This window comes from Denticeps clupeoides, chromosome 8 (genome assembly GCF_900700375.1).
Source record: "Denticeps clupeoides chromosome 8, fDenClu1.1, whole genome shotgun sequence".
Taxonomy (NCBI): Eukaryota; Metazoa; Chordata; class Actinopteri; order Clupeiformes; family Denticipitidae; genus Denticeps; species Denticeps clupeoides.
Window position 1 is genome coordinate 13,154,586 of NC_041714.1, and position 499,327 is coordinate 13,653,912.

Below are 499,327 nucleotides of genomic sequence, written 5' to 3' on the forward strand. Positions count from 1 at the left end.
GTCTGTCACGGCCATTCCCGGACCGGAGTAACCCCTTCCATACCGGATCATGACATTGTCTATGTGGGGTTGATGTGAATCTAAATACATCTTAGCTTCTAAAATCAAAAGGGATTTTAGATTTGTGCAAGAGGTGGAAGATATTTGTCAATGATCTGCCTTTATTATTGAATCAACAGAGTATCTGTTCAATGTGTATTGACATGGTTGCTTTTCAGGTCACCTTCTACTCACGTTATTACATCATTGGGAGCCTGGGATCACAATGTCTGAGGCCGGAGCAGCTCAATGGCCTCCTACACACAGAGGGGCTCTTTGTTGGTCTGTGGGGCCACTATGGAAACCAGCCACATGAAAGTGAATGGGACTCACCCAGAGTATAAACAGCACCCACGTTTGACAATTAGCCTGCAAGCCCCCCTTATCTGTCACTTGGAATCATGCAAAGTGACAGTAGCCCCTGTGTGGTGTTTTTGGACCCAGGAGTAACTTCATGTGCTTTCCGATGTTATTATGAGCCTATATGTGACATAAATTGCTGTCACCCTGGGTGACCTTTTGCCCATACATCACATTAATTCTCTTACACAATGGTTCTCCTATCAACATTAGAAAGAGGGATATAGTGGATGCTTAACACGTGGGGATTTTTTTTTTATTCTGGAGGGATTCCAGTGGACGAAAATGCAAATGCTGCCTCAGCTGCTGGCCAACTGATTGTATTGATCCCCTGCAGAACAGTGGCGGGACGACGTGACGCAGCTTTTCCTCCACTGTTCCTCCCTCCCTTCCTCCTGTCTCCACCTCCACGCCTGCCAGGATGCTGTATTTCCTTACGTCTCATATTCCTCCTTGTCCTCCTCACCCAACTGTCGCTTTCACACAGCGCTTTGCCACTCAGCAGGAGTCTGCTTTCCTTTTTCTCAATATTCAAGATGCAAGTTATACGAATCAGTAATGTCTTTTGCCAATATGTGCATGTGTTAAAAAGCACTAACATTTATACCCTCTGAAAAAATATATACCCTCAGCAAAACATTCTCTTATTTGATGGGATTTTGTCTGCATTAAATGTTCTTTTTTTATTCCTAGAAGCTAGTAGTTGTGCAATTATGGGTGTTCAAATGTGAAATTTAAAGTCTACTGCAGTGGTTGGTTGTGATTGAAATACGTTTATGTTGATGATCTCAACTGACTGATTAGAATATTACCCGACATGATTTCAGAAGGTTGCAGGGTTACCCTCTTTGTCCTAATGGGCCTCCATTTGGCTTGACCCAAACACCAGTCAGACCAGTGAGGTCGAGCGAGGGACCATTTGGCTGCCGTCTTGTTTAAAGTGGCACAGATAAAAGTGACCTGGCTTCAGCCCCGGCTTGGTGATGTGAACCGATGTGACCGTCTAGCAGACGGCGCCCGCGGACAGGGCTCAGCAGACGAGCCTGGTGCAATTATGTCAGATCTGGTGTACTCAAAGGACAGGCTTTTGTTAGAAGAGGCGTTTGTTGGGGTAATATTTTAACGACCACATCAACTGTGGAATGAAAAGCCCCACCAAGTGTCTATTCCTAAACCATGACGGTGCACTCTGTTGCACAGCTGTAATGAAACCTCTGGCTAAATTTGGTTCCTGGTGCGCTGTCCTTATTCGTGACGTGTTATCTGTGGCATTCGGGGACTGTAAATTAAGCACTTTTTCATCTGAGTGCATTGATTCCCTGCATGACAGCTGGACACTGAGTGCTGCAGTGCAACTGAGGACTCATGGGAGGCCAGTGGAAACCATCCTGACCTCTGAGGCCTGTAAATACTCGCCCTCCAGTCCTTCAGGCCTCAGCCACACTTTTAGGAGATCTGAGATCTGCTGTCGGAGATCGGAGTGGCCTATGAGAAACAATGCTGTGTTTTTGTGTAAACTTGTGTGGTAAGAGGTTACATAAATGCGTCTGTCCTGTGGCAGCCAGAGCCAAAAAAAGGACACACGAAAACAATCACTAATGAAAATCATGTTTGCAATACTGATAACTGACATAGTGTCAATGTTTCCATGCTAAATGAGTTTTATGAGGTTATGGCTGCATGTTTATGATCTTGGGTGGAGAAGGTCTAGTTAGAGTGGTAATGCAGGAGCTCTGGAGCATTCTTTGCTGGTTGCCTTCATGCACAGGGGAGTAAAAATCTTCAGTCTATGCTCCTTCTGTCATAGAAAGAATGTTCTAGAGCTTTGTAGAACTTGAAAAGAGGGGTGGAAAGTACCAGGACAAGTGGAACTTGGCTCCTGCGACTTTCAGCTGCTTCATCAATAAAACAGGGCGGGAGCAGTGCGACGTGGACCTGGATGGGCAACGTGATCTGACGCCTCCTTCTGCTGCCCATTCCACTGTGGCCAGCAGAAAGTGTATCAAGTGCCTGCATGAACCCAAAGCTGAAGACCTGCTGCTTTCTCTGGCGGATTAAATTTGTCGTTTCACGTCTCATCTAGCTGTCAGCACCTCAATGACACTGAGTGTTCTGGCCCTGGCATGGATACTTCACACAAGCCAATCAGCTGTGACATATTTATCTATTCAGTGTTGGGAAATGGATAAAATGACAAACATTCCATTTAGATTGTGGTTGGGGGGTATGATGTCAACATGCCGGACACATGAGACAACCAGTGACTCACAACACTCCACCATCGTTCACTCTCTGGAGTCACTGGGAACCTTAGTCACACTCCATGTGATCACTCAGGCGGCACTTTGCATTTGGACTGTGGGTGTGTAACAACTCCCCTTATTGAGCAACGATGGCATCAGGCAGCGGATCATAGCGTAATGGTGCCTTCAGACAGGGGTCACCGTGGCCCTTGTGCAGCTGTCTGAGGAGCAGTGGGAGACGGGACTCTCCTCACGTTCCAAATCCAGACCCCGCCCCAGCAGGAGGTCCATTTATCACTTTATAAACAGCCATGAAAGGTGAGAGGCCTTCATCAATGTTAAAAACTGTCGGCTTGTCACTGTGCTTTACCAGCACATGCAAATGATGGCATTGCTCTGACCAGAGTAACACACGAGTAACACATCTGAGCCAGACGCTTTGTCAGTAAACAGATGCTGAAGTGGTAAAAATCAGACCATGGGTGCTGTTTTTCATCACACGACCACTCCCCCACACCAAGCGCCAAGATGCTTGAATACTTTGACAGATGTAGGAAGGCTTTTTCTGGCCCCTTATCACCCCCCTCGTTCACAAGGCTCCATTCCTCAGATAGCAGCATAGCCGGAAAGAAAAGTGAGAATCGACTGTGCACATCGGGCTGTGAACTTGTAAACAAGACTGCTGCGGACATTGGTTGTGTATGGCACATTTTTACCACCATAGAGTAAGAGAATTTTAACACTGCTCTCTTGTGCTTTGAGAAAAACAGCCACAGTTGCAGTATTGGGGTGACAATTGCGGCAGTACATTACTTTATGAAACGTTTTATTCCACTTTATGTGCTATCCATCAGCATTAAATGAGACCTGAGTTGGTTTGTAAGTGTTGTGGGGAGACCATTGACTGTAACTGCACTTGTATAGCTGTCTGAATGCTCAAACGTTAATATTTATGGAACTGCGCAGTGGGCTTCTGCTGATCCCAAGCTCCCTTGCCCGTATTTTCACCGGGAGCTACGAAGAGACGGGAGAAGGGCCAGTTCGATGTCTTGCTGACAGATGTGAGTGAAATTGGAGCAGTAATCCAACCGCCAGGCAGCAGGGGACTGCCAGTCCAAGCACATTCCTGCAGCTATACATACCAAGCAATGCGAATACGCAACAAAATAAACACACCAGAGAAATCTGATAATTTTGGATTTGAATTGAGACACACCCATGAACAAAAGGTGATTTAGGAGTGGACCTACGTAACTGAGACGGCTGCAGTCGTTTACTATGCAAAGCGAGTGAAGGTGGTGATATATGATCTCTGATATAAGTGCATTGCGGGTGAACTAATGGCAAATTATGATTATTAAAAAAATATCATACATTTTTGGATGTGCAAGTAGAATTAAGCTGACTTTATAGGTTTGGTATTAGGTTTGAGACCACATGTTTACACGATGCCTAAAATGACAAGTTTGACTGTTTCCTCAGAGGCAACATGAAGTTGACGTGAAGTGACAAAAATCCCACAACCTGAACTTTGTTTCCCAGCAGAGGAAGTTGGTCTGGTCTCGTCCTCAAGCCTCTCATTCACTACGGTAAGGTTTGAGAAAGGGGCGGAAACGTTTAGCGGCCCGTGGGCGGCGCCGGCCTGTCATTGGCCGCAGGAGCCGTCGCTCAGCCCCGTCGTCTGGTCATTGGCCCCGCGGTTCTCGCTCCCGTTTAGACGCTCTGCTGGACGGGTCTAGTGGCGCCGGGCTGATCCAGTGCGGTGCCGTGTGCCGGTGCCGGAGTTGACTTTTATGAGCTGCAGCGCTGGTTACACCCCAACAGACCGTCAAACAAGTTGTATTAATCTGAATGATGGAGATGGATGATGCCGTTTCCTCCACCACCCCCAGCCACGAGGAGCCACAGCTCCATGCGGAGAGCGGACCGGTTAATGCGCAACACGCCGGCAGTGAAGCCGAACCGGTGGAGTTGTCGGGGGTGAAAGGTGCAGCGCAGGACGCTGTTGAAGAGCGCCAAGAATCCTTAACGCACTCGGAACCGGAGGTTTCCTCCACCGTCCCGGAGCACGAACCCACTCCCCCACCAACACCGCCCGAGGCGCCGGCGCCTGTGACGAGCAGCGCTGAGGACCAGCTGACCGTGGAGGAGGCGGCGACTCCGGGCGCAGCAGCAGCAGCAGTAGTCCCCGTCCCCGAGCCCGTGGAAGCCACCTCGGCCGTGCAGGAGAAGCCCCCGGAGCACACGGTGGTCGACGCGAAGGAGGAGCAGCAGCGGGAGGAGGCGGCGGCGGTCGAGGGTGACGCCGCCCCGGAGCCACAGCAGCAGGCCGAGCAAGAGGTGGGGCGCCCCGCTGAGAACAGGCAGGTCCGGGCCACCGCCGAACCGGTTCTGGTGCCACAGGAGCCGCCACGAACAGCCGCCCCAGTCCACGCAGTCCAGGCATCCCCAGCAGAAGCAGCGGCGCCTCTCTGTGAGTATTTCACGCCGTTTACTCGCCATGCCCGGCGCCGCTGGTTGACCGGGGCTTCGCCGTCAGCGAGCCGGCGTTCCATCCCCGCCGCAACCTTCACCAAAAAGAACCCCACAACGTTTATCCTCCAGCCGCTCGACATGCGCCCTCGAAACGAAGAGAACCACCTTTTCGGTTCCTTTGTTTAACGGGGATCTGGCGAAGGCCGGTCGTCTGTGGCGTTAGCTAGCTGGGTTAGCCGCCCGTTCCCGTCACGTTTTAAATGGAAATGAAACGCGGTCTCTCGTCGCGCCGCGGAATAAAACACGGTTCGCCGTTCGTTCTGTTACAAGGGTGGTGGTGGAAATGTTTTACGTTTTATTTATTTCATTTTTTAAAAATAAGTATTTTTTCCCCCCTGCGGCCCACCTGTTTTCACGGGGATGCGCCGATATCGTTTTTACACCGAAGAGAGAGGAATAAAAGGCTCACGGGGCGGTGTTGATGGTGATCATTTTTATTAAAAATGTATGGATCGGCGGTGGTTTGCTAACCTTATCGTTAGGATGGCTGGATCCGACAGAAGCCCGAACAAAGAAAAGCGTTTTATTTATTATTTTTCTGTAAAAATAAATAAATAAAATAATAATTATTATTACTTCTCGCTTCCTTTGGATCGGATGCGAGGCGTTTTAAAAGGCAGGTGTAACACATCCGCGGAGAGAAAGGGCCCGAAATCAGAGCCTCCACGCCGGACACAGGGCGGGGTGGGGCCGGGAGGAGACGACAAAGGGCCGCCGGCCGCGGAGGGTGTGGTGCTGAGCTCAGGCACAAAAATAAACACCAACCGGCCACTAATATCCGCCGAGATTGTTCGCCAGAAGCCGGGCTATGGGTGGGATTTGATTTTTTTTTTTGTCGTATTTTGTGTATGAACGTTCATCATGGCACTGCTGGTTATTACTTTGTCTGTGGAAACAAAGAAACTGCCAATAAAATAATAATGATAATGATAATAATAATAATGAGGATTAGCATAGCGATGTCTTTGCCATGTGGTGACCATCACAGTACTATATTTACTTGATGCCCCATATATTGCAGAACTGTCATCTATGATGTCATCTCAGTATTTTAACAAAAGTACATCATTTAAAAGAAGATTTTGTAGAGAATCTACCCACATACCAAAAGCCAGAACATTGATATGAGGAATCATCATCCTTTTTATTATTGAACCTGTAGGTTTAGACTCACTCTTAAGCTAGATGATGCAATGCCAGTATCTGTGTAGATGTGAAAGTGACAAACGTTTTGTGTGGTGTGGCTTCAAATGACAATATACCTTGGCTGTTTAATTGGTTCTGAGTGAATTTTCTATTCCTTTACCCCTGCATGTAAATAATATTTTGTTGCTCTGAGTGCCGTTATTGAGGGATAAAGAAATTATTGAGGTTGCCCTGTGCCAAGGGCGCTCTCGGTCACACAACTATTTGAATGTCCCTGAAAGCACTGAGCAGACAGAATCTGTTTGGATTTGGTTTCTGCTGTCTCTTTCATTTAATGCTGTCGTGTATTTCTCAATTTGCTGCGTTTTGTTTACAGCATAATGAGCAGTTTTACTCCCCCAGTCCATGTTCACAAACCCACAATTGTTTTTTATATATATATTTTTTGCCAGTCCTGGATCAAAACATTTGTCTTCTCTCCTGTCCTCCACCTTTCTGACTCTAAGATGGTGTGTGTTTTGTTTTTTTTCGTTTTTGTCGTCTTTTTCAGATGAACCTGCTGCCGCTCCTGCTGCTCCACCTCAGCCTCTGATGCAATTTTCTGCAGGCAAGTCTCTTCCCTCATCTGTTTTTGAATACATCTCCCCTTTGCAGCATTTTGATGGTCAGCATTTGACTTAGAATGTTTGTTTGCATGGTCTGTTAATTTGCCAATTAATTAGACGCTTCACGCCACAGGTAGAGGTCAGTTTTTGTTATAAATTAGATGGTGGTGTGTCGTGCTCCCCGCCTCTCATACTCATCTTGAGCTGATAAATGAGTGGCTATTAGATGTCTCTTCCGGTACCTTTTTAACACACATTGGATTTGCGCTTGAATTCAATGAGATAGATTGTTGAAATTGCTATCTATCGATGCCAGTGTTTAGATTAATGGTTGGAAATGCGTAAAGTGATTATCCTGAGAGCTCACTGGACTTTTTCCCTTCCCCTGTGCTGAAAATTGCCATTGTGCACCATAATGATATTTGTTACGAATGCCTCCCACTCCAACAGAGCACTGGAGTTCCTCCCTAACTTCTCAGGAGAACACCAAGGCTCCAATGGATTCATTCAGTAAGGACGCGACCCCCGGGTACGAGCACAACCTGCTAGATCATTCAGATGATGATGACCTGCCGTACGAGGTCCAGCAGAAGAACCCGTTCCATGGCTTTAGTCCTGTGGATAACATGGGTGCCGACTATTCCCATTTTGGTGAGGACATGCCAGGAGTTAGAGCTGCCAAAGTGTCTGAGAGTCCTACCCCTGATCTGGTCCAGTACGGCCATGCTGGAGAAATGCAAGACACGTCACCTTTTCAGAACTTGGGTAAGGACTTCGACCCTGTGATGCCAATTTCTGATCCGACTGTGAAGCCCTTTAGCTCCTCACTGCAGTTTTCAACCACAGCGATGGAGGATGAAGATTCTGGAAAACCACCCGCCCTTCCTGATATTTTAAAGTCTTCCCCTCTGAACCCAGACAAGATGGACTCTGGCTCATCTGAAGGAAGCCCAGAACCAAGTCCTACCTTCAGACATGGATCCGAATCACCCAACATCCCCATGTCTTCCAGTAACCCGTTTACATTCGACACAAAGATCTCGCTTCTGAAGGAAATGGCTGAAGAGACAGAAGCCAAGGCTGCTGAGAAGTCCAAGACAGAATTAGACATGTTTGCTGAGCAAACCTGTGGTGCCTTTGACCTTGTCAAGGAGGCCCAGATAACACCAAGGAGCAATGACTCCCCTCTGGAAGACAAAGACTGGAAGGTTTCCGCTCCAGTCTCTGCTCAGAAGGTGGATAAATTTGAGTGCCTGAACTTTCCAACTAGGAAAACTCAAGAAGATTCGGATTCTGAAAGCCCAAGTGCAGATTCTCTGTCTCCGGTTCTAGAGGTGGTGACCAAAAACCCAGCTGTTTTTCAGATCGAGGCCGAGAAGTTAATTCCCACAGAGAAGGAAGCGGCTGAAGTTGCGGAAGAAGTGTCTGAACAGGAGATCTCATCTGAGGAGTTTGAGTTTGTGGAACGGCCGCCCAGGGGTGCCATTGATGAATTTCTTGAAACCCTGGAGTCTTCAAAGTTTTCCAAGGCCTCAGAAGTCACAATGGATGATGATGATGTCTCTTCAAGCTTTGGGCAGGAAGAGATCGCAGTGGATGTGTCCTCTGCACCCAAGGAGACATCAGCAAGTCAGAGCTCATACTTTCTCCTCACTCAGCCATCAGAGAAGCCCTCTCCTCAGAAGAGCAAAGGAGACCTTGAAGTATCCCAGATCCCAGAGCCTGTCCCTCAGCCCCGTCCATCCCTGCCTGTGAAGGACGCTGCAAAAACATCTGCTGAGAAGACAGGTGTTCAGGTGACAAACCTGAAGGCAGCATCAGGTAAATCCACCACGGAAATGTTACTGCTTTTTTCCGTTTCCATTTTTATTCCCCCCCAGAAGACTCATGTCACCTCCTCATCACGTCATTCGTTTCCTCATCCCACATTTCATCTCATTTCATCCATTTATTTTTGTTCATGCATCACCATGCTTACATGAACCCTCTGCATTTGCATTGGCATGAGTGATTTCATCTGTATGGTGTGCTGTGTTTGCATGTTGCTGAACTAAAAATGTCTTCTTTTTATTTTATGCATTTTTGCCATTAAAGTTGTCATAATTTAAGACAATTTCATTTAGGTGAAACATGCTTCAGATGTACTGTAATAGAATTTTTTTTTTTTTTTTTTCTTTTTTCAGAATGATGATGCATGTGTGATGTCAGGGGGCGGGGCTTTTAACATTTAGAGAACTTGCCTTGGCCGCCAATTAATCTATAAACAGTACAGCAGTAATGTCACCACAACTTGTAATAATGAAAAAGGAATGTCAGCTTTATAGTAATGTAGTGGAGTAAAAAGTGAGATTTGACTTTTGAAATGGAGTTAAAGTGAAAAAGTACGGATGCACAAAAATAACAACTTCACTACAGTAACGTATTACACTTATTCCATTACTGTCCATGACCTGATTTAGGCTCTTTATCAGAGATGAAATGCTGAAGCATTTACCACTAAAACTGCTCACCTATAATGCGCTGTCGCAGTTCTGCTTGGGATTAATTTGATGCGGATAATGAATGAACTGGTTGAACGTAGCCTACCGAGAAGGTTCAAGGGTTTAAAACACTTACAGCACTTGAGAAGCAAGAAAAAAAATCCCACCACTGACTTTTTACTCTACTTCTCTGGGTGAGCAGGGAGGGCTGATCTGCTTTGACTGACGCTTTAGCACATGTCGACTCTTCCTGCATTGCGACACAACGGCAGATAACTTATCAGCTGCTTTGCCTCGATTGTTTGCCTTGCATCTCATTTTCATCGCACTTTTGGCCAAGTTGTCCATTCAGTTAATGTTAAAGTTGCCCCCTAGTGGCCAATGTCAACACTGACACTGTCATTTTAAAAATGCATTTTTTTTTAATGAACCAGTCCTGTCGTGTTCTTGTCCTGTGAAGCTGGCTGTTGTAAGACTGCGGGCTTCGTGCTGCTTTGATGCTGAATGAAGGAAGGGTGACCTGCTCTTTTGTAGCCGAGCGCGGCGGGAGCGAGCGAGGGCCGTCCGAGGAGGAGGGAGCATGGGTGGGGCGGGGGGTTTATAGTCACTGCGTCAGTGCGTTGGTCGCTCCCTGAGCCAGCAGACAGTCGGCAGATAGAGAGAGAGAGAGAGAGAGGGTGAGCGAGCGATCGCAGCAGCACTGCAGCTTTCCTCCACCTGCCTCTGCAGCCCGGCGCTCCACCTGGAATGCCCAACTGATCCTCAGGCGTCTGCTTTCCGGGAGAACATGGAAGATTCTGAGAGCAGCAAGCCTGTCCAGACCTGGAGAGAGAAGGGTACCGTGACCTCAGAGTTTAAATCCACAGCCACACCTGTGAGAACTGCTAGGATTTCGGAACTGAAGTAGAGGGTTTTAATCGTGGTTCTGGTGTGTTTTTATCGGCATGTGCCGGACCCTGTGGCCTCTGCTTTTAAAAATCCGCCGGCATTGTGCTGAGGAACCTTTGGACCTGATAGTGCTGTGGTCGGCCCGTACAAAGGTACTTCGCTTAACTCCGTAATGTTATTCCGGACGTGACTCCTGTAGTGTCCGCCACATTGGGTCTCAGCGTTTGGAGATTAGTGGTTGGATCGTTTTGTGGTGATTCCAGGAAAAACGGTTTGCTTTTAAATGCTTTTTGGATGTGAAATAGTATAATGGCACTGCTGATGGGCACTTTACAGCCATTGTAATCACAGTATATTTGGTCATCATCCCAAAGGCCCGTTTATCATCTCTCCCACTAAACTTTGGCCGGCCAACCCTTTCTGGCCGCTTGTCTCTGGCGTGTGATTGACGGTTGCGAGACGGCGGAGGCGCATGTGGTGTAAAGGGTGCACAGTTGCAACATGGGAGCAGAGAGGGCATTGTGCAGAGGGGTCATGTAAAGATACTAAGAGTTTATTTAATTTTTTTAGCCAGCCTGAAGTGTGTGTGTGTGTGTGTGTGTGTATATGTATATATATATATATATATATATCCAGTATTAATCAAGAACAGACCCCGTGGTACCAACCCCTATGGTTTTCTCCATAGACTTTGATCACGTGACTTAAGAGCTACCGTCATATGAAATATGGATGTAGGAATGTCACAGAATGACCGGCGCTTCAACTGTTTTGCTTCCTCTCACACACATGCGCGCACACACACAACTTTTTATTAATAACTTTTCTCAATCACTGCTTTTCATTCTAAAACCCCATAAAACCCTGTGTTTAAAGGGGCCACTTACAGCCTGGCTCTTTCAGATGTAGAAACGATCATATGCATATTTCACCCCGAACTCTGACCATAGTGAAATATGCTCCGAAGAAAGATGCCTGTTGATCGTTCTTGTTTGTAATGTCCACTACAATAGATGGATACTTTATTCATCCCTGATGGAAATATAGGAATGTTTAAATGAAAGTCATGGACTGCCTTCAGTTTTGATTACAGCATGCACTCACATTTACCTTTACAGAAGACGCCCTCGTCCAGGGCAAAGTAGGACCAGTATTTACAGGGACAGTCCCCCCTGGAGACACTCAGGGTTGATTTGTCTTGCACTGGGATACACAGGTAGAAAGCATGCAGCGTCGCCGCATTAAATGCAGTCCAGAGAGCTTCTCGGAGAGCTTCTCGGCGGGGTTCAAGTCGCCACTCTGCGGACAATACCCGGATGTTCTGTGGATTTAAGTCCGAGTAAAGCTGTAGTTTTATCCGTAGTTTATCGGCTCCCCGTTGACCAGGCTGCTCCTGGTTTAGTTTGGTACCGGTGTTCTGTAGTGACTCGCCTGTTCGGTGATGCCCAGCGCTGTCATCGTCGTGTAAAGGGACCGTAATCGCATTACTGGCTTTGCTCGGGGAGCCGGACCGGAAGTGTACGCGGGAGGAGCCGCTGCCCAAGATGGACTCCAAACGGGGTTCGCCTCTCGCCGTCCTCTCTATCCGCCGCCGTCGTTATGATCGCGGTCGTTGCCGCTAGCCTCGCCCTCGTCGTCGCGTCACGGCGCCGGTTCGGGCGGGAGACGGAGCTCGGCGGTTCGGATCCCGTCCTGTAATCGGCCGAGATCAGCGCGCTATTTTTACGCGCGACAATAACCATGTGCAGGCAGCGCGGCTTTTATTTATTTTTGTCCGGCCATAGTCACGTCCTGTCGGTTTCAAAGATGGATCAAATGGTGCATTCGTTGATAGTTTGTGGGAGAATTGGATTCAAGTAGCTTCTATCTATTCTGCGGAATATTGAATATTTGTCTGAGGTCAGGGGTCAGCCTTTGACCCCCAGCATTGTTTTTTTGAAGTGATTCGTCTCTTGTCTGTTCGCAGTGGTGGAGCTGGTGTACTGGCGCGATGTGAAGAAGTCCGGCCTGGTGTTTGGGACCAGCCTCCTGCTCCTGCTGTCCCTCACCATGTGCAGCATCGTCAGCGTGTGCTCCTACATCGCCCTGGCGCTGCTCTCCATCACCATCACCTTCAGGATATACAAGGGCATCCTGCAGGCCGTCCAGAAGTCTGACGAGGGACACCCCTTCAAGTAAGTCTGCTCATGTTCCTCATGGTTTCTTTATGGACAGTTTGTATGTTCTTCCGGTCCCTCTGGATTCATCTCGCGTTTCAAAGGCATGTACGCTGTATGTGTGAAATTGTTGATAGGACTGTCCCTTTTTGAGTCCCTGCCCTGGAAAGCCGTTTAGGAACAAGTTGTGATTTGAATGGGTTAAATTAGCAGCACATTGCATTGGTGTCTGTGCGGCTTTTTTTTAATTCGCATGGTTGTAAGCGCGGGTGCCCGAACTTTTACATGCTGCGTGGTGAAATGTGGACAGAGTGGATATGGAACGCTGTACTGAAACAGTGTTCCGCAGTGAAAGTTGCAGCAGATTCCTATGAAGTTCAAGGTAGAGCTTTAATTTGCACAGACTGTGGTTGTGGCGGGGTGTCCAGATTAAAGATAAAAACACTTCCTGAGGCTCTCCGCCATGGCCACAGCATCTCTTATTGTCAGATGCTGTAACAGCTTGCTTTTTGTGTGGGATGGGTTCTTAACTACCCCGGGAGTTCTGGTCATACGATAATAAGTGCAATTATGTTGATATTTATACAGAGCACCAAAGTGTGTGTTGCAGAGCATATATAATTATGAATGTGGCCAGAGTAATTGCCCTCTAATGGCTGCGAATTTGATAAATCTGACTGGTCGCGTTCCGACTCCTGAACAGCAATCCGTCTGAGTGCCAGTCGGGGTTCCTCTGTGTAACGGAGCAGCGGTGCTGAGCCGCCCTCTGATTTCCAGCACCCCGTTTCAGATCAAATGAGCAGCTTTATCCAGGACAGATCGTGATTGGTGCTCAGCCGCTGCTAAGCAGGTTATTGCAGCTTAACTTTTTTTTTTTGCCTCAGAGAATCCATACGTCCGAGGGAGTAAACAGATCAGCACAGGGTCACTCAGACGGCCACAAACAATTTAATTTCATGTATATGGTGATTAATCCAATTGTATTTTTCTGGCCAATTAATTGTTATTGCAAAGTTTAGATTTGGGGTGAGAGGTTATACAGTTGATTTTTTTTTTTTTTTTTTTTTCTTAAAAAAGAAAAAAAAAAGAAAAAAGAATTGGTTTGGTTGTTTTTATAGTGTAATTTTATTTTTATGTGTCTGGAAATTAACCAAAATATAATAATGAATTTATTAATAATAGTCTCCGTGAAAGTAAAAAGTGTTACCCGTAACTGTGTTCTGTGTGTCGGTGGTGTTTTGAAGTGGGTGTGGTCCGTGAGACGTGATTTTGTGCTCCACAGGCTGTACCTCGACCAGGAGGTGACTCTGTCGGAAGATCTAGTGCACAAGTACAGTGACGTGTTCCTGGGCCGGCTCAACGCGGCGGTCGGCAACTTGCGCAGCCTTTTCTTGGTGGAGGATCTGGTTGACTCCCTGAAGGTAGGCAGAATGTGAATTCTTCCATGCCTCCCCATTTTACTTTGTTTACTACTTGTTTTCATAGTTTTGAGCCTTTGTTTTTGTTCAACAGTTTTTGAGATTTGTGGGTTCTGCACGTCTATACGCACCTCCAAGCCTGGATGACCATGTGCTCAATGCAGTCTTAAATATATGCATACAATATAGAGTACAGGGAGTGCAGAATTATTAGGCAAGTTGTATTTTTGAGGAATAATTTTATTATTGAACAACAACCATGTTCTCAATGAACCCAAACAACTCATATCAAAGCTGAATGTTTTTGGAAGTAGTTTTTAGTTTGTTTTTATTTTTAGCTATTTTAGGGGGATATCTGTGTGTGCAGGTGACTTACTGTGCATAATTATTAGGCAACTTAACAAAAAACAAATATATACCCATTTCAATTATTTATTTTTACCAGTGAAACCAATATAACATCTCCACATTCACAAATATACATTTCTGACATTCAAAAACAAAACAAAAACAAATCAGCGACCAATATAGCCACTTTTCTTTGCAAGGACACTCAAAAGCCTGCCATCCATGGATTCTGTCAGTGTTTTGATCTGTTCACCATCAACATTGCGTGCAGCAGCAACCACAGCCTCCCAGACACTGTTCAGAGAGGTGTACTGTTTTCCCTCCTTGTAAATCTCACATTTGATGATGGACCACAGGTTCTCAATGGGGTTCAGATCAGGTGAACAAGGAGGCCATGTCATTAGATTTTCTTCTACGCGTGTGATGGAGCATTGTCCTGCATGAAAACCATGTTTTTCTTGAAGGATGCAGACTTCTTCCTGTACCACTGCTTGAAGAAGGTGTCTTCCAGAAACTGGCAGTAGGACTGGGAGTTGAGCTTGACTCCATCCTCAACCCGAAAAGGCCCCACAAGCTCATCTTTGATGATACCAGCCCAAACCAGTACTCCACCTCCACCTTGCTGGCGTCTGAGTCGGACTGGAGCTCTCTGCCCTTTACCAATCCAGCCACGGGCAGTTCATGTTCAGTTCAGTTCATGGGCAGTTATTTTGCGCCTTGGTTTTTCCACACGCTTCTTGCGACCCTGTTGACTATTTTGAATGAAACGCTTGATTGTTCGATGATCACGCTTCAGAAGCTTTGCAATTTTAAGAGTGCTGCATCCCTCTGCAAGATATCTCACTATTTTTGACTTTTCTGAGCCTGCCAAGTCCTTCTTTTGACCCATTTTGCCAAAGGAGAGGAAGTTGCCTAATAATTATGCACACCTGATATAGGGTGTTGATGTCATTAGACCACACCCCTTCTCATTACAGAGATGCACATCACCTAATATGCTTAATTGGTAGTAGGTTTTCGAGCCTACACAGCTTGGAGTAAGACAACATGCATTTGCCTAATAATTCTGCACTCCCTGTAATGTACAAACATACATAGTAGTGAAACATATAAAGGGTTTTTCATCTTTCCAACAGAACTTCAGGAAGGGACTGTCTGAAAATGAAAGTAATTGTTTTGTTATTGTGATACACAGCCCAATGAAATGTGCCCTCTGCTTTTAACCCATATCTTGAGGGAGCAGTGGGCAGCCATGACAGGCGCCCGGGGAGCAGTGTGTGGGGACGATGCTTTGCTCAGTGGCACCTCATTGGCACCAATATATAAAATAATAATAAGTGAAAGTGGCAATGGTTTCATGTTTTTATATGTAGAGATGTGCTAGAAGAACTGGAGTTGGTGACAAATGAACGAACTCCTACAAGCAAAAGTCTACAGATGGAGAACAATATTGTCACTGCTCAGAGAACTATGCTTTATGTAGTTTTTTGCACAGTACTGTATCGCTGCAGAACGTAGTGCAGTTTAATATTTGGTTTAGGTGACCTGTGATTTTGACAGCCTTTTGGTTGTTTACCTCTCAGAATAATTAGATCTTGATTATGCCCAACATAACTTGTCTCATTTCCCCCCCAGTTTGCTGTTCTTATGTGGATTCTGACCTACGTCGGTGCCTTGTTCAATGGACTCACCATCCTCATTTTGGGTGAGCTGCTTTTCATCTGAAGTTTGACATTATAATAATTTAATTAAAATCCCTTATTAATATTTACCTCTATGGTTTGTTGGCCTGATCCCTCCGTCGTTCCCTTTTTTTCAGGTCTGATCGGAGCGTTCAGCTGCCCGGTTATATATGAAAAGCACCAGGTATGGGCTCACCTGAGAGATGTAGTCGAAGCGTTGTGATGCTGGGTGGAGATTACTTAATAATCAGCCGTCATTGCACCTCACATGCACTTTGTACAACAATAACTTTTATTCCTAAAGGCTGACTAGGTTTTCTTTCACTGCATCCCGCAGACCCAGATTGATCATTATCTTACGATGGTGAACAGCCAGATCAAAGATGTTGTGGAGAAGTAAGTGTCTTTAGCTGTGATCGTATTACTACACGTTTCATGCACCATGCTCAGTGTTACTTCAAAAAAGAAAGTAGTTACTTCTTTAGTACTTGATTTACAGCGTTATAAAAGTAACTAGTTACCCGGGAACGTGACTTAAAAGGGTTTAAATATGTCAGAAATGTGGACATGTTTGCATAGCTGCTGTAACGTGTAATGTGAATGTGTGTAATGTAAAAACCCGGCCACCTCTGGCTAAGGTGAAGTGAAACTTCATGACCAATCATCATCGTCATCACTTGCATCCGTCTCCCGCACCAAAGAAAAGGTCCTGTGGCTGGTCTGATGAAAAAGCTTAATTAGATTGTTATGTTACTTTACTTTATTTAGCAGACACTTTTATCCAAAGCGACTTACAAGAGGAAGACGCCAGCAATTCTTATTCAGTTTCTATAGATTTTGAGTTGCAAAACTAAGGCCTAACTGCTCAGGAAAAGAACATGCTAGGGAATTGTTAAGTGCTAGACGACATAAATTTTTTTTGTGCAGTGTGTGTGCATGTGCTAGTGCTGGTCTGAAATACTTTTTAAACAAGTGGGTTTAGCTGTAATGGTGGTGTAACTACGCAAACACTAATTGGATGGTTTACTGATTCTGATTGTGTTCATTACTGCAGGATTCAGTCTAAAGTGCGCGGCCAGAAGAAAAAAATTAGATCTGACTGATCGCAGCAGGTCGGGCATCTTCTCCTCACCATCAGTGTGGCCACCACAGCAGCATTTCCTCACTCCTGGTGGAAAACAGCAGCCAGTTTTGTTTTTACCCCGCTGACCCCCCCCCTTCCCGCCCCTCAAGCTCAGTATGTGAAATGACCTTTTATTCCTAAACCTGCGCCGCAAATCACCCGAACCCTCAGTTCTTCACAGGAGCCCAGAGCTGCCGGTACCTCTGAAGATCTTCTGTGAGCTGCTTTCATTTTCTTTCTTCTACCATTTAAAGAAGAACTTTTTTTTTTTTTTTTTGTTTGTTTCGATTTTCCTCTTTAACTGAAGAAGGGTTGAATGGTACCACTATAACAAAAAAGCGAGAGTATCTGTCCATTTTTGGTATGGTTTAGTGATATAGTGATTTTACTGTTTTATTGATTGTGTAGAGCTTCACAAAGCTTGTAGGTCTCGACCGTGGCGCTCATGTCCGTTTGGCCACATAAGAGTTCCTCCATAGCACTTCATGCTTCTCAGTATTTCTAGAACCATTTAGATCTTTGCAAGACAATGTGCATTGACTGAACCATTGTTTCACCTCATTGCAGCCGTCTAGTTAAACTCTGGAAGAACACGTTTACAGACGTTGACTTTAAAAATAATATATAGATATAAATATATATGCTGTTTCTCTGTTGACTGAAATATCTAAAAGTTGCAGAATTACTTAACTTGGAAACTTCAAGCATTGTTATGCAAGTTAATTGTGAATGACTCTAATGAGAATTTGTCTGTGGAATGCATTGTGAATTGTAAACATAAATATCAATAAAGCTTCTAGAAGAACGTCTAGTCCCTCTTCACAGTCATTATGAGAACAGGAAGGTCTTTTAACAGGAGTGTATTATGATCAATATTTCTTCCACAAAGAAAACGTTCTCCTATGATCCAGCATTTTCTAAATGTCATTCAGCAGACCCTGTGACCTGATCATATGTCGTAATAAGGTGGAAATGTGTATATATAGAGTCTACCTGCCAATCTGAATAGAAGTTTTGAACATATGAACAAATGTTGCGGTTGCCACCATGTGGCCTTGTCTGCATATATTTAGCTTATAAACATGATAGTTAAAAAGTGAAATAACAAACGGAAGCCCATTTTAAGCCACATTCTGTTTTCATTTATTCATTTCATATAGAGCACATTTAGACACAGACCACACATTCATGATTTTGGTATAAAAAAAGAAAATCTGCTTTATGCATTCACACAATAAACTCCTGCGCCATCAGGATCTAAAACTGCTTTAATTTAAAAATAAATTCATGCACTGAGCACATTTTCTCCCATTTACAGTATGATACATTTTAACAATGGCATAATTTAATCATATGGGGGGAAAAAACCTGGACATAGCAAGACAGATCAATCTGACTCAAGTAACAATATTGATATTGCGGTCACAGACAAAACGTTACAGTCGGACTGTACAGAGCTGAACACACAGGGTCTGACGATGGCAAATCAGGCCCTGAGCCCAGATCCTCACCCCCATCCCCAACGGCTCCAGCTGCAGCTTCAGGTCATGTTTTGGTAGGAGTTGTCTGAATTCGGACTGCATAGTCAACTTTGGTGTCTCAGGTCCCGCCCCCCCCCTCCTTTATTCCAGACCACACCCATCTCTCTGGTCTAATTTGCATCTAACACAGTGGAAGAACACACGGAACGTAGTGCCAAGTACCAAAAAAATTAATAAAAAATTATTATAGGCTTAACCCCCCAACACCACTATCAGTACCCAACCCAGTTTACTGAAATGCAGTGTTCCAGAGACTCGTCCTTCAGAGTACTGTTTTGCTCTGAATGATGCTTTATTAATCAGTTCCGGTGGATTGGCCATAAAACTAAACTACTGCATACAGATCATGTAGGCTTAATAGTGCATAACCCATGTGATTTTAAGAAATGTAAAAAATAATAGTGACGATGATGATGAACCCAATAGCACCTTGAGTTTACAAATGACTGTGAAGTATTTCAATGAAGTATGAAAGGGGACAGAAAAAACAATGCCGACGTTCATAGAGGCACTTAAGTGGACAGATTCACATTGTGTATGAAACTGTTTCGTAATAAAACATAATAAAACAGTTGTAATGGCAACCTTTTCCCATCTCAAATGTTTTAAACAAATCATTATGTAAACAAGATTATTTATTTATTTATTTATTTATTTATACTAAGCTCAACTGACCCAGTTGTATGTATGACCCACTGTGATTCGGTTTCATTGAATTAGAATGAGAAAATTAAATAAAATCATTGCACCTCCCACCCACTTGTTTCCCAGACCCCCTGGTTCGTATTCAGGTTTTTGCAGCATGCCAGGTGAAGTAGAGGACAGCTGAGCTTTTCAGGCTGAGGACGTTGAGTCACAGACATTTCCACACAAACACACTGTAACAAAACAGAAGGATTCCATCATTTTGAATGAAACGTGAATTGTATATTATATTGACAATGATGATGCTTACCTGGAGTCATCTCCCCCAGAGCTGACCACATGCTTGTCATCGTAAGAGAAGCGGATGTTGGTCACATGAGCAGAGTGTCCGAAATAGCGCTTATGTTTGGCCTGCAGAGAGGAGTAGAGGGGTCACAGAGAGCAAATCCCGGTGACTAAACGTACAGATTAAACGTACAAATTTCTCGGTGCATGGGAAATCGAAGAGCTTGACCAGGCCACAGTCGTCCCCTGTCACAACATTGAGGCCGGCATGTGAAACGCAGGCACAATTCACATCCGCCTTGTCTGGATTCCTTGGCCAAATTCCCAGAACCTCATCTCCGAGGATGCTAGGGAAGAGATGGAAAAGAATGGGGTTTGACCAGGAGGAGAAGAAGCGTGGACATCGTCCAGACAGACCTGGATGTGATTTGGTGATTACAGAACTTTACCTGGTCCATGTGGCCCAGGTGATCCGGTCGATGGCTGGCTGTTCGGTCACCAGCTTCCCTGTAGGAACCTCATGGACCTGACGCTTGTAAACTCCGGTTGACACCTGAAGAACAGCGCTTTTACAGGGCACTCTTATTGTTTCTAAAATATTTATATGACAAGTTGAAATGCTAAAAAATATATTTTTTGAAGTTTCTAAATGGTGGAATTGAAGGTTTTGACGTAATGGGAATTACTTCTCTATGAAGGTCATGAAAAACTGATTTTTCCCCCCAAACTGCAACAGAACATGAGAATGTTATCTGCAGTACCTCCAGGAACCTGCTGTCAGCAGAGAAGTCCATCTGGATGACAAAGCTGGGGATGTCCTTGCAGTAGCCGACACGGTTGAGGGCGGGGCCCTGTGTTAGATCGTAAAAGTCCACAGTACTCTCCGCCGAGCCCACCGCCAGCAGACGCCTGTCCGGACTGAACCTGCGTGCAAATGAGACTGAACCTGAGCCTTGACTTCAGCTCCAACTGCAGGCGGAATGGTCAATTGAATCAAGCATCTTAAAGGTCACATATCATAAAAATTTCAATAGAAATGGCGAGAGGTGTAAAGAGTTGTTTGGCCATTGTGCTTCACCGCACAGAGAGCGGCAGCTCTAAAAGTCTGATCTGGAATTTGTCCCCATATATGGTCATTTCCCAATTTCCCATCCCTCCCCTAGAACATTATTTCACCGACCGTCATGGCTTCCCAACATGCGAAGCATTGCAGTTGGTTGGTGATTGAATGTAAAAATTAGTACAAATGTATTTTTTAGTTCAGTCTTGAAGACTGAAGATTTTTTTCAAGAAAAACACAGACACGACTTATTGTCTGTGCCCAACATTGTGGTTGGTGAATGGTGTTGATGACACTGCGAATGCCCACTCTCTTCTATAGGCCTGCTCTCCTCCTCATTAGCATTTAAAGCAACACACACCAAAATGGCGAATTCTATGGAAATCTCATCATGTGATTGACTAAAAGTGGATGTAATTCTGCACCAAGTCTGAATTTCGTAAAGTATCTAAAAGGGACCAATATAAGACCTATATAAAAGCAAAAAAAATTATGTTAGGGGACCTTGTGTGATTTGTGTTGATGTAGCCCTACAGATTAAGCCTCAGATGTAACAGAACTGGGATTACAGAAATATGATTCTGTCCCATCTGTAAAATGCTATTTCATAGTGTTCCTTATATACATCATGTAATATGGACTGAAATGTAAAATAACTAGGGCTGTCAAAATTCATGCAATAATCACTGCTATTAATTTAATATATTTTAAGGTTTAAAAAAAGGATCTGCGTTTTGTCACATTAACATGTAGCAACTGATTGTTGTTTCATGCATTATAAACTAGTGTATCCATAAAGTTTTCTTTCAACGACAAGTATTGCTAAAAAGTTGAAATATTAACTTGACTTAAAATTGACTCTGTGTACAAGTTGACAAATTCAGCTGAATCTGTGGGGTCTAGTTACCGGATGTCTTGAATCGCTGAACTTCGGTCCCTCTTCTTCCCCCACATCTTGAGCGAGTTGGTGAGGAGGATAACAAACTCACCGTTCTTCATCCCCACCGCCACCATCTCGCCGTCAGGGCTGTAGCAGGTGCACTTTGCTGGGTGACCCAGACTCACCTTGTTTAAGAGCTTCTGTGGGCAGAGAAGACAAAGGGTGTCAGTCGGGGTCAGAGTTGGGTGGTTCCCGTTCCTTCCTCACCTTATCAGCCAGGTCCCATATTCGGATGGTTCCATCGTCACTAGCAGTGATGAAGACGTTTTTAGACGGGTGGGTGGCCAGACCCCAGATCTCCCCATGCATGTGGCCGTTAATGAGGATGTTGGATGCAGCGTTCTTCTCACCCACTTCAATTATCTCCCCGTCCTTCGTACCCACAAGGATCTTTCCCTACAAATGCAGAAAAATGACAAATCATAAACCAGCACCGCATGACCCAGAAAACCGAAAAACATATTCTAAAGAACTTTTCTACATGTCCTAACATGGGAGAGTCTTGTAGCTAGATGGGCAGCAGACGTCTACATCTGATCAATAGAATCACACTTTCGTTACCTTTACAGAATCTCAACATTTCAAACAGGTGAAGAGTGGGAGCTGGATGAAGAGCAGAAGAGTGTAAACAGCAGGGATGCTGATGAGAACCATGCCACACATGCAGGGTGGTGAGAGTGAAGGTGTGTGTGTCTGTGTGTGCGCATGTGCACTGCACTCACCTTCCCCCTACACACAGATCTAACACACTCCACCACCTGACCCGTCTCCAACTGAAACGCCCGACAGCGCTTCATCTCCTGATCCCACAGCTTCACTGCCCCACCCTCTTTAGTCCTGATGCACACACATACATGCTTCATCATAATCAGTTCAATACAGGAAGTGCCATGTCTGTGTGGTTTGGTGTGACTCACGGACGCTCCTTCCCGCCTGTGACAATAAGGCCGTCCCTCAGGGTGGTGTACATGGTGAACACCGGCCCTGTGTGCGCCTTGGCCACCACCCGCGCCAGGGAGTGATCTCTCCACACGTACACATCCCCATTTATGGCACCGGTGAATGTCAAGTTATTCTGGAGAGAACAACCACGACCGTGAGACTGCAGAGAAGCTAGATGGTCATTGGATAAATGTACTAAAATATGAGCTGTATAAAGGGCGGAACCCCTTCTTGATTGACAACTTGTTTTAGGTATACGCTGGCAATCGAGTTCAGGGGGCTAGTGATATAAGCCATATTTGTTTCTACAAATCATTCTTTAAATAAAAAAACAATATTATAGCATTATCGACTTTGCTCCTTGTTTCAGCATTGTAAAGTTATGAAGATGGATATTGCAATGCCTCAGTTATACAAACTCTTCTCATTAGTGGTAACAATTGGTGCTACATCAGCAGGTTTAGAGAGGCACTTACCCTGTTTTAAATGGGTCAAGTCATATACCCACAACCCCAAGATCTCCTAGCCATTGAGAGGAAACTTGTTAACTGCCAGCAGAGGGCATAATTCATGTACAAATAACATTGTGAATTTTATAATTTATAGGCCTAAATAGGAGCTTCCCCTGTTTGAAAGACTTGAAAATTATGTCTTTAATGCCATAAATGAATGTACAGAAACTACAGGACATTGGATTTACTAATAAAGATTTTTGTTGTGCCATAATCACAACTACAATTAATAATGTGTTGTTACAGTCATATTTACATTTACAGCATATCTATAACTAGATTTATTGAACTAGATTTAAATATATAATGATGATCAGTGAAATTAATTGTGCAGAACTGGATCTTGTACAGATGATATTTTTCTATACTCACGGCACCAAATGCTACAGACAACATAGTCTGCATCCTGGCATCTTCCACGCCCGCCACCACACCCTTCTTGTACATGAGTGCGCCACCTGCCAGAGTCCAGAACTTTATGTGCTTGATCCCCACCGACACAAATTGGGAGTCTGAATCCGGACGGAATTCCACCACAAAAATCCGGTCCGGATGACCCCCTCTGCTGGTAACTTTGGTCCCTGGGACACATACAGTGAATATATATAATTTTAATAGGTGGGAACGTACAACGTGACCTGTACCTATATGTTCATTTCGTATGTATTGAATAAAGACACTTCATTAAAGGTGCAATGTGTAAAAGTTTTGGACACTTCCACTAGGGGGCAGTATTACACAAGAAAGCTGTATTAAACCTTTCTGTGGATTTCTCACCTTCTTGCCAGCGCCACACGGTAATGGTGTGGTCAGGGTCTACACCCACCGACAGCAGCAGCTTGCCCGTAGCGCTGAAGTTGACGTAGCTGATACCCTTTGCATGGGAGCAGCGCAGGATGGAGAGGGTCTGCTTGCTCATGGCATCCCACACATGGATGCAGGGGGTGGTACCTGACACACACACACACACAAAACCACACCCACACAGAAAGAATGGGTGGAGTCTGGGCACTGTTCAAGGTCTCAATGTACTCCATAGAACAAAAGAACATGTTGATAGGTGCACATTGGGGTAACACGCCTAGCGGACATGGGGGATAATACAGGTAAATATTTCACCACATGCTAGCTCACAGCAGTCTCCACAACATCAGATAGCAGGAACAGAACTAGACACAAATGAAATATTAATGCATCCAATAAAACAAGAGACACATCAGAAAAGGAGAAAGGAGAACATCACAGAGAAACATGTCTGCAGTTCTGCCTCAGTAATCACATCACAACCAACATGCAGGGAAACTGCAGGGCAGTAGGACCCAGAGACAGAGCGCCAGACCCGGCACACATGAAGGAGGGACAGGGGTAGTGGGCCGGCCCTGCACGGCTCTTACCTGGCTGCTCAGTCACATCACCTGAGCCGCAAATCAAGAAACGAAGCGGCAAGAGAACACAGCTGCCGTGAGTCACCTCCATCTGATGCTGCTGCCCGACACTGCCACACACACGAATGCATGCAAACACACAGACACACCATGCAGCATGCAGTGCAGGCCAAACACATATCCTGCTGCACACAGTGCCCTCCAGAGTTCATCTCAACATTCACACATCTGCACAAGCACGTTCTGGACCATCTCAAACGCATGCATGACCACATATATCTGAACCTACCGATTTGGCCGGTGGCAATGACATTTTTATATTTTGGATGCTGATTGACCGTTAGGCAGAGGATGTCATCGGTGTGCTCCAAGTAGAAGCTCTGAGTGCCTGTGGAGACCAACACCATGAACAACACCGTGAGTTGTTTTGGTGGACAGAAGAAGCCACTAAGGACTGTATTGTTCGTGGGTGGAGATGGTGAAGTTCATCAGTACCCGTGGTGAGGCTGTGGACCATTGCCGTGGCAGCGGTGTGAAAGATGATATCTGCTCCATCATTGAGGTAGTGAAGGTTGTTGCGACAGTCAAAGCCACGAAACCCAAACACGTGTTCTAGAACCAGGTCCTGAGATACACAACACAGGTCACAACACTTCTCCCCCCCCAGTGAAGAGAACACATACAATTTCATTTCTCCACTCACCTCCACCAGCTTCTTCTTCTTGGTGATGTTGTTCTTCTGCAGCTTCTCTGGAAGGGGAGCAGCTCGGCTGACTGGAGGTCTGTGTGTGGAAACCAAAGAGTTCATTCATAAACGTCAAATCATTAAACTCACAAATGTTAGACTTTTGAGTTTGCGATTGGCTAATTTGCGTTGTACATGGCAAAAAGTGTGGAGCAAACACCAGTCAATCAAATAAAATCTCGCAAATTCCCTGAACTCATACACATTGACCAATCAGTGGAGTTTATTGTGGGTTAAGCAGCTATGTGTTGACATTGTTCATTTATTGTCACACGATAATTATTTTAAATGAATTTTCACAGCACTAGTCTCTCAAGAGGAATGATTACAAGAAATGTGACATTGTGATGCATTACTATTACAAGTAAAGTCACTGCCATTGTTCCTTTTGTCACCTTCACACAGATATTCCAACATGATCATTAAACCATAACCCTCAGTGCTGGACTGTAAGTGAGAAGGTGGGTCAGTGTCATTCCTACAATCACAGTAATAGTGATGTAACTAAACCAGGTAAAAGATCACACACACACACACACACACACACAAAAACACACAGAAATGTATCATGAGTACACCCATAAAAACATAAAACCCATATAGACACAGTCTTTTATGACAATACATTGCTTCAGATTTTTCAGGGTTACATAACACCTGCACCCAGCAGTGCACACACACACACACACACACACACACACACAAAAACATACACATAAAAACAGTTACAGTACAGGATGGCACGCAGTGATAAGTGTGTTGGTGAATGAATGATGTCTTATCAGCACATTTGTACAGGGCGAAGTCTCTGGTAAATTACTAACCAGCATGAGCTCATCTATCCCACTACACCCCTATGAGCCATAAAGAGTGACTCTGTGTGTGTGTGTGTGTGTGTGTGTGTGTGTGTCTGTGTGTCAGACCTATTCTCTATATGTTTTAATCGTCACAAGTCAGTACTTTACCAGCAGTGCTTCGTACTGAGAAATCATCCATGATGCAGTGAACGTACTGTACCAGACTCAAACTGCAATTTCATATGTTGCATACCACACACACAGGCTGGAACTGGTTCCCTACATCTTTAGGTGAACCCATAACCTGGTCTGGTACAGAACGTTGGTCAGGTTACAGACTGAGTGCATATATGAATGAACGGGTGAATCAGGTGAACGGGTCGGAACATCAGACGGGAACAGACAGGAACAGTCGGACCTGGAGCCACAGTGACAACAGATCAGAGTCTCATATTACCTGGATCCCCTGGAGTGCAGAAGAGAAGCCAAGGGAGAGATTTAGTGAGGCTGGTCACCCCTGGGCGTGGTCAGCATTGTGGCTAAAGCCTCATGCACAAGCAAACTAAAGACGCTAAGAGTGGCCGATCATTCCTTTTTTATTTTGCCTGTCACAGCAAACCATGCTCTTTCCTTCCAACATGCCAGAGAGATAAAGAGCTTAGGAAGAGGAGCAGAAGGAGGGGGAGGAGGAAGAAGAGAAGGAGAGAGGGATGGAATGGACAAGTGCACCAGTCTAGAGATTGGTAAGGGGGAAGGGGGGTCATACCCTGGTATCCCTGTGGTATGTGTGCACTATTGCTCCTACAAGGGTTAAAGGAGAGGGGCCGAGAGCACAGGGAGAAAAATATGTGTCAGTTGCCTCGAGACCCCAAGGAATTATGGGAAAACAAGGTCATAACACGAGTGGATGTCTTCTCAGAAAAGACGCAGAGTGTGGGAGAGAGTGAGAGGCAGACAGAGAGAAGAGGAGCGACAACACCAGCACCAGCACCACAAATAAACAGACTCTTTCTGACCACTTAGGTGGACATTTAGGACATTAACCACTTAGGACATAAAATATTCAACCATATTTTATATATATAAACACATACATGAAACCTTTACTGACTGAATCGTGTCTAAATGGGTGGTACTTACTTGACAATGCCCTGCCTCCAAAGGGATGCAAGTTAAAACACAACAGATACATTAAGAGCTTCTGCAGGGAGGAGATAAGGCGTTAATATGGTGATGATAAAACAAGCAGCCCCTGTGATGCACCATCACAGGGACATGGCATGTCATGCAGATTTCCTATGAAAGGATTCATTAACACGGCTTAGATTTTACACCCATGCAACTGCCGTCATTTATATATTATACATAAAAAGAAACACAATGCATTGCAACAGACATTCATTAAAATGTAAATGTGCAATTGCGTGCAACACGTGCAATTGTATGCTAGGAGCAGTGGTGGCTTAGCGGGTAAGGAAACAGACCAGAAGCTTGCCGGTTCGAATCCTAAACCACCACAAAGTACCGTCCACACAAACTGCTCCTGGGCGCCTTTCATGGCAGCCCACTGATCACCACGGGTGATGGGTTCAAATCAGAGGACACATTTTGTTGTGTCACCGTGTGCTGTGTTGTGTTTCACAATGTCAATCACTTCACAACGATATGTTAAAATACATGTATCTAGCCATATAACAAATATGCCATTCAGATTATATAAAAGGAAGAAAGTACAACACTCTTCACACACCCACATCGTATTATAGGGCAGTAGAACCAACAGGCATGCACTCAGCAATCCACAGTATCATAGCAACAAGGCCTATGACATGCAGGGAGCGATGGAGCACACACAGACACACACACACACGACAACGTGAAAATGAAAAACATAGTTAACCAGAGTTCTGTTTAAAAAACTGAAAATATTTGGATGTATTAGAAGCATCACATTTTCACCTCTCAAAATAAACCACCTCTAACAAATAAAAAAAACATCCAATTTAATCACATGTATTACTGTTCAGCCAGAGTAAAAGATGACAGTATGAACATCATACCAGCAGGGGGCGCTAGAAAGACATAAGTATTGTGAGAACTGCTTTCCATATCTAATGAGATTTTTTTTTTACTTCAAATGGAGAAATTTGATATTTCACAATTCAAATGGCTGCTGTCTTTCATTCCCAATATATTTTAACAGGAGGTACAGACTGTTCTGAAGCATATTTATTACGCACATACATCACCATTATGATGGCTCAGGACAGTCGATTTACTCTAAAAGGTATGTTGCTTCTTACATTTTGGAGAAGGTAATAGTGTTCACTCACAAATAATTAACAAAACAACCACAGACACACATACACATAGCAATCCACACAGGTTTACCTCTCCTCAGCTGAGACCTCCTTCTGCTGCTGGTGAGGCTTGGTGCCACACATGTGACGGATGCTCAGCGCGTAGATCTTTGTGGTGTAGTCTATGCTCTTCTCCTTGGCAACGTCGCTGTCATACCCTGAAAAAGAAGGCCACAGAGAGGCTGTAGACCTGCTGCACCACAGCTACACGATTCTGTGAAATATTTATTATCATCATTATGCGGTCTACTCTACCGTCATGCACTGATATGGTGACCACACAACTGGTGACGACTCATGTAATTAAACTTCATGATAGTCCACTGGCTATACATCAATTGAATTCAGACGCTCGGCTACAGAGTGACTTGAAAGTCAAAGTGAAAGTAAAGTGAAATTGGTATACAAAGCAAGTGCAGCGCACTTGAATGAATGCGTCCTTTGCATTTTATCAAATCACTCTTAGTGAGCAGTGGGCAGCCATGAAAGAACGGAGAGATAGGAAGCAGTGTGTGGCTCCTCACCTTGTAGATCTGAACCCATCTATAAAGCCTGATACTCCATCCAGACAATCATTGGGTATAACCAACCCTACACAGCCTGACCTCAGTCCAGGCTATCCAGCTACCAACCACCAGGAGAGCATTTCTATCACTCTGTCTCGTTAACAATGTCCCTCTCTTAACACTCCATGCTCCTGTGTCTTCTTTTAGGCTCCACTGGCCTGAAGCTTGACAATTCTTCTTCCTCTGCCTGTCACTTTGGATAAAAGCATCTGATTATCAATGAATGTGATGTAAAGTAATAACTGACAGGTTCACCTCCGTCCTCATCTGTGTCTTCCTCTGACTCCTCACTGTCCATCGGTCGGCCGTCCCGTTTTCCTTCAGTCTCCAGAGACCAGATCATCAATGCAGCATCGGCTCCCCCAGTCGTGAGCAGTGTTTTGTCATCCTGTGCCCACCGCACATTGGTCACTTGGGCACTGTGGCCCACGTACCTCTTAAACCTGGCATACTGACCCTGTAGAGACCCCCCCATGAGCAGCCAGCGTATTACAAAATGAACGAAGAGTACAACGGCAGGTCTGAAACATAAACAGCGCCACCTACCCGGACTGGATAGCTGAAGAGCTTCAGGAAGCCAAAGTCGTCTCCAGTGGCCAAAAACTTCCTGTCTTTTGTCAGAGAGGCAGCGTTGACATCTGTGATGTCGCTGTGGGTGGGCCAGATTCCATCACAGGTGGGGCCAAGGACACATGTCCAGGTGGCCCATTCAATCTTCTCAATCTAACACACACACACACACACACACACACACACACAAAATGACTGAAACGTCTAGATCGATTAATAATCAACACCATTAACAAAGTGGCACCCAGCAGAAAACAACGTTCCTGTGTTCTGCAAATATCCTGGGCTGGTGGCCCCGCCTACCTCTGAATTTCGGATTGTTTGCTTCTTTCCTCTTGGGGCTTCAAAGAAGAGCTGCTCTTTGGCACCAGAGTTGACCTGTAGTAATTTCCCTGCAGAAAATGTTTTATTTCATTGGTCAGAAAAATCATCAGTTAATACTCATAAACTCCAAAAAAAAAAAGAGCTCACCACAAGTGTCCCAGTCAATGTGTGTGATGTAGCTGGATGCTCCTTTGCAGATCCCAACTCTCTTGCTGGTCAGGACGTTGTAGATGTCCACAAAGTTGTCATGGGAGGCCACTGCTAGGTATTTACCAGCGTCTGAAAATGACCATCACAATGTGATCCATTCACCTTCTCAGAGCAGCGAGGCAGGCGGCAGTGCATGCATGTTCTCACTCCATGAATTACCATGACGGCGGTGAACAAAGTCGTGAGGAGAGATCAGCACGAAAACAATTGCAGAGGTGTGGGTCGGCACCTGGGTGCTTTACCTTGTGAAAATCTCACGTCGGAGATGACATCCTTCCTGTGATGGAACGACACCAGGTCCTCCAGGGTGTCTGCATTCACCACCAGGAAGCTGCCATCATTGAGGCCCACAGCTAAGGCTTTCCCATCTGGGGAGAAGGCACAGCATCTTCCACCTGTCACACACACACACGCACAAACACACACACATATATATATTTCATATTAAAACAGTCCAGGTGGGGTTTACCTCAGTGAAGAAGGGCATTGTGGGAAACATTTCTTCACCTTTTTTGAGCTTTCGAACAGCAACCATACGGTGGCTGGAAGACAGTTCCCAGATGCGCAGAGTTCGGTCATCACTGACTGTGGCACATATGGCCAGAAGCGGGTGAGCAGCTAGTCCCCACACCTCCCCCTCCATGTGACCCTGTGAGCAAAAGGACACAAGTACAACAATTATCAGACCCTGCCCCACGCATTCCATCCATGGCAGGTATTGAACACACACTCACCTGAACCAGCAGGGTCATGGGTCCACCCTTATCAATTTCAAGTATCTCTCCATTCTTAGTTCCAACCAGAATGTGTCCATGTCCCAGAGTTATGGCACGAATGGAAGGGTTGTCTTCAAGCAGAAGCCCTGCAGGAGAGGCCACACACACTTTAACGCCATCAAATAAAGGGTGTGTTGTGGAGTTTCCATAGACTCCCCTAGTGGACCACAGGGGCAGTCATTCACAACTACTGATTTGTGTTTGTGTAATTATGCATTTATTGTGGCTGAGTGTTTGCACCTTTAGATCCAGAGGACAGAGTGGCTCTCTTAATGGCGTAGGTCTTCAAGCATCTCTCAAACATGTCGTCCCACAGCTCCACCACGCCGTCTTTCCCACCGGTAACAAAGCCCTAAAGCACAGCATGCAGACATGAGGAACCCGCATTTTCTCTCCACCAGTCAGGTAACAGAAACAACGGCTGCCATACTTTATCCAGAGAGAACATGGCGAACACGGGTCCATCATGGGCTTTGACCGTTTTCAGAAGCGTGGGCTCCTTCCAGACGTACACATCTCCTGTGGCGGCGCCGGAGAAAACCAGGTCGTCGGCCCGGCCATAACACACAGACATCATTGTTTCAGGTTTCCCCAGGTTTCCAAATGCCCCTCGTCTGAACGTGAGGCCTCCACCTTCATAAATCCATTAAAATACACCCAGTTACAATTAATTCAACAATTACAGCTTAAACTCTTGCCTTTTTCCCAGAATTGGGAAAATTGGTACCTGCAGATGTTGAAAGTGAAACATCAACCTAGTAGTCATGATTCAATATTTACGGTGGGGCAAATTACCAAAAAAATCAGCAGAAATGCAAACAGAAGAGCAGAACATACCTGTTTGCTGCCAGAACTTGATGTGCTTCATGCCCACAGTAACCAGTTTATCCATTAGCAGGGGGTTGCACTTCACCACAAACAGCTTGTCTTTGTGTCCCCTAAGGAGGCAGAGGGGCAATGAGACACAGTCAGCATCATCTTTACCAGAGGTCAGAGGGCATCTAGCTGGAGCTGTGGAAGTCTGTACCTGGCGGTGGCCAGCTTCTCTCCTTTCTTCCAGTCCCAGAGGATGATGGTGTGGTGGTCATCAATGCCAACTGACACCAGGTTCTTCCCATCACCTGGAGAAAATGACAAGACATTTACATTTACGGCATTTATCAGACGCCCTTATCCAGAGCGACGTACAATTAGTATTTACAGTGAGTTACAATTCGTATTTACAGGGACAGTCCCCCTGGAGCAACTTAGGGTTAAGTGTCTTGCCCAGAGACACAAAGATGGTAAGTGGGATTTGAACCTGGGTCTTCTGGTTCATAGGCGAGTGTGTTACCCACTAGGCTACTACCAATACACTACTAGTGTATTGTATTTTACAGTGTTGCTTGAGAGACACCAACGGCCAGAAACCTTAAATAAACCTTAAATAAACATTTATTTGAAACTAGGTTTGAATGCTGGTTAAATACTGTCTTACCTGAGAAGTCCAGGGCACACACTCCCCTCTGGTGATGCCCCTTCAGGAGGGAGAGGCACTTCAGGGTCTGGATGTCCCACACATGGATGGCTGGATCTCTCCCGACCTGGAGACGATCACAACGAAGGATGAACACACTCAGTCTGATCACACAAATCTGGATCACCAGATTTCGGTACCTGGCCACTGGCGGCATAGTCTTTGAGTGGATGGACGGTCAGGCTGAGGATGTCGTCGTCGTGGCCCAGGTAAAAGCGCTGGGAATGCTGCTGTCGGTTGTAGACCACGCCCACTGCTGCCACATGGTACACCACTTCCCCAGTCTGAGCATAGAACAGGTTGTTCCTACAGTCGTAGCCCCTGTAGCTACAGAGAGAGGAGGAGAGAATTTAAACATCCATGTGCACAGACCTGGCAATACAGAATTTTCTTAGTTCATGTGAGATCTGAGACAAAGTTTTATTAAAAAATAAATTCTCCCTGAAGCATTTACATTTACGCCACTTTTCAGACACCCTTATCCAGGGACAGAGGCAGCCTCCCTGGAGCCACTCAGTCAAGTGTCTGGCTCAGGGACACAATGGTAGTAAGTGGAGTTTGGAGGGGAGAGTTTAAAACTGGTATGAAGCCTTTAGTTTTTGCTGCTTTTCAGGTAAAATTTCTTGCTGTGAGCAGAATAGTATAAGTGAATTTATGTTTATATGTAGAATTTAAGACAGAAATACACAGACAGAAACTAAAACACAGCTTTTTTGTTTCTTTAAGAACTGAGTAATCTATTGAGCAACCTCCTACTGCCTTTGTATATATACATAGTATAATGCATAGTATATACTTGTAATATATACATAGTATAATGCATTCTGTATAATTAGTAGAGCTGTCAATCAATTAAACATAATCATTCACACATTTTGCAATAAATTAATCACAATTACTTCATTCTTGATTAGTTCTTCAGGGTAAAGCTTGCTAATTTAAAATTATTACAGAGAAAAATTCCCCAAATGCAAACAACAGCCAATCAGAAGGTATTTATTGTAGAATAAATGTTTTCACCAGCCACAAAAAAACAAATGGTTGCTGCTCTGTGCTCCCTGCATGACAGACATGCCTACCTAATAATTAGTACTATAATGCATTATCAGGTTTTATATAATTTTTCCTTTTAATATCTCCTCCAGTATGGAATTTTTACCCATGAACAAACTGAAGCTGAAGGCTCACACCCGGAGCCCTCTGTCGTTTCAGAGACCCGACCAACTGCTTCTTCTCCCTGCCCTGCTGCTTCAGCTGGGGCAGGTCCTCCTTATACACCTGAGAGAAAGAGAGGTGAGCCCAGCTTATTAACCAGTCATCAACCCCCTGTTCAGTCTGTCACTGAGCCCAGCTCACAAGAGGAGCTTCAAATATTTACAAAATTACTAAACAGTTGTGCGGAAAAGGCAGAAAAACATGACACAGGAGTAGTAAAATGTTCAGATGAAGAATACCAAAATAATGTCTGTTCCCTCTCTCTCTGCTGACAGGCTGTCTATGGAGCAGAATAAATCCTCTTCACACTGAATATGAACGATACTTTTAGAATTCAGTGCACTGAACTACGTGTCTACTGCATCTCAGCTGACAACCAAGACAGCAGTGATGGAACCCGCAGTGTAAATGTCCTAAACGAGTCCTTCAACTTTAAATCAGGAACCTCATTGATCAGGCATCAGGCGGGCGCTGCCCGATATCAAGAGAGAACACACAACAGACGCTTTTGAAGACCAGCCTCCCCCTCAGCAGCGGTGGCTAAAGAGTCCACAGCTGCTGGAGGAGATAAGGAGAAGGGAGAAGGATGTAGGAAAAAACTAAACATGGATCCATCCGTATTCTACTGAATTTCAGACTGAAGAACGTCTCTATGAATCTCTCTCGCACAGAACACTGTTGTTTCTGGTTCCTAGTCCACCTGTAGTGAATCTTAATTCAAATCTTATCTTCATATAATGCATGTCTATGTGTGTGTGTGTGTGTGTTATAGTTAAGTAGTAAAAATTAGGTGATTGTCATTGTGAAACAATGCGTGTCCTCAAAATGTGTCCTCTGCTTTTAACCGTCACCCTTAGTGAGCAGTGGGCAGTGATGAAAGGCACCCGGGGAGCAGTGTGAGGGGACGGTGCTTTGCTCAGTGGCACCTCGGTGGCACCTCAGTGGATCGGGATTCGAACCGGCAACCTTCTAACCTTCCTTAACCGCTAGGCCACCACTGCCCCACTGCACCCCACAGTTGTGATTGTAAGCTGAACACACCTGCCGGTCGTAACTGATCTGGGTCTCCTGCTCGATGTCGGAGTCCAGCTCGGGGACGTCTGACAGGTCAGAGTCGGACTCCTCACTGTTGGAATCAGTGCATCCATCTGAAAGAGCAGCTCATTTACCAGAAAGAATCTGACAGAGTTCTGTAGATGATGGGAAAGGATGGACAATACAGAGCCTACAGAATCTCATGTTCATGAGCTACGCTCTGTATGACTGCTGGTGTCATACAGTGCATTTAGAGCTCTCAATGCACTGCCATCATTATGCACCTTTAACATTTCACACTAAATCTGCCAATTTGCACATTGGCATTTTGCTTATGTTTGTCTTGTCTTGTGGGTCTCATTTGAAATATTCTATATTCTTGAACCAGTCCAATGCAAAGCGACTTTGAGCGTCTTATTTGATGTTATCCTTGTTTAGTGTACAGAATTTTGTTTTATAGTTTTTATAGTCTCTTCAGGTAGTCTTCAGGTAAAATTCATGTGTAATATTTTTATCTCTATGTATACATTTTTTTTCTTTACACTCGCACTATTAAATACAATGTATACTGTTGTATTGACAATAAACCTCCCTTGAATCTGCTTTTAACATACAGTTCATAAAACAGGAAGCCATGAACAAATGAAGTCACCTTGGTAAAGCGCCTCTGGGATGCCGTTCATAATGCCCTCAGGCAGAAACCTCCACTGGAACATGGAGTGGTCAGCGCCGCCTGAGGTGACAACCCACTGGAGGTCATGTGACCAGTGCACATTTGTTACGTGGGCAGAGTGGCCGATGTACTTTTTAAATTTTGCTCCTAAAATGAAAACAAACCAGAGGCTATAAGTATCCTAGAGCAGACAATAAACAGTTATTACCACAGTCAATCTCTCCATCTGTATAAAGAGCACAAACCTTTCTTCAAACAAGGGAAGCGGAAAAGCTTGACCAGGCCAAAGTCGTCTCCGGTGACCAGCACGCCGCTGCTGAAGTTGGCATCCACCCCGTTGATGTCGCTGATCTTGGTGTACTTGGGCCAGATCCCACTCACTTCTGGCCCAATCACACAGGTCCAGGAGACCCAGTGGATTCCCTTGGTCTCCTCCTTGGTAGTGAGGTGTTTACCAACTTTGGGAAGAAAGAGAGAAGAAATGGACAATAAGGGGATTGGTGCTGATTTGATTATACGAGCGCGATTAGTAATTATGATAAAAGTCACACAATTTACAATTTACTCAATCACACGGGGCAGAAAATTTCACAAAAACTGCCACTAGGAGCGACACGACTGCTGTTGGTGTGTCTGTCGCACATGGAGCACCACAGCGGAAACCAGTCATTGTTTCTCGCTGTTTCTCACGACAACACAGAGGATTTAACCAGAATGATTGGCTGGTGCATTAAAGTTTTCCCAAAATTAGCTTTGGTGTCACATTATGTCACCCCAGTTGCATAGTTTATGATTACTTTGTGAGTTGCTTGGGAGGGCAAAGCTAGAATAGAACAGAGCCATGGGCAGGGAAAGACATGCTTTAAGGACATACAGTTCTCCTCTGATCCTCCAAATAACATCAGTTATTAGTTTGGTTATGTGCCATTATGGTACAAATTGTCATTGTAATGGCATGTTGTTTTGATTTATATGTCAAACTGCTTCGCAACCTTTACATTTAACTGTCTTTAAAAGTGAATGTTTAGATTTTTTATATTTAGCAATTTGACATATGAAAGTGAAAGTGAAGTGATTGTCATTGTGAAAGAGCACAGCACACGGTGCGCACGACGAAATGTGTCCTCTGCTTTTAACCATCACCCTTAGTCAGCAGTGGGCAGCCATGACAGGCACCCGGGGGCAGCCTTCTGATTATGAGTTTCCTTACCGCTAGACCACCACTGCCTATGTTATATTATTCAATGTGTTAATGAAATGATGGTTTATGTAGGTTTCAATCCAGATGCTCTCAAACTGAATCAGAAAAAAAAATATTGGTAAAATTTGGCTTATATCTCAAATTATATTGTGATTTTTTTTTGCCTTATCGCCCAGCCCTGGCAGTGACTCACTGGGCATCCTGTAGAAGAGGCGCTCGCCGGCCCCGTCGTTGGTCTGCAGGAACTTGCTATCGATGGACCAGTCCAGGTGCGTGATGAAGCTGGAGGACTTGTTACACTCCCCGACCTTCTTGTAGCGCTGGGCCACGGCGTAGATGTCCACCAGGCCGTCGTTGGAGCCTACGGCCAGGTACACGCCATCGGGGGAGAACTTCAACTCATGGATGACCTCCTTCCTGTCTTTGATGTGCACCACCTCTGTCATGTCCCTGGCACCCACATCACAGAGGAGAAAAGACCCTTGGTCATGTGACAGGCAGGGAGAAGTCCACAGAAGACGCTGCTAACTCCGCTGAGGGAGCCAGGAGAAAGAAACGGGCCAGTCCATTTATTCAGCCAACTCGTAGCAACGCCAGATGGAGGAAGTTGATTCATTGCACTAATGAGAATGAACCTTGATGAAAGACCGGCATCCGGCCGGCCAGCCTCCGCTTCTGCAGTCATTCTCTGCCAGGGGAGGAGGTGCGGAAGGGGATGACAAATTAAATCAGCAGCATCTCATTAGGGCTGTTTGTTTCACTGAAAAGCTATTTCTTCGGCGGACGCGTTCATCATCTCTGCTGAGACGGATCATTCTTTGGCTTAATCACTACTGTCACAATTTCTGTTAATAGCCAAGCCATCTGTATTTTCAACAGATAAAAAAGTGTCCAACATTTATGAATATTTAGTCCTACACTCAACCGCTTCTATAAAAAACACTCCAATTTTGGGTCCAATGTTGGTCTGTGGATAAATGTCCCTGGACAGAAAAGTCATAAACATTGCAGCAGGAATTAATGCAAAGTGCAGAGTGTGGATTAATGACTTCTAAAAGACAGATTTACAGCGACACATCATAAAAAACCTGAGGAAGTAATGGAATTTGGACCCTGCAGCATGCCCACTTTACAATATTTGTTAAATTCATTTGAAGACGAATGAATACTTCATTCCAGCAGGAATAATTCTTCTGTTTCAGAATAATAAGCAAGATGGTTTAAATTATTATAATGTGCAATGCTACACTTGGGTCATTAATGGAATATCTAATAATTTATGTGAGAATATAATGCAACAATTTTTGCATCCGTATGCCAATATTCCAACTGGTATATAATACAAATGTGTATATTGCAGTAGCACTATTTTTTGACATATTGCATATCCAATTTTTACCTGGAATGAAATATAAGTGAAGGCATGTCTGCCATACAAACATACACATAATAATAAAATAAAATACACAGAATTCACCTGACACGCAGCACGGTGAAGGAACCATCCTTCATGCCCAGGGCCAACTGTGAGCCATCGTTGCTGAAAGCTACGCTGCGCACCGCCTCCTCCATGTTGCAGCGTGCGATCAGTGCATGATCCGCAAGACTCCACAGCCTGACAGAAGCATCAGAATCAGCCACACTGCTGTTACAGGAATATGCCTCCTTTTTAGATGTATGCTCTTACAAGAAACACAAAAAGTGTCCACACCCCTGTTAAAATTGCCAATTGCCAAAAGTGAGACCATGATAAACCATTTAAAAACCTTTCAACCATATAACCTGTTCAAATGGTGTCACTTTTTACATCACAAAAACCTGACACTTTTTATTCATGTAATACTGATCAAACGTTCCACTTTTCTTTCCTTCTCTTTTCCCCGATGCTCCGTCAGATCCCAGTTCCGTATTCTAACAGGCACACAGGCTCATTAGGACAGACATTGTTTTGACTGTTTTACTTGAAAACTCAATTGCTGATAAGCGTTTCTGGGGGTTCAGGGGTGAAAGCACTGACCGTACGGAGCGGTCATCGCTGCCGGTAACCACCAGAGGTTTTTTTGGATGGACATCCAGAGCCCATAGCTCTCCCTCGCAATGGCCCTGCATGATGAGCAAAGGCTTGTCTCGGTCCCGCACCATGACCTCAAAGATCTCGCTGTCCTGGGTGCCGGCCAGGATACGGTCCGCGTTCCAGCACACGCTGCGAATGGACATGCCTAAGAGTGAGAGATGGAGAGTTTCAAATTTCCTTCAGCAGAATAACACAAAGACAAGAAAAGACTGCAGCAACCTACCAACCGAAAAAGCACCTATGTCTCAATTAATGGTGTTTTACGCTGACTGTTGGAACTTGACAATGCTGCAGATACTGCATCAAACTCCTTTATCCACTGATTAACGCAGGAGAATTTTTTTATTTAGAACATGGATTTAGTTAGAGTTTTTGTGACATTATGCTTGTCAATGGCCTCAATGATAATATGAATTTGCATTAGGACTTTTTGTGATGACCTTGTTTACCTGGAGGTCAGCATATTGTTTAGTGCAGGTTTAATGTAGAAGCTTACATCAAGGTTGCATTAATGGAAGGGTAAACCTTTAATTTAGACTACAAATAATGCCCAAATTATTAAATTATAGAAAGAGGAAGATCACATGAGAAAAGAAACTGCCAGATCTGCTTTTCCTCCAGGTGAGAGGCAGTGATCAAATGAAGATTATTATTGCATAATTGTCAGAATAGTTTTTATTAATTTCTGTATTTTTTCAGGTTGGATTGGTGCTTATTTAATCGCTATGCAATGTCCAAAAGGACAGAGACTGACAGAGGTCACAATGAATTCTAATATTATGGCTCACTGAAAGAGCTCGAAATGTGTTTTTTTTCTGTTTGATTTTGTAATGAGATCAGTGTGAGTTTAATTAGAAGCTCAGCTCTGGGAGGATCTTATTAACTACAGCACCTACTGTCGTCTTTCTCATCATGACCAATATGTTCAAAAATAAATACTGGTTGAATACAGAGAAAAAAAGACACATTGAAATGAACTTTCTGTAGGGAACTGGAATGTGTCTCCCAGTCAGCTGAATAGAAGTCACCATACTGTCAAATGTATCTTACACACTGATAAACTTGGAGATGAAGAGCAGTGAACCTTTATTATAGTATAGATAGAGGTAGATCACATGACCATGAGAAATGAAACAGCAGATCCGCTTTTCCTCCAGGTGAGAGGCAGTGATCAGAGGAAGGATCAATAGTGGACGTGCTGTTGAGTCCTCGTTGGCTTTAGGCTTTAATTAATCTGCCTTGGCGCTGAAAGGTCACACATTAGTGTTCATCGGCTGTGTGCCACCAAAGACTGATCTTTCATATGCCTTTGATGGCCACCTAATGAAGCTATAAGCCTCAAGTTTAAAGAGAACGAAAGTGTAAGTGGCTCAAAAGGGAGAGAACTTCACAGCAGATGTCATGAAAAGCCAAAGACCAAAAGAGATGAGCACCTCAACACTCACATTAAAAAGATCATTCATGAATAGATGATGAAAACATGAACACAGAAAATACATCAACTGCTACAATACTTTTATAAAATGTATAATTTGATGTCAGCTAATATTTTTTTACTAAAGCAAAGAATTGATCATGGTTAATCACAAGTAATCCCTGTTAATTCTTAAGACTAAAGCTTGCTATAATATTAAAACTATTACAGAGACGGAGGCACTTTAAACAGGGTTATGTCATTTACAAGTGTGGCATTCAGCAGATGCTCTGGTCCAGAGTGATGTACATCAGTGTGTCGTAGTCTGTATCTGATCTTCATACCTGTTTAGCTAGTACACACCGCCACAAGCATAAAAATATAGTCAAGCAGTGACATCACGCACCATCAAAACTTAATTGTGTGTCCAGCGCTTTGCAGTGCTTATGGCAGAGAGTAATTCAATTCAAACGCTGACCTGAGATGTACTCTGATGTACTCTGAAGTCCATTTACAAAAGCAGCTGCATTAAGGCCATATATTTATTTTAAATATGTGATGCTGGTAAAAGATTTTTTGCAAATCTTTTTTTTTTTTCTTTTTTGGAGCTAATGCTACCTACACACATTAAATTAAAATCTGCTAATTTATGTACACTTATTTCTTTCTCGTTGACACTGAACACTTTTGCTGCAGACCACAGATAAATGTACAAAATATGAACTTAACTTACAATACTGTTGGTACAGTCTTTATGCTAACAGCTGCTCTTACCTTGTACTGTCCACTTTCTTATCTCATCTTTTGACCCTGACCTGGTTAAGATGCCTTAGAATATAGAAAGATGCTCATGATATAGAATATTTGTGCACTATTCCATTCTGTGCACGCACACACTGATAAAAAGTGAAACTCTCTCCAGCCACAACCTTTTACCATAAACAGACACCTGCTGATTACAAAAAAGCATAATTACAGTGACAGCTTAATGAGACATAATTAGCCATTTTCCATAAACGAATCGTTCCTGTCATCTGCAGACACCCCTGAAATCAAACACCAGAGCTCAGACACAGGAGTGTCTGAACAAAATAACGGATTCATTTTATTTCCCTGCAATTCTGCAGTGCAAACAAGCACTAAGTGGCCAAAAGCTCTGTGATTGTGAAGTGATTGTCATTTTGAAACACTGCAGCACACGGTGACACAACGAAATGTGAAATCTGCTTTTAACCATCACCCTTGGTGAGCAGTGGGCAGCCATAACAGGCACCAGGGGAGCAGTGTGTGGGGACTGTGCTTTGCTCAGTGGCACCTCAGTGGCACCTTGGCAGTTCAGGATTTGAACCGACAACCTTCTGATTACGAGGCCGCTTCATTACCTGCTAGGCCACCACTGCCCCAAAAGCTGCGGTGCTGCTGCCTAGAGACACCTACATTGTGTCCCTTTCATGGATGCCCAATACTCACTAATAGGTTAAACGCAGAGGACACATTTCATTGTGTGCACCGTATGGTGTGCATCACAATGACAAAAACAATCACTTTCTCTGAATGCAAGGGGTATGGGTGCCACACTCATTAATGACACATTTATCCCAAAGTGTGAAAAGACAGTGAGCTTTTTGTCTTCTCTCTTCTCTCCACCAATCACATCTCCTGTCTCACCTTTGTAGCCCTGCTCCGTCTCCCGTAGGTCAATTTTGGTGATGGGTTTGAAATCTACATCCCACAGACGAATGCATCCGTCTCGCCCTCCAGTGGCAAAACCTTCCTCACATGAATACATGCTGAAGATCCCGGCCTAAAGAACACATAGACATGTGAGTAAAACACACTACAGCAGGAATATTTGGTACAAAACTGTTGATGATGGAACCTTGATAATTACTGCAGGCACCATGGTGCTTTAGGAAAAATGATTAACACAAAGAAAAAAAAATGAGGTTCCAAAATGATTTGCATACGGATGTGACAATTTTTTTTTTTTTTTTGCAAATAGAGATTTTATTTATTGTCTGTACAGCTTCAAAACTGGCAATATAATAATCAACTTCAAATGGTTTATTGTGACTTAAAAGTATTATGCTTTTGATATGAATGCATGTTGTTGCCATACTCACTGTTGCCAGTATAACACGCTTTGAATCAGATTTTTTTGTTGTGTATCACAATGACAAAACCAATCAAATGAAAAAAAGGACGCCATTCATTGGTGGCTTAGTCCCGCCAAAAGTTTTGAGAATGGCACAAATACTAGTTTTCACAAAGTTTGCTGCTTCTTTCTTTATTATGTCAATTTGCATATACTCCAGATTGTTATGAAAAGTGATCAGATGAAGTCCCTCTTTGCCATGAAAATGAACCTAGTCCCAAAAAATGCATTTCCACTGCATTTCAGCCCTGCCACAGGTGAGAGTATTGACGAACACAAGGCTGGAGATCATTCTGTCATGTTGACTGAGTTAGAATAGCAGACTGAATGCTTTAAAAGGAGGGTAATGCTTGAAATCAATGTTCTTCCTCTTCCTCTGTCAAGGAAACGTGTGCAGTCATCATTGCGTTGCATAAAAAGTCCTTTACAGGCAAGGATATTGCTGTTACTAAGATTTCACCTAAATCCACATTTTATCAGATCATCAAAAAACTCATGGTGAGAGGTTCCAGTATTGTGAAGAAGGCTTCAGGGTGCCCAAGAAAGTCCAGCAAGCACCAGGACCGTCTCCTAAAGATGATTCGGATGCGGAATCGGGGTGCCACCAGAGCACAGCTTGCTCAGGAATGGCAGCAGGCAGGTGTGTGGGCATCTGCATGCACAGTGAGGATGGCCTGGTGTCAAGAAGGGAAGCAAAGAAGCCACTTCTCTCCAAGACAAACATCAAGCACAGACTGATGTTCTGCAAAACGTGCAGGGATTGGACTGCTGAGCACTGGGATAAAGTCATTTTCTCTGATGAAGCCCCTTTCTGATAGTTTGGGGCATCTGGAAAAATTATTGTCTGGAGAAGAAAAGGTGAGCGCTGCCATCAGTCCTGTCTCGTGCCAACAGTAAAGCATTCATAAACCATTCGTGTGTGGGGCTGCTTCTCATCCAGGGGAGTTGCCTAAGAACACAGCCATGAATAAAGAATGGTACCAAAACATCCTCCGACAGAACCTTATCATAACCCTCCAAGAACAGTTTGGTGAAGGACAACGCCTTCTCCAGCATGATGGAGCACCGTGCAATCAGGCCATGCAACTAAGTGACTCGGGGAACAAAACATTGAAAATATGGGTCCATGGCCAAGAATCTCCCCGGACCTTAATCCAATTGAGAACTTGTGGTCAATCCTCAAGAGACGGGTGGTCAAAAAACCCCTGCAAATTCTGACAAACTCCAAACACTGATTATGAAGGAATGGGTTGCCACCAGTCAGGATTTGATGTTGATTGATAGCATGCCAGGACGAACTGCAGAGCTCTTGAAAAAAAGGGCCAACGCTGCAAATATTGACTCTTTGCAAATACTTGACGTTAATGTCAATAAAAGCCTTTGAAACTTATAAAATGCTTATAATTATACTGAGGCACACCACAGAAACAAATGACAAAAAGATCTAAAAAACACTGAAGCAGCAAACTTTTGGCCACGACTGTAAGGAAGTGGACTCAAAACCAACAGGTTGGGGTTCAAATCCTGAACAGTCAAGGTGCCACTGAGGTCGCCTTGAGCAAAGTACTGTCCCCACACACTGCTCCCCTTTCATGGCTGCCCACTGCTCACCAAGGGTGATGGGTTAGATACAGAAGACACATTTCATTGTGGCTCCATGCCTACAGTATGTATAAAATAGGGTTCTTTACCCCATGAGCTGCCTGGATGGTGCGTGCCAGGTTCAGTCCTTTCCAAACATATATGTCACCATTCAGGGCACCAGAGTATGTTACATCGTCTTTCGCTGACGCTACACACAGGATGGTCTGCAAGTCACCAGTCTTCCCGAAGATCCCTCTTTTGGGGGTCAGGGCATTCCCACACATGGCCCAGAACTGTCAAGACAGGAGACGAGAGGAGAATGGGTTAAGAACCAAAGCTGGCTTCATGGCAACAGCTGCATGTTTACCGATTCCTGTTCTCACCTTAATGTGTTTCACACCGCAGCTCACAAGTCGGTTCTGCTGGAAGGGGTCCCAGGTGATATCAAAGATCTAAAGCAAATGTACGTTCATGAACATACACTTTTAAACACACATACTCACACACACAAAATGAAAAGTCACACATTCCTACCCTGTCTGAGTGTCCTGTGGCAGTGGCCAGAACTTTTCCCTTCTTCCAGTCCCAGACACACACCGTATTTTTAGCATCCAGCCCCACAGAGACCAAGCGCTGAGTCACAAGAGGCAGAGACAGAGAGAAAAAGGGATAGGATTATGGGAAATATCCATTCATCTTAAGAGTGGCTCAGCCTGAGAGCTGCAGAATGGGACGTGGTGGGACCAGAGAAGAAGTGCTTTAGAGACCAGAAGCAGCGAAGGAAAATTGCTCATTAACATTCACGCTGGCGAAATCGCCTGGCATTTAAGATCATTCTGTTCGGCCCATGGTGAGAGGAGAAGGAGAGCAGAGCGTGAAATTGCAGCGTCTGGCAGGACTGGCTTTAACTCTGGGCCAAAGCTGCACATCTCACATCACTGCATATGGTGGTCAAAGGCAAACTGGTCAAATCTGGGACATGTATTACTACTGTGCGACACACACGAGGTAATCTGACATTTCAATATGATGTTGTTCTATAATATAATCTTTGGCCTCTATTTTGTTCCACAGGACACCAGTCACACCAAATGATTCACTAATTCTGACTGTCATTATCTCAGCAGGGCCACTAATCCTCATCCGCCGGCCCACACTTGATGCATTTTTATTACTGAAATTTCATTTAAACAATTGTCTAGGGATGATGACAGACCGTGAAGTGGCTAAAAATCTATATAAATGTGTGTGGATTACAATACAAATGAATTGCGATACCATTTTTACACTGAAAGCAAAGAACTAATCTACCTTTGTTGCCTGGGTGCACTAGGAAGTGCCCTAGTGCTTGCAGGAGTTAGAGTGACGGTGAGGGAAGCCGGACTGGCCCCATATCAAGTGTTTTACCCACTCCAGCAGGTCTAAGTTCCCCACGTCATGCGTCTGCTGGGACGCATAAGATGAGTTGTGTCCCATGTCCAGCCAGTTTTTGCATTAATTTAGATTTTTTTGTCATAAAACGGGGAAAAAGGGGAAAGGGAAATCTATTTGGCACAGAAATTAATAAAACATTTTCAGTCATAATTTGTATGCAGCATATGTGTATATTTCAGCATATTGTGAACCGTATTAAACCGCACGTTGAGTACACCCTTTCACTGACCAATGAAAATGTGGGCTTCGAAAGGCTTCCAAATGTTGTACAGTACAGGAGAAAGCAGGACCCCTACTCACCCCCTCACTACAACAGAACGCGTGACCCTGGAGAGCCTCCAGGCCTGACTGAGGTTTTCTTCCCATCTGACTCCATGAGGAGAAGCTAATGGTCAGTATTCTGGTTTGCACTGGTTAACCAGTCCTGCAACCGAATTGGCCCAGCACACGAAGCTGGAAGGGCAGCTGGACTGTTTCTGTCCATCTCCCCACTGGTGAGAATAACAGGATTAAGCCAGAGGACCTGAAATCCACTTCTGATGTCTGCTGCATTAGCCTGAGCTGCTTAGCCCTGATAAACAAGGGGGCTCTGATAGAACGGCCACCTAATCCCGTTGGACAAAACAAAAATCAAATCAGAAAAACCTCAAATGACTGTAAGCCATGCTTTATATTTCTTTGAACAAGTGGGATTTATTTATTATAGACATTTATGTCCTTGATCATGGTTATTGATAAGATATTGAAAATGGACGTGATCATGACATATTTACAAAATGTCACTGTTTAATAATTTTTATTGTTATTAGAATCACACTTGGGAATCATAGTATGATTTATGAATTCCAACTGGTTCTCCTCATCTAATCACTTATTTTATATATTCCCATAATATAAAACACTACCCAGCTATAATCCAGAACAGGGATCTGCACGGCCATCGCACTCTCAACAGTGGCAGACCGCATTTCCTGCAAAGGAGACGTGGTCGCCATGGCAACACAGTTATTGATCAGGAGGTCTGCTCTGGGGCCGGAGGGTCTCACCTGTCCATCTGAGCTGAAGGCCAGGCAAGCCACTCCGTGCGAGTGGACGTCTTTAAGGATGGAGATGGTCTGCCTGTTGAAAGTGTCCCACACGCAGATGTAGGGGTCCTTCCCCACCTGCCCTGTGGCCACCAGGGAGCGCTCAGGGTGCAGTGCCAGGCTGCAATGCACAGAGATTCCATTCAGTTTTACATCAGGAACAAATGAAGTGAAAAAGGAAAGTTGAGAGCCAAGACGTCCTCCTCCCAGGTCACTGTAGTGAAACCAATTATTAAAGTTTTTTCATCTTCCCAAAAGTAACTCTTCTTAAAAATCTAAAAACACACAAATAATAATGATTAAAAAGTGAAAGTGGTTTCATGCTGATATCTAGAGAGCTGCTACAAGAACTGAAGGTTGGTCTCTCTCTACAAGCAAAAGTCTACAGATATAATAATGCAATATTGTATTACAGAGACCAATAGGATAACAGTCTCTTTAGATAATTCAATATTTGATCAATTTGTTACAAAATTACTAGAAAATTCTTAAATCACAAAACATCAGGATGATACTGCAGTAGATAAAACCAAATAGCAAAGGCACAGACTAGAAATGAGGAATACATCGTCAAGGTTCCTCTATGGGAGTGGTGCATTATGTCATATTGTCAAATGTCAAATTTATTCTCATTTCTTTAATTTTCTTGTGTCTATTGCTCCCAGTCAGACATTAGAATATGTGTCTACACGTCCTCATCCTTGAAATAATTAAAAATAAATATGTAACAATGAAATGAAATTAAAATTCTCACATAATGTTATCTCATCGCCTTATTGTAGTAAATGCATGGTTGGAGTCAAAAGTCTCCAGCAGCAAGACTGGGAATCTAAATATGAAAATGTATTTAGTGGAAATGCTAATTAAACCAATTTCACTGGCACTGGCAGTGGGTCGGAACCCATTTGATAGGTAAAGGTGTGATTTCTGATGAGCAGCAGCAGGAGCGGCATGTCACAGGAGACAACAGGAGGACATAAATAAATAAAATTAAATAAAATTCCAACACGGGAAGGAGTGAAAAGGTGATTTAGCTTGGTAGGTATGTGTGCAGGGTTCCTTAACATGATAATTATGAGTGCAATGTGCATTTATCACCGGCTGATGCACGTCCTGCGTTTCCTACAAAGCGAGCAGACGCCAGTGAGCCGACAGGACCGTTTCCCATGACAACCATCCTACCGGCCAGCATTCGCTTCCTGAATGAAAGGGTAGACGTGCCGAGCCTCTCATTTCATACCGTTACTGTTCCTCTGTCATTTCCATCGCAGAACCACGCAGAAGTCGCTCTGTCATTTCAGAATCCCCACAGGCCAATCAGAAATAGATAAAAACAGGGCTAATGCATCCACTGAACAAAAATTCCCTTCCACTTTGTGGGGTTCGTGAAAACACACATACATGCTACCGTGGGTGATGTGCACGAATCCATTAGGAAAGACTGTCTGTGTGTGTGTGTGTGTGTGTGTGCAAACACACAATTGGCCAGTGAGTCATCTGCTGTGAATTCACCTTCAACAGAAACACCCACATACATCCAGGACTGGAAGTCTCCTCCGCCTCAATGTCAGACATGCTAAAATATGTGTGTGTGTGTGTGTGTGTGTGTGTGTGTGAGTGAGAGAGAGTGCGAGAGGCAACAGAAGTGAGAGAGGAAAAAAAGCTATGCAGTAAAGGCAAGCACATCTACTGCAGTATAACAGGAAAAATACTTTTATAGTTCAGATATTCATCTAAAATCATCATAATCAGCAGCAGCAGCAGAATTGCGTATGTAGAACACACTCAGAGCTGCAGCCTGCTGTCAATTTTGGAATATTTTAAGGGGGCTACACACACGCACACACGCGCACACACACACACACACACACACACACACAGCTGAAAAAATGACAATTTTCTGTAATAACTGTGCAGAAATGTTGCGCTGTGAGAAACCAGCCTTGCGATGTGGACATGCACAGTTATTCCAGAATTATTAATGAATTAATTATTATTAAATGTGCATTTCACAATTCTAAAGATGGGTTCATTTCTCGGGCTGCCAAAACACTCACTCACTTTCCTTAACCGCTCAGTCCTGTTACTCGGGAGCCCACCCTGGGACATTGGGCGCAGGGCAGGGCACCCCCTACGCGCCTGTCCATGTCTTTGGACTGCAGGAGGAACCGGAGAACCCTGATGAAACCTGCACCAACATGGGGAGAGTACATAAGCTCCACCCACACAAGGTACGACCCACTGTGCAAGATAAGCACGTTCACTTCAAATATTTCGTGTGTTAAAATAAATTAAAGGCATTGATGGAGATGCGCTTGGTTTACTGTTCCTTCACATGTAGGCGCCATGTGTCTATAGTTGAGGGTGGGCGTGTCAGTTGTGCATTCATTTCTTGCCTTTTTAATGGATTGACAGCTCAGGGGCAGTGGTGGCCTAGCGCAGTGTTTCCCACCCTGCCTGTGTCCATGACAAGCCAGGACCCCCCAACTTCAATTCCTTCCCCGCATACACACATTAAAAGAATAAAAGGATTAATTACAAACTTTTATTTGCAAAAATATAAACAGCAGATGTAGGTTTTTGTTGTTATTCTACATTGAGTCTATATAGCTGTAACCGTCCCTAAAAAGACCCGGACAGAATTCAGCCTGACGCGGCTCAAGCAGACTGTTGTACTGTGTGGTGCATTTAAATAAATGACAGTCAATGTCACACAGTCAGAGTTTTTACTGCACATTTCCATACAGCCATGACCCTGTAAGCTTTTTAAAGGCTTTCTTAGTGCCCGAGGGGCAGTGGTGGCCTAGTGGTTAAGGAAGCGGCCCCGTAATCAGAACGTTGAAGGATCGAATCCCGATCCGCCGAGGTGCCACTGAGCAAAGCAGCGTCCCCACACACTGCTCCCCGGGCGCCTGTCATGGCTGCCCACTGCTCACTCAGGGTGATGGGTTAAATGCAGAGGACAAATTTCACTGAGTGCACCATGTGCTGTGCTGCTGTGTATCACATGTGACAATCACTTCACTAATCAGCGCTAGACTAAGAGGGAAAGGAAAGTTGTGGGTTTATAATATAATCGGCAGGTGATCGCCTCCGTTTCACCTCGTCAGCATCCATTTTTGCATCTCTCTTGCGATAATTAAAACACATCGCTTGAAGATGGTGGCCGAGAATTGCAAATCAAATGAGCATTTCATTAAAACATTTCATTTTACAACAAAATTTACAACATGCAAAACACTTTTGCCAATGGCCGAAACAAATTTACAAGCAGCGAATCATACTAAAATGACAGGTCCTATAGACCAGAAGTTTGCAGACTGAGCCGAGCTGACCTGAACCTGACTAAAATGATAGAAATTGAGTATTGCAGGTTCAAATCCCGAGTCACCAAGATTTCACTGAGGTGCCACTGAGCAAAGTACCGTCCCCACACAAATGTCCCCACTGTTCACCAAGGGTGATGGGTTATAATTTCGTTGTGTCACCGCATGCAGTGCTTGCTGTGCTTCACAACTCGCTTCACTGTCTAGTTTTAACCCATCAACGCTCAAAAATATGGCAATAAAATTAAACAACATTTCGTGAGAGACAGCAGCTGGTTTTCATAAAAATCCCAGCTGGGAAAATTGAGTGTTTTAGTCATTGCGATACACAGCAAGCACAGCAAACGGTGCACACAACACCCGTCACCTTACTGAGCAGTGGGTAGCCACGAAAGGTGCTTTAAAAAAGGATCTCTGTGGCCCTTTGGTTACGAGTCTGTTTCCTCACCCACTGGGCCACCAATGAACAATGTGGTGCATCGTTTATTTGTGAGATGGAGTTATGACGGTTATAGTCAGTCCCACTGTGGAAACGGTCCTCCATGGCTTTATCCCACCAGCCCATGTGAGCGTCAGCCCGTCAACCTGCTCTCCTCTCGTAATTAGGGTAAATTTCCTTTTTATTCCTGGAGGCCAGAGCACCTTGGGGCTTCCGCCATCTGCTCCAGTAAAACATGTTACAATACAAACCTGCGCCTATTCTTAGTGTCGACAAAACCAGCGCAGCTAAAAATAGCCCAGCGGGGCCACGCCGAACGAGGTGGCTTCCGCGGCACAGAGCGCTAACCCAATTCATAAATTCAGACGTGGCGGGGGTGGGGCAGGCGAGACGGTGCGTTATTTTCCCTGCACGCAGCCACATTTCTCAATGGAGACCTGAGCCGACGCTCCGAAAAAACAGAGCCAAAAAAGAAACCACGAGATTTCTTATGGTATAACAATGATTAAAATCCCTAAAACAAGCAGCGCTAATCGTCCTCAGTGCCGGCGGGGAGGGCCTGTCAGCATTTAGCGAAACGTCATGAAATATTAAATTGCCGCAGTTAATCTAGAACGAGCTCGGTTCCTCATCCGAACGTGTGCAATTGTCCACTGAATAATAGAAGAGCCCAATTTGTCACCTCCACCGCAGTTCAAGGCTCTGCTGCTCACCAGTTATACCTGGTGGGGGGGGTAGATGTTGACCAGAACATTGTTTATAAGGCCGTTAATATTAGTGAGGAGCAGGGAAAGCAGGGACTGCCCTGGACAGAGATTCCTGACCTCTGACCCGAGTCAGAGCACGAGATGACGTCTCATATCAGTAGTAATAAACATTATTAATGGACTTTACCTTCTCTTTGAGGAACTTGCGGTTTAAGAGTGCTGTTCTTGTGACTTGTAACGAGGTAAAGGTCCAGACAGAAGGGCGAAAACGGATCCTTGTCTAAATGCGTCACACTTCGTCACGGAGAAACACGACAGAGCCGCGGCGGCTTTGATGCCTCGACGTGTCCGAAAAGAGCACATGAATAATAAAGCATAACTCGGTGCTGCTCCATTGTCGGGGTAAGAGCTCTCTGAGCCTCTGATGAATATTTATACCTCCCTTGTGGAGTATTTCCATATGCTGCCACTTCCAGAGCACATCAGTGCCAACAGTTCCACCGGGCATCTTCTGCAGGACCAGTGCAGTGTCAACAGGTCACTGCAGGTGGGACACATTTTATTGTATTCAGTACACAAATGAGTCTTCATTAGCATCTCGTAATACCGCATTTGCTCTTTTTTATTTTCCGCAGCTTCCAATCTGAAAAAAAAAAAAAAAAAAAAAAAAAGTTCCTCATCAGCCTGCAGCGTTCCTCTGTTCATCAGACACGAACGCCCGGCTGAAAAGCACAGAGGCAGATTCCCCTTCATTAGCTGATCTCTGGCCTGCCTCTGAGACAGAATGAATCGTGGGTAAAGTGAACAGCGTCTGCCGAGGGCCGGGGCTCCTCCGTTTCTCGGCCTCATCCACGTCCCGCGGTCATCTACGCTCTGGTGGGCAACTAGTCCATGTCGGAGAACAGGATTTATAAAGCCCCGTCCCAGTTTAATGAACCTTTAACGCTCTTCTGATCGGTCAGTCTCCTCTAGTCGAGCATGTGTCACTAACGTTGGTGTAAAACTGCGGGGAAAACGGCACAGGAGACCTGCAGCTTTTTGGGTAGCTTGTAAAACTTGACATGGACAATCTGGGCAACTGTTGTGTTAAAAACACCATCAGGGCAGGGGTCAGGCCCACAGCCACACCCTCAGCTCCTATATAATGGTCTTAAGAAGAAGAATAATTAAGACCACAGATTGATGGTAATATGAGGTGGATGAAATACGCTGATGAATAACAGATGAAAAGCACATCTGTGCATTTATACCATTACTATGAACTCATGACCACCAACAACACAGTCGTGAAGTGATTGTCACATGTGATACACAGCAGCACAGCACACGGTGCACACAGTGAAATTTGTCCTCTGCATTTAACCCATCACCCTGAGTGAGCAGTGTGCAGCCATGACAGGCGCCCGGGGAGCAGTGTGTGGGGACGGTGCTTTGCTCAGTGGCACCTTGGCGGATCGGGATTCGAACCGGCAACCTTCTGATTACGGGGCCGCTTCCTTAACTGCTAGGCCACCACTGCCTAGCGGTTAAGCTAGCATTTGATCTAGACATGACCCCCATTTAATGTGGACAGAAACCAAGGAACGTTCCTAGCGAGAAAGGAAACTGACCCTTAATCAGAAGGTTGCCGGTTCGAATCCCGAAGCGCCACGGCGTCACGGAGCAAAGTACCGTCCCCACACACTGCTCCCCGGGCGCCTTTCATGGCTGCCCACTGCTCACCAAGGCTAATGTTTAAAAGCAGAGGACACAATTCATTGTGTGCACCGTGTGCCGTGCTGTGTTTCACAATGACAATAAATTTTTCGCTTTTGTAATTCTGAAGAAATATTCCAGAAGTTCTGAGCTTTGTTCCAATGCTGCTTCAGTGTCTTGTTTGGCATCACTGGGGCCCTTGATGTTGTCCCATGAGCCGGGTCAACCTGGTCGGGGACCAATAATAGACAAAAAGTGTGTATAAGAGACGACATCTCCTCGCTGCTGCCCAGGCTGCTGGTCTTGACCTTGATCTTTCCTTGTCCTTCAAGCGGCCTCCCAAACGTGCCGGTTCCTGACAGTGACGGATGCTTCCGGAACCAGGTTCCCCCCTCCAGCGGGAGAAGAAATGGGACACCCAATACGAGACAAATACTGAGGGGACAGCGGTGCAAGGGCGGCTGGGAAGAGAAGAGCCTTTTCTATCTAAACAAAGGCGCAGCAGCAATCAGGGCAGCCGAGAAAGTCCGGGTCACCTTCAGACCCCCATCGCCACGCTGGGAGTCCGGCGCGCTCCTCTCCCACTTCTCATTAAGAGCGGTTTAGGGGGGGAAACCGGCGGTAGATGAACGCCGCGACACCGGCGCTGCCCAGAACAGGAAGCTGCGCGTGCCCGGCGGTTTAGAAATGAAGGGTGGAAACCTGGTACCCGGGTGAGCAGATCCATTTTCTCTGTGTGCGGATCCAGATTTGGTTGCTAAGCTACAGCCGGGTTGCGTGCACGAGTGCGTGGAGGGGCATGGGATTCATTAAGAAACGTGGTGATGCACAACAGTTACCCGATTAGCGAACAGAACTCGAGTGTCGCGTCCGTCCCCGGGGCTCACACCTGTCCCCGGAGCCGCCTGAGAGCGTTTCCAAACGGGGGTCCTTCAGCAGGACGAGAGGAGCAGGTCCTCTTCGAAACACGAAACTCTAGAGGAGAACCAGAGACTTTGATTGACAAAAGCAGTCAAGTGAGCCACACCCGTAGGCCGGCGGGGTAATTACTGCGGGAGGGAATATGACCTTGTGGGATGTTACTGACTGACTGTGTGTGTGTGTGTGTGTGTGTGTGTGTTTGAATGATAAGCACCTGGTCCACATCATTCCGAGCTCTCCCAAGCTGCGACGTGATTGGCCTACAAAGGCGACCGTCTTGCACTGTCTAGAACGATGCGAATTACACAAATCTCTAAAGCCAGAACCTCCTGAAGTTGCCACTGGGGTCTTTACCCCGAAGCTTAAATCAGACGCTTTTTTTTTTTTTTTTTTTTTACTCGTTTGTTCTTGAATGCAAAAGGAGGTTTCCGGCTGTTCTCTCAGGAAAATCGCCACCCCTTAGATGCTCTGAGTCGCTGTTCGTTTTTGACAGGAAGACACGGGTTTTACTTTCCACATCCACGCGCGACAGTTCTACGGTACCACAAGCCCACGTTTATAGGTTTATCTCCGCGCTCTGCCGTTTCTGACGCAAACACGGGAAAAACGTAATATAATCAACAAAGAGGCACCGGCACATGGACATCAGATTAGATCTCCGGTTTCAGCGCATCTGGTCTTATCAGCGGTGGGCCTTCCAAAAACAGAAGAAAGGCCAGAGATTGCAGCAAAGAGCAAACTGATAAGACCAAAGCTGGCAGCACTGGCTGCCGCCACGATGTGCGTTTAGGACATTTAGTAGAGCGCGAGTCAGAGCCAATGACGGATGTGACTGGTGATGATTTTCTGAGGAGAGAAATGAAAACGCCCTCAAATATGTTGTCGATTGCTGATTGTTATTATTCACTAATTACTATCGGAGTGGTACTAGCCTGTGGTACAACCACAAAGTCACAGGTTCAAACCACACTTACTGCCATTGTGTTGTTCCAGGGGGACTGTCCCTGTTACTACTGAGTGTAAGTTGCTTTGAATGACGGTGCCTGAAAAAAAAAGGCTTAAATGTAAATTATTATTATTATTTAATTGCTTGATTGGAAAATACATCACGCATGTCAAGACACAGGCAAACGGCAACCGCATCACTTGCTGCCCGTCTAGTTGATGTTCTGTTTCTGTCTTTTTTTCAAAGTGAAGTGATTGTCATTGTGAAACACTGCAGCACAGCACATGGTGACACAACGAAATGTGTCCTCTGATTTTAACCATCGCCCTTAGTGAGCAGTAGGCAGCCATGACAGGCGCCCGTGGAGCAGTGTGTGGGGACGGTGCTTTGCTCAGTGGCACCTCGGTGGTTCTGGATTCGAACCGGCAACCCTCTGATTACGGGGTCGCTTCCTTAACTGATAGGCCACCACTACCCCATGCCTTGCATCAAACAAAGAAATAAATAAATACAAATAACATTTCAGCAGGAAGCCTCCAGAGGAAACAAGGAAATATTCATTGAACCCCATACACAGTGAAAAAGCATACAACAGGTAATGAACTTTTACTTTACATGCATAATGGACTGTGCAGCCAGTGCAGACTGGGTACCAAGAGAATTTACTGTTCCCTACACGGTCAGCCACGTTGAATATCAAAATATATCGACATCAAAAAACAAACAATGAAAATGGCCTTTTATCACATTTTACTTTGTTCTAAAGTTTCTAATTAAACGTCTGTCACACACTGCACGATTACCTATGAACCATATAAAAACCATGAACTGCGGGAACAACGTCTTCTCCCTGCTGGACCTACGGGATCTCGTTGCGTGGCCCCTGCCCGTCCACCGCACCCCACCCACGTGATCAACAGGTGACCCCTACCAAAGAGAAAAACTCGGACCGATCAACGAATCCCACCCACCCATCGCTCGGCTCAGTGACCGCGGGCTGGGGACGTCGTGAGCGCACCTGATGATGTCGTCGCTGTGGCCCAGGTAGAACTTCTGCGCGTGCTCGCGCGTGGCGTACACCACCCCGACGCCGGCCACGAAGTAGACCAGCTCCTTGCCCGCGGTGTAGTACAGGTTGTTGCGGCACTGGTGGCCCCTGTAGCCGTAGATCCACTCCAGTCTCAGGCGGCAGCGCGGAGCGGTGCGGTCCGCCATGATGCGCGGCCGGTCAGCGCGGCGCGGCGGGGGCGCGGAGACCCGCAGCCGCTGCGGCGCAAATCGGTTCAGCCGCGCGCATTCTCGCACATTTGCGCTCGAAAGCGAGTCGTGTCGGCGACGTATCGGTGCCTGGCCGCGTGGACGGAGTCTGTGAATTATTCTGAAGGAGTTTGGTGGAGTTGGTGGAAGGAAAAGCAGGGTCCGCTAAATTATAATCCCCGTCGCGATAATCCCCTCCGAGCCATCAGTCGTAGTTTTATGTGAGGGGGGCGGGGTGGTCGGAGGCGGACTCTTCCTCCTCCTCCTCCTCCTCCACCTGCAGCTGCCGAGCATCAACGCCCCCCGGCCCGGTTCCGCCCGCTAACTTCACCCGGAGCGCGCACGGCGGAGCGGCTCCGCTCGGTCCGCATCTCCGACGGGCTCCCGCGCTCTCTCGACGCCAGCGGGGAGGTCAGCGCCGAGTCCCGCGATTAAATCCCGAATTTCCTCCCGCTCCGTTACCCCGACGCCACGAGCGCCGCCTGCGCCTCGCATCCGAAAACGGCCTCTGGCCGGATCCTGGGAAATGTAGGCGTTCGGAGTCCTTGAGCGCAGGCTGAAGGGGGAACAAAATAAACTACAATTCCCAGCACGCACCGCGGCGCCGCTGTTCGTGGTACTGAACTGGGAAAAGGAGAGCGCCGCGTCGGGAACGTAGAAAACAGCGAGACAACAACGTTGCAATCTTACTTCATTAAATATTAAATTTTAACACCACAACCTGCTCACATATTCCATTCCATGTTTAATCTCTGGTTACGACGAGTCTCATTTAGTCCTGGCTCCCACAAAGTTTTGTGGATTGTGAGTACACTAAAAACAATTTGCAATTTTTTCGACCATGGAGTACAAATGCAATTTCATCAGCTTCGGTTTATGTAGAATATTGCACTTTTGAATAAAATATAAACAGTGTGTTGATTGCGTTTTACTCTCATTATACATATAGTACTGTGCAACAGTTTTAGGCAGTAATGAAACTATCAAACAAATTAATTATCTCCTACAAGAAAAAAGTCTACAATATTGAATTGTTGCACAGAGAACTATATGTACGTACTTTATGTATATCAATATTTGATCAGCGTTTTAAAAAAAAAGCTTAGATAAGTTTTATTGGGACTTTTGCACAGGCATTTAACAGACTTAAGGGTTCATTAGGGGTTAAGTGTCTTATTCAGGGACACAATGGTAATAAGTGGGATTTGAATTTGGGATTTTTGTGTTTGCCTGGTTCATAAGCGAGTGTCTTACCCACTAGGCTACTACCATCCCTATTTTCTGTACTTTGTAATTCTTCAATCTTTTTTAACACAGTCATCTATACTCTTTACTTTACTTTACTTTATTTTGCAGACGCTTTTATCCAAAGCGACTTACAAGAGGAAGATACCAGCAATTCTCATTCGACTTCTATAGAATTTTGAGTTTACAAAACTAAGAGCCCTGATAAGGCCTAACTTGTCAGCAAAGAGCATGCTCGGAGATTGTTCAGTGCTAGACGAAGAAAAAATTATAATATACTCCATGCATTAGTTCTATGGTGAAAGGTCTATTGATTCTATGCATTTGCCCCTTTAAGAGGCCAATTTATCAAAATCAATATTTATTACTTTAATGGACAGTAATAAATTCTGCCTGATAATGGGCCTGTTACACACGAGTGCACATAATGTGCACAAGATTAAATACAAAGCTGAAAGAGAGACTCAATTTAAAAGCATTTTAATGACTTTGCACATATTTAACAGAGAGGGTCAAAGGCTACAGGTGCAGATCCATCCATGTTTGGGCCAGGGTTGTGTTTTGTGTTTTATCATGACCTTCTGGGGTCGCCTGGCTCCATGAAATTGCTGGTTGTGCAATATGATGAAAATGTGTAGTTACAATAGTTACAGTGACAGAGAATGCACACTATTTTATCAAATAGCAAAACGGGAACACATTGTCCTATAGCCAAAAAAGCAAGCAGCCATGTCAGTCATTCACTTGCCCATGAAATGCCACACCTCCAAAACATAACAGCAATACTCTGCAGGGTTTATTATACATCTATATTCATATTTCTTCTCTAAATAAACTTTTAAAAATACATCATAATGCAACTTGAGAAAAAAAACAATGTTAAATCTTAAACATATCTTCACATCTAGTCCTGCATCAACAGCTTATGATTCAAATGGTTTGTTCTACACTGTTGAGCGGAGTAGCTTATGGAGCGCACTGAAGCAGATAATGGCTGCATTAGTAAATTCAACTCAACATGTGATCAACAATCATTAGGTGGGTTGAGCTCAAAGCACCAGCTCACTGCTTCATCTAAGCAGAATGTAGGGTTGACCCCATAACCTGCAGTTCAGTTACAAAAGAGAGAGAAAAACAAAGCAAACAGTAAAGAGCAGACGTGAGAGGATGAGGAGGAAAGGGGACAAAGAAAGCTTAACAACGGAACGCAGCTCTGGAACGTCGGAATGATTTGCAGTGGAGGCTGCCTGAAGCATCGCACATCCTAGAGTATTTTTATTTTCCTTAACGATGATCTTTTTTAAAAAAAATCGCCATAGTTGCCTGTTGAACCTGCCCAGAGGATCGTTAGGCACAAAGTGTGGAGTTTTGGCTCTGAGCTTGCATGCTGGAGTCTCTTATTATTTTTTATTCTTAAGGAAGAAAAATAAGAAAATGATGACACGTGGCTGAGGAAGGAGGAAGGTCTACTTCTTTTTGCTGAACAGGCTGAAGCGCTTTTCTTTCTCCTTGTCCCGCTTGCCTGGGCTGGACTCCGTCACTGGCGTGGAGGTGGTGGGCAGGGTGTGGGCGCGGCTGGAGGCTGGGGTGCTGTGGTCAGACCGGTCAGAGGGTGTGGCGCCAGATATCACCTGGATCCAACAGTTCATCTCCTCCTGTGGTCAGAGTCAGGTTAGCGCCTGAGTCACCACACGCACTCACACACCACTCACTCATGCATTTAAACCCAGTAATAAAGACATCTATGGTCCATGAGCATAGCTTTTACACACTCTCTCTCACCAATAAACCCATCAACTGATCCTGTTAACACAGACATAACTCACATCGTCTTTGGCTTGGAAGAGATACTCGTTCCCATCTGCAAGTCTGCAGGAAATTTAGAGAACAAAGGAAAGAATGAACGGAAGCCCTTGGAACTCCTCTAAAGAAATGATGTTGAGGGCTGTGTACCTGAGTTTGAAGACGTGCTTCTTCTTCTTGTAGTCGACTGCCACCTCACACACCGCATCCCTCAGGCTCATGGGCACCTCGCTGTGGTAGGGGATGCCCTGGCTGGCACTCTTGCTGTCTTTATAGAAGCCCATTTCCTGGTTGTTGAACACGCAGTACACGTGATGCCATGACCTGGAAACATACCTGGGGTGAGTCTTTGGAAGACAGGTGAACACAAGGACCGAAAGGACACCAAGGACACCATCCCAGGTAGGTGTGACTACCTGCTGGATGCCTTCTTGTTATGCCCCTCCCACTCATGCTTGCGGTGCAGAAAGCCCTCCATCTGTGCAGTGGTAGTGTCCTGGGACTTGGTTGGGAGGGTGGTGGCCTGGCTGGCCTTTGCCTTGCGACTTCCCTTGGGGGAGGAGCCAGGACTTGGCTCCACCACTCCGTTGATAATGTCACTTCCTCCTGCTGCCTCCTGGGTAAACAATGACAGCCTTTAAGATCAGATACACAGCATTATGGATGGAGCACATGGTTAGAGTAAAGGTGCCGGCAGCCAGGAATCACACACGAGGATCAATGATGAGCAGATTTCACCTGAAGGACACGCGACCATTCATGCATCTTAACCCTCTTTGGGTTTGCTGATTCTTTGATGTCTGTTACTTTTGTGTGGTTGTTGGGATGGACTGAACTAACTGCCACTGTTGACCTCATTGGGGCATGAAGCTGAGGGTCTCAGATCCCCAGGTGCTCAGAAATGGGGCTGCCAGATAAACCAGCCTTTTCTCATGAAAAAGTCAAGCTAAACTGCTAACAGGCCAATATGAAAACTCCAGTCTAGCATTTAATGTACAGTTGAAAAAAATAATATAGCTGTGGAACATGAATGTTAACTATTAGTTCAACCCTTTTTAGGACTAGCATCTTGGTCATGTTAAAAAGCATAAGAAATCACCACAACAAACATTTAGTAAAAGAGGGCATATCCAAGATGCCAAACCGGACATTTTCTTTCATTGAAAGAAATGTAATTAAAATTACATTTAAGAAAAGGCAATCTGGCAACCCCTCTGTGCAAAACATGCACAAATTAGAACATTAGCCGTTCAGCAACTCAGCCATAAAAAAGTAGAAATTGCGAACAATTTTAGACAAATTGTTGACATGTCACACTCGTTATGACAATTAGAAATAGTCGTGAAAAAAAGCACACACGCAGTCCACACTTCTGGTTCATTACCCACACTGCCGTCTTCTGAACCGGATCGGTCCTGGAGATTTTACTTAGATCCTGTCCTGGACGTGTGTCCTATGCTCAATATTAAACTGAAACATGGGACTGTGCATGTATATACGCACTTATTGTACACAAAACTACATGGTTGTACTTGTATTCCTGAGATGGATTGGATGTTGGTCCACATTCTCATGATTATAGCTGTAGAATTAATTGCAGGCCACGTCTTCATGCAGTCTGGATGGAGTTCTTTCTTATTTTTAACTATCAGCTGACTGAAGAAAGGCTTGTTAAAGATGGGTAGGGTAGGTCACATATTAAAAAACAAAACGACTACTAACACATGACTACTGAGACATGCTAATAATGACATGCAAAACTATAATTGGAGAGGAACAGAAATATTAAATAATCAATTGACAAGCAACACAAATTTAATGAGATGAGGACATACAATAAGGAGGATTTGATTTGATATGGTTTTATTGGGTAGGGTGGGTTAGTGAGGATAATACTAATGTAATTTGCAAAAAAAGATGGGAAAATAATGGGAACACAAGACAGGGCCGGAGGAGCATGTACAATACAGAACACAGGAGTTAGGAACATATACCGGGACCTGGTAATGCAGGATTTCACACATACATTTACACACATACACACAGGTACAGATACAGGGGATATGACCATGGGCGCTAGGGACTGCTGGAGCCAATTGGAAATGAGTGACGGCAACAAAACTCTACAAAAATATCTTTACACTCTATAGTCGAGTGTGATGAAAACAATCAAGCAATGAAGGGGACAAAATAAAGGACAAACAATAAGAAGGAAGAGTGAATTTTATAGCAAATAGAACCAAACAAGTCTCTCTCTCTCTCTCTCTCTCTCTCTCTTTCTCACACACACACACACACACACACACACACACTGCTGTTACATGAGTTTTCATTCCCTTCATGTTGCTCCAAAAGGCCTCCTGCTGTGTATCCCATCATGCATCATTACTGCTTTCCCTACACACTCCTGTTTGCATAGCTGATAAATGACAAAGCAATGGTGGTCAATGATTAACAGTAATTAAATAAATGTTTCATTGTACTGTTCATATCAATTAGGCACTGACTGGTATGGATGGTCAGAACCCTGGTTCTAGTACCACGCCTCAGTGTGAAGGTGATAAATGGTAACGTTAAGTATTTGAAAAACGCTTAAAAAAAAACTCATCCAGGAATAAAGCGGTCAGGAGGGAGAGGTGACGGGGGGGAGGGAGGAGGAGGAGTCCTCCAGGTCTGTGGGGGCAGGAGCAATTGGCGTTTGGAGGGGTGGTAAGGGTCATGGTCCGGCTCGGCCACTGCGTTCGCTGATGCACCGGCGACTCTGAAAGCTGCTGTAGTTTTGGTAGGCTTGGGAACGGTAACTAACCCGGGGAGAGTCCTGCTCTGGCGGCAGCCCGTTCTGAGAGACCTGCTCACCCTCCCTGTGGACACACACACACACCCATCAGAAACATGGCCAATCAATTTCAGAAAATTCTGGGTGTTTTATAGCTCAGGCTGGAACTCACTTGTGCTGGGGGGATATAGCCTCAGTGGGTGGAGCTTCCGAAGGTGGGGGTTGCCTTGCCTTCTCCTCCTCCTCCTGCTGTCTTCTCACTTCCAAAAGTTCCATCTGAGGAGGGGGACATGCACACACACACTCAGTTAGACAAAAAATAAGACCCGGCCACTCCAGAAGGACATCTCCATGCTGTGACGTTCACCGTGGTCAGACGCTCCAGTGCGGAAAAACGTTCCTCCCAGGTGGCGGCTGACTTCTCAAAGGCCTCGTGACGCTTGATGAGCTTCTCCACCTCGTCTACATTCTGCCCCATCTCCCGACTGGACAGGTAGGGCTCCTGTCCTAGCAGCCAGGCCTCCGCCACCCCAGCGTCCCGTGAGAACTGGTGCACCTCCAGTACTGTGCACACACACGCACATATAATAAAATACATGCACACACAACTTACACACATTAATCTATCTGCTGATTACAAAGCAGGACCAATCGTGATGATGTGATTCAAACTCACCCAGTCTCAGCCACTCCCATCTGTCCTCCCACTTGTCAATCATGTCTTTCCTCTTGTCTGTCAGCTGTAGCAACTTTTCTTTGATCTGAAAGAGACAAGAAAGGTCAGCGATGAGTCTGTCTCATGCTGTAGCTGATAAAAAGAGCTGCATAGAAGAGGGAGATGAAGAAAACTGCACACACAGGAAACACAGGAAGCATTAACAGAGAAATTAAACACTCTCAACATTACCAAGAATCCCACTGTTTTATGTCTATGTTCTTTAGTTCGTTGTCTTTGATTTCACATGCCTATGTTCTCTTTTTTCTTCAGTGCACTGAGGGCCCCTTGTGGCCTTTTATGATAGTGCAAAGATTTTATTTTTTTGGATCCAGATTGCATCTTATATGATCAGGTGAGTGTTTTGTTCTGAGGTTCAAATATTCAAACCAAGACACGCTGACTGTAATCTGCATAAAGAAAAGAAGAATGAAACACACCTCCTCAGACGCGTAGTGCTTTCGTGCCAGCAGGGCCTTGCCAAGCTCGATACAGCTGGTGAAGCTGTCATTACGAGCGTCGATCTCCGCCTTGATGCCCTGGTGGTTGTTCATGAGGAGCTCCACCGACGAGACGTCCCTGAAAGGATCAAACACACCCGCATTTTCCACAGTTCATTTATTTATTCACACCAGCCTGCTTCCTGTGGAAGCCTTTCAGGAAAACAAGGAACAAAAAGTGGAGGGGCATGTGCAATTTTCTCTTTCCTTTCTATCATTCGGCCTTTATTTTTTCATTTCCGCCTCTCAGTGTCAGACTTCTTTCATTTCCTCTCTCCATCTCATGTTCATCTCCTCACTCCATATTTCTATCTCAGCTCATTCGATCTAGCTATTCGATCCTCTGCTCACCTGGGCTTCTCCTGGGCCTCAATGAGGCGGATGACATCCTCCATCCACAGCATGAGGTCACGCACCATGCTGAAGAAGCGGAACTTGTCGCTTGTGTCGAGCAGACGCACCCTCCGCCCATCACAGGCCTCCAGCAGTGCCCTCCAGGCCTCCAGTACCTGGCCCTCTCGACGCTGGATGTCGTCCGCCTTGTCCCCTGCGTAGGCTGACTGCAGACGTGCAGCGTCCTCCTGGAGTTGCTTTACCTGCAGGGAGACCGGATCAGACCTCAACCCAGTCTGTGGGACCTACTACCTGGCATCAACACCCTTAGCCAACATCTTATAAAAAGCAGCAATGGATAACAGCATCCAATGAGTGAATTATAGCTGGGCGTGGTCTAGTTGTGGTGAAAAGCCCTGCTCACTATGAAGTTCTTGGGGTCATGATCAGCACACCAGTTTTCAATTATTACTGAAAACTGAGATGTAAACTGGCTGATCCACCCCTGGTCTGTCATGTACCTGTGTTCCCAGGGCCTGAATGTCATGTTCGAAGGTGGTGTGCATCCTCTGCAGCGTCTCCACAGTGTTCTGATCACGGCCAAGCTCCTCCGGAAGCTTCTTGTGCTTGTCCAGGATACGGCCCAGCGTCTCCTTGGCATCGTGGTAGAACTTGTGCAGCTCATAGGACGCGGCCAGGATCTGCGTGCGTGTGTCAATCAGCTCCAGGAGGTCGGCCCACGCCTCATTCAGGCCATCCTTCCACTCAGCAATGGTCGCCGCGTCCGAGTGGCCCGAGTTGATCAGCTCATCTGCCATCTGGTTGACCCCGTCCACGCGCTCCTGGCCGATGTTCCCTGTGTCGCGGGCAAACTCTCGGAAGCGCTCCTGCAGCATCTGTTGGGGACACAATTACACATAACGCACCGGTCGAAACACACAACCTCATACCCGCAATGAAAAAAAATATATAGAATAAACTAAATTCTGATGCTTTTTCATATTATTTCGCATATTTTATTTTATACTTTCGAAGTAATCCACCTATTACGCCACAATTTTACAAGCTACATACTTTATAAGAGAAAATTATTATCAATATCGAATTTATTGTTAAAACTAAAAAGCAGAAAAGCAAACAATGTCCAGGTCTGTATTATTTGTGTGCTGTTGTGACTGTAGTACCGTGACATGTTCATAATCCTGTCCCAGCTCATGGGATCCGGCCACCACTTCCCGCTCTGCAATCCACTGCTCCAGGTCGTCCACCTCACGGTTGAGCTGGAACAGGCGGGACCGTTCATCCAGCTTCCCACGCCTCTCCTCGGACAGGTCCTTCAGTCCGGCATAGAGTTTATCCACCTGGGATTGCCGCATGCCGATCCTCTCGCTGTGGGAGACAGGAGGTGTTACGAGCCGGAGGGGCACGTGCACATGGACATGACCGAACTGTGTCTGAAGCTCCGCCCAACCTCACCTCTCCGGGTGTCCGACTGCCACCAGCGCCCTGCTGGTCTTTGACAGCTGGTGCACCGTCTCCGAATAGTCCTCCACTGCCTGCTCCACAATCTGGTGCTTCTTCAGCATGGCCACTGAGCTCTGCTCATCCTGCACACACACATGTACCAAGATCAACGGACCTCTTAACTCCACCTCAACTACTGGCGTACCTCAGTGTCTCTGCTCCCCACTGTTACCTTGGCCTTCTCCTCTGACATCATGTAGAGCTCCTGCTCGCTCATCCAGGCCTCCGCCTCGGCTGCGTCGAAGTAGTACTGCTGGGCCTTGTGAGCTTCCTCCAGACGGCCACGCCTCTTCTCCGTCTCCTCCTTGATAAGCCCCCACAGACGCTGCAGGTCAGTCAGCCGCTGTTGGATCACAGCTGCAGTGGGGCCACCTGCCTTCAGGATGCCCTGTCTGCGATCAAAGATGTCGTCGTAGCGAGGCTGGTGGCCCTGGATCTCCTTGTGCAGAGTCTGAGGGAGTCGTAGGGTCATGAGGCAGATACCAAGGTGCAGCTATTCTCTTTAGGTTTTCAACCAACTCCTACCTGGTTCTTCTTGATGAGTAACTGAACTGTTTGTAAGTTATGGCCATGGTCTGTAGATGTGGCGAGTGGTAACCTCTCCTCAACCCAGAGCTGTGGATAGAAAAACAATTTTAAATGATCACCACATTTGTGATCACTCACTTGTTACAGACATGATCAGGGTGGCTAGTTATGTTGGATAGGATGAACTTCTCACTCAGCTCTAATTTCAATTATTTCTGACACCCTGAGGATGAATATTAATGACGTTTTTATTAACAGAGTTGAAAAATGGGAGGAGCCTGTAGGCATGATGGACAGCTCTCACACACCCTACTTCCTCATTCTGGACAAATGAACCCCCCCTCCTGTCAATACGTCACAAGCCCAGGTGTAGTGAGGCATCCATCTCCTCCCTTTCTCCTGTTTCCCTCTGTTTTCTCAACTCATGATACACCTTGTACACAGACATGACCACACCCACTACTGACACCAACATGCAGATTAATTCAAGCATTCCAATGCGTGAACTAGACATCTATGTACACACCAAAGGGACCAAGTCTCATAGAAAACAAAAGCTATTTAAGTTCCTACTGCAATCTGGTGTAAATTAGGGGATAAATCTGTGCCAGCAGAGATAAAACTGTGAATAACGTAGCCTTCTGCTCCTTTTTACTCTCCTACAGAGAGGAGAGCAGAAGCGCTTCCTTGTTATTCAGGTTTTTCTCTCAAACCCAGCAGTTCCTGTTAGAACCACAGCTGCTGCTGTTTAAAAGCCCCCCAACACACACGCACACACACACATCTTCATTCATTCTTATTCTCTTTCTATACTCACAATTTCATCCTCCACATCGCGGTTGAACTGGTGGATTTCACGGGAGGCCATCAGGTTTCTCCTCCTCTGTCTGAGGGGTTCCTGCAGCTCCTTGAACTTCTTCTCCACGCCGCTGCGCCGCCCGTCCACCTCGTCGGAGCTCTTCCCCTCCTGGCTGAGTGCCTGTGCCTGCGACTGCAGCTCCTCCACCTCCTTCTGCCGTACCTCCACCTGACTCTCCAGCATCTAGGGCAGCCGAGGAGAGGAAGAGCAGTTCTAGAACAGCGCTGCATCTCAGATAATGAGGAGGACGCAGTGCGCTCCACAACGCTTCTGCATGCTCGTGCTCCCTCTCTCATGCATGATTGCAGTGTGAAGATCTAATCTAATATATCTCACACTCAGTGGCATACTTTTGATCCTTTTAGCTCATACACACTATCCATGCAATAACCACATACACGCACAATACACAGATTCACACACATTCTCAATGCAGGCATGCCCCTACTCCACAGAGTCTCCACAGAGACTCTACGGGGCTTTCACACTCGCACTCCCAGACACGCAGTCGCAGTGTGCCGCCCAGCTCGGCTGTGAGGTGGGATTGCGTAATGGTGGGGGGTGTGGTGCTGGTTATGTAACAGGAGGAGGAGAGGGCTGATGGGTGGTGCTGCTCTGGCTGTGAATGAGAGTGCAGACAGGCGGGACTCACTACTCTACGCTACACACAGTCTGCTCAGACACCCACATGCATACACACAGGTACACCCACATGTTATGATACTAATGAAATCACTGAAGCTGTGCTATAGAGTGGCAGATCATAAAATCTGATAATACTATACTGTAATACTCTCCTATTGTAATTAAATGTACATTATTTTTAGATTCTAAAAAATTTACCTTACTAAAAAAAATACAATACTAGAGTCCTAAACTGTGGTACAATAACACAGTACTATATTTGAAATTACTACTGTCAGAACTGCCATACAGTCCTGTGGTACAATTTTTCTTGATAGCAGAGTACTCTGTTCCTGTATTGAAATAATAACTTATTTCAGTAATTGTCAGCAGAGTTGTAAAGATAGCACAATACACTATTTGAAATTATTATTGAATAATCACTGTTATTCATGTACAGTCCCTAACAAAAGTCTTGTCGCTTGTGTACAAATTGACCTCAAGTGCCACTGAAATACATTTCTAATCCAGATTTTTTTCAAGATATTACTCATTTTGACTCAACAGCTTTAGTGATAATGTTTCAGTGCAAAAACGAAAGTATTCACAGCTTGTTAAAGATCATTGAGTCAATTTTTGCAAAGACATAAGTTTTGTCTAATAAATAACCTGTGACTAATAATGGATCAATTAGGTCTCAGGTGTGTCTAAAAAGAACCCCAGAACACTAGACCTTCACATCAACTGCAACTAGACTTCTGTAAACATGCATAAGATTCAACCTGAGACTAAAGTGTTGATTGTCAAGAGGCTGAAGGTGTGGCAGACACCTTCAATGTGTCTCAGCGTCAAGTACAGAGGATAAAAAAATATTTGAAGAGACTGGAGACATTTTTGACAAGCCCAGGTCAGGCAGACCCCACAAGACAACTGCTGATCGATAGGAATGTTTGTTGGCTCGAAATTCCAAGACCAGCCCATTTTCCAGCTCCATGAGACCTGGTCACCTGATGTCCCTGTGTCAACCAGAACAGTTTGTCGGATTCTGTCTTGAAATGGCCTCCATGGTCGAATCAGTGCTCAGAATCCAGCACTAAACAAAAGACAATTGAAAAACGGTGTTGCATTTACCAAGGCCCACAGCCTTCTAAAATGATGGACGCCGGAAAAGTGGCATAAGGTGGATTTTCCAGATTAATCTTTTTTTTATTACACCACAGTCGCTGCAAATATTGCAGGAGACCTACTGGGGCCCACATGGATCTTAGATTCACTCAGAAGTTTGGTGGGGGAAAAATCATGGTCTGGGGTTACATCCAGTATGGGGGTGTGTGAGAGATCTGCAGGGTGGAGGGCAACATCAATAGTATGTTTGCTAATCTTTGCTACCTTTTATATTCCCAACCATAAAAGAGGCCAAATTCTGCAGCAGAATGGTGCTCCATCACATACTTCCATCTCCACATCAAAGTTCCCCAAGGCAAAGAAGAACAAGATGCTCCAGGATTGGCCAGCCCGGTCACCAGACATGAACATCATTGAGCATGTGTGGGGTAGGATGAAAGAGGAAGCATTGAAGACGAAACCAGAGAATATTGATGAACTCTGGGAGGTATGCCAGACTGCTTTCTTTGCTCTTCCTGATGATTTGGTCAATAAATTGTATGAATCCTTGCCAAACTGCATCTCACAGCACCACTACCTCATTTGAATTTGCAGTAAACTTGTTGAGTTTCTGTATAGGCGACAAAACTTTTGTCTTGCCTTTCTGTCTTGATTAAATGATAATCTTTTTTCACTGAAACTAATTTCATTTAAATTCATTAAACATTATTTGGTAGGGTTTTAGCTTTTCATATGAGCTATTTCTAACACCAATTGATTAATTAAAAGTCAGGTTAATATCAGGTGTTTCATGACCTTGACCAGAACAGTTTGAATATAGATTTGGTGAATTTTGAAAAAGGCCAAATCTCTAAAACGAACGAAGAAATTGTCAAAGATGAACTGTTTTGTTGTTATGTCAGAGATGTCCATATATTGTATGCTGGAGAGCCATAGTTGCATGCAATGCCGGAAATAAAAAGGAGGCTGCACAGATCAGGTACTGAGAGACATAATGATGCATCTCCATCACACTGGTTGCACAAAATTGGTGTGTAAAATACAGGTATGAGTGTATTGTAATACATCATAGACACTTATTCTCTGCACAGCACTTCTCTGACAGCATTTGTAGGAGGTCACTGACACTCATACACAGGGTTACCTGCTGCTTCTTCAGCAGAATGCTGACACTGGTCAGGTCCTTTCCATAGTCATCTGACTGGATCTGCCCCTCCAAGCCAAGCAGCCATTTGTCCAGGTCAGCACAGCTCTGGGTGAACAGCTCCGCCTTGTTGGCATCGAACAGGCGCTGTGCCTTGGTCTGAGTGGTTGACTCCAGCTCCTCCCACATCTTCTTCAGGGCACCCAGCTTCTCCTTCACAACAGCCTCAGTCTCTGGTTTCTCAGCCACCAATGCCGTCCCAGCCTACATCAAGTAATAGTTAAGCTGAACAGGTCTGAGTCGATTAGGCAGCAATTAGAAGATGGATCTCCACTCACCTTCTCAATCTTGTCTAGCCACTCTTTGTTGGACTGAAGCTCAGCCATGAAGGCCTGGTGTTTCAGCCACTTGCTGTGCAGGTTGCGTGCCTCATCGTATGACATGTCCTGAGCCGTCAGCATCTTCTCATTGATCCATAAGGTCAGCTGTGCCCATGAGACACCAGAGATTTATTCATACACAGAGAGACGCTTATGCACTTTCCCTCAGATGTGTGCATTTGTGTGTTTTGAAGGGACATTGTGGCTGTGTGTGGGAGCTAAATTCAATAAATCCATTTCAGTAAATCAAAAAAATGTTCTACATTTCGCTATTGTGCTGCTTATAAAATTCCCATTTACAGGTGGAACTGAGTGCTTACCTCCTGACAGTCCTGCAGGAAACTCTGCAAGTCTCTGTTGTCCTTCAGCTTCATCAGCAGGTCATTGGCTGACTTGCGGTTCTTCTTATGCCTGGACATACAAACACATACACACACACACATTTCTGTGTAACTGTGAAGGCAGCTCTTGATAAAACTAGCACAAATATGCCTGAATGAATACTCAATTCTGATGCACAGGTAGTTTCAGTCACATTAATTAACAGAATTCGTGAACACGCACAAGTGATGCACAAATGATGCAGGACTCATTAATATTTGTATTATTTTTAGCAGGTAACTATGCTACATGTAGATAATGAATGCCTAGTTGTGGCCAGTGTGGTGCTGCAGGACTGGACCTCTGGTCGATGGAGTCCACTTTCTCCTGGATCCGCTCGGCACTGGTGTTACCATCGCTCACCAGCCTTCGGCCCGTCTCCACCACCGCGTTGATCTTCTCCTCATTGGCGTCCATGGTAGTCATGAAGTCCTCCTGCTTTTTAATGGCTGCCTCTGCTCCTTCCAAGGTCGTTGGCATCTCTGTGTGTGCCAAGACATACTCCTGACAGAGGGCGAGACAGGAAGGAGAGTCTGTCAGTAGAGCAGTGAACCAAACACTGTCTCGGTGCCTTGAGGTGACAGTGATGGTGACTGTCCGAATCAAGTATTTTCCTCACATTTAAAATATTTAAAAGTGCCACAGAAGAGAAAATGGTTGAATCAGGTGAGCTGGGTGCATTTAACTGACATACTCTGAATCTTACACCCCATATATCCAAGAAGCGAAAGAGTTGTTCAGTAAAACAGCCAATGAGAAATGAGCGCTGTAGCATATTAATGAACTCACCAAGAAAGGCAAATTAGTCTACCGGTCATATCACAATTTCCACAAGGAATAAATGGCCCCACAGTTTATTCCCCAAATGGTCAACACCAGCACTCTGCTGTTGACTCCACTTCATTTCAAAACCTGCACTGATTCATGTCAAGGACTTTTCATGGTCATACCTGGTTGTTGAGGAAGGCCTCGGCCTGCTTGGTGTCTCTGAGGAAAAGCTGGTAGGCATGGGATTGTGACAGGAGGTTCTGCCGGTTCTCCCACATCTTCTGGAGCTCATTCCAACCAGTGTCGAGAGCCTGCAAGCGCTGGCGTAGGAACATGTACTGGGCGTCCGTTTGGCCCTGTGTCACCATCTCGCCCATGTCACGCATCTTCTGGTAGTCTTCCTCATAGTTTCGCACCTCGTTCTTGATGCCCTCGTGCTGCGCCAGCAGCTTCTCGGCTTCAGCTAGTGTGTTGGGCATGTCCTCTGAGGCGATGGCTGTCTGTGTGCGTGACAACCAGGCTTGGAAGTCATCGAGCTCCCGCAGGAACTGCTGCAGCTTGGAGGCCTCTCCCAGGGACTCCTCTCGAGCATGGAGGGTCCCCTTCATCTCTTCCCAAACGTTTGTGATTTCACCAAGGCGGCCCTTGATTGCTGGTGCCTGCTCTTGGTGCCCACCAGCCAGACGTTCCGCCTCCTTGCCCAGGTCACCCAGTTTGTCCTCGATGGCCACCAGGTCACGCTCCATGCCTGTTAACTTGCGCTGCAGGGCCATGACCCCAGCAAGGTCATTGCCCAGGTCTTGGGTCGACTCAATCACCTTGGTCTTCTCACGGATCCATGACTTGGTCTCGTTGCAGTCCAGATAATAGTTCTGCACCTCCAGGGCTGAATTGAGGGCATCTTTCTTCTGGTCCACAAGATCACGGAACTGACTCCACCTGGTGAAGATGATGTCAAAAACAGCTCAACCAGGGTGTTGGCTTACATTTATATTGGTATATTCTCTAATGATCGCATTTTATTTTTGAATTATTATGTCATGAGTGGTAAAAATGATTCTAACCCAGAAGCTCCACATGACACAAAACATCATAATGTAGACCTCCCAGGAGAAATACCTTGTGTTGAGTTTATCCTGTTGGGCTTTGATCTCCTTCTCGCTGGGGTGACTGCTGTGTATCAGCTGCCTGGCAACCTGGTTAACCACAGCCACGCGGGAGGCCTGGTTGTTCATCTCGGGCTCAAGGCTTTCAAACCTGCCAGAGAAAGCGTGACGTTAAAGCCACAGTCTGCACATCTGAGTCGTTTTACAATAAAGTGTAAATGCTGCCGTGAATAAATGCAAAAAACCTGGCAGACTCTTCATGTCTGTGTCGGCATTGTGGGAAGGGGAGGATGCTTGGAGCCTTATGCTCATCAAATATAGTACTCAACCACAGTGAACTGGCAACTGAACTGCTGACCGCACATGGAGACATTTCTTCAGTCCTCACATGTCAGATTTCAGTTTCTGCTTATAAAGTAAATGTATAGGACGAAGCTTCCCACATGTTGTGCTACTTTGCAAGAGGACAGCATAGCTAAAGTTTCCCATGAGGGAATGCAGTACATTCTTATTTCTTTTCTCAATCAGTCAGTATGAGTTGCAGAATACAATTTTTTACATTTATACTGGTGTGACTGGTGTGTGATAAAGTGCTATTTGCATTAATCCAGAAAAACAAATGGCCACTACAAGTTGTTTTAAATGTGGAAACAGACAAATAACAATCTGTGGTTGCTCACTTGGAGCATCCCTAAAATGATGGAATAAATTTCCACCATTAGGAACATGACAAACTTTAAACACATAGAACACAAAAAAACATCCAACACAGGAGCCATTACATCTGGAGTTAGGTGTAGGTGATTTTCTCTCACCTGTGCTGAATCACCTCCAGGTCTTCAAGCTTCTCAGGGATCTGCATGCTGTTTAGCCATTGCTCCTTCTCATCAATCCACACCTCGCAAGCGTTGGCTTCGCTTAACAACTTGAAGAGCGCAAGTGCATCCTGCAGCGCCTGCTTCCTGAGCCGCGTCAGTTCTGCTACCTCCTTGTAACGCTCCTCAATGCCAGACAAGCGACCTTTGACTTCGTTGGACTCTGCGTGCTGGGCAGGCAGCAAGCGAGCTTGTTCGTGCAGGGCGTCTAACACCGGCCGGTAGCTTCCGATCTCCTCAGCGACATCCTTGTGCTTCTTCACCAGTGACTGTGTGGAGAACTCGTCGTGTCCCACCTCAGCACTGGAGACGATGCGAAGAACATCCAACATCCAAGCGTCAAGGTCATCAGCATCCGCCTGAAACTGGTGCATGTTGGAGGCCTCCTGCAGCCGGGTCTTGCGAATGGCAGACAGGCGTTCAAGGGAGGTCCACTGCTCCTGGACATCAGTGATGCGATCTCGGATCTTATCAGCCCCAAAGTGATTGGCTGCCACCAGCTCTTCACCCCCCCGCACAGTCTGCTGAAGGTGGCCGGCCCGCCCACTCATCTCGTCCTCAAAGGCCTTGTGTTTGCTCAACAGCCGCACCACTGCAGTCAAGTCTCGGCCGTAGTCATCCGAAGACAGGATCTGCTCCTTTTCACGAATCCAGCCCTCCTCCTCCGCCATCTCCCAGAAGAACTTCCACAGGCGACGGGACTCCTCCAGCCGTGCACGACGTTCTGCAGCCAGCTGGTTCAACTCCTGGTAGCAGAATTCCATGTGGGCCACTCGGTCCCGGATCACCTGGGGGTCACACGGTTTGTACCCTAGAGGGGCAAAAGGGGGGTTTTGAGCTTCTGGTTAATTACAGACCATCAATCAGTTGAATCAACTAAAGCAAAGTGGCTGTAATAAACCAGCAAAGTGGGTCTGGACCTGCTGACTCACCTTCGCTGTCTGTAGCAAACCTCTGTGCGTTGGCGTTGACGGCTTTGACGCGATCAGCCTGGATGGCGATGTCAGCCTCCACCAGAGCGTGTTTCTGCAGCAGGTCCTCCACACCCAGCAGGTGCTTCCCATAGTCCTGAGACAGCAGCAGCATCTGTACAGGACAATAGAGCAGTCAGTAGTCCTTGTCTGTTCACTTCCTTCACCATCTTCAGTCAGAGAACCCATTAAGAACACTGGTAGAAAGCAAAGCTGTTCCAAATGTTGAAGGATCTTGTACTTAAGCTTTGATTTAGCAATAAAAAAACCGACAGATAACATGATGTAAACCTCACCTTCATCTCATCCATCCAGTCCATGATGTACAGCATTTCCTGGAAGACCCTCTGCAGGCCCAAGTTGAGCTCCAGCCTCTGCCGGCGGGCCTTCAGCAGCTCAAGGAGATAGTCCCACAGCCGCAGCACATTGTCTTTACGCGCCACAATACGTTTAATGTCATGATAGCTCTCTGCCTCAAGCTCCCGGGCCACAGCAACCACCACCTGCACACGTTCCTCATATGCTGCGATGTCCGTCTCGATGGCCTCATGCTTCTTAGTGGCTGCCTCCACGGCCTGGAGGTCATAGCCAAAGTTGTCCTGCAGAGGGGAGATGTTGCCAAATTCATAAACTATCTGTTATCTGTTTAAATGACATTTCTAAAGTCTACATGTAGAATCTCATAAAGTTCAGTTCAGGACTAAATCATTTCTGTTCCAATTAATTAAACTGTGTTACATTAAATGACCAGAAGGGTATGCTAATGACCAATAAAATCCAAGAGCTAGGCGGTGTGTGTGACTGTGTTTGCACAAATGTTCTTTTTTTATCCATGAGCACAGTGCTTAGGTTGTAAGTGATATGCTCTGAAATATGGATGCTAAGTGAGGGTGTGTGTAAGTGTAAGTGTGTCTGATACCTGTGAGACCAGGCGCTGGTTCTCACTCAGCCAAGTCTCCCTCATGGCTGCCTTGCGATCAAAGCGGCGTGCAAGCTGCTCCAGCTTCTCCTGGCGAATCAGCTCTGTCCTGAGGGCCAGCTCCCGCTCATGCTCCGCCTTTTCCAGTCGCTCCCAGGCCTGAGAAGGGAACAGATATGCTGTCAATCATGGGTCTTATTGTCAGTCAGAGACAAAAGAAAGTGTGATTGTCATTACCTTGTTAATGTCTGATATGAGTTTTCCCTCTCGGGGCATGTAGACCTTCTGATTGTTGGCTCGCATCTTGCTCTGGATGGTGAAGAGAAGAACCTCCAGATTGCCTTTCTCTGTAAACCTAACAAGGATCATCAGAAATGGCCACTGTCAATCAAGTGTGTAATTTACTGCATATGCAACACATCCAATCTGAATGTGACAGTGTGTGTGTGTGTGTGTGTGTGTGTGTGTGAGTGTGTGTGTGAGGTTGGCTGCTCACTTGGGAGGTTTCTCCACAGTTCGGTAAGTGTTAAAGGCCTGCAGCTGCTGCTGCACTCCCACTAGAGAATTGGCAAACTTGCGATTGTTGAGGATGATGATGGTTTGTTCGATCCACTCCAACAGGTCAGAGGCCAGAGACTCATACTTATCAATCATCTTCTCAGTCTCTATAGCGTTATCCAGGACCTGTCAGAGAACAGCAACTGTCAGTGCCTCCACTCCTGACCATGCCTTTACACACCTTTATTCAGAGCCATGTGGGTGTCAGGCTGCTCATCAATAAAATACCTTCCCAATACGTTTCCCCTCCACCTTCAGAGCCTTCATCTTAGAGAAATAGTGATAGTACGTGACTACGTAGGTGATAATGGACTTCTCATCTGGGTGGTCCACACTGATATCTATCACACACACACACACACAGACAAGCACAAAAAACAACATCTGTACTTGGGATTGGTTTCCTCACACATTCAAGATAAATAAATGCATTTATTTAGCAGGATGTTGTTTAGGAAGACATTTTCAAGGGAATCCTGCTGCGCCCCTTAGCAAGAACAATGTTCCGAGCCTTTCTCACGCTCCAGGCCTTTGTTCTTCTCACTGCAGGTTGCTGAGAAGGCAAGCTGAGCATCTACCATGACACAGCATTGAGCATCTGGAGCTGTAGCAGTTTCAGTCGCAATGGAGAAACCAGAGCTCAGGCAGCCTGTGTGTGTTTGTGTGTGTGTGTGTGTGTGTGTGTGCCCAGGTCTCATTTGATTTTAAAGATGTCACCTTTGTGTTAAAATCTGCTGATCAGTACCAGTTTCCTGGAAGTCAAATAACATGAATTTGGAGAAAATGGCAATATTTTCTGCCTGCTACAGTGAGGAGGTGGTGTTCTAATTTCAGATGTGAGCTATGAGCCTCAGTCTTTGTAGTGATTGACAGCTGACTCAATAATCCTGTCCCCCGCTTTTTCAGTCATGGGATGAATCACTGTGAGATACCAAAGGGTGATCTTACATTTTTAATCTGGTGTATTAACAAATAATCAAGAGTCTTAATAGTTAATATGAAAAAAAAATTGAAGTTTAAAGACCTCACCCTCTGGGTCCAGGAGTTTGGTGAGTCCCAGGTGCTGCTCGGCCAGGTTGAAAGCATTCTGCAGATTATAATGAGCGTTGGACTTCTTCAGTTTATCAAAGTCAATCAGGTCGGGTCTGTAGGAGGAGAACAAATTCAGGGTTTTCTGTGTTGGGCTGTGGAGTAAGATGGCTGTGTATGTGAGTGTGTGGAGTTATAGTCTGTCTTTCGAGTGATGTTTGTGTGTGATGTTGTCTGTGTATACAGCGTGTAATGATGTTCACGTGTAAGGTGATGTTTGTGAGTGCTGATGATTTTAGTGATGCCTATGCTTAGAATAATGTCCATGTGTAAGGTGATGTTTGTGTGTGAAGGTCGGGTGTGCACAGAGTGATGTATGTGTTTAAAGCCATGTCCATGTGTAGGGTGATGTTTGTGTTTGACAGTTATGTGTGTCCTGAGTAGTTAGAGTGATGTCCATGTGATGTTAATTTGTGAATACATTGATCTACATGTAAAGATGTATGTGATGTATATGTTTAGAATGATGTCCATTTTTAAAGCGATGTGACCGAGTGAAGTATGTGTGTTTAAAGCAATATCCAAGTATAGGGTGATGTTTGTTTGATGTTTGCAGCGTACCGGTGTTTGTGGATGAGGGCGTTGAAAGCCATGCCGTCCCTCCAGCTGGTGGTGAAGTTGTGAATGTTGACGTTGGGATATCTATCGAAACACAGAGACCAGCGGCAGATTCACAGAGGCTGTTTGTTTTGTGCTGAAAGTTGTTCACAGGAATCTGAAATCAGGTTTCTGTTTGTAAATGACCTAAGTAGACAGATTTTGCTAGCTGACCGACTCATTTCAGTATCATTGTGCAACAGTTTTGCTATTATTTTGAAATATTGCGAAATACTGTGAAATACTAGAACCCATTGACTAGAACCAGTACAAATCCCCTTAAACCTCTAACAGCAAAGATCATGCAACATTTCACAAAAGTGTAATTAATCATGGATGACCCTGCTCAAAATGATCTAAATACATTGAACACATCTTTTATTAGACAACCCTTGTTTAAAATGCCTTTAAGGAATCCTTTCCCTCTGATCTGCAACATTTACTGGCAATGCCAGGCTTTGAGCAGCTGCTGGAGGGAATAGGCTACAATGAATTGTTTATTTCTAAACTTTTTGAATTTGTGAGATTTCAGCAGCCTACTCATAGCTGACTGTGTTTTTCCTCTCTGTTAAATCAATTGGGTTATTCAGTCTTTTACCCTGAAGCTGCTGAGAGCTGTAGTTCCCTTCCCAGACATTCAGCTGCATCCGTTCCACCGCCTCAACACCAGGGTGGTGTTTAGTCCGTGTCGACCCCTATTAAACCACAGTGCTGACTACTCACCCAGCAGTCTTCATCTGGCACCACAGCAACAAGGCATCCTTGGCTGACTTCTTCTCCTTGTTGTCTTCTGTCTCTACACTAATGTCCTGGATCTGTCAGGAAGGAACATAAGAATACCCATGAGCATAAACCTGCAGCCATCTCAGGGAAAAGAACTACAAACACACACCAGATGCATATACAAGACACAATACTCTGTAATTCCCATTGAGCACATCCTATATTACACACAGTGGGCCTACATGCAGTAATTAACTAATACAAAACTGTGCCGGTCCATATATATCAGCACAGCTCACTCACTCCATATATCTGTGGCTTTAGGGGAGCTAATAATTCACATTTAATCCCCATATTTTAATCCTAATCTTACTAAGTATAAAGTTTTTAAATCTGGCTTGGTGCTCAGCTTCCACTTTTAAATAACTGTCACCACCCTCCTGTCAGACATCTGTTTTAATCCTTCAGTACTCAACTGACCTCTGCTAACTTGCCAAACCAGAACTAAGCAAGAGAATTTCAGTTTTTGTTTCCACCAAAGAAAAGCAGCCATGAATGTCATCTGACCTGGAAACGAAGTATGATGGTCCAGATAAGACCCAGCGTGAGTCTGTGGTTTCCGTCGACAATGTCGTGCGATCCCATGTTCTCCAGGTGGACCCGCTGCTCCTTGAGGAACTGCAGAGCCTTGTCTACGTTCTCCAGGCAGTGGATCCGCATGCGGCCCTTGGTAGGTTTTGGCTGCGGGATGAGCAGAGTAACACACTGAGTGCTGCACCTACAGGGGTCATTCTACACCTTACGTTGTGCAGATCATACGCTTTCTCCATGCAATCTTCAGGAAGAATCTCAAAGCCCAAGGGAATAGACTTAATATATGAATTATGTAATACACTGTAGTATGTGATGTTTCCTGATGCCCATCATGGTTTTTAATTTAAGGGGAATTCAGTTGGCTGCAATCCTCTTGAAGTTAACAGCTTTTCATCAGCTTGATGTAATAGTCACCAAAAAACCCTCCAATTTTGGGTCTGTTTCCTTAGCCGCTAGGCCAACCACTGCCCCTTAAATGAACTCCACCCTTTAATTACTGCAGAGATTTCATTTGGAACAGAAGTCCCAGTTTCTTACTGACTCTAAACCAAACTTCAAGAAGAAGTAAGAAAAGAATCAGCAAGACTTGGTTCAGTTTCTCACAGGAACATGGTCCCTAAGTCACCAACACAGTTAATCTTCTGACAAAGATTAAGCAGGTTAAATAGTTCATGAAGCCCCACTGAAGTTGTACTGACAACCCAGCATAGAGACAAAGGAGAAAACGCAAGACTTGGGAACAGATGATGGTTTGTGTCAGATTCTTGACTGCATTCATTCAAAATACATCCGAATGCATCTCCCAGAGAGCTTTTATTCCTGCTTCCTCTCAGTTCCAGGAAAAGCTCCATGCCTCCAGCATCACTCTTCAATCTATGAGCAGCAGCCAAGATGCTCTGGAGTGTTGTGAAAGGAAGACTCTGTGCTGATATTCACATGAACACAGTTGAAGCACTGGTCATGTCTTTCTCACAGGGGAGGCCGGAGAGGGCCCGTCAATGGGGGCTGGACACTTGGCATGTCCCACTGGAAGTCACAAGGAAGGAGGGTGTAATCGGTTTTAATTGCACTTTAATTCCAGAGCTGTCTGTCTACTTCAGTCACAGCTTCATTTTCAAAGGAAGGAACAGAGTCAAACTGCCATATCATTCATCTGAAACCCTTTACATTTTGGGATTTTATTCCAATCGTGTCAATTGCTCTCTGGTTGCTGCATTGTTAGCAATAAAACGTTGACACTTTCCAGCCTTTACACCTTGTCAAAGCTCCACAGCTCAGATTAGGCTGCCAGGCTGTGTCTGCGTGCCCAAGTTCACGTTTCCATTTTAGATGCCGTAACCAGATCCCCTTGATGCCCTTGTGAAGGAGCCACTCTACCTGCATATCTGCTGAAATCCAATCAGAGTTCAGAGTCTTGACCTGCTGGACTTTGAGAGCACCAGGTTCCAGATTCATAGAGGTCATGAATTCAAACAAGGCGCTGGGTTTGTTCAGCGTATAATTTCTAGATCTTTAACTTCTAGACAGTGAACCAGAACATACCAGCCTCTCTCCTGACAGCACCTCCAGAAGTTTGATCAGCATGCGCCCGTCCCTCAAGTCCATGTAGAGGTCGGTGATGCGGCATGACACTCGGGACAGGTGGGAGTTCACCCACTTAGTGAAGGTCTTCTTCTGCACAGCCTCTCGCTCATCTATTGGTTGACAGACAATCAGATCAGTACAATGGCTGGCCAATCAGGAAGAGCTCAGATCACAATAACACTTCAATCACAATCACAGCAATATTCCATTTAATTCCCATTATGACGAAAATGTCCTCACTATAGAGTAACAATGAGCCAATTTTACTGTGTTGTGCTTTTAGGGGCAGTGGGTGGCCTAGCGGTTAAGGGAAGCGGCCCGTGTCATGGCTGCCCACTGCTCACCAAGGGTGATGGTTAAATGCAAATAAGCATAAGTATAACAAAAATATATATATTGAAACATTTGCATACTATATGAACATATATTTAAATGAACGTGCATGTCGATTGCTTGCGCTCTCCCTCTTGCATTTGTTTAAAACGATGACCACTTTGTACTGTACTGTGAACACTGTACAAAACTGGATTGGGAAATGTTGGAATGCTTGACACATTTTAATCACATATTAATAAATTTGCTGTACAGTACAGTTCCCACCAGGACCTCTCTAAAAAAATTTGAGAATGTAAATGTAAATAATTATAAAATAAGATATATAAGAAGCAATGCTCATTGGAATGCTTAAAACATTTTGGTATTTAAATCAGCTATTTCCTTATTATTATTATAACATGTTTTATGTTGACATTATAAAAGTATAAGAAAGGTATAAGAAAGGGTTAATATTGAACAAGATAATGCTCTCGACCACCCAAGCAAAGTGATGCAGGCCTCTGCTGGGACAGAGAATACTTTTCCTCTGTTTACTGTTATATTACTGGGGTCCTGACAGTACAGTAATGAAAGACTGTATTAGTGTTATAATAATGTATAATACAGCATTACTGTTACTGTATTAGGAGCATCGATCCCAGAGGAGAACTGCAACCTTCCCACAGGAAAAAAGAGTGACGGCCTGTACCACACACACATAGTTTAGTGTGCCAGCACCGACACCAGGCTCGCTATTCCATGAGGCATTTTTCTCACATGCTCAAAGCCGGTTGCCATAGAAATATGGAAGGACATTTCACAACCGTGCAAAGCCAGGAGGGGTGGAGCCGATCTCCATGAGATAACACACATCCACACACACTCTACAGTATACAGTCCACAGAAACCCACCCACCAGGCTCTCACAGCACCAGTCGGAGCTGGCCAGGTCACATGACCCGCCGGGTGTCATATGGAGGGACCTTGTGTGGGAGGCTGTGAAGACCAGGCTGCTGCTGACAATAGAGCCAGTGTTCTTCCTCTCCTCCTCCTCTTCATCATGCACTGTTAAAGCTGCTGCCAGTTTCCGTTTTTCCTCACCAGAACTTTGTCTGTGCTTCCCAGCAAACAAAGACATTTATAAATGTAAAAATCTTATTGTGAACAATTAAAACAATGTGGGTTCCATCAAACAGGCATTATTCATTACGCTTTGGTAATGAGGGAGGTGGAAATGACCCATAATGTCCAGCACTGTGACTTCTCACACACACATACGAATAAAATGCCCAAATGTAAGGTCTGCCTCCGCAAGCGACAGAAGTGTGACTGTCAAAGTCCCAATGGTGACACTTTAGGGGTCAGCCGGTTGAGTTTGTTACCAGTAGGCTATTAGCAAGCTCTGCTCACCCTCACACAGAATGTGAGAGACAGGCGTGAGTTTCCACACCATGCTGAGCCGACCTGGGAGACTGGGAATTACTACAGGAAAAACAGGGAAAAGGAGTCATGTCTCTATCTGTCTATCGGACATCCCACTGATGGACAGGTCTACTGTGAAATGAAGGAGGTGAGGTCTGATAGGCCAAACGAGAGGCAGGCTCATGGTAACACATCAGCATAGATGGTAAGTAAAGACATACAAACACATTGCTACTGTACTATTTTAATGTGATGTGGCAAAATGTATAATGGCAAATGCAGCATTCAACAACCAAGTAATGACCTTTATGTTCATTTAAAGTTGTAGTAGTATGTCCAGTTTTCATTAAAATGGTTGTTCTGTCCTTCCCATTGCTGTTAAAGGGAAACAGTTTAGAGAGGAGTGATATAACTTTCACCCTGGAGGAACATCTGCCAAAAAATCGTAATTAGGTTCAGGTGTTTCTTAATGCCCTAATAATAAAATTGTGGCAGGTTGTGAAGCCATGTAAAATTAAGTGATTGTCACATGTGATACACAGCAGCACAGCACACGATGCACACAGTGAAATTTGTCCTCTGCATTTAACCCATCACCCTAAGTGAGCAGTGGGCAGCCATGACAAGCGCCCGGGGAGCAGTGTGTGGGGACGGTGCTTTGCTCAGTGGCACCTCAGTGGCACCTTGGTGGATCGGGAATCGAACCTGCAACCTTCTGATTACAGGGCCGCTTCCTTAACCGCTAGGCCACCACTGCCATGTGGGTTTGGATGAAAATTTACTGGCAGACATTCCTCCAGGACTAGGGTTGTGAGACACTGAAGCAGAGAAAAAAAGTACTGCAACCAGCCAGCAGGGGCACTAGTCCTGTAGAGGCTTCAGTTTTTACCAAAGGAGTTAAAAGGTAAACATTTATCAAATTATATTCATAAATGTATAACCCCACTATTAATTTACCCTCCACCCAACCTGATGATGAACTGTAAGAGACAAAATGACTTTTGAATATTGATACCAATTAATTATGCACATGATTCTGGGGTTAATTGGCTTCAAATATAGCATTTAAAGGCTCCTCTGGTTTGCTGAGTGGCAATGATTGTCCTCGTGGGTCAAAAAAAATGCTGATTGACCAATCTGGCCACTGTGCGAATCAATAATGCTGAATACAGGACAGCTATTTATGGGGCGACCATGAGTGGGATGGCTAATGGTGGCTAAATTGTTTAAAGGACCTCCTGCCATCTCATTATGTCATCAAGGTTAGAAGCAGATGATTTAAGTGTCACACAGATCCGAGCATGACCTTGACATCAGAATGACAGTGAAACCGCTCTCTATGTTAACATAGAGAGGCATTTCAAGATGACATTACCCTCCCCCTCACCCGTCATCTACCACATTACCCCAGACATGCTCATGTCCTACATACTCATGTCCTGCTCGTGTCCTACATTACTCTGAAATGTACAGAAATAACATACATACTCATTCACAAGCAAAGATGAGGCCGGTTAAGTGACATTCATGACATATGATTGTTTATTGGCTTATAATTGCATTATTTCAGAATATTTTGTCTCATCTGGTGTTTATTATGATGGTGGTGGAGACACTGTATAAAAATCTACTGTAAAAAGCTGAGATGACATCAGGTGGATTTCAACCACACTTACAACAGACAACAATTTTACTCATTATTTAGTTTCATTTATCTCTATTCTGGTCCAACTAGCATGATGAAGTTAGTGAAGCACTGATTAGTCTTTGCCCTGTATTCTCACCAGTGCAACATGATATGAACTGGAAGTTCGATTTGTGGTGAAAGTCAGCGCAGGGAAGGCCCAGGAGAGAAATAAAAGTGACTGAAGTGACAAAGCGGTCGTATATCAGAGCCACACAAACTAACAATGCCATGCAGCCAAGGGAGCATCACAACCGCACCAAATTCCCCAGGTTGTTGTAAGCAAACGGCCTTTTAATTATAGTTGCATGTGTCAAGGCACTACCTGGAGATAATAAATCAATCTGCCAGAACAGAGGACCAAAATAAACATCTCTGTACGATGAGACATTTATCGCACCCTCCTGTCCATGCGGTGTGCTCATGATGAATGTCCACATCCCCTACACTTTGCAATTTGTAATACACACTTTTACGTAGGCCATACAGGTGTCCATTTCGGTGCATTTGTCTTAAGTGGTTTAAATTTCAGAGGCTGTTCCTCGACACTCTTTCGTCTCTGGTGAGAGGGAACCTAAAATATCAGATCTCCTGTAACACACCGATGAATAATTCATCCCCCCCTCACCGACGAATCCACCTCCAGCGACAGCGGGCTGAAGAACGGAAAGAAGCTGGATGCAGAGCTGAGAGCTGACGTGCACTCACCAGCCCCAGCCCTCAGTTGTCAGGAATGTTTGGGAGGATCAGCCAGGATGGAAATATTCGTCCATCATACCACATGAGCAGTAGGGCGTGACGTAGGGACATTAAAGATTGGGAACGAGTCATATTTAAAAAAAAAAACAAGAGCAAGCATGCGAGGGCAGGGCACTACAGAGCTCCCGCCTTACGTATAAATACAGTATAACATTGATACATGCATATGAACTCGTTAATCATTGCCTTAAAGGCAAACAGGCTGGTCTGTTATCCAGCTCTATATTTCTGTTAGGAAACTATTGGACTGTTTGAACATGTGCGCCGCTGCAGGCCACTGGGAGACGAAGGCCAAACAATCAGCCGATCTGCCAGGGGAGTCGTTTCCTCCTCAGCGGGAATAATAAACACATCAGGCTCTCAGTGGCAGCAAAGTTCAAACGTTGCAGCTCAGCCCTCAAACCCCAAAAGACAATATTTGAAGAGTCACATATGGGCCACATACTTGATTGAACGGGGTGTGTTCCAGATTCCAAATGATCTCCTTACATGGGTGCAAATGACAATCATTCATTGGCATGGTTTATTCTAGGGTCTGTTTTCTTGGCATAACTGTGATGTGGTGGGTCATGTTCACTAGTGCCACTTAATTTATGGCATCGGTGTACAGAAGCAAACAGAGAGACACTAGACGTATCTGCTAGTCATGTGTATGTTGGACAGCAAGAACTAACTACCCACCCAGCCCATGTTGTTGGTGTGTAAATATTTCTGACACTTAGGAGAGGAATTTTAATGATGTTTTTATACTCAAAGTTTACAAAGGGGAAAAGCCTTTAGGCATGATTGACAGCTGTCGCACACCCTCCTCCCTCATCCTGTCAATACGCTAGGTGTAGCGCAGCATCCATCTCCTCCCTTTCTCCTCTAATTCCCTCGGTTCTCTACACTGTCACAAACATGACCACGCCCACTACCAACACCCACATGCAGATTATCAGCAATTCAAGCTTTCTGATGGGTGAACTAGCCAATGTGACAGATTATATAGTGCCAGGAAAATAATACCCAGACTTATCCTTCATCATCTAATTGACAGTGACTTCCAGTCTGAGGTCAGCCCTGCTGGTAAATAGGTAATGTTATGGGTTCTATGGATGATAAAGTTAAAATTAAAGTTTAAGTACATTAAGTTTATTGCCCACCAGGCCTCCTTTTATAAATATTGTTACAGGAGCCTTTTCTATTCACCAAATTATTTCAGTTTTATCCAGTGGAACATGAGCATTGCTCCAGTCAATGTTCCTCTTTCATGTTGCATTTTGATGGCGGTCTGCTAACACACATCAGGATGTTACTGACTTCCGGATGTAGATTTATGAGAGGCCTTGTATCCGTAAAGATCACACTTTGATTAAAGGCTGACAGGGCTGAGAAATAAATCTTAGTCCTCACCCTCTCTTCGAGGTGGTGTCCCCGTGGAGCGCCTTGATTTAATCAACGGAGAGCAAGTCTCTCCTGGTGACATCAGCTTTGAGTATAGGTGATATTTTAGCGAAGGAGAGGTTACAGCAGCAGCTATAAATGCTTCACATCTTTCTCCAGTGAGGGCATAAGTGAGAGAAAGGAGGGGCTTCAATTCAAAACCCCACCCATTCATGAAGGTCCTTAAGGAAACATCGTCCTTGTGGACGTTTCTTATGAAGCTTCAGGCATCCAGCCTGAAATCCCACACTTCCACACTGATCAGGAGGCAGGGGCCTGATCACACACATCCAAACCTCCAGATTTACCTGCTCCACTACCATCACCAACTTTAAGAGCCTTTAAGAGGCCTACAGCAGGCCTGGGTGGTTTCTGTCCTCCCATGAGAGGGTGTGGAATGAATTTCCCCTCGAGGTCAGAACAGCTCAGTCACTGAGTATTTTCAAATGACAGCTCAAGACCTTTCTAACTTTCTTATTGTTGAACTTGTGTACAGAATCTACAACAGAGTGAATAAAAATATTGTATTCATAGTTGGGGTCCTAGTGAACCGGAATTAATGGTAACTTGATGGCACATTGTAAGTCGCTCTGGATAAGGGCGTCTGCCAAATGCCGTGAATGTAAATGTAAATGTGTTCTTCTCCATCTCAGAACTCATCTGACCTACTGCAGGCTTTTCACACATCACTTTCAAGTCACACATGTCCAATATCTTCTGTATCGGGCTTGAGGTCTTGATCTGAACACCTCTGGAACTATAAATTTCTACAATATGTCAAACAACAAACAACAATTTGCAATACAGATTACAAGAAAAGGGATCTATGAACACCAAGGCTTCCAGTGGCTCTTCTATAAGACTGGGCTCAGGTGGGGGGAGTTTGAACTGGTTTGCAGTGACCTTGATAATTTACACCAATGAATTAAACTGGATTCAAAAACTCTGGCCTGACCCTGTTGTTAAAGTTAAAAACCGTTCTGCTCGTTTCTGTTCTGTTCACAGGCAACCAGAAGACCACAAAGTACTAGGTTCAAACCCCACATATCCCTGAGCAAGACAGGTGGACTGGCCCTGTGACTATTTTGGTTCTTTTTCATTTTGAGAACCATATACTCCTTCATGTGGGGGGCTTGTTTAGGAATCTGGTGGGCCTGCTGGGCCCAGGGGGTATGAATTCTCCCATGATGCCCCAACTCGGCTCAGATGGGCACCCCGCTCAGTCAGCTCTTATTCGAAGAGAGCCATATGCCAGCCAACAGCCGAACAGAAGGGCATTGAGTCTCCCTGGCAGTGCCTTGGCTCTTTCGGACCAATTCGCCTCTTCAGTCAGGCCCGCCCCGACCCAGGCCATCTTTGTGGCATGGATTAGAATAGGAAGTCCAATGTTGGTGCCAGCTCTGACGGGCACAGACGCACCACCCTCAGCCTGTCAGTCTGTCAGTCTGTCTGGACTTTGTTCACTCTGTCTGTCCTCTTATCAGCTACAGGGCGAGGGGATCACATATGACCGTAACAGCCAGATAAAGCAGCGTTATGAGATTATGGCAAGATAACAGGAGTTTATGAATACACCGCCCTGACCTGCATTCTAATATTTGCTTGGACAGTCTTTAGATTTGACAACAACATTTATTTCAGTCCAGAGTTGGATCATTTTGCGTTGAGGAGGAACAACTGCACACAGAAGAGATTCACAGTGGTGAACAATCCACATCCCCTGCTCCCTGTCCCACCGGAGCAACCCCAGATCCCTAACATATACGGAGAATAGCGAGTAACAACTCCTCTGAGTTGTTTAATTTGCTTGATGCAGGTTAATGATTTGACCCGGCTAAAGCAAGTGAAATGGGGTGTGTCCTCCAAGAAGGTAGTTGAAAAATAATAAGATCTTAATCAGTTGTAGCTATCTGTGGGACACTCCTGCATGAATACTGCTGTCAGAATGAATCACTTCCTGTTAAATTACTGCTTTACTTTTTGCGGTCGAGGGACCTCTGATCTTTTAGCACGTTCTGTGTCAGAGGCATATTTAGTCAAATGAACATCTCACATGGTCTCCTCAAACAAATTGAGGGAAGGGATTATCTTCTTCTGAAAACTAGGAAATGCAGCTTTGGCACAGATCTGACTGCAGTCACGAACTGACTGGTGGTGTATTCTGCCAGGCTGGACTGGGAGCTGTGGGGTTACCCGTCGCATATCAGGTGACTCAAGTTAAGCTTCAACTCAGCAGGAGACGCACAAAGCCGCCATCTCCTCTTTCATCTTCCCACTCCACCGTGAAACCTGAACCCGATCATATGAATGGATTTCCAGTCTTAGCTGAGCCATGATCCACCTTTACAGACCAAAACGTGGAGAACAGAGGTCTTCATGTTAAGACACAGCAACTCAAAGGTCAGAGTTCACGTCCAGAGGAAGTGGCGGTGCAGCAACATTGATGATAGCACACTGAAGCAGTGTGGTGCCCACCTATCGTTTATCCCCTGCACCCATCGCATCAAACATGGCTGTGCCATAGCATATCGGTGCTAATGAAGTTAGCTGCTCACTTGCCCCCTGTAACCCAGTTTCCTAATGAACAGCGAATGTTTTCCATGCTCCTCATTAAACAAGTTCTAATTAAGCTCTCGGTGCTGCATGACCTAATGCAACATTATCATCCGACGCTTCAGACAAAATAGTAACATCACCTCCAGTTCATCGTGTGTGTGTGTGTGTGTGTGTGTGTGTGTATGTGTGTGTGTGAATGTGTGCCTATGCACGTAACCTAAATCACACTCGGGGTTCTTTGCTGCCCTAAATACAGACATGTGAGTTGTTAAACGTCATGTCTGATGCGCCACTGACGCGTTCTCCATCACTATTTCAATATTTTTCTGTGTGATACAGTTCTGATACTCTTTCCTCATCGGCTACGTCACTCGTCACCTTTAACATATTTATATTTATCATGACTTCATCATGTGCAGAAGATCTCAGAAGATCTTAACAGGGCGCAGAGCCGCGCGTGGAGCATCAAAGGGCCTTTTGTTGATCATCTCCGTACTGGCTGAATGTACAGCACCTTCACCATGGCAATCCATAAGGCCTAGCTTTCCATCTCCTTTCCCCTCCCGCAGACTCTCTCATCCTGCCTTTGTTGACATCAGTCGGCCAATCGGAGCGAGGCTGTGCGGTGTGAGGGCGTCTGGGAGGAGTGGGAAGAGGTTCTGCTTCTGAAATTCACATCTACCACCACCCGCCTCTCGCGGGAAGCGGACATGCTTTTGTGTTAAGCAGCCACCGTGCTCCCCCGGCCCCTGCTGCTCCTCATTAATATTTCATAGGCTGCTGGAGCGTGTCTGTCATGATCTCCAAGCTCCCCAGAAAGCCTAATCCAGCTGAATGTGTGGCCTTGACAAAAGGGCCTGTACCTGACACCCGGGCCCCCAGAGAACTGCAGGGCTCTGGGCTCCAGCAGCCACCAGTCAGGCCTGGTCTTTCTTACCTTGGAGCTGCTTGAAGCGACCCTCCATCTGATTGTAGTTAAAGGCTCCCTGAGCAGAGTAGCTTGGCCCGGGGTTGGGACCATCTCTCGGGCTCAGGGACGGAGAGACAGCGCTGGGGGACAGGGACCCCGGGGACAGATGCCCGTGGCTGGGCGATAAGTGTCCAGGTGACAGGGGCCCAGGCATGCTAGTGGCCCTCTGCAGCTCCATGACTTCTGTAGATCAAGTTTCTCAAAAACAAAAAAAACGTACAGTTTCCAGTTTGGGTTCCGAGTGTGAGTTTCCGGGCTGGGGTCTCACGCAGCCGAGAGATGCAGGTTGCTCTCTATTCCGAGCTCGGTCCCCCCATCCTCACAGCAATGGGGGGCACAACACGCCCTGACACGGACCTTCTGCGCGTCTGGATGGAGGTGGCAGGAGCCGAGCGGCAGAGAGAAAGGCTCCGAGAGCCGCTCAGACAGAGCACACCTTTCACAAACCTCGGGGAGGGAGAGGGAGGAGCTTGACGCCCGCAGCAGCCAATCAACATGCAGCAAATGCACGGTGAGCTCACAGACTCATCAGCATATGGTCCAGCGGGAGGGACGTGGGAGTCGGTGGACTGTACCAAATCCTGTTCCAGGCAGGGGGCGAGGGAATGTTCCAGACACTGGCATTATTCCAGAACAGCTTCACTTCTAAAATTTGTTGAAATAAAATTATTGTTTTCATTGACATTAGTGGGATTTGTAAAGAAAACCCCTGGATTTCTTTAACCCTCAGCCTAAAGTTCCAGTTTCACTGAGTTCACTGAATGGAAGGTTCTCTGGCATTCACAGCTTAAGTCAGATGTGAGGGACACTCAAGAACACAAAGCAATAAAAGGAATTAAGCATTCCCGCAACCACTCACAGGTGTTTCTCCAACCTTCCGGTGCTGTTAAATTTATAGAGTTACGTCTACAGCAAGTTTTAATTCAATGCCACTGTGCATTTTCTCATTCTCAGCTCTATCTTTATCTTTATTTAATACCACTTATGGTTTTATTTATCTTTGTCATTAGTTTTTATGCGCATCTGCCGGTTTGCTTCAAACATGTGTGGTCACAATAAATGTGTGTAGAGACAATAAAGGCATCTAATCTAACCTAATCTAAAATTTGCCGAATAGTCTGTATTTTTCTACAATACTGATTAGATTACAACTTTTGAGTGTGAAGTGTGTTTATGGGTTTTATAGATTAAAATGCACAAAAAAATCTCTTTTTCATGATTTTTCAACGAACAACTACCTAATTGGATATTATCGGTAATCAGGATTTATTTCATGGAGCAATAACTGATACAAAAATCCATTACTGGCCAAACACTGTAAAATTCATAATTACAATACATAATAAAACACGCACGCACACACACACACACACACACACACACACAAAGAATTGTCTGATAAAACAACCCTCCCTTATTCACATGTTTGGACACAGAAGGATCAACTTATGTGGGTTTGCACATATGGCAAAGTCCACATGATGGCTGCCTGCGGCCACGCTTTTACATGTAATTTTGCGGTGATCTGTGTAACGGGCAGAGTGTGTTTCACGAGACCAACCGCCTGAGGTCTGCTGTCCTGGTCCAGGAGATGTTCCAAATGAGGCCTGTGTGCCTGCACAGACGCACACTGTTTTTCTGTATTTCATCGGACAATAAACTTTAAGTAACCTTTCATTTTCTTTTGCATTCATTAATAGTGTCTTGAGCACAGCGTGTTTATAAATTTCGATCCTCTTAATAGAATAATTAATCAGCCGATTAATAATAATAAAACGTTTACATCATAACTTACACATTGGTGCCTTTCTGTTTTATGTTTCTATAAATGATCATTTAAACCAATAGCGGCTTAATTATACCACCTAAATGATATTTAGTTGTGGACAGGTTGCCTTTTGAAGACAGTTATGAGGTGTTCTCAGCATACTCCCAGATGGCTGGAATTATTCACTTAATTAAAGGGAAAACCGAATAAATGTCCTGTAGTTCTGTGCAGGGTTATCACGACATCGTCCTTCATTCTCCAAGCACTAAAATGCTTCATAAACCTTCGGAAACTTTCACGGGTGAACGGCAACAGCTTGCTTGGGGAGCTGGCTGAGGGTGCAGGTGAACAGGAGACAGGTGAGCAGTAGACAGGCACAGTTCCAGGTCAGGAGAGTAGCTGCTGCTACAGTCGTGGTGCTAAATTTCACAGGAGAGTTTGACTGCAGTCCATTGCGTCTGGACCCAGTGTGGGTCCAAACAGGAAGTTAGAATCTGTGGTTGAAGGATGTACCAAAACCCTGTTGGGCTGATGTGTGTGTGTGCTTTGCTTCATTAGTGAGAATATGAGGGAATTCTGGGAATGTTTGAGGGCAGACGCTGGGGTCGATCAGTGCAGAATTAAGCCCCTCTGAGAGGTGAGGCTGCTTTTAATTATTCAGACACTCGACCTTAAATAGCCTTCAGCAGCCTTCAACACCGTCTGAAGAGCTTTTCTAATAGACTTTTATTCCTAAGGCCCCTTGAGTCATGGGTTTACACTTACCAAAGACAGAACCAGAATACCGCCACGGCCTCAGCAGGTCAATAAAACCACACACACTCAGGACACTCACACAACACACACAGAGTAACAGAGACATTAACTTCTGTAGACACAGACATCCCATTCCATTAAAAATAACTACATTATCTCCAGCAAAGCCCCCCTGAAAAGACCTTGAGCTGGCGCTTTGAAGATAACTGATCATCTCTGAGCCAAGCAATAACCGTTGACCTCAGCAGGAAAAGATGATGAATGGAATCTGGGGGAATGCGAGGAGGAACATGGCATTGGTGTAAGAAGAGTGGCCTGGTAGAGGTGACTCCAGAGCAATAAAGCGCCATTACCACCCAACTGCTAAACTCACATCTGGACAACAAATGCTTAGAATACAAGAGGGAGGGAGAGGGGCAGGCAGAAATAGGACAGAATGAATGGTAGACATGACGGGCAAATTTACACCAGCGCAGTAACAAAAGCAATACGATCAAGATGAATCTCCTTCCACGCATCGGCAAAACCTGAACACACCGACGGTCTCCTACATATTTAAGCACCGGGTGAATTATTTAGGGCACGGAGGGGAACTCTAGCATTTTGGCCTGGTAGCCGTGCAGGCAGAGAATTTCAGCTACAGTTACCGAAACGCTCCGCAACCGATACGGGTACACCCAGCATCGCTGAGGAGTGCCTCAGAGTGTGGCGTTTGGGCACCTTCATATTCTTACCTGCGAGGGCTTTGATGCGCGAGCGCTCGAACAGCCGCGCCGAGCTGTTCTCATTGTCCCATTCGTCGGCATCCCAGCGGTTGTTGACATCGGTGTACTGCTGCTGGATCTCCATATGGTCATAATCGGCGGCTACTGATGTCATCCTGACGCTTCAGAGACGGCACCTGATCATCAGCGTCCTGTCATCAAGCCCTTCAAAGATCAAAAGAATGGACATAATTTTAGAATGAAACATTTTTAAATGAATTACTATTGCACATGGTTTGGTCACATCTGAATAAATGTAAGAATATTTATAAGCCACTAATGGCTCCATCTAATGGCGCACAAAGGCATTTTTAGTCATATGTTTCAATACTGGAGTTGAGCTTTAGCGCCACCTCTCCATATCTGCACATCCGTACAAATACATCACAAAAGCTCCATGCTTTACCATTGTTCACCCATAAACTGTAACCAGGTTGAGCTGACTAATGCTAGTAGCCGTTCATGTCCCACTCTTAAACCTGTCCCTATTAAACAGAACATCTTTTATAAATCCTGCCATCGTGCTTTTGTGGCGTCGTGCTACAGTACATTGAATCCCGTAGTGGTGGTTCAGCGGTTATAAGATGATAGTCGGGCGGGGCTTGGCCTGTTCTGACGGAGCATTTGGGATGTGGACCTGATGAGCTCAGCAGATGCTTTTCTGTCAGCAAATGGCTGCAGTCAGCAAAGCGTCTGTGGCGCAGCAGCCCGCAGAGGGCTGAAGGGGACACAGAGCCAACATAACTGCCACAGAGTCGCTCATGAGCTCTTCTGCACACCTCCATCGCCTGCAATGCTGTGGGCTCTTCCTCCAGGTCTTTTTGATCACAACTCTTTATAAGCCGCTCATGTGTGTTTGTTTTTGGCACATGCTTTTGAAAGCATTGGGATAAATTCGCAACCCAACAACTGGTAGTGAGTCGAGGAGTCAGCCGAGGATCCCTGAGATCAACAAGGATTTCATAATTTTTAACCTTTGCAACCTGGCACAAAGATGCTGCAAGTTATGGAATCAGTATAACTGCAAACATCATTATAGCATGTTTTATTTCCTTTACTTTGTAATTACTTGTAATGTACTTTGCATTACTTTTCATTTTACTGTATGACATAGATATTACCTGGTGGATAAGCCACACTTATCAACCAAATTAAGATTATGAGCACTGGAACCCATATTTCATTCGTCCCAGGGCCATTCCTCTGCTGCCAGTAGACATCTTAGGCATAAGCGGGTAAGAGGAGATCCCATGGTGGAGGGCGGGACCAGGGTCACTTACATATTCTCTCCCCGCCAGTCCATTATGGCGGCACATGGGCACCAGCAGTGATCTGCTGCATCACCTCCTGACTCAAGGTCTATCTGATTGATTCCACAACTTGGTTCTGCAACGTAACACCTCCCACCCCTCTGTATTGACAGTAGATTCAAAAAAGCCTTTTGTTCCTACGGAAGGTCACCATGGATACAAGCAGTACTTAGTGCTCTGTGTGTTGGCATTTGGTATTTCAGATTGAACTGATAGAAGTACGCATTTGATGCATTTGTTCCAACATAGGAAGGGTGTTTGGTTACAAGATTACATGAATAAAGGTGAATCTTTCAAGTATTTCGGCACTGGAAGACTGTACTGCTGCTGCTTCCTTAAGCCAGAAGGGGGATAGAATTTCCTGTCCACTGCGACAATACACCCGACTCCATCTGGACCCTCATTCAGACGTCCAGCCCCAACATTCCCCCTAGGTGAGAGCATGATTGCACTGACGACACAGTTCTACAGCGGGTACAGTCTGGAATTCTCAACGTATTTCCGTATCCATACTCACAATTAAGTCACGTTTATGACAACTTGTGCAAATATACACACACATAGCTTACTATAGCTGTGAAAATATAAATATATATGAATATAATCTACAGATGTACATCTGTGAACAACAACAATCATTGGGTCTAGTGCTTGGTATGTGAAATACAGGACTCCCATCCATCCGTATCCAGCATTTTGATCTGGAGCCAAGGAACACAAACGGAACTAACCGGCGGCTGGATTGGAACCACTGCCTGAGAAGCTTCCTCAGATCTGGGCGTCTCGGGAGCTCTTTGTTACCTTTGGCAGGGTGGCAGGACGTTGCTCAACGAGCTCAGATTTCCCTGCACACGTCGTTGGGCTGAGCAGCGCGGAGCGGTTCCTTCTGATTCACTAAAGAACCCACAAGTAAAACACGGCCTCCACAAAATCTATCAACACACCCCACAAGATTCAGACTGTCTAATAACATGAGGACACAGTGCTTTATCACATTATCTCTGGGTTTTGCATCGTTAAATTTGCTAAAACTAAAAAGCAATAAGATGCTGAGGGTAAGGTTTAGGTTTAGGATTAGAAAGGTATTGTTACACAGATAAGTTAGGTATTAGATTGCCAACAGCACCCTCTTGTGAGTAGGAGAGTGAGTCTCTACTGTCCATTCATGGTCACACCAGCCACATTCCAGCCAGTTTACCCAGGAGTCTGGTGTGCACCAAGTTCATCTGTCGCATTGCATGCAATAAAATTTGAAGTGCCAGAGACAGTGAACAAGCATTTGCAAGAAAAACGCAGACGGGATTTGGCAACACTGTGAGATCATAAAAAGTAATAATCGTCCGCATGCTGTGCCTGAAGTGGACAACTGTCTGCTGCTGATGAATTAATATCTCCACAGATCAGGGTGATTATGGAACACAGATGGAAAGCGGCGATTAGAATGCCAAACACTGCACTCCGAGACACTCTTTATTACGAATGACCTATGGAATTCTCGACAGGCTCTTGTCTGGATTGCCCTCCGTCGGCAGGGGGAAATTCCATGTCTGGGGCAGCCCTAGCCACCAGCTCAATGCCGATTATTCACTTGTAGCAGCTCGGATGGCGTCAGGGCCCTGACAACAGCCAGCCTTTGTGGCTCTGCTGAGAATAACCACAGATGCCTGAAATCAAGTCAGTGATGTCACACGTAATGCCCAAGTGACAGAAGAACTGCCAGCAACATCCTAATAATCAAAACACAAAAAAGACAAAAGATAGCAGAACAATAGCAGAAACAATGTCTGAATGAGTAATGTGTGCTCACACTTATTTTCAGTACATCAGTAAAAGAACATTACCAGAAGAATGAAAGTGAAGTGATTGTCACATGTGACACACAGCAGCACAGCACACGGTGCACACAGTGAAATGTGTCCTTTGCATTTAACCCATCACCCTTGGTGAGCAGTGGGCAGCCATGACAGGCGCCGGGGGAGCAGTTTGTGGGGACGGTGCTTTGCTCAGTGGCACCTCGGCGAATTCCAACCGACAACCTTCTGATTACTGGGCCGCTTCCTTAACCGCTACGCCACCACTGCCCAAAGACTGCCCTTAATGGCAGACTTTGCCCAGCGCTGTATAAAATGTTGGATGTTCCATCATATTCCCCAGTTCGCCAATCAGAACGCTTGAATTAAAACGCTGATAATCTGTGTGTTGCCGTTGGTAATGGTCGTTTGTTACAACCACTGATATACCATGCGTAAAAAGGAAACGGAGGAGAAAGGGAGGAGATGATGAAATAACGAAATAATCCAAAATGATGAAGTCATGCCTACAGGCTCCTCCCATTTTAAATCTTTGTTTATACAAATAACATTAATTTTCATCTTCTGGGTGGCAGAAGTAATTATATACCCAGGGCTGTGTGGGTAGTTAGTTATTTCTCTCTGACATACAGAAAACTAGCAAGCAGCCACTTGTTTCAGTCTGTTTATGACTTTGTGGAATATGAACAGCAGAAAAGGTTCTGATCAGTCAATTTTTCTGTTGGTTCCCTTGGAGATTAATATGACTCCAGAGTGAAAGGTCAGGAGTAGGGCAGACGTCCACAGGTAAGTACACGTGTCTGACACGCCAAAGGACCCCTTCAGTAGTTCAGTAGGGCAGGATAAGAGAGAGCAGCCAGCAGAGCAACACAGAACTGCCTCATGGGAGCTCGACAACGGGGTTTCAGACTCAAGACCACCTTCATTACAGGGCTGACCACACCCAGATGTGCCTCCATGGCAACGGTCCTGCATGTGCCCACATCCTGATTCCTAGCTCTCTAGGGTTGCTACGGAGGGCGGAACTTTCCATGATGCATTTGCAACATTTGCAGTGTTATGAGCTCATGTTCCTCTAAATATTACAGGATATGGAAGCTGAAATATTTGTTTGTTGGGATCAGTTGGTGATGCTTAGGTTGAGAAATGTTGAGGAAAGCCAACCCAAGTCACACAGTGGCCATTAATCACATCTTGAGATACATGAATGCTTTCCTGTTGCAGCAAAAGCCGGTCAGAAATGCTGTGGCATTAGTGAACACCGCCTATGTGCAACGTTTATAATAACAGAGAGAAAACTGCGCCAGGAGTCTTCCCATCTCAAACAATTCAATATCCGGTTGTCCAAACAAGTGAGCGCAGTGAAAGTCCTACATGGACTGTAGGGCAGGAGGTCCGAGTGCAAGTTCTGCACTTCTGCACTGGAGATGGTGGCTCCTCTCCGCCCGCAGCACAGTCAGCCCTTCAGCTCCCACGACTTCCTGCGCTTACGCAACACACTGCACACACACTCGCATTATGCTCTCCCAGTCTGCTCCTCTGCATCAGGTCACGGCTCCATTATCATGCTTCAGTCCTTCCAGTTCCATCCCTCTGTTTCTCGCTGTTCTTCCGTTCCTCTTTCTCTGTGAAGCTCCAGACCCTGGAGCATGCAGTCCAGATATTCAAAGACACCTTGAGCTTATAACTGCTTCTACGTGACATTCGACATGACATAGCGGCTCAAAACACAATAGACGCATCATGTCTTTGTTTCAGGCAAATAAGGAAAATTTATGTGATCAATGTTTGAAATTTTTTTGATCATATTAACAAAATAGAGGTTTTGTATTGGTGACCTTTGCTATATGTTTGTTCATATAATCATATCCATATCTATTATGTCTGTTGTTTTTGTTATGACGCTGCTGCTTGAGAGGTTTTGCCCACAAGAATTTCACTCACAGATAGCTTTTAACTGCTCCTACATGACATTTGACTTATTTATTCATTACCTGACCACACAAAGTAAATAAAAGGAAGCAATGAAGTCAATAAGTTACCTACGCTTACCTTATCTTTTCACACTGCTATAACCAGTCTTTGACCTGCATGTCTGTTCAATTTGGACCAATTCGGACCAACCTATTAATGAGCTCCGAAGGAGAGAATGTCAAGGTGACCCTGGCAGATTTAATTAACCCTTAACATTCACAGGATGCCAGGTAAATTTCGTGTCCCCTTTTAAAAGATGTGTCAGATTTCCCTGTGCTCGCATGAAGCTGGTGCCATGCTGAGAAATTGGGAGCAACGTTTTGGCTCCAGACGGACGGCCCGCCCACTTTGCAGCCCGAGTGCTTTGTGCACAAACAAGGCAGATTTCACAGGGCGCTGCATCGGCACAATGATCCTGAGAGGTAAACAAGCAAACCCAACATCAGAGCAGAGGAGGTGCCGGGACAAGACGCTTCGCGATGCATGGTGGTGCTCTGGAAAACAGAGAAAAGGAGGTGGAACGCCTGACAGCAACAGACAGAGCACGCGTGCAACGGTGATAAACCCAATTAAAGCTTTCATGGAACCTTCTAGCACGTCATTAAAACAGGGAGGGGACCACACACGTTTCAGATTTCCCCGCTTGATTGACAGGACTGTAGAAGTCTGTTTCCATTTGTGAAGGGATTCATTTGGATCCCTCCCGCCTTTGAAGCGGAGGTTCGGTTGTCCAATTCCAAGCTGACGCCTTCCGTGTTCTCCAAAAACCGAAATGCAGCTTTTATGAAAGATATTCTGAGATGTTTGATGGAATTTCCATAAGGCATCAGCATCACCGGATGCAAGCTTGTGCCCAGTCATGCCTGCTGGAGGTCTGCCCGTGGGTCCATCTCATTCCGTCCGGGCACAGGGCCACTGCACCGGCGGACATTAACGGGCCGCGCCGCGCTAAATCATATTTGTTCTGACTGTTATCTGAATAGCGCTGAGGGAGAACTCGATCACGATCTTCTGCTGGTGCGTGACATTGATTACTATACTCAGACACAAACTCCCACGGCCTTTCCAGTGACCCTCATCTCCCCCACCCCTCTCCATGATGTCCCAGCATGCAATGGGCAGGCACTATATTTGTGGAAGAAGAAGCCGGGGTAAAGCTCCTTAATACCCCCCCTCTATATCATACTCCAGCACAGGAGAACTTATAAATATACCACAAACACATGCACACACACACACACATACACACAGAGTCCAGCAGTAAATCTGATGGCATCAGAACGAAGAAAAAAAACCCTGCAGTGGTCCTACACACATACACACACAGAACTAGATGCTGTGCAGAACCTCATAGATGTTCCTCCACAAAAGCAATAAATTCATACTGACACATGTGTTGGTATTTGTACGAAATCATGCTACACAACTTTTTGCCCTTTCAGTTGTAAAAGTTGATGACCAACAAACAAGTTTATCATCACTTCTGAAAATAAAATCAGCGTCGTGTTTATTCCACGCTAACACCATTATAACCATTCGTTTATTTTATGGCCTTTAGTTCCTGGCCTTGACTTAATTTTCTACACAATGAGTGAAGACAGATGTGACCATGGAGCAGCCACAGTCCTCTTCAACTCTGCTATTCAGGCCACAGCAGACCCATCTCCATGCCTCCTGCGTCTGAGCGCAGCAACGTGAGGACAAGGCCTGTGAAACATCCCAGCCGTGAAAACGGCTGTCAAGGTCACACTGCCACTGTCAGTCTGTGTCACACAGCAGCACACAAGCTGCATAGCGTCAGCTCAGCACTCGTAGCATAAAAAAAAATACATAATCATCACCAGAAGTAGCAGGTGAGCAGGTTCCCTTATACAAAATCCTATTCCTCTCCAGTCTATACAGCACTGGGGAGGAGTTTTAGTCAGTGAAGCTTATTAAAGGTTCTTCATCTTCCCAACAGTAAGTCTGAAATAAAAGCTCTCTAAAAGTGTAATACACAAGTAATAAGTGAAAGTTTCTATAATTTCACGTTGATATCTAGAGAGGTGCTACAAGAACAGGGAGCTGGTCTCTCCTGACTCCTACAAGCAAAAGTGAAAGTGAAGTGAAACACTGCAGCACAGCACACGGTGACACAACGAAATGTGTCCTCTGCCTTTAACATTTATATTTACATTTACATTTATGGCATTTGGCAGACGCCCTTATCCAGAGCGACTTACAATGTGCTTTCAAGTTACCTCGATGAAGAGATCAATTCCGGTTCACTAGGACCCCAACTATGAATACATCTATTTAATTCACTCTGTTGTAGATTCTGTACACAAAGTTCGACAACAAGAAAATTACAATTTAATCTAAATATTCTTTAAAGAGGAAGGTCTTGACCATCACCATTTGTGAGCAGTGGGCAGCCATGACAGGCACCCAGAGAGCAGTGCGTGGGAACCACTTCCTTAACCACTAGGCCACCACTGCCCCAAAGTCTACAGTGGGAGAATAATATTGTATTGCTGCTCAAAACACAATAGGATAACAATAGATAACAACAAATAGGCAACAATAGATAACAATAGTCTCTTTCTCCAGCCGCATGTCATTGTTTCAAACTAATCGAGAAAATGTTTGTTAAATCAATATGTGATCGTTGTTTGAAAAGTTTTTTTCATTATATTAACAGAAATGCTTGCAGCCTAGATGGGTTTATTGGTGCCTTTGCACAGTGTGGTATGTTTGATTGCTATATGTTTGTTCATATAATCATATGCATATCATCTATTATGTCTGTTGTTTTTGTTATGCCGCTGCTAGAGGTTTTGCAAACAAGCATTTCACTCACGTCCACTGTACCTGTGTATTAGCTCCACTGATATGACAATAAAAGTGATTTGATTTGAACAGACAATTTACAGTACATTGTCAAATCATTGTCATGTGGACATTTGACCCTTGTGTCTTGATTCCCTAACTGTGTTCACCGACGATCTTTGTGTGTCTTGTCTTCGCTTTTGTCTTGTTGGTTTGTGAAAATTGTGAATAAAGTATTTGCTCTGCAGAAACAACCACTGCGTCCCTAACAACAGTCCCATGTCAGATAAATGCAGAAATCTGAGATCAAGATTCATAACATCATGTAACGAAAGACTATAATCCAGATTATAATTTCTATTAACACTAATTAAGGTAAAACAGCGGCCCGTGACCTGAGGGAGCAGGGCGTGAAGGTGAGAGTAGGTAGAATACCTTCTGTTGAGATGAGTGAACTATATTTAGCCTCCTCTGGCGCGAGGCAGAATCTGGAGCTGCATATTCTGTCGCAATGTTCCACTTACTATATCATGGCCAAGTTCCAGCACCTCACGCCCCCTCCCTCCTCCACAACGATCCCGCCGGGGCTCGCACGCTCACCACTTCCTGGATGCACCAAGATTCCCACTGAGAAAAGGCGAAACCACACCTCCGCAGGCCACAAAGTGCATCCCTGCCCGTGGGCCCGGGGCTTCGTATTCACGCGGGCCAAACTGCAGAAAGCTGAAAAAAGATGCAACTCTCCACATCGGCAAACTGGCCCGGGTTCACCGCTGCAGCAGGAGAACATCAGAAACTTCATCCACCAGCATCAGAGTCCGTTAACAGAAGCTCAGGGCTCTGACATGACCCCTGGTTTGTGTTTACTGCAGGATAAGCGACATTCCAACACGTAGTGCGATAAAGTCTGGATCTGGCAACCAGCAGAACGCCAGAAAAATTCCACAGGCAGGGAGGCAGTGATGATGTGATATTTCTGCATGGCCCATCAACACGAATTTGACAACTACACTGACAGGCGCGGACCTCTGTCCAGCCTGCTGTCACCGCTGTCACTCCGAGCCTCAGCCCGGTTCTGCGGTAAACTACGTTACGCAGTACGTGGGAGATCCGCGGCCCTGTGGGACCATGCGAGTGGGTCAGATCACAGACGGACTGTTCTTTCATTTCACACACACACACACACACACACACATGAAGGCGATGAACTACTAGCAGTGTTCAGGGTGGAAGGACCATCTATCGTTACATTATAGTGCCAACCCTTCACTTGAACTTGAGGTCATTTCGCTCCCAAAACACTACAAAGAATCGTGGGAACAATGAATGTTTTGAAACGAGGTGATAAAACCCAGATTGAGTGCGGGACGGTCCTGCGTGGACGCTGCGGACGGAACCGCGCACGCATGGCGTCTGCAGCACCGGCGCAGGTCCGGTTACGTAACCGCGCCACGGAGATTCTGCAGCGCCCCGGGTTTACGTGCCCACCTGGACGGATAACGTCCATCTTGCCGCGGCGCACACGGGCCGACGTCAGCACTGGCTCCGGATCAACACTGCGGACCCGAACCGGTCCGCGAATCGACCCGGAGTCGGACCCCGAGTCGGATGAACGCGACCGACGCATCACCGGTGCGATGCTCACCGAGATCCAACCCGCATCACTTCCCACCCGCAAACGTAACGGGCAACACAATACACCCCACTTCCACTCACCGGGAGGAGAGAGAGACGGCGACCGCGGAGCAGCGGCGGGGAGACTGAAGGAGGAGCAGCAGCTGCAGCCCACATTCACCACGGGGCGGAGAGAGGGAGGGAGAGAGGGAGGGAGAGAGGAGGGAGAGGAGGGAGAGGGAGAGGAGGGAGAGAGAGAGAGGGAGAGGAGGGAGAGAGAGAGGGGAGAGAGAGAGGGAGAGGAGGCGAGAGACGATGGAGAGGAGGGAAGAGATGAGAGGGAGAGAGGAGAGGGGTGAGAGCAGGAAGAGGGAGTGGCCCGTCCCACCCCCACTTGGGGGAGGACGGGAGAGAGGAGGGAGAGAGGAGAGGAGATGTGACATCGATGAGAGCGAACCACGGAGAGGAGGGGAAGAGAAGAGAGAGGACGATGAGGAGGGAGAGTAGTAGGACGAGAGGCGAGGCGAGAGGGAAGAGATGGACGGAGAGAGAGAGAGGAGGGTAGAGAGAGGAAGGACGGATGTAGAGATGAGGAGGGACAGCTAGAGCAGATGAGAGGGCAAGAGGAGGAGAGAGAGAGAGAGGGAGAGAGAGAAGCCCACCACTCCACCCCCTCACACCAGGAGGCGAGAGAGAGAGAGGGAGAGAGACCCAGACAGCAGCGAGGAGGCGGAGGAGAGAGAGGGGATGACGGGAGAGAGAGAGAAGAGAGGTGAGGGAGAAGAGGGAGCGGAGAGAGAGCGGACGACGAGAGAGAGAGGACGGAGACGGAGGAGAAGAGAGGAGAGGAGGGACGGAGGGAGGTAGATGGATGGGAGAGAGAGAGGCGAGAGAGGAGAGAGGAGGAGAGGGAGAGAGAAGAGGAGAGGGATAGAGAGGAGGGACCGAGAGAGACGGAGGAGGGAGAGAGGAGAGGAGAGAGGGAGAGAGTAGGGCGCAGGAGAGAGACGGAGAGGAGAGAGAGAGAGGGTAGAGAGGAGGGCTTTAGAGGAGAGGGAGAGGAGAGGTAGAGAGAGAGGGAGATGAGAGTAGAGGAGAGAGAGAGGGAGAGAGGAGGGTGAAAGAGAGAGAGAGGGAGAGGAGGGAGAGAGAGAGAGGGAGGGAGCGGGAGAGAGGAGGGAGAGAGAGAGAGGAGGGAGAGAGAGAGGGAGAGAGGAGGGAGAACAGAGAGGGTGTGCAAGAGAGAGGTCGGGAGAGGAGGGAGAGAGAGAGAGGGAGAAGGAGAGAGAGAGGGAGAGGGAGAGGAAGAGAGGGAGAGGAGGGAGGGAGAGAGGAGGGAGAGAGAGAGCGGGAGAGAGAGAGAGGGAGAGGAGGGAGAGAGAGGGAGGGAGAGGGAGAGAGAGAGGGAGAGAGAGAGGGCGAGAGGAGGGAGAGGGAGAGAGAGAGGGAAGCGGGAGAGAGGAGGGAGAGAGAGAGAGGAGGGAGAGAGGAGAGGGAGAGAGGAGGGGAAGAGTGAGCGAGAAGAGAGAGGAGGGATGAGAGAGAGGGAGAGGAGAGAGGAGGGACGAGAGGATGAGACGAGAGGCGGGCGAGCCCGGAGGGAGAGAGGAGGGAGAGAGAGGGAGAGAGAGAGAAAAGAGAGGGAGGGAGAGACAGAGAGGGAGATAGAACGAGGAAGGAAGAGTATAACCCTATCCCTCTCATATATGGGAGGGAGAAAGCAAGAGAAGAGAGAGATGAAAAGAGTAAAGAGAGACCAAAACATCTGTTCTTATTTATCTCATCCATGTTCATCATGTTAAATATTAATGACTGCTGTGGCCAAAGAAGAAATAAAGTTCCTCTATTTTAAAGATAGATAGATAGATAGATAGATAGATAGATAGATAGATAGATAGATAGATAGATAGATAGATAGATAGATAGATAGATAGATAGATAGATAGATAGATAGATAGATAGATAGATAGATAGATAGATAGATAGATAGATAGATAGATAGATAGCACTGATTTGACAGGAGTCCCCACAAATCTGTTACAATGACACAAGATAGGGTCACATTCTATTACACAAGCATGAGTTTATGTGTGCATTTCAAGAACTGTACAAAACTTTCTGACTATCTGCAGCTAAGAGTCCACTTCCACCCTGCAATAAGTCATTCTTTGACTTTGTTTAAAAGAAAAGTGTCAGAAACATCAGCAACTCTCCAGCTGTGCAGAGATGTGGCCAAAAACAGTAGCAGTTGTTGTGTGCATGTGTGGTGCGCGTGTGTGTGTACATATACACATATAAAGACTGAATCTTTATGATGCTGCCAATTACAGAAGGATCTGCAAGATCTATTTCAGCAGTTCAAGGGCAGAAATCAATCTGTTGAGCTTGGTGGAATGATTTAAGACTGACCACAGCGCAAAGCCTTTGGAACAGGAGCTGGTGCGAAACCAGAACAGTCAACGCCGGGCACTGGTGAGAAAGGAGACAAGACTGCAGCATACAGAACCATACAAGTGCATGTCAAGTAGAGTCTGGTCAGAAAGGTCATTATTTTCTCCTGTTTATATAAAAAAGTTTCAGAATTTATGCAGCTTTTTTATTTAGCACAGGTAATATTTTAATCATTTGAGAGACTGGATTTCATCACACAACATTTCACTTTGTGTTAAATAAGTAATGCAGATATGAGGATTTGTCTATTTATATGATTTGTACACTTACAACGCATGTAAAGTGAGAAGCAACATACAGTATTTCGCAAAATTGACTATGTAAATATAAATGTTTCCTTGGGACATCGCTGTAGATATAACTCTTTGATTCAATGTGCTGCAGCTCAGCTTCAGGGTGTGACAGTCTTCTTATCTCCTCGGGCATCTTTATGTAGAACAACAATTCTTATTTTTTCTGCTCGTCTGAGAGTTTTTTACCATGAGGTGCCAAGTTGAACTTCCAGTTACCAGTATGAGAGAGTGTGAGAGCGATGACACCAAATTTAAGACCATGTAACATTAACAAGTCACATGACACTGGGCAGGGAAAATGAATAATTGGGCACAATTTGGAGATTTTGGACATATGGGTTATGGCTGCACCTTTAACTAATGTCATTAAAAAGAGAGAGTGTGAGAGCAGTGGTGGGGCAGATGTGGCCCCGTAATCAGAAGGTTGCCGGTTCGAATCCTGAGGCGCCAAGGTGCCACTGAGGTGCCACTGAGCGAAGCACCGTCCCCACACACTGCTCCCCGGGCGCCTGTCATGGCTGCCCACTGCTCACCATGGCCGATGGTTAAAAGCAGAGGACACATTTCGTTGCGTCACCATGTGCTGTGCTGCAGTGTTTCACAATGACAATCACTTCACTTTCACTTTCACTTGAAATGCTTCCATACATGGAGTTTCTTCTCTTGTCATGTGAGAGTCTGTGTTCTCCTGGAACTCTGGCCGTTGCTTAGCAACCGTTGAGTCGGAGTGCCACTTGCTGCAGGTACAGAGGTGTGGGTGGCAGGCCACTTCATACTGTCACTGCCTGTCAGACAGGTCCATACACAGAATGAAAAGCCCTCATACATTTTCTGTTTAGATGGTAGGTTGGTGCTGATCCCATGATCCTGTGAGAACCTTCTGTTCAAGGCTCTGCGGCCAAACGGGCATCTGTGGATTTGTTCGTCCCAAACCTTTCAGACAAAGTCTGTTCACAGAGTAGTTGCCATGGACACTGTAACAGTCCCTCTCACAGTTACCGTGGAGGAGGCCAGCGAGAGGAGGAGGACTTCGGTTCTCTGGGAGCCCCTGGTCCTGGCTGCTGGCCATGGAGCCCCCAGTGGCGGGTGGAGGCAATCACTGCTATGTGCGGAGGAGGAAAAAACTATAGAGGCCAATGACCTCCTCAACAAAAGCACACACACACACCTAACACAAACCATTCATTTAGCCTCACATCTACACCCTTCACTGTTTGCGGGGGGGTGGGCAGCATGAGTCACTACAGAGAACGAGCTGTGATACTATTTTAAGGAGATTTGTTTCTTCGAGATATGAAATTTTACATGCAGAGTGAGATATGAGTGCTGAAAAGAACATTCACAAAACAACTTTCAACATTGTTCCAGTTTCAAATGAGAAGTAGAAGGGCCATGATCAGTAGTTACAAGGACAGTCCCACCAGAGACACTCAGGGTTAAGTGTCTTGCTTGACGACACAACTGTATTAAGTGGGGTTTGAATCTGGGTCTTCAGGTTCTTAAATGTGTTACCCACTAGGCTACTACCACCCTACTAGAATGTCCTACTGGATGTCATGGAAACTCAGGTGGGTCACTGGCCAGAGCCGATGCTTTGAGTCAATGGGATTTGTCCAGGTTACGTAAGTGAAGCTGACTGGAACGTAACGGAGGATTTCCCGCAGTGCGTGACCTTTTCACACCAAGCGTAAATCCCAGCAGACCCGCCCCCTCCCCAGTGGGACGAAGGCATGGAAAAGGAGTTCAGGCATGAAGGACCACCCTGCTGATGTGGCCACAGTCCCATCACCACCTCCATAACCCTGTCAGAGCACTGACATTTAGAAAATATCTACATTTTGAAAATGTTTTTTGATGTTTGAGCATGAAGTGTAAAATACCAGCATCAAATCTATAGGGTGGTAGTAGCCTAGTGGGTAACACACTAGGTTCAAGTCAAGACACTTGCTCAGGGACACAATGATAGGGGGACTGTCCCCTGTAACTACTGATTGTAATTCGCTCTGTATAAGGTTGAACTACAACATGACGCGTACATTGTGCAGATATAACAAGATTGAGAGAAACTTTTTATTAACTTTTTATAAATTGTTGGTATTGGTATTTAAATGATATGCCCATTAGAACAGGCTACACTACTATCAGCTGGTAACTGCTGAAGTGTGGAATAGAAATTGTCATGGTCGTGACTTAAGGGAACATTTTAGGTTACTTTCCCTGTTAACAAGTTACTTTTATAATGTTGTAACTCAGTCACTAACTCAGCCTTTTGAACAAAGTACCTTGTAACTATAACAAATTACTTTATGTGGCCAACACTGCCTATATGAGACATACTGTACCCAGATATCTTGCTGGATGGAAGTGAGAGGTTACCTCAGGGACCTGACCTTCAGGGAGGGCTGCAGTGTGATATGATCTGAGTCTCCCTTTGTTCACTTCAGCCCATTGGCCCTCTGCGCTGGTGCTTAAGCCTGGGATCTCTCTGGCAGCTAAGAGGATTCTGACCTGCCAATGCTGCCGTGCATGCTGGGAAATGCCCTGTCCTGATGTCAGTGGCACTGCCATGGTGTTATCTGGTACTGGAAGGGCATCATGTTGCGATGGGCAGTACTGCAGGAGCTGGGGCTGCAGCTTATGACCAAGGAGTTAGTTAGATAAATACATTTTCATAAAATTTTAGTAAAACGGGGGCATTTGTGCTGAAGTGAGCCTGGGTTTGGGATTTGACCTGAGCTTCCTCCCTCTTGTGTTGTCTGGCCTGGGTGCCATGATAACTACGCTGCTGGTGCATGCTGGGTACTCATACCCTCCACCTTGTGTCTGCCCACAACCGAAATCACACTGTGATTACATCTGCGGTGTGAGTGGAGGCCAATTCAAACCAAACCAAACCCCTGAGAAAACAGAACCCTCAGCTGACACCCAGCAACAACAAGAAAGCATCACCACTTGCATTTTATTACAACTTGCATAATAACATTTAAACAAAATGATTACAGAGCCCCAGTGCTTGTCAGCCGAGCAGATTATATATTACAGTACAGCAAAGCGATAGGAAATGACGTCATGTGCTAAGCATAAAGAACCCTCTCATAAAACCGCAACAATAACTAAACGGTCAGAAACTGCACGTCTGATTATAGCCTCTACAGAAAACACAGAAATAAGTATAAACAATATTTTGCAAATAACATCTTGAGGAAGTTGCAGATGTTTAAAAGCGCGTGCCGAATCCGGAGATCTCCAGGCGGGGGATGTCGTGCTCGTTGGTGAAGACAGCGCGGGTGATTCGGCTGCTGGGGCTGCCCTCCTTACTCAGCCACACCTTCCTGACAGAGGAGACAGGAATTACTGTGTACACTATAAAAACACAGAGCTTCCTCATTACACAATTATTGTCGGTGATCTGCAGAATAGATCCAGTGGGCGACCTGTTTATTTCCTGCTGAGAGACTTTTTCACCCATGATGGAAAAACTGTTCCTAAGCAACGCAATTCAGCAGCAGCTGGTCACGTGACCCTGCGGCCAAAGGAAATGAATGTGAATGTTATCATTCCTGAAATGAGGCATTTGTGAGAGATTGGTGGTCTTGGAGGAGATTTTGTCTCATGAGAAACACTCAGCGGTGGCAAAACAAGGCCCTCCAGATGGACTAAATGACTGCCTCCCTTCCCAGACAGATGGCCCATCCTGCAGGGTTAGCATTGCTTCAGCTTATTTTGGTTTCTGAGCTATATAAGGAGCTGAAGCGTTGAGGTTACACAAGGTCAAGTGTCAAATCTAAAGAATGCCAAACATCAGAAGGACTGTTGACTGCACATTACAACTTTGGGAGGATTTGTTTAACTGGAATTAACGAGCGTGGTTCCACGAAATACATAAATGCATAACCCCCATTTCAATGGCAAAGCATTTCAACGGAACTGCACCTCTTTTAACGCTTGAGGAATTGCTCCGTTCTGATCAACAAAGAGGTGTGAGATCAAATCTCTGTAAACCTCATCCTGCTCTGAACAGCTGGAGGTCTACAGCCCGGGAGGAACGGGGTCACTCTGAGCTGCACAGCATGTGGGTCAGTCAGGCCTGGTGCCAGATGATTGCAGTCAGTGTAGATTAGTGGATCAGCTCACGCACATGTGTCCACATACACCAGCCCCACCCGCCACCCCCCACCCCCTTCTGACCACACCCTTGAGGTTCCAATGGGTTGACTAGAGAGCAATCAGAGCCTCATCGAGGCAACGTCTCCATCTACTGTCCATACTGTCCACACAGCGTCTCACACACACATCCACATTCTGCCAAACAGGCCCATCCACAACACTGAACACGCCCTTCCACGGAGTCCCTCCCCCCACACTCCAGGGATTTAACTGCAATTTAGGATCAGATTTGACTTTTGTCTTCTAAACACCAACAGAACGCTGTCCTCAAAATGACTGCAGAAGTGTTAAAGTTGATCTCATAAACAGAATAAATAACAATACTCAAATGCACACACTATCACTTTAAAATCATTATACAGTATATAGGTATGGATGACTTCTGAACTTTGACTGAATTTTGAATTTTTCACATTAAAATTGATTAAATTTATAATGTACATATTGATGAAAAATCCTTTATCACACAGGTTCTTCTGTTAATATGGTCTGCTTCAATTCTTGTTGCATGTTTACAGTGTTCTGACACAAAAATGTTCATCCCTTCAGCTAGACGGCATGTACTTCATACTGGGCTTCAACTGAAAAGCTGCATAAGTGAATTATCCCAAGTTAGAAGCACATGATCGTGGGCTCAGTGGATAAGTATGTGATAAGACCTGTGTGTGTGTGTGTGTGTTAACATGGATACATTTGAGCAAATGCATCTCAATAAGTGCGCCCTCCTACGCACTCCCACCCACGAGTGCTGCACTGTAGGCGGTGTGAATGTGTGTGTGTGTGTGTGTGTGTGTGTTTGTATGTGCAGAGTGCCACAGCGTGAAACTGGTGGAGCCGACACCACAAACCGTTTTGTGCACGAGAATGAAGTGCATGAAATCTTGCAGTGGTGGGTCGTAAAACGCCACCGACAATCGCTGCAGACGAATGTAAGACGTTCGTGTGAGGAGTGTGCTGTGTGTTGGGTCGTTTCAGTTTGGCTGACCTTAGGGCTGAATTTCCTGCATCCACTCAAACACTGTTGAGAGAAATTATGGACCAGACTTCAGGCCATCTGTGCCCAACAAACCGGGCAACAGACGGGCACCTCGCCTATCCTCCCATTTTCACCGCTCACCCTCTGCTGCTGTTCTTTCTCAGCGTCATCTGGGTCACATGGCCCCTGGGAGCGTGGCGGAGCTAAAATAGCACGAGTGGGCAGCAGGTCGGCTTCAACAGCCAGAACCCCAAATCACAGAACTCACATCCTACACCTCACATTTGGTGGTTCACTTTCAAATGGAACTCGGAAAGCGGGAGCGCGCTTGCGAGGCGAGCTGCAGAATATCTTCAGCTCTGGTCTTTGTATGTGAAACAGCCCTGTGTCTGGGTGGAGATTCAGTCTTAAAACACACTGCACACCAACCAAGGCAACTGATGTTTAATGCAGAATTGTGGGAACATATCATAACACAGCATACAAGCATATACCACACCAATCGGTCCCATTTCCACATCTGTACAGTGTGAGGAGTAGGAATCAGCGCGATCTTCACCGCTCGCCGCCAGACCACAGCCTTGCCCACAGATAATTACATTATGGGGCTTTAAATAGCAGCGCCGCCGCCCTCGAGCAGCACTGTCAAACTGACCCTGAAGATGAAAGTCTCCCAGTAACTCCTGCCAACACATCTTTACAGAACACACATTTTTTTGTGTAGAGGATTTATGTGGTAGTATGGTTTCTTTGAAATTATACCAATACTAATAGTTGTTTGAGTTAAATGATTTTGCTCATAAATTTCAGAATTAGATTTTTGAATTAGTATTTGCAACCTGGCGCAGATGTCAGCATGCAAAACAACAATCGAAGACAAACATGTAAATCACATAAAAACTGCCAAATTAAACAAAGCTTTCCTCCCATTCGCAAAGCACACTGGGACATGCCCTGCAGGAGTGATGTCAATTCTGTAGTCAAAGAATGACTGTTATACCGCAATACAATGGTGATGTAGTAGATAAAGACCGCCATCTGCTGGCTGAAACAAGCAAAAATATTCTGATTTATACAGGGAGTGCAGAATTATTAGGCAAATGAGTATTTTGTCCACATCATCCTCTTCATGCATGTTGTCTTACTCCAAGCTGTATAGGCTTGAAAGCCTACTACCAATTAAGCATATTTGGTGATGTGCATCTCTGTAATGAGAAGGGGTGTGGTCTAATGACATCAACACCCTATATCAGGTGTGCATAATTATTAGGCAACTTCCTTTCCTTTGGCAAAATGGGTCAAAAGAAGGACTTGACAGGCTCAGAAAAGTCAAAAATAGTGCGATATCTTGCAGAGGGATGCAGCAAAGCTTCTGAAGCGTGATCATCGAACAATCAAGCGTTTCATTCAAAATAGTCAACAGGGTTGCAAGAAGCGTGTGGAAAAACCAAGGCGCAAAATAACTGCCCATGAACTGAGAAAAGTCAAGCGTGCAGCTGCCAAGATGCCACTTGCCACCAGTTTGGCCATATTTCAGAACTGCAACATCACTGGAGTGCCCAAAAGCACAAGGTGTGCAATACTCAGAGACGGCCAAGGTAAGAAAGGCTGAAAGATGACCACCACTGAACAAGACACACAAGCTGAAACGTCAAGACTGGGCCAAGAAATATCTCAAGACTGATTTTTCTGAGGTTTTATGGACTGATGAAATGAGAGTGAGTATTGATGGGCCAGATGAATGGGCCCGTGGCTGGATTGGTAAAGGGCAGAGAGCTCCAGTCCGACTCAGACGCCAGCAAGGTGGAGGTGGAGTACTGGTTTGGGCTGGTATCATCAAAGATGAGCTTGTGGGGCCTTTTCGGGTTGAGGATGGAGTCAAGCTCAACTCCCAGTCCTACTGCCAGTTTCTGGTACAGGAAGAAGTCTGCATCCTTCAAGAAAAACATGATTTTCATGCAGGACAATGCTCCATCACACGCGTCCAAGTACTCCACAGCGTGGCTGGCAAGAAAGGGTATAAAAGAAGAAAAACTAATGACATGGCCTCCTTGTTCACCTGATCTGAACCCCATTGAGAACCTGTGGTCCATCATCAAATGTGAGATTTACAAGGAGGGAAAACAGTACACCTCTCTGAACAGTGTCTGGGAGGCTGTGGTTGCTGCTGCACGCAATGTTGATGGTGAACAGATCAAAACACTGACAGAATCCATGGATGGCAGACCTTTGAGTGTCCTTGCAAAGAAAGGTGGCTATATTGGTTGCTGATTTGTTTTGTTTTTGAATGTCAGAAATGTATATTTGTGAATGTGGAGATGTTATATTGGTTTCACTGGTAAAAATAAATCATTGAAATGGGTATATATTTGTTTTTTGTTATGTTGCCTAATAATTATGCACAGTAATAGTCACCTGCACACACAGATATCCCCCTAAAATAGCTAAAAATAAAAACAAACTAAAAACTACTTCCAAAAACATTCAACTTTGATATTAATGGTTTTTTTGGGTTCATTGAGAACATGGTTGTTGTTCAATAATAAAATTATTCCTCAAAAATACAACTTGCCTAATAATTCTGCACTCCCTGTAAACCTATAGCACCAAATAGACTTAGGTTAGCTGCAGAGGTATCTCAGGTCATCAACTCTTAGCAGACATTCTGCACTTACATTTCTCTGACCTGGTCTTCAGGACCCTGCACCTGTCCCACCACTGTCCCCTTGTTGGTGTTCTTCACCCAGCCAACCAGACCCAGCTTGAGACCCTCCCTCTCAGTGTACTGTGTGGGGTATAGAATGATAGAACAAGGGAAGGGGGGATGAGGAGGCAATTTTCCTCTGTTTTCAGCACATGGAATAATGGCCAGATTTTAAAACTCACCATTCGAAAGCAGACACCTGGAGAAAAGGGAATACCAAAGTGGTAAAAAGTGGAAGAAAAATGTTTTTTAGAAGGCATTTAAAAATTGAACATTATGTCAATCCAAGTTCAATCATTAGAACATAGTCAATACTGTTGACTGAAAAGGGCCAGTTGGTTGTGCAGCAAAGACCATTAAGCGTCCTGCAATGCAGAAATCAGTTCACAGCTCACACCACTTCTCATCAGAGACTAAAATAAGCATCATTTTACCGTTTGAAATGGGACTTCATTAAAATTAATTAATTTATATCCACAGATATAAATAAGCTTTATGCTTGTAATGATATCAGCATCAGATGAACAGGATCGATTCCTCTTGCATCTTTGATGGTGGTTATGGCACAGTCTTGCATGCATATGTTTCTTTATGTCTGTAGTATGCAGCACCATAAATGCAATATTATTATAAGCAATGCTGGTTAAGGTTACATGCTTACATGTGACATTTCCTAAATTAGCGGCGTCGCTCTGGAAGAAGCCCCTGGCAAATTCCTGGTAACTGGCTATTACACCTGCTGCACACACTGTACCTACCCTGAACATGTCCAAATATCTCGAAATCTACAGAGCACAGGCCACCGCCACCAGACATTGTTAGGCGCGGGAAACGTCTTCTTCAGCCTGACGGAGGTGAGCAGCTCCAGTTACAGCTCCTGCTGGACCAGCTGGATACTATTTTAGGAAGAAATCCCATGCAAGCACCAGGAGGACATAATGTCTGTATTAAGAAACCCTAACACAATATTAAATAATGTGATTTAAAGAAAAAAAAATCCACAATACATACTATGTACCAATAACATCTGTGATTAAGTGACATTTCATTTGCATTTCAGTGGACTTTCAATTTGAAAAAAGGAACAGATGAATAAAGAAAGAAAATAAATATCCATTTAATGTCCACTAGGGGTCACACAAACCACCAGAATTGACAGCCCTGTTCCTGAAAGCCAACGTGACAATTTATTAATCCACCATTGTGCTCAATGATCAAGTTAGAGTTTACAACATTATAATGCATGTAATAAATGCATAATAACAGTGCATGTGAGAAATGCCTGAATGATGATGAGATTCATCAGATGAGTACATTTTCAATTGTGTTCTTTCCTAGCTAAATAATAAGTAATAATCAATAAATTATATAATAATTATACAAATAATAATACAAATAATAAGTAATGAGACATATTTAATTATCAATATCATTCTGATCACCTGACCCATGCTATGCATGGTAGTGCTCTTTTTCTCCTTCAATTCTTTCCAACACATATCCCATCTCCATCTGATTGTCTGCATTCATGTCTAGAAATGTAGAAGCTGTAAGATCTGGGGTTTGACACACACAGACACACACACAGCAGTCAGTGAGCTAATGGGCTCAAAATGTCATCATACTAATACATGACACACACTAGAATCACACATACACACATCACATATCGAACAGTGGCCTTACTCAAATCAGTCAGAGAAACTGCACTAGATTTACGATATTGAATAATCTAACTACATTTTGGTGGATTCTGAAAATATATTTTCTACATTGAAAATATTTATTTTCAGTCAGATAAGAGAGCAGCACTGTAAAAGAAGGTCAGGGCCACAGAACATACAAAAAGCTGACAACATCTCGCCTGATCGCCTCCATCTTTCACTCCTTCACACAGATACACACACACACACACACACACACACACACACACACAGCCAAGCTGGGAGGTCTTCACATGGAAATATTTACTGGAATGTTCCGTAACAACACCCCCGCCCAGCAGCATCTCCTCTGCCCTCCACCATGGCTCTTTTACCACCGTGCTGAACTGGGAAATGTTGGCGGGAGAGCTGATATAATCTCATCCCTCGCGCCCTCACACATGGATGCTTCTTCCGTCGCGAGAGGCAACGTCTCGGCGAGGTCGGGTCGGGTTTTTAGGTCGCAGTGTTCTCGCAGCGTTGGTGAAAGATGTGCTCGTCTGCCTGAGCAGAGGAAACCCCTTCCCCCCCAATAACTGGTCAAGCACATTCAAGGATGGCTTGGGGAACAGTTGGACTTCCAAATTCTCCAGATCTCAGTGAGATGGAGCCTCATCTGATGCAGCCTCAACAGGTCAGATCTGCTTTGGTGGCACAAAGGGAACCTACAGAACAGGCGGTTTCAATGTCATGGAAGTAAAAACACACACACACACACACACTGACATACATAGTCAAGGAAGCCATGTGATTAACATGCATTATTTCTGCTCAGATGTTTTGTGGAACATGCAGAGCGGCATCAGGAGTCGTCCTGGTGTACCACGCCTCCCACCAGAGGACAAGCCCTGAAGAGCCGGGGGTCCCTCTGAAGGAGGACGACAGCATCTCCTGCCACTCCCCTGTGTGGTTCTTTACAGGCCACAACACCAACAAGAACCCGGCAGCGCTTAACAAAGAGGCCAAAGTTCTCGCTGTGCACTCTGCAAATCCCACAACGAGTTCTCCCCGATGACGCCCGGGGTCGCCCGGGGTGAGGGGGAGTCAGCGGGCGCCACAGTTGCCCTTGTATGCCCTTTTTTTAAACTCTAAATGAAATAATGACAAAGAAAAGGGAACTGAGCAAACAGTACATAATTCACAGCACACTATTAATATTTCATCGCTTTCAAAATTCCCCCAAATACACGTCCGCCCAGAACATCGGGCAGTTTTTGTTTTTTTCTAAACCACCGCTCTCATCATTTTAACTGCTTGTCAAAATTCTCTGAGGTTGAAACATGAAATATGAATTTGCAATAGCCCAGAAATTTCACCCAACGCACAGCACACACATTCATCACAGAGTCATTTTACTGCATGGTGGCATTTAAATGAACAGGATAATAAAGAGCCACGTGGGATGGCTGATGACATTTGTTCACATGCCATACTTTCCGCAGATTATTTAATTGACAAGACAATGTCCTCACTGAAATGACTACGACATGACAGACCCTCTGATTAATACGTTTTTTTGTGATAATAACCCCCCAATGTACTGGTGAATGAACCAAGGTGGTGTTTCCTTAGACTAATAAATCCAACAGGAAATAACAAAGTACAAATCTTCGATTCAAGGACTTTCAGCTATTTTAACTTGACTGTTAATAGAATCAGAAAGCTTTCTTGATCCGACTGGCACAACACACAAGTCTGAAATCTGTAGAAACAAACAACCACAATATAAGTAGACTATGCTTAGTATAATATCTATGTATTAGCAACCAAGTAAAAAAACAATTACTTTTCAGATATGTTATTGCACTGTAGTAATCGGTAGTAATTAAATACTATTAAGTAATGCAATGTAGTAATATTGCATGAAAAAAAAAGTTTCCATGTTGTCCAGTTCCTCATCCACCAGAGCCAGCTTTCCAGCTAGTCAAGCTTCTTCCTTTCCGCCACGTTCATGTTATTTTTTTACACTGGTACTTTCTGCATTTTCTAAACTACCTTGTTAATTTGAGTGCTGTTGTTTATTGCTATTTTGACCCTATTTTGCATCATTGCGTTCAATGAAGACATCAAAAGATGTCTTTTTGATTTAACTGGATGGGGCTAAAAGACATGTGGCTCGGGCAGGAGCCTGACCTGCAGCTCGTCCCGCTAATTCCTCACCAGGAGCGGGCGTGGAAGTTTCAGCACACGGACAGCATCGGGCATCGGCCTGTTCCAGGAGGAGGGGGTTCTCCACCACTATCAGCCCTATAAATAGCATAAACTTCAACTGACCCCTTGGGCCGCAGCAATCCACCTGATTCAGTTTGGCATCTTGGTGGAGTCCGGTTTTAAAGCGCTTTAACTTGGTCCTGCAGATGAACGCCCCTGAGGGGGTCTCCGCCATGCAGATGTCCGCTTTTCAGGGCCACGTTGCTGCTAGATCGTGTTTTGACAGGAGGGATTCTCCTTTCTCTCACCGGTCACTCCTGTAAACAGTGCTATGGCGAGAACTTGAACTTGAACCGAAAAGGGCATTTTCCCACCGAAACCGCACAACATTAACCTACAACGTTCATGAAACCGACTTTCTGGTAAAAACTGGCCCTGTTTCCGGCAGTTTGCTGCGTATAAAAGGTCGTGCCTGCAGACGTGTGCAGACACAGAGCAAAAATCCAACAAGTTCCCCCTCCTGTTATTCAGCTGAGGCCGAAACGCACAACACGTGACCAGAGCTGGGCAGGATCCCGGAGCAGTTCATGTTTAGAGGAACCTCCGGCGCTTAATCTGGGGTTAAACCACCATCTTAAATAGCTTACATTTCATATTTTGACAACAGGGGCTTTTGTTTCAGCTTTAATTGCTGTAATCCGGGCGGTGGTGAAGAAGTTTGTCGGCTCCTCCGTGGTGTATATCACGCTATATTAAAACAGAGAGAATAATTCCATGCATAGAAAAAGAATCTATGAAATTCGTTTTTTTTTAACATAGAAATGGCTTTGAGGACGAGAAAGTATAATTGCTCATTGTTAATCTCATCACATGCCGTACCCCAATATCTACATTAATACAGAGATGCCAAAGTATTTACATAAACCAACAAACATTGTTTTGTTTAATGTATCGCCTGACTCCTCCCACTCTACATATTTTACCCCCCACCTTCTGGACCACATATCCACTACCTACACTAGCACACTCTTAACAGAACTTTTGGTTTATATATGTGTGTGTGTGTGTGTGTGTGTACTGTAAAATATTTATTCAGCCAAGCTCTATTCGGCGTATTTTCTTTGGAAAACTGCTTGGCATCAGACTGAACGCTGATTTATTTTATCTAATTAACTTCTAGGAAACCGTCTCGAGTCGTTACTGTTGCATTGTGGGGAAGATCCGTGGGCACGTGGTCTCTCTCTCTCTCTCACACACACACACACACACACACACTCACACGCACAGAGGAAGAAGGAGGGATGCAGGGAGGGAGGAGGTAAAAGGTGAGTGCGTTGAAGATATGAATATGCATCGCCTCGGGCGGATTTGCGCGTCGACGCTGCGCTCCAGGCTCCGCCCCCTCCCGTGATGCGCCGATAAGACGGAAACCTCCTTAATTACCCGGCGTCGCTCTGCCCCCCCGGTCCGGCGTGCGATGCCCTGACGGATCTCCGCTCTCCCGCTGCACCACTGCCCGGTATGGGGGACCAGAAGGAGCCCGCCGCGGTCCACAGGTCCACGTCGTTCAGCATCAAGAGCCTGCTGCTCCCGGACAGGAACCCGGACAAGTCCCCGGAGCCCGCCGAGACCGAGGCCGACACCGGGTCCCCGCCGGCCGCGGCGGACAAGCCGAAGGGCGAGGAGGAGGAGGAGGAGCTGGAGGAGGAAGAGCGCGGGAAGAAAGCCGACAAGCCGCCGTTCAGCTACAACGCGCTCATCATGATGGCCATCCGGCAGAGTCCCGAGAAGCGGCTCACCCTCAACGGCATCTACGAGTTCATCATGAAGAACTTCCCGTACTACCGCGACCACAAGCAGGGCTGGCAGAACTCCATCCGCCACAACCTCAGCCTCAACAAGTGCTTCGTCAAGGTGCCGCGCCACTACGACGACCCGGGCAAGGGTAACTACTGGATGCTGGACCCGTCCAGCGACGACGTCTTCATCGGCGGCACCACGGGCAAGCTGCGCCGCCGCTCCGCCACCTCCCGCGGGAAGCTGGCCATGAAGCGCGGCCTCCGCTTCGCGCCGCTCGGCCTGCACGGGATCGGCGAGCGGCCGAGCAACCCGCTGTACTGGCAGCTGTCGCCGTTCCTGTCGCTCCACCCGCCGGCCTACGGCGGCGCGGCGCCCGGCTTCCTCAACCAGGGCCACGGCTACGGGCCCCTGCTGCCCGGCGTGGAGCCCAACTCGTACGGATACTTCGTGTCGGGGGGCCAGCACCCGCACCCGCACCCGCACCCGGCGCCGCTGCAGCAGGGGCCCGGAGCGCCGGCCTTCGGGGTCCCCGCCGCGGCCGCCGGCGGCTCGTTCGGCCCCGCGGGGCCCTGCGGGGGCTTCCCGGGGGTCCTGAGCCACCAGAAGCGGGCGGCGCAGGACGCCTTCTTAACATGAGGGGCTCCTTCATCCCCATCCTCCTCCTCCTCCTCCCCGCCACCGCCACCATTCTCCTTACTTTACATTAAACCGCAGCGTTGGCTTTATTTCACTATTTATTGAACTCGGCGTACCGACTTCAAAAAACAGGAATATTTTTTATCGTAAGAGCTGCACCTGAGACCTGGTGTGTGTGTGTGTGTGTGTGTGTGTGTGTGTGCGCGCGCAGTGGAGGCGCCATCATTAGCCTCCATTTCGGCCTCTGGTGGGTTATAACACGTCATAACCCGCCGCGCAGAAGGTCCATGCTGGGACGTATTTATGGAGAGTTTGCTACCTTTAGGGTAAAAAAAAAAAAAAAATCTGAATCTAGAGTTGCCAAAGGTGACGCTCTATCTCATATTTATAGCTTGCGTGAATAATCCAGTGCTAGTTTAATTTATCTTTTATATTTATTTCCAAATGTATTTAAACCGTTATTGTCATTGTATGCATTAGAACCGAGCCGCGTAGCGCATCAATTATTTATGTGAACACTGATCAATTTTTTTGTTGTTGTGTGTGTGTGTGTGTGTGTGTGTGTGTGTGTGGAAAAGCGCCTTAAAAACAAATCAGGGTCAAACACGCGGAAATAAAAAGACAAAACCATCTCAGGTTGCGGCCCGTTTTCTGCTCCTCGGCTCCGCGTGGCGGGACCTTTCCACGCTCCTGGAGGACGTGCGTGGCAGGAGAGCTGGCGATGTTGCTCGAACTTCACCTCCTCACCCGTCTTTCTTTCTTTCTTTATTTTTTTTCTGTTGTTAACCCCAGTTCTGCACTTTCAGTCGCGCTCTAGTTTGTCATTATTGCAATTTGCAATTGTGTTATTTTTTTGTTTGTTTATGTACGTTTTCAAAAAGTATAAAGTATTAAAATTATAATGATTGTCAAGAAAAGAAATATGAATTAAGCGCTAAAAGTCTGGTGCAGGCCCATGCTGGGTCCTGCTCTTCATTTCACGTCCCTTCTTATTTTACGGGCATTTGGGAGAAGAGTAAAAAGTTATTATAATACCTATACTGGTTATTAGATAATGCTGCGTTTTCCAGAACGCAGAAACCGAATCGAAATATAATACCATGCAGAATTATTGACTTTTTTTACTTAATAAAAATTCATAAATGTATATACATTGTGTGATGTCATTTGTTTTGTACTTTCTGCAACTAAAAGTAAAAAAAAATGTATTTAGGTTTTTGTAGAAGCTGAATTCAGTACATTTTACCTTATAAATGCTGGAAACGGGTTTGGCAGTTTGTATTTGTAGCAATTCGGTCAAAACTGGAATTAATAGAAAAATAATTATATAGGCAGCTAATAATAATAATAATATTAGTTGAAACGATTATATTGTTGTTGTTGTTCGTTGGAAAATGAAGCCAGTACTTTTCTTTAAATTAAAATGCACAGAAAACGCACAACGCACAGAAATTAAAACCCAAATAGCTCAATTTTGAATTTGATGTGAATGTAAATTCGTTTGAATACGAAGAATTAATTAAAAAGAATAAACTCGAGACAAAAACCTGATTGAGTTGTAGTATTTAAATATCGAGATAGAACAGATAAATGACGATTAAAAGCTACTGACCCCAGGGTCGTTTCTACCTGTTGTCGACTGACTAAAGTGAAGTCTAGAAACTATTATTTAATGAACACAATTACACACAACAATAAATCAACCATCAGTATAAAAAAGACGGTTTTATTTTATTGAGAACATTCCGGCGACTCATTCTAGACACGTGACTGTCCGTTCAGGAAAAAAAAAACTCACCATCCAGTGACAGTCGAAATCACACAACTGCTGCATTTTATCACATTTTCTACTTCATTGTGTTATTTTTTGTTTGTTTATGTACGTTTTCAAAAAGTATAAAGTATTAAAATTATAATGATTGTCAAGAAAAGAAATATGAATTAAGCGCTAAAAGTAAACGTGACGTTCAGTGACGCTGTTATAGTTATACATATATACATATAATATTTCCTTTGCAAATGAAGAAGAGACTCACAAGCACTCATACATGATGTTGTCCAGTTATGTCCTGTTCGACCTGTTCGACCAGTTATGTCCTGTTCTACTTTTCTCCTGTAGAGGAACCTGTACAGTACTTAAGCTTCAGTTTTAGTTAGTATAGTTTAGTTTAGTGTGTATATTCATTTATATATATATATATATATTTATGATTGCACTATGGGGGGGTCTGTGCGAAACATTATTTCAACACATTATACTGTGAATAATGTTGTACTGACAGTAAACCACTCTTGAATCTTGAATCTTGAATGTGACAGTCCTCCTGTCCCTGAAACACTGACGCTGCAATATTTAAAAAAAAAATGTAATGGTTCGTGCCGAACAGGTACAGTATCTATTCAGCGAAGGGTTCATATGATCAGAGTTTTCCATCAGTTATGATCCCACAGGGAATAATTTCATCTTCTCACCTCCTGGTCTGTGTGGAGACCAATAAATCAGAGCAAAACAGTGATATCTGCTGGAAGTGTTGGAGGCCACGAGGAGCAGAAGCCTGGGGCCTGCGAGGTGCATGGAGACTTTACAGGATATTCCCGTCCTGGAGAGAACACTCGGCCCCCTCTAATAACTTCACTTGATTTCTGATATGAAGAGATCTGCTAGAAGGTATGGGGCTTGGTCGCTCAGAGAGCAACAGAGTCTATTTCTCTAAAAACATAATATTATTGGCATGATAATGATGAAATTCTGCAATAAAAGCTTCAGTTCATTCAAGATTTGATCAATGTTTGACATGTTTAGTTAAGAAAAGTGCTTGCCGCTTAGATTAACAATGGTTTTGTTTTTTCACTGGTTTGTATTGGTGCACAGTTAATATGTACACATATACACAGACATACACTTCTTAGAACAACTGTGTGGTAAAGATGTCCAAATTTTTGTTGTTTATTATGCATCATGGCTAATGTTTAAGATGAATAGATCTTTACCCCCATTGTGTGGAACCTCATGCCTCGGCCTTGTTAGGCAGAGGCCAGGGAGCACCGTGCTATCGTCATTAGAATACCCGGATGTGACAGTGTGCCACACAGCAGTGCTCCGACTCCAGGAGGACGAGCAGAAACGTTCCCTGCTGTTTCTCGGGCAGAATCGGGAGGAAGGCCGGTGCCGGTCACGGTAAGAGGGAGTCAGATCATTTTGAAAGGTCCGTTTTAATGGAAGTAATGATTTAAAAAGTGTTCCTGTTCTGATGGACGGGGCTTCATTTGGCTGTGACCGTTTCTAGAGGAAACGGCAACATGCACCTGCATCACTATCCGTCGCTAAAATGAAATGCACCAACTACTTACTGACTTACATTTTTAAAATAGAAAACATTTAGAACACAAAGAGAAGCAACATTTTATGATTTCAAAAAATCTTTAATTTAACAATAAACTTATTTATGAAATCAAATTTCGGCCTAAACGGTAAGAGATCAAAATGCGACCTGTGTCTCACCTTATCTTAAAATTAATAATAATTTTAAAAATTCACACAATTATTTACGTCTATAGATAATATGAACTTATAATAATTAAAACAGTCTAAAATTGATCTAAGAATAAAAAACACAGAAGATTGTTTGAAAAAAACAAAACAGAATTTACTCAGGACAGAAAATGGAGCACGTAAAAGAACACAATAAAATAATTTTCTCCCGAAATGTATGCTCATTTGCTTGGTTATCCAGCCACACTCTCTAAATGAACATATCCCACACAAATCACATATTTGTTTAGTTAAAGAAATGATGCGACATTTGTCACAACAGTGCAGGAGCCTGCGGCAAAGGGTTCGAGATTCACAACAATAAACCATGACACGCAGTGGACCTTCGTAGCCAGAAAACACTGTGGCCACCGTGACAGCATGGCCCAGTATCGGGGAGCTTTAGGGTGGCATCAATGGGCCGACATTTTGAGACGTGGGCTCCTCCACCACCACATAGCCAGAGTGATGCTCTAAAGCTGATTTCGCCTCAGCTGTCCTGACTGGGATGCCTGCACGGTCCAGCTCCGTGAGACTTTTTCGAAATACGTAGTAGAGCTAAGCGGGAGCAATGACCTTCCTGTAAGAGCTCGCCAGTGCGCATGCCCAGTAGCATCTGCAGCGTTTCGTGACAACACTAATAGTCTGCATGGATCACTGCCGCACAGAGTCACTTCTAATTACGATTATCTCAGGCCTCCACTGGCTCTATTTTCAGAGTCCCATCTGAATGGTCTTCAAAGATGCCAACAATGCATAGAATCCGCCCCCCTCCCCTTCCCGTCCAGTTGAGTTTGGCGTTAAGAGCGAAAAAATGCTCCAGATTCAGCCCTTTTAATCACTCCACCGTTTCTTTCATGGCGCTGCCCTCTGATCTTCTGCTTTAAGAGCCTTTGTAGGCGGCGAGGTCCATTTCTGGTGGAATAAAATGCGGATCCCACTTTAAAGTCTCCCTTTGTTAAGGTATGTATCTATGTTGTACTAATTACATTTATTATACACAACCATTCTTTTCAGACAAGTCTAGATTTAATTTGACTGAAATCACTCTTTTAGCCAACAATCAATTCAAATGATTCATGTGACACATTACACAACCGTGTTAAAGACTAAAATTCCTTTCTTGAGGTAAAGAATAATGACATAACATTGACCCTCTTACAGCCCTCCAATATGATGCCACATTGTAATGCAGAAACTCAGATTTACTCCTGAAATATTATAACAATCACCCCAAAGGCGTTACACTCACATAGAGTACTGTCTCAAAATAACCATTTAAACCTGCACTTTCAACATGGCCATAACATAAACACCCAAAAATTATAGAATTAAAAGTAAAAGCAATTTGGCATTCACTTTCAATAAATTTCGACATTTCTGCATAATCATATATACACACAGAACACAATAATCTGATTTAGGAAAACATAGATACTAATAATTATAAAAAGCAAATACATTAATATGCATTGTTTACATGAGAATAAAAAGGGTGTTATGCGCTGAGCTAAAAAAAAAAACGAAACAATGTCCTATTATTCCAAATTCTCAAAATAAATTAAATGAAAAAATAATTATAATTTCTAATACATTTTAAAGTAAACATAGTTAAAGAAAATATACACATTTATTACTAGTAAGGACCAATATAAATTATTAGTTTATATTTTGACACACATAAGACGACACAGTTGAATATTTGACTTTGCTACAGTCAAATTTTACTATTAATGTTAAATAAAACTATTTTAAAACGACATCATCATTGAAGCTACCAATTTTTAATAAAACAAACTTAAACTGATGCCATTAATGTTTTGGATAAAGAGAAATACCATGGGACAATAAATGTAATTTATGACAGAACTAAACTTTTATATGATGATTGATTAAAAATGCAGATATTACATTTGTTTACTCATTGCTGTTGAGCATGGCACTTTGAACAGATCAATAATTTTTCATTTGGATGTAATTGTTTTCTGTATATTCTTTAAAATAATATTACTATGATATTAGGCAGCATTTGAGTTCACACCACAGTACAGTCCGCAATGAGTCCACGGTTGTTATTTTACAATTTCAGGTCATTTTAACATAAGCACTTCAATATTGTATCTCCTGTGATTTTATGGCGCATTTCTGATGACCCAACATATGAAAACAAGCCTAATTCAGCAGATGAGCATCATCAGTAAATAAATTGATATTAAATGCTGCAGAACAGCATAATCGCTCTCAGGTGAAGGGAGCACACTTTTTATTTCAGCATTGGTCTTCAGCATGCAAACCAATGAACAAATATCAGTAATGTTAAGATCAGCGCATTGTGGAAAGTAGAAGAGGAAACAGGGACGAGTGAGGTCCTCCCAGTGTGCCTGACGACTTGTGAACTAATTGGGGTAATAACAGGGGCAGGTCTCCCACCCTGACTTTGGCCAGGGGGCGGGTGAGGAGGTTAAGCAAACAACTGTGGTCTGTTAGAGTAATCCTGCTGTCCTGACAATGCAGTGTCAGGCCAAAACCACCATGGCCTTCATCGGAGCTTAAAGCTACAAAGAATGTTGAGGCAATTTGCTCAGAACAAAGCTGTTTTCCTAAGCCAGCCGGGAGATAGCACAGCCCCGCCAGCGTAGCACAAAGGCCTGTCATGAACAGTCCAGAGCTGCAGCTTCGGTGGAGTTCTACAGCCAGCGCAACTCACCAAGACACCCCAGGAGGGCCTTTAATCAGGACATCCAGCTGAGCAGATGAAACGAGAACTTCCTGTCCCTCACCAGATGAAGGGTCTATAGAAGAGCGCCCAGCCATGCATACCTGGACACTTAAGATGGAGGGTCCTGGTGACTGTGGCCATTGAGAAGAGCTCACTGAGGACTGTTACTGAATGGCCTACTCCTGACCCAGATTCATTAGAGACTTTCACGGGTGATGAGTGGTGTTGACCGACACCTACACAGAAAGTATTAGACAGTGATGATGAGGTATGAGAAATTACATGTTGGAGATAATTCGCATACGTAATTCACTCATTGGCCAGTCGGAATTCTTTAATAGATAAAGAGGTAATGCAGTTTGGTAAATAACAGTCATCATGTTTGTGGCATTACAAGCCAAAGGAATTGATGAAAATGAACTGAACAATTAGACATGTAGCAAATGTGATGTATTGATAGGAAGGGGTTTAAGTCATCCAGGATGAGGATGCAGGGTGTGTGAGAGCTGTCAATCAGGGCTACAGGTTCCTCCATTTCTAAACGTAGTCAATAACAATAATTTAACTCCTCTGGGGAAATAACTGCACACCAGTAAAAAAGGGAAAGAAACAGATAACTAGCAAGCTGGCACTAAGCCCAGAAGATATACTTCATGTGATATTTATGTAGAAAAAAAACAAGAAAGATATGAAAAACATGCATAACTAAGTAGCTATAGCTGGTAGATAAGAAATACAATACAGAAATTACTATTTGCATTATATGATGCATATGTATATCTCTACTTTAAAGCTGTAATGCACAAGAAGTCTGGCTTCTTAAGAAGAAAAACTTTTTATGTAGAGATTTATGTTACAACACTGGAGAGGATTTGGACGTAAAGAGGACAGCTTATGGCATTACGGTAGCAAAATCCTACAGTTGCCATTAGAAATCGTTTACATGCCATGTGTGGCCTTGACTCTGACCTTTCCTGCCCGCCAGCCTAATAGGTCTGCAGTCTAATAGTATTATGGCTCCTGAACACACTGTAAATAACCGGTAAACCTGTTCGCGAGAACCTGCGTTCACATTTAAACATCGTAAAGCCACGAGCCACACTCATCCCCCAGGATATTCGGGAAACCCTGACTGGTGCAAAATCACTTCAAACTGAACTTGTCTAATTACAACCATGTTGAATGCACGAACGTTTGAAAGCTGCAACGTGCGGATGTTTAAAGACTGCGATATGTCAGCAGCCCACCCCTATGGACACGTTTTTCGATAGAAAAGTGGCAAAGGTTGGAAGTAAAATGCTGTACGTGGTTTTAAAAGCATTCTTGAGCGATGCTGTGCTCCTCACTTCTGTTACGGTCTGCATCACCGCGATCAGCAGTGTAAGATAGGGCTTCTTCTTTGTTGGAGTGTCAACAGACCTTTGTAAGTTCCACCCCACAAAACTCCCTTCTTATCCAATGCAATGTGCCACCGGTAACTGGGCAGACAACAAAGAGTTTCGCGACAAAAATATGGTAAAAGAACAGTGTTACCATGTTTAATTATGATGCAGATCTTGGAATTTTATCATCGCTTGAAATTCACTTGCTACTGAATCACAGATAAGCAGCTATCTATGATTTCTTGCATGGTTTGGTGACTGCTTTAGTGCTTTAGTGAATTAATGCTTTGGTGCTTTGTTTTTTATCATGCTTTAGTGTTTTATGTATTTACAGTACTGCATTACGGCTTTATGTAGTTACATTACAGCATTAGCGCTTTATTTATTTAAATCACTGCTTTGGTGCTTTTTGTATTTATAATACTGCATTTGTGCTTTGTGTATTTTCATCACTGCTTTTTATGTATTTATAGTACTGCCTTTTGTGTTAACATTACTGCTTTAGTGCTTTATTTACTTAAAATTACTGCATCAATGGTTGATTTATTTACATTACTGCTCTATGTATTTACAGTACTGTATTCGTGCTTTATGTATTTACAGTACTGCTTCAGTTATTTATGTATTTACATCACTGCTTTATCTATTTGCATTACTGGACACAAATTAATGCATTTACTTGAATGGTTTAGTGGTTTATGTTTTTGCCACACAGCATTATTGCTCTACATACTTACAGCACTGAATTACCAATTTATATATTTACATTCCTCCATAACTCATTCACAAATTTTAATACAATTTTGAAGATTAAAGCCACAATTTCAGACAACCACACTAAATGTAATAATTATATTATTGTTTGCCAATATAGGGTTTTGATACTTTTTTTGCTAACATTTATTCTGCATACCTGTAGGTGAACCAAAATTGGGAAGTATAAAATGACCCACTATTTAAGATAATCCGCCGCTAATTCAAAACAGAATAGAGCATGTACACACACGCATGCTAATATCAACACTATTATCTGTGTTTAAATGCAACTTGCAGATGTTTCTCTGGTATAATGTGAAACGAAATGAAAAAAAAAATCACTTACTCATCATCAGTAGCTGCAGACCATCACAATCTCATGGAACACAGGCTGCAAATGATTTATGCTTTGGCTGTTTTGAGGAATTACTGTGCCTTCGGTTGGTATTCCTTCATGATACCCCCATGCATGCAAATGCACTGCATTTACCATTCACCCCTCTGTGATGGTCTGCTGGTGGAAAAGAGCTCCCCTTTCTCCAACAAATTTCTGCTTCAGACAGGAGTCGCACTTCCTGGAACCTGTTCCCGTAAGGCTCAAGGGCCAACTTGAGAAACTGATTATTTTTGAGAACTAAAATTTAGGAGTGGCTTTCAACAGCTGGATAAAAAACGACCAACTGTTCATGTTGTATTAGTATTAGTTTAGGCAGGAGAATGAGGAATTTTCCAGAATAAGGAATTTAAAAATATAAGCACCGCGGGAAAGTTTCTTTTATGCCGTAGAAATACCATATACATATATGGCATTTATGATAAAAGCTAGAAATGTATATGATTCCTTTCAGCTAGACAAAGAATAATAAAAAGAGACATTATTTATACTGAAATACAATCAATTACCCAGAGTAATTTTGTCATTTTTAACACTTCTTTGTGTAACCATGTGACTTGTGTTTGGACTGTATTAGATCTATAAATACTCAGCTTGCAGATTTAATCACACCTTGTGTTTCTCTCACACAGATGCCCCAGGGGTCCAATCTTACAAAAAAATCCCACAACTACTCATCATTTGTAGCTATGTTTGTATAGAAACCTAGAAGAAAACCAACTGGGTACAGAATCACAACTTATTTATATGCTATACACACGCCCCATAATGACAACAGGCATCATTGGCAAGTACAAAATATTCTGTTGGAAATTTGCTGATTTAATATCAGTCTATTGGATACTCAAAAATGGAACAAAATTTACTGTTTATTTGCACAAATCAGCAATTCAGAATAAAGGTCTGATTGTGCCTGAAATGATTTAGAAACAATTTTACAGCAACAAATGACATGATCCGGTAATAACAATATATGATCCTCATGACCTGGAAGTTATTATCATTAAACTACTATTAGCCCCTTACATCTGAAGAAAATGAATCTTTAAAAACATCTGTAATCCATGATGATCAAGTCATGAAGAGGCTTCAATCAAGGCATAAAATACAGCAGAGAGAATGGAAGGACACACAGAAGCAGTGGGCTCATTTTTAACCCTTTAGAACAACGTTAAAACAGAAAGTGGAATCTCTTGTTACCTGAAGCATCACGTTTTTCCATTATTGCACGGAATGTCTCCACCTCTGCCAATACAAAGACTGGGCCAACTTGATGTAATTGTGTTGGTGGCAAATGAGGCTCACTGCCCACCCACCAGTTGGCACAAAGTGGCAGCTTGTTTGGTGTGGCAGTTTGAGAAGAATAGAGATTAAGAGTTTAATAATGTCATCCCAGCTTCATAACGGCCATCCATTAACGCTGGGCCCTCTAATGAGCAGAATCTTGCCAGTTCGTTTCAATTTTTACCAGTATACAAAGTATAATAATTAACATCATAATAATGGGCAATTATAGTATAATGCGTGTGCTTTTATTTAGTTTTTGTTTTCATCTCTATTCTGCAAGTCAACACAAGCACACATCATAAATGCGGTGTAACTGTGCATGAACACATTAATTCATTCTGACAGGATTTGTGGTTTCCTACAGGAGGCACTTGATTCATGTTGCGTCAAAACACACAGTAGATAAAACCAGAGCTCATCAGGAATATATATTCCTACAAAACATGCGTAGTGTCCGGGGGGCAACTCGGAATGTGCTTTTTGTCTAAACGCTGCTGCCAACCAGAAGAATCAGAGTGAGGAACCAGTCCAGGTCATGGGCACACACCACGAACACACCTTGTACCAGTGACCAGCAAAGCCATATGCTGTCAGCTGATCCAGGGGGTGGGGTGTCATAGTACTTTACTTTACTTTACTTTACTTTGCAGATGCTTTTATCCAAAGTGACTTACAAGAGGAAAAATAACAAAAGTATTAAAGACAAAAAGCATCATCATCATCATCATCTGCTGAAGTCCTGCTGTCCTAATTTGAATTGTTCCATCTACTGAAGAGGTTGAGAATTCAATTATTTCAGGAATGTGTTAGATTGACTAATTTCACCCTAATTTCAATAAATGATCTAGACGTGTCTTTTTGAAATACATTGAGTGAGGAAGTTATGCTCAGCAGTGAGGAGATCAAAATGATGGATAAATTATGCACAAAATTCAGTCCTCTGGGCTCCGAAATTGTACTATGGAGTCCAGTACATCAGCAGCGACCGAGAAAAAGTGCAGAGGAAAACGGGGAGAGGGGAGGAAACAATTTTAAAAATCTCTCACACCTCGAGGTTTTAGAAAGCTTAAAGGGGGTCAATCCCTCCCTTGTGTACCAGGCTAATGAAAAGCTTGTGAGTCCCAACATGACTCCTACAGACCAACCAACATACAGGCCTAGAGCGAGCACCCTCATCAACCTATATTTCATCATCATTAATTACAGTCCAATTAATAACAATGGTATACATTTTTACTGATCAAGGGTTAATGAATAGTTGCTCAATTTTGACCACTACTGTATAATGACTTATGTTATTATAATAATATATGCTTATCAGCATATTCACAGTATGCAGACTGTATGGTATCATGTCACATCCCTCTCTGTCACACTCCCATAATGCCACAGTGTTTTACACACACTGTAGTAGCCAATCAGACGCCGGCCCGCCCATTTAACGAAGAATAAAAACAAAAGCAGATGTCGGTCCAGTGGTCTTGGGCGTGGCGCCACCCAGCAGCGGAGAGCACGGGGGGCATGATGGAAGCTTCCCACAGGCTGACCTGCTGGCCTGCAGGCTCCACTGTGCCACAGAGAGTGAGGCTCACGCAGCCAGTGAGGCAGAAACTGGAGGACAAACCCATATTAACGCTGGTGTCCTTACAGACAGGAAGCGCCGCCCCGCCATTTAAAAATTCCACTTCTCTACTATGACCACGCAAGCGCTGTATGGCACAGTATGGCCCCCTAAATGAAATAAAAAATCATGAGCCGTCAGCAGTAACTAATTCCACGCTGAACGCACCACTCACCCTTTATGGTTCAACGTCACACGGCCTTTGGAGGGGCCTGTCAGGTCGTCTCAATATCAAGCGTCTAACCCCCGTAGACACACAAAGGGAGTAAGAAAAACAATAACGTAAGATCTAATTGACCAAGGACTTCCCTCCCAACGTCCCTCTGTGCCAGCAAATCCTGAACAATACAGGAAAAATGCGTATTAATTACCCAGACTGACCACCACAGCATGTTATTATTGCATCATTCCTAAATAAATTATATATATATGTGTGTCTGTGTGTGTGTTTGTGTGTGTGCACAAATACAGTACTGTGCAAGAGTGCAAATCCACCCTGTATATCTGAGATGCAAGTGATGATGCTAAAGGAACAACCCCCCTACGTCAAACATTGATCACATTGCATTTATTGCAGGATGTCTTTGTTTGATGAAATGTTTGCATGATGCGTGTAGAGACAGAGACATAACACCCTTCCCAAATGCATTTCTCGACTAAAAAAAAAATTTATGTGATGCACAAGTGTCAGCGCTGTTACATTTATTCACAACCTGAATTTACAAACCACCATATATATATATATACCCTTATATTTATTTGTATATTTTTTAAACGTCCCTGACGGTGCTTGATTCACAAATATGTTTTTTTCAAAAGGTAGCCAATCAAATATCTCGGAAGGCTACAGGCAATCACATCAACTGATGTTCGAGGGTTTGATTTAAAGTTGACAACATTGCGCTACTTCGCACATTGTCATGGTCTCTTGGAAGGAATTGCGAAAACACAAGTTTCGTAAAATCGGGACAAAAGTCATAAATATAACTCCAGTGTATTGTTGTGGTAGCAACTTTTTCCCTACCAAGATTCAAGACACAGTCTAAAATGGAGCAGCACACGGGAAGCTGCGACTTATCACGCTGCGCCAGAGACTCGCTGAAACATTTGTGAAAGGTGTGATATTTATTAATGAATTTTGAAACTTTCTCTATACCAGTTATTCTAGCTGTTCTCTAGATATCAGGATGGAATTATTGTCACTTTCACTTTTTAATGATTATTATTTGTCTCGTTTACCATTTTAGATAAAACATGGGAACCATGATGGGAAGATACAGTTTGAATAATGAAACAAAACAAAAAAAAAACACACAATTGCAGATGCATAACAGAAACACCAGGCTCTGAGAAGTGCATAAAATTAAGAGAATTACTGATTAAAATTAAATAGATTTAATAATGCAAAAGCCAAGTCTAATGTGAACTCTGACACGGATTCCCTGTGTTTAACATCACTGAGTGAAGTGCACTTCATATTTAAAGAACAACAATATGTGGCTGCACATGATTTGATATTCACTGCACTGAGTAAGTGGCGTTCAGTCCTACACACACACACACACACACACACTTGTGTGGTATATAATTTCTGCTCTTTCATCTGAAATCTGTGCAGCAGCAGCGACTCGGACATCTGGTTCCCACAAGCAGGGATTAGGAATGGTTCAAAGGGCAAAAAAGAGAATTGGAACCAATTCTCATTTCCTGTGAGTTTTTTTTTTTTACTGGCAAATGGAAAATGAAGCATCCGCCATGATTACAGCATGTCAACAGCAAATCAGATAAAAAACTTTTAATGTCACATCACTAATACACAGGTACACACGGAAAAATACATACAGTTAAAATAAACAATGTTATAAGTGTTACTGTGTGTACTGGTCAATGGACACACTTGACCTGGCCAGGGGGGAAAAATCCATAACTATTCACCTTACAGTTTCATTAATAATGTTAAATTACTGCGTTATTGCATCATTTAATAGGAAGTTATGACACCCGTTAATGTGGCCATGTTCCTGTGGAACATAAAGTGCAGGTAAACAGTGGAGGTGGCCCGGGAGAGGATAATTAATTCACTCAGTCCGTGGCGCGGTGGACTTAAGCCCATGTTGTTACATTTCACTTCATGTACTTCTGATCCCGCTGGCGCACATCTGTTTATTTCTTTAGCCATATTAAATTAGTGAGTTGCATTGGCCATCCATTATATTATTTTATTTCAGCTCAGCTCAGTATTCAGAGTAGTGAACTGACATGATTGGGGAAACATAATAAGACACCGAGTGTAAATGACAGGAATATGTACTGATCAAACTTGTCCAGTTTTGTGACTGGTCATTCTTTTACAGACCATACAGAGACCATACAAAGAACTCAAAGCTGAAAGAAGCATATTTTATAATTCTTCTGAACCAGGCAAGTGTAACGGCATTCTCTTCATGAATGTTTGCAATGCTTTTAGCTGAGGTGAAGTAAAATGAGAGGACTTGTATGTTGTGAGGTGGTGTCTCCATCGATGGGACTTCCAGGCCATCCCACAGACGTGCCGTGCATCAGATTAACACCTTAGACATGTTCCAGACATCAGTGGTGAAAAGTACAACCATTAAGGGGTGTCAAAGTAGCGTCACATGAATGACACCATGGAGCCTGTTCCAACAGTTCTACTTCCATCTCTTCCCCTGGAAAACATTCTTCAGCTTCTCACATGCCCATTGTAGGACTTTTCAGTAAGGACAGGGTTCACATACGAAGCCACATAGACATTTACCAGTCAGGCTACCACACTGTGCTGAACTCTCCATCATGACCAGCATTAAAGGTTTCAGAAATGTCTTCAACCACAGCTTTTCTGTAGAACCAAACCCAAAGGTACAGTACATCAAAGAACCTTCTCCTTCCATGGGATACTTTTAGTCAGTACAGACTATGGGCATGCTGTCATCTACCAACGTAGCCCAGTCACATGTAACACTGCAAGATGCTCTTCAACTATTCCAGCCTGGGTAAAGAAAATAATGTAGGCGTTTTTCATGCTTAAAACCAAAATGTAAAGGCAGAATTATGAGGGTTAATGGATGGTTAGGTACACAGGCCCCATTCTGCTGCTGACCTGAGCAGCCCCAGGAGATCATTAGGAGCAGAAGATCAGACACTGTGTCTCAGGGAAGGTTGGAGGAGGAGGAGCCTGGAGGGCGACGGCGGCGAGCAGTACATTCTTCACCGTGCTGGGGGCTTTTAGTGCCCCAGAGCTGTTCAGGTTGAGAGCCCCTTCAGACAACGCCCCCCCCCTCACTGTGGGTGGGGCTAGAACAGGTCCACAGAGGGATGATGTCAAAGAACCTTTTGACTCGCAGTCATCCATCTAGCCGTCTCTCCACACAGGGTCCAGGATTACATTCCCTGTGTATATTGTTTCTTACTGTTGTCATACTGCAGACAAGGAAGACCCCCAAAAAACACTCTGCAGAAGATTAATAATGGAGGAGAGATGATGACCTGATGATGCATTAGACAAACAATCATTAATTAACACCTGAAGACCTACCTTCTGTTTTATTTTCATTCCATCGGATAATCTCTGCAAACCCTGGGGCAATATTCGACTTCTTCACTCCAGAACATAATTCTATTGTGGAATAACTACATTTTTCAATTCACCTCTAAGGCCTGTATATATTAAAAAAAAAAAAAAAAAAAAAAAGGGGGGGACGACCAATCATAATTGATCTGAGGAGTGATTTCTTTTTTTATTTGTCACGATACCAACATTTAATTTCATGTAATGTGACAGCTCTGCTTTTCACTTCATCTCCAGGCCTTGTGTCAGCTTTTGCACCAGCTGTGCTTCATTTAACGCCACGCCACAGGATCCCTTCACCGGTAGTTAGTGTGAAGGCATTGTACCCAGGGCATTTTGGGGGCACCACACAACTGTGCCAGCACCTCTTTTATAAGAAACCAACAAGTGTGAGAAATAATGGGCATTAAGACAGAACAGACTCCATCAAATCAACAAGCACTGATTAAGGAAGAATGGATAGCAGAGCCAAATCTTACCATGGGAGAGACATTTAGATGTGGGGGAAGAGGAGAATAAAGAATCAAGAGAATAAACTAAAAAATAAAAGAATCTGTTGAATATTCTGTGTCAGGGCCACAGCGAATTTTATTTCCCAATCACCAACACCGACATATAACCATAACCAGACAGGCCAGCTGCAGTGCCATCTAGTAGTAGTAGTAATAATAATAATAATAATAATAATAAAGCACCACTAAAAAAAAAAACAAAAAAAAAAAACGGTCAGGCCATTAGTGGTCCGTTCCAAGCTCAGAGTAGAAATAGTGTTCATTCTCTGAAGGTGAAATATTGCACACAGTACAGCAACTGTAAAGTTCTTTTGTTTTGCTCTTAGGAATAAGAGCATTATCATAATCCTTTTTAGTTGCACCCAATCATAAGATTTAGATGCCTTCTTTGAGTGTTTTTGCCACTTTTGAAATAAACTTGTTACTCGGGGGAGAAGCGTTGGAGGGTTAGGTTAAAGTGAAAGTATTCAGGTCCTATGAGCACATATGCAAAAATAAATAAGACAAGTCTATAATAAAAATAAGACAAATCATAGAGGAACCGGTGGAAAATGTGAAAAAGGATTTTCATTCATCATATGAACGTAATACAGTTAGAAAAATCTATGGGTGTTAATAATGTAAATACTGGTCACATTAAAATAAATACAGTGCATCTGAAAACTATTCAAAGCACATCACTTTTCCCCACATTTTATAATGGTATGGTCTTACTCCAAAATTGATTGAATTTCCTCAGAATTCTACACACAAAACCCCATAATGACCAAGTGAAAAAAAGTTTACTTGAGGTAAAAAGAAAAAAACTGAGAATGCACATAAAAATTCACAAAATGTGGGGAACTTCTGGGGAAGGTTACAGAAAAAAAAATTCTGCTGCTTTGAAGGTCCCATTTAGCACATTAGTCGAAGAAGTTCAAAACCACCAGTAATGGCCAGCAATCTAAACAGAGTGATCTGGGGAGACAGATCTCTGCAGCAATCCACCAATCAGGTCTTTATGGTAAAGTGGCTGGGTGGAATCCACTGCTGAGTAAAAGGCACATGACTGACTCTCAGACCACAAGAAACAAAATTTTGGTCCAATGAGACAAAGATTGAACCATGAGTAAACCAGGCCAATACCATCCCTACATTGAAGCATGGTGGTGGGAGCATCATGCTCTGGGGATGTTTTTCAGCTGCAGGAACTGGGACACAGGATAGAGGGAAAGATAAGTACAGAGAAAGGAAGCCTGGAGGAAAACCTGCTCCAGAGTTCTCTTGAACTCAGACTGGGGCAATGGTTAATCTTTCAGCAGGACAACAGCCCTAAGCACACAGCCAAGATATCAAAAGTAGTGGCTTCAAGAGAACACTGTGAATGTCCTTGAGTGGCCCAGACAGAGCCCAGACATGAATCCGATTGAACATCTCTGGAGACCTTAAAATGGCTGTGCACTGATGCTTCCCATCCAACCTGATGGAGCTTGAGAGGTGCTGCAAAGAGGAATTGGCAAAAGACTTGAGAGGTCTGTCAACAATTGGGGCAGTGGTGGCCTAGCGGTTAAGGAAGCGGCCCCGTAAACAGAAGGTTGCCGGTTCGAATCCTGATCCACCAAGGTGCCACTGAGGTGCCACTGAGCAAAGCACCGTCCCCACACACTGCTCCCCGGGCGCCTGTCATGGCTGCCCACTGCTCACTCAGGGTGATGGGATAAATGCAGAGGACAAATTCCACTGTGTGCTGTGTATCACATGTGACAATCACTTCACTTCACTTTAACAATTGAGCTAAGGCTGTGAATACTTACGTATATATGATTTCAAATATATATATATTTTTTTTTAAATATTTGCAACAACCTAAAGTAAACTTTTTTTCACGTTGTCATTATGGGATGATGTGGGTAGAATTTTGAGGAGAAAAAAATGCTGTGACATAAAATGTGGAAAAAGTGATGAGCAGTGAATACTTTCAGGATGCACTGTACAGTGAATAGTTCCTCTGCACGCGCAGTCAAGGGCAGTACTGGTTCAATCTTAGGGCAGCGGCTTATCATTAGGTCAGCTTACCAAAAAATAAATGTTCATATATGCCCATTTGTATTTATTTTGGTTTTAATAAAAGGGCACTAAAATGCATTGAACTTCATGATGAGCTCATTCAGAGTCAGCTCTTTATTGTAGATTGTTTAACATACCTTCTCATACCTTCCTGTGCAGCACAGTGCATTAAAACCTCCTGAAGTGCAGCTTTACTGGACCTCTATGGCATGGAACAAATTACCTTTTTTTCCAGTGTGGAAAACCTGGTCATTGGACAAAATGCACTCAGTCTTGTTTGCTAGTGATATAAGTCATTATTGTCTATACATTCTTAAAAATAAAATAAAAAATATAGCATTCTTGACTTTGCTCCTTGTTTGTTCAATCATACATTTAAAGAAGCTTGTCAAAGGGAGAAACTTGCCAAGATGTGCATAATGACAGATGGTGCTAAAATTGTTGACCTGATTAGGCGAAGCTATTTAGCAGTCTCCCTTACAAGGAAAGACTCAGAATAAAACAGCAGGGCAGACCAACAACCAAGATTGATTTGGTGTGTCAAAATCTGGAAAAAAAGTTTTTTTTCAGCTCTCCCAGTGTGACCAGATAAACTGGCTCACTGGAAGCGATGTTACAAAGAAAACACACTTTTGGACATGCCTCTTGATGAAACCTTAGGGAATGGGATGTGTTGTTTGGTCAAACATGGGTTTCAGGGGTCTCTGTAACTCTGACAGGGCATTCCAAAGGCATAACAAGTGTAAAGAACATGTGAGACCAACTGGTACAACAGGGTCAAAGACCATTTTCTGCAAAAGATACAGAGGGCAGTATTAATGTACAAATAACAATGAATTTTATTATATAGGTCTAATATGAGCTTCCCCTGTTTGAATCACCAGGTTCTGCCACTGTCTGAGGGGGGAGTGGGTTACTCCCGTATCTTTGGGGTACTGTGTTGAAAGAAGTCCTGAAACCCTGCATTGGAGGCACCCTGGTCCCAACCCCCACACCGACCCCCAGTCCGAGTCCGGTCCCTGGGTGAGAAAAGCCCTGGTTCAGCATACTGGCATAGGGCGAGGCCCCATAGGTGAGGCCCATGCTGTAGGGTCTTTGGGGAGGGGCGCTGGGGAACACCACCGGTTGGATGTTCCTGCCTGGGGTGTTGAAGGAGAACTCGGGGGGTGGGCTGCTGGGCTTGGCAGGGGTGGAGGTGAGTGGGTCCATCTCCTCAACATGCCTGGAGGAAAGGGGTGGGAAGCCCGAGTGGGTCCCATATTCGGAGGCGCTGATGGCGCCGGCCGGAAGAGGTCCAGCCACTAGGGATGGCCGAATCCAGTCGTCCTTGAAAATCTGAACGGTCAGTGTGGAAACCAGCGTGTGCAGCCGGTTGGTCACGTGGGCCAGCACCATCTGCTCGTTGGCGTCGCGGCGGATGCGGACGTGGACAGACCCAGCCTGCACATACAGCCAGTGGAGAGCATAGAGAGTTAAGGGCCTGTCTGTCTGCCTGCCTGTCTCTTCCTACACTGGAGGGCAGCCATTAAAACAGAAAAAGAGCGAAACAAGAGCCCTGGTGCATTCCAGGACACGTCCTAATGTGGGGATCGAAAGTGGGGCAATGAGCTTTAGAACGTGAATGGGAATTTTAATACCCACAGAACCAAGGGAAGGTCACTTTGTGTGGAAGTAACGGGAAAGCCATATGTTTCCACAAGGTGTATCTTTCTACCCACACGTCTCTTCAGTTACATCACATTCAGGAAGAGCAGATAAGCAGAGTATTTGGGGATGTGTGGGTAGAAATCATGGGTTGGTGTGTGTGTGTGTGTGTCTCTTACAGCATGCCTGGGATTTGTCCCCCCCTCCATGGCAATAATCACATATGTGGGAAATGTTTTTGCATATCTAGTCAAAATTCTTCAATCAGATAACTGGTTTGGTGCAACAAGCATGTACAGTAATGCACTGATGAAACGTTAACTGCAAAAAAAATTATAATAAAAGTATTTCTATGAAACGAGCTCTGCATTTCTAATATCCCTGCATATGTACACTATGCTGCACGTATAAGAGAGGGGAAAAAAAAAAGTCAAACATACCAAAGCACCAAATCCAACAGTCCAGAAGTGTTCGTTCCGCACCTCCAGAACACCATCGAGCGTTGACACCTGACAGGACAGGATACAGGCCATATTTAACTTTGGTTATATTCACTGGAACTTTATGTTGATCTTGCTGATCACACTGGTTTGGCAGTCCTCACCTCTCTCAGCAGTTTATCCAGTTGGCCTAGGACATGAGAGGGTGTGGTCTGAGGAGAAAAAAAAAAAAATATATCAGATACAGGCAAAGTTCTTTACATCTGTAACCAAGTGGTAAGACCTGTTTATAAAAATAAAGATAAAGCGTTCAGTCCCTCCAGGATTTTGTGCAGAACACTTGGAAACTGTTGTGCACGATCCTTGGTGGAAATGTTTAAGCGTAAATGAGAAACATTCCCGTCGCACATGCCAACATGTTTGGTAACACTGAATTAAAACGTTTGAGTGATTCAAAATGCAGGAAGTCCTGCAATAGGTCAATATTGCAAGAAAAGTTGTGGTAATTCAACAAAAGTGCAAAACGCTAATAATTTGCTGATTGGCTGAATTTGCATTGATTGTTGACTGAGTGTTGCACACAAACCTGAAGCAGCACTTTCCCACTGTACACACTCATGGGGTACATGGTGCCAAACGTCATGAGTGCGATCGCCACTGCAGATGCTGTATCCACAGAGTTATAATTACTGCAAACAGAACAAGAGATCAGGGTGAAGGGCAGTCACAAAAGGCTCCCTTTTAACACAGCGACTCAATTATGAGATAAGACAGGGCTTTGAGGATGATGTTGAGGAAGGGGAATGGGAGGTGCACGGATAAAATGGTTGAGGAGTTTGAGTAAAATACATATTGCAGCAGCTGCACTCACTTGATCTCGATGAGCATGTAGGTGATGCCCAGCGCAAGCGCTCCAGCCAGGTTAATCAGGACGAAGGGATTCATTCGAGGGAGTAGGACGCTGCTCAGACCTGGGATGATCCCACACAGGCTGCAAACACACACACACACACATGGATTAATAATCTTAACAAGCAGCTCAACACGTTCAATATTTACAAATCCATAAAGGCTCTACAGAGCTGCAAAAGATTCATTTCATTTTTGTAACCTTCTTTCTGCCAACACTAACCGCCTATAAAAGTGTGATTTACAGAGTTCTTATACATTTCAGTAAAGCAAATCTTCATGACTATGTTCTCGGTGATTAGCTTTTGGCATTTTTCATGTTTACTTATTGTGGTGGCGGACTTATTGTGAGTGCTAGACTAAGAGGGAAAGAAAATTGGCGGGTTGTATATACCACGTTGAATGTTGAGATCTGTGTTTCATGGGGGCTAAAACACAGTTTAGTGTAGGTGGGCAGTTAGGCAGCGTCTCTGATCTCTGTTGTGTGGTGCCAGAGAATAAGAGTTGCCGTGTCCAACCTACCCTACTGCAAATAAAAACCTCTTATTCCAGCCAGAATACGCTGAGAATGTTTCTTCCTGTAAATTTGCACAAGATCGAGTAAAATGGGCACCATCAGATTTGCAGAGTAGCTGGAATATGGAAGAACCACACGCAGTACCATGTAAATTGGTTCACTATATGCAAAGCTAGCAAAGATACTATAGACTCCCTTATGTGCTTATATTTTATTTTGTATTGTAAAACAAATTATCTTTTCATTTTACATTTACATTTTTACATTTACAGCATTTATCAGACGCCCTTATCCAGAGCGACTTACAATCAGTAGCTACAGGGACAGTGGAGCAACTTAGGGTTAAGTGTCTTGCTCAGGGACACAATGGTAGTAAGTGGGATTTGAACCCGGGTCTTCTGGTTCATAGGCGAGTGTGTTACCCACTAGGCTACTACCACCCTTTTCAAATTCCATGACTTGTCCAGGTTTTTAAATTGCCATAAAAGCATATCTAATCATGGAAAAATCTGTCTTGCATCTGTAAGATTTCCTCAGGTTTACATCCAAATATATTTACTAGTTCACATCCCAAACCCAATCACTAAAACTATTTTTTTTTTAAAAAATTGACTAATTTCATACATTTGACAATGCCTGCTTGTTCTACAGAATTTGTTTTCCAAAATGTTTTCCACCCTGGTCCTGGAGGAACATCTGCCAGTCTTCACTCCAGCATTTACTTAAGACTCTGGTGATACTTAAAGGCCAAATAATAATTGGGCCAGATTGTGAAGATATGTGGGTTGGAACAAAAACTTCCTGGCAGATGTTCCTCCAGGACCAGGGTTGGGAAACACTGGATTAGAGAATCAAATATTAAGGAACAGGAGGGGTTAAACCTCCTCACCAACAGAGAGGATTTGATTCTGAAGTATTGACCAAAAATTATCTAATGTCTTATATTTCACACAACTGGTTATGTGTGATGGGATAGAAGGTGTAATTATGGGAAGGGAATTTTTTTACGAACGGCAGAGAACATCTCTTCTGAGGTAAAAGGTTGTATTATAGTATAACCCCAAAATACCAATTCACCAGAACCATCAAGATGAGGTGGTTGTCTTCATCAGAGGTGATGCAAAAATTACAGATAGTTGCAAAACTGCACTTAGGATCAACGTTAAGATTATTAAAGAGAACGGCCGGAAAAGAGCACAAGAGGACAAAATACACAATATGGCCTCTTTCCATTTTCTATAAAAAGACTTTTGGTATAAAGAAATCTGGATTAAAGCTTGGTTTGAAATAAACCATTAAGTATATTTGTTCCGAGATTTATACATAAAAGATAAAGATTCATTTCTTCCTTCTATTTGCAACTATTATCCTAACAAGCACATTTTGGTCGGAAGAGAACTGGTCTGGGGGAGGTGCATATCTAGGCAGGGTTTATAATCCCAATAATCTGATAATCTCCCCAGTGCATTGATATAATTTGAGTCGGAACAGAGCAGTGTGAATCCCAACGTGCAGCACTGCAGGCTAAAGCCTGTAGCCTTGTTTTCTGTCCACTCTGGACTGTGTTTTAATCCCGCAGCTTTGAGAAATGTAGGATTATGTGGGGACAAACAAACACCTGATATTAAGTCTACTGGTTCCAAACACAAGCACCGAATTGCCAAATCTGTCAAGACAGCAGTGCTAAATATGAGAGGGTTATATAATATCTCTGCCAACCCCCAGCATATCAAATGCTATCTTCTTTGTGACAGAAAGGGGTTTGTTAGGGATTTTTTATAAAAAAAAAAGGGCACACAAATGCGAGCAGTAATCATAGCTATCAAGCCTCCAAGGTCTTCAGACAGACATCCACCGACATACCTTGTGTAAAAGGGGCAGTGGTGGCATAAAAGGGGCAGTGGTGGCATTTAGGGGGAAGGGGTTTAAATAATCCAGAATGAGGAAGTGTGAGAGCTGTAAATCATGCAAACCGGCTCCTCACCTTTTTAAACTTTGATTAAAATAAAATGTAACTTTCTCAGTGTCAAGAAATAAACAAACTTCATATCTGAAATCCTGACACAACATATTTGATGTTACATTAGCAATGGTTAAATCCAAAAGACGTCTGCTGGGGTGCAAACAGCTTTTCCTTTTTGTTTGATAAATAGTTATTGTGTAAAAAAAAAAAAAAAAAAAAAAAAAAAGCCCCATCCGGACGAGAAAGGGGTCGAACAGAATTACAGGAACACTGGATGCAAAATGATCCCTCCACACTCCGGCCTGAAAGACAACGCCTCTGCATTCATTATTCAGGCCATCCAACGGTGCGATTCATCATCCCAGCGTTTTCCAGGCAGCGACAGGCCCATCTTCCCAATTCTGGAGTAGACCTCACCTCCAGTGCACAAAGGAGAGACAAAAGCCTAGAGATGACCTTTACCCTCAGTGACAGGTTAGCCCAAAGGACAGTCATTACGAAGCATGGCAAAGCTACTGCTTGACTGTATTTCCAGATCAGGCATCAATCAAGATCATATGAAGACCTCAAATTTGTACCCAAGTGAAGTGTTCGTTTCAGATTTTTATTGAAAGTGGAGGAGGATCAATAAAGAGCCATGAGTCACTGAAAGGTGATCTTACCTTCTACTCAGGTCAGCGACGTGCTCCTGCAGCCAACTGGTGCTGGCAGCTGTTAGGAGAAGAAGATGGAGGGGTCACATCACAACACAGGCAGCCCCCCTGCACTACAGCCAGCTGCTACGGTGACACCCGTAACAAGAGACCTGGTGCCATTCAATCATCCCGGGGTACACCCAGTCTCTACAGGCCCCGGGGTGGGATACATACACTCAGACTTGCAGCTATTGGGGTGGGCTGCAGCCATCTGTGCCCCACCTGACCGCAAAAATAAACACTTATATGGATTAAAGGTGGGAAATTTTAAATATGTTTTAAACCAAACTCTCTGTGTTGCAGGATTGCCCTGCAATTGCCCTGGTTAACCCCATTACTGTGCACCACTCCCACAAACCTTATACCTAAATGCACACATAAATGCACACATACATACCTCATTATTTGAGGTAACAAACTGAAAAGTAGATCTATAGGTAGCACATGCTATTTCTACACTGCCAACAAGCAACACACCTGGCAGACGGTGGAATTAAATTGCTATAACGAACTATGTCTCTATATCCAAATGTTCCATATAAAACCACATCTATAAAACCAACCTCTTCCATCATGGCTTGAGCACCCGTTTCGATGCTTTGTTCCTACTAGTTGTGTGTTAATGAGTCACAACACGCAGAGGTCAAAGTTCAACAATATTCACATGGCAGCAGAGCACAAGAGCACTCTTTACGTGCGCATCCCATAGAAAACACTGGGATTCAGAGCACAGTGCCTCACTAAACCACTTGGTCTGTAAAGGTCTTTGCACTCAGTTGACAGAAAACTTTAATCAATGCACTTTTTTTTTTTTTTTTAAAAGTGGGTTGCACAAAAAAAAAATCAACACCTTAATTTGTGGATGTGCATCACTAACTATCCACAACAAGATGCTAAGAAAAAAAATAACGTACAATTGTATTGTATTAGAAATTAATTAATTAAAATACAATTAATTCATTGTATTTTGTTTAAAGAAGGATAACGCAGAAGAAACAGAAGTAGTTTACAGGAAGATTTTTGCATGCGACTATTTTGCTTTCGTTAACCTCTGGACACGGACAGCTTCTTTGAAAATGGGAGCTTTGAATGCAAAATACAGTCTTATGCATCAAATTGGTCTGCATGGCTGTCGTCCACCAAAAAAGCCAGAAGACAAGCAGACTAAGGAAGTGGATGAGACAAAGAGTAACATTTTTTGGTTCAGATGGTGTCAACCTCTCATGGCAACCAGGTGGGGATTAGAAAGACAAGCGTGTCAATTTTTGCAGATTAAACATTACGGGCTGTGTAAGTGTAGTTATTTTTAGAGGACTACAAATTTACAGTTATACAAGCTGTACACCGAATGCTTTACATTGTATCCAAGTGTCACATCTTCATTGTTGTCCCAAAGAAATTATTTACAAAAATATGTGAGGGGTGCACTCACTTTCGGGAGATACTGTATTAAAGCAGTGCAATGCTGATGCACACCACATGAAAGGACAGCAGCGACACACAGGGAACCTTAAGTAGATTGTGAGGTCACTCCATTAAGGTCCTATGACCTAGCCAACGGGGCTACCTCCTGTAAAGGCAACCCTGGCCTGGCTTCACCCTCTACTGTAATTAACCGGCATTAGTTCCCGGTGCCTGTTAATCTGCGCACAGAATTACAGATGAGTGCAAAAACATACTAGTGCGGCACGCTGCGTAAACAGTGGTCACATGCATATGGTGAGTGTGGATGAATCATGGCAAGTGTTCACATTAATGTTCCAATGATTGCAACGACTAGTCATTTTAGTGGTACGATTATAGGGAAATTATCTTGGTTTCACAATTATCTTCATTGAATGAAAATCACACACACATGCATTATATAAAAGGTTTTGAGCTCCAAACGCTATTTATTGCAGCTTTTCAGACAGTCAGGAAAATAAAATGTGTACACACACAATAAAAGTACTCTATAGGTAGCACAGCTCATTTGTTGTGGCCAAAATCCTTAACTTAAACGCAGCAACAACAAAAAATACAATAAAATTTGAAGTGCAAAAAGGTATGGCATGTTCACGCTGCAAGTCCACAGAGCCTACCAAAACTTCACTCGCACATGTCTGGTCATCCCACTTAATAAAATGGACTGCAAACAAATGCTTTAAGGGAGTTAACGTTTCAGGACCTATGCAAACAAGCTAGGTTTGAAATTCTTTTTTATGAAACTCCCAAAGAAATGGTAAACATACCACTTTTTATGGAAAAAGAGGACGCGAAGTTCGATTCATACAAACTCTACTCTGCTAAATTATTTTAGAATTCTCCGAATTTCATAGTGGATCGCGCTAGTGCTAGCCTCCTTTTATGAGATTTTAGTGTAGAAATAAAAAAAAAAAAAAGCGCCCGTGGCGAATTGTCGCCGCTACAGCAATCGATCACAGCCACCCCCCTCCCAGTCGCCCACGTAGACCCTGTAATCCCCCTTTGGACTCAATTTTTTTTTTCTGCAAGCTCTGCAAATGGGTGACCTGTGGTCCTGGATTTGTACTTTAGCATCTTCTGGGAATCCAAAATATTCACACAGAGACTTAAAGTGCCTCAACAGGAGTAGACCTGTTGTTGGCTGTCTCTCGTCCTTCTGCCATGATGCGTTTTGGGGCGTTTTGTGTGTTTCACTTTGTCCGTGCAGGCCACGCTATTCTACGTCTATGCCGGTGGATTTCTTTTTTTTTTTTTCTCTTCTTGATGTTGGAGACGTCTTAGTGGTGGATTAACAGCAATGTTTCACACCGCGGTTAATCGTCAAAATGGTTAATCCCTGCAACCCTCTCTGCAACCAACAAGAAAATACATCAACGTATGCTTCAATGCATGAAGTGTCAAAAATTGTGTGCAGGTATATGACAAACGATTAGACATAACTACTGAGCCATACTCTACGTCCAGCCCCGTCCTGTACAGGTAACTTCATCTGCACGTGGTCAGGAAATCAATGCCACAGAAGTGACCGCTCTGACAAAGCATCGCTCTGGACAAACACCACCGAAGTCAGCTACGAAGTCAGAAACAAAGTCATCCGCAGATCTGGTAATCCTGCGCACCACCTTAAACAGATTAACTGTATAAAGAACCCAGAGCCAATTAACCACCTTACGACATGACACTGACCAAATGGCTGCTGCCACAATTATGAAACAGCACTGGCCAATCACGGCAGGCCACAGCAGCACACGGGCATGCCCAGTACGCACCAATACGTGTTTGTTGTCCTTCGCCATGGTGTTTATGGATACAAACACACCAAAGATATCCAATCTACTTCAGAGATTATGCCTCATCAGTGACTAATCCTCATAAACATTTCTTATAAACACAAGCAGAAAAACAAAAAGTAGAGCAAAACCATAGGGGGGGAAACATATCATAAAACCAATAATCCTTTTATTCTACATCATAAATCCCACATGATGCTTAAACAAAATGATCATTGTGATAGATTAATTTAAGAAAATAAACCAGCTTGCCAGACTGGGATTTAAGAGTCTACTTCAGACAATTAGGAACAAGTCTTTTCAGTGAAAGATTTAGCCTGAAGACGCCATGGTGTGTGATCGCTCCGACCGAAGCCCTCTACTGGCAGAACGGACAGGAACGGCAAACCCTGGGCTCCTATTATAGTCACTACTGGAGACTGATCTCAGATTAATTTTATCATATAAAAGGTTTAAAAAGTTAAAGCAAAGGTTATTTTATCATATAAAAGGATTAAAAAGGTAAAAAGCAAAGGTTAAAAAAAATTACCTTCTGAGACGTATGAAAAGGGCTTGTTCTTCACTGACAGGAGGGTCAGCAAGTTAAAGAAAAGAGCCACAAAGGTCCCGACCAAAAGGCGTCCTCTAAAGAAAGGAATATAAAGCTGGTTAAATGGGACATACTATTATTAATATCATATGATATAACTTAAAAACTGTGAAATAAAATAACCTTGTCAGTCTTTTGTGGTGTGAGTTTATGATTTATGTTTCACCTTTGATGCACAGTACTTACTGTGACCTCAGGGAACCGTGGTGAGGTACTTTTTAATACCTGCACTGCGTGTTCAACAACAGAAACATTGTTCTATAAATCCAATTGCTGCAACACAAATCCCTCTAATCAGCTCCTGTATTGACGCCTCAGACCCCAACTGGACGCGAAACAGAGGAAATTATTTTCCCAATGCTGGCATTGTGGTTCGAGATGGCATCGCCTGATCATTACCGAGGTCCTGCAATAATACCATGCTACCCACAGCTGGGATAAGTCGTCAGGGGTGTGGGGGCCGGTAGTAAAAATGCTTCTTTTGAGTTAGAATCCACAGGGGGAGGCAGATTCAGTCACCATGTTTTGGGAGTGTTGTTAGAGATCCAGATGAAAGCCCAGGCCCTGATGATATTGGATTTCAAACAGGATGCTACCAGTGCCGTGATAAGGACAGACGCCACTACATGTAGATATCAGCCTTTTGTGCAGTGCTTCAAAAATACAAGAAGTGTGGGCGTGTCCAGCACACTTCAATTCACTCAATGATCCAGGTCTCCAGGAATTCAGTGTTGTGCAATATTTTAGAATTCTGTGATTTATAATACAAAATACATTCATAAAGTATCATTAGAAAAATTGTGTAAAAAAAAAAAAAAAAAAAAAAAAAAAAAAGTCAAAACTAAACCAGGCTACACTGTGTAAATTTTTAATAAAAATTTAAAAAAAAATTAAATTGAAAGTGTAAGTGTATTGCGTATTGTGCAGGTATAAGACAATGTGAGTGTGTGTGCCTCAGGACTTACGTGTGAATGTCTGGCTGCTTCACAAAGCGCTCCACACTGATAGGACCAAGAAAAAGAGATGATCAGGCACCAGTAGTTAGTGTTAGAGTTTGCAGCCCCTTCACCCAGTTTTCTGCCTCACCGCCAGCTACACCCCTCTTTACGGACAGAGGCTAAAGCTCCAGTCAAACATTCCAGCAGACATGAAATATTCATGAAGCCAGACCTGTACACCCACCTCTCCTTGAGAATGAAGAGAGCACCCAGCTGAACCAGCACTGTAGACGCAAAAACGGCAAGCACCTCAAACCGCTCAAATCTGTGGGGAAGGAACAGATGCACACTCTGTTTTTATTTGGAAATTGAATGTAGTTTTAGAACTTGAGAATGGATAAATAAATTGGCTCATCGGAATCCAGTGTTGTAATGGGACTGTTAGGACTAACTCCCTGAGCACTAAAAAGTCCATTTGGTTGATTTAAAACACAGATTATTTCTGCAAAATAATCAATAACAAAAAGTCGACTGAAAAAGAGGTGGGGCTTTATTTGGGAGGGAGGGACACCTTAGGTGAATTTGGGCCTCAGTAATGATTTGTTTGTTACAGAAGAGCCGTGGGTCGCGGCATGTTTACAATGGCGCAAAAGCCCCTCTGGCGGAACCAAACCTCAGCCCCAAAACAATGGCTGGGGAGCGGGTCACCACCCCTGCCAGGACCTGGCGAAGGTTCCCAGAAAAAGGGGAGAGTAGGGTGGTGCCCGGTGTTGTTGAACTGAAGAAAGAAGGGGCGGGACTAAGACAGCAAAGCAACCAATAGGACGCCGTCTTAGATTAATAACAATGTGACCAGACCCATTTTCAGTTAAAGCCCCAACATGGTGGAGGGGGTTGGAGCTGTGGTGCAGGATGGGAAATGGGAGTGATGGACGGACTGTGCAGGAGCCCTGGACCAGATAATCGTGGCCGTGTGTGAAAACGAGCGAGGCTGAGCCGGCCCATTGTGCTGGCCAACTGAGCACATTAAGGCCAAGTGGAGCTGAAAAGAAGCTTTCCATTCAATAAGCACACAGCAACACGCTCAGGTCAAGGGAGCAACCAAACACAGCGATGCCCCGCCCACTAGAAACCTACCACCACCAACACAGGCTCGGGGTCAGTCAACAAAGTCAGACGCATCATGCATGATATGGGGGGCACCGCGCGCGTACATATGTACACGTTCAGCCCCGCCCATCCATGAAACATGAGCATCATAGTAGCATTACAGTACACGAGGAGTCTCCAACATCATGAGCACCACTGACCTTTACCAAAAGTGAATAAAATAACATTAACCGACAGGTTGTGGTAAAATTGGTTTGCTTACCCAAAAGAGTACGACTGACTTGGCTTTTTCATCGCCACCCAGGAGCTTATGAGACAGGTGATTAGACTGAAGGGCAAAGGTCAAATGTAAAAGGTCAAAATAGATCCAATGCGTTTTCTACTCGATTTGAGCAGTTCAAGTTTACTTACCTAAAAAGGTCAAAGATGGTGAGGTACGTGTACGCTGTTAAAGCTGGAACAGGGAGAAAGAAGGAAACACGTTGAGATCCTCAGGAATAAAATAATCACCAAGTAAAATACTGAGGTACAGAGAGATGAACTTCACGACCAAACATCATCTCCTTTACCAAATGCTCCTTCACTTGGAACAATGTTTGCCCTTTCACTATGCATATTCCATGTTCCCTTAGTCCTTGCATTACAATAGAAAAGAAATGTTAAAAACAAGCGTGACTGATTAAAAGCAGACATGACTCTTTTCTCCACTTAAATTTCAGGTCTAGATGTGTTTGAGGTGTATCGAGCATGCAGCCACGATGAACAGCCAGGTGCGTTTGGCACGTGGCACTGGAGCAACGTGCAGACGGACGTTCTCCACTGATTCCTTGTCGCCTATTGTGAGCAGATTAAGGTCACTTGTGTATGTTTACAGTCCTGATCAATGCAGATAAAAGAAAGGAGTGCAGAGGTGGTAAGCAGATCCCAGCCGCGGGGCTGAATATTTAATAACGTCTGCAGGACAGAAGACCAAACACATCTGATCGTCCCGGGCAGTGCCCTGATGCCTTCTCACTTCCCTCTCCAGGGGCCGGGCCCCCATTAAAAACATTAAGTGCTGGCTGGTTATCGGGAGGATAAGCAAAAAGTTAAGGGAGCCTTGGAGCGGGATCTCTTCCCGGCGGCCCTCGGGCCAGTATCAGCTTTCCCCCCAGTGGCCCCGGGGCCGAGGCGCACTCATCATAACCGCATACAGCAGCAGCCCCTGTATTTTCAGAAGCAGAGATTTGCAAACTGCAGCACTCCGCTGTCATTGAGTTCTGCAACACGCATCGACCGGGGTCCGGGCTCGGGTGTCTGTCGACGCGGCATATTAAAATAACAATAGATCGCTCCATATGTAAACTAAAAGCTTTATTGACCGACTACACAGCAACACCTGGCAGGGGAAACGGGAGCCTCCAGGAGGAAGCGGCGGGCGGGAGCATGGCCGGCGCTCGGTGCTGACACTAGTGCAGCGGGGTAAACCGAGAAGCTGACGATATCGCTGCTGCTGCCGGCCAGACTGCAACATCAACACAAAGACGAATGAACAGAGGGGACTACAAATCAGTCATCAGCAGCATAAAATAATCTGGGCAAAACACATCAATTCAGCACAAACACAGGGAATACGCAGTAATAGGCAAGCAAAATAAATAAATAAATAAATAAATTACAACACCGTCATTGAAATTTAAAATAAAGAAACCCTATGATTTCTGAAACGCTGAATTAGCACATAAACACAGAATATAGAACCATAGGACCACACGTTTTTTTCAAGACTAATTGACATCATATATACATATTCAAGTTCAAATTCATTGAAAAGTGTGACAACATCTGGTATTAGTTCCATTATTGTGGTGGAACTGATGGTTGGTTCCTGAGTGAGTATTGACTGAATAAACAAAGTGTTCTATTTACTGCAGAAATACTCAGGGCAGCTACATTTGATGCTACCCCACCAACATTATAAGACCAGTGAAGGGAGTATCCATATTCTCCTAACAATTTGGGAAAATATTACTAAGTTGCACATTTCTAGACAGTTTTAAATTTGGCTATTAACTATTGTTCCATAAGATTCTACCTGGTTACTGATAAGAATAGCTTAATTCATTTTTTCTGCATGAACTGCTAAATAAGCCATTAAATATTAAAACACAATGTTATTACTATTAGCAGTTTGGATAGTAGAATGGATAGTAGTTTGTTATTATATGTTAGCGGCCACATAATAACTCATGTTAATGACATACAATTCTGTTTGTGCACATTTACGGTCAGTGAGTAAATGTGCTTGACGTTCAGTGTGAGCCTGCATTCCTGTAGGGCAATTTAAATATATATTTAAATGCTCTAAGTGACAGCAGCAGCCCACTCACACACACACCGCAAATGTGGTCGCCACAGCTGACAAAATATTTATGATTAAATAATGGACGTGTCAAATATTAAACACATAACATTTTGCGCAGGCCTTGTTTCACACCTCCAACTCATGAACACCGGGGACAAATGGCCAGATCCGCCATTTCAACATTTAGAGCCAAATCAAAGGAAAGACTATCCTGTTGGTGAAGTGTCTTCTCCACTGCAATCAGTGTGCGACAATTGAGCTGGATTGTACAGTTTAAGGCTCCTTCTCCATGTTGTTCTGGGCATTAGATGGCATCCTGCGTGAGTTTGTTACAGTAATGAAGCGGTTTGTGTAACACAGAGCTGCAGATGGACAGGGGAACTCTACACTTTAAGTAGGTTGTCAGTGATGAATAGGAGGGGCAGACAGTTCCCCTGAGGAGTAGTAAACAGTCGGTATTGACGTCCTCAAGCACACGCTTCTACACAGTGCACTACTGAGGGTTTCTGCAGGTTTACGTAAGCCTTAAGACCTTTTTGAAGGTCACTTTCATCAAATTTAAGACCATTCAAGATGCTCTTCTAAAATACAATATTAATTAATATTACAATTAATAAAATTATCCTATGTAATATATTTTTGATAGTAATATTGCAATTACTGAGATCAATGTTGCAATATGATAAATGGTACTTTCTTTTCCATCAATAAAAAAAAAAAAAAAAAAAAAAAAAAAAAAAAAAAAGAATAATTACTGCAATAAACACTGCAAATGTCATTTCCCCAATACTGCAGCAGTATAAGAATTTTAAGAAAGTTGTACCACATGGAGTATATAGGAACAGCTGGATATAAATTAAATGTTTTAGGAGCAAATTCTATTTATTTGGCTCACCACCTGCCATGGAAGTTTTATATATGATGTACAAGTGGTCACGATCACCTGACGACGGTGGCTGAGATTTGCAAAAACAAAAACTTTTAATACATTCATTTACAACAAACTTTCATACGAAAAGGATAGGTCCTATAGACCAGAACTTTGTGTTTGCTCCCCCTGCGTTCCCCGACTCTAGTCCGAAACACAGCAGAATCTGTTAACAGACTGAAGTCAGACTGCGCAGCCCTGTTTCAGTTTATTCAATTGTTAAACTGCGAGAGAATGACATAATATTTGGTCATGAAAGGGGGAGGAGCCTGTAGGCATTCCTCCGCTTCCTCATTATGGACTCCCCTTCGGTCAATATATCGCACACCCTGGTATAGCGCAGTGTCCATATCTCCTCCGTTCTCTACACTCCTAATACCCATTACATACATGGGACAATGCCAACAACGACACCCAAATAAAATGACTTTATAAATCAAGCATTGTGAACCGCATCTTTGATAGCACAGAAAATATACAGCCAATGGTCAGCAAAACAATACTTTTTTTTTTCTTTTTTTTTTATTCTGAATAGGGCAGATTGGTAAGATTTTATGTTCACTTCACTCCAACTGCACTCATAACCAGTTGTCCAAAAGGACTGAAATCTTCTCTCGGAGGACACTGAGTGGCTCCCTTCGATACCCATAATATGTACAGAACAAAACTAACAAACGAGCCACGAATTACCACTGGCATAACTGACACACACACACAATGAACATTTTGACCTGAAGCCTAAGGTGAAAGTAAATCCTGATGTATTTAATCCAGGTTGGACTGAATTGTATGTAAGAACATGGCATTGTCTGTGTTGGAGCTCTATAACACATTTTGGAGCATGTTGCCCTGTTTCTAAACACAGAAACCTCCTCCTCACCTCGATCACACGCTAATTTGGCTAATCGGAAATGACTGAATACAGGGCGGAACTGCATATTTCATAAGATTACCTGACTACTTCAATTATTCATCTACCCCACCCCCCCCCAAAAAAAAATTCTTGGGAACCCGGCCACTATGCAGATGTCAGAGAGGAGGGGGCATCGCACCCTGGCAAGGTTCGGGGAGGTCAACGGACCTGCACTTGACCTCTTTTAGTTGGCTAGCATTATCTAGAGCCTTCAATGGGTACTGGGGATGTTAGGCTTGACCCACCCAATCACCCACACAAAATACTATAAAGTGCATGCTAAGGAAACACTAAAGAAAAAAATTTAAATGGTTAGTCATTTTATACAATAACCTAAAAACTTGACCCAATCGCTCGGTCATGATCATAAAACTTGACTGACACCAGACAGAAAAAGAGGGAAGTCTAAAATATTAACAGCACAGGGATCCAGGGAGGTTGAGGGCAAAAAAAATAAAAGTCAAAACACAAACAAAAATTTTTTTACCCATCAATGCATTCGGTGCCGCATTTTTAATGACCTATACAAATCATTGCGAGGCTGGCTAGCGCATTGATCAGGGCTAAAAGAAGTGTTGACAACAGAATAATGCACGTATCAAATGAAGGCGCGTACATTTTCGACAGCCCTGTAAACCTACACCGTCTTCCGGTGCTAAATTTGATCTCTACAAGCTGACGGCACCAAACAGTGTCCTGTGGACTCATCTGTTTTACATCTTATCGGCTTCAGAAGAGACAATACACACACAGACACACACTGCAATGAGACCAAAGTAATTAAAAAGCTAGAAAACATTCCTAAAGCGCTCCTGAAGACAGAGGGGCACAAAATGGAGGAGAGGTGGGCTTTGTGCAGAGCTGCTGAACCAGAAACCTCCCCTGACAATGAGTGAGTTTTTTTTTTTCCTTTTGTAAACTCGCACTAATGATCTTTAGTCACGTGTCAGAGTGAAGATCATAGACACAGAGTCCATCCAGCGACGTTCACGCTCCACTGCAAAGTGCATGGCCCTACCATTAGGTTTTCAAACAAACAAACAAACAAAAAACGGGGCAATAACGAACTTCAGGCCAACGTTCCAGCGTGTTGCCCGTCTTCCGCACCAGCATCTGCAGCCAATGGCCAAAGGCGGCGATCACAAAACTGTTCGGGTCGGGCGAGAGTGTCCGAGCGCCTCTGCTTTCCAGGACACTTGCGTGTCAGCGCGTGCTGCGGCGGCGGCAGCTGTGCCGCTGCACGGGAGGGGGCAGGGTGCTCGACGGATGCGCTGCGGCCTGAAGTAAATGAGGCAGAAGCCTGGAGTGCGCCGTCTTTACGCAACGGCTGGAAAAGGTCCAGAGACGTGGAAGAGATCTAATTGACGCAGCTGTCATAATAACAAACGAATAACCAATCAGGAGGTCCTGTGCTGGGTTCTTGCTGCTTTACCAACTCCAGGCAGCTATTGATGACCGGACAACCAAACCAAGTTTACAATCAAATATACCTTAGCGACGATGTGAAAATCTGCAATAATCAGAAGCAAAAAAAAAAATAAAAAAAAGTTAAAATGTTCTTCATGCATAGGTTAAAAAAAAAAAAAAAAAAAGTGATTATTCCAACACTATTAATGAGAAATATAATTATTTATCCATTAATAAAATAGATAATGTAATGCAAAAAATAAAAAATGTTGAGTTGTCAAAATATATGAATTGCATAAATGTTTACGGTCCTAGTACAGACAGTGCGACTGCTGATCCAAGATCAGTTTATGCAGAATCTTATACAGAATGATGTAAGGACAAGCAGTGAAATTCAGACCCCAGATCAGTTGTTGGCTCTGATAGTCTATATGAGGGCCAATTCAGCTACCCAGAAGAGAAAGGTTACGGGAAATCTGCCCAAATGCTCAGGTCTCCTTGTGACAAGAAGAGGTCAGATAATCTTCCTGCCCATGGCTTAAATATTAGTACGGATTCATTTCTGTGTGGCTAAACACCACATGGGAAGTGTACCAACAGTATCCTGTCCTCTGGATCCTGCGACTGCGGCCTGAGCGGCGCTGTTTATCTGCGGTGAGTATTGACGTTGGGATCGGTTTCCCCCTTAACGGCTCGATACGCGTCCGCCCTCTATTTCCTGGCCATGTGTGACAGCAGAGGCACTGCTGTAACCGGTCCGGTCCAGCTCGTAGGTCAGAACGATCTAATCCAAAAACGGATTCAAAGCTGATTTTGCAGATGATTATACAAAACGAATGAGGCAACTCATCAAGAAGCGTGAAGCAGAGACCTAATCTTCACAACGAGGGTCAGGAGCTCCTCAGCCAAGAGGAAAATCTGCCCAAGCGTTTGACCCGTGGTCTCAGATCGTAATTAAAACACTAAACAGAGACTAACAGGCCACAGCCTCAAGGAGAAATGGCCTCGCCTTAACAATGGTCACGGAGGAGACATCTGCTGGCTGCCAAGGGTACAATAACAGTTATTTACAGAGACGCCTCCTCCGCCAGCGGGCACAGTGCAGATCTTTGTCGGTGGGACCAAAGTTTCCACTGAAAAATCAACAACTTCATCAAACATCAAAATTAATTTAAATGTAAAATATTTAAGATAAAAAGGTTTAAGATAAAATATTTCATAATGTGAAATATTAAAATCAGGACAAAGGTGGCCATTTGAGAAAACTGCACCCAACTCAACTGCATTGAACATCAATCATGAAATTGCACACCTCCATCCAAGAAACACCTGCAGATGTCTACTTACTCACCCATGCTGTTGGTGGAGTTGCACCACATCAGCAGACAAGCGGTGCAGATAACATTCAGCATGCCAAAAAGCAGGATTCTCCATGACTGCAAGGGACAAAAAAACTAAATGATACAAACTGGCACAGTCACTCATAGGAAGAACAAGCACAGGTCATAACGACAGCAAAAGACAAACAATATTTGGATTTCTGAATACAACTTTGAAATGACCCTAAAATATGAAGAAGGCCGTGTAATCAGATGCCTCTCACTACGTGTTCATCAGCAGAAATTTTCTGCTGCCCTTTACACCGGTGCAGTAACACTAAACAAAGCGCAGCTCACACCGAACCAGGGGACGCTTTCTTAAGACGGAGCCAGAGGTACCTCCGAGCTGTCATCTTCCATTGGATGTTTGGCGGCAGTCCTGTGCGCATGCTGTGAAATATACAATTACCGCAGCGCGCCGTGTTATGACAGGGCCTTGCCGTCCACTGACGGCCCCCGGCAGGGAGGGGGAATGAGAACACTGGAGCGCGCTCAGACTCTATGAGTCCATGAGGCTGTTTGTGTGTGTGTGTGTGTGTGTGTGTGTGTGTGTGTAAACATGCAGACAGCGCTGGCCTACATCTCCCAATCGCACAGGTAAACAGTGACAAAGTCAACGCTGCCCCCTACAGAAAATGAGCAACATTGCACTGTGTGAAGGTGTACGACTATTGCCAGGATTTTTTTTTTATATGGAACCAGAGACCAGCAGATGGAAGAATCCGGTGTAGGAAAGCTGCTTATCCCAGTGCAGGTCAAGTGGAAAACAAGCTACACCTCCTAGATCTTCCCAGGAAAAGAGACAGAGGGCTGGGGCCCTGTGCACGTGCCAGTAGAGCATAAGCAGATAAAGGAAGGCCGAACCTTGGTCCTCGGACATTTACCCTAAGACCGAAAAATTACCACCACATTGATTTTTATGGGCTCCTACAAACTGATCTTTAAACGGGAACTTTTCTTTGTAATCTGTTTTGTGTGTAATCCCAATTCACCTTAAAGCAGACCAAAAATGGATTACACCTCAACCAAAGCCAAACAAAAAATAAAACATCCACATGCGCTCCTGTCTAATCCATTCGATCACAATCACCACCCATTCCAGGACTACCCCAATATCAACACATCAGGATTAGGAAATCATGTTGCAGTGAGAGGATTTACCTGACAAACAGGGCCTTCTAGGAAATTTGACCTTATTTTGGGAATTAAGGGGAACCGTTTGTATTGGTAGATGTTGGTGATGGGAGAATAAAGAGCGTAACATAATATGATTTTTGACAACAAACACCAGAGTACATCATTCACACACAAACTCCCAAGGAAGAGCTCACCCGTCTGTCAGAAGCTACAAGGCGGAATTCCAGGTACAATTTCCCAAAAATGGACTTGTGCGTCTTCCGGAATGGATGGATTGTTCCCTGAAACGATGGAAAAAAAAAAAAACAACATATGCTCTTTAACTTAAAATTGCCTATTAGGGAAAGTGAAATGATTGTCAGTGTGATACACTGCAGCACAGCACATGGTGACAAAGAAATGTGTCGTCTACATTTAACCCATCACCTTAGTGTCTGGGCAGTCGTGACATGTGCCCCTGGAGCAGTGTCAACGATACTTGGCACCTCAGTGTCACCTTAGCGGTTTGGGTGTTCGGCTTCCGATTATGGGTCCATTTCCTTACCCGCTAGGCCAACCACTGCTATTGATGCTGGTCGTTATACTTCAGTAAACATCAGTGCCGTTTTGGGGGGGAAATATTGTGATGAACAAGTCTGCCACCTTGTGGCCAATTTAATTTCAGAATATTTACATTTTCACTCCAAGTGTAAACAGTTCATCCATTTTAACTTTAATTTACTTGTTACAGCAAGCCAATAGAAACATATATAGCAATAGAATAAAATGCTACAATATCAAAAATATATACGATAGAAATAGTAGAACCATTATAAAAAAAAATGTAAAAAATCTAGAATCTGCACACATTAAATGTTGAATATTGCACAGATGCAACAATCATGTGTGAGTAATGGTCATTTAGGACAATCAGCAAAAAACAGTCCCTTTTGGATTTCTCTGGCATTTTGTGGAAAATTTCACATGGATTGGATAAGCTGTTTATTTTCCACGATCACACAAAAAAAAAAAAACCTAAAGCAACTACATGCACCAACCAGAGCAATTCTTGTGCATGAGTACTGAAGCTTGGCCAATGGAACCGTACCAGTATATAGGTGTCCGTCTCTTGTTTTTTCCTGTGCATTGGTATATCTGGGGGAGGAGAAATACACTTAAGCATGAGCATTTCATTTTAAATTCCTTTTATTTTATTTAACAGGACATGTGGATGAAATAAAACAAGCTTTAAACATTATGGTGTCACATTTACATTTCACACACAGCAGGTTGCTGGCTTTGAGGGTAAAAGCTAGGGATGGCCTGTTCTGATACAGATGCCAACACCTGCTGTTTATATATATCAGCTGATCCTGAGTTTTGCTATGATTCTAGTATTTAATGAATAAAACCTCTTACTGGGATTAGACCTAAATACTGCCCTTTTTATTTCTGAGACAACATCACATAACAACATAATAATTATATGGAGATATAGCTTGGAACTGTCCCCTGGAGTTATTAGATGTGATTCATGAAAACAGGACATGTTCGAAAGCCTGAAGAACAGAAAAATGCAGAAAAGAACCTACAATTTAAGTGAATAGATGGGTTTCATAAATTAGCACACCCTTACCAATACCTGGTCCACACATGAGTCAATAATTGACCGACATCCGATACTGGTATTAGATGCACGCATCCCTAGCTAAAACATGACTGCTTTGCACTTTACACTGACTTTCCAAACACATGCACACGTCCGCATCGTACCTGACGTGCGTCGACAGCACGTACCCGCAGAGCAGCGAGCGAGTAACGTCAGCTTTGGCTGAAATGGCCCGTTCGCCAGCGTTACCTGGGTCGCTCACGTTTATGACGTCCACCTTCACCATGTGCGGCTTGTCCGCGGGTCCGGCCTTCCTCTCGGTGATGCCGGTCGGAACCACGTCCGGCTTCGGGCCCAGTTTCCTCGGGTAATAGTCGCCGTGATACGCCATTGCGCCTGAAGACGTGGACGCGCCGTCCATCGCCATTTTGGATCCTCCCTCGGCGGCCCCCGTTTCACTTCTGTTGCGTTTCTCTGCGCGCAAACCAGCTGTTTTGGTTTCATAGCGCCACCACGTGCTCCGGAGGCGTGATACATTTACATTTATATTTACATTTACATTTACGGCATTTGACAGACGCCCTTATCCAGAGCGACTTACAACGTGCTTTCAAGTTACCATCGATGAAGGGATCAGTTCTGGTTCACTAGGACCCCCAACTATGAATACAATCTTTTTATTCATTCTGTTGTAGATTCTGAACACAAGTTCGACAAAAATTGCGGGGACAAATGCACAGTGGTTCGACACGTATCTAATCCAGAACGACATTATTGTCTACCTGAGAGACAGAAAAAAACAGAACACTAGCCAGCTAGCCACAGGTAATCTCTGCAGTATGATCGTGTGCTGACAGGGACAGATTTTCAAATGTGCAATGCAGGTTCCCTCTCATTTTTCATGTTTTGCAATACATCTACGACCTCAGAGGTCAGTGGACCTAAGGCCGACATGAAAAAAATGGCAAGAATTTTAATTACACTGAATTCATTGGATTAACTTTTTTTGTAATGTGGACAATGTTTGATACTAAAGGCAAAAAAAAAAACTGTCTATGGAGAAATGTACCTTTTTATTGTGAAACTTTCCAACACTGATCAAACATTCAAAGATACCCAGTCAAAATGGCGTGTTGCTATGCCATTCATCACATTCCTAGTACAGGGGAACGTAAACCTAGCACTGCCGTCAACAAAAAAATCCTACTATGATGTCTGGCAAGGGTTCCAAATGGCTTTCTTCCATTATACAGTACAGGCCAAAAGTTTGGACACACCTTCTCATTCAATGTGTTTTCTTTATTTTCACGACCATTTCACTGAACGCATCAAAAATATGAATGAACACATGTGGAGTTATGTAACAAAAAGTGGAGACCTGGACTCCACAGTCACTGGACCTGAACCCGGGCGAGATGGTTTGGAGTGAGCTGGACCGCAGAGTGAAGGCAAAGGGGCCAACAAGGTACTAAACACCTCTGGGAACTCCTTCAAGACTGTTGGAGAACCATTTCAGGTGACGACCTCTTGAAGCTCATGGAGAGAATGCCAAGCGTGTGCAAAGCAGTAACCAGAGCAAAGGGCGGCAATTTTGAACAAACTAGAATATAAAACATGTTTTCAGTTATTTCACCTTTTTTGGTTAAGTACATAACTCCACATGTGTTCATTCATAGTTTTGATGCCTTCAGTGAGAATCTACCAACGTAAATGGTCATGAAAATAAAGAAAACACATTGAATGAGAAGGTGTGTCCAAACTTTTGGCCTGTAATGCACATACACAAGAGAATGCTGCTTTGTGTATGTGTGTGTGATGTGAAAAGGTGTTTGCTTCTTCTCTGATTTCTTACTTGTTTCCATGTTAGTCACATTTAAATGTGTCAGATCATCAAACAAATTTAAATATTCATGAAAGACACAGCCACCACCACCATTACAGCTTCAGGGATCTTCAAATGGACCAGTAGCTTTATAATGGACACGTAATGTACACTTCTCTGGACTAAATAACAAATAAATTTTGTTGATTGGTTACATGACCCTGTGTGACAAAGTGTTTGCCATCTAAACATAATAACTGGTTGAGCCAAACTTATTAGCAACAACTTCAATCAAGTGTTTGCAATAACTTGCAATGAGTCTTTTATAGCACTGTGGAGAACGTTTTCAGGCATGAACTGCTTTTTTTTCCTGCCTTAATGATAAAATCCTTCACTCAAAAAACACATGTGCTGTGTTTTCTTGTGCTGTCGTTGTCTAATATTTATTATTTTTTGATGATCTGAACCATTCAAATGTGACTAACATGGAAAAAGTCCATCGCAAAAAGAAATCAGACCGGGGGCAAACACTTTTGATCACTGATCACTGATCAACGCTGATTCCTTATGCCATATGACAATAAAGAAGCAACAATGTGGGTTAGGACATTTTAAGGTAGGTATTGTCACAAAAATGGTCCATTATTCATTCATGAGCATGGTTACTTTACACTAGCCATGGTATCAAATGAAATCTATTTATACACATCTAAATGGCAACACAAATGTCATTACAGAGAGCTGTACAAAGACATGCAAACAAAGGCTAAATTCATATGTTGGTTAATTTCCATTGAAAACACGAGAGTCTTACAGTCTGACAGAGCGTTCCATAGACTTTGGGCGATCCTCGACAACCAGGAGCGAGTGGTCAGATGTCTCAGGGGACCAATATAGCCACCAAAACCATGAATCAAAATGTAAAACTGAGTGTGAATGGCAGCTGTAAACAGACTGATGTGTGGCACTGGAACATGCAGACCCCTGAATGCCCCCAGTCAAAACATATCACATCACTTTAGCGTCTCGCCCAACTCGCCCTTTCATTACTAATCCTGGAGAACCACGTTAAACCAAACAAACCTGCTCCACAATGTGTTATCACAGCCTCTCCATCTCTCTCTGGCTCTGGACCCCCCCTCGCTCCTCACAGGGGGGTGGGCTGTGTCCCGGCAGTCTGTCTTCATCGTCTTGCATTTAAAGGATCGTCTAGCATTAAATGCGCAGCCAAGCTCCACGATGGGGGCCTTTTTTATACACGCTGACCTGTGAATGGTCACATTGTGGTGACGCCGTTAATCAAGTGACACTCGTAGAATGGGACCGTTTCTGTTTCTACACATGAATGGATGGAGGAGCGAGGGCCTCCGGATGCTTTTTAGTATGTAAGCATATCCAGATGGTGGGGAGGGGGGCACTGAGGCAAGGCTGGATGTTTTGCAGATTTGAGAAGTGAAAAGAGGAAGACCAGGTGACTTTTGTGTGATTTGCTACTTGAACATGTGTCATCAAGTCTTCAAGGATCTTCCGTCACTCTGAAACCGGTCCCTCCAACAGCATTTTTCCCTTCATCAGTACCTCCCATCGACCAAACCAGATCTTCTGCACGCCACCAGATGAGCCTCTCTTCTCACACAAGCCCTGTCTGTGAGGGTGGTGTAACTTTTACTCCAACCACACACCCACACAGCTGAAGCCACGCCCCCTTTCCCCCCGACAGAGTACTGTACATAAAGGCCCCGGCCTCATACAAGAGACACAGCAGACGGACAAGCTCAGCAGCACGACTGCAACATGGGGTCTCCTTTATCAAACCAAATGATGGCCAGAATCGAAGCCGCCAAGGCCGTGAAGGAGGAGGATAAACTGTACAGGTACGGCGGGGTTCTTTACCCGGTCATCCTGGCTCCTGAGGAGAACCTGAAGGCCCTGGAGGACATCGAAGCCAGACCAGATGATGTGATGTTGGTGGCCTACCCCAAATGTGGTAAGGAACGGTTTACTGTGGAGGGATAATATCTAAAGAGGCTGCACAGATCATTGTCTCTGTATTTGGTGAGCGCAGGTGAGCTTGTTGGTGACACAGAGTCAAAACATTCCAACCCAGGGAATGACAGCACTTTCCGTCCTGGACCCCAAATGTAGTGAAAGTGAGAGCTCGAGAGCAGTTCCTCGAGTTTTACGCAGAACACACTGCGGGGTCCCACATTCCTTTGCTGTTTTTACTTCATGTGTAGCATTTTAAAACGCCGCTGAGGATGCAGATGCAGAGCTTGTCTGATAATTCCCACTTTTCACAGGGTTTAACTGGATGGTCGCAGTGATTCGGAAAATAATCTCCGCAGCCACTGGGCAGGGAAGAGAAGACAGCAAGCCTCCACTTATTGAGTTCTTTGGTCCAGAACAGTTGCAGGTGTGTTTTAAATGACTTCAAATATTTAGCAAAATGTGCAAAAAAGCATATTTGATCCAGAATAACATGGTTTGTCAGCTGTAATGACCTCTGCACCTCTTGTTGAATCCATAGTTCATATGGACTAACAAGAAATGGTCTAAATGCATGAGTGCATGTAGACCCAGGGCCATCGCTAATGGGGTGAAAGGTCGTAATAATTCCAGGGGCTCCTCAAAAACAGACACAATGTTAACATGATGTTGGCTGAGGGGCCCTTCTGCAGACCACCCATGACCAATCGCATTGACAGAAGTTCACATTTGCTCTGAGATGCCCAGATGCCTGCTGAACTGATGTGTTGACACACGTTTACACACTAACCTGTTCCCTTAATATACACAAGTCCCCGACGCATTTCTCTTCTCACACCTCTCTCACCCTTGCAGCATTTCGCTCAAGCCCCCTCGCCGAGATTTATTGGGACCCACATGCACCCAGATAACATTCCCTCATCTTTCACCAAGAAGAAAACAAAGGTTTGTGTTTCCATGGTTATTCCTCCATTCTCCACAAGTGCTGTATATGTTCCATACTGACAGATGTGGTGTAGGGTCGGAGTACATAGGTGGACAGGAATTTCCACATTTAAAACACATTTAAAAATCATTATGCCATGAATGCGCCTCAGGACATTTTCTTTGGGTTTCCTGCGTTTGCAAATTACACAGATTAATCATGAGATGGGTTACAATCCAATCAAAACACGGGAGATTCTGAACTCGTCTTAGCATGAACATTTTTTCTGTTCACAGATTCTGGTCATTTTTAGGAACCCAAAGGACACAGCTGTTTCATATTATCACTTCTCCAATAAGAACCCCGTTCTGCCATCTGCTGAGTCCTGGGACATGTTCTACAAAGACTTCATTGCAGGAGAAGGTGATGATCCCTTCAGTAATCCTAAAATATGTTCTGAGTCCTAAGAAGAATAGCACATTGTAGATCTCAAAACAGAATGAAACTTTTCTCAGTGGCCTGGGGCTCTTACTTTGACCATGTGCTGGCCTGGGAGAAGAAGATGGACGACCCCAATGTTCTGATTATAACCTATGAGGAGCTAAAACAAGTAAGCTTGTAGCTCCACTGGCTCCATGGCCTACGTGGAGGTGTTAGTGACAGACTGTCATAGCTGCATGTTTATGTTTTGCAGGACCTGAGTAAAGGAGTGCAGCGGGTGTCAGACTTCTTCGGCTTCAATCTGGGCGAAGACACAGTAAATTCCATCGCAGACAGAAGCACCTTCAGGGCCATGAAGGAGAGCTCCCATAGCTCCCACGGCAACATGGGCAGCATCTTCTTCAGGAAAGGTGTGTGTGTCTAAGTGCTCATCTTTCTCGCTCACTCAAGGCAGTGGTTGGGTAAGGAAGCGGACCCGTAATCAGAAGGTTACCAATTCAGATCCCCAAACCACCAAGGTGCCACTGAGCAAAGCACCATCCCCACACACTGCTCCCCAAGGCGCCTGTCATGGCTGCCCACTGCTCACTAACGGTGATGGTTAAAAGCAGAGGACACATTACTTACAGTGTGCTGTGTTGTGTTTCACCATGACAATCGCATCACTTTCACTCTTTTAATTGTGAATTTATTATTTCTACCCTGTTATTCCAACCAGTTTGTAGCAAAAATTAGTTGCTCATTTTAACATTAGTATTAGTATTTATTAGTGTAGTATTGACAAACGGAGTCAATTGAAAGTTTGTATACACTGCCCAAGCACAGCATATTTCACTCTCTGGCACACCCTGAAATCTGGCCAATGACATTTCAGCAGAAATTATAGGGAGGAGCTGTATAACAGGAGAGCTAGGGGTCAATGAAAACAATTATATAACAGGAACACAAGAAATTGATACACTTTGCATGAATGGTTTTCAAATTATATTTGTAACAAATGCCTAATAAAAAAAGAAGAATTAATGAATATAATGGATTGTTTGTCTTTGTTGTGAATCCTTTTTTTTTCTGGACAAAAACTGTCGGTTTTTCAGGTGGATATAGTATAGGCCATTTCACAATCAGTTCTTTTCACATATCTTTGTGGGGTTTCTGGATCTGAAGTTTCCAAGTCTGGGTTGTGCAGGCGCACTGTGAATGTTTGAAGCTGTTCCAACCCCTTTGCAGCATGTATAGAGCTGGAGGTGGAGGTCAGGTTATTTAATGCTGTACTTCGTCACTCTTCTTCTTTGTCAAACTGCTTTTACAGCTGGGAGGCACATGCTGAGTAAAATGAACGGTGTTCACAGTGAGTCCAGCCCTGCCAGAGAAACTGCACAAAACTGACTTTAATTCTTTTGAAAATGTTGGACTCTAAATAACACAAATGACCAGACTGATTTATAAGAAAACACACAATTTCTAGTGTTCATACTGAAAAAATGTATTAATTGATTAGATTCTTTGGTAATGCATAATATCTCCATCTAATGTTTAACGTGATCTCAGGTTCATGCTGGTGTGGAGTGTCTTTGACAAAGAATGGCATGATTTGCTTCCATCTTATTGAACTTTGTTAACCTGTGTTCTGCAGGGGAGGTTGGGGACTGGAAAAATCACTTCAGCCAGGCTCAGAGTGAAGAAATGGACACAGCGTTTGAGAAACATCTTGCTGGAACTCAACTGGGAGCTCTTCTGAACTATGAACTGTATTGCAAATGGTGATGAGATGAAGGAAATTAAGGAAATGGGGTGCATGGATGTTTTTGTTTCTGTGTATCCTGCTGTAAAAATTTCTTATTAGGGCAACGTAATGCCCAAGTAAGGCTCTGCTTGTGAATCAGCATTTTAAAACATCATTTAGGTCATATATTTAATACTCGTGTTATGTATATAGTCACAACTGAATCGGTGTCTAGTGTTCAAAAAGTAAAATGTCATTATTATGAATTGATATATGCATGCTGAGTAAATGCGTTTTTAAAACTCATGTAGCATGTGGCTTTATTTTGGTGTTTACACCAAATACACACACACACACACACACAAACACCTTTTATGTCTCGTAAGCAAGTTTATTATTATTGCTGTTAACATTATTATTATTCATTTACTTTCGATTCGTGACATCACATCTGGGTTTCCCACTGGTTAAACGCGCCTGTGACGTCACCGCCAACGCGGAAGTTGGCCGGTGGGAGGGGCTAACCGGGCCAACTGGGCTGCACCGCTGGACCGTCTGTTCGAGCGCGCCTGCATGTCTCCCCAATGGCCGAATTGGACAGCACGAGCTCTCTCGCCAGATTCCTCGACGGGGAATTCTGCGAGGCGAAGTCTGAGATCCGGAGGGAGATCTCCAGATGCGCGCTCTTCCAGTCCAACAGGTACGAGGCGCGCTCCCTGCGTTCCTGCGTCCGTGCACGCACCTGCTAATGTCAGGGGTCGGGGGTCGGGGGTCGCGCTGTTGCTTGATTTGTTTTTATCCCTTCTCCCCCAGTTACGACCTGACACTGGACCAGAACCGAGATCTGACTGCGGAGAGGCTCAGCCATGTACTGGGGCTGCCGCTGATAAAGAAACAACTCAAAGATCAGGTAACCGAAGAGAGAGAGAGAGAGAGAGTGTGTGTGTGTGTGTGTGTGTGTGTGTGTGTGTGTGTGCCCTGCCCTGCCCTGCCCTGTTTCTGACCACTGACGTTTTACCTGGACTTTAAATTGCAGGTGAAGGAGGGACAGAGAGGCTTTCTGACCAAAAGCCTGGGGATCGCCGAGCTGGTCTGTGCTGCCGACATGGCAACTGGTGTGAAGGTGCATTACCTGTCAGACTATGACCTGGCTTCACTCTTTCTGCTGCCTCGAGGGCAAATTTTCTTAATGCTGTTTATGTAAGAGAGCGCGTACGTGATGTCCCCCCATCGGTCCTGTCATCCACAGCTGGGCGTGGTCTGCGGATTGTATGGCGGAGCCATCAACAATCTTGGCAGCGGGGAGCAGAAGACGAAATGGTACCTTCCTGTGTCGGTCAGTGTGACCGCCGGCTAGCTGTCACAATCTTTAGTTAGTTCTCATCCCTTCTGGGTCTGTGCTCAAGATGACGTCGGTGGACGTTGCGTAAAAATAGTGAATTATAGTGCTTGTGTATTGCTAATCGCCACTTTCATATCAATGGTGTCAGTGTTCACTGTCATGAGACCATATTTTATTGATCGACATAGATTTGTATTGTGAAGGAGTGAAGTAATGCCTCAGAGATCATGGTTTTAATTAGGTTTCGTAATCGTTTGAAACACTAAACTTGAGTTACTGTAACTATAAACTCCATTCATTTAAACTGAGGCTAAAGTTCACATTGGCCACCACCATCGTGCCCGTGCCTATGAAGTCCCGTTTCGCTTCAAGAGGCTGTTAATGAAGACCATGCTCAACTATACTGTACTGTTCCTGCGGAGGCAGGAAGTCTCCTCCTCACCACCTTCCATAGTGGGATCATCAAGAGCATTCTGACCAGCTGCATCACTGGCTGGTTTGGGAACTGCACCATATCAGACTGCAAGGACATTTACCAAACACGCTGTATCAGGAAAGCCACCAGCATTGTGAAGGACTCTACACACCCCTCACATGCACATCCGGAAAAATGGTACCCAAGCATTCGGGCCCTCACTGCCCGACTGGGCAATAGCTTCTTTCCACAGGCCATCAGATGCCTGAACACTCAGGGACTTTCATCTTTGGACTGACACTCTCACACTGCCTCTGTTATATTGAGTAATATTATCTATTAATGCACATTTTGCACAGCAGTATTTGCACTATTGTTGCTTTGCACATGTATTGTTCATTTCACTAGTTCAGTGAGCAGTGGACAGCCATGATCATAGTACATCAGCAGAAACCTGGGCTGTCCCTCTCCATCACGGCGGGTGACCTCTGACCCCCAGTTACACAGTGACATGAAACATGGTGCGCTCATCTTAGATAAGAGAACATCTTAGATATGATATCAGAAGTGTTCTTCACGTTCTGTTCGTATTTTTACTTGTTTATGGGGACTTCGCCTTTTTACTGTCATGTGATGTGATTAAGGTGACGTCAGCCCTGATCTGTGTGTATGTTGGATTACAGGAGCTGGAATTCACCGGCATGTTTGCTATGACAGAGCGAGGTCATGGCAGCAATGTCCGCGGAATCCTGACTGAGGCACGCTATGAACCGTCCATGCAGGTTAGCCACCATGTGACGCCCTCATTTGACTTCGAAAGCAGGCCCGATTTGCATAACTGACCTGCAGGTGTTCAATATGAGCAGAAAATCTGTTTCTTTTGCAGACCACATTGTGTTAAAATAGAGATCTAACCCTTCCAAATGAGTCCAAATGTGAGATTCCTGCTTCCTGAGGGACAGAGAAAGTAAAAATGTTGTAAATAAATCATATTTCCAGGAGTTTGTCATACACACCCCGTGCGAGGATGCTCAGAAGATGTACATTGGGAACGCCATGAAGGGCCAGTATGCTGCTGTTTTTGCCCAGCTCAGCGTTAATGGCGAGGCCCAAGGTACTGTGTGTAACGTGTGTCAGTATTACATGTGCTGTGCTATGCTGTCCATGTGGACTTTGTGTAAGCGCGCTCTCCTCTCAGGTCCGCACTGTTTCGTTGTCCCGGTCCGAGACCCACACGGAGTCCTGCATCCCGGCGTCACAGTCATCGACATGAAGCACAAAGAGGGTAACTGGGTCTGACCTGGGGTCACTAGTTTGCTCTGCCTCCTTCACTGCGTTGCTGAAAGGCTTTGATCTCACAATTTTTTATTTTTGTGATTTTGCAGGCCTGCATGGTGTTGACAACGGCATCTTGATATTCGACAACGTACGGATACCACGAGAAAACCTCCTCAGCAAGTGAGTCTTTACACTGCAGAAGGGATCTGTTGACGATATCAATTTATTTAGTACGTAGGCAAATAGGTAGTGTTGCATGTGTGTATTTGTTCCAGGTTTGGCAACGTGTCGGCAGATGGTCTTTACTCGTCTCCCATTCAGAGTAAAAGCAGCCGCTTCAATGCCATGCTGGCAGCCCTGACGCCCACCCGCCTCGGCCTCACGGTCCAGGCCATGGCAGCCATGAAGGTACCCGTCGTAACTTGGTGCGACTCTTGTCGAGTCCAGAAGGACGATGGGCTCGCGTGTGTCGTTGCTGTCTGCGCTCCATCCGTCAGCTCAAGTCTGTAGCACATAATAATGAAAAACAAATGAAGAGGTATGCAAGTGCAGTTGTACCGTGTATAATGCATGAAAATGCAACCCCTTCAGATGGAGCCACTGCTCGCACTGTAAGAGTCTCCACCAGCAGATGGCGCCATGCATCCAGTACATAGGAACTAAACTGCCCTGCCAAAAACGAAAAGACACGCTGCACGTGCACGCTGCTGTTTGTGTGGAGCGTCTTTAGCTGTGATTACAGCATGCATTGTTTCAGTAATATTGTAGGATGAGGGAATTTTCCAGCACGTCCCGAAGATTCAACTTTGATGGAAAAGCATGTCCATTCAGTATATTCAGGTAGTCAGGTGACTTTATTTTATTGCCACGTAATCATGATGTACCCAGACCTGACCAACTGAAGCCATTCCAGATCATTCCACTGTCACCACAGGCTTGAACAGTAGGGACCAAGCTTCACTTCCCTCATGTACTCATCAATCTGGATCAAGTGTCACTTTGGACAGACCACATGACCTTTTGGCAAATTTAATTTTTTGTTTTGTAAAGACCCGTTTAGTCCCAGTTCTCATTTCATGTTGAGCTCCAAACTAGTCAAACTGCTTCCAGCCACATTGATTTCTCCTTTTGGGTTTTAATAACGTGTCAGACAGTTCTCATCCCAGTCTCTCAGAAATGAAATTTTATCACAAATTTAGCAAGTATGGAGTATGACATCTGAGTGCCATATTTCATTACTGATGACTTGGTGTTAAATGCGAATTTCTGTTACATGCGCGTTCACACCTCATTTTGGAAATGTATTTTATTCTGATGTGTACATATGTGTGTGTGTCTCTTGCTCTCCACAGCTGGGCCTCATCATTGCTGTGCGCTACAGTCACAGGTACGGAACCCTGCGTCCTTTTAACCTGTTCATCTGCTTCACTGATTGTTGGTGATTTCTTCTTGTACAAAAGCGACCGGGTGCTGAAATAGAAATGAAAGATCAGAACAAAGAGACGAGAATGAGAGAAATCAGTCAGAAACCACAGAGAACATCCCGTTCGGAGGGAGTCTCTGCTGCTGCCGCTTCTCCACGTGCGGCGTGGCTGCCTGCCAGGCCGCGTGGGCGGCAGGGCGGGTGAGGAGGTGGATGCGTGGGCAGGGGGGTTGTTGGAGTGTTCGGCATCCCCACAATCAAAGAGACAGAGAGAGGAGGACGGGGGTTGCTTTGGGGAAACATCAAGCAGATTTTCTTTTGTTCCCCCAATCACACACACACACACACACACACACACCACACCACACACATCATATATACACATGATAGGTAGACATTATTCCCCCCGTCCTGTAAAGTGTTGTCACCACCAGCAGCAGCTCTAGATGCGTCTACTTCTACGTCAGACGGCGCCGGCGGTGGGGGCTCTCGGTGGTGAGGACTTCCCCTCTCTGAAGAAAAACACAGGTGCACTGCTCTGCGGTGGAGACTCGGGGGTCAGAGGTGACAACAAGCCAGACGAAGCCCAGTCCCCGTCAGCTGCCGAATCTGTCTGGTTTAACACAGCATTCAGTGATGCACCAGTCAAGAGAACAAAAGAGGAATGCACACAAAAAAAAACACACACACACACACACACACACACACACACACACACAGACAGGCTGCAACCATGCTCAGGAGCCCTGTCTCTGCTCCTCACCCCTGGCTCAATGTCTCTCTCTCTGTCTCTCTCTCTCTCTGTGTGTGTGTGTGTGTGTGTGTGTGTGTGTGTGTGTGTGTGTGTGTGTGTGTGTGTGTGTGTGTGTGTGTGTGAAGCCACCTGCAGGGCGTGATCTGCAGATAAAGTCTGCGGTGGTCCCAGGTGCGCTCGGCACGGCTGCAGCGCGCCACAAACTTCTAACTCAGCAGCCACACACTGCGCAGCCACCTACTGCTCCACCGCACACACACGCACACGCACGCATACACACACACACACACACACTGAGTCATACACACTTATAAACAGCAGAGCACACATACACACTGAGTCATATACAGTTCACTTATATACACACACACACACACATCCTGCTTACTGCTCTCCCACACCACTTCTTAGATCCTTACACACAACCTACACAGAAGGGTCACACACAGTTACAGACGCGTTACATCCAGTGTACTCTGCCAGCTCAGTTTTACACACACATAACACACACACTATACTAGCACATTTCTAAATGCACACAAGTTTCAGATATGGTATCCAGTCTACTCCTCCAGTACATTATTAAATTTACACACACATAAACGCTGGCACAGATACATACCTGCACTGAGCTACGCACTCACAAAGCTTTATACACATATACTTATAACAACTCACTAACACACACACTCACATTGTACATCCTGCCAACACACACAGCCACACACACACACACACACACACACACACTATATCCAGCCTGCTCTGACAGTACATTATTACATTTACATTTACGGCATTTATCAGACACTCTTATCCAGAGCGACTTACAATCAGTAGTTACAGGGACAGTCTCCCTGGAGCAACTTAGGGTTAAGTGTCTTGCTCAGGGACACAATGGTAGTAAGTGTGAGTTGAACCTGGGTCTTCTGGTTCATAGGCGAGTGTGTTACACACTAGGCTACATACCATAAATCCACATGAAGTGTCAGTATGGTCATATAAATACAACAACACATACACATACATCCTGCCAACACACAGTTAAATGCTACCACACCTTCAGTTACACAACGCACACACAGACACAGCTATACACTTTTCTCATGGTTCTGGTGTGATTCTCTCCTTCCAGTCGGCGACAGTTTGGGCCCAAGGACCAGGACGAGGTGAAGATCATCGAGCACCAGACTCAGTACCTCAGACTGATGCCTCACCTGGCCGCTGTGCTGGCGCTGACCTTCACCACCAGGTACCCACCAGCAACAACTTGATGGCAATAGCACTGTTTATTGAGCTTCATGACCACTAGAGGGGTCTCTCCTCAAACATGGTATGTCCAGGGAGGACCTAGACATCCTGGGCTCCTACTGACTGGTTGTAAAATATATGTAGGTCTGTGTGAAGTAACTCTTGAGTAACTGCCTGTAAATTTCACTACAGGAAACAAAAAGAAGTTTTTTTTTTTTAAGTTTATTTTTCCTATGGTGTGGCAATGGGGTCCCTTGTGCAGCCCTGCTACTGATGCATGGAGCCAGGGAGGGAGAGAATGTGAAGATTGGGGGTCGAAATAAATGGGTGGCGTATCTGGCAGGTACGCCGCGGGGCTGATCGACGCGGCCCTGTACCGTGGGGAGGACCTCCAGAGCAGCCGCTTCCTACAGGCCCTGGTTGCCGGCCTGAAGGCCTACAGCACGTGGGAGAACGTGGCCTGTCTTCAGGAGTGTCGCGAATGCACGGGGGGCATGGTGAGTGTTTTGGGGGGCATGTGATTTTTTCAAGAGGGGGGGAGGGGGAAAAAGCAACACTTTAAAACGCAAGAGTTTTATTTTGTTCCGAACAACAGCAGCATTGTGTGCGGTTGCGGAGCTTGTTTTTATTAATTTTTTCCTGATCTGGCTCTGTGCAGCTTTGGTTCTGTGTGTGGTGACTTTTGAGGTCACAGCAACTTCCCCAAACTGCAAAAAAAAACATTTCCATTTCGGACGGCCAACCTTGCACCACTGCCATGGTGCTCTTCTAAAACACACGATCAGATATATTCACGTATGTTTCTCAACTGCCCTGGGCCAGGGTGAAGATCACACAGCTTTTTATTTAGATGTAATTGTCTCAGAAATGCGTTTTCTTCAACAACAACAAAAAAAGGCAACGGTAAAGGCATAAAGATAAACCACAGATCTGCACCTCCTGAGGAGGGGGAGCGTGCTGGTGCTTTTCTGTACCCCAGCTTGTGACATTTTCTGCACACAGAAAACTACATCGGCTTCCTTTCAACCCAATACTCATTCAGTATCTCAAAATCTGTTTTATTTCTGTGCACTTGCATATTTTTTCCAAAGACCTGATATTTATACTGACCTGTTTTAACAAAAAGTATATTCATGCGCACACACACACACACACACACACACACACACACACACACACACTGTGGTTGCATTTGGAAGTTGAGTGTGTTGTTGTGTTCTCAGGGTTTCATGATGGAGAACCGGATCCCGGCTCTGAAGTGTGACTCAGACGTCTTTGTGACATTTGAAGGGGATAATGTGGTGATGCTGCAGGTAAAGATCAAGCTCAGTGCTGACCCACTGCGTTTTTCTGTACATTTTAATAAATCGGGTGTGCAGAATTAATTAAAAAAAAAAAAAAAACATTTTCACAGCCCAGACTGGGTTTCTGCTTCACGCCCTTATTCAGGTGTTTTTTCTTCATTTCACCACATATAAAGGAAGCTTATTGTTATGCATACCTTTACCACATGAACGTGTGTTGTTATGGATACTGCAGTTGCTGGAAATGTGTGAAATTGGTTATTAAGTTTGTCCGTTTTAAATTGAGACATTCATGCTTATTACACATCGAGTGCCAATTTTTGGGGGATTTTGCAATTTTCTCCAGTTATTAGAATATCACTCAAAATTATTTAAAAATTGATCACCAATACATAATTGTCTAGGAGTTGACTATATCTTTTTTAACACAATTATTCGAGATGCAAGAGGATTTTTATGACTAGTTATAGCAGATGTTTGGAGTTCAAGCAGTGTCTGCATTCACCTCACATTCATCTCCAGGAGCTAATGAATCAAATTGACCCAGAAATTGTGATGATGTGAACGTTAAGAGATTGTTTTGCTCACAATCAAATTTGGATAAAAAGATGTCATGACTGGAAGACGGGTTATTAAATAACTACCAGCTAATTGGAGGCCCATCTGTGAGGCAGAAGTGTGTGTGTGTGTGTGTGTGTGGTGGGAAGAACACACTCGCCTGCAGGCAAGGGTCTACACACACACATACAAGGTCACCATTGACTGTCTACACTGGGAGGCCTGAAAACACGCTGCTGAAATTAGATTACGCTGTGCAATACCAAAATAAATAATTCCCCAACTCCCTGGGTAACGTGTGCATGCAAAGTCTGTTTTGCATCCATAAAGAGTTTGTTTCGTATTTTTAACACCATTATGTGACCTAGGAGGGAAACTGCAGCAGGTGCCTGAGGCGTAGATACGGTGACATGCTGGCCCTAAATGTGTTTGGCTGTTGAGATTATAATGAACAACGTTTTCTTTTGATCCTCTTGCCATTTATCACCCCAGCATTCAGCAGAGAAAACCTCTTCTGTCGTGCCTGACTGACCCCCCCATCCCCTCCCATATAGGCCAGAGGACACAGTGGTAATGATAACGGCATTATAATCATGATCATGTGTCTCTGGGAATAACTGGGAGTTTGGCATCACTAGGAAGGTTTTGTCCTTAATTGAGTTATAGGGGAGTAAGGGAGTCGTTTGTAATGACTGAAGTTAAAAATGAGTATTTTCAAAATGTGGTCAATGGATGAGGCGCTTGTGTTCCAGCTCAAGTCACAAGGAGAAAGACCAAGGCCTGCGAGCCACCTCCACTGCCCTTCCCCCTGATAAGAGCTGAGCCAACCTGAAAAATCAGACAGCCGTCTTTACGGCTTTCTTTAGAGGTAACAATGGAGCCATTCCTCTGCCACCAGTTTGAAGATTTACCTCCTTTTCATGCCCCAGAATCAGCCCTCTAATTAACACAGAGCCTCTCCAGACAGTCAGTTTCTTGGTATGGTAACTTCATTAGGAGCTATAGCCGCTAATATCTACAGTATGAAATTGTTTGCAGAGGTGTACCTCAGGGTTCAATTATAAGACCACTGTTATTCCTGATTTAGAGATTTACACACACCTACACAAGCTTATTTTGTCAGTTTTAGACTTGAATGTGTGATGTGGTTGGAGATGAAAGGCATTGGTAGCCATGTGACACATTACTTTACTTTACTTTACTTTATTTGGCAGACGCTTTTATCCAAAGCGACTTACAATGGGAAGACACCAGCAATTCTCGTTCGATTTCTATAGAATATCAAGTATACAAACTAAGAGCCCTGATAAGGCTTAGACTTGTCATTGAAGAGCATGCTCGGAGAGTGTTGGGTGCTAGACTAAGAAAAATTATAATGTATTTATACATTTTGTATTTGTTTGTTCAATGTGTATGCATGTGTATGTGTTAAATTTGTCTGTAATATTTTTTGAACAAAAGGATTTTCACCTGCTTCTTAAAAGTGGTGATAGTCTCGGCTAGTCGTGTGGAGGAGGGCAGGTTGTTCCACCAGCCAGGGACAACAACGGAGAACAGACATGATTGGAATCGGAGACCCCGTGAAGAAGGAATTTTTAGTCTCCTTTCGTTTGCCGATCTGAGAGAGCGTGTAGGAGTGTATCTAGGTAGTAGTGTGTTGATGTAGGAGGGCGCAGTTCCATTTACAGCCCTGTAGGCAAGCATCAAGGATTTGAACTCAATGCGAGCAGCTACCGGGAGCCAGTGGAGGGAGGTAAGAAGAGGTGTAACATGGGTGTATTTTGGCTGATTGAAAATGAGACGGGCTGCCATATTTTGGATCATCTGGAGTGGTTTTATGGTGACTGCAGAGGTTCCAGCCAGGAGAGAGTTACAGTAGTTGAGTTTGGAGATGACCATTGCCTGGACGAGGAGCTGCGTAGCCTGTTGTGAGAGAAAAGGCCGAATCTTGCGAATGTTGTAGAGATTACTGTAGGGGTTAGATAATATTCAACCCCAGATATGGTCATTCCAGCCATTTCATTAATCCATCACTTTTTTCACTGACCCTTGACCCTTCAATGTCTCTAGGTGGTTGTGCGTGAACTTATGACCCAGTACGCCAAGCAATTGCTTAGTAGTCCAGTTAGTGGACTCATCAGAACCTGGACGAGCTCTGCCTCAGACAGCCTCAGGACCAGGTGAGTCTCCTGCTCATAACTCAAGTCTGGCTGTTTAACCGTCGCTGTTATGTTGTTATTCTGTAAAATTGGCTGTGAGCACCATGATGAAAGGCTGCTGTGATTTCCCTTAAGCAAAACAGAGGCAAGATAACAGTAGGAGTTCGCCCTGAATAATGCGCTTCTTGTTTGTAATGTCCCTTTTAAATGGATTACTCTGCCAGATTCATCCAAAACACAGATAGTTGCTACGCCCAGCATTTGCAAGCATCCACACACACACACACACAAACAAACTTACACAGTGTTCCAATTCAGCTCTTTCCTCAGGTCTTATGCTCTGGATTTTCAATACTAATTTTACAGAAATGTACACATCAGCACTGTCACTGGCACGGTGACTGTAATGATGCTCCCTGTGCCACTGTCATTTTCCAGTTGTTAGACATTTAGTCTCGACACGAGATTGTCTTGGCAGATGTCTATGAATAGAAAAGCCATAAAGCGTCTTCTGTCTGCTTCTGAATAATTGTAGGATTGTAGGACTTGCTTTTTGAAACCACAGTTGTAATTAACAGGGTTGCGTAAAAATCTAGCTGCATGTAGCTTTAAACCGTCATGTTGCTGCTTAAAGGTGCAAAGTGTAAATTCTACATTTACAGAAGAGTCTGAATATGTTCTGTAATGCCTGTTTGCACCTCAGGAGGCGACACTGAGTTATTGTAGCCTCCAGTCTGTCCTTGGTCGACCTCAGCATAATTAAATTACCAGCTACTACTACTGGTTACCAGTTATGTGCCAGGTTCTGTGGTTTGGAGGTTTGTGTACTGAGACGCTGGTGTATTTAAAGGAGATGAATCCGATGTTTAGAGGGAGTGAGATGTTTCTTATGATGGAGGTGAAATACTGCCCTCTGTTTGATTGGCTTTGATGCTTGCTATGGGTTTGTGGTGGCGCTCAGGGATTAGAATCCGTGGCAAAGAACCCTTCTGTCTGGTCTGGTACAGCTTCCTGGGCATTACTGTCGACAAAGTGGGAGACCTGCGTTTCCTGCTGAAGGCACTGAGCTACAGGGAGAGGGTGCTGCAACGCAGCCTGGTGGCCAGGCTCCACTCCAAGGTCAGTCTCTGTCTAGGCTGGACACTTTATTAAAGACACCATTGTCTCTAGCCATTTACTGTATGCGGTTTAAAGAGTTTCAGTTGCATAGATCTTCATGTATTCCCAATCTCTGCTGCCTGGGTAACACTGATCCAATCCTACAAACACCTACCTACATACATTTGTCTTTTGCTTCAAATCTGACCACTAGTAAAAGATGTAATTGGTTGACAAAATGGCATAGGTACAATTAATTAATGTGTTCGTCTGTTGTTCATATTTCCTCTTATTCAGAAATAAGATTATTTATGTTGGAGCATTTCAGAGGAATTTTATGGCATGTGGTCATGTGGCATTATCCCAGCACAGATCATTAACATTGGTGTAAACAGTTGAACAGAACAGTTGCAGGAACCTGGCTTTGATGTTTACCTATGTTCTCCATTGAAGGTAGAGAAGAACAAAGACGAGTTTTTCGGAGCCTGGAACTCCTGTCTGCACCACGTGACTGGCTTAGCACTGGCTCACATTCACAGAGGTGGGAGATAAGGATGAGCAAACGTTGTTTCATCTGTGTGTGTGTTTCTTTGTAAATATAATTAATGGGACTTAACTGGAGAAAGCTTCCTTTAAGGCCAGTATAAGTTTTTAATTGTTAATTTTCTCTTGTGCTCATGTGTAAAAAAGAATTTATGGAGTAAATATTAGTCAAACTAATTGGAGTGTAACTTTTTCTATTAATTATACTGAATATTAGACATTAATGAACAAATTAATTGTTAGACTTTTATCATTTAGAAATTCTAAATTCAAAAGACTGTTCTAGTAGTTTCCAAATGGCACTCACAAAAAATGCAGATTTGGCCAAAAAAAATACACCAACATGCAGATTTGGCCAAAAAAAATACACCAACTGGTAGCATGATTTAAACAAAAAAAACAAAACTTTTTGCACAGTAAAAACTGTGTTCATTAGTTTTCAATTGGCAATGCATTCTGAAAGAGCTTTTATTTATACTTAAATAATTGAAATACAATTGCATATTAATTAATTTGATCAGTTATATTGCGCCATATTGGCTTTGTTTTGCACGCTGCACATTCTTTCTGTGTTCATTGGTGAGCAGTTATACGGGGCTGTATCTACCACCATGCTCACAATCTTTCCACTCACTCTCCTCCCACACACACACACACACACACAATATACAACAACCTGCACCATTGTAGTAAACACCAGTGCTGCATGTGAAGCAGATGATGATGATGAAGACGTTTTGTTTAATGACACATTAAATCTCTATTACTGATGAATCCTTTATTCCATATTAAATCCGTGAAACTTGTAGTGGTCTGAGTGTAAAGGTATGTGTGGGATCATTGCTGATTTTTTGGGGGGAGACACGTCAGAGGCTCTTTGGTTACCTGCCTGTGATATCAGCCTTTTGTCATTTGTCAGAAGACATCTCTGCGGCTCATATATTTTTTCTTTTCTCGTGTTCGCAGTGACCTTGGAGCAGTTTGCTCTGGCCATTGAAGAATGCCAGGTTAAAGACGACCACGCCTTACTCTCAAAGGTACGTGTGAAACCAGTTTCCACTCCAGTTCAGCCCACACCACATGCTCTGAAATAGGGTACTCACCCTTTGAGTCATCAGTCTGAACTTATGGAAACTTTTCTGAAGCGGCGGGCAGCAGTGATGCTCACACATGCTAACACACACACTCATGGTAATGAGCTGCTATCAGAATAGCACAATAATTGTGTGTTGTTTCCACTGCATTCATGAGGAGCTCAGTTGGACTGTGCTTCTTCACTTATGAACTGATTCATGGGGGCTCTACCCAGTGGGAGCTCCTGTGGGGCCCGTGGAGCTGCCTGAGCCTCTGGGCCTGGAAGATAAGGGCTGACATGGGGAGCAGTGTCTGAGGGGTCCCTGTATCTCGACAAAGTGTCTCTGTCAACGTTCACAGGAGTGTGGAGGACACTGTTCTGCTTCAGCTCAAGCTCTCTGTGTACTGGAGGAACATATTTTTAGACATCATTATAAATTACATGGTATGAACATTGTTATTTTAATATGACTTAATTAACAAATATATAGTAAAGAATTCATTTAAAAATATTTTCAGTTGAGATGCACAAAACATCATAATCAGATTTAATAATCTGTGTTTTCACGACTTCTTGAAATTAATTTTCCATGAATCACAAACACTTCCAGCTTGCTTTCTCTCTTAGAATATCACGTGGCCTCCTGTCATATGTCACCTATGTGCAGCTGTGCATCAGTAGAGCAGAACCATGCTGATCTCAGGCCTGGGGTCACCTGATGTGGACATTCAGAGCGCACAACCACAGCCAAGTGGTACTGAGTGGGTAGGAGTGGCAGTAGCTTAGTGGTGAGACACTTGCCTATAAACCAGAAGACCACAAAGTCACACGTTCAAATCCCACTTATTAACATTGTGTCCCTGAGCAAGACACTTAACCTGAAGTGTCTCCTGGGGGACTGTCCCTCTAACTGCTGAATGTAATGGACACAAAAGCAGGAACATGCTAAGAGTAATGACATTTCCTCACCGTCTTCCAGATTGCATAAATCAGGCCTGTGATCATTGATCAAGGGTGGTAGTAGCCTAGTGGGTAACACACTTAACTATGAACCAGAAGACCCAGGTTCAAATCCCACTTACTACCATTGTGTCCCTGAGCAAGACACTTAACCCTAAGCTGTTCCAGGGGGACTGTCCCTGTAATTACTGATTGTAAGTCGCTCTGGATAAGGGCGTCTGATAAATGTCTTAAATGTAAATGTAAATGATTGTTCTCTTGTTTGGATCTAAATGAGTTCCTGTGCGCCTCACAGACAGTCACCACGTTTAAATCTGTGTGGTTCAGTGAATGACCGGGACTGGTGTAGTCTGGCCTCCACAGGGGATGTGTCCTTCTGGGCCCCGCCTTCTCTGCCTGACCAACTGAATGGTTAACCAAAGAAATACAACTGGGGCTATTTTTACAGTGGGCTGTTTTATTTTTGTAGACTGGATTGCCAGACCGTGGTCATTATCGTGCCACTCACCGCCCAGTGAAAATGTTGCAGTCCAACATTAATTCATGGTTCGGCCTCCATGTGGGTTCGGACGGATGCTGCAAAGCACCTTGGCCCCCAACCAGCGGTGCATGGCCGTCGGCACGCACCGCATTCAGCCCCGATCCTTCCCGCGGCCACTGCTGTCCCTCGCTGGACCATGTCCAGCATCCAGGCTCTCTTCCCGACGTCCATGGGCAACTGTGGGTGGAGTCAAGAGACCAGAGATAAGTCTCGGCTCTGCTCGTGTTTTTCTCTCCCAATTCCTAGTTTGCATATGAGGAAGAGATTGGAATGGGCAGAGAAAAGAGACTTCAGTTTCCGTGTCAGAACCACCGTCAACACAGACACACACAAACACACAGTCCATACCCCCCCAGTGCTGTGCACATAAACAGGGAGCCAAAGTCATGAAACCCTATCTGAGGACTCTCCTGGACAGGCAGTTAGTTTAATAGAGGGGTCAGAGGTCAGCTCTTTGATCTTCACTGCTGGTTAATTCTTAGCACCACCTGAAGCGGCCTGAGGATCAGAGCAGCAGAGATGACTCTGCCCTTTTTCCACCCCCTTTTTGTGCTTTTGTTTTTTCACATCCTGCGCACGAGTAACATATTCTGTGGTTTGAGGTCTTGCTCACAAACACTTCTCCTTTTTTCCAGGAAATGCTTTTTTTTTGTTTAATATTCTTTTTTAATGATCTCTCTGAATAGTTCTGCCTCCTGCATGGTACGAGTTTGGTGTACCAGGAGAGGGCCTGGTACCTGGAGCACAAATACCTGACTCCCGCCACCAGCCGAAAGATTCGCACCCAGGTAAGGGCCACACCTCCCCTGTCACGCTGTTCGTGTGTATGTGTGTGTGTGTGTGTGTGCATATAGACTTATGAATTTGATATAAAAGGAACCAATGTAAATTCATTATTTATTCAACTAGTGAAACGTATCCAAAATAAGTTAGTGACAGTAGTGTCATTTTCGGTTACCACATAATCCACACTGGTAACCCTGGACACTGCAGGGTACACTATGCCCAGTGTTAAACCATAGAGAAACTACTCACTAATTACACTACATCTGTCTTTTTCACTTTTTATTTCGTGGGTGCTGGGTGGCTTTGGCCTTTTGGAAAAAATGTACATTTGAATTAATCTGCTACAGATATTCATAATTTATGACATTTCACAGTCAATGAATCACTGCAGGGGATAATTTTACAATAGTATATGAGAAAAATCCATAAATCAATGGGGTTGTCTCTGGGTTATTAAATAAGTCATTATTCTTAATAGATTACATTGATCAGAATTTTTGTTTGATGCCTAATGTTTTCTGCGGCCGAATACAAAAACAACAACATTTATCTCTTATATAGCTCAAAATCACATGCAGTACGTCTCAATGAGCTTTGCCAGGCTTTTCAGTTGACACTCTCCACACTTTACCATAGATGCATACCACAGATGCATTATGCAAGAAAACAAGGGTTTGGTTCTGATCAAAGATATTCTTACCTCTTACCTGGAAATAAATGTTTAAAATATTTCTCCTTTCCCTAATACAAGTCCAGAAATGCAGAGAGGTGAATTCATTAAAGTTTGTGTAATACTTTTGTAATAAATAAAAGGATCAATTCCAGTGCATACTCCCCACTTACTCCACCTGCTTTTCACAGTTGTTCGCGGTTGGCTGTGAGTAAACAGCCAGCTGCATCATTAGAGCCCCGCGCATAACCGGGTCGAGGGGACTGAGGATCCGTCCGGTCAGCAGGTCACAGTGGTTCACAACTTAAAAACATGGATAACATAGACCATCTACCCACAGCACTACGTCTACAGGATTCTCTTGATTTATTCTGCTTATTCAGCCTTTTGTTTTCATGATGTTTTGCACAAAGCTGTAATGCAGTTCAATCATTCTTAGAGCAACCGATGGACGTCCTGTAAATGTGGCATTTTTAAGGAGTGTCCCTGAATGCAGGTCATTTTTAAATGTTTTTAATTTTGTTAATGAATATGGTATACACAGTGGGGGCAATAATTATTTGGTTCCCTGGTGATTTAGTAAATTTGCCCACTAACAAAGTCTATAATTTCATTATTTGAACAGTGAGATGGAATAATAACAAAAAAATCCACAAAAAATGCATCAATATAGTTATAATGTATTTTTTTCAGATGTTCATGTATCTCGGGGGATTTTTTTCCGACTCCTCTTAGCAGATCCTCTCCAGGCCATTTTCAATGCCCTGGCTGAGGGAAAGAGGTTCTCAACCAACATTTGTACATGTACATGGTCCCATCCATCCTCCCTTGGATACAGCACAGTTATCCCATCCCCTTTGCAGAACAACACCACCAAAGCATCATTTTTCCACCTCCATGTTTGACCATGGAGACTGTATTCTTGGAGTCTCAGTCAGCTGTTCTCCTCCTCCTCCAAATACGGCGAGTTGAGTTGATGCCAAAGAGCTCGGTTTTAGTCTAATCTAATCACAACACTTTCACCCAGTCCTCCTCAGAATCATTTAGATATTCAGTGGCAAAACTGTATATGTTCTCTTGAGCAGGGGTACCTTGTGGACTCTGCAGGATTTCAGCCTTTCTAACTGTTTTCTTGGTGACTGATCCCAGCTGCCTTGAGATCATTGGCAAGTTCCTCCCATGTGGTTCTGGGACCCTTCTTCCAAGATCATCCTTATTATCTTTGAAACTCTACAAGGTGAGATCTTGCCTGGAGCTCCATACTGAGGGAAATTGGCTTTTTTTTATGGTTCTTTCATTTGGTTTCATTGTCACCTTCTCATCTTTCTGCTTGGCGATGGTCTTGTAGCCCATTCCAGCGTTATGTAGTTCCACAATCTTGTTTTTTTCGGAGAGTTTTATATTGCGGGTGTCAATATCCAGTCGTGACTGGGTTGGACTTGTGGGATCGGGCAAAAACACGTCGGTGAAGATAACGGCGGCTGCTTTTGCCTATCGTGCTGCATTGTGAAGCGAAAAACATTCAAATGAAGCACTCCACCTGACTCATAATCCCAGAGAGTGATCTCCGCTCCCGAGCTTGATCATCTGCACAGATAGATCTGTTTTTACGTGCAGAGCTGCTGCTCTGATACAGCGGCCAGGAGCCTCATAAAAAATCAACACAGTTATCGGGTGCATAAACAGTTTTATTAGATATAGATAGTGGCTGGTTATGTTGGATATGCGGTGATGTAGTGAAATGCATGACTGCTACCAGCCTCTCCTGTGACTCGGTGTCTGGTGTCAGTAACACGCTGGTGATGATGGGTTTTTTCGACAAGGTCTAAAACATGGGGGAAAATGTCCCACAACCACAGGCGCACACACGAAAATAAGCTGATCAAATAATTCACAACGTAATGGCAGAAAATATGCTGTCAACGTACGTAAGCGGCTGGTTCATATAAACAATGTAGAATTTCATTATTCCATTGGGAGTTAAATTGTATTTATATTGGTCTGGTATGAGGAGCTTAGTTACTAAACGTCCTCTGTGTAATGGTGTGTGTGTGTGTGTGTGTGTGTGTGTGTGTGTTTCCCATGCAGCCAGCTGTAACAACCCCCCGCTGCTCTTTATTGACGGCTGTAATGAGAGATGCTCCGTAATGGCGCTGGGTTTCTGAAGGCCTCACAACACACTGAGAAATTTCACACCAGCGTGTCACTACTACTGACCTAGCAGCATTCTCACATGACACCGGTCACCAGGGACTGGACTGAACACACACACACACACAGTCCCCAACACCCAACCACACCCCCTTGGCCCTGTGCTCACAAACAGGCACATGCTGCCCATCACCCCCCTGGCCACACACTCACAAAAAGACACACACATAAGCACACACTACTCATCACCCCCACTCACACCCCCCAACTCTCTCTCTCACACACACACACACACACACACACACACACACTCTCCCACTCCCCCCGGCCCTGCACTCACAAAAAGACATACATAGGCACCAACTACTCATCACACCCCCAACACACACACCCTCCAAAACAGAGGCATGCACAGAGACAATCGTATAACATATGATACCAACTGTCATGTGCCTGTTTCACATGTATGTTTATTGAATCATACCAATCCAAACACTGAAAACAAAATGATATTTTCATAACATGCTGTGGGCATTTAGTGCCCCCAATTTTATGTACATACAGACACCAGACACACACAGACATTTGTTGTCTTGCCTTAAAAACAATTAACAACACACACACATATATATATATGTGTGTGTGTGTGTGTGTGTGTGTGTGAGACCATGGTACATATTCCTTCTATACTAGATATGTGGATGCTGTGCACAATTCAGAACTGCAAAAATCTGCCTTTTTCTACTGTCTTATGTTTAACTAGAAAAAGAGGGCAACAGTCTCACCCGTGCGGCCATGCCGTTTCAGTTCACTGTTGATCTGCATTGGTCAGGATGGAGGCAGCTTCATTCAGACAAGTCCTGACACATTCAGCTGCTCAGAGCGAACAGTGTGGATGATCTCAGATCAGCACAGCGCCCTCCACATTTCTCCTCCACAGTGTCAGTATCCGAGGGGTGACCATATCTTATACACTGTTTCCACTCTGTGGCTCAGTGGTTCTCCAAGTGCAGCTGAATCACACACTGAATCATGGCTTCTGGGAATTTTCTTACATTCTTTTAAAATGCATGCTCCCAGGTGCTAGAACACACTTTGTGGATTAGCAGAACTTTCACGGCACCATCCAGCAGCCAATGTGCTGTCAGCTGTTAATAAAAACCGATGTGAGTGTTATGTAAATATGTGTAACTGTGTTCTTTTACTTCCACCCACCAGGGGGAGCTCCAGTCTGGACTTTTTATTCCTAGATGCCTGATGTACAGTTCTGGCACGATTTTTCTGACAGTTTTACCCTGGTTTTGCCAGGGTTGGCGACTGACCTCAGGCCCTGTAGTCAGAACTTTGACATCACCAGCATCCACATTAATAAAAAAATGAGTAATTTTGTAGAAGGCGATTGAACATAGTTTATTGGGTGAGTTTCTGACCACTGCCTTTGCCTTTCAGCTGCTGGATCTGTGCAAGTCGGTGAAGGATGAGGCGCTGAAAGTAGTGTCTGACTTCAACATCCCCGCCTGCTGCATCCAGGCCCCCATCGCTGGCGTGTCAAACCCCAGAGCCGAGTGGGCCTTCTACTCCCAGCCAGAGGCCCCTGCGGTGCAGAAGACCCTGTCCAAGCTTTGAAGGGATGCAGTAGAATGGCAGTAGAATGGTTCCACACCTTGCACGAGGCAGGACAATCATCTAGTCATACGGCTCAGTTCTGTGCCATGGACCAGTGAGCCTATAGGGAACGTTATTTCAGTCTAGGTTGTGTTTTATTGAGACAAGTTCAGAGGGGGCGCTACTGAGTGAAGGGTGCCCCAGAAACAGGATCAGGTGGAGACCAGGTGGATTCCATCCAGATGTTTCTTAATGTGAGTTACTTAGTGTGTTGCACCTTTCACTCAGTACCAAATTAAAACCCATTTAATTACATTCACTTTAGCATATTGTCAATAAAATAGCATAGATTCTGCAGAAACTTTTATATCTGCCTTTTGTTCCACTCTCACAGACAAGGTCATACTCGCACTGTACCAAGTGTGTTACTGAGATTAAAATCTTGTTTAATATCCCTTACATTTATATCCCCAGTTGTCCTGCTGCTTCAACTACCGGGATTATCCCAATTATCTAATCTGAAGCTCGATCTCACTTTCACTTTCAAACTAATAGGCCCTGGGGAATATACTGAGATCATTTCATGTGAATCAAATTACAGTCTTCATTCATGCTAACTTCACTCTGTCACTTTTAAATTGCATTTGAATATGCATTTTGTGTAATACCACAAATGTAGCATTTAAGTAATTTGAATCTTTCCTACAAAAGCTATGATTGGAGAACTGGAATATATTCAATTACCAGATCAAAAGTGGCTCGAAAATCGTTTACAGGAGTAGGGCCATGCTGGGAAATTCTGACCTTTCAACTTACACAGTCAAAAGGCCCAAAAGAATCCATCCTTTGTTCAGTCACTGCCTAATTTTCATTCAGGAAATCAGAGAAGCTTATAACCTCCAAAAGATGAAATCCGCCGTTTTCCGGCCATTATTTTCCCCCACAAATATTTACAAGGCCCATCCCTGCTCCGGTCTGACTAGCCCTGTCCATGGTAAGCACAATCCTCTGAGCGTGTGAGGAACTGCAGGTTTCGAAACTGAAAATAAGATTTAAGGCAGGTGATGATTACTCATCTACCTGGGAAAGCAGATCAGCCCAGGGAACACACCATTCCACCTTATTACAACAGTGAACCATACCTGATTAATGTAAATTATGGGATAAAATAAAATTGTATAGAAACCTGTGTAATGTCTTTGCTTAATTGAATTGATATTTAGAGTGAAATGTTTTAGCACAAATTCTCCTGCTGCAGCACGACATGGAATATCGCTGAATAATGTGCCACTGACCTTAGACAAGGTTACTGTTTCATTTCTGTGCCTTAAAATAACATATGGCTAGATATTGCCACGCCTCATTCAAAACAGGTTTCGGGGACATCGCGAGACCATGTCCAACGTGCCACCAGAAACTCTGTTTTATTGCACTTTGCACACGGTCCCTAAACGTCCCGAACTCTTCCAACTTCTGAAATCTTCACCCTACAAATTCTTTGCCTGTATTGTGCGTGGTTCTGGCCGTTTCAAGGCACGTCCAGCTGGGTATTAATCTGTCGATGTTATAGTTGCGTGGACGTCACTCGACCACACGCTTGGAGGGATTACGAGGGATGTCTGACTTCTGATGCATGTGAAGTAAATAAAAATGACACGTGTGAGAGATGTGAAGAGGGGAATCGGTCCGATCGTTCTGTAGACCTGCCTCGAGTTTCCATCTCCGTGAACGTTTTGCGCAACCCCCGGTAGTTGGTACACGGTCCCTTACACGTTCGGAGCTGGTGAACCAACAAAAAAAAAAAAAAAAAACTCGGGCGTTTGTTCTTTGCCCGGTCCGACCGGACGAGTTGTAGAGTGCGAGTTGACCTCGCGGTCCTGCTCCCCGCTTGTTTTTTCGTTGTTGACGCGCAGCCGCTGTACTTTTTTTTTTTCCTCTTCTGGGTCTGTGCGTGGCGGGAGGTGCAGAAGAAGAAGAAACTCCACCCAGCCGCGCGGCCGGGGCGGGTCCGGCGGACGCGGGACCTCATGACTCTCCGGGACCCTCTCGGCCGCGCTCAGTTGCTGCGCGTCTCCGAGGAAGCCAGGTCCGCCTGCCGCGGCGCGCTGGTGTCTCGCCGTTCTCCTGCTTCGATGGGTGGCGTCGCCGCGTGAGCGCGCCCCGCTCGCTCGCTCGCACGCACGCACGCACGCACGCACGCTCGCTCGCTGCGGAGGTTTCGGTGGATTTTCTCCGCGGCGTCTCCCGTGCGCCCGGCAGTGCGCGGACATGTCCCGTCTGTCCAGGTGAGTGGCGGAGGGGACGTCTTGCGTCAGCTCGCGGGGAAATTCGGGCGTCTGGTCGGTTGATGAGAAGAATTAAAGTTTCCGAACGCGTAATAACTTAATAAAAGAGGCGACGAGTGCTGGTGCAGGTTTGTGTTTATTTTTTGGGGTTATTGCTGTTTTTACGGATTAAGCGTCGCCATGTATGAGTTCCCCCGAGTAGTTGTTGGTTATTTAAAGCCGCCGGCGACTGCGCGCTCCGCCAGCGGACACTGGGTGGCGCTGCGGGCGTGTGCGTGACGGACGGACGGACGGACGGACGGAGTGATGGATGTGTCGGTGCGGCTGGTGCGCTGTGACCCCCCCCTCGGGCTCCTCCCGTTCCTTTCGACACGCACCAGAGTCCGGACTCGCGCACAGACACACGACGAGCAAATAACTCGCGTGTGAAACACGCCCGCCGTGACAGAACCCCGTCGGCCGCGAGCGCGCCGTGACGTGACGCGTTGTAACCTCGCGCGGGCGTGAGCGGGTCAGAGGTCGGACCGGGTCACGTCGGGAGGGAGGAATTAGGAAGTTGCTCGCCTGGAACTTTGTTTGTGTGTGTGTGTGTGTGTGTGTGTGTGTGTGACGCAGTTAAAGTGGAGCGGTAATAACCCGCTGCTTTATTTTGCACAGGCGGCCGAACGGCCCCGCCGTAACCGAGCGCGCCGCCAGCCCGCCGCCCGCCGAGGGGTCCCCCTCCGCGTCCGGTAGAACCGCGTCCAGCTCCTCGAGCGGATATTGTTCCGACTCCGTGCCCGGGTCGCCGCTCGCGACGCACCACGACCGGTCGACGCAGACGCCGAGCCCGGCCAGCCAGGCCGTCGCTCACGCACAGCAGCGCCTCGACCGAGCCCGGCGCGGCGGGAGGAGCCACGGTAAGCGCGGGACGTCCGCACGTCTCCGTCCCCACGTCCCCACGTCCCCGTCCCTGGCGCAGACTCGTGGTGGAGCACCCTCCGCCGTCACCCAGCCACCCAGCACCTCTGCGGTGGAGACAGACAGACAGGCAGGCCAGTGCCCGAGTCTGTAATGGATACGATGGAGGAAGCAGATTAGTTTTTTTTTCCTTCTTTCTGCTGCGAAGAACCGGCTTCAGACGATAAATCTCAAACGGCAGCTTATCTTTTCAGTACAGAACTCAGAGTAAACATGACAACAGTCCGCGTTTTATCAGGGGAGATAAGACGCGTCTCCTCCATGTCAGCAGAATTGACTGTAATCTGAAGCATGTTGTAGATGAGCTGCACCGGATCATGATATTACCCAAAATCACAGCCGAGTGGCTGGGGTCAGACACGATTAAACATGATCGTCATCTGACGCCGGGCTGCACCTTGCTGTTTCTGTGATCTGAAGAGGAGACGTAGTAACGTAGGTGTAGATGTAGGAGGCCTCGTGCCGGAGAAGCCGATGATTATTCTGGTTGTGGTAGCCTAGTGTTCAAACCTCACTTACTACCATTGTGTCCCTGAACAAGACACTTAACCCTGAATGTCTCCAGGGGGGGGGACTGTCCCTGTAACTACTGATTGTAAGTCGCCCTAATAAAAAATATTGGTGGTGCGTGTGATGGTTGGGTGTCCGCTTCTGACAGACTTGTGTCTCTCATCTCCCAGAACCATGGCCCCGCCCCACTTCACCCTGTAGAGAGAGGTCGGAGGCGAGCGCAGGGGTCATGCGTGACCAGGTGGTGGAGCTAGCTGAGGAGCTGCGGCGCATGGGGGATGAGTTCAACCAGCTCTACTTCAACCGGGTGAGTGGACCGTCCCGTTCCCTTGGAACGACGACGACGACGACGATGATGAGGATGATGATGATGATGCAACATTCTGTTCCACGGAGCAACGTGTATCTACCTGTGACCAGTCAGGTCCTCACACATCACACCCCTGACAGCTTCTTTCTGTTTCCCCGCTGCTTATTTTGGCTGCTTATTCCCGGAATGAAATCAGCATTTGCCTCTCATTTGATCCGGCTTCCGTTTCTCCACGTTGCATCACTTTATTTACAGCCAGAATCAAAGCGAGCGTGGGACCAGCGCCTGGTACGCCAGGTGATCTGCATCTTCTGCTGTTCTCAGGATCTGGGTGATGTTCCTGCAGTAATTAGCCAGAGTAGCTCCGGGCTGCCGTCGCGCTGGTGAAGGTCCCCACTGGCAGCGTCTTTTATCAGAATTCCTCAGGTGTTCTTACCCCAGCTCACCCAAGAAAATGTCCAAATCTACTGCAAGCAAACTAATGCAGTGCTTGATAGGAACCACATCTCCTGCCCCAGATTTAAAAAGAAAAACTGGAACATATCATGTAGGTGTGGTAACTCAGGTTACTTTATAGTAAATAAATAATAACAATAAATGTGTAGTTTGTCATGTGGCTAATGTGAATATTTTTATATTTATTACACCACAAAACAATCACCAGCAAGCAGTCCACTGTGTGGGGTCAGGAGTGTTGTGGTTCCGGAGTGAATGGCGTCACTACATCCAGTGTCTAACACATCAATGTATGGGCCGCAGAAATGTTCCTTCGTGGTCATGTGATGACCGCGGCATTATTGGTTTATTATATCCATACGTCTCTGTCCCTGGTGGGACAGGTGTGATTGGATGGATTGAAGTGGACGTTGCCACAGTTCTCATCTTATTATGGTATGGTACGGTACACAACCTGCGACCATATTCTCCCTTATTTACCTAAATTAAAGCATTTCACTGCATATCATGTCGTGTATGACTCACATGGTGCTATCAATAAAATACTCATATTGCAACACCAAAATTCTTACCAATGAGCGTGCTCTGTTCTGCTCAGTCTTCAGTAGATGATGTGTGGTGAAAGTGATTGTGATATACAGCACAGCTCATCACACAGTGACACAACTAAATGTGTCCTCTGCTTTTAACCATCATTCTTGGTGAGCAGTGGATGGGGACGGTGCTTTGCTTGGTGGCACCTCGGTGGCAACGCTTCCTAACATGCTAGGCCACCACTGGTGTGTGTGTGTGTGTGTATGAGAGAGAGCAGAAATGGACCAGACGTTCTCTGTCCAGTCTACGGCACACCCTGGTGATGAGGGGGGCAGAGCGCTGTTTGGTGGAGGTCAATGGCTACGTGACGGCGCAGCTTCATTGTCTTCACCATGCCGGTCTGGAGACTGCTCCTGATCATTATCTCAGAGGGTTCGTCTCCAGAACTGTCCATCGGGGTCCTGCCTCTGCTGCAGCTGCTGGGAGGGTCCCGGGGTCTCCTGTCTGTCCGACATGAGGCGGCAGTGCCCGACACACGCAGGTTAAACCAAGCGAGGACTATGCAGAGGTGCGGTGGGGAACTCCCAGGGCCAGAACCGCTCCGGAACGGTTTAAAAAAGCTGACGGAGGGACGGCGACTCCATTTCCCCCCTTTCTTTCCGGGGATGAAAACATCGCTGCACAGTGGGAATGGTCGCTCAGGCCGCGCGAGATGCTAACGCGGCGCCGCGGCTGCGCTATGGAGTCCCCGGGTAATGTGCAACAGATGTGGCCTCAGAGGCCGGCTGCCGTTGCAGGAGCGCCCGGGCGACTGGCACGACCCGGCAGAGGAGTCACGGCCGAGACACCTTCCTAACCGCCGCTGCGGGCAGCCGGTCAGGGAATTGCTGTGGCGTGAGGACCAAAAAAAAATGCCGACGGCGCTCCATACGAAGCCCACGTGCGGCCTTGTTTAACCGATAACATTTGCGTGAATTGCATGGCCATTTGTCATTTGACTTGTTGCACGAAATCTGTACGTTTTACGATTCTTGGAAGGAAGCCCAATAAACCGCAACCTGCGACTCCCTTATTTACCGCGGCACGAGCGAAAGTACAAAGTCATAAATAATGAGCGGTGACGTAACAGTGACTTAGAAAAGTACAGTTATTGTAACTTATGGAAGTCATTTGTATTAAAACATGTTCAGAGTACCGGTGCACCAGGCCAGTCTGCCCGGTAATTGTCATAGAAGTGTGTGTGTGTGTGTGTGTGTCCTCGAGAAGTAAGGTACACAGCTGCCTTATCTGATGAACATAGCGCTCATGCAGCGGGATGTCAGGGTTTCTCCCCTCCCCCTTTCTCACTCACTATTTGGCAGCTGACATCTGTGGACGTATGAACCCGTGAAACTGCCAGACTGCGGCCGTCCTTTTTTTTTTTTTGGCTCGTGAGATGTGGATTTCTGTTTGTCCCGGTGTGACTCAGCTCGCTGCTACGTCTCTTGAGTATTAAATTAAACTCATTAACACTCCTGTCATCCATCTGAACTGAGCTGACCAGCCTCATCCACACATACCTGACCATCTTCCAGTTACAGCCCAGGTGTGTCCAGTAATGGTGGTGATAATCCCTGGTGTGTGAGATTTGGGGTGGAGGCGTGTGATCGCAGTGATTTGGGGTGGAGGTGTGTGATCATGGTGATAATCCCTGGTGTGTGAGATCGGGGGGTCGAGGCGTGTGATCGCAGTGATAATCCCTGGTGTGTGAGATTTGGGGTGGAGGCGTGAGATCGGGGTGATAATCCCTGGTGTGTGAGATTTGGGGTGGAGGCATGTGATCGCAGTGATAATCCCTGGTGTGTGAGATTTGAGGTCGAGGCGTGTGATCGTGGTGATAATCCCTGGTGTGTTAGATTTGGGGTGGAGGCGTGTGATCGCGGTGATTTGGGGTGGAGGTGTGTGATCATGGTGATAATCCCTGGTGTGTGAGATCAGGGGGTCGAGGCGTGTGAACGTGGTGATAATCCCTGGTGTGTGGGATCAGAGGGTCGAGGCATGTGAACGTGGTGATAATCCCTGGTGTGTGAGATCGGGGGGTCGAGGTGTGTGATCGCAGTGATAATCCCTGGTGTGTGAGATTGGGTTGATAATCCCTGGTGTGTGAGATTTGGGGTGGAGGTGTGTGATCATGGTGATAATCCCTGGTGTGTGAGATCAGGGGGTCGAGGCGTGTGAACGTGGTGATAATCCCTGGTGTGTGAGATCGGGGGTCGAGGCGTGTGATCGCAGTGATAATCCCTGGTGTGTGAGATTTGGGGTGGAGGCGTGTGATCATGGTGATAATCCCTGGTGTGTGAGATCGGGGTGATAATCCCTGGTGTGTGAGATCGGGGGGTCGATGCATGTGATCGTGGTGATAATCCCTGGTGTGTGAGATCGGGGTGATAATCCCTGGTGTGTGAGATTTGGGGTGGAGGCGTGTGATCGCGGTGATTTGGGGTGGAGGTGTGTGATCATGGTGATAATCCCTGGTGTGTGAGATCGGGGTGATAATCCCTGGTGTGTGAGATTTGGGGTGGAGGCGTGTGATCGCGGTGATTTGGGGTGGAGGTGTGTGATCATGGTGATAATCCCTGGTGTGTGAGATCGGGGTGATAATCCCTGGTGTGTGAGATTTGGGGTGGAGGCGTGTGATCGCGGTGATTTGGGGTGGAGGTGTGTGATCATGGTGATAATCCCTGGTGTGTGAGATCGGGGGTCGAGGCGTGTGATCGTGGTGATAATCCCTGGTAGGGCCACAACAACTATACTGTATAATCAATAATAATTGATTGATAATCAATAATTGAATGTAGTTGCTGACCAATTGTATTTCAAAAACATGTCTATCATAGTGAAAACACTTCTGATAAAAAAACTGATTCTCTATCTTGTCCCTTTGCTTCATGAATCTTTTGTGCAATTAATCGATTAATCGACTAATTGTTGCAGCCATAATCTTAATGAATTTAATGAACTTTTCACATTTACTCACATCTGATGGCAGAAAGTCGTGCTGCTGCTGTTGACCCTGAAAAGCTCTCCGCTATCTCTGCGGGGTTAAAGGGCGTCCCGCAGAACGCACTTCCTGCTCACCTGTTTCCTCCGCCGCCGAGCGATGGTCACCGGTTTTGGCTCGGCCGCTGCTGAATGCGGCGCAGCTCGGCAGCCATCTGCATTTGTTTCGAGTGAACCGGGGGGCGGGGGGGTTGAGATGGCGGCTCCAGGATAATTAATCCCAGACCTCATTATTCCTCTCGCTAAACCTCACCGATCCCCGCACCTGCCGCCATGCCTCACACCTAACGCAACAGGAAGCGTCCCTCTTTTCTTTCTGCTTCCTCCTCTTCCTCCTCCTGTGCTTATCACGCCGAGTTCAGGCCACAGAGCACCACCTGCTGCCAGCGTTCCAGACCCCCATTGTTTACGAGTTCAGTTCCATATGATTCCTCCTCTGCGCCCACATTACAATAATAAGAATATTCGCTGTGAAAGGCCCTTGCTGTTGTGATGAGTGATTTCTTCTCTCTTTTCTGCAGGTTCCTGCGGGTCGGAACGGCCAGATCGCCCGGCCAGGCCAGCAGCTGCAGCCCCACCATGATGCTGGCGTTATGCGCTTCCTGGGACGTCTGATGGGGCGACTTTTACAGCTGATCTTGTGGAGGAGATGATGGACCAGCAGGGGACCCTGCAGAACCCAACAGACCAGTAGCATTCATCCTGTAGATAGGTGTACTTTCCAGCCAAACCGGATCACATGTGGACCTTACAACCTCTATGGGCTTCAGCGGGACTGAGATCTTCCCATTCAAGGACACGGCGTGTCAGAGGACGGTTCTTTTATGGTCCGTCTACAGCGTCTGGAATTTTCTTCCATCCTTTTAATGAGTTTCCTGCATTGTTGTGGAAAACTGAGCCAAAGATGCTGTAGAGACGAGAGCCCTGACCCTGAGAGAGAAACACACATTCTTTCATTCTGCACTATCCTTTTGTTTCTCTCCTCTTTTCTGTTCTATTTCTTTTTGCTATTTATTTTTCATGTCTGTATTTAATTTGTACATTTGTTTATAGTTACTGTTGTGCAGTATGTTCACGGTTCTCGGCCAGCAACACATCTCTAGGAACAAAAATTGGCACTTCCATTCATGTATATTGGCATTACAAGGGTTTTAAATCACATTTTCTTTACATTTAAGAAAACAAAACAATTATTGGTTGCTTTTATATTTGTTTTAATAATTAAGTCGTTTATTTTGAGAGTTATTTCTTAAAAGTATGTGATTTGCTGATCGGTGGTGGAATATTTCCACTCCTGTTTTAGATGTGAATGGTTCGGATGGGACAGGGACGCTGTCCCAGTACTGTGGTACATCATATGCAACACAGGGACAATCACCACCAGATCGCCTTTCTCTGGTTCTTTGCTTTGTATTTTACCAGCATGTTCAGAATGAATTAAAGACAAACGGTGGGCATTTCTGCCAGTCTGTACACTTCTCGGTCTGTAATTTGCATCTTAATTCATATTGTCACGTTTTAATTGGCTTGTGTTCATACGTAGTATGAAAAGTAGTATGAAATGTTAATCTTATATAATACAGAGCACAAGCCCCACTCTTATTGTTCCCAATTCAACGGTCCAGTAACTGTATTCTAGGGTCGGGGTGTTACTGGATCATTTCTGCAGTGTGTGGAACAATGATGATGATACCATGAAAAATTCAATTGTTCTAATTCTATTATTCTGTTCTGTTGTTAGTCTGGAATATTGATGAATCAAGACGAACTGTAGTATTGATAATCTGCCTGCACCTACTGTATACCTCATTTCGGGATTCCTGTGATTATTCACATTTCTTATCAGAAGGCGAAAATCACGTTGTAAAAAAATGTTACACGATCGCCCAGCCCTGAGATACATCGGTGACAGACCTGGCAATGCTGGCGATCCCCTCTCAGTGCCAAGCTACCACCACTGAGCCTTCTGCCGGTCCGTCGGCCCCAACCAAAGATCTTCTGTACTGTATCTGGGGAGCGATGGAGATTTTCATGACCTATGCAAGATGAGCTACAATGGTGTGGGTTGTTTTATTTTTTCTGCCTGGACGTTCAGTATTTTTTAACCTTTGCCCACGACTATTCAGCTGCCTCAGCCAGCCGTTATTTTATATGAGTTCGTTTTCATCTTTTTAGCTCTTGTCAATTCGATGTGTTCAGTATGTTTGCACTGAGAGCAAGTACACCTCATGGGACCCAGTACATTTGTAGCAGAATGGTGTGTGTTTCTGTGTGTACAGGTGTGTGTATGTGTAATAATTTTTTTATTTTATTTTTTTTTACTCTTTTTGCACTGAAATTTTTGCCATTATAAATTTGTGCAATACTGCTGTAAATAAAATGCCTGTCTTTACAAAAAAGTGTCAATAAATCTCAGTTAAAATAAAAAAAATGTCTTGTGTAATACTGCATTAAATATAAATCTCACATTTATTCATAGGATTCACGTAACTTTTAATAACTATTATATAATAAACAGATCGATAAACATGAATGGGCCCGTGAGAAATTTTCATTAAAAACGAATATTTGCAGGCAGAGAGGATGTTGCCTGCCCTTATTTTCATATCTTCTTTATAGTGTCCAGCTTGACTGCATTGCGTGTGTCTGCAGGACATGGAAAGTACGGTACCTTCCGCCACTTGGCATAAACAGACTTACATAATTACATACCCTGAATTCAGCCAATCACAGGCCTGCTTCTGTCACTGTGACTTCATTACAGAACTGTAAAAATACAGAGACACAATGCAGCTTTTTTATGCAGGGTTTCTATAATGTGATTTCTAAACTTTTTGTGAGGGATTTGTTTCTATTTCTTTCATTGTGAGATGAAGCTTTTATCTAATCATTTTGTTAAAAAAAATTGTATGAGAAAGTATAAATACTGTTTAGGTGGGCATTTCCACAAATAGCACACACATTTTTTTTAAATTGCAAAAACAAACATGTAATACAGATCTCATCAGGGTACATATCAAAATGCTAAAATAAAAAAAATGTGGTGAGCAGTCAGACGTGCCACCTGTGTTGAGGAATTTTTAACCTCCATCTGTGAAGATCTTGTGGATGTGCATTTAATTACATTCTGAAATTAAATGCACATACATTTGCAACGGAACCTACTGACCTGTAATTCAAATTCTCACACACACAGACACCTGATGACAGTCCTAATGTAACGATGGTGTCTCGTGGTGGCGTTCCTTGCAATGGCGGTTGTGGAACAGAAGCTTCACTCTGGGACTCTTTACACCTTCCAGCAGTGATACCCCAACAGAAAAATAATGATCTCTCCCATGCTTTTAGTCACCCATAAAGGTATAAATCTGTGTAATGTGCAGTGGCTTAATGCAGACCAGGCTGAAAGCATGTCATGTCATAGTAGCTTGTAGGGAATTCTCTGCTGTGATCCTCTGCTCGATGCGGTGATCCAGAGGCAGATGTTCCGCCCACAGAGACCTTCATCGCACTGAGCGTTCACCTCCTCAGCTCCAGGAGTGTGAAGGGGTGAGGCATGCCTAAAAACTTCCACAATCCATAGGATAAAATAAGGAATATTGCTGGGAAATGGAGGCATGGCCTGACAGGAAAATCGGGCAGAAAATTTCTCACGGTGATGTGAGTTCCAGACACTGCTTCCTGGTTGAAGTCACCACGTCGGTAGAGGCGACTGGTGGAGAAACAAGTTTTATGTGTGTGGAAAGCACCTTTGTTTTCAAATCCAAAGATGTCCAGAGGGATTGGAATCCCCAGGAAATAAACACAGTATTCCAAACGGAAACAAATGAATTTCTTTTTTAATTCTGGTCTGTATTCTCTGTTATCTGCATGTAGGAGAGAAGGAGCAAACTCAGACATCCAGAAGATGTTTTATAAACAAGATTTTAAAAGGGGAGGAGCCTGTAGGCATGATTGACAGCTCTCACACACCCAACTTCCTCATTCTGGAGGATTTAAACCTCCTCCTGTCAATATGTCACATACCCAGGTGTAGCGCAGCGTCCATCTCCTCCCTTTCCCCTCCGTCTCCATCCAAACTCAACACTCCTAATAGCCCTTATAGACATGTCAGAGTATGTATAGAGTATGTCAGTGGGTGCCACAAACATGACCACGCCCACTGCCAACACCAACATGCATGTGACATTACTGAAGACGAACCAAAAAGCCCCAGTGATTTATTTAATGACCACATGCTGTATTGATTATGAAATTAAACTTAAATTAATGAACATAATAATTACAGGTTACACAGGTTAGAAAAAGGACATTTCCTGTGGGGCCCTTGTTGTGCTACCTCACACACAGACCTCCATTCACCCCCTCCATTTTCCTGAGGATTGCGGGGGTTGCATCATATTTACATCAATTTCAGTCGCCTGGATGCTCTTCTCCACAAATGAACTGCAGATCTCATGAAGGTTGACCATGAAGTGCCCACCAAAATGGAGAAAGCAAAACACCATAAACCAGTAAATCCCTGGACACTGTAAATAGATTTTAATCTTAATTTTAATTTGAGCTGGACTCTAATTACAGAGGAGCGTGTGACACTAAACGTGGTCATTATACTGAGCTGCCTCCCGATCCTCTCACGCCCACCGCTGGGATCCTGGTTCTGCGGTGATTCGGACTCTTCCCAACCCTTCTCACTTCATTATCATCGGCACACGAGACGCACACACAAGTTACAGTTCAGCTTCGAAGGGAAACCGCATCAGAGTAGACACGTGTTGCTTTCCGTGAGAAGAAAAAAGTTGTGCAAGACCCCCCTCACATGACCTGTTGGTCATCTCCACCGGGGCTTCCAGTAAAGCACAGCTTTCCTCTGCAGATTCACAAATTTATCTCAGGACCAGGAGGTCACACAGGAACAATTCACTCAAATCTTTACTTAAATACAATTAAAAACAATTAATTTCCCTCGCAGAATGACTGGCCTGAAACTGAAACCTTCAGCACGAAACCCTGCGATGACACGAAGCAAAAGCGCCGCCCATAATATCACACCAAACACTTCACTACAACGTTATAATAACATTCCACAGGACATCAGTAAGAAACTGACAGTTCTCAGTACGGGGCATGCAAGCAGATGAGGACATTGAGGACAGATGAGGACGGGGCATGAGGTTGCCGGTTCGAATCCCCATCCGCCCAGGTGCCACTGAGCAAAGCACCGTCCCCACACACTGCTCCCCGGGCGCCTGTCATGGCTGCCCACTGCTCACCATGGCCGATGGTTAAAAGCAGAGGACACATTGTCACCGTAGTGTCACCGTGTGCTGTGCTGCAGTGTTTCACAATGACTTCACTTTCACATAATTTTCCATTCAATCTAAATCACAATCGTTATTACTAATTTGAACATATCAGAAAAGCAAAATGTTAAGTGCTCATATTCTTTTATGATGAACATATAAACTGAAGACAAAGAAAATTACTTTTAATATTAATAAATAGCTATAAAAATTATGACACTTTCTTTTAAACCGGGAAATATACTAATTAGAAAATGTGTAAATAAAAAATGAATACATTTATTATTATTAATAAATAATAATAAATTAACTAGTCATACAATGATGGTTAAGGCTAATTAGGCAGGGAGTAAAATGGAGGATATAATCGGGTCGTGTTGTTCTGTAGGTGTCACCTGGTCCATCCAACTCCACCCAAGGCTGGTACTTTCCGGCTGAGTCACCCCGCCGGCCTCCTGAGCTCACCACGCCCAGCAACCCCCCACCTCCACTTTTTACTGCCTCTCTGCCTTATATGGCAGCATGTTTTACCGTATATGTAGAAGATAAGCCGTATGTGGTAACGTGGGTACACATCTTGTGTGTGTGTGTTGTTATTATGGGCTGGGCTATTTCTGAACATGTATAAAATCCCAGCAGAGTGCAGGTGTGTCGAGGACCAGGCCTCAGACAACTCACGGCGTCTTGTCCTCCAGCTCCTTTACACACACACGCGCCAACACAATGCATCTCGTTGTCACTGATGTTGCTGAGTGGTGAATCAGCGCCGGCGTTGCGACCTACACCCGTACAAAACAAGCTCCACATCCCATCAACCCCATGTTTTTTTTTTATACAGGAAAAGTTAAATAATGCCCTTTATCGACTCATTTGAACTGAATCAATTCATTAATTAGACTTTACTTTCTTATTCCTTTGCTGTTCTTTGTCTGTATTTTTTCTTGTTTTATCACTTTAACCTTGAACGTGTTGCAGTTTTTGTTTTTAACTGTCACTGCCCATGTAGAACTTCCTCAGTATTATTCATTATTACCAATGGTAACAGTGGTTTGTTCGAATTTGACGAATTGAATGTTTCCCGGCACAGGTGGTGTGTGTGCGTGTGTGCGTATGCAATGTTACAGGATGCCATGTGCTTCACTTTTACAGTGAAAAGGGAAGAGATCTGAATTCTGTGACCTGGAAGTCCACCCCCCCACACACACTCTGTACGGTAAACGGGCTGCCAGAGGTTGAAGAAAAATGTTGCTTCTCTTTCAGGTTGTGTCTGTGTACGGTGAGTGCTGAGAAGTTTTTCACTCCTGTGAACACATGATCAAAGGAAGGTCTGCTTCCTCCTGCTGGCCGCGGCGCTACACCGTGACTCATCAGAATTACCCGACGGGCGCCATCTTCCTGCCGTGTCACATGACTCAGTGTGTAATCTGCGCTCGTGTATTTTTAGATTGTTTTGTGATGTTGTTTCTCATCTGATGAAGATTAAAATACATTTCTGATAATCTGAGCTGCTGGTGTTGGGACCACCATGCCTCCCAGGCAAGGGCTGCCTCTAACAGAGCCAGTCACCTGTCAGAGTGAGGGCAGAGGTCAAACTGTCTGGAACCAGGAAGGGCCAGGGGTCACAGGCCAATTACACATGCTGAGCCAGCATGAAAAAGCTGCTGTGATTTTACAAGAAAGTCTGCCCAAGATTATATAAAAAAGTATTTGTGGTTAAAAAACAGACTGTTTTGAATTGATGTGCATGATATCATGAAGTGAGATGTGAAACTTCTTTCTTGTTCCCACATTATCAAGCAAATTTCAGTGTCTCACCGGCGCAAATATGAATTTCATTAATAATTAAATATGTGATTTGTTTTATGCTCCTTTTCTAAAAACACAGTAGGTAAAGTGTGTGTTTGGATCAGAGTTGGGTATGGCAGCTGGCCAGAAGCAAGGAGGAACTGCAGAGTGTGTGTGTGTGTGTGTGATTGCACATCTGTGTTTACTCAGTGCTGGACAAAAGCACAGTCAGTGAGAGCGCGGCTCTGCTGCATGTCAGGGCGTGTCCCCGTCTGAGTGCGTTCTCCGGGCCCCGGCCTCCTCCTGCCGTAAACAATACCCGTCCCGGGGCAACGTCCAATAAAATGCGCTCCTCCACAGTCAGCATGTCAGATCTATCAGGCGGAATTATTATGGGATTATAAAAATCATATCAGCGCTGAACGTGCTGCTGTTTACGTGTAAACACACACATTCTCAAGCAACACTATCTTTGCACTGTACTGCATGTAAAGTCATGACAACAATACACCTCCATTTTAATAAATATTCATTTAGAAATTAGGGGTGGTGGCAGTGGATAAAACACTCACCTGTGAACCAGAAGACCCAGGTTCAAACTCCACTTACTACCATTGTGTCTCTGAGCAAGACACTTAACCCGGAGTCTCCAGGGGGACTGTCCCTGTAACTACTGATTGTAAGGAGCTCTGGATAAGGGAGTCTGATAAATACCGTAAATGTAAATTTAGATTGCAGTTCAGTATAATATTCAGATTGGAAAGAATACGAATGTCCAATTTTTACAGATGCGGCATATTCATGTTGAGTAAAAAAGGCTAGAGCACACACACACACACACACACACACACACACACACACAAACACACACACACACACGCATGCATGCACGGGCATGCACAGGTACACATAGACACATACTCATAAACCTACATGTCTGTAACAAATACATTAAAACTGGCTTCCAGAAACTCTCGTCCACTCACACAGGCGCACAACCCCCCCCCCCCCCCTTCCCCCCCATGATGTTGGTGTACATATATTATTTGTTATATGATCGTGTCTCATCTCCTGCAGTGGCAACAGGGCAGGGGTCACACGCGGAGGTCAGCGCGTGACCTTGGAAGCTAAAACGAGTTCCTGTTGTGCTGAAGCATAATAGGGTGCGGTCAGGAGGAGGCGAGTGACCGGCGAGGCGTCGTCCAGTAATTTCCCATCATTCCGACAGTCGGTGGTTTTTCCGCCGAGACCAGCAGGAATAAATCATCAGCGCGACTTTGCCTGCAGCGGCTAAGCGTCACAAATGACACGAACAACACAGCCGGTCTGCAGTGTTGTTGTTTCTCTTCTGATGAAGATTAAAATATTTCTCAGCTGATAATCAGGGCTGCTGGCGTCGGGGCCACGTCACCTGATCTCAGGACCTTCTCACGGACACCGGCTCCTTCGAACGGAGCCACAGTATGGCAGCCGGCCAGGAGGAGTGTGTGTGTGTGTGTGTGTGTGTGTGTGTGTGAGATTGCACACAGCAGGAATAATTACACAATTACACACCTAAGCAACATTTTAAAAGTATTTGAGAGAACTGCATTTTGTTTTTACAAGAAACAAATTCAGCACTGAATATATCTATACAAATGTATACATTTATATTTTATTACTATAAGAATTTGGTCATTTAAAATTTCAGTGTAGTTTGAATCGATATGCATCATATCCTGAAGTGAGAGGCGAGAGTCTGTTACTGGATGTCTTGTTTCTTGTTTCCATGTTGTCAGATATGTATCAGATATGAATTTCTGTAATAACTCTGCTGCTGGTGTAAATAAATATATTGCCATTTGTTTGTTAATGTGTGTGTGTGTATCTGGACTGAAACCTGAAGAAACCAGAGATAATCTCAACTGATATATTTTTATATATAAAGCGAACAAGCAAACATGCTTGAACAATAAACAAAAATATACAAATAATATAAATAAACACTCTTTCACATCCTTTTAGTTTAAAGTCAGCAAAATGTGTAAGAAAATGTGCTGAATATTATAAAAGACAAGTTGATTTCTTTAGGTGTTACGTTTTCATGTGCTATAAGGGAAATTCTCTGCAATTTCTGTGCAGATGTGAAAGAAAAAAAAACCCAAAATATTGTTAAAACTAAACTTGTTATTGTTAAAACTTGTATTGATAAAAAAAAAACCTGAAAGCTTAATTTAAACAATAGTGTTTCGTCCTCCAAGTTCGCGCAGCCTGAGTAAAATGGACCCCATCAGGATCCGGCATAGATCATCAGCTGTAATTTCCATGACTTTTAAAAGTAGACCAGTGGCTGTGGAGTTGCTGGAATATGGAAGCAACGCACGCAGCACCACATTACGTGGCTCACTACATAAAGTGCTGGTTTGTAAACGTAGAAAAACGTTTCTCGCGCTATCTTACTGGAACTATGACGCATGAATGTATGACGAGGTGCAATCAGATTTCAATGACTTTTCCAGAACTTTATATGTTTGTTTCGTATTCCACAACTTTTTTAAGGTCTTGTAAATTCTTTTTTAATTTCCATGACTTTTCCAGGTTTTTAATGACCGTAGAAACCTTGTCCTATGTATCCGTAGCTGCAGTCGGTCTCGCTCCTCGCCGGTTCACTTCACGTTAAGCTGAAGACCATCATCTGCAACGTACAGGAGAGCAGCTCTGCTTCCCTGGCCCACAGTACCAATGCTCTGGGGAACAAACGTCACCCTCTCCGACCCAGAATGGAGACCCCTGGCTGGGAGCATTTGAAAACCCAGTTTCTCAGCTGAGGACGACATTCTTTATTCTTCTGCATGAAACATGTGAAAGCACAGCCCCAAACTCCTGACCCGGCTTTCACATGTTCTATCTACACACACGCACATTTATACACCATCATATTCAAGTGTTCCCCATGCACGGCTCTGGCAACAACTATTAATAACGTGGCCTGAGAAACACGCCTAAGAAATAAATGACACTTCCTGTTCTCATCTAGACTTCCTGTTTCTCTTCTAGGCTTCCGCCAGAGAAGCAGGCAGGACACCTGCGCACGTGAGAAACTACGACTTCCAGTAAAGTCTGAGTTGTGGTGATGGGGATGCTGGAGGTCGGGGAAGGTGAGAAATCACGTGACCTGACCTGGGAAAACACTGACGGCTGAGTACCTGTGACCCAGCAGAGCGGTGCCGTGATCTGATCTGACCCAAGGACTTAATGCAGTCTCTATAGGAGATCACAGAAAAAATCAATATCGTCAATATCAAGATAATATCCATCAAGTGCCATCCGGCACCAAAGACACACAAACTGATGCCGACGCGGTCAGATCACTTTCAAAAAGTATTGTTTATTATGACTCATGATGCATATCTCATTTACTACAGATTTACAGCTCTGGCCAATGACGTTGTGATTAAAACGTGAAATGAAGGTTACAGGGTTTCACTACAGAAATACCAGAGCAAATCAAGAAACAAGAATATCACGATAAACCTTCATATTTAATACATTCACTACACGTGATGTGACAAATCTGGTGAAATATCTTATGTCTTATGATTATGTCAGATATGAAATAAAGAAGTTGTGTTTTTTTTTTTTATTTTAATATGATCAATAAACAGAAATTTTGAGAAGAAGTTTAATTTCTTTTTTTAGGTTGGAAGCTTAAATGTTGACCATTTTTAATTAAATTACAAGCAAAAGTAAAAATCTTATCAACTTTTTTTAAAATCTTGTTTTGCTGTTGATAAAAATACTCTTCACTAGTCTGACCTTTCACTGGGTCAACCACCCTCCTCCTCCTCTTCCTCCTCAAACTCTTCTGAATGGTCCCTTGCCAGCACAGTGAGGGGGCTCTGGTTGACCTGAGAGGGAGGACAAAAATACTTAATGCTTAATATGAGAAAATAATGAAGCAAGATCTGTTGTTGTTTAGATTATTTGTTTTTTATTTCAAACATTTTAATCTTTTTGTCTCACTCATTGAATATTTGCAAAAAAATTCATTAACAATGAAACATTTAACCTTAGAATCACTTACTGAAAGAAGGGGCTCAATTTTATTGATTCCATCAGATTTGTCATAGACATAGACAGTCAATATATTGTTTTTTCTTTCTGTCTCCCTCACTTTCTCTTGAATGGATGCAAATATTGCAAATTGTTATTATTAATATTTCAAATATGAGCTGCATGTTAAATTCATGTCAGCACTACTGTTATGAAATGCGCTCATCTCAGTTTTGCGTATATAAAATTTGACTGTGGTGCCGGGATCTCGTTTTTACTCATTTTCTCACATTTCTACTCATCTCTTGGTTTGATTTGGGCCTTTTGTTCCTGCCGATTCACATTCTTCCCACACACACACACACACACACACACACACACACACACGGATTTTCACACCAATCATGGGGGCTGATGCTCTCAGTGACTCATCCACATGTCAACTTTTTATAGCCACCATCATAATACACGGCTGTAGTACAGACACATGGCGAACAGAGAACATAGCTGGAAATAGGGTGTTGTGTAAAACTGTTTTTTTTTTTTTTTTTTTTTGGTTTGTACATTTCTATTTCTAATTTGGTTTGAGGATCTCCATGCCACATATCAATAACAAATTCACAGTTCTGCACTCAGATTTTAAGGCTGATGATTTGTTGCAAAACCGAATTATTTGCACAAACACTCCCATACAAATGAAGAGAATGAGGTTTTGTTGTTGGCGACACGGACCGGCCGTCACTCCTTAATTTCTTTTCTCCACAGAACTCAGCATGTGACTGCAGCAAGAAGGAGGCCGAGACCAGTTGGACCAGTAACAGGCGGCCATTAGCGGCTTCATTAGTCACGTCCCTTCTGACCAGTAGTGGCCCACAGCAGACAAGCAGAAAAGAAACACCAGGATCCTGACGGCACACACAACCGGTTCTTCTAGAACCGGGACACAAAATGGCAGATTTGTTGAAATGTCAAAGGTCAGGCAGGCTTGAGTGGCATAATAGCAGCAGGCAGCCTAAATAAGAACAATTTGTCAGAACAGAGGAAGGATTTCATGAGCATTTCCTCAGAAGTCACTCAAACTCTTATTTTTTCATATTCATCTACATGACTATAAATAAATAAACAAAATAAAACCATCAATATGGTCATTTTTTTAATGCTATGACAAGACAACATTCAAAATGCTCTAAACAGTTGTTGTTTTTTTTATCTGACAGTGTGTAGTGTTTTACATTGTACAGATGTGTTTTCAGTGTATCCTGCATGGCTGAAACGGTGCTGGGAAATTGCCGGACAGGATGCAGGGAATCTGTGAATCTGCTGTGATTTCGATGAAACATTTTTTAATTTTCTTGCAGTGCGTGTGGTAACATTACAAATGCCATTGTTTTAAATGTTTTCTTGAAATAACCTTTTGAATGCACAGCATACCTCTTTATTTAAAGAAATTCGGAGGCTGTGCCCACACTAGAATTGAAGTATTTAAATAAAGGCCTGTAGATTACGTTCTGGTGTAAAGAAAAACTTGAATTAATTTTGCTGTATTAATTATGGCATGTTGATATAACTGAAGTAGACTTACTGGTGCACAACCTTTAATGTCACATAGTACACGAACGTGTCAGAACTGTTCAGTTTGTGCACTGTTATGCGCTCCCTCCTGCAGTTGGATGCCAGCTATCTATGGGGCAGGTTGATTGATGGTGACTGATTTTTTTCCAACAAAGCACAGACACTGTTAGCCTAATGAGGCACACACACACACACACACACACACAACTCTCTACATGCAGATGCAGCACAGAATGTAGCTTTTTATTAAATATATTTGGACAGGAGGCTTAAATGGTGCACAGGAACCCTGGCAGACAGAAGCCTCAAGGAAGATGAAGTAAACCAGGTCCTACCACAGTGGTGTTTTATTTTCAGGCAAAACTGCTACATGAATCACACAAGAAACACACAGACACGGTCCCTGTGACCTCTGACCTGATCCAGTGCGAGGGTTTCAGTAAGATCGCTTTGTCCCGTTCTCTCTCTCAACGCGCCGCTGGCAAAAGAGGTTTAAAAATACCACATCGAAGCAGCTCAAACAGGAAGTGGGCCGCTTGTGCACAGCACAGCTCCTCGAACAGCAGAAATGCCCGACCCACAGCTCACTACAGTTCTGGACACACAGCAGATGGTGTGACCTTTAACCTGTCCAAGGCCCTAGTGCTTATGTAAACATTTTAAAACACACACACACACACACACACACACACACACACACAAGGTACGACAGATCATTCATAGTGCACGTTCTGCTTAGAAAGATAACATTCAAGAAAGTAATCATAACGCGTTTACAATGAAAATTTGATGAGTAATATAGCGCAGAATGAGTCATTTCTTTCAAATATACCGAGTACACAGCACATCAGAGACTGCAGACTACGAATGTGGAGATAAAAACTGCACATCATGTCCAACAAATTTACACATTTCTGTTTGCAAATCCAGAATTCTCCCAAACACAGCAGCAGCCCATTTAATGACAAATAAAACCACAGTCGAAATATAAATGCACTACGTAGAAATAAAAGTGAATTGAAATAAACTGAAGAGGAAAAAGTATGTATGTGTAAAGTGTGTGTAATATCTGCATATTTGTTTGGTCGTGACATGAGCTGTGAGTGTCACAAGACAAATAACAGCAGCTCAGAAAATAAAAGATTTTCTTTCTTTCTTTCTTTCTTTCTTGTTTTTTCATGGGCATTTGCTGTTGTTGCTGAAAAGGTTAAAGAATTTTCCTATCGAAACTGAGTGGGTTGTGAAAGAACGTTCAAATTTCCCCTGTGTGTCAGTAATATCAACCCAGCCATCGGTTTCAAAATGAGTTCAGGATTATTTATATAAAAACAACAGCAGAGCTCGAATTCGGGCCACTTGTTTGTTTGTTTTGGAGTAAATAATAACTTCAGAATTATCCCTTTTCCTCCTTTCTGGGTGACTGGAAGATTTATTGCCGGCCACGTGCATGTCGACGTTTGATTTTAGAGGATGGGTTAAACAGCTTTGATGTGCGCCGCATGACATTTCTGTGCCATTAATAAGAAAAGACGGCAAAAGCTGCGGAGCTGTGCTGGGCTGATATCTGCTTTATGAAAATTAGTCATGAGAGTCACAAGTGGCTGAGCGGCGAGCCGAGGCTCCGTGGGCTGAAGGTGACAGAAGGTCCCCTCTGAACCAGACACTCATCGGCACATGTCCCCGCCGTTAATGACTTTATTAATAATTACTGCAACCGTTAATAACGACAACCACAACACTCGTAAAAATGGGACTGTGCCATGTCCTTCCCGCCTGAACTTTGTTGTCCTGGACACACCGATGGACACACGCTGGGCTCAGCTCCTTTCTGCTTTGGTTTGGAATTAATTTGTACAAAAGGGAAATATGAGTCACATGCAGCTGCCGGACCTTCGTGGCATTTCAAAAACTGTTGCACTTTCACCTGAACGACACAATTTCATCTCAACTTGGTCTGAAAACCAAATTGCAATTTAAACAACATGAAATAATTACTGCATTTATTTATTAATGCATGACTATTGCACGCTTGCATACAGCAGTCGATGCTTTAAAGAGAATCTGTGAAAATGACCATCGCACGAGTTCTAGTTGGTAACAACGGGGCGTGAGGTCTGGTCACAAAACGTTATTAATCAGAGGAAAGTGTGTCTGGCATCATCAACAGCATGTCAGTGTATGTGTGTGTGTATGTGTGTGTGTTTGAGTGTTTTTAATGTTTTTCAGACAGCCGTTGACTCTGCAGCCATCCCACTGTCTGAGAACACAAGGCTGCAGAGAGCATCGAACCACAGGTGGGAGTACTGACACTGACATGCCGAAGCAAACACGCAAACACACACAGACACACACACACACACACACACAGCACAAGTGACATCAACAAAAACTGGAGTATTCAGACAAACACAAATCTTTTAAACAGACATGCGCATCCAGGGACACAGACACACACACTCAGATCAGCCGGCAGTGACCGGTCCAGCATCCACCGCACCCTCATCCCACGGCTGTACGTTTCAGCACCCCCACCTCGAGGTCTGGCCTGACCTGACACCATATTGGCAGGTCATCATGTCCCACAAAACATGAAACACCTTAATAGCTGCACTTAACAAGCACTGACGAAGACAACATTCACTCATTTGAACCATTTTAAATCCTGCAGACAGTCCGGACACGCTTCACTCAAGAAGCTGAGATTATACTTTAACTTTTACCACCCAAGCTAAACTACAACTTAAAGCTATATAGCAATTATAATGCCATTAAATGGAAGACAGAAACCGCATTTAATATTTGACGAACATATTCATCAAATCCAGGCCGGGTGGAGATGGTGATGACACATCTAGTCCTAAACACATCACAGTGAAACAGTTGGTGTTTCCTCTCGTCATGAGTCATGTGTGAAAAGGGAGTCGCAGTGACACGATTGTGTCTCGTAGGGATCGGGCAGGTATGTATAAGAACATGCAGAACAGGATCTGTCCCAAGACAGACGGCGCCGGCAGGATGTTGCTCGCAGTGTTCCAGGAATGTATGTATTGACAGAGAAGGGAGATGAAGCCAAATGATAAAGCAGTAATCCGACCAGAAAACAAAACTGAGACACTTTGTGGTTTTTCACTTTAAAAAAAAGAAATAAATAACTGCGTTATTCGGGCCGTCCATATTTCGTGAAGGATTTGGTATTTCTAGCTGACATTTAAACATCCTATGCTTTCGGTTGGTGCCATCTGTGCATTCAAACCAGCCCACACACACCATTTCACATCACTCCCCACATCCTCCCAAAAAGCAAAAAAAAAAAAAAAAAGAAAGAAAATAAGACGTGGCTCTTAAATATCACTCTTATAACACACCAGATTCAAATCAATCTCATTTTATCATGTACGAGCTCTTCATCCCACTACCATCACGGCACAGATGATGAGCTCTTACTCTTACTGCTCGCACTACACATTTTATTTCATTTTGTAAAGATTTGTTTTAAAGTTGTATGAAGATGAAGAAGCTGGCAAGCAGCTGAATTTTTGATTTTACACAGTTGGTCCTTATTCAGGAGCTGATCAATTTTGAGGTCCATGTTTGCACCTTTTCATTCAGTGGTGGATCCCTAATTGTGTGCTATGAGGTTCTCCAAATTTGGCATCTACAGAGGTTAAAGGTCATCCTGATATTGTGCATAATTTTTACGTTAACGAGAAGACACAAAGGAAGTGTTTCAACTCATCTGTGGAACATGATCTCATGCAGCACTCTTACAGACAATGCATTATTTCATATATATATATATATATATATATATATATCATGTGATATGATTTATCATTTTATTTTTATATATCAAATGATAAATATATCATTTATATATCCTTTTATTTATTTTAGAGATATATATCATTATGTGATATATATATCATTACACATCACTACATGTTACCAGAGGGCACTTTTGTGTTTCTGCTGTACTCCCCCAGCCCTCACCCACAGTATTTCTTCACACGGCTGACTGCAACATTTGTACACGTCAAAGAAAACCACTTGAACTTTAACTGTCTGGTGTTTGAAATGTTCTGTTAAGAACATTTAAAGCATAAAAACGTTTTTAAATAATGGCACTACATACACATAGACAGCCTGTGCGCAGAGGACATTTTCACACAGCAGCCTGAATATCGAGCAACAGCTCTCACATGGAAGTCCACTACGGTTTCACTCTGCCTCAGCGCTGTACACTTTGCTGCATTTTTTTTCTCAGAGGCTCAAGTTTCATAGCCTTAATCGGCACACATCTTGTCTTATGTCATCCTCTAGTTTTCACTTGCTGTCACAATTTGGACATATTCTGCAGCAAGGCCTGGTATTTCAGCAGTGCACTTCTCAAATGGGCAATACACCGCATGGAAATTTTTCAATAAATTAATATGAAGAATTTAATATCATATATATTATGCACACAAACTAATATATACTTTTCTTAATTTTTTTTTTATACACATTATAATATATTTTCTTCGTTCCTCTCACAGCCTTCATATGCATGTATGTGGGCTTTGTTCTCACCGTGCAGGTGGTGACAGATGGTTCATGTTCAGCTCTTATTGATATTTTGTGTTCCATGATAACCATTTGCAACAGCTGAAGAGTTCGATGCAAGGCTCTCGCATCACTCCCGCTGCAGGTTCTCAGGCGACCTGCTTTTCTGAACATGTTCGTCATAACAAGACTGACAAATTCAAACACACACACACACACACACACACAGATTCTGAAACCAATTCCCATGAGTGTATGAGCACAAACTCAACTAAACCTAATCTGAACTAGACACTACTAGAGCCTTCTGTAATCCCAGCACCTCTAGTTCACAACAACTTTCTTTTTTTTACTCCCTGACTAATAGTGAAATAAGCGAGATAGTCGAAATTTGTTTAGACCCAAACCACAGAATTGAGAATGTACATGATGCACGATGTTTCATGCTGGAGGGCCCTGCAGGAGACGTCCAGGAGAGCCATGCAGAAACACGACAATCACAAATACAACAAACGCAGCACAGGCAAAAATGATAAAGAACACGGAATAATATCAATAATAACAGCAACACTAGAAACTAATTACTGATGCGGGACTGGAAAAAGACAGACAAGTCATTTCCCGGAAAATCAGAACAGCAGAAAAGAAACCAAACAATTTTTTTAACAGAACGCGAAATGAATTCCATCGTCACAAATGCAACCTACACGTGACAGTCCGCCGCCAGCACGACTTCTAATTTTGGCGGAGTACATTTAAATTCCACACTAGGCGCTCTTCCCCAAAAACCCGACGTGTTCATACGAGCACCTGCGTCTCCAGGAGCCGCAAAGGTCACCGGCGTCCTGCTCTTATCGCGAGAAACCACGTGGCGCCCTGACCTTCCCCACGCAGGACGTCCCACGCACACGCGAGAAAAAGGATACGAGATGCGCTCCAGGATCAGGAGCAATCATACATCTAATGGATGCGATGACTTAAACCACCGAATGGGCGCTTCGGATTAAAGACCTTTCAAGAACAATAATGCAGCCTGCGTCATGGAGAGATAAGGGGTGAAACTATATTTATTTTAGAGCTTTTGTAATTTGTGTAAAACGGTGCGTCTGATTTTATTATAAAAAAATAATAGCGCTAATTACCCTGTAGAAAAAAGGAAATAGGATATTTTTTACGGTGATATTAATTCTGGAGCGACATTGGGTTATGTCCACACCATAATTCTCTGTTAATGGAGGTTAATGACTGGTGCACAACACTACTGGGTGCAGATTATCACGAAAATAAACGTCGAAAAGCTGATGTCCCGTACATTAAAATATGAAAATAACTCAGCCAAATATCTAGTTATCAGACTTTCTAATATTACAAATGAAAAAAAATCGAAAAAAAGAATTTAGCACAAATCATGCGAGGCCGGAAAATCCCGAACTAATTTACTAAAATGGCGAAGTTTTAATCTTTCGATCGAACCTCCAGGATTCGTTGAAAAGCCAGGAGGGGAAGGTGCGGAGTCGCGCCGAACTTAAGCCCGGCTGCGTGCGTCGCGCTTCGGCTACAGAACGGAGGAGGCGACGGTGTCCGGCCGCCTCTTTTCTGCGTCTCTACTGCCGCCCCGCGTCCAGTATGTGGTACTACACACAACTTCACTTTCCAGTAGAACATGTTTCAGAAATTAACTGCAGAAAACTTAATTGGGTTCAACGATGCGATAAATTCGACAAACAACGTCTTTGCTAAGCCTTTATAATTCACTAGAACAAGCTGTTTCTTCACTGGTTTATGAAAGCTTTATGAAGATTATGCATAAAATTTACACTTTGCTTTATAAAGCACAGCCATTTGAACACAAAGGTCACTGAAACGTGACATTAACCTGAAGACCAGAGCACGTTTTTCAGGCCACATCGAGGTAGGCTTCTTTATTATGGTTTGTTGTCTGCGTGGTGACAGAGACATTTACAGTAAAACATCTGACACAAACAAGCGCGACTTCCAGTTAGTGATACCCCTGGGGGATGGTCTGGTAACCTGGTAACCATTTCTGTGACTCTGCTGGTGTTAAAAAAAAAAAGTCACAATGACGACGTGATGTCTGGTGACATCTACATGTCTAAAAAACGGTGTGGCCACTCAGGGTGTGGTGTAAGTGACGAATGTTTTTTTGGATTAAAAACTGTTCATCTGCTCTGCAGAGTGTAGTATAAAGTGACATCAGTGTGGGTTTCTTTAAGGGCCTTTTTGAGACATTTGCTGACTCTTACAATGACATACAGAAACATAGACAAATGACTCAGATAAATGAAGCCACTTCTTATACAGTAAGATCACAAGGAGAGTTACACAAACTAAAACCTGTCCAGATCCAAGAGGCAATTCACAAGTCCTAAAGCAGCATACTACACTCATCTGACACCCGTGGCATTAAACTTGACATTTCTAATTTGAAATTTTCAGTCATCAATACTTCTGGCTCAACTCAAGTGATGCGCATGCAGCTGCACCTGTGATGAAATACATTTATATTGCAGATAAAAATATTTACATGCAATGCACTCTGTTTTTTGTTAATGAATGTTCACTATTTAAGCAGTAATGCTAAAGGAAGTTGGGGGAAATTATATAGCTTTAAAATTGTTTCTAACATTCCTTTATATCTAAAATTTCATACACACACACACACACACACATATATACATACATATATATATATGTGTGTGTGTGTGTGTGTGTGTGTATATATATAATATTAGAAAGTCTGATAATAATTCAACATATGATAATAATTCAACATATGTCCAAAGGAATGTTAGAAACAATTATAATTTCCCCGAACTTCCTTTAACATTACTGCTGATCAAATAATTTGCTAAACATTCCTTAAATCTAATATTTTGGTTTACTTAAATTACATTTAAAGAAATTTTTAATAATTCGCTTTCAGATTTACCCAGCATTGTGCATTTGTTTAAATTCTAAAGTCTAATGTCATGTCTAGTTAAATATGATTGTGACTCATTAAAAAAAAAAAAAGATTTAATATAATCCTGATCTATCTTTTTCATGTTTCTTTACTAGTTCTAGTTATACATTCCCCTTATCATACTGGAAAAATAATAATTTTATGAATAATTGCTTACCTTTGTCTTTTTTTTTGCATATGGCATCTAATCATCATCTTCTCTTTTTATCTCATTTGACTAACATGTCTGATATGTGCCAAAAACAGACAGTCTGATAACTTACACTTTATGGTTGGTATAAGATATTATAATAATTCATAAAGATGAATATATCAAAAGAGCATCAGTTCACTCTGAATTAAACTGAGTAATGAAACTGCTCAAGATTTTTTTTTCTTTCTTTTTTGCACAGCAACAGAATGCTTAGTCATCTCTGACATGGCAGCCCACGCACACCCACGCTGCACTGCTTCGCACTCGCATTAGTTACCCCGTGGTTTGGGGAAACATGTCTGCTCATTTACAGTAAATGAGCAGCGTGGGGTTTAGACAAGAGTTGGAATCAAGGCAAAATGGAACATAGCAAGATGAAAAATAAAACAGAACTCACTCCACTACAGTTCCTGGTGCTGCTTCTCTCCTACCGGACACACTGAGAACATCCAACACAGTCCATCTGACTACCGGCATCCCCACTCAAAGTCCTCAGAAGTCTCAGATGCTGATAATAACTGATCATATTCATATTCCATAATTGCACCTTGAACCCAAATGCAAGTCACCAGCTTCAATGGTAATGTGTCCATCTGACGGTAACTAAATATGAATTTTAATTTGCGTCTGTCCACAAAACTACCCCTCACTGGGTCAGCAGGGGGGATGGGAACTGACTCGTTCCCACGCTGGTTTTGGACAGGGTTCTGTGAGAAAGACGGACTTCCTCATAATCATGATAAGCATCAACCAATAGCTGTAGTGCAAAGCTGCACAATAAAAAAATGACACATTCGCAAATAACTGGTATCTCATAATAAAATTATGATTTTAAGTGAATGTCCTTATTTATAACTACAAACGTCACATGACGATCGCCGCAGTCTAATGTCATGATTATCAACTTGTTCAGCCCTAATGCTCCATCCTGAGACATGAACAGAACTTGCAAGTTCTGCTGCAGAAGGTGCACAGAACAGCACAAATAAACCCCAACACCAAACAGATCAGGGCCACGCCCTCATCATCAGGCCAACAGTGACCAGAACTGCCTGCCATCTAGACCTCAGGACAGCATTCAGACTCACCCAGACGCACCAGTCCAGCACGGCTGACGCTACACTGCCAAACAACAAGGTCCTTCAAACAGGACAGTTTCAGACCAGATAGTTCAAAGAGACGAGTGTCAACGCCTTCACACAGAGGTACATGTCCCACACATACACACACACACACAGGGATCCATATGAGTCAGAGCGATAAAACAGCTAAAGGCTAACGGAATGGAACGGCCCATGCACTGCTGACTCAGCCACCGTTTCCTCTTCCAACACGACGCTCACAAGTTCCCACATTGCACCATGGCAGGCATTTTTGGACAATAAGACAAACCTTTATTAGACATGGCATGGATGAATGGATGGACGGATGGACGACTTATACAGGATGGAAGTGCTGTCACCGACCTCAGCGGACGCTGTGGAGTTGAATGATCACATCTGAGCGTTGTTCATTCATGTCAACACTCAGACAAACCGCATGGGTCTAATAATGATTAATCGAAACAACGGTGGCCTGCAGCGGGCTGGCGTCCTGCCCAGGGTGAGACCGATGACCCGGGATTGGATGCGGCCTCCGATCGGGCTCCAGGCCCCTGGTGTGGAACGTGAGTGAGCATGCAAGAGAGAATATGAGGTGATTGGTCAACATCTGGAGAAGGACATCCAAGAACCACAAATCTTCAACAGGTATAATGTTTTGAAGCACTATTCCAAACCCAACACCACTACATAAAAAAATCCAAGCCCTGCCAGGGAGAATGAGGGACAAATACTGAATTTATCGAAGCAGCTGTAAATGTAAGTCCCAAATCTGGTAGAAAAGACCGTTTGTATTCAGAATTTCCTTTAAAACGTTCAACCCTTCAGCCCCAACCAAGTATGAATGACAACACATTCAGAGTTATTTTATTGATTGTAGGTAATTCTAATAATTTTAGATACTGGCTCTGAGTCAAACCATAATTATAAATATTAGAACAAAGACATTCCAGTTTACATTGGACAAATTTTGCATATTTAACATAATAAGCCCTTTCATTTGATATATCCTTGTTTCGTGATATGCTCTACTATATATGTGTATCGCGTTTATAGAGGTGCCAGTATTTGAGAAGTTGTGCAGATCTCACGAGCAGCTCCTGAAACCAGTGACTAAAACCAGGGCAGTTTCTCCTCCCACTCCTCTCGAATCTGCACTCGTTTGGTGAATTTCTACACATAATGATCCCCAGCTTATTTGTTTTCGGTTTCAGACCAATCACACAACACCTAAAAAAACTGAGGCTATTTGAGGTAAGCGCGGGAAATGACAATACATGACAATACTGATTTCAGATGTCAGGGAATCTATTATTATAACCATAAGAACAAAAACAACCTCTAGAAAAGTGAGATAACTCAACAACCTTAACATCTGGAACTGCAGAGGATCCAGAGGAGCTCAGAGAGAACATTCAAACTAGAACATAGTTACGATGTTACAAGGTAGCAGCTCTCTTCTTGTAGACTAAATTAGATAAATCAGTCTAGAGCCAATCATGATGATAACCATGTTTGACTGTTGCTAAAGTTTTGACTGGCATGAAAGCTCCATTTGACCAAAAGATGCTCCTACTGAAGAGGCTCCTCGGTTTGGACCCCACTGACTACTGGCCATGGGATAGGATGACTGGTTTGGTCCAGATGATCTGCTAAAACAAATGTCTAAAAACCAGTATTCTAAAAGTTATCGCTGCAGTATTTTGTGATTATATGCAGCATTTAAAATAGTTAACGTTTAAAAGCTTAAAATGTAGTTTCCCAATGTAGTTGTCTGTGACATGATGATATAGTAATATGTGATGCCCCTAGTCCCTATAATCATGGTATTAAAGTTAAAACGATGAAGCTCTTGTCTTTAAACACATGCAGAATCACTCAGAGGAGAAACAGGATTTGGCACGTCCGGCTTATTTAACAGCTTCGTTTTCATCATTTAACTTCAGGCCAAGACAGAATAATCTTTGTTAAGATTCAGGTGGCTGTGACTGATGTTTCATGCCTTCAAACATCACCCTCACAGCCACACTGGGGGGAAGTGAGTCATGTTAATGTGCTCATCCCAAAATGAAGGTTCCCACGACACGGCTCATATCCGAGGATTTGGGAACTTCCTGTCAGCGCGCAACCAGAGCGGCAGCCCCCCCTGTTCACCCCGAGGGCTGATGGTGTAGAGGCGGCAGCCTGCAGGCCTACCAGCTCTGAGGACTGAGTCAGAGATCCATCGGGCAATCAGCGCATGAGACAGGATGAACGTCCATCTCTGTCAGCTCAGCAGGACTGAGCATGTCTAATGTCCCTTCATCTCCGTCCTCATCTGGGCTCACTATGAGTGATTCAGACGTTCTGAGGGAGCCGCTGATGAATCATCAGGGATACAACACCACCAGCCAACTTCAGCTCCTAACATTTCAATGACTGATGCCAGAGTATTGTTCCATTAGCTAAAGTCCAACAAGAGCAATGTTAGATGTTAATTAGGATTAATTAAACACTTATAGAGTATGAATTCATTAAAAACAATGACAGAGAACTGGCCTGGAGCTGGAGTTCATTAAAAATTAGTCAAGTGACATCTCATGTTACATCTGATGTTGTAAACTCAAAATCTATAGATTGTAAACTCAAAATCTATAGATTGTAAACTCAAAATCTATAGAAATCTAACGAGAATTACTGGTGTCTTCCTCTTGTAAGTCGCTTTGGATAAAAGCGTCTGCAAAATAAAGTAAAGTAAAGTTACAATGCTGTTTTTCTCCATTTTGACAGAAAAAAAGGCATAAAGGTCAGATTTTAGATGCTTAGTCATAAAAAGCAGTTACAGGTGAAGCAACTTTGACAGGGTTCATGAGTCGGAGGCTTTTTATCATCACTGCATGCAGAGGTTTCAATCTAAACAACTCAAAAAGAGGAAGTGTTAAGATAAAAAAAAAAGGTTTACATAACACAGTTGGATACAGACCATTTTAGACTTTCCAGTAGGTTCAAAGGTCAGCGATTCCAAAAGAAAGCTGGGATCTACGCCTTGAGAACCCTGTGAGAAATGGGCAGTGGTCCATTCTCACAAACATCACCATGTCGATGGATCCACCACACAAAGCAGTCAATCAATACTCTCCCATTACAACCCTCCTGGGAATTGTGTAACCCTAGAGCAGCTCAGCAAAACCCTGATCAGATCACCGCGACACAATGGGTGCCCCAAAGGATCAATATTTCCCGATAGGCTGCATTTATTCCACACCTGTCCCCTTTCAAAGCCAACTTGACGGATCCCACACAAACCAGATAGATTCACGCATCTCAGGCTTTTACTTTCTCTGCTACAGTTCACTGGGTTTGTTTAGACTAAGAAGTGAAAGTAGAACAGAGGATTCCCAGTATAGAACTGGAAACAGCCAGAACATTAGGACCAGGTGAAAGGTCATCGTGCTAAAGTGGCACCTCGCAGTAGGTGGGATAAATTAAGCATCAAGTGAATATTTTATGTTTTAAGTTGGAAGAAAAATTGCTCTCGAGTAAGGATTTCAGGACCAATTGGGATAGCACAAAATTTCTGTGCTTTTTTGAACACAAATTACATGTTAAAAACTTTAGGCAAAACCGTAGTACAGAAACTGCCCTACTGAATGTAGTAAAAGTCCTTCTCATATCATCTGACAAGGACTTTATCTCTCCTTATCTTCATGCAGCTTTACTTGTCGGAACTAAAATTGCTATCATCAATGCTATCAAAAGAAAGAAAAAAACAGAGTTCCACAGGGTTCAGTGCTGAGCCCTTTGTTATTCTCATTGTACATGCTGCCTCTTGACCAATTAATTCATAGTCATGGAGTAAACATTCACTTTTATGCAGACATTTTTGTTAAGCCAGAAGTTCACCACCTATCTAAGATTATCTAAAGGACTTCAGAGGCAACTTCCTTATAACTTCCTTATACTCAACTCCAATAAGTGTGACGTTTTGGTGATCAGTCCTAAAGGGGCAAGATGCAGATTAACAGAATATTGGATTGTGTTGATTTCTTAGCTGTTTCTAGTAAACCAATAAAATTTGTGTGACCTTTGACGCTGATCTGTTATTTGACTGTCACATTCAAAATATTTCCAGGATGGTGTACTTACACCTAAGAAATATTGCTAGGGTTAGTAAGTTTCCCCACCATCTCTACCATTTAAAATATTTAGACTGGACTACTGTAACTTTGTCTTTCTTGGTTGTTCTGCTGATTCCCTGAATAAGCTCCAACTTGTTCAAAACTCTGCAGCCAGATGGTAAGAACACATTACTCCTGTATTCTCTTCTCTACACTGTAGATTGTATAAGTACCGTATTGACTTAGATTCTGTTTCTCACTTATAAAGCTTTGCATGATCATACTCCAGTATATCTTATTAACCTACTAGTCTCTCATAAACCACCATGATTCATTTGTTCTATGGGAGATCGCTTACTTGCTGTCCCCACTGTATGCAAAATCACTTCAGGAAATAGAGCGTTTGCTTATAGAGCCCCAAAATCATTCAAACAGTCCAAGAAATATCAGACACAGTTTCAATATTAAAAAAACTACTTATAGAGTCAAGTTTTTACCAACAATCCCTTCATTTACATTTAAATTTACAGCATTTATCAGACGCCCTTATCCAGAGCAACTTACAATCAGTAGCTACAGGGACAGTCTCCCTGAAGCAACTTAGGGTTAAGTGTCTTGCTCAGGGACACAATGGTAGTAAGTGGGATTCGAACCCAGGTCTTCTGGTTCATAGGCGAGTGTGTTACCCACTAGGCTACTACCACCCACCCTTCATCATAATGTAAGTAATGCTGCAGTAGTTGGTGCCACCAGAAATGTGTAACCCTCAGCTCACCATTTGTCATTCTACGAACACAGCCTTCTCTTTTCTTTATCTCTGACCAACCACACCCTTGTGAATGGTAAATCCTTCCTGTAGATTATTCTGGTGTGGAGTGATTATGTGGCATTTTTGTCCACCATGGATTACCCAGTTTGGCCCTAACAAGCCATCTCTTAGAAGTCTACAATAGTCCATAGGCAATTCTCTGGAAAATAAAACCAAAATTCTAAAACAAATTCAGTATTATTTGCACTTTTATTTGACCTATTATTTAAGATGGGTACTCAGATAATGTGGAACATCACCTAATTTAAATGTATTTAAAGGTTTACTTTACTTTACTTGGCAGACGCTTTTATCCAAAGTGATTTACAAGGAGAAGACACCAGCAATTCTCATTTGGTTTCCATAGATTGTGAGTTACAAAACTAAGAGCCCTGATAAGGCCTAACTTGTCAAGAAGCAGACATTTGAAACACGGATATCTCCCATGACATAAACGTTTTACTAATTTCAATGAAATTCAAAGCAAATTATTATCATAAGCCAAGTTCTGTTTATATATGTCATATTGAATAGTGCATCAGGCTTAATTAAAATATTCATACAGTGCACCACATTTTAGTACTGGCTATCATTTAACAGCACTTATGTAGCTTTTAGACCAGTGACATTGTTGTCCTGTGCAACACTCCATCTTAGTTGCATATAATGGTATTGCATAAATATTATTTTATTGAAGTGTTACACAGTTTTGACACCCATTATACACTGAAATATTTAGAGCAATAATTTATGTTTATCAGTTACAGGGACAGTCCCTCTGGGGGGTTAAATGTCTTGGACACAATGTTAGTAAGTGGAATTTGAAACTGTGAATTTGTGGCTTAGTGTCTTACTCACTAGGCTACTAGATCAGAAGTACATAACTGGATAACCTCTATATAATGTCATTACCCTGTTGTATTTCTCTCAACATCCCAGGGTAGTCCAGTGCTGATCAGAGGAGGGTGGGTTCCCCTTTCTGAGCCTTGGTTCCTCTCATCGTTTCTTCCTTTTCCTGGTCAATGTCACATTTGGCTAGTTCAGCTGGGACCTTCTGATGGTCTAATGTGAGGTGCTTTGTGCCAATGTACACTGCAAAAAGCACTATACAAATAAAAATGTACTAATTGACTAAGAAGGGAAACACATGACATTAGGACGCACTATGAGACAAGCCAGTGGGGGTGGCATGAAAGTACGTTGTAAATCGCTCTGGATAAGGGCGTCTGCCAAATTCCTTAAATGTAAATGTAATTGTAGTGTGACGTTTGGGTTAATGTTCTGCTGAGAAATCCTGGTTCCTATATTCATATGGATGTCACTATGAGATGTACCAGCTACATAAACATTGTAGCTGGCATTCCCTGATATTAGCAGGATAATGCACCCTGTCACTATTCTCCAGATCTCAATTCATACTTACAGAGGTCTTGTGGGGCAGTGGTGGCCTAGCAGTTAAGGAAGTGGCCCCGTAATCAGAAGGTTGCCGGTTCGAATCCAAAGGTGCCACTGAGGTGCCACTGAGCAAAGCACCGTCCCCACACACTGCAGAGGACAAATATCACTGTGTGCTGTGCTGCTGTGTATCACAAGTGACAAATCACTTCACTTTATATTATTAGAGAAAAATGGGGACCTAATTTGGTCAAAATGTGAAGGCTGAGCAACGTACAACTAGAATAAAAGATGTTGTGCTCACTTGCTCTGCCACAGATTCTGCTGGAAACCATGAGGTTGGTGCATTGCCCAAGCAATATTCTCCTCCTCCCCCACAAAATTCCTATAGATCTCCATGTTTTGAGCCTGGTCCATTGGGATTTCAACTTTGTGACCCCAATTACATGAACCTTTAAATGGATTCAAACCCATGCCAGCTTCTGTGCTGCTGTTCTGTACTCATTTTACCAGTGATACAAGAAGCATCAACAGTGCACCCCTGTAGGTCTGAAGAAATGTATAGGAAACACATGCAATTGGCTGCCACCCCCTTTTTTTTTTTGTTCCATGGTTGCATGAAGTCAAGCTGCATTTTCAGACCCTTCAGCAGCTAAAAGCTAACAAACATTATGTAGCAAGAGCTATGCATTTTGCCACTGGAATACTTATTTTAATGTTTTGAGGTCAATTTATTGGAACAGCAACACCAAACCTGCGTAAAGATAATAAGATGTCACCTGACAAGACTGGAGAGCAGCTAAGGAGCAGATTTCTGCATCTTATTTATTTCCTGCCTAGGCCAGGACATTTTATAATGGACTTTTATAAGACAGACAGTTGTGTTCAGTACGCTCTACCTGTAGAGAGGCCAAAATAAATAAATCCAATAATAATGTGCATCCACTTCCCCTCATCCAAATACAAGATAAATAAAGAACAATTTAACCAAAGTGTGATTGTAATTAAGCTTGTTATTGCCTCTGTGAAACAGGTCTGCTGTCTACAGTGGCAGCCTACGCTCAGCAAAATGTATAGTCTTTGCTGAGCTAATACACTATGGATATTACATATATGTAGATATTTAACTGGCACTACATGCTCTATGTCATGTGTACACTGTAAATATTGGGTTTTTTTTATACAGGCTTGTATAGGGGTTCAGTTGTAAAATTATAAAATGTTTTGCAATACAAATAAGCAACAAAGCTAATTTCTGGTAATAAAGTGTAAAATGTGGCTCATTTAATTGCATGCTAGACATTTTATGGTGGGGCCTGTAGTTTAAATAACCAAAAAATGACATGTGTCCTTGTGTAGAGTCTAAGGGTTGTGTGTTTGTGTGTGCGTGTGTGTGCATGCATAGCAGGCCAAATAGACCCTTGAGGATAAAAGCTGAGACCCCTAAATGAGACGTCAACTTTACTTTATTCAGCAGAGCCCCCTACTGGCTGTGCCTAGATCTGCTGTTTTTAGCTGGGTTGTGGGTTAAAACTAGGTACAACATTTTATATAAGATAAAAAAAAAAGTGGAAGTGGAAAAGTGGATCAGCAGACACCCTGAATTAAGTGAAAGTGAAGAGATTGTTGTTATGATGCACATCAAGCACAGCACACGGGGCAAACATTGAAATCTGTCCTCTGAATTTAACCCATTACCTTAGTGAGCAGTGGGCAGCCATGCCCGGGAACAGTGTGTGGAGATGATACTTGGCTCAGTGGCACCTCAGTTCAGAATTCAAACCGGCAACCTTCTGACCTTAATGTATCACATTTATCTAACCTGAAGCTGCCAAGTCCTTCTCCAAACATGGTTAATTACTGTAGATTTGGCCTACTTACTGTGGCCAAATCAAATTCACATTTAAATAAATACAGTCTAGAAAAATCAGATACTTATATTAAATATTTTTGGTCTCAAAATATGAATTACCAGACATTCATCATTTTGCTATGGGCCCTGGGCCTTGATGTTGGAGAAGTTGAGAATCCCTGATCGAACTTAAATCAGAGAATCTGCACCTGCACCATGCAGCCGCTAGATGGAGCCCGACGCGTTTCCAGCTTTAACTCCCCTGCTCCGCTTTCCTCCTCAAGGTCAGAGCACAAGGTCAACTCTGCTGACACGAGCACTGAAAACGGCTAGAAATGTGCATAGTGCAGCACAAACCATGTCATCTACATATCTGCCACTAACATCATGACAAACTATTAAAAATTACATGTACAGTAAAAGAACACACAGAACAAAAAGGTGTCACCACCGTAAGCTCATTCTGGCATTTTATTGCATTGCACCAAAGCCACAAAGCTTTAAAAGAACAGCCACACATGTAAAAGCCTGTTCTGCCACATCAGAAGATGTTAAAACAGAGACACTGAAAATAAATAAATAAAGAATGTCTGACTCCACACGGCATATCTGAATAAGCACAATAAATCCTGCCTTTTGAGACGAATTTTTTATGAATGCAAGTTTCACTGCTACCACTTCCGCTACTCTGAGGCCCACAATGGCAGGTTTTACTGGAAACCAGAGTCGTGTGACTAAAAGTGGACGTGGGGTGAAAAGAGTTTAGGTGAAATGGTAACACACTCGAAACTGTTGCAGATGTTGAGAGATTCTGAATGTCTCAATTTAGTCCAGCCGCTGAGACAAGAGCGCTTCACGTGTTAAGAGAATGACGAGGACGTTCGCTCTGGTTTGTGTGCGAAACGAGTCATGCAAAACGTGCTGGAATACGTTTCCGTGTGGCCATTCAAATCACGGGCCTCTCCTCTGCGGCCGCAGGCAGAAGTGACTCTTGGTCTCTAGAGGCTCCGCGTCCACATGAATGGAAGCGTGAGAGAAACGGGAATGAAAGGCGTGACCTGAAATTCTGGGCCCCTAAAGCTGACCTTGCGGTCATGGGCCTGGTCACAAGATCAGGACCCGGCCAGAGGACTTATTTCCCAGGAGACCATCATTCGCAAAAACGGCAGGTACAGTCATAATAATGCTGCAGTTATGATCATTCTAATCACCCACGTGACCTCACGCAAGCCCACGTCACAGGGCGGACGACTTGTATCTTTTTGAAAAGCAGAAGAGGAAGAGGAAGTCTCAGCCCGCACGCTTCCTCTCCTCATCCTCCGCCAACCGTCCAATCACCGGCCAGCGGTGTCCTATTAAAATGCGTGGATTTTATGCGTGGGGGGGGAAAGGGGGTTCGGGATGCGGTCCCGGTCCGGAAGGGGGGGGGACATGCCCAGAACTTTTTTTCGTTAATAAGCGTATAAAAAGAGGGAAATCTAGTGAAAGAGACAGAATCATATTAGTAAATGGACGTAACGTGCAGCAGCGTGAAAGAAGGGCGACTGGTAAAAGTGCTTTTGCTACTTACCGAGGACTGTGCGGGGCCGCGCGCGGTAAATCAATTCGGACAGAGAGTGTCGCGCGGAGCCTGAAACTTCCGAAAGTTCTCAAAATAAAACAAACCACGAAGCAAGTGTCGAGGAAATAATGACGATAATTAAAACAAAAATAATAAATGAAACTGTAGTAGCGAAATAAAGCGCGCCGCCCGTGTAACGCGACTCATTCATCGCCGTGGGCTGCGGGGAGTGAAGCGGCGCGACGCGCCACTCGCGCAGCTGCTGGTCACACCCCCCTCGACCCGCGAGGCGTGGGAGAACGCGTCCTCCTTCGAACGTGACCCCGGGCGCGGCGCGTCTCGGGAGGGGACACGCCCACCCGGCAACTCGCGGCGTGGACGCTGGGTTCCGGGCTGCCCAGAAACACCGCGTTCGTGGCGGTTCTGCTCTCTCGTGCTCCGTGTATCTGTGGAACCGGCGCCCATCACAGCAGGTTGAGGTTCATGTCTGCATGAGACCGGATCAGACTGCCTTCCCCTCCACCCGGGTGTTGCTTAATCGCATTCCCAGATTGCACAGGGCTGAAGCATTTCCTGAAATTCCTCCCACGGCCTGCGGAGGGTTGAAAACACACGGGGATGTGAATGGGGTGCGCAAAGGGTTAATGCCGAGCCTGTGGGTTTTGGGGCCACTGCAGCATCCTCTGTAATCTGAGCGCCAAGGAGACCAGATGGTAATTAAACGTTCAGATGTTGAGACGCATAACACGAATAGGGACATTTCTCTCTCTCTCTCTCACACACACACACACACACACACACACACACACACACACACACACACACACACACACACACACACACAGCTCCATGGAATTAGTTCTAACTCTGCCACATCCGGCACAGTGCCCTCATAGACTGTGGCACGGGGCGCTTCCTGAATGAGCCCTTCTTCTGCTCCACCACCGCAGAGGAAGTATTAGAGGGGAAGACGAAAGCCATCTGATTTCAACACGGCCAGGAGAACGGGCCGCTTCCTCTCTCTTTCAGATGTGCGGAGAGGCCGTTGTCTGGAGAGCGGGGGCGTGGTGGTGTGTGGTCGGTATTATTTACAGAGGAATGTTCCTGAGCAACAGTAAACAGTGGCGGTGCTGAAACAGGTCTTGCAAAACAGAGAGAGGCTGATCTTTATTCCTTCTGTGTAGTTACAATACAAACCATGAGTAGGAATATTTTACATGCTGTAATGACAGTTCAGTTTTGAGTTTCTGTGGGGGGGGTGTTGGATCAGGGTGTCATAAGGCAGCAGGGGGCAGTGGAAGCCCCATGCCAAGCAGCAGTGGACTGAGGCTCTGGACGGCCCGAACAGACACCCCCAGCTGACAGCACTTCATAAGCAGCTCTGGGAACGAGGCGCTTCCTACAAAAGACAAGGAGAGTCAGAGCGAGAGCGGGAATGGGGAAAGATGTGACACCGATGTCACAATATTTTCAATATACTTAAGGACAACAGTCTACGGTACAACCACAATATCACTTATCAAAGAATAAAATTTCTGCATATTCTATGACACATATATACAATGTTTTATACTGATATGATGTATAATATATATTCGCTCCGTTCTCTACAATCCTAATACCCCTTGTACACAGGATGTCAGTGGATGTCACAAAACCATTTGCATTTTACGGTGGTAGGGGCCTAGTGGGTAACACACTCGCCTATGAACCAAAAGACCCAGGTTCAAATCCCACGTACTACCATTGTGTCCCTGAGCAAGACACTTAAACCTATGTTGCTCCAGGGGGGGACTGTCCCTGTAACTACTGATTGTAAGTCGCTCTGGATAACGGCGTCTGATAAATGCCGTAAATGTTGTCCAGAGCGACTTACAGTAGTAGTTACAGGGACAGTCCCACTGGAGCGACTCTGGGTTAAGTGTCTTGCTCAGGGACACAGTGGTGGTAAGTGGGTTTGAACCTGTGACTTCGTGGTCCTCTGGTTCATAGGTGAATGTTTTGCCCACCAGGCTACCTCCTCCCTTCAGATCAGCATTTTAATTCAAGCATTTTGATGGGGGGAACTGGTGAACATTTCGCTCTCACGTGCAAAATATATCATTTGAAGAATTGCTGTGTGCAGAGGACCTTACCCTCCAGGTCGGCAGAGGTCATCTTCCTGAAGCTGGGGAGTGAGTGGTACAGCAGGAAGCTGGCCAGCATGTTTGCATCGGTGCCCTCACCCAGAGTCTGGCCTTTTAAGTATGCCCGGAGCAGGTGACTGTTAGCTACAGGAATTCGCAGAGGGGTGTCAGAAATCGATCTTAAAACCTAGACAGCACATATTTACCCCTCCTCTCTGAGGAACGTGAAAAAGTGCAGTTAAAAAAAGTGACCCGATTTTATTTAAAAGGGGCACGTCTGGTTTGTGGTCGTAACCCATTTCCCTTTGCGTGTTGCAACATGTTCCTGGCCTATTTTAATCCTGTTCTGTTCACGCTGGACCAGGACTGCTTGATACCTGTCGGCAGTTCATACCGAAGGTCCAGCTCTGAATGATATGAATGACACAGGACTGGGAGTACCTGGTATGGAACCGTGTGGAACTGGACTTTTGACAACATTTCAGCGATGCTTTATGAATGGGACTTGCTTTGCCGTGGCGCTCACCAGAAAGCCAGCAGTCGAGGGCGGAGCCGATGGCACTCTTCATGACCGGGAGGAACTCTGAGCTGAGCAGAAGGCCCCGCCCCTTCCTGTGGGGTGAATTCAGTCTGCACTGGAGCATGTGGCTCTCGCACAGCTCCAGCACAAGCCTCATTTGGCCCAGAGCAAACGTCTCACACACCTGGCCCTGCTCCACCCCACTCACCGCCTGCAAAGGATACAACAAAAATGCACAAAATTAAATATTTATTTGGGTGAGGGAGGCATCATCTGATGCATCAGATTAAAATGCCCCAAGCCAGTAAACACAAATATAGCACCTGATGCTTTATGCAGATAAAAGTGTTGCAACAGACAACTTTAAACACTGAAAACGTTTTGCTGTCAATGGAGACGTATGAGGTTGAATGTGCAGCCGCCACTGGACAGCGTTTCACTTTCATTACAATCTCATCTGCAACTCGCAGGCCGCAGGCACGTCACTAACTCTCACCTGGTCGATGGCCACGTACGTGGGCAGCATCTCAGGGTTCTCCTGGGTCACGCACTCGTACAGGATGGCCGAGAACAAAGTCTGTTTCTGTGAGGCCAGAGCGAGAAAACAAATTTAAATCAACAGTTATCCAAGCAACACAGAAGCAAGGGTGGAGTTGTCAAGCGGACATCTCCCATTTCCAGCGGGATAAGAAGCTCTTTGTACTGTACTGCGCTCACATGCTTGTTGTTCTTGGAGGGGTTGCAGAAATACTCTGCGAAGGAGAGCAGGGCAGTGTCAGAGGTAAAGTCTGAGATGGCCTCGGGCTGCGTGGGAGGAAGAGATAACAGTCTGATTTTTGGCCTCAAGCATTTTTTTACATTTACTAAAATAATTATCTCTTTGAATGTACAGTACACAGAGTACAGAAGTATCCACTCCAGGGCATTCATGTAGTTCACACGAAGCCAACAATGAACCCATTCTTAAGCCTCGGACCTGGAACACGCGCACTTCTGGATTGGGCGTCAGTCGGCTGTTCAGGCCTTGAGGGTCCTCCTTGTAGGGCAGCTGTCCTGCTCGCAGTTTCACATACAACACGCCATCTCTGGAGAGAATAGACCTGCCACACACAAGTAGCAGGTATTCAGAATGCGCGCACACACACACACACACACACACACACACACAGAACCTTGATACATAGGCTTACTGTAAATGCTGCGTTCCTCTGCTGATATCTATAGTCAGTTCCCAGTACCTGGGACCTTTCACTTTGATCTGAAAAACACACAAAATGCAACAGAAGGTGTCAATCTTTAATTTCTACAGACTGCTGATACGATCCTGCAGCGCACAAGGCTCTTAGAATAGAAAATATTTTCCTCAGATATCACCGCTATCGCTCGCTCCGTAATCTAAATCATCATTTCCTACCTCTTTAAGGAGATGCAGCTCCGGCAGCAGAGTTGGGGCCATGAGTTCAACAGTAGTCTCCTCATACCATTGGGTTTCCTACAAGGACACAAGATATAAATAAAGTAAAGAAATAAAAAAAGACTATGTGCATCTTGTTTGTCTGTGAATTGAAGGACACGCGCAGGGGGTCTTGCTGTCTGTAATTGACGTGAACAGTGTGTCCTCTTCCTCCTGGGTTTCCTCATTAGCGGAAAGGAGGACCACCAGGACAGTGATGGAGCCCCGCTGCACACTTTCAAGTATTGTGTCAGCAGCAGGTGAGTGGCCCGGTCGTGCGCCATACCAAAAACAAACACGAACGCTCGAGCTGCAGCAATGACGCAGGCGGCCCACACGCCAGTGCAGGCAACGTCACCGCAGGCAAAATCCTGCTTGACCTCAGGGACAGCTTCTGTTCTTTCAGTAATTATCATCAAATTCTAACAACGTTTTGGCCCTCTGTAAGCCCCTGCAGCACTCATGGACATGTTCACCAATGTCAGTCCTCAAGATTTACTGCCTCGTTATTGGACTTATGTGCAAGCCACAGTTTGGCCATGTTCGAACATAAGGATGCCCATCAGAACACTTGGTACCAGGGCAGCATAGGTCGCAGGTCCATGATTGACTTTGTAGTCGTATCATCTGACCTGCGACCATATGTTTTGGACACTCTGGTGAAGAGAGGAGCGGAGCTGTCAACTGATCACCACCTGGTGGTCAGTTGGATCAGATGGCAGGGGAAGATGCAACGTAGACCTGGCAGACCCAAATGTATTAGTGAGGGTCTGCTGGGAGCGTCTGGCAGAAGAATCTGTCAAGATGGTCTTCAATTGCCACCTCCAGCGGAGCTTTGACCGGTGGCCGGTGCCAGTCATGGTGGTAACCCTCGTACCCCTGGTGGACACCAGAGGTTAGCAGAGTCGTCAGGCTGAAGGAGGAGGCCTACAGGGCATGGCTGGTCTGTGAGTCACCAGGAGCAGCAGACAAGTACCGGACGGCCAAGCGGGGTGTAGCAGGGGGCAGTCAGGAAGGCAAAACGTCGGGGGTGGGAGGAGTTTGGTGAGAAAGACTAACGATTGGCTCCAAAAAGGTTTGGGCAAACCATCCGACACCTCAGGAGAGGAAGGCAGCAACTCGGTCACATTGTTTGCAGTGGGGATGGGGGGGCTGCTGATGTCGACTGGGGCTATATTCGGGCGGTGGAAGGAATACTTTGAGGAGCTCCTCAATCCCACCAACGCACATTCCGAGGAGGTACCAGGGCTGGGATACCTGGGTATGGACTGGGTATGGACTGTCCAATCTGTTAGTCAAACAGCTACACAGCAGCAGAGCTCCAGGGGTGGATAAGATCAGTCCTGGGCATCTCAGGGCTATGGAGGTTGTAGAGCTGTCGTGGTTCACACGTCTCTGCAACATTGTGCGGACATCGGGGGCACTTCCAGGGGAGTGGCAGACTGGGGTGGTGGTCCCCATTTTTAAGGGGGACCAGAGGGTGTGTTCCAACTATAGGGGCATCACACTCCTCAGCCTCCCTGGAAAGGTCTAGTCGAAGGTACTGGAGAGGAGGGTCCAGTCAATAGTTGAGAAGCAATGTGGTCTTCGTCCTGGCCGTGGAATCTCGTCTTTGCTTTTTGCAGATGTGGTCCTCCTGGCTTCATTATGCTCTGACCTTCAGCTCTTGCTGTGTAGGTTCGCAGCAAGAGTGTCAAGCGGCTGGGATGAGGATCAGAACCTCCAAATCTGAGACCATGGTTCTTGACCAGAAAAGGGTGGCTTGCCAACTCCGGGTGGGGAGAGAGGTCCTGCCTCAAGTGGAACCGATCGCTGAACCGATCTATTGTGGTGAAGAGGGAGCTGATCTAGAAAGCAAGGCTCTCGATTTACCGGTCGACCTACATCCCAATCCTCACCTATGGTCATGAGCTTTGGGTAATGACCGAAAAAAAACAAGATCGCGGATACAAGAGGCCAAAATAAGTTTCCTCCGTAGGGTGGCCAGGCGCAGCCTTAGAGATAGGGTGATGAGCTCGGACATTCGGGAGAGAACCGCTGCTCCTCCACATCGAAAGGAGCCAGCTGAGGTGGTTCGGGCATCTGGTCAGGATGCCTCCTGGACGCCTCCCCGGGGAGGAGTTTCGGGCATGTCCTGCCAGCAGGAAGCCCCTGGGTTGACCCAGGACACGCTGGAGAAATTATATCTCCAATCTGGTCTGGGAACGCCTTGGGGTTCTGCCGGAGGAGCTGATGGAGGTGGCTGGGGAGAGGGATTCCCTACTGCCCCTGTGAATTGGACTCGGATAAGCGGAGGAAGACGAAGACGAAGATTTACTGCCAGAAACATGCATATGCTTGCAAGTTATCTGCATGTTTGAGAGGAGCCCAGCCCTTTTTATTGAAGATGAACTATATTTTGATGAACAAAGTTTAAAAAGAGGAGCCTATAGGCACGATTGACAGCTCTCACACACACGACATCCTCATTCTGGACTACTTAAATAAATCACATGCCCAGGTGTAGCATAGTTTCCATCTCCTCCGTTTCCCTCCATTCTCTACACTCCTAATACCAGCATGCAGATTACCAGTGCTTCAATTCAAGCGCTCTGATGACATTAGTGAACACTTCATGGAAATTAGTGACCGATACCAGGATATTTAATCATTCTCCAACAACCCCTGTGTCATATCTGTGCCCAGTGACATATTTACATCATTACGAGAGAAACACAAACTCAAATAACAGGAAACCATCAAAACAGAAATAAACCCTGGCCATCACCTTATACGTGACATCTAGCAGGGCGTGGCAGGGCTTCAGGGTGTCCACGTCCACTGGCACCAGAAGGCGGGGTTCCGCTGCGAGCACGCTCAGGTGCCGCAAAGCCTGGAGGTGATACCTGACACACACAGAGTAAGTGATTTGTGCGTTTGAATGGCGGATCCGGTGTGTGATTTGACGTGCGGCTGTAGTCTTTACCGGTTGTCGGTGCTGTGTGCAGGGAAATGGGGGTAGAGGGCACAGAGCAGCGCAGCGATGGCAGAGTTTGACGTGCTGAGGGTGTACCTGTAAATAAAACCAAAGCAGTTCAGAAATCAAAACACTCGACAGGAATGACAGAAAACTACTCAGACAGCAGACAATGAGAATGTGGGTGGGGAAAAATAAATATATCAACAGAACAGTTAGGACATTTGTACAAAAGGACAACGTGGGAAAGGTTAAGTATCTGGATAATATAATAAAACACAATAGATACATGACAAAGATTAAAATCAGTCCAAAAATGTAGGTGACACACAATTAAACCGTCGGTATGGAAAATTGCCCGGCCATTGTTTCATTGGCGCTGCCCTGCGGTGACTCACTTAAAAATAAAAGCAGATTTGAAGTGCACTCTCGACAGAGTCCAACCCCTGCAGGCGCTTCAGAGGTGAGCACTCGTGAAAGGTTTGGACCCCCTTTAAACACCAGTTCAAGTGCACGACCATCTCAGCCCAACTGTGGCCACTCAAATGGTTGCCGTGGCTACCATGAGGGCTGTCTTTTGTTTTTTTGGAAAAGACATTTCACTTCAAAAACTAGGAAAAGACAAGCTGCCATTCAAATTCAAGACTAGGATTGAGTCCAAAAGCTCAAAAATCCAAGGCAGTGGAGGGTGAGGATGAGGAGGACTGAATATCACGGGTTCCATGCACTGTGGTGTTTGTAAGGAGGTTAAGTGAGGTTTAGACACTCAGACAACGACTACAATATTCAAATCACAAACCTGAAGTGGTTGCTTAATATAAGAGCAAACATCTAAAATAAGAGCTGTGCTCAGAACTTTGACAGAACTTTCTAGACAGACCGAGGTGGGGAGGGCTGGGAAATAGAAGAGTAAACGTATCATTCTGTAAGAATGTAAAATACAGCCTTTACTGTTTATAACAATGTAGACAGGCAGCAGTGTAGCAGTATTAAAACCTCAGCAACATTTAAAAGAGTGTGTGTGTGTGTGTGTGCGTGTGTGTGTGTGAGAAAGAGAGCAAAAAAGGAAAAAAAATTTCCACTCCCACCTTTCTGTTTAACACACTTTTTTTTTCAAGAGCTGTATGTTCAAGCCAAACTAAATTTTAATATGAGCAGAAATGACAACTCAAGCATTTATTTCCTAAGACATTTCCTAAGAGATAATTATGAGAGAATATTTAAGTGGGAACACAGGGGATTTTAGTTGTGAGAGTGTTCCTCAAAAATGTTTGCAACTCACCTTCCTCCACCCAGGAAGAGCAGGCCCAGGGCCATGTGATGGGCCATGTGAAAGCCATAGTTCATCTCACCACTGGTGCGTCTGTGCAGGAAGCGACAGAGCTGCAGCACCTTCAGGTCCCCCGAGCCAGACATCACCATGGAAATGGCTATCAGCACCATGCTCAGACACGTCTGGAGGTTATAGAGTCCCACCTGAAATATACACAGCACATTCAACACTCACATACACAAAGAGGAATGCACAGCCCCGCAACGCACATTGTGGAGAATGGACACACTTACAACAGCAACTGTAGTGGCAGTCAGGGACTGCATGAACGTCCGGGCAAATTTGTACTTGAGGGGGGAAAAAAGGGAAGATTGTGAGTAATCATAGATTATGCGGACAATAATAAATGCTTCTCTCTGTCCCATGGAAAGAAAAACAATTCGGTTCTCACCAGACACTCGAACGCATCAGTGTTGGCAGAGCCAGCGAACCTGAATCCCACGGCCATGCAGGCACCAGCAATGATGTAGTCATGGGCTTGGCTTTGAAGTACAAGAAAAAAACCTTGAGCTGATGGCCACAGGACAATCCTCTCTCGTTTCATTTCAGTGAACTCACGCCAGAGTCTCCATGTTTAAATCCTGCGAGACTGGCATCTCCTCATTCAGACCCAGGTTTTCCTGGATAATCTGGAGAGGATTTAAATTCAGTTACAGAAGTTAACCTACAAAATACTTTTGTCCAAGAAACTGTTCCCGCAAAATTGTGAGAAGATCTAATGTACAAATTCCTATTAATGAAAGACATGACCCTAAAATCCAGCATAAAAAACAATAATAACAATTTGTGCATAAAAATGGATTAGAAAATAAACACGGTAATTTATGAAAATAACAGGGAAAAGGAAATTGCTTTTTTCAGCAGGGGCTCATCCACAATGGTGTAAAAATGTGAAATTAATCCACAGTTTGTTGGTTGAACTCAAACACAGGGCATTTTTTTGCTCATTGGAATCATCTGCACAGGTATTTGAGTGAAGCATTTGTGTGTTAAAGATGACCAAAGAAAAACCAAAAAAATATATATTTTTGATGACAAACAAGCGCCACTGCAAGAAAAAAAAGCCTCTATTTCAACACCTACTTCTTTCAGAACACGTCTGCGTGGATACATTGGAAAAAGTGCATGTACCTGCGGAACGTTGCTGTTGACCCACTCAGCATTGGGCAGGATGTCATCCCACATGATGAGGCATCTAGCCAGAGTCTGCAGACAAAGAGGACAGGACAAATTCAAGTAACCTGCATGCAACAGAAAGCATTAAAAATAACAATGCAACACAAAGAACATGTAAACATGCTTTTAAAAAGGGCAATAAAGACAATGTAAATCCACATAATGCATCTATTACAAGAGCACAGTTTCAAAACATAATGTGCTGCTACCATTTAATTAATCATTACCTAATTTGATTCATACAATTGTACATTGTCTGAGGTTAAACATCTGATATATGTTCAGGATAAAGACATTAAATCAAGTTTTACTGCTATATTGTATAAAATACTTTTATTCATTCTAGATTAAAGATTAAGATTCTAGATTAAATAAAGAAGAAAGAATAAATAAATAAACAAACACAACATTACACTAAACATGCCTGTCACCTACTCACCCTCAGGAGCAGGAACTCTGGTTTGATGAAGTCCAGCAGGAACATGGTGTCTGGAGCCTTCAACCAATCAGCGATGGACCTGGAGATGGATTGGGAGAGAGGTGTGAATGTTGCTTCTCTTCAGAGGCAAGACATTATAAAAGGGCTTCATTTACACAAGAATATGTGCAGAGAGGCAGAACTGGGGTAAGATGTACTTCATAAGTAGAACTAAAAGTTCCTCATAGATAATAAAGACTCACAGGAAGCCAGTAATGGGATCATTATGGTGATCGCCAAGGTGGGAAATGGGTGCAGTGAGCTAGTGGGAGACCCACCTGTTGTTGGTTTTCAGGTAGATCATGGCCAGAGCTAGTGTGGCACCAGGGCAGGTCACATCCACATTGATGGTATCGCCTTCCTGTGAAAGAACAAGGACAGGCCTCAGACATTCTCGCATGTCACCATATGAGACAGAACTGTACTTACAGCTCAGAGAAATAGAACTTAGCTCCTTTCAAGGGAAAAAGAAAAGGGAACAGCAGGGACTGGGTGCACCACAGTATTTTCAGAACTAGGAGTACTGTGAGCACATTTGTAGAGACAATGAATACATGTAACATAATTAAAAATCAGTGTATTTCCCCAGCCCAAAAACTCACTGATTCAGTTTTAAGAACTTGGGGGAAAAGGGAATTCCTCAACGTGTACAAGTTTCATTTGACTAGTCTCCACATAAGCCAGTACCATACGCTACCAGTCTGAGGAGTAAAGCTGCTGCCTGATTGGATTTCCCCTCCCCTCATACCTTGATTTGGTAGCTGGGCGATTTGTGCTTCTCTCGGTTCATTCCAGTGTGTGTCCGCCGATGCCCTCCTACCATGTACTGGTAGAGCTGCTCTGGCACGTTCAGGTCAGACATGCCTATGAGATTGCTACCATGCTGCAATGCAGAGGAAGCTTGTTAGTCAGGGTGCACTGTTCTTCAGATGACCTTTTCACAATAGGAAGTTCAGTGGAGCTTTGTTGACACTTCCTGTTTCACATCCATTATTTATAATACACGCGCTGAACACAAAACAACCGGTCTAGTGTGTGCAACAGGCGGCTGATCTGGAGGATAGCGTTTCAACGTCAGTGATGCCTGCGCACCAGGTCAATGAGTTACATGACAGGAGAACAAAAGCATAAAACCAAGTTCGGTCAAAGGCACGATAAATCCAGAAGGACAAAGGAATCAAGCCACACACGAGTCCGGTTTCTAACTCACCCCGAGACACACCATGCCCAGTGCCAGTCCAGCAGCCAATGAGTAGGACTCTCTATCGGTGCAGTATTCCATCTCTGGACCTGGGGGGCGGCCTGGGAGGGGTTCAAAAATGAATATATTACACAGTATACACATACGCCAAAGATAAAGGCTGGAGCTGATCCACTCACAAATACAATCTTAGATCAGACAGTAAGTAGAGCTCAAAATTTCTGTCACAAAAGCAATTCAGGACCACATATAGAAAAGGCCATTAAAAGCTTTAGCACTGCCAACATGATCCTTAGGGAAGCATTTATAAAAGTATGGATCAAGTATGACCTGCTACCAGTTTGATGTGCTGTGTGAGCGTGAAAAGGGACTTTAGCCAGTAACTGGTTTGAAATTGGATAAATGTCTTTTTTCATGCCACATCACCGTGTAAATTTATTTTGGAATTCAATGTTTTGACCGAGTCCAACAAAGGAGTAATTACGATGACAACACCGGTCAAATATCCAATCTTAGTTTTCTGTTTTTGAAAGTGATATCATAATTTTTGTAAGTATTGCTGATATCAGTTTATCTCCAATAACTATACATTTGCGTATGAAAGCCATATTATCAAAGTCTGAGCACCAATCCAAATGTGTACTGACCAATCTCAGCTAAAAGCACCTCTGCGTTGTGGCGGTGGCCAGTGCCCTGGTACACGAGGCCAATGCCCACAACAGCGGCCACCTGCACACTGTGGGGCACGTCAAGCTCAGTGGAGGTCGGTGGCAGGAGGGCGGGAATGTGGATGCTGAGCAGACGAGTGATGGACATGTCCATGGTGCCCAGTTTAGCGGCAGAAACACCAAGCAGCAGGCCGATGCTGGTCATCTCATGACCCTGCGCACAAGCACGGATCATTTTTACGCACAGACAAAGAAATGGTAGTGAGCAGTTACACAGAAATCAATTAAATCCCAGCTATGTAAAAACACTCCATTGGTGATTTGGGCACCCATGCCCAGAAAAGCCCTTCAAACTTGAAATTTGCTTTGCATCAATATGTGTCTTTCACGTTCACTTCCACTGAAAGAGCCTGAATAGATGTATTGTACTCTAATCAGAAATAAAAAGAAAAGTAGAAATGGGTAGATCTGTCATAGATTAAAGACATTGGGGCAGACCACAGGCAGCATCAGCGGCCGGCCTGACTGGAAATGAGAAAGTAATGCGCACACGTCACAGGCTTGGAAAAGTCATAATGAAACTTGTGTGCGCCTCTGCCTTTCATGTGAGAAAAACAGGATGAGGAGCGTAATCTGCTATGCTTAAGTGCAGGTCGCGGATCCCATACAGAGAAATCGACAGAAATCACAGAAAAAGAAACCCGCATGGCATACTTCTCTTTTTCTTTTCTGAATGACATGTGCATATGTTCTCACACTTGGTCTGTACATTCAGAGGAATAGAAAATGTAGCGGCCCGTTTATTGTGTGAAACCTGCTGATGAAAGCGAACACTAATAGTACATTTACAAAATAATACAATAAATATATATTTACTTTTAATTATTTATTTTTAAGGTCCCCTGTTATGACTTTCATGAAATACTGTGTCTGAAGTCTCTTTTTGAATTTCAGCCGTGGTGCGAAATTAGAGCCACTTTTAGCCAGTCCCACAATATTTAACCAGGTTGCACCATTTTGGTAGGTGTCGCTTTAAATGATAATGAGGAGGAGAGAGGTGGGTCGAGGATGACAGCGGCCTATAGAAATGAGCATTCATTTGTGGAAATGAAGTGGTAAACACCATTCAACGAAAACAATGTTTAGCGCAGACAGGAAGTCGTGTCTGGGTATAATTTTTAAAAAAATTCTGGAAAAATACACTGTTTCTGCAGTATCTCGTATGACTGGACAAAGCATTATGACTACATAAGGGGACAAATTCCAGATTCAACCAGCTGAGTTGCCGATTTCTCTGAACGGCGAAGGAGAATGCCCAAAGTACACTTTATACATATCGCCATTTCTAGCCACTGCAGGACCATAGACAGGCTAGAGTAACTCGTATTAATGTTAAATAATCCCACAAAGTGAAATTCTCAATGTGGGAAAATAATTATTTTATCCCCGGCTGTTCACCCACTTACAAAATTATCAGTGTTTAATTTCAATGGTCGGTTTTTTGAACAGTGAGAGAAAGAACAATACCAAAAAAACTATGCATTTAAAAATAATTCATTAAAAGTTACATTAATTTGCATGTTCATTAGTGAAAGTATTTGAAGTTGTATTTTATACAGGTAAGGAGCTTCTCAACTCTGTATAAAAAACATCGTCCATAGAAGTAATCAATCTATCCAGTACATTCCATGTACAGTCAAATCTTGGGTGAGAAGCTCCTTCCCTCAGCCAGGGCATTGAAAATCAAGGGGATCAGCAAAGAGGTGTCAGAACAAAATCTCCCTAAGATACGTGAAAACCTTGTAGCCAACTACAAGAAACATCTGACCTGTCTGTCAGCAAAAGTTTAGCCACCAAGTACTAAATCATTTATTTAATTCATGAAATGAATTTATTTCATAAATGAAAATTTAAAACTATAAAACCTACTGCTACTGCTTCTTAATGCCTTTAACATGCATGTCATTACTGTGACGAATCAATAATTGGTGACCCAGTGCCCTGTTTGGAGATCTTTTAGGGAGCACATACGCATAATACAACACAATTATGGTATAATGATCAAACCAGTCACGCCGTCAGGTCCTGCAGCAGTCACCTCCTCACTGTCCCACACACCAAATGTTCCATACTTTCAGGCATGTATGTGTATATAAATAAACCCTGTATATACTGTAACGGTCCTGCAAAACCACGTGTATTTATGCTTAGTCACATAATAATGATTCATATACTGGTACAAATAAAAAAATGAAACATCTGCTCTTTCAAATAGGCTCCCTAAAACCCACCTTATTCAGGTTGTCATGGATGTTAAGGGTGGCCAGTTTGGTGAGGTGTCCATTCAGGCCCAGAGCCATGAGGAATCCTGCATACTCATTGGCCAGCTCAGCATTCTTGGGCTTGTTGTAGGCGATCCAGGCCGACTCTACCTGTGAGGCCGAGGCAATCTTCAGGCCAGCAGCAACGCCATTGTGGAAGCTGGGCCAGCAGGTCATATTGGGCGGTACGTCTATGTTGCCACTATTGAGGTCCACCATTGTGTTCCTGGGAGGAGCTCGACCTGATGACAAGCAAAACACAAACACATGGCAATTGTAAAATGTTTCCACCCCAGGTTTCTGGATAAACACTTTACAAACCAACAGGCTGAGGACCTTCCAAACAACTGATCTAACTGAATATTTTTTACCCAGCAGCCTGCATGAAAACTGCAAGGACCATGAGTTACTTGATTCAGGCTGAAACCAGTTTGATTCAAATAACGCTTGAAAGGTAATTACAGGCCAGGCTCCTTGAGTGAAGTCCAGAATGGATGCAGATGTGCTCATGGTAGGCAAAAGCCTGGATTGTGGGCACCAACAGCAGCAGAAGTCAAACCCATCCTGCATGTATGGGCCATATATTTTAGTTTCATAGTACCAAGTCCTCTTTAGATCTTTAGTGTTCTGAGGCTTCCTGGCCCATCCCCAGAATATAGTTTTTTGCAAATGCAGTAACCATAAATAGTGGAGAGAATGGGCACATTCAATCACCAGCCTCTCAGGAGTTGTATGGAAAATTTTACCATGGCACAGAAGTATCTGAAATACCTGTGAGGTTGAGCTTTGGGACAGGTAAGGGCTCAGTTGGCACAGGACGATAGGAGAACAGTGTGAAGAGCCCTCTGCCCACAGGCAGTGCCATTGTCCGCTGGCAGAGCTGCAGGAGCCTGGCACAAAAACAAAATATGGGCCTTAAAAGCAGGCAGGACACAGTTCTGAGAACAGACCAATCTCATTTGCTACACAAGGATCAGTAAAAGTGATGAACCACTTCAATCATTTGCAATTCCAAGAAGAGCAGCTCAGTTCAAGATTATATTAAGGCATTCAACACTTTTGTCATCCAGCAATCAAATAAGAACAATGGCAAAATTTTATTTCAATAATGCAATAAATAGTGTTATTAAGTTCACTACACTGCCAAGAAATCAATGCAATTAAAATAATCGCTGTAGTCGTATTGAACATAGCAATTGCATAGATATACAATGTACATATGCATTTCTTAAAATGCATAATTTTGTGCATTTTAACGGTGCATATCGCACTGGAATCTAAATGTCAGTCTTTAAAAAAAAAAAAAAAAAAGTAATCAGCCGACAATAATGTCATTTGTCGACAAAGACAAACCGGTCTTTCACTTCTGCTGTCCTCTGTAATTTATTAAGTCCCGTAACCAGGGAAACTGCGCGAAAAAGGCTTGGTCATCAGCTTTGTGACCTTCTACGCAATATGCAGCCTGAGTGCCCTGCCACAACAGCAGCCTGGATGATTAGAATGAAGTGTGCGTTGTGCAAAAAGTGTTAAACGTAACAATACAGTGTCTGGTTCACATTTGGGTGACTCATACAAAGGAATTTGAAAAAGTAATTTTGGTAGTACAGGCTTGTTCCTGCCTCGCAATTCTTCGTCAACTGACTGATAACCGAGGTTTTGAGATTGCTCGTCAAAATGCTTTTTACAAGGAAGAGAGTAGTTCTTTGACTCAGTGGAGAATGTGGGATGTGTTCTCACTTATTCTCCTTCTCCTCAATGTACTCATGGTCACTGAGCTCGGGTAGGTGGGGCACGTTCACACGAATTGGTCTGGAGCTCTGCAGTAGCCGCCGCACCTCCTGCTCCCGCAAGTCCTGACTCCAGATCAGCCCAGTCACCTCGGGATGCTGATCAGTCATACCGTCCTCCTCCTCATCCGCCTCACTGGGCACTGGTGTTTCCATCATCATTGCCATACTTATAGACTACACACACACAGTCAAAAACTGAAGCGTGTTTTTTATGTACATATATTTTTACATATATAATGTTTCACACACATACACTTACAGATTTCCCCACAGAAAGCGTGACTTTGTTAGCCTGCTTGGTCAAATCCTGCCGCCCAATCAGTGCACACACCTCCTCTGACCAATCAGAGCATGGGTGTTCTCTGCACTGGTAGATGGCATCCCTGATTGGCAGGGCTGCACCGAATGGCACCAGTTCCAGGTCCTTTAACGTAAACCCTGAGTGAATAGGTTGCAATTAGTAACTAAGGTTGGGGGAGGGCTTGCCAAGGTAAGGGCAACTACGGTAAAGGATCGCTAAGACTTAATGAGTGAGTTTAGGTTATAGGCCATATTAACATTGTGTTACACAAGGAGACGTACCTGCAGAAGTCAGCCAGACCACCAGCTTTTCCGCCAGGCTGCACTGCACTGTGGAAGACTTCAAACTGTTCTGCCTGACAGTCGGAAAGCAGATACAAGTCACAGAGGGTCACGCAGGTCACACTCCTGACTCAAATATATCCTCCCTCCACAACTTTGCATTTGACAGTTCAGATTACAGTTATTTGTGAAAGAGGTATTCATTTCTGTCAGATCTCACAATAGTGTGTGTGTGTGTGTGTGTGTGTGTGTGTGTGTGTGTGTGCGGTCCAGAGATCAGTAAGGGACTTCGCTTAAAGGCTCAATATTTGCACTACACCACCTCAATACCAAAATGGTAAGCTTTGGCTAATCATATCGAAAAACATAAGAGTCCATACTTTACCTCACCAACACTGGCACCTGCTCATTCAGGTTCTTTTTCTGCCCTGCAGGGTGAAGAAACACACACACAGAGCACTGAAGATTTTTGCTGGGGCAGTGGTAGCCTAGCACAGTGTTTCCCAGCACTGGAGGAACATTTGCCTGGAAGTTTTTGTTCCAACCCTCATATCTTCACACTCTGCCCCACTCATCTTTAGGCAATTAAGTAACAGTCTTTGGCAGACATTCCTCCAGGACCAGGGTTAGGAAACACTGGCCTAGCAGGTAAAGAAGCGGACTCATAGTTGAAGGGTTGAAAGGTAAAATCCTGAGCCACTCAGGTCCTGCCCCAACACACTGGTCCGAAGGCGCCGTTCATGGCTGCCCACTGCTCACTAGGGTTGATTGGTTAAATGCAGAGGACATTTTTTTGTGTGCACCGCGCGCTGTGCTGTGTATCAAATTGACAAAACGCAATCACTTTCAGCTTCAAGCTGTAAATATAGTTTGAAATCACCAGGATTTGAAATCCCCAACTGAACAATCACATATGTTGTTGTAGCAATTATACACACACATGCAGTAACATCTCAGCTCACCTGCTGAGATCTTGGTCAGGTATTTTGAGACCTCAGTGGACACGGCATTTTCATCTCCAACAACGTACAGGGCGTAGCTCTGTATAACAAATAACAGAAGGCGAGGTGACAGTCAGAGAAGACAGGTGAAAAAGAAAAAGAAGGTTCAGCAGTGTGGTTTTGGTGGCAATGACTAAGGCAGACTACTGTAGAAAAATGTGAAGGGGAACACACAGACACACAGTCTGATCTTCAGACAAACCTTCAAGACCAAAGACCAGTAGAAAGGACAGTCAATACACTAGTTTAGACAAGGAAAGGTTGCATTTGAGCGGTAGGGAAATGATAATTAGATTAATAGGGATACGGAGGTGAACCGGGAGAGGAGGAGACAGTCAGTCTGCAGAGTAAACGAGGTAAATGCAGCCTGTAATTGCATGACAGATTGTTAGTGGTGTGTGGTGCTGTGCGTCACTTTTGCTAGGCCTGATGGGAGAGCGGCTCATGATTCACAGGTCCATTTCCCATTTCCATGCCATAATTAAGGTTAGCCGCCTCTTACCAAACAAGCACGCACACACACCCACCTTCGCTGAGCAGAAAGATGCCTTTGCTGGCGGGAGGAGCAGCGGAGAAAATGTCACTGTGATTAGCTTAGAGCAGAAATGCCGTCTAACCGGTTGACATTTTCACCAAGCATGTGTTCAAGTGAAGCATGTGGCCCAAATTAAACTTTGTATTAACGCATCAAAATGGCTTGTGGCCAAATAACGTTGACATACACGTGTAAACTCTGTGCGGTCGACCAGGAAACCCTGTTCTCTGAAGCACTTCATTGCCACAACAATGGAACTTAAGACTAACGCCACCTTGTGGCTGGATGTGTTTTGAGCACTCATTCGGTTAATGAATTGTGAAATTGATCAGTGAGCAGTGACTCTTACAAGAACCAGCAGTCTGGTCCTCTCGCAGATGTTGGGCATGTATGGGAACGGTGGCACACTGTGTCCCCTCAGACAGCTGCTGAGCCAGTTAAAGACGCAGGGGGGCTCAGCAGTCAGGAACGAGGGCCAGTTCAGCTGCTCCATGTAAGCTGCAGGAAAAAAAGAAACAATTACAATCAAAAACCTAAAACAGACCACTGACGATAAATTAAGAGAGGCCAGAGTTGCCATTGATCGGCACCTACCCTGATCAATCACACAAGACTTAGTGAATGGTTTGATAAATGAGGGGTAGTCGCGCCAGTACAGGTCAATGTATTCCTCTAACTGCAGGTCCCTAATGAAAAAAGAGAAACTGTTAAAAGGGCTAGGATTCATACAAATTCATCTCACTTCAGTCAGATAATCAATACGTACTAACAGAGACCAGCACTGCCTGCACTGCACAGAGGCCAGCAGTGAACCTATGCTGCACAACCGGATCTCAAAAAAAATACAATGTCCACCAAAGCAAAACCAATTCAGGCAATTTCATCATATTAATACATGTGGCGGGCCAATCAAATTCTGAACCTTTTGAAAAACATCTGAATGTGTGACGCAATGACAGTGCATCATAGTTCAGAATGAGGAAGTGGGCTGTGTTAGAGCTGTCAATCTTACCAATATGCTCATCACCTTTTTGAAAGTGAAAGTGAAGTGGTTGTCATTGTGAAACACTGAAGCACACGGTGACACCACTAAATGTGGCCTTCGCTTTTAACCTTGGTGAGCAGTGGGCAGCCATGACAGGCACACGGGGAGCAGGGTGTGAGGACTGTACCTTGCTCAGTGGCATGTCAGGTCAGGATTTGAACCGGCAACCTTCTGGTTACAGGTCCGTCTCCTTACCCACTAGGTCAACCACTGCCCTTTTAAAATGGTTTAAAAAAACATAAAAATAAAACAGAAATAGTTACACTTATAAAACCAAAATGGTTGGTTCCTTCTTGCCAAACAACAGATAACTAGCAAGCTGGCACAATACTACACAGTATTTTATTCCTGTAATTATAAAAGATTTTAAAAAATAAGTTAACAATTATTTCTGATATAATCACATTACTATTTCAAATGACTCTCACTATAAAACATTATTTTAGGTGTCTCTCCACTGTATGTTGATGAGCCCCCAGCACATCGGCCCTTGACCAGTGGTACTGGGACAGCAGTTCATTGTAAAATTTGGAAAATTGGCCAAACCTGGCCAGCTGATGCAGGAGTCCCACTAAGGCCTGAGCACCACTGCGCTGCAGTGCATCCAGCTTCAGGTCTTCGTACAGCAGGTGCAGAACATAGAACAGAGCAGGGATGTGGGGAAAGAGCAGGGCAGAGGAGTCCACACACAGAGCTGGGCCCGAATCCTCCTCCTCCACAGGGGGTGCTGAAGCTCGCTGACCCAGAACACTGACCATCTGCCTCATGGACAGTTGCCAGTGGTAGTCGGAGGAGCGCAGATACTCCCAGTCCTGTTAAAACATGAAATTTTGCATTTAAATGTTCAAAAACATTGAAATACAATTGCAATTTGATAACAATAAGCTGGTTTACATATTTATGCAACATTTTGGCGAGCCTGAACTAAAAGCAATGTGCGTGTAAACTTGACTGTGATGGGTTAAATATGAAAAGGCTATGTAAAAAAAGTGCATTCAAATAAACAAACATAAATAAAGTGCCCGTCGCAATCCTTAGCCCTGTCACAATTAAGACTCAGCACAGGGTGTGTGTCACATCAAGTAAGTGTTATGGGTTTTTTTAATGAAAGGGCTGGGCGGCTTTTTTGACAATGAGGAAGATGCAGTGTGAATGTGCTAATGTGCCCTACTAACTAAATCTTATTTACACTATTTTTAGCACATTATTAACATAAGAGGCTTAAAAATGCACTTTTTTTCAAGAAATAATTCAAAAGACTAGAGTTATAAGTAGTGAAGGGACTATAAAGTGAGCCATAGCAGGATGTACACACACACACACAAAAAAGAATGATATTCCCTCTCTAAAAGGAAACTACAGTTTCCAGATGTTCTTGTGGGGAAAAGACAGACATCTGGTTCTGAGAACTGGATCACTGAGTTTGTAGTCAAATTCTGGACTGGTGTAAACCTCGCATTAAAAAGCTGGTGTGTGTGTGTGTGTGATGTGGTTTGCTAAAACTGGGCTTGAAAAAAAGCATCAACCAAGTCCCCACCCACTGCACAAAATGGACCCAAAATGAACAAATCAGCAGCAGAAAGTGACACAACACTGTTTTCTCTCAGTCAAGACCCCCCACCCACAGGCACACTCCCACTGCTGCAGCTGACATTAACTCACATATACACCTACAGCTCAACAGAAATCAGTGGAAACACAGAGCCATGAAGTTTGACTAATCTGTCAGTGGTGCAGAGACCTGAATACATCTAACTGTTATAAAATAAAATAATCACACAAAGCACTTAAAACACTATATTAGGTGGCTTTAAATGCAACGCATCATTAAGAAATTAAAGGTAAAAGGGGCAACGCTTACCTCATCTGAGCCAGTGTCAGCAGGTCTTGCCTTCTTTGGCGCAATTACAGGTGACAGCGGCACTTCAAAATGAAGCTATGGATGAAGTAGTGAAAAGAAAAAGACATAAGTGGCTGGAATGATAACTGATCAAGCTAATTTAGTAATTAAAGGGGTGGTGGACTTGATGTACACTGTTACAAATTAAGCTTTTAGTTCCCTCCTCCCCCTCTCAGAGCATACAAGGCATTAAGATGACACTGACGCACATTGTGGGTCCACGCGAGCCGCTCAGTGTTGTAGCCCATCAGAGTCATGACGCAGGTGACAAACAGGTTCCACTCCAGGTGCATGCTGGGGCCACCGGGGGCGTTGTAGTTGTTGTACCATTTGATGAGCACCTTCATGGCTGTGTCTTTGGGCAGGATTAACCTGATTGCCTGAAGACACCTCTTCACTGTCGGGAAAAATAGTCACCGCTGTATTACATAGGGGTGTGTATTGACAAGGATCTCACGATACATATCACGATCCATGGGCTATGATTCAATCATAATCACAATATACTGTGATACTGTACACACTGGGATATTCGACAGTTCACTGGAAATGCAAAAACAGAGGTGATATACAAGATGGTGTGTATGATCTTGGTGGGTCATATTACATTATTACTTCAGCCAAAACAACATAACTTAGAACTGAATTTAAATTGCCTTTGCATTTTAACACACTGAACTAGTGGAAACCAAAAACATTAAGACACAATGCATAAAATTGAAAAGAAGATATTTAAGCGTCCGGTCCGTTATTCAAGGCTGGTCTGGTGCTTGTAGAGGACTGAGCCAGCACCATATTTTTGTATATCCTGTATGTATGTATGTCCCTGTATCGATACAATATCACCACATAAAATATCGTGATATATTGCTCCAAAAAATTCACAACTTTACAAATGGGACATTTTTTTCTTAACATACTACAAAAAACTGTTATTGTAATGAACACAGATTCTCCATTGCATAAGAATCAGAAAAGGTCAAAAGCAGCCCTGGAATAAATGTCATTTTATTAGATACAGAAATTCTCTATTTTGGAATAAATGGCTTAATAATGACAGGATGATGGACTACATATAGTTGGTTTAATATAATACATAAAGAATTTGCATAAGTGAAACAGGAACACCCAGACACACGCAGCGAACAAGTAGGCTGAAGAGGTCTAATGTAGGAGGCCGGAGCTAAGGGGAGGTCTTACCACTCGATTTAAATGACTGAATGCCATTGCCGTTTAAGGTGAGGTCGTTTTAATGACATTAATGAATTAGGTGATTAACATATCTCAAAACCATACTGTCGCTACACTAACTCGCTAATTTCTAATTATAATCAGTGTATAATCAGTGTGATCCCTCATGAAATTTTCTGCATCAGTGCAGAGTTTGTCTCTTTTTTTTTTTAAAAGGCAATCTAGAAAACCGATGGGCCATGACCCCTGTTGCACTGAATTTGTTGAACAGAGGGACCCGTACAACAATTGCAACAAGTCCAGTCATGGGTAAAATCTGCTGCTATTTGAATTTCAATATTTGCATAGTGTATTATTTGAATGCAGTTATATGCTATCTTGAGGAAGCAAACAGTGAGGAAGCCCAGCAGAGCAGCAGCAGCAGCACATCCATCACAGCTGCACTCAGATGGTGCTGAAAAGCCAAAACCACTCAGCACCTGCCCGTCTGTAATGGCACTGGAACACGACACGGATGCGCTGTGTTGTGAAGTGCATGATGCCACTCACCCAGGTCTGAAGTGGCAATCTCAGGGACGGTGATCCTCAACATCGACCCACTGCTAAGCTCCTAAATACAGAAACAAAATATAGATGCATAGACTAAGCATTCAAATTTGCAAAATATGCAGATAGCTTAAGTAATTATTTATGTGGACCTGCAAAAAAAAAAAAAACAGGCTGCAGGCTTCAAAGAATGACTGACAGGTCTGAGAGTGAAGGGTCTCCAAACACAAAAACATATCAGGCTGATTTTGACAGAAAAGGCCCTCTGGCAGGGACCACAGACCCTTGGCACAGAAGCCTTTATTGAACATTGTCAGCGTTCTGAACTGAGGCAGTGTCTTTTCATTCCACTTCGCCTGTATGTCGACCTTCAATTACCAACAATATGTTTTACAACCAGGCCAAATAAAGGCCTCAGGCCCTAAAACAAAGAAGTGCAGCAGGGGGAAGGTTAACGTACCAGAGTGACACGGTTGCTGACAGCATCTCGGAGGGCATGGATGTGGGGCACGGCTTGCTGGAAGGTGCAGTCCTCCAGCCACGATGATTCATGGTGCATGACTGAGCCCCGGACCTCGGACACAGGGGAGGGCATCATACCCATCTGAGCCAAAAGGAGGAGTACGGCAGAGAGAAAAGGCACAAGATCCATTAGCCCTGGTGACCTCCTCAGCATAACAAATGACAAGACAAAAATGCCATATATATGAAGAAAGGAATGCAGCAGGAAAACATCAGCGTCATTTTCTTCCTTTTCCTCTCTATAGACATCCATATATACAGTAGAACAGGAAAAGTCTTCTTGATTCTAAATTGAACTAGATTTCTTTGGTTTGCACCTGCACTAGTTGGAATTCAAACTTTGAGGGGCATTCCCCTGTACCCTGTTCCCCTATATATGCATCCTGGAACCTGCAATCACTACATTTAATTAGTACCTGAACACTTCCATTTCATTTGGACCCAGTTTTAAAAACACTGTGTTGTTACCTCTTCCAATTTGCTGATGTGCCGGACAGTGCCCTTGGCAGGGGTGCTGATGCTGTCCAGCGCGGTACTGCGCCGGGCCGTGCTGCCGGGCAGGCTGAATGTAGGGGACAGCAGGCCAGGGACAAACACTTTACTCACCTGCAGTTCACAAAAAAAAAAATTAAACATTCTCCCAACTAAATTTAATTTACAAATATATGAACAACTTCATACTATACTATACCATGGTGTTAAACTGGAGTTCCTGTATCAAGCTGTGCATAGTTGGCCTCTGTATAGTTAATCATTACTGAAAAACTTTACATTTTTATATAGTGGCAAACAAAGGAACAAGGTGGAACAATGTTTGAAGGGACGGAGTGAGACAGTCACTGCCAAGAGGCCTCAAGAGGGCAGCTGGGATTTGAACATCTGTATGTTATTGCTGACCACACAAAGATTTTTTTAAATAAAAAAAATGGAATAATATACCCGTGTCACTCCTGTGTACAAAACCAAGCTGCCACTGGTCTCCAGCACCAGCATACAGCCAATGTCCTACAAGAATGTCAGAGGAATACGAAAGACATTGTGATACTTCCAGGTTCAACAGTAAGAGAGAATACATTTTTACATTATGTAGACAAAATGCATGTCACATGCCAATTAAAAACTCTAAAGAAAGAAAAAAAAAAGCACTATAACAGATGCAAGAAGCAAATGTTCTTTACCTCTAAAGGTGCAGCATCTTTGGCAGGAACTGAGACAACTGACACAAAGATGAGCTGAGACTGGTTGTTGCTTTCGAGGAACTTCACGCACCTGTGAAGAAATTTCACCAATGCCACAAAACATGTGTGTTAAAACGCATTCACCCAGAGGGTCCCAAGAAGGATGTGCAGGAAGCGGAGGACATACCGTAGCTGCTGGTGAGACTCCACAAGAAAACACAGGTACTTGTTCTCACACAGGTCAGACGAGAGGAATATTTTGGAGGCCTGACAGCTCTTTTCCCTTCAAGAAACCACAAAAACATTTTAAGTGAAAAGCATTGGGCAGGTGTACCATTCCTTGCAATGTAAAGGTGTTAAGAGTGACTTCCCTCTTTAACTAAGTACCGCATATTTATATTGGATAGAGTGTTCTTGGTACCAACAGAACCAGAAGAAGGTGCTGTCAGAGCAATGAGCTACAGAAGAGGAAATGTAGAGAAACTCAGCTGGATTTACCTGCTGGTGGAGACAGTCTCACTCCACAGCTGCTCTATGCACAGGTCCGGCTTGATGGGCTCCATCTCAGGCACCAGCAGTGTCTCGTTTAGGGTACTGTTGGATAATGGCAGCAGGCTGTGGCCACGAGCAGATAGGGAGTGACACGACAGGTTAAACCGCTGGGCTCCAGAGAAAGATGGCGAGGCCATACCAGGCGAGTGGGAGCGGCTGTGGGAACACAACACACTGTACTTAAACAAACATCATGGTGGGCCTGAGACGATGAAATTGAGAAATTTCAATGTTCCTAAACTAGATTAAAAGGCATAGCCATCTCTTATGTAGCCTAACAACCATACCTAAGCCCATACATTCTGTGACTGATCAACCTGACCACAACAGTCACCTCTTCGGTTCCTTTTCTGAATCTAGCGGAACTGCAGAGTACATCAATTCTCCGTAGTGCTTTATCTAACAAATTCATCTTTCTACTTACAGGATATATCCTTATTCTGCTTCACTATGGCAAACCACTGATTAACAAAAACAAAATGATGGGGGGGGAAATATCCGAGGAAATTTGAGTTTGACTTTACGCAACTGTAAAATTGATTATATATTACATATTCAGTTTTTTTATGTAAATATTATTTCAAATTCAGCAGTTCATCTATGGATAAATTCAGTAGACCATATTTGAATGAATTTCTGACTGAAAGTATTAAGGATATAACCCAATCACCCTGTCCTGATTTGAATTTGACAGACCTGAGAGCTGCCATGTTTGATATGGTGGGTGAGTGTGCACGCGAGTGCATGCTGGGAGATGAGGTCATCCTGTTCTGGTTGTGCAGGGCGTGGCAGTGCAGTGGCGAGCCAGGCGAATCCAGACCACAGCTGTTCCTCAGGTGGTTGTTCAGAAAGCTGGCGCCCAAGATGCCCTGAACCAGGGTGGCCTGCTCTGGGCACTTCAGTACCATAGACTGCTCCTGCAAACATTGGAGGTCGAGGGTGAAAAGCTGAACATGGCGAATGAGAAAATTACTTATTCTGACAGCAGAAACATAAAATGAACACATGAAGTCAGTAAGAAGAGGAGGCTAAGGAAAAGGAGGGATACCTCGGGTGTCACTTTGCGCAGAGCCCATACTGTATGAGTGCACTGCACCATGTCGTAAGTCATTATGATGGACGGGTCGCAACAGGTGAACACAACCCTCAGCATGCTGTCCGACACATACTGGATACGGGGAATATCAAACAAACCTGCAAAGACACAGCTGCCAGTAAATTTTCAGATAAAAAGCAGCTAACAAAGAGAGGCAATTTTTTTGATATGCTGGTGTCCAGTATTGGCAGCAAAGAATTCTCTGTGATTCCCACCACTGCTAAACAGTAAGAGCATTTCTGAAATTCAGGTTTAATTTTCTTATTTGACACTCATAACCATAGCCTTTGGTGGTAGTAAATAACACTCCTCATAGAGCAAGGGGTGTTTAAGGGTTTTCACAGGTGGACTATCTTTACTATTTACCTGTAGAACTGCAGACAACTGGAGCGATTTCATCCACTGGGTGCAGCATGCTGAACAGCGTTGGAAGATGCTCCCTGCGAACAAAAATGTACATGTGATCAAACAGTCTACAAGCATTGTGTAACTCTTTCAAAATGTCAACGACATTTTATTATACCTGGGGGGGCTCAAGGGTGCATCGGACATCACATTCTTGCGCTCAAAGAGCAACCCAAACTTTGTTGGCCAAAGAGTGGAGACCTACAGTGTGGAGCAACAAAAAAGCCACATTGACTAAGCATCTATACAGATAAAATCAGTTTATTACAAGGCCATATTTATTTGAATTATAATACATACATTCACAGTAGCTTCAACAGTCACCAATGAGTTCAGTTCAACAGATGATTACATGCAGAAGTGTATGTGTCTACTCTTAATCACGGAGTAAATATGGTTCATGCACCCAGAGAGAGACGAAATCATAACTGGAGCCCAAGTGAATCACGTCAGATCGTATTTAAAAGAAAAACTGAAGTTGTATGCCAACAAACATAATTGCACCACACACGCATTACAAGGTAGCTTATTTTCAGTCAGGCCTCTCCCTGGTCGGCTGTCAGTGTGCCAAATCACCCATTACTACGGTCAGGGAGAGTGAAATGGTCTGGTTCTGGTGAACATCAGCCTGTGATAAATTGAGAGAGAGCAAATTATGCCTCACAGCTCATGGTTTGCAAGGTACAGAAGAGAACAAAACAGCACTCAACAAGGCACATCTGAACACAATGTTGCAGTCAATGGCATTGTTGATTATATTAGTTCATATATTATAGACATACACACGCTAAAATATTAAAAGGTATAGGCCAAATTCAAATTCAAAAAGAGTTGGAAGAAAACAGTAAATGTCATTGTGACCTGCAATGTCCTATAACAAAAGCTTCATGAAAACATGTTTTATATTCTATTTTCTTCAAAATATCCACCCTTTGCTCTGCTGTTTTACTGCTTTGCACACTCTTGGCATTCTCTCGATGAGCTTCAAGAGGTCGTCACCTGAAATGGTTTTCCAACAGTCTTGAAGGAGTTCCCAGAGGTGTTTAGCACTTGTTGGGCCCTTTGCCTTCACTCTGCGGTCCAGCTCAGGTCCGGTGACTGTGGAGGCCAGGTCTCCACTTTTTGTTAAGTACATAACTCCAGTATATGAACTAATATAATCAACAATGCCATTGACTGCAACATTGTTCATTCATAGTTTTGATGCTTTCAGTGAGAATCTACCAATGTAAATGGTCATGAAAATAAAGAAAAACACATTTACTTTTGGCCTCTACTGCATTTGTATGTATATAGAGGGAACATATACATAAGACAAGATAGAATATTTAATTCATTCAGATCTTATTAAACACTTTGTTCTTTCCATAATTGAATGTGCAGACAACAAAATAACAATTATCAATGGAAATAAATTGTATCAACCCATGGAGGTCTGAATTTGCAGTCACATTCAAAATTAAAGGGAAAAAAAAAAACCAAAACACAATACAATACAGGCTTTGATGTAATGTCTTTAAAACAAGTCAAAATTAGGTGTGTATGGCCTCCCTACAACACTGATGAGCTGGCGGATGGTCTCCTGAGGTAGCGGTCCTGCTACATACAAACGTAACCAACACATCAGCCAGAAAGCATAGGGACTGAGAAGTGGTCCATGGTCACCACCTGCAGAACCATGCCTTTATTGAGGATGTGTTGCTAATCGGTTATAATTTCCACCTGTTGTATATTCCATTTGAGAGACAGAGCGAGAAGAGAGTAAATTACTCACATTTTGGTTAATGTTCTATTTTCTTGGGACATCACTGAAGATGACACTTTGATTGAAGTGTGAATGGCAAACGCGTGTGTTAATCGTGCTATCCCTCTCCCACTCTCTCATACAAGTCACTGGAAATTAAACATGGCACCTCATGGTAACGAACTCTGAGGATGTGAAGATGGCCTAGACTATAAGAACGTGTCCAAGACCATTCTGCAGTTTAACACCACAGGTTCCACTCGCCATGGTTGATCAAAGAATTTGAGAGCACCTGCTCAGCGTCATATCCAGAGATTGCCTTTTGAAAGCAGATGCATGAATAATAGTGAAGTGATTGTCATGGTTGCACAGTGCAGCACAGCACGCACAACAAAATGTGCCCTCTACATTTTATCCATCACCCTTAGTGAGCAGTGGGCAGTGTGAGGGGATGGTTCTTTGCTCAATGGTTCAACATTTACACCAGTAACCGGTGATCTGTCTGTCATGGAAACTGGGACCATGTCCTGTGGTCTGATGAGACCAAGATCAATTTATTTGGTTCAGATGGTGTCCAGCATGGTGAGGTGGGAAGAGAGTTGAAGAGTACCAAGACAACTGTGTCAAGCATGGTGGTGGGGAGAGTCGTAGTTTGAGGCTGCAGGAGTGCTGCTGGCACAGAGGAGCTACAGTTCATAAAGGGAACAACAAACAAATGCATAACATGATCCCCTCCCTTCAGGAACTGGGGTGCAGAACAGTATGATAATGGCGCCAAATAACACAAGGTACTGGACTGGCCAAACATGAACCCTAGACATGAGCATCTGTGGGTAATCATCAAATGAAAGGTGGAGGAGTGTGCTGTCTCCAACAGCCACAAGAGGATTCAACCTGTGAAACCAGTGAAGTCCATGCCCAAGAGTTAAAGCAGTGCTGGAAAATAATACTGGCAACACAAAATATAGACACTCTGCGCACAATTTGAACATTTTCACATAAGGGTGTGCATTTTAGACATATGTTTACATATTAATGTACTTTTGTAAGATTTTGGAACCACAACAGACAAGTAAGTTTCGTGTACACTTAAACATGCAAGACCTACTGAAAGACGAAAAACTTCTCCTTATGACGAGATAAGGAGACAAATTCCAGATCAGTCTGAGCTGCCGCTCTCTGAACAGCGAAGGAGAATGAACAAAGCACTCTTTTACATATCACCATTTCTAGCCACTGCAGGACCATAGACAGGCTAGGAGAACTAGCCTTAATAATCACATAAAGTAAAATTGTCATGATAGGAGACCTTAAATACCTCCCCTCGCTTTGTTGGCCGTTAGCATTCTGTGTTTGTGGTGAATGTTCTCTTGGTTGTATGCTTCCACTGTAAATAAATGCAGTCTTACACATTCCTTTGTGTGTCTCACGGTCATTTTCCCAAGCCTACTCTGTAGTATGATGTCTAGGAATTGACAGGGAACTCACCTGGAAAGGTAAAGGAGAGATGAAGTCTTTCCCACTCACGCTGTGTACATTCACACATGTGCTCTGTGCTATGCAAACAGTCTGCTCCACAATCTCCTGTGCTGTGGGGAACAAAAAAAAAAACATTTTTTCAGGGAACACTGAGAATATGATAACTTGTGAAAAATAAACAGCTGTGATACTTACTGGACTTTTTATTGTGTCGAACGGTGAAGTTGCACCATAGCGCCTAAAAGATAACAGAACTTATCTTTTAAAACATTCATTTGCCTTTTACATTGTGCAGAATCCTAAACTCAATTCTCTTCACCTCTTAAGTCCTCTAGCTTTTCCATACCACCCTCATTAGGCTAAATTTAAAGGGCAGTGGTGGCCTAGCGGTTAAGGAAGCGGCCCCGTAATCAGAAGGTTGCCGGTTCGAATCCCGATCCGCCAAGGTGCCACTGAGGTGCCACTGAGCAAAGCGCCGTCCCCACACACTGCTCCCCGGGCGCCGGTCATGGCTGCCCACTGCTCACTCAGGTGATGGGTTAAATGCAGAGGACAAATTTCACTGTGTGCACTGTGTGCTGTGTATCACATGTGACAATCACTTCACTTTAACTTTAATTATTATGCAAACACTATAAAACAGACGCGATATAAAGTAACACACAGCTAACAAAAGCACCAGACCTCATTGTTTCAATGCAATGAGTTACTACTCGACAGCGCAGACCAGCTGCGGTCCATATTTACGGCCAGGCTACTGAAATACTCCGGAGATTGAGCGGTCCACCCAGGGAGCACCACCGCAGTACCTGCTGGACCGCGCTGTCCACAGTGAAGGCCTTGTACACATTCGAGGCTTGGCCTTTGCTTCCACGACTCCATATGACCATGTTCCCCGCAGCGTAGAGCTCTTCTTCATACTCCACTTGACCGGCAGAGCTGCCAGAGCCCTTCCTCAGCTGCCAGAATTCCTGTCAGACACACAAACACACTGTCAGCGTGGCGGCCACAGGCGCCTCACGTCTCCGGCTCACTCTTCGTTTTAGATCTCGGGACAGCACCTTCTCACGCTCATGAAGAGTGACCTCCTGCAGGGACCCCACCAGGCCCGCTGCGCCGTCCGAGGACCAGAGCTCGGACGCGGGCTGCAGCTGCCGCAGCTGGAGGTTGACGGCGTTCGGGTGGTTCTTGCAGTGCTCACGACCGAACGGGACAAACGACTGCAGTTCCCCAGCGGCGATCATTGCGGATCTCTCTTCATACACGTTCGACATGAGTTCCGGATATCAGCATTATTTCTGAAACGAGCCACGGCGACAGGTTCACCACCCGCGTTATGACTGTTAAAACGCGCACGCATCTCCTCCGACTGAACACGCTAGCTGGCTAGCGCGCTACAGCTAACACGGCTGGCGTCGGGAACCAGAGGCTAACCTGTTAACAAATCGTCGGGGCTTCCCTCCTGTTGTCCTCTTGGTGTCTTTACACGCTCCCGCTGTTTTCGGACCTCTGCTGTTCAGTTGTCAGACTCGGCGCAGCACAGGGGTCGGTGCCAATGCTCCACTTTTTCAAATGAACGCGGACATCTTGCTTTCCCGTGAACCCGGGCTCTGCCGCACAGCCAATCAAAGGTCGCCGTAGGAAGTGTGAGGGCGGGGTTCGGGGTGGGTACTAGCCAATCAGTAACGCCGGAACAATTTCTCTCCTCCTCTCCTCCTTAGTGTAAAGCCAAATCGAAAATTACAAAAAGCAAAATGTGTTTTTTTTTTTATGCACTGAAAGTCATTTAAATGTACTGAACTTTTTAACATACCCTCGGCGTTTCAATGAACCACCAATTTATTAGTGTTACCAAGCATAATTAAAACAGAAAACTGCATGAAAATATCAGTTGGTGAGACCAGAATGCACACTAGAACATTTATTGCAATTATTAATTTAGTAGATTTTCTGCGCTTCTTTGTTTATCTTTATAGACCAATGGCCCTTTTACCCATTTAAAACAGATTGCAACCTTTGGATAAAATTCATATGTTTGCTCCAACCACACATTTTCATGAGACATGATCATTTATATTAAGTAATAAAAAATGTGATTTGTGGATATTTTAAACTTTCAACTTTATTTTTACTGACATTTCTTTTGTTAATACTGGGTGCAGTACAGACAACTCTTACCTGAGTCGGATTTGTATATTAACGTGGTTTGTTTTGTTCATAAAAGAACAAATAAAAAAAATTATGCAGGGTCTATATAGCATTTTTAACACACCTGGAACTGCTGGCACACTTCCTTGAAAATAATCAACATTACTTCACTGAAATGGATGCAAAGGAATGCCTCTAAATGTATTTTGATATTCCCCATAAGGTTTTATAAATATGGGTGACACATAATAGGGCACAGTGATGGATGAGTGAGCTCAACATGAATCCAATAGTAAGGGGCAAGGAGCTCCCCACATGCGCCACACGCTCTAAACTAGTTTCTGATTTCTGCCAATATTCTTGTTTGTCCCAGGATGCAACATAGCAGGAGGAATGTGCATCCACGACTGTTATTATACTTGATTATTTTCCAATATTGCAGCCTCTCATGCACATATAGCGGCTGTCTCCTGGCCTCAGCATTCCAAATAGGTTAAATTGTTTTTCTGCTGCTTGATTCATGTATGTTTCTGTGGCCATGTCAAACAAATAAATGTGATTTTGTGATGACGGCAAAGGCAAATTATTCCCGTGCTTTCTTAAGAGGGTGGCACTCTTAACAGGGAGCACTCTGACAAAGGGGCTCATAATAGACTTCAGGAGGAAGAGGCCACCCACAATGCTGGGAGTACAAACACCACTGCAGCAGTCAAGAAGCCACAGCAGCAATCCTACATCGCGAGGAAAAAGAACACCCTGCAACGAAATCCATGGTTGTCCTCCTGCCACAGAGAGAGCCTGCAGCAGACTGGAGAGCTCATCAACACCGGGTGTGCTCTGCAGTCTCCAGAGGAAGCTTACAGCCAACCCTGGACATCACATGCTTGAGCTGCAACCCTCCAGCAGATCTCCAGACAGACGGACAACTGGACCTGACACTTGCCTTTACAAACACTGGAGCATGTGCATGCTCATATGCTACTAGACAAAAGCCACAGCAGTGTACCTACCTACATTTACAGTGCCTAATCTGTACATTTCTTCACTGCACGACTGTAACGGTCATAGTAACGGTTTATATTAGACTCATAAAGGGCAATATTATGAAGTACAGAACTTCTTTCATCTCCTGTATTGGACACTTAATTGTGCACTTACATGTTGTCTATTTGAATTTTTACATTGAAATTTTTACATAAAACTTCTCTGTATTTGTACTCCTTTTAAAAATACTGCTTATTACACATAGCACAGAACAAGCACCAAACCAATTTCGGTGTGCGATGAAAGTAAGACTCTAAATCGTAGATTTTAACAGATTCTTAAACATAGATTCCTGTCAAATAAAAGCATATTTAACACGTTCTAGAATGTCAGAACTGTCAACGTTGTCTCTGTAAAGGGGCAGTGGTGGCCTAGCGGTTAGGGAAGTGGCCCCGTAATCAGAAGGTTGTTTGAATCCCGAACCGCCGAGGTACATTTTTACATTTATGGCATTTATCAGACGCCCTTATCCAGAGCGACTTACAATCAGTAGTTACAGGGACAGCCCCCCTGGAGCAACTTAGGGTTAAGTGTCTTGCTCATGGACACAATGGTAGTAAGCGGGATTTGAACCTGGGTCTTCTGGTTCATAGGCGAGTGTGTTACCCACTAGGCTACTACCACCCTGGCCGAGGTGCCACACTTGCCTATGAACCAGAAGACCAAGGTTCAAATCCCACTTACTACCATTGTGTCCCTGAGCAAGACACTTAACCCTAAATTTCTCCAGGGGGGGACTGTCCCTGTAACTACTGATTGTAAGTCGCTCTGGATAAGGGCGTCTGATAAATGCTGTAAAGGTCTTATTAAATAAAATGCTGTAAATGTCACTGAGCAAAGCACCGTCCCCACACACTGATCCCCGGGAGCCTGTCATGGCTGCTCACCAAGGGTGATGGGTTAAAGGCAGAGGACACGTTTCATTGTGAGCACGGTGTGTTGTGCTGCAGTGTAAAACAATGACAATGAATTCACCAAACCATTTTCCTACATTTGCTCTCCCATCCTACCAATGGGCACAGAAACATTCCTCTACATACCAAGGCGTCACGTCTACTTCTTCAATCCACAAGTGTGCAGGTGGATTCAAGGGCGTGAGAAACAACTAAGAGACCTGTTCCAAAATGTGGAGTAGAGTCCAGCAACCAGCCACATTCCACCACCGAACTCACTTTTGGGTGAATCGTAATCATTTCACATTCTACAATGTTTTACTAAAAATCCTGAACTCATGGTCTTCATGACTCAACCAAAATATATGAGTGTTTATTCCTCACAGGTGAAGTCAACAGGGAATGTCTTAAAATAAATCTGCCAAGCTTGTTTATTAGGAAAAGCATAACTAGCTACTCTGTTTTGTGATTCATACGCAGTCAGGTACCGAGAGCCATGATGCGACCGGCGGATCAGCCTCTCTGGGGACAGAATGACATGCCTTAAATGTACTATCAATCTTGTTAGCATTGGAGAAAATGAATAACACAATTCTAGGACTGGCCGGGAGAGGGAGAGAGAAAAGACATAATATGATTGGTCCTGATGACTGGCGCACAGCGCATGCTGGACCATAGCGGTGATTAGCAAACTAATGATGCACTGAAAGCATTATTGGACATAATGTCTTCCATGTGGCCAGAGTTGGAGACATGTTTCCAGTGTTACTTAGGACACTGGTGAGTTGCTTAATTTATCAATAGCTGAGTTTTACGAGGTGCATCTGGATCACAATACCAGGGAAAAGAAGGAACAGGAAATGTATTAAAGAATCACATCAAAACGGGAAAACGTGTGGGTCTGTTTAATATGGGAAGTTATAGAAAATCTAATAAACTCTAATTGTTTATTTCTCGAATCATCAATGTTTGTTATAAGACATCACATTTATGTTATTAATTTGATACAAACACAAAAATACAAAGTTCAAAATGCAACTGGTCATTTGATCTTACAGAATATGAAATATAAGCTGCTTGGAAATGACAAACAAACACAAGTAATATTTACTTAGAATTTTTTCCCCCGATGATGCCACTCCTTTCTCGCAATATGCAACCACTTTGAGTCATTGTTGCTACGGTTATGGCTACAGTTACGGTTACAAATTCTATTACAGTGATTCCAGAAAAAAAGTTAATTTTTATTAAATACACCAAAAAAAAGTTTATTAGGATTACACAGTATATTTAAAATATTTAATCATAATTGTGTGAGCTCAAAATGACTTTCATATTCATCTCAAAATGAAGCAGAGTTTGGGGCAAAACCACTGTAGTAAAACACACAAGTAAATTGAATCTTATTATAGTAATATTATAATTATTATAGAGTAACAAGAATTTTAACTAATGTCCCATATTAAGACACAGAAAGTTTGTTTTCTTATATCTTCCAGAGAAGATATAAGAAAAAATCCATACGCTGTATAGCTCAGAGACAAGAAGGCTTGTGAAAATGAGGCCAAAGAGACGAAATCGTCCCCGTGGGGCTTTCTGCTTGTAATGAGCAGGAGATTTATTGCAATCTGCACAGCAGCTACATTAAAACCTGCCACTGTGCTGGTAGGTTTCTGGTATCTGTCGGAATTTGCACGCCGATGGAGATGGCGTCGAGGTCAGCCGTGTCCTCCCGCTGCGCCTCGCCTCGCCTCCGGCTCGAACCAGCCGCCGTCCGGGAGGTGGGTGAGCCTCCCCGCAGTTTGCGCCTAATCCGTTTAGAGTTTGGCCGGGATTGCGTTAGCATCGTGGCGGAGTCGGGGCTGCGATGGGGATCAATGCGCAGCGAAGATGGAGAGACTGGTGGAGAGGGATGGAGAGGGACGGCGAATGAGCGCCCGTGGTTCTGGATCGGGAGATTATTACATTTGGCCACCATGTTCAGGAACAGTCCGTGTCCGAAAAAAAAAAAGGTTCTCCAAAAAAAAAAAAAAAGGTGGTGCCGAAATTTTCGCGCGCAACGAGTGAGGCGCGCTCCCCGTGTGCGCGCAACCGGTGACGACGTCGGCCCCGCGCGGAGCGCCGGTGACGTATCACGCCCGATCGAATCTGATTGCCTCGAGTTTGATGAAAAGTATTCCGATGTATAAAACGGGGGAATGGGTGAGCTGATGCGAACAGACGGCGGTCGCTCGCGCAGCCGGGACGAACTTTTTTCGTTTGTTGGCGGAGCACGGTCAGCGCGCGCATCGGGGCTTTACCGCGGACCTCGGGGAGCGCAGGCGAGTGGACTCTCAGATTGACACATTCGGAACAAGTCTTACTTCGCAATTTTGTCTTCTACGCTGTCCTTGTAATTTTATTATTATAGCGTGATCGATGTGCATTGATTCGTCGTCCTTTTACAGCATTTGCTATTTACACTGTATTATTACGTTTAGTTTGACTTTGTGGAGTGATCACGGGTTTTTTTTCACGGTTACAGGTTTCACAGTTACAATGCTGCAGAGGAACGGAGCCCAGATTCTGCTGATAGCAGCCCTGTGCAGCATCCTGTACTCCAGGACTTCATGTTCGCCCTACGCCTCGGACAGGTGAGCGACATTCCGCTGAGACGCTTTACGTCTTGGTGCTTGTTTGCTTATTTGTTTGCTTGTCTTGCGATGGGCAGGGAGGCGAGGCACGCAGACGGGCTGTTCACCAGCGGCTACAGCAAACTGCTGGGGCAGCTGTCAGCCAGGCGCTACCTGGAATCCCTCATTGGCAAGAGAGTCAGGTTGGCCACCACATTTTTTTTATTTTGACATTATTATCTTGGAAGGTCTTTTTTAGAAACTCATTGTGTGCTTTTATCCCACTGTTGGGTTTGCCCCGCGTTTTCTGTCCTGTGAGCATCTTTTTTGAATCTTTTTCACAATATTTCAGCAACAGCTTCATGGAGGAGCAGGTTCCCGTAAAGCGTCACTCCGATGCCATTTTCACAGACAACTACAGCCGCTTTCGCAAACAGATGGCAGTGAAGAAATACCTGAACTCTGTCCTCACAGGGAAAAGAAGGTACATGGTCACGTCCCCAAGAACCGCCGCGTAAAGGTTCGTAACAAGCTGAAACTGTGTGTCACGTTTTTTTTTACTTCATGTCGTGGTCTTTTAAAGTCAAGAAGACCCTCCTAGTCTGCAAGAGGAGTCCATCAGAAGCGAGAGCCCCTTCCCAGAAAGCCTCGACGACGTAGATAAATTCTTCAATCAGTTCACCATGGTGAGACGTCCGTCTTTAGGAAAAACCGCCTACAGCGCGAGCGCAAGCCGAGTCGAGCGCGATTCTTTTCAGTGTGCACGCCATCACCCGGTCTTCTCTCTCTGTTTCAGCCACTATGAGGAAGGGCGCTCACAGCGGGTTCCACGGCCATCCGTCATTCTTCCTGATTTGCCATTCACCCAGTGTAATAAAGGACATCAACAGTTAACACTGTCTGTTTAAACAAGTACAGCACCACCTGTAAAGGTGAATAATATTTACCATGTGTGTTTACGCGGCCTGAGGGGGACGGGCGGGCTCTGTATATGCTGTGTCGGCCCTGGGCTTGGCGTGGGTTAGTCCGTTGTGGATGCTAGTTCAATAAATGCATTGAAACAAGCACTGGACTGGCAGATTGCAATCCAAACCTGTGCGCACATGCAGCAAACACAGATGCATTTATTTCGATGTCACCGATGTCCGTGCATTTTGTAAATTGAACAATTTTGTAAGAATCTCTTCTGTTTTGCTTCTGTCTTGATGCTGGAGTCAAGCGCCGATCGAGCCGGTGGTGGGAGGCAGGCATTAGAGACCTTTATTTTTTTTCCATTCAAAGGATAATAAAAAAAACCACTTGAAGAACCATCATACTCTGAGTGCACTCAATTTCCAGAAGCACCTTTTTTAAACACCTCCAGACATACAGCGGTCCATTAGTAACGACCCCAGACCTCAAGTTCCTGCCTGCATTAGGGGCAGCTTAACACGGCAGCGGCGCGTGAAAATGTGCGGGATTCAGACGGGGACGGGAATCCTGCCGTTACGCGATATTACATGATAGTGATCGATTTATGCATTTCTAAATGGCACACTCTCATAATAACGTCTCTGAACGTATCCCACAAGCAGGGCAGCGGAACTGACCAGCGCTCGCTGCCTGAGAGTAAATTCATAAATTATTCAGACAGACTATGACGGACTTCTTATTATTTTAGGCTAGTGATCTTTTTTTTCGCAGCCTTTTCCGAAGAGACTGTGCTGGCGATGAGCAACCTGAGAGACTATAATAAAACACACCCATCTCTGTATGGCCAGTTTCTGAGATACGTTGCGTAGACTTCACAGCCACCACCCGTCTGTGCTTTCCTCCCACCAACGTTGGTGGATTTGGACCATTTTCAGGTGTAGTGGAGGAGGTGGCTTGTGCTTGTCCTTGGTCTTCTGGACTGACGCAGTCATGACACGGTGAGGGACGTATTTGTGGATTTGTGTGCTCATGACAGGGGAAAACTCGCCTCTGATGCTCCATCAGACTGTGATCCAGAGACTTTTGAGGGCAGGTCAATGGTGAAAAAGGACACTGACATCAGGGAATACAGTTGCCATGAAGGGGTGGACATGGTCTCCCACAACGTGTCCAAGTAACATCCGCAGGAACTGAGGTTTCCCAGCGGAACATCACGCTGCCTCTGACAGCTTCTCTTCTTCCCTTGGTGAGGTACACACACCTGTCCATCAACATGAGAAGAATCACGCTTTTAGAAGAAGATCTTCCAGCGTTCCTTGGCCAAACTTTCGTTATTTATACGATGGTTCAATTTACATTTACATTTACAGCATTTATCAGACGCCCTTATCCAGAGCGACTTACAATCAGTAGTTACAGGGACAGTCCCCCTGGAGCAATTTAGGGTTAAGTGTCTTGCTCAGGGACACAAGGTAGTAAGTGGGATTTGAACCTGGGTCTTCTGGTTCATAGGCGAGTGTCTAACCCACTAGGCCACTACCACCCCAATTTCCAAATGAAGAATTTTATAACAGTAGACGGAAAAATAAGGAAAAGAAAACATATGACTGTAAAAAAAAGGAAAACTTTATACTGAAAGAAGCTGGACATGATTTTATGGGACTCGAGTCTCTTGGTAATATGATCTTGCACAGGGTTGTTTTTTTTGGCTGCCATTCTCATAGCTCTTCAGCTCTTGGCTCCTCGTACCTGGTGCCGTGCTTCTCATATTGTGTTAGCAGCACTTTTTTTACCCATTCTAAGAGAAAGGAGGACTAACAGCAAGAGGCAAGAAGACACGAGTTCTTCATTTGCTTTGTGCATCCTGACGTGCCACATCGTGTTCCCATCAGTCAGTCATGTGACTAAACAAGCCATGACTAATCTGCAGAGGAATACAGAAATAGCATTTATGTCATTAAAACTGTCAAAACAGCTAAATGTTTACAGTCTAGATATAGACTGCACAGAGTAAAGAAAGTTTAAAAAGCACAAAAAAATGCTAAAATGCAAAACAATTGAACTGGGAAATTTGTGACGTAAGCGAGAGCTGCAGGTTTTGCAGTTTACATCACAGCGATTTGACAAAGAGGACAATTACACAACTATACCATACACAAAATGACAGTGTATGTGTGCTTGGGTGTGAGACCATTCCCCTGCAGTAAATCACACGGTATGCGATTTTCCCAGGCTTGTGGAGAGGACAGGCTGATTGGCCCTTGTCATTAGGCTCCTAAATGGACTGACCAGGCGTCCTACAGGTAAAAATACCCCAGTGCATGCCCACCCCAACGCCGTCCACTTTCTATGTCATTCGTGGATAATGGCAGAGCTGCACACTGAAAACGATTTCTCACCGAAATGTGCAGACAGGAGCCAGATTTTCTGTCCCAGAATGTAAAGTTCTGCATGAATATTCCAGAACTGGTACAAGTGCTCTAATGTCTCAGTTATTGAATCATTAATTGAGTTATGATGCTGACCCGCCGGGCTGATGATCCAGTCATATGGCGTGAACGGAGGATCTGAGTCATGGTGTGTGGCCACGGCGCCTTTTTACGCTCGACGGGTTCATCCAAGCTGCTTGCACGTCGCCAGTGTTGGTCACCTCACTTCCTGTTTCCCTTTCCACGCTTTACCCGGCGGCCCTGGCACATTAAGTCAACAGCCCTGTCGGCTGGCACAGGTCGACCTTTAGCTCCCTGACACATGGTTCGGTGACAGGTGCCAGTCACTTGTCATGAGCTTCACCCTATATTACTTTCCCGCCGGGCAGTGTCCATGCACACAACACACAGCGCATACGGACAAACCAGGTTTTAATAAGGTTAATTACGGAAGATTGCCCTCAACAGACATCATATTTCTTTTGTCCAGTCAGCATGACTCACTGCAGGACAAAGACCCACAATTCATCATCGGCTTGTCCAACACGAGCCAGTAAACACTTGTTGTCTTTCTCATAACGCCTCCCAAAAAATGGTTTCCATTTCGGGGCTCTCACATGGTTCAATAAATCATGCGACCCATAATAAAAATGTCGCCCTAAAGCAGCATGGTGGTGGAAAGGGCAGGTCAGAATCACAGATTAATTATGATGATTATAATAACGATGAAATATCTCCTGAAGTCTGGTGTCACCTGTTGATTTTTTTTTTTTACAGCACACTCTCTGGCATCTTCATATAAAAATACAAAAGCCATTTCTATTTATAAATGTCTATTACATTCTGATCAAATCAGCTCTGTTCTGTACCTGTTACGGCAGTGACGGCATTGGTGATATGAATGGTGTTTTGTTTACCTGTATTTTAAATTGTGCTCCATCTGTTTAATCTATTAAAGTGAACTTCCTTCCTGTGAAAACATTGAGAAGGGAATAAACATCGGATGCTGTTGATGCAAAATGCGGTGATTCAATCAGGAAGTGCATGGTACATTGTATTTATGAAGAGCTTTACTAATTTTACTATCGTGCCAGAAAATTAATTTTTAATGTATTTTACATAGTCACCAGAGTAAGAAAACAGATGAAGATGGACGAAAGGATTCATCAACATAATTTATATAATTAATCGTTGATCCGGACCTGCTCTCTTCAGGACTGAGCGGCTTTAGCGATGCATTTTATTACAGGTCACGAGATTTATAGAATCTGTCCCACGCTGATAGAATTATAATCTCTCCACTCTAAGCTTGATGCAGGGTCAAAACGTCCAACATTCAAGAATTAACACAACGGGGTTAACACACTATAACTGATCCATCTGATGTTGTAACTCAAGATTGGGAGCGGCAGACAAGGTCTTCCTGTGCTGCAACTACAGTGTTGCCATGTAATCGATCAGAATAATAAGATGCAATTTGCGAACATGCAGCCTGTGGACAGAAGTTACCCTGCAGCCCTTCATTTAAAAAGTACCTGAGACTAGCGATGCAACAATCAGATAACCAATAACTGGATTGGATATCATTAACATCAAGTCTCTATGAAAAGGATCTGTTCAGTTAAACTGTAGGTTCTTCGAGAGCATGTGCCCTAGACATGCAGTATGTTCTCAAAAACAGGGAAAAGTGCATATCTCTCTGCAGCGAGCCGTTGTGCAGGCAGCTGAGGAAGTCACCTAAATAGCTGCTCGTCACTGCAGCTGACGGGACACTCTGCGATGGCGATGGAACAGTCAGCTGCGCGCTGACATTTCTGCTGGAGAGCAGGGCCCCGGGAGGGCCGGCAGGGTGTAGAGAGGCCTGACAAATCACGATGGCTCTGACTCACACTGACCACAGCTCATTATAAACTCTTCCCACGCCCGCTGAGATCAGATACGTTTTATTTTTTACAGAGTGTGCCAAACACTGCCTGGTGAATGAGGTCTTGGGATAGACTCCTTTAAAGTATGCCTACAAGATATACAGACATAATAAAGTGACCAATGACTGTACTTTAAATTAAGTAGCCAGGTCGTGTGGTTCACAATAAAATAACCTAATAACCTATAAAAAGAAGAAAAAGAAAGAAAAGAAACCCCAAATAACCCACTCATGCCAGTGTGGCCACAGATGGTAGAATGTATTAATCAGAATACAATTTAAAAAGTAATCTGAATAGAACATCTTGATGTGTTATTCAGGGACATCCTTGCGATGGAAAAGCTTGGCTGCTTTTGATCATGTGTGCATCAACCTCTAATCCGAAGTAAATTAATTTAGCGTTCTGTTCACGTCTTGTGTTGGCATTTCACAGATGCCCTTATGCAGGTCATTGACAGATGCCAGGCTAATGTCCTATTCTGCAAAAAACAAAACAGGATAGTTGTTTATTTTAATGTTATGACTGCAGAATAATTATATTATGAAGGATTTGAGACAAACTCACAAAACATGTGAGCTCTGTGGATTCTGTGGATCAGTATGTGGATTTCTTGTGTTCAACACAAGCTGACTTATTCCGCCATGCAGATGTTAATTCGACTCGCACTTGAGGGGGGTGCTTATTCTCAGTCGGCCAGGAATTTGCTTTAAAGAGTGACAACGACCAGGAACTGCTAATTGGCCACCATGGATTGTCCATGGTTTCAGGAATGGCAGCAATTTAAAAACCTGAATTTAAAAGGGCGCAAAACCTTGCAGAATTAAATGACAAAAGCACAGCCCTGTACTTAAATACTGATCAAGTTGTGTTTACAGCTGAAAAACCAGGTGAAATTCTGAAAAGTCCTAGTCATGTTTGGCTTTTGCAGCTGTCTGGCTCCACCTAGGCTCTAAATAAGGAAATTGCAAGTCAAGTTACTAAAATAGACAGTTTTATTCAAAGATCACATTAATATAGGTATATATATATTTAACTGTATATGTACATGTACAATCATTAAAATTTTATAAAACTTTAACATCTCTTTAAAACAGCTCTTCTTATACAACAGTCTAGTATTTACAGCATGATTGTCTGACAATGTGAGCAGGACCGTGCGAGTGCTCAGTGGCCAGACTGAGACTCGAGCCCTGCATCACTTGGACATACACAGATAAAACATTTAAACAAGGCAAGGCTTTAAAAGAAAGAAAATAAAATTGTAAAAAGTCAGAGCCGGCGAACATTGCGCTTGCTGCGAGTGCTGCCTGGGAGGAGCGGCTTGGCTTTGGACTTTGAGGACCAACCAGTTACCACACCAGTGCGGCAGGCGGCAGAGCCGTGGAAGACACCCAGGCAGGCGGTGCAGAAGTCAAATCCACAGCTGATCGATGTGCACACAGCCCGCTGTGCCACATGGTCAACGCGCGCTGGACCGCTGCACCGGCGACATGACTTCAGGGATTCGTGCTGCTTCAGGTTTTTGCCGACCTGCAAGGAACACAAAGGCAGAGAAGGTGAGAACTGCCTGAGATACAAGCAGTACGAAAAAAAATGTGATTAAGACTTATTCCAAGATAAAAGCTGTTCTCTCATACTAAATCGCACAAAACAGCAGTTTACCTCAACAATAAAAGCAATTCAACGTTCTGATGTTTCATAAAACAATTTATATATCATCAGTGCACAGCTTAACACCGGCAAGTGAAGATTCATTTTATAGAGAAGCTCCACCATGCAACACAAGCACAGTCCCTACTGTTTTCACAAATGGACATTCTACCATCTCTTTGTGAGGCAAATTAGACGAAAGCTGCTGGAATGCAGGGGTGGAACCGACCTCAAGGTATCTGTGGAACTGGCTTCCCCGGGAAGAGAGGGAGGCTCCATCTTTCTGTGTCTTCTTGCCTGGGCTGCTGACTGGCGTTGAGGACACATGCTGTGTTCGTGAGAATGCCACCCTGGACGAGGCGAAGTCTCGTGACAGTGTGCCAGTCGGCTTTTTCATCTGTAACAAAATAAATCCAACAATTATAATCAAACTACTGCCTCGGCATCCCATCAGAGAAGGGGTCAAAAGCATTTTCAGGAGCATCTTGCCTGTGTGTCTTACCTTTAACTTCTGTTCAGCATCTAGACACCGTTTAAGAACAGACTTGTCTTGGCAAATGATGTCTCTCCACGTTTTGCACACTTTTTTACAGCTGCAAAAGATTAAAGGCCAAAAAATGTCAACCATGTGTCAGATGTTGGAAGAAAAAGAAATACATAAAGCCATAAATGGCACCCTACCTTATTAAATCATGATCATGAACAAGGCTCAGAATCCTGGCAAGGATGTGTCTCAAGTCCTTCTCCAGCAAACATCTGAGAACATCAACCCCCTCCAGGCCCATTTTCCTTCCAATAACGTGGTGAAGAGCAAAGCTGCCAGACATTTTGCTGATAACAGACATGTTGTAGCGTTGGGTTTTCCTGAAGCCATCAGAGAGCCTTCTGCACACATCCTGCTGAAACTGGACCAAGGGAAGTGTTGAGCCCAGGTGGCAGTTTTCTACAGGGTTCCTGTTGGTGTCCTGCCTCTCTACAGAAGAGTCCAAATGTCCTATGAGATCCACATCACTGTGGTCGATCTGACTGTTGTGGAGGGACAGGTAGCCACTGTCCTCTGTGAAACCCCCACTGCAGATGATCCCTTCGTCGTCGGATGTCTGCTCTGGGGGGGCTGGCTGCGCATTTGCTTTGTTTTCTTTGCCCTTTTGCAAAACGACAGAGGGGACACTTGGTGATGGCAGGGCTTTCACACACTTCTTCTTCGGTGACTCGGTCTGTCCGGAGCCTTCCATGATGTTTGTCATGCGTTTCTCGGTCCCACGTAAAACTAAGGCTTGAACAGACCTGGTGCACCTCATTTCCATCTCCTGAACAGGGACAAGCACAAAACTAAATTAAAATGGAGCTAAAACTATTACAAAAATTCAGCCACCTCCCTCCAATATGCCATATTTCACAAACAAGGGCTAAATACTACAAATACTACATAAAAGTGAACGTGGGACTAACACCTTTCAATTAACTTTGAAGAGAAAGTAAGGTTAGAAATTTACTTTGAGATGTAAGGTTTCAGGGAAAATTTAAATAAAAATGAAATAATACAGGATAAAAAGCATATTTAACAATTTACAAGGGTCGTGTGGGGAGAATTAAACGTAGTTTAAAATAAGAAGACACGTCTGCATGGACGCTCTACGCTGCCGCCTAGCTTGCTGGCTAACACCGTTTAGGCGCCAGAGAAAATTATTAAGATAAAAGCTTGTGGTTCCACGCGGAGCTGAAATAAGAGTAAGAGTAATTCCTGGGTAAAGTTGCACAATGACCATTTAATGCAGCAAGAACTCCAGACACAATGGTGTGTGGAATTCTGGAAAAATAAATGAAGCGAGGGAAAATTGCGTAAACCTACTCGCTTTTGAGCGGCAAAGCGTTGCACTACCATTCAGAAATATATATTCACACAGGCAATAACCATTCAACCTCCTTGTGAAAAAAAGATGAACGGATTAATAAAAAAGAGAGCACTTACGCAGCGACTGGATGATTTAAAAAAACGAGCTCTTTATTAGTAGTTCATCCGACTTGGTATTGCACCCCGCGCACCCCGGCGACTCGTCTCCTCAGCGGCTGTGAAGAAAAAGCGCCAGATCCCCTGGCTTTGAATTTCGCACACAAATCCCGGCAACCAATCAGAACGCTGCCAGAGAGCCGGAGAGCCAAACTCGCAGCCAATCAGCGTTGCCGCGACGCGTGACCTCATCACGTCGAACGTGAGGACGACAGGGAGGTAGCGGCGTCTCTTTAAAAAAAAAGGGCGCAAAATGTTGCACGGTGCCCTGGCGTGTGCGAGGGAAATATTCCACGTAAACGATCGTGAATACGTCAGTACACGCAGAGCTGAGTTTACGCCGCCCGATTTATGGTAGAAAAGGTTGCGGAGCTGCTCAAACGCCCACACAGTTCACAACTATGGGCGGAATGTGTGGGCCAAGTGAGGATCAGGAACCTTATCACAGGACACACGTGCAAAATAAAGGCACAAGCAAGCAGGCTTATAAAAAACGAATCCAGCGTAAATACAGCGTATTTTTTAATTCTGTACTATTTGACATCAGAAGCACCGTCCTCAATAATGTCCAGGATTGTCTCCTGCTCTGAAAACTCGAGAAGGGAGACACTCATTTCCTCCAACAGCTCCTCTCCCAGCAGGAACCCATGGACATTATGGAGCGTCTTCCCAATGCGGTGGTCTGTGACACGGTCCTGTGAAAAGTTGTAGGTCCTGATCTTTTCCGACCTCCCCTTGGTGCCAATCTAAAACAACCGTAAGATAAAAGCATGAAGAGCAAAACATAACTATTTTCATTATTAAGATCAGGGCCGCGAGCAGAGGGCCGACCTGCAGTTTCCGGGTTTGGTATCTCTTGCTGGTCTCCTCCTCGAGCCTCATGCTGTAGAGTCTGGCCCGAAGCACCTTCATAGCGGTCTCCTTATTCTTCAGTTGGGACCGCTCCTGCTGGCACTCAGACACCACGCCTTCAAACCCAGACACAGTTCGATCACACGCCGCCCATTCCCACAACCTTACAAACACACATCTATTTACAAATATATAAATAGGAAACCACGATACTAGGGCTGGTATATGCAAATCCATATCAGAAAATGCTGAGTGTCTTGTATGAAAGATTATCCTGCTGTTTTTGATATTGATATTGCTGAGGGATTCTTTTTGTCTTGATTGTATCTTGCGGAACTGCGGCGCAAGTATGAAATTATTTCGATTCAGTTTTAGATTCTCTGCTCCCCTTAATGTCAATGCAGTTTCATAATTTAGGAATGTAAAAGGGTGTACGGAAACACAGATACACCCCTAGACATCTCCTCACCTGTGGGTAGATGAACAATCCTTACTGCGCTATCGGTAGTATTGACATGCTGGCCACCAGCGCCACTCGCTCTCTTCGTTTCAATCCGAAGGTCCCTCGGGTTGATGGTAAAACTGATCTTCAAAGGAAAGAAGGGGGCTTTCACAGATGTGATTCAGAATCAAAACACAAGGACGTGCAATGGTAAGTACAGTGCGCGCTAAAATGTATAAGATACTCACTTCTGTGGGCTGTGGTAGGACTGCCACAGTCATCGTGCTGGTATGCATACGGCCCTGTTTCTCAGTCTTCGGGACTCTTTGCACACGGTGAACGCCGGCCTCAAATTTCATCTTCTTGAAGCTCAGCGGGCCACAAATGCTAGCGCTTGCATGCCGCAGACCGCCTGAGGACACACGCATTTAATAAGCAGGTTAAAATGCAGTTTCATTAAATGTAAACAGCTTATATCAAAAGAACAGAAACAGTTCGATAACATTTTGTTTCTAACAATAACACATTCACCATATATGCTTTATGCAGCACAGAAATCATGCTTCTTACTTTGTGATTTGTATATTATCCCTCCATTTTTGTCAATATAAATTGTTCATTAAATCCCATGAGTGACAGCTGCCTTTATGCACAGATTTACACCGAATTACACATGATGTTCAGTGGCGATTTCATACTAATTTACGCACCTATTTCGCTGGGCATGTATTCCAGGACATCAAAGCCCCATCCCTGGAAAGTGGCAAAGTTCTGGTACATGTCAAACACCTCAGCCGTAAAGAGCATGGCTTCTTGTCCTCCGACCCCAGCCGTAACTTCCAGAACCAGGTCACTCATGTCTGACTCCTCAGCAGGGATAAGCAGGGACAGAATCTGTTTCCAAAAAACAGCTACACCAGTTCAGTCACCACTAATGTCACCACTTCCAATGGCTTTCAGTCATGTGGTATAAACAGGATAACCCTTCCCATAAATAACGACTTTTAACGACCACCCCTGGACCCATTCTGACCAGCTGTGTCACTGTCTGGTTTGGGAACTGCACCGCATTGGACTACAAGAGTGTATAGCGGATGGTGAGGACAGCTTCTGTCCATCTTCTGTCCATAATGGACATTTACCAAACACTCTGAAAAGTCACCAGCATTGTGAAGGACTCTACACACCCCTCACATGCACTCTGCACCCTCCTACCATCCGGAAAAAGGTACCGAAGCGTTCAGGACCTCGCTGTCCTTCCACAGGCCATCAGACACCTAAACTGGATGACACACATACATCTTCTTCTACGTTTACAGTGTAATATCATTGCACTGTTCCATTTTGCACAGCAGCATCTTGGATTTTTGACAAACAATTGTACAATTATAATTACTGAACTATATGCGTGATCTTTTTGTGACCCATTTTCTCCAGTACATGTAAACTTTCCACTTTCTGAGAAACATGTGTCGTAACCTTCTCCATTTTATATATGTCCGTTGTAATGTTAATCCATGTACTCAAAGATGGGCTCTCCTGGGGTATTACAGCATACCATCTGCTAAATCAGCTAAAAGACAATATTCTTTCCTCAACCCGCTTCCATTGGGCATCATATGACGAGTTACACCAACAAATCAGTGCTCTTAACGGTGCTGCAAAGTAGTAATCTCTAATCTCTCTCCCATTTCTTTAATTAATTCCATTGTTTTATAGCGGGCTCTTGGTCTTTCACCCTGCCATATGTACCTTGATATCATTTTGTCCCATTCATTAAATTGCCTTTGGTGAATGTTAATTGGTAAAGTCTGAAAGAGGTATAGCAGTCTGGGCAATATATTAATTTTGACATATTAAATCATTGAATTTAGACTGAGAAAGGGAATTAGTTTCCATCTTACTATATATTATAGATAGTCGGTTTGCCAAACGAAAGGAAATCTATTTAAATGTCTTCCTATAGGTCTATGAGAGTAATCAGGTTTTATTCATGTTGATATTGTCCGTACTGTTTAATTGTTTGCATCAATTTGGGTAGAGAGTATGTCTAAGATAGATCAAAATATCATCTGTATAACATGCCAATTTATGCTCTGTCCCGTAATGTCCTCATTTTGTGAAATGTATTGAGCCAATGGTTCTAAGTATAGTGCAAAAAGAAATGGTGACCATGGACATCCTTGTCTTGTGCCCCATTCGAGAGACAAAATGTTTGATAGGTATCCATTGACCTTCACCCTAGCCGTGGGTTTAGCGTATAGTGCTTGTATTATCTTAATAATCGCATTGTGCAAACCAAATGTATATAGAACTCTACAAAGAATCCTCCAGTTGGCAGAGTCAAAAGACATTTCTGCATCTAAATGTTTAACTATTGCTTTTATTTATTTATACATTTTTTGCATGTGATCTATAATGTGCAGCGTCCTTGTCGTGTGTCTGGTATTGTTGTATAAAACCTGTTTGATTCACCATGTTACAATGTTGGTAGGTTTGGCCATAAGGGCTGTGAACGACCTATAATGTATATTAAGAACTGAAATTGGTCTGAACGATCCACGTTCCAGTCTATCCTTGCCTTCTTTTGGTATAGCTGAAATTATTGCCTCCTTCCGCTTGGCACCTTTACTTCCTTTGCATTCAATTCTCTGGTTTTAGTGCTGTCTGTCTGTCTTCATTGTTGTCTGCATGTTTTGTTAGCCTCAAATGTTTTTCTTGCTCTGTCTGTGTGCCATGTTTGCACGTGCACTTGATGCAGCCCAGTTTTTACATGTGAAATGGGAAGTGATTAGTTGTCACATGACACAGCACAGCACCGGATTCCAGAGAAATGTTTACTATGTACCGTCTAACCTAAATGTATCTAAAACCATTCATTAGTTTACAGAGTTGGGAGACCACAGAGACCAACCCCCAACTCTACATATCAGCGTGAACATTATTAGCACATTCACTTTGTAATCATTAAAGTGCGTCATACACTTTTAGATATTTCACAGTTAAGTGAAAGTGAAGTAACTGTCATTCGGAAAAACTGCAGCACAGCACAGGGTGCACACAGTGAAATGTGCCCTCTGCTTGGTGAGCAGTGGGCAGCCGTGACAGATGCCCGGGAGCAGCGTGGCACTTTGGCGGTTTGGGATTATGGGCCTGCTTCTTTACCCGCTACGCATGTAGTATCTAAATCTAAGTCTATTCAAGACTGCAAGTACAACTACTGATGCTCTTTGTTGGTGTCTATTTTTTTTACATTTACATTAACAGCTTTTATCAGAGCGACTTACAATAAGTAGTTACAGGGACAGTCCCCCCTGGAGCAACTTAGGGTTAAGTGCCTTGCTCAGGGACACAATGGTAGTAAGTGGAATTTGAACATGGGTCTTCTGGTTCATAGACGAGTGTGTTACCCACTAGGCTACTACCACCCTATTTTCTCTCATTTCTGTTTTCATTCTATCAGTTTATTTTAGTTTGAGCTTTATGTATTTGGTTCATTCGGTGTAGGCATTACTACTGGCTGTCATAGTTTGACTGCTTAACTGTCGTATTTATTCATTTATTGTTGTTGTATCCCATTTTTCATATATTCGAAGTGAACAGAAGACATGTTTCTACTTGGACAGGGGATCTCTGTTGGAAATCGGCGCTGAGATCACGCTGAGATCTGCTCGTACCGCTCTCTTGAGGTCCTGGATGCGACCTTGACACGCATCCCTCTCCATCTCCGCCAGGTCGCGCATGTCCGGGTCGCCGTCTGCAATGCAAATGCAATTCAAATGCGTCGTTCCCACTCATCGCTCAACCTTCTCGTGGGCTCCGCTTCACCTTGCAGCAGGGCCTCGGTCTCCTCGGACTCCTTCAGCTTGACTCGGAGCTCTCTGGCGCGCAGGACGAGAGGCGTTAACGCCGACAGCCGGGCCCTCGCAGACCTCAGGTCCTCCCCCTCCGGCTGGGCTGAGCCGACGCGCTGCAGGCTGCGCTCGTACTCCGCCTCCATCCTCCGCAGGTGGCCCTGCAGCGAGCTCCGGGAGAACAGCTCCTCCACAGACAGGATCCTCGCCGCCAGGGCGGACCGGCTGCCGTGCAGGCGCCGCACATGCGCTCCGTTCGCCGGGGCTTCTGGGGCCGCGCCGTGCCGGATAACGCCGCGCTGCGTCAGGGCGGCTCTTGTGATCGCTCTCACCCTCGACATGCCGCAGAGCGACTGCACGGACGCCGCGGTTTTAGTACGAATATCAGAGACCGAAACTAGAGTCCGTTATAGGTGCGCTGAGTCGATACAGCTCGAAGAATCACATTTCCAAGGGCGCTGACATGTTGTTGCTGCTGCTGCGCATGCGCGCTCTTCTTCTTCTTTTTCTGCGAAAAAAAAGCGTCTGTGACCCACAGCGCCCCCAGGCGGGTACGTTCCGTAGTCGAAGTAAAAAATAAAACATTTTGAGAGTTGAAAACTGCCTCTGGAATGACAGAACAAGTCCAAAATGATCGCGCCTGCTGGCGAAAGCCTTGCAGTGTGTCTGTGCATGAACAGTTCGAGGAAAAATGCGATTTAAAAGTGCCAAAAATATGGGTTCTGAATAGGAAATGTCTTAAACTTCTCAAAATATTACAACATTTCATGGAACAGTGATAGAATAGCTCAGTCCAATGCAGACCCTGTTGCATCTTCCTGTACTGCATGCCTGACTTGGCACATAATGTTATTAAAACTCTCAAAAATCAGTAAGTAAGCGCGATTCCTGTGATGGGGCAGGGAGGGTTTTGATGACGATGCAGACCTTGTATGTATTGAGGCCCACAGTGGTGCCCAGGAAGATACAGTACAGGCCAAAAGTTTGGACACACCTTCTAATTCAATGTGTTTTCTTTATTTTTATGACCATTTACATTGATTCTCACTGAAGGCATCAAAACTATGAATGAACACATGTGGAGTTATGTACTTAACAAAAAAAGTGGAGACCTGACCTCCACAGTCAGCGGACCTGAACCCAGTCGAGATGGTTTGGGGTGAGCTGGACCGCAGAGTGAAGGCAAAGGGGCCAACAAGTGCTAAACACCTCTGGGAACTCCTTCAAGACTGTTGGAAAAGCATTTCAGGTGAAGACATCTTGAAGCTCATCGAGAAAATGCCAAGAGTGTACAAAGCAGTAATCAGAGCAAAGAAACTAGAATATAAAACATGTTTTCAGTTACTTCACCTTTTTTTGTTAAGTACATAACTCCACATGTGTTCATTCATAGTTGTGCTGCCTTCAGTGAGCGGTGGTCATGAAAAAAAAGAACACACATTGAATGAGAAGGTGTGTCCCAACTTTGGCCTGTACTTTACATGATTGCCAGATACTGCAGTAGGAAATGAATGACACCGGAGCCGAATATAAAGACCCAGGAAGCGTGTTTAATAATCGCACAGCCATAAAAGCCAAAAATTTTTTTTAAACATTTTGGGGAAATTTGCATATTGCACTTTTGCATAAAAACATTTATTTATTGCCCTATGTTTTCATAATCCCTCATTATTAAAACTGTCATGGGAAGTATATATAATATATAAAATAATATTACTTATACTCCACACATCCACTGTACTTTCTATTTCTTATATTTTCTAAACAGGTTCATTACTCAAGTTGCACCTATTATTGGAATTTTTTTAAATGAAAACTGACCTCAAACTAGTTGGCGCACACGTGCAGATGCTTTTTTTTTTTTTTTTTTACCTCCTCCCGTACACAATGAGATATGGACGCCTCCACTCCCACACCAGGCGGCCCAGGAAGAGCTTCTCCCCTGAAGCCCGACCCCGTGACCCTGCTCAACTCCTGCTGCACTTGCTGCCCTTTACATCTGCACCGTCCTGATTAGAGCGAATGGTAGCGCCCGCACGGCACAAACTGACATTCACTGATCCCAGTGCCTCCGCTCTGGACAGAAAAAGGCACTCTTTCTACCTGCCGCTTACTGTTCAGCTGAACTTCTGGACACTGTACTTTGATGACTTTGCACCTATACTCTGTTCGATGACAATAATGTTTCATTCAATTGAGTCTCATCATACAGCGCTCTCTGCATTTTAACACTCACCCCAATGTGTATTATTGTGGACCTGCAGTCCTTTTTTAAAATGTATTTTTAATGAATAAGAGCAGCTTGTTATCCAGCAGCATTCATTGTGACAAAAATGCTATGCAGATCAGATGCCCACCAAGAATCTAAACATCTCTTGTAACATTTATTTATACATTTAGTCTTTTTTATTACCGTCCTTGTTCTGCCTGTGAAACAACAGTGTTCACATTGTGTGGGTGCAAAAAAAAGAAGCCACACCTCTATATGAATCACGTTCACATATTTAATCCCTCGGCACAGTGTATTACAGTGTATAAACAGGTCAAGTCTAAAATAAATTAAAAAACAGTCAGAAGAGCACAAGGCTTGTCAAGGAGGGAAGCCACCCACCTGATGACGAATTTTCCTCCAGCCGCACTGGTCAGGAAATGGACCGAGTAACATCACTTGTACAGTAGAGGCCAAAAGTTTGGACACACCTTCTCATTCATGGTGTTTTATTTATTTTCATGACCATTTACATTGGTAGATTCTCACTGAAGGCATCAAAAACTCTGAATCAAAAACTATGAATGTGGAGTTATGTACTTAGCAAAAAGTGGAGACCTGGCCTCCACAGTCACCAGACCTGAACCCAGTCGAGATGGTTTGGGGTGAGCTGGACCGTAGAGTGAAGGCAAAGGGACCAACAAGTGCTAAACACCTCTGGGAACTCCTTCAAGACTGTTGGAAAAGCATTTCAGGTGACGACCTCTTGAAGCTCATCGAGAGAATGACAAGAGTGTGCAAAGCAGTAATCAGAGTAAAGAAACTAGAATATAAAACATGTTTTCAGTTACTTCACCTTTTTTTGTTAAGTACATAACTCCACATGTGTTCATTCATAGTTTTGATGCCTTCAGTGAGAATCTACCAACGTAAATGGTCATGAAAATAAAGAAAACACATGAATGAGAAGGTGTGTCCGAACCTTTGGCCTGTACTGAATGTCGTACCCACGCCGCACAGGGACTTCAATCCTGCTTCCTTATAGTATATATATAGAATCCTTTAAACAGACTTGTTGTTACAGGTCTGGTTTGTTTGCACTGAAAAAAACGTGCGTGTGCAGAACAACCAAATAAATGCACAGAAGGATTTCCTTGACCAGGATTCACAGGGGTGACTCTGGGTTCTTCGGGGCACGCTGTCTGATGTGCCATTGTGTACCTCATCCGCTTCCTGTCAAAATGAGTGTGGAATTTTTTTTTTTTTTAGACCACTGGAATTCCTTGAATTGGACCGCTCCTTCAGCAGCTCATGCATTAGCCATTATTTATGACTGGAAAATTGAAATGAAAAAGTTTGAAGACGAGCTGGAACAATGGCTGACAAGCATATGGGTGGAGATCTATGGAAGGTTATCGCTGAAGGAAACGGGTTAGGAGAAGGTGAGTATCCGGATAAAAGGAAGGAAATTGACCTGAGCGCTCACCAGAGGCCTACGGAGAAGTGCTGAAATGAATCGAAAAAAAGGAAAAATCTGAGATTCTAACCTGCACTTCACCGGGAAGGTGGCCCATTTGGAAAATAAAAGACAACCAGTTGGCGAGTCAGCCAGACACCATGTACATTCGTTTCTGACTACGAGTTGAGGGCTTTCTGAACGACTTGAGTAAAGCCAGCGTTCAGAGCGAAAGTTCTCCAGCGGCGTCTAAAAATAAGAAGACGCACAACTGAACCATGTGATACTGGCCTGACCACAGGTTTTAAAAAGTGAGTGAGATGGTTGCCACCAAAATAGCACAAAAACGATTTGTGCTCGGCCCGTTCTTAAAGCAGCACAACACATTTATCCCCAGTCCCCTTTCACCCGGGCACCAGTGGCCATTCACCGACCGCTGGCAACATGAGCAAACTCATTATTATATACAAAAAGTCAAGAGTTTTATTGCGTGCATGAATTTTATTGCAGGGGCGGTGGTGGCCTTGCGGTTAAGGAAGTGGGCACGTAATCAGAAGGTTGCCGGTTCAAATCCCGAGCTGCCAAGGTACTACTGAGCAAAGCACCGTCCCCACACACTGCTCCTCGGGCGCCTGTCATGGCTGCCCACTGCTCACCAAAGATTATGGTTAAATGCAGAGGACACATTTCGTTGTGTCACCTTGTGCTATGCTGTGCTGCAGTGTTTCACAATGACAATCACTTAACGCCATAAATGCCATAAATGTAAATGTAAATGAAGAGAGACGTTTGATTTCTACGCAATTCATGTATTTGATTGGCTGAACGCGTAATTCCCTTCTGAACAAGTTCTCCCGGGCGCTTTAAAGAGAGAATACCCCTTTAATACCATGACCCATATCTTACAATATAAAACTGCCCCAACGTGTTGGCCCGCCAGCCGGAGCTGCGACGAGCAAAAAACCGCGTGAGTACCGAGGGCGCAACTTCTCCTCGTCCGTTTCCGCGACGTTCGAGAGACCCGGCTGACGTCACGCAGATTCACGTTGCGTGAGTGACGTCACGCAAATTCAAGTAGGCGCAGTAATAGAATTGCTTGCGTCTAAATGCACGGCGGTGTTAAGAGACAGGAGAGGCAGGATGGGCATCTGCATAGAATCGTGATCGGACGGAAGAAGTCTTGTTTGTGACTTGGACCAATGGCCTGTTTGGTCATCTGAAGCGAATGGGTGTTTAAAAGACGACACAAAATCCCAGGAAAAAGCCCATGCCGACTCATTACAGAGTCATTACATTTACATTTACATTTCCAGCATCTACCAGACGCCCTTATCGCCCAGAGCGACTTACAGTCAGTAGTTACAGGGACAGTCCCCCTCTCAGGGTTAAGTGTCTTGCTCAGGGACACAATGGTAGTAAGTGGGGTTTGAACCTAGGTCTTCTGGTTCATAGGCGGGTGTGTTGCCCACATGGAAGGATATTGTGGTGCTGCAGAACACAAACCAGTCAGGTATCGATTACGGTACGTGGATTTCTACATTTTTATATCCAGCCAGGCTCTTCACGAACCCTCATATTTCTGTTATGCACACAGCCACAAAGTTAAGCCTACAAAGTTAGGGGTTCCCTTTCTAAATTAACTCAATTGAATCACATGGCTTTGGCTTAATATTTTAATGTTTCCAACAAAATGCATCACATTTAAAAGAATAAAGTACGTTTTTACATCTTACAAGATGCAAGATCATGTACGACTCAATGCCAAATCAAGCTGAATTTATTTAATATGAAAGTGAAGTTATTGTCATGGTGAAACACTGCAGCGCAGCACATGGTGACGGGACGGAATGTGTCCTCTGCTTTTAACCACCACCCTTGGTGAGCAGTGAGCAGCCATGACAGGCGCCCGGGGAGCGGTGTGTGGGGACAGTACTCAGTGGCACCTCAGTGGCTCGGGATTCGAACCGACAACCTTCTGATTACTGGGCTGCTTTCTTAACCGCTAGGCCACCACTGCCTCTAGAGAGGTCTGTTTCTGCCCGGTATCGAACGTGAAAACCACAACACTACAGAAACGATGGACCATGTGTGGTTTGAAATTATGCAAAGGAATTAGGACTGCCTAAATCAAATGAATCATGTGGAACTGATCTTTTTTTTCAGTGCAGCAGCCAGCGGCATTATCTCTTCACATGGAAGCATCGTTGGCATTCGACTGTTTGAATAAGCCGGCCTGCCTCTGAAGCATCCAAACGCTCCGTCTGGCCAAAATAAGCTCCAAGGTCTAAGAGAGAACATTTTCCCAGCTTGCAGTCCCTTTTTTTCTGTAAAGTCAGCACCGGCGGCTTGTGCAGTAGGAGATTGTCCATGTGTAAAGATCAATGGTAATCTTTTAGATGGGATGTAATAAATCTCTGCATTGAAGCAAATTGATAACTTTGCAGAAGAACTGCTGCTCTGAAGAGGGATGTGATGAAAAGCAGGGTGACGTGTGGTCTACCGAGATTGTCCAAGTTACCACCACGTGAAGGAAGGAGCCATGGTTTCCCTGCAGATGACTGTACAGAACATTGACCGGGACACCTTCTCGTAATGCGCTGTGGTTCAGTTTTGATGCTTATGTGTCCATTGTAGGTACTTGGTGGACACGGGTCAGCATGGTTGCTCAGTGAATGCTGTAAACTCCATATCTTCCTGCTTCTACACCTCAATTTCAAGAACGACAGATACCGTGGTAAGAAGTTCACCAGAGTTTGGTGTAAGCTGGAGGACGGAGCAGCTTGTTGAATGTGCTACTGACTGCTGATGCATCCTCATACGGTGTTGAGCCCCAAGGGGCATTCTTACAGAGTCATGCATCCTGATGGCAGGGTGCTCAGAGCTGCCTTCTGATCTATTCCATTAGCTTGGAGGCACATGAAGCAAGAATGAACAGAAACATGCCAAAACGTGGACAACTTGTTCAGCTGATCTCCTGATGATCGCTGGCTATTTATAAATCTGGAGACCACAGTACCACGTGTTGCCACCAGAATCAGGATGTTGCCAGGCCGGGGTCCATTAAACCCGGATCCCAAGCACGTCTCAGAAGGTCATTATTTCAGAGCAACTGCCTCACTCACAGGCCTTTGTTTCATTTAATTATTGAGGCAGAGGGAAATTTTGGTCCAAGACTGAACAAACACATTGTCCGCATATCTGTATGGTCATCTTTTCTCATGGGGCACATCTGTTGCATCAGTCATGCTCATGCTTTATCTAATGCGCGTGCGGATATGTGCCTAGAAAAAGTGAATAATAGGTTTAAGACAATCCTCCGCCCAAATGGCATGCCACAATTTCACCCTTTTCCAGAAGGGTCAGAGAGATAACCTCTCTTCACGGTGGACTGACCTGTGGGATATCCCAGGAACGTGCTCTAATCACAGGTGTGGCTGCTGCTCAGTTCCGATCGAATCAAGCTGGAGCCCTGGAACCACCATGGCTCTGTTCCTTTTATGTGCGTGTTGCAAGAAAACCTTTTCACCATTCTCATCAGACACCAGGAGCCCGACCTTCTTCCAGACACATATTGTAATTCTGCTACCAATGAAGAGTTCAACAGAAATCGGTGAAATGGCCGTTCAGGTCCTAGGCTGCAGTGATACTAATGAACGGGACCTCTCCTAGGGTCACTTGGGTCACGTAAGTCCTCGCTGAGTGCACCATGTGACCGAACAGGTGATAATCGATGCTGTTAAATCCATTAATTGGCCCAAAGATGCTCAGCAGATGCTCAGCAGGCAAAAGCCAGAGAGCTGGGTTACTGGGTTTTGGTTTTCTGTGCCATTAGACTTTGGTCCCACAGAGTGTTGTAATGTCTGGAGGAATTCCAACCCTATAAGAGCCTGAACCTGGATTAAGAGGAACTCTGATGCTTTGACGCTGAAATTCTTTGACCCACATCTTGCTCTTTACTATTCTCGGAGGAACGTGTGGAAGAGAGTTACTGTGAACGTAGCTTCCAAAAAAAGATGAATAAATAAATCCAGTATGAACATCTACAGAACAACAGGAAATGGAACTCGGCTGCAAGAAGCACTTTGGGCGGACGTTCTGGTTGTTGTAGACCACCTACACACCTTCATGGTAACAGTTTTCCATGATGATTATTCACTAATCTAAAACTGTGTAAAGTCATTTTAAGATATTAGATCGCGTACAGCCGGTGTGTAGATGCAGTCCAGAACCACAAAACCCACTCAAAATGTCCACTCACGAGGGATATACTACGGTGCTGTTTTTTCCTAATTATCATGCTTTTTTTCGCACACGTGAAGATTTACCTTTGTTTGCCTGCACCGATTGACGTACCTTCGTGAAGCGTACCTTTAGTGGGAAAGATGTAGCGTTTACCAGAAGGCGTGAAGGCCTGAGCTACAGAGCAGAATTGGCTCGTGGAAAGTGGGGTTCAAGCTGTTGATTCTCCAGATCTACACTTCCATCCATGGATTAGGCATGGATGGCTGCAGCAGATAGAGTCAGTGATCGAGTGGAGCCCGTTCCTAGACGACCATGTCTCATGAGCAGTCTTGGATATACGAAAAGCCTGGAATTCTACAGTCAGGGGGAAATTACGACGGTGAACAAAACAAGTCAGCGCTGTTTGTAGAGCACGTCCGCTGTGAAAATAAGATGTTATTAAAACCTTGGACACCACTGGCCTCTTCAGGGGAGCAGGAAGTCAGGGCTGATGGAAGACTGCACAGTTCAAGCGACAATCGAGGAAACAAAAACCAGCTCGTTTAATTAACGCTAAAGGATATGACTCTTTAAACCCCGCCTCCCCGCACCATGTTTGTTGTTGGCCGCGCCGAGGCCCGCCTGGTGTCGGCGCGTGTGGCTGCGGGCAGGGCGTGTTCGCAGTGAAAAACGTTTCCAGACACGCTTGTTTAAGCCTCAGCCTGGCGTTCCAGCAGACAGGGAGTGGGCACAGCGGTTGGACCTGCAGGAAAAACCTGACTGTAAACACGGCGCCGGCCAAGTCGGGTTCTGAGTAGGGGCGGCAGCTGAACAGGCCGACGTTTGAACAGCGCCGTTCCTCCAGCAGAACCGTTTGCACGAAAATATCACACCCCGTGTTTACTCTGCGCACTTTGACGCAATGGGACGTTGTGGAAAGATTCCGTATTTGGCTTCTGAATTTTGAAATTCTCGTTTCTGGGCTTGTTTTCTTTTCGACAGAGCTGTTTGGGCCAAAAAAACTAAAAAGGCCACATCACATCAGCTACGAAAGCCGTGGTATATTAGGGATGTTGCGACTGGGTGCGCTGGAACATTTTAATAGCATTGTATTTGGCCACAGGATGTATTATGACGACCTGGCGCAGGCAGTGTGATGTTTGGCACCATGTTCTCCTGGGAGACCTTGGGTCCTGAGTTCATGTGGCTGTTAATTTGACACGCACCACCCACCCGACGTCAGTGGCTTTGACATACGGAGTTGGCTTCCCAATTCTCCAGACCTCGATCTAACCAAGCATCTGCGGGACGTGCTGTAAAAACTGGTCCGATCCATGGAGCAGGATCCAGGTGTCCATGGACTGTTCTGGTGCCGAAAGGAGGACACACTGAATTTTAGGCTGACCAGTATAAGAACTGATTTTAAGAGGAATTACAGAAATGAAGAAGTTCTTCTCATGTTTTTCAACCAACCCAGACTTGATGTTATCTAAGTGCACATGCATCCTCCTTATCTGTAAGTGAACGTCTGAGCGCTTGTTGGTTGGAGGAGTGCCACTGTTTAACAAAGAGCACATGCACGTCCACAAGCCCTCCACTATAAATCTTTAAAGTTAATTTTCCCCCCATGCAAATGTATAAATCCTTTACAGCTAGATTGACAAATGCTTTTAGTAAGAAATATGTTATGTTGCAAGAAAAAAAAATGGATTACACATTTTTGGGTCACATCTGCAACGCATCAAATGATTTTTCCACCCAGAACCTTCTTTCCTGTGGTCTGAGCGCATTGGGGAATTAAAACAGCGAAAGGGTTTGATGGTGAAAAAGAAGCGGCTGTGCTGATGTGAATAGATGATTTATAAGCAAATGGTTCTTTTTGTTCAGCAAAAAAGTATTTTTTTTTTGTTTTGCAAGATAAACAGACGTATCTTGAGTCGGAGCCAGATGGAGCCCAGATGGTCCATATCTTTAGCTTATAAAGTTGGAGCTCAGCTGCTGGACCTGAGGTGTGGTTGTGTGTTGGGAATGAGGTGTGGGCTGGATGCTCTAAACTCTTTTTTTTGGGTGATTGGTGAAGGTTTGGGGATTTATTGCTTGTGTTGTCAGGAGGTCAGACATAATGGAGACCCACTTTGCATCTGGCTCTTGAGTCTCTTCGTAAGTACTTTGCCGACCTCTTTGTTTCTCCCTCTGGAAAGGTCAAGTGCAAACGTGATACAGCTGAGTGTGTTGTCACTTTTTTTAAAAGCTGGAACCATTTGGTTAACTTTAACCCTCGTGCAAAACTGTTTTAAAACAGTTTATGATCGTTAAAAAGAGCAATTAATCATGTCTCTTACAGTACTGTGCAAGTTTTAGTCAGCAGTGAATTTTTTTTTTTTCTGAATTTGGCTCAGGAAGGGAACTAATGTGTACAACATGCACGCAGAGAAAGTGTAAAACACACAAATAATCCTCCTACATCCATTTAATACATCCTACATCCAAATAATCCTCCTGCCATTTAGAGGTCGCACAATTGTCCTCGCAAACGTTTTACTCCAGATGCACTTCATGATGCAACATTGGGACCAGCACCAACTATTTCCGCTATCATTACCTGGCACCTTACACTGCAATCATCCCACTGGCTCAGCGCAGTCTGTCTTCTGTTGTCTACATATTTTGTTTGCCTGTTACTCTTGTACTGCCTGTGTTCCATGTTTGCACTTTATGTAGCCCGGTTTGTCTATGTGGCACACGTGCACTTTTTTTAAATGTTACACCAGGTTCCGTTGGAGCGTTGTTTTGGTTCACTGTGTACTTTCTAACCGGTATGCGGCTGAACAGACAATAAAGCTCATTTGAACTTGAACTTGGTTGGTCCCTCCCAGCTCTGTAAAATAATGAATTGTTTCCTACAAGCAAATGTGTACAGATGTGTATTTCTGCTCAGAGAAGAATTGGATAACAGAGTCTTTGTTTCTTGAAATTTTGCAATTTACAGTTTAGGTAAATCAGTATTTTAATTGTTTTTTAATAGTTAACAATATTGCGTGCTGCTTAGATGAACTGTTCTAGTTTGTCACTGGAATTGTATTGGTGACTTTTCTGTACTGTACAGTATTTAAAGAGCCTGGTGTTCTAAGTGACATTCCCCTGTCTTTCTGCCAGGCCCCGAGCGCTGCTCTGTGAAATGTAGGGGCCACTTCGGCCCAAATGACAAAGACGAGGAAAGACTGCACCTCCAGGCACCCAGGACGTGTCAAGCGTTCCTCTCTCAGGTACAGTGAAATGGATTGCAGCTCATTTTGACAAAATACATGGCTGAGAATGTTGCCGTTGTTTTTTTTTTTATGGTTTCATAAGTTCATTATGTATTTAATCAACTTTTAATATCCTGAAGTATTACCAATAATAGAGCTACATAGTATTTAATATAATAATTATTTAAAGGTGAATTTTAAAAAGGAGCAAAAAGAGCTGAAAGCAGAAGAGGCTGATTTGGTGTATGACTGGAATACAAAAAGGGGGCGTCCGGGGGGCAGGACGACTGATGTGTGGAGGGAACATGTGCTTTACCCCTTCACCAGAGCCACACGTCGGACTGAGAGAGGAGCTTTCAGGGGGAAGGTAGGACACAGGAATACACGCTCCTTCACACCAAGCTCCACGGTGGCTCCGTTGTTTTTTTTTTTATTTCTCGTTCGGTTCTGCGCTTGATTCTTAAATGAATCGAGTTTATTGTTGTGCCATGTTGCCAGGTCCGCGAGTTCCAAGCGGCTTTTATTTCTAGGAATTTTCGAGTGTTAAAATATTCGATGAGGACATTCGTGGTTTGTGAAATGTCTCCGTGCGTTCGCGCGTGTTTTTATACATACGGCTCTTTATTTCAGACCCAAGCTGACGTTTGTTGGCTCATCGGTTGCTGAGGCTGCATACTCTTTCATTTCGCTCATTACGGCCGGCACTTAATGCAAGAAATGCTACGCGCGTGTCGAGCGTGTACTTACATAAACGAACACGAACGAAATAAGACGCCATTAATTCCAAACTCGTCTTGTTGGCTCGTTTCGTGATTTCGACGTGATCTGGCAACCCCCATCTTTACCGCGCTTTTATTTTGTTTGAAATATACTGCTCCTAATAAGAAGACCCACGGCGTGGCGCGCCATAAACAGTGCGCGGCAGGAGAGCTAGTGGAAGGAGGGCTAGTTAAATCAGTTGACTCGGCATTGACTAGGGCTTTGGTCGCATGGCCCGGTCACCCGGACGTCGTCGCACGTGGTGTGCCGTCGTATCACGCTGCCACCGCATGGTCTGAAATCCGGTTTCCCTCCGTTTTCCCTTTTTTTCAATCGCCAAAAAGCACGAAGCTTCCCAACATCGTGACTTTTATTCTGTATTGGATGATATTTTCCCCCCTGTATGAATAGAACTTTCAGATGTGGAGAGAGACCTTCATTGTTGGGTCACCCCTACCAGAAAAAACAAAATCTAGAAGCAGAATGGACTTGAGTCCTTTGTAGAAGGATCTGAAATATAGACAAAGATATAATATAAATATGCAGTTCTTGGTTTGTGTTCTGGTGCTCGGTGTTAAATCCTTGCCGTGCTGCTGGGTCCAGGCTTGGTCAACATTTTCCAGCTGTCCGGCTCGTATTACCCACCGCGGGCCAGGCCCGGTGGACTATTCCTGGACTTCTGGTCCACGGTCTGCGCTGGTTTGTTTTGAATGACGGAATTTTTTTTTTTCCTGCTACTTCATCTGAACCCTTTTTTGGTTCCAGAACTTTGGGGTTATTCAGCGCATTCCTGGTCTTTTAATCCGTTTCAGTGGCTTGACCTCTGAGGTCACACTTGAGCCTCCTTTGGTGTCAGCCGACAGTCATTCAGTGTCCGTTCAGGAATGAATGCGTTGCATATCAATAGTGTGTCAGTCCTCAAAAGGCAGTAGAAATGGCTGTGTAATCCCAGTGTGTGTTGTTTTTATTATTATATATTTTTCTTTTACTTTCATTAAAATGCCAGTAGAGTTGGAAATGTAAAAAGTTTTTTGTTACCGACTGACTTGGCCCAGCATATCTACAGAAATCGAGCCCTCAGTGATGAAACAGGTGCTCCTCTAGCTGTTTCGTCACGGTTGTGTTGTAAACAGGGACGAACCCCTGATGTTTTACGGGCTCTGGATATCAGACTGGTCGTGACTGGGAGGAATTATCTCGTGGAGACATTTGCTCCTGGCAATTCCCCAGTGCACCAAAGATGGAAATGGGACGGAGCGGGAACAGAGTGACCGGCTGTAATGAAGGGCAAGCTACACATTTTCCCCACTTTGACCACTTTTAAGGACATTTTATGACACAGCATGGAACTCCATTTCTAAAATGCTTTGAACGTTGTGAGAATGTCTGCTCATAATAACATTTTTTTCCGGATTCCGCTCTTTGTGCTGAAGTTTGTGCAACTTCACAACTTGATCAATTCAGAGCAGATGAACTGCTTAATCACTTTAATTTATGCTTAGAGCGTTTATCCAGCATCCTAATGTAGATGAACTTACAATCAGTAGTTGTAAGTGGAGTTTGAAACTGTGACTTTGTGGTCTTCTGGTTTGTAGGCGAGTGTCTGACCTACTAGGGTACTGCAGGGTTCTGGCCATGAATATGCACTGCAGCTATGTAACTTTCCGGGGCGAAGCTGTCATTGCCTTTATCGCCATAATCACCACTCATTTTCGCTCTATTAGGCCCCCATTGTGGCCAGAACCCCCTGCTGCAGGATGGGGGATGTGATGATGGGCGGAGTCAGACCTCTGGCCTTTTATTGTGTCAGGAAGTTAAGTAACCTCCTTAAATCTTTCTCGCACACCTGTAACAGGAAATGAGGCATGACTACAATGATCTATTCATCAAAACTGAAGTCCTACAATATTCTATATGGACTCGACATGCAAAAGGTCGAATTATAGTTTGTAGGGGAAATCCTACAGGCCGACAGTTTTTAGTGAAAGCGATGAGTTGTCACATGTGACGCAGCACAGCATCCAGTGCACACAGTGAAATGTGGTCTCTGCATTTAACCAATCACCTGAGGGAACAGTGTGGGGGAAGGTGCCGTGCTCAGTTTTTCGGATTACGGGTCTGTTTCCTCTTCGCTGCACCTTCCAAGCTTCTGTTCCCACCGACGAAAAAGGAAACATCTTATCACTAAAGTGAAGCTTCTGCTCAAGGCCTGTGCAGCTGCAGCTGAGCATCTCCGCACGCTGTGACACTGTGACCTCCTCCTCCTCCTCCCTCCCTCGTACCAGCATTCCGTTGGCGCACAGATCGAATTAGCGTAAGTGGTGCGGAGGACGAAGGAAGTGAGGGAAAGCTGAAGTGCCGCAGTGACTGCACTGCACATTCCCGCTGGCTCCGGCACAACTGGCCCCGGGCCCCCAACTGGATTCCCCTGCACTGAAACTGATTCCGTTTTATCGTTGCAAAGCCGGGACTAATTAGGAGTGGATTTGCGTTGTCACCCTAGCCGTGGGCCCGTGGGTGACGTACTGATGCAACGTTCATCTAGAAACATAAATGCAGAAGCAGCACGTTTTGCAGCACGAATTGAAGCTGCCGTCTGTATTTTGCATAGTTCACGGCTGCTTTAACAGCTCTAACCGACAAAAGGAAAAGCGGTCACACCTCGCAGTGTAAACGGCAAAAATGACTCCGTCGTGGCATGAAATCGGTAATTCCATTCCACAGTTAGCAGGTCCGTTTGTGACCCAAATGCGGACGTTCAACTCATATACACAGTTACCATATTTAGTGTGTTTTACACAATACACACTGTAGGAGCCTAAATGCAGTTTAGTTTAAGTGGTATAATTAATAGCAATAAGGGACTTTTCGTCTCGTATCATTACGTCAAGATGCTGAATAAACAGTTGATTTATAAAGTGTTTCTGAGAGCGATCATCTCGTCCTATCCACTCAGATCTCCAGGGAGCATCAAGCTAAGCTCCAACAGAAAAAACGGAATCTATTCATGATGTGGGCGTAAAAATGGAAACATTGAAAGATTGATAAACAACACTGAGTTAAATATCTGGCATTCCTGTTGTTCATTGACAATTTATGCATGTAGATAATTTATATACGTACAGTACGGGCCAAAAGTTTGGACACACCTTCTCATTCAATGCCTTTTCTTTATTTTCATGACCATTTACGTTGGTAGATTCTCACTGAAGGCATCAAAACTATGAATGAACACATGTGGAGTTATGTACTTAACAAAAAAATGTGAACTGAAACATGTACAACAATAACTGAAAACATGTTTTATATTCTAGTTTCTTTGCTCTGGTTACTGCTTTGAACACTCTTGGCATTCTCTCGATGAGCTTCAAGAGGTCGTCACCTGAAATGCTTTTCCAACAGTCTTGAAGGAGTTCCCAGAGGTCTTTAGCACTTGTTGGCCCCTTTGCCTTCACTCTGCGGTCCAGCTCACCCCAAACCATCTCGATTGGGTTCAGGTCTGGTGACTGTGGAGACCAGGTCTCCACTTTTTATTAAGTACATAACTCCACATGTTAGATGATGAGACAATAAAAGGTATTTCGATTTTTTATTTTTTTGGCTCGTAAGAGCCTACGTAGGCATGTATGACTAACATAGAGGAACAATGATTTCTAGGCCCTGTCCCACCCATTGGTTCCCCTATTGCCTAATTATATGCATTTATTTTTAAATGAAACTTCTCTTTTGAAAAACACTTCTCCACCTTCTACAACATACACAAGCAGGACCTTCTGAGCAATCCATAAATAAATAATCTGTGTGTGCTGTAGTACTGTTTGAAATGGCTTAATCACGCCATTAGTCAGATGGAAGTGATTAAAATGTATGAAATGAGTGTGAGCAGGAGGCATCTCGCTATCTGTGAATTCGAGCTTCTGTGTGCCTTGGCGTTTTTGAAAGATGTGTACATGTCTTAGGTCCTCAGTGGTTTGGCGTAATACGTGCTGCTTCCCCGTGAATCTCGTCTCCATGTCTGAGGTCTTGCAGCTCTAATGTTTTGTCACTTTGAAGTAGCAGGACCTGTCCAATGGCTCAGTAAATTGGCTGGGTTTGTACTTGTGTGCTCCGAGTGCTCATAAATCAGTTTTATTATGATGATGATGATGATGATGATGATTATATCGTATTCGCTCGACCAGACGACCCTTCAGCTTTACACAGAGCAGCGTCTCGCTCACTTAAAGACTGGGTTCGCGCATGGCGAGTGGCAGTTCGGAAAGGTGGCCCTTCGCTGCACGAACTGTGGAATTCCTGGCCCGTGGGGAATGCATGTCGCCGATTACGAGCTAATTTAGGTCCGGTGAAAGTTGGTTAAGTCGTTTACTTATTTAGCTCCGGTGTGCTACCGCCACTGCCGCTTGAGGGGAAACGCGCCGTGAGGCATTAGGCCCGCGTTAGACAATGTGACCCACATGCCACTAATCAATTATGTGTGACAACGGAGCATCCGTCCTGCCCCGGCACATGACTCTTGTCCTTCCGTTCTGACAGGTAACCTTTAAAATTTTTCTAAATACAATTTTTGTGTGTGTGTGTGTTTTTTTTTTTTGAGTTGTCCCTGCATGTCCTCAGCGCTTGGAACGTTTCCATAGTAATTAAAGCTCGTCCACTAAGTGACACTTTCTGTCTGTGGTGCCGTGGGCTCCGCCCGCAGTCTGGATGCCCTCCCGAGGGGCTGTTTTTCTTTGGAAAAATAAAAATCAGTAAATGAGGGCTTCCCGCGCACCTCGGCCGAGGCGCAACATTCTCGGGCGATGACCCTCGATTTTTTTTTTTTTTGGACGTGGCTCCGTGCCGGTGTCTGGAGGCGAGGGTGCACTCCTTCAAAGCTGTTATCAAGTCGGCGCAGAGGGCCCGTGGTACAGGCGTTAACGCCAAGGGAGGGAGGGGGGGGGAGGGAGGTGGGCCCGTCGCCAGGCTCGCGGTGGGACTACGCTTGGCACACGTCCGCACTTTCATGTGAAGCAGAAAGGGGACCCGGGCGCGTAAGTACTGGCGTCCAGACATTTGTACTTTTTTTTTTTTGTGCTGCATGCGAATGCCGAGATTTGAGGGGATTTGATTTGGCGCAGAACATCGCACAGCTGGAAGAACAAACCCTGTTACATGCAAACATTTTGTGTGGACTCTCTTGTGCAACGTATGTGTTTGTTTAAACGGTTAAGTGTCGTGATTCTGTGGAAAAGCAGAGTGAATATATTCCTTTTGGAATCATTTTCATTAATGAATCATTCTCACTTTGTTTTCACGTCTGACCCAAAAATGTTTTCTCAAGATTGGGTCCTCAGGCCGTGTGTTTTTAGGGTGTCGTGGGGATCTGTTTTTTTTTTTTTTTTTTAGGTTTTTGTTGCGAGGTGGAATTTGGAAGTAAATTAAAACATTATTATTATTATTATTTTATCCTGTGTGTGTGTGTTCCTGAGCTTTTATCATAATTTAGACGAGGTGACCTGGAGGTTGAGGGCTGTGAATTCTTACTCGTACACACACAAGCACACAAGCTGCAAATGCATATGAGCTCAGTACCGAATACGGCGATTTCGGAAGATTCTCTGTTCATTGGTTCTATGGATCTCTTCGTTTCAGATCTAATAGCGCACAGTGAAGCCAGAAAAATGACTGCGATCACAGTTCCACGGGACAAGTGAGTATCTGTGCCAAGATTTGTGTTAAATGAGAGTCATGCCAAGGGTGTTTTTGTGTATTTTGCTAATGGATGTGTTGGCACGCTCTTGCTCTCAGATACAATTTGGTCTGGATTATATTCTTTATCCTGGGCCTGGGAACTCTGCTGCCGTGGAACTTCTTCATGACTGCCACCATGGTAAATATTTTCTTCTCCGGGAAGGTTGTTTCTGATGGGTGGGTTTTATTTTGACCCAGAATGCTTACGTCCCCGGCAGTATTTCACCAGCCGTCTGAAGGACACCCAGCCCGGTGCCGGGCTGAATGGAACCGTGGCAGAGGGGGACACGCGCAACGTCCTGGAGTCAAAGTTCAACAACGTGATGACTCTGTGCGCCATGCTGCCGCTTCTCGTTTTTACCTGCCTCAACTCCTTCATCCATCAGAGGTACGGCTCCAGTCATGAATTCTGGAAATTAAATGTTTGAGAAATGAAATCCAAGACTGGCCCAACCCTGCTTTGGACCACCCCCATTAAGCCTTTAGGCCATGTTTTGGTATTTGCATATTTCAAACATAGAATACATTTCATTTTAAAGTCAAGATTCTTTTAAAATATTAGAACCATACCATAAATAAACTCTCAAACTTAAACTTGACATCTTTTCCTCATTAGAACCCCCTGTGGCCTTTTCAAATTTCATTCTTATTAAAAATAACACTCCCCAAAGGGACAGTCACCCCACTGACCCTAGAACAGCCAGAGTCGGCCTTTTCTTCATTTCAAAGATGGCCTTTGACCTTTCCCTCTGTTGCACGCATCCGGAGTTTTCATTTCCGGAGGCCATGGCTGTGCTGCCGCGGTGCGACCGTGGGATCTCCGATGTGATCGTTTTGTTTGTCTGCCTCCCCTCTCAGGATTCCTCCGAAGGTGCGGATCTTAGGGGGTCTCGGCGTGATCTTTGTGGTTTTCCTGATTACTGCAATCCTGGTGAAGGTGGACATGGCCGCCCTGCCCTTCTTTGTGGTCACCATGATCAAAATTATCTGCATCAACTGTGAGTGGCAGCGTAGCTCCCAACATCTTCACCAACTGTCAAAACTTTTATTCCCTGATAAACCAATAAACGGGGGAACTGTGTTCAGCGGAAATACGTAACAAGTGACCGTGTGTGACAAAATGACACAATGTGACCAAAATAAAATGTGAGAAGTTAAAGTTTCATTCTGAAGTGAAGTTTCATTCTGAAGTGAAGTTTCATTCTGAAGTGTGTTCAAGCTGTCTCGTCTCTCCTCAGCCTTCGGGGCAGTTTTGCAGGGAAGTCTTTTTGGTCTTGCCGGAATGTTGCCTGCATCCTACACCACACCCATCATGAGTGGACAAGGCCTGGCCGGGACGTTCGCTGCGTTCTCCATGATCTGTGCTCTGGCCAGTATGTGCGCGAACACTTTTCTTTCCAAGAATCCATTAGTCAGAAAAGGGTTTTGATGCAGGGGGCACGCCAAGACCCATCCATGTCTGGGTTCTTGTGTACATTTACATTTATCAGACGCTCTTATCCAGAGTGACTTACAATCAGTAGTTACAGGGACAGTCCCCCCTGGAGCAACTTAGTGTTAAGTGTCTCGCTCAGGGACACAATGGTAGTAAGTGGGATTTGAACCTGGGTCTTCTGGTTCATAGGCGAGTGTGTTACTCACTAAGCTACTACCATGTAATTTACATACGTTCTAGATTTTTAATATACCTGTTTTAAATTATACCAGCTGGCTCCGCCCTGCAGGACAGCGCCTTCGGATATTTCATCACCGCCTGCGTCGTCATTCTGATCGCCATTGCGGCGTACCTGGCCCTGCCCAGAATGGTACAGCACCGACACCCCTGTTTGTGTTTGTCTGTATTAAACTGTGAGTTGTTTTGTAGTTACTGGTACATGCCAAGGTTTTATTTATAAGAAAATAAAATAAAACGGCAGATGTGCATGCCAACTGTTTCAGGTCACGTGACTCTTTGGACTCACGTGACGCTTGGTTGGGGCGGGTGGGTTCTGTGGTCAAAAGTAGCACATTTGGCACTTTGCAAACGCCCTTTTTCTTGTTGCCGTGGCCACAGGAATTTTTCCAGTACTACGCAAACTGCAGCAGGCCCCAACAGTCGGGCGATGAAGAAAACAAAATGGATTTGCTAAGAAAAGGTAATAGTGTGCATGTTTTTTTTTTTTGTTCTTTCTTTCTTCTCCCTCAATATCATCATGGCCTCTTGTGAGGAGGCACACAAACTGAAGCCAAAATCACCCACGATCTGCCAGACCTGCTGGTACCTGTGCAGTTGCAGCTGCAAGCAAAACCAAACGATAGAACACACGTGCAACATGAAATGACTGTTCTGTTCGCTTAGAAATGCAGATCTTAGTGGAGTTGTTGTTATTTGCCCTCAGATGAGTCTGCTGAGAAAAGACCGGTCATCCCGCTGACGGACGAGGAGGTCAAGCCGTCTGTGTCTGTGTTCTCCATCTTTAAACAGGTCCGTTTTTTTTTTTCTATGGTCCACTTCCTCCACTACGTAGGATGTATGCAATGTAAACATCTCCAGTCTCGCTTTTCCAGATCTGGGGCATGGCTCTCTCCGTCTGCTTCGTCTTCACCATCACCATTGGGACGTTCCCGGCTGTGACCGTTGATGTCAGATCAGCAGTCGGCGGTGGTGGATCCTGGGGTGAGGAGGGTTTGGGTTGATTAGTGTTGTGTGTGTTGTCTACACACTGCACTCATAATGCATTTTTGTTTTTTGCTCCTGTAAATATTTAAGTTAATATGAAGAGAACAGCAGTCCAGGAAACTATACCCGCCATTTCAGCCTAATTTGTGTACTTATTATTATTGTTATTTTGCTTTTCCTGTAACCGGATGCACCACAATATGTCTTTAGTGTGATGCTGAAGCACATAGTTATGTAAATTCACCTGTGTGACCCAACAGAAAGGTATTTCATCCCTGTGTCCTGCTTCCTGCTCTTCAACGTGATGGACTGGGCTGGACGCAGCCTGACTGCGGTTTGCATGTGGGTAAGTTGAGGGTTTATTCGATATTCCAATAGACCGATTCCCTCTGCTGACTACAACACCAGCAACTGAGACTGAGAGCGACTGTCATCGTGAAACACCGCAGCACAGCACACGTTGACTCCACGAAATGTGTCCTCTGCATTTAAACCTGTATCAGTGAGCAGTGGGCAGCCATGAAAGATGCCCAGGGAGCAGCGTGTGGGACTCGGTGGCACCTTGGCAGTTTGGGATTTGAACCCACAACCTTCCCACCTTACGGGTCCGCTGCCTTTACCCGAATAGGCCACCACTGCCCCACAACTGACCTTTTTTTTTTTTTAACATGTTTCTTAGTGTGTGGATTTCAGAAGCACCTTTGTCCATGCTCTGGTGACATGCATAAAGATTTATTTACAGGCTTCTATGAGGGGCCGTTTAGGAAATATTTCAGACTTTTGTTACACAAACACATGTGAAACGCACACACATACACACACACACAAAACACGCGCACACACACATATGAAATGCTCTCACAGATACAGGTGAAAGCACGCACACACACATATGAAATGCTCTCACAGATACAGGTAAAAAGGTCTCTTATGTAACCGTCAGGAAGGGAGAGCGACCCGGTTTGGACTGCGCACGTGCAAAATACAATTACCGGTTTTTAAATTGGGTCGCCAAAATTGAATCCATAGAACCAACTTCCGGATGATATAGTTAAATTTTAAATTTTTGTTTGTTACATAAGAGTCCATCACATGTATCTGTGTGAGCATTTCATATGTGTGTGTGTGTGCTTTTCACCTGTATCTGTGTGTGTGTTTCATATATATGTGTGTGTGTGTGTGTGTGTGTGTGTGGTTTTCACATGTATCTGTGTGAGCATTTCATATGTGTGTGTGCATGCTTTCACCTGTATCTGTGTGAGTGTTTCATGTGTGTGTGTGTGCTTTCACCTGTATCTATGTGAGTGTTTCATACGTGTGTGTGTGTGTGTGTGCACGTCCATTTCACCTGTATCTGTGTGTGTTTCATATGTGTGTGTGCAAGTTTTCAGTAGTATAAATGCATGCTTGTCAGTTTCATATGTGAATGTGTGTGTTTCACATGTGTTTGTGTAACAAAAGTCTGAAATATTTCCTAAACGGCCCCTCATAGGCTTCGTGATCCTTCTGCAGATCTCCCAGATCCCCGCACCTAAAGAAATCTTGTAACTCACCGCATGGCCACTCATTTCCATCTCATTTCTGCCCCCTTAAATGGAAAGGTCACAACATGGGGGTCATGCATGCGTGACTAGGGCTGACTAATTACAATTATTCTGTAATTGCAGAAGTGATTCTATCAGAATCACTCTAAGCCAGCCAGTGCGAATCCAATCGGTTGGGCAGAGATTCACGTCATGTCCATGATTACAGTAGGTTCTGGGAGATTTCCTTTCTGCAGCCCGTAGACCAGACTTGAAATCCATTCCCATGCGTTGACCTTTTACCCAGAGACACTTGGCTGAAATAACACCGCATTAATCCACATAACGAGGTTCCTTTCGCTCAGCCATACGATTGTGCAGGCATAACCTCGTCCGTTTCTTCTCTCCACCGCTGCCAGCCGGGGAAGGACAGCAGAATCCTGCCGATCCTGGTGGTGGCGCGCATCATCTTCGTTCCCGCCTTCATATTCTGCAACGTGCAGCCAAGGAACTACCTGCCCGTGCTCTTCGCGCATGACGCCTGGTACATCATCTTCATGATCTTCTTCTCCTTCAGTAACGGGTACCTGGCCAGCCTCTGCATGTGCTTCGGACCAAAGTGAGTACTCAGTTCTTCACTCAGGCATTCCTGCGACTATAACTGCATTTTCGTGATTTGGTTTAATAGTTGAGTTTGCCAAAAAATAAACTTACTTACTTTTGAACAGAAATTCTAATAAATTTTGCTCGTGCAGTTGCTTCATTAATGTTGAATTTAATCTGGCTGAAGGGATGCGAAGGAAATGCGTGTTTCTAGTCATTTTTTTGAAACTACACTTAAGCAGACATAGCCTTCTGATCAGGAAACAGCTGAACTCTTGTGTCCTAAGAGTTTTTTTTTTTTGTCTCTTTCTTAGAAAAGTGTCCCCACATGAAGCAGAGACCGCCGGGGCCATCATGGCCTTCTTCTTGTCACTGGGTCTGGCTCTGGGTGCAGCTCTGTCTTTTGGATTCCGGGCAATGATCTGAAGAATTGGGTGCACCTACATTCCTGGCGTTAGCACTGGGGAAGAACTCTGAAGGAAAAAAAAATAAAAAATCATAAACGAGAACACACAAATTTGGACATGGCCATAGATGCAAAGGGAACGAATCTACTTTGCTCCAGTGCATTTTCCTCATCGCGCTGAGGCTCCACGCTGAGCATCGCTATGAATAGAGAAAGAATTAATGAGAACTCCTGAATGTGAAGAACTGCCCTTTTCAACAGGGATCCAAACTCTGATGCTTCTGTTTTTTTATGAGATGGTAGAGAGAATGTGTAGAAATTGTAGATCGTATGCTGTGTCTGACCTGGTCTGGAGGAACTCCGTCAAGTCGCTGTGACATCTCCGTGTTTAGTTCAGATTGTACGTGCTAGTAGAGAATTTTCCGTATAGCAGTTAAGCTGCAGTACAAACAGGACACAGTGCAGTGGACATTTCAGGTCAAGTTCTTATGCAAACATGGCATGTGTATTTGTACTGTATAAAAATGCTGTTATCAGTTTACTAGTGTAATTATAGCCTGTTTTATGTAGTGTTGTTCATTTTTCTAAAGTTTGTATGAAGTATTTCACCAGGCTTGCATTGCATCAGATATATTTTAGCCTCTTTTAAAGGCACAATGTGGTCTGGGCTCATTTTGGGTCATTATTCATCTCTTTCTCTCTCTCTTTTTTTATTATGAAGTGTACTTTTATGACTGTGTTATAGATGAAGGTTCCCTTTTTGGATCTGGTGTTGGGATGATCATCAGGATACAGGATGGACCCTTCACAATAAAAAAAAAAAAAAAAAAAACAGTCCGCTCTGTGGTGTCATTGTGTCATGTAACATGACATTCCAGCAACACGTGACATGTTGAATAAAAGGCCATTACGCTGCATTATAAAACAAGACGACAAAAGAGGACAGTTGTCACTTGGCCGGTCAGTTGTAATGAACGATAGGGGGCGCTCTTGCGCACGTGACGTAAGGACGCCGCCACGTCGCAGCACGTCGCCTGTCACCATGGGCACGGGAAAGCGTCCCGGCGTAGCGCTCCACGTTTGGTGAGAGCCACACGGAACAGTTTATTCATTATTATTATTATTATTATTATTTAACGCGTTGCTGAAGCGTTAAAGTACAAACTTTGTTCACAATTCGCGAGCGTCGCGCCGCCATTGAAGGCGCGGATTACGAGCAGGGATTAAGGCGCCATGGAGGACGCCTCCTCTCCTCCTCCTCCTCTTCCTCACCTGGACCTGTTCAACTTCGACTCGCCGGCGGCGGCGGCGGGCGGCTGCCGCTACGTGCTGACCAGCCCTCGCTCGCTGGAGGCGTGCGCCAGGTCAGGGGTCAGGCCGGTGGAGCTGCTGCGCCGCTCCCCGTCCGAGTTCGCCGAGGAGGACCGGGACGCGCCGCCGGAGACGCGCCGCTCGCGGTACGAGGCGCAGGAGCGCGAGCGGCGGAGACGCCTGGCCGCGTGCAGGGAGGAGCGGGACAGGATCGTGCGGGAGGGGTCGGTCAGGTGGGCGGACGGACGCCACCTGGCGGCCCTGGAGACGGTGCTCGGCCCGCGGGCCGGGATCAAGGAGTCGGAGGACTTCAGGGGCAAACACCCGGGGTCACGGGTCAAGGGTCGGACGCCGGACTCTTGTAGCCAGGTGAGCCTGGGAGACCTCAGGCAGTCCGTGGAAGTGGAGAGGCAGCTGGAGGCCCTGACCCGGGACGTCGGGCGTGAGATGAGCGTCACGGTGTCCGGGAAGGACCGGAAGATCGCGGCCCTGATGCTGGCCAAGCACGAGGAGGAGCAGAGGCGCCTGCGGCGGAGCCAGCGTGAAGAGCGGCGGCGGCAGGAGCAGAGGAGCCGGGAGGAGGAGAGGAGCGCCCGGTACGAGCGCAGGAGGAGGAAGGAGCTCCTGCGCCAGCTGCGCCGCTGGCAGGAGGACCTGGACGCCCGCAGGAGGCTGCGGGAGCGGCTGGAGGAGAGGAAGGCCGGCCTGCGGGAGCAGGAGGCGCTGCTGCAGGACGAGCGCTGGACGAGGCTGGCCGAGGAGCAGGAGGTGCGGAGGAGGGAGAGGGCGGAGGCCGCCCGGATGGAGGCGGAGGGCCGCAAGCGGTGGCAGGAGCGGCTGCTGAGGGTGAGGGAGCTGCAGGAGCAGCTGCGGCAGGAGAAGGAGCGGGAGGCGGTGCAGACGAAGGAGCTGCAGGCCGGCAGGAGCAGGCGCAGCCGGGACAGCCGGGAGCGCCTCAGGCTCCGGCAGGAGAACCAGAGGGAGCAGCTGAGGCACCTCCTCCTCAAGCGGGAGGCGCAGGAGCGGGCGGAGGCGGACGAGTCCCTGAAGAGGAGCCTCCTGGAGCAGAAGCTGCTGCGGCTGGGGGCCAAGCGCACCCAGCTGACCGAGGCCCGGCTGCGGGAGCTGCGGGAGCGGGCGACGCGGGCGGAGGCGCGGACGCACCGGGCGCAGACGCGGGCCGGCCGGCAGGCGCAGCACCAGCGGCAGCAGAAGGAGGCCCTGGCGGAGCAGAGCCGGCGGCGGGCGGAGCGGGCGGAGCAGCGGGCGCGCACCGAGAGCGGCGGCAGGGCCCGGCGCCTCCGGCAGGAGAACCGGGAGCGGGAGCGCGCCCACCTGGAGCTGAGGGAGAGGGCCCGGCGGCGGGAGGAGGAGGAGCGGGAGCTGAGGAGGGCGGCGGCCGACCTGAAGGAGCAGCGCAGGGCGGGGCTGCAGCGAGAGAGGGAGGAGGTGCGGGACGAGGCTCGCCGGGCGGCCCGGGCCGCCTTCTTCGTGAGGGAGAGGGTCCGGGAGCAGACCCGCAGCCGCTCCTTCAACAAGATGGCGCTGGAGGCGCAGCTGAGCGCAGGCCTGGAGCGACTAAAGCTGTGAGGAGATGAAAGCCAAAAAATGTGGTCGTTTGTCTTCAAACATTTTAATTCGATGAGGCGAACTTTCATCCACGGCTTTGCACAAACGCTTTAGTCAGCAGTGAAGCTAATTCTAGATTCTCCATCTTCAGGAAGGGCCTATCTTAAAGTGTAAAACTCAAATAATAAGGATTAAAAAGTGAAGGTGTCAAAACTGTTCACGTTGATATGTAGAGACGTGCTTGAGGAACTGGGTGTCGGTCCCTCCCAACTCTGACATACCGAGTGACCTCCCACAGGTCTACAGATGGAGAACAATAGGGTCTCTTTGTCTAGACACACCATGTCATTGTTTCGTGAAAAGAAGGAGAAATTTACTCTTCAGAGACCCCAGAGTCTAATCAGACTGAAGTATTACACAGAGTCAGGGTCTACAATGAAATGGATCTTCAAGTTGCCACAAGCACACTTAATAACAGGATTATTGTTGTAGCATAAACAAATGCATTAATGAATCGTTTACAATCAGTATTTCAACATCCAAACATCAATTCTGTTCAGGATCGTGACTACAGTGTTGGAAAAATTCCATGTTATAGCAGCTGTGCACTGAAGGATTTTTACAGTTTTTTTTTTTACTTTCACACCTATATATTTGCACATAAATGTTTACAATTTTCTAGATCCTTGGCTATTCTATTACAGTGTTTATGAGAAACAATAAAAATAACAACTATTTCACATGGCATCCTTTTCTTAGTATGCATTTTTATTGAGTTGTGTGGAATAACCAGCGGAAGTAACACTATTCTTTGCGGCAAGATCCACAAAAGACCCAACCCTGGATAAAACGTTATAAGCTTTTAATTATTTCAGGCATCAATGGCTGAAAATATGAGGTCACATAAAATGCAAATAAAAAATAAATATTAACTACACTGAATGCAGCAATATGGCACATGGAGGATATACACACACACGTATATATATATCTATATATCTATATATATATATATATATACACACACACACGTCTAAATGAAAGTAAAAGGATGGTCTTAAATCTAATGTGCAAATTTGCATTCTTTCCTGACATTTAATGACATCCCATGATATAACTAATCATCCTGCAGGCCCAGGGCGAGCAAGACCGGCAGTGCAGCTCCGGCGACGAGCGTGGCGCTGGGGAGGAGGCCCAGGCCCTCCTGCTGGTACTCCACACTTCCTACCCGCTGGTGCCGGGGCCCGCTGTGCTGCTGCCCCCTGCTGCTGATCTCTGGCAGCACGTGCACTGCGGCCACATACAGGAACGTCCCGGCCGAGAACAGCATGCCGACGCCAGTGGCGCTGAGCCTGTGCTGCGACGTCTGGCCCGTCTGAAGAGAACGTAATAGAACATGCTTGTGAGAACCAGGATTCGTGGGTGGAGGTGGCGTCACTTGTCACCATCACGAAGACCCGTTATTTGTTTTTGACGTCACCGCCATGGGTGCCTCACACAAATTCACTGTCCTGTTACTCAGGGTCGTGGCTGCTGGAGCCCATCCTGAGACACTGGGTGCCCCCAGTGCGCGCATGTCCACACACACACACACACACACACACACACACACACACACACACACACATCTACAGTCAGTTTAGAGTCACCAATCCACAGAGTGTTCATGCCTTTGAAGAGATGAAGAGTAGAGACACGCTCCTCACTTACAGCATTTAAGATGAAGTAAGTACTGATGGCCAGCACAGGCGCTGCAGCAGAAAAGGCCAGAAGATATTTCTGGATCTGGATTCTCTCTAGGCCTGCGTGCATCAGGAAAGAGACCAGCCCGAACGCAGCTGGAGCCTGAGACAGAAACACGGCAGAACTGACGCGGAAATCAAATTCGAACGCGAGTTGGTTTCACTGGCGAACAGATGGCAACTGTACCTTGTGCAAAATGACCGCGAAGAAAACAATGAGCTGCACAGAGACCTGGGAGGAGGCAACCGCCGCACCCAGTGCCACACCATCCGCTTCAGAGGGACAAGAAGGAGGAGCGAAAAGAAAAAGAAAAGTTTCATTTAGTTTCCAAGAATTCCACGAATGAGTTCAACCACCTCTGGGGTTTCTCTCCCCAGGAACAGGGCTGATAAAACACGCGTCACTGGGCTGCGAGGCCTCCGCAGTCTGGCTCACGTTTCTGAACTGAGCTCTGCTGTTTTTCAACTCGGGTTTAAATCGCTGGGAACGAATGGCTTCACACACACACACACACACACACACACACACACACACACACACACACAGAGAAAAAGCTGGACTGGATGGCCGGGAAGTGAGATGCATCGTTAAAAATCTCAGAAGTGCAAAATAATCCCCCGTCACTCACCTCACCTCTCCTCACTCAGCACTCCTGTCATTTGGAAAGAAAGACGGCGGGGGAAACTGGGCATTTCAGGAGAAACGTCACCTGCTGCGTGAATAATCAGTCCTAAGGTGGCTGTGACACTTCTGCCAGTTGACATTCCAGTCCGTGGATCTGCAAGAGATCGTCAACCAGCCGTCAGTGCAGGGTGAAAAGCGGCCGCTTTAGTTCCTCCAGAAGTCACGGAATGTATCTGCGTACCGTGCAGGGAGCAGTAGGTGCTGATCTGGTCTATGACAAACATGAGGATGAACCCCAGGACCAAGGACAGCCCTATGAAGAAGTGGGGGCGCAAGCCTTTTGCAGGGCTCCCCTCCTGCTCGGAACTCGCATCACTGTCATTTTTACTGGCTGCACTGCTGCCGCATGCATAGACTGCAGAGGATTACAAAAAAAAATTTAAAATCCAAGCATCAAAATGTATTCTAACAAATGAAGAACAGGAGAAACCAGGGCCTGTGCTGATGCATGCTGGGATAACAGCCAGTTGGCCAGCCAACCCCATCCTGAGGGCAATCAGACCACAGGATAAAGGAGAAGTTCACTTGGCCTGCAACATGCATAAATTCCCCTGAACAGAACTTCAAGGATCTTATGCTGAGATGTTGACGTCATCAGGTCATCATCAATCAAATTAACTCAGAAATCAATCCGATTTTAAAAATCTCATTGTGAGGTGCCATAAATAAGAGGGGAAAAAAACTAGCACATAATCAATAATTCCAACACCAGACTGGTGCATGAATGAAGGAATGAAGGACCTCTCCAAGAGTCCTCCATCAGCTCCACCCCCTCTGGAATGATGATGGCCAGAGCCGTGCCACACAGCAGCCCCGCTCCAAACACTGAGACCAGCTGGAGCTTCTCCTGTGGAGCGGACAGGACACATATCATCATCATCATCATCTTCTTCATCATCATCGCCACCACCATCACACCTGCATTCCAGAAATTCAACTTTCGTCGTCGTGCACCAAGTGACCCAGTTTACACGAAATATAAAACACGTTTGTTATCCACACATTTAGGGAGAATTTAGGCAGAACGACCTCTGAGAAGCGGATCAGCATCGGGATGAATCCCAGAAGGAAACATCCCAGGAACATCGCGACGGAGATCAGGAGAACCGCAGCGGCGCCGTCCATCGCGGCTCCCTGGTTCTTCTTCTCTACAGCCGGCACACACAAACCTCGGCGGACATTTCAATGCCCGCGACGCCGAGTGGAGAAGCACCTTCTGGTTTAAAAAAAAAAAAAAAAAAAAAAAAAAAAAAAAAGTCTCGTCAAGGCCCAGATGTGCGAAGTTCAGCCCGTGACGCGGCGACGGCGCGCAGATTTCCACGTCGCAACTTTCAACAAAGCGGCGCTGTCGCTTTAAGCGGCCAACACACACACACACACACACACACACACACACACACACACAGACTTCAGACCCAAGAGGACCGAGCGTTTTGCGGGAGCCGCAATCACAAGACCGCCTCATGACAAACAGCCTCCCCTGAAGCGAAACTTCGCCGCCTCTGACGTCACGGACCGGCCACTCGGGCCATTTTCAGAGCTCCACGCTCACGAACGCGTAATGGCGTGGAGAGAAGCCACGAACAACCAGCGTTCAGGGTCTTTTACGCCCACTTTGTGGTGAACTTCTACTGGAGACTTCTTCTTAAATGAGAACATTTACTATTATACTATTTATGAATACGTGACCTGATTGATAAGCGGAAGAATAGAACTTCGCTCCGTTCACCAAACTCATTTACTCCCTTAAGCCAGCGATCAAAATCGCACTCACTTCTTTCACTCCACTCACAGCAACTGCACTCTCACTTCTTTCACTCCACTCACAGCAACTGCACTCTCACTTCTTTCACTCCACTCACAGCAACTGCACTCTCACTTCTTTCACTCCACTCACAGTAGTAGCAAACTCACTTTTTTCACTCCACTCACAGCAGCTGCAATCTCACTTCTTTCACTCCACCCACAGCAGCTGCAATCTCACTTCTTTCACTCCACCCACAGTAGTAGCAAACTCACTTTTTTCACTCCACTCACAGCAACTGCACTCTCACTTCTTTCACTCCACCCACAGCAGCTGCAATCTCACTTCTTTCACTCCACCCACAGCAGCTGCAATCTCACTTCTTTCACTCCACCCACAGTAGTAGCAAACTCACTTTTTTCACTCCACTCACAGCAACTGCACTCTCACTTCTTTCACTCCACTCACAGCAGCTGCAATCTCACTTCTTTCACTCCACTCACAGTAGTAGCAAACTCACTTTTTTCACTCCACTCACAGCAGCTGCAATCTCACTTCTTTCACTCCACCCACAGTAGTAGCAAACTCACTTTTTTCACTCCACTCACAGCAGCTGCAATCTCACTTCTTTCACTCCACCCACAGTAGTAGCAAACTCACTTTTTTCACTCCACTCACAGCAACTGCACTCTCACTTCTTTCACTCCACCCACAGCAGCTGCAATCTCACTTCTTTCACTCCACCCACAGTAGTAGCAAACTCACTTTTTTCACTCCACTCACAGCAACTGCACTCTCACTTCTTTCACTCCACCCACAGCAACTGCAATCTCACTTCTTTCACTCCACCAATAGCAGTTTCAATCTCACCTCTTTCACTCCACCCACAGCACCCCGTGAATTACAACTGTATGACACGCTAACTTAATTCAATCATTTATTCATTCACTCACTCCCACCACATCTCACTCCCAGAAAAGTGAAGGATACCAGTGTTTATTAGTAAATGCCACTTTTATTTGTTCCAAGACCTGGAAGATTTTGTCAACCATACAGCGTTTGAGGAGAAATTAGGGTTATTTTTTTTTTCCTTACAAAAACTACTAAAAACGGGCAGATAAAGTACATATTTTTCTGACTCAATAGATTTTTTTTATTTTGCAGGAACCATGTTCACGACCACAATCAGGACAAAGTAAACAAGGAGAAGTTGTCTGACTACATGCTGTCCGCTGCATATAAGAACTGTACAAAAATGTACTCATAAATACCAGAGCTTAGTGTTGAAGCGCAGTGCAGTTACTTCAGTCTATTTACACAATTATATATTTTCACAAGTTTAAACACCTCCACTGAACCAAGAGGCCAGGAGCGGCCCAGCGCAACCCTTCCTTCAAGGGGAAAAAGGTTACCGAACTATAAATATGGAATGTTACTATGTAACACTGCATAAACCCATGATGTTTATAAATGTTTATATGGAACAGTCATGTGGAGCCACAGACGATGCATCACTATGGAGTGAAAAGACATGACGCGGTAACGACGGTCCTGAAGGAGAGACACACCACACACCTGGCAACAGTTTTGGACTCTGGCTTTGCTCATAACCTTAATTCTGCTCTGCTCTTAACCTTCTAGCTGGAGCAGCAGAAAAATCAGATAGTTACATACGAGAGTTAGGTTTACATAATTCTTGTCCTTTTTTTCTCCCAGGAAGGTGAATTGAACTGACACTCAAAATTTCAGTAAACCCACAAAAAGCCTTTCAATTAGGACCTGATGTGACATTTAACGCAGCTTATTGTTATTTATAGGAACTACATTTGTTAGAATTTGTTAGAACCTGCCACCAGCTTACACACTCTTAAATAAGCACAAGTTCAAGTTAACCAGGGATACAAAACAACACTTATTGCATTCCAGTAAAATGTGCAAGAGCTATACACGCAAAAAAAACAAAAAAAAAGGAGGTTTGTACAACAGTTTCCAGTGTTATCATGTGAAACACAGGCAGAGCGATCACCACGTCAGGAGTGAAGAAAAATGAAAACTCCACCCTTAGATTTACAGTCCTGACCTTTGCAAAATTTTCCGTCTTATCTTTGCTATAAATAAAAAAAAAAAGTCTGAGGTCAAACAAGAAAGAATGTAACATTTTTTTCTTCTTGCTGCAAACCTCTCCAATAAAAAGTGTTTGTGGGAGTTTCTAGGCAAAACCTCACTTGGTCTGCTTTTCTACATGAATGCATTTCATCATGCGTCATTACTGTCCCAGACTAGGGATTCTCTGGCCACACAGCTTTAAATACATAACCTGATGTGGCCAGGACCCAGCAAGACCAGGTTTCGATTCTAAGTCCATACATTCCGACAAGACTGACAAGTATACACGCAAGTCAATCATGGTGGAGATGATTTTGCAGTTCTACAGGAGACATAATGAGTGAGAACATGACATGGCAAAACTCAAGCATGATTACTTATGAACATGGTATACGGCGTCCTTCCACATTTTACTTCCTGCAGTGGTGACTTTAAACTAAAGTTGTGATACGCAGATTTCAGATGCATGAGGAATAAAAGAGATGAAAGAAAAAGAGAACAATTCAGAGTTCCTTCGGAGAACAGGGCGCTGGGCCTCCTACATGGTCCTTGGAGGCTAACGAGAACATTAAGAATTTTAGGAAGCCAACCGATTCCCAAAGTGCCGTTTTTCCAGTTTGGGTCTTCTAGCCGGGGAGTCTAGAGGGAAACTCGAACATAGTCTGGCTGCACGTTGTCATGGCTGCCCCAGTGGCTCTTCACCCTTTCATGTCAGTAGGAGTACTCAGTGTACTTGCATTGAGTGTGTGAGTAGGTTTTTAGCAAATCAAGTAGAAAAGGAGAAGATTAGTGTTTGTGCCCCATGACACAGCAGAGACCGCAGCCTGCCAATGTCTGGGCTCCTTTTAGCTACATTCGTGGGATCACTGGTGGACCTCGTGGTTGATGAGGCTGTCCTCTCCCGACTGAAAGTCCGCCTCGTTCATCATCTCCTCGTCCTGCGAGGACCCCTGGCCATCGTCCTCTCCGCTGCCTGATCCCGCCTCTTCCGAGTTTGGCTCCTGCAGCACCTGGGCTATGTACATCTGCGGCAGCAATAATAAGAAATAAATATGAAAAAAAGAGACATGACTTAGCATTGGTCACAAGAAAAAAAGTTCTACGATGTGAACGGACCGCAGATTTGGCAGCAGTGGCAGCACTTCGTGGCCGCCCGTTCTCCACTGCATCTGTCTCTATATGGTTATCGATCTGCAAATCAGAAACAGACTGGAGCTTCAGTCATATCAACACCACAAAGCTTCTTCTTTAGAAGAAGAATTTAAAAATCACACAGTGAAAAAAATGGCCACCTCACCTTGTAGTTGTGAGCACTGAGGTATTTAAAGTGGCCGAAAATGACGTGTGAGAGGCAGATGATGATGGTGATGATCAAGACCACAAATGTGAACATCGAGGTGGGTGCTGTAAACCCTGAAGGGATGGTTAAAAACCAGCAGGTCAGTTGTGTTACAGGGTAGCCAGTGAAGATGTTGAAGTTTTTTTTATTACCCATGCGCATGATGGAGAAGAAGAGCAGCCAGAAGAGGCAGAGGATGGGCGCTGCCACCACCTGGTTCACAGCCCCAGAGTGGATCTTCTTGTCCAATTTGGAGGGCAGGTAGGCGTAGTACATGTTGTACCTGTCCACCAGGTGTTTGAGCAGCATGTACATCAGACCTGAGGGAGAGATGGAGGACACTGGTCTAGTTGTATGTGGATTACGTGGAACGGATTATGTGTGTCTGGTAGCTGGAGTGGGCAAGCTCACCGAAGGGAACAATGATGGGGCAGGTGATGCTGTAGGCCATGACCACAGTAAAGACATTCATCAGCCAGGCATAGGCTGCCCCGAACTGGAACTCGTACGCTTGGTGCTGAGGAGACAAACTTTTTTTTTCAAATCCATTTAAATGTATAAAAATGTATTTACATAAATCATATTATGGATATGCAAATTTGTTACAAAATCTTAACCCAAACTGCAGCTGTAAATCTGTATGTGTAATAAATTATCTTTCTGAAATCATGGTGCCATTCAGTCATGTGGATTTTTGAAACGTGTGCTGTGTGACTGACCCTCTTGACGATTTTACGCTCAGCGGCTGAACGAGCCAGGCAGAGGCGGATCATGTACATGAGTAGGAAGGGGGTCCGCATCAGGTCGTTGGCGTTACCGATGAACGCAGAGGCAATGACGTAGTTGACAAAGAACGCCCCGTTATCTGGCAGGAAGACGCACCTAAACCAAGTGAACACAGGTAAATCTACAATCAACTCAATAGTACAATAACAATATCCTTTTTTTCTATATTAAAATCATGTGTCACCACTTACTCAAATCTCATAGTTGCTTCTGAAAGGAACGTCTGATCAAAAAGCCAGCGAAAGAAATAATCCAAACTGCAATACAAGGGAAAAAAATTAATTACTGAGATGTTTAACTAAATTAAATTAATTCATACAATAATACATATGGATTCTCATAAAATACATTTTGCCCTTAATGTCCTGTCCATTCAAAGCATTGTTTTAATTGTACCAGTGTAAAGTGTACCACCCTAAAAGATCATTCTATTAGCAGGATTAAACTATCCGAAATAAGACAGAACATTACCAAAGATGGGAATGATTAAAGGGGACCAGTCACAGTACCTGCTCAGTCCTAAAGATGGCAGAAGCAGGACCATGAAAATGAGGAAAGTGTAGCATTTGTGCATGGTGGTCCGGTTCTCTCCAGACCTGTACAATAAAAAAAAAAAAAAAAAAAAAAAAAACACAGGTGGTATTAAATTGCAGATTTAGCAAAGAATTAAAATTCATTATTAAAATCACATTGATGATTATTCATTCTTTGCTGAATGTGCGATTAATTAATCACAATGAATTTAAAACTATTACAGAGAGAATTGGAAAGAGGCTGATGCCATAACATTACGCTCACACGAACACACTGAACGAGTCAATGTAGGCGCTTACCACTCAGTTTGATATTCAGTGACTACATGTGCCACTGAAATGAAAAGCGGCTCAGGAAATTGAGACTTACATGAACAATAAATGATCATGACAACCCTAACATCAAAGCAAACCATTTGTTCTGACAGAAGAGTGAAACCCTTTCTTTGTTCTAAAACTACTGAACTCATGGCATGAGAATTTTCAAAAGGGAAAGGAATTCTCAATTCTACTGATAAGAACTCACATTCTTTATTACTCTCAGTTTCCAGCTTTTTTTTTTTTTTTTGAGAGTCGTGCATATATCCCCTATAGAGCCCTTGTCAGCTCCTGAATGTGATTGAAAATTTCTGAATGCAATTTTGAGCGTGTTCTTGAGTCAGTACCGTGTCCAGTGGGCTTCGAAGAAGGCAGAGTAGTAGACGATGGTGGGGAGCAGGGCAGAGAACGACCACAGGAGCAGGGTGGGGAAGAACTGTGTGACGATGGGATTCTGCAGGACCAGACAGTTGGGGAATTGGTAACAGGGAGAGCAGAGTGAATGGGGTGAACGCGGTGACAAATGAATATGAAACTGGTTACTCTGAATCTCCAGAGTTCCTTCAGAATCAGAATAACCCTAAAATGTATGAAATCACTTGTGATATCCACACCGTCCACTGTACTCTAGTTACGCTGATGATTCAGATTTTCCATGTACTGAACTTCAGAACCAAAACACAATTAGGTAGGGAGGGATACTTACGTTTAGATACTCCACAGGCTTGGTGACGTTGAATTTGTCCATGGTCGAGATGATGATGGCTGGCGTGGTGAGGAAAAATAGAAGTAGGAAGAGGAGGCAGTTGATAATGAAGCAGCGCACCCACCATGCCAGGCCCGCCACAGACAGGTTCTCCCTGGGAAACAAAAACAAATATATAAAACACACTTTACATCATACAGGTGGACCGTTTTCTCTGCTTTCGGTGGGATTGTGTCCAGATGGCCTCGCACCAGTAAATGTTCTGTGGGTCGGGAGCGTAGGCCACAGTCCAATTGTCTGTGGAGAGGATGCTGCTAAACTGGGAGGACTTCGGTGCCCGTCGGCAGTGGCAGCCGTGGCACTTGCACGCATTGTAGTCCTTAAGGATCCTGCGAATAACAGAAGTGACTAGATGACAATTCAGTGCTCACCAGGGGGCGCCAGAGGTCCAATTTTCACAGTGCACACAGGGCTTAAACGAAATTTTGGGACAAGAAAGACTAAGCTGACTTCTGACAATGGGAGAACACTGCTCATTGCTATAGCAGAGCTTTACAGCTTGATAGAGCATAAATAATACAAAATTCAAAAAAGTTTAAACTCACGTTGTGGCCATGGACTCATTTTGGAAAGTGACGAAGGCCATGCCCAATGGTTTGTTGTTTATATTCACTTTCTCTCTTCGCAGTTCATCTCGCAGCCTGGTCTCCATATCAGTGTAATATTTCACCGCATCCACCTGACCCCCCCCACAAAAAAAAAAAAAAAAAAGAGAAAACTTCAGAGAGGCAGTTCCAAGGGATCCAAGAGATAGAATTACTAAAATACCGCCATAATCTACCTCATACAGACCACATTATTTTTCCTATTACATTAGAGGCAAGTCTCTACAAGATGAGGACCATGACTAATAACCAGGTGCACAGAGCACAATGCTGTAAACACTGGCACTACGGTGTAAATAAAGGCTCCATGGAAAAAGAGAATGAAGCACAAAAGGTCAGAGGATGCTGTGGTGGCCTGGTCCAAAAAGGGTAATCGGGGATGGGGTGAGTGAGTAAGTGACATCAGCAGATGTGGGGCTTCACCTCCTCACACCCCTTGACGATGCAGCAGCAGAGGTGGCCACAAGGTTTGGGGTTGATCATGGGAGTGATGGGCTCCTTACTGGCGACGTCGGTGAAAAACTTCTTACTGCGCTCCGCCTTCTTCCTGCAGCCAGAGGGACACAGACATTGATGTCATCTCACATTAAAGAACGTAATGTGATGTGTAATAACGGAGTGGAATGTACCTTTCAGAGTCCAGGTGCATGAGCTTGGCCACATCAAAACACATGCGAGCATCCAAGACTATGCAAGTTTCATAAGCCTGTCTGTGTTTAAAAAAAAAATAAAAATTTCAGCACACAGCATTTCATATCTGAAACAAACAGCAAAACAATCCAGCTCTGACCTAATCTGGAATAGTCCATGCACATTATAGTCTTGTACTTTATGTATATTGTTATATTGTGTACTGTAAATAATATCTTAATTATATTTTGTAGCGATAATGTTTGTTTTTTAACATTATATGTTGCATTGCATTGAGGGATATTCCATGTTGTTACATACTTGGTCAGTGTGATTTTATTTTCTGATTTGAAATCAAATTACAATTGTTAAAACCTTTTTTATTTATTTATTTAAAGACACCTTCAACTTGGTGACACCGGTTCAGTGTAAAAAGATACTCTTTGGTATAATATAAAGGGTTAATGTCTTGATTGCCTTATTTCACTTGGTCCAGGAGTCATTCACTGGCTGACGCGGTGAAATGGGACAGGAATGTGGGTGACAAGCACACAAATGAGATTATTCAAAACACCATTTTCTCTGGCTACGATGCATCCGGCAGCACCAGCAGTCGCCCCTCATCCCACCGCATGACCTGCAGCACAGGGCTCATACGGCTCCCATTACTCTAGCACAGACCCTCATCTATCTACAGCCTCAATAACGAGTTAATGAACAGGACACTGCTGACTCTTCATATGGATTTTTGTTCTGTGGATCAACCAATCACAACCAGACCAACCACTCAAAACAAACATTTGAATTGTTAGTTGATTTCTATTTTTTTGGTCTGTCAGGAAACTCTACAGCAAGACCATACTATGGTATAATGACAACAGAAGAGCAGACAGAAGTAGTACAGTAGGAGTAGCAATAATGCCGATAAAATTAGCTGCACATGATAAAATGAGATCTCTTCACATGAAATATCAAACTCACTCAAAGTGCTGCTTGATGTGTTTCTCCTCTGCGTATTTCGAGATGCCGTTAATAAATAAAGTGCGTTTCACCTGTGGGGTACACAGAAGGAAAAAAAAATCTGGATCTTGTGGAGAGTTTGTAGGTGAATAATGTGGTAGAAATGGACACGAATTGTTCTAGATGAGGAAGGGTACGCCCTGACCAGGTCGTCCTCTTTGTAGTGCATTTTGGAGGTGTGCCGTCTCATGCTGTACACAGTCAGTAACAGGTAAAGGAAGGCGAAGATAGTGTGCAGCCACAGCAGGTTATTCCTGAGAGGAGAAACCCGGTGAGGGATTACATCATTACAAACAGTACAAAGCAGGAAAAAATAAAAAGAAAGAAAAGAAAAGCACTCACTCTGGATTTAGGTTGGCTATAGTGGTTCTTCCAAAACTATAAGCATCATTTTCTGTAGATGGGAGGAGGGAGAGATAGATAAATAAATAAATAAATAAATGTCCCTGACATTTGGGCAAAGGGCGCCGGTCAGGATGAGAAAATGAAACCCACACCTCGAGGGTTCCGAGAAAACCACACACATAAAAAGGGTACAGTCATGAGCACATGACTGTTACTGTAGCGACCCGCCCACACACGCTGGCCCTATGGTGTTTCCCGTCCCCGACTCACCCAGCAGGTCTCCTGAGAAGTTGACTGGCAGGATGATGCCCACCGACAGGACGCCCACCACCACTAGCAGGCCGATGATGTGACGCTGGAAGGAGAGGTAGTGCACGGCATCCTCCCCACACTTCTCCCTGATCTCGTCGTCCCTGAGATGGCAGGAATTGAAGTAAATTTACATTCACTCGAACGTAACTAACTATTTACACCATGTTCTTAATAGGGTGGTAGTAGCCTAGTGGGTAACACGCTCGCCTTACTACCATTGTGTCCCTGAGCAAGACACTTAACCCTAAGTTGCTCCAAGGGGATGGTCCTTGTAACTACTGATTGTAAGTCGCTCTGGATAAGGCCGTCTGATAAATGCTGTAAATGTAAATGTTCTGGAACACGGCGGTATTACTGGGTTTCACTTTCATGTTTTGCAGGTAACCATCACACACACACACACACACACACACACAGTTGAAACCTAAAGTTTACATACACTGTATAAAAAGACGTAACTTTTTTTTGTTACTCTCTGATATTAAATCATACAAAACCCTTTCAGTTTTAGGCCCGTTCGATTTCCAAAATAATTTCTATTTGCTAAATGTCAAAATAATGTTAGAATTTTATAGAGATTTTTTCATTTCTATTTTCAAAGTTAAAAGTTCACATGCAATTGAATAGTATTTGGTAGAATTACCTGTCATTAAACTGAATGAATTGATGCAACTGCTTTGGGTATCCTTCCACAAGCTTCTCACAACAGTTTAATGGAATTTTGGCCCATTCCTCCTGACAGAACTGGTGTAATTGAGTCAGGTTTGTTGGCCGTCTTGCTCTCGTCACGTCTTTTCAGCTCGGACCACAAATTTTCGAATGGATTGAGATCAGGGCTTTGTGATGCCCACTCCAAAACATTGACTTTGCTGTACTTAAGCCACTTTGTAACCAATTTTGCAGTACGATTACGGTCATTGTCCATTTGGAAGACCCATTTGCACCTAAGCTTTAACTACCTGGCTGATGTTTTGAGATGCTGCTTCAATATTTCAACATACTGTTCTTTCTTCATGATGCCATCTGTTTTGTGAAGTGCGCCAGTCCCTCCTGCAGCAAAACACCCCCACAACATGATGCTGCCACCTCCGTACTTTGTATTTTTTTTTTTTAAGTGAAGTAATAGTCATTGTGATACACAGCACCACAGAACACGGAAATGTGTGACACAACGAAATGTGTCTTCTGCTTTTAACCATCACCCTTAGTGAGCAGTGGGCAGCCATGACAGGTGCCCAGGGAGCAGTGTGTGGGGACGGTGCTTTGCTCAGTGGCACCTCAGTGGCACCATGGCGCCTCGGGATTCGAATCTGTAACCTTCTGATTACGGGGCCACTTCCTTAACCGCTAGGCCACCACTACCACAAACAGTTCAATTTTTATTTAGTCAGACCACAGGACATGTCTCCAGAAATTAGGGTCTTTGTCCCTGTGTGTATTTGCAAAGTATAATCTGGCTTTTTATGTCGCTTTTGGAGTAATGGCTTTTTCCTCGCCGAGTAGCCTTTCAGTGCTTGTCGGTGCAGAACTCGTGTCAGCCAGCATCTTCTCAAGGTCTTTTGCTTTTGTTCTGGGACTGATACACAGATTCCGCACCAGAAGACGTTCATCTCTTGGATCAACTCAAGTGGAGCCAGTTAACCGATCAGATGCTCCTAAAGCCATGACATCATCTGGGCTTTCCCAGGTATAGTACCCCCTTGTGTATGTAAACGTTTGACTTTGAAGTTTGAAAAAAAAAAAAAAAGAAGAAAAAAAAAAAAAAACACTAACAATTCACACATTATTTTGACATTTAGCAAATAGAAATTATTTCAGGAATCCGATAGTAAGAAAAAAAAAAAAAAAGTTGTGTCTTTTTATACAGTGTATGTAAACTTTTGGTCTCAACTGTTTAAAAAACAGGAACACAAGCATGCATGCACAAGTGTGCCAACACGCCCATGAACACACCTGAAGTTACATTCAGACAGGCACAGTCAGCTATTTGTGTACGTGCATTCCCACTTTATCCTGCGGTACTCACTTTATCCTGAAGATGGCTGTTAACCAGGAGCAGAATCCCTGCAACAGAGAAGCTCACTGAGCATGCAGACACACACACACACATATATATTTCAAGGAAAAGGGCAAGCTTCATTTTAATAATAAATTTTACAGTTCATGCAGTGAAAAGCCCTCACTGTCAAAACGCAATGAGGACTCACATTGTCTCGCTGATCAATCTCTGAGCTGGAGACCGAGGTTAGGCGCTCATAACGGTCAGGGGTCTGCATGGCAGAGGCCACACTGCACAAAAAAAATAAATAAAATACACAACTGTTCAGGTATGCATCACAGAATCCGCAAAGAGGCTTTATTAAGGTTTATACAGAATAAATTTCAGTGTCTGTGTTAATATGATGAGAAGCATGAAGCTGGTCTCAGTCTACGTCAAAAGGATGATGTTCACTGGTTGACATACTGGTCTAACGTTATTTATAAAAGGTGCCAGCTTCTACTCAGTCATTTCATGTGTTAATGTGTGTTTCAGTGAGGAGGAAATGACCCAGGTAATCCTGAAGAGGCTAAAGTACTGCATGCGCACACACACACACACACACACACACAAGAATGGAGACACAAACAGAGTTTAGTAGAGATTAAAACCCACACACTGAAAGTCAGAGACAGAGCGGTTTGACCTGTGTTCTGCAGTCTATGAAAGTAGACTACAGTTCCCAGAATCTTTTGAGCTCTCAACTAAACCACAATTTGAGGTGTATTCCAACCAAAACTGGTAGTCTGCAATGAATTCATCGGTCAATTTGTAAGTCATATTTTTCAGACTTTGGGTGGAATGCCTCTTTGGGGTCAAGGGGTCAAAAATCATGTCTCCTACAGATCCACAGGGTCAACACCACCTTTACCTTTCCCTGTAAGCATCCTGCCTGTCGGTGGCAAGCAGCGCATTCCCACCCATCGGAAAAAAGTGCATGCTTAATGAGAGAGACACGAAATGTTGATTAAATACAGGCCAGCCCAGAGGAGAAACTACCATCAGAGTAAAGATACAGCGAGTGAGAAAGAAAGATGACGATCAAGCAGAAAGGGGAAAAAGTCCCTGCACACATCTAGAGAGAAAAGAGGGTTAATTTAACAGCAGAGCAGAGGAGAAATGCATACAAATTGTGACGTAAAAACAACATACTATTCCCGTTCGTCCAGTCGGCTGTACCGCTGATCCTGTCTTCAGAGCACAAAGGGGAAATAAAGGTGAACTTATCTTACACACATGTGCGCGCGCACACACACACACACAGCATTTGATAAATCCTGGGTGGATATTTATAAAAAAAAAAAAAAAAATCATTATTTTGCAGAAAATTACATTTAGGAGCCTGACAAGAGAATAAGAATGAGTGGTAAAACATAACAGTAATGTGATGCTCCATTTATCCTAACATCGACTTAATTAAATGATCACATGACTTCAGTTATACTACCTAACACCAGCATTTAATTCACGTAATTGAGCGTAACACAAACTGGTGATGTGAATTGCATGCATTTGCATGTTAAAGCGCTGCTTAAGAACAGGTCTACGATCAAAAACGTGCATGAGGCAGAATAAATATGCTGATTTCAGCCTGCTACCACATAGGAGTGTCTCAGCACTTCCCAATCAATTCACTCAACGGCAGTGTTCAGCAAGGCTCCCAGCTGAATAAATCGTCGGTGGGCGACAGCGCGTCCACTCGGCCCAAACAAATAAACCCTCCCGCGCTGCACTTCACCCTCCTGCAGGGTTTTCAGTCATCAGACGCGTTTGCCATTCGGGAAAAGCATGTGAAGAGCGGGGTGCACTTTTCACCCCATCATCACCTCTGTCCTCATCCTCACCCCCTAATGAGTATGGGTTAAAGTTGCAAAATGATAACAGAAATAGGCCAAGACGTGTCAATATTCTGTAAGCAGACCTTGCCCACAACCACCACAACACACTGATACTGCATTCAACTGAGCCACCGAAACCCTCCTTTAAACCCTTGATACGGTGGATACCCACCGACTGAAGTTCTGAATTATATTTTGTGGTCATAACTGCATATGATGCAGAAATTTTCCATCACTATCTGGCAACACGGGAGCAAATTTTCTTATCAACTGGTGTTTGTTAAAACAGAGATGAAACAGACAATGCAAATTAGGACCTTGCTCAAGGTTCATGGTTCATTTATAATCAGACATAATTCACGCATACGGTGTGTGTGGATTAAAAATCACAGAAAATAAAAAGGCAAAAACAAATCAGGTGACCCAGACCCCTGAGCAAGATGCTTAACCCGCACTCTCTCCAGAGGGGCTGTCACTGTACTACTCGTTAAAAAATGCTCTGGATAAGGGCATCTGATAAATGCCAGAAATGTAAATAAAATGTTTTTTTAGTTGGGTTTAAATGCAAAAAGGTTTGCAGCGAATGTTTTATGCAACTTATTTAATATGATGAAATGTCAATTCTTTGTTCTTGTTTTGCGGCCTTTTGCTATGGGCTTACCTGTCCGCATCGCTGACCAGTGCCAGGCGGCCATAGTCCCATGCCTTCTTCCTCAGAACAGAGAACACGAAAAGTAGAGTCTGGAATGACACGAGGACAATAATGTCACTATGCAAGGCCTCAAGAAAGCACATAAAACCAGTAAAATAAAGGGTTTTATTAGGATAAAGAGAATTTAGTCATTTTCTTGCCACAGTTACATAAACCTGTACAAGTGCTTTGGGTGTAACCGGCACTAGTTATTGGTTATCAACTAGAATATCCGGCCTTCTTTATTGCGGAACATTTTGATGCGACACAGGATGTGTTATGTAAAGTGGACATCATGCTTTGCAGGCTGTGGTGTAATGGAGATGACATCTTGTAGGCACAGGTACATCTTGGAACATCTAGTACCTGGAGCGGCCCGCTAACATTTTTATTCCAGCGCCACCTCCGTTTGGCTCAGCTGCTTGCTAATATCCTAACCCAGCGCATGATGTGGCGGCTTGGCGGGAGAGACACCTATAAAGTAAATGCTCCGACTGGCGCGGCTCCAGGCCGTGGGTGTGGGTGTGGGGTGCGGTACCCACCAGGAAGCAGACGAAGTCCAGGGCGAGGACGGTGGGCACCCCGCCGAAGGGCAGCCCCTGCAGCACGGTGCTGCGGATGCGCGCCTTGTAGCACCACTCTTTGGGCGGGGGGTCAGCGGAGCTGTTGGAGACGGGGGTGGTGGTGAACATCGCAGCCTCCACCAGCCCCCGCCTGCCCCACACTCCTATTAACAGCAGGAACCTCAGCAGCATGTTCAAAACACCATCCTGCACTCCTGCACACAGAGCGAGAAAGAGACAGACACACAGACACACACGCTCTCAGGTCAAAGGTCAAAACTCACCAATAGGAATGTCCAAAACCCTTCTGAATGTTATTGATTTATTATTAAGTTACATTAATCAATGCGCTGAAAAGCCTGCGAGCCACCATTCGGCCTAGACTGAAACTGCCAGTGACATCTGTTCTCAGGTCAACAAATAAGGTTTCAGTCGTTTGCATTTTCCCTCCATTGTACTCTGAACTTTGTCAAGTCCCCAGCTACCCATGACTCAAGACCGACATTAGGAAATGTCCAAAAACTCTTAGATAATCAAAAAAACAAGAACTCAGACATCTGCCAGACCAACACAGTAACTGAATTTTCAGATCATTTTTTATTAACGGTACGTCACTGGAATATACAATGGGAACAAATCAACACAGACTTTATAAGCATTTATCGGAGAAGAAATGTTTCTAAAAATAATACAAAATTCAGAAAAGGCACTTAAACAGAGTAAGTGCTCCTAGAACTGAGGTCAAGGGTCATCATTACTCAGCAGGAATGTTCTTCATCTCCCCAGATTTAAATTATAGCGCATGGGCACACTGTAAATGTATGAACAAAAAAATAAACAACTGAAAAGCCACAGGATGGACATTTCAGTCACAAGAATGTAAACCATGCCTACTGACATGCCCCAGATCATGCCGGTCATACCAGCAACCAGACAGGAAACGTCCAGGAAGAGCAGCGAGTCGAAAGTGTACATAAAACCAGGGCACAGCCAATAACAGCTCTTCCTGCAATCAAGCGCGGCAAACAGGAAAGACGAGTTTACAGCAAAGAAAAGGGAACACCAATTATGTGGAAGTCTGAAAAAATACTATGGGAGAGTGAGAGATGGGAGAAGACGGATGGAAGATTCCAGAAAGAGAAGGTGATGAAACTCTACAGGGACAAAAACAGTTTTTAAATCAGTCGAAAGGCCAAATACTGAACTCACCTTCAAACACACACACACACACACACACACACACACACACACACACACACACACACACGCTGAGTCATCAGAACTCACAGTCTGGAGTTAAGGTGATCATTAAGAACCTCACAGTGATACCGTGTGGCGCTGAAGCGCTGGTGGCCTCCTGGGAGACTAGGCCAGGGTTCCCGCGAGGCGGCCCGTGGCCCAGCAGACTCTGGCAAAACGCCTCACGCCGCGGCCCGACAAGCCTCCATTCTCCTCGTCCCGCGGTGACATCATCCACAAGGGATGGGGGGGGGGGGGAACAATAGACAAACAGGGGTTGGCCAGTTCACACTGCCTCCCTCTGACCCACCGATGAGGCTGCAGTGCCACGACGATGTTACAGCTGTGTTCCGAAATGCCACACACACACACACACACACACACCCCGCTGCAATGGAAACTACTGTAGTCCCACCTCGTTTCTGAACGCCCTGTTGCCATGGCACTACACTTCCGGCTAACATTCCCCAAATACAAATGCGCAGCTGTGAGGAGGGACGCGAGACACTTTTTGCGCTGATAAATTCGACCTGGGCAGCATATGGACGTGCTAGACACGCGCGTCCAGCGCGGCCTGGCGGGGCAGCTGTCAGCGAGGCAGGGGGCTGGAGGCAGGTGGCGGTAACCATCAGGCTCGGATCCAGGAGGAGGCGAGCCTCACCACAGCTGACACAAAAAAAAAAAAAAAAAAAAAAAAACAGGAACGGGGAGGTGGGAGGGATGTATCCAATCAAAAGGAGCCGTTTATGCGCCTCTGAAAGGGAACACGGCAGGCGCTCACGCCATCTCACGTTACACTGCCGAGAGAAGGGGGTGAAATCGGAGGGCCGCGCGCTCTCACATGCCAGGGACTCTACGATCGACCTGAAAAAGGAAGTAGTTAAATAATGAGTCCGACCTTCGCTACAGCCGATAAACGCGATTCGGACAATGCTCCCTCCACAGAGAGGGTTGGGCGAAATGGCAAGAATACCGTTTCGTGATCCCCCCCCTCTTCACAATTATCATGGTTCTTATGTCCAATTTTCCAAGTTACAAAACCGTACAACCAAACTATTTTTCTTTGTAAAAACAGCATTTAGAACATTTCTGACCAGATATTAATCAGTTTTTAATCAGAAACTCGGTCAATATGTTTGTAAACAAGCTTAATAAATTCCACTCATTATGACCTTATTATAACCTAATCCAATTGTTAAACTATTACGGATTTTTTTTCACATTTTACCATGACAATACCTCCTAAGGTAAAACACAGATTCCTAAAGGGGTCAATAAAGGGCACAAATGTAAATTCAGATTTCTCGGAAGATTTTGCTCATTGTTTGGGTAAGAGCCAAACCGGTTCCTTGTCACCGTTGTATGTTTTTTTTTTTTTTTTAATGGACCAACTCATCAAATACGTTTTTTCCATTTCAGCTATTGCTTCCCGCTACAATGCGGCAGCGAGAACTGTGCATTGGCGCCGTGGTTCAAATGACTCGGTTGAGGCGGCAATTAGGCGGACAAGCAAATGGTGCAATTCTGCTGGGTAAAAAGAATGTAGTCTATTTAGGCGATAATACAATCTCTCTGCTCTGGCAGATCATCAAATCCAGTTTCTTAAACCAATTTTCCAGTTCAGCTCGCTGCCAGGCCTGGTTATGCAACAGGATCCTCACCTGTAACATGAAAGGGCATTTTCCACCTGCGCCATACAAAGAGCTGCACATAAATTGCTATTACATAACTGGGTGAGACGGTTACAGATGACAAAATGCAAATAAATAAAAAAAACTGCTGTCACCAGGTCTGAAACTGGTCATCGGGTATGAAAGGGAGCCCTCCCAAAAAAAAAAAAATGTCTTCCAATTATTGGTGTAAATATAATAATTACTCCACTTTATTAACCCGAGTAGAAACAATGGCTCTTAACATCCCCCGATTGGTCTGAATTTCCTCCTTGAATCTGGAACGGGCCACGGTGGGGATGTTGAGTAGAAATTATCTAATCGCTCCGGTAATGCAACTAGTTCCACTCTCTAGATCCTCTCATGAGAAGAAAACTTTCCTTAGTAATCAAACATCTGACACGTCAAAATGGTGTTAAAAGCGCAGGATTCCTGTGGGAAGGATTATTATGAAGATCTCATCATAATTTAAAGGTGCTAAGCCACGAGACCAGTGATTTCCAGCCTATCACATACAATAATCCATTAATCCAAGTGAGACCTAATGTGCGTTTGTTTGTTAAGTGGCACTGTTGAGCAATTTTGCCTTCAATGTAGTAAAAAAAAACGGTGATTCGCCATTTAGTGCCCCTTCAGAGTTGCACTGAACATCTTATTTAGTTTAGCACAAACAGAAAACAGTCCCAATAAGTCCGGTTTGAACCGCTGCATCGCTGCTAAAAAGAAACCTGAGAATTAATAGTGGATGAACACCTTTAGTGGGGCAATCGGAGGAACACAACCAAAAAAAAAAAAAAAATCATGAGTCACGGGCCCTCGCTGCTCCTGACGGCCTTCATACGAGACCAGCCTCCGTCACCCCAGCCGCCAAACGAATCAGAGCGCAGGCGGCGCTGACAGCGCATCGGAAAGCGGCTTCAGCACACGCCGGTCAAACATTCTCCTGATAACGCCGGTGAGGCCCGGGCTGATAAGACGGGTAAGCAGCGGGCCCTGGAGCTTTTTGGCCTTGGGGCCAATGAGCTCATTGATCATTAACCAATTGATCATTAACGCCACACAACTTAAGAGTCAATCCATGCGAAACAATACTTTTTAACACTGCTTCACAGGTCAAACAGAGGTCGACAGTTCTCCACATGCTACAGGTTTAATTTAGAACATGTTCCAGTAGAACATTTATTAGAACTTCGGGGATCATCATGTCCATCCCAGACATGCGATTTGGATTATTGTCTGCTGAAGAGATGTAATGAATCGTAATGCTCGGAGAACTCCGCAGGGAACTCCGTGAACAAACGGAACCGTGAGCATACCGGCAGCCCGCGGACCCTTCAGGGTTACCTGGCAACCAGACAATCTAGGTTTGAGGTAAAGGGATCCCGTTAATCCAGTTCCGACGGGAGAACCTGGAGTGTAGCCGTGCGCCGAATGCAGACCAGTGGCATCTCATCTGCTCAGCCAGGAATTATGCTCCGCTACGTAAAACACACGAGTGCTGGAACTTCGGATTCATGCATCTCCACGATATCGATATCTTATTCTGAAACATCAAAATGGACCAAAATATGGTGGCTTATATTGCGTTACTGATTATGGATCATAGGGAATATCATGCTTAATCTATTTAAAGCAGGTACAGCGATAGACGGGTGTGTGTGTGTGTGTGTTGCATCACCACATCCTGACAATACTGCTGTGTAACGCTACGCCAGTGTCAGATGGAGTCGCATTAATATTTCAGAAGGACCGTACCACAACAAAATGAGTCAACAATAATATTACACCCAGACAAGGCACACACATAAAGAACGGGGGAGGGTCACGAGATCACAAGCACGTGCCGACGCAGCCCTCCCATAATTAGGTAATTAAACGCCCGCTGTAATCCAGTCGTCATCTGGCAGCTATAACTGATACACGGGATCGCTTGGCAAAATGTCATGGTTAATGTTTCTGACGGGACTAAATGGTTCCAGCAAATAATTCATTAGAACCTAATGATCAACTTGTGTAACAGTCCACACAGCAGTCAGGGCAGAGCACAGCGTAATCATAATCTGAGGCATCCTAGGACCGTCTGACCGAGACAAAGGGATTGGCACTAATCTGAGATTATAACAATATGGCGCACTGAGAAAGAGAAGGCTGATTCTGTCCATCATCCTGCAGATACCACATTTCTTATTTTATGATCATATTTCATCAACCTTATTCTATATTAAGCGGTCAAAGCCTTAAATGTTGAACGGATTATTCATAGTCCTTCAGAAAAAAAATTATTATTGCCTCTAAAAATGTGTATCTAATAATAATACACCTCTATTGAAAATGGAAAAACTAAAAAAAAATGTCTCCCTGCAAACGGATTGTTATATCTTTCTTTATATCTAATATGAGATTTATTCATGTCAATAAATCGGAGCCCCTGTGTAACAGTGAGGACATTATTAGTGAGCCGCAGGCTCGTCTCCTCCCCCCTGCCGGAGTATTCAGGGCGGAGTATTAGAGGTAATCTCAGCAACAGGAATGTGTCACGCCTTTGGTGCATCTTGGGGCGACCCCTCTGACCCTCGGGACTCCGATGCCTCTCCGAACGTAGTGCGTCTGTCCATTACACGGCCCACGGCGGACCGGGACACGGTTCATTATGCACTTAAACTTGCCCGTTGTGCACAAGAACCCCGTCAATAATGAATTATAACGAAGCCAGGCCGACCAGTGCTGCTTCATAACACCGTGAATGAAGTTCACTTGGTTTATGGCGCCTTATAATGCAGCGAAGGCCATATGATGTGTGGTCTGGGTTTTTAAACCCCACACACACACACACACACACACACAGTAAAACACAACACTACACCTCTAAATATGAACCAGCGGGCCTGTAAAACAGCGAAATTCCAGCACGTCAACTAGTAAAACCTCCCACAGCCAGCGACAGAGCAGTAACCTTCAAACAGCGACCAAGTGTTTCATTATTTTACAGCCTTGGAGTAACAGTTGACGGTGTGACACTGTAACACTCCCCAATCAACTAGTTTCACACACACAAAACCACAGCGCGTCGCATTCAGAGGGACAAAAAGGGACATTATTCACATTCGACCACGGGACAAACGCTGGGATATTTATAAATGATATAAATAGACATATGTAGATATATAGATAGATATATACCAGCTATACATTCGGCACCGGGCCGCGTTTCCAGGCGCAGGAAACGAGCCGAGCCGCGGTCCCGTTTTTAAACTCCAGCCTCACCTGCCGGGGCTTTTCAATTCCTCGCCGGATCGCCGGCGTGTCGACCGTCGCGGGCTTCCCGTTTCTCAACTCGCCAACTCGGGGCCAGCAGCGTTCAACATTACGGGGCAAAATGCGCAGGACGCGCCGCCGCTGCCAGCCAACGCCGAGGCCAACGCCGCCTGCCTATGGACTGAATTTTTCCACCCGGGAATCTCGCGAGAGACGGCGTGAAGAGGAGGGGCGCGTCCCAATCGTTCCCGTTTACCGCCCCGCGCCCTGCGTCCGAAACGTCTGCTGATACCGGAATGAGGGCAAATTATAATCATGTATTCTGCGCCTATATTCCATAGTTAGTACACATAACATTTACAGCATTTATCAGACCCCCTTATCCAGAGCGACGTACAATCAGTAGTTACAGGGACAGTCTTGTTCAGGGACACAATGGTAGTAAGTGGAGTTTGAACCTGTGTCTTCTGCTTCATAGACGTGTGTGTTACCCACTAGGCTACTAGCACCTCTATACCCCATAACTGGTATTGGAAAAACTGGTATTTGAACGCGGCCAAAGCACCAGTTTTTCTAAAATTCGATTCCATTTAAATATAGCAATATGTAATACTTCTACGATACTTTAAAAGCTATTGAGTAGGAGGTGGTTATTTTACTCTCAAGCTGTATTTGATTGCCCTCCGTGCACCACAATGCAGTGTTGAAAGGATTTACTTTTGACTCTAAGTATTGGTGAATCAAAACCAACGCGTGTGTGATTCATGTGCATTGTGCGTTCTAAATGAATATTTCATGCGCTGCGTCGTGTGAACCGTGCAGCGGCACCTGCGGGCCACACGCCGCACCAGTAGATGGCGCCGGAGGACCATCGCGGTTCCGCATCGACTTCCGCCGGGACGGAAGAGACTCGCTGACATTGGGTGCTCGTGTGAGGTGATCCTGGTTGTTTTTTTTCTATTTCTACAAAATAGAACATATTCTAATTGTCTTGCAGATCACGACTAAAGACTCGCGGCTCCTCGGTGGAATGTTTTAGATGTTTTATTGCTATGTTGCATAATCTATCCCCAACTCGGCAATCCAGCACACGCCGAGCTAGCTTCTTCAGTTTTGAGTTTAATTCATAAAATACAACGCTAATTCGTTTGCTGTTTGTTTCGCAGGAACCATGGCCTTCGTGCGATCGACTGGAGTTGTATTTGCAGAGCTGGCGTCAAGCGTGCAGCATCGAACCTTTAGGTAATATAACATTTTACTGATCACTGCTGTTCAATCATTTTCAGTCATTTTGCATAGTGTGAGTGTCACACTGTGCTTCTTTTATATCTAGAAACACAACTTAATTGTCTCTGGGGTTTTTAAAATAGAAATGTTTTCTATTAGAGCCAGTTTTGGAGTTTAATGCACAATATAAGGTGAAACAAAGATCCCAGAATACTGGGTATAAATTATGGTGCACGTGTATATATAAAGGACACACGGCGCATGTGGCAGGGGATCCTGACCATCACGGGCTACAAGCCAACACATCGGTCCTGCAGCCACGACCCCTCCCTCCCAGATGAGCTGAATGAATTCTTTGCACGCTTTGAGGCAGAGATCGGGGAGCCACCGAGGAAAACGACTCCCTCTCCCAACGACCAGGTCCTCTGCCTTTCCACGGGAGACATCAGGATGACCCTCCGCAGAGTCAACATTCCTGGTCTGGTGCTACGGTAGTGTGCTGACCAGCTTGCAGACATCTTCACAGATATCTTCTACACATCGCTGAGTTTAGCCGTGGTACCTACCTGCCTCAAAACCACCAAGATCTTTCCAGTGCCATAGAAGTCAACTGCAGACGCCCTTATCCAGAGCGACTTACAACGCGCTTTCAAGTTACCATCGATGAAGAGATCAATTCTGGTTCACTAGGACCCCAACTATGAATACAATCTTTTTATTCACTCTGCTGTAGGTTCTGTACACAAGTTCGACAATAAGAAAGTTAAAAGTTAATCTAAATATTCTCTAAAGAGGAAGGTCTTGAGCTGTCGTTTGAAAATACTCAGTGACTGAGCTGTTCCGACCTCGAGGGGAAGTTCATTCCACCACCAAGGGGCCAAGATGAAGAAGAGTCTAGATGAATGTTTTCCTTTTACCTTCAGAGATGGAGGGACCAGGCGAGCAGTACAGGAGGTTCTGAGAATACGAGGTGCAGTGCGAGGTGTAATAAGGGCTGTGAGGTAGGATGGTGCTACTCCATGTTTGGCTTTGTAGGCCAGCATCAGTATTTTGAACCTGATGCGTGCAGCTACTGGGAGCCAGTGGAGGGAGCGTAGCAGAGGGGTGGTGTGGGAGAATTTGGGAAGGTTGAAGATCAGTCATGCTGCTGCATTTTGTATGAGTTGTAGAGGTTGGATGGTGCATAGTGGTAGACCAGCTAGAGGGAGTTACAGTAGTCCAGTCTTGAGATTACTAAGGACTGAACCAGTAGTTGGGTGGCCTGGGTTGACAGATAAGGGCGGATTCGTCTGATATTGTAGAAAAGGAATCTACATGAGCGGGAAAGATTGCTGATGTGAGTCGAGAAGGAGAGTTGGTTGTCTATTGTTACTCCAAGGTTGCGGGCTGTTGTAGAAGGAGAGAGCTGTGAGTTGTCCAGGTAAATAGCAAGAACACACTTACACCAGAATGCTGTTTATTGACTTCAGCTCAGCATTCAATACTGTCATCCCTCAGAAACTTGTAATGAAGTTGGACCTGCTGGGAATAAGCTCTCCACTTTGCAGCTGGATCTTGGACTTCCTAACAGACAGGACTCAGTCTGTGTCTATAGGAGATAACACCTCCAAGGTCCTCAGACTGAGCACAGGTTCCCCACAGGGATGCAAAAGGACCAAAGAGATGGTTAGCAACTTCAGGAAGAAACTGACTGTGCCCACCCACTGCACATCGTTGGATCTGCTGTCGATATTGTCAGCAGCATGACGTTCCTGGGTGTCCACATGACAGACCACCTCTCCTGGAACCTCAACACCACCTCCACCACCAAGAAAGCCCAGCAACGTCTGCACTTTCTCAGGAAGCTGAAGAAGGCCCACCTCCCTCCACCCATCCTCTGGTACGGGAACGGCAACATTGCTGCAGCAGATAGTGAAGACAGCAGAGCACATCATCGGGGTTCCACTTCCACCCCCAGCAATCAGTACACCTCCAGCCATCCTGCCTATTTTGCACATGTTTGTCTTATGTTGTGTGTCCTGTTAGAAATGTCCAACATATCCACCTACAAACATCTTACAAGATGTTGTCCTGTTTGTCCTTGTTCAGTGTACATAACAGTTTTACTTTTCTTTTATAGTTCTGTACAGTATTTAAGTTTTAGTTAAAAACACAAATCAAAAACTTATAGAATTGTATGAACTCTGATATTATTTTGATATTCAAAACGAAGCAGCGGTGAAGTCTGGCCCAGGGACAAAGGCAATATAATGGAAAAAATATATAATGGTTGTACTGTTGTATATGTTCTTCGTGGTAAATGGCTAAGAAAATTCTGCATTCTTGCTTTGTCAGCTTGTCAGCGGCCGCAGCAGCCATCCAGAAACTTACCCGGGTTAGGGTGGTGGATAACAGCTCCCTTGGAAACACCCCGTACCATCGCCCACCTAAAGTAATCCACGTGTATAACAAGAAGGGCGTTGGCAAAGTCGGTGACCGGGTGCTGCTGGCGATCAAGGGCCAGAAGAAGAAAGCCCTTATCGTTGGACACAAGATGCCAGGGTCTCGCATGACCCCTCGGTTTGACTCTAACAATGTGGTTTTGATTGAGGACAATGGGAATCCCACTGGCACTAGAATCAAGGTCCCCTTACCAACACACTTGCGAAAAATGGAAGGAGAGTATTCCAAACTGTTAGCCATTGCGCAGAGGTTTGTGTAGCAAAATGTGGTTACATTTAATGGACTTTTTTTTTTTTTTTTTTTTTTTTGGAATCGGAAACATGCTAATTTACATAAATTTTTCATAATTTGGCCAGTGATGTTACTCTTGAAAATAAATGTGCATTAGTACATCAAAACGTTTATAATTACTGTCCAGACCGGGCACCATTTTCAGAGACGTAGTCCAGAACGCGACTTGAAGCCCAAGCTTAATTTTTAGACAACGTGACATGAGTGTTTGGATTTTGGTTCATACAATGGTTCCTCAGAATCTCTGGGGTAGTAACATGTCATCTGTATTACCCCAGAGGACTTTTAAAAACCCACAGTTTAAAAACATGACAGTGTATTCCTTTGTGATGGACCAAAGCTCAGGGTGAGGGTTGCTCCAGGAAGGGCATAAGTCATGAAACGTTGTGAATTGTGTGGACAGCCTGCTTCTGTAGCAACCCCTAACAGGAGCAGCTAAAGAAGGAAGATTAGGGGAAAAACCCTAAGGGAGGTATCAGTTTTGTAAAAATGCTGGCAAATTGATCCAATTTTGGATCTTGGCTGAAAAAAAAGACCAAGTGTATGATAATTGGATGTGATTTCATTATTACATCAAATGGAGCTTTCATGACCAGGACTGAGGTTTCAATTCAATAAACGGTATGAATTGAATTTAGTTCATTAAGTAGGAAGGGAACTCCACATGACAGTTCTCTTCAAATATACAAATAAAAAAGAAAGACAGCATCAGAAATACAATACTGCGGTTCTTTCCAAATCCACAGCTTTATTGTTATTAAAAAAAAAATAAAAACACATAAGTGTATGCTCTGGACCATACACCTGTAACACATTTAACATTCACAAGAGCACAATCATGCTGAAAGCTAAGGCATATTCTACATAAACATGCTGAGTGTGTGTATGTTTGGGCTATATGTGCCTAGGCTGACGTTCCACAGTTCCAAGTGCACTGGATTATGTGGAGGTGCGGATGCGAATGCGAATGCTGGGCTTGGGCTTCGTTGGTGAGGCACTTCAGCAGGCCACTCTGGTTTTGAACTTCCGCTTTGTTTGTTCCTCTATGGCGTTGGTCCAGTTCAGCCACACATTGTAATAAACAACCACTAATGCCAAAAAAAGAGAACAATGGAGTAAAGGTTATCAGGGCCATGTAGTTGATATGTTGGCAGAAGAAACTAGTATATTTAATAGTGTATTTAAAAAAAAAACCTCTGTCATATTCATCTCAGCCACACCAGTTCCATCTTTGTTCATCTGATCGAAATATCCTAAATGGGGAAAACACACATTAAAAACATCTACAATACCTGATTTATTTAGACTAGTCAGGCATCACATTATGACCACAGACTCCACTAGACCCAGGTCAAGTCAACGCTTCAAACTATTTTTTGGTGTTCCTCAAACCATGCTGTGGTGTAGCATGGTGCATTGTCCTTCTGAAAAAGAACACTGCCACTAGGGAATACTGTTTGCATGTAGGGGTGGACTTGTTCAGCAACGTTTAGGTAGGTGCTACATGTCAAAGTAACATTCACAAGAACGCAGGAACCAAGATTCCCCATGTATACATCGCCCTCTTCCCACGATGCATCCTGATGCCATGTCTTCACACCCCAATAAACCTTGGCTCCTTTTGTAGGATCACTGCAGATCACCTCCCACTATAGTTGCAGTGCTGGAGATTCTGTGACCCTTTTGGTCCTTATTGATCAATTTCAAGGACAAAATGTTCACTTTTTGCCTAATGTATGTCTGTGCTCTTAATGATGTGGCTGGCTGGTGTATATTAACGATGGAACTGGACCATCGTTAGCGCTGCAGAGCACGTACTGAACATGGCCTCCAGCTTGACCAGGCAGCAGATGAAGTTATCAAAGTCGATGATCTCATTCTCTGAATAGCGGGCCACCAAGATCTGGTTCAGTTTGTTGTTGAGCTTGAAGCCTGAGGAAGAAAAGCACCACTTTGAACTGTTTGTCCTATGTAATCTGAGATGGTATATTCAGACTTACAAAAAAAAAGGAAATAAATACAAACGTACCTGCATCTTCCACAGCAAGGCGCATTTCATATGCGCTCATGGCCCCGGACTTATCAAGATCAAACTGCCTGAAGGTACCCTACATAAAACGTTACCATAAAGCCAATTTTAAAAAGATCACTGCACCATTTGAACTGTAATGTGTCTCTTCTTACCAGCCACCTTCTGATTTTATTCCATAGAATCTGAAATTCCACCAGGCCCAGACGGGCACTGCCATCTTTCTGGATTTAATCAAGTCAAAGGAATCATCAACATATCTCATCACCGCTCTTCAGCAAGCCTTCTCAGTTACAATGAAATGGCTCCAAAGGATACATCCATGAGGTTAACCATGGTCCTGCAGCAATCCACGCTGAAGCCATCGGTCTTAAGGTCCTTGTCTGAAAGAGGCGAGAACACCATCCAACTTGGAAACAAGTTAACCTCACACATTGAGAATATTCTGTGGATTAACATTTATCTGAAGATGCAATGGCAGGACTCACGTCGAGATACAACTCTGTTGAGAATAGTCTGGAGCTCACGGACTGATATCTCCATGTCCTGAAACAGGAATGTGGTTAGATCTAGAGGCGATTCTTCATACTGGCTCATTAGGGTCACAAAATATGTTTGTGTGTGTGTGTGTGTGTGTGTGTGTGTGTGTGTGTGTATATATTGAAAGTAACCAGCCTCTCCAGCCAGTTGGGCAAACATGGACTTGAAGGAATCGTCAATGTCATCTTCTGTGATTTCCTCCTGTGAAACCAGTGAAATGGATTAAGAGGATGAGATCACACACCTCATGTTTGTGAAGTAGCAGTGAGATGAAGACGTTTCTCACCTCATCACCCAAGTCTGCTGAGATCTCGTCATCCAACTCACTGGCGCATGAACACACAATTAGTACTTCATAATGTGGATAATATGTACACACACACACCTTCACACTCACGTGGTCTCAGACTGCTTCTCAGTGAAGACCCGCAGCACAAAGTCGGCTTCCTTGCTGGGCTCGAAGGTGGAGGGCACGATGAGGTACTCCCCCGGGGGCAGGCGAAGGCGAGTGCTCACCTCGCGCAGGTTGATGAAGGTCTCGGAGCGTGCACACGAGGAGTTCGTCAGGAAGAAGTTCTTCTTCAGGTGCACGTTCTGACAGCCCCTGAACTGCAGTTAGGAAGATGGACTCTTCACTGCCACAGGTCTCCATACTTTATTACAGAGCTTCTCATCTCCAGTCGTAAGAACCTGCTGTCCTGCACAGTTTCAGGTTGTCACCATTCACCTGATCAGATCGGAAACTGTGCAGTGCTGTAGGTTCCCCAGAGTAGGAGATGAGAGGAAGCGAGTGCAAACTTCTTCATTTCAGGTACTTTTGATGTTCTTCCACTCATATATTATCATGGTGTGAAACAGATTGATCACGTGCATCTAAGTCATGAAAATTATTGTTTCATAAAAACCTAAACTGGGGGCATCAGTCCATACCTCCTCAGGAATCTGGGGAAGAGAAATAAGGAACTTTACAATCCTATAAACAAATACATTCTAAAAGTTTGTTTCTTATCCGTAAATGTAATAGTCTTACTAAAGTGAAGGTCCTTTTTTCCTTGGCACTATGTATGTTATATATTTGGCCAGATTCACTAATGTCACATTCACTAGTTCACCCATCACAATGCTAGAATTAAAGTGCTGATTATCTGCATGCTGGCGTTGCTAGTAGGCGTGGTCACATTTGTGATGTCGTCTGACATACCCTGTTGTCAAGGGATATAAGGAGAGGAAAGGGAGAAGGGGAGGCGATAGAGGCTGCTGGGCGTGTGACGTATTGACAGGAGGGGGTTTCATTTGTCTAGAATGAGGAAGTATGGTGTGTGACAGCTGTCAATCATGCCTACAGGGTCCTCCATTTTTTATTAAAACAGTATTATTTATGGGTGTCAGAAATAATTTCACACCAAAAAGGGCTGGGTGTGCAGTTAGATCCATGTCTCTCACATACAGATAACTAGCTAGCAGTAATCAGGTGATTTCTGTAAATCCTGATGACTGTCACATTAGTGAACAAGCCTCAAACGCTACGTCTTAGATGGTGCTGGGAAAATTGACCCCCTGGTGTTGGTATTTAATATGAAACAGGGATGTTCGGGAACATTCTTGCCACCTCGTAGATGGCGAAGCCGATGGTGTGCATGTCCTGGCCTTGCTTCCGGTAGCGCCGCCGGTCCTTCTGCATCAGTGCCACCAGGAAGCTGCAGGCCACCTCATCATCATCAGGGTCATCGTCCTCCTCCAGCAGAGTGATCTTGTACTGAGGGTTTATCCAGAATGTGTCTGCAGGACAAGAACCAAAAAACATCTGTAGTCAGAGTACGCCTCCTGCTGGACAGTCTAGTAAAATGCATAATTTCTGAATATTCTGTAGTTTTTATGTGTGTGGCAGGTTAATTACTCACTAGGATGGTTCCTGCAGCCACCAGCAGTACTGCCCCTCCTCCAGGAACCTTGATAGGTGATGTTGCTCCAGAACCCGACATCGTCTTCGCTCAGAGCGTCCGGCGTCAAATTACAGATTTCCAGCCGTGAGAACTGACGCAAAAACTCGTTAAAGGACATCCTGTTGACAGATGACCATCGAAGATGTACAAAAAAACATTACCTCACAAATGACTTAGAACTCATTATTACCCACTGAAATAAACACCTCTCAGTAGAAATCGGTAGGATTCAAAGAAGAATGGTGCTGCCAGTGCTGCCAGTACACTGCTTGTATGCACCATTTACACTAATACATTTTTTTCTTGAATATTATAATTTTCTTTCTAAGCAATTTATTAATCTCATAGAAAGAACTCAACCTCCATTGCTTGAACTTGATAAAAAACCATGTACAGAAAACAATAATGTTAAAATCTCACCAAAACTCGCCATCCTCCATCTTCAGATGCAAGTCCTCTCTCTCCGATGGATCAATCTCATCCCACTCAGGTGAGCTGGGCAGGACCGTGGAGAATGGATCGTGTTACTACGTCATGTTTCAGGCCACTTATTGCCTTACAGGTTTATTATGATGAGAAAGATGTTACACAAGAAACCATTTCATTCATGTCGACACTCACTTGTCACTCCAGGCCCCCGTCCATTCAACCTGTCCCCAAGGATTCCTGATCCGGATCAGCTTCTCCATGCATCCCCTGAACTCCACCTACCAGAGGGGAGACAACGTCTACACACACGAACACTACACAAATGCAAAACACACACACACACTGACAGAAACAGAGTGATGAACCTGTTTAAGGCCGGTGACTGAGTATGCATGGCCCTTCACCAGCTTCTTGAAGGTCACAGCTTCCATGTCAAAGGCACTGGTGATCTGCCAAAAAATAACGTCTTCCCCATCAAAATAAATCTGTATTTTTTACCAGATGTTATGCATGTTTGTAACCGATAGTCTCTGTTGGCTGTGGGAAAATGAGTTCCATTTTCTGAATCAAAATCTGAAACATTATTGAGCTTTGTTTCAAATGAATTAAAATACATTTACATGTTGAAAACCACCCAATCTGACAATGCTGCTCATATTAGGCAGATATTATTGTCCTGATGCAGCCAGCCTAGTAAGAGTGTATCTAGTCAGAGCTGTGCTATAGTAATAATATTCTGTGTTCTGGCCTGGAGATCTGGAGTGTGTATTATTGTGGGATGTGAAAGGATTAATGGTCGAGCCTCACATCGATAGAGCAGCCCAGCAGAGAGCCTCTGTCCAGAGCTCTGCTGATGATGCGGTACAGGTCCTTGGGAGGCCGTCGGAGCTCATACATCTCCGACACACCACCAGTAAAATCCTCAAAGCCCTCTGTGGTGCTTCCTCCGGACAGGGCCTCATATGAGCCGTTGAGCCTGTGAACAGTGAAACCCTCTGATGAGGTTCCTACAGACATCGTAACTGGGCATGTGCAGTGAGCAAAACGTCATGTACTTGGCATAAGCTTTTTCGATCAGGGCGCTCCAGAATTCGTTGCCCTCAGCAGAGTGGACAAACATGAGCTCCCCATTTTTCACAGGCAGTCGGTCATCGATGACAACATCCACCCACTCTCCAAACTGCCAGAACTGGAAATCAAGGAAACAGAAATCAGGTCTGGCTGTTTACAGGGTTAATCTGACCTGAAGCTCTCCAACTTTTCTCTCTCTATCCTTAGTGAACAGAGGCACGAGGAGATTCGGGCGACACTACCTGGAAGTGGAAAATGCCAGCATAGTCGTCCTGGAAGCTCTGGCCATGAGGGACGACGCGGTGAAGAATCTTCTCATTCAGAGTCAGTGAAGCGATGGCTGCCAACAGCCAGCAGTCCCCTGAGAACAGAGGGAGAATGAGGGCGGTGCAGCTCGGCGGTGCAATACCTCCCATACCCAGCAGAGGGACCTGGGGGGCAGCAGGCTTACAGTGAAGGCCACAGCAAGGCCACACTGTTTACTATAGTAATAACCTCACAACGAGTGGAATTTTCCACACTCCCGGAGCTGTTTGGATAAAGCGTGCAACCTACGAATCTGCAGAAATGTGTGGTGGGCAGTGAAAGAATGATATCTTTCGCGATCTTCATGTTTGCTTTACTTCAGAACACGGGATGAATGAGCAGCAGTGAATTTCTTCCACATGACTCAGTCCAGTCCCGCCCAGGCAGTTATTCAGACCACAAGCGCTTCTCTGAGTCAGTCTGGGAAGCCCTCTATAGAGCCCTCAGCTACAGTGTGTGTTAACATGCCACATTACCGTTAAGTGCTCATGACACTAGATGCTAAATTAACTCACCAAGAGCTCCCTGGCAGATATCTGTTCGTGTGGCTCCACCCAAAATGAACTGGGGGTCATCTATAAGTTCCTGAATGAATGGAGGAGTGAACAAAATAACATCATTTGAATAAATAAACATGGTCATAAATCAGGGGTGAGCATAGTGCTAATGCATGGAAGCACTTTACTCAAAGGGGTTAAGTGGCAGCCATTAAGCAGCGTCAAAGCGCTGCAACTCAGTATAATGTGTTACAGTGGGGTTTTAATGGTGACTACAGTGGGTATGGAGGAGGAGACAGGAACAGCTGTAGAGGAGCAGCCCCTCCCACACTGGGCCTTGAAGGGGAGTTGCTGCTATGACTAGACTCAATGGCACGCGCTGGTCAACCCTGCAAATTCCAGCACCAACAAACTGAGCACAAGAGCATACCGACCCTACCATTCCATTCTTCAACATGCCAGATCCTGTCAGAAAGCGTACTATAAACATAAACACAATCTCATAAATTCTGTCTATTGACGTTTGACCTTTTCACCATATTTTTAATATGTGCTAGCATCTCAAAGGAAAAAACTTCTACCTTGAATCTATTTGTTAAACTAATAAGATATACACTGCTCAGAAAAATAAAGAGAACACTTAAACACAATGTTACTACAAGTCAATTACACTTCTGTGATAGAACTGTCCACTTAGGAAGCAGCACTGATTGACAATCAGGGAGCAGCGAGTGGGGACGGTGCTTTGCTTGGTGGCACCTCAGTGGCACATTGGCGGTTCGGGATTCGAGCCAGCAACCTTCTGATTACGGGCCTGCTTCCTTAACCGCTAGGCCAAGACATCCCCAATAAAGGAGTGGTTTTGCAGGTGGTGACCACAGACATGTCTCAGGTCATACAGGCACGTAGAGGCCACACACACTACTGAGCTGCACTTGTTTGAAGGACATTACATCAAAGTTGGATCAGCCTGTAGTGTGTTTTTCCACTTTAACTTTGAATGTGGCTCCAAATCCAGACCTCCATGGGTTGATCAATTTGATTTCCATCGATAATTTTTGTGTGATTTTGTTGTTGGCACATTCAACTATTAAAACATTAATTCATTCATTAAAATGTTTATAACTAATATATTTTAGAATTATTTCGTTTCATAACTTTGTTTACTGGAATTAGAGCATGAGCAATAACCATATTCTCAAGAGGTTACAAAAGAAAACAGCTCAAACAATCCACAATCTAGGCCCCTTCATTTCTGAGCAGTGTATTTATTCTATATTACATATATATATTTGCTCTGTATTATGGTAATTTTTTACACATACAGCAGTCATGCTGTTGAAGTGAAATGATGTGAAGGATCGATGTGAATGTACCACCAGAATCTGGATATTTTTATGGGTTGTATGGACTGAAATGCTCTCTCTCTCACCGTGGGTCTCAGCCACTCCACATCGCGGGTTTTGGAGGTGTAGGGTGCCAGCTCCTTAAAGCCCAGGGACTGGGGTTCGGCGGGGAAACAAGGATCCTCGAACAGGCAGCCCGTCTCCAAACACTCCTGCCTCAGCGCCTCGTAGTCTTGATTGAGGAAGGGCGCCGCCTGCTCTTTGGTGCCCATGCCCTCTGCCTTCAGCCTGTTGGCATAGACGTGCGCGGAGATCCCTCCGTAGGAAAACATGCTGGCGCCGATACAGATACAAGAAGACACTCCTTCAGCCCTGAAGGAGACAAGCGGGGTATAAATAGCACAGCGGGCTCAAAGGTGGCACACAGGCAGGGCTGCCTTATCAGTCACCCACACATCCACACTGCCCGGTATCCCACTCGCTAAGCGCAGCGGCCCAGACACGCTTCATCACGAAACACAGATTTTCATGCATGGAAATATGAAGGCCACGGTTCGCGGTGAAGGAGTCCATTACAACACCCACGAACGTCAACTAAGGCAGAATGTTTCATATTTGAGGCTCTTCAAAACTTCTGCCGTGATGACAGTATTTCACGCGGTCACATTTCCAACAGTGGTGAAAGAGTTCCCGTGTTGAAAACGTCACTCGTGTTTATGATCGTCTCATTATGCTGCTGCTGCTCCTGATGATGATGAAGGTCTCTCATTAAGAATACTACTAGACCCTTCAAAATCCCCTTCATTATGCTCAACATGCAGTAAGTGTTGAAACGTTTGAATGTGCATTTTCTTTAATTTGCAAAAACTGATCATTGATTATTTCAATTACTGTTTGAGTCACCAGGCAGCCTATGACAGTTGCTTGAACTGATGGATGCTGACTGGACCGTCTTGAGAATTATACAGTGTTGGTGAAAAAGTGAAAGTGAAGTGATTGTCATTGTGAAACACTGCAGCACAGCATATGGTGACACAACAAAATGTGTCCTTTTCCGCTTCCTTAACTGCTAGGATACCACTGCCCTGAGCATGATTGTAGTATGGTAATACGAGCATGATGGTAATATGGATGTGGGTGGAGTCGCGTTAGTGGACATTAGTGTCTTTACCGATCATGACCAACATGCTGTTTTCCATTGTTTCCTATAAGATGGACCTTTAAGATGATTAGGTTGTGAAATTTACTTAACTGTTAAGGAAGGGTGGGTGCTCTACACAAGATAAATGATAAAAGGACAGTCAAACAGTACCTGGGAACGTCTGTGGATGACGTGGGGGCTTTAAAGAGGAAAAGAAGAGATCAATTTATTGACATCTCCATTGAAAACACACACAAACAGATGGAACCCTTTTTTCTAATCCGAGAAAGACTTCTATCCCCTCAATGCCTGGAAAAAGGACTGTTTGCAGGACGGATGTGAAGGCGTGTCACTCCTCCAATAAGCAGAGATCTGCAGGAAAGCTGAGCGAGCGTCTGGTGCGCCGTGGAGCCCACCAGGCTGCAGTGGGTCAATATTCTTTTTTTCCCTCATTTGTGCAATTGTTGCGGCCCCAGAGCGAGCTGGAGCTGCTGTTGAGCTAATTGCATGTTAAAAGCTCCGCGCCAAGCTGCTCTTCAAGCTGCTGCAGGACCAGCCGCGAATGAATGATGCAAACTGACATCTCAAAACAAAGCGATCAAAAATTCATGTGCCACCAGCAGTTTTGCAGCAAAGGTCAAAAAACTCCTTTTATTTGTTCTCATTTCCAGGGTACAGCCTTCAGTTGTTGTCTTGCATAATTTATGGTAAATAATAGAATATTTGTACCACTGGGCCTACAGATCACTTTAATAAAGTCAAGTATCAACATGAAGGAGTCTAGACTATGAAGATGTAGATTAATAACTGAATCATTGAACTGGGAACATTTTTGCTGGCTCAGGCCAGAACACAGGGCATGAAAGCCTTACAGATTTCTTTCATGCTGTAAACCAAACCACTCACATAATCATTAATGGAGAAACACATTAACATTTCATATTATTTGCTCCTGTGGGCCTGTTGTGAAGGGGAGGGGCGTGAAATCATGAACAGCTTAGTAGGCCGGAGAGAGCCCCTCGAAAAGAAAGGTTGCCATAGAAATCCTGAAATCGCTGCTGAACTTTTTGGGCCAGCAGACAATGACCATGTGTTGAAACTGTACGACCGGTGAAAAACCTAATGCATCCCAGTGTCCAGTGTCTCGCACACACTGACAACACATATTCACAGCGGCCCTGCGCGTAACTGGCTGTTAGTACGTTCCTGAGTGGACATAATCCACTGATTCGGTCCAACCGAAGCAGTGTTGACACTGATAAAGCAGCAGGTCAGAAAATGGGCGTCCATATGCACCAGCATGCCAGACAGGCCATCAGCATAATAAATTCTATTACAGCACCACAATGCACACAGAGGCAGCAGATCAATGACTACTTCATATAAGTAAACGACTCCTTCAGCCACATTATATATTAAAGATATTACAATATATTAGTTATAAACATAGACATCGCTATAAGACAGTTTGATGTTAGAATCAGGTTTCACCCAGAATAATTCTTAGATTCTATATTTAGAGGCATAAAAATCTGGAGGTACAATGCTGGATCGCTGCATTAATCTCAAAATGAATTTGCTAAATCATAATAATAATAAAAAAGTTTAAATTCGCATTTGTTCTAAATCTGTCTTGTCAATTGATGAGCTCTTTGTTCATTGCCATTTTACTTGGCATTTTATTTGAAGCGTTTAACAGCGTCCCTCACTCGCGCACAGAACTTAATTCAATTAACGACCAGCCGCGGCGCGTTGGAGCAGCGTGACGTCACCGAAGAGTAAATCAGAGTGGCGGACGTCGCTGTGCCGCTGTCGCGCCGTTATACAACGACCAGAGCCGTTCGTCGCAGCGACGAACTCTGCGTCGACTCACCGCTCCACCGGGTCCGGACACGGCGCGGTACGCTGCGGGCGACTCCTGGTCGGGATTAAATCTCGGGTCGGGCGGAAAGTGCTAATCGCGCGGACCCCACACGCACAAGCACCGAACTGCGGCGCCGGAGCCCCGCCCAGTGGGAGGAGCCAGCGGGCCGCTGTCTTTAAACGCTCCTCCACCTCTCAAAATAACAGTCCAGAAATAAGGAAGAGATACAAAAAAGGTTTTAAAATTGCACTGGCTTTAATCCACATGTAATATAAACATTTAAACATTCATACAAATAGAAATTATATATTTTGGTATGTTGAAGTTTAAAATAAGCATTAAAAAGTGCCCTGCTGTTAAAAATCAGGTGATAGGCCATAGGCTGGTCCTAATGAAAGTAAGAAGGCACTCTTACAGGATATAATTCTAAAATGCCTGTATTAATATCCATGCCATTAGGGGTCTAATGTTACAAGACTTTAGCATTTAAAGTTTTTTTAATATTACACCCTGTATAAGTGCTCTGTACTTCTTACTTTCTTAAAAATGCATGTTCAGACACACAGCTTTGATGCCTCTAGATCATGACAATTGTCAGCCACTGCAAAATAAAAAATACAGAAAAAAGCATTTATGGAACATCATGACTTCAAATACATTTCACACAAATTTCTGAGCATAGCATTTAATGTTACCTGGATGAAATTAAGTTCAATTTGTCCTTTTCCGTCAATGTCCAACTTCTTGAACACCTCTGAGAAAGGGAGAAAACTGGTTAGAATATCAGCACTAAAACCGCACATTCTTAAACACTTGCAGAAAAAGAAGATGTCTTCTTACTGAACATCATTTCCAAGCGTATCAGACAGGCCACAAAGTTGTCAAAGTCAATAGTCATGTCAGCTTCTCCAAAACGGGCCACCAAAATCTGGTGAATACAGCTGTTCAAAGTGAACCCTGCACAAACACGTAGTTCATTTAAATCAGATGCACTGTGGTAAAGACACAGTAAGGTGAGATTTGCACAGAGGTTGCATGTTGTACTGCACCTGCTTCTTTCAAAGCCATGCGCATCTCTGGTGTACTCATAGTTCCCGAGCCGTCCATGTCGTTCTTCTTGTAGATGGCCTATGGGAGAAAAGTAAATATGCAAAAGTGGCTCAGCAATCCATTAATTGTCGCCAGTGTGGAATTAAATGAAGCCGTTATTTGTATGGAAGAGCTCACCAAGTATTTCTGGACTTTCTTCCATAGCAAGGCGAACTCTCCCAGGCCGAGCTTGCCATTCCCACTGTCCTACTTAAGAGTCAAGGCCTGTACGCCTGTAAGCGCTCACTGGAATGAAATTTGTAACGATCCAGCATAAACAGACCTTTTGGGAAGGATACATCCATGAGATTTACCATGATCTTGCAGGTATCGAGGCTGAAGCCATCTGTTTTGATGTCTGTTCCTGTTAGAAATGAGAAATGAGCATCACTGACTACCAAGACTGTGAAGGAATGTTGGAGGAGGGGTAAATGTACTCACGTTTGGAAACCACTTTATTAAAAATGGTCTGCAGTTCTGTTGCTGAGATCTCCATGTCCTTAAAGAATCACAACAAACATTCTGCACTGAAATATAATGATAAAATAATATAATAGAAAATGCTCTTAGCAAAACAAATATATATACGTGTATATATATATATATATACACACGTACATCTCCTGCAAGCTTGGTAAACAAGCCTCTGAATGAGGGATCAACTTCATCCTCAGAAACCACTTCCTGTTGAGGAAGAAACAGCGTTAGCCTTCACACCAGTAAAGAACAACACGGGGTACAGGATGGAGCTCTTACATCATCCAGCTCTGCCTCCACAGGGTCGTCACAGGTCCTGAAAAAGGAACAACCACACCACTGCCACTGTCACCGGTTCTGTTCTCATTCATGTTCATTCATCCCTCTGAGTAGAAATGTGTGAAATCAGGAGAAAAGGGCCTAAAGCACTTACTGCATCTCGGACTGCTTCTCGGAGAACACGCGCACGCAGAAGTCCGCGTTCTTGTGTGGCTCGAACGTGGACGGGACTATGAGGTACTCCCCGGGGGGCAGCTTGAAGCGGCTGCTGACCTCGCGCAGGTTGATGAAGGTGTCCGAGCGAGCCTTCTGGGCATGGGTCAGGAAGTAGTTCTTGTCCAGGTGCACCTCAGTCTGCCCATGGAACTGCAAGAAGCCAAGGGGGTGCAAGAAATCTGTCCATGAGAAGTTACGCTCTTTGTTGTTGCTTTGACGAGCTCAATAAAGGTGTATACTCACCTGAGGAGGAACCTGGAAATAAAAATAAAAAAACGATCATTAGCGAATTAATAACACAAAATCCTTGGAATGGTGTAGCAGACAGCGGATGCATGTACACACTCGCCTATGAACCAGAAGACCCAAAATCCCACATACTACCATTGTGTCCCTGAGCAAGACACTTAACCCTAAGTTGCTCCAGGGGGGGACTGTCCCTGTAACTACTGATTGTAAGTCGCTCTGGATAAGGGCGTCTGATAAATGCTGTAAATGGGAAATAAGGTCACAATAAACTATTGGAAAGCAGGAAACTGAGAATGCATTTGAAAAAATGATTTTCTGTTTTCTGACATAAGAGATTTATATGTGGCATATTACACCACATTATACTTAAGCACTCTTTTTAGGCTTTTAGTTGTCAAAATTCTCAAAATTGACCACTCATCACAACTTAGTTACTAGACCAACAGTAATACATACAGAACATACAGAGCTAGAACCATACAAACAGTACTTTTAAGCTTTTCTGTACCTAAGCTAAACGTGGGCAAGTATGTACAAGTATAAGTAATACATTTCAATTTGTATACCTTCTACAGGAAGTGTTCTAAATAAAATGAATGTATATGTTTTTTATTTACAATCAGAACAGTTATATAGGTATCAGAACACAGTTATGGAGCTCTTTTAATGTTATTTTGTTATCATAGCCTCCTGACTTGATGTTACTTTATGGCTACATCCTGGCCACAGAACACAGAAATGTTTACTGCTAAACCACGGAATGTGAGCCTTGGGCCACATGCATGTGGTATGTAATAAGAAACAGGTTTGGAGACTGGTGTAGGTTGGAGGTTAGCAGGCAGATGAGACCCTCTTACCTCATAAATGGCATATCCAATGGTGTGCATGTCTTCTCCAACCTTCCTCATTTGGCGCCGGTTCTTCTGGATCAGGCCGACCACGATGCTGCATCCAACCTCATTGTCATCTGGGTCGTCATCCTCCTCATTCAGCTTGATCTTGAACTGGGGGTTCATCCAAAACGTGTCTACAGGAAAAATTTAATAACCTCTTTTATTGGCATGACCTAAAATCTAAACATAATGTGCATTTTTTACCCTTGAGGGCTTATTTGCTCCAAAAACAGAAAATCCCTGTATATGTTGATTTGAATTGGGCACAGACAGTGAACGACATGCAATGACTGTCTACAGTCAATATAGAGTTCATGGTGGCTTATGGAATATATAAACAATGCAATGCTGAGGAAGCTTGGGCGAGGCTGCGGGGGCCTGTGGGTGAGCCTAATTAGACGTGCTTAATCAGCAGGTTAGGTCTTGTCTGAAGCCAGACACTTACAGGGGTTGTTCCTGCAGCCCCCGGCAGTGGAACCTCTCCTCCAACTGCCATCGAATTTTGACACACTCCAGTGCTTGACCGAGTCAGATGACAAAGTGTCCGGTGTCAGTGTGCAAATTTCCAGCCGGGAATAATGCCTGATGAAGTCGGTGTATGACATCCTAGTGACAACAAAAGCACGCATAGGATCATCAGGGGTGCATACAATTCTATGTGCAATGTTACAGCAAACGTTTGGAATGTTCACAGTACCAGAACTCTCCATCGTCAGCCTTCACATTCTCACGATCTGAAGGATCAACAGAGTTCCACTCAGAGGAGCTACAGGAAACACAAAAAAAGACAGGGTCAACTCTGGCCACAGAATGTGACATAAACCTAACTTTGTTCAAGCAAAATCGTGTTCCATAAGGTGTCTTACCTGTCACTCCAGGCTCCTGTCCACTCAACCTGTCCCCAAGGGTTACGCACCCGGACCAGCTTTTCTTTTCGTCCTCGGTAGTTCACCTGAAATCAACACTGATTCAGAGGACAAGGCCAGAAGCAGCAATTTTTAGTAACCTCAATACAATAACCACAGAAAAAGAACCTCGATTGCTCCAGTGAGAGAGTAGGCATGACCCTTCACCAGCTTCTGGTTGGTGATGGCTTCAGAGTCGGCAGCACTGGCGATCTGCAGTGAACAGAACAGTCCTTTAGTCAATATGCGACATGCCCCCACGCCTTTAAAGGCAAGCAGTAACAGTGCGTACGTCTATGGAACAGCCCAGCAGGGCCCCCGACTCCAGAGCCTTCCTGATGATCTGGAACAAGTTGGGTGGTGCTGTCCTTAGCTCATAGCTTTCGGCAATGCCTCCAGTGAAGTCCTCGAAGCCCTCAGTGGTGGAGCCTCCTGACAGGGCCTCATAGCATCCGTTTACTCTGCAAGTGACGATAAACCAGTGAATTCTAACTGGAAGAGAAATATGTTTTGTCTTGCAAATTTTAAGAGAAACCAACGCTCTGATCATTTATAGATTTGCGTGTCATGCTTGGGCCCTAGCACCCAACCCCTGCCACTGGCATTATGGAATCAGTGTACTTTTTTGTGGTGTTTAATGCGTTCACCAGTTTGAGCCTGTCATGTCTCAATTCAGGGATCAGACAAAGGGTTTTTTTCAAAGTTAGAACAAAGTACAAACAACTTCAATAGAGCATCAACTTTGTGTACCTGGAGTAACATGTGATTTTACTTATTTTTCCCCTTTAACTCCTATTAGGAGTAACTAGGGCTAGCTATGGAGTTAATTTGCACAAAAGGAAAAAAACATTCACAAGAGACAAATGTACTGTACTGGTCGTCACACCACACCTTTATAGATATATGGAAGGTTACAAAAGTCCTCGTTATCTTTGAGAGGAAAATAATTAAAAGTGTTTTCCTTGGCTGACATTCCCTTTGTACATATAGCCATAAATTAAGGGATAAAAACACACTGTCAATGATTCATTGGATCAATTTATCTCACTGCAGGGAAAGGAGGACGTATTTGAAAGGATAGGCCACTTATGTCTCAGATGATAGATACCATCCCTAATTTCTACACAGAGTCTATGGTAATATATAATTATTTACACAGCTCAAAAAAATAAAGGAACAATGAAAACACAATGTATCTCAAAGTCAATCACACTTCTGTGAAATCAAATTGTCCACTTAGGAAGCAACACTGACAATCAATTTCACATGCTGCAATTGAAATAGTGGTTGCTCATCCAGGATGACATATCAATTCGTACTGTTAGCGTAGTGTCCAGATCATGGAGGCACTACCAGATGACAGGCAATTACATCAGGAGACTTGGAAAGGTCTGTAGGATCTGCAAGAAGAACCCAGCAACAGGACCGCTAACTCCACTTTTGTGCAAGGAGGAACAGGAGGAGCACTGCCAGAGGAGCACTGCCAGAGCCCAGCAAAATGACCAATTGAGCACATCTGGAACATCATGTCTCGCTCCATCCACCAACCCCATGTTGCTCCACAGACTGTCCAGGAGTCGGCGGATGCTTTAGTCCGGAGAGACTTAGGGGAGAAATCCCTCAGGAGACCATCCGCCACCACATCAGGAGCATGCCCAGGCATTGTAGGGAGCCCACACACACTACTGAGCCGAGTTGACTTATTTAAGGATTACAAAGTTGGATCAGCCAGTAGTGTGTTTTTCCACTTTAAAGTTTGAGTGTGACTCCAAATCCAGACCTCCATGGGTTTATAAATTTGATTTCCATCGATAATTTTTGTGTGATTTTGTTGTCAGCACCTTCAAGTATGTAAAGAACAAAGTAAAGAAAGAATATTTCATTTATTCAGATCTAGGGTGTCTTATTTTTGAGTTGCCTTTATTTTTTTGACCAGTATATTTATATATTTATAAGGTTATTGAAAAATGGAAAAACAGAGTTAGGCCAAATGACAGTCTCACAGAAGAAAATCCATGTAGATCTAGGTTAAAAAAATTTTAGATACTTTTTTTTGTTAGATAAGGATCTCTGTGCACTTACTTAGCATAAGCCTTCTCCAGCAGGGCGCTCCAGAACTCAGAGCCCTCCACTGAGTGGACAAACAGCAGCTCTCCATCTCTGGTTGGCAGACGGTCGTCAATCACTACATCCACCCACTCTCCGAACTGCCAGAACTGGAAGATTAATTAAAAATTGGAGATCCTCTAATGACTATAATTTGAGGCGGGGAGCACAAAACACAGCCTGGGGCACATTCAGGCAGACAAAGGCCTACAAACCTGTGGGAATGTGCCCACGATTTCAATCACATCAGCAGTGGGATGAAATGGAACACGAATTGAGAACACGCAATGGAGGATATGTCATTTGAGGAAAACAAAATCAGTGGCACAAACACAAGAACAGCCCTTCCTGCGGGACTGGTGGTGTTCCTCTATTCTGACTCAGCCTGACTTCCTATCCCATCGTACAATTTCCATTTGCCACGCCTAAAAAAAAAAAAAACACTGCATGCAGAAACAAATGAAAAAGAATGACAGTCAGCTGTGTGACTAATCTCATCCACAGGCAATGATTCAAACTATATCTTTATTATTAAAGCCCAACATTGGACTAATGTTTGCAGCCCACAGTAATCACAGTCTTTCCGACTGTAGCATGAACCAACCATAAACTTAAAATTGATCAAAAAAGACTTTTATTTCATTTTATTGCTATAAGAACACAAATAAGCACACAGAGCATGTGGGGCAGTGGTGGCCTAGCGGTTAAGGAAGCGGCCCAGTAATCAGAAGGTTGCCGGTTTGAATCCCGATCCGCCAAGGTGCCACTGAGCAAAGCACTGTCCCCACACACTGCTCCCCGGGCGCCACACTGTCATGGCTGCCCACTGCTCACTCAAGGCGATGGGTTAAATGCAGAGGACAAATTTCACTGTGTGCACCGTGTGCTGTGCTGCTGTGTATCACAAGTGACAATCACTTCACTTTCACTTTCATGTTCCTTGACGAGCTTAGTGAGTTGAGCTATTATTACTATTATTATCATTGTACATTAGATTAGTTACATGTGAATAGAGGGCCTTAGCTACTTTTGTGCTTATAGCAACCATTATAGCCACACAAATCTTTAAAACAATACAATTTCACATATTATATTATTTATATCTTTCCTTCATTGCTACCTGGAAGTGGAAAATGCCTGCATAGTTGGTCCCAAAGCCTTGATCTGAAGGCACCACCCTGGCCAAAACGTCCTCATTGAGGGTCAGGGAGGCGATAGCTGCCAAGAGCCAGCAGTCACCTGAGGAAAGATACAACAGTTTATGATTCATGGTGCATTCCGTGCATTCAGAGCTTTTCAGCCGTTTAAATTACAAACCACACAGCAGACTGGTCTCCACAGAGCTCTCTTTCAGTGGAGAACAGGTTCTGTCAGTGCCTCCCCAGCCCACGCAAGATCCCAAACACTCACTGACTCTTGAAAAATACGTTGAAGTGAAGAAACAAAAAAAGAAAGCCGACTATCGGTGACCAAATGACAATTTCCAGCTAAGTAATCTTTAAAGAACTCAAAACCCAGACAAGAAAAGAACATGGACTGCTGGCGAGATCATGTCATCTAATGTGGTATAAATATCATCAGGCTCTTCCTCCACCCGCTGGAATGGAAGGCTTCTGCTTTCTGCCCCTTTTCGGTTTCACTCTACATACTAGTTCCTGGATCGTACAATCATTGCCATCCTCCAGCACAATGTTCCAGAAAAAATGTTCCTGTTCTGGTTGTGTGTTCTAGACGACTGGACCGGCCTGCTGTGTTTCCCAGCACATGTACAGGAGGTGAAGAGACCTTCTCGCCCACTCTGAACTTGAACCTGTCATCGCCTGCCTTTTAACACAGGGCACGATCTGAACAAACATGAGAGAAGTAACGTGGTCGCTGTGGAAACACACCAGAGGATCACAAAGGCTCCTGTGGTGTGTAAATGATGAGGAGGGACGTCGATCCAGGCACATTAAAAACCCGATCCAGCCGGACCAGTACAGGGGCTTGTCCGGTTACGAGGCTGCTACCTGTGGTTTTAACCCGTCTCTACATTCATCTTTAAAACCGCGTTACATTTTCCCCACCTTAGTTTTTTTGTATTATTATTTCTGATTGAACCAAACGTGAACCTGGTCATACTAACCTAAGCTTCCTTGGCAAATATCCGTTCTTGTTGCTCCTCCGACGATGAACTGAGGGTTGGAAGTCAGTTCCTGCAGACACACAGAAAGAAGCTGGTTTTACCCAGAAGCCATCTTATTGAGTGGCCTCACCAGCTCCCAGCGATGTTTTACAGCCTGTTTTACAGGGCTGGGACCTTACAACAGTTCAGAGCTTTTGGGCAAAGTTAATACGGAAACTCCCAGAGCTATGAGCCATGTTTCTGTATCCCAGTGTATGGCCACGCCCATCTCAGAGAAAATTACTGTCCAGAATAAATAAATAAATAAATAAACTATTTATGTTATTACGGCTTTACAACGTACCCCTGGCCTTTTCCACTGCACGCCGCGGGTTTTGGAGGAGCGGGGTCCCAGCTCGTTGAAGCCCAGAGACTCCGGCGCGGCGGGGAACGCGGGGTCCGCGAACAGCGTCCCGCGGCTCAGGCACTCGGCGCGCAGCGCCTCGAAGCTCTGGTTCTGGTACTTGACCGCGTTGGCGTTGGAGCCGAAGCCCGCGGCCAGAGCCCTCTTCCTGGCGAGTGTGGACGCCACGCCGGACATTGTACGTGGCGGAGACGGAGTCGGGAGTTCGGGGGAATGTGGCTGGGGAAAAGTTGCGGTCCCTCTCCGCCCCTGGCTTTCGCCTCCTCTCAGGCGTGGCCTGGCACCATCACCATTATTATCGTCATCGTCGGGCAACACGTCGGGTAGAAAAGGAAGTTACTTTTTTCTCAAAACTTTATACACCGTGTCCGAGAAAGCGCGAACTCTTTTGTCACATTTTGTCACTCAGCCCTTTTCAACAGAATTCCGCCACGACCGCGGACATTTCCTCGCGTTGTCGGAGGGCAGGTCGTCCCGTAGTTATTAGTGACCAGACGCCTCATGCGGACAATCTGTCGCGGTCACCTTCACAGTCGACAGCCCCAATCGGGGTTTAGGTTTTGGAAGGCTCTCGTTCGAGCCCAGGCGTTGGGATTTACACAAATATGTAGTTTTAATTTCAGCCGGTAGATGGCGGTAAGGGACAAGTGTTGAGAGGATCACGTGACGGGAAGATTTTTGCGGAAAATCTTAATACATTCAAAAGAGTGACTGGGGCCGAGGCATTAACACACAAATTGGTTTACAATATTTATACAAATTCTCTAAGTAAGAAGGAAAATGAACCATTTACCTCTGGCAAGGACAGTAGAGAATAAATAAATGTAAGCAATTTTATCATCACTAAAGATCGTTTAAGATGCTTAAAGATGATTTCCTGCTTCTGTTAATATATTTAATTTTCCTTGCCCGTGATTATATGTAAGTATTTATATGTAAGTGTATGACCCCATGATGACCATCCCCCCCAAACTCTGACCCCATGCCACCAGAATGATGACCTGAACCACAATACTGAACCACTCATGATGATTCTGACATTTGCATTTACATTTATGACACTAAGTGTCTTGAGGTTTGAACCTGGGTCTTCTGGTTCATAGGTGAGTGTCTTGACCAGTAGGCTACTACCACCCTACCTACTACGCCTCTATATCCCCTCCTATGACCCCATAAATCAACATTCAACATATTAAAATTGTAACTCCAACCCTGTTCTGTTAGAAATGTGAATAATTGACCCAATGCTGGCTCTACAGGCACACACACACACACACACACACACACACACTCACACACCGAAACTGGAAACTCACACACTCGTTAATATTCATTATAAATTCAACATGAATTGATATTGACGCATGAAAAGGGACAAAACGCCTTGCAGGGTCGTGTCTCTGTGTTCCGTCTGTTGCGAAATAGTTTGCTTGTGAAAGACAATGGAACAGGGATGGGCACAGAGTGTTGGTGTATAAGGCGAGCAGACCCTTGAACAATCACTACCATAATTACTACCCACACACACCCACCAGCCTTTGCAGATTCCCCACAACTTTGTTGACTAGTAACAGAACATTGTCTATTGCAAATCTGAGCAGACAACTATAGCTAGTAAATTATAGGCCATCTACACTCACCACATTTGTGTATTTGTGTGTTATGCGCATTTAGCTTTACTTTGTTTTATGCTTTATTCTGTTATTTGTGTTCTTCGAATAATTCTAACCAAAACAAAGATTTCTCCTTTGATGTATATCATTTGTTTCAACTGTGTACAGGCGATACGGCTATGAAGATATGATCTTAGAATAAACAGAACTTATCTAATATTCAGTATGTGTACCTAAACCATTATAATTGAAACTATTACATTTGAAACCATTATAATTGGTCTTAATTATTTCACCAGAACAAGACAAGACAGGCTTACACAAGACAGATTATGCAGGGAGACAATGCCTTTATTATTCAGATCAAACACACTCTTATGAAATCACTATGTATTTTGAAATTGTACTACAAATGTTAGAGCAAAAACTATTTTAAAGAAAATATTTGAAAGAGTCCAGTGTTTTGACGCACAATGGCTACAATAGTAAGAATTTATGTAGACAATATATAGCAGTATAAGCTGTATGACTTGTTAGTAAGTGAAGACCCCCCACAAAGCGCTCAGTAGGCACAGGCGTGGCACCTGTGGTTTTGTGTTATTTGCTGCTGGCCTGTTTGCTGTTGTGCTCATCGGAGCTCCTCCCTACCTGTGGCTGCTCCGCTTGAGGCTGTATAAAAGACGGTCTGGCCCAGCAGCCTGCTTTCCATACAGCACTTGTCCTTCACCCAACCTCAGCTCTCACCAGGAGCCAACCATGACGTCCGTGGCAGATATGTTCGCCCGCAAGAGGGACCGTGAGAATGGGGTCGGCACCAACAGCCAGGCGGTGAAGTTCTGCCAGCAGGACTACGAGGGCCTGCGCGCCCAGTGCCTGCAGGCCAGACGCCTGTTTGAGGACAGCTGCTTCCCCGCCGAGGGCAAGTCCCTGGGATTCAACGAGCTGGGTCCGTACTCATCCAAGACCCGCGGGCTGGTCTGGAAAAGACCTAAAGTAAGTAGGCATTGGTGGCTCCCATTGTGCAGACATTGTTGACTCAAGACTGTGTGTTTTTGTACAGGAAGGTTGTAGAGCTTGTAGTACATTTCTTCCGTGTGTACAGTAGTTAAAAATGAAATCTAGAGTGACAGGTGTGGTTATTATACACACATATTGCCTACATCTTTGCATAGTCTAAATCACGCAGGCTTTTTACTTTGGAAAAAAATTGGTCTCCAAAATATGAATTGTTAAAACAACTATTTACAGGACATCAGAACAAGAATGCAAAGGCAAACGCATGTTCAATTATAATGGAGAGAATACTTAAAACACAAAAAATATATACTGTCATCATGATAAGAGCAGTAGATTATTGCAGAGACAAAGAGCACTTCCTGTTGGACAAACCTCCGTAGGTCCAGCTCGTTGTGTGACGAGTCGGGGATCAGGTGATTGGGGTGGTGGAGCAGGAAAACAGGGAACGTTGTTTGCATCTGGCCACAAATGGACTGCTCCATCCGTGATTACTTAGCTGGGCGTGGACAGCAGGCATTTTCATAAAGGCTCTGTGCACTGGGCCTGTGTATTGACGGGAATACAGTTTGGCCCCTGGCGCTGAAGATAAACATCAACTGCTCCTCATGCCTCTATTCATGTGTTGTTTGTTGATGAGACACTGAGCACACAACATAATGCACAATGACAGTTATCTTATTTATGCCAACAGGAGCTCTGCTCAAATCCGACGTTCATTGATGATGGCGCAACAAGAACAGACATTTGCCAAGGAGCCCTCGGTAAGATGATTAAAAACAATAACACGGTAATCTTTACGTGGGTGTCAATTATATTTCTGCAAAAAGGGTGGTACCCCTGCTGATGATGAAATCCTCCCGTGAGTAAGGAGGAGGCCATTAGCCACTGACAAACATTTCCCTACAGAGAGTGCCACGCCTTCTTTCTCGTCTTCTACTCACCATAATGACAATATACTGACATCACGGCATAGAAAAATGTGACTCCTTTCGGTTATGAGTACATAATTTTATGTCTTTTCTCCATGGGTCAAAGGTGACTGCTGGCTCCTGGCAGCCATCGCCTCTCTGACTCTCGATCAGCAGGTCCTGGCGCGAGTTGTCCCACCCGAGCAGAACTTTGATGACAGCTACGCAGGGATTTTCCATTTCCAGGTTCAAACATCAATCCACGGACCTTCTAATGTCCCCAATTGGTCGGTTCAACTCCTCAGAAGCCCCTTTTCTGTCTGTCTTTTCAGTTCTGGCAGTTTGGCCAGTGGGTGGATGTGGTGATCGATGACCGCCTGCCGACCAAAGACGGGAAACTCCTGTTTGTTCACTCTGCTGAGAGTTCTGAGTTCTGGAGCGCCCTGCTGGAGAAGGCCTATGCTAAGTAAGACCAGGAGTTTATACTTTTTTTTACACTTTTCAATAAGGAGCGTTCAATTTAGTATTCTCGCCTTTTGTTTGTTTGTCTTGTAGTTGTGGACTGGTGTAGAATATTTAAATGATACCACCATTAACTAATACCTACATTTACATTTACAGTATTTATCAGACGCCCTTATCCAGAGCGACTAACAATCAGTAGTTACAGGGACAGTCCCCCTGGAGCAACTTAGGGTTAAGTGTCTTGCTTAGGGACACAATATTAGTAAGTGGTTCTTCTGGTTCTTAGGCGAGTGTGTTACCCATTAGGCTACTACCACCACTAGTGTTACCCACTAGGCTAATACCTGTACTAAACTAACTGTATACACAATTGTGTATATTTAATCACATTGTCTATATTTGCAGTTCAGAGTGAAGCCCACATGTGGGCTGTTTGCTAACTCAAAATGAACTAGTCATGTCAAGACATGTTTAAGACACATTCCAATGTGCTGTAAATGTATATTTAAAGGTCCAACTAAATTTCAGGGTACCATAAATGTACCTAAGTGTACACAAAAAATTTACCAGTTTAGGCACAAGATTGATGTGATGTACAAATGTAGAAGTATTTATAGAATTACATGCATATTTGTATACTTACTCAAGAAAATTAACTTCACACATGTAATTTTTTTGCCTCTTTAGGCTGAATGGTTCCTACGAGGCCCTGTCAGGTGGTTCAACCACTGAAGGTTTTGAGGACTTCACTGGAGGCATAGCAGAGTCGTACGAGCTGAGCAAGGCTCCTCCATTCCTCTTTAAGCTGATTCAGAAAGCCTTGGGCCTGGGGTCGCTCCTGGGCTGCTCCATCGATGTAAGTGGGCGTCACTGTGGGACGGTTAAGGGGTTGTACTGTCACAGACGTTTGCATTTCATGCCTCTGGCGTGTTTGCACAGATTACGAGCAAATACGAGACAGAAGCAGTCACTTCTCAAAAGCTTGTGAAGGGACACGCATATTCTGTTACGGGTGCAGAAGAGGTACGTGCACACACACACACACACACACACACACACACACACATATGTTAAGCATCACAGTGTGATGCAGTAAGCTTAAAGAGGAGCCTTGAACAGGTCCACGTGCGTGGGAAGCCGGTTGAGCTGATACGGATCAGGAACCCCTGGGGTCAGGTGGAGTGGACAGGCGCCTGGAGTGACGAGTGAGTGTTCCATGGCCAGAACATCACAGGATTTCCACTCTGTGATATGGCAGTATCATCATGCTGATTGTTCACTCTTTGCTTTAAAAAAAAAAAAAACAGCTCTAAAGAGTGGACCACCATCCCTCCAGAGGAAAAATCCAAGTTGTGCAATGCTGCAGAGGATGGGGAGTTCTGGTCGGTTCTTGTGAATAAATCAGAAAGCATTTACCGGACACGTAATGCTTTTTCATAAAACCTGTCATCTTTGGTCTCAGGATGTCTTATGCAGACTTCATAAAGAACTTCTCCAAAGTGGAGATCTGTAACCTCACCCCAGACACCTTGACCAGTGATGACGTGGCCTACTGGAACCACTACCAGTTCGAGGGGGCATGGAGGGTGGGCTCCACTGCTGGGGGCTGCAGGAACAATCAGGGTACCAGCAATTTAGAAAATTACATGCAACCCATGCGTTGATTTTTAAATTATATTTATTGTGCTGTTTTCTCATTCTCCTCTGTGCTGCAGCCACGTTCTGCTCGAACCCACAGTTTCTCCTGCACCTGGAAGAAGTTGACGATGTCCCCCTGCACGGGAAGGCCGGATGCACCTTCCTGGTGGGCCTGATGCAGAAGGACGGACGAAAGGACCGTAGGGTCGGCAAGGACCTCAACTCCATCGGCTTCGCCATCTACAAGGTTCCTGACAGGAACTCTTTGCAAACAACAAGCTGCAGTTTCACGACTATTCTGGACTGACTGTGTGTGTTTGTGTTCCAGGTCCCAGATGAGGTGTGTGTGGATTACATTTACATTTACAGCATTTATCAGACGCCTTTATCCAGAGGAACTTACAATGAGTAGTTACAGGGACAGTCCCCCCCTGAGCAACAACGGTAGTAAGTCAGGTCTGAACCAGGGTCTTCTGGTTCATAGTTGAGTGTCTTGCCCACTAGGCTAGGTGTTAACATATTTTGAATGGTGTTTTTTGTAATGCACGAGTCTCTGTTAATCCTCTCAGTTTAAGGGCCGCACGAACATCCACTTGGGGCCAGAGGTGCTGCTGAGGCAGCGGGCAGTGGCCATGAGCAGCACCTTCATTAACCTGCGGGAGGTGTGCGACCGCTTCACCCTGCCGCCGGGAGACTACGTCATCATCCCCTCCACTTTTGAACCTCACATCAACGGCAGCTTCATCCTGCGTGTGTTCTCGGAGAAGCAGGCCAAAACCGGGTGGGGAAAAGCTGAAAAAAATCAAACAAGCAAAAAAAAAAAAAAAAAAAAACCCACATGAAGCCTCAGCCTTCATTAAAATAATTACACTGCCACCACATGACATTCCTTTTTTTTGTCTGTGTTTTATTTTGTTGCAGTCCAATGGAGAAAACCCTTAAAGCTAAAATTGTGGAAGTAAGTCATTTTGTGAGCTCAGACCTTTTTCTGTATGTTTAGGCATCTATAAATTAATAAAGTAAATATATCTTTTTTTAATTTATGTTTTTTGTCAGACAGAAGTCACAGAGGACAGCGTGGATCCACAGTTTAAATATCTGTTCAAGCAGATTGCTGGCAATGTAAGTCTCCAAATTCCACATTTAGTTTAATTCTAATGCATTTCAATGAAAGTGCACAACTGTCACAGCACAGAAAGGGACAAGTGCAGGTAAGTTTCGCCAAAATTATTTTTTTAAATTTAGACAGAGGGCTCTATTTTGGGACAGGGGAAGTGGAACCGGAAAAGGGAAGTGGGTGTCCACTCAAGGGGACACTCCACACAGCACCACCTGAAAAACAAACACAATACCATTTAACACAAATCTCCCACAAATACAAGACCTCGGTGTCTCACTGCCTCCATCCATGACCAATACCAAACTACGACTAAATCAAGACTGTGATTAAATAAGCACACACGGCGTCTCCCTTCACTCCCCGGTTTGGTGCAATTCCGGAACCCAGAACACTGGGGTAAGACCTCTATTATAGCAAGGGCTACAGATGCTACATCACTGGACATGGCCTGATTCAGTGTTCTGGGTGTCCTTGTCAGGTCCTCACAGGATCCACCATGACAAGAGCTTTTAGGAAGATAATATTTCTTTTTTTGAGACATTACCTGCTCTGGTCCATGTAAATAACATTTAAAAGATTAACCTTTTGTAAGGTATATTTTACACTACATAATAATATTTTTTTTAGATTGAAAAAAATATATATTTTTATGTGCAACAGATGCATGTTCAAATCGTTTTTACACAGGTAAAGGTGTGTTGGAAGGTGGAGATAACTAAAGGTCCCAAAATTTAGTTTCAAGAACAGCTTTAGGATGATAATACTAATTGTAATTCCCACGCTCACATGATTAGACATCTAAATTCTGTTTTCAGGATTCGGAGGTCTCCGTTTTTAAGCTGGTTGATGTTCTGAACAAAGTTGTCTCTAAACGTAAGATTGTGAATTTGAATTATTAATTTATTATTGTTTTATTGCATATTTTACATAAGACCGAACTGTAATTATTATTGCACTCTCATGATTTTTATAGGAGCTGATATAAAAACAAATGGCTTCACTCTGGACACTGGCAAGCGCATTATGAGCCTCATGGATGTATCCTTTTCAATAGGCTGAGTGCAAAAATTGAAGACAGTGAAAAAGACAGTGCTGATAATAATTTTGCACAGAAATTAAAATAATCTGCTGACATTTGTCACGGCCGAGGTGGGCCAGGAGGAAGCGATGGATGGGGTGAGAAGAAATTATATTGTCAATAACCAAGCCATCACACCACACACTGAAGAAAGGCTCTTGGTGGTGCTGTAATGTATGTGTGTCACTCCGGGTTGCTAAGTACTGCTGCTGAGAATTTTCCAGTTCAATGGCAATTGCAACAGCTCAGCAAGCTCCTCGTGGCTACGCACGCTCCTTTTCACCTCGGGATTCGTGTTGGATAACAGCTCTCCCCATCCATCACACAGGTGGTATCAGCATCAGTTGGGCATGATCAGGGCCTGCTCCTCAGGTGCGCCTGCACCCCCTGTAACGTCCAGGGGGAGCCGAGTGTCGCAACATTAGCCGCACTCCTAAAGACAAAGTGGCCAGGAATGCTTATATGTAAATTCATGTAAATTCAGTTCAACTAAAGGTGTGTAAATTTTTCTGAAGTTGGACATTTCTGTATTGCGAATCCTTTTGTAATGTTCCAATAATTCTCTCTACTGGATCACTGACTGTTTAATGAATGGTCAACCATAATCATAATCTTTGACAATATGTAGATCGATGGAAACGGAACGCTGGGGCTGGTGGAATTTCATGCCCTATGGATGAAGATCCAGAAATATCTGGTATGGTAGCAGTTGAAACTTCTTCGGTTAGAGGATATTATGTCATGGCTTGGCATGGCTTCATGGCTTGTATTTGTACTTGTGCTTTGTATTTGTAGGAGATCTTTAAGGCTCAGGACTCTGACCGATCTGGCACGATGAGCTCTCATGAGATGAGGGAGGCCCTCTCTAAAGCAGGTACCATACTCACCAGCGTTCTCGAAAGGTGGAACTGTGGCACACTTCTATACAATCAATATTCCTTGGTGGATGTAGACAAACTTATTTTCATATTTCTGTAAATTCAGAAGACATGATACACCATATAATGCTGTTATATTTGTGAACCCACCCTATGTGCTGCGCCTTATACAGCACAGTGCAAAATTCTGAGGCTCCGATACAAACCAGTGTAATCAAAACCACTGGTCATCTAAGCTGCAAGCCATGTGGTTAACTGACCAGAAACCTCTTATTTCAAACATTGATCAAATATTGACTGACACAAAGTCTTTATTGCAGAACTTCTTTCCTGGGTGTAGGGAAAGAGTTTCTGTTCTCCTATTGTTCTCTGAGCAACAATACAATATTGTTCTCCTTCTGTAGACTTACAGGAGATCATTCATTAATTTACAGAGTTGGAAGAGACATGTAGTTCATGTAGTTCATCTCTTTTTAATTTTTTTTGTGTGTTTTACACTTTTAGACAGTCTCTTCCTGAACTATTTCAGAGTTACTGTTGTGAAAACCTGGACCCTTGGCTGTATTTACTGAGTGTTTAAAAGTTCTGTGTGTTCCTCTCTAAGGCTTCCAGGTGAACAATGCCGTGCTGCAGGTTGTGGTGAATCGTTACGCCAACGTTCAGTACGCTATAGACTTCAACTCTTTTGTTGACTGCCTGATCCGAATGGAGATGTTATTCAGTACGTGTTTCCCCCATAAATCTCGTCTACGAATGAACCAAAAAGCCGCACTGAGGAACAGATAACAACAGATTCTGGTTAAACCCGAACAGGAATCTTCAAGAAACTTGATGGTGATGACTCCGGGAAGATTCATCTGGACATGCAGGAGGTGACCTGTGTCTTAAACGGCAATATCATAACAAAGAATTATAAATGTACCTGAATCGCAGAACCTTGCATAACTTTGCTTTTCTATCTTTGCAGTGGCTGTGTCTGGCAATCAACTAAGGTGCTTGAGAAATGGACCAAAGGGAAAGAAATTAAAAAGTAGTATAGAGATTTTTTTTATTCTTTCATGGAATATTTTGTGGTCAAGCCATATTTTGCTTATTAAAAACATGCCTTTTGTGCTTTTAATAAAATAAAATATCATCCATATCACTTTGTGTTTGTTCTTACTGCTTTATTGCTTGCTATTTCTGTTTAAAAAACTCATAACTACTGTTAAGGAGAGGAGAAAACACACTTTGAGAGATGAGAGAACTCATGAAACACTCCCGGCACAGTGTGACCACCCTACAATGATCCATTTTAAACATTAACCTGGCTGTACACACCTTCGTGTACAATATATGAGCATGAATACATCCACATGCTGCTTGTTCTACTGTAAACGCAATCCCAGAATATTCCATTGACAAAAAGATCATGCACACAGGGCGTGGTTCCCTATTTAGGGTCAGGATTGAAAGGTTGGATGGTTGTGGGTCAGAATGAACATAGCTGAGCTCAGTGCGCCTCCTAGTGATGGGGAGATCACATTGCTTGATGATAGGTTTCATTATTTTTTTACTGTAGTCATGGCTGATTTCATTCATCAAACATGCAGTGAAGATATTAGATCTGGGCTTCAGTCTCTGCTAATCGGTTGCATAAGCCAATCAGATGCTTTAATAAGTAATAATTATGTGCAGTACTTAGTTATGTACTGAAAATGCCTGTTCAGACTTATGTTCAATAATATTTCCCCATATCTACAATAATGTTACTCATTGGATAAGTGGATTGTTAAATGCAAATGTTTTTCTTGCAGTATAAATTCTAATGAATTTGTGTTGCGCAGTGGTGTCCCAGGGGGTGAGGAAGCGGACTTGAGGAAAGTTTGCGGGTTTAAATCCCGAACCCCTAAGCTATCACTGATGTGCCACTGAGCAGGGTACTGTCCCCACACACTGCTTCCCGAGCACCTTTCATGGCTGCCCACAGCTCACTAAGGAGATGGGTAAAAATGGAAAACATTTTGTTGTGTCACCGTGTGCTGTGCTGCAGTGTTTCACAATGCCAATCACTTCACTTTCACTTAATGAAGTGCAACTCTGTTCATCTCGTTCTTTCACAAACATGAGTCTTATTTTTGCTGAGCCACGCCTACACAGGGAATCTTTATGGAAGGTAAACTGGTAAGCTAAAACATTCCGCTCCAGTTTTAGTCCAGTTATTACACAATCATTAGTAAATTCTCACTTCTAGTTCCCGCTCCAATTGCAGACATCCTCATTTTAACCATGTTCTCATTCACACAAGCAAACCTTCAAAAAAAAGCCTGAACCTTGCAACGTCAGTCACAAATGCATAAATGCTGTATTTTGTAAATATGTATAAAATCCGATGGTGATTCTTTTTACTGTATTTCTGGTATCCTCATTATTCAGTTCTGTAGATCATTTGTGATCTAAGAATTACATTTTTGTCCCAAAACACAGGCCTATGCAACCTGAACATCTGGCCAATACCCTACCCTAAAATAATCAATCATGTGCAATCTAAATGTTCAAGTAGTGTTCCAGTTACGGTGTTACTCTTTTAATACTGCTTCAGCCAATGGAAAGACTTCGTAGTAAACTCCAACTCCACGTATGCGGCACACCCCAACACTTCGTGGCTGCCATTTCACCACGTCTGCTGTCTTACCGTGGTCCAGGACTACACACCTACACATTCCTGCCCCTGCCAAAGCCTGTCCCAGCATGCTCTGGGGCACGCCAGGCCTGCACAGAACGTCAGGAGTCAGGGAAACATCTGGACCCTCGCATCAACGAGGAATGCCAAAGAGGGAATGTTTTTTTTTTTTTTTAAAAAAGGGGGGATCAACATGATTAACAGATGTAGTTTAGATTTAGATTTAGAACACAGGACGGCTGAGCAACAAGACACCGGCGTGCACTTGTATCCGCAGCGACGCAGATTTTGCAACCGAAAGAAGAAGAAGAAGAAGGAGGAGGTGGAGGAGTAGGAGGAGGAAAAAGAAGAAAAAAGAGCCAACGCACATTGGCCAAATAAGGCTGCGTCTGCCTGCATTCTCGGATCGGGTTAACCTGCCCCGCGGTTTTGCCCTTATATGGGGTTTGCGGCAGGTCTCCGCTCACCTGCGCCCCACCTGCGGATACGCGCGCCCCCGCGCACACGGGAGCGCGCAGCATCGGGCGAGTGGAGTAGAGGAGGAGGAGGAGGAGGAGGAGGCGTGCTCTCTTCCTCACCGCCTTCACCGACCATCCCTGGCGCCGCGCTGCTCGCCGCATTTCCCTCCGCCTTCGCAGGAAAATGGTGAGTCCCCTTTCCGTCCTCGTCCTTATCGCTGCGAATTATCGCGGAGAACGTTGATGCTTGTGGGACGAAACGTGGAACGAAAAGGTGAACGCGGTTTTTTGTTGTTGTTTGTTGTTGTTGTCGTTGCAGGGACGACCAGATATAAAAGTGTGTCGTAACTCTTCTCACGAGCCGCGCCACGCCGCAGTTATAACAGCGCGGTGTTGTGGTTGTGGTTGTTGTTGTAGTTTTTTTTTTTTTTTTATCATTTATTGCGCGTGTCATTATTCATTTAAACCAACAAAAGAGATTTGGCGCGGCGCGGAGGGCGGGGAAGCGCCAGGTGAGCCAGTAGCGACTCGCTCGGCGTCCCAGGAATGTCGACCGAGCGGGACCCCTGGTGCGGCGGCGGACCGAGGGACCAGCAGGCCGCGCAGCCCGGGTTCTCCACGCCGGTCGGGCAAAAGGTCCATTTCCCCGACAGCAATGCCGAGACTGTTCAGGAAGGGACTGTCTGAAAGCGTGAAACGCGCAGTGGATGTGGCAACAGTTTCGTGTTGATGTCTAGAGGACACATCATGTCACTGTTTCACGAAAACGAGGAAATTATGCAATAAACCAATATTTGATTCGTTTTTGGACATGCATGTTTTTTTTTGCTACATGAACAAGGGGCTGTTTAACTCATGTAGATAATATGGAAGATGTGATGTGTGGTTAAATGGAGAAAACGAAGCTGTTTCTGGAGGCCACCTACACCCCGCTGAGCTGGCACAAGGACCGACCTTTCAGGATCTCCTAGTTTAAAGGGCCCGACTTCTTTTTATATTTCAAAGAAGCCATAAGTTATTTCCCCCCTACAGCAGTAACACTCTAGGCCGTCATTGCTTGCGAAGAGTAATGGCTTAAGTAGACGTCACCATCTGATCTTGAAGACCAGTAAGGTGGACAAGGATTGTAACCAGTATTTAGAAAGAATGGGGACACCGCTGCACAATAATTAGTTCTTCAATATACAGTGTGCGAAACAGGGTTAAAGGTCGTGCTTGCTGTTTTGTTAGGCCTCTGGAGTTGCGATTGACGATGACGTGGTCACCACCTACGACAAAATCCGCGTGCGCCACCAGGGCAGTGTGGAGAGCGAGCGCTTGAAGTTGGTCGTCTTCTGCATCAGCAGCGATGGCAAGAGCATCATAGTTGACACAGACTCCAACCTGATCGTCAAAGACGTGGAGAGCTCAGACGACGTCTTCAAGAAGATCATAGGCACCTTCCCCAAGACCGAGTGTCGCTATGCGCTGTACGACTGTACCTACGCTACCAAGGAGAGCACAAAGGAGGACCTGGTCTTCATCATGTGGTGAGTATTTGTCTGGCTCACAGTCACTGGCTTGATGTTGTCCAATCACAGTTCGCTGAAACATATTGATTCTAAATATCAACTGTGCATCCTTGCATAGCGATTGAAAAAATTGAGTTATGCATCTGTCTGACAGCTGGGTGGAGTTGTTTTTGTGTGTGTGTGTGTGTGTGTGTGTGTGTGTGTCGCTTTAACGGCGTGTTTAAAACCCTCTTATCAGAATCAGAAAACTTGATTCTGCTGCATAACGTAATTTTTTTCTGAAAAATGGTCTGATGGGCGCCAGAAGGAAGGATTTTCTGTTCAGTTCATCGGAAGAATCATGCCAAAGAGCGAGAACATGAACACACCGACATTATTTTTTCTCTCTCTCCACATGCCCTCCAGGCCTGTTGAGGCACAGCAGTTGGATTTCTCCAGACTGGACATTAAAGAGTTTTATGCTCTTTTCCTTGCAGGGTTCCAGAGGAAGCGCCACTGAAGAGCAAGATGATGTACGCCAGTTCAAAGGGTGCCCTGAAGGCGAAGCTTCCTGGTAGGTGAAACCATTCAGGGTGGGAGAAGGTTCTACAGCCCCGCGTGTTGAACTGCCAAAGTGGGTATTTCTCAGGCTGCGACTTTACATCAGGATGAATTCCTGTAGGTCCTGGTCCGTGCCCCAGACTTCTATTAAAGACCAACCAGCCATAACATTAAAACCACATGCTGTCTGGTATAGTGCAGGGATTCCACATTGTCTGGTGCAAATATTTTAGCAGGACATCCTGCAAGTTGTGAGTTTGCGTCCACGAGTCAAGTATTTTGTTTTTTTTTTAAAACACATACCAAAGATGCTTTATCACATTGAGTTAAAGGGAATTCGAAGGACAAGCCAAAAACTTGAATTCTTCCTCGTGTTTCTCAGACTTTCCCTCAGCCATGTCTGTGGTGCAGCACATTTGCTGGTGATGAAAACTTAAGGGCTTTCTGTTCTTTACAGACTTGTTTTTTGTTGTTTTTTGTACCATCTTGGCTTACTTCCTATACCCCTAATCCTTTTCCAGAACTTTAGACAGAAATTCTACCTCCAGCTGTTTGAGAAATGCCTCAAAGCAATAGTCTTGATTAAAACCACCCTTGTGGTTGAATGGCATGTAGAATTTGAATGAATAGTAATTAAGAGTTTCCTTCTGGCAAAGTATTCAGCGTCCAAATGCTGTTCTTGGACCTCAAGCAACCTGGTCAGCTGGAACTCGGGATGAAAAGAAAGTGAATGTGAAGTGATAGTCATTGTGAAATACTTCAGCACGGCACATGGTGAATGTATGAAATGAGTCCTCTGCTTTTAACCATAACCTGAGTGAGCAGCCATGAAAGGTGCCCGGGGAGCAGTGTGTGAAGACGGTACTTTGTGGCGGTTCGGGATTCGAACTGGCAACCTTCTGATTACGAGTCCACTAGGCCACTATTGCCCCATGAAAACATGGTAATCCTTGTAACCAAATTTATTTCATATTTTTCAGGCTTGAAATTCGAGTGGCAAGTGAATGACCTCTCTGATGCCAAGGACCCGTCCGTTCTGATAGACAAACTGGGAGGAAGAGGAACAGTAAAATCACTGGAAGGCAAGGCTTTGTAAGAGCCCCACATTTATGCCTTGTCCTCTAAACAGAACCTTTGAGGAAAAAAAAAAAAAAAAAAAAACCCTGCAATAGGTCACACTTCATTGTACCTGTGAAGCATGGAAAAAAAAAAATCAATTTAATGTAAAAAGTTCCCCTACAAAGTCCTGGAGATCTGGGTTCTAACAAACACATTATTCAGAATGTGTTTTAACCATCTAATAAACCATCTCAGATTGATCTTGAGGACCTAACCTGAGAGTACATTTGGATATTTTTTTAAAAAAGCTACTCTTCTCCCAACTGTACCTTTTGCTCATGCATAGGATAAAGGGGTACAGCAGCAGTACAACCATTGTGAACAAAATACAATGTGGCCATGCTACATATGGATTTGCAGAATAAACTTAATTTTTACAGAAGCCCCTTCTCACTAATACTGAACCACTGTAAGGTCTGAATGTTTTTTTGCTGCCAGAGAGCAACAGAAATTGCTCAGTCAACAGTGAAAGCATGTCAATAATTGTAATGGAAAATGTCTTTTTTGATATTGAAGCACAAAGTCTCATAAGAGGTCCATTGCAGTTTATTATTTTTTCCATCAACTTCATACTCGCGTCATCAGCCAACTACAAAGTAGAGGGCATGCCACATGATGTGTACCATTAAAATAGTTCTACTTTGACAAACACACGTAATTGCACTGGTTGATGTACATTTAACGTACATCCGATTTCCCTTAACACTGACAAACATCAGGAACATTTTGGAGGGGGGAAGACAGGGCAGATGAGGCTTATTTTCTGACATAGTCAGAAGTACAAAGATGAAATTGTTTTAGTTCAACATAAAAGAAAAAGAAAAATGCACATCCATGTCACCTATGCTTAAAAAAAAAAAAAAAAAAAAAAAAAAAACTGAAATGTTCATATTGCTACTCTGATTCTGAATGAGTATCAATTTAAATTACAGTACAAAATTATTATTTATTTTAAATTTCAAGGAATGCATAAATGGGGTAATATTAAGGCAATTTGGCGAGTTGCATAGTGTCATCACACTCAGACAGAGGTCCCTTCTTTCACTTCATCAGTCTCCACCTGAAACACAGGATATTTAAACCTGAATCACACCATATTAAATGCACAGACTATTACTGCATAACAGTCTATAACATGTCATGATATTTACATATAAGACATTATATAGACATGTTGTGACCAGCGGAGATATTGAATTTTTATGCATTCAAGGTGCATTATTATGGTGATTTACTGAATGCCAGGACACCAGTACAAACATGCAAAAACACTTATTTACTATATTTCTTATTATGCTGCAATTAATGCATTCAGTTCAAATCCAAATATTATACACCACTGCAACAAACACTATAATGGCAGAATTTTGCTACTGCAATATTAACATGTACAGAACAGTACAGAAATTTCTCAGATACCTTTCCCTGAAGCTGGTCCCTCAGGTTCCTGACCGTGTCCCGCTCTTTGGACAGCTGCTCCTGACTGACCCGGAGAAGCTGCTGGAGTTTGGTTGCAGCCAAGCCCAGGTCCTTGGAAAGCTTCTTCTCCTTCTCTAGTCTCCCCTGTGGTCCAGTGAACATGGTGATTAATCATGTTACACCCAAAAACAAGGACCACATGTTTTACTAAGATCAGTAGTACTTCCACAGTCAGGACTGACGTGTCTCAGCTGTAGTCTAGACAGTCTAATGAAAGTGAAGTGATTGTCATTGTGAAACACTGCGGCACAGCACACAGTGCACGGTGTCCCTGCAAAGGGTCTGCAGACATCAGCACTGGTACCTTCATCTCATTCAGGTCCTCTGTGTCTGTAACGGTAGCCTCTTCGGCAGACTTCAACAGACTGAGCTGGGCCTGAAGCTCGACCACCAACTTCTGAGACTAGAACATAGAAAGAGAATATAGCTATAAAAATCTTATCTAGCAGTGAAGCTCTAACAAAAATCCTGAAACCTGAGGGGAACACTCCAACCAGCCCGAACATGCCCAGATGCTGCAACTGCCTGTCTATGAAACCACCACAATGTAGCAGAGATTTCTCCCAAAATCTGGCCTGTTTCTCATGACCATGTCAGACATCTTCAGGTCATGGACCAAGTGCCGGTCCATTACAAGGTTTGCAAGAACAGATGGATACGGGGTGAGAGTTGGACTGCTTGTTTACTTTAGACATAACAGTCTAAAAAAGTATTTTATTTACAGTACAGATAAGAGTGAACAGACACTAAAGTAGACTGAGCGTACTGTGTCCAGTCCTTCTGGACATCAGACTTGTAGGGCCAGATAAATACACAAACATCAGATGTTTCACTCCCGGATGCCAAACCTGCTACATTGCACGTGTCTCCAGTGCTGTTGGACAGTGAGAACTGTCTGGCCAGTTGGTGTAATTTGGAGTGAGAACCCCTCACCAACTCAGTGCGAAAATGAATATAAATTTACAAGAGCATGTAGTCTAGAATACCTGCTCAAAATCTTCAAGCAGCTCCTGCTTAAAGGTTTCTTCATCGTAAAGCTTCTCCATGGCAACATTCAACTGAGCCTGGACCTGCACAAAACAGAGCTACATCAGAGTGTGTATATACACACACACACACACACACACACACACACACACACACACTCTCTCTCTGGACCAACAGAGTAAGCATTAGTAATGGTGAAAGGAAAGCATCCAAAACCAACAGTGGGAATGTGAATGCTGCCGCCAGTGAAGCCCTGGAAAGTGAGCACACTTCTTAATGGTTACAGCGGTGACGCCCAACCAGTGTGGACACAAACCATCTCAGGATTAGTTGGATCAATTTCCACAGAGTTGTTTGCCAAGCAGAAATAAAAAGGGGAAGATTTCTTTGAAACTGAACAATTCAGTTAAGAGAAGTGAGTGGCAAGGCCAAGTGAACATGCTTGCTAGAGAAAAGACAACTAGTGACACGCACCAGAACAGATATTAGCAGCATCACAGACGGCGTTAGTCTAACTACTTTCTGCGCAGAAAGCATATGACCGTTCTCATATATATTTTTTTTTAGTTAGGTAATGGCTGCTGTAGCCACCAGGGCCTAACATTTCCCAGCAGCCCCTGCACTCCCTGACCTGACTAGCTTCTGACTCAGGCTGGCCGTTCTGCTGCTCCCGTTTCTGAGCATGCTCAGTCATCTCGCTCAGCTGTTGTCTGACCTGGAACAGGAAGCAGCCATTCAGCACAAGTCACTGGCTGTATGCTCCGCCTCCTGTATGCGCCAGAGCGCCAACTCACCACACTCAGCTCCTCCCTCTGGGCCCGAGCCTCCTTCTGAGTCACATCCAGCAGGGTCTGAGATTCTACCAGCAGCTGCTTCAACTGATGAATAATAGAAAGGATATTTCATTATGACAACATGATATTTAGAATGTAGATATTTATTTATTAAAAAAAAAATAAAAATAAAGACCTGAATTGTCTCTGCAGAGTAGCTCTGATTCTCAGATGTCGCAGACTCCACCTGCTTCTCTAGCTGGGCTTCCAGAAGAATCACCTGCTCTTTCAGCTGCATAAGGGAAAGCAGAAGACGGATGTGCCTAATTAACACAATTAATCATGTGACTGTGCCTTCAGAATTAGTAGTCTTCTGACTGAGTAAACAAAGCAAAAATCTCAGGAGAGTTGCATGATGGGCCAGGACCCAAATGAACTACTGTATTACCATTGTGTCTAATTGGGCAGAACTGAAAATGATTTTTCAATCCCATTAAGGATTCTTTGTTCCATTAAGAACATGCCTAGGCTTGGTTCCCTTGTGCCTATAAAATGCCTCTCTGTCTTGATTTTGTTTAACAAGTTACTTTATGCATTCATACATTCTATCAAACACATTAAATAACGTGATTATGCATCACAAGCATTTTGACACAAGACGTGAACAAGTGTAAAATGGGGGAGTGTCAATTTCGGGAGTGAAGTCAAGGGACACATGCCTGTTCTGCACTTTGGTTCTCTTTTCTTAGCCCATCCACTGTCTGCTCTAGAGAGTGGACTTGCTCCTGTGCCTGTGGAAGGGAGGACTGCAACTTAGAATGAGCGACATGATTGTAAAATGGGAATTCAAGATGTGGATTTAAAAATTGTAGCTGACAAAGCTCACCTTCTTCAGCTGGCCCTCTGACTCGGCGATCTTGGACTTCCACACCTGCTCCTCCTCCTCCACGCTCTTCTGGAGATGTTTCAGCATGCTCTCCTGGGAACACATGCACACGGCTTAGTCCCGTCCCCCACGCGCAATCACATGTGTCCGAGTGATGAGAAGCTCACCGTTTCAGCCAGCACCAGTCGGTACTGCTCACACTCTGCCTGTAGGCTGCCGTGGCTCTCCTCCGACTGCCTCAGCCTCTTCATCAGTTCCTTCAGCACAAGAGTTCATTTAGGATGCCATATCACCCCTATGTGTATATATATTGTTTTAGGTTTTAAGATTATGGCTGCTAGAAAAGCTTGCACTTCTAATCAGAAAATCAGAACCAGGTTCCCTGGACGAACATTTGGTTCCCGACATGGGAACAGCGTAATGAGCTCTCTGCGAGGGTTCTTACTGGAAGTTCGGAGCAATGCTGAGATTCCTGTCTCTGTTGACTTTGGCTGAGCGTCTCCTGTGCTTTCTGTGCAAAGTCCTGCAGCCAGTGGATCTTTAAAAAGAGGGGAAGAGAAAGACTGAGATTTTCTAACCTCATTACACTCCAGATCACAAGGATCAATCAGGACTAAAAAGTTTAGAGAAAAATATATTTAACTTGATTTACCTGTTCTGTGTCTATAACCATGTGAGGAAATATTGCACGGAGAACTTCTTTGGTTTCAGTCTGAAACGCTCTTAACTGTGCCTGAAAAACACATCTAGTCAGTCACCCACTCAGTTACATCTACGTGTTTGGGATGGAAAATAAAAAAAAAAAAAAAAAATGTATTTTTAACAAAGCAGCTGGTCTGATGTGGTTCTGTAGGTGGAGGGCTGTGCGTCCCAAGGCTATAACAGAACTTGCATGTGGGTTGTGTTCACTAAATGTCATAGAATTTGTCTAGAAATAGTTGAGTAGAAATAAATAAGGACCTTTGGGCAGGAGGAAATAGGAGAACCCGGAGGAATCCCCGCACCAACACAGGCAGAGCAACACAGGCAGAGCAAACTCCACCCACACAAGGTCCTACCTTGGATGTGTAAGGCTACCATGCAAACCGCTGTCCTTATAGAAATGACATTCTTTCAATATCTGGTACATGGAATCCTTGACCTGTTATTGTTTATGTGACTTACTTCGTTTGCAGACTTTGATAGCTCGAGCTCATGCTGCAGCGAGGTGACTGCTGTCTCCTTTTCGGTCAACCTGCAAAATGACATTAGTTAGGTAGGACATGGGAATACACCATCTCCTGGGATCGTGGAGCTCATGCGTTACATCGGTTGTGAAGGGGTATGAATGATATGGACAAGGTAAATAAAAATAAATAAAATAAAAAAAAAAAACATACCTGCTCTGCAGATGTGCCAGCTCTGCTGTGTGCTCAGAACGCTAGAACAGAAAAGCAAGCTGTGCATTAGGAGATGAAAAGCATTATGGGACAGATGAGGTGAACATGCTGTGAGCACCACGCCATCTCACCAGCTCCGCACCCTGATGCGCCTCCTTTAGCTCCACCCCCTGCAACGCCAGCTGCTGTTTCTTCTCACTCAGGCTGTGTGCGCAACACAAAGTGATTCGTTTTTTACGTTCATGTGTGCGGTGATAAAAATATCACTGAACGGGACCCACCTGTTGTGGAGCTGATGCAGCTGAGCTGCGCTGACAGACTAACATTTAAGGAGAAGAAGAAAAAAAAAAAATGCAGAGTAAGTCTACACGAGTTCGGACCAAGACACAAAAAAAAAAATGGAGTCAGGACAGTCACCTTCTCTTCTCTGGTTTTCTGCAGCTCGGATTCAAGTGATGTCAGAAGGGTCTCCCTTTCCTTCAAGCTGGAAATATCAGTAACAGTGCAGAAGAGTCAAATACAGATAATAAACAGATTTCTGGTCAGACGTGGGCGTTGGGCATGGATCTTACCAAACCTGGAGCTGCTCCACCTCTGCACAGATCTCCGCCTGGTAAAGACGGTTGAAAAGCAGAAACTCACATTTTGGCTTTTAATCCCACTTTAAATCAAAACACAGAGAACAAGGCAGATGAGTCCATTTAAGGAAGATTTTACCGTTCTGGCGCTCTTCACAGCCTCCATCTCTTCTTTAAGCATTTTCAGCTCTTCCTCAAGCATCCTCTGCTCAACAGACCTGAAAGCAGAACAGCATCGGCTTCAGGAGCTGCGTGCCTCGTGCTAATCGCATTTTTAACCTAGTCACAGGTCCAAAGCAGGGCTCAGAGGGATACGCACTCGCTGGGTGGCTTCTCTGCCTCGGTAGTGTCCGAAACCTGTAGCATTGGAGATGACTGTTAGTGAAAACGGAAACTCCAGCATGAGTAAATCATGGAGGAGCGCTCAGGAGCACACAGCTTACTGCACTGCTGATTGGTTCCTGCCTCATTTCAGTCAGATGCTTCAGTTGCTCCTCGAGTGAAGCTATTTGGATTTCGCTCTCCTTAAGACTACATGACAAAAAAAAAACAAAAAAAACACATGTGCGTACACAGTTATTGACAAAGATTTGGACTAAAGAACATTTTAGAACTACATACACTAATATTCAAAAGTCTGATAGAAAATTACTGTTTGGTTCAAAACTCCTGTCTTTGTTCAAGTTGTAAGTGACTCTGGTATCTGGAAAGGGCTGTTAAAGTTCCTCTCTGATGTTATTCCATTATTATCAGCAAAATTTAGTTTTGAGTTCGAATGGAATGTTGCTGTTTTCATTAATGCAATGTCTGACACTTGATTATTTGACAATCCTTCTGCAATGATCTTAATAGAGCAAGAAACTGACCAAATTCACACTAGTTGAGTATTTGGTGCATCAAATGTTCCTACTAGAAATAGTAATTTACAAAATCATAGTAATAATTTCTCGTGGAGAATAAAAGTGACTTCTAATGGGCCCTAAACCTTTGAATGGTAGTGTATGTTGAATCTATCTTTTCCTATGATCGAGAGCTTAACACATGCGTACCTGCTCCTCAGATGCTCCACTTCAGCCACGTTAATGGCCTGCCAGAACAAACCGATCGATAGGGTCATTTCAAAACACATCCAAACTACAGACATGTTTTAATAATAATAATAATCAACTTTGTGTAGAAATGGGACCCACCTCTTTCTGGATCTGACTGGCCTCCAGCAGCATGTGGACGGAGGCTACCTTGTCCTCCATCTGCTTCTTCTCCACCTCCAGTTGGGTCACATGGGCATGTAGTACCTCCACCTGGGTGCAGCGCTCCTTCCTCTGTGTCTCCGCATTCGCCACCTGGGTTTTCAGCTCTGCTGAACATCATCTCAGTATTAATAAAATGTAAAACCTGATGATCAAAGTTTCCTATTACTAATAATGTTATTCCTTTGTCTCCATATTAATTCATAAAGGGGTGACAAAAAACAAATAAGCTATAACAAAGTATTTCACCTTACACAACTATTGGGAAAAATTGTATATTACAAATTCTTGAATGTGGTTGGGCAGGATGCTCCAGACATGTGTTAGAAGTAAACTTGTTTGTGCTGACTGACCTGCGAGAGCGTTGCTCTCCTGCTGGACTCTCTCCAGCTCGGCCTGCAGGCTCTTGCCAGAAGTCTGGCTCTTCCTCAGCTCCTCACTCACCTCCTCCAGTCTCTTCTGCAGTGCCTGCTCGCTAGCTGCCCGACCGGCCTGCAGGGGGCAGCAGTGAGACACCAAGTCACTTCACCATGAGCGCCGCAATGAAATAAATCAAAGGCCGTGAATGTCCAAAGAGCCGCAGGCTGAAGCCACAGCAGCTGCCGGCAGAATGCTGCTGACTACAACCATCCGCAGAATCGCATTTCTCCAAGCTGCAGTCATGAGAGATTTTCCAGAGAGATTTAATAAAAAAATAATAATCTTGTGGTTCATAGGCGAGTGTCTCCCGCTAGGCTACGTCAACTCCTTCAGATACTGCAGGAGCACCCACGTGCAGAGGGGCGGGCAGGTGGAAGGAACCTTGTGCATGAGCCTCATGCCACAAGTTCACACCTCCAAATATGAGCTCAGGGACACATCTGGCTGCAAACTTTCCACCGCAGGACTTGGTTTCTCTTTACAGAACAAACTGACTCATTTACTCCAGACTTGGCACAAGCTTTAAAAAAAAAGAAAAAAAAAAAAGTGTGTGTTGGGGAAAGAGGAGCTGCATACACAGCTACTGAAAAATAGGCGAGATTACAGCAATCAATGGGAGGGACTAAATTTCCAGCAGTGATGTTAAACCTTTGACAAAAGAACAGACCACCTACATACTATAGTGTTTTTTGTGAACATCTTATCAATATTTCACCATACTGAAGGCTTCTTTCGGATTCCCACCCCTGTACTGAATGAGAGGACACCAACACCGAAATTTCAAGATAAAAACCGGAGACTTCAGATAACACAATGACTCAGCTGTGCCATGCTAAAAAGCAACGCCCAGTGTTCTCTATTGTGCATTCTTCCGAAATGATTAATTAGCAGATAAATGCAACAAACAGGCTGTGACAGTTTTTACAGAGTTCATTTTAGTCTAGTTCTCTATTGACTTAACACTTATTCCAGGAGAAGTGGCTGGTCTGAATCTGTGATATTTAGAGAACTACAGAGACATCGCCCCACAGGGCAAAGTCACAAAACAAATGAATCCCGGAACGACTATTTATTACGGTGATGGTGCACCTGAAGCTGGGACAGCTGAGCCTCAGCAGCCGCCACCTTGGCCTCCATGCTTTTCTTGGTCTGCTCGTCCGCCTGCAGGGCGCCAGCCTTCTCGCTCAGCTCTTTGTTCAGCTTGGCGCACTCCTGCCTCAGCTTGGCCAGTTCAGCGTTTTGTCTGTGGAAAAGCGGAGGAGAGTGGGGTTGGTTGGGTTTGTTGGGTGACTGCGACGGGCTCTCGATTTGGTTGGGTTTCGATGACACACTTGCTCTCGTTCAGACTTGTTGCCTTGTTGAGTGCATCTCGAAGGATTGAGTTCTCCTGCTGCAGACGGGCCATCTGAGCACTGGGACCTTTATCCAGCTGGTCCTGCAGGCTCTGGATCTGAGGGGAGAAACCAAAGACATTAAATATTATACTCTAGGAGTATAAAATGTCACAGAGCTGCACTTTCCACATTCTCACTGGAGACACACACACACACACGCACACACACACACACACACGGAAAGAAGACCGCTTTTGCATGTGCATGGCTCAGTGTTTTGCAATGATTCAGTGCAATACAACTCCATGCAATGACATTAGACATTAAAACAGGAAGAGGGAAAATGTGGTAAATTCAATCTTGCATCGTCCATATCTCATGCACGCACAAGGCATTGCACTCCACTGTATCCATGTCTATTTTTTCCAAATTAGTGTGAATTACATTATTATACTAATAGTTTTTGGGAGCAGAGTGACCCCTGACCTTTGCCTTGTACTTGTGAGTTTCAGCCATGTGGTCCTGGTAACTGGCCTGCATACGAGCCTGCAGGGCGATCATCTCCTGCTCACGAGCGCTCAGCTGAGAGCTCAGACGTGTCTCCACTTGAGCCACCTTGGACTTCTCTGCTGACAGCTCCTGCATAGAGAGCAGCTCTTAATAGCGAACTGGAGAAAAGGAGAAAATAAAGAGCCACACTGACTGCTTGTGGCCCTTAACGAGAGGAAATGAAAGGAACCCCAAACCTTGGCCATATCCCTCAAACGGTTTTTGGCAGAGATGGTGTCCTTCTGCTCAACAGCTATCTGCTTCTCCTTATCCTCTAGTTGCTTCTTCAGAGACACCACCAGGTCACCCTTTTGTGCAGCCTAAAAACACACATTATTATTTCACAAATTGACCTGGAAACCCGAGTGATGAGAGAAACACAGCTTAGAAACAGGTTTGATCTGATGAGGCTGATACTCATGTGTATTTATGGGTGTGAGAAGGATAGTGATTACTAATTACTCCAGAGGGTCCATTCATAGAACGAATGACATTTATGCAATCATTTATGTTGTATCTTGTTTAGGTCAATGCTGAGCATTAGATGCTACGTTGCAGATTTACTGCAGGAACAGGGTCCAAACACAAAGGGGAGAAGGTGAAGGTGTTCAGACCTACTGCAGCACCGGATCCTCTCCTTTAGCCGAAAACCAATTTCTACTCTCAAGTATCTGATAATACTGCATGCAAGGATTTATCTGTCTGGCATATTGTAAAGCATGTGAGGGAACATTTCATGTTTAAATGTGCTTTAAGCAAATTAATATTGTGTGTGCGGCTGCTGAAAGAAAATGAAAATAAGACAGTTTCACAGGTCAGACCCTCCGATGCTGATCAGGGACATGATTGTTGTGGTTGGATTTGTGTAGTAGGCACTTTGAGGGTAACATGGTTCCTCTGCCCCAACCATTACTATGAATTATATAAAAAAAAAAACAAACATACCGTACGCCAGGTGTCCTGTCTGACTCCCGACTTCTCGCTCAAGATCTCGATGAGCTGCTGCGCCTCGCCCTCGCTAAACACCATACTCTTCATCGTGGAAACCAGGGCCTTGTATGGAAGGTACAGGGGCGTATCCGCTGGGTCAGCCGCCACAGCTGCAGAGAGTGACCATGTAAAAAATGCACAGGGTGTGAACTCTGGAACATTTGATGGAATGTTTACCATATTTACAGCCTCACTGTCAGATCAGGGGTATACAAGGTCCTTAAGCCACACCCCTTTCGCAAGACCCTGAATCGTGCCTCATTAAAGCAGGCCAAAAGGTGAAGATGCACATCCAGCAACAGCCAAGCTGGAGCCTGCACCGCATCGGCTGGCATGTCTGATGGGCAGAGTGGCACCAGACAGAGTCTGGCACCAGAGTTGTGCCCATTGTGTGGCCACTGGAAGCCTTTGTGACCTTAACACAACAGTGCGGCTGATGCTATGGTGATGTTTGGATAGGACAGAGCATCTCGTCTCTCCACTGACAGGCGGCTGAAGTGCCCACGGCGGGCGTGCCAGGATTTACACACCTGTGTGTTTTGTGTGGAGCTCCCGTTTTCCCACGTTCCACCAGGGGCTTTGAGGAGACAATGGGGGAAAACTCACAGCACTGGACTTTTTCTATAAGAAGCCCTCATTCAAACCTACATTATTAACGGTCTTTGACAGGAGGGGGTTAAAATAGTCTAAATTAGGAAGTAGAGTGTGTCAATAATTTCTATTCCTCCTCTATTTAAACATTAATTTTGGGTGCCAAAAATAAAAAGGGCTAAGTGGCCCAACATACCACCAGGCAGGCAGCTACTCCTTGTTTCTATTTGATTGTTTCTGTAAATTCTGTAAAGACAGTTCGTGTACATTATCTACACATAGCACTTTTTATAGTGTTATGAATGAGTGAAGAACTGTTAAGGGAAAAAAAAAAAAAACCCTCTCTCAGTGAGCCCAATGACCACAGTTCTGCAAAAGCCCCTCCCACTGCAGCGTGCCATGTCTCTTCTCCCAGACTGGCCACAGCACTCTGCGAGTTTCTGACAAAAGGCCACGTCCAGCTCTCACAGTCCGAGTGCCGTCGGCCAAGCACTCATACCACAGAAAGTGAACAGAAGCTAGAGCATGGAAGCGGATATCTCCAATGCAGGCCTGATGAATGAGTTATGACATGATGGATCATAAATGAACTATTAAGCAAATGATTATGTTAACTGGGCACCACAAGAGCCCATAAAACCTGTTCCTGTTCTCCTCTCTCAAGACCTCACTGGCAGGCGAGGTGGGTGGTCATTACATGATACCAAGCTGTCGAAATGACCACACGCACGCGTGCGCGCACACGCACGCACACGCACGCACACACACACACACACACACACACACACAACCAGTCAGAACAGAGGGCTTAAGCTAAATCCAGACATTCCGCCAGCCGAGGAAGAACACAATTGACCTACACAAACCTTATAATTGATGTAGACCACTGCACTCATACAAAGGGGTGTTGAAATTAAGCTCATAATCGATACATGGCGATGCAGATGTGGACGATTATATCATCGATTATATCGCAATGACAACGTTTGGTGATTTTCTGGCTGCGGCATAAAAATTCTCGTTAAAAAGTTGTGCCGGCAGGAGTTCAGCACAGAACTTTGATCACTGCACGCTGTTTTCAATGGGGTCGATACGGATCTACAACACGACATTATCATCTCATGCATATTTTTTTGCGCTTAGCCCCATGGAAGGTGCATGTTGAGCTCAAACCGTTGTTTTGTAAGAAGCGTAAACCTCACGGCGAGCGCAGCGCATGCAGTGTTCCTCCTGGCTTTAGATTTGCAGCAGTGAGCATGAAAAACGGTCTGTGGTCAGTCCGCGCTCACCTGACGGCATGGACGCCTGAACCAGCCATTTTTCTGCCGTTTGTGGAGTCAGTTGAGCGCGGACTGAACACAGACCGTTTTTCATGCTCATTGTAGCAAACCAGAGCATCCACACGGTCGAAAAAGACTCTTGTATTTGAAAGCAGAATTTGGAAAAAAAAAAAATTTGAAAACTTATGAGATGAAGCATGATGCATCAATAATCAAGGCACTGGTAATCGTAATCGAATCGTGAGAGCAGTGAAGGTGCTCACCACTTCCCTACACATACGATCCCACCCTACACACCCCGCGATCGCAGTCTAGGCTGCTCTCGTCTCCAGATGCCCATCAGAGCAGCTCCACCACTATCAAGACTCTCCACTCATACCTCAGCACAGCACATGCTTCTTTTGTACTCCATGCATGGCCTTTATGCTTCCCATTGTTCTGAAGCTGGAGTTGTATTCCTCATTTGCAACAACAAAAAAAACTGTCTGATTACAAAGGATTAATTCATATAAAATTCATATTAAAATGGAGATAAAATCCAGCCTGGCAAAATAAAACAGAGCAGCTGTGTCCACAAAATAGCAGCAATTATGTAAAGCAGGAGGCGTAGTCACACCCAGTCAGAGTGAACTTTGTATTTGGCACCACAAGTTGTGTCACACATTTCCTGATGGAAATCTAAAGCAACTTTCAATTCACAAAATGCAATAAAATGGACAACAATACCAACTAGTAAGTTATGACCACACAACAGTTCCAGAATGTGACTTTCTGAATATCGTGATTGGAATGAATTTCACACCATCTGGGATCTGTAAATATAACATCTGATAAATGATAGGATTTAAAATGTGTTTTATCTACACAGTGCCATACATTGGTGGATTTGGACCATACCTGGCTCTGACTTCTTCTTAGACCCTCCCTTCTTCTTTGAGGGGGCTTCAGGTTTAGGCTCCTCCCCCTTGGCTGGAGGAGCCTCAACAGGAGCGCTTTTTGGATCACTTCTCTGGGTGCCCACCGGGGGCACTGCCATCACCGGCACCTCCTTGACAACGGGCTCTGGCTTGGCAGCCGGTTTCGGGATTGGTGCAGGGGCCAGGGTGGGGGCGGGGTCTACTTTGGCCACTTTCTTCTCCTTCTTCTTCTTGTCCTTTGGAGATGGGGCAGGTGGAATCTCAACAGGGGTGACTCGGGGTGCAGAAGTAACGGGCAGAGCAGCAGCAGCAGCAACAGGGGCAGCAACAGACACTGCGGAAACAGAAACTGGGCTGGGGGAATTTACTGGAGCCGGGGTGGGTGCTGGAATGGGTGCCGGAACTGCAGGAGCTACCGCTGCTGGGGGAACTGCAGGTTTGGTATCAGGAGAAGCGACAGCCTCCACATTCTCAGGAATGGACTCCACCTCTGGGAGCTTCCCATTGACCTTCTCATCCTTCTTCTTTCCTTTTCGTTTCTCTGCAGCCTTATCCTTCTTCTTCTTCTCAGAGCGCGGAGCTTGGGGTTTTCCAAGCTCCTGCCGCTGTTTGGCCAAGGCCTCCTCATAAGAAGTTTCCTTCATGGTGAAGGTGGAGACCAGGGCAATGCCGATGGCCGAGATCACCATGAAACCACCAAACACCATGATTCCAAGGGTCTGAGGATCGTAGATATCCATGACAGCCAGTTTACTGCCTTGTTAAACCTGGCAACACACAGACAAATACAAAAAAGTGAAAATTCCCCCAGACTGCTACCAGCACCTGATGGGTTAAAAGCAGTCGACATGTTTTGTGTGCTCTTTGTGTTGTGCTGTGCATCGCAATGACAAAATGACATTTTTACTTCACTTCAGATTCTGTTAATATCGGTCAAATAACAACTCATATAAGTGAATTGGGTATTGCTGAATGGTGTGCTGAAAATAACACATCATCAGTGCGTAGGTATCTCACACTTTCTACACAAACATGTTCCGCAGCTACTTGGCATATCTGCAGAGCCATAAAGTAAAACTACTAATTAAAAGACCAACTGGAAGCACACCAAAAGTGTCATTCAAGTGAAGAAACTAAGTGTTTAAATCTGACGTTCCCGTACTTTGAGAAATCTCAGCCTGTGCCTAGCATCGGATGGGCCCATATCCAAACGCCAGGTACCGAACTGGACATGAGAAAGCTGCATCTGCAGACCAAGCTAGTCGTGCCTTTCAGACAGCCTGCAGCCGTCCGTGTACCCAGACAAGAGTGTGCGATGAAAAGCTCGGCATCTGCAGCACGCTGCAATTTGCCAAATGATTGTTTTTTTTGTTTTTTTTTTAACAAGACTGAAATTGTAACAGAAATTAATGGATACTATAAAATCATATATGCATTCACTATTCAAACCCACACAAAATGGGTTTGAGTACAAATTTGTAAAAATAATAGTACACATTAATAGCCAAAGTTTGAACTAATTATGTAATTGGGGCAATTCAGTACATTATGTATTCTAGCCAGATGTTTTGCTCTTTAATCAGTGCAGATGTTCATGAATGAAGCGTTCCATTGGAACTAAAGCCTATTTGATATTTTTGCAGCCAGTCGTGAGTCATGAACGACGTCTGGACTGGGGTTTTGATGTCTCATGCACCGAACAATTGCTTCCCACACCAAATAAATGGCGTTTCTAAATTAGCCGAAACTTTTGAACGGTGGTGCAGCTACACCAAAACCGGGATAGGAAGGATCTACAGATGTGTCCTCAGAGGCTCCATTTAAAGCTGACGTTGACTTATCTGGAGCTGAAGCTGGGGCTGGAGTTTTTTTTTTTTTTTTTGGAGAGATCTTTTGAATCAGGAACTTTCTAATTACACGACGGGGATTAAAGCGCCATACAGGTAACGTAGGTGAGATCACAGAAATAGCGAGTCACTTGACTCCATTATAACGTCTGTTATATAGGTTTTAAGGAACCGAACAATGGTAAATAACAGAAAGCGGCGCAGTCTCCATCATGGCACAGCTCGCAGGACGCAGACGGAATTAAAGCCCCGAATGCTCTCACGCCGAGCAAGCTTGTCGCGCCGCTGCAGCCCGGTTCATTGATAATTAAAAAAAAAAAAAAAAGTGCCCGTCTTTCCCCGCCAACACGAACCTTTCTCCTGCGGATCTTGTGTAACTGCGTATCAGCCGGGGAACCTCCGCGCCTGCCACCAACTCGTGACTCCGTCTTTTCTCCGTGGAAGCGTCAAGCGGCGCCGTGGGGATTTAAAAATGAACACGCACATCCAGTGAGGGGAAAAGCTGGCTCCTCGCTCTCTGCCTCCCCCCCGGCTCTTTCTCCGCGTCTCGGTACGGTCTGTGGAGTCGTGGCACTTTTTCTTCGGGCTGGAACGACGCCAAGCGGGCGGCCCATACGCTATTAAGTCCAGCCCCCTGATTGGCCAGGAGGCGGGCCATCAGCTGCGCGCAGCCAATCGCGTCATGCATTTTCCCCTCGTCGGCAGAAATGCGGAAGTGGTGATGGGGGCTTCGGGGAGTTGTAGTACTTTGGTCTGAGAGTAAAAACCCACACATTTGCACATGGGCAAAAGCACGAAAGACTTTCAGATTCTTCTCACATTCTCATTTGAAATATAAGATAATTCTATATGAAGTATTATTTCAGATACCTTGTAATGTGAACAATGTATACAGGAGTGAAAATGAAGTGATTGTCATTGTGAAACCCTGCAGCACAGCACATGGCTAAATATGTCCTCTGTATTTAACTCTTAGTGAGCAGTGGGCAGCCATGAAATGCACCCGGGGTGCAGTGTGTGGGGACGGTGCCCTGCTCAGTTGTACCTTGGTGGTTTAGGATTCGAACCAGCAACCGGGCCACCTCACCCCATTTCCTTACCCACTAGGCCACAACCGCCACAAGAGACACAAGCAGTTGTAAGAGTGCCAATGTGTTAGGAATTCAGGAATGAACAGGCATCTTGGAATAAGAGGGAAATTTAGTGCAGGGACAATGGCTTCTTGGAATTTTTTATCTGCCTCATCAGAGCTGAGGAATTCTGTGATGTCTAGGATTAGGGGTTTGTGTAAACATCTCTCTCATGTTATTTTAATTTTCACCTATACTGTTTTCTGCCAAAGTATAAAACAGTATAAAACTGCCTGTTTCCAAACTGCATTTGGAAAGTATTCACATCACATCACTTTTTCCACATTTATGTTGTATTACAGCCTTAATTGATTAAATTCATTTTCCCCTCAGAATTTCAGGGACAACACTCCACAATGACAATGTGAGGATTAATTGAGGTTTTGGCATATTTATAAAAAAAACTGAGAATTCACAGCCTTTGCCATGAAGCTCACAATTGAGCTCAGGAGCATCCTGTTTCCCCTGATCATCATCATTCTACTGCTTTGAAGGTTCCAGTGAGCACAGTGACCTCCATCATCTGAAAGTGAAAGAAGTTCATAACCCCCTGGGCTCTTCCTAGAGTTGGCCGGCCACCTAAGCTGAGTGATCAGGAGAGAAGGGCCTTAGTCAGGGAGGTGACCAAGAACCTGATAGTCACTCTGTCAGAGCTCTAGAGGTCCTGGGTGGACAGAGGAAAACCTCCTAGAAGGATAGACACCTCTGCAGCAATACACCAATCAGGCCTGTATAGTAGAGTGGCCAGATGGAAGCCTTCTTAAATTAAAAGGCACCTGACGGACTCTCAGACCATGAGAAATAAAATTCTCTGGTCTGATGAGCCAAAGATTGAACTCTTTGGCGTGAATGCTAGGCGTTACGTTTGGAGGAAACCAGGCGCCGCTCATCACCAGGCCAATACCACCCCTACAGTGAAGCATGATGGTGGCAGCATCATGCTGTGGGGATTTTTTTCAGCTGTATGAACTGGGAGACTAGTCAGGATAGAGGAAAAGATGACTGCAGCAATGTACAGAGAAATCCTGAATAAAAATCTGCTCTGAGCTCTCTTGAACTCCGACTGGGGTGACGGTTCATCTTTCAGCAGGACAATGACCCTAAGCACACAGCCAGACCTGAATCTGAAGCTTGAGAGGTGCTGCAAAGGTGCTTGTTCTTCTGACTTTCAGAAAGGCCTTGTATGTACTATGATTGGAGAGCAGGTCAAGTCTGCTGAAAATATTCTGGTGAATATTACTTTGCACATACGTGAAACTGTGGGAATAGTAATACAGCAATAATAGTACAAGTTGTCATTTGAAGTTTCAGCTGTAAATAGTTCAGCTTTAGTTTTCCACTCCAATTGTTATTTAGCAGTAACTTGTGCTTTTGATCCCTGTTCAGGGTAAACAAGCCCCAGCAACCCTGACCCGTGGAACCCTACACAGAAAAACACACAACTAGAAAAGAGCAGGCATGTGGCTGATGGAAACATGCACCATGTTTTATATCTAAAGACATGAATTCAGGAGTGATTGTTCCTCTTGATGATTTGGTTTGCATGGTTCAGCTTATTATCCCTTCTCAGGTCATGGTGTGTCTGTATCTGTGTGCCTCTCCCGCCTCTTCATCTGCTCTGCTTTGCTCCTTCATTTATCTGACGTTCAATCTCCTGGTTTTGGTGACACCCTTTGACTCAACACTGACCGCTCTTTTAACCCGCCTCCAGTATTTCAAGTCCTGCATTTTGTTTACTTAGGCAGACGTCCAAGTGCTGTTCATTACGCTGAGAGAGCTATTTCTGTCACTTGACAAGGGTGAATCTCACTCCGAAATCAAGAACTGGACATTGATTTAGATGCTGCTCACTTCTCTATTTGTCATGTTTTTTTTTTGGAGGCATATTGAGGAAATCAGCTTTAGAACTTGTTCTCACATCTAGTGTCACCTTCGACTGCTTTTTAGACTGAGAGGAGTCGCGTGGTATCAAGCATTTAATCTCTGTTTGTGCAAACTCTGTTTACCTTGATGAAAGGCAGTCACGGAGCAGGTCAGGATGCACTAGCCGCTGGGACTGTCACTGTGTCATGCTGGGGCCATCACTTGCTCAGAAAGAAACACATATTACAATGTGATTATTTAAAAGGCTTCTTTTCACAGATTACTGGTGATAGATCACTGACCCAGTGTGCAGTGACCTCACTGGAGGGTCCCATGAGATAAGAAAAGACCCCTGCTGCTATTTCTGTTATATTTATATTAACATTATATTAACTTGTATTAACATCAAGCATGAATAATACACAGAAACAAATAATGTTTAATATAAAAAAGCGAAACCATTCAAAACTACAGTTTTTTCTTTTTGTTTCTCATGCGTAGGACTGGGTTGACCCCAGTCATGGTGAGTGAGGATGAGAGAGTGAACTTTACACCAAAAAACCCCACCATGACTGGAAATAAAAAGAAAAAGAGAAGAAGAAATAAAAAAAATACTGCTGTGTCATCAACCGACCAGCGGTTAAATGCTTCCAGCAGCACAGACTCAATTTAGGCCAGAAGAGCTCCGCATCCTGTGTCATATCCTGCCAGACTGAATAACGCCTTCTCCCAAGGCCTGGAAAGTATTACTTAGGTCTTCCTCAGACTAAACCGAGCTGAATATGAGAACTGTTCTAGCTATTTCTATGTATTTGTCACGGATTGGGGGATCAGCAGATATAGAGAACCCAGGCGTCATAAATAATTCACAGATATCTGTGTTCTCCATGGGCCCGAAAGAGAAGCTTCCCATCCGTTCCAGACCAGACTGTTTCAACTCATCATCATCATCATCATTATAGATCTGAACAAATGAAATATTCATATTAAATAATTTGTTCTTTATATAGTTGAATGTGCTGACAACAAGATCACATGAAATTATCAATGGAAATCAAATTTATCAACCCATGTTGGTCTGGTTGATCCAACTTGATGTAATGTCAAAATGCATCTCAGTAGTGTGTGTGACCTCCATGTGCCTGTATGACCTCCGTATTACGCCTGGGCATGCTCCTGATGAGGTGGCGGATGGTCTCCTGAGGGATCTCCTCCCAGATCTGGACTAAAGCATGATGTCCCAGATGTGCTCAATAGGATTTAGGTCTGAGGAATCAATGCCTTTGTCTTGCAGGAGCTGCTGACACACTCCAGCCACAAGAGGTCTAGCATTGTCTAGACAATCTAGGAACCCAGGGTCAACTGCACCAGCATATAGTCTCACAAGGGGTCTGAGGATCTCAACTTGGTACCTAATGGCAGTCAGGCTACCTCTGGTGAGCAAAGAAATGCCACCCCACACCATTACCGACCCATTGCCAAACCGGTCAGGAGGATGTTGCAGGCAGCAGAACGTTCTCCACGGCATCTCCAGACTCTGTCACGTCTGTCACATGTGCTCAGTGTGAACCTGCTTTCATCTGTGAAGAGCACAGGGCGCCAGTGGCAAATTTGCCAATCTTGGTGTTCTGCGGCAAATGCCAAACATGCTGCACGGTGTTGGGCTGTAAGCACAACCCCACCTGTGGGCATCGGGCTCTCATACCACTCTATTGGAGTCCGTTTCTGGCCGTTTGAGCAGAAGCATCTGGTGTACTGGCCTGTCTCCTGGTAGTGCCTCTATGCTCCGCACTCTATGCTGACAGACCCAGCAAACCTTCTTGCCACAGCTTGCATTGATGTGCCATCCTGGATGAGAACACACCACCACGTCCTCAGAAAGCATGACAACAGTATACCATAAATGTTTTTACCCAGGGCTTTATTTACTGATATAGTCTTATAGGCACAAATAAATTTGGGAAGTAAACATTATTGTTGCATTTACAGAAACGGCAGAGAAGTAGAGTTGGGGTGAGAGCAAGAGAGTCAAGAAGGAAGTTAAATCAGCAGAAGCATTTATCTTGAGGTCACTGGCATTTCCTGTCAGTTCACCTTCTGGCCCTTTCACTTAATACTCATAACAGACAGACAGACAAACACACCAAGCAGAGTCGTGCATCTGCCTGGTGAGCTCTGTAAATCACTATCATGGTGTCCTTGTGTGCACACTGTACAATTTGCAATCTTACATTACTGTAAGAGGAATAAAACATGTGTGAAGGTATCATTAAACTGACGTGGCCCCTCCACCCCATGCTGAACAAGGGAGCTGGGCAGGAGGAGAGCGAAGCTGAAGGAGTGCAAGCAAACGCCTCCTTTCCAAAAGAACAAGCGGATTTCCTGCTCACCATGGCAACACTCAGCCACTCGCAGCAAAAATCCGAGCACAGGATCAAATACAAGCCAGTCAGCAGATAATTCTTGTGTACAGTACATCTTATTTTAGGCCCGGCCCATCATGAGAATAACACAAGAACTTTAAGGAATTTGGATGTCCTACCAGGAACAGGCGCATGCCCGTAAAACCCAAAACTTCCTGGTCACATGGCATGCATGCACATTCCCTTAGTGTAATTATTGTCCATATTTATTTAGCAGCATTCATTTGATTAATTCTAGGTTCAGGTATGGTTTGGTTTGTAAAAAGAAAAAAATGGGTTAGTTTACATCAGGTGTATCTACACACACTCATCTGTAGTAGAGGAAATAGTAGTATTGCTACTAGTAGTATTAGTACTTCCTCTGCAGATCTTACAGTTGTTCCCACGAAGTGATCAACTTTCTGTTTGGAGGTCCTATAAAAGAGGCCTTCTCACGTCCACCCACCCAACAATCTAGAATTCCTCACGTGCTTGGCAGCGAGCCTTGCTGACGTTTCACGGCATCACCGGAGGAAAAATTTGACGATGGAAGAAGCAACTCGGTGCTGAACACATGATTTCAGGAATTCAGCAATCTGGCTTGCATTTCTGTGGGCAGATGGTGAAGCGCCGCCACCTCCCGGTGGAACAACTCATCATGGCCCAAGACAGACATGTGACCCATGGGGGAAAAATAGACACAGAAAGCACCATGTGAACAGAACTCTTTTAATGAGATTATTGCAAAAGAGAATCACCCCTGCCCCATCCCCCAGGAAGACTCTGAAGTAAAAACGTTCATTACAAACATATTTGTCTTTTTATCCCATCCCCGACCCATTACATTTTGCACCATATTACAATATAAACAGCTTTGGTCCCCTTGTTGTCATTCTTCCACACAGTGCATTTTACACAATACTAAATGGTGCATCATCGGAATAGCAAAACATGCACACCAGATATCTGGAAATGAATTCTGTTAATGTCAGCATTGCAAACAATATGAAAAAAGGAGTACAAGAAGATCAAAAGACTTGCTGGACATTGTTAGTAACCAAAGCATATATATTTGTGTGGCCTGAAATGCGGTGGAACCTTGCAGTGGGACAGGCGACGCTGCACAGTGTGTCCAACGCATTTTATAAGTGCACTGAGTGTCTGGCTGTGTACGTTTTGCACTTTTCAACCCCCCTTTTCTTTATTTTGTGCTAAAATGCAAATTGCCCCAACACTCAGTCTCACATCTGCCTGTTAATATGGTGATAAGACAGGAAATGGTTTATGCTCTTATCATTATAATAAAAGACAGAGTGACCTCTGTGACCAATGTCTGTGAGAAGTCAGAAAACTTTAAAGAGGTATAAGGGTTGAGAAAAGTGGTAGAACAAAAGTGGATTGTCATTAGGACTGCAGCCAAGACAGCTCAGAAAGAAGTCAGCAGAGAAAGCAGAAGGGGCGGGTTCTAGTGGTCCGTAAACACAGGAGCAGCTGGTATCTTTATGTCACGCGCTGCATCAGAACAGCTTCTCGACCCATGAGGCTGGTCGCTTCATCAGTCAGGTGGCATGACCACAGCTGGTCAACAGTTCTTGAGCGTCTCAATGCAGCCCTGCAGCAGGGATACACTGTTCTGTAGAGAGGAAGAGAACGTGGGACACGTTAAATTAGAGCAGTAAAATTTCATATGATCTTCAACTATGATCTTCATGGAGGTACTTTCCGACCCTTCTACAACAGGTCTGGTGTAAGCTTATAAGGTCACATTTGTGAGTAGTAGGTATTATTCAATGAAGGGCTCATCTGGAGCTCATCAGCAAACACCACCTTGGCGTGCTTTATCTCCAGCTCTGCCATCTCGACCAGGTTTTTGCGGAAGGCGACAACTCTTCTGCCTTTAAAGCTGGTGAGCTCTGCAAGAGAAACAAGTGTGAGGCAGGGGAAGGAGAAATGACTTGCCCAGTCATGCCCTCTCGCTACGCACCTTTCTTCCCAGACTCAGACAGCTTCTCAAACTTCTGCATGCACTGCCTCTGGTTGTCCTCCGCCTGGGCCACATCTTTGCTTTTGAGACGGGCCTTGTCCAGGGCCTTGTTCGAGTTCTCGTAGTCGGCCAGGGCTCGTGCTCGTCTGTACAAGAGATCCTGAGAATAAAAATGGAGAATAAAGTCACCTGAAACAAAGTGTGTTCAGTATATTCAGTGAAAAATTGCAAAAATGGATTTGATTGTCTGGTGCTTGCTCCGCAGAAAATAAAAACCTTCTGCCACATGCAACAAAAAGCGACCAACCGACAATTCTTTTTGGGGGCAGCATGAACAGTTGCGATCAATTATTTGCAAAATGTTAACCCAATTAACTAATTAGCCTTACTTTTAATATTCAAATACATTTGAAAGCATAGACGTTTGCATTTTTACTCATGTTAGAAGTTTAAAGTAAGTACTTTTACTGGAGCTATATTCTACTCCAGGGGTAAAGGGGCAGTTGTGGCCAAGGTGCCACTGAGCAAAGCATCGTCCCCACACACTGCTCCCCAAGCGCCTTTCATGGCTACCCACTGCTCACCAAGGGTGATGGGTCAAAAGCAGAGGGCACATTTTGTTGTGTCACCATATGCTGTGCTTCCCAATGACAATCACTTCACTTTCACTTTAAATGCTACTCCACTCTACTTTTAATGCAAGCAGTCTTGTGTATTTAGTTCAGCACTGGTCACAATAAATGACCTTGAATGGTCAAAAACAGCACTTTATTTAAGAGTGGGCTTTGAAGAGAGCTTCACCTTGGCGGCCTGGATGTCCCTGGTGTAATACCTCAACAGCTCTGTGAGCTTCAGCTCCTGGTCAGAAGCCACCCTGCCTTCAACCTTCTGCAAAAAAGTAAAACTGAGATTATAACAGCAAGTGGCCATTTAACTCATAACCGTGTAATTTCACATGTGACAAAAATCCCTGCTTTTAACGACCGACAGACTACAGCAGAGTTAAGGATCCCTTACCCTGAGCTTCTCAAACATGTCTGAAAACTTGTCCAAGTGTCTGAAATAGAAGAACAAATCATGCAGTATTATTTTCCATAAAACACAATCTCGCTGGTTCCCAAAAGAGTGGTGGAAACGGAACTCACTTTTTCAGGGCTGTGTTCTCCTCGGCAGAAATGCTGTTCAAAATGGCAGCAACGTGAATGTAGTCATCAGCTACATCTGAAAGGGAATGATGGGCTATTCATAGTTGAAGAAAATAAATGCATTTGAACATAAATCCTTTGTGTCTTTAGCACTCACTTTTATGAGCGCGCGTCATTCTCTCCGCCTTGGTGGTGGAATCTTTGATCTTGGTCGAATAATCTAGCAGGAAGGTCTTCTCCTGCTCAAAGAAATCATCGACTTCCTGAAAAGACAGATGGATAATAAGATGTAATACAACTCACTGCAATCAAGCAGGTATGTTTTTCCCCAGGTACAAACAAAGAGACATGCCTTAACCCCTGAGATTAAGACCTCGTCAGCACTCTTCACCATGTTCTTGAAGAAACCACCAAACATCTCCTTGGCATTTTTTCTCCTCACACTCAGCTGCAGGGCAAAATGCATAACTAAATACATCTCACAGAATGTGTTCATCAACCCAACAAACATCATAAAAAAAAAAAAAAAAAAACAGCAAACCATGACCGCTACACTGCTAAATTTCTCTAAGCCAACACGGTATCTTTATAAAACCAAATAAAAAGCAAGCTAAAAAGCAGCTACCCCAGGGCTTCCTAATCCTGTTCCTGGAGACCCTCTGAGCTTCTCCTACAGGAGTCTCATAGACGTGTGTTTAAGGGTTGCATGCAGTGTTTAGTAGCTGTAGGGTCTGTAAAACGGTGGTTCAGATAGTTAAGTTTGTTAAAACCACTTCCACCCCATCTACATACACACGTGATATGTTCCAATTTGTCACCAACTTGTCAGATGCAGGCCATTCCTCTGCAAATTATCCTTATCCTAGTTTAATCTCAACTCTGTATGGCCTGACACTCACGTCCTGATCGTACTCCAGGAATATCTGGAAGTTTCGGTCCTTGCTTAACACAGGGTGTGAGGAGAGCCGCTGAAGGAAGACTTCATGGACCTGCACAGTCTTTTTGAACACAGCTAGGTACTCTCTGTAGGAAAAAGGGCAGGAAGGTTAAAGGCAAAAGGAGCTTAAGTTTCCTTTTTCAAGCAAATCATTAAAACAAAATATATAGAGTTTTTACTGACGCTTCCAGTTCCTGCTTCATCTTGGTGTATTCTTCTTTTGTCATGGTGGCCTCGCCCTCTCCAAGCTTATGCATCTTCTCCCTGGGGCTCTCAAAGTCTGGTTTAGGAGGAGCAGGTGGGATCTGCAAATGAACAAAAGGACCAATTCAAAATAGCTTCTGTCTATGCTTCATTGATTTAGGCATTTTGCTAACATTCATGGACAACAACACGTCTGGGGTCATTTCTTCCAAACTTACAATGAGACCGGCATACTCCTCAGTTTCCACCAGCGTGTCATGAAGCCAAATGAAATCCTCGTGCTGGCGAGGCACAGAGAACTCCGGCTTCTGAAACACACTCAGGGTCGTCTGCAGAGGAATAAATAATGCTGATTTAAAATATGGAATGGGAAAGCCTGTGTCACACACAGACCCTTGGAAATATGGCCAAGCACAGCAGTCATGGTGGAAGCAAAAATTATATGTTCAGTGATTTAAAGGTTCCCTGACATGAAAATGTAACTTCGTGGGATTATTTAACATTAATACGAGTTCCTCTAGCCTGTCTATGTTCCTGCAGTGAGTAGAAATGGTGATATGTGTAAAGAGTGCTTTGGAGGCAGCTCAGACGGCCGGATCTGGAATTTTTGCCCCTTATGTCGTCACAAGGGGATTTATTTTTTTGCTGGAAAAACGCAGAGACGACTTCCTGTCTGTGCCAAACATTGTGGTTGGAGAATGGTGTTCATGATGTAATTTCCGCAAATTCTATAGGCCCTCTCCTCCTCATTAACTAAACACACAAAAAGGAACATCCTGGGGACTTCGGATACTGTATTAGGAGACCACTAAGACTTATATAAAAGTAGGGGACCTTTAAAATCAAAATGCACATTACAAATGCCATGAACTATATGACTATACACTTTATTGTGTTACGCAGTGTAATCTACTGCAGGATGCATGAAGTTTAGTGCAGTTTACTGTACCTTGGTGTGGACAGTGAACTTGACCTTGTCACGCTCACACAGGGCATCTGGGATGTCAATGAGAAGGGAGACGTCGTTGTTGAGATCAACAGAAACGGAGCGCAGCTGAAAAACCACACACACAAAAATGATCATGAATCATTCCAACAGACAACTCATACAGTTCCCAATTTTTTTCCACGACTTCCCTGTCCCAAAATTCCTACACGTCTGCTATTGAATGAACATGGATGAAAAATTTTTTGCTTTCCAGCATCTGATAAACACAGAGCTTAAAAGGGAGATACAATAATTTCTACAAAATTCCAGATGTCAGGGTCAAAATATGCTCTATTAGTTTGCAAAGGTCACTACCAGGATGATGACACTCAAGTGTAATGTGGACAAAACACATCATTCACGAACTAAAACTCACGGAAATTATTTTTAAAAAATATACGGCAGTTTTGTATTCCTGACTAATAGTGGGCATGGGGTGAAGAAACAGTGCAGATTCAGCAGAAAAAAGAATTCTGGCGAAACGGACACTTCCCTTCCCGAATCCCACAGGAAACTGAACAATCTCTTCTTGTAAAATAGTGCTGAGGCGCCAACTTTTTCGTTGGAGTCAATTAATAAATCCTACTTGGGATTTCTTATACAGGTCAAATATCAAAATTTTACAATCATGCGATGACAGAAGATCCAATTATTTTAATAGTAAATATTAAGTTCGAACACATGTTCTAGGGCACAGCAAAGTTCATACTTATTATATTAATAGACAGATGTGAAGAATACACAAAGAGTAATTAGGTGCAAATAGTAGATAAGTTATGCAATGAATAATAATACTGCTGAAAAGTTCACCGATTTTAATTTCCGAGCTGCTCATTTGAATTTCAACATAAAAGAACAGAATGAAGAACAGAATCAACTTATGGCCTTCCGACTTTTTAGAAAAGTGTTTTTTTTTGTCCTCTCTCCAGTACCTGGAAGTAATTTGCCACTGACGCGTTATACACGTTATATAACATGCAGTGTCCGCGGCGTAGATGTTATCGACGTTTTACGTGCACCGACCAGTGTTTTTTTTTTTTTTTTTAAAGAAGAAGAAGAAAAGAAACAGGCGCTATCCGCGTAACTAGCAAGGGTGCTAACTCGCCTGGAGCGGTGCAACAGTTACCGCAGTTCTGAGTTCGGACACCATTGCTCGGCGCAGGTAAACGGCCCTACCTTCTCCTTTTCGCTCTCCCCGACAGGAGTGCTCATGGTGACTCGCAGCTGGCTTCCAAACTGAACACACGACGCGGCGAAGTATGTGTTTGCGTTGGTGACGCTTCCTTGTCTGTCACCCCAACCTCCCCGGCTCGGCTCCCATTAATCGCGACTCTAAACGCGGGCCGGTTCGAGATTTACTTTTATTATTTGGAAGATGTTTACAGCGTCGGGACCACGCCGTTTCTGAGTCGGCCAGCGTCCGGAGTTGAGTGTCACTCCGACCGACACTTGTTCCCTGGGATCGTCACCGAGCTGACGACCAGTGTTGCCAGGTGCGTGACAGTTTCAGCCGCACAGCGCCCCAAAATGCACAAATATACTGTTAAAACTATCTGATAAGCATTTATCTTTCGAGACAGTTCATTGTAAAATATTCAATGAAAAGCGACGTCCTCAAAACCTGTTCTTAACAAGCAATTCATTTTTTGAAATAACAAACAGAACATCACCCAATCTGGCAACAGTTTCTGATGCATAATGCTAGAGTTGACAGGATTTAAATTAAAATATGATTAGAGGATCGACAACAATATTGCTTTAGCATTACTGCGTCACGCCGCAAAGCAAAAGTCTCCATTGTTATATAAATGTTTAATTGGCAACGAATTTGTGTATAACTAGGAACAACCTCCGGTAAATCTGTAGAAGTTACGAAAAAAATATCATTATGTTTGCCGCAACTGTGCACGAGGTACATGTGAATGAACGATATCATAATTTAACGATGGATTATTTTCAGTAAATAAACTGTGTTGACATTTCATGGTATTTCAATGCTGGTTTGTGCTCCCGCGGAAAGTACGGTTGCATTTCATCGCAGCACGACTAAGCCTGATGGGAAATGTAGTTTCCTGAACCCCATGTGCTAGTTATCTGAATGAAAGAAAAACTACTATTCCCATGCTTTCTCACGATTCGCTGTGTCAAGGCGAATAGTACGCATTCAAATTGTGCCGGGTTTCCTTTGAGAAGTTTTTCGAACGTGTGTGGTGTCATGCGGTTGGCATTTATTTCCTAATTTAGAGAGGCGGTCATGTTTCTGAACACTTTAGTTCACCCTGGCAAGTCACAGAAAGCCTTCTATGTGTTATTCAACAACTGCTGCTCCGATTTCGGCCTCAGGTGTCTCTCCACGTCCTGTGCGCGGACGGCCCGTAAAAAAGGCAGCCAGTACGGTGCCGTGGACACGGAGCGCTACTCCTCCCTCGTCAAGTCCGTCGTGTCCTCCAGAGTCAGCGCCCAGACCCCCGAAACCCTGCAGGACCAGGACACGCTGCTCTACGGGCCGATCGTCGAACCTCGGCGGCCCCGCGACAAGCCCAGGGTTCCCAGGAACCGTGTCCCGCTACGTAACGAGGACAAGGTCGGGCTGAGAGACGCCTGCGCCCCGGGGCCCGTGGCCCGACTCATGCTGCAGAGGGGCCCCGACAAATCCGCCACGCCCAGCGTGACCCGCGTCCTGCAGCAGACCATGAGCCCAGAGCAGCTGTTATTGCTGGAGAGGTGGAAGAGGAGGATGATCGCAGAGCTGGGAGAGGAGGGCTTCAGGCAGTACAGTGCGAGTAAGTGCCCGATGCTCCAGAAATCTGACATTGGTACATTTTCATCCGAAGACAAGTGTGAGCTTTTTTGGGGGGCGTGTTTAAATGCACGCAGATGCAGTGCTGTTGACGTATGATGACTTTTCATCTTTCCTACCTCAAGACCTTTTTAGGCTAGGAGCATTATTCCACACTGCTCTTGAGGATGCTCTCACTTCTCCAAGCGGGCCTGCTAACAGGTTTGAACAGCAGGAGGAGGAGGTAGCTGGGTACATGGAGAGTGTCCGCAGTGTGCTGGACGACCTCAGTGACATGAGGGCCATCGAGAGTGCCGTGCACCACCGGGCTCTGAATTACGTGGGCGTGGTGGACTGTGTGGCTCGGTACAGGTGAGCAGGTTGCATGAGAGTGTAAAAGGAGGGCAGAATTGTGGCCAAATATTAAGTCGCCATCCCTTTCCGTGTGCTTCACAGGGGACGCTTGTGTGCAATAGACTGGAAGACGTCTGAGAAGGCCAAGCCCTTCATTCAGAACACGTATGATAATCCCATTCAAGTGGCTGCGTATATCGGTGCTTTAAACAGCGATGAAAACTACAGGTACCAGGTGAGTTTGAATTTAGTAAATGTTTAGTTGTGGCATGGCAAAAAGCTTTATTCTTATTTATTTAAAGCTTTATTCTTATTTATTATAATGTTTACAGCAATGTGCAGAAGTCTTAGGCAAGTCCCCCTGGAGACACTCAGAATTAAGTGTCTTGCTCAGGGACACAGTGGTAGTTTGAACCTGGGTTTACTGGTTTATAGGCGACCAACTTTCTTTTCTTGTAGCTAGATATCAACATGAAATTATTGCCACACTTACTTTTTAATCATTTTCATTATACATCCAGTCTCTTCCTGAATAGTTTCAGGGTCACTGAATGTACTGCGTACATATTTTATATTCAGGTGGAGAATGGCCTGATCGTGGTAGCCTACAAGGACGGCTCACCGGCACATCCGCATTTCTTTGGCCTGGACAAAGTTCTGCAGTATTGGGAAAACTGGCTGCTTCGGCTGGAGGACTTCACAGACAAGAACCCGCCGGTCACATGATGGAAGCGCAACTGCTGCTGGTGTGCAACAATGTGTGGTGCAATGTTTTTATAATTGTTTATTAAAATAAAAAGATAAAATGTCAAGTATCTGATCAGGAAACAATGTTTTTTTTTTACCATTTTATATAGTACATAACACAAGCATGAAATACCTGCATTCTGTGTTAGCATTATCTTAGCATTCCATTTTTGGCATTTGGTAGATGCCCTTATCCAAAGCAACTTACAACGTGATTTCATGTTACTTTCAATGAAGTAATCAGTTCTGGTTCACTAGGACTCAAACCATGAATACAATCACTTTACTCTGTTGTAGTTTTTCTTGCATAGGTCAGACTATAAGGTCTTGTAAATAGTGAGTAAAAAATTGTATTCATAGTTGGGTGTCATTCCACCACCTAGGTGCCAAGACAGAGAAGAGTCTAGCTGAGCGTCTTCCTCGTACGAGCAGTACTGGAGACTCTGAGAACACGAAGTGCAGTGTTAGGTATAATAAGGGCTGTGAGGTAGGATGTGGCTATTCCATGTTTGGCTTTGTAGGCCAGCATCAGTATTTTGAATCTGATGCATGAAGCTACTGGGAGTCGGTGGAGGGAACGTAGCAGAGGGGTGGTGTGGGAGGTTGAAAACCAGTCGTGCTGAATGGCATTCAGAGGTAGACCTGGGAGTTACAGTAATCCAGTCGTGAGATTACCAGGGTCTGAATCAGTATCTGGGTGTCTTGTGCTGATAGGCCACTGCTAATAACTGCTAATTATGTGTAATGTGAAATCTAGCAGTTACACATGTGCACTGCATACAAATAAAGTAAAGTGTAATGGTGTATTGCATGTGAGAAGAAAACACTGTTCACAAGGGAGACATGGGACTCAATGACCCAGTGCTGCGCTGAGAGCAAAACAAACTGCCCAGGTTTCTATAAATATTCTAAAATATCACAAAGAGACACATGCTGGAATTCATTCTCAGACCACACATCACAGTAAAATACAGGGCAGTCCACAGTGATCATTTCACCTGCCCTGTGATACCAAATGTCAGAATGTGGTCTGAGTGTGGCCTTATGTGATCCCCGAGTGTACATTAATGCGGTTTATACATTTATAGACAAGCTGGTTTAAAAAGTTTAATTATAACCAAGTCTGCCATATCTGATGAGGCCAGCTGCCAGGCCAGAGGTCAGCAGCAAGTAACATAAGATATAAATGCAGTGTTTTTAGCGTCTGGTTTTCACAATTGACAAACTTCTTAAAATATAAAAATCTAAACAGAGTTAAAGCCGAACCATGCTACGGTGTAAGAGGGCTCCTCTGTAAAACCCAGGCCTTTAAAGATTCGGTAGGATAGTTTGTTCTCCCGCTCTATAAAACAGAAAACCGGGTGTCCCTGAGCATGGAGCTGTCTGGACAGGGTCGAGATCAGCACCTTGGCGTAGCCTTTGCCCCGGTGCTCTGGAAGGGTATACAGCATTCCCAGTGCACCATTAGCATAGGTCAAGACCCACGCCACCGGCTGACCCCCATCCAGCACGCAGCAGGTAGGAAAGTGCCGGATCATGTCCCTGATGAATTTCACTGAGTGCTCATCCTGCCCGAACTTCCAGGTCCTGTTCACAATGGCGACATGGGACTCGTTGAGGGGCGACAGCACCAGTGTGGAGCTGAGGGCAAAACAAACAAAATATCATAGAGACCCATGCCCAGACGACATGTCATAATAAAATACAGAGCAGTAATCATTTCCCATGCCCTGTGATACAGGGTCCAAATGTCAGGATATGGCAATAAATGTAACCTTTGTCTCAATCTGCCTGAAAAAAATGTGCTTTATTGTTGCATAGGACAACCGAATTCACGTGGAGTGTTTTTTGTGATGGTAAGCACTGCGAAGCTTGCCTCACACCTCCAAGGTTGAGAGTTCAAATCCTAGCTCGAAAATAAATTAAATATTGAATTTGTGCTCAAACTAAAGCAGTTTATGTGACTAAAATATTTTTTTAGGTACACTAAAATATTTTTACCGGCTATAGTACAATTACATGAGACTTTTTTTTATTGAACTGATGTTCTGTGTTATGATTACTTTTATTGTAAAGGGTTGTAAACGGCAAAAAAAGTGTGCTTTTGGAACTCATGGGGCAAAGTGAATAAAATTGGCTCTAATTCTTACAGCTCTTTTATAAATATATTTATGTATATTTTTTATATTTTCTTTTACAGGTCTACCGGTCCGTTTTACTAGAACACTGTATCAGTTACGCAACGCAGGCTTTAGCCATGGCTAACATTAGCCAACTATTTGAAACTCGTTAAAACTATCGACAGCCCGTTCAAACTTTATCCAGTGGTGATCGTCCGGAGGCAGACTATCCCATCGCCGCCACCAGTGTAACCGAGAGTCGGGAACGGCGCCTATACGGTGACATTTTAAATTAAATAATAATAATAATAATAATAATAATAAAATAAAAGGTTTCGGAAATCAAGCGAAGCACGCTTCCTGTTTACAGACCTTCAAAATAAAAGTCTTCACCTACATAATCAGTTCAATTAAATCAAATAAAAAAAGAAGTTTGGAATTATTATCAGGTCTGTCCGGTCGGTGGTGCCCACCTGTCTACCTGCTGGAGGTGCGCAGGATCCCGCAGGGTCAGCATGTAACACGCAGACAGTCTTTTCATCTCCTTTACCCCTTTAGCGACAGCTGCGGCGTTCAGGGTTTCCTCATGATGCAGGTCTGACCCTGTACACGTTTCCACACAGAAATTCCACATAGAAATTGCATTCATGTCCGCATCAAAGTACACGTATGTCCATAACAAGTGCATACAATTATTGCTTAGAAGTACCCAGACAGAAGTAATTGTGCCAGTCAATAATTTCCGTCTCCATTAGGAAATTCTTAAAAATTTCCTCATCTTTGGTGTAAACAGCGCAGTCATTGAAGGAATCAGATGGCTGAAGAGACAAGAAACATAGATGCATGTAAATTGATAGTTTCAACCAAAAAAAAAAAAAAAAACGACATTTCATTAAAATAAATGCATTCTTACCTCTTCACGGACTGGCTGAACAAACAGGATTTTGAAGTCCGGCCAGCAGTCCACAAACACATTGGTGCGTACAGATTTCACTCTGTTCATTACAAAAACATGCCCATACACCTGGAAAGCGAATACAAGTTTATATGCATGATAAAAGAACACGTGATCATTAATGATGATGATGATGAGTATTGTACCATCACTGAGTGAGGAAAGGATCCTCGCAGGAGAACCTCGGCTGTCTCAAGTTCTTCTGCGGTCAGCCTGCGCATTTCTCCACTCTTCATTCCCACCGGCCCTCCTGGAAGTGCCCCGTGCGCGCGGCCGCGGTCGTTCACATTCGCGCCAGTGACGTCACGCAGGGGGCGTCTACAAACGAGCACTAACATGGTCCACGTTCAGCATGGTTGAGAGGTTTCTCTGCCCCGGCGGCCACTCCGGGATTTATTTTTTCCAGTCCAGTCTTACATTTTGTGGGCATATTTCTCGGTCTTAAAACAATCTGTATACTTCGGTCTACATAAGAAATTGTGTACCTGACAGCAGTCAGGACACCAGGTAACTGCCCATACCCTATTGCTGATGTGTGTCACGGGGTTGTAGCTCATCACATCCCCCCAACATCAGAGAAGATTCAATAATCAAAAAAAGAATCGAATCCTTGAGATGATTTCATGAGCATTGAAAGAAAAGAAAGTGAAGTGATTGTGAAACACTGCAGCACAGTACATGGTGACACAATGAAATGTGTCCTCTGCTTTTAACCATCAACTTGGTGAGCAGTGGGCAGCCATGGTACCTTGCCAGTTCGGGATTTAAACCCACTGATTCTGATTACGCTTCGCTACCCACTAGGCCGCCACTGGGTTGTTCAAAGATCTTATCACCAATTTCAGTTTCAATATGGATTAACATTTACATTTACAGCATTTATCAGATGCCCTTATCCAGAGCAACTTACAATCAGTAGTTACAGGGACAGTCCCCCTGAAGCAATTTAGGGTTAAGTGTCTTGTTCAGGGACACAATGGCAGTAAGTGGGATTTGAACCTGGGTCTTCTGGGCGAAGGTGTTACCCACTAGGCTACTACCACCCAAGGCTTCATTTGTGTTATTTTTACTTGAATTTTGGATACATTTGATCCCAAAAAACAGGATAATCCCAATTCCAAAACAAAGGTGGCTTTCTATGTGGATTTCTGCCACAAAACATAAGAGCAAAATTTGATCATGTTTGCTGATGATATTTAATTTATTTATATTTGGAATAGTTGTTGAACCAGGACAGTGTTGGTGAAAATGTTTGTTTCATGTGGTATTTTCTGTTTTTCTACCAAACATGATGGATCTATGCTGCTGGTATTTTTGTTCTGCCAGTCGTTCTTTACATAGCCAGTGGGCAACACTGTGGGTTCCATTTAATGTACTAGTAAACCAGATTTGGTAATCCTGAAATTTCTGTGTTTGGATAACAGTGATAACAGTGAAAAACCAGCATAAAAGTAAACTGAATTGCCAGATCCTGTATAGCAAAACAATGGACTTTAAAAATCCAGATTAAATTACGTGAACTACACCCTGATGATGGGAAAATGGAGCATGTCAGAAAATGTCATCTGATGAACTAAACTGAAGTCTCTGACCCATTTAAAACAGCCTTTAATAAAGCTGCATGAATTAAATCTGTAACGTTTAATGTAAACATGTTACCAATGTTACACAAAAACCCCAAATAAAAGAGAAAGGGATAGAGGAAGAGAGAGAAAAGCCGGGAAAGAGGCTTCAGAGCTGCAGAAAACAGGGGGAGAGAGAAAGGCCCAGAAGTTGGGGGAGAACCCCCCCAAGCCCTCGATGGAGGAGGAAGAGAAGAGGGCGCAGCAGACCAGGGAAAACATTTATAGTCTGCATTTGACTCCCAAGGTTGCCAGAGACCAATTAGAGCTTTGATGTCTCTGCCGTGTTGAAACATTCTTTCCCATCATGGCACCCCAGGCAATTTGCTGGCTTTTGACACCTCTTGCTTGAGGGAGGCTGCGATTTGATAAAGATAAAAGCAGGGCTCCCAGTTTCTCAGTAGAACTGCATGCAGGTCTATGGTGTCTCCGATAGAGGATGGGGAGGCTGCAGTAAACAAGGACCTGTTCCCTTCAAAACTCGCTTCCACACAGTGGATGAATTTCCCCAGGTTTCTTGGTGAAAGATGTGCAAAATGCCTTGTGTAACGGGTGGGATATGTTGCAGATTGTGTACCTGCTTTCTAATAAATATAATAAATCAAACACTAAAGAAAAGAGAACTTTATGAGAAGATAAGTAAGATGAGCAAGAATTAAACTTTCAGGCCAGATTTTGATAGCTCAACCATTCTTCCACCAGCTGAAGCTCCTACGATGGACATCAGGACTGTACTGTGAAGTGCTGGAAGATGGTGTCCTTGTCTGGTGAGGAATGTTTCTTTTGCAGCATGAAGATAGCAGGCTGAAAGCAGACAAGCGGCCACAGTCCCACTTAACATCTTACATGCTTGGAGCAAGGAGATGTCTCCATTAATCCAGTGGAGTCCATGCTGAAACAGGTCAGGGCTGTTTTGGTGGCAAAAGGGGTCCTACTCAACATTAGGTGGTCATAATGTTATGGGTTATTACTGTATGTACTTGGTGAATGTATGGGCTTTCCACAACTCATGCATGTGATATGCAAATACATTAGTGAGGATAAACAATTTGAACATGTGACATCATTGGCCTCTCTGAATTTCCTTTCTTTCATCTGCTTGGTCTTTATAAGCCATCTGCTGATACCTGCCTGAATCTCTGACCTCTCGTACATCAATAGACTTCCACAGCAAAATGCAAAACTGGCAATTCCTGGATTTAGCTCACACTAGGACTGTGGCCAGACACAAAGAACCCAGGGGTGACCAGAGGAGGTTGGGTTCCTCTTTCTGAGCAATGGTTCCTCTCAAGGTTTCTTCCTTGCTGAGATGTTCAGATGAAGTGTATAGGCCAGTGCATTTACATACAGTACCGTGCAAAGGTTTTAGTCAGTATTAAAACTAATTAATCCTCACAACAGAAATGGCACAGGAAGGAACTGTCTAAAAGTGTAAAACACACAAATAATAAAGTGGTAATAACTTCATGTTGATATCTAAAGATGTGCTACAAGAACTGGGGGTTGGTCTGTCCCAACTCTGTAAACCAATGAATGAAGTCTACAGATGGAGAACAATATTATATCGCCTCTCTACACACGTCATGGCTTCATGAAAATAAGGACGTTCTGATTTGGACCTACTTCCACCAGACAGTTTGGTCTTCATCTGCTGATGCCCTGCAGAAGCTCGAATACCCATGCATGTGAGACATGGGTGTCAAAGCGTGATAGAAAATAAAACCACAGAATTCCAGGCAACTAAACAGAGATCTTCTGCGTGACTGAACTCATGGGAAGGAAGTGCAGCTGCAGTAAACAAAGATGGTTCCTGGAGCGGCAACAGTGCCACATAGTGGCTGAAGAGTCCACTGCTACTTACAAGACCCCGCCCCATTCGGAGTGACAAAAAAAAACAATCAGAGTGCCATATAGATTATATATATTTATACATGCAAACCTATAAATGTGTGCTACATGAGGAGGTTTCCAGTTCGTACTATTGGATCTATATACCAATTTATTTTAAGGATTCTTTTGAAGGTTCCAATGACATTTTATGACCATAAATTTCCTCACACAGATTTTAAGCATTTAAAATATTCAATATCAAGCCCTGATATTCCCATAATGTTTTCTTGTCCCACCCCTAATATGTATGTGTGACAAGACACCCTGAAACCTTTTATATTAAAGGAGCTTTAATCAAATTAAACTCAAGTTAAATGAAGCATTTCCTTTTAAAACAGCAGGTCACATATCATTGATCAGGTTCTGCTAAAACCACAAAGGTAAAATCCACACATTTAAATGCCAAGCAATGGTGCGTAGTGTTAATAAGCACTATTTCGTCGAACGTTAAAGCCCATTTGGGGGAAAGGCCCACTTTTCTATACTTATTGTGGACATGTGTGTGTTTTTATGAATGTACGTCTGCTTCTCGCCACCTAATTCGCACAAGTGTTCTTCAACAGTACGATGGAGTTCATCCAGGGCCTGCTCCACACCTCGAATGTGCAGGTGAAGGGCTGAAGGAAAAACGAAAGACAGGAGAGGGTGACATTTAACACACCCAGCAAGAGAGAAAACAAAGAACTCGGATTCCAGGAGAGAAAAACACATCTACAAAGCACGACCGATCAGAAGGAGTTCTGACCTTGGCGAGTGCGGGGTCCTCGTGGAATTCGCAGAGCTCCTCCACCCCACCCTTCTTGCACTGGGTCCTTGCCATCTGCACCTCGAAAATGTACTTAATCCCGGCGACGACCTGTCAGCGGGGAACGGGGCGCGCGATTAAAAGGGCGCGTCGTGCGGAGGAGCGACGCTGGCCGCCCATCAAACCGCGCAAACAATAATAACAATGACAACAGCAAAATTATTTTAATCCTGAAGCACCTGCTTGCGAGCCTCGATCACATTCTGCACCGCGCTGACGAAAACGTCGTTGCTGCCCTTGTTGTGCTGGGCGACGGCGAACTTGAGCGCGTTCTGCGCACTCTGGTCGTTTATGTCCACGTCCATCGGACCTCCGACCATCACGTCGCCTTCGACGACACACGCCGCGGCGACGGCAAGGCCGACGAGCTTCCAAAACACGGACATATCCAGGACCTCAGCGCTCAGCCTACGACGCGATAAACGCCCTGCAGTTTATATAAACAGCACGGTGGTGGGCGGGACTTCCGGGGAGTCGGCGGATCACGTGGCGCGCAGAGCCCGCCCCCTCTCTCTAAACCAGTAAGTCCTACAAAAAATCATGCGCTCGTACTCAACAATCCTGTTCTTCATTTTCTTTTTTTTGGAAAAGGAAGTATTTAACCCCGAGTGATTAGACGTGATTAGACTTTTTTTGTATACGGAAATCATTTCTAAAATATGTTACCCGGAGGCCATTTTTAATCCGTTCATTGCGCAGTTCAACAATTCAACGGTGATTATGATAAAAAAAATCTGAAGCTCTCGGTCTCCACATCGGGGCTGATAAGGAATATTCGTAAAGCATACATCACTCAAAGACAGAGAATGATGATGTGATATTACACAAATCTTTACATCACCTTCAGACACACTCTCTATTTATCTTACATTTACATATCGATTTTATTTTATGAGCCCCTAATAAAATACGTGACCACTGAAAATGACAGATTCGGGGGTTTTACTTTTTCTATTGATATTTTTTTTATATACAAAAAATAAAATGTAATCACAATTATGGCACATTATTAATATTGTTCTTTGGAAATAAGTGGACGCGTTCAGGGTTCGTCCTTCATTCTGGCATGAGCGAGACGCAACGGAAAAAAACCGCAGACCTTTAGACCTCCAGCGTCCACACCTACTCAGTGGCGAGCAGCCGTAAAAAACACCACCGAACACGCAGCAGTAAAGTACGAGTGAAAGTACCGTGCGCGTCGCTATGCAGGCAGTGGAAGCCATTCAGTGAGTATCTGCATCGAGTTTTTTTTTTTTTTTTTTTTACTTTCTTCCAGTATCATACTGGAAAGTGTCTCATTCTTTCCAGTATGAGATACTTTCGATAATTGAGACACGAATGGGAGATAGTCAGGTGGATGCATGTTGCGTTTTGCAGAAACAAACCTCCTAACCGGTCTTTACGCATGTGCGAATTGCGCACCGTATCTGGGTCTGGCGGAATTCTCCTTCGTCGGTGTTCGTCGCGCCGAGACAACTACAGGAACGTTAGAGGCGGGAATTTACCCGGCCATCTTGGTTCGGGTGGCCAGGGAGCACCCCCCCTCCCTTTCCTTCTCCTATTTTACTATCTTTCAACGATTCCTTAAAAACGTGTCCCATCTCAGATGAACATCATCCATCGTCTGAAGCATTTTTTTCGGCTTCAGGGCGACCTAATCAGTTTACATTGGTAGATTCTCACTGAAGGCATCAAAACTATGAATGAACACATGTGGAGTTATGTACTTAACCTGAACCCAGTCGAGGTGGTTTGAGGTGAGCTGGTGAGCTGAGGTGACTGAAGGCAAAGGGGCCAACAAGTGCTAAACACCTCTGGGAACTCCTTCAAGACTGTTGGAAAAGCATTTCAGGTGACGACCTCTTGAAGCTCATCGAGAGAATGCCAAGAGTGTGTAAAGCAGTAATCAGAGCAAAGAAACTAGAATATAAAACATGTTTTCACTTATTTCACCTTTTTTTTTATTAAGTACATAACTCCACATGTGTTCATTCATAGTTTTGATGCCTTCAGTGAGAATCTTCCAACGTAAATGGTCATGAAAATAAAGAAAACACATTGAATGAGAAAGTGTCCAAACTTTTGACTGTACTGTATATAGTTGAAGAGTTGGGTTACACCAGGCATGGAGGTGACCGTTCACACACACACACACACGCCACATTTTCTTTGCAGTTTATCTTGTTATGTTGTTATGCTCCTATGGAACCTAGGTTTTCTTAATCTCATTTAGCAGACTCCACGGATTTAAGACAAAGGTTAACAGAGGTTTGAGTTTATTGACTGGCCTATTGTGACTTTCCAGCTGAAGGCTTTTCTGGGAAAAGGGCTTTGCGTTGTGACACACCGATGTCATGATGGCCCGAGAAGATCATTTGTCAGATGATCTTTGGTGAGATGAATCAGAATCAAGCTTATTGTGGTCACCAAGAGAGAACTAAAGTGCTGACTGTTGTTTCCCAAATGGGGTTGTGTCACCGTAAGGTGCTTAGTCATAGCTAAGTCCGTAAAAAAAAGATAGCTTACAAATGGTTTTGTGATTTGTAAAGGAAAGCTCTACAGGAACTGGACCGTCCAAAGCTGCAACTGCTGGCGCTGTCCTCAGTAGGGATTGGACTGACCTACTTCTTGGTATGGAGGAGAAAAGCCAAAAAGAGCATCCCTCTGGGTGATGGATGGTGGGGTCACGGGCAGCAGACTCTTCGGGACGACAACAAAATTTACCCATTTAAGGTGGAGACCTCCGAGGATGAAATCAATGTAAGGGAGAAGGTAGTTTGTCTAGAAGAATTACATTTTTGATTAATTGCAATGCTGAAATGTTGTCTGTTTGGTTGAAAAGGACCTTCACAGGCGCATTGATCAGATGCGCTACACAGAGCCCCTGGAAGATTGTGGCTTTCAGTACGGCTTCAACTCAAATTACCTCCAAAAGGTGGTTTCCTATTGGAGGAACCAATTTGACTGGAAGAAGCAGGTTGCAAAGCTCAACGAGTACCCACACTTCAAAACCAACATTGAAGGTGTGAAGGTTGAATTTTGACCCTGCGTGTGTGTCCCTTTCTCTTATAACTTGCTACCTTTTGTATTAAACTCTCAATTTTTAGGTCTGGACGTTCATTTCGTGCATGTCCGGGCACCCCATCGTCCTGGGCAGAAGGTCTTGCCTCTTATGCTCGTCCATGGATGGCCTGGCTCCTTCTTTGAGTTCTACAAGATCCTCCCTCTGCTCACCGACACAAAGGATGACCTGGCGTTCGAAGTCATTTGTCCCTCAATCCCAGGTTATGGCTTTTCAGAGGCCCCGCACAAACAGGGTGAGAGTGAGACGCTTCTCAAAAAGAGGTTTTGGGAGTCAAATTATGACCACAATGCAACCTTTCTCAATACATTTCTTCTAGGCTTTTGCTCCCTGGATGCCGCACGGATCTTCCTCAAGCTGATGGAGCGTCTGGGATTCAATAAATTCTACCTTCAGGGAGGAGACTGGGGTTCCCTCATCACCACCAACATGGCCCAAATGAAGCCCCAGTAACTCAAAAATTGTCTCAAAAACTAGAAAAGGCTTTTAATGTGGATGTTTACATATAGCATAAGTGGCCTTTGCCATATAAAACCTGTTGAAAATGAAGGTAATCTGTGTAAATGATCATATTGTTGATATGTGTAGTTCAGTTGTTCAGAATGGACCCTGTTCTTGGCTTCAGGTGTGTAAGCGGCCTCCACCTCAACATGTTGGCCGTGACCAAACGGGGCGTCGGCATGCTGCTCTCCTTGATTATTGGGCCATACCTGCCCTTCCTGGTGGGCTTCACGCGCGAGGATGTCCGTCGTCTGTTCCCGTACTTTGAGAAGAACGTGTACGATCTCCTGATGGAGTCTGGGTACATGCATATTCAGGGCACCAAGCCGGACACTGCAGGTAAAATTACTACTTTAAGGGATTTTCACCTTTTTAAATTGGTTACAGAGTTAAGTGTTAGTGTTCCTGCAGGGTGCGGCTTGAATGACTCCCCAGTTGGACTCGCTGCATACATTCTGGAGAAGTTCTCCACCTGGACTGATCGTAAGAACCGAGACCTGGAGGACGGGGATCTAGAGAAGTATGGCCTATAATGTTCTCCATGCAAGTGTCATATGTTGCTTCATATTTTGTATATTTTTAAAAATCTCTCTTCTTCAGAAAGTACAGTCTAGATGACCTCCTGACCAACGTCATGATTTACTGGACTACACGCAGCATCATCCCATCAATGCGCTTCTACAAGGAGAACTTCAAGACCAATCCTCAAAACAGAGTGGATGCCAGGTATGTTTACCGCTACCCTAAAAAAAAAAAAAAGTAAAATAACGGTAGCTGCCAGCTTGTACAGTCATGGACTTTTCATCTGATCATCAGGACTGGGATATTTGTGCCCATGGGACACGCAGCATTCCCCAATGAACTCATGCACTGCCCACTGCCTTGGGCTCGCTGGAGGTTCAAGGACATCCGCTCCTACTCCTACATGCCCCGGGGTGGACACTTCGCTGCATTCGAGGAGCCCAGGCTGCTGGCAGAGGACTTTGTGAAGTTTGTGAGAAAAGTGGAAGGCAAAAAACGCTGAGTCTTATGTCTTGTCAAATCATATGAATGTGCAAAAGCAAGTTACGTTCTACTACATTTATATGATTCATATTTGATTCCGTTGCACATTGTTAAATACCATAAAATCCATAACAAATCGTTCAACATTAGCCTGAAGAGTTATCAAATCTTTCCATTAAATTTCCATTAAGATAACTGCCATGTTAGATCATTTAAAGGATAAAAAGAAATGTTAAAAGTTGTTGTCTGTATGTAAAGCACCACATAATTTAAACATGAGGTACACACAGTTTAAAGACATTAAAGTGCACATTAATACAAACACAATACAAATCAATAAATAAGGGTTGAAAACTTTTTTTTCCCATATTCTTTATTGGAAGCTCAGGCAAACATATGAGTAAATAGCACAATTGCAAAAGACGATGCAAAACAGGCCAGAAATTATGATCAGTAATGCAGATTGACTATAATCCGGTTTTGAAAATGTATGAAGAATATGCAGATATTAATCATGTTAAAAATGATAAAGATAAATACATTTTTTTTTCCTTTTTTACTTCCCAACTGTGGTAATCTGACAATAGGATTTGGAACATTTCGTGATTGCTGTTGCCAGCTAATTTCCACCCCAGACGCTGGGGATGGATGCATGTGACATTTTATTTCTTGGTGACGCTCCCAATCGTGAGTAAATGGGGAGGATTGTCAGGAATGGCATCTGGCATAAAGCTTTTGCCATGTCGATTGTTCGGACAGTGAGACATGTGGCGACCCATGATGGAAGATGGCATGAAAGAAGATGGCAGCTAATCTCCACTCTCCAAATCACAGGGGAAAAGTTTGCCATTCCGGAATTACATCTAGTCCTGGACTAATAGCATTTTTGAATTGAGAACTTCATTAATGTTCTCATTCACCAGGGTCTACTAAGATGATGTGCATCAAGGTCATGCATTATGGTACGAATGTGTTTGTGTCTGAACGTTTCTAGTAAAGATGAGCACGTACAGGCCCAAGTAGAAAGGTTTGCTGGTACACACATCGCATCCAAGACACCATTACACTCAATAACACACATGGACAGTGGTGCCAGCACGAACCAGCAGATTTTACTTGGCACACGATGACTGACAAATCAGGACTTTCAAAAATAAAGCCTCAATAAAGATTTTATATATATATATATATATATATTTTAAAACATTACCTAGTGTATTTAATAAAACACATTCAGAGACAACCAGGTACCATAGAAAAAAAAATGTGTGATATGGAAATTACATTGTTGCAATAAAATAGAAATATGTTGTGACTCTTTAGAAAAATGTCACTCAGTGAGTTACATTACATTTCATTAAAAATACTGTAGACAGAGAGACAGTTCCCTGAGAATCCCACAATCCCAGCACACATCCGCATTAGATCATTTGCAGAATCCCTTGATGTTCACAGGGGCTTGAAACCAAACATAATCTGCCCAGTCGCTGGGGTGTTCCAGCATCGCCCTGGCGACAGACCGATCACAGCTCAGACGTATGACCTGCTTCTTAACTCGCACTGGAACCCGGAAATTCATTTTGGGGCAGAAGCCGGTCACACCGCAGTCCCGGTGAGCAAGAGCCATGACGGTGGTGGTCATGAGGCGGACAGGCCGTGCATCCGGCAGGATGTCCGCTACAAACAGAGCGCGGAAGAGCTGCCGCAGGCACACAGAGGTCCTCAGGCTGCAGTCCCCGGTGCCAAGGGACACGTCTTCCATGTTCAGCTCGTACAACTCCTTGGGCAGCAGCACGGAGCCCCCTAACATTAGGAGCACACGTGGCACCAGGCTGAGTGAAAAGAGAATCTCCAAGTGTGTGAGAACCTCCTCCACCGCTTGCAGCGTCCGGTGACACTTCCTCCAGTCCCATTCGCCAGCTGCTCTCAGCGGCCTCCACGCCACAATCTCTTCACTCTGGATGGGGACAAGACATCATGTCAACAGACTTAGACAAACTTTGTCCCCTTTCACCCATTTCTGAAATAGACTACTGATGAAGAGCAGATTTTAGACATACACAAACTTTAATGAAATCCCTTTCTTGATCCATAGGTTTTAAAGGTCCCCAGACAAATTGATTTTTTTGGCTTTTATATCAGAATTACAGACACTTTTAGCCAGTCACACGGTGAGATTTGCCCTGGATGTGGCGGTTCTTTGTGTGTAGCTTTAAATAAGGAGGAGAGAGGCGGGATGGGGAGGAGAACGGCCTATAGAAGAGAGCGGGCATTTGCGGAAATTACGTCATGAACACTATTCACCAACCACAATGATTGGGAGCGTCACCAAGAAATAAAATGTCACAGACAGGAAGTCGTGTCTGTTTTTCCAGAAAAAAAATATATTTAAAAAACGATTATTTCTCCAGAGTCTTGTGTGATGGAAATAAATTTGTGCTCATTTTCAAATCTATTCACCAAGCAACTGGAAAACTTTGCACATTTGGAAGCCACAACGGTCGGTGGACAATGTTTTAGGGGAGGGGTGGGAAATTCTCTGGGCGGGCAGACCTCAGATGGTCTGATCTGGAATTCCAGATCAATCCGTTTGAGCTGCCGCTCTCTGAACAGTGAAGCAGAATGACCAAATTCAAATCAAATTCAAATTTTATTTATCACATACACAGTCATACACGGTATGATGTGCAGTGAAATGTTTTTCATGACAAAGGCACGCTTTACACCTAATCACCATTTTTTTGCCACTGCAGGACAATAGGAAGGCTAGGGCAACTCGTATTAATGTTAAATAATCTCACAAAGTCATATTTTCATGATCGGGGAGCTTTAATATGTTGGCTCACACTAGGCAGCTACAACAGCTTCGGTTCTGCTGGAAAACGGTTCAGTAACCGTGATATTGATATTTATTATAGAAGTTACACCCCTAAACTTTACACTGATGGCATCTTATCACGGCACCACTGCGGATTCACCAGGCTCCTGAGAGTGACCCATTCTTTTTCCAAATGTTTGTAGGAGTCATCTGCATGCTTAGGTGCCTGATGAGTCCAAAGCATTTCATGTTCTACGCATAATTAACAGACGCACTGAGGAAGCGCACAGTTGGACTCGCGGTAGGTTTCATTTTACAGTCCTCACCTGTGAAGACGCTTGCTGCTGCTTCTGGTGGTAGACCAGCTGATCGTAGGTCATGGGGAGCTGCTGCCGCTGATACAGGACGCACTTGAGTATTTCGCAGACAAATCTGCAACAGCCCTCTTTCGTGACACGTCCTGGGAAGACCACGTCCACCATGCACTCCTCCTTGGCTCTGTGAACGAGCTCTTTCTCCTCGTCAGAAGCCTGCCTCTGGAGGTGCATGCTGGCGTGCAATGTCTTCATACTGTGCGCTGGATCCACTGCTCGACAAAAACAAAAAAAACCCCACTTATAATAACAATCCAATTCAGATGTTCCCCTACTTAAAAAAACACACACAAGCATACTTATATTATGTAAACTAATAGACCAACAGGATCCAAATAGTTTCTAATGTTTTCATTTTTCAACAAAGTTATGATTATCATGCATACCGCCGGCGTTCATTATAATCAGTTGAAACGTGTTTTAAAGACACCAGTCAGTTTTCGTGAGTCCTAATGGAACTGGACCTCTGCTGTGAGTGACATTAACAAACCTTTGGGACGAAACGCCTCCGCGTCGCACTCAGAGTTTTCTTTGTCGTCCGTGCCCGCGGTTCTTTCGCACGGGACCCGGTTCGGCGACACTGGGTCTGAAGGGTCTGATGCTGGGACCTGGTCCTGCGCCGGTTCCACTCGGCCGGCGGCAGTCCGCGTCGCGTTGTTTTCCACCACACCGATCTCCTTATCGCTGTCGGTAATAAAGCGTTCGGTGCGGCTGGTTAACAAAATTGGACGCGCAAGTTCCTCCTGCTCTCCGAGCAACACCGACCCGTCCATCCCTGCTACAACGGTTTGAATCTCCCTCTGGTGAAGCATCATGGGAAGGCGGAAGTTCAATTTCAGTTCGTATTTTTTAAAGTTCATTTACACTATTCAGTCATTCCACATGAGAGTTCATTGTGTTTAAACCTACACGCAATAAGTTCTTAATTCCACGCACTTTGTAGACTTTAACGTTTTTTTAATATGCCTTTCTTTCCCACAACTTTTTTATATCAAAATAAAAGTCCTTCTAAAGGTTAGGCAACGCGAGTTTTAAATCTATCTAACCGTCACGGAATGCGAAAAAAAACAAAAAACAAAAAAAAAATCAAATTCATAAAAATACATCATATTATAGTCTCAGACGTTTACTTTTAAACTTCTTAAACAGCATCATGACTTTTATTATGACATTTTGAAAGGCAGGAAGAAAACCCCGAACTTTTCCGAAAGTGCATAGTCTCTCATTTTTTCTCTACCTAGTAGTACAATTAATGTCGATTTGATTGTTTTATGTCGAATTTTGCGGTCGTTCGTTAAAAGAAACTCACTATTTGTCGAATGGCATACGCGGGCCGATACTGCCCTCTACAGGATCATAGGGGCAACAACGTTGGAAGTTTCTTCTGCGTGACCGAGGCTTTTAATTTCCCCACTTATACCACGGGTTAACTGAACGAAACTGTGCCATAATACGGCAATTTCGTAGTCATTTGCATTCGGTAAAATCTACGTGGGAACACTAACCCGAAGCAGACACTGTTTACTGTGCTGGAAATTTGTCTTTTTTAATTTGCATTAAATGGTGCCAGTGAGCCGTCTGGTGCATACAATTGCCTTTAATATCAGTTACAAAAAAATATTCTTAACTGTTTATTCTACGATCTGCACGCCTCCGTACTACCCAGCATTGCTATCCTACCACATTTCACGCTTTCAGACGAAGGGAGCCGCTCGGCTCAACCTACCCACGTTCCTGTGGGCCCGCCCCTCCACCGAACGCTAAGTCAATTTGACCAATGGGAACCCGGCTTCCGTGTCTTTTACAGCCAATTGTCGTCATAGCCCGGGTCCAGCATATTAGGTTGCGCCCGCTGTGAGGGGGGTTCGGCTCCCACTATATTTTGACAGCTTCTCAGGTGAGGCGCCGCGTCCACGGGAATCCGTTTCACTTTCTCTCGGGTTGCCGAGCACACTCGCTGTGAGCCTGGGGTTGTCAAACTCAAAAAGCAGCCTCTCGAAGCCCACGCAGCCCGGCAGCATGAGCAAGAAGAAAAAGGACTGGAAGACGGAGAAAGGTAAGCGGCGGGCAGGGACGCGCTCAGCCCGGGCGACTGTCCGTTGCGGCGAAACGCGTCTCAGCCAGACAGCCGGCCGGGTCCAAAAAAAAAAATTAAGAACCCAAACAAACCCAGAATCAGAAGAGAAAACAGAGTGGCTCCGCGTGGGCGTCTCGTTATCTTTAACCAACACTTGTCTGCGTCGTGATTGGCTGACGCCGCGGCGTAGAAATGCGCTCCCATCCTCGCAGCAGGGCGCCCGCTGGAGCTCCTGGCTTCTCCACGGACTTTGTGACAGTTTTTTTTTATATTTTACATTCCCAGGATTTACCAGACGCCCTTATCCAGAGCGACTTATGATCAGTAGTTACAGGGACAGTCCCCCCTTGGAGCAACTTAGGGTTAAGTGTCTTGCTCAGGGACACAATGGTAGTAAGTGGGATTTGAACCTGGGTCTTCTGGTTCATAGGCGAGTGTGTTACCCACTAGGCTACCACCACCCAGTTTTGCTGTTCACCCCGCTGACGCCTGGGGTTAGAGGTCACCGCACCCCGAGTCGTGATGCGATGACCGAGTTGGGAGGGGGGGTGTTAGGTCCCTCCTGGACCTGGTCCTCAGCGCCACACCGCTCTCCACAGCTTGTCGCTCCATAACGATGCCACAAAGTCGTGGATTCTTGTGTGGGACTCAGAGTGCAGTGTGCAGAGCTTTCTTATGATCATTTCCAGGGAGATCCATTTGAAATGTGTGTGTGAAGGGACCAGGGCTCGGGCTCTGAAACATTTAGTTCCGGAGACGATGGAGCTCTTCAAGTGCACGCTGTAGAAAGGCGGCTTTGCGAGCAGGTTGGCATAAGGATGTCTACAACGTCACTTAGCCACAGGATTATTTTAAGAATAATCACAGACAGGGACTTTAAGAGCCTCCTCGCAGAAGAGGAGAAGGCCATTTTAGGCCTTCACGTACCGCTCATAAAATAGTCTTTTATTAATTACTATGTAACAACATGTTTCATGAAGGTGGTAGTAGCTTAGTGGGTAAAACACACACCTATGAACCAGAAGACCACAAGTTCAACCCCACTTACTGCCATTGTGGTAGTACCCCGAGGAAGACTCTTAACCCTCAACGTCCCTGAATTGGTCATTGTAAGGATGCAATCAGTATAAGTGCTCTGGAAAAGGGCCCCATAAATGACGAGGACCCACCACCCAATGTAGAAATGAAGGTTAATTCTGTGCTTAAATGAAATTACAACTATATATTTAAACTCTTCTAATGGAGCATCCTTAATCCATGTTTCCACATGCACACAGAGCGCCTGCTGAAACTCGGACTGGAGGAGCGGCGCAAAGAGTATCGGAGCAGGTACCTGACGCTGGACGAGATCCCCACATGGAGAAAGCATGAGAAGAATGTTGGTAAGTCCATCGATAGGCCTAGTCCATTTGGAATTGTAACTTGTTTTCTTGCATCTTTGTGGTCTTGCCAGCTAATTTCATTTTCCCAGGTAACTGTACAATGACAATAAAAAGTCTTGAATGAAAAGGGTTTTGAAAAAGTTTTTGCCCCCACCCTTCCCAATTTCATATAGCAACATCTGCAGTCTTTCACATCGTTGTGGACTAATTTTGGTCCACTCTTCACAATTCCAAGCACAAGGAAGTTTTAAAGGCCATGCCACAAAAACCTGCGGAATGCACACGGTGACAACGAAATGTGACCTCTGCTTTTAATCATCACCCTTAGTGAGCATTGGGCAGCCATGACAGGCGGGCGGGGACGGTACTGGCAACCTTCTGATTACGCTGCAATAGCTTGAGGCCTCTCTTGATGTTCTCAGGATTTTTCATGTTTTCTTCAAGCACAGCAAGTGGTCCAGGTCCTGGAGAATAGAATGCCTTTTAATGTCACTATAAACATGTACAGTGAAATTAAAAGCAACTCTTTCAGTGCAGACATGAATGTAGAAAAAATACAATAAGGAGTCAGGAATTACACAATGTTCAATGCAAAATTACTATTAATATTGCATGACTGGTGTAGTCAGAGCACGTGTGAATTTACCACCACCATGCGCTTTTTCTGAAATACTTTTACACTAGATCTAGTTCAGCTTTTGTTTTTTTTTTTTTCCCCAATCCAAATGCTTTTTCCAATTTTGGGGGCTCTGCCATTTTTGCCCAGTTTCTTTCTAATCGTAGAGTCATGAACATGGATCTCAACCGAGGCATGTAGGTGTTACGGTGCCTTTATAGTCATAAGACACAATACAACAAAATGATATTCTGCTCATCAGAATACATGCTTTTCTTGGTTCTTTTGTGACCTCTTGGATGAGTTGTTGCTGCGCTCCTAGGGTAATTTCTGTAGGTCGACCACTGGTGGGAAGGTTCACCCCGGTTGTGGATAATTGCTCTCACTGTGGTTTGCTGAAGTATAAAATATTGGAAATGGCTTTGTAGAATGCAGCATAATGTCTTTTTTCAGGGATCTTTTGGCCTAATTCAGTTTCTCTGACACGTTCTATTTAAGAAAACTTTTGATTCAACAGGTCTGGAAGAAATTGAAATTGCAAAAAATGCGATTAACCACAGGTAATTCATGATTAACAATTGTGACGATTGTAACAATCCCGTAATACAAAAAACTGCATTCCAAACTGCATTCTACTATTTTACTTGGGTTGTCTTAGTCTAATATTTTCCGTCTGAAACGTTTAGGTGTGACAAACATGCAAATACAGAGTCAGGAAAGGGGCTTCACAGCACTCTAGTTCTCAATAATGACACTGTTTAAATACCTAATGTTTCATCCTGGCTTTTCATCACTTCTTATGCTAAACGCCGTCCCCTCTTCCACCGTCCTAATCAATCTGTCTGTAATCAGGCTGTTGCCCCACGCACGGGCCATTTGCTTTAATGGCCGGCGCTATTAACATCCGTCTGGTATTTAATCACACCTTCACACTTTCTTCAGCAGTCACGCCACCCTTTCCCCAGTGTGCTTAGAGGAAGGTGCTCAGACTGAATGCCATCCTGTTGCACAACTTTATGCTCCGGGGCAGAAATGTAGAAACACTCAATGTTACTTGGCCGTGCTTTCCCTCTGCACCACGACAATGGTTACAATTTCTGATGCATTTCCGGCTTTAACCCCTGTCAGCGGGAGACTCACCACCCATCCACACTCCTGACACGTCCACTGTGATCTGTGTGTGCCATGCTGGTAGTTTTGCTCCTGTCTGAAGTCCACCAGAGTGTCCTGTTGAGATGATGCAGGCTTAAGGCTTTAAATAAAAGCATTAGAATGAAATTGAAATGTCACTTTCTTTTCTGTTAAGAAGGTAGGCTTGGTCATCATGGTCGTCATCATCATGGATTAGAACATTTGGTGAATTCTCACCAAATGTCTCGTATCCGGTGCCAGCCTGCCTGCTGCTCAACAGCACGGAGATGTGAAGCTGCACGTTAAATCCAATGCTGGCCGAATCCCCCGGCCCAGAACGATTAACCTTTACATTGCACGCCTGTCCTGTATGCGGCCCCGGGTTAAAATATCTTTTGGCAACGCCGGCATTTAACTGGACCATGTGGACATTTACTGGCCTTCTGGAATTCTGCTCGCTCATGTGCCATGTGCACAAGGAGGACTGCCAGTTCCGTGTTCCCTGTTCAGCTTGTTCATAAAACACCAGGCATGTGAATTTCAGGGCTGCCTGCAGAAACTTTATTTTAAAAAGCAGAGACACAGACAATAAGCACAGTACCATGGGGTGGGGTGGGGGGGTGTTCTTAAGTGAAATGTGCCACGAAACAAGCTCTGCAATGTTGTGCTCCCCAGGTAAACATGAAGAGGTCGCGCCCATCTGTCTGTGCGATAAAGTGTCCCTCTACAAAGGTGACATTACAACCCTGGAAGTGGACGCCATCGTGAACGCTGGTAAGCAATCCTGTTTTCTCACTCCGATGGCCGCGCGGCCTGTATCTGACTGGTGAGATGTCAAGCCTGGGTGTTGTGGGTGTGTAGGGTGCCTGCTGAGGATTTTTGTCGGGCATGCGCGCCCCCTGCTGTTCAAGAGCTGTACGTGACTCGACCAAGCAGCCACTGCTGAGTGCATCATTTTATCTTTTTTTAAAAAAAGAAACAGAACGCTGATTTGGTGTGAAGAATAACTTATCTTTTAGTATTTAATGAGTCAGAATTCGAGCTGCTGACATGATGTCGGCAACAACCCAAGCAATCACACATACAAAGAAATCCAATGTTCTGAGTAATGAAGTGGAAGGGCCAAGGGGAAATGCAGCCTTTGTTGGTGATAACAGCTTCAGTATTTGTCCTGTATGGTGAAGCTGATCACATGCGATGCTTAGATCGGGATGCACCGATCAAGATTTCTCAGATCTGATGCCAATACCTGTGTAGGGATATCAGATGATCAAGTGCAGTGGTGGACAAAGTACTCAAGTCGTGTACTTGCGTTAAAGTAGACTTAGGGGAAAAAATGTATCTAGTATAATTAAAATCCCCCATTTTAAAATAGCATTTTAATACCAGACAATTACTTAAATAGCAAATTAACAAATTACATTAATTTGTTACTGTCCGTCTCTGAGTACCGATCCAATACTAGTATTTAATGAATGAACTATTTTACTCTGGGGAAGAGACTGAAATTGCTCAGACTTAAATACAGTTTTACACTTGTAAGACAATATAACAATTGCGGCTTTAAATGGTCTCCTTGTGTTCTTTATTCTTCTGGATGTGCTTTAGTAAGTGGGTCATGTTTCACTTTGCAGTACTGCTGAAACTTTTACCCTGCAGAAACTGCAAGTAGCCATGAAACATGTTTGTGCAGAAAGCCTGAAATACCGGCGTACTGCTGACATGATTTTTTTGTCCCCCTCCTTGCTATGTTAGCTATTGCTAAGCACAACAGGCAGTTACACCTGTGCATAATGGAGTGCACAAGTGCAGGATGTAGTGTAGGCACGTAAAAACCTACAGTTTAATAGCTCTGCATACTGTTACAGATACTCGATCCGGGTATAGCCGATATCTGATACCAATAAAAAAACTACAGTTTAATAGATTCATAGATTTGCATGCTGTTACAGATACTCGATCCGGGTATAGCCGATATCTGATACCAATAAAAAAACTACAGTTTAATAGATTCATAGATTTGCATGCTGTTACAGATACTCGATCCGGGTATAGCCGATATCTGATACCGATAAAAAAACTACAGTTTAATAGATTTGCATGCTGTTACAGATACTCGATCCGGGTATAGCCGATATCTGATACCGATAAAAAAACTACAATTTAATAGATCTGCATGCTGTTACAGATACCCGATCTGGGAATAGCCAATATCTGATACACATGTTTTGGTCTCTTCATTCCTGGTTGTTCAGGTGTGATTTATAATTTTTTTTTTAAGTGATTGCCGCTTAGTCACTGTTCTTACAGTCTCTATAAATCCACAGACTAGGGACAACAAGAGTACATTGAACTCCAGCACTTTCACCTCCAATCACTCCAGACTCTTTTGCACAAAATCACTTTGCGCTTTTTACTTTGCTGCTCTTTTTTTAATTTTTTTTTTTATGGCTCTTTTCTTTAAACACTGTCTTTAACTCATTTGCACACATTCACCCTACCAGTTACACATATTTTATTTTAAAGACGTAAAAGTGTAAAATTTGGTTATGTTTGCAATATTTGCAATACTGTGCAACATTTGCAATACTGTGGTCTGTAGTAGTTGCAAAAAGCATTTCACTGCATATCATACCGTGTATGACTATGTATGTGACAAATAAAATTTGAATTTGAGGACAGGGTGAAAGTGATGTGGAACTAGGATGTTGGTAATTCTGCTATTTCAATGCTGGTTAGTGTGTGTGCCTTCCATCCAACGCTCACTAACTGTCCAACAGTGTTTCTAATAAAGTGGCAAGATTGTAGTGGATGTGAACAGGATGCTGTGTCATTTTTATACTAATAGAAAGCATTAGCGTTTCCCAGCATTCAGCTCTTACAGCTGCTGGGGTGAAGTGTGACTCCAGACTCCTATTCCCACCTGCATGCTGGAAACTAATGGGCTGGTGGGATGACTTGAAATGGCGGCACGATTACCTGCAGACAGAGAGCCGTAAATTCACAAATTCACAATAAATACAGGTTTTGCTCAGAGGTTGCACTTAAAAGGTAAAAATGCAAATTTATCTTGCACCTCCACATGCACTTGATTACTTTGATTATAATTTCCCAAGAAATCAAGCATTTATTTTTTATTTATGGTATTTTAATTGTAACAATTTAATTGAACATAACTGAATGCATCTCTGAATGCATCTCATTGTCTTGAACTATGGGCATTAGATTTTTTCCACGGTTCCCTATATCAACACTCACCTTTCCGTCTGTTGCTGTTGTGGACTGTTCCATGTCTGGTGATTAAACTGCAGCTTGGGAAACTCACAAACTGTTTCACGTTTGATGGAAATTCAGACTTTAGTTTTCAACAAGGCCGGATGGTGACTGGGGGTTCAGGGCCCTGTAGGCATTGGGAGCAGAAGAATGGTGGATTATCACATATATTCAAAAACATATGTAATATATTTAATCTATCATTCAACAATCTTCCAAGGTGAATTCTGAAGTATTTGTAACTTTAAGACATTAATTACATGAATATCTTTAATAGTAACTACATGTCTCAATAGAACCCTTGCAGTTGACCCCACTGAGGTCCACTTGAGCAAAGTACTGTCCCCACACACTGCTGCCCAGGCTCTAACACACTGCTCATGGCTGCCCACTGGTCACGAAGGTGACTGGTTAAATGCAGAGGACTCATTTCATTTGTGTGCACCGCGTGCTGTGCATCAGCAGGCTATAAAAAAAGAACATGAAATGCATGAAGAAAACATTAAAGCGCACTTTTTTCACCCTCACTTCTGCTGGCTGGTTTCACATCCTGAGCAGGAGGTCAAGTGTTTTGCGGTGTGTTCTGTTCCGAATTTGTGGCGTGACGTACCTGCTGAAATCTGATCCAAGGCCCTCAGGTGACCCCAAACTCTGCACTGTGTATTTTATTAGCGGCACATGTTCATATGCAGAACCACGTTCAGACTCTTCATGGCCTCGCATTTATTAAGACCCTGAAAAAGATGGTACGTGTTAAGTTAAACTTGGCTGCATCATATTTGCTGCAGGGACTGTTGAAGCAGGATGTTTTAATAAGTTCTGTCAAAATGTATGTTAAATGCTGCAATTAATTATAATATTAATGCTGTTTTTCCCATGTGCTCACATGTATGTATCGTGTCTATGCTTGAGAGCGGGAGCAGCGGAGCTGCAATGAATCATTGTTTCTTGCTTGCGACAACATATCCACATAACCTGCAATAAAGCAGGCTGATTGGCCAATGTGTTTGCATGCAAATTGCATAGTTGGAATTGACTGAACTGAGTGAATCGCTTTCTCAAAGACCGCAATCAATGGACCCACAATTCAGTTCGGTGTCACATTCTAAGCAAATGTGAAGGGCCTCAGTTGACACTTTCAGCTATTACTCGTGAGTGTAACCTTATGGCCTAAGTCTCTGTGATAGTTTTAAATATTATTAGCCGGCTTTAGTATTCATATTTAAGGTTTTTGTGGTTAATCATGATTCAATTTGAACAAATTGCACATTTTTCAAGAAATATTTGTGATTTTTTACGGTTTAAATGTAAATATAGTGATTAATATGCTGCTGGCATAACTCTGCGACTCTCCTTTTATTCTGTCAGACAAAATATGTCCTCCCTGGGTTTGGCGTCATGCAGCGTTTCTGCATCGCTCCACATGCAGTTAAAAGGTCATGAGGTGCTTTATATCACTCATTAAACTCTAATTACTGGGCTCATTGAGCTCCTAAACTTGCTGTAATTCTGTTTTTTGGGGTAGAGAAGCTGTGAAATGGGACTGCCCATCTTCCTGGACTTGTTTCCTGACGCACACACACACACACACACACACGCACACATACACACAGTGAAAAACAGCTGTCTGTCTGATCAGACAGATGGCAGAATCCCACTGAAGGTGCAGGACCAGGCCATGGAAGAAAAAATCCACATGTCTGTGCCTGGCCTCTCCCTCAATTAAAAGCCCACTCCGTTAGCCAAGGACTTGGTGATGCAAGACGTTCTTCCTTCCCTTTCTTCCTTTGCCCACTGGACTAGCAGGGCTGGGAGGAAGTGAAGCTGCCAGAGAGGCAGACGGCCTCGGTCTGCCTGTGCCACCATCTCCCCAAAACACCATGTCTACTGCTTATTTAAAAAAACATACACATGGTCTCCTGTGATCCCTCTGTTCTCCCGCATCTACTTTCATCCTGATATGTTAATGAGAAACGTGCACCATTCTCAACAATGTCCTCTTACACTACCGGCCAGACATTTGGGCCCACCAAAAAAAACAACTAATAATTATATATTACCTATTGCAAGAAAATCTTCGGAATACATAAAATAAATGTAAGATTGTAAGTGTAATTGAATGGATGTGAAAATGTATGGACGAATTCCATTGAACGCACTAGCCCACCAGATTCACACACACTTGGTAAGTCCTGTTCAATGACAGATTTTGAGCCATGAATAAAGTATTTCCTTTTTTCTTCTTGTAATCACATTTTGACAAAGCAGTGAATGGTTAATTTGTTTTTATCACGATGCGTTGCATCGATCCGGCTGCGCTCTCGCATCCTCCTTACATGCATTTATTAGTCTGAGCCTGAATTTTATGTAATTTGCCAAACATATCAGGCAATTTCTTAGATTGCATCACACAGGATGGAAAAAAATGAAACAAATCATTCTTCCCCTGGATTTACAGATAATCCGTGTTATTTTCTAACTCAAAATACAAATTGATTCACCCCCCCCTTTTCAATAGAATCCTGGCTGCTGAATGGCCCTGAATAAATCAATCAGTCAGAGTCGAAAGAAAATGAGGCAATAAACCATTCCGAGTTGGATTGTAGGAAAAGACTGATCATCCTGATTACAGTTATAATTGTGCCCAGAGTTTGCAGCCACATCATTTGCAGATCATAAAATAGCTTTTTTGGGGGGATGGGTTTTTTGAATTTTTTAAAAACCAATTTTCTGCTTCGGATTGAGGGCGTGGATATTAAACGCAATAAAGAACCTTTAGGGCATCGTGGCAGGAGAAGTGCCATGTATCAAATAGGATTATTAGGTTCTATAACTCGGCCGTTGAAGCGCCGTGTTTCATGAAATAATTAGTGTGGACTGTCCAATCCATTGTTTTTTTTTTTTTTAAAATACTATTTAAAAATTGAGACCATAAAATGTACAAATGTCAGTAAATAATTCCAGGGGTTATATAGGATCCAAACTGGAAAAGCTCTAATTATTCAGCGTTTTAATACATTTAATACATTGTATGATAGGTGGTGACTGGTTATACTCAGTATTCTGACTCTGTAACCTAAGGGCATCAAAGTAGGTGAGTATGAAGTTAAGTTCTACGAGTGTCTGAGCCAGGAATGGTTGAACCTCCACCTGGTCGGACGGCCCAAGCACCAGGTAGAAAATTTCAAGGGTTCCAATACAAACTCAATGCACAAAAACTCTTTGTAAATAAAGAGAACACTGATACGGAACACTCCAATCCGGCTTCTTCAAGGCGCATGTAGGGAGAGCGGTGGAGTCAGGGTGTTGTCCACTCAAGGCACCCACTCTTGGCATCCGCTTCCTTTCTAACAGTCCTAACGTTTCCCCAAAAATTTTTGCAGTCACCTCCCACCTTTTACATCAAACACACCAGGGCTGAAACTGATGCTTTGTCAAGTTCTGTCTCCTCAATTTCAAGGTAAGTGGAATGAAGCATAAATCCAGAACCTGCTGTAGTGGTGAGGAGCTGCTGGCCAAGCGTTCGGAGCACCAGCACCACCATCTATACACCTGTGTCACACCAATCCAAACTCAGTTAGCCAGGTTTGTAATTTTTGTTTCTTAATCCTGTAATGAACTCTGGTATTTCCAGTGCAGCCCCTGCTGGAATTTCATGAGGAATATCAGTCACCTTTTAAACACTCTCTGGACTATTTTTCCAGCGGAATACATTTCTCGTTAAGGCCTTTAATTGACATGCTCATTGCCGTATGGAATGGAAATTGTCATCACTCACTCGGTCCGAAGTAGGGCCCTTTAATGTCCAGGTAACAATAGTCCCATTGACAACACTTGGAGTCCGCCTCTTCAATAGCTGCTTAAAAAAGTACTGGTCTCCATGCTCCAGACGTTAAATTACGCCCATTTGTAGAACTGTATAAAAGCGTGGAAGAAAGGGCTTATTATTTTAATGATAATATTTTCTGTCCATTATTAAAAAACAAACCAAAACTCTGCGTATCCCCCCAGAATGCACCTGGCAGAGAGCGTGAGCGAGTGACAGACCCCTAATGGAGAACATTAACATTTTCAATGGCAGATGTTCTTGATATATATATATTTGTCAGTTTTCATTCAAAACTGACATGGAGAGTACTCTGCATACTTTGCATGGAGAGTACTCTGCAGTTGTGAAATAAGATTTATTTTTGGCCTAATGGTTTTTCGTCTTTGTTCATTTTATAGGCTGTGGCTGATTGTGTTAAAAATCCCCTCCGCTATCCAGACCGTCTGATAGTGAGGTGCTGAGACTTCTGGGAAGGGACTGACCTCATGACATACAATAGAACCCGATGCCCTAACAATGGGGTTCACCGGCGGGATCTACAGCGTTTGAGTGCGGGTCAGAGTTGTTTGTGGTACAATGGAGGCTAAGTTGATGTGCAAACTTGTGAGTGTTGTACTGTTGCATGTGAAATGGAAATCGATGCCCTCTGCACGCAGGAGTTCAGCTCTGCTGAACAGTGAAATGACTGCGGCGCTCCGGCCCGTCTCTAAAGCGCCCTGTTAATAGTGTCAGCTCCGCGGCGGGGGGTTTTCCTCTTCGTTTCGCACTGAGTATTTAGGGTGAAACTGGAAACCAAGGAACCCGGAAAGAAACTGCTAAACAGGCTAAATACAGTAACAATACAGTGAATAAACAAAACTCAGGTGTCTGTCGATATTTAGAATTTTAAAAACAAATTAATCACACTTTAATTTTATAAATTTAAATGAATCACAGCCTAGTGGGTAACACACTTGCCTATGAACCAAAGACCCAGGTTCAAATCCCACTTACTACCATTGTGTCCCTGAGCAAGACACTTAACCCTAAGTTGCTCCAGGGGGGGACTGTCCCTGTAACTACTGATTGTAAGTAATTCTGGATAAGGGCGTCTGGCAAATGGCATAAATGTAAAAGAACTAAACCCTAAAGTACCCTGAACTTGTAAGACTTCTAACATGCTCCCTGGGATCGCAGTCTTTGCTAGACATGCGCACTTGTGTTTTGTGTCCCGTGCTGTTAGTACGTGATGGCTATAGGCAGTAGAGGCTTTCGTTTCTGCTGATGGCGGGACGTGTAAAGAGTTGTTGCTCTGTGGTTGGATGTGGCATTATGGATGGTCTTGTCCTCCACCTCCTTCTACTCCCAGGGTCTCCATGTCTCTCACTGAAGCCTGTCAGTTGATGTAAACGGCTTTAATGGAGTGTGCGTTCCGTTCGCCGGGGCTGCAATGTCGGACGATTGAGTCAAGAGGGCCTGCGCGCGCCTCCCTCCCTTCCAGCTCCTCTTCATCCTCTTCCTCCCTGATGAAAGAAGCACTTTGGATGCTAAAGTGCCTGTCATCACGTACCAAGGCCCTGATTAATTGGCACATCCTTCATCTGAAGTGAATCGGAGCAGCCTGAATCTTTTCTTTTTTTCTTTTCACAGTCTCAACCACAGACACGAACAGAACAGTAACCTCCTACCTGTAATCACGCACAGCGGATTAAAACCTCATTTACATCCTCCTTCCATTTATATGTGACTTACTGAGAGTGCAGTCTGCAAAAACGTTTTGGAAGCAAACATGCACAGTAATGTGTGTAAAGTGTGTTTCGGGGCCTTTAAAGACTCCACAAATGACGTGTCTGTAAAATATTTTCACTCTCACAGCCTCAAGGCACTCACTCGACTGTTTACGACGCTCTACCCCCGTGTGGCCTGAAGGGGGCACTGTGCATCCACCGCTGCACGCCCCCCTGAGCAGTAATTCACCAGAGGACTTTTTTTTTTTTTTTTTTTTTTTCCTCTTTCTTTTTTCCCCTAAAAAAAAAACAAAAAAACAAAAACCAGCGAGATGCATGCAAGGCTACCAACGCGCCTTTCATAACTCCCCCGAAACAGTTGATGCACGCTCATCGTTTGGATGACTTGCTCGAATTCCCATGATGCCCCGCCTGAGTTGCAGCCTCTAGTTTGTGGATTACGGGGGACCTTGCATGCTGTCTGTTTGTGGGTGTTCGGGGCCGCATCTCAGGGCCGTTTCGGTCGCTCCTCGCCGTCTGTGGGAATCGGTGAAGGATGCCATTCTGTGCCACGAGTGGGTGAGAAAGTGAGACGAAAATCCCCAGTTGCAAGCCACTCCCCTGTGGGCTCCCTTCCAATTCCAGTGCTCCTTGAGAACGGCGTTGTCACGAACGGCCGGAATCAAGGTGAGGCCAGAGTGGCGCTGTGTTCCAGACAACCAGAGCGAGGCCGCGGGGAGGAGGAGGAAGACGGGGAGAAAGGGAAGAAGCTGAAGAAAGGCTTCTGGCTGTTCTCAGGCGGCGGGAGGGTGCACGTCTGTCTGAGAGCGAGGGAGGGGGGGAATGTGCCAGATCATTCAGGCTTCAAGTGCTCCCCTTCCTTCGCTCTGCGGCGAGGCACCCAATCTCCCAGCAGCCACCTCTGCTTGCTCGCTGCCTGGCGTCCCCCCCATTCAACGCCCGCTCATTTCCAAGACATTTTGTTCTAGGCACCTCTTTACTTTTCCAATTTCTGCCCCTCCTCCTCTCTTTGGCAGCTAATTGGTCGTTTGGACGTCGGTGATGTAAAACCCTGGTTAAAACGCGTGAGACCCGAGAAAGGGATCGTTGGCCGGGAAAAGTGTGTGCCTTAGCAGAAATGCTCACAAGCAGCCCAGTTTACTCACCTGCCATGACAACATTTTCCATAATGGCTTTTCTGAAAGCGTCGGTAATGGCCAGTGCACTTAAATAGATGGAATTTAAAGAGCATGCAGCGTTCGGTGCATTCTCACAGTCCCTAAGAAAAACAGGGGGGTGGATATGTAGTCAGATAATTGTTTTTAGTCCTGCAATTGGAATAACAATACTTTATTATCCCACATGTGCCATGAAACCCGGCGCATTGTGTCCCGGCTTGGTGCGGTAGGCCTAGCTGGGACCTGCTGATGAATTGTTCTAGAAGGGGGCGGTTAGTGCTGATACCTTGCAGTAAGGAGACCTTATTAAGTCCGGTAGTCGGCTGATATGGATGATGCAGATTTTTTTTTTACAAAGCAGGGCATCTGATCTCTTTCTCCCTCCCTGATGAAACAGAACATATTTAATCAAAATTATTTTATTAATTGCCTTGCACAGGTAACATGGCAATAATCGGTCCAATTAATTGGTTGTGGACTGATTTTTAAACCCCTGGTTGCTCTGGTTCCTGAAGTGTATTTTGGTGAAATGGTGAATATTGACGATACCGGTTCTGATCCTGACACTGTTCTGTGTCCCGGGTGTCAGCCGGGATTACCTCTTTGTTTCCTGTGATGCTGCCACAGGTTTAAAAAAAAAAAAAATGGTTGAAAGGGCTTATTCCTCAATCACTTTGTGAGAACCGCCTAGACACCGTGAACGCCGGCTCTCATTGATTTTAAGAGTGTGTAATCATATGAATACGTTAATGGGCCAGTCCAAAAACAATTACACATGTGACGATGACACGAGTGGACCGGCGCATTATGCCTTGCCTCCAGGACTTTGTTCCAATTCCTTGTGGTTAAAGTGCCACAGTTAGTCTTGACAGTTTGAACCGAAGCCGCTGTGCCTCACGCCTGTTATGTCGCTCTATTGTTCACTGTTTATTTCTATGCTAATATGATTCTTGCCTGGGGTCAGAATTTTTTTTTTTCCTATCGACCAAAGGATTTCTACTGTTCTGGTCATAGCAGCACGGGTGGCCTGGCCATGTCTGCCCAGATCAGCTTTATTGGCTGCTGTTAAAGTGTCCAGTTGAGCACAAGGTCTGTGCATGAAACCACAGACTGTATGATCGTTCAAATAGCATTATTAACGTTGTTTGGATGAGGCCTTGGGCTTTGTTCTTTCAAAATTGCACCCATCTTCCCCTCTGGCCAAAACTGTGCTTTCAGAAATTGTTTTCATAGCTCATCCATGCTCATGCGTGTCCTCTGAAGTGCCTAACTCACATTGTCTGGCCCTAATTCCCTTGTCTTTGGAATAATATCACCAAAGTGGAGGATTTGTGACCCAGAAAAAAACCCAACGACGTTTGAATCAGTTCGGTTTGGATACACTTGTTTGTATACCGCTGCCACACTGCTTTAATACGCCCATGTTAATTAGTGCAAGTGTGATGCATGTCTTTTTAAAACCTGCTCCGAATTCAACTCCAGCTGAAGCATGAAACACATTTTGCCAGTATTTGCTCCTGACTGGAACATAAATCAAAGGTCTAATAAATTTATTAACGCGTGCCTGCGTGCAACTAGCATGCCCGGTGTTAAATAGTCTGCAAAAATTGCCTGCATAATGTATTAGTAATGCCAATATGAAGGCTTATTGAATAGTCACCTCTGGGTAATTTAAGAATGATTCTGAAAGGGATGTAATATAACATAATTAAGTTAAGCTTTTAGAATGACCTTACAAATATCAGAAATTATTTTAATTATTTAAAACGGAGCCTTTTATTTAATTTTTTTAAATAAACAGACTGAAATGAGCTTGTTTGATTCTTATCTGTATATTTATGTGGATGAACGAACTACAAACACAGCCCTTTATTGTTTGGGTGTAATTATCTCTGACACCCCATATGATGTTTTTAGAAGCAAATTTGAAATGTGATCTCGGGACCACGGCCACTACCAACACCACCATGCAGATAATCAGTGCTTTAATTCCATCGTTCTGATGGGTGAACTAGTGAATGTGACGTTAGTGAACACTATTGCCCCTGGAGATGTCATTGGCCTCTCTTTCATTGGCCAACTAGACACATTAACTCTACTGCCCTGCTTATTGGTTTTCCAATTACATGAATCTTTGTACGATGGTATTCCGGCTGTAGACCTAGTCACGGTAAAGGATTGTTTGAATTAATTTCTCCAAATTGCCTGGTTTCATGTCTAAATTGGAACAATTGGCTTTGGCTGGGAAAGTTGTTTACCGAGGATATTAATTTCTGAAGGTTTAATTGTAAACACCGGCTGATTAATTCATGTAATTGCCCTTTATAAAATGCAGGTGACGCCGCCCTGACCGGGCGGGGGAAAGGCGGCCTCATTAAAGCGCAAATTCTTTTTGCTCTGAGGCAGAGAGAGCGATATGGGGGGGATGGCAGGCGAGATTGGGGGAGAAATTCATGTGGGTTCAGAAGGGCAGGCCGTATAGAGCCGACGTGGACAAGCTGATGATTTGCTGCTCTCGGTGGAGGAGATCGCCGGAACACAATTTAAAAGTTGTGACCTTAAGCAAAGCGCATTTGTTTAACCTCCTTGGGCACTTGCAATATAATGGGATGATGGCCGCTGCCATTACCATGATGAAATTGCCAAATAAGTGTCTTAAGTGAAGCCCCCACAAGTGGCCGAGGCTTTTTCTTTCCCCCCGTTGTTGGCCTTTGATAGAATGCTTGGCCATGGAAACAATTTAATCTCTTTAATAGATTCTAAGTCCTCGCCAGATTAAGGCTCCTGATAGGACAGAGGGATGGAGCCTTTGTGACGGAAGCTGCTTTCCAAGAGTGCCTGCCCACTCCCTCGCCTTTGGGACATCAGAAAAAGAAGGCGCTGGAACTCATTCCAGATGGTCCGCAGGGCCGGTGGAGTGGTTTTCATCCCATCTGTGTTTTGTGTTTATTCTGTATAGATGCGAGGCACGACATTTCACAGATAAATCCGATTCTTTGCTGAGGTGTTTTGTGGCACCGCAATGCCATAAGCATCACATCTGAGAAGATCTACAGCTGTGTTTTGACTCGGATAACAATTTCTTTCACAGAATTGCCGGGGTAATGTAGAGGTTGGCCACGATATAAATCAGATTATTCGTTCATCTGAGACATCTTCATTCTCATTACACAATTCCGTGTCCGGTTACATGGCTGCTGTACTTCCTCCTCGTTCCCCACCTGGCTGGAAAAATTAGATATAATATCTTCCTGGTCAGTGGAGGCGTTGCTCAGCTTGACCTGCACTGCTGTGCTGGAGAGTGCGCCTCCATCAGCCAGCCACTCCATTTGCTTAATTAGGCTTAATTTAATCAAAACGATGTAAATAATATTATTATTTCTATCATCTGAGCACTGATGCAGACCATGTGGTTATATCAGGTGGACTAGCTATAAGAAGCAGCAAAAGGTTTGTAATAATATTAGCATATCCATTGTGCAGACAGTTTTACGGTTTAAATAATAACAATAAAGTCACTGTTCACATCTTGCTATTTTGAAACAATGTTTCTCGTTAAACAATTAAATGAAACATTTCCTTAAACTGACCTGGAAATCAAAGCTCAGTAGCCTGGTGCCGTGAACACATAGTGACGGGCAAATATTCTGCTTCTTCACTGATACAAGATGGATGATTGTGCAAGAACATAATCTAAAATGATCATTAACGTTCAATTTCAAGTAGCTATCTATAGTTGTTATTAAGTATCTTAGTTAATTACTATTATGACCATTTCTCACAGTGGAGAAATGAATGTGATCTCCCATGGTGCATTTCTGCACATCATTAACACAGTGATGGGCATTTTTTTGGCACCTGTTTGCTTTAACGCCATCCGCGGCTCTAACGCAGCAGAACCAAGGAGAGGGGAGGACGATGGCGTCTCACGCGTCCCCTTTTGTTTCTACTTGAATTGTGTTGCTCTGACAAACAGGAAGACGAGGTGCCAGCACGTACTGAGACTGCGTATTTATAGTTCTGTTTTCAGGAGGCGAGGGAAGGTGAGATTTACACACCGGCATTGAGTTTTTCTCTGTAGTCTCCCGAAATTTGATTTAAGGAGCCATCGGCGCCTGATGTGGTGCCAACGGAAAACACAGGATGTTGTAGTTACATCCAGCTCCATTTTTAATATTTGAGTATTTTGACGATCCGGTTCCACAAAGGCCCCACCTGCTCACCCTGTTTCTTTACAGGGAGCAGCTGTGTTTGTCAAAGTGAAGTGACGTGATGCACACGGTGCACACAGTGAAATTTGTCCTTTGCATTTAACCCATCACCCTGAGTGAGCAGTGGGCAGCCATGACAGGCGCCCGGGGAGCAGTTTGTGGGGACAGTGCTTTTGCTCAGTGGCACCTCAGTGGCACCTTGGCGGATTGGGATTCGAACCGGCAACCTTTTGATTATGGGGCCGTTTCCTTAACCGCCAGGCCACCACTGCCCCATGTCGGAGGAGGGACCCGATTTCGAGGGCCTGAGCAGTGCCAGCGCCAGGGTGATGTAATTGAATGCGATGCTGCAATGCATTACGGGGGAGCAGGCAGATGCAGAAGATAAAGGAGGGAAAGTCCGGGGTAATTTACGGCGCCCGAGAACAGGCCCGTCACGGCCAGGCCACATCACATCCAGTTTGGCCGGGCGCTGTTAACGCTGGGCACGTAAACGCGGAGTAATTGCTTTTTAAGCTTGAGGTCCTCTTTCTTGGGCTTTTCTGAGCGCGGCAGAATTTTTCAGGTGACAGAGAAACCACTGAAGGACTGGCGGGGATGAAGCCGCCGGGAGATATTCTGAGGCCAGATCATCGTCAGTGATGAGGAAGTGTCTGAGTATCTTACATGGGGCCAGCATGCTTGCTTTTGTGGGCTGCGCGAGGTGCTACGTATCAACCCCGCAAATAGCATTGTGGTAACGACGTGACCTTACCCTTCCTACAATGCAGCCGAGCTGGAGAACGGCATGTGGGTGGGTCAGGAACCTCTAACCTTTAATGCACAATGTGTGACTTTTTATGGGGATGCATTGTTTCCACGTTTACCAAAAACTGGAATCAAACAGTTTGGGCCACTTGGCACACAGAGGTGGGAGGAAACGTTGTCTCTGCTGAGGTGTGAGGAAGCAAATCAAAGCAGAAGACTGGAGGCCGAGGAGAGCAGAGGAACCAGATGTGGGAGGAGTTCATCTGGAGTTCTCCACTCAAGCAGAAGTGTCAGAGAAAACTGGTAATATTTACCTGTGTTAGAAAGGCCGGTAAAATGTAAAAAGTACAGGTTCTGAAACATACTTAATGTTGTAAATTTCCCTCTCATTTTATGCCATCTTGTTATGCTTATTTCTAATTCCCATCCAATTACTGCAGCTTGTCAAGGACAATCGACCTTTGCAGTAGCCCAGACGAGAACGGATGAATGCATGGATGCCAGCGTCAGCCGCAGTGACAGAGAACAATGTCCTGTCCTGGGGTGGAGGAAGGCTGACTTGGTGATGGCCTTAACACGAGACTAGAAAGAGAGCGTGGAGTCCAGAATGATACGCTGGCTGATGACCTTCAGGGATGGAGAGATGGAGCATCCATTTGCGCCGAGGAGAAAACCCACTCGCTTTCTGTAGCTGGGTTTTATTGTTATTAGGTTGAGTGGAGGGCTTTGTCTAGATGTCTGGTGCAGAAACAGGCTGAAAGTAATAGATAATGGCACTGAAAAAAAAAATGCAATTTAGAGTAAGAAGTCTGTTTTTGAAAAAGACATGGAGGATAAAGTACAGATATTCATGTTAAAAATGTATGAAAAAGTAAAAAGTTTTGTATTTGTGCTTCGTTTCTTCTCATCTCTGATCACTACCCTCAGATCGTAGGTAGGCAGGCATTTTACACCAGTGTTTTAACCGGACTGCTTATTCTTTCTTTTCATCTTTGCTGGTCTTTGCTAATGACCCCCTGTCTGCTGCTGATATTTTCCAGAGAGCGAGACCTTCAAATATCAAAATTTTTATTATTTTTTTTACATGATATAAACATTGTGCGACGAAATGCACCGCTTTAATAAAAGGAGCATTAAATAGCAGGGGTGACGAGGGCTGTAATTCCCATTTTTTGAGAGGGGTGTGACGAAACAATCCTGGTGGCCCAAACTAGAGCATAATGGGAAACAATACCAATCACACAGGTATTGAGATTGAAATTTGGAATACACGCTCTCTCTGGAGAAGAAATAGATCTTCATTATCAGCCCCCAACAGTCCATTATTATCACCCACGTTGCCTTTTTATATATATATATATATATATAAAGTTCTCGCTGTAGAGCTCTTGTCTGCCTCGACATGCCGACCTTTTCCAGATTACACTCGGATATTAGCGCTCAAGTCCGCATTTTCATATCGGACGGGGTGGCTTCACACTTGGCCATGCCTCGATTCCAATCTGGGGACCCATTCATCACGAACTGCGTCGGCCCTAGGAATGCTCTTGAAGGCTGAACAGGTAGGACGTGTCCCGGTTTTCCCGCAGTGCGAAGGCCAGTTTAGCTATTCATCTATTCGCTGTGAGTGTTTTTAATAAAGACCACCTTTCCCCAAAACACACCTTGCCCAGGTTGGAGAAGAATCTGTGAGCATGTGGTGTTCTCCATAGCCTCATTCCTCGGTAACTGGGGCTGGAAAGTGACATGGGGACGTGTGGAAATTAATCATCATAAAATGTGGCAGGAATGAGTGCTGCTCCAAAAATCACGGGTATTAAGGCAAGAAAATAAAAAATAAAAAACATGGATCCTCTACTTAAATTTAGATAAGAGCGGGAGTATTGATTTACCCATGAAAAGGCGATACTCAAAAAATACTAATTTATTTAGAAGGGATTTAATCGTTATTTAAATGGTGTAGTTCGTAGTTAAATAAGAGGGTTTTTTTTTTGTCTGTGTTTAAGTGTTCATTGACTGGATAAATGATTTTTTTTAAACCTTCAGCCCAGTGCCTACACTGGGCAGAATTCTCATCGATAACACATATTGTTCTGTAATGGTGAAAAAAGGAATGCAGGAGCAATTCCATCATGAATTCTGATGCATGACACAAAAAATTATGTCATCACAAAACTCAGTTCTCTGTCGACTTACGACATTACAATAATAGATGCCAGCATGTCAATAATGTACCAGTTAATGGAGTATCACGATTATTGTCATATTTATTTAGATATTTAGTCATTATCCACTGCTGAGATTTCATCTAGACACAATAATCGGCCCAACCCTACAGGCTAGTGATGTTTCTTCTGGATCAAAGCTTGGAGCTTGGAGAATAAATGTGATTTTTGTCTTGAAATGTCTGGAATCTGCTGATACTCATCAGTCTTGTAGATGAATGGTGGAACTCCAGAGTCATTTTTACCTCTGAAAACCTTGGCATAATCACTCCACAACCTGAAATGAAGAGCCAGGAATGTGGCGGCAGTTCAAATAGTTTTTTTTCGCGTTTCAATGTGTAATCCTGCAAATTCTGTTTCTCTCAAGTTTTTGTCCGTGATCTTGTGAAGGTGATTGGAGAGGACGCCGCATGGAATACGTGACTCAGAATCAAATGAATGAACCCCGACTTGTACTCCCATCAGTTCCATTACAGGATGGAGATGATCAGAAGTTTACACAAGTGTACTGTGTACTCTTTCTTGTTGTAGCTTTAAACTAGTGTTCTAACCCATCAAATATACTTAAATTATACTTTTAACAGATTACTTCTAGTATGCTACAATTCAGTTTGAATGAAATAAAAGTAATAATGAAATAAATTGTATTGTAGTACAGAATACAACTCGGTGTACTACTCTTTCACATTTTTAAAATCATTATTATATATTCCCCAAGATCCTTCATTCCTAAAGAGACCAATGGACTGTTTGCGCTTGTTTATTCTGCATCTCCTTGGGTTAGAACTCTTGGTGTTCTGCAGAGAACTTGGTGCATTAGTTTTTGCACTTGCTTGAAGTGCACCAAGTCCACTCTTCTTCAATCCATCAGACCAACCATGCCTGATCCAACTCAGACCTCCTTACACACAGACTCACTTCCATATGCTGCTCCGGCCACTGAACGGACAGCTAAATTGAATTTGGGAGGTTAGAGGCCTCGTGTCGGCATGACAGCCTAAGTGCACAGTGACAGTGGAGTGGCTGTTAATGAAACGCTTTGGGCCGTAATAGACTGAGCGTCTGAGCTCTTTGTGGTGCAAAAGCCTCCCTTGTCCTTGAGGCGCTCCGCCCACTGCCAGACATTCTCCAAGCTGCTCTTTAATGGTGGGATGTTTTCCCGCTTAATAACATTAAAAGCCCTCGTTTATCTGTTCATGTGACCTAATCGGCCTGATGTAATATCTGATGTCACAACGGGGTCTTTGTGGGAATTGAAATTTTTGAAGGTACACCGTGCCGTGCTGCTTTGCGGACAGTATTGCTTGTGGGCATCTCTGACATGTGGGTTGGATGTGAGGTGCATTGGGGAAACGCTCTGATTATAATTAGCGGTTAACAGATTACACTAAATGTTGCACTCTGATTGTGGCTCATGAAAGATTGATGCATTTTGCCTGCTCCCCGAGTGTCGTGCACTTTTTCAATTAGCGTGCCTCATTGAAACGGGGGTAAACAGCACAGGCAGCGGGCAGCTGAGAGATCGGAAACTTCGATAAGTTCCCCCGCCAGAAACACAACAGAAAACGCCACAGATGTGGAAAAGGGGGAAACAATCTGGATCGAATAAAAGCTGCTTTTGGTTTTTTCTTACGCGCTTTTCCCGGTTCCCAGCATCTCAGTTAACCTGGTTCAGGATGTAGGTCAGCTGATAGAGTTCTCACGCTGGGCAGCCCACTGACGACATGCTAGGTTCAAAGATCTTTATCGGAAGGCGACGCAAGCGGGATGAAAGCAGCATTAGGGCCGTTATCAGCGCGAGAGGGTGGTGGTTTTGCGAGGTTCTCCCGGCGCTTCGGGCCTATCTTGGCTCGGCAGCTGAACAGGTTATTCGGAAGCCGGAATGTGCTCATAAACAATCTAAGTTACCCCGACTTACCCCGACAGCTTTTTTTTTTTGGGGTTGTTTATGAATTTATTCATTTTCAGATCGCGGGAGGCTGATATTTGCATTCGGGGGCCAAGGAACGAGGTGGAAGATGGAAGATCTCCCATAGCCCCCCCCCCCCGTTCAGTGGGCAGAGTGGCAGTTTATAGCATCCCCTCAGCCTAACCTGTATGTTTTATAGATGAGGGGGGTTCTTGCTAAAGCGTGCGGCACCATAAAGACTTTGCAGTAAAAGTGAGTGCTTTATGGCAGCTTATTGTTCACTTTCCCAACACTTGCGCTTTTTAAAATGCCCAATAACGGTGTAAGGATGAATAAAGAGACGCTGCCTGATAAAGCATCTTTGACATTTATTTTATTATTCATACAGCGCTTTTTTTTGCCCGCCCTGACGATTTATGTGGGAGAAACTTTGCGTTGTGACGGGACAACTTTTGGTTTTGCTGTTTGAAGGTGACTGTGGTGGTCAGTCTGTGGTCACTGCTTCTCCTTAGCATGTACATATGTATATGTGTTTGCATGGATTGGTAATGTTGTCTTAAAGTTACTGAAATATGCTTTTTTAGGTTTTAACTTCAGGGCAAATAATTTATGCAATGAGCTAACTGGCTAAGTGAAGCATTGTTTGAAAATGCTAAATACATATTTAAACATCTATAAAGCAAAATCAATAAATAAGTAAACGAATGTGCTGCAGCAAATTCTAGTCACTATCACAGTAAACATGACTTTTACATTTTGTAAGAGGAAAAAAAAACACTGAAATAAGCATCAGTGCTGTGTAGCAAATGTTCATTTGGTGTGTTTTTGTTTTTTGCTGCTGTTGCATGGTACTTCCCATCATAGAAAATTAGCAATTTGTCGTTAATTTTATGCCTTCATATTGGTTTCCTCTTTTTTATTTTGGTTTCATCCATTGCTGATTCAACTGGAGATGCATTAGGCAAATCTTCCACACATGAGTTATTATTCATTATAATAAAGTGGTGGCCTAGTGGTTAAGGAAGCGGCCCCGTAATCAGAAGGTTGCTGGTTCGAATCCCAATCTGCCAAGGTGCCACTGAGGTGCCACTGAGCAAAGCGCCGTCCCCACACACTGCTCCCCTGGCGCCTGTCATGGCTGCCCACTGCTCACTCAGGGTGATGGGTTAAACGCAGAGGACAAATTTCACTGTGTGCACTGTGTGCTGTGCCGCTGTGTATCACGTGTGACAATCACTTCACTTTGATTATGGTTGGACTGTCTTTTTTCACCATAGCGCCTCACCTTCGGCCTCCCCAGGGTTGGAGCTGGCAGGTCTCTAGGCAGGCGTCAGCAGACGAAGAGGGTGTCTCACGCCCACCAACACTCATGGCCGGGAACCTCAGGAGTAAGAGGATAGGCGACGAGTTTCAAGAAGTGCATTACAAATGCCTCGAAGCGTCACATCAACACTTACTTTACTCACCCCACCCGCGCCCTGCCTGCAATCCGATCGCCCCCACCACTACAAGCAGCAGCCCCTCAACATCACCTCGTAACGTCTCGACACCCTCCGAGGGGTGAACAATCCCTCACGCCAGCTGACCCCCCCCCGCCTCTCGTCGTCAGTCTGAGACAAAGAGATTGTTATCTGCTGGCCAGCCGGGGCCCATGCCGGGCCAGCGGGCGCAACGGCGAAACCGGACACCGGTGATATCATCGAGGCCATGCATTAGCCTCTCGCTGGACCCAGATAGAGGGGGGACGGGCGGAGATCAGAGGGCGCTGCTTCATAAAACAGTATGTGCCACTGAATACATCAAGACATCACAGACCACAGAGCGCTGCCATGGACAACACTTTCCTTGTGTGATGCATCTACATGGGTAGTCATGGGTCACCATGAAATCAGCACTAGTACAGTTCAGCACTAGTACAGTAAAGCATAGAATCAAATAACACTCAGCTAATTGAGTGAACTGACACACAATGGTGAAAAATTACAGAAAATGTGCTATAGGCAACTGTTAGGGGTTTTATTATGTAATTAGCAAAATGAGTCTTTCACTTCACTGCTATTTACACTTTAATAAAGAAATGCAGTGAGCTTATTGGGTCAAGTGTTTTGGAAAGCCATCCAGTGGTGACAATTGGATTGTTTTTTTCCCCCCAGTTGCGTTGCTGCTATTATTTGATTCTTTTATAGGTCAATAATATTAAGGAGATAGGTTTTATATGTGTGTGTGTGTGTGTGTGTGTGTAACAACTTAATCTGACCCTTTTTATCCATCATACATGCTAGGATTTTGGTTCATAGCTGCACCACGGTTCTAGATGCCCTATTGAATTATTTATGTATGTATTTCAACTGCCTGAGGTCTGGAGGCTGTAACATGTGGTGTGAATGCGTGGAGGCCGGGCCGTTTTGTCTACAGGAAAATGGCATGTGACGCATTTTAGTTTTTCGCTCTCTACGCTCGGTTGATGTTGCGCATAATGCTGCTGGGATTTCTGCAGCTCTGTAGCCTTCCAGCTTTCACAACATTAAAATTTAATGAGTCGGGCAGGTTAATCGACTCGGTATTTAATTGCTTTGTCTCTAATACTGATATTGAACCTTCTCCCGCGTATTTAATGCTTTGCTATATGAAAGGACCATTTGCAGCTGCACAAAGTTGAATATGCACTGCTGTGTCACAAGAAGGCCAAACCTGCTTTTAATACTTCAACTGAGAGGGCATAGGATTTCTATTGGGGGCGCTTGATGCAAAGACGGGAAAGGTCGTGGTGTTCGTCTTTCATCCTTTGTGATCAATCTGAGGAATTGCTCAATGGAGCAACAAAACGATTGGCCAGTTAATCAATCAGAAGGGCGATGGAGCCCTCAGCGACCGGGCAGAACTTCAAAGAAATCAACTCTCCTCTCGGCTGATCTGTCGATGCGCGTCTCTGTTTAGCTGAGATGCTCAGGGACTTTGATTTGATCCGTCTGGCTTTTAAATCCTGATGAGGATTGGTCCTAGATCAGTCCCAAAGGGCAACTTCTAACACGGAAGATAAAATTGCGGTGCTGGGGGGTTGTTGGGAAGGTGAAGGGTGTGATTCCTATAGCGCCAGGCTGTCAGATGGGCTGGAGGCAATGCGCCCATCCACCCTCATAGGTGTTAATGCATCGCGGATCGGAAGGCCGGAGGAAGACAGCTGCGCCTCTCCCATTGAGGGGAAATCAAAGGGAAGAGTGCGGTGTCCCCGTGGCTCGCCGGCTGGGGGATAATGGAGGAAAATTGCAGATAGCTCCATCTCCTGGGGACCAGGGGTCGCCGCCTTGCCTTTGTGCCTGCACCGCGGCCGGGCTTTTGTAGGGGCTCCTGCGCCCTTGATAATGAACAGTGCAGGCTGGCGGGCGCACTCGCCGCCGAAGGAGGAGGAGGAGGAGGAGGAGGGGTGCGTGCTGGTTTCATTAGTCAGGGAGAATGGACGAATTTCAGGCCTCTGATCAACCATGACACAGAGAGCCAACTCTTTTTTTTTTTTCTGCTGACGTACTCCCTTAGATGGGCTGAAGTAAGCTGAAGTCTGTCCAGATGGGGTTTGGCTATTCAGATAATACTTTTCTTCTTTTTTTTTTTTTATCTTAATGTTGTCTATCACCAACTTTTTTCAGAAATAATGTACTGTGATATTTTTTATAACAATAGATTCCATGAAGCATAATTGTTAAGCATTATATTAGCACCATTAACCAATCAAACCATTTCAATGTGGCTCCTTGGCTGGAAGGAGGGACTCCATTGTTCCAGAAGATCTTTGCTCATTGAATCCTTATGTCAATTCAACAGCGATTCATGGACATTTCTCGTTTTCTATGACCTCAGAGTTGATCTCTGGCGACCTGGAATCAATTCTGGATGATTTGTTAAGCATATGTTTTGGTCCATTCACTGAATTTGCTGTTTTATAAATGAAAGGTGCTTGAGTCTGAAATCACTGACTTTAAGCACTGGGTTGCAAGGTTGGACATTTCAGGCCCAACCCCCCCGGAAAATCATCTTCTGAACACATTTGAGTCAATTCGCAGATTTTTCTGTTAAACATGAAAGGAGTCCAATAATCTTTGGGCACGATGTACATATGAAATGAAATCAAAAACAGTAGACAAGATGCTTCCTGAATATGAAAATTTATGCTATTTGATGCACTTAAAAACACGTGAATAACAGAATCAAAAAAGAAATTTAAAATTGAAATCACAGAGCGTCTGTCTTCGTTTCCCAAGCTGGTTCTATTCCAGCTGTAGATGTGTTTTTGTAGTGTGTGTGTATTGAGTAATGGGAATATTAATAAAGCCCAGGCAGTGGGATTTTTTTTTGTGTGTGTACCTTGGCAGCGCCGCCATGTCCCAGGCCCAACAAGTTACAACTCGACTGTAAATTGGCATCAGCAACGGCCGCCATGATGTGAAATAATGAGTGTGTGCCAAGCACAGCGGGTCATTTTCATGCACAAGAATAAGAGAAGAAAGACCCGGGCGGTTGCCGTAAAGGAAACGAACTTTTGACCGCCCTCATTAAAGGAGAACGTATCAGAGAGGAAATGACTATGGATAAAGTGTCAGAGCCAGTTGCCGAGAGGCTCGGACCTGCTGACGCCAGCGTTCGCGCAGCCAGGGCCTCGGGCGGGACGGAGCCTGATAGCGCTGGACTGAAAAGCCCTACCTGAAATGCCAGGTGGGGCATTTCAGCCCCTAACTGCGTTCAGAAGCTTTCGAGAATATCGCCTAGGCCGTTCGACGGGATTTGTAAGGCCCAATTTCAGGACCGCCCGGTGCACAGTGTTCCTGTAACAGCCTTTCTCCTCCCATATCCCTTAATGACTGTTTTAGGCTCGTGTTTGTTATTCCTTCTTTTATTTTCTCGTCCAGCTTTTTTTTTTCCCTTTTCTCCTCCCAATAAGCCCATTGTTATGGTGGCGAAGCTGCCTGCTAGACAAGCAGCATAAATCCCCGATTGAACCATGGGTCTTTAAGAAGCGCCTGTTCCCTCGCAGGTATGCACTCCTGTTTTTCTCCTTTTTTTTGTCACCCCCCCGCCCGCCTTTGAGCTGACGCGGCGTGGGCCTGCGTCCGTGAGTTTGCTTTGTTCGTCTCCGGCATTTGTCACCGGGATTGGCCATATGTTAAGGAGTGTGCGCTGAAGCCAGGAACAAAGGCCAGGAGAACAGAGGAGCCTTTCCTGTGCACATACCCGGGATTTGACCGATTTCCTCGGGGGGATTGTGGGAAAGGCCAGAAGAAAGGGTCGGTGAGAACTTGGGGAGAGCTCGCAAAAGGGGGTCGGTAGGTGCGTGACGTTTTTTGAGTGGGTGAGAGGCGTGGATGAGCCTCTACAGTGTCTGACTCCAAAGAATGGACCTGGAGGCTCAGCAAAAGGGCCGAGAAACACAAAAGGGTTTTCTCCTTTCACCCCGGCCTCTTGTCAATCACAAGGTGGATCAGCTGGAGCGGCAGCTGGAACGCGGTGAAGTGGGTGGAAAAACGCGGTTTTAAGAGATGATTGGACTGGAGTGATCGGTGGTCAGTGACCGGCCGGGAAGATGAGCTTTTATAACACTGATTACTCTTCTGATGATGGGTTCTTGTGAGAGACTGCAGAATAACCGAGGATTTGCTCAGGTCACAAGCAGAGGGAGCACGTCCGTGATCCATCTTTTAGCCAAAACAACACAACAGCAGATTATAAGGGTCGCGGTGAGTGAGTGATGAGTGAAATAATCCTGCCTACATAGAAGGAGTCCAAAATTGACACCTCGGTGACAAATGCCAGAAGTTGCAGGTGCCCGAGAGGCAGGAAGTGTTGGGCTCCTGCGAGAGGTCCATGACGGGCGAATGAAATAAATGTTTCATGAATTTTAAACAGCGTGCTGTTGTCTGCCTGCAATATTAAAGGACCAAAAGGTTTTGAAAAAGAAAGAGGGGAGATAGGGGAAGGCTGCATGCATTTGCATACATTAAATTAAAAAAAACGTTCATTTAAAGCAATCGAGTGTGTGCCTACGTACACGTGTGTCTTTTGAGTTCCCTCTTTGAACTTTTTGAGCTAAAAACTGTAGAACTGTAGTTTTTTTTGCCAATCCGTATATATATATTTATATTGCATTTGATATTGTGCAATAATTTTATACAGATCATTTTAAAAATTCCCATATGACATTGCATCCTTCTGGCCTTATTGCATTAATGAAACCAGATCCATTACCTTTACTGCTATGGGAAGTTTTAATATTGCAAGTTCCAGGGATCTATGAGCAGCAGCACTAAAACCTCTTTAACAGGTTATTTTAGTTGCTCATTTATATATAAAACAAATGATTTTTTTGGTCTTTTTTTTTTTCTCTTTCTGAATCCTCATTATGAAAGCCGTATTCTGCAGGCTCGCCGTGGTCTGGTTGTAAAGTGTCCAATAAAAGCACAGATTATTTTAGCACGTGAACCTTTTTTTGAGTTTTCCAGAGATGTTATTTATGCACACGTTGCTCACTGAAATTTAAAAGCAGACCTTCTCCTTACCGAGCCGTGCAAATGAAAAATCCCATTTATCCCACTTCTCCATAAGGCGTGTCTTCAGGGGCAGAGATAAGTCTGTATACCCCCTCCTCCTCAAAACTTCCCACATCTAGTCCTGATTGGGTAATGGCTTGAGACAGAACATATTGACCCGCCTGCCTGATGCATCTATATACTGTTTCTCATTAAAGCCTGGGCTGCCTTTTAAAAGATCTGCGGTATCAACGTTGACTGCTGCTTCTTAAGGGGCTGCGCTCCTTAATAACCCACCTGACTGGAAAACTGTGCCGCCCCGGCCAGCCTGAGGTTAATCTCACTCAGAAACGTTGACAGGCCCCACGGCCGGAGCACCTTCCTGGAAGGCCAGATAAATGGAAATCTTCGCGGACGTGGCAGGTATCGCCTGATGGGGTTTTGTTTGAGCTCGCGCCATGTGCCGGCTGCAAATTGAAGAGCCTCACGGGTCGTCTGAGAAATGTCTGGGCCCATCAGTGTTGCTTGGTGATACTTTTCACAAACCAGCTGAAACATGGAAACCTTGGCATTTCAGTACATCCTGCTCACCCCAGACCTGAATACTAACCAGCACAAGCATTACAATGAATATCAAAGGAACAAGCTCTCGTTTAATTTGCAAAACTGCTAAACAACGTAATAATCAAAGCTTCACCTGATCATTTTTTCTCCATTCTCTCAGACTCTGCTTCTGATTTGCTCAGTTCCTGCATTACTTACACAATAAGTGTTGCCTTAGACCCCAAGAAATCAATCCAACGGGGTTTTGTACAAACTGTGGACCAGATTATTAATCATATTTTGGAAATGCAGTACAAACCAGAACACCACTTGATAAAAAAATTAAATTAAGGGACGTCTGGCAACCCTAACTGCAAATAGAGTGCAAATAGGCACAAATAGAAACAGGACACTGAGCAAAAAAACTTTCCACCTTCATGCATGCTGATTATATATATATATTATATATATTATATATATTATATTGGGTTTTTGTTTCTTTTTAACTCACTGCTGTCTACTTTTTTAGTTATTGTGCTTTTGTATTATGTGGATAACATACAAGATTGCTCCATTACCGGTGTAAGCAATAGAGGCGGGCCGGCTATGAATCAGAATATTTGAGCATTAAGCTTCAAGCGCTGAATGCAAGGTTCATTGCTTCGACTTATAGGTTTTTGACAAACTTCCATCTTGCTGGAGATGAAGGGAAGGAGCAGAAAAGTTGCGTTGCATCATAAATTTCCCACAGAGAGGGAAAACTAGAGCACGGTTTTATTTTTTGGGATTAGAGAGAGACGTATGAAAAGTCTTGTCATTGTTCGCTCTGTAGATCGTGATGTGTCCGGGACGGCAGTAATCAGGGGGACGAGACGTTAATGAGCCTAAATGCTGCTTTTTTCCCCTCATCAGACACAGTTTAGAGTAATTGCAGGGGGGTGCCGATGCATCTGCGGTCCTCGGTAGGGAAATTGCCGGCACCTCTCACGCCTCTGCAATCTGATCCTATTATTTGACGGGCCTCTAATATCAGACTCAATCACCGGGTTCGGCGCGGTGCACCGCTCCCTGGGCGGCTTTGTGGGGGCAGGCGGCTGGAAATGGATATTTGGCGAGCACAAAGGGAAATTCCTCGGGTTAAAGGAGACGAGAAGTAGATAATACCTCTACAATAGGTCGTTTTTAATTAATAACCTGGTTTCTTAAAAGAAACTCACAAAAGAAGTAAGTCTTGTAAAAGAGCCCGGAGCTGTGCCGTTCGGAATGGAACGTGTCGTTTGTGCAGTGCTGTTAAAATCCAAGTTGAGCTTCGTAATGAAAGATTCAGGCGAAAGCAGTTAAAAGTTTCAGCGCATATAAAACTGGGTAACAGGAGACGTTTATTGAACGAATGGGCCGCTGCGCATGAACCCGACTCCTGACTTTATTTAGGATGGCCCTATAAGCCGCGCGTTTGCCTCGGAGACTTTCATGGCGGCTTTGGCTCGCGCTCGTCTCGACTGTCGCTTTGTGTTTGTCACAGATTCCTGCCTTTAAAACGCTCTTTTAACTGTTGTTATATAAGCTTTACATAATGCATGACAGGGGATGTGAATTGTCAGGAGTAGGCAGTGGAATGAATAAGCTTATTTCAACCTTTTTTTTTTTTTTTTTTTTTTCAACCTTTCCCCCTCCCGGGCTTTCTTCTGGCACCTTTATTAATAATGAACGTTGTCTTCGGTGGCCCTTTTTTTTTTTTTTTTTTTTTTACAGGTGCTGCTCTAGGCCTAGGACGCTTGGCCTTTTCCAGCCAAGGAGAAAAACCCACCCGAAACCCTTCAAGACAAACAAGCTCGGTGGAGATTCGAGCAAATTCAATTTGTCTGGATCTGATGAGAAACTAATGCCACGCTCACCGCGAGGAATACACTCTTACACTCTTACATTCTCTCCTACTCACTATGCATATATACATATAAACGTGTGCACACACTGCCAGTCACAAGTTTAGATGCATCTACGTACGAGACTAAATTGGAGGTCATTTTGAAGAATCCAATGCAAGAAACATGTTTAGTATTTTGTGGCATGTTTGGCGAATCACTCACATCCTTTTACCGTCATGGCTGCTTTGTTCAATATTGTCATCAAAAACTGCTTCAAGAGTTTATGATAAACATGAATTTATGATAAAGCCTTCAGGTCTGTTGGAAACCATCCCCATTGTCTAATTTAAGGTGGTCGAGTGAAGCCTCAAACCATAGCAAGTTTCAAACGTTGAACTTTTTTTGAGAGAGGAATTCAAATGCATGGTTTGTCTTGCATCAGTTTTCAATAAAATGCAGTGTTTGCTTTTTTCCTGTCCTTACTGCCTTTTGATGCTTTTCTTGTTTTCTGACTGAAATCATCCTCAGGGCTGTGGACACCTTGACCCCTGTGCTTGACACTGACAATTTGAGCTTAAGCATAACCATATATTTACATGATATTTTTTTATTTCCTCAGCCTTGATTTTTAAGTATAATAAAAGGGAATATTCAGGTTGATTTGACACTAACAGGATCCTGTAAACCAGATTTATCTGGCGAGCCTCCAGCTCCTCTTTCAGAGCGGCAGATCCGGCTCAATTAAAAGGGAAAAGCTGCCAGCGGGCCTGATTAGATATTGATCTGTGGCACATGAATTGTCCACCTTCATTTAGGAGTTGGGGAAATGGAGCCATGAAAATTCCAACCCCAGCCGATGCCATCATCATTCCAGTTTCCTTTTTTTTTGTTGTTTTTTTAATTTTTAATTTCAGAAGATGGAGTTTTAAAGAAACTTCGGATGAAATGTTTCCCCTTTTTTATTTAAAAAGACTGTCTGCATGCCAGACTAGTGCCGTCAGATTGGTAATGAAGTTATTTTTCTAACTTACGATGGGAGGAGGCCAATCGATACAGACCGTGCAGAGTGGAGGGCAGCCACATAATCTGCTGTAGTCCTGGAAGTGCTTAATCTAAAGTGGATATTGGGAGCAGCCACCAACACTCAGAATAAACCCACCCTGCAGCCATTGTGGCACAAATGCGTCCAGGATTTGCTATGGAATATTTTATGTGCAATTTCAGTATTTCATCTATCCCTAAATCCTCAACCCTCTAACTTTCTTTCTTTGTGGCACATTGATAGACTTAACACACGTTTGCTGATTTCACAGCATTTTTGTCTCTGCTATAGACATCTCAGGACCACACCCACCACCACGACCAACATGATTATCAGCGCTTTAATTCAACAATACTGACGAATGAAATAGTGAATGTGACATTAGGTTTCTGCTGATCCCTCTATCGCCAGACATAATACTTTTAAAAAAATATTCCCATTGGCTGGAGCAGCAGGTCCATCATGACCAAAACGTTTCTTATAGATTCTTAGATTCTTATACACAAGGACAGTTTGTGGATTTGCCGACTTCTTCATGTCTCCAGGCGAGGCTGAGAGAACAGCGGAACTGTAAAATTACAAAACCTGTATGACTGGTTTGTGGTCTTCACCTGAATTATCTAAAATCTGATATCTGACATTTCCTTCATTGGCTATAGCATAAGCCGTTCCTGAGTGGAGGACGTTGCCTCTTTACAGCTCAGGTTACGTCTGCAGCGAACGTCCAGGAATTCAGAAGCTGTGGTAATGGACACGGGTCCATAAAAGCACCTGCATGCCAGTTGAAAGGGTCCCACGAGAGGCCCAACGAGACGGAGCATACCTGGCCGCTTTGAAGCCCCCCATCGCACGGCGAGGCGTCAATGTTGTGATTGGCTTCTTTTTCACGAGTCGCGGAGCAGAACAGCGGAGCGTGACTTGAGAAAAGGCCGGGCTGGAGATAAGGCAGCGCTAATGTAGCCTGTATGTAACCAGACACAGGGGGAGAGCACACACCACCATAATAAACTGCGAGAAGAAGAAGAGACGAACTTGGCTGTTCATGACAAGCCGGAGAGATCCACGCGATCCGGTGACAAACGAGGGTCCGAGAGTCTGGGTGTTTAATTCGTATTTAGTAAGGTTTTATATGGATTAATGCACAGAGTCTGATTTAGGGAAATGCAAAAACAGTAACATGACCCGTGATTGGGTCATCCTGGCATCAGCCATGTTTATTTTCCTCGTGCTGAATCTGGCCCACGGTGAGAGGTTTAATTGCGGCGTAATTGATCCTGGATGCTGCAGGGGAGGGAAGCCTTTTGGACTCGGCACCTCAACCTCCGAATTAGCAGAGCGCCGCGAACAGCGCAGAATCCGATTTCGGTGGTCAGTCAGTCGGCCGGTTGTCCTGCCAACCCAGCAGGCCCGGTGTCCTGAAACCTCTGATCCCATCGGTGGCCAGCGCTGGGCCGGATTAGCCACTGGACTGACATGCATTATAGATTTCCAATAAGCGCTTGGCACAGATGTGGAGAACAGGACGGGTGACTGGTTACTGGCGAGAGGAGTTGTTCCTGACGATGGAGGCCCGGCAGCTCGGCTGCACCGGCGATGCTGCTTCTTCCGCACTGAGGCCGTTAACCGCAGGATTAGAAGTCTGCAGAAACAGCCATGTGTCTGAAGCGTGCGACTATTATGGCAGCGAGAAGGGGGTTTCCTAAAAATAGAACTCCCATGTTTCACTCCTCTCCGCGGTAATGATGGTTTCTGTTGGTGGCGCCTGTTGAGAACCGCCTGTCACCGTGACCGTACCAGATCAAACCCTGCAAGCCGTCTGCATGCTTCCTCTTACTGCTCGGCACAGTGTGTGTGTCCTTGGTAGGGCTTTTCTCTCGCATTAGCACGGGGTCAGTTTCCGTGGCGCGGTGCCTCTCGCTGGCGTGTCACCACGGTGTAGTAATGAATTAAACAGCCAGAGATGAACAGGCGCGGGGCCTGAATGTCTCCTGATCGGAAACCGCACGTGCCCGCGGGGAAGGTTCCACCGCCCGACTCCTCCGTGGATCAGTGGAGGCTGCAGGTGCGGGTCGGGGGAGGCTGACAGGCCGCCCATAGCAGGTATTAAAACTGCCGTCTGCAGATAAAGGCTTCCATCGAGTCCCAGGGCCTGAGAAGGCGTTCCTTAAAACCGAGGAGACAGGAGCGCTTTTAATTTACGTCTTTTGCCCTTCATGGTCTCACAGTCCTGCTTTATTTATTTCAGGTGATACTGTTTTTTCATGATTAAGATGATGAACACTTTAAAAATATATACTTTTGGTGGTATAAGACTTGCCAAATTCATTATTTTACATTTGTCTATATTCCCTTATTGTTTAGGGCATTACAAATTGGGCAAGTGTGTGAACTGGTGGTAAAGTAACGTGAGAGCTATTATTTAAAAAGACAGGGTAGATTAAGGAAGCAAGCAAAAATACATTACATTACATTTACAGCCTTTATGAGACTTCCTTATCCAGAGCGACTTACAATCAGTAGTTACTGGAGCAACTTAGGGTTACGTGTCTCGCTCAGGGACACAAAGGTAGTAAGTGGTGTTTGAACCCACTAGGCTACCACCACCCATCAATATGTATTTATATGTGCAATATGTACTTTGCATATCAGAATGGGTCGAAAGTCTGCTTCATAATTTACCCCCCTGTTCTTTTGTCATTTATTCACCCACATCTCTGTTTTTCCCGCTCTCCACCTGAAAGCTCAATTTCCCTCTCCACCAGCTCTTCCTGATTTTTCAGTGTGGGGGATTTGGAGCAGAGCCCGCTGCCCGCTCGCTGAATTAGCATACTTGACCCTGTGCAGCTAGATCGAGGCTTTAGATGGCTTAGCGTGAAGAACCTTTTATGTAAAAGTCTTCCTTTTCTACGGGCCTCTTTTTGTATATATGCATGAGCAAATTCGGTCGCGCTGTTGTACGTGTCACAAAGGCTTATCCCAGCGACTGTAACAGGAAGGAGATTGGCCAGCAAACATAGGTAAACAGGATGTAAGCCGGTGTGGGTAAACAGTGTTTGGCAGGTGACGCATTAGACCGGAGATTAGAGGCCTGCCGCACGCCTTGGGAAAATGCGAAATTTTCCAAAGCTTCAAACGGCTACGGGCTTCCTGGACGAGCAGGTGAAGCTGAGCGACTTCCTGTGCCTATAAGAGAACTGCAAAGTCTGCAAAGTGCATCGTCCAGGGTGGCCAGATGCAAACAGTTCACTCAAAAAAAGATTGTCCATTAGATGTAGTGATGCACTCAACTTTGACACGATTCACGATTTCACAAGTACAGAGAATGTGCTGCAGATAAATTATGCCTTATAATGTTACTTTATTTATATAAAACCCTTTTAACGGAGCTGCACCTAGAATGGTAGTAATTCCGCACGGCTGTGAGTGAGAGATTGGCCGCGTCCCGTTCCTCGCACCAGCGCGCATCCTAGTGTGGCGGAGAAGGTAGATTACAGCTGTGATTTTCAGTGTCGCTGTTCATTTTTAACATAACCGGTTATAACCATCACACATTTGTGTCGTTTTTTTATACAATTCACAATACGTTGTTGCCGTCCACCATGTTGTCTTGGATCTGTGACGACCAACTGTTCTCCTAATCGTCAGCAATCACCATCCTGGTCTTGTGGTCCATGTGATCACGTCACATCAGTGTGCTTCTAGTCTGAGTGGTGGGACGCGTTACAGAAGGGCCCACTGTTTTGGGTGGGCCACAGGCCGACCATAAATCCTGAGTTTTGCCCCCGTTACCCCTGCTGGTGAGGCATAAATGGGTGAGTTAGGGGCCTGCGGGGTGGTGTTGATCAAGGCCTGAGCTTTGTGACTGCCTGGCGCTCCTCTTGCTCCAACCTTTGTGAGTTCATGGGCTGGAAAAGGGTGGCGTTATTAAGCGTCATGTGTCCTGGGTCCCCCTCCTCCCCCATGGGCTTTGAGGCATGTCAGTCACACGGGGAGGGGGCTTGAGGAGCGGGAGGTGGCGCAGACAGCCACACCAGTGTTGGCCTGAGCTCTGGTCTACATGGGTGGCACTTGTATTTTCACAGCTGGGTCTGTGCGCCGCAGCAGCCAGGACACGTAGAAACCCAAAGCTGTGGGACACTTTCTTCAAAGGCCCCAGGGTTAGGAACAAAGAGCGCCTGTAACCCCACCAGCAACACCCCCACCCCTCTACAAACACCCCCGGCCATCTATCAGCTGCGTCTCAGCGGCGTGGGCCTGGAGCAGAAATGGGCATTATTGCAGAAACACATGCTGTGATGTTGCTCGTTTCCATTAGTTGTGTTATATCTGCCACACGTGATGACTTCATTCATTAGACGTTGATCGTTATGTTCCTCATTTGCAAATTAAGGACGGCGTAAACGGCCTCGCTTAGTAGCGAACGATGACAACGCAAACGGCACCATACTTCTTTTTTAATATGGCTTTTGTAGCAGAGTGCCGGTTCATGACCGCAAATCATGTTTTGGGAAACACTGGGGAACAGATTTTATGCCCCGGCAGTCATTCATAGTTCTGGAGGTCTTGTCCCTGTGACCACTGTGCATTTTCTGACAGTGGACAGTGGACATTGCCAATATGTTTGTGGCTGCCCCATCTGTGGGCTTTGTATGCTGACGCCTGGTGGACTGGTGAAAGCATGTGGCTAAATTTCACATTTCGACTATAATTTTCTTGCATTACAAAATAAATTGCATGATGTTGAACTCAAACAGCTGATTTTATTTCACTAAAAGTTTTTTTTTATCTTTTATTGTGAATTAAAAAGACATTCCTGGGCAGTTCCAATATTTATTTTCCGAATCACATAATTTTTGTTTTATTTAACTTTGCGTTCATCACATTATGGTGTTACTAATTTGCCATTGGTGACATGGTCAATCAACAATTTATACCATAAATAAGGAAAAATATTGTATTTCAATTGTCTTTATATCCATGAGCTAAATGATCTGATATGAGCCTATTTGACCACCTCCACCAGCAGCAGCGTGGCGCATCATCAGCACGGCACTCTGTGTTCAGCTGCCCTTGCCACCGCGACGGATTAAATTGCCGAGTCAAAAAGAAAAATGGTTTCAAACCAAAGCAGGTTTTTCTCCCCTGCAACGTGCCCTGTGTTTTTTATATTGCAGTTCATGATCGGAGTTCCAGTGCTCCCCCTGTGCGGATTGATGATCTCGTCTCCAGGCCGCGGATTAAACGTCTGACAAACGGCGGCCGCGCGTGGCCTCTGAGATTTTGGAGTTTTGAGAGGGTTTTACTTTACTGTGAAAAAAGTTTTTAAAAAGTGATTGTTTTTGCGATTATGATGCACAGCATGCACAGCACTGTGCAGACAATGAAATGTTTCTTCTGCCACCACTGCCCCTATATAAACAATGTAAATAGCAAAAAGAAAACCCTCCATATTTTATCCGCTATGGCTCTGTTGTGTGATGGTTTGCATACAGATTATTGCAAATTTTCAATGAAGGCTAGAAAGGATTTGAACTGAATTAAGAACACAGGAAAGTTATACACATCAAGGAAGCAATGCAGCCCATCAAGGTCGCTTAGAGGTACTGAACTAATAACTTAAAGTTCCAGGATCTTGTCTAGTTCTGACCTGAAGGAGTCTTCCCTACAAACCATTCCATACATGAACTATTCCCCCAATAGTCAACAGCTGCTGCTTCTGGATTTGGATCTTCTATTGAAATATGTTTCATTCCTGTAGCCCTTTTAAAGGAGCAGTGCACTTTGTGGACTTGATTTAAAATCCACACTTGATTAGGGTAGAGTAGAGTAGAGAAGTGATTCAGGGTGCAGCGGGGCAGCCCGCTGAAGAGCTCATAAAGGATTAAACTTTAGTTTATTTGATTGTTTCTCCCTTGTGGCCCTTCCCAGCGGAGGCGGCGGCGGTGAATCGGCCCGAGTTGGGCTTGATCGGGCAGGGAGAGAAGAGCACAGAGAGGGGCCGCGGTTCTAATCCGCGGATATTGAGCGGGATTCCTGGGACGCTGCTGCTTTCTGCTCCTTTGCTTTGCCATGTGTGACTGGACCAAAGACAAGAAGTGAAGATGGGGGGTTTCTGTGTTTGTGTGTGTGTGTGTCTACCTCCTTTGTATGTGAGACTTTTCACAGTTTAGGGGCTCGGTGGTTGGGGTTCTCTGCCCACTGAGCTGAGTCGTTTGCTGAGGAGGCAGGCAGGCAGGGTGCGTGGGCTTCGGGGGGGATTATCCCCGTGTGGGTAATCAGGGGATCAGTTCATTCTGGCCTGGGAGGGGGTCCCACAGAATGTCCAACTGAACCCCTGGATGGGACGCCACTGTCGAGGGATTCTCTGCACATCTACTATTCAGATGCAGGACAATGTGGAAGGCCAACACATACACAGACACACACAGCATTTTGATAGAGATTTACATTAGTTATTGGGACAGAGTAACATTACACACGTATTTTTATCGGCCAAATAGTCTAGTAGAAACCATTCTGCTGTTATTAGGATTGACTTAATAATGAAATGATGATAAACAAGGTGGGCAGATGTTTTTATTGCATTATAATTATTCGCATTGATAAATTGGATTTTTTATGTCATCACAAGATAAAAGATTCATTGTAGCGAAGGCATGAAAACAAAATGCAATAATCGGTTACAAATGTAACGTAAATAATTACTTTTTTTAATGAAAAATTCTCAGTTTATGACCACATTCAACTGATTACGTTTTATTGATAATCTCTATATTTTTTGTAGCCCTTATCAGTTATGAAAATTGCATTATTTCTAGTTACATTGTTTAAAATGCTTAAATGTGTGTTTCTGTTCAAGCTTATTGCTATTTTTCTGAGGACCTAGTGAGGACATTTTGTTGGTCCTTCTCAAAACATAAATGAAACGGGTTTTTGATTAATTACATTCAGGGTTAATAAAATGTGTTTTTTAATCATAGGTACATTTGATTATGAATGGTCTGTGAGAATGATTGTTTCAGTAGACTTTTTGCATTGGTGGGTGCTGTTGTGTGTCTCACATGTTATGTGAGTATAAATGCAAGGCGTATTTTCAGTCATGCACTTCTTCTTAGGGATCTAAATATAAATTTGTGTTCCTTTGTGATTCTTCCGTCCTGCGTGTTACTATGGGGGACTGGCGCCATTGTGAGGTGCCAGTCGTCCACATCTGCTGTTCAGATTACAACACGAACCTTCACGTTGTAAGAAATTCAGGTGAATTTGTGGAAATTGTGCAGTGTTTTCTATAGACAATGCAGGGAACGGTCGACTAACGGGACAATCGAACTGATTCCCTTTGATGTCGTTGACCTGGAGACGTCGATAATTGTGCCCACATCCTGAAAAGCACATTTTTGTTTAATGCCATGAATGCGCATTGTTTTTTTTTTTTCCAATGGGGTCAATAGCTTGTGTCCACCTGACAATGAGCAGTAGGTGATTTCCCCCCTCATTTGTGTTCTAATATATTTAACAGATGCTCCAAAGCCCTTGTCATGCTTGACTGTAATAATATTATGGATGTTGTGAAGAACAGGGTCATCTCGAGCGTACCTGCGCGTGTATCTCTACATCCCAATATCAAATTCTGAAACGTTTTTCAGCGCTTTCGACATTCCCGGACACCGTTCCCAGATGCAGCGTAGCACCGCATGTCTAATTTTTCTGCTCTGTTCTCCTGCTGGAAGCGTAGAGGGCTTTCAGCATCGTAAAATCCACCCTGAGCTGCTGTCTCTGCGTTGCGTCTGGAGCATTAGATTAGCCTCATCAAGACTCGTCACCAGAGCGCTGCGTCTGATGTGGAAGCCGAGGCGGCACTGGTGGCCACCGCTGCCGCCGCCGCTCTGGAAGCTGAGGAGACTCGGTTGAAGGCTAATCACGGTGAAGAGGCCATCATTAGCCTGATTGTGTAGATACTGGAGTTTCTTGTTAAACGGGCTTTATCATGCAGTGATGAGCATATTGATCGCTCGATGGCCTTTGCTAAGGGGCTAAGAGGTACCTTGATTCATTGTGTTCATTTGTCCTGGTGAATTGTGTTGCTGTACATTAGCGGCGTGAAAAGGTGTTTTTACTAGGTTATATCTACAAAAACAGACGGCATTATCAAATTCAGACGCCTTGCTAAGGGGAAGCCAAACTTGTAGGACCCTCTTTGCCCCTAGTGCTATTGTTATCGATGTATCATGATGCATCGCATCAATTTGGCTTCCCATTAGGTTTTCAAATACGTCAGTGAGATGAGAGTTAAGGCCTAGTCCACGTGGATGTCTGAGCCAGTCGTTTTTCTGCCGTTTGCGGCATCAGGTGAGCGTGGACTTGGCCCAGACTGTCAAACAGTGATGAGCATTGAACAGCGTCAAGCAAAGGGTTGGTAGTAGCCTAGTGTGTAACACACTCGCCTGTGAACCAGAAGACCCAGGTTCAAATCCCACTTACTACCATTGTGTCCCTGAGCAAGACACTTAACCCTAAGTTGCTCCAGGGGACCACTGATTGTAAGTCTCTCTGGATAAGGGCGGTAAATGAAAATGTAAGCAAATGGTTGTAAATCGGCAATCGGATTCAGGTACAACGCAGAATATGTCATTCGTTGATTTAGAATGTCTGTGTGGATCATGCTGAACTATTAACATGTAGCATTACAATGGGATCCACCCCCCAAAGCTGGAATTAGAGGTATCTGGAACAGGCTGCATGGTAAACAAGTGCAACTTGAATCTCTGGTGCTGGACCAGAAAATGGTGGAGGCTGCAGTTCCAGATTTGTAGAGTGAAAGTGCGTTCCTGCCATAATACCACCCCTCCCTTGCTGTCACGCTTGTTAAGTCTGCGCTTTCAACAGCAGTTTCTGACTCTATTTAAGGATCTCTCCAATAGACCTAAATGCAGATGTCACTCCAGCCTTACTTGTGACTGAAACAGACGCTAATTGAGTATCTTAGTGACTAAAACTCCCGAGAGCAATGAGCCCTCTTTCAAAATCTCTTCTTCTTGCCATCTTGATATAATATCGAGGTTAACTGGGCTGCCTCAGCATCGGTAGACATGTGCTGTCAGAAGAGCGGATTTTCACTTCTCTACCATCTGTACTCACTCTACATTAGCCACAACATTAGAACCACCAGGCCATCAAGAGCAGGTTCTTTAGATCCCGTACCGAGGGAGGTGATGTAGGTGGTACCTGTCAAAGTAACATCAATGCTCAGGAATGCAGGTCCAATGTTGTTTTTTTTTTTTTAGCAGAATATTGTTTAAAGCACCGCACTGCCTTTATACTGCGGCCCACCATGTAACCACACACACAGACATACGGGGCTTTCATGTTTCATCTTTCATGTTTCGTATTTATTGAGCGGACAGGAGTTGGTTTTAATATAGTCTTTAATCACTGTGGGCAGAGTGTACATTGATAGGTCGATGCCTTAATGCTGCATTGTTTACAGCAATTCCTGCCTGGGAAATAATAATAAAATATAATAATAATAATATCTGAAGTTCTCATCATACCCCCTCCCCTCAAATACTGAAACAGCAGATTAAAAGAGCCCCCTTTTTCCCCCCATAATGCCCAGCTGCCGCACCACTTTCGTATTAATGTGATTCAAAAGCTCATCTGAGTGTTCCGATAATGGAACAATACGAGGGTCCTCTCCTTCACAATCCCTCATTTCTGCGCAATGGCAATTGATCACCAGTCCAATCGCTAACTGGGCCAAATTGAATTTCGAGTCCTAACGTTGTTCGTTAACCGCAGCGCCGATGAGATGGCTGTACAGATTAATGATAATGGCGGCCCGGATGGTTCAGGAGCAATCGGACAATTTGATTAGTGTGCGGACTGAGAGAGGTCCTCCCAGACCATTGTGTGGAAGTACTTGTTAATGAAAGGCCGGCATGGAGTCCGCCCGGGAAGTGTTTTGTCTGGGTGTCTGGACCACCGTGCCATCACTCCTCTCCTCCGCACAGATCAACCGATGCTAGACCTTCCCTCTGAAATACAGGCGGGGAATTACGTTTGCATTATTCATTAACACCTCCAAACATTTAGCTTGTGGGCTTTTAAAAAAAAAACCAAGTGGGTAATTATTTTAGGGCTGCAATTCAGATATTAATGTCATTAATTTGCCACGATGTTGCGCACGCTTGATTCTAGACAGAGAAAATTCGGCATGTTTCATGCACAGGCCTTTTAAGCCTGTGATTAATCGCTGCCTTTTCTGTGTTGATATTTCAGAAGTGCATGTGACGCGTCACGAATGCACACACACACACACACACACGGACACACGCGGGAGCTCGGTCCTTGAGAAAATGTTGTTTATTGAGCTTTGGAGGCCAGTCTCTTCAGATTCCCGCTCGCCATGGTGATGTGATGAAGTGTTGCTTGTGGCTGTTGACCGTGACCTCCTCTCAACAAGTGTGTGTGTGTGTGTGTGTGTGTGTCTGTTGTGATTCACTCATCTCGTCATCTTTTCAGAGCGGCCCTGATCCTCTCTCTGGCTCCTACTTGCTAATCCACAAGTGAACATGACTACTTTGTCTCATTGGCTGTCCGCTTCTGATCCTGTCAACACCGGACACTTCGTTAGCACCGGATCTTAACAAGGTTCGGAAGATGCGCTTGTCCTAAGCACATTCGACAGATAATCAGCTCCACTTCTCCTGGCAAATAAACTGGTGGCATTTAAAACCAAACATATTCATAAATAATCATTTAAAAAAAAAAAAAAAAATCAAGTGACTTGGAAGGCTGCACCTACTGCGATATGAAAAACCTGCTCCCAGCCTCCTGCCTGTATTCAAATGGCGCCCGTTAAGCCCGCCGTCATCCGTCAGCAGCCTCGCCGGATAAAAACTTTTCCGCAACACTGTCATTCTTTCCCTCGCAAACAGTAATATTTTGTTGCCAAGTGCAGGCAAATTGGGTTTATATGCATTCATTCTCAACTGTCTGTTGAAAGGGCAATGCATTATTCTCAATTTTCCGTGTCTGAACCTGCCCTCCTAGCTCCGGAGGGATATTGACTCGGGCAGGGAGGGGAAAAAATGACAAGTCATTGCTCTTGTTCCACAAGGGGATGAGACAAATGCGGCTGCTTGGGGCGTCGCGGCCCGGCAGCTTCCTTATGTCCACAAAGCGCAGCGGAGGTTCTGCGGAGCTCATAATTCCTCGCCGCATCCTAAATACCCGGGCGAAAGCTTGATTAAGCAGCCGACGCAACAGGACTACAAATGACCGTGACATCCACGCCATCCTCTGCATTTTTCCCGCCTGGAGGTCAGAGGGCATGCGGCTTTTTGTTTGTTTGTTTACTTATTTATTTATTGAATTGTGGTGTGAGTTTTGGTCTGTGAAAGGCGTTATATAAATCTGACCTATTATGGTCGATGGCAGCATGCAGCCGATATAGAAAGAGCACCACTGCTGCGTCTCCTGCCACGATACAGACCTTCCTGTCATCGTAATAACAAGCACAGGACATAAAACGACTTTATTAGGACGAGAAGTATATTTAACAAATTAATGGCAGTTTTGAAAATAATTAATTGCAAAGGCCTAGCGGTTAAGGAAGAGGCCCCGTAATCAGAAGGTTGCCGGTTCGAATCCCGATCTGCCAAGGTGCCACTGAGGTGCCACTGAGCAAAGCACCGTCCCCACACACTGCTCCCCGGGCGCCTGTCATGGCTGCCCACTGCTCACCATGGCCGATGGTTAAAAGCAGAGGACACATTTAGTTGTGTCACCGTGTGCTGTTCTGCATTGTTTCAAAATGAAAATCACTTCACTTTTCACTATCACAATAAATAAAAGGCAGCTGCGCAAAAGATTATCAGTACTCTTTCTTGTATTTGTAGATTTTACATTCCTTTCATTTCGGTGTGGATAAAACAACACAGGCTATTTATCTATCTGGTGTGCTCAGCCACGGCCAGTAACAGCACTATATAATTTGTGACACATATATGTGCCACAAGCACCATGACACCATTTCCGCCGTAAACATTTGTTCATTGAAGGCCCAGTTGGGGACAGTAGGAATTGTGGGAATTGCCACCTGGACCAAAAAAAAAAAAAAAAAACTGCATTATGCAAGCGCTTTATGGTTGCGGGTCTTTGTGCTTCACACGAGTGGTTTGTAGAGCCGCCTTGACTGATGTAGGGCAGGTTGCAGGCGCACCTGCAGTGGTTCAGGGGCGTTGCCACCATGCCGCCGCCGCCGCTGTGGGGAGTTTTTTTTATTTTTTTTTAATAAAACCACTGAGAAGCGTGTGGTGACCATGACATTGGTGTGCCCATGGCTTCCTGGCCTGCGGCCCGGCTGCTGCATGGACGCGCGCCCTGCCTGCCTCCCCCCCCCCGCCGGAGATTTAATTGTCTTGTTTAATTACACCTGAGCGAATTAGAGACGGAGAAACCGAAGTCCCCGGCGCCGGGCGCTTATTAATGCGCGCGCTCTCAAAGTCAAGGATACCAGGCCCCCAAATCGCTAGTTAATGGACGGAGACGAGGCTGCAGTCAGCACCTTCATGATGTCAGTGTGTGTACGTGTGTGTGTGTGTGTTTTTTTTTGTTTTTGTGTGTGTGTGTGTGTGTCTGCTGACAGTGCAGGGTGCCAACAGTGGACCCCCCCCCCCCCCATGGTAATAAACACCTGAAGATAAATGGGCACCTTCTGCGGCGAGCCGAGAGCAGTCAGACAGAACAGCGGATAGCAGCGGGCGGACTTCCTGTTTCGCCGCGGCGTCGCTCGGGCCCAACTTCTGAAGCGCTGAGACAAAAGAGACGGTCTGTTTTTGCAGTTCGGAGATAGTGGAGCAGCCCACCGGGATTCCACACCCCTGCTTATTGTTATCCAGCTTACTGCTACACAATAATAACCCTTTAATTTTTTTTATTTCATTTGTTTCCTGAGGCGTAGCATTATGATGGCGGCATGCTTAGTTAGCAGAATGCTAATGGCAGACAGTCAAGGTTAGGGAGTTCCGTCCCTAACTGAGTCTAACTGTTAATTATGGACTGTGAAAACAGGCCCTTTGAGAGATCAGGGCTCCAAAATCTGTATTTTCTGCTGCTGCTGAATGAATAATGAATGCAAATGTAACACCGAGCAGACGTGTGAAGTTATCACTGGTTACTAAAGTTCTTCCCCAGTTCTGTCGTAGAGTTGAGCATCATGCTTAGATGATAAAACCAGGAATCAAACAGGAATGTTCGGACACAAGAGGACAGCGTCATTATTCATCACCACATAAATGAGACAACGGGCCCAATTTTCATGGCATGGGGAATATTCACTGATCTACAGATAAACGGTACACCATAAAACATTAAGTACCTGCTGGCTAGTTTTCTTTATGTTGGAGAGGAGGACGGAACTGCCCTCCCAGTCCTTTCTGTTGGTGTGTAGTTATTTCTGATACCCAGAAAATGGTCTTGAATGAACTTTTCACAAACAAAGTTAAAAGGGGGAGGAGCCTGTGGACTTGATTGACAGCCCTCACACACCCCACTTCTTCATTTGGGGGGATTTAAACTCCCTCCTGTGAATACGACACATGCCCAGGTGTAGCGCAGCGTACTTTTCCTCCATTTCCTTTCATGTTCCATAATAACCCTTGTACTGGGAATACGGCCACTACATTCACATTATTCAAGTGTTCAATAATATTACAATAATAAAATATATAACATGATAGAGTATAGTAAAGTATACTATAGCATAGCCTAGCACAGTAGTGTTTAGCAGTTTGAGAGTGGTGGCCTAGCGGTTAAGGAAGCGGCCCCATTATCAGAAGGTTGCCGGTTCGTGCCACTGAGCAAAGCACCGTCCCCACACACTGCTCCCCGGGCGCCTGTCTTGGCTGCCCACTGCTCACTCAGGGTGAATGGGTTAAATGCAGAGGACAAATTTCACTGTGTGCACCGTGTGCTGTGCTGCTTAGTAGCATGTTATATTAAGTAGAAAACAGTGTGTAGTTAGGAATCTTAATCTTTTATTTATTTATTTATCTTAAAGAAATGACAAGATTCCGTTTTTTTTTTTCTGTCTCTTTCTCCACTGAAGGTTAATAACTCAGCACCGACCTTCACAGCACTAAACCCTCACCGTCCTAATATCAGCAGCCTTTGCGACTTCCTCCTGGTCGGTCGGTGCCAGTGCAGCTCGTGTGGAGAGCTTATCGGCTCTTCTCGGCGAGGCGCTTCGAGCCGCACCGTTCACCATCGGGCCGCTTTCTGTAATGACTTACGGCCTGCGGTTCCGCAATCTCTCAAGGTTTTCACAACAGTCTGAGAATTTAACTTCCTTTTCTATGTTTTTAGCATTGATATTTCTGTATAAATAAACTGTAAGCTGTTTATACCTGTATGTTGTTAATATAGATATGTGATGCTGGTGATGGCTTCGGATGGTTTTGAGAGATGGAGGCATAATTAGCATGTCAGCGCTGCTGTATTATAACATTTACGCTTTATTTTTTACCCTCCAGTGATTCACGCGCAAGCATCGCTTTATTATTGGTCGTGGAATGAAAGCAGCAATTACATTAAAAATACATCTGAACCTGAATTGCGCCTGCCAGTGCGTCCCTGGGATGAGATTCGTTAGGAGGACATGATTAGTCGGGTTTTTTGTGAAGGATGGCGTCGAGCACTGTAATGTGGCACCATTGCCTTCCCGAAACGTCTATTCATTCCAATCGGAGATAAATAATTTCACACCCTGAAATGAAAAGTAGTTAATGTGTCCACTTCTCTGCGTGAAACATGATCATTAGTCATCCATTCTCTGCTCCTCAGTGGCCCTCGCTATTCCGGACGGGTAATTGTGGGCCCTTTGATGGATCATGTTATTTCAGGCTATTATTCCAGGGTCCATCCTGGGGGCCAAATGCAGGCCACTGACACTTGAAGTGGCCCCTCCTCACTGCCACTGTTCAGGCCTGCAGTTTCTGCAATTTCATATTTTTTTGCATATGAAACCCTGGAAAAACACTTCTCAGTTTATGTGTGTGTTTGTGTAAAAGAACATTTTTTTGATGAAAATATTATATCATCGTGTCACAATATGAGTAATCAAGTTTGTACATATTGATTCAGATACATGATTAAATAGGGCTGTTACTTTGGTGCGTTTTTGTTCATCTGATCATCTAATCTGTTCACTTTGAAGAAGAAATGTAAGAAATGCATTTTCCCCAGCACTTGTATGTATGTTCCTTCTTTTGATCTGGGCTTGAATAAGTTTGTGCTTTTCAATCTAATTTCTTTGAATTGCTTTTTCATTTTACAGCCATTTTTGGTGCCACTTTCATCCTTATCACTGGCTTGAAAGGATTTTGTCTTTTGGCTTTTGTAAGGATTGGGTTGAATTTATTGCAGAATTGACTGCAATAAATTAACCAACCAAATAAGTAAACAAATGCTTAATAATTGCTCAGACTAACCTAATAATTATGTTTGGGAAACCGGCCCTTGGTCCTTTTTAATGGTTAAAAAAAAAAGGTATAGATATCTCTCTTCCCAGCTCTCCGCTGCTAAGGGACAACCTGTCCATGTGACAAGATGCTAATAAATGTTGCATCCTTTCAAGTACCTCTCACCTGCAGAGTCGGTGCGTGAATGTGAAAAAGAAAAACGTACAAATAAATAAATGAATAAACAGAACAAAACACACCGGGGAATTGGGGGTTTTGACAGCACCGTGCGAACGGCAACCCTTTTTAAAGCGCTGATTTTGTACTCCCCTCACCCTGGGGCCCCTGGGGAGCTTTTCAGCTGATAATGATAGTGGAGAAAAGTACCAGTGTGTTCCTGGTGTCCACTGGAGCAGCAGGAGAACGTTGAGTGTCCCGTCTGGTGCGCCTGCTCCATAGCTGATGTTCTGGAGTGTAGCGCAAGGTGTAATGAGGGCCTTTTAACCAACACTGGCAAGATGATGATGATGATGATGGCGATGGGGATGAAGAAGAAAATGGTGTGCTGATGACACGAAGGGATTAGTGCTCCCTTTAAACTCCCCTTCCCGCCGTTCCCTGGACGCCGCATTATTGCCGTGTTGCCTGTCAAACTGCGAACTCCATCTGCCAGATAAGGAAGGCGGAGGACTGTCAGCGTTGCATTGTTTGTGGGCTGGTTTTAATTGAGCGACTGGTTTTAATTGAGCTTGATTCGGAGATGGTGCTGGACAGTGTCTGCTCAGGGGATCTGCGGCCTTAACTGCGTAATTAGCAGCAGGCTCTTCCCTTTTAATGCCTTGGCAATTGGGACATTGCGAAAATTTCCAGAAGCCATTCGCCCAATATTTACCACCAGTGTTAATGTTTGCTAATTAACTGTTAGGTAGCGAAACTGTAAGTTATAATTAGACTAAGACTAAATTGTCAATCAGACCTATATTACAAATCTGACCAGCTATCGCTTATGTTTTTCGATATAATTATAGTTCACTTCCATTTGCCAAACACGGCATTCTGCAATATATATTGAGCAGGAGCATTTCTTTCCCAAACGATTTCTTTATTGATAATTGGTTACATTGTTTTCAAATGGTTCATTAGCAAACCACAAATTAAAGTGAAATTTGTCTATAATCTTATTTTTTTATTTTCTAAAAAATGATTATGTTTTCATCTGCAAGGGACCAGAGAGCGTCAGATGTTGATATTTAATCAGTTCTAGTCATATGAATAAAGAAAGCAAATGAATATTTTTTCTCTTCGTGCACGAGCACGTCCAACCACGGTCGGCTGAACAAAGCCAGAGTCTGGAAAAATGTTGGCAGCGAGGGCTCCCGCCCCTACCCATAATCCGTGCTGATAGATTGCAAATGTTCTGCTGGGCTTTTTGGACCCCACGACTTGTTTTATGTCTTATCACCAAATCCCCCTTGAGTTCCATCCAGCGCAGCTCTGCTGGGCGCATAATTATCATGTCAAAACGTGGGCGAGATGGGGTCAGACCTGCTCTCCCCTGTAGACTGCAAACGGGATGGTATTAGTCTGAAAGGGCTGTGAACATTCCTCCGTGGCCATGTGATCGCCGTTCCTCGGACCCGTGTCCTGTAACCGGTTACAATGGGACGTGGGTTGCTCTCTCCCCCTGGAGGTCACGTCCCCCGGGAGGCCTTCCGCCATTAGCAGCACATTAATCCGAGCGTGCGACCCCCGGGCCCACATCGGCTTCTCTTGCATTTTGGCCCACCTCTCGCCTTGCGGCCCCAAAAACACGCTCTGTAATGCAACCTGCGCTTGGCCTGGAGGGGGTGGAAGCGGTGAACAAAAGCGGCTTGTTAGACGTGCATGGCTGTAAGGCTACCTCGCCCGCCGCCGATCTCGAGCCAGCTTGCGGAGAAAACGGCGCGAGGCGCGGCGAGGAGCGTCACGCTCGGCACGCCGGCCCTTTATGTCTACTAGACATAGAGTCCTGCGCCACTCTCACCGTAAAAAAAAACGGCCTTCTCCGCTTCCCCAAGTGCTGCGCTCCAATGCCCCCCCCCCAAAAAAACAAAAAAAAAACGTACCCGCTAAGAACCTTCATTTTAAAACAGAAACCTTGCAAAAGCCAACAGGCTTCGCACTTCTCCAACCCAAATGAAATGAATAAAAATGAAAATGAAGAGCTTTATGGCCCAGGGTTCTGAGATGGGCCGCGTCCGGGTGGCTACAGCTAACGAGGCCTGACGTCGCAAATGGAGCCAGACCAGGAAATGGCCCAGCAGGCCACATTATCTTAATACAATGATTGCACTAATGTTGGGTGTTGAGTAACATTGAGGAGCACGATAGTAATTTATATCTGGGGGTGAGAACGTCTGCTTTTTGTGCGTAGGTGGGTGGCAGAGGTTTAGCTGTTGGGCACGAGAACGTGCGAAGAAAATCAACAAACGGAGATGAAGCGCTTTAGATTCAAGTGGGCGTCCTCAGAGCTTCCAGTGTAATTTTCAGGAAAACAGACTTGCTTGGGAAGGATGAGACATCAGTCACTAGCGGGGCGTCCATGCGGTGCGACGCTCCTGAAGATTAAGTGGTCCTCACGTCCTGCACCTCGCTTTTATCTTTTACAATAACCCCGGGAGTTTGCTGAGGTGTCCCAGTTCTCGTCGTCTCAAACCGTCTCAAGGTTGCGTTTCGAGAGAGCGTGCCTCATTGCCTTGTAAATAAAAGACCTCAGTGCCTCGTCTCTGACAAAAGCAAGGGTCTCCAGGAGGTTCGTGTGAATGGCGGCTACGGATTTTATGCGTTTAAACGAACTAGAGTGTTCGGGACACCTTTCCTTTTCAAATCGGTACAATTGAACATCTCTTATTCAAGGATGGAGAAAAAGCAATGCATTAAGAAGCCTGTGGTTAATAAGCATACAAAGCTGAATAGACCCGGATACTCTTCTCTGTCCAGCCCAGGTTTAGATGCTTTCCCCCCGCCTCACTTTGACAAAAACTGAAGTGACCGTATCATCGATTTGAAGAAAGGAATGAACGTTTCTTTAGTCATTCAAGTGATGACCATGGCCCTTTTTTTTCATCAGAGCTAGGTTAGATAAAAATTTTTCCTTTGGAATGATTAATGCAGGTATAAAAATCGTTTTGAAGTAGAACAGACCCGGCGGAGAGCCGTTTATCTCCGTTTTTTTGATTACGTGTTGTAAAGCAGCACATGTGAAAATGCCCAGGAGGACCGAGGACTTTATATAGCCGCCGTGATATAGCATGTGACCTCATTTTAGTTAATTTGACACCACATACCTCCTTAATCTTTCTACTCCTTAAAAAAAAAACCATGACCCATATATTTATTTGCGGAGAAATCGCACGATAATGAGCCGGAGAGCTCTCGTCGATTGACGGTAATTGTAGGAGTTACTGGGCCCTCCCCGGCCGTAAATTAGTGATGTTCGGATATATTCGTGAGGAACAGTACAGTAAGCGATCCCATCGCCTGCGGGGGCCTTTTTTCTTCCACTGCCGGTGAGACGTTCCCGATGTTCCCGACGCTCCCTGCATCCTAATAGACCAGGCATGCCTGTGAAGTCCTCCCACAAGGCGTTCCTGAAGGCAAACATCCCTGAGATTTCACAACACTGACTGCGAAATCTGGAAGCGCTCGGATCATCTTACGCAGCCGCCACTCCCTTTTACCAGAACGGTCTAATGGAATTACTGATGCTGGTGCTGATAAAAATCCGCCGGATTGTGTTGCATTAGGGCTGCCGGGCTTTTCCTGCCGCAGACGTCTTCTTGGCGTAATGTGCAGATATGAAGACCGCGGGCAGCTTCTGGGAGTTGATGTGGGATCGTTAGCCCAATGTTCTGCACGTTCTGCTTCTTCTAGGTTCCTGTTGTTGTTGTTCTGCCAGTCCATCACCAGCTCTTGGTAAACAAACACCGGTGACCTTGCCACTCCACGTCTTGTTTGTTTCTTTATTTTCTCCCCTCCTCGCCTCAGCTGCTGCTGGCTGCAGTGTCTATTCTCAACCTGTAACATCTGTTGTCATCCTCTCACCCTGGAGAAGTGTGACCTCACCCTCACATCTCCGCGTAGCGATGTGCCCTTCCGCAAGCTCCTCGCGTTCCTATTGGCTGATCCCCATCAGGCCAGGCCCAGCACCGCATGGGGGAGGGCGAGCTGGCAGGAAGTAGGTGTGCGGCGCCAAGGCTCAGGAGACTCCGTGGACTCTTGTTCATGTGAGATGGTCAGATCTGTCTGGCTGGTGGGGGGTGTGAAAGCCCCCCAGGATGTCCTGTCAGCAGCCCGTAAATTTCAGCTCAAATCTCCCTTTCAACGCACCCTGCTCTTCTCTTTATCTATCCTCACCTTTTTCCTTTTTGTCTTGTCTGTTTGGGATGGTTGCATTACAGATGACAATCAAAAAATATCCACATTTTACCGAGAGAATTGCATTGAATGAACTAAGCTGCTAACATAAATCTGTATTTATTGTCATACGAGGAAGCGACATGTAAACTAGCTGTTCACTTTATTGTGAACAAGGCTTAATCGAATGACATTTTGGCAGATTCCTTTTCAGACATACCAACCGTACAAAGATCCAAAAGTCAACAAGTTGCCGGTGGTGACAACTGCCTACGTGTGTGTTCTGAGTACCAAAAAAAAGAGTAAAATTTTACATTTACTTTCCTTTTAATGTGCAGTACTCAGACAGAGCGCATGCACTTTATGAAAATTCCCTGGGTGTGCTGAGGAATGGAAATGACCTTGGAGTAAAAAGCTTACATTTATTTATGATGAATGATTGTGCTGTCTAGCCTGTACAGTGATGCTAGTGCCATTTTTTGCCAGTTATTTTCCATTTCTGGCTGTTATTGTTAGCAACTATATAACTGATATGCATATGCGAATTATAAATGCATATAATGCATCATTTAAATGATCTTACTTCTCTACTGAAGTGGAAGGCAAAATGAATAACCTGGAAAGCGTTCGTGTTACTCATTGCATTTAAAATCAGGTTAAAACTGAATTTATAAGATAGCAAGGAAATCAACAAACAATGCATCAATATTTAATGATGTGTCTGTCGAACGTCTTTCTAAAGATCATAGATCTGAGACTAATGAAATAATAATTGAGCTTCTCTTTAAACAGAATCAATAACCTCACCTTGTTATCCTTTTGACCTTTGACCTTCTACCACTGTATACACTGAATACATTTGTCGAGTGGAACAGTCTACCACCATCTCCATTCAAATTGGAATTGTGTGTTTTTTTCCTCCAGATGTGTTTACATTTGGAATTTCCTGACTGATCGATGATAAAACAATTAATTAAAGTGATCGGAAGACTTGGACATGCGTCTGATTCGATTGCTGTCATTCTGGCACAATTGACCCCCCCCTATGGAGAACGGGCTTGGATTCCTCCAATCAATCTGTCCTTCGTGTACAGCATCAGCGGAGACGCCGGGTCTGGCTTTCATTCCGGTAGAACAGGAGTGTCTCCTCCCATCTCGGTTCACCTTCACGGCGGTTTAGTATGCCGCCACCGGCTCGTGTTCCTGCCCAGGCGCGCTCCTCCGATTCAGCAACAGTCACAAAGTGGACAAGCCGTTTGGTTTAAGGTTTCAATTAATCACCCCCAGGTCCGCGTTGGACCCTCTTAAGGATTTTCCCTGAAAACCATGATGCAGCAAAACTACTTTATATTTAAATTAAGAAGATGTGGGCTCATGGGTGCTCAGGCGGCCACTAAAGCAAGTGATTGGACGAAGCAGGCTGTTTCTGGGCCGATAATACAGCCAATTCGCTCTTATCAAACACACAGAAAAAGAGCTGAAATTAATATTCTCATTTTCTGAACATGTTCAGTTAGCCCCCAATTAATCTGTCCATTATGAAAGGGAAAATAGGTTTACTGTTAAACTGGGCAAGTGCCTGTTGTCGATTAAAAAAAATGGAAAAGTCAGCTAAAGAAGGGGGGAAATCGAAGCAAAGGGTTTTTTTATGCATTCCACCCACCTGCCACGTCTCTCTTTCTGTCATCGCTGGGATAATTAAACTGATCCAGCAGAGCAGCGGCCCTGGTGATGACCTGCCGCTCCTCCTCAGCCCACCCACCTGCCATTCTGGGCGATGACCACAGCGTCCGCCCTGCGGCTGGAAGGATCGATGTCGATTCCGTTGCCCTGTTTTTGTCTCTCTGTGTGTTGCCTAATAATGGCTAGGCCATGCATATATGTGCAACATTACTTATGCTTGGCTAAGTGAATTAGCCCAAAACTGAGTCCATCTGGTGCGCTAAAAATGGAGGGTGGGAGGGGGGAAAAAAAACGATGATTTGCATTTTCATTTGCATGGGCTTTTTGGCTCAGATGTGACAAAAGTTACTGACAATCTGCACATAATATAGAGCAATTCCCCTGGTTTAAGGGCGCTCCTTTGACTCCTCGGAGCCTGAATGTTTGATTTGTTTGTTGGGCCTTACAATGGAAGCCAGGCATGGCAAATGAATGCAGTGCCTTCTGCTCCCCTCACTTATCACTTTAATTTGATTAGTGACCTGGTGACCGTGAATGTGTCCGACCTCTTCATTCATGTCCACCAGGGTTGGGCCGCGTCACGAGAACCGCCGCCCACCCTTCCGTCCCCGGCGCTGGCTGTCATGTTGGCGTACACGGGGGGAGACAACGTGATTAATGGCCGAGCTCGTGCCATTGTCTGCCCATGGTGACTGGATAAGGGACCCTCCCCCTCCTTGTGTGTGTGTGTGTGTGTGTGTGAGTTGACGTGCATGCATGTGCGTGTGTGTGTGTAAGTGTCCGCTGTTCCAGGAACAGTTGGCCGGGTGGAGCGTGGACTCAAGGTCTTAGTTTTACTAAATAGACAGAAACAGCCTCTTGTTAGGAAGAATATATTCATATTATTCCTAAACCGTTTTTTAAAACCAACTGGCTGTACTGGTTCAAAGCACAAGTTTATCAAGTCAAATTTATCACAACATGTAGTTATAGTTATACTTATATTTAAGAGATATATATATACAAACTCTTAATTAATTAAAAGGTCATCTGTAGCCGATTTCTTTTATATTTAGCTGATAATTTGCCCTCATTTGTTCTATGATGAAATATTTCTATTATCTAGGATGATTGTGAAAATCACAAGATCTTCTCAAAGAACCTAGAAACATTTCTGGAAAGTAAATTAATTATGTATGGCTGGTTATAAAACATTCATCCATAAACTTGTTGTTTGGTTTCTTTATGCCACCTTGATGACTTTTCGGGTTCAGCTTGTTAACCCTCGCCGGCGTACGTGAGCGTCCGTTTAACGTTTCATTAACACGCCGCCACCATTAATAAACCTGCAGCTCCCTGTCCCGCTAATAACGTTCCCTGTTATTAATAGAAAATGAGCGATTGGCCTGCCAGCATTCCCAGCAGAGTTTATCTGAAGCTTCATTTCAGGTTTTTTTTTGTTAAAATGAAAAGTCTGAATATTAAAGTGAGGGGTGAAATAATTAGCAGGACCAAAATATTGTGGGAAATATTAAATTTTTTATTAGTCTGATGTGAATTGATATTTCACCCAGAAAAAGAAATGTTTTATTTTTATTTCTGAATGAGAAGTCTGTATTATTCTGGAACTGACATGACCCCTGCCTCTTGGGTTCTTCCTTCCTGATGCGAACAAAAACAGTTGTGTGGAGAAGGGGGCCAGATGGACGCCGCTCTGTTCTTGCCGATCGTATAACTCTGCAGCAGATGAGTTGTGGCAATTCTAGAAACTTTGCCGCGGCTGGGTAGTTAGTTCCACCTTCCTCTACATAGTTTCTACCATTTACATGTACGGCATTTATCAGACGCCCTTATCCAGAGCGACTTACAATCAGTATTTACAGGGACAGTCCCCCCCCTGGAGAAACTTAGGGTTAAGTGTCTTGCTTAGGGACACAATGGTAGTAAGTGGGATTTGAACCTGGGTTTTCTGGTTCATAGGCGAGTGTGTTACCCACTAGGCTACTACCAGTTGGGTCCGCTTCAGCACGCTCATGTCCTGTTTGTGCAATTCCATAGCATACATTACGACTATACGTTTAACCTCAACACCACCCGGATGGAGTATATCAAGTCACCTCAGCCATACACAATAAAGCAAAGTCCAAATCACGGCCTACTGAAGCACAGGTCAACAGTAGGGCTAAATAGGAGGGCAATAAATCCACCATACACTTTAAATCCTGAAGCTGTATAAAGGGGGGAAACATTAACCTGTATCTGTAATCTGTAATCATCTATATTATTATCATTAATGAGTGCATATATGCAATTGGTAAACATTGAACAGTATTTTCAGTTTTGGACATCCAGAAAGCCAGTGTTCAGCAATGATGTGCATATTGCACTGAGAATAAAACAGTAAGGGTCACATGTTCCTGGTGCAAATATAAAAAATAGTTCACCCGTCGGAAGTATTGAATTAAAGTGCTGATAATCTGCGTGTTTGTGTTGCTAGTGGGCGTGGTCACTGACATATCCTGTGTACACCGGGTTTTAGGAATGTAGAGAAGGGAGGGAAAGGGAGGAGACGTATGATGTGTGAGAGCTGCCAATCAATGGCTACAGGCTCCTCCCCCCTTTAACCTTTATGTTTCTGATTAACATTAAAGTTCATTTTCTGAGTGGGTAGAGTGGGTAGTTAGTTCCTCCTTGCTCTACATAGTTTCTACCAGTTTATTTCTGTTAATACGGTAAACACGTCTATTATAGTGCAGAGAGAGAAAAGAAAGTAAAAGAGAAAAAAAAAAGAATTCTAGATTTTTTGGTGTTGAGTGGAATGAGCTTAGATCACGGCGCTGATAGTCTCTTCTTCCTGCTGCTTCCTGTCTCTTGGTGATCCCTCTGTCATCTCAGAGGGAGGAATCGCTCCCAATTACAGTCGGAGCTCCGCAGCCGCCACCCGACGACAGACTTCCCCTCCTGCGCTCCACGCCCCGCCGCCCATTTTACTGTCAAATCCCACCGAGTCTTTTGCATTTGTTGTTGCAGTCAGACGCACATTTTTTTGGTACCCTTTTCTCTTCTGATTGCACTCAGATCCTGAGCTCCTCGCTGCCTGACTCTTTTAATTTCTGTTGGGAGCAAGCCGCAGTAGACCAAGGGCCCTAAAGGGAGATTTGAGGGGTTAATTGGGATATCGGCTGGAGGAATCTCATTATGCACCGCTCAGGAACAGAACTCTGGTTAAAACGGATCAATTTCTCCCCATTTCATCATCGGTGACACATGTGTATTGAAGTTAGGCCGTCAAAATCGGAATATCAGAAGTTGATTTGAAATGAATAAGGTGCTGATGGTTCGTAAACTGGAGTTTTCTCTCTATATATGAAAAATTGCTGTGCCTTATAAACCCCCCTTTCACCTACTTTCCCTACAACCAGATGATCCTGGAGAGATTTGCCCTTCTACACCCTGTCTGACATCCGCTTCCTGTTTCCTGCCTTTCATTTACCAATCCTACGTTTTATGGCACTAGGATTTATTTTAGATATTTTTTTTTTTTTAATGATTATCACTTTTCCTTGTATTTTTTTTGGAGTAAATGTGTCTGTTTGATTCTGTTTCATACGGCCTGGTCAGGTTTTAAGCATCATAGAGCACTGGATTAGACTGGCTTATATCATTAGAGCTATTTGTGGATCACTGAATTGAAATAAGTTTTAGTGGATTTATAAAAAAAACAATCAAAAAAACGCACCAACAATAATAACAATAAATACGAAGTAGATCCCTCCCTTGCACCACATGCCCACTATCCAGCTTTAATTTCTGTGAAAGGCAAAACAGATTTACTTGAATCCTTCCTAGGAACTTTTTCTTAGCAGATGGCATAATCTAAACGTGGCGACACAATTTTTTGCCCCCTGTTCTCCTGAGACATCAATGCAGACCAGTTCATTCAGAGCCACCGGATCAGTAATATTACACCCCAAACCTTTCACATTTTACAGGAAACACTTCACCCCGAGAGGAAATAAGGCAAAATAGCGTTTAATTGAATCATTTCAGCATTACTACAATTTTTTTATTGCACAAGCTCTGCATGGCCTCTTCATGGTGAATGACCAATCATAGATGTTGTCATTCATGCTGATGTGATTGCCCTCTTCTGACTGCGAGCTGCTTTCAAAGCAACAACATGAGGAAGCAGAGGGAATAAACACAGAAAAATAAACCACAACAGGCCACAAAAGTGCTTTCTAAAAATTTTGTATGAAACACAGAAATCTTTCCATAGCCAAACTGCTCACATATTTTTCTGAATTTATTGTTTTTTGCATGCATTTCCCTTTTGTTTTGATCTTCTTTCACACATCTGACTGTCTGAATCAGATATGTTCTGCAGATTCAGGGCTGAGTTCCAGTAGGAGGGCAATGATGCAAACAGGTTTTTGGAAAGGATTGGTTTTAAAGAAAATAATGTGCAATTTATGATTCATAGATTCATTTATTTAGCCCTAGTTAATGGAAACACAGCCAAAACGTACATTAACTGGATCTGAAGCAGCTGTAACAGTTGGAGGTTTGGAGGTTTCTGCAGTATTTCTTTTTGACTTTTGCTTGAAAATATTTGTGTAATTGTAGGGTTTTTTTGTAGCCTCTTTTTCCCTTCTTGGAATTAATCTGATCGTTTCCGGCGTATGTCTCTTGTCCCTCCAGTTGGACATTATGTTTTACCCGCTAGTATAAATGGTGGAAATTATCCCTCAGGATAGTCACATGGTCTTAATCAGACATTACATGGACTGTCAGGGTCACACAGTGCCTCCTTCTCACATTCAGCCCTGCTGTTCCTGCTGTTCCTAAAATATTCAGATGATGTTGGTTCTCCTTCATGTCAGTGTCTCCTCAGCACAAGTCCTCCTCTTTTTGGGGAATGCAGTACCCTAGAATCGCTCCGAATAGAACCAGTGAACATCTCTTTGTTCTGAGTGGCGCCGCTGGGCTGGACCTGAGGTCCAGCATGATAAAGAGCGACAGGCCCCTGACACCGGTGAAACCCTCCGCCCGTCCCTTCCCGGGCAGGCCCTCCCACGCCGGGGTTGCGGTTGTTTGTTGTGGGGGAGTCTGGTGTCTGGTGCGGTGGAGGAAGTGCTCCGTGGGGAAGTGAAATTTCACAGCGCCGCATTCAGCTAAAGGTCAGGCTGTCAGAGGGCGTTCGCAGGTCTAATGGATCTTTATTTCAAACCCCACCGCCTCCAGGCGCACGGTACCTCTGCCTCAATTTCACTCAGAGGGAGGTGAATCGTAAGCAACTGTGACACAAGCAAAAGGCCCCGACATCCGCGCCTCGGCCCTCAGAAAAAAGATGTCTTGTCTCGCAACACCTGTGCGTGTTCGGGCGTCAGGGGAGCCGTCGCTCTTAAGTGGAGTGGAGAGCCGAGTGGCTGGTAGTGCCGCGGGAAGTGTAACCACTCGGAGAGATGGGAAATATGATAGGGGGGGACTTTCCCTGAGGGCCAGAAGTGCTGATCGGAGTGTCACGTCTTGCACCGGTGACACGGCGTGGAGTGACGCAGTGCGGCTAGGCCATGCGGGGGTCATGGAGCAACTATCTCTTCCTTCTTCGCTGGAGACAGGGGGCTGGAGTTGTCAAAGTGATGGGATGAGAAACACATGAATGTGGGGTGGTAGTAGCCTAGTGGGTAACACACTCGCCTATGAACCAGAAGACCCAGGTTCAAATCCCACTTACTACCATTGTGTCCCTGAGCAAGACACTTAACCCTTATTTGCTCCAGGGGGGGGACTGTCCCTGTAACTACTGATTGTAAGTCGCTCTGGATAAGGGTGTCTGATAAATGCTGTGAATGTAAATGTGTTGATGCCCTGATGCAGTAGGCCTGCATGCAACCGTTCCCTTTATACTTGAATTGTTTTATGTGCACCCCTTGATTTGTGCCTGAGGTTGCAAGCTCAGAGTCTGCAGCTCTCACCCGCTCCCTGCTGAGTCAGAGTGAGTTGCTTTTAAGGCACTTCCCACCGTTTTCTTTGTTCTGTTGGGTGTGGACCAAAACCACCTCCGTGAGACCCTCTGTGAAGAGGTGGTCTTGTTGTGGTCCTAAACAATGATGTCACCCCCAGCTATGAATGTAACAAACGTATTATAAACGATGTTTGCGTGTTCTAGTTATATTTGCAGTTCAAGTTATGCAAGTGTTGACATGTGAATGCATGTGAATTCTACTGTTCTACTGTTGACGTGTAGCCTGGGATAATGTCCAGATAATTACTGCCGACCACAAGAAATTAACTATAACCATGCATCAAATTGGTCTGCATAGCTGTCGTCCCAGGAAACCTTCTTAATATGATACACAAGACTGACCTGCCTTAAGATTCACATAAAATCTAATTTCACATTTGAACCAATTTCATAGTTTAAATTTGGTTCAGGCTAAACAAGTGTGTTAAGAGCATTTCCCTGAATGGTTCTGCAGGGACGTCATCATGTTGATCTGATAAAAGGCCACCAGGAGACACGCCACCTTTTAAAATATAATTTCAACAGGTTGATGGATGACATGGTTTAATGTCTAACATTGAGCAAAGTCAACTAAAGAGCCATTTTCGGGCTCAAAACGCACTGTTTCCAAATTATGACGCGGACGCAATCAGTCCGCCTTTCTTGCTATTTGCTTATGGCGGACGCGTGTTTGGTGGGAGCAAGGTCTGCAGTGTCACTGTGACACCAGTCACTTTGTCCATGTGAATAATTCAGAAGTGCTCGCTGTGAGGCCTGGCCGCGTTGCACTGCCTTGCCGGCGCCTCCTGCTAATTTGTATTAATGTCAGATCATTTCTCGGCGGAGATAGATGTGCGCATGGAGTTTGTGCTGCCAGGCAAGAAATTGGATTCATTAAGAAGACAGGAGGTAGTTGGGTTTGGCGCCTAATAATTTCAGGTCATTGATTCAACGTGGACACGGGAGGGGTACGGAAGGGGCCGGAAAGTTCCAGATTTTAAGCGCCTCCTGTGGAAGTTGAAAGATGCGTGCCTGATCACATGACATGCAGCAGTGGTCCCGGGGTTTCAGGTGACGCGTGGCGAGATGAATGCGCTAGAAGTGAACGTTTCACGTGGCGACTGATGATCTCCTTCCAGAAACTTCTGAGTTTGCCGTCGCCGGCGACTCCTTGGTTTCGATAAAAGGATATAGAAACGAGCCATGAGCTCAGCCGCCGGGACGCGTATCTGCACTTCACAGGCCGGTTTTGGCAGCGGCGCGTTCGTAGTGGGAGGGCCGCTGTAGGCTCAGGGCTTTGGCTTCTGACCTCAATTGCGCACCGCTCTTAGAAGACATTAAATATGAGGGCCCTCTTTGATGTGCAAGATGTCTTGGATGGGTTACAAGTGAGCAGGAAAGGCAAATGCCTCATTAGAAGTGTTTATTTTCTCCTCCGCCGTTTTATTTTGGAAAGTCTGGTTTGTGCCGCAGGAAATGGATCTAAACAAATGCAGGGATTTGCGGAGAGGGGGAACTCACGGCAGAGGTTTCGCGGGAATAGTCTGGCGGGGAGTATCGCCACAAGGTTGGTGTAAGGTCCAAGATCAGAGAGAAAAACGAGCTCAGAATCCAAAGTAGAGAAAACGATAAGGCCAAACTCTTTAAAAAAAAAAAAATTCACATATGTTTTCTATATGTTTAAATTGTTTTCATTCACATATAATTTATCATGTTGTATTTCTTCAGATTTTCTCCATATGATACAAGCGGCCAAGCAGTTGAAGGAATTGTTCTAGCGCATGTCATAAAATCTGAATATTGTTTTACTTCGTAAAGGTAAACCTCATAAATTCTATACAGTTAAAAAAAAACAACTTTTTCACCATATTAATGTTTTTCAGATGTGCTAGTATACTTCCATCTTTGTTTTACATTTCTGCCCTTTCCCCCCCTTTGGCCCTGGTTGCACCTGACCTCTGTGACCCATGGGCATTCACGGGTTTCAATGGTGTGGCTTTAACGATTCTGTTTGTGCTCACAGAGAGGTCAGATGGTTCTTCACGGTCAGATAAAGACCTCTGTTCTGTCCTTCAAACTGCCCTCCTGGTCTGTAGACGAGTAAAAGAGAAAAAATCTCTCTGTCGAGATGGAGGTTATGTTCGGAGGAGGGATTAAATGATGCAAAGGTGGAAAACCGAAGTGAGGGTGCGAGGATCGATACCGTCTCGAAGTGACTAAGCAGCAGTCGTTACAATTTCACTTATCTTGGTTGCTGGTAGGGAGCTCCATGTAGGCTGAAAAGTACACAGAGTGAGCTTCATCTCCTTTCATTTCATCTTTTTGTGCAGATGAACCTCATTTCACCTTGTGGGATGTAAAAATAAATAAATAAAAAAAATAAAGTACATATTCAGGCTAAAATGAGTTTTTTCCCCCCTGTAGCAGCTGCTTCGAAACTTCTGAGGAGTCATTAGTTGCGGGGAGTAATTTACTCCGAGCAGAAGCCTCATCAATATCGGACACACACTTCGGGGAGCAGGAGGTACACGGAGAACCGCTCCCGGCTAATGAAATTGCAGCGATCGTGTCGGTGCAACGCAGCCCAGGCTCCTCGAGTCCAGAACAATCCTGGATTGATTTAGATGAGCTGCATTTTTCTAATCCAGTTGCCTTCAAAAGGCTTTGCTTAGGAGCGTGGCCTGCAGCGCTCCAGTCTCGCAAGCGGCCATGGTGCTTTAGCATGCGTCAGAAGATATGCAGCGCATCCGGAAAGTATTCACACTTTTTCCACATTTTGTTGTGTTACAGCCTACACACAACACCCCATAATGACAACGTGAATAAAGTTGATGAGCCTTTACTCAATACTTTGTCAATGAACCTTTGGCTTTTTTGAATATGATGCCACAAGCTTGCCACGCCATATCTTTGGACAGTTTGGTCCATTCCTCTTTACAGCACCTCTCAAGCTCCATCAGGTGGATGGGAAGCGATGGTGCACATTTTAAGTTCTCTCCAGAGATCTGGCTGGGCCACTCAAGGACATTTACCGAGTTCTCTTGAAGCCACATCTTTGATACCTTGGCTGTGTGTTTAGGGTCATCGTTTGCACTGATGAATCTGATGATGAGTGCTCTGGAGCAGGTTTTCATGCAGGACGTACATTGCTGCAGTCATCTTTCCCTCTATCCTGACTGGTTATCCAGTTCCTGCAGCTTAAAAACATCATAACAACATGATGCTGCCACCACCATGCTTCACTGTAGCAATGATATTGGCTGGTGAGAAGTAGAAGTTTAAGAAGTGGTTTTTCTGCCTGGTGGTTTCGAACTGCCACTTTCAGATGATGGAGGCCACTGTGCTCATTGGGACCTTCAAGCAGCAGAAATTGTTCTTTAAACCTTCTTCAGATTTGTGCTTTGAGATAATCCTGTCTCAGAGTTCTGCAGACAGTTCCTTTGACTTCAAACTTGGTTTGTGCTCTGACATAAACTGTCAACTGTGGGACCTTATTTAGACAGGTGTGTGTCTTTCCAAATCATTGTCCAATCAACTGGTATTTCCTCAGGTGAACTCCAATTAACCTGCAGAAACATCTCAAGGATCATCAAGAGAGACAGGAGGCACTGAACTCAATTTTGAGGCTGTGAATACTTTACATAGATGTGCTTTCTCAGTTTGTTTATTTTTAATAAATTTGCCAAAACCTCAATACATTTTTCACGCTTGTCATTATGGGATTGTTCTGTGTAGAATTCTGAGGAGAAAAATGCATTTAATCAATTTGGAATTTTCCTATTTATATATTTGTGTATACACACACACACACACACACACAAACACTGAAGGGCCTTGGCTTTACATGATTTGGACGTTTTAAAAAAGCAAAAGGTAGCGAAAGGATTTGGCTTGGGATAGTTAAGAACCTGCATTTGAAATGTGAGGGATAAAAGTGGATTTACCGTGAAAAATGGACAGACCAGCTACCAGGGTTCTCCATAAAAACATAAGGGGATTTTATTCTAAATAAAGGTATTTATAGATGCACTAGTCCTTTAGATCTATTGACCATTGTTTAATCTGCATTTTGTCTACTTTTAGTGGTTTGACAGATTTGGTTGCAATTAAAGGACAATTAGAAGCTATGTTGGGTTGCTTAAATCTTGCTTTCAGCCTAATTCTGGCTTACTGTTGTGCACCGGATTACAGCAGGGGCCGACCTCAGACACAGCCCTTTGGTGCATGGGTGGTGTATAGAAATGAATTATTATCGTCATCGTTCACATGCATCCAGCTCCTTTTCGCCATTATTATTACGAGCATAATGCATTGCGGCTGTTTTTGCGTACATTCAGAGCCGACTGATATATTTAGAGCTTGTGGCTCGTCAGCGTATACTTAAAGCTTGGATTGAGTGTGCTGCTTTTAGTGCTGTAATTAAAACATTGTGTGTGTATGTGAGAGTGAGAGAGAAAGGTTGAGATTGAGATTCTCCATCAAATCTACTGTTAAGTCTGTGCCATGTGTGAGGCCAAGGATGAAGGAACGGCCGCCACTTCTCCCTGTCTGAGCCGTCTCGGTCTTTGTGCCCGAAGCTGGCATGGTGACAGGCGGCCCCAGCAGGGCCCGAACCACCCTCCGCATGGGTAGCTAGTCATTAGATACACCTCTCCTTGGTCGCCACGAGTTGGTACATCAGAACTCGGCGTCGCATTTCTCCATTGGGCTCATTCGGCGCCGCAGCCTCTCCCCACTGATCCGGTCCCAGCCTGGCCAATCAGATAAGACCTTCACAAAAGTTCACTCTGAGCCTGAAGCGGATGTTGCACTGAACCTTCGGGTCTTTATGGTTGAAGTGTCACGTCGCACTTGATCATAAAACCGGTTGGTGAGAATAAAGGGCAGCAGCTGATTTTTATCCACTTTTATTTCTGCAATATGACCAATATCTGATTCATATTCAAGTGTGTATGAAAAAAAGTTAAGTCACCGATTTTATTCTTTTAAAAAGCTAAATACATTAAGCATTGGATCAAGGCACATACAAGACTGGCCAAAGGGCATACAATGCACTTTGGTCTTCAGTTATAAAGAACAATTAAGTTGTGGCAACATAAAAGTGGTTTAAATTGGGAAGAAATACAAACAATACTTATTATTTAAAAGAACAGGAAAAAAAATTGACACTTTGTATTCCAAAAAAAGAAGCCAAAATGTTATTCTTACCATTATTGTTTTTTTTTACTTTTTCTGCCCAGAATACATTAATTCATTGGGCTACGTTAACAATGGCGTACGGTACACTTACTGGCGTTAGTGTTCCCTCGGTGGAGATTCGATTCAGCCTCTCTACCCTGGTTTAGCGTAAGCTAGCCGTCCCTTGGTAATGATCTGTGTGCTTGATTTGCCACGCCGAGGCATGGGAGTTCCTGACCGGACTCTGTGCTGTGGTCGTCCCTCCGCAAGTGAAAGCGAAGCCCCCAGGAGCAGAGCGACCCTCCCCCTCCCCTCCGCTCCGCTCCGACCCTAAACCAGAATTCCGAGGTCGACGCCTCGGGTTCCGTGGACACCACACTGTATGCTCTGTGTTCCTCCTCCAAAAAAATTGCTGTTCTTTCTTGCTCCCTCCCTCCCTCCGCTTATTGAATCAGCTGTGCCCTATTTCCCCATAGATACTCATTATGGTTCCTTTTTTCTTCTTCTCCTATCCATTTGTTTTTCTGACGGAAACGTAGCGAAAAGAACGACCTGTGCTTATACTACAAGGTTCTCTAAAATCTGATTGTTCAACACAGCAATGAAAACCCACTTTCACAGTTGACAAGTCATCATATCTCAGTAGAGCACAAAGTATTTTTTTAATTGGTCGGAAACCTTAAGCAAAGAAATACAGTACAAATGACTACAAATTCTCTAAAATATAGAACTGCACTTGGCATCTGCGTACACCGGCTGCTTGGTGGCGGCCTGCAATTTCGATGCTCCTCCTTTTTAATAAATTGTCCTTAAATATAAATTATATGGCAAATGTACACAACATTGCTTTCTCAGTCCTATAGATCCAGTGTGTTGCAAAAGATCAACAACTCTTCAAGTCACTCGTCCACGATAAAACTGTCTTTTTTTGTGTTTTTATCGGTGCATCCGAGTATCATGAATGAGAGTGGTCTGAATCTGGTATTCCACTGTCTCTGAAACTCCTGTTATTCATGTTATTTTCGTTGTGCGGGCTCTTGTAAAGGCTCACACCGTTGGGCGGGAAGATTGTGTGTATCACAAACTCCTCCTTGGAGACCGGAATGTGGTTTATCGGTATCATTTGAAAAGAGGTCTCTCTGATCTCCAGGATGGAGTTGTCCTTCTTTGTCCCGGCCTCTGCATAGTCGTCCTTCCTCCGGCGCCCCTTGTTGTAGGTGCAATTCCTGGAAAACAGGGAACTATTCCTGTGGACATACCAGCACACCAACGCCAGCATGATGATGGCCAAAAGTGCCACAGCCCCACCGATAATAGCAGCTAAAGGCAAACTGGAATTTTTGTAAGGCTCCTTCTCCTGCTCCCGGTTCAAGGTTGTGGTGGGGTTGTACGCTTTCAAGGAGCCGGTCTCTGTCTCTATGCAAACGGGGGTTTCGTCTGACAGGTAAAGGTTGCTAGTCTCCATGGGAACCATGCATACCCGATAGGAAGACTCGGGCTCCAGGGCGGTGAGCAGGTACTCCGTCCTTTCCCCCTGCACGATGGTCTCGGTGATGGATCCGAAGGCCGGGCTGTGGCCCAGTTTCAGCCAGCTGAGCCTCAGGGCAGTCATTGGCTGTGAGACCCTCCAGGATATGTGCACCGTCTCAGCGCTACTGGACTTTACGCTAATGGTGATGATCTTTCTGCCAGGTGTCGTGGTGCTGCGGTAGTTTTTGCTAAGATCTGGCCCCTTGACCACTGGTCTTTTAGTCACGTAAGAAGGCCACTGCGGTCGAGAGGGTGGCAAAGTGTTGGAGACTGTGCTGGTCTCCACTGTGGGGGCTTCATCGTCTTCCGAGCAGTCGAACAGCTCCGAGGAGAGGTCCTTTATGGCCATTCCCTTGACTTTGTCCGGGCCTTGGCACATCAAGCCGCGCACGTTGACCTTGGAGGGAAGACTCCGGAGCCAATCGCGCACCCACTTCATGCGGCAGCCACAGTACCAGGGGTTGTTGCGCAGGAGCAGCTGCGTGAGGTTATCCAGGTCGTCGAAGACGCCCATCGGCAGGCTGCTCAGGTTGTTGCCCGACAGATCGAGGCGGTACAGCTGCCGCAGGAAGGCGAAGGCCCCTGCAGGTACCCGGTTGATGTGGTTGTCCTGAAGCTGTAGTTTCTCCAAGCTGGTACCCGGCAGATTGGCTGGTGGTGACGTCAGAGAGTTGCGCACCATCGACAGCTCAGTCAGGTTAATTAGGTTGACAAAAGCCATCTCCCCAATGCCCCTGTTGTTGAGCAGGTTCCCGTCCAGAACCAGGCGCTTGAGATTGATGAGGTCCTGCAGGGACTGCTCCAAGATGGAGGAGATGCGGTTGTCATCGAAGCGCAGCTCCTCGATGGTCATGGGCAGGCCTGAGGGGATGGTGCTCAGGTGATTGCGGGATAGGAAGAGCAGCCTGAGATGATTGCTGTCTCGGAAAGCCCCTTCCTCGATGCTGACTGCCGACACAGAGTTGTCATCCAGATGGAGCTCCTCTATGTACGGGATCTGTGCCAAGGAAGCATGGGTAATAGTCCGGATGTTGTTCTCTTGCAGGTGGAGCTCCTTGAGCCCCAGAGGGAGGTTAGTGGGAAACTCGTCCAGGTTGTTGCAGTACAGGTAGATTTTCTCCACCCTGACGAGCTTGCGCAGCTCTGTGGGGATGCCTGCGCTCCTGATGCGGTTGTTCTGCAGGAAAAGCACGGTGGCATCCTCTGGGATGCCTAGGGGGATGGAGGTCAGCTCTCGGTCATTGCAGTAGATGAAGGTCCCGTCGCAGCGGCACTGCGCTGGACAGGAGGAGACGAGCCGACCGGCCAGGGACAGAAGTAGTCCAGCTCTGGAGAGGAAGACGAGGAACGACTTGTACTGACAGACCATCTTGAACTCTGTCAGTTGTGCAGCGTGATTGCACAATGCCCTGGAGGGGAAGGAACAGAGGGACACATTTAATGCAAAAGACCTTTTGAGGAAACACACAAGCGTGCTCTAATAATTGCTGTTTGTTTGCGTGCTGCCTCAAGCACTTTTTTTGGGTTCTAAGTGATTCTTTTTTCGGCACTGTGATCCCTGTTAAATTAATCAAAAGCGGCTATAAAGATTACAAGTGACGGCGGGAAATTTGGCCAAACATCCCTGCAGCATTAAGCAAAACATTTTGGGCTCCGTTTCGACCCATTTTTTTAGGAAAGGTCTTTAAAAGAAGACGAAGAGGAAGAAGGGAAAAAAAAAAACCCTCGCGTTTACAATATGAGCATAATCCAGGTGTAAACAGACACCTCTGCCTTCAGCGGAGCGTGCAGAAAAATGAGCGGCGTGAATCGAGGGCCTGTGTTTTTAATCTTTGGGCCGATGTAACGTAATAGCGGGTCCCGGTTGTTTTACACATTTCTCGGGCGAGCCTGTGCATTTCAAGGCTGCCTTTCATTGTGGCAGACTGCGAAAGGGCGAACAAAGTCGGGCCTTGTTGATTAACTGTTGTAAAAACCCGCCTGGCCTCGCCGCTGGATTTGTGTCGGAGCGGGAATGTCCGATTAGGCCCCGCTTCTTGCAGGGTGCAAAAGTGTGACAACCGATGCCTGGGTGCCAATAATTCCTTCATAAATAATGATGATGGGAATATGACTGAATTTTCTGGTCTTATATCATTATTACAAAAATGCAAAATGGAATTACAGTTCCTCACAGGCATGACGCCTTCTAACTAAAACTCTCAAAAATTAAAGATGAATTAAATTCAGTGACGTGATTCAGAACCAGCAGGGAAAATGAAATAAATATGCAGTAAATTTCTTGCAGCATGTACGTTGGATTTTGTGGTTAATGTAATATAAAGCACGGCCTGGCTTTCTTTTTCTTCGTTTTTTTTTTTCTCTCCCCGCAGTGTTTAGTGGAGTGTGGTTTTCTTTTTAATTAGACTAATACTGATTTATTGCTTCAATTACGTATTCCTGTCTTGACCTCTCATCCTGCACCTCTCATTAAAAGTTGCGGTTCGGGCGGTCGCGCAGAGAGACGCCCAGGCATCCATATTTGTCATACCTGATTTGAGAAAACCGGCAAATCCTCTCCGGCCACCAGAAATCCAGTGAGGCTTTTAAGCTCCTCTTTCTTGTTCCTTGCGGGAGGCGTTTGTCTGGGTTGTCAGGGGGGTCTCTTTGGTAATATCCTGACCCGGGCGGTGTTTGCGGAATTGATCCTTGTTTGTACTGCTGACCTCCTCTCTTGTACACTGCCGTCCAGAGTTCATGGCATCAGCGGCTTCGCCATGGCAGATAAACCTATAAAGAAAGCGTCTCTGCCTGGAGACAAACCTCAGGCCTCCTGCTTGGCTGCAGGCATATAATATTTAAGTAAAAAAAAAAAAAAAAAAAAAAAGATGCATGCAGAATCCCTTTAATGCGTCGCTACCATAACGGTGAACCACAAATTAAACCTCTTTGTGTTGGTCCAAAGCTCCTAGGGAAGCGGTGGGGAAAAGTGGATCCTCTCTTTCATCGGAAGAATGGGCATGGCATCAAGCTTCGAACCAGGCTCTCCGATCCAGGGCCACTTGCGAACTCCCGGCCGATGCTTATCCCAGAATGCCGCGTTCCCTCTCAGGGCTGTGGCATGAATGATAAATCCGGCCTCGTGGCGCTGAGGGAAGACCTGCTGTAACTCCGTTCCCGTGTTCCTGGGGAGCCGGCGGGTGCTCAGTTGGACGCTCCGAACCTCATGCTGGACCTGTTGGGTCGCCTGCTACCTAGAAGGCCAATCAGAGAAGGAACTCGTTAGTCATCATCTCGGCTTGTGCCATTAGCCAGCTGTGTGTGTGTGTGTGTGTGTGTGTGTGTGTGTGTGTGTGATGATAAAGAAAATGAAGCATTTGAAGATTTAGCCTCTAGGGGGAGGAGTTGTCATATGAGAACGCTCATGATCACTATCTGTGATATGGCGTTAGATCACTGTGAGATGATGAGAAAAAAACTGTGACCCTTGTCTTTTCAAACTCAACAAATAATAAAAAAAAAAAAAACATTAAAATACCACCTTAATTTCTGCGAACAATGAGGTGGTAAACACGACTAAACTGGGTGAGCTAGACTGCGGGCGATGTTTTTAAATGTGTGCATCAGCCCTGTCCACCTTTAACCCCAACAGGCCCCTCCCCTCCGCACTTTCTATGGAGATGAGGAGAAAAGAATTTCTTTGCATATGAAAAGCTACAGTGGTTGAAGGCTCGTCACAATGGTGGTGGGTGGTTTCCTACAGCTTTTGCACAGTTGTCTGCTTGTGCTTTCCGTGTTCAGGTCGGCTCTGGGCTAAAACAACTCGGATTAAGCGGCGAAAAAAAAAAAAAAAAAAAAAAAAAAGAGCGTTCCAGTCCACCGGCAACCAAACAAAAGACCAAATACTTTCCTCACACTCGTTAAAAATGTGCATAGAACATGAACGCGGCCCATCTCACTGGCTCATTAATGCAGAAGCAGCCGCCTCACCTGCAGTGCCCCCCCCCCAGTGGCCCCCATTCGCACACTGCCTCCATTCTGCGCTGGGTACGAAAATAGCCGAAGCACAACATACAACAGGCAAGCTGCATGGTAACCCCGCCGTACCACACCAGAAGGTAAGGCGGGTGACGCGCACCTCCACCGTTTAAACCACCGCCGCACCGCGACAAGGGAAGGATTAGGGACCTGGGCTGGATTACAGGCCCCGCAACGCTAATAACACACATCTGCCGCTGGCGTTATTAACGCCCGAAGTCGCATGTTGCATCAGCGCCCGTCTCGCACGCACACCACCAAGGGCACTAGGCTGTTCCGAACTTTCCAGGTTTCGTAGCGAGGAGCCGGTGGAGCTTTGCCATAGACATTAGAACAAAAAAAACGACCCGTTCTCTGTTCAGGCAGACTGCGTCTGAAGAGCACCGAGCGCCGTCCATTTAAGCAAGGCCTTCAGAACGCCTTAACCAGGCAGGGCTGGGTGCCAAATGCCATGTTTGATTATTTCTTTGGTTGGTTTGGCTAACTGCCTTTCTTCTCTCCTTATTTCCACATTCATCGGGTTTCAGCGAGGTGCCCCCGCTCCATTGTCCGCTACTGGGAAAGCATGAGGGCCTTGGAATCTGCTGGGATGGAGCCCGAGGAGGGAAAGCTCTTACGCTTTACTGAGTCCCTCTCGGTCCGTATTATCGGCTTTTTCATTTGGTTAAACTTTTTAAACCCCCACCGTCGCCGCCGCCGCCGCCTTCATCCAGGGGGAAAAAAGAAAAAAAAGAGAGACGTTTAGGGTGGGGGGGTGGAACGTTCGGTGATAGATGCCATTCTCTATCTTTCTAATAAGATCCCCTCGCAGTCGGGGGATTTTTCCTAATGGCCAGACCTGCTTCTGCTCCGTTGCCCTGCACAAGTCAAGTTAAATCGAGCATTCGTCTCCTTCTGTCTTTTTTAAAGTCTGCGCGCGTGAGAGAGAGAGAGAGAGAGAGAGAGTCTCTGCCGAGCCGTCGACCGACCAACAAACACACGCCTCCCAGTCTACAGATTAAATCACACCAAATCCGTCAATAAACCAGAACTTAATTCAATCACATGATCAATGTTTACTGGGTTTTTAACACCGGCGACATTGGTTTTAGATTGATGAGAGGCATTTTCTGCATTGTCAGTGGGTAAGTAAAGGAAAACCAGCGATTGGCTGGTTGATCTGAATCTGAGTTTCTGTGCGAAATCGACTCGTCTCGGTCCAACCGAAAGGAAACGATTTATTTTTGCTTCTTCGTTAAATTATGGATGAAACCACCCCAGGCCAGCTCCAACCAGCTGCCTCATTTCTGTCCTACCAGTGTGTGCGCGTGTACGTGTGTGTCAGTAAACGTGTCTCGGGATCGGGTCGGGCCGAACGGACGGGCGGGTGGTGGGGGGGGTCTCTTGTTCCTTTGTGTAGGGCTGAAAAGGGAAGGTCTGAGGGCAGCTGCACAGCTTTTCCCCACTCGGAGCTGGTCGGCGTGGCTTCTAGACGCACGGTCGTGTACACACACCTCATCCGCACGGTCTCTTAATTACCACACACACCCCGCATGGGTAGGGGGGGTCAGAGCCAGTGGACGTGAGGCCTGTGCCGATTTGGCGGTGCCGTACCAGAGGGGGGCAAATGAAGCCTAAGACGTTTCTTGGTATAAACGTTGCTGGATGTAGTGAGCATCTTTAAGGGGCTGCATGCACTGGACCAGAATGGGCCTTCCCCGTCTGACCGCATCACGCCACACACTCTTCATATCTGCCCCAGTCCGTGTGTGTGTGTGTGTGTGTGTGTGTGTGTGTGGCCGGCACCAACAGGCGACCTGAGCAGGAGATTCGCGACAGGGGGGGGCGTTTGGGTTTGACACCATTTGGCGAAGATCAATGGCAGCGGTTAATTTGATCAGGTCCATTACAAGTCCTGGCTAGAGAACGTGTCCCTTTCCTGTTGTGATGCAGAAACGGGGGTCTTGCCTAATAAACACCCAGCTGCTAACATGTCACTGGAGTTTGTAAAATTAAAAATATATATATATATCCAGTTATAAGGAAAACATTTTGACCATTTACGGCGCGCCACGGAGCGGTTCGGGTTTATAAGGAGTTCAAGTCCGCTGGCGCGCATCACGGGTTTAATTCGGGGCGTCGGATGTTTATTCCCTCCGCCCGTCGGGACCTTAAATTGTCTGACACGATGATAATAATAATAATAAAAAACCGTAATAATACCGCCGTCTTTGCGCCCGTCAAAATGCGCAGCTGTGGGCCGGCGGCATCGGAACCAGCGGCCGCGTGTGACGGTACTTTCCGCGGCCACGTCGCGCCGCGCCGCCCCGCCGGGGACGGAGCGCAGCGGAGCCCGGTCCGCCCCTCCAGACACCGCGCCCGACGCGCCCGGGATCCCGGGTCCCTGGTGCCCCACTTTCACGGTTTCTCCCGACTTTCCCCTCGTTTTCCACTTCACGCGTTTTAATTCCCATTAAAAAATGTTGCCCGTGTGTCTGCTGCCGCGGCCGCCAGGTTAAGTGCGCGCTGTGGATGGAAGTCGAGTCCTCGCTGATGGAAAAGATGCGGACAGGAAAATCCTCCTCGCATCTGCGTTGTTTTATTTTATTTTTTTTTTTTCTGTGGTAAATGTGGTGCATGAATGTGGATGGAGCCCCAGTTGAGAAGCAGAACACACACTTACCTTCTGCATCAACAACTCAAATAAAAAAAAAAAAAAAAAAAAAACTAAACCAAAAAAAAAAGGGGGGAAAATCCTTCTTCACCCCCCGAAAGAAGAATTAATCCACCAGTGGAATGAAAGAAGAGGAAGAAAGGAGGATCCAGAAGAAAAAGCCCGTCTCACGTTGAGCTCATCTCGGCCGCAGCAGCAGTGGCTTCGCTCTCTGTGCGTGTGTGTGTGTCTTCTGGCGTCCACACACACACACACACACTCACACCTTTGGCTCTGAGAGGACGGGCACTGGCAGGACAGATCGGCTGCCTAGAGCGCACTACAAGTGTGAACTTACATCTGCCTCTAGCACTGCTTCAGTGGCGCGCTGACGTCACGGGTGGGCGGGCCTTCTCTAGTCTCCGCCCCCCTCCTCTCGTCTCGCTCGGTCTCGGTTGCCAGGCGCTTTGCAGTAACTCCGGCGGCCACTGAGGGGAGCAGGAGAAGGGGAGATGGTGTGTGGTGCGGCTGCTGGTGAGACTGGGGGTGGTGGAGGCAGATGAGGGGATTCGTGGTAAGTGGAGGAGCCGTTGCGGTTTTCCGTCTGTTGAGAGACAGAGAGAGATAGAGAGAATATCATATTTTATGGAATGAGTTTAAATGGTGTTTGTGTGTGTGTGTGTGTGTACGTGATAAGATCCTCCTCCTTTTGATTTTTCTGTGGGTGTGTGGGTGGGTGTAAGGAACGTGAGGGAGGGATGTTTTGATGTGGGGATTTCTCCGCTCTGATGCCTGACTTTATGTTCTGTTTAATACAGAACTGTATTTGCCCCGCCCCTTCCTACCACCGACGGCTCTCAAAATACTCCGATCTGTTCACAGGGGTACAAATCAGCCTCATTTGCATGTTATCTAACGACGATGTTTGCAGAATGAAAATGAAGAAGAAATTTAACATGCAGTTAACTTAACGAATGTAAATGTGATCAGATTTTGATGGGATCAGTTACTGATTCTTCCAACACAATTAAACGCGGAACTGGAATTCCAGAATCTTGATTCATACAATTTTGGAATTTGGTGGTGCCTCAACACACTCCCCTCACCCGCTGATTTAGTTCTCCTCACTAATTGGCCCATCACTCCAGTTTGATATCTTATCCCGTCTGCCATCACTCTTCTTGTCACAAACTTCTGGCAGGCCCTCCAGAGTGAAGTGCTCGGTTGAAGGCGACCTCTGCTCATCCTCCGCGTGAAGATGAGGCCATCCTCCGCCCGTTTGTTGGCCGTCACTCTTCAGCCGAGACCTCCACTCGGACGAAGTAGCTCCACTTGTGTTGTTGTGTTTTCCTTCTTGTCCCCTGAGTGTCTGTAGTTATCACCGCAGGCCCCCCTCCTCTCTGGTGGCCTCCATACGCGCTCAGGCCCTCCGCTAATCCGCCCCGAGTGCGAACCCTTCAGCTCCAGATGTTGCACCGGGGAGGAAGGGAGAAATGTCAATGTGCCCTCGGCGGATTTCAAGCCAGCGTTTCTCTCGGGACCCCTGCCCGTTGGCCCCCGCGGCGGGCTTCCTCTCCAAAACCCAAGCCGGGCCTGTCTGTCATCGGCTGCTGATTGACTCTTGATCGTACAAAGAGGCCCGCAGGAGAGGCCGGCCGGTGTCCAGTTACCGCTATCCCGCGAGCGACGAGGGGGAGCCTGCAGCTCCGTCATCTGTTGTTTAGGGGAGCGGCCTCCTCGTCTTTCCCAAGGATGCAATTTACCCCGTCGGACCTTATCTCAATGTGTTTTGACAACAGACATGTCTTTGAAGGGCCTGCATGCCTCTCTGGCAGCCCTGCTTTTTACCCGGCGCGCCGGGGGAAGGGGGCATAGCTGACTTTATTAAAGTGCTTGATTTGCTTAAGTGTGAACAAGAGGGCCTTTTCTGGGGCGGTGAGTGGGCAGACGTCTCAGGAATAATCCCCCCCAAGAATCTTAATGGGATGTTTTTTCTTCGTCTGGAGATCTTGTGGTTGCATTTGCTGAGTTTTAATTTTTGAAATATGCCTGGCCTTGGACATAGAGGACGCGCTCAGGCCAGAATTGTTCAGAACGTCGCCCAACTAAGCATCGAGGAGCCCAGGGCCATTATGTGCCTCTTCCTCACTTTCCCAGTTCTGATTCTTTTCCATATGGGGCAGTGGTGGCCTAGCGGGTAAGCACGCGGACCCTTAATGCCGATCCGCCAAAGCACGGTCCCCACCTTTCATGGCTGCCCACTGCTCACCAAGGGGGATGGTTAAAAGCCGAGGACACGCCGTGTGCTGTGCTGCAGTGCATCACAATGATGGTCACTTCACTTTCACTTCATATGTGTGGACGTGAGTTTGCTTTTCCAACAGCGTCAGTTCCTGCTATAATACATTCGTTTTTATCACTGCATAACAGAAAATATGAATGGCATATTTGAAGTTTTTTTTTTTTTAGTAATATGCATATTTTACATGGCTATGACTTTCGGAACTTAGTGAAGAGTTTGATATTTGATCTTTAACTGTAAATGGCATCCCATAGAGGTTACTACTGCAGGAATGAAACCAAATCTCGGCCAGAATCCAAGAGTAGATGTCAATTTAAAACCTGTCAAAAGGCCAACTTAGTTAACTTTTTTTCAGTTCATCAGACACATTCAATAAATTCATTTCAATGCATCCAAGACTTACAATTTTTGTAGGTTCATATGTTGTGCAAAGTCATTGTAATTCTTGTTTTTATGTTGCAATGTGAGGTTGGAAACAACCATTTAAAAATGACATTGCATGACTGAAATCAGACTTCTGCTCGTCTCTGGCTTCTGATATGCGCCGTGGTATGTAGCCATGTATGGGTATGTGTGTGTGGAAGCTGCTGGGTGTTTCATGTCAGCATATTGTACAATATGGCCCCGGGCTGTGGCATTGTTGGAAACAGCCTGTCAGTGTGGTCAGCAGCGCTCCGCTCCGCTCCCCTGTTCTTCCTTTATTTGTTTTTGATGCGAACCCCAGATGTCCAGCGTTAACCCCCTCCCCTGGGATGTGGGGGACCGGGAGGGAAAATAGGCCCCCGGAACAAAAACCTGACGTCCTGCTGGCCGGGGCCGGCGTGGGGTCTCGGCCGCCGCTCCCTTGTCTGGTGTATTTGTGGAGATTTCAGGGAGAATCTGCACAAATAGCCCGCTCGACTTTTCCCATCTTCCCCTTTGTCTGCTGCGCTTGTTTTTCTAAGCCCCCTCTTGTACTGGCCGCATGGAAGCGGGAGGGGGGGGGGGCTGCGGTGGGAATCCAGGGGACGGGGGCTGGGTGACGGGTCTGAAGAAGGTGCTGGGGATGCTGGGGCTTAGGGGGAGGTTCTCCGTCAACTGTGAGGAAACCCCCCCGAACCCCCCAGGGGTTAATGAGCTATGAAACAATGCCCTGTGATCAGATGAGATGTCCCCACTGGCCCAGGAGAGATATAGGGGCCATCAGCACACAATGCCTTCACAGTCCAGCGTTCCTCTCTGATGCTGCTCGCTCGGCCACTTCGCACTTCCTCCTGTAATTGGTTTACTGTTTTAGCAGTAAATCTGTAATTAGCCCTATTCGCCTGCCTCCACGACCCCCCGCGTTAAATATCTGCTACTTTTCATCTGTTCAATAGGTGCAATTTCTGTCTGCGAGCTGGAATCCGATTTCAAAGGGCTGCTTTCCTCCAGCTCCTCCGGGCTTGTGGAGATGATGAAAGCTATTAAAAGGAGTGGGGTCTTATCACTTCCTTATCAAAGAGCTCCTGTCTGTGTACTGAAATAACACCAGACTACTGCTCTGAGGAAGTCGGTGTTAATGATGCCACGAGCGACACATCGTAACGAACAACTCTTCTATTCTCTCCTGTTCTGCTCCTGCTGCTCTTTTAACTATGGTCATCGTCTCAACCTGTCCTTATACAGGTCTCAAGTGGTTTTCAATGAACTAAACTAAATATTTCAATTTTCACTTGGAGAGAGATGGTATTATTCTTACATTCAATGCCCTCTTCTTCAATGGCTAACCAGTTATAATTGCGGATAAGATTGTTAACAATGTTAAAATGCAACATGGCATATAGGCCTGAGAAAATATGGAAAATTGTTATGTCATGTTGGGATACTTTTAAAGTCAAATGTTGCAAATTTTCTCAGAAAATGTATAACTTTCATGAATCATTCTTTTGTGTGTGTCTCTATATACATACCGTATGCCCTACCAAAATTGAAGTATGTTTGATGAATCAATTTTTTCTGAATCTGAGTTGCCTTTTACCTTCATGACTGCTTTGTTCACTATTCTTATCATTAAAAGCCACTTCATGACCTGCTAATTAACATGAGTGAACGATTAGAAAGTGTTCAGCATAAACCTTCAGGACTGTTATAAACCATCCCATTGTCTAACTTAGTTAGTTCTAAATTCTATATTGAGACAACGTCCTTTAAAAACTATTTCCTCTTAATCAGACCATTCTAGAATCCATGTTTCATAGAACATTGAATGCCAATGCTGGTGGTTGCATTTCAAATGAAGCGTTTCATGAATTCTCGTCTCCCTCATGTCCTCTCCCTGCCGATATCTCTCTCTGTTAAATGGTAGAGAAGCTGTGGTTCACAGCTGCTCTTCGCAGTCGTCGTCGCCATTTCCGGCTCCATCATTAAGGACGCACTTGCACTTAAGATGCAAACCTTGCGTTGCTGCATCACATCTGCTGCCACTCCCTGTGGCAGGGAAAACAGGGACGACGCTATTGAATTAATTACAGTTTGCATCATACGGCCAGAACCGCACTTATCACTTATCTGAATGTCTTCACAATCACTTTCACAGATTTCTGTCTTCTGTACACAAACGTGCAGGTTTATGTTAATGTTAATTCGAGAGAACATTTACATTTACAGCATTTATCAGATGCCCTTATCCAGAGCGACTTACAATCAGTAGTTACAGGGACAGTCCCCCCCTGGAGACACTCGGGGTTAAGTGTCTTGCTCAGGGACACAATGGTAGTAAGTGGGATTTGAACCTGGGTCTTCATAGGCGAGTGTGTTACCCACTAGGCTACTACCAAGGGATGGGGGCGATGGGGATGGGGTGACACGATTGTGCCTGAGAGAGAGAGAGAGAGAGATAGAGAGTGTGAGCAAGAGGAAGTAACAGCAGCAGTGAGGCGTGGTTTCTCACGCCCTCAGACCACTGTGACCTGGTCAAGGTGTTCTTTTTGCCAGCAGCCCCGAGGCCATCAGCGGTGCCCTGAGTGAAGAATGCATCCGATGATCCTCACCTCTCTGGAAGGAAGCTCCTCCAAATACAGGAAGAGGGGCGTGATGACAGGGGACTGTGGGACATTTTTATCATGCTCCCCACTCGTCCTACTTATTCCCAGGGGTGTTGAACGGAGCCATTTTTGTGTTGGGTGCTTTTGTCCCTCCTTCCCAACATCAACTTTTCCAACTCGTTCATTTATAATTCTTGGCTGATATCCAGTATATTGAAGGCTACGATCCACATGGACGTAAGTAAAACTAAAAGGATGGAAAAATGATACTGAAAAACATTCAAAATGTCACGTAGCCCAATATGGCTCTCACCCCACAATATTTAGCAACTAAGCAACTAAAAAAATGTAATTCACTGTGAAAAATATGATGATGATGATGATGAATAGTGAGTGATGTATTCTATAACTGCATGTTCTGGTTCACGTAAGTAAAGGTCGATCGGCCATCATGCTGGTTTTTAATGTAAGAGAGATGATCAGCTGTTGTGGAAATGTGGCGATAATTGGCTGTATTTTAGGTGATATTTTTGGAGGTAGGGTCCTTGTCGAGTGAGGTCGGCGCCGGGGAGACTTGCCCGCCGTTGCGTCATGTGGTCTGGCGGGTCATCGCCCCGTTTAAGGACCCACAGCACAGAAACGTATGAAGGCGCGTAATAGTACTGTGAGAGCAGGTGCTGAGCAGCGCACAGTGCTGAGGAGGAGGAGGTGTGTGTGTGTGTGTGTTTAATACAGGAGTATGGGGGTGGGGGGTGTTAATATGGGCCTGTTTGTGTGTATTTCCCCATCTCTCTAGGCTGACTCAGTGCACTGGGCCCCCCTCACTGCCCTGCAGCTCGACTTTGTGTGTGTATGTGTGTTTTATCATCATCTCTCTCAGTCAGCAATAGCTAACATCCCATGAACTGAACATTAGTGGTGGCTCATAGCCTCTCTTGGATGAGAGAGTGTGTGTGTGTGTGTGTGTTTTTGTCGGTGTTGTGTGTTTTGCCTTTGTCTCTGAGCCATCAGGCCTAGAGGAGGACAGATGCGAGTCTGAATGCATTTCGAAATACGACCCCGTTCCCCGTAGCCCAGGTAACTGTGCTGCTTGTGAAAATGATTCACAATGTAAATCAGGGGGTTCGGCGGTGTCGCTGATTGAGCAGCCGCTGCGTCTCGGACAGTGTCGTGCTGCGCCGCGCTTTTAGCTGCTATATTCTTGTTTTGTTTTTAAAGGTCATTTCCCACGCTGCAGAAAATATCAACCTCTATTTGGATGCATTTAGCATTTTGATTACATTATGCACTGACAAAACTCTGGAAACACACAGAGAACATTCCGGAGCAAATCTTTTTTGAAGGTGCTGTCTCGAACATGCCATACAGTCGATACCTCAAATATAACAACTTATATAATAATAATAAATAAGGGAAAATAATTAGAAAATTCTGAAATAAATCAAATAGGAGTTTGGCCATGTCAGTAATGAAGAGTTTTGACAAAAGTTTGTTGTTAGATGGGACACCCTGTTGCCATGGTGTCAGGAGTTGGAATAAAGCACTCGGAAATGGCAGCCCAGAGGACGGGAGGAGATTCCTGAAGGTGGCTCCACTTAACCCCCGGAGGATTAGGCCTCATGCCTGCTTTAGCGCAGCCAGAGAGGAAATGTCTGAACACATCCAGTCAAAGGGACCTAAATCAGCACCAGGCCCTAAATCAGGGCCAGCCGAGCGCCGGTCCCAGCACGCCCGACCACTCAACACTTAACATGCCACCCGCACCGCTACGCCGCCGAGCTCCCCCAAACAAAACAAGGATAAATTCGCACAAGTGCCGCTGTCCAGACTGCAGGCCGTAATGGCGCGGCGCGAGCGCCGGTTATGAGCTTTTCAATACGCCAGAATGTGGCTTCAGTGTAAAAAACGAGTTTCCTGGTGACCACCACAACCATCAGTCTTTGCTCCTCCTGTTCCTTCATGCCCAGCTGAGGTCATTCAGATAAAAGTGCTTCGCTGTGTTCTGATGGATCAGCCAGAGTTTTATGTTTTTCCAATGCGATACCACCACAATATGTTGCCCATGGTGATGATGACATATTATAGTATTCCTGCAATGCTCAACATAATACAATATAATAGATCTGTCAATGTTTAAAAAGCAGAATTTCATCAAATATAGTAACAGTAGCTTGCAAATGAACTCGTTACTCTGAATAGAATATGGACTGATCGTCAAAAGGCTTAAAATTACAGATGCATTTGGTTAATATTTAAGCAAAATTACTTTATTTGTTTCCTGGGGCTAGAGGCTTCTAAAGTCTGCAAGAATTTCGTCTTGTCTACACATTTTACTGCAATTTTACTGTAAGTTTTTTTCTTTTTTTAAATTTCTGCTGTATTACCTCCTTCCCTGTCATAAAATGAACATTGATTCATTGTAATACCATCTCTGTATTACTGTGTTAAACTGTTTAGCCCCAACTGCAGTCACTGTCCACTGCGGATATGTAAATAATGTGTATGGAGGGGGTGATGAAGCTGTGGTTTGTTCACATGTCTTTAACAGTATTTTTATGCTCTGACCCCTGTAGCTGTGGGCTCAGGGCAGCTTACCATAAGACGGCCATGGGCCCACCGCTCCGAGGTCAGGGGACAAGGGCCGTCTCCGGCTGTCGACATTCCTCCCTGTAGGTCGTAGCTCTTGTCATGTCTGGCTTCAAACAAGTGCCAGCAACTGATAAAACACACACACACACACACACACACACACACTTGACAGCAACAGGTGAGGCCCACGATAGATCCTGAACGTCCATTATTTAACAGCCATTTAAAGCTGTGTGTGTGTGCAGCTTTAGGTTTTAGATCTAGTTAAGTTTTTTATGATTTCTTATATAGACATTTATCGACTGGACTGGCAGTTAAGTTTAATGCTTGTCTGGTGCTTAATTAGAAGTAGTGCATGGGTCGTGTACGCTACTATTTCACCCATCAGAACGCTTGAATTAAAGCGCCGATGTTCCTCTTCTCCAACATACAGGTTGGAGCTGTCACATGATTTTTCTGTTTATTTCTGTAAAACCTGAAGATATCAATGCTATGACATTGTGTCCCATGAGCCAAGCTTTATATAGCACCGGGAAAATACAGCCTTTACAGTTCTTCTCAATCAACTTCTCTGTTGTAGCGTGGTGGAGAAGAAAGATGTGCTGCAAAGTGGTTTTGTACTCTGCTGTCTCCATCAGCTGATGGCTCCCATTGCCGTGGGAGTGAAAAGTGCCGCTTTTGAACCACTGTCAGTGTGGGTTTTTTTTTTTTGCTGCCATGAACAGACACACTTCTGCACATGAGGGTGGGGGAAGGAACACACCCTTTTCTTTTTAAGGAACCAGGTGCAGGCCACACCTGCAACAGAATTGTCCACCTTCACTTAATTGGAGTGCAGCATCGTGCTAATGAATATTCTCTCCTCATTGTGGGTGTCTGTGTGTGTGTGTGTGGTGGAGGCTCTGCGGGGAATTAGTGCAGTCCCATCAGCCCCCTAGAGAGATCCGATTGCTCTCCCCCTTTTCCACTCTTCCCTTGAGGGCCGACTCAATCCTTGGTGGCCATATTATCACAAGAGCTTGTTATTGATTGCCCAAACTCCAGGGCTGTGTCACACTGCTCTGGTGTGTGTGTTTTACTCTTTCTCTTGTAAAATGTTGTCCACGTTGCCGGGTTCATGTGACACATACTGTGAAAACAAACAGGATGTTTGCAGATATAAATTCAGAATGGGTTTGAGTTACATTTCAACTATGTGCATATGAGAAATGAGAGAATACAGAAGGATGGCTGGGCAGTGTAAACATTTGTCAAATATGAACTCATCATTACGATTTAATATCTTTTATCGATGTTAGATCATAATCATTGCTGTTAGATTAGTAAGATTCTCCCCATTGCATCTCTTTTGGCCACGTTCCACTATAGGTGGAGACCCTGTGGAAGACCCAGCATGATATCTCCTCGTTGTCCTGGGAGTGTCTTGTGATCCCACAGGACTGGCTGGAGACCCGTTGCAGGGGTACGGGATGTTTGGTCTGACCGGCTCAGCCTTTGGAAGGCATGAGGAAAGCAGAGGACCTGAAGGAAAGTAACACATGGAGCATACAAACTCTACACTCTACAAGTCCAGAGCTGGGATTCAGTCTCACCACCTTGGAGGTGTGAAGCCACCATACTAACTACCACTCCACTGCGCGTCCCCATTTGCTTATCATTTACAAACTATTATGAAAAAATGCCAGTTGCTGGCATTTGTGTCTTATAAAAAGCGCCCTGTCTGTGTAAAACCTACACTTACCCTCTGGCGAGCGAAGGCAGAGTCAGTAAAGTGCTGCAGTTACCAAGGAGCTGTGGTGGCTGACAGGCAGGCCCAAAGTGTGGGAATATGCTCCGACTGCAATTACTGTCGCCGAACAGGGGCCTTTAATAGGTCCGTCTCACCGGGGCGGCTCCGCACCTGCCACTTAAACAGCAGAGCTTCACCTGATCTTCGCCGAACCGGTCAAAGTTCTGACGGCGGGAGCGACGGGGAGCCTGCAATGGTGGCTGCCGCCAGCGACGCCGCGAGTGTTTAGATCATCCACGATTTTTGTGTGCGTGAATGTTGCCACAACGCCAAATCACCTACAGGCCGCGGGTCAACACAGGTAAATCAACTGCCGGTTGACTCGGCAAGGGCGCCAACACACGGCACTAAACTTGGAGTGTGGGTTCTGAGAAGCCTTGGCAATGAGATGTTGAGTGTATCCAGCGTGAATGACCCAATGAACAAAAACTAAATGTCTTCTAATTACCTGTTAATTAGTCAACATGCATCACCCTGAATGCGCTAAATGCTAAATGAAGAAAGGCTACAGTTTTTGTGGGTTGGTTAGACCTTCCTTTCTGTCCAGCACATGTAGGTTCTTGTGGTTACTGACCAGCCCGCCCCCTCCATCTCCGGCCTACAGTCACATGATCCTGCCTTCACGCCGGTTGACCCCGCTGCCCTCCATGTTTAGCAAACTGGACCCGCTGTCTTCCTGCTTTGTCTGTTGAAGGCGTCTGCAGTGACCCCCTGAGAGTGACCCAAAATATAGATTCATCGTCATGGCAACGAGATCATAAGAGCCGTAGCAGACGGTTCAGCGGTGCCAGTCATATATGCTGAATGCAGTTAGCAGTTAATGTAGGGTTCTGGTGCGAAAAGTAGATGAGTAGAGTAGAAAAGATGAGTGCAAGAGGGCCCGGTGGCGACTGTCCACTTTGACAATCTACCCAGCATATTGCACCAAAGCGAGGGCCCGATTCACCTGAGGGACGGCTTGGGCGCCAAGTGAGGTATGTAGCGGGACCGCGGGGTGCCTCAGATCTTTTAATGGGATTAGAATTAGCCCTTAGTTTTAGCTCGCTTTCTGCTTAAAGGATCAAGAGAATGGATAACAAATTCATGAATCTCTGGGGGAAAAGAAGGCAGATTAGAGATTATTCGAGATTACAGAGAAGATTAGAATGTAACCTGATCCCCCGAAGTGTGGAAATCAAATAATTTCATGGCATCTGTGTTCTTCATCCTACAGAAATGGCCGCATCCATTCGTAAACGGCGTGTCCCCGTCTGAGAGCTTCTTGGTAATGACATTAAAAAAACATTAACGGCCTTCGTCCGCTTGTCTGCGTTCGCGCGCATCTTAACAAGCCATTTGTTTTGCGTGGCGGCGACAGGTGCATCTCCGGGTTCATGAGCTGCCATGGCTGACGTTGGCGGCGTGTGACTGTAATTGCTAATTTAGCTAAAAGTGCAGTGAAAACAAACAGCGTAGGCAGGGTCTAGAGCGGGTGATGCCGAAGACGCAGCTGCCTGCTGCTCCTGCCCTCTGAGCTTTAAATCCTTTCAACGGCATCGATTCGGCGCAGGTGATTGAAATGCAGCGTGCCTAAACCAACAGGCTCTCTAAGCACTTGGTTGATTGGTGTTGGTGGGCTTTACTAAAATGATGAAAGGAGGGTCCAAGGCTTAGACACTGTATGTTTAAGTCATGCTTGGAATAAACCAATGCAATTAATAAGCGATTTATGTAGATCCATAAAGCGCTTTAAAAAAAAAAAAAATTTAATTAAATCTATGTAAGATATATATACATCTATGTAAGATATATATAATTTCTTACATATGTGTGTGTGTGTGTGTGTGTGTGTGTGTACTGTACAGGCCAAAGGTTTGTTCTTTATTTTCATGACCATTTACATTGATAGATTCTCACTGAAGGCATCAAAACTAAGAATGAACACATGTGGAGTTAAGTACTTAAAAAAAGTGGAGACCTGGTCTCCACAGTCACCGGACCTGAACCCAATCGAGATTGTTTGGGGTGAGCTGGACCGCAGAGGGAAGTCAAAGGGGCCAACAAGTGCTAAACACCTCTGGGTGTTTCCCTTCAAGACTGTTGGACACAATGGTAGTAAGTGGGTTTTGAACCTGGTTACCCACTAGGCTACTACCATTCATAATTAGAACAAAGGGTGGCTATTTTGAAGGAACTAGAATATAAAACATGTTATTTAACTTTAAGTTAAGTACATAACTCCACATGTGTTCATTCATAATTGTGATGACTTCAGTGAGGATCTACCGACGTAAATGGACATGAAAATAAGAAAAACACACTGAATGAGAAAATGTGTCCAAACTTTTGACCTGTACTGTACATATAACTATTAATATTTAATATATTTGAAGTGAAGTGAAAGTGACTGTCATTGTACATGATGGCACAACAAAATGTGTCTTCTGCGTTTAACCCATCACCTTTAGTGAGCAATGGGCAGCTTTCCAATTATGGGTTCGCTTCTTTGCCCGCTAGGCCAATACTGCCTTATCTTATATTATATATTATATAGATTCTTGTTATTGGACCTGTTTGAGTTATTGTTGAATTATGTGTGAGCTGTTGCTAAGCTAGAAGATAAACGTAAAAATAAGACTGTCATGGTTTCCCATACATGTATTAATAAACCTATAGTCATAGAGTCAAAAAAGGACTTGACTTAAGTTTTCAGTCTATGACCAGGCTTAATCTATGAATGAGAAACTTTTAAATTGGTTTATCTGCTGGCTTTTTTGATAACTGAAAATAAAATATGTTGTTTAGAAACTACACCTAAGCAAACCTTAAACAGACATCTACATCTTCTCTTGATTTAGGCACAAAGATTTTTAAATTGTTAATTAATTAATTAATTAATTAATTGATTAGTTAATTTTCCTGCTGCAGCTTTTGAGCCACGTCTCCTCCAAGGGCTGCTCACACTTTTAGATGCTGTGTAACATTGTGTTTATGATATGATATTAGTTCCTGTGTATTAAGTGTGGTCCTGACGTGGAGGTGGATTGTCTTGGGATGGGGGGATGGTGCCTTGTCTCCTCCTCTCTGACAGAGAGACACGTTGTTCTACCTGCTCCTCCTTGTTCGCGGAGCATTTAAGGCTATGTGTGGAACAAGGCCGATCTTTATCGCCAACTGTCCCGTCTTCTCTATTCGTTTATATTTTATTAGAACGCCAAGCGTCTGCCAAAGTTCTTAACCCTCCCGCTTACTCTGGCCCTCATGTTTATTCACAGAAGAGATAAAAAGCGCGAGGAAGGCCTTTAACGCGATGCTCCAGTAGCTACATGATCAGCTGGAGGGAACGGTGGTCCGGGCAGACGCCGAACGCTCCTGTTAAATGGGCCGAGTCCTTCTGGCTCTTTTAACAGCCGTTCACAGCAGTAAACCAGGCTGCTCAGTGTTGTAGCTGGCAGATTGTTAACAAAGCAACTAAGAAATGTGGAACTATTGTGCTTTGGTGACAGCGGTGACAAAAACATCATTGTTCAGTTTATTCGTCTCGGCCACAAACAGTGACGCATGAAAGACAAAATCATCTCCGTTTTTACTCTTGGGAAAATTGCACACTCGCGGCATTGCATCTGATCGGAATGTTCTTTTCATCGCCTTGACTGTTATTGAAGCATCATGCCAATTTTCGTCAAGTAAAACTTTGCAATTTACTGTTCTTAGAGCTCCACACATGTCTGTAAGTGTCTTTCCTGAAGGAACTTACAAGAAACTTTAATATCAGACATTAAAAAACAAAAAAAATAAAACCTTCTTATTGCCTATCTAGCAGGAGCTCCGATTTCATCTCCAGGTGGAGATCCTGCATTCACCTCCAGTAGTCAAAGTGTTGGAGTTGACCAGCGTCTCTAATTGGCATCCAGTGTGGAATCTCTGCCGGATTGTGCTCCTTGGGGGGGGGGGTCAGAGGTCATCAGGGGGATCTGCACGGTGTGTGAGGCCTGTACCTACTTAAACAAATGGCCTCCGAGCAACATTCCCCTCGAGGTTGTGCATTTACGTGACTGTACGCGCTTTCCCCGTGGTGAACGTTCCGGGCGTCTGCTTCCAGCTGCAATTAAATCCATTTACTCCATCTCATTATGCACAGAGGACGTTCTTTTTTAAACCGTTGGCCAGTGTTTGCAAACGGCTTTATGCTGATCTGCCAATTACTCAACGGCATGCTCTGGAACTGCGGCCATGCGTTAGTGACCGCTGGCGATAATAATCCGGGGTGTAGGGACCCAGCAGGGCAAAGCCCATTGTCTCAACGGACAAAGAAGCGGGATTAAGAAACATCAGCAGTGGCTATTTTAGCTCTTTCTCCCTCCGCCAGTGAGAGTTCAGCCCCTGTGATCTGGGGTCTAATCCCCCCTTTTCCCCAGGCTGGGAGCCATACTGGGGAAAGCAGCTGGGACTCTGGCCGTGCCTGCCGAGAACCAAGCCTGTGTGTCATCATTAGCTAAGCCTCATCCGCCCACTTTCCCTGGGCTCCGAGGCGGCTCGCGGCTGCTCTTTCTGCGGCCGCCACATCCCAATGCCACCATCTTTACACGTCCTCTGATCTTCTGCAGGAATCTGCTCATTGCTGGGTGTATGACAGATTAAAAAACTTTTTTTTTTTTTACTCTTTAAAAGTCAAGGACCTGTCCCTTTCCCAGGCTGCACCTGAGCCTTTAAAGTCCGTTTTGAATGTGCCAGAAATTCTTGCACTTTCTGAAATGTTCTGGGAGAGTAAAGGCCCATTGTAATGCATCTTTAGAAAATTAAATGGCACATGGAGTGTGGCCGAGCGCTCTCAGTCTCTTTTTGAAGTTGATTTTGTGTTTCTTATTCCCTCTCCTCTTTACCGTGTATTCATTTCAGTGGTGGACAGTAAGGGAAATTAATTGGTTTTCTGTAGCTATTTTGCACCTCTCAAAGTTCATTCTCCTCTACATTATGCCTAATATGTTGTTCATTTTTACTGGGAAGTGGATCTAATTGTAACAGGTCATCAGTAAGTATTACTTCAAGATCCTAACTTTGTGGGGCAACCATGTCTAAAATATAGAAACGTATAGTGGCCAATCAGGTGTCCTTTTTCCAGTTATTTCCCTCCATCACTCTGACAAGTTTTTTGTAAGATCCTGAGAGTGACAGATGCCTCAGGTCGGTGGTTTTTTAAAGCGCTCCGTGGCACTTTCTGGTCCCGGCGCTCTTTGAGGAACCAGTTCATGTGTATCAGAGGGATCAGGTCGGTGCAGGGAGATTCCCGCCCTGCAGGAGACCTTAAGCCGGGTCTTCAGGATGAGTCATGGATCATTTCTTCACTCGATTCTGCGCTGGGACCTGTGTGGAATTCATCCAGAGCTGCCCCTGCTCGTCCTCATCAAACACTTGGGAAATCTTCCTCATGCGCGGTTGCAGCGCGTTCACTGGCGATGGGACTTTCACAATGGAAAGGATTATCATGCACTCAGAACTGTACGACTGAACTTTCTTCCAAGCCTGCAGATCATATCATTTTATTGTGTCTTCGGTATCAACCAAAGTTCAGCAAAGTTGAAGTGAATTTGACTTTCCCTTGTACAGTGCTGAATATTTGGAAACCCAGTTTTACTGGATAATTAAGAACCGTAATAGCGGTTTTATTTAGTTGTTAGGAGTGAACACATTTGCATAAAATAAAAACTTCAATATTTTTAATGCAATATATTGCCCTATGCCCTACGACGGAATGATCACGCATCTGTTAAATTATTACAGTAGCCACAATTCAATGTTTTTTTTTGACCACGTGTCTCAGTCACAGATCACTAAAGTCTAAAGAATTTCCTACTGGATTTGTTAGCACTTGGCTGATGTAATTGTCAAGTAACAATTTAAAAAGAAAAGCAAACAAAAGTCAATTTTATTGTTGTATGAATAATTTTTGCTTTGATTACTCCTTTAAGCACTCAGATTTGGCCACAAATGCTTTGCTTGGGAACAGATTACTTGTGGAATCGTAATGAAAAAGGCAAAAAAAGAGAAAAAGATCTGCCTGACATTCTCAATTAGCACCGGGATGTTATTTAATGCGCCCGCTCACGTTAGCCGCGTAATTAGAGCTAATGAAAATTAATTGCACGGCTCGCCACAAAGGAAACGCTGTCAGTGGCGCTGTAAGGCATATGCAGTGGTGAGAGAATGGAACAAATGGGCTCTGGCACGTTCAATTCGCACCTCTGTCTTCAGGTAAAATGAACAGAAAGAATTATGGGTAGGCGGCGCGGTGAGCCGCCTGGGCCTTCATGGCAGCGGCGGCTTTATGCTAAGTCAGGCTAGGCGCAGCTTTCTCCGAAGAACCCAGCATAAGATGGAAATGAGAATTTCTGTGCCATTAGGGCGGCAGCCAAGTGCGATATTCTTCCACTTGCCCGTTTAGTGCGGGATTAAGCCACTCCAGGACCTGGGGACAGCCATTCGGTTCCTTTTAGCGAGGTGAGCGCGAGGCCCGCATGTTGCTCCACAGTCGGCCTGCTTCATTAGAGAGCGCATTTGCTTGTGAAATGAGATTGGAAATGAAACGTGCGGCG

General features: G+C 44.6%; 31 protein-coding genes and 1 long non-coding RNA gene across 66 annotated transcripts; 14 read left to right on the top strand and 18 right to left on the bottom strand.

Moving 5' to 3' along the window:
* Positions 1-4,354: 4,354 nt before the first annotated feature.
* Positions 4,355-17,828, top strand: rtn4b (reticulon 4b). 4 transcript variants are annotated; one of them, XM_028988449.1, is made up of 9 exons: positions 4,355-5,115; positions 6,874-6,930; positions 7,379-8,749; positions 12,263-12,470; positions 13,735-13,873; positions 15,854-15,923; positions 16,038-16,084; positions 16,238-16,296; positions 16,955-17,828. In XM_028988449.1, exons 1-9 carry the CDS (start codon positions 4,494-4,496, stop codon positions 17,001-17,003), a joined length of 2,622 nt encoding a protein of 873 aa, XP_028844282.1. In that variant the 5' UTR covers positions 4,355-4,493; the 3' UTR covers positions 17,004-17,828. The 4 variants fall into 4 exon arrangements, with proteins under 4 accessions (XP_028844282.1, XP_028844283.1, XP_028844284.1 ...); XM_028988450.1 differs by lacking the exon at positions 7,379-8,749; XM_028988451.1 differs by lacking the exons at positions 4,355-5,115; positions 6,874-6,930; positions 7,379-8,749 and adding an exon at positions 10,020-10,244.
* A 316-nt stretch (positions 17,829-18,144) lies between these two features.
* On the bottom strand, positions 18,145-55,891 carry LOC114795321 (echinoderm microtubule-associated protein-like 6). Of its 6 annotated transcripts, XM_028988442.1 has the most exons (44): positions 55,120-55,891; positions 46,029-46,188; positions 44,083-44,181; positions 43,932-44,000; positions 43,656-43,841; positions 41,478-41,613; positions 38,339-38,540; positions 37,799-37,936; positions 36,515-36,771; positions 35,366-35,578; positions 35,100-35,267; positions 34,454-34,560; positions 33,357-33,475; positions 32,338-32,524; positions 32,159-32,264; positions 31,709-31,802; positions 31,519-31,619; positions 31,112-31,314; positions 30,922-31,033; positions 30,640-30,767; positions 30,413-30,554; positions 30,148-30,300; positions 29,843-29,974; positions 29,675-29,763; positions 29,348-29,524; positions 29,057-29,258; positions 28,267-28,393; positions 27,016-27,030; positions 26,333-26,341; positions 25,037-25,115; positions 24,829-24,958; positions 24,623-24,721; positions 24,343-24,363; positions 23,726-23,899; positions 23,321-23,529; positions 22,412-22,569; positions 22,217-22,331; positions 21,702-21,890; positions 21,462-21,634; positions 20,256-20,418; positions 19,944-20,047; positions 19,688-19,841; positions 19,520-19,620; positions 18,145-19,442 (listed from the first exon to the last, which is right to left on the bottom strand). In XM_028988442.1, exons 1-44 carry the CDS (start codon positions 55,314-55,316, stop codon positions 19,418-19,420), a joined length of 5,922 nt encoding a protein of 1,973 aa, XP_028844275.1. In that variant the 5' UTR covers positions 55,317-55,891; the 3' UTR covers positions 18,145-19,417. The 6 variants fall into 6 exon arrangements, with proteins under 6 accessions (XP_028844275.1, XP_028844277.1, XP_028844278.1 ...); XM_028988444.1 differs by lacking the exon at positions 26,333-26,341; XM_028988445.1 differs by lacking the exon at positions 24,343-24,363 and having other exon boundaries at positions 55,120-55,316.
* A 1,176-nt stretch (positions 55,892-57,067) lies between these two features.
* Positions 57,068-101,253, bottom strand: LOC114795280 (spectrin beta chain, non-erythrocytic 1-like). 3 transcript variants are annotated; one of them, XM_028988320.1, is made up of 36 exons: positions 101,118-101,253; positions 91,469-91,663; positions 79,038-79,189; positions 77,469-77,642; positions 76,902-76,993; positions 76,143-76,223; positions 75,522-75,637; positions 74,721-74,833; positions 74,431-74,618; positions 74,172-74,289; positions 73,935-74,093; positions 73,312-73,614; positions 72,977-73,130; positions 71,985-72,855; positions 71,183-71,320; positions 70,246-71,002; positions 69,597-69,799; positions 69,235-69,325; positions 68,873-69,019; positions 68,535-68,798; positions 65,600-65,824; positions 64,780-64,869; positions 64,427-64,705; positions 64,207-64,337; positions 63,915-64,119; positions 63,252-63,626; positions 62,749-62,993; positions 62,338-62,476; positions 61,859-61,943; positions 61,550-61,746; positions 61,355-61,458; positions 61,213-61,267; positions 58,823-59,022; positions 58,557-58,730; positions 58,430-58,472; positions 58,070-58,258 (listed from the first exon to the last, which is right to left on the bottom strand). In XM_028988320.1, exons 2-36 carry the CDS (start codon positions 91,611-91,613, stop codon positions 58,070-58,072), a joined length of 7,002 nt encoding a protein of 2,333 aa, XP_028844153.1. In that variant the 5' UTR covers positions 91,614-91,663; positions 101,118-101,253. The 3 variants fall into 3 exon arrangements, with proteins under 3 accessions (XP_028844152.1, XP_028844153.1, XP_028844154.1); XM_028988321.1 differs by lacking the exon at positions 101,118-101,253 and adding an exon at positions 91,905-92,046; XM_028988319.1 differs by lacking the exons at positions 91,469-91,663; positions 101,118-101,253 and adding an exon at positions 88,178-88,388 and having other exon boundaries at positions 57,068-58,258.
* A 5,446-nt stretch (positions 101,254-106,699) lies between these two features.
* On the bottom strand, positions 106,700-112,517 carry LOC114795937 (acylphosphatase-2-like). The gene is made up of 4 exons (XM_028989690.1): positions 112,365-112,517; positions 111,789-111,805; positions 111,578-111,687; positions 106,700-107,091 (listed from the first exon to the last, which is right to left on the bottom strand). The coding sequence occupies exons 1-4, from the start codon at positions 112,420-112,422 to the stop codon at positions 106,977-106,979; spliced, it is 300 nt and encodes a 99-aa protein (XP_028845523.1). The 5' UTR covers positions 112,423-112,517; the 3' UTR covers positions 106,700-106,976.
* Positions 112,518-116,754: 4,237 nt separating this feature from the next.
* On the top strand, positions 116,755-119,043 carry LOC114795936 (forkhead box protein G1-like). Its single transcript, XM_028989689.1, has one exon. It carries the CDS (start codon positions 116,982-116,984, stop codon positions 117,894-117,896), a length of 915 nt encoding a protein of 304 aa, XP_028845522.1. The 5' UTR covers positions 116,755-116,981; the 3' UTR covers positions 117,897-119,043.
* Positions 119,044-135,827: 16,784 nt separating this feature from the next.
* slc30a6 (solute carrier family 30 member 6) lies at positions 135,828-157,953 on the bottom strand. Of its 4 annotated transcripts, none has more exons than XM_028989869.1 (15): positions 157,736-157,953; positions 156,986-157,032; positions 156,093-156,179; positions 154,734-154,818; positions 148,202-148,244; positions 148,053-148,118; positions 146,925-147,005; positions 146,708-146,743; positions 145,683-145,777; positions 141,867-141,915; positions 138,687-138,806; positions 138,402-138,504; positions 137,980-138,027; positions 137,816-137,884; positions 135,828-137,171 (listed from the first exon to the last, which is right to left on the bottom strand). In XM_028989869.1, the coding sequence occupies exons 1-15, from the start codon at positions 157,911-157,913 to the stop codon at positions 136,584-136,586; spliced, it is 1,695 nt and encodes a 564-aa protein (XP_028845702.1). In that variant the 5' UTR covers positions 157,914-157,953; the 3' UTR covers positions 135,828-136,583. The 4 variants fall into 4 exon arrangements, with proteins under 4 accessions (XP_028845702.1, XP_028845705.1, XP_028845703.1 ...); XM_028989872.1 differs by having other exon boundaries at positions 157,749-157,876; XM_028989870.1 differs by having other exon boundaries at positions 157,675-157,876.
* Positions 157,954-161,082: 3,129 nt separating this feature from the next.
* On the top strand, positions 161,083-163,230 carry LOC114796045 (sulfotransferase 6B1-like). Its single transcript, XM_028989880.1, has 6 exons — positions 161,083-161,295; positions 161,609-161,721; positions 162,150-162,239; positions 162,516-162,642; positions 162,735-162,829; positions 162,914-163,230. Exons 1-6 carry the CDS (start codon positions 161,103-161,105, stop codon positions 163,082-163,084), a joined length of 789 nt encoding a protein of 262 aa, XP_028845713.1. The 5' UTR covers positions 161,083-161,102; the 3' UTR covers positions 163,085-163,230.
* A 1,667-nt stretch (positions 163,231-164,897) lies between these two features.
* Positions 164,898-185,485, top strand: acoxl (acyl-CoA oxidase-like). Of its 2 annotated transcripts, none has more exons than XM_028988702.1 (19): positions 164,898-165,083; positions 165,197-165,293; positions 165,420-165,506; positions 165,633-165,719; positions 166,824-166,922; positions 167,140-167,254; positions 167,339-167,425; positions 167,526-167,598; positions 167,694-167,826; positions 168,771-168,805; positions 170,731-170,847; positions 171,190-171,343; positions 172,070-172,159; positions 174,779-174,888; positions 175,875-175,986; positions 176,419-176,506; positions 177,475-177,545; positions 179,771-179,872; positions 184,141-185,485. In XM_028988702.1, the coding sequence occupies exons 1-19, from the start codon at positions 164,968-164,970 to the stop codon at positions 184,315-184,317; spliced, it is 1,950 nt and encodes a 649-aa protein (XP_028844535.1). In that variant the 5' UTR covers positions 164,898-164,967; the 3' UTR covers positions 184,318-185,485. The 2 variants fall into 2 exon arrangements, with proteins under 2 accessions (XP_028844535.1, XP_028844534.1); XM_028988701.1 differs by lacking the exon at positions 184,141-185,485 and adding an exon at positions 183,455-184,129.
* Positions 185,486-186,092: 607 nt separating this feature from the next.
* Positions 186,093-194,821, top strand: bcl2l11 (BCL2 like 11). Of its 2 annotated transcripts, XM_028988704.1 has the most exons (4): positions 186,291-186,581; positions 187,239-187,480; positions 188,222-188,358; positions 192,912-194,821. In XM_028988704.1, exons 1-4 carry the CDS (start codon positions 186,565-186,567, stop codon positions 193,041-193,043), a joined length of 528 nt encoding a protein of 175 aa, XP_028844537.1. In that variant the 5' UTR covers positions 186,291-186,564; the 3' UTR covers positions 193,044-194,821. The 2 variants fall into 2 exon arrangements, with proteins under 2 accessions (XP_028844536.1, XP_028844537.1); XM_028988703.1 differs by having other exon boundaries at positions 186,093-186,581; positions 188,222-193,054.
* Positions 194,822-224,753: 29,932 nt separating this feature from the next.
* Positions 224,754-255,018, bottom strand: anapc1 (anaphase promoting complex subunit 1). 2 transcript variants are annotated; one of them, XM_028988881.1, is made up of 48 exons: positions 254,846-255,018; positions 254,473-254,709; positions 254,221-254,382; positions 253,607-253,649; positions 253,421-253,521; positions 250,307-250,389; positions 250,150-250,223; positions 249,736-249,881; positions 249,384-249,604; positions 248,634-248,843; positions 248,323-248,418; positions 248,136-248,226; positions 247,897-247,962; positions 247,426-247,563; positions 246,896-247,039; positions 246,439-246,499; positions 244,908-245,095; positions 244,660-244,734; positions 243,345-243,610; positions 242,348-242,439; positions 242,103-242,251; positions 241,180-241,258; positions 240,603-240,645; positions 240,218-240,291; positions 239,895-240,073; positions 239,583-239,809; positions 238,617-238,735; positions 237,816-238,087; positions 235,504-235,738; positions 234,866-234,957; positions 234,404-234,538; positions 233,934-234,016; positions 233,617-233,695; positions 233,133-233,207; positions 232,560-232,630; positions 232,393-232,483; positions 232,235-232,288; positions 231,951-232,144; positions 230,678-230,764; positions 230,480-230,597; positions 227,674-227,751; positions 227,450-227,517; positions 227,236-227,359; positions 226,977-227,063; positions 226,756-226,842; positions 226,266-226,470; positions 225,749-225,883; positions 224,754-225,012 (listed from the first exon to the last, which is right to left on the bottom strand). In XM_028988881.1, exons 2-48 carry the CDS (start codon positions 254,683-254,685, stop codon positions 224,888-224,890), a joined length of 5,835 nt encoding a protein of 1,944 aa, XP_028844714.1. In that variant the 5' UTR covers positions 254,686-254,709; positions 254,846-255,018; the 3' UTR covers positions 224,754-224,887. The 2 variants fall into 2 exon arrangements, with proteins under 2 accessions (XP_028844714.1, XP_028844715.1); XM_028988882.1 differs by lacking the exons at positions 254,221-254,382; positions 254,473-254,709; positions 254,846-255,018 and adding an exon at positions 253,731-253,860.
* Positions 255,019-259,611: 4,593 nt separating this feature from the next.
* Positions 259,612-261,416, top strand: vip (vasoactive intestinal peptide). The gene is made up of 6 exons (XM_028989729.1): positions 259,612-259,817; positions 260,021-260,129; positions 260,207-260,311; positions 260,461-260,592; positions 260,692-260,794; positions 260,905-261,416. The coding sequence occupies exons 2-6, from the start codon at positions 260,035-260,037 to the stop codon at positions 260,911-260,913; spliced, it is 444 nt and encodes a 147-aa protein (XP_028845562.1). The 5' UTR covers positions 259,612-259,817; positions 260,021-260,034; the 3' UTR covers positions 260,914-261,416.
* Positions 261,417-266,348: 4,932 nt separating this feature from the next.
* Positions 266,349-269,512, bottom strand: fbxo5 (F-box protein 5). Its single transcript, XM_028990108.1, has 5 exons — positions 268,997-269,512; positions 267,706-268,334; positions 267,527-267,617; positions 267,254-267,421; positions 266,349-266,904 (listed from the first exon to the last, which is right to left on the bottom strand). The coding sequence occupies exons 2-5, from the start codon at positions 268,329-268,331 to the stop codon at positions 266,644-266,646; spliced, it is 1,146 nt and encodes a 381-aa protein (XP_028845941.1). The 5' UTR covers positions 268,332-268,334; positions 268,997-269,512; the 3' UTR covers positions 266,349-266,643.
* Positions 269,513-269,535: 23 nt separating this feature from the next.
* Positions 269,536-275,217, bottom strand: mtrf1l (mitochondrial translational release factor 1-like). Its single transcript, XM_028990107.1, has 7 exons — positions 274,158-275,217; positions 274,007-274,086; positions 271,040-271,223; positions 270,578-270,741; positions 270,357-270,474; positions 269,867-270,003; positions 269,536-269,781 (listed from the first exon to the last, which is right to left on the bottom strand). The coding sequence occupies exons 1-7, from the start codon at positions 274,522-274,524 to the stop codon at positions 269,569-269,571; spliced, it is 1,263 nt and encodes a 420-aa protein (XP_028845940.1). The 5' UTR covers positions 274,525-275,217; the 3' UTR covers positions 269,536-269,568.
* A 3,555-nt stretch (positions 275,218-278,772) lies between these two features.
* slc29a1a (solute carrier family 29 member 1a) lies at positions 278,773-297,806 on the top strand. Of its 9 annotated transcripts, none has more exons than XM_028989508.1 (15): positions 278,773-278,815; positions 285,226-285,335; positions 285,508-285,684; positions 291,705-291,762; positions 291,861-291,942; positions 292,022-292,191; positions 292,662-292,801; positions 293,042-293,176; positions 293,511-293,608; positions 293,857-293,938; positions 294,182-294,267; positions 294,351-294,459; positions 294,723-294,808; positions 296,405-296,604; positions 296,903-297,805. In XM_028989508.1, the coding sequence occupies exons 4-15, from the start codon at positions 291,734-291,736 to the stop codon at positions 297,012-297,014; spliced, it is 1,329 nt and encodes a 442-aa protein (XP_028845341.1). In that variant the 5' UTR covers positions 278,773-278,815; positions 285,226-285,335; positions 285,508-285,684; positions 291,705-291,733; the 3' UTR covers positions 297,015-297,805. The 9 variants fall into 9 exon arrangements, with proteins under 9 accessions (XP_028845341.1, XP_028845347.1, XP_028845343.1 ...); XM_028989510.1 differs by lacking the exon at positions 278,773-278,815 and adding an exon at positions 280,515-280,582; XM_028989509.1 differs by lacking the exon at positions 278,773-278,815 and adding an exon at positions 284,986-285,063.
* A 141-nt stretch (positions 297,807-297,947) lies between these two features.
* Positions 297,948-300,483, top strand: LOC114795831 (coiled-coil domain-containing protein 177). The gene has a single exon (XM_028989506.1). It carries the CDS (start codon positions 298,228-298,230, stop codon positions 299,893-299,895), a length of 1,668 nt encoding a protein of 555 aa, XP_028845339.1. The 5' UTR covers positions 297,948-298,227; the 3' UTR covers positions 299,896-300,483.
* Positions 300,484-300,621: 138 nt separating this feature from the next.
* LOC114795828 (zinc transporter ZIP9-B) lies at positions 300,622-303,509 on the bottom strand. Of its 2 annotated transcripts, none has more exons than XM_028989500.1 (7): positions 303,220-303,464; positions 303,043-303,148; positions 302,483-302,656; positions 302,327-302,395; positions 301,804-301,889; positions 301,585-301,719; positions 300,622-301,249 (listed from the first exon to the last, which is right to left on the bottom strand). In XM_028989500.1, the coding sequence occupies exons 1-7, from the start codon at positions 303,223-303,225 to the stop codon at positions 300,992-300,994; spliced, it is 834 nt and encodes a 277-aa protein (XP_028845333.1). In that variant the 5' UTR covers positions 303,226-303,464; the 3' UTR covers positions 300,622-300,991. The 2 variants fall into 2 exon arrangements, with proteins under 2 accessions (XP_028845333.1, XP_028845331.1); XM_028989498.1 differs by having other exon boundaries at positions 300,720-301,249; positions 303,331-303,509.
* Positions 303,510-305,040: 1,531 nt separating this feature from the next.
* tmem63ba (transmembrane protein 63Ba) lies at positions 305,041-324,295 on the bottom strand. 3 transcript variants are annotated; one of them, XM_028988336.1, is made up of 24 exons: positions 324,109-324,295; positions 317,915-318,142; positions 317,343-317,422; positions 315,996-316,034; positions 315,013-315,094; positions 314,832-314,869; positions 312,764-312,906; positions 312,491-312,542; positions 312,294-312,402; positions 312,110-312,180; positions 311,128-311,208; positions 310,922-311,045; positions 310,439-310,572; positions 310,085-310,222; positions 309,834-309,987; positions 309,475-309,581; positions 308,786-308,872; positions 308,468-308,533; positions 308,210-308,372; positions 307,902-308,007; positions 307,643-307,810; positions 307,449-307,564; positions 307,268-307,342; positions 305,041-307,176 (listed from the first exon to the last, which is right to left on the bottom strand). In XM_028988336.1, exons 2-24 carry the CDS (start codon positions 318,125-318,127, stop codon positions 307,015-307,017), a joined length of 2,508 nt encoding a protein of 835 aa, XP_028844169.1. In that variant the 5' UTR covers positions 318,128-318,142; positions 324,109-324,295; the 3' UTR covers positions 305,041-307,014. The 3 variants fall into 3 exon arrangements, with proteins under 3 accessions (XP_028844169.1, XP_028844168.1, XP_028844170.1); XM_028988335.1 differs by having other exon boundaries at positions 317,915-318,150; XM_028988337.1 differs by lacking the exon at positions 315,996-316,034 and having other exon boundaries at positions 317,915-318,150; positions 324,109-324,294.
* A 563-nt stretch (positions 324,296-324,858) lies between these two features.
* Positions 324,859-328,774, top strand: mrpl14 (mitochondrial ribosomal protein L14). Its single transcript, XM_028988344.1, has 3 exons — positions 324,859-325,035; positions 325,266-325,341; positions 327,661-328,774. Exons 2-3 carry the CDS (start codon positions 325,271-325,273, stop codon positions 328,025-328,027), a joined length of 438 nt encoding a protein of 145 aa, XP_028844177.1. The 5' UTR covers positions 324,859-325,035; positions 325,266-325,270; the 3' UTR covers positions 328,028-328,774.
* A 13-nt stretch (positions 328,775-328,787) lies between these two features.
* On the bottom strand, positions 328,788-339,368 carry capn1a (calpain 1, (mu/I) large subunit a). 4 transcript variants are annotated; one of them, XM_028988340.1, is made up of 23 exons: positions 339,235-339,368; positions 337,533-337,560; positions 336,307-336,592; positions 334,893-334,962; positions 334,314-334,432; positions 334,056-334,189; positions 333,808-333,976; positions 333,366-333,449; positions 333,193-333,278; positions 332,992-333,066; positions 332,530-332,690; positions 332,238-332,407; positions 331,559-331,570; positions 331,026-331,237; positions 330,915-330,954; positions 330,764-330,829; positions 330,577-330,634; positions 330,407-330,471; positions 330,244-330,312; positions 330,089-330,167; positions 329,878-329,991; positions 329,254-329,312; positions 328,788-329,147 (listed from the first exon to the last, which is right to left on the bottom strand). In XM_028988340.1, the coding sequence occupies exons 3-23, from the start codon at positions 336,550-336,552 to the stop codon at positions 329,121-329,123; spliced, it is 2,115 nt and encodes a 704-aa protein (XP_028844173.1). In that variant the 5' UTR covers positions 336,553-336,592; positions 337,533-337,560; positions 339,235-339,368; the 3' UTR covers positions 328,788-329,120. The 4 variants fall into 4 exon arrangements, with proteins under 4 accessions (XP_028844173.1, XP_028844171.1, XP_028844172.1 ...); XM_028988338.1 differs by having other exon boundaries at positions 330,577-330,829; XM_028988339.1 differs by lacking the exon at positions 337,533-337,560 and having other exon boundaries at positions 330,577-330,829; positions 339,235-339,363.
* A 93-nt stretch (positions 339,369-339,461) lies between these two features.
* On the bottom strand, positions 339,462-348,234 carry capn2a (calpain 2, (m/II) large subunit a). Its single transcript, XM_028988343.1, has 21 exons — positions 347,908-348,234; positions 347,565-347,634; positions 346,560-346,678; positions 345,416-345,549; positions 343,626-343,794; positions 343,463-343,546; positions 343,295-343,380; positions 343,126-343,194; positions 342,874-343,034; positions 342,393-342,562; positions 341,530-341,541; positions 341,225-341,436; positions 341,071-341,107; positions 340,933-340,998; positions 340,756-340,813; positions 340,614-340,678; positions 340,453-340,521; positions 340,275-340,353; positions 340,066-340,182; positions 339,921-339,979; positions 339,462-339,826 (listed from the first exon to the last, which is right to left on the bottom strand). The coding sequence occupies exons 1-21, from the start codon at positions 348,142-348,144 to the stop codon at positions 339,803-339,805; spliced, it is 2,097 nt and encodes a 698-aa protein (XP_028844176.1). The 5' UTR covers positions 348,145-348,234; the 3' UTR covers positions 339,462-339,802.
* A 61-nt stretch (positions 348,235-348,295) lies between these two features.
* Positions 348,296-357,828, top strand: LOC114795289 (calpain-2 catalytic subunit-like). Its single transcript, XM_028988342.1, has 21 exons — positions 348,296-350,573; positions 351,289-351,358; positions 351,633-351,751; positions 351,838-351,971; positions 352,658-352,826; positions 352,910-352,993; positions 353,090-353,175; positions 353,278-353,352; positions 353,433-353,593; positions 353,686-353,855; positions 353,937-353,948; positions 354,178-354,389; positions 354,530-354,566; positions 354,665-354,730; positions 355,544-355,601; positions 355,702-355,766; positions 356,435-356,503; positions 356,602-356,680; positions 357,289-357,405; positions 357,498-357,556; positions 357,652-357,828. Exons 1-21 carry the CDS (start codon positions 350,337-350,339, stop codon positions 357,673-357,675), a joined length of 2,103 nt encoding a protein of 700 aa, XP_028844175.1. The 5' UTR covers positions 348,296-350,336; the 3' UTR covers positions 357,676-357,828.
* Positions 357,829-359,841: 2,013 nt separating this feature from the next.
* Positions 359,842-363,505, top strand: LOC114795226 (cofilin-1-A-like). Its single transcript, XM_028988172.1, has 4 exons — positions 359,842-359,991; positions 361,035-361,333; positions 361,792-361,868; positions 362,836-363,505. Exons 1-4 carry the CDS (start codon positions 359,989-359,991, stop codon positions 362,949-362,951), a joined length of 495 nt encoding a protein of 164 aa, XP_028844005.1. The 5' UTR covers positions 359,842-359,988; the 3' UTR covers positions 362,952-363,505.
* LOC114795214 (ribosome-binding protein 1-like) lies at positions 363,503-378,831 on the bottom strand. 3 transcript variants are annotated; one of them, XM_028988154.1, is made up of 31 exons: positions 378,588-378,831; positions 376,368-377,154; positions 373,555-373,709; positions 372,807-372,929; positions 372,547-372,699; positions 372,058-372,176; positions 371,816-371,969; positions 370,660-370,798; positions 370,247-370,413; positions 370,106-370,143; positions 369,500-369,587; positions 369,376-369,413; positions 369,196-369,274; positions 369,051-369,088; positions 368,896-368,962; positions 368,760-368,797; positions 368,610-368,682; positions 368,479-368,519; positions 368,264-368,333; positions 367,752-367,832; positions 367,545-367,637; positions 367,267-367,356; positions 367,100-367,192; positions 366,933-367,004; positions 366,410-366,505; positions 366,235-366,318; positions 366,072-366,155; positions 365,440-365,523; positions 364,758-364,856; positions 364,394-364,537; positions 363,503-364,034 (listed from the first exon to the last, which is right to left on the bottom strand). In XM_028988154.1, exons 2-31 carry the CDS (start codon positions 377,125-377,127, stop codon positions 363,996-363,998), a joined length of 3,399 nt encoding a protein of 1,132 aa, XP_028843987.1. In that variant the 5' UTR covers positions 377,128-377,154; positions 378,588-378,831; the 3' UTR covers positions 363,503-363,995. The 3 variants fall into 3 exon arrangements, with proteins under 3 accessions (XP_028843987.1, XP_028843986.1, XP_028843988.1); XM_028988153.1 differs by having other exon boundaries at positions 366,933-367,019; XM_028988155.1 differs by lacking the exon at positions 366,072-366,155 and having other exon boundaries at positions 366,933-367,019.
* A 135-nt stretch (positions 378,832-378,966) lies between these two features.
* LOC114795232 (uncharacterized) lies at positions 378,967-384,223 on the bottom strand. The gene is made up of 3 exons (XR_003750483.1): positions 384,118-384,223; positions 381,371-381,448; positions 378,967-378,987 (listed from the first exon to the last, which is right to left on the bottom strand). It is a non-coding gene; the product is annotated as an uncharacterized LOC114795232 (long non-coding RNA).
* A 121-nt stretch (positions 384,224-384,344) lies between these two features.
* Positions 384,345-390,367, bottom strand: LOC114795220 (sorting nexin-5-like). The gene is made up of 13 exons (XM_028988165.1): positions 390,064-390,367; positions 388,849-388,953; positions 388,118-388,228; positions 387,879-388,000; positions 387,658-387,781; positions 387,111-387,206; positions 386,916-387,021; positions 386,759-386,834; positions 386,631-386,670; positions 386,415-386,501; positions 385,614-385,773; positions 385,457-385,542; positions 384,345-385,262 (listed from the first exon to the last, which is right to left on the bottom strand). The coding sequence occupies exons 1-13, from the start codon at positions 390,097-390,099 to the stop codon at positions 385,212-385,214; spliced, it is 1,200 nt and encodes a 399-aa protein (XP_028843998.1). The 5' UTR covers positions 390,100-390,367; the 3' UTR covers positions 384,345-385,211.
* Positions 390,368-390,957: 590 nt separating this feature from the next.
* LOC114795223 (mitochondrial genome maintenance exonuclease 1-like) lies at positions 390,958-392,832 on the top strand. Its single transcript, XM_028988168.1, has 4 exons — positions 390,958-391,670; positions 391,813-392,038; positions 392,123-392,255; positions 392,600-392,832. The coding sequence occupies exons 1-4, from the start codon at positions 391,142-391,144 to the stop codon at positions 392,744-392,746; spliced, it is 1,035 nt and encodes a 344-aa protein (XP_028844001.1). The 5' UTR covers positions 390,958-391,141; the 3' UTR covers positions 392,747-392,832.
* A 510-nt stretch (positions 392,833-393,342) lies between these two features.
* On the bottom strand, positions 393,343-396,081 carry LOC114795225 (glycine N-acyltransferase-like). Its single transcript, XM_028988171.1, has 5 exons — positions 395,989-396,081; positions 395,801-395,911; positions 395,597-395,705; positions 395,361-395,490; positions 393,343-394,408 (listed from the first exon to the last, which is right to left on the bottom strand). The coding sequence occupies exons 1-5, from the start codon at positions 396,076-396,078 to the stop codon at positions 394,012-394,014; spliced, it is 837 nt and encodes a 278-aa protein (XP_028844004.1). The 5' UTR covers positions 396,079-396,081; the 3' UTR covers positions 393,343-394,011.
* Positions 396,082-399,622: 3,541 nt separating this feature from the next.
* On the bottom strand, positions 399,623-400,604 carry LOC114795227 (cystatin-like). Its single transcript, XM_028988173.1, has 3 exons — positions 400,339-400,604; positions 400,100-400,210; positions 399,623-399,971 (listed from the first exon to the last, which is right to left on the bottom strand). The coding sequence occupies exons 1-3, from the start codon at positions 400,543-400,545 to the stop codon at positions 399,891-399,893; spliced, it is 399 nt and encodes a 132-aa protein (XP_028844006.1). The 5' UTR covers positions 400,546-400,604; the 3' UTR covers positions 399,623-399,890.
* A 632-nt stretch (positions 400,605-401,236) lies between these two features.
* Positions 401,237-405,106, top strand: LOC114795218 (epoxide hydrolase 1-like). Its single transcript, XM_028988160.1, has 9 exons — positions 401,237-401,385; positions 402,709-402,919; positions 403,002-403,182; positions 403,267-403,476; positions 403,561-403,690; positions 403,867-404,081; positions 404,154-404,262; positions 404,343-404,468; positions 404,559-405,106. Exons 1-9 carry the CDS (start codon positions 401,363-401,365, stop codon positions 404,764-404,766), a joined length of 1,413 nt encoding a protein of 470 aa, XP_028843993.1. The 5' UTR covers positions 401,237-401,362; the 3' UTR covers positions 404,767-405,106.
* A 913-nt stretch (positions 405,107-406,019) lies between these two features.
* LOC114795222 (MAD2L1-binding protein-like) lies at positions 406,020-409,290 on the bottom strand. Of its 2 annotated transcripts, XM_028988167.1 has the most exons (4): positions 409,249-409,290; positions 408,430-408,623; positions 407,892-408,151; positions 406,020-406,704 (listed from the first exon to the last, which is right to left on the bottom strand). In XM_028988167.1, exons 1-4 carry the CDS (start codon positions 409,263-409,265, stop codon positions 406,174-406,176), a joined length of 1,002 nt encoding a protein of 333 aa, XP_028844000.1. In that variant the 5' UTR covers positions 409,266-409,290; the 3' UTR covers positions 406,020-406,173. The 2 variants fall into 2 exon arrangements, with proteins under 2 accessions (XP_028844000.1, XP_028843999.1); XM_028988166.1 differs by lacking the exon at positions 409,249-409,290 and having other exon boundaries at positions 408,430-408,727.
* A 487-nt stretch (positions 409,291-409,777) lies between these two features.
* On the top strand, positions 409,778-456,341 carry LOC114795229 (ADP-ribose glycohydrolase MACROD2-like). Of its 2 annotated transcripts, none has more exons than XM_028988176.1 (4): positions 409,778-409,995; positions 411,294-411,398; positions 413,821-413,919; positions 456,299-456,341. In XM_028988176.1, exons 1-4 carry the CDS (start codon positions 409,959-409,961, stop codon positions 456,301-456,303), a joined length of 246 nt encoding a protein of 81 aa, XP_028844009.1. In that variant the 5' UTR covers positions 409,778-409,958; the 3' UTR covers positions 456,304-456,341. The 2 variants fall into 2 exon arrangements, with proteins under 2 accessions (XP_028844009.1, XP_028844008.1); XM_028988175.1 differs by lacking the exon at positions 456,299-456,341 and adding an exon at positions 441,034-441,554.
* A 19,013-nt stretch (positions 456,342-475,354) lies between these two features.
* Positions 475,355-479,267, bottom strand: LOC114795216 (leucine-rich repeat transmembrane protein FLRT3-like). Its single transcript, XM_028988158.1, has 2 exons — positions 478,952-479,267; positions 475,355-477,830 (listed from the first exon to the last, which is right to left on the bottom strand). Exon 2 carries the CDS (start codon positions 477,788-477,790, stop codon positions 475,847-475,849), a length of 1,944 nt encoding a protein of 647 aa, XP_028843991.1. The 5' UTR covers positions 477,791-477,830; positions 478,952-479,267; the 3' UTR covers positions 475,355-475,846.
* Between the last annotated feature and the right edge of the window lie 20,060 nt (positions 479,268-499,327).

Excerpts from the sequence above, each read along its gene's own strand:
- LOC114795229 (XM_028988175.1), top strand. The coding sequence starts at position 409,959 with ATGAGCAAGAAGAAAAAGGACTGGAAGACGGAGAAAG. Across the intron at positions 411,399-413,820 it reads AAAGCATGAGAAGAATGTTG|GTAAACATGAAGAGGTCGCG; the intron begins GTAAGTCCATCG and ends TGTGCTCCCCAG. Across the intron at positions 413,920-441,033 it reads GGACGCCATCGTGAACGCTG|GTGCTGCTCTAGGCCTAGGA; the intron begins GTAAGCAATCCT and ends TTTTTTTTACAG.
- LOC114795321 (XM_028988442.1), bottom strand. The coding sequence starts at position 55,316 with ATGGCGGACCGCACCGCTCCGCGCTGCCGCCTGAGACTGGAGTGGATC. Across the intron at positions 46,189-55,119 it reads CACAGCGACGACATCATCAG|CCTGGCACTGCACCCTGAGC; the intron begins GTGCGCTCACGA and ends TGTGCATTGCAG. Across the intron at positions 28,394-29,056 it reads AGACACAGATGAGGACGGAG|GGTATGACAGCGACGTTGCC; the intron begins GTGAACCTGTCA and ends CTTCTTTTTCAG.
- mrpl14 (XM_028988344.1), top strand. The coding sequence starts at position 325,271 with ATGGCCTTCGTGCGATCGACTGGAGTTGTATTTGCAGAGCTGGCGTCA. Across the intron at positions 325,342-327,660 it reads GTGCAGCATCGAACCTTTAG|CTTGTCAGCGGCCGCAGCAG; the intron begins GTAATATAACAT and ends TTGCTTTGTCAG.
- acoxl (XM_028988701.1), top strand. The coding sequence starts at position 164,968 with ATGGCCGAATTGGACAGCACGAGCTCTCTCGCCAGATTCCTCGACGGG. Across the intron at positions 165,720-166,823 it reads AATGGTACCTTCCTGTGTCG|GAGCTGGAATTCACCGGCAT; the intron begins GTCAGTGTGACC and ends GTTGGATTACAG. Across the intron at positions 167,599-167,693 it reads CGAGAAAACCTCCTCAGCAA|GTTTGGCAACGTGTCGGCAG; the intron begins GTGAGTCTTTAC and ends TATTTGTTCCAG.
- LOC114795225 (XM_028988171.1), bottom strand. The coding sequence starts at position 396,078 with ATGAAGAGTGGAGAAATGCGCAGGCTGACCGCAGAAGAACTTGAGACA. Across the intron at positions 395,912-395,988 it reads CCTTTCCTCACTCAGTGATG|GTGTATGGGCATGTTTTTGT; the intron begins GTACAATACTCA and ends TTCGCTTTCCAG. Across the intron at positions 394,409-395,360 it reads CACCTCCAGCAGGTAGACAG|CTCCACACTGGTGCTGTCGC; the intron begins GTGGGCACCACC and ends TTTTGCCCTCAG.
- LOC114795226 (XM_028988172.1), top strand. Across the intron at positions 361,334-361,791 it reads GACCTGGTCTTCATCATGTG|GGTTCCAGAGGAAGCGCCAC; the intron begins GTGAGTATTTGT and ends TTTTCCTTGCAG. Across the intron at positions 361,869-362,835 it reads CCTGAAGGCGAAGCTTCCTG|GCTTGAAATTCGAGTGGCAA; the intron begins GTAGGTGAAACC and ends CATATTTTTCAG.
- mtrf1l (XM_028990107.1), bottom strand. The coding sequence starts at position 274,524 with ATGTCGAGGGTGAGAGCGATCACAAGAGCCGCCCTGACGCAGCGCGGC. Across the intron at positions 274,087-274,157 it reads GACCGAGGCCCTGCTGCAAG|ACGGCGACCCGGACATGCGC; the intron begins GTGAAGCGGAGC and ends TTTGCATTGCAG. Across the intron at positions 270,004-270,356 it reads GATTGTTCATCTACCCACAG|GCGTGGTGTCTGAGTGCCAG; the intron begins GTGAGGAGATGT and ends CTGGGTTTGAAG.
- anapc1 (XM_028988881.1), bottom strand. The coding sequence starts at position 254,685 with ATGTCGAACGTGTATGAAGAGAGATCCGCAATGATCGCCGCTGGGGAA. Across the intron at positions 240,292-240,602 it reads CAGGTGCCAGTGTTGGTGAG|GCAGAACAGTTTGAAGTCTT; the intron begins GTAAAGTATGGA and ends TCCGACTGTCAG. Across the intron at positions 238,736-239,582 it reads ATTGAGGAGAAGGAGAATAA|GCTCCTGCAGCTCTGCCAGC; the intron begins GTGAGAACACAT and ends TTTTTGTGCCAG.
- rtn4b (XM_028988449.1), top strand. The coding sequence starts at position 4,494 with ATGATGGAGATGGATGATGCCGTTTCCTCCACCACCCCCAGCCACGAG. Across the intron at positions 6,931-7,378 it reads TCTGATGCAATTTTCTGCAG|AGCACTGGAGTTCCTCCCTA; the intron begins GCAAGTCTCTTC and ends CCACTCCAACAG. Across the intron at positions 12,471-13,734 it reads GACGAGGGACACCCCTTCAA|GCTGTACCTCGACCAGGAGG; the intron begins GTAAGTCTGCTC and ends TGTGCTCCACAG.
- vip (XM_028989729.1), top strand. The coding sequence starts at position 260,035 with ATGCTGCAGAGGAACGGAGCCCAGATTCTGCTGATAGCAGCCCTGTGC. Across the intron at positions 260,130-260,206 it reads TCGCCCTACGCCTCGGACAG|GGAGGCGAGGCACGCAGACG; the intron begins GTGAGCGACATT and ends TGCGATGGGCAG. Across the intron at positions 260,312-260,460 it reads CTCATTGGCAAGAGAGTCAG|CAACAGCTTCATGGAGGAGC; the intron begins GTTGGCCACCAC and ends ACAATATTTCAG.
- bcl2l11 (XM_028988703.1), top strand. Across the intron at positions 187,481-188,221 it reads GCGCGGCGGGAGGAGCCACG|AACCATGGCCCCGCCCCACT; the intron begins GTAAGCGCGGGA and ends CTCATCTCCCAG.
- LOC114795227 (XM_028988173.1), bottom strand. The coding sequence starts at position 400,545 with ATGTCCGTGTTTTGGAAGCTCGTCGGCCTTGCCGTCGCCGCGGCGTGT. Across the intron at positions 400,211-400,338 it reads TGATCGAGGCTCGCAAGCAG|GTCGTCGCCGGGATTAAGTA; the intron begins GTGCTTCAGGAT and ends CCCCGCTGACAG. Across the intron at positions 399,972-400,099 it reads AGGACCCCGCACTCGCCAAG|CCCTTCACCTGCACATTCGA; the intron begins GTCAGAACTCCT and ends TTTTTCCTTCAG.
- LOC114795220 (XM_028988165.1), bottom strand. The coding sequence starts at position 390,099 with ATGAGCACTCCTGTCGGGGAGAGCGAAAAGGAGAAG. Across the intron at positions 386,835-386,915 it reads AATGACGCGCGCTCATAAAA|ATGTAGCTGATGACTACATT; the intron begins GTGAGTGCTAAA and ends ATTCCCTTTCAG. Across the intron at positions 385,263-385,456 it reads TGGAGATAAAGCACGCCAAG|AACAGTGTATCCCTGCTGCA; the intron begins GTGGTGTTTGCT and ends TCCTCTCTACAG.
- LOC114795222 (XM_028988166.1), bottom strand. The coding sequence starts at position 408,712 with ATGGACGGGTCGGTGTTGCTCGGAGAGCAGGAGGAACTTGCGCGTCCA. Across the intron at positions 408,152-408,429 it reads GGAGGCGTTTCGTCCCAAAG|TGGATCCAGCGCACAGTATG; the intron begins GTTTGTTAATGT and ends TTTGTCGAGCAG. Across the intron at positions 406,705-407,891 it reads AGCAGCAAGCGTCTTCACAG|AGTGAAGAGATTGTGGCGTG; the intron begins GTGAGGACTGTA and ends GTCCCCATCCAG.
- LOC114795280 (XM_028988319.1), bottom strand. The coding sequence starts at position 88,388 with ATGGAGCTGCAGAGGGCCACTAGCATGCCTGGGCCCCTGTCACCTGGA. Across the intron at positions 71,003-71,182 it reads CAGGATAAACTCAACACAAG|GTGGAGTCAGTTCCGTGATC; the intron begins GTATTTCTCCTG and ends CATCTTCACCAG. Across the intron at positions 64,870-65,599 it reads GCGATGTGGAGGATGAAATT|CTCTGGGTTGAGGAGAGGTT; the intron begins GTGAGTATAGAA and ends TTCTATCCACAG.
- LOC114795937 (XM_028989690.1), bottom strand. The coding sequence starts at position 112,422 with ATGTCTGGTGGCGGTGGCCTGTGCTCTGTAGATTTCGAGATATTTGGA. Across the intron at positions 107,092-111,577 it reads GAAGACCAGGTCAGAGAAAT|GAAGGTGTGGCTGAGTAAGG; the intron begins GTAAGTGCAGAA and ends CTCCTCTGTCAG.
- LOC114795218 (XM_028988160.1), top strand. The coding sequence starts at position 401,363 with ATGCAGGCAGTGGAAGCCATTCA. Across the intron at positions 403,183-403,266 it reads CTTCAAAACCAACATTGAAG|GTCTGGACGTTCATTTCGTG; the intron begins GTGTGAAGGTTG and ends CTCAATTTTTAG. Across the intron at positions 404,263-404,342 it reads GAGGACGGGGATCTAGAGAA|AAAGTACAGTCTAGATGACC; the intron begins GTATGGCCTATA and ends TCTCTTCTTCAG.
- capn2a (XM_028988343.1), bottom strand. The coding sequence starts at position 348,144 with ATGTCCGGCGTGGCGTCCACACTCGCCAGGAAGAGGGCTCTGGCCGCG. Across the intron at positions 343,381-343,462 it reads CTCTCACTGGAGCAATCGAG|GTGAACTACCGAGGACGAAA; the intron begins GTTCTTTTTCTG and ends TGTTGATTTCAG. Across the intron at positions 340,814-340,932 it reads TTACCAAGCTTGCAGGAGAT|GACATGGAGATCTCAGCAAC; the intron begins GTACGTGTGTAT and ends TGATTCTTTAAG.
- LOC114795289 (XM_028988342.1), top strand. The coding sequence starts at position 350,337 with ATGACGTCCGTGGCAGATATGTTCGCCCGCAAGAGGGACCGTGAGAAT. Across the intron at positions 352,994-353,089 it reads CTGTTACGGGTGCAGAAGAG|GTCCACGTGCGTGGGAAGCC; the intron begins GTACGTGCACAC and ends AGCCTTGAACAG. Across the intron at positions 356,681-357,288 it reads GGAGGCCCTCTCTAAAGCAG|GCTTCCAGGTGAACAATGCC; the intron begins GTACCATACTCA and ends TTCCTCTCTAAG.
- LOC114795831 (XM_028989506.1), top strand. The coding sequence starts at position 298,228 with ATGGAGGACGCCTCCTCTCCTCCTCCTCCTCTTCCTCACCTGGACCTG.
- LOC114796045 (XM_028989880.1), top strand. The coding sequence starts at position 161,103 with ATGGGGTCTCCTTTATCAAACCAAATGATGGCCAGAATCGAAGCCGCC. Across the intron at positions 162,643-162,734 it reads AGACTTCATTGCAGGAGAAG|TGGCCTGGGGCTCTTACTTT; the intron begins GTGATGATCCCT and ends AACTTTTCTCAG. Across the intron at positions 162,830-162,913 it reads CCTATGAGGAGCTAAAACAA|GACCTGAGTAAAGGAGTGCA; the intron begins GTAAGCTTGTAG and ends TATGTTTTGCAG.
- LOC114795936 (XM_028989689.1), top strand. The coding sequence starts at position 116,982 with ATGGGGGACCAGAAGGAGCCCGCCGCGGTCCACAGGTCCACGTCGTTC.
- slc30a6 (XM_028989869.1), bottom strand. The coding sequence starts at position 157,913 with ATGGCGATGGACGGCGCGTCCACGTCTTCAGGCGCAATGGCGTATCAC. Across the intron at positions 148,119-148,201 it reads ACCATCTTTGACCTTTTTAG|TCTAATCACCTGTCTCATAA; the intron begins GTAAGTAAACTT and ends TTTGCCCTTCAG. Across the intron at positions 147,006-148,052 it reads AGTCAGTCGTACTCTTTTGG|ATTTGAGCGGTTTGAGGTGC; the intron begins GTAAGCAAACCA and ends CCTTCCCCACAG.
- capn1a (XM_028988338.1), bottom strand. The coding sequence starts at position 336,552 with ATGTTTTCCTACGGAGGGATCTCCGCGCACGTCTATGCCAACAGGCTG. Across the intron at positions 333,450-333,807 it reads TGCTGGGCTGCTCTATCGAT|ATCACCAGTGCCTTTGACAT; the intron begins GTGAGGCTCGAC and ends ATTTTTTGGCAG. Across the intron at positions 332,408-332,529 it reads TGGCTGCAGGAACCATCCTA|ACACATTCTGGATAAACCCT; the intron begins GTGAGTAATTAA and ends CTTGTCCTGCAG.
- LOC114795216 (XM_028988158.1), bottom strand. The coding sequence starts at position 477,790 with ATGGTCTGTCAGTACAAGTCGTTCCTCGTCTTCCTCTCCAGAGCTGGA.
- tmem63ba (XM_028988336.1), bottom strand. The coding sequence starts at position 318,127 with ATGCTGCTGAGGTTCCTGCTGTTAATAGGAGTGTGGGGCAGGCGGGGG. Across the intron at positions 314,870-315,012 it reads AGATTGATCAGCGAGACAAT|GGATTCTGCTCCTGGTTAAC; the intron begins GTGAGTCCTCAT and ends TCTCTGTTGCAG. Across the intron at positions 308,008-308,209 it reads AGCGTAAAATCGTCAAGAGG|CACCAAGCGTACGAGTTCCA; the intron begins GTCAGTCACACA and ends TTGTCTCCTCAG.
- LOC114795828 (XM_028989498.1), bottom strand. The coding sequence starts at position 303,426 with ATGGACGGCGCCGCTGCGGTTCTCCTGATCTCCGTCGCGATGTTCCTG. Across the intron at positions 302,657-303,042 it reads GATGGAGGACTCTTGGAGAG|TCTATGCATGCGGCAGCAGT; the intron begins GTCCTTCATTCC and ends AATCCTCTGCAG. Across the intron at positions 302,396-302,482 it reads CACCTACTGCTCCCTGCACG|ATCCACGGACTGGAATGTCA; the intron begins GTACGCAGATAC and ends GATCTCTTGCAG.
- fbxo5 (XM_028990108.1), bottom strand. The coding sequence starts at position 268,331 with ATGGAAATGAGGTGCACCAGGTCTGTTCAAGCCTTAGTTTTACGTGGG. Across the intron at positions 267,618-267,705 it reads CATGATCATGATTTAATAAG|CTGTAAAAAAGTGTGCAAAA; the intron begins GTAGGGTGCCAT and ends AATCTTTTGCAG. Across the intron at positions 267,422-267,526 it reads ATGCTGAACAGAAGTTAAAG|ATGAAAAAGCCGACTGGCAC; the intron begins GTAAGACACACA and ends ATTTTGTTACAG.
- slc29a1a (XM_028989507.1), top strand. Across the intron at positions 291,943-292,021 it reads TCTTCATGACTGCCACCATG|TATTTCACCAGCCGTCTGAA; the intron begins GTAAATATTTTC and ends CGTCCCCGGCAG. Across the intron at positions 293,609-293,856 it reads ACCTGGCCCTGCCCAGAATG|GAATTTTTCCAGTACTACGC; the intron begins GTACAGCACCGA and ends CCGTGGCCACAG.
- LOC114795223 (XM_028988168.1), top strand. The coding sequence starts at position 391,142 with ATGTTTCTGAACACTTTAGTTCACCCTGGCAAGTCACAGAAAGCCTTC. Across the intron at positions 391,671-391,812 it reads CTTCAGGCAGTACAGTGCGA|ACCTTTTTAGGCTAGGAGCA; the intron begins GTAAGTGCCCGA and ends TCCTACCTCAAG. Across the intron at positions 392,256-392,599 it reads ATGAAAACTACAGGTACCAG|GTGGAGAATGGCCTGATCGT; the intron begins GTGAGTTTGAAT and ends TTTTATATTCAG.
- LOC114795214 (XM_028988153.1), bottom strand. The coding sequence starts at position 377,127 with ATGGATATCTACGATCCTCAGACCCTTGGAATCATGGTGTTTGGTGGT. Across the intron at positions 368,963-369,050 it reads GTGGAGCAGCTCCAGGTTTG|CTTGAAGGAAAGGGAGACCC; the intron begins GTAAGATCCATG and ends TGATATTTCCAG. Across the intron at positions 367,833-368,263 it reads TATCAAAGTCTGCAAACGAA|GCACAGTTAAGAGCGTTTCA; the intron begins GTAAGTCACATA and ends TGTGTTTTTCAG.